The 576,716-nt window shown below is 40.3% G+C and overlaps 2 protein-coding genes across 4 annotated transcripts; one reads left to right on the top strand and one right to left on the bottom strand.

The window, feature by feature from the left end:
* Window positions 1-196,337: 196,337 nt before the first annotated feature.
* On the bottom strand, window positions 196,338-433,974 carry LOC126483791 (endoplasmic reticulum metallopeptidase 1-like). 3 transcript variants are annotated; one of them, XM_050106958.1, is made up of 15 exons: window positions 433,795-433,974; window positions 429,939-430,022; window positions 388,648-389,197; window positions 386,467-386,594; window positions 361,537-361,668; window positions 317,648-317,768; window positions 317,140-317,442; window positions 306,446-306,681; window positions 282,401-282,581; window positions 265,366-265,550; window positions 259,364-259,519; window positions 237,670-237,866; window positions 202,554-202,672; window positions 202,018-202,193; window positions 196,338-196,848 (listed from the first exon to the last, which is right to left on the bottom strand). In XM_050106958.1, the coding sequence occupies exons 2-15, from the start codon at window positions 429,969-429,971 to the stop codon at window positions 196,684-196,686; spliced, it is 2,682 nt and encodes an 893-aa protein (XP_049962915.1). In that variant the 5' UTR covers window positions 429,972-430,022; window positions 433,795-433,974; the 3' UTR covers window positions 196,338-196,683. The 3 variants fall into 3 exon arrangements, with proteins under 3 accessions (XP_049962915.1, XP_049962917.1, XP_049962916.1); XM_050106960.1 differs by lacking the exon at window positions 429,939-430,022 and having other exon boundaries at window positions 388,648-389,194; XM_050106959.1 differs by lacking the exon at window positions 429,939-430,022 and having other exon boundaries at window positions 196,339-196,848.
* Window positions 433,975-538,550: 104,576 nt separating this feature from the next.
* Window positions 538,551-567,339, top strand: LOC126483793 (40S ribosomal protein S11). The gene is made up of 5 exons (XM_050106965.1): window positions 538,551-538,692; window positions 545,199-545,324; window positions 545,385-545,501; window positions 566,805-567,010; window positions 567,175-567,339. The coding sequence occupies exons 1-5, from the start codon at window positions 538,681-538,683 to the stop codon at window positions 567,296-567,298; spliced, it is 585 nt and encodes a 194-aa protein (XP_049962922.1). The 5' UTR covers window positions 538,551-538,680; the 3' UTR covers window positions 567,299-567,339.
* Window positions 567,340-576,716: the final 9,377 nt, after the last annotated feature.

A 576,716-nucleotide genomic window follows, 5' to 3' on the forward strand; every position in this document is an offset into this window, starting at 1 on the left:
TGCGAATGGTCCTCGCCGATACCCCAGGAGCAACAGTGTCCCTAATTTGCTGGGAAATGGCGGTGCGGTCCCCTACGGCACTGCGTAGGATCCTACGGTCTTGGCGTGCATCCGTGCGTCGCTACGGTCCGGTCCCAGGTCGACGGGCACGTGCACCTTCCGCCGACCACTGGCGACAACATCGATGTACTGTGGAGACCTCACGCCCCACATGTTGAGCAATTCGGCGGTACGTCCACCCGGCCTCCCGCATGCCCACTATACGCCCTCGCTCAAAGTCCGTCAACTGCACATACGGTTCACGTCCACGCTGTCGCGGCATGCTACCAGTGTTAAAGACTGCGATGGAGCTCCGTATGCCACGGCAAACTGGCTGACACTGACGGCGGCGGTGCACAAATGCTGCGCAGCTAGCGCCATTCGACGGCCAACACCGCGGTTCCTGGTGTGTCCGCTGTGCCGCGCGTGTGATCATTGCTTGTACAGCCCTCTCGCAGTGTCCGGAGCAAGTATGGTGGGTCTGACACACCGGTGTCAATGTGTTCTTTTTTCCATTTCCAGGAGTGTATATAAGATGATGAGGTAACGGGCAGAAGGAGGGACCACGAATGCACGCAGAACGTTCTGTTTTGTTTTAGCTGCTTCTGCTCTCTGGCGAACATTGCTTCTCATTATTATTTAAAAGGTGTCGCACAGGGCCGCCCACGGCGTGTCAGACTTTGTCCGTGCAGCCTGCGCGGGCCGTGTGTCAGTTGGATTTGCTCCGTCCTTCTCGGAACGACTCACGACGGCGTGACATTTCATTTAGCGTTGCTGTGCGGTGTGTTGCGGTCGGCAAAACTGTCTGAGCTCCACAGAACCTGGTGTCATCGCTATTTACCCGTCCCTATTTCTTCGTGGTAGAAAGACGTTGACAGGTCCATTGGATGTTTGCATAAAAAGTGGTATCTAGCGACCCATCGCGACAATCCTTTCAAATGAACTGGAGTGGCAGAGGAGAGGGATGAGAATTCCCAGTTCGCATAAGCGACTGGTACTGCATACTTTCCACGAAACAACATTGTAGTATCATTCAGAAAGAATTTAAAGATTTAGTTGCAATGAAAGAGCAAAAAATTAGAACGACCAACAGACTGGAGGCGTTGTTCTGCACATCAAGAAGCATTTTGTGCTAAATTTGCAGACAAGGAGCACGTGAAGAAATTAGTGTTACAGATAGTTTCTTTAAGAGCGTAGGGAACTGGACTGTCTCTGTCAGAATCTGTCCCTTCTAAAACGCAACTTCCTTTTTAAATGCATCCCCATCAAATCATGAACAAGTTGCTTTGCAATGTCTTACTGTGGGCAATGTGAAGTCTAGTACACTTATAATGCAAAGTCTGCAGTCCATTCCGGAGGTTCTAATTTTCGTTCTTGCATTTCTTTTTGCTTCAGAAATTCAACACTAGGGAGTTTTAAATCAGAAAACGTTCCAGGCTTGCCCCTTGACTTAACCAGCGTACTTAGCAATAATTCATTAAGTCTCCATACTCTTCGTTCATTTCAATTGAAAACTGTTGCAAAGGACAATCGAATAAAGCGTGCTGTTCAAAAATTTTATTCCCTGAATTACTACGTAGAGAATTTCGCTCTCATTTAAGTAAATTGCCGAAAGAGTCAGCCTACAGGAATTGTGAAACGAACCCTGTCGTCCAGGACCGTATACCACAAAGAACGCAGATTCGCCACGAGATGGGGAAATTCACAGACGTCTATTGGGCTGAATGAAGCTTAAGCGCTGTAGTGGGCGAGTTCGACAGACCAGAACCTACGTTTACAACCCTTTTTAATCAAAACGATAGCAGAAGTGTGTCCTTCAGACTTTCGGAAACCAACTGGAGTCTAATTTATAACCATCTAATAAATAAAAGATCAATAATATTAGTTTTTTCAAAATGAGCGACTGAAAGCTATTCTACTTGACAGTTGTCTGACAATAAGTACGACATACATTTGGGTGCGATGGATTTCCACTTTTTTAATTCTCTTGTAGTGTGCTGTTTCACTTAATAAAATGTAGCTGCTTTTTTAAACGCGAAACCACCGGAAATAACTTGTTTTTCGTTTCGCAAGTCTTCTGGTGTCCATTTGGTATGCATTTCAAAAATGAAAAAAGGAAAAAGTTTGTATCTACAGATACATCTCCATTAAATGATTTTACTCTACTATCTGTGTTAAAACGCAACTGCCTTGAATAATAACTCTTCTCTTCCGTTTTGTCTTCTTTCCATCCCACTAGAGGGTACTTTACAAGCTGTAGCTGACACCTTAATCCAGAAATCAGCAACAATATTGTGTTTTCCTGGGTCAAATACTACTCTGCCATTTCAACACACATCTGAAAACAGAATATTAATAATTTGTTTTCTCGTCGATCACCAACAGCAATGGTATTTGCTTGGCAACTAATTGTTACCTCCCACTCCAATTCCTTCCCTCATCTCACTTTCCGGCTGCATGGTACGAGGTATATCAGTGAGTTGTTGAGAGTTTTTGATCGACAGTCCGCCAGTCCTCAATACTGAGTTCAGTTTCAATTTTACACTTCTCATGCAGTCTATTTTGTACCCATCTGAAACACAAGCATGGGCAAGATTAGTTTTTACAGCATGAGCATTTCGATGTTGTACTACTTGAGAAGGATTTGACTTGAAGTTAGTCTTACCTACGAGTGCAACACATTTTCACTTATTAATCTTTCTCGCAATGTGCTGGGTAGCATTGTAACTCGTTTGAGTCCCTTTTTAATCAACAAGATAGCACAAGTGTGTACTTACGACTTTCGCAAACCAGCTACAGTCTAATTTCCAGCCATCTAAAACACAAAAGGTCAATAAGATTATTTTTTACAAAATTAGTGACTGATACCGATTGGGTAGGTTCGTTGGGTTAAAAGGGGGGAAAGGAACCAAACTGCTTGGCCTAGATCCCTTGTTCCTATTGTAACAATGTAAGAATGAAACAAACTAGACATGCAGCACAATACCAAGAGGAAGGAAAAACCACAAGAACGACAGAAGAGCAACGAACACTACAAGGAACAAAATAAGACAAGAAAAGTAGACAGAGGCACAAGGAACAGGTAGAAGAGAGTAAACCTGGAGAGCAGATTACCGTGGCTGGCTGACCACGAGAATAAAAGGAGAATCCAGTCACTCTGCAACACATTAAAACCGCCACCCTAAAAGCACTAGGAGTGGAGGACACTGAGGGACAAAGGAAATGCGCTAAAACTTAGATCAAACGGTAAAACCCACCCTCACATCTGAAACGTAAAACCAAATCAGCCGATGAGGCGTTGTCTGCTAAAACTATTGGTAATAAGTCCGATAACCGAAGATGATGTCTGAGGGCAGCGAAACTACGACAGTGCAAAATAATATGGGCCACTGTGAACCGGGTGCCGCTCCAATGCTGAGGTGGCTCTTCACGACGCAGGAGATTACTGTGGGGCGCCCTTGCGTGGCCAATGCGGAGCCGGCAGAGAACCGCAGAGTCCCTCTGAGGGACGCTCATCGAAGACTTCCACACTTTTGTAGTCTCCTTAATGGCACGCAGTTTGTTGTGTGTAATGAGACTACGCCATTCCGTCTCCCAAAGCCGAAAAAACTTGCGGTGTAATAAAGAACACAGGTCAGTTATTGGAATGCTGATCTCCATAAGTGGTTTCCGTGTAGCGTGTTTGGCCAGCCTGCCGGCAAGTTCGTTGCCTGGGATTCCGATGTGACCTGGGGTCCAGACAAACACCACTGAACGACTGTACCGTTCCAGGGCATAGATGGACTGGTGGATAGTCGCTACCAAAGGATGACGAGGGTAGCACTGGTCGATAGCTTGTAGGCTGCTCAAGGAGTCAGCACACACAAGAAACGACTCCCTAGGGGATGAGTGGATGTGCTCAAGACCACGAGATATAGCCACTAGCTCTGCAGTGAAAACAATGCAGCTATTGGGCAAGGAATGCTGTTCAGCATGACCTCTATGAACGTAGGCGAGGCCAACGTGCCCATCAGCCATCATGCCGTCGGTGTAAACCACTTCAGAGCCCCATAACACGTCAAGAATCGAGAGGAAGTGGCAGCAGAGAGCCGCGAGAGTAACTGACCCCTTGGGGCCAAGTGAAAGGTCCAGGCGAAGCTTCGGCCGAGGTTTAATCTATGGAGGTGTACGTGAATGGATCTCTAGTAGAGGTAGTAAAGGGAAGGACTCCAGTTCAGACAGAAATGATCGGACATGAACATCAATCGTGAGCCCGGACCTGGGCATCAGATGCGGGAGATGAACCGCAATGGTTGGGAAAATGAGACAGTAACTCGGATGTGCAGAAGAACTATGAATATGTGCAAGGTAACTGGCGAGCTGTTGTGCACTCCTAACCTTCAACGCAGGGACTCAGGCCTCCACCAGAACGCTGGTCACCGGACTTGTCCTAAAAGCTCCCGTCGCTAGTCGAGCGCCACAGAGGTGCATAAGTCGAGTTAACGCAACGCTGAAGGTGCCTCCAAACCATAAACCACACTCCCACAGTCAAGGCGGGATTGAACAACGGCTCTGTAGAGCTGCAGCAGTGTAGAGTGATCTGCACCCCAGTTGGTGTTGCTCAGACAGCGGAGGGCATTGAGGTGTTGCCAGCACTTCTGCTTAAGCTGATGAAGGTGAGGAAGCCAAGTCAATCGGAAGTCGAAAACCAGTCCTAAGAATCGATATATCTCCACTACAGTGAGTGGATCGTCATTAAGGTAAACTTCCGGTTTCTGGATGAACGGTACAACGTCGACAGAAGTGCATGACAAACGACTTTGCTACTGAAAACTGGAAGCTGTCGGCTAAAGCCCATGAATGGGCCTTGTGGATGACTAGATGGCTCCCTGCAGGCGCCGCTCAGCGACACCAGTACTGGAGCAGCAGTACGAAATGCAGAAGTCATCTGCACACAGAGAAGTTGAGACAGACGGCCCTACAGCTGCTACTAGACCGCTAATGGCCACAAAAAATAGAGGGACACTCAATACAGAGACCTGCGGGACCGTCCTGGACATGGGAGGCACCAACCTGGACACAGAAAGTACGGAGTGACAAGAAATTGTGAATAAAAATCGGGAGTAGGCCCCGGAGAGCCCACTCATACAATTTGGCAAGGATATGATGTCGCCAGGTCGTGTCGTAAGCTTTTCGTAAATCAAAAAGACAGCAACAAGGTGTTGGCGTCTGGAAAAAGCTGTTTGGATGGCAGCCTCGAGGGACACAAGATTATCAGAGGTAGAGCGAGCCTGGCGGAAACCGCCCTGGCATGGGGCCAGTAGGCCACGTGGCTCCATGACCCAATACAACCGTCACCACGCCATACGTTCTAGCAGCTTACAAAGAACGTTGGTGAGGCTGATGGGCCGACAGCTATCCACATCAAGAGGGTTTTTATCGGTCTGAACACTGAAGTGATGGTGCTCTCCCGCCATTGCGATGGAAAGATGCCATAGCACCAGATCTGGTTGAAGATGACGGGGGGATGTCGCTTGTAGTCGGACGAGAGATGTTTAATCATTTGACTGTGGATCTGATCCAGCCCAGGACCTGTGTTGGGGTAATTCGCAAGGGCGCTCAGGATCTCCGACTGTGTAGACGAAGCGTTATACGGTTCACTGTGGCGTGTATGAACGAGAGGACTTTCCCCTCCATCCGCCGTTTGAGAGTGCGAAAGGCTGGGGGATAATTCTCCAATGCACAGACTGGAGCACAGTGCTCAGCAAAGTGCTAGGCAATGGCGTTTGCGTCGGCATCGATGGTAACGCCAGGGACACCTGTTAGGGTCTGGTATCCAAAAACACGTCTGACCTTCGTCCAAACTTGGGAAGGTGACGTGTGACACCCAATGGTCGAGACGTACCTCTCCCAACACTCCTGTTTCTGTCTTTCCATAAGTTGCCGAATGCAGGCACAGAGTCGTTTAACAGCTCTTAGATGCTCCAGAGATGGGTGCAGCTTATGCAGCTGAAGAGCCCGCCTACGCTCTTTAATGGCCTCAGCAATTTCTGGCAACCACCAAGGAACTGTTTTTCGCTGGTAGCACCCTAAGGAACAAGGGATCGCATTTTCCGCCGCAGAAACGATCGTTCTAGTGACCTGCTCAACCAACACTTCTATGATACCATGTGGGGGAGATTCAGTGGTGACAGCAGAGGTGAAAGCTTTCCAGTCTGCCTTGTTTGGAGCCCATCTGGGTAATCGTTCGTGGGCATGACGCCTGGCGAGTGACAGAAAGGTGGGGAAATGGTCACTACCACACAAGTCATCATCGACTCTTCAGTGGACAGATGGGAGAAATCCTGGGCTGCAGAGTGATAAATCAGTGTCCGAATAAGTGCCATGAACCACATTCAAATGTGTGAGAGCCCCAGTATTTAGGAGGCAGAAGTCAAGCTGAGTCAGTAAATTTTCGTTCTCTCTACCTCAGCCAGTAAGCATGATGCCACCCCACAAGGGGTTATGGGTGTTAAAATGTCCCAAAAGTAGAAAAGGTTAAGGGAGTTAATGAACCAGTGCAGCAGAGACGTTCAGGGGTACCACACTAATTGGAGGAGGATATACATTGCAGCAGTTATTTCCTGCACCATCCTTATCCTGACAGCCACAGCTTCAAGAGGAGTGTGAAGGGCACAGGTTCACTACATACCAAGTTTAGGACATAGACGCAAACTCCACTTGACACTCTATTATATTCGCTGTCGTTCTTGTAATATCCCCTATAGCCACAGAGAGCAGGGTTCCACATTGCCGGGAACCAGGCAAGCAGGTGTAAAGCTTAACAGTCGCTATATCTCAGCCAGGTGGAGGAAAAAACCGCCGCAATTCCACTGGAGGATGACGTTATCGTGAGGCAGAGAAGGCATGAAATGCTCAATGAGGCAGCTCACGCCACAGTATCACCTGCTGCCAACGACTTAGTTCCTGAGCAGTCTATATCCATTGTGTCTGAAGGTCCGGCGAGATCTAGGTCCTCAGCAGACGTCATAATCTCTACCTCATCCTCCGATACAGAGCTTGTAGATAGCAGTGGTGTGGGTGCCACCACAGTTTATTTGTTCTTGGGGGTCTTCTTTTTGGATTTATCTTGCTGCTTCTTGAGTTTCTCTGGCTGGGAAGGCTTCTTTGATTTAGTCTCCAAGACTGAGGAGAATGGTGAAGCCTTACGACCAGCTGCTTTTGGGCACTTCAGCCACTGGTGGGTGTCATGTTTCCCACTAGTAGAAACCTGGGAAGGGAGGGACCCAAGGACCCCTCCCTAGCGAGAGGAACCAAAAAAGACCTACACTTCTCCAGCTGAGAAATGAGGACTTATGTCCCCAATGGTTGGGGACAATATCGGTGCTTCCACTAACGCCGTTTCAACTTCTGAAATTCTTGTTCTGCAGTATCATCCCATATCCATGGAGTGTTTGTACCAGTTAAACTGCATAATTGGGGTGTAGCTAGAGTGTCTATACAGATGAACCTTTTAAAAAAGTTACAAGTCCCAGAAAGCCTCTGAGCGTCTTCCTATTATATGATGTTACAAAATTTCTTATTGCCTCTAGTTTTTCTGGGTTCAGTTTTATTCCCTGTGCAGATATGACATGTCCTAAGAAGTTTATGTGTTGTGTCCCAAATTTGGATTTTTCCAAGTTTACCCCATATTTTTTAAGTGTTTTCAGTAAGGTATCCAGAATTTCATTATGTTTCTCCCACGATGAATCTGCTATGAGATGTCATCCACATAACATATCAATTGCTCCTGTAACTCACTAGGTAGAATACTTCCTAGACGTCGAATAAAAGCTGCAGATGAAATATTCAATCCGAAAGAGAGTCTTTTAAATCTATAACACCTTCCAAAAGTGGTAAATGCAGTAAATTTCCTGCATTCAGGAGCTAATTCAATTTGCCAAAAGCAATATCATAAATCTAGTGACGAGAATAATTTTACATTATGAATTTTTTGGAGCAAGTCTTCTAGTCTCTCTGGGCAATCTGGTTCTAGAACTATAATTGTGTTAATTTGTCTGGAATCTAACACGAAATGTATCATTCCACACTTTTCTTTCACAACGCGTAATGGGCTGTTATAAGTTTATGGTACCCGTTCAATAACACCATATTGTTCCATCTTATTTAACTCCAAGAATACCACTTATCAGTAACTCAATGGATGTGATATGGAGCTACTCTGAAAGGCGGAAGGTCCGTAACTTCGAATCTGTATTGTAGATCTTTAATTGCTCCAGGTTTCGGCCCTAATACAATCACATGCTTGCGTAATATTCCATCTAATTCTAACCTTTGCTGATATGTTAACCCCTCTAGACTTCGTATTTTTTTTTTTTAGATCTCTGTGCAAATGTCATCAAGTATTCCCAAATCCATAGGCTCTGGTTCATTTGTCCTTAGATATCGCGGATTATTCTGACAAGCAATATCTCCATCTAATTGCATTTGTAACTGTATAATTTCCACACATTTCTTCATGTCTCAGGTTTTCCTCGAATTTTAAGGTAATTTCTCCTAAGATGACACTTCCTCTGCCCACATCCAACACAGCTTTATGTTGATTGAGGAAGTCACCTCTGATAATCACATTGACTGACATCTTTGGTACTATGAAAAATTCGTTTCTATTACATGACCCTGGCAGTCAAATGCAAGTCTTGTCTGCCTTGTGATGTATGACGAACGTCCCATAACTGGTCCACATACTATGCCCTTTCTGGTTTTTAACACTAATAAGTCATTGTCACAACTGCAACGATTGGATAATGGCTCTGATACCGCTGTTAACTCACTCCCACTGTCTACTATTGCGTTAACGACAATATCCTTGACTGTTACACGGAGTATCAGACTTATCTCTTAAGTACTCTCGCCTTCGATTTCCTCCATTAATAAGTCCTCAATTACTTCGTAATTTAACTGATGTATGTGTATTTGTTCTGTCACAACTGGATGTTTATGGACATCCAAAGTTCCGTCATTTTGCATTAACATTTGATGGTCTTCATTGAGAGTATGCGAGAAGTACTTCCCTTTTTCAAATTGTCCAGCTTTAGTCTCGCTGCTTCTAGATCAGCTTCGAAAGTAACGAATCTAGATTTTAAATCCTCATTTCCACACCCTGCTACTTCCTTTAAGTTTATCTCCTCGTCACACATCTGTGTGATCGTGTTTAATTTGGATTTTAGAGCCCGGCAAGTGTGAAAGATGAGTAGATTATTGTTAATGAAGTTGCATGGGGGCTTAATTATATATTTGAAAATAATTTTTATTTTTTGATTTAATAGCTGTATGTCCGATTACGTAGTCTCGTAAACGGTTGGCCCTGACTAGTATTTGTATGCAATCTGACTGCATAGAATAACAACAAAGAATGAAAGAAAATTTTCGTTAACACAATTAATTAATTAAGTCCCCAGCAACTATAAAACCTACGAAACCAAAGCACAAGTATAACTGTTCTGTGTGTGGAAGTATGACTCAACGTACACATCTGGCACGGTTCTTCTTCAATAAGACAAGAAATTTCAAATACCATTTATACTGAAGTGATAAAAATATAGAAATACTATAATTGCGCAAGAAAACCAGAATTACACTCTAATACAAGAACACAAGCCAGATGCTTTGTTGACTGAACCTGTAATGACGCATTATTCAGGACATTGAAATAATGAGAAAAAAAAAGAAAAGTTGTTTGTTACCTTCATTTATATTAATGAAAAGCACTCTAATCATTACAATATCTCCACACCGACTCGCTACTACCACATCTCAACAAGAACCGACTACTGCCACATCTCGACAAGCACTCTTCACTACGACATCTCTGCAAGCGCTCACTACTACGAGTTCTCAACAAGCACTGCCCTCCGCTACTTCTCAATAATCACTGCCAGTGGAGGCGGCGAAACAAAACTCTCTGGCGCTGTGGCTCAGTGTAGCCACCTTTCAAAGTAAAGATCCACGCTGTGGACACCAAGTGAAAAAGCTACTCCTTATGTGTCTGATCTAGACTGCCATAAGAAAAATGGGAAGGAACTGTTAATTAGAACTCAGGGAGAAGTTTTAGTCTAATGGACAATCGATTTATTGATCTTAAACATGACGAAACAACAAAATTATTAAAGAAATATCATACAAAAATATTTAAGTAAGAAAAGCCTTACTAAAATGGGATCTATAGTGGACAAAGTGATCTGCTGGGGATCGACGCACGACATTAACCAGAACACTACTCGCTCTATCTCACTTCATACACATGAATCCAGGTTATGGCATCTAACAACGCCACCACCAAGCATCTATATTCTACTATACAAACAGAAAAAAAGGAAAAATATGGTTCGAAAGAACTACGTGGTCTCGCGTTCGGTTAATTCAGAATTCAGGTACTTCCCTAAGAGCCTCTGAAACCCCAATGGATTCCAGTATGCAGGTGGACCCATTTGATGGTCTGCCAAACCAATTTGACTCCGTGCCACAACTCAGCATGTTGGAATACGTCAGATGTTTAGACGGCCGACTCAAGACAAATAAGTACATGCATGAATCACTTGTTGTGACCATGATGATATAAGCAATACCTCTGAAGGTTCAGAAGGTGACTGGCACAGGTTCTAAGTCGCACATTAGCAAAGTACACAAGTCTCACCGTTTAGGTAGAGCCTTGCAGTTCTTTACTAGCAAAGTGCCGGTACAAGAGACTTGTACAAGAGTGCCTTCTTTCTTTCTCCACGTTTCTTCCTCAGCTCGGTTCCAAAAGCACATTTCTCTTTTTTGACTTCCCCCACTTACACACAAGCCAGTCATGAGCTGGGGCCTGGCATTCTAAGCTCGAAGAATGGTCTTAGCACGATTTGACCAATCAGAGACTTTAAAGTTAATTGGCAGAAAACGGAAAAAAATTCAGCTTCGCAGCCTCTTTCCCACACGTTTTACGTGTCTTTTCTAACATTGTACAGGATGGAAGGAGAGCCCTCTGTAAGCAGCTCTCCCCTGTTATGTCCATTTCAAAGTTTGCAAAGAACAGTCATAAACTCGCACTGACAAAAACATGTTTTGAAACAGAGTCTGGATGTATGGGTGCCAGTTTCCCTGTCCCACGGACAATTAGAGAACGTTTACATTTCTTTTGGCGGATTGCTCGCTAACACGGCCTACATAGCGCTGTCGGCGACTTTTCGGCGCTAGGCCGTATACCTGGACATCTGCCCCCTGTCTGGCGCCAAAGCTAATGTGTTTTGCATAATGCGACCGCTGCACGCGGCCGTCTGGAAAGGTCTCTTCATTGTTCCCCAGAAAAAACGCGCTTTGTCAGCCCACCAACACCGTGCTTTTACTACAATCGTTTAATTTGGCACCCTGTTCCTTTGAACGCATATAAAGCTTACCGTATTTCTTTCCCTAGAGCATGCAAACAAGACCATAAATTGCTGCCCACCATTTCATCACAATGTATGAAGTCAAATCGCCAAAGATCGTATTCCCTACACCGAATCTGAAGTGTAAGTGCCCTGCAAGTACTTCACACTTAGATTCTGGGGAGTCCTCAGATTTCACGTTAAGTGCCTCTGTACTCGCACCCTGATTCAACTCGTTATTTGTTTTCTGCCACTGTGAGTTGCAGATTCAAATTTTCAGCTGTGTCGTCATTTATTATGACGCTGTTTACTGTGTCTGGTGTGATGATTACATAGTCTCGGTAATACTGCCATACTACGCCCTCAAATGGCTCTGAGCACTATGGGACTTAACTTCTGAGGCCATCAGTCCCCTAGAACTTAAAAATATTTAAACCTAACTAACCTAAGGACATCACACACATCCATGCCTGAGGCAGGATTCGAACCTGCGACCGTAGCGGTCGCGCAGTTTCAGACCGTAGTGCTTAGAACCGCTCAGCCACTTCGGCTGGCCATACTACATCCTCGTATGTGCCAAAATTGTATATATTTGAATCTGATTTATCAGACCGTTCACATACTTTGTAATCTGGTTGGCATTCCGATACCGACAGGATATTTCCCTGTCATTTTCCTCTCCATTATCAACTTGTTCTTCCCAATTGTGTTCGATTCCCACTATCCACAATGGCTCAGACTCTTTCTGCTTTTCTTCCAAAGTTTTCTGGAAGGATTTTAGTAGATCCTGTATCGTGTCGAACTTTTGATCAGGTGTACTTATCCGTACTTCCTTCTTTTTCCTATGACCTGTATTAGCCGTATTTTGTCAGTTAATACTATCGCCTTGATCAATCGTTGTGTCGCATGTATTATCCTGCTGAAAATCATTTTTCGTCTTTGCAGAATCAAACATCTGCACTATATACATTAATGCTTCGTCATAATCAAATACTTCATTACTAGGTAATGCTGGGAGTCCCTCCTCATCGTCAGTGTCAGTCCAACCTATCTCGTCCCGACTCTTCAGTTGTGAGTTCCTCCCATTTGTAATATCTGTGTGGATACCTTTGAGGATCCTTCTGTCGTTCCTGTTCCCAATTACGACTCTTGTACGTTACACCTAAACTTATTTATTGCTGTGGACGCCTTGTCATCCGTTTCTGCAGAAAGTGTTTTATCTGCTTGAACTCCTGCAATACCTAACCACAATCAATCCTCACGCTTCCCAGGATTTGGTGTTCGTAATTTAACCTTCATCTGTCGTTTGTTTCTACAGTAATTACCCGAAGTATTTGCCTGTGGCTGCTTTCTCGCATCGCCTTCCCATTGCTTTCTCTCCATGAACCTGGAGATCGCTGATTAAAGTCAGTCTGTCCGTTATCCCGAGTTCTCCAGTTTCCATTCCTGTTTTCTTCTGTACTCCGCCTGTTCCAACCACTATTAAAACCATATATATTACGCTGTGGTCTAGTGTTTCCACTACTCCCATTTCCGTAATTATTCCCATTTCGTCCAAAATTCAATCCCAATACTGGCCTACCAACGCTATCATTATTGTTATTCTCCTTACTATTACCTTTTCTTTCAGAATTACTCTGTCCTGAATCGCGACGTCTTTGATCGTCGTATTCATACATGAACTCTACTTCTCTCAAAACACATTTGAAAGTTTCTACATTATAGCCCCCACGTCCTATCAAGGCTTGTGGATACTTCATTGGCAGTTTCGTTTTGCATATTTGAATCAATTCTCCGTCGCTATATTGGATGTCTAAGTATTGGTTTCTTTTAGCCATTTCATCAAAGAATCTGACTGCTTTTTTCTCATGTGAATTTTTGAATAAGACATTTTGTAATAATCCTTATTTTATTCTCATCTCAGCCTCAGAAGACCAATATCCTGCTATAAAGGCAGCTCTAAACGAATCATACGAATCGCAAGTTTCTACCATCTTCTGCACAGTTTCAGCAACACTTCACTCCATATGTGCGCAAATAAAATCTAACATGTTTCAATGGCCAATGTGTCGGTATTCCTACTTTAAATTGGTCGATAAATATGTGGGGGTGGAGAATATTTGTGTCTTTCTTTATAGTGCTAGTATTTCCGCACTGTAAGAAAGTTGTTATCATCAAAACCTCTCGCTTCTCTCTGTTATGTATCTGCTGGGTTTTGAAGACTGTAATTCTATCCTTGGTTTGCGTCAAATCTACGCAAACGTTTGTAACTTGTTTCATTCTGTGACATTTGTGCCGTAGAATGACTTGCAGGTCTGCCCCCTACCGGCTCTGTATCTTGACGAGTAAGCAATTCTGGCTCGTTAGACGCCGTACTGCAACCCGTCGGCGTTCGTCCTACAGGTTGTGGCGTTGCGTGACGCGTCACTATGGTTTGATCAGCGTTATGTCACACTTTGTGCTTGACGTACTGAACCCTGCTGCAAACCACGCTCTTGTATTCCAGATTGACCTGTTATTCTTTCTTGAACAAGTGGTGGCAATCCAAACTGTTCCCTACGGTTACCGTGATGTTTTGGCACACGCTGGTTTGGACTAATTTTCCCGCTCGCGGTTTGCGGTTTCGGACTGGCATCCGCATGTTGCTTTCCGTCTTACATCACACGTAATTTCGCGTACCCTTTCTGTCGTATTATCGGCAACTGTTGATTTTGCAGTATTCACAGTAGTATCTACCGACACTATAGTGGATTCTGACGTGTCTGCGACTCCTCACTAACGCTTTCTACGTCACCACGACTTTCGCTCGAAAGTAAAATTTCCGATCTCAGCCGTTGAAATTGGTGTTCGTTTTTCTCTTGTATTTTAGAAACACGAACATCGAATTTCTTTAATGCTGCTTTTGTCGTTCTTTTGTGAGACGTCGTCTCAGCAATAACATGTTTCGCCTTTGTCGTCGCTTTGATGGCAAAAGCTTCGATCTATGTTTAACCTTTTTGACACTTTGTTGCGTATCTTCACGCAACGTAATCATGTCTGTTTGGACAGTGACAATGTCTATTCTCAATTGTTTGTGCCCGGTAACGAGCGTTTGAAGCGTGATTTGCTCTTCCTTAGCTTCAGTTCGCATTTGATCTAGTTGGCCTTGATTATTTTGCCGCGTTTTTGTTTTTTTGTTTTTTGTTTAGTATTTCCTTGTTAGCTTTTTTCAGCCTGTCTTATACGCCCTTCTAATTGTTGTTGCCCTTGTGTTATACGCCCTTCTATACGCTTTTCTGATATTTGAAACTCTGTTGTTTGATGTGTTACGCGCCCCTCTATACGATTTTCTGATTCCTGAAATTGTTGTAATAAACCCTGCAACATTCCAGATATGTTGGCGTTTCCATCTACACCATTTTCGCCAGTTGCCATCTGATGCAACCGTTCCCTATCTCGTTTTCCGTGAGCCATTTCCTTCACTTCCGAACATAGTGAAGGAGCACTAACACTCGTTCCTTCATGTACGAGGGCGGTTCAGAAAGTAACCTCCGATTGGTCACAGTGCGGGTTGTGGGGGGAGTAGCGACGCCATCTGTGCGTTCACGCACTCAACAGGTCAGTCGGCATCAAGCCGTGGTCGAGTGAACGTCGTACCTGCGCTAGTTTAGTTTTTGTGGCAGTTTGAAATGTGTGCTGCAATAGAAAACCCCGCCAAATGTGAAGTGCGTGATGTCATAAGGTTTTTTACAGCCAAAGGATATTCTGCAGCAGCTATTCATCGTGAGCTTTGTGTCGTGTACGGACCAAGAGTTATGAGTGAAGGAGTTGTCCGTGAATGGGTACGTTTATTTAAAAGTGGACGAGAAAACGTTCATGATGAAGAGAGGAGTGGTAGACCATCATTGGTGACTGACGGACTCGTTCAGACAGTTGATGCAAAAGTTCGTGAAAATCGACGTTTCTCAATGTCGGAGTTGTCTACTGGTTTTCCACAGATTTCTAAGACTCTCTTGTACGAGATAGTGACAGCAAGATTGGGTTACCGTAAGTTCTGTGCACGATGGGTGCCCAAAATTCTTACCGACCACCACAAAACTCAAAGAATGGCCTCTGCATTAGACTTTCTGTCACGTTATGAGGACGAAGGAGAACCATTGTTAAACAGAATCGTGACCGGTGACGAAACCTGGATTAAGTACGTGAACCCTGAGACAAAAGAACAATCAAAGATGTGGGCACATTCAAATTCGCCTACCAAACCAAGAAAAGCCTCGCAAGATTTTTCTGCCAGAAAACTGATGGCAACGGTGTTTTGGGATGCCAAAGGGGTGTTGTTGGTTGAATTCATGGAACGTCGTACGACCATTAATCAAGACGTGTACTGTGAAACAATAAAAAAGTTACGACGGGCTATACAGAACAAACGTACGTGGTATGCTGACTTCCGGTATCGTTTTTTTGCACGATAACGCCCGTCCTCACTCTGCTCGCAGAACAACGGCCCTTCTTGAGTCCTTCAATTGGGACGTTATCAACTATCCACCTTACAGCCCAGACCGGGCGCCAAGTGATTATCACCTCTTCATGCATTTGAAGAAATGGCTCGGGTCACAGCGGTTTGATGACGACGAAGAGCTCAAAGATGCGGTCACAGGCTGGCTCCAGGCACAAGCGGGTGATTTTTATGCAGAAGGAATTTCAAAGCTTATGAAGAGATACGATAAGTGCCTCAATCGCTATGGAGACTATGTAGAAAAATAGTGCAAAGATGTAGTTGTAAGATGTATATATTAAAATATTTTTATTTAACTTGGTGTATTTTTTTAAATCAACCGGAGGTTACTTTCTGAACGGCCCTCGTAATTGTAAGGCTGACTGATTCAATATGATTACGTTTGGTTCAATATACTGTAAATCATTATCTACAGACTTAGCGTCTGATTCATTAGCAACGCCGTTCTCATGTCCATTCTCTGGATCATGTTGAACATCATGTGTTGTATTTTCGGTCTCTTTCGGTATTTCTACGTTTTCTGTCTCGCGTTGTTCGCGCTGATCTACCTGTCGCGTGTCCAGCTTGATCCTATCAAGATCGAGCATGACTTCTCTTTGTCTTAATCGATTGTTTCCTGTCGTTTTTGAGCGTTCCACTAAGCGTTTTTTATTGCACTTTACGATAAGTTCGTTTATTTGGATAAAAGCGTATGGGGCCTGAAGATAGCAAAATGAATTGTCGAAACCGGCTGATTTCAGAATAAAATATCTTAAAGTATTCGGCTTTTAGTGAAATATATTGACAGTGAAAAAATTAATTTTATGGTGATTCTGTGGTAAGCACACGGCCGTATAGGTTTTCTTGGTGCCTACACGATGGAATGCGTTTCCGGTTGCAAAACCGGCTATAAACCGTCGAAAATGGCTGTCGAAAGTCGTGTTCGGTTTCAGAAGCACCTAACAGTGTGTTGTCTTCGGCTGCGAAGCCCGCTAAATGCCCCAATAGGCGTGGCTGTTGTCTGCCATGTGCGGATGCAAAGCACGTGAACAGACACCAGACTTACCAATCTGGACGTTCAAAGCTACCTTTCAGTCTGTATCGATTAGAACGGATATTTTTCTTATTGCGCTTTAGGTTGGCTGTGCTGCAACAAATTCGTACACAACAATAATATTCTCGCTGCCATTGCATTGTCGTTTGGATGGGACAAGTGTTTCGTGATTATCTCTGGGTTATTTATCACGCAGTTAGCGGGCTTTGCGTCTGGGCTACTCAGCTTTCAATCTACCGTATGATATAAAACGTCTAACGTTACCTCCCTCTGTATCCTCCCTTTCAAAATTATCGCCAGGATCGTCGGATAGATCGTCAGTTTGAGATGAATTAAGGAGATCTGTAACTTCTTCTTCAGTAAGTGGCCTTCGTCTGTCTTGGACTCGGGGAAATGCGAAATCACCGTAAGATGACTAAAAAGGTAGCGAAATAATGTCTTAAATTTCTATGCTATTACATCTTTCCAATCAAAGTGTCCTCATTTGGAGACTGCTGATGGGAGGTACAAAGACTTCTGGGAAGCGTCCATGTGACTGAGCACATTCAGTTTTGTTTTGTGCTACCACAGGTTGACACGAGATGCCGACACTGTTCTAAAATAAACTACTTGTGACAATATGAGGTCAAAATCACAAATGGTAAAATTTAAAGAATTCTAATGTACTAAGCATTTATTTAATATGTCCTTATATGAGGCCGCAATGACCAAAGGGTCAAGAAAATCTAGCTACCTTTGATACGCATCTGAAAACTGAAAACAGGGAAAAATCGGTATATACAGCAAGATCTCCATTAAGTGATTTTACTCAACTCTCTGATTTAAAACGCAATTCCCTCGAATAATAACTCATCTCTTCCGTTTTGTCAGCTTTCCATTCCGCTTAAGGGTACTTTACAAGCTGTAGCTGACACATTAACCCAGAAATCAGTAACAATATCATGGTCTCCGGGGCCAAATACTACGCAGCCACTTCAACACATATCTGAAAAAGGAAAATTAATAAGTTATTTTCTCACAGATCACCAACACCAAAGATATATGTTTACTTTCGGTCTGCATCGTACGAAGTATATTAGAGAGTTATCGCTGAGTTTTCGATCGGCAGTCCTCAATACTGAACTCATTTCCTACTTCGTACCTCTCATGCACACTATTTTATACCCATCAGAAACACAATCATGCGTAAGATTAGTTTTTACAGTATGAGCATCACGATTTTGTACTACATGACAGTTATTTCACTTCAAGGAGGACTTACCTATGAGCCCAATAGACTTCCACTCATTAATCTTCCTTGCAATGTGCTGGGTAGCATTGCAACTGGTTTAAATCAGTTTTTCATCAGTAAGATAGCACAAGGGTGTTCTTCTGAATTTGGTAAACCAGTAACAATCTCATTTGAAACCATCTAAAATATAAAAGATCAACAACATTAGATTTTGCAAAATTAGTGACTGCAAGCGACTCTACTAGACAGTTTTTTGAGAAAAGGTAGGACTTACCTTCGGATGCGATCATTTTCCAGTTTTTAAATGCTTTGTAGGGTGCTGGTGTCCCCTATGAAAATGTAGCTGCTTTTTTAAACACCAAACCACCACATATAGCTCTTTTTTCGTTTCACAGGTATTCTGGTGTCCATGTGGTATGCATCTGACAAATAAAAAAAGGAAATATTAGTATCTACAGCAAGTTCTCCATTAAGTGATTTATCTCAAATATCTGATTTAAAACACAAATTCCTTGATTAATAGCTCGTCTCTCCCTTTTTGTCAGCTTTCCATTCCGCTAGATGGTACTCTACAAGCTGTAGCTGACACCTTAATCGTGAAATCAAGACCAACATCATGTCTTCCTGGGTCAAATACTACGAAGTCAATTCATCATATATCTGAAAAAAGAAAATTAATTTGTTATTTTCTAATCGATCATCAACACCAATGGCATTTGCATGGTAACTTACATCCCAATCCAATTCCTTTCCACATTTCACATTCGGTCTACATGAAACGAAGCATTTTAGAGAGTTGTCGCTATGTTTGTGGCCGACAATCCGCAATATTGAGTTCACTTTTTACTCTGCACCTCTCATGCAGTCTATTTTGTACCCATCTGAAAAACAAGCATGGGTAAGATTACCTTTTACAGCATGAGCATCACGATTTTGTACTAGATGACAGTCATTTCAAATCAAGGAGGACTTACCTACAAGCCCAATACACTTCTACTCATTAATTTTCCTTGCAATGCGCTGGGTAGCATTGTAACTGGTTTACATAAGTATCAGTCAGATAGCACAAGGGTGTCCTTCTGACTTTGGTAAACCAGTAACAGTCTCCTTTGAAACCATCTAAAATATAAAAGGTCAATAACACTAGTTTTTGCGAAATTAGCGACTGAAAGCGACTCTACTAGACAGTTTTTTGAGAAAAGGTAGGACTTAACTTCGGATGCAATCATCTTCCAGTTTCTTAAATGTTATTTAGGGTGCTGGTGTTACCTAAGAAAATATAGCTGCTTTTTTTTAAAAAACCAACCCCCCACTAATAACTTGTTTTTCGTTTCGCAAGTCTACTGGAGCCCATTTTGTATGCATCTGAAAAATGAAAAGGGAAAATATTAGGTTCTACAGCAAGTTCTCATTTAGTGATTTTCTTCAAATATCTGATTTAAAACACGACTCTCTTGAATAATAGCTCATCACTCCCGTTCTGTCAGCAACTATGTGTTACAAAGTGTGACTTAATCCCACTCCAATTGCTTTCCAAATCTCTCTTTTTGGCTACATGGTACGAGGTATATTAGTGTGTAGTTGCTGAGTTTGTGATCTGCAGTCTACATCTACATGGATATTCTGCAAATCACATTCAAGTGCCTGGCAGAGGGTTCATCGAACCACCTTCACAATTCTCTATTATTCCAATCTCGTATAGCGCGCGGAGAGAATGAACACCTATATCTTTCCGTACGAGCTCTGATTTCCATTATTTTATCGTGGTGATCGTTCCTGCCTTTGTAGGTCGGTGTCAACAAAATATTTTCGCATTCGGAGGGAAAGTTGGTCACTGGAATTTCGTGAGAAGATTCCGTCGCAACGAAAAACGCCCCTCTTTTAACGATTTCCAGCCCAAATTCTGTATCATTTCTGTGACACTCTCTCCCACATTTCGCGATAATACAAAACGTGCTGCCTTTCTTTGAACTTTTTCGATGTACTCCATCAGTCCTGTCTGATAAGGATCCCACACTGCGCAGCAGTGTTCTAAAAGAGGACGGACAAGCGTAGTGTAGGTAGTCTCCTTAGTAGGCCTGTTACATTTTCTAAGTGTCCTCCCAATAAAACGCAGTCTTTGGTTAGCCTTTGCCACAACATTTTCTATGTGTTCCTTCCAATTAAAGTTGTTCGTAACTGTGATACCTAGGTATTTAGTTGAATTTACGACTTTTAGATTAGACTGATTTATCGTGTAACCGCAGTTTAACGACTTCCATTTAGCACTCATGTGGATGACCTCACACTTTTCGATATTTAGGGTCAACTGCCACTTTTCCCACCATTCAGATATCTTTTCTAAACCGTTTTGCAGTTTGTTTTGGTCTTCTGATGACTTTATTAATCGATAAACGACAGTGTCATCTATAAACAACGGAAGACGGCTGCTCAGATTGTTCCCAAATCGTTTATATAGATAAGTAACAGCAAAGGGCATATAACACTACCTTGGGGAACGCCAGAAACCACTTCTGTTTTAATCGACGACTTTCCGTCAGTTCCTACGAACTGTGACCTCTCTGACAGGAAATCACAACTCCAGTCACATAACTGAGACGATACAGAATCAATCTGAAATCCATTGTCAATAGCACTCAAAAATTCATGTAAATAGAGAGGCAGTTGTGTTTCATAGGAATGATGTTTTCTAAACCCACGTTGACTGTGTGTCAACAGACCGTTTTCTTAGAGGAAATTCATAATGTACGAACGCAATACATGTTCTAAAATCCTGCTGCATATCGACGTTAACGATATGGGCCTGTAATTTAGTGGATTACTCCTACTATCTTTCTTGAATATTGGTGTGACCTGTGCGGCTCTCCAGTTTTTGGATGCGGATCTTTCGTCGATCGAACGGTTGTATATGATTGTTACCTATGGAGCTAATGCATCAGCATACTCCGAAAGGAACCTAATTGGTATACAGTCTGGACCAGAAGACTTGCTTTCATTAAGTGATTCCAGTTGCTTCACTTCTCCGAGGATATTTACTTCTACGTTACTCATGTTGGCAGCTGTTCTCGATTCGAATTCTGGAATATTTAGTTCGTCTGCTTCTGTGAAGACATTACGGAAGGTTGTGTTTAGTAACTCTGCTTTGGCAGCACTGTCTTGGATAGTATCTCCATTGTTATCACGCAGAGAAGGCACTGATTGTTTCTTGCCGCTAGCATACTTCGCATACGACCAGAATCTCTTTGGATATTCTGCCATGTTTCGAGACAAAGTTTCGTTGTGCGAACTAATATATGCATCTCGCATTGAAGTCCGCAGTAAATTTCGAGCTTCTGTAAAAGATCGCTAATCTTGGGGATTTTACGTCTGTTTAAATTTGGCATATTTGTTTCGTTGTTTCTGCAACAGTTTTCTAACTCGTTTTGTGTACCAAGGAGGATAAGCTCCGTCGTTTGTTATAATTTATTTGGTATAAATTACTCAATTGCTGCCGTTACTATTTCTTTGAATTTAAGCCACATCTGGTCTACACTTATATTATTAATTTGGAATGAGTGGAGATTGTCTCTTCAGAAGGCGTCAAGTGATTTTTTTATCTGCTTTTTTGAAAAGGTATAGTTTTCGCTTATTTTTCGAGGATTTGGGGATTACAGTATTCAATCTCGCTACCACAACTCTTGTGTTCACTAATCCCTGAATCGGTTTTGATGCTCGTTATTAACTCTGGATTATCCTCAATATTGTTTCCATTTTCAACTTTGCACCTGTCATGCGCCCTATTTTGTACCCACCTGAAAAAAACAAGCATGGGAAGGATTAAGTGTTACAACATGAGCATCACGGTTTTTACTACATGACCGTCACTTCACTTCAAGTACGACTTACGTACGAGTCCAATATATTTTCACTCATTAGTCTTCCTCGTAATAAGCTTGGTACCACTGTAAGTTATTTAAATTCGTCTTTAATCAACAAGATAGCAGATGGGCCTTGTTATTACTTTCGCAAACTATCAGGAGTCTAATCTGTAGCCACCTAAAAGAAAAAAGATGAATAGCATTAGTTTTTGTAAATTAAGCGACTGCAGGCATTTCTAATTGACGCTGTATTGAGATAAAGTACGACTTACCTTCAGATGTGATGGATCTCCACTTTTCAATATTTTTGTAGTGTGCAGCTGTCACTTACGGATATATAGCTGCTCTTTTAAGCACCAAACCACCACAAGTAGCCTTTTCTTCGTTTCACAAGTCATTTGGTGTCCACTCGGTATGCATCTGAAAAATGAAAAAGGGGAAAATTTAGTATCTACGACCAGATGTCCATTAACACATTTTTATAAAATATCTGATTTCAAACGTGACCCCCTTGAGTATTGGTTTTTACAAAATAAGCAACTACAGGCTTTTCTAATTGACGGTGTATTGAGAAAAGGTGCGACTTACCTTCGGATACTATGGATTTCCAGTTTTTCAATTCTGTTGTAGTGTGCTGGTATCACTTAAGAATATCTAGCTGCTTTTTGAAAAACCATACCACCACGAATAGCTTTATTTTCGTTTCGCAAGTCTTCTGGTGTCCGTTTGGCATGCATCTGAAGAATGAATAAAGGGTAATATTAGTATCTACGGCCAGATGTCCATTAACTTATTTTAATCTAACATCTAATTGAAAACGCTACTCCCTTAAATACACCTAGTGTCTCCCGTTTTGTCAGCTTTCCATTCAGCTAGAGGATACTTTACAAGCTATAGCTAACACCTTAATCCTGAAATCAGTAGCAACATTCCTGGGTCAAATTGCACGCAGTCAATGCAACATATAACTGAAAAAAGGAAATTAATATGTTAATTTCTAGTCGATCTTCAACACCAGTCGTATTAGCTTGGTAACTATGTGTTACAATTTTCGACTTACATTCCACACCAATTCGTTTCCACATCTCACTTTCGGGCTGATTGTTACGAGATACATTCGTGAGTTGTCGCTGAGTTTGTGACTGACAATCCACAATATTGAGTTCATTTTTACTTTGTACTTCTTATGCAGTCTATTTTGTACTCATGTGAAACACAAGCATGGGTATGACTACTTTTTACAGCATGAGCATAATGATTTTATGCTACATGTGAGTTATTTCACTTCAAGTAGGACTTACCTACAAGTCCAACACATTTCCATTCATTAAGCATCCTTGCAATGTGCTAGATAGCATTGTAACTGGTTTAAATTCATCAGTAAGATAGCAGAAGCGCGTCCTTCTGACTTTTGAAATCCAGCAACAGTCTCATTTGAAACCACTTAAAATATAAAAGGACAATAATATTAGCTTTTGCCAAATTAGAGAATAAAAGGGACTCTGATATACAGTTTTTTTTAGTAAAGGTACGACTCACCTTCGGATGCGATCATTTTCCAGTATTTCAAATGTCTTGTGGGTGCTGGTAAGACATACAAAAATCTAGCTGATTTTTAAACACCAAATCCCCACGAAGAATAGCTTGTTTTTCATTTCGTACATCTGCTGGTGCTGATGTGGTATGAATCTGAAAAATGAAAAAAGGGAAGAATTAATATCTACAACAAGTTCTTCACTAAGTGATTTTACTCAAATAGGGCTGATTTAACACGCAACTCCCTTGAATAATAGCTTGTCTCTCTCGTTTTATCAGCATTCCATTCCGCTAGAGGGTATTTTACAAGCTGTAGCTCATTTCTTAATCAAGATATGACCAATAATATCCTGTTTTTCTGGTTCAAATACTACTCAGCCATCCAGCACATATCTGACAAAAGATAATTAATAAGTTATTCACTCATCGATGGAAAACGCCAACGGTATTTCCTTCGCAACCATGTGGTACAAAGTACGACTTACACTCCAATTGCTTGTTCTCAATGGAGAGACATCTACAGACGTTAACGTAACGTCAGGCGTGCCACAGGGGAGTGTTATGAGACCATTGCCTTTCACAATATATATAAATGACCTAGTAGATAGCGTCGGAAGTTCCATGCGGCTTTTCGCGCATGATGCTGTAGTATACAGAGAAGTTCCAGCATTAGAAAATTGCAGCGAAATGCAGGAAGATCTGCAGCGGATAGGAACTTCGTGCAGGGAGTGGCAACTGACCATTAACATAGACAAATATAAAGTACTGCGAAAACATAGAAAGAAGCATCCTTTATTGTATGATTATATGATAGCGGAACAAACACTGGTAACAGTTACTTCTGTAAAACATCTGGGAGTATGCGTGCGGAACGATTAGAAGCATCCTTTATTGTATGATTATATGATAGCGGAACAAACACTGGTAGCAGTTACTTTTGTAAAATATCTGGGAGTACGCGAACGGAACGATTTGAAGAGGAGTGATCATATAAAACTAAATGTTGGTAAGGCGTGTGCCAGGTTGAGATTCATTGGGAGAGTCCTTAGAAAATGTAGTCCATCAACAAAGGAGGTGGCTTACACTCGACCTATGCCTGAGTATTGCTCATCAGTGTGGGATCCGTACCAGGTCGGGTTGACAGAGGAGATAGAGAAGATCCAAAGAAGAACGACGCGTTTCGTCACAGGGTTATTGGGAAGCGTGACAGTGTTACGGAGATGTTTAGCAAACTCAAGTGACAGACTCTGCAAAAGAGGCGTTCTGAATCGAGGTGTAGCTTGCTGTCCAGATTTCGAGAGCGTGCGTATCTGGATGAGGTATCGAATATATTGCTTAGACCTGCTCATACCTCCCGAGGATATCACGAATGTAAAATAAGAGTGATTCGACTGAGCACGAAAGCTTTCCGGCAGTCGTTCTTCCCGCGAACCATACGCGACTGGAACAGGAAAGGGAGGTAACGACAGTGGCACGTAAAGTGCCCTCCGCCACACACCGTTGGGTAGCTTGCGGAAAATAAATGTAACTGAAGATGTAGATGCTTTACAAAGCTCACTTCCAGGGAGAATGGTACGACGTATATTAGAGATTTGTTCCTTAGTTTTTATAGTTAGTACCCAGTAATATTTACATTTCAACTTCGCACCTGTCATGCACAACATTATGCTCCCATCTGAGACACAAGCATCGGAAAGGTTAAGTGTTACAACATGAGAATCACGGTTTGTACTACATGACCGTCACTTCACTTCAAGTATGACTAACGTACGAGTCCAATATATTTTCACACATTAGTATTCCTCGTAATAAGCTATGTAAAACTGTAAATTATTTAAATTAGCCTCTAATCAACAAAATAGCAGATGGGAATTGTTCTCACTTTCGCAAACCATCAGCAGTCTAATCTGTAACCACCTAAAAGAAAAAAGGTGAATAGCATTAGTTTTTGTAAAATAAGCGACTGCAGGCATTTCTAATTGACGCTGTATTGAGATAAAGTACGACTTACCTTCAAATGTGATGGATCACCACTTTTCAATTTTCTTGTAGTATGCAGCTGTCACCTGCGGATATATAGCTGCTCTTTTAAACATCAAACCACCACAAGTAGCATTTTCTTCGTTTCACAAGTCTTTTGGTGTCTACTCGGTATGCATCTGAAAAATGGAAAAGGGAAATATTAGTATCTACGACCACATGTCCATTAACATATTTTTATGAAATACCTGATTTCAAATGTGACACCCTTGAATATGGCTATTCTCTTCTGTTTGATCAGCTTTCCATTCCGCTAGAGGGTACACTACACGCTGTACCTGACACCTAAATCCAGACATCAGGACAAACATCACGGTTTCATGATTCAAATACTACGCTGTCAATCCAACATATATCTGGAAATAGAAAATTAATTATTTAATTTCTAATTCATCGTAAACACCAGCGGTGTTTCCTGGGCAACTATCTGTCAAAAATTCGACTTACCTCCAACTACAATTGCGTTCCACAGCTATCTGCCATGGAGAATGGTACGACGTATATTATATACTTTTCACTGAGTTTTTGATCGATAGTCCTCAGTTAGCTTTCATTTTCAACTTTACACCTGAGATGGACCTTATTTTATTCCCATGTGAAACACAAGCATGCGAAAGATTAGGTGTTACAAAATGAGCATCACTGTTTTTACTACATGACCGCCACTTCACTTCAAGTATGACTTACGTACGAGTCCAATATATTTTCACTCGTTAGTCTTCTTCGTAAAAACCTGGGTACCACTGTAAGTTATTTAAATTCGTCTTTAATCACAAGATAGTGAATGGGCCTTGTTCTCACTTTCCTAAACCATCAGCAGTCTAATCTGTAACCACCTAAAAGAAAAAACATTAATGGCATTAGTTTTTGTAAAACAAGCGACTGCATGCATTTCTAATTGACGCTGTATTATGATGTGATGGATCTCCACTTTTCAATTTTTTCTTGTAGTATGCAGCTGTCACTTGCGGATACATAGCTGCTCTTTTAAACATCAAACCACCACAAGTAGCATTTTCTTCGTTTCACAAGTCTTTTGGTGGACACTGGGTATGCATCTGAAAAATGAAAAAAGGGAAATATTAGTATCCACGACCAGATGTCCATTAACATATTTTTATGAAATACATGATTTCAAATGTGATCCCCTTGAGTATGGCTATTCTCTTCTGTTTGATCAGCTTTCCATTCCGCTAGAGGGAACATTACACGCTGTACCTGAGACCTTAATCCAGACATCAGGACAAACATTACGGTTTTCATCATTCAAATACTACGCAGTCAATCCAACATATACCTGGAAATAGAAAAATAATTCTTTAATTCCTATTTCATCATCAACACCGGCGGTGTTTCCTGGGCTACTATCTGTCAAAAATTCGACTTTTCTCCAACACCAATTGCGTTCCACAGCTCTCTGCCATGGAGAATGGTGCGACGTACATTATATCCCTTTCACTGAGTTTTTGATCGATAGTCCTCAGTTAGTTTTCATTTTCAACTTAACAACTGTCATGGACCTTATTTTATTCCCATGTGAAACACAAGCATGCGAAAGATTAGGTGTTACGAAATGAGCATCACTGTTTTTACTACATGACCGCCACTTCACTTCAAGTATGACTTACGAACGAGTCCAATATATTTTCACTCATTAGTCTTCTTCGTAAACAGCTGGGTACCACCGTAAGTTATTTAAATTCGTCTTTAATTACAAGATAGTAGATGGGCCTTGTTCTCACTTTCGCAAACCATCAGCAGTCTAATCTGTAACCACCTAAAACAAAAAAAAATGAATCACATTAGTTTTGTAAAATAAGCGACTGCAGGCATTTCTACTTCACGCTGTATTGAGATAAAGTACGACTTACCTTCAGATGCGATGGATCTCCACTTTTCAATTTTCTTGTAGTATGCAGCTGTCACTTGCGGATATAAGGCTGCTCTTTTAAACATCAAACCACAACAAGTAGCCTCTTCTTCGTTTCGCAAGTCTTTTGGTGTCCACTCGGTATGCATCTGAAAAATGAAAAGAGGGAAATATTATCTACGACCAGATGTCCATTAACATATTTTTATGAAATACCTGATTTCAAATGTAACTCCGTAGAGTATGGCTATTCTCAACTGTTTGATCAGCCATCCATTCCGCTAGAGGGTACATTACACGCTGTACCTGACACCTTAATCCAGACATCAAGACCAACATTACGGTTTCATGATTCAAATTCTACGCTGTCAATCCAACATATATCTGGAAATAGAAAATTAATTATTTAATTTCTAGTTTATCATCAACACCAGCGTTGTTTCGTGGGCTACTATCTGTCAAAAATTCGACTTACCTGCAACACCAATTGCGGTCCACAACTCTCTACCATGGAGAAAGGTGCGACGACTATTATATCCTTTTCACTGAGTTTTTGATCGATAGTCCTCAGTTAGTTTTCATTCTCAACTTTACACCTGTCATGGACCTTATTTTATTCCCATGTGAAACACAAGCATGCGAAAGATTAGGTGTTACAAAATGAGCATTACTGATTCTACTACATGACCGCCACTTAACTTCAAGTACGACTTACGTACGAGTCCAATATATTTTCACTCATTAGTCTTCTTCGTAAACAGCTTGGTACCACCGTATGTTATTTACATTCGTCTTTACTCACAACACAGTTGATGGGCTTTGTTCCCACTTTCGCAAACCATCAGCAGTCTAATCTGTAACCACCTAAAACAAAAAAGGTGAATAGCATTAGTTTTCGTAAAATAAGTGACTGCAGGCATTTCTACTTGACGCTGTATTGAGATAAAGTACGACTTACATTCAGATGTGATGAATCACCCCTTTTCAATTTTCTTGTACTATGCAGCTGTCACTTGCGGATATATAGCTGCTCTTTTAAACATCAAACCACCACAAGTAGCCTTTTCTGCGTTTCACAAGTCTTTTGGTGTCCACTCGGTATGCATCTGAAAAATTAAAAAAGGGAAATATTAGCATCTACGAACAGATGACTATGAACATATTTTTATGAAATACCTGATTTCAAATGTGACCCCCTTGAGTATGGCTATCCTCAACTGTTTGATCAGCTTTCCATTCCGCTAGAGGGTACATTACACGCTGTACCTGACACCTTAATCCAGACATCAGGATCAATATCACGGTTTCATGATTCAAATAATACTCTGTCAATCCACATATATCTGGAAATAGAAAATTAATTACTTAATTTCTAATTCATCATCAACACCAGCGGTGTTTCCCCGGCTACAATCTGTCAAAAATTCGACTTACCTCCAACACCAATTGCGTTCCACAGCTCTCTGCCATGGAGAATGACGTATATTATATCCTTTTCACTGAGTTTTTGATCGATAGTCCTCAGTTAGTTTTCATTTTCAACTTTACACCTGTCATGGAACTTATTTTATTCCCATGTGAAACACAAGCATGCGAAAGATTATGTGTTACCAAATGAGAATCACTTTTTTCACTACATCACCGCCACTTCACTTCAAGTATGACTTACGTACGAGTCCAATATATTTTCACTCATTAGTCTTCTTCGTAAAAAGCTGGGTACCAATGTAAGTTATTTAAATTCGTCTTTAATCACAAGATAGTAGATGGGCGTTGTTCTCACTTTCGCAAACCATCAGCAGCCTAATCTGTAACCACCTAAAAGATAAAAGCTGAATGGTATTACTTTCTGTAAAATAAGCGACTGCAGGCTTTTCTAATTACCCTGTATTGAGATAAAGTACGACTTAGCTTCAGATGTGATGGATCTCCACTTTTCAATTTTCTTGTAGTATGCAGCTATCACTTTCGGATATATAGCTGCTGTTTTAAACATCAAACCACCACAAGTAGCCTTTTCTTCGTATCACAAGTCTTTTGGTGTCCACTCGGTTTGCATCTGAAAAATTAAAAAGGGAAATATTAATATCTACGACCACATGTCCACTAACATGTTTTTATGTAATACCTGATTTCAAATGTGACCCATTGAGTATGGCTATTCTCTTCTGTTTGATCAGCTTTCCACTCCGCTAGACGGTACATTACACGCTGTACCTGACATCTTAATCCAGACATCAGGACCAACATCACGGTGGTCATGGTTCAAATACTACGCTGTCAATCCAAAATATATCTGGAAATAGAAAATTAATTATTTAATTTCTAATTCATCATCAACACCAGCGGTGTTTCCTGGGCTACTATCTGTCAAAAATTCGACTTACCTCCAACACCAATTGCGTTCCACACCTCTCTGCCATGGAGAATGGTACGACGTATATTATATCCTTTTCACTGAGTTTTTGATCGATAGCCCTCAGTTAGTATTCATTTTCAACTTCACACATTTCATGGACCTTATTTTATTCCCATATGAAACACAAGCATGCGAAAGATTAGGTGTTACAAAATTAGCATCACTGATTTTACTACATGACCGCCACTTCACTTCAGGTATGACTTACGTACGAATTCCAATATATTTTCGCTCATTACTCTTCTTCGTAAGAAGCTGGTACCACTGCAAGTTGTTTAAACTCGTCTTTAATCACAAGATAGTAGATGGGCGTTGTTCTCACTTTCGCAAACCATCAGCAATCTTATCTGTAACCACCTAAAAGAAAAAAGATGAGTGGCATTACTTTCTGTAAAATAAGCGACTGCAGGTTTTCTAATTACGCTGTATTACTATAAAGTACGACTTACCTTCTGATGTGGTGGATCTCCACTTTTCAATTTTCTTGTAGTGTGCAGCTATCACTTGCGGATATATAGCTGCTCTTTTAAACATCAAACCGCCAAAAATAGCCTTTTCTTCGTTTCACAAGTCATTTGGTGTCCACTCCGTACGCATCTGAAAATTTAGAAACAGGGAAATATTAGTAATTACGACCAGATGTCCATTAACATATTTTTATGAAATACCTGATTTAAAATGTGACCCATTGAGTATGGCTATTCTCTTCTGTTTGATCAGCTTTCCACTCCGCTAGACGGTACATTACACGCTGTACCTGACACCTTAATCCAGACATCAGGACCAACATCACGGTGGTCATGATTCAAATACTACGCTGTCAATCCAAAATATATCTGGAAATAGAAAATTAATTATTTAATTTCTAATTCTTCATGAACACCAGCGGTGTTTCCTGGGCTACTATCTGTCAAAAATTCGACTTACCTCCAACACCAATTGCGTTCCACACCTCTCTGCCATGGAGAATGGTACGACGTATATTATATCCTTTTCACTGAGTTTTTGATCGATAGTCCTCAGTTAGTTTTCATTTTCAACTTTACACCTCTCATGGACCTTATTTTAATCCCATGTGAAACAGAACCATGCGAAAGATTATGTGTTACCAAATGAGAATCACTTTTTTCACTACATCACCGCCACTTCACTTCAAGTATGACTTACGTACGGGTCCAATATATTTTCACTCATTCGTCTTCTTCGGTAAAAACTGGGTACCACTGTAAGGTATTTAAATTCGTCTTTAATCACAAGATAGTTGATAGGCCTTGTTCTCACTTTCGCAAACCATCAGCAATCTAATCTGTAACCACCTAAAAGAAAAAAGCTGAATGGTATTGCTTTCTGTAAAATAAGCGACTGCAGGCATTTCTAATTGACGCTGTATTGAGATAAAGTGCGATTTACCTTCAGATGTGATGGACCTCCGCTTTTCAATTTTCTTGTAGTATGCAGCTGTCACTTGCGGATATATAGCTGCTCTTTTAAACATCAAACCGCGACAAGTAGCCTTTTCTTCGTTTCACAAGTCTTTTGGTGTCCACTCGCTATGAATCTGAAAAATTAAAGAAATGAAATTTTAGTATCTACGACCATATGTCCATTAACATATTTTTATGAAATACCTGATTTCAAATGTGACCCCCTTGAGTATGGCTATTCTCTTCTGTTTGATCAGCTTTCCATTCCGCTAGAGGGTTCATTACACGCTGCACCTGACACCTTAATCCAGACATCAGGACCAACATCACGGTTTCATGATTCAAATTCTACGCTGTAAATCCAGCATATATCTGGAAATATATCTAGGTGTTACAACATCAGCATCACGGTTTTTACTACATGATCGTCACTTCACTTCACGTACGACCTACGTACGAGTCCAATACATTTCCATTTATTAGTCCTCCTCGTAATAAGTTGGCCACTATTGTAAGTTATTTAAAATTCGTCTATAATCAACAAGAATGCAGTTGGGCCTCTTTCGTCACATTTCGCAAACCATCAGCAGTCTAATCAGTAACCACCTAAAAGAAAAAACATGAATAGCATGAGGTTTTGCGAAATAAGAGACTACAGGCTCATCTAATTGACGTTGTGTTGAGATAAAGTACGACTTACCTTCAGAAGTGATGGATCTCCACTTTTCAATTCTCTTGTAGTGTGCAGCTGTCACTGAAGGATATCTACCTGCTTTTTTAAACACCAAACCACCACATGTAGCTTAATCTTCGTTTCACAAGTCTTTTGGTGTCCACTCGGTATGCTTCTGAATAATGAAAAAAGGGAAATATTGGTATTTACAGAAATATTTCAAGTAAGAGATTTGACTCAAATATCTGTTTTAAAACATGATTCACGTGAAGAATAGCTCGTCTCTAAAGATTTCCCAGATTTCCATTCCGCTAGACGTTACTTAACAAGCTGTAGCTGACTCCTGATTACTGAAATCTGGACCAACATCATATTTTCCTGGGTCAAATACCATGCAGTCAGTTCAACATATCTGAAAAAAGAAAATTAATATGTTATATTCTAATCGATCATCAACAGCAATGGTGTTTGTTTGGCACTTTGTGTTACAAAGTACAACTTACATCCCACTCCAATTCCTTTCCACATCTTTCTTTTCGGCTGCATGGTACAAGGTATATTAGTTAGATGTCGATGAGTTTGTGAACGTCAATCTTCAATACCCGAATCCATTTTTTACTTTGCGCCTCTCATGCACCCTTTTTTGTACCCATCTGAAATATAAACATGGGTAGGGTTACTTTTTACAGCTTAAGCATCACGATTTTACACTACATGACAGTTATTCACTTCAAGTAGGACTTACCAACGAGTCCGATATATACCCACTCATTAATCTTCCTTGCTGCTCCCCCGGTAGCTGAGTTCGATTTTCGGCTCGATCGGAGGTTTTCTCCGCTCAGGGACTGCGTGTTGTGTTGTCCTAATCGTCATCATTTCATCCCCATAGACGCGCAAGTCGCCGAAGTGGCGTAATATCGAAATACTTGCACCTGGCCAACGGCCTATCCAACGTGTGGCCCTAGTCACAGGACATTTACATTTATCTTCCTTGCAATTTGCTAGGTAGCATTGTAATTGCTTTAAATCCGTTTTTCATCAGGAAGTAAGTACTAGCGTGTTCTTCTGACATTAGCAAACCAGCATCAGACTCATTTGAAAAGATCCAAAATATAAAAGATCAATAACATAAGTTTTTGCAAAATTTGCGACTGAAAGTGACTCTATTAAACAGTTTTTTGAGAAAAGATACGACTTACATCCGGATACAACCATTTTCTAGTTTTTCAATTGTTTTGTAGCGTGCTGGTGTCACCTAAGAAAACCTAGCTGATTTTCGAACACCTAAACCTCAAGAATATCTTGTTTCTCCTTTCGCTAGTCTACTGGTGCCCATTTGGTATGCATCTGAAAAATGAAAAAGTGGAAAAATTAGTATCTTCAGCAATTTCTACATTAAGTGATTTTATTCAAAAATCTGATTTAAAAAGCAACTCCCTTGAATAACAGCTCGTCTCACCCGTTTTGTCAGCTTTCCGTTCCGCTACAGGGTACTTTACAGACTGTAGCTCAAACCGAAATCCTCAAATCAGGATCAACATCATGTCTTCCTGGGTCAAATACTATGCAGTCTGTTCAACATATATCAAAAAAATTAATAACTTATCTCTAGTCGATCATCAATACCAATGGTATTTGCTTGGCAACTATGCGTTACAAAGTACGACTTTACATCCCGCTCCAGTGCCTTTCCAAATCTCACATTCGGGCTGATAGTTACGGAATATATTAGTGGGTTGTCGCTGAGTTTGTGACAGACAATCCGCAATACTGAGTTCATTTTTTACTTTGCACCTCTCATGCAGTCTGTTTTGTACCCATCTGAGACACAAGCGCGAGTAAGATTACCTTTTACTGCATGAGCAACACGATTTTATACTACGTGGCAGTTATCTCGCCTCAAGTATGACTTATCTACGAGTCCAATACATTTCCACTCATTAGTCTTCCTCGCAATGTGCTGAGTAGCTCTGTAAGTGATTAAAATTCCTTTTTAATCAACAAAATAGTAGAAGGGTTTTGTTCTCAGTTTCGCAAAACACCTGCAGTCTAAACTCTAGCCATCTAAAATATATCAGATGAATAAGTATAGTTTTTGCAAAATAAGAGACTTCAGGCTTTTCTAATTGGCGGATTATTGAGAAAAAGTACAACTTATCTTCGGATGCGAAGGATTTTTCAGTTTTGCAATTCTCTTGTAGTGTGCTGGTGTCAATTAAGAATATCTAGTTGCAAAAAAACACCCAACCACCACGACTAGCTTGTTTTTCGTTTCACAAGTCTTCTGGTGTCCATTTGGTATGCATCTGAAAAATGAAAAAAGGTAAATATTAGTATCTACAGCAAAATCTCCAGTAAGTGAATTTACTAAAGTATCTGATTCAAAGCACGACTCCTGTAAATAATAGATCGTCTCTAACGTTTTCTCAACTTTACATTCCAATATAGGGTACCTCAGAAGCTGTAGTTTACTCCTAAATCCTAGAATCAGGACCAACATCATGTTTTCGTGGGTCAAATACCATGCAGTCTGTTCAACACATATCTGCAAAAAGAAAATAAGTTATTTTCATATCGATCACGAACACCAATGGTGTTTGCTTGGCAACTATGTGTTACAAAGTATTACTTACATCCCACTCCAATTCCTGACCACATCTCACTTTTTGGCTACATGATACAAGGCATATTAGTGAGATGTTGATGAGTTTGAGACCGACAATCTTCAATACTGAGTTCATTTTTTACTTTGCACTCCTCATGTAACCTACTTTGTACCTCTCAGGCATGGGTAACATCACTTTTAACAGTACGAGCATCACGATTTTATACAACATGACAGTTATTTCACTTCTAATAGGACTTACTATGAGCCCAATACATTTCAACTCATTAATCTACCTTGCAATGTGCTGGGTGGCATTGTAGCTGATTTAAATCCGTTTTTCATCAGTAAGATAGTGCAAACGTGATCGTCTGACTTTAGCAAACCAGCAATTGTCTCATTTGAAGCCATTTGAAGCATAAAACACAAAAAAAATTAGTTTTTGCAAAATTAGTAACTAAAAGCGACATTACTTGGCAGTTGTTTGAGAAGAATTAGGACTTACCTTCGAATGCGATCGTTTTTCAGATTTATAGTTGTCTTGTAGGGTGCTTGTATCACCTAAGAAAATGTAGCTGATTATTAAACATCAAACCTCCATGAATAACTTGCTTTTGATTCGCTTTTCTAATTTACGGTTTATTGAGAAAAAGTACGACATTCCTTCGGACGCGATGGATTTCTAATTTTCAATTCTCTTGTGGTGTACTCGTATCACTTAAAAATATCTATATGCTTTTTTAATCACCAAACCACCACAAGTATCTTGTTTTTCGTTTTGCAAGTCTTCTGGTGTCCATTTAGTATGCATCTGAAAAATGAAATAAGGAAAATATTAGCATCTACAGCAAGATCCCCATTAAGTTATTTTACTCAAATACCTGATTTAAAACGCGACTCTGTTGAATATAGCTCGTCTCTCCCATTCTGTCAGCCTTCCATTCCGCTGGAGAGTACATTGCAAATTGTAGCTGACACCTTAATCCTGAAATCAGGACCAACATCATGTCTACCTGGGTCAACAACTACGCAGTCAATTCAATATATATCTGAAAAAAGAAAATTGAGAAGTTATTTTGTAGTTGATCATAAACACCGAAGAATTGTATTTGCTTGGCAACTATGTGTTACAAAGTCGACTTACATCCCACTCCAATTCCATTCCACATCTCACTTTCGGGACAGTATGGTACGACGTATATTAGAGAGTTGTCGCTGAGTTTTTGATCGAAGGTCCTCAATATTGTTTTCATTTTCCACTTTTCACCTGTCATGCACCCTATTTGGTAACCATCTGAAACACAAGCATGGGTTATATGGCATTTAACAGCATGAGCTTCACGATTTTATACCACATCACAGTTATTTTACTTGAAGTAGGATTTACCTACCAGTCCAATACGTTTTCATTCATTAGCTTCCTCGCAATGTGCTGGGTAGCACTGTAACTGATTTAATCCCTATTTAATCGACAAGATAGTGGAAGTGTGTTGTTCTCACTTTCGCAAAACAGCTGCAGTCTATTATGCAACCATCTGAAATATAAAAGATGAATAAGATTTTGCAAAACGAGACAGTTCTTTGAGAAAAAGTACGACTTACCTTCGGATGCGATGGATTTACAGTTTTTCAATTCTCTTGTAATGTGCTGGTATCACTTAAGAAAATTTAGCTGCATTTTTAAACACGAAACCCCCACGAATAGTTTTTTCGTTTCGCAAGTCTTCTGGTGTCCATTTGCTACGCATCTGAAAACTAAAAACGTGTAATTACCATCTGCAGGATGATTTCCACTAAGTGATTTTACTCAAGTATTTAAAACGCAACTCCCTTGAATAATAGCTCCTCTCTCCCGTTTTGTCAGCTTTGCATTCTGGTAGAGGGTACTTTATAAACTGTTGCTGACACCTTAATAGAGAAATCAGCAACAATATCATATTTTCTGGGTCAAATACTACGAAGTCAATTCAGCACATACTTGAATCATAGAAAATAAGTAAGTTATTTTCTCGTCGATGACCAACACTAATGTTGTTTACTTGGCAACTATGTGTTACAATGTACGATGCACCTCCTACTCCAATTCTTTTACACATTTCATTTTTGGGTGGCATGGTACAAGGTATGTTAGAGAGTTGTGTCGCTAAATTTTTGGTCGGCAGTCTTGAATATTGAGTTAATTTTCAACTTTGCACGTCTCATGCACTCTATTTTGTGCTCATCTGAAACAGAACACAATCATGAGTATAATTACTTCTTACGTGACTGTTATTTCACTTCAAGTAGAACTTACCTACGAGTCCAATACACTTTCACTGATTAGTGTGCCTCACAATGTGCCTGGTAGAATTGTGAACTAGTTTAAATCCTTTTTTAATCGACAAGGCAGCGGAAATGTTTTCATTTCACTCTCGCAAACCAGCTGCAGTCTAATTTGTAAACATCTACAATACATAACATGAATAAGACCAGTTTTTGTAAAACGAGCAACTAAAGCGATTGTTGTTCACTGTTTCTTGAGAAAAAGTACAGCCTAACTTCGGATGCGATTGATTTTCACCTTTTCACTTGTCTTGTAGTTTGTTGGTATCACTTAAGAAAATTCGGCTTTTTTTTAAAAAAAAAAAACGAAACAACCACAAATAACTTCTTTTGAGTTTCGCAAGTTTTCTGTTGTCCATTTGGTATCTATCTGAATGGAAAAAAATGGGTGAATTAGAATCTACAGGATTTTCTCTACTACGTGGTTTGCCCACTTGCCTGATTTAAAAAGCGACTCCATCGGATAATAGTCTGCTTCTTCCGTTTTGTCGGCCTTGCATTCTGCTAGACTGTACTTTGCAGCTGTAGCTGACTCCTTCGTCAGCAAATTGGTAACAATAAGTCCGCCTGCTTAGGTGGTTGGTAACGTGCTTGCCTCCAAAGCACTGGGCCCGGGTTCAATTCCCGGGCGGGGCAGAGATTTTCTGCGCTCGAAGACTGAGTGTTCCGTTGTCCTGATCATCATTTCATCCTCTTCATCGGCCGCAAGTCGCCCAATGTGTTGCGACTGCAATAAGACTTGCACTTGGTGGCCGAACCCGACTGGGACATCCCGGCCAATAATGCCATACGTTCATTTTATTTTTAGTAATAATATCATGGTTTTTCGGTCAAATAATATGTGGTCAGTTCAAGGAAATGAATAAATTATTTCCTGGTCGATGACCAACGCCAACGGTATTTGCTTGCCAAGTATGTGTTACCTTGTACGACTTACCTCTCAGTTCAATTTCTTTGCACATTTCACTTTCGAGCTGCATGGTAGGAGATTTGTAGTTTGAGGTTTTGATCAGAAGTTCACAACATTGAGTTAATTTTCTGCTTTCCACATCTCATGCATTTTATTTTGTACCCATGTGAAACAGAAGCATGGATACGATTAGTTTTTACTGCATGAGCTTCACGATTTTGTACTACATGATAGTTATATGTTTTGTAGCAGGGCTTACGTACTTAAAGTGCCAAATACATTTTCACTCTTTAATCTGCTTCCCAGTGAGCTAGGTAGTACTTTAAGATAAATCCATGTACTCGCTATTTAATGGATTTGTGTATTTCTTGCCATTGTTTTCTACAACTATTACTGATGTGTGACTAACCTCTGTTTCCCATTACCATAAGATTAGCATGTAAGTGTGTATTTATCTACGCTGGCAAAGGATCCGCATCAGGACGCCTAAATACTCAGCAGTATATTTACAAATTCAGTTTTCAAGATACTCTGATACTGAGTAAATACTCATGCAGTTGATGATGTACCAGACAAAGCTATCGACATAACAGATACTCTCACCCCTGCTAGATATCTCCAATTCTTCACTGTCAAGTGGTATCTTCCCACAGCAGTTAAAAGCTGCAAAATTGTACCTCTTAACAAGAACGGTGACCGGCAGCAGATGGTCAACTATGGACTTATGTCACTCCTGCAGGCTTTTCAAAAATCAGGGAAAAATTAATTCTGCCACAATTAGCCGATTTTCTGAAAAAAAGTATTACCTTGGATGTCATCATGTCTTCAGGCCACGACGCTGTACTGAAACAGTCACTTTCACACACATAAATCGTGCTTTAAATGCAGTGGATAGTCGCAGAAAAGTTTCGGGAATTTTCCTAGATTTAACAAATGTCTTTGATCTAATGAAATTCTTCTAAGAAAGTTGGAGTGCTGTATTGTAAGAGGGCTGCCAAGCTAGATGCTGAAATCTTTTTTTCGAAAATCGTTCTCTGCTAGCAGAGGTCAAAGATATGGAAAAAACCGAACTCCAAGCTTTTCACTCAAAACCTTACACATTAACCCATTGTGAACCATAAGGTTCAATTTTAGATCCTTTTCTCTTCTTAGTTTTCGTAAATGACTTCCCTCAACATGTTTGACACACACCACCAATCCTAATTGCAGAGGACACCCACTGGTGTTGATTGAAGGTGAAAATGAAAAAGCTCTTAGTCTGTATGCTAAAGTCACAAATGAAAAGATTTCAGAGTGGACTGTGAGAAATAAGCTACTAATAAACCCTCAAAAAACAGTTGCCATACACTTCCACACACAGCAAAATAAAAACCCATTAAAATCAAATATGTCCACGGAAAATCGAAAAGTACCAGTGTCACTGAAACAAACTTTTTTGGCATTTATTTATAAATCAATCTTAAATGGAACTCCCACATCACTTCCATAAATTCTAAACTCTCGAAAATGGCCTATGAAATGAGAATTATACAGAACAGCACAAGTGCTGAAACAGTTGGAGTGGTGTATTACGCTCATATACATTCCCTTTAGAGATATGGCATCATATTCTGGGGAAAGTCCCTTTGGAGCGTAACAACTTTCCCGAAGCAAAAAAAGATTGTGAGGATAGTAAAATGCAAACAGCCGAAAATCATGCAAACCATTCTTTAAAGAACTTATTGTCCTACCCCTACCATATATGTACATACTCGAGGTTGTCATGTATGTAAAAAAGAGCATGCTAAAAAAAGAAAATGTGTTCATTCAAGGTAAAACTGTACACAGATACTGTACAAGGTCAAGTAGTGACATTCACAGAAATCATTGTTATACAATTCTGCGCAAGAAAAGTGTATACTATTCAGGATCACAACTGCTTAATAAGCTGCCAAGTCGCTTCAAAGCCATCAACAAAGCACATATCTTTAAAAAATATGTAACTTCATATCTTCTGGAAAACTGTATTTACTCAGTATCAGAGTATCTTGAAAACTGAATTTGTAAATATACTGCACATTTGATGCCAAGAAACTCTCTCCTGGATAATACGCACTTACAAGTACTGTAAAATGAGAGTGCAAAAGTGCCACATTGTGTCAAGTGTTTTGTACTGCATTGTATTAGATGTTAAACATATCCCACTTAACAAAAGAAAATTATGTAAAATGTCTCTGTAAAAAAAATTCTCTGTTGTAAATTACGCTTGTACAAACATCATAAAAATGAACAAAGCAAAAATATTCGGTGTAACAACGTTTGAATTAATGAAAGTTTGTCTAACTTCTAAGATATAATACACAAATCAAAAAAAGTTTTGCATCACCTCGGTTCCGAGAGCTCCGGAACCTGTACAGAAAATTGGATAAAGATCAACATACACATCATTTCCGCCATTTTTATTGCTCATGAAAACCTCAAAATGTATGCTGTATCATCAGACAGCGAAACCTTCAGAGGCAGTGGTCCAGATTGCTGTATACCTCTAATATCCAGTACAACGTCCTCTTGCATTGATGTGTGCCTGTGTTCGTTGTGTCATACTATCCACAAGTTCATCAAGGCACTGTTGGCCCAGATTGACCCACTCCTCAACGGCGATTCGGCGTACATCCCTCAGAGTAGTTGGTGGGTCACGTCGTCCATAAACAGCCCTTTTCAATCTATCCCAGGCATGTTCGATAGTGCTCATGTCTGGAGAACATCCTGGCCACTAATCGAGCGATGTCGTTATCCTGAAGATAACATCATTCACAAGATGTACACGATGGGGGCGCGAATTGCCGTCCATGAAGACTAATGCCTCTCCAATATGCTGCTGATATGGTTGCACTACCGTTCGGAGGATGGCATTCACATATCGTACAGTCGTTACGGCGCCTTCCATGACCACCAGCGGAGTACGTCGGCCCCACATAATGCCACCCCAAAACAGCAGGGAACCTCCACCTTGCTGCACTCGTTGGACAGTGTGTCTAAGGCGTTCAGCCTGACCGGGTTGCCTCCAAACACGACTCAGACGACTGTCTGGTTGTAGGTATATGCGACACTGTTCAGTGAAGGGAACGTGATGCCAATCCTGAGGTGTCCATTCGGCATGTTGTTGGGCCGTCGGGAGTGAAGCTGCGCATCATGCAGCCTATTGTGCACAGTTTGAGTCGTAACACGACGTCCTGTGACTGCACGAAAAGAATTATTCAACATGTTGGCGTTGCTGTCACGGTTCCTCCGAGCCATAATCCGGAGGTAGCGGTCATCCACTGCAGTAGTAACCCTGGGGCGGCCTCAGCGAGGCATGTCATCGACAGTTACTGTCTCTCTGTACCTCCTCCATGTCCGAACAACGTCGCTTTGGTTCACTACGAGACGCCTGGATACTTCCCTTGTTGAGAGCTCTTTCTGGCACAAAGTAACAATTCAGACGCGATCGAACCGCGGAATAGTTGAACTACAGGCAACACGAGGCGTCTACCTCCTTCCTGGTGGAATGACTGGAACTGATCGGCTGTCAGACCCCCTCCGTCTAATAGGCATTGCTCCTGCACGGTTGTTTACGTCTTTGGGCGGGTTTAGTGACATATCTGAACAGTCAAAGGTACTGTGTCTGTGATGCAATACCCACAGTCAACGTCTATCTTCAGGAGTTCTGGTAACTGAGGTGATGCAAAATCTTTTTTGATGTGTGTGTTTTGTGGAGGAAGTTGCTTCTTTTGCGGTACTGATTTGATGGTAACACGCGGAGAGGACAGTCGAAATATTGAGAGAGCCGAAAGTACTTTAGGGAGTTTAGAAAGTAACAGAATGAAGGAATTGCCAGAAATGGGAAATGGTGGCATTGTAAGAGGACCTGACAAGGGAGAATACGGAATAGAGAAGACAGGAGAGGTAATATTTACCTACACAGGAGCTTTCTCAAAAGAATCGATGCACAAGATCATCACCAAGAATGAAGAATTCAAGACATCAGCAGAACAGTAATTGTGTGGGTTCACTCAAAGAAGTTTAAGTTTACAGGACAATAGCAGTGACTGTGTGTGGAGAAGACACCAGCTATTTGTTTTGACTGAGAGAAGTGGATGAGTGGTAAGCTACAGCGGAGAAATGGACTGTATAAATAGAAGTGATTGTTCTACAATCTTTGTGCTAGGAAAGGCAATCTTTAGCAGTGAGGTTATTATCATATCATTTATTGTGAGGGAAAAGCACAGATTAACTTCGACAGGGAAAGCTTAAAAAAATGCAGCCACATCACTCAAACACTGTACAGTCTTATGTGTGCGTCCACTGTTCTGATTGTAAAACTGCGTGTTCGCGAAATCAGCAAATCCCATTTAAAAATTGTTCGTGTTGCATTTAAAGGTGTTTTAGCAGCAGAAGTGAATGACGAAGCCACAGTTTCAGTCAATCTCATTTTCAACTAGTTCGTCATTTACGAAACTGTTCATCGCCATGGACGTCAGCAATCTATTTCAGATGTCGCCATCGCTGTAATCACAGATGAGGGAGAATAACATGTTTATAACAAAAAGATGAATGTTTGTGCATGCGAATTAAACGACTTGCTATTGACAGTATTCCAATAAAGTTCACAGCCAAGTACATTAGAACAATGTTAATTATTGCGAAAGTCGGTAATTTCCAAGAATGATTATCGAATGCCCGGGCCCGAATGATTTATATCGAATGTTCGACTGCAGTCGACCATGTGGTTGTTTACAGTAGTCACTAAAACAACAACGTCCACTAACTTACAAGCAGTTATAAATAAAAGTAGTTACTTCACTTACTTCACTCATCAGCGACGCTGTCGTCATGGACCAGTCCATCTAAGGTGCAAGCCACCGAAAGCAATCCTTTCTTGCAGTAACGAGGATACACTCTTGCTACGTCACGGAGAAATATCGACACAGTCTCAGCTGCGCCAACTGTTCCACGCAGCCTGAACTTGTGGAAAGAGAAGTATCGAAACAGTTTGATCTCTATCTCCTGGGCTCTCTCTCTCTCTCTCTCTCTCTCTCTCTCTCTCCTAATCGAAGATCTGACTGATTTCCTCCGGACGTGAACTGACGGGTAGTCCGACGACACATCATCTTCAACTTTTGTACTACTGTCTTCCTCAGTTGCGTGTAATATTACGGTATATTGTTAATTTTTAATTGTTGAGCGTCTAACTAGAACTGAATGAAACCATAACAACCATAACCACCATTCTACAAACATGGAACAAGATATTAAAATAATGAGAATAAACAACCAAGACAAATACCTTATGCAAATGCAAGAAAATTTCCACATCCAGAAATCCATTTCTGGAAACAAACATGTGATCAATGAGCAAACATACATCAGTACAGGTTCCCTGTTACACTTACTAAAAGAAATGATAAGATAAAAAATATCTCTTTTGCACATGCAGCCACATTAAAACAAACACATGCCTTCCCCTCTCTCTCTCTCTCTCTCTCTCTCTCTCTCCCCTTCCCGCCTTCTGGTCAAGCCGCCCCCCCTCCCCAACACACACACACAGAAAAACACCAAAACAAATATCGTTACACACACACACGCACACACACACACACACACACACACACACACACACACACACACACAAGCGTACTGAAACAAATACCATTTCACACGCACACACATACACACGCATGCACAATCAGATCACAGATATCGCAAACAAAAATAATTACACTCGAAAGTTGGCAATAACATTCGATCTTCCGAATAACATCCGATAGTGGCCAATACAAACTAAAACATAGCGTCAAAAGAAGTGTTCAGTTCCTAGTGTTGTGAAGTGTGGAAAACAAAAACCCAAATGGCGACTATACGAGGGAAAAAAAGCGCCAAAAACGGAACTAAAACACAACATGTAGAAAATCATCCAGGGAACCTGTAATCAGAATTTAAAGTATTACTACGCCATAGGGAAACCAATCACCAGAACTGATTGTAACCTATGTATACACTGTCCCAAAATGTAAACCAAATACTAAAAATATGTACATATTTCAGGCCACCGAAGATGCCTTGTAGAGAATAAAGGCGAAACGAAACGCATATAGCACGAATATTGTCTTTCATTCAGTTGTAGTTAGACGGTCAACAAGTAACAATTAACAAAATATCGTAATCGACTGTGCAAATTCCATAGATTGATGAACGAACTTGTGATCAAGTGCTTCCGTCTTTAAAATTTTTTACGATTTGAACCCGTTTGTAATAACTTTCGTATCTGGCAATATGAGGTGCTTTATAGGACAGACTAAAGTTTGCTTGCCTCTTGAATAAACTCACTACGAATCACTTGCTGCACTCTCATTCAACACCGCCCAATACTCAAATATGTTGCACTTCATTTTTTAACGGTTATTCTCTCTAGTTTTTTCTTGTTGCTATTTGCGACTCGTCTAGTTCAACACCCTTGTTTGGTTCACCGACGAGAACACTCTCCCTGGTCGCTATCACGTAACACAATTCTCGCCAGGAGTCGTTGATAGTTGAGTTTCAGAGGCTGTCGCTTGCAGCGTGTAGTCTCTAATCCAGCTAGAAACTAACAATTATGCTTTTCTCAATTGATAACTTCGAACAGTCAAGCCATGTTGTTTTTTTCTCACGGTTGTTCTTTTTCCATACTTGGTGCACTGCAGTTGTAAAGGGATGTCAACGTCAGAACCTTTCTTGCAAAGTTTGAGACACTTCACTCCACCGCAATCTACACAATTTCTCTTTTCCTCCTCTGGCAAGTAACTCGTATTTCCAACAAAACTGTTAACAACTTTCAATTTTACTCAAACAAGAAATTAAATGTCTTCACGTCAAAGAATCGGCGGAAGGACCGTCAACGCTATTACTCACAAACGAGAACTATTAAATACGTTTCCGTGGCAACGCACTAAACACTTACCGTAATTCGCGCGCCAACAGCTGTGTTGTCTATTTAGAATCGTACGTTCGATATATATCGTTCGTGGCATGCATTGTCGATACGCAATCGTCCTTGGAAATTATGCGAAAGTCAGTAACAAAAGAAATATTTTATATTAGGTGCATCACAGAGAAACAGAAATATTTCTTGCAGTCGAATATTTTGCATTACTGTGTAAGTCACGTAGGAAAAGATGGCGCATAATGAATAAAGTGCGTGTAGTGTTTAAATAACGTGTGCAATGCAGAAAGTACATCTTAGTAACGACAGTCGCCGATATTTCTGCAAGTTCCATACCTTGTCATCAAAGGAAACCTGCAGTTGGAATTGAAACCGTCGATTTACGGAGCACTTCTTTAACATAACACGAACACAATGTTTATGCCTTAGTGAAAACTACGATTTATAAATTCGGTCATCTTTCGTTATGTGGTGCGCTCGTGTTTATAATGTGTGTTTGTCTTTAATATTCCCTTGCACGATGCTTTCTCGGCGCAGTTTTGTCTAGAAAATGACGGGGTGTGCACCTGTCCCAGAAAATGACGGGGTGTGCACCTGTAGAAATATCGGAGATTGCCGACGACGTCACCCGACTGCTGTACCGTTCAGTTATTCGAGCATTGTACATAGCAGGTGAGATTCGGAAGGAAGATCACACTTGACATACATAATTATGTACACATCGATAGAAACCTTGTTGTAGGTCTTTCACACCACAGTTTCAGTTCAGTTAAAATTAATTACGCCCATACTGTTTAACTGAGCTTCCATAGATTGGCACAGGGCCAAACGTGTATAATTTCGTTGAGAAAAATTTACAACATTAACACTCAGTAGTTTTGCCTGAGTAGAGAGGCAGTCAGTTTTACCTACTTAAATGCCGATCATTGTAATTTTCTTCTTCTTCTTCTTCTTCTGCTTTTACGGCCTCATTGGACCACTTCAGTCAATCATTTCTGGTCCTCTTCTTTGGTATTTTCCCCTTCCGAGTGGCCCAGTATCTCTTCATTCGTTCCGATGCTTTTCGTCGTTCCTCATCTGTAAATACCCTTTTCATTGTATGTCGTTTGTCAATTTTTGGTTTAAATCTTATTTCTGTGTCCCTCAACTTAAACAAAATTACAACATTGTAATTTTATAATTGCATCTTTCAATATATCACTGGTTGGTTGTGTGTCTGTGTGTGTGTGTGTGTGTGTGTGTGTGTGTGTGTGTGTGTGTGTGTTTGTCTGTGCGTGTGCGTGTGCGTGTGTGTGTGTGTCAGAGAGAGAGAGAGAGACAGAGAAAGAACTTCGCTTTACTTTTTACTTGCTGGTGTAGACGTGAAATATTCCCACGTATCAGTTCGGTGTAGGCATTTGTTTAATTCTGATTTGCTTTGATAAAACAATAGCAAGTATGGATATTAGGCATTCGAGTTGTATGTGACGACATTGGTATTTAGTCCAACATTCTTTCAGTTATAGCGAAAGAACAGTGTTAAGAGAAAATCGGGATTAGTCAGGCTTTGCCATCATGCTTCAGGCATATTTTAACCAATTTAAGGCAATTATGTATGATATTCTCTTATATCTAAGAACTTTCTTAAACTATCTCAGCTGATATATTCTACACTATTTATTGATTCATCAAACAGTGTACTTCAGTGGAACGAAAATATTTGCTAAATATTGTGGACGGGACACAAGCAGCTTCGGAAGGCTAAAAATAGCGCCGATAGTACGGCTAACATCCCATCAGGAGTGGTGAGCAAGAAAACTAAAAGCGCTAAGAACGTAATGAACCTACAACTACTGTAGTATACGTATATCTAAAGAAAGATTACACTGCCTACACGTTTTCCTTGAAGAATCACTACATAGGTTGTTCGAAATATTTTAGATCTTGTGACCGGGCAAAACTGAGAAAGAGAGGTATAGGGAAGAGAAAAATTTTATGAGAGATCCTCTTAACTAGGATTCGAATATGTATTCTCTCCGTGCGCAGCTGCCTTTAATCGTCATGCATCCCCTTTCTGTGTAAATACTGTAAAGTACTGAAGCAAAAACTGATTTACGATAAACCAAATGAGACTCTGCGGTCGTGAAACAAGCTTTCCATGTCTTGGATTATGTGTTACCACAAATTCTGATTGATCGAGAAAACTGCCGTGAGACGTTACCCTGAGCACGGCGCAGCAGTTCCGCTCTGATTCTTCATCGACTTTCGAAACTTGTAAAATTTCTTGGAAAAAGGAATACTGAGATTTAACATCCCGATGATTGCAATGTCATTAGAAACGAGGCAAACACTAGACAGGGGGAGGACAAGACAGGAAATTCCTACCGTCCTTTTTTTTTTTTTTTTTTTTTTTTAAAGGAATCATCCTGAAATTTCCCAATCTAGTTGTGGGGAAACAATTTTCACAATGTTAATAATTGGAAAAGTGTTAAGAATTTCTAACTCATTCACGATAGACGTCGCATTTAACACTCTCGTTCTGTCGATTCTTGAGCACTGTTTTTCTTTGCAGTGTCACTATCACAATTTGTCACAAGTTAGCTTAATCAGCCGGAGTGGCACAGAAATGTTATACAAGCTCTAATGAGAGACGCAGTAAAGGTACAGCATATCACATAAGACAACCTTAACATTCGGACAGAATGCGTCCCGAAATGAATCAAGAAACATACTCCTCCCTCCTACATTCGTGGTATACTTCATGTTAACGTTCAGTTTAGGGAAATTGAGGTATTCACAGAGTCATAACTGACAGTAGTCGTTTCCACGCGCCATCTCCGACTGGTAAAGGAAGTGGCTATAATAGTTTGGATATAACTTTCGCTGTCTGTACAATTTCGTATAGCAGCTTTCAGAGTGCAGAAGTCTTTGCTATGATGATTACGCAAAAAAATCAGATATATCCGTATCATATTGGCAATTTATGTATAAGATAAATTGAAATCAGTGAGAAATATGTTTAAAAGAGATACAGTAATCATACGAGACTACGGGTAATGGAAACTGCAAGTGGAAGTGCTTGGTAAAGAAGTGTATTTGATTGTTAGTTTTTGAAAGTGGGTGAGAGTATTAATTCAAATAGAGAAAACAGAGGAAAAGTAGTAGACTAAGAAAGCGATGTGTACAAATATGTTATGAAATTAATATTTCTCTCTGGTCCGTTTCTGAATAATGTCTTAATTGCAAAAATTCATATAAAAACTGATAATACTGCAAATAATATTAAAACCTGATGACAGTCCGGAAGGTATTGTTCCTAGTCACGTAAGTTTCAATTATTATATTAGAACAATTTCTTCCTAACACTACAACATCTATTATCAGAACTGCCTAATAGAAGGGCGTTTCCATTAGCGTAACAGACTACCGACCATTTTTCCTATGTGCATCCTTTTCTGAAATTTTTAAGGATTTCACGTAGCAAGAAACCGATACCGAAATAATCGTAGTTTGTATTTAAGGGACATCGTTCTGTTAGAGACAGCTACTTATAAAATCACTGATGAATTTTAAAATTTTTGAATAATAAAATACAAACAGTAACAATCGTAGCCGCGCGGGGCAGCCGCGCGGTCTTAGGCGCCTTGTCACGGTCTGTGCGGAGGTTCGATTCCTCCCTCGGGCATGGATGTGTGTGTTGTCCACAGCGTAAGTTATTTTAAGTTAGATTAAGTAGTGTGTAAACCTAGGGACCGATGACCTCTGCAGTTTGGTCCCATAAAACCTTACCACAAATTTCCAATTTTTTTCACAATCTTCTGCAATTTATCAAAGGCATGATTTTGTCAACCATAATATCCCGTTATATTTTCTCTATATTTAATGACTTACCATATGACTGATTCAATTCTCATTTAGGACACAAGAATGTACAAAGCTATGCTGACTAGCTCAATTCAAAGGGGGACATCACGTGTTCTCACAAGGGAACCTCCCCATCGCACCCCCCTCAGATGTAGTTATAAGTCGGCACAGTGGATAGGCCTTGAAAAACTGAACACACATCAATCGAGAAAATAGGAAGACGTTGTATAGAACTATGAAAAAAAACAGCAAAATATACAAACTGAGTAGTCCACGTGCAAGATAAGCAACATCTAGGACAGCATAAACTAAGGAGCTCCGTGGTTCCGTGGTTGGCGTGAGCAGCTGCAGAACGAGAGGTCCATGGTTCAAGTCATCCCTCGAGTGAAAAAATTTTTATTGTCAGACAGTTATCAAAGTTCAGGCACTCACACATAATCAACTTCGCTCTCCAAAATTCCAGGACATGTTCAGATTTGCTTGGACATATGCAGGATTTGACGGTCTACACACGGAAAAATTTGAAAACTTTAAAAACATATATTTTGACAGAGCACTGTGAAACTGTTGCATTCATTTGTTGCAGTTTATGTGACAAACTCTTATGTTTTAATCACTTTTTTGGGAGTGATTATCACATCCTCAAGAAAACCTAAGTCGGGCAAGATAGAAGAATCTTTTTACCCATTCGCCAAGTGTACAAGTTAGGTGGGTCGACAACATATTCTCGTCATGTGACGCACATGCCGTCACCAGTGTCGTATAGAATATATCAGACGCGTTTTCCTGTGGAGGAATCGGTTGACCTATGACCTTGCGATCAAATGTTTTCGGTTCCCATTGGAGAGGCACGTCCTTTCGTCTACTAATCACACGGTATTGCGGTGCGGTCGCAAAACACAGACACTAAACTTATTACAATGAACAGAGACGTCAATGAACGGACGGACAGATCATAACTTTGCGAAAATAAAGGAAGTAAACTTTTCACTCAAAGGAAGGCTTGAACCATGGACCTCTTGCTCCGCAGCTGCTCACGCTAACCGCGGGACCACGGAGCTCCTGAGCTCAGAATATCCTTGATGTTGCTTATCTTCCACATGGACTACTCAGTTTGTATATTTTGCTTATTTTTTTCATAGTTCCACACAACTTCTTCCTGTTTTCTCGATTGATCTGTGTTCAGTTTTTCAAGGCCTATCCACTGCGCCAACTTATAACTCAATCTGAGGGGGGTGCGATGGGGAGGTTCCCTTGTCAGTAGCGAGTATTTGCAGGCTGTCCATCCATAAAATTCGATTGTAGGCCCATTCGTATACGTGCTGTGTACGAGGTTTAATTGAAGTCGGGAGGAGAATGTCATTATTTTGTGGACAATGAAAATACTGATAGTATCTCTTAGCTTCACAAACAAGGAGGTACTAGCGAATGACAATCAAATGGTTCAGATGGCTCTGAGCACTACGGGACTTAACATCTGAGGTCATCAGTCCCCTAGAACTTAGAACTACTTAAACCTAACCAAACTAAGGACATCACACACATCCATGCCCGAGGCAGGATTCGAACCTGCGACCGTAGCAGTCGCGCGGTTCCGGACTGAAGCGCCTAGAACCGCCCGGCCACCGCTGCCGGCGAATGACAATCCTTTGAATTTCATTAACTTATTCGCGATAAATGGGTTTGTTGCACAGGATGTAAAAGGGTAACTGTTTACAACGTACCACTGTGGTGTAGGTGAAGTGGAAACGAACAACTTCATATGGACACTTAAGGTCTGTTAAGCCGAGAAACAGCCGGCCGCGGTGGTCTAGCGGTTCTGGCGCTGCAGTCCGGAACCGCGGGACTGCTACGGTCGCAGGTTCGAATCCTGCCTCGGGCATGGGTGTGTGTGATGTCCTTAGGTTAGTTAGGTTTAAGTAGTTCTAAGTTCTAGGGGACCTAAGATGTTGAGTCCCATAGTGCTCAGAGCCATTTTAAGCCGAGAAACGACTTAAAAATGGCCCGCAACATCCTCCTAGCCACAGTGCCACATGATCAGTTGGCCTCATTTTTTAATTTTTTTTTTGTTTTGTTAACATTAGTAATTTAAACTTCCCCGCCGGTAATGAAAGACAAAACAAATGACTTGTATTCGCAGTTGAGAGTATGGACGACCATCAGATGTATAATGGAACGATGACCATGGAAATTTGTGTTGGATCGGGACTCGAGCCCGAATTTCCCACTTATGGCGAGTGGTCGCCTTATCATTAGGCTATTTTAGAAGGGCTCACGGCCAGACCCATACTTCCATCTGTCACCAACCATATGTCCACAACCTGTACTCTGTACGTCCAACATGTGCATTCCCATACAGGGGAAACATTTTACTTGAAAACCACTTGCCCGGTTTCGGCGGATGAATACGATATTGCAGAGCCTTTATCATTCCGAATTACGATGCAATGTTCCTTCGGACATTCATACATGTCCGAAGGATCAGGCACTCGATGTACGAGTAGAGACTGCAAGCACATGGTTGTCGACACAAGGAAGTTTGGATCTGGCTCGGATAGCCTATGGTAAGGTGACCGCTCTCCATGTGCGGGAAATCCGGGTTTGAGTCCCTGTCCGGTGCAAATTTTCACTGTCGTCATTCCGTTATACAGCTGATGGTTGTCCATATTTGCAACTGCGAATACATTTAATGTATATCATAAAGGCTGTAGTCGCCGCAGTGCCGCGTTGCATCGTATTTCGGAATAACACAAGGCACTGCAATATCGTATTTATCCGCCGACACCGGACAGACGACTTCAAGTAAAATCACTGCCCTGTACAGGAACATAAATGGATGTATGAATGCAGGCGGCGAAGAGACGCAAATGAAACCGTTCGCGACCTCGCCACGGCGTGTGCCCAAAGGTCGTTTACTTTCACAGCGATATTCACACGTGTTACGACCAACGACAGAATGGCCAACTCCTACTGTAAAACCATATTGAATTTCACCTTTTGGAACGAATACTCGCGACCAAAAGCACTCGCCATCGAACAGTTCTTACGTGATGAACTGAGGATCTCTCATGAAGACATGATCGGAATACACCTGTCAGTCATTAGTAGCGTGGTTTGAGCGAAACTGACAAACGAGGGAGCCTGCGACAAAATCTTAGCACGGACGAAAGACAGCCTCAAATTTCAGCTGCCGGCAGAAGTGGCCGTGCAGTTCTAGGCGCTGCAGTCTGGAACCGCGAGCCCGCTACGGTCGCAGGTTCGAATCCTGCCTCGAGCATGGATGTGTGTGATGTCCTTAGGTTAGTTAGGTTTGACTAGTTCTAAGCTCTAGGGGACCAATGACCTGAGAAGTTGAGTCCCATAGTGCTCAGAGCCAAATTTCAGTTTTGGGATGGCCACATCGGCCCAGTAATTGTTAAACAGGCCAGCCTGGGATTATGCTCAGCCCGTATCTTCGAAATTACGTTCGACCCGCAGAAGTCGTGATGGCGGCACTGTGCCCTTGTGGAACGGTACTTGGCCATGTAGCAGAGAAATGGGCACCCTTCACTGCATACCCAGTTTTGAACAGAGCGCAACAAGTCCACATAGAGCTAAAGAAGTGTCCTGTCCTACCTCTTGATTGGCAGTTGCCGGGGCGCAGTCATATACGGTGGGCAGCCAAAGACCTGTTCTGGATGCGATAAAGAAGACATGTGCGAAATTAATTCCTCCAAAGGAGACTTGCAAACGAACCAGAATGTCAATGAATGGTCACGACCACATGGGAATCCTGTGAAAGACATATCATACAATACTCGTCGATACTCCTGTGGTGAATACAATGTGTAAAGCCAGCTGGGTGCAGTGCACTGGTCCAGCATGGTAAGGAACGAATGCAATGGCACGGAGACATAATAGAGTTTTTCAACATGATCGGCTGGGACGTTATGGAGCACCCGCCATGCCCAGAACATCTGCTCAAGGTTCTTACCGTGTCAAGGAAAAGATTTTGGCCCCTACTCGGCACTGATTGGAAGGTGTAGTTGTCCAAGCATGATGCCAAGACAGCATCAATGACAAAACGCCCTCAGTCCATCATGTTGTCACAGATCTCAGGCGCAGTCAACAATCGCTTTAGATTTACCTGATGGGCGACGACTGGTATCACAGGCAGACACTGCAACAGCCTTCGAAGCTAGCTATTGTCATTTCTATGTTGAGGAAGACCATAACATTGAGACAATTACAGATATACAACAGACGGTACATTGCACTCTTGATGGCCAGACGATGGACTCGCTCTTGGAGACTCACTTTCAGCAAACATCTCCTGTGAAGACATCACTGATGCATTCGTCAAGGAGGCTCTCAACCAGTCACCAGAACCATATGGGCTGTCGTTAGAATTTTATAGGACCTTTAAGGACTTAATGCTGATCTGATGGAGGGAAATGTATCAAGAACTTCTGACCTCTACGACACTGCCACCACAGGAATTTCTGGAAGATCTAGTTGTGCCAATACCCATACCCTCTGGGGGCATGTGAGCCGAATGCTATTAGCCAATCACCTTACTACATTCAGATGTTCAGATTTTTTCGTGTCTCCTCTCAAAGCGTCTAAGACGAGTCCTGTACCAGGTCCTGTCACCTGCGCGGACGTCCTTTGGAGGAGATGCTAACATGCAATCTACACTAAGTGACTATAGAGACATTATCACCACTGCAAGGTCCATCAACTGCAGGGAGCTAGGATTTCTGTGGACTTTGATCAGACGTTCGGTCATGTGAATGACACCTTCGTGGCGAAGGTGATGAAATGTGTGGCTTTCCAACCTGCCTTCATCCAGTAACCATGCACCTACTTCATAGCGCTTTGTCAAGGATGATTTTTAAGTGGACGGATAACGACATCAACATCGATCGGATGGTATCCAGAGATCAGATGGCTGACGGTGTGGCAGGCAGTTCGTCAACCATACTTCACCACATAAGAGAGCGCCACCTGGTACATCGTCGTTAACGGTAAATACCCGACATCACGCAAACTCCATGCCCTGGCCCTGATAGACACCGCCAATTGCCTGAGGTGTAATGTGAACGACAAAGACGCACAGCGTCTCACCTGCGGCTCGGCGGTGGACGTAGTGTTCCTTCTCCAGCAGATACTGCCCCTTTATCTCTGGGTGCCAGCTCTCGTGATCGTCCGCAGTATCCTTCTCTATTCGGACGACACATATTTTCCACCAGCAAAGATGCGTGCTGTCACCTGTATAAAGTGTACGGCCGTCCTTCATCTTTTCAGAGATGGGCGCAAGAACGTGAGCCATTTTTGAACGTTTTTGTGACGACGCCATACAGGGTGTTACAAAAAGGTACGGCCAAACTTTCAGGAAACATTCCTCACACATGAAGAAAGAAAATATGTTATGTGGACATGTGTCCGGAAACGCTTACTTTCCATGTCAGAGCTCATTTTATTACTTCTCTTCAAATCACGTTAATCATGGAATGGAAACACACAGCAACAGAACATACCAGCGTGACTTCAAACACTTTGTTACAGGAAATGTTCAAAATGTCCTCTGTTAGCGAGGATACATGCATCCACCATCCGTCGCATGGAATCCCTGAGGCGCTGATGCAGCCCTGGAGAATAGCGTATTGTATCACAACCGTCCACAATACGAGCACGAAGAGTCTCTACATTTGGTACCGGGGTTGCGTAGACAAGAGCTTTCAAATGCCCCCATAAATGAAAGTCATCAGGGTTGAGGTCAGGAGAGCGTGGAGGCCATGGAATTGGTCCGCCTCTACCAATCCATCGGTCACCGAATCTGTTGTTGAGAAGTGTACGAACACTTCGACTGAAATGTGCAGGAGCTCCATCGTGCATGAATCACATGTTGTGTCGTACTTGTAAAGGCACATGTTCTAGCAGCACAGGTAGAGTATCCCGTATGAAATCATGGCGGTGAATCGAGGAAGTACAGTACATACTGACGAAACTAAAATGAGCTCTAACATGGAAATTAAGCGTTTCCGGACACATGTCCACATGACATCTTTTCTTTATTTGTGTGTGAGAAATGTTTCCTGAAAGTTTGGCCGTACCTTTTTGTAACACCCTGTATAATGAGACAACGCGTCAAATACCAGTCCACTTGCGAGGTGCCGGGGCTAGCAGTGTATTTAACACTAAACTTCTTCTCGAATCTTTACATGGAAATGATGCTCTAAGCCCCCCCTTTTCAAATTCCTACTTTTGCTGTTGCAAATGGATTAAGAAGAAACGCGAACTGACTGTAATCGGTCTGGAACCGCAAGACCGCTACGGTCGCAGGTTCGAATCCTGCCTCGGGCATGGATGTTTGTGATGTCCTTAGGTTAGTTAGGTTTAACTAGTTCTAAGTTATAGGGGACTAATAACCTCAGCAGTTGAGTCCCATAGTGCTCAGAGCCATTTGACTGTAATCGACCCCGCAAGTGGAGTAGAAAAGAGTTTGGCACCTGCAATAATTTAATTGGATAGAAATTAAGGAAAGTTTCAATAACGTCGTGAGAAATGAAAGGGTTGCTCTACCGATTAACAGAATGAAAGTTCCGTCCAAAATAACAATTTGATTTATTATGACTAAACTCAAAATAATAAACAAAACACACTAAACATTTACAATACATCAAATTAAATACTCAAATAACGGCTGTGAAGGTGAGGTTGTCCATAAACTAGATTGTGACATTTATGACCAAGTGGTATGTGGAGCCAATTCCTTGCAATTCAAATCTTAAGAGAAACACCCAGCCAACCCAATATTAATTGCTGCTACAGTAGTGATAACTCAGACAATGAACACCCAAGACAGAACAAAGTTAGAAAAGACGAACAGGCGCGCTCTGCTGAGCTCTGATTATCACCTAGCAAAATTGCCTGCTTTGCCGGTGCTGTACATTACCAAGCTGTCTTCTTAAATGCAAGGACACGATCTGGCATACCGGAGGCGGTGGCTGGTTGCTTCGACGTCCCGTCGTGGTGATGATAATGTCGTGAGTATAGCCCGAAACAAATTCTCCTGGTCTGGTTGTTCCAGACTAAAGACTTCCTAGCAACACAAATACGCCTCTGAGGGAGATGAAGAAGGCCCGCCATACAATCACTGACGGTACAGTGATTGTTTTTAACAAGCGAAGTCACACAGTAACTCCAATACAGTCTTTTTATTCAAAACTGCCCAAGACAGACAACATAGGCCGCTTGTACGCAGAATGCTCAATTGCCAACTGTACTTGGAAAGTTGCGTTGAAGTCGAAACTTCAGCAACTTCGTCAAACAGTTACAATTAAATAAAAGTATATTAGACAGCCAACGGTAGGCAGGCTGTCCAGAGCAGCGTGAGCTCAGTCTTGTAACCTACTCCGACCAAAAGGCGAGAGCCGACTCCCTTCAAGAGCATCCGTACAAGCCAAACGCAGAACATTCCTGCTCCCACGACAGTGGTCGTGGTTAAACGTTCTAATCAGCAACTCGAAAACTATTGCCGACGTAGTCCTATTCCACCAATGGAGATACTTGGCGCCAATTTCTGCACTGATTTTGCTACGTCACGGAGCTAATCCCTGAGCAAGCCAATCACAATTATGATTTTGCAGAAAACGCGGGAATTTGCCCGCCAAGACTTCCTGGGAACACAAGTCTTTCACACACCTTGCTGGTATCCCGCCAGAAAGTGTTTTCGCTAAGTTTCTGCGAAGTAACGGAATCACAAGCCCAGTCGCTCCGTCAGGCCCCTGTGGACGTGTTGCTGCCGCTCTTATGACAATGTCGGCGTCTGGAAAGCATCCACTTGACTGCCTCACACCCGTCGGCTTAACCCTTTCAAGATCAGCATAGCCCGCCTGTCACCGGACCACCCGGGTGACGAGAGACTCTGTGTGGGAAGTCCGCGAGTGAAGGAATAGCGACTTTTCACCGCATGCAATTAGAGAGGAAAATCGAATTACTCAGAGTAAGATGGAAATATGAGAGGGGCTCATGCCACCTCTCATACTTTTGCTAACTATTTAGGGAGCATTTTTTCCAGCCCCCCTCCCCCCGTATATGGAACCTCCCCAGTGAGTGGGGTTGGTAGGTGCAGCTCTGTTCTGATAACCATCAAAGGCTGGGCATTGCTTTCCAAAGCTATGTTCTCAAACGGCGTCTTCAAAACTGTGAGGTTATGGGCGAGTCGTCGCGCCCTGAAAATATTCTAAGTTCAGAGGAAGCATTGGCCGCTCGGCCAGCCGGGGCCCGGCAGCAAACACATGGTGTCGAATGTTAGCCGGACGAGAGGGGTAGCCCCAGCGCGTGGTCCATCGAGCATGTGGCTGGGAATTCGTTGGTGACGCTGTGTGCTGGGAAGGGCAAAGATGGCGGAATTTGTGAAACCTTAATGGCAGATATTTCACAGTTCAAATAGGAATTAATAGTAGTCAGATGAAAAAAAAAAAAATCAAATGGCTCTGAGCACAATGGGACTCAACATCTGAGGTCATCAGTCCCCTAGAACTTAGAATTACTTAAACCGAACTAACCTAAGGACATCACACACATCCATGCCCAAGGCAGGATTCGAACCTGAGACCATAGTGGCCTCGCGGCTCCAGACTTTAGCGCCTAGAACCGCTTGGCCACCCTGGCCGGCAGTCAGATGAATCATGATACCTCAAAAAGAAACATGTACATTACTATTATTTGCACGACGATGGTGTAATCAGATTTCAATATCTTTATTGGTTTAAAGTTTAGTATCTGACAGTAAATTATACAAGTAACACCCAGCAACGAATTTCCAAAATATAAACACTTCACCTGATTTTGTCGATCGCTGTGTCTTTAGAAAGCTATTAGTGTAAACCTAAATTGGTGTGAATTGCAGGCATATAACTTGAGTAATACATGAGTTATTGGAGGTCAAAGTGGCCGATTAGTACAGATCGCGTCAGGCCATAAGTACTACACAGTTACACGAAAAAACGATAGCAGCGTGCTTATAAATATATATTTATAGAGACATTAGTCTACTGGCCTACCTTTTGCTTCTTTTCTTTTGATATGTGTTTATTTAATTGTCTATGTATTTAATAATGTGTGTTAGAGCGTGTTTATGGTCCAGCCGTAGGAATATTTATTTAATTTCAGGTATTTAAATGCAAATCCAGTATTTCGTATATGTTTCATTATGTCGCGAGTGTGCGTTGGCTTGGAGACATGGCGGGAGCGCTCTAGCCAATCACAGCGATCGTTGCAAAAATGACACGTGGAGAGATTGTATGGCAGTTGGGAGGGGAGTTCTGAATGGGGAGTTCTGGACGGTACGTCACATTTGTGACCGTTATGTAAAAATTAATCACCTTTATCAAACTTTTTGGAAGATTACAACTGCGTTCCCGGCCGAGACTCTAATCAGGGACCTTCGCCTTCCGCGGCTCTACCGGTCGAGCTACCAAAGCACGACTTACTACAGCTAATGGTAAAAGTAAAGCTATCACGACGGGTGATAGCTTTGAGGTTTGATAGCTCAGCTGTTAGAGTACTTACCCGTGGAAAGCGAAAGTTCCGAGTTCGAGTCCTCTGCCCAGAACACAGCTGTAATCTGGCAGGAAAATTAACATCAGCACACGCTCCGCTGCAGCGTTGAAAATTCATTCTATTTACGTTTACAGTTTGATCTAAACTTAATCCTTACTAGCACGGTAGTCTAGTAGTAAGAAGGCCAGAGAAACAAAACGATTTATTTGTTAATTTCACGCTCCTAAAAATCACAAAATTTTCGTCTAAAATTTACACAAACGTAGATTTCATAATTTGTAAGTAAAAGAACAAGGTGTGTTTAGTAGTCGAGAACGATTTTGACGAGATAAAGAAGTGAGTCTCAAACGGTTAAGACTGACTAAACCGGTGGCGTAAAAGGCAGATAGTATATTCATAATCTAGCGCGGTTCGTCAACTCATATGCGCTAAGCTTAGGTGACTTTTGTTGGCCAGTTTGAGGTAGTTTCCCCGCTTGATAGCCGGCCGCGGTGACCGAGCGGTTCTAGGCGCTTCAGTTCGGAACCGCGCCACTACTACGGTCGCAGGTTCGAATCCTGCCTCGGGCATGGATGTGTGTGGTGTCCTTAAATTAGTTAGGTTTACGTAGTTCTAAGTTCTAGGGGACTGATGACCTCAGATGTTAAGCCCCATAGTACTCAGAGCCCGCTTGATAGACTGCAAGTATCCTGTATCGGGCCGGCCGCTGTGGTCTAGCGGTTCTAGGCGCTCAGTCCGGAACTGCGCGACTGCTACGGTCGCAGGTTCGAATCCTGCCACGGGCATGGATGTGTGTGATGTCCTTAGGTTAGTTAGGTTTAAGTAGTTCTAAGTTCTAGGGGACTGATGACCACAGATGTTAAGTCCGATAGTGATGAGAACCATTTATCCTGTATCGAACCGTTCTACTCGACTTCCCATGCATCACTGTGGTACGTTGTAAACACGCTGTATACTTTCGAGAGGCACGATTTTTCCAATTGGTCAATGTAAAAAGTGCAACGCCATAGGGAAATGAAATACGTACACCAACAGAAATCAGTACAGAGTACAGTTTAAGATTCTGCTAAAACAATTACGTTTAGAAACTTTCCAGATAGTAATAAATGCAAAGAGAAATAAAACAGTAAGTTAATTTTCATTCGCTGAGATTCCATGTGTTAGCGTTATTAGGCAATCTAAAGTTATTCAGTAAAGAAAAGGAAAAAGTTGTAATGTTATGAGAAATACGCACAAGTGCATTTTCATGATTCTCTGTAAGTAGCCGTGCTTACTAGAAGTAGGCTAACAGCACGTTTACTTACATTTCTGTTATAAATGCACCTCCACAATTAGAAAAATATTGATCTTCACAAACACAGAACTGGGAGGAAAATGGTATATAGTGATTTCTGTGGAATCAAATTACGGCTCAGAAAAAGACAAAAAAAGACAGTGTATAATCCTTTACTTTGACAATCAGGAAACGGAGAAAACAAATTTACAGATGTGAGACAGCTCCGGTGTCATAAATGTCTTGGATACAAATAAAATGCCGTTTACAGTCGACTTTTTATGACACCCAAAATATTATGCAAATTGAAGGTGGAGGGGAGATAAAGAAAAGAAAAGGGAAGTGGTTATTGATATCAATTGCATCAGGACTTTGTACGGCATTAGCGGCGGCGAGTGAAAATGTGTGTCAGTCCAGGATTCGAACCTGGGATCTCCTACTTACTAGGTAGCTGCACCACCCAGATTGTCTCGGCGCACCTCTCGGCCGACCCCCATTCCCACCTAGTGGCTGTCCTTCGGACGTGTCTGACAAAATAGACGTCAAACGTTCATATAACCCTAAATATTTTTGGTATTTACTGTATTGGTAATTTATTGTGTAAACGACATTAAAAATTTTTTATTTATCTAGATATTATAGCAACAATTATTTTTAGTGCAATTGTCCGCAGCTCGTGGTATTGCGGTAGCGTTCTAGCTTCCGGCGCACGGGGTCCCGGGTTCGATTCCCGGCGGGGTCAGGGATTTTCCCTACCTCGAGATGACTGGGTGTTGCTATGTGTCCAACATCATCATTTCATCATCATTGACTCGCAAGTCGCCGAAGTGTCGTCAACTAAAATGCAATGCGGCGGCCGAATTCCCCCGAATGGGGCCTCCCGGCCAACAGTACCTTCGTATTTTTGTGTTATGACGTCATGGAAAGCTATTAATAAAAATAGTCAGCAAATACTCTAAATGTGAGGGAATTCCCATATGAGACGTACGCAACGCGGCAGAGATGCGACTTTACTGAAGCTCCTGCTGCAATAATGGGAGCACTCCAGGCATAACTTTCATGAGCAGGATGTCAAATTAGGGTTACCTAATACGTCTGCACTGATGCTGATGTGTCCACATTTTCGACTTTTAATGTAGCGTAAACATAAATTTTTACGGTCGCTGCCAATGACCACTTTTTTTTAGGTTTCATAATCAGTTTTCTATGTTGCTGAGCAACAATCATACAATAATTGTTAAATAAACGTATCGCCATTTGACAGTAGTTTTTTTTATTTAATTACGACGCAGGTTTCAGCCTTTTATGCCATTTTCAGGTGAATGAGTTTATGACATTATATGTAACGAGTTTCTTCAGTTTTAATCTACAGCTCATAACCAATAGATTGTGGTCAGAGTCCACATCTGCCCCTGGAAATGTCTTACAATTTAATACCTGGTTCCTAAATCTCTGTCTTACCATTATATAATCTATCTGATACCTTCTAGTATTTCCAGGATTCTTCCATGTGTACAACCTTCTTTTATGATTCTTGAACCAAGTGTTAGCTATGATTAAATTATGCTCTGTGCAAAATTCTACAAGACGGCTTCCTCTTTCATTTCTGCCCCCGAAGCCATATTCACCTACTATGTTTCCTTCTCTCTCTTTTCCTACTCTCGAATTCCAGTCACCCATGACTATTAAATTTTCGTCTCCCTTCACTACCTGAATAATTTCTTTTATCTCATCATACATTTCATCAATTTCTTCATCATCTGCAGAGCTAGATGGCATATAAACTTGTACTATTGTAGTAGGTGTGGGCTTCGTGTCTATCTTGGCCACAATAATGCGTTCACTATACTGTTTGTAGTACAATCAGTTTAATAAGCCACAGCTGCAAAATACTAACGCGAATTCTTTACAGACGAATGGAAAAACTGATAGAAGCCAACCTTGGGGAAGATCAGTTTGGATTCCGTAGAAATATTGGAACACGTGAGGCAATACTGACCTTACGACTTATCTTAGAAGAAAGATTAAGGAAGGGCAAACCTACGTTTCTAGCATGTGTAGACTTAGAGAAAGCTTTTGACAATGTTGACTGGAATACTCTCTTTGAAACTCTAAAGGTGGCAGGGCTAAAATACAGGGAGCGAAAGGCTATTTACAATTTGTACAGAAACCAGATGGCAGTTATAAGAGTCGAGGGACGTGAAAGGGAAGCAGCGGTTGGGAAGGTAGTGAGACAGGGTTGTAGCCTCTCCCCGATGTCATTCAATCTGTATATTGAGCAAGCAGTAAAGGAAACAAAAGAAAAATTCGGAGTAGGTATTAAAATCCATGGAGAAGAAATAAAAACTTTGAGGTTTGCCGATGACATTTTAATTCTGTCAGAGACAGCAAAGGGCTTTGAAGAGCAGTTGAATGGAATGGACAGTGACTTGAAAGGAGGATATAAGATGAACATCAACAAAAGCAAAACGAGGATAATGGAATGTAGTCGAATTAAGTAGGGTGATGCTGAGGGAATTACATTAGGAAATGAAACACTTAAAGTAGTAAAGGAATTTTGCTATTTGGGGAGCAAAATAACTCATGATGGTCAAAGTAGAGAGGATATAAAATGTAGACTGGCAATGGCAAGAAAAGCGTTTCTGAAGAAGAGAAATTTGTTAACATCGAGTATAGATTTAAGTGTCAGGAAGTCGTTTCTGAAAGTATGTGTATGGAGCGTAGCCATGTATGGAAGTGAAACATGGACGATAAATCGTTTGGACAAGAAGAGAACAGAAGCTTTCGAAATGTGGTGCTACAGATGAATGCTGAAGATTAGATGGGTAGTTCACATAACTAATGAAGAGGTATTGAATAGAATGGGGAAGAAGAGGAGTTTGTGGCACAACTTGATAAGAAGAAGGGACCGGTTGGTAGGATATGTTCTGAGGCATCAAGGGATCACAAATTTAGCATTGGAGGGCAGTGTGGGAGGTAAAAATCATAGAGGGAGACCAAGAGATGAATACACTAAGCAGATTCAGAAGGACGTAGTTTGCAGTAAGTACTGGGAGATGAAGAAGCTTGCACAGGATAGAGTAGCATGAAGAGCTGCATCAAACCAGTCTCAGGACGGAAGACCACAACAACAACAACATGTAATGAGTTTATGTCAATATACGTTGATGACATAAACTCAGTCACTTGAAAATTACAAGAAAGGTCGAAACCTGGGTCGTAATTAAATAGACAACAATACAGTCAAATGGCGGCGTGTTCACTTGAATTACATCAATTGTCACACAGAAGCTGAGTGGTACAAAAATGGTTCAAATGGCTCTAAGCACTTAACATCTGAGGTCATCAATCCACTAGACTTAGAACTACAGAAGCCCAACTAACCTAAGGACATCACACACATCCATGCCCGAGGCAGGATTCGAAGCTGCGACTCTATCAGCAGCGCGGTTCTGGACTGAAGCGCCTAGAACCGCTCAGCCACAGCGTCCGGCACTGACAAGTGGAAGGCCTCAGACACGGCCAACCGATTCGGCTCAGATCTGGCAGGTAGCTTGTGTACCACCTAAAACGAAGGACTCTTAGATATTTTCGGTCAACACCCCTGCAATTTTGAGTAAATCGCCCCTAAAGGTTATGACGGGCAATCGACTCAAAATTGGAGGGATCGATAGATAATTGTAAATAAGGCATTTTTTACCTTCAGGTATTGGGTCCGCAAACGCAAACTTTTCCAGAAATCGAGGAAAGAAACTCCTACAACTGCCGCTTCTGTACCCACATGGTAAACGCTTTTCGCCAACACTTCGGAAGCAGTGTAGCTGTCGAAAGATTGCATTCATTACATGTTCTTGGTGCCGTGAGTATATTTGTTTCGAATGTTTATATGATAAGTACCACCCATCTAGTTGATCGAAGGAAAGTCAGAACACGTAACAGTGACTGGAACAGCCTTTGTAAAGTGACTTGGAGTAATATTTTAGTTGTTGACTATCCCAAGAGGTTTGAGAAATTTATTTGCCTACCTTATTATTATCATTCCTTATTGATTTACTTACCTTCTTAACCCTCTTATCCCTATCAACTGAGATATGGAAAAATACAAACGAAAAGAAGAACATCCACAAGATTTCTTCGAGTTTCGAGCGCGGGTTCTCCGATTCCCAGCCACTTACCTTGGCCGGTGTGCTATCGTTTTTTTAAATCTCATTTTGTTCGCTTTCGTTCGTTGCATCTGCTCGGGGTGGACGTCGTAAGACATCCGTTTAAGTTCGTTGTTGATAGATTAACTCAGTTTTTTTTTTTTTATTACAGAGGGCAGCTAACCTCTGACCGAACACGCTGAGCTACCGTGCCGGCGATATCGATGCCGTCGATGAGAAGCGTCTACCATGTGGTTACAGAACGGCGCTTGTAAAAGTTTCTTACCTCGATTTCTGAAAAAGTATGCGTTTGCGGACCAATTACTGGTGATGAAAAATGCTCTGTTTACAATTATCTATCGATCCCTCCTATTTTGAGTCGATTGCTCGTCCTAACCTTTAGGGGTGATTTTCTCAAAAACGCGGGGGTGTTGACCCAAAATATCTTAGATTCCTTCGTTTTAAGTTGTACACAAGCGACCTGCCAAATCTGAGCCGAATCGGTTGGCCGTGTCTGAGGCCTTCCCCTTGTGAGTGGTACCTTCTGGGGTGCAAGAGCTTCGACTAAGACACTGCGATGCGCTGCCTTAGGGCTGGTCTGTTCTGTTGCTGAATACTGTGCCCCAGTGTGGCTCATTAGCACAGATGTGAGAAAAATTGGCGTGGAGTTAAATGCAGCAATGAGGACAATAACAGGCTGCATCAAATGTGCTCCTCTATATTGGTTACCACCTCTAAGCAACATTGTGCCACCAGACCTCCGAAGACAGAGCGCCGAGCGCCCTCTTCAAGGAATACCAAAAATTACTTAAAATTCCCGACGTTCCAATGCACTCTGACGTTCCTGCACTCCGAATGAACCGATTAAAATCCAGGCAGACATCTGTCCTACTGGCAGAATCGCTACAGACAGCTACTTTCAGTATCAACAAAAAGTGGACAGAAATGTGGAACACTGTTGCCCATGAGGAACATCAGACCCTCCAAAGACCTGACACAAGACTAGCCAGTATGGAACTAACGCGATGTGCCTGGAAAACAATTAATCGGATCCGCACAGGCCATGGCATCTGAGCTGAAAACCTCTACCGCTGGGGAAGGGCTTCATCTTCTCAGTATGACTGTGGAAATGAACACCAGACGATCCATCACATTGTAACAAGGTGTACCAGAAGAGCCTTCCATGGTAACTTGGAAGATTTCTTTGAAGTGACAGAGGCAGCCCTTGAATGGACCGACAAATCAGATATTAATTTATAGACTCATTTTTTAAATTATAAATTATGAAATTAATATATTTTTGTAAAATTTTGTTAAACTATGTAATCCACAATTGCTAGTCGCTGTTCATATGTAATGCCAGGCACTAAATAATAATAATAATAATAAATGTCATTTGCTTACAATCGATCTGTTATGCTTGTAAAATCGTAAACGGCAATTTATATTGCTTTCAATCGATGTTTCGATCTTTTTAGCTTAGAGATAGCTGTGACGACTTAGCTCCTCGGCTATGATACTCGTACTTCCCTTCCCTACTGTTTTCACTTAACACTTTGTTTCTGTGAGAGACACGTTTTTTTTAGCGAACTAGTGTATTCATCCAGCTGCATCTTCTATAAATTACAAATTCCTCATCCCATAAATCATCCTTAATACAAACACACTGGACAAAGGAGAGGAAAGACCGGCAGCTGAAACTGTAAAAGGGGTTGCAATGGTAAAATTTAATTTAGCCATTTAAATTGCTAAATCCTTTTTAAATATTTGTGTCAACAATAGGAACTGTTAAGGGAATTAGTCCAGTGAGAAATACACGTGGAAAATGGGTTCTAAAGTAATGCAGTTACGTGTGTAATCTTTTTATTTTGTTTCATACGTAATACATCTACATCTACATCTACATTGATACTCCGCAAGCCACCCAACGGTGTGTGGCGGAGGGCACTTTATGTGCCACTGTCATTACCTCCCTTTCCTGTTCCAGTCGCGTATGGTTCGCGGGAAGAACGACTGTCTGAAAGCCTCCGTGCGCGCTCTAATCTCTCTAATTTTACATTCGTGATCTCCTCGGGAAGTATAAGTAGGGGGAAGCAATATATTCGATACCTCATCCAGAAACGCACCCTCTCGAAACCTGGCGAGCAAGCTACACCGCGATGCAGAGCGCCTCTCTTGCAGAGTCTGCCACTTGAGTTTATTAAACATCTCCGTAACGCTATCACGGTTACCAAATAACCCAGTGACGAAACGCGCCGCTCTTCTTTGGATCTTCTCTATCTCCTCCGTCAACCCGACCTGGTACGGATCCCACACTGATGAGCAATACTCAAGTATAGGTCGAACGAGTGTTTTGTAAGCCACCTCCTTTGTTGATGGACTACATTTTCTAAGCACTCTCCCAATGAATCTCAACCTGGTACCCGCCTTACCAACAATTAGTTTTATATGATCATTCCACTTCAAATCGTTCCGTACGCATACTCCCAGATATTTTACAGAAGTAACTGCTACCAGTGTTTGTTCCGCTATCATATAATCATACAATAAAGGATCCTTCTTTCTATGTATTCGCAATACATTACATTTGTCTATGTTAAGGGTCAGTTGCCACTCTCTGCACCAAGTGCCTATCCGCTGCAGATCTTCCTGTATTTCGCTACAATTTTCTAATGCAGCAACTTCTCTGTATACTACAGCATCATCCGCGAAAAGCCGCATGGAACTTCCGACACTATCTACTAAGTCATTTATATATATTGTGAAAAGCAATGGTCCCATAACACTCCCCTGTGGCACGCCAGAGGTTACTTTAACGTCTGTAGACGTCTCTCCATTGATAACAACATGCTGTGTTCTGTTTGCTAAAAACTCTTCAATCCAGCCACACAGCTGGTCTGATATTCCGTAGGCTCTTACTTTGTTTATCAGGCGACAGTGCGGAACTGTATCGAACGCCTTCCGGAAGTCAAGAAAAATAGCATCTACCTGGGAGCCTGTATCTAATATTTTCTGGGTCTCATGAACAAATAAGGCGAGTTGGGTCTCACACGATCGCTGTTTCCGGAATCCATGTTGATTCCTACATAGTAGATTCTGGGTTTCCAGAAATGACATGATACGCGAGCAAAAAACATGTTCTAAAATTCTACAAGAGATCGACGTAAGAGATATAGGTCTATAGTTTTGCGCATCTGCTCGACGACCCTTCTTGAAGACTGGGACTATCTGTGCTCTTTTCCAATCATTTGGAACCCTCCGTTCCTCTAGAGACTTGCGGTACACGGCTGTTAGAAGGGGGGCAAGTTCTTTCGCGTACTCTGTGTAGAATCGAATTGGTATCCTGTCAGGTCCAGTGGACTTTCCTCTATTGAGTGATTCCAGTTGCTTTTCTATTCCTTGGACACTTATTTCGATGTCAGCCATTTTTTCGTTTGTGCGAGGATTTAGAGAAGGAACTGCAGTGCGGTCTTCCTCTGTGAAACAGCTTTGGAAAAAGGTGTTTAGTATTTCAGCTTTACGCGTGTCATCCTCTGTTTCAATGCCATAGTCATTTGACAAAAAAAATTGAAGTAGTAGTGTTTCACTCGACGGTGCTGAAGAGATTATTCCGGATCTCGAGAGGGACATGACAGCCACTGGTTTACGGCAATCGCATTTTCTCATTAAAAAAAAAAATCTAATGTAGCTCCCATTTAACGGTATTGCAGTCATACTTTTTCACTTAAACCAAAAAAAAATTCTAGGACAGCTATGTATAATATGACAGCAACATTAGCCTTATTCTGCCTTTTTATCGAAATCCGAACTAGAACCGTCCTAAAAGCGTGTCGACAAACCCCCTTGATGGTGTTCTCACTGTCGGGTTTGACAGTACGGTAATCCTATACCAAATGACTTATTCCAACAGTATATGTCACCCATAGAGTGCGTGTAAGACGTGATTAGGAGACGTACACTTCCATATTAACTTCCAGTCAGCAACATTGATGAACTGACACAGCACGTGGTGATATTAGGAGGCTGCTTGCTTCAATGACACAACGAATTCGAGGATTTTTCGCTCGCGTGGGCGTCACACTTTATACTGATGCTGGGTAAAGGACATCAGTTTAGAATGACACGAAAGTTTGATCATTCCATACTTTTTATGTGATGAACGTCTCCACAAAGTTTGATAAATGTCGGACTATTTCCGTCAGTGTATGTGTTAACTGTTGTCAAAAACTGTGTCACTAATCTGACCTGCGCACAACGTCACTAACTCTCCCTATTTGGCAGGATCTCACGTATCATAGCAGTTTCTTTGAAATCCTGCTGGCTCACTTACCGACTGCCAGTTCCTCCCAAAGATTTCGTTAGTGATCAGTGTTATAATTATTAACCCCGCGAAGTACTAACGACGGTTCACATTTCCTGAGGAACAGATCCCCAAAAGTTATCGTATAATAGTCGATATGTACTACTGATGACATGCACTCTTTTCTCTGTAATTTTTTCTACAAAAGAGGACTGTTTGCCTGAAGGGAACGCGAGGAGCGGAGAAACAATGACGTAGCCTACGCATCTACAGGTTGTTACAAAAAGGTACGGCCAAACTTTCAGGAAACATTCCTCACACACAAGTAAAGAAAAGATGTTATATTGACATGTGTCCGGAAACGCTTAATTTCCATGTTAGAGCTCGTTTTAGTTTCGCCAGTATGTATTGTACTTCAACGATTCACCGCCATGATTTCATACGGGATACTCTACCTGTGCTGCTAGAACATGTGCCTTTATAAGTACGACACAACATGTGGTTCATGCACGATGGAGCTCCTGCACATTTCAGTCGAAGTGTTCGTACACTTCTCAACAACAGATTCGGTGACCGATGGATTGGTAGAGGCGGACCAATTCCATGGCCTCCACGCTCTCCTGACCTCAACCCTGATGACTTTCATTTACGGGTGCATTTGAAAGCTTTTGTCTACGCAACCCCGGTACCAAATGTAGAGACTCTTCGTGCTCGTATTGTGGATGGCTGTGATACAATACGCCATTCTCCAGGGCTGCATCAGCGCATCAGGGATTCAATGCGACGGAGGGTGGATGCATGTATCCTCGCTAAGGGAGGACATTTTGAACATTTCCTGTAACGAAGTGTTTGAAGTCACGCTGGTACGTTCTGTTTCTGTGTGTTTCCATTCCATGATTAACGTGATTTGTAGAGAAGTAATAAAATGAGCTCTAACATGGAAAGTAAGCGTTTCCGGACACATGTCCACATAACATATTTTCTTTCTTTGTTTGTGAGGAATGTTTCCTGAAAGTTTGGCTGTACCTTTTTGTAACACCCTGTAGAAAGATCGTGAGAGGGGGTCAGTACTGGCAACCTACGGCTGTGCTCGCCTTGTACCAGTTGGCTGCTATGGTATAAATAACACACAAAAGCAACAAGACTTGCGAAAGCGGGTTAGAAAAGCATTCATGTTGAAACACAAACGCTACATTATTTACTTTTTATATGACATAGACAATGGGACAAGGTTTCGCAACCCTTCGAAAGAGCCAGTACTTATAGATCGCTTAAGCTGACAGCAATAGAGAACATAGGACGATCAATAGCAAATGCACCGATTTGTGTAGCCATCTTTCCGTAATCGTACCAACCGTACTGTCAGCGTTCACGCGTGTCTTCATTTGCCTCTAAAGTGAATCAATTTTCGTCAAGCGCTGACGCAGTGAAAATGGAGATGTAAAAACTCTACGAAGAAAGAAGATTAAATACGTTTTTAATTGAAGAAATGGAAGGAACAATATTTTTGGTTAAAGGCCCTGTCCTCCAACGTTAACCGAGCTTACTGACTGCTACTTGCATGAGCAGTTTGTGAAGTTACCCCAAAACATGGTAAAAATAAACTAAACCAAACTAAACTCCGCCCGTACAGACCATGAAGGCCCAACGGTTCCTATCGGCCGCCGTGTCATCCTCAGCCCACAGGCGTCATTGGATGGAGATGCTGAGGGGCATGTGGTCAGCACACTGCTCTGCCGGCCGTACGTCAGTTTACGAGACCGGAGCCGCTACTTCTCAGTCAAGTAGCTCCTCTGTTTGCCTCACAAGGGTTAAGTGAACGCTACTTGCCAACAGCGCTCGGCAGACCGGGTGGTCACCCATCCTAATGCTAGCCCAGATCGCCAGAGCTTAACTTCGGTGATCCGACGGGAGCCGGCGTTACTGCTGCGGCAAGCCCGTTGGCCCAAAATATGATCCCGTATGATATGAAACAGTTAAAGTTAGAGAAGTGTACCTTTTTTTGTGTGTATAACTTCGTTGTCACCCACTCCAAGAAATGCGATGCAGTTATGCGGTTGAAATTTATTCTGATTGAATCTCCCTTAAACCTCCCTTCAAATCTAAATCACATATCGGCCATCTCCCTCAAAACAATAATGAAATGGTCGCCGTACCTGCGGAACACGTAACTAAGTAATCGCCGTGAAACGCCTGTGTTGCTGAGAGCGTTTATCACGTCACCTTGGAGTTAAGCAATACCAGTTTCTGAGTAATCGCACGCACGGTAACCGCAGCAGTTAGGGCCGGGCGAAGTTTCCGGCGGCGTGCGTTATCGTGGCGAGCGGCGCGCGGGGTTGTGCATATGGCCGAACGGCGGTCCGCGGCCGGGGGAAGTGTTGAGGCGCGCGCGCACCTTCATCGCCGCTGTTTATCACGGTGCAACCGCCTGCCAGCCAGACGCCACTGCGCGGCGCTTAACACGCGGGCGTTTATCTGCCGAACAGGGCCGCCCAACAAGGGAACGAGCGCCGTAAACCAGCGCCGCTGCCGGGAGAGGCCGTTTTAATTAAACTGCGCGCCCGCTAATAGCGGCGCCATTATGTAAACCCCTGCCGGAGCGGCGCGGCCGCGCTTGCCGGAAAACCCGGGAAGCGCAGAGCGCCCGCGGCCCGCTGACCTCTGCTCTGCGCCGTCCGACCACCAGACCACACGTCCCCACAACAGGACGCCACACGAGAAGAGCGCTTGTCAGTTGCCTGACGAAACCTACGGCCGACCAAATCAGCTCACGCATACACGCACCGGAAAAAAATTAGTCAGTTTGTAAGTAGGCTGATAGCTTTTTATGTTGGTAACGCCACGTAGCGCTCTGTATGAAAACACTTCTTCTTGAAGTCTGAGGGTATTTCGCCTGTTTCATACATCTTGCTCACCAGATGGTAGAGTTTTGTCAGGACTGGCCCCCCCTTCTACTGACGGCCTTGGGAGAGCCAGTCCTGACAAAACTCTACCATCTGGTGAGCAAGATGTATGAAACAGGCGAAATACCCTCAGACTTCAAGAAGAATATAATAATTCCAATCCCAAAGTAAGCAGGTGTTGACAGATGTGAAAATTACCGAATAATCAGTTTAATAAGCCACAGCTGCAAAATACTAACACGACTTCTTTACAGACGAATGGAAAAACTAGTAGAAGCCGACCTCGGGGAAGATCAGTTTGGATTCCGTAGAAATACTGGAACACGTGAGGCAATACTCACCTTACGCCTTATCTGAGAAGAAAGATTAAGGAAAGGCAAACCTACGTTTCTAGCATTTGTAGACTTAGAGAAAGCTTTTGACAATGTTGACTGGAATACTCTCTTTCAATTTCTAAAGGTGGCAGGGGTAAAATACAGGGAGTGAAAGGCTATTTACAATTTGTACAGAAACCAGATGGCAGTTATAAGAGTCGAGGGACATGAAAGGGAAGCAGTGGTTGGGAAGGGAGTAAGACAGGGTTGTAGCCTCTCCCCGATGTTATTCAATCTGCATATTGAGCAACCAGTAAAGGAAACAAAAGAAAAATTCGGAGTAGGTATTAAAATCCATGGAGAAGAAATAAAAACTTTGAGGTTCGCCGATGGCATTGTAATTCTGTCAGAGACAGCAAAGCACTTGGAAGAGCAGTTGAACGGAATGGATGGTGTCTTGAAGGGAGGATATAAGATGAATATCAACAAAAGCAAAACGAGGATAATGGAATGTAGTCGAATTAAGTCGGGTGATGTTGAGGGTATTAGATTAGGAAATGAGACACTTAAAGTAGTAGAGTTTTGCTATTTGGGGAGCAAAATAACTGATTGTTGTTGTTGTTTGTTTGTTGGAAGAGACCAAACAGCGAGGTCATCGGTCTCATCGGATTAGGGAAGGATAGGGAAGGAAGTCGGCCGTGCCCTTTCAAAGGAAACATCCCAGCATTTGCCTGGAGCGATTTAGGGAAATCACGGAAAACCTAAATCAGGATGGCCGGACGCGGGATTGAACCGTCGTCCTCCCGAATGCGAGTCCAGTGTGCGACCACTGCGCCGCCTCGCTCGGTAAAATAACTGATGATGGTAGAAGTAGAGAGGACATAAAATGTAGACTGGCAATGGCAAGGAAAGCGTTTCTGAAGAAGAGAAATTTGTTAACGTCGAGTATAGATTTAAGTGTCAGGAAGTCATTTCTGAAAGTATTTGTATGGAGTGTAGCCATGTATGGAAGTGAAACATGGACGGTAAATAGTTTGGACAAGAAGAGAATAGAAGCTTTCGAAATGTGGTGCTACAGAAGAATGCTGAAGATTAGATGGGTAGATCACATAACTAATGAGGAAGAATTGAATAGGATTGGGGAGAAGAGAAGTTTGTGGCACAACTTAACCAGAAGAAGGGATCGGTTGGTAGCACATGTTCTGAGGCATCAGGGGATCAACAAATTTAGCATTGGACGGCAGCGTGGAGGGTAAAAATCGTAGGGGGAGACCAAGAGATGAATACACTAAGCAGATTCAGAAGGATGTAGGTTGCAGTAGGTACTGGGAGATGAAGAAGTTTGCACAGGATAGAGTAGCAAGGAGAGCTGCATCAAACCAGTCTCAGGACTGAAGACTACAACAGCAACAACAACTCCACGTAGCGGCCTGTATGAAAATCACTGGCTGTGCTGTGTGCAGTCTGTGGCTGGTTTGCATTGTTGGAATATTTGCTATTCTAGTGTTGGGCAGTTGGATGTGAACAGCGCGTAGCGTTGCGCAGTTGAGGTGAGCCGCCAGCAGTGGTGGGTGTGGGGAGAGAGATGGCGGAGTTTTGAGAGCGGATGATCTGGACGTGTGTCCATCAGAGACAGTAAATTTGTAAGACTGGATGTCGTGAACTGATATATATATTATGACTTTTGAACACTATTAAGGTAAATACATTGTTTGTTCCCTATCAAAATCTTTCATTTGCTTAGTATGCCTATCAGTAGTTAGTGCCTTCAGTAGTTAGAATCTTTTATTTAGCTGGCAGTATTGGCGCTCGCTGTATTGCAGTAGTTCGAGTAACGAAGATTTTTGTGAGGTAAGTGATACATGAAAAGTATAGGTTATTGTTAGTCAGGGCCATTCTTTTGTAGAGATTGGGACTGAGATCGGGTGATTTAGAGAGCTAGCCGATGTGCCATAGGGTGCCTGCAAGGTAACTAGACACTTGCTGGCTGTGCTGTTTGTCCGACCAGGAACATACGCGTACTGCCATCTTGGAAGATGCCCACAGCATGATCATCAGGAAGATCTGAAAGAGTTACAGTCAGCGAGAGTACTTAAATAAAGACCATGGTATATGTCCATGGTGCCCTGAATCATGGTCAAAACTCATTGTGCAAAACACACCCCAAAACATCACGGAATAACATCCGACATCAACTGCTACATATTCAATAATTTTTTAACGGCAAATAATTTTTTGTCTGAAGTTCTTCAAGGATGTCATGAAAAACGTTCAAAATGATAATACACTCTTATTGCTGGAATATTTATATATATAAACTCCGCAAAAGCCGGTCCCAAGCCCAGTTGAAAAAGGAGGAGGGGGAAGAGTAACGTCTTGTTAAAATACCTTGGTTCACCTGGTCCGGGTGGTAGCAACTCGTGAGGGTCCCTTGCCAGGGAAACAGTGAAGACCTTAATGGCAATGAAGGCGGTGATGAAGATCATCAGAACGCGGAACTGGGGGAAGAAGCAGGCTTTTGTATAAAAGCACAAGACTGTAGCGTCTGTTCCCACAGTGGGCGGCTACAAAAGGCATCTGTCGGTCTCACAATTCTAAGCTAAATGCTTTCCCCAAACGAAACTTTAACCTAAGACATGATGGGAAATTTTAAAAGGAAGGCTACTCCAAGAAGTAACCAATCTTCCATCACTATTCATGACAGTGCAACTAGGCCTTTGGATTCTGGAGAGCCTAGACGATCATGTAAGGGAGAGTCGGAGCTTCCTAGAACTTCTTCAAAGATAACACCCAAGTAAAAACACCTACTGAGGACTCTGAACATCAACACACTTACGAAAGTTGGAAAACTGAAACACCTAACAGTCACTCTCAATCAACGCAACATACTTATTTTAGCACTTCAAGAAACAAGGTATCTAGATAAAAATGCATTTAGGCCAGCCGGAGTGACCGAGTGGTTCTAGGCGCTACAGTTTGGAACCGCGCGACCGCTACGGTCGCAGGTTCGAATCCTGCCTCAGGCATGGATGTGTGTAATGTCCTTAGGTTAGTTAGGTTTAAGTAGTTCTAAGTTCTAGGGGACTGATGACCACTGCAGTTAAGTCCCATAGAGCTCAGAGCCATTTGAATCATTTTTGAAAATGCATTTGAGTCAGATGGATACAGGATCTATAAAGGAAAACCAGCCATTAAAAATTCCCATAATACGAATATATTAGGGACAGAATTTATGGTCTAACAGCAACTTACGGAATCAATAATTAATTTTAGCTCCGCATCAGAACGAATTTCATTTCTGACGTTCAAGTCAGGCAATAAACGTTACACCATTATAAATTGCACATGAACCTATTAACTAACATAACAAAGCAAATGTTGAAAAATTGGAAACTTTTCGGGAAATGCTAGAATACGAAACATCCATATTACCAAAAGAACATAACAAAATTTTAGTGGGCGACTTTAATGCACAAGTTAGCAAAGAAATAAAATTTAAATCAGTAGTTGGAGATTATCCAGCACATGGAACAACCAGCAGAAATTGGGAAAGACTCATAGACTTTTGTAAACAATTTAACCTAAAAGTAATGTCGTCATTTTTCAGGAAACTTGAAAGCAAGAAAAATAAGTGGGTATCACCTAATCCAAATCAAGGTGATGAAAGGTGGCTACACAGAGCCACCACGCCAGAGATTGCGCCAAAGAGTATTATTAAGCTGCCTCCACAGTGCTTGTCGAGAGCTCGTAGTAGTCAGTGCCTGTTGAGGACTCGGGGTAGTCTGTGCTGAGATGTTGCAGCAGAGAGTGTTTGTTGAGATGTGTTAGTAGGCAGTGCTTGCCGAGATGTGATATTGGAGAGTTCTGGTTGAGATGTGATAGTAGAGAGTCGGTGTGAGATATAATGTAAGGATTAGAGTGATTTTCATCAATATAAATGAGGTGACTAACTCCGTTTCTTTTTATTTCAGTGTCCTAAATAATGCATCATTATAGGTTGTCAACAAAGCATCTGGCGTGTGTTCTTGTATTAGAGTTTAATTCTGCTTTCCTTACGCAATTATAGTATTTGTAATTTTCTTTTATCACGTCAGTAAAATTGGTATTTAAAAATTCTTGTCTTGTTGAAGAAGAACCGTGCCAGATGTGCACTGAGTCATACTTCCACATATAGAACAGTTATACTTGTGCTTTGGTTTCGCAGGTTTCATAGTTGCTGGGGACTTAATTAATTAATTGTGTTAACGAAAATTTTCATTTCATTCTTTGTTGTTGTTCTTTGCAGTCAGATTGCGTAATAATTCTAGTCAGGGCCAACCGTTTACGAAACAGCGTAATCGGACTTACAGCTACGAAAAATAAAAAGTATTTTCAATCATATTTAATTAAGCCCCCATGAACGTGGCGACCCTGCCAGGATCGTCCCTTGGAATTCTTCTGATTGTAAAAATAGTAGACCGTAGTATTGTTGTAGTAACTTGTAGTTAGTAATTGTAGTCTATTTTGCATGTGTAGATTTGGTAATTGTCATTCTTCTAATGGTATTTTTTCTCAGAATTTGATTTGTTGTCTTGTATACGCGTTTGACAATCTAGTGCAATTATTTCAATTGTTCGATTAATCGTCTTTGAGGGAAACATTTCATGTAAATGGTATTGTTGGAGATAAAGAGTCATTGTGTGTAATTTCCGTACAGTGACGAATTTTTTATGTTTTGTAAATGATTACGCGGTCAATGAAAAAGGCAAAAATGATGAATAGTCAGAATAACGAAATTGTTAACATGGCGAACTCGCCAACAGAGGAGAACAGTGTGATGAATAATGGAGTTGAAAACAATTTAATAAGTCTCAATCAGAAAATTCACAGAATACGAGATTAACGATAGAAGATTCTGAAATAGTATCGAACATAGATAGCCTTACAGCTATGACGAAGGAAGTTGGTTTTGTGGGAAATGTTAGGGGCGAAAAGAATTTCGAACCGGCTGATATGGAGCAGTTGATGAGTGCAATATTAAATTTGGGATCTCGGTTAGACTCACGAATAGGAACAATGGAAACACGGATGGGAACTTTGGGATCTGAATTAAAAAGTGATATGGGGACAATGGAAACACGGTTAGGATCTGAATTAAAAACAGTGGCAACACGTTTAGAAACAGAGATGGAAACAATGGAAACACGGTTAGACTCACGAATAGGGACATGTTTCAAAAATATGAAAGATGAGTTAAAGAAAGAAATCAGAGAAGAAGTACAACCGATTTTGAATTCTCATAATAATAGATTAGTTGCAGTAGAGATTAGACAAAGGGAACAGGATAGAGAACAGGAGGAAAGAGATCGCGTGATAGTACAGAAATTTTCAGAGTTAAATTTACAACGTGCAAAAGATAAGGAAGAAATATTTGAGAGAATCGAGGAATCCGTACCGAATGACAGATTAAATAACCTAACACAACAATATGAACAGTTAACTACCAAATGTGTCAATACTGAAACCCAATTTGCGACACTTACGGAAGACGTAAATAAACAGAAAGAAAAAATAGGTGATTTAGCGGAAAGAGTTGAGGAGATATCAGATAAATTGACAAATCTTAGTGTACATGGGGACAGAGATTCAGATGATACAGCACCATTGCCATTTGCAGAAACCGAAGAGTATCAGAACATAAATAAGCATGTTGAAAATCAGGGAAAATTTAATGAACGCGTTAAAAGGGAAGTTGAGGCATTACGAAAGCAAGTCAAACAGATCGAAGGCGAAATTGTAGGAAAAGACAGCAAAAGAAATTTGGAATCACAGATAGCAGAGGGGTTTGAAGAAAATAATTTGTTTCATTTACGGGATGTGACAAGAGAGCGCCAGGCGCGCGAACTTGACAATAATCGTCATAGGGACTGGGACAGACGCGGTAGGTCTTTGTCGCCACGAGGCGAAAACTTTGACTGTAAACACTTTTTGACTGTTCGGAAATTTAAGATCTTCCGCAATTCTGGGAATGACATACATCCATGTGCATGGTTGGATCAATTTACGTGCGCACTTCCGCCAAATTTGCCACTAAGTCACAAACTGGAAATTGTGTGCGGCTATTAAAGTCCTCAGGGGATTCACTATTCTAAGTGAATATGTGCCGTAGCGAGCATAGGGCCCCGAGCTGTAGTGGTGCTATTTCCCTTTTAGTTTTCTGCACCGCTGCCTACTCGTTTACTATTCTTTGCATCTGTCAAAACAACTCTTCTACTATCAATCTATCTAGAGAGTAAGAAAACAATAACCTGATATGACTATTTTACCTAAATGTGATTTTGGAATTTACCGTTTGGACTTACTATATTTTCTGCAGCATTCATTCGTAGCTTAAATGAAATTTTACCTGTTTATTTTCGTGACAATGTTACTTCGTATGTTGACGACATTCTTATTGCTAAACATTCTTGGAGTGAGCCCAACAAAATTTTGGATTCATTATTAAGTATCTTTGCACGAGTTGGCATTACAGTGAACTTAGAAAAATCTGACTTTGGTCGTTCACAGGTGAAATTTCTCGGTCACATTATTTCTACAGAAGGTATTCTTCCTGATCCAGAAAAATTAGACGCTATTCGTAATTATGCTGTTCCTACTACAAAACGTGATGTTCGTAGTTTCCTTGGTGTCTGTAATTTTCTTCGACGCTTTGTTAAATTGGACGATTTGGCCACACCTCGTTTATGTGAACTATCTGGAAAGAAATCTAATTGGTGTTGGGATGAGGAAGCTCAGTCAGAATTTGAACAGCTTCGTGATGCTTTAGTTGCTGCTCCACTTCTTTCACATCCGGATTTATCTAAAGATTTTTGTTTGGCGACGGACTCATCATACAAGGGCCTAGGTGCACATTTATTTCAAGAGAGAGAAGAAAACAGCGTTGTTGTACAGAAGACTATTGCATTTGGAAGTCGTGTTCTCTCTAAATCAGAAAAGAATTATTCGATTACGGAACTTGAAGCTTTGGCTGTTGTTTGGGCTTTCACAAAATTTCGCACATTTTTGTTTGGCAGACATACTAAGGTTTACACCGATCATCGAGCTCTGGAATTTCTTATGTCAACAAAATTAACTCACGGCAGATTGTCACAATGGGCGTTGTACCTACAGGAATTTGATTTTAGTATTGTTTACATACAGGGTTCTTCAAATATTGTTGCTGATGCTTTATCACGTGCACCTATGGGTTTGAAACAAAGTGCTGAAGAGGACTGCATAGAAAACAATTATTGTTTGATGTATATTCAAGGTGTTGCGTTTGAGAACTTTATTTCGTCTTCGCTCCAGGACATCGCTAAGCAGCAAAATAAGGATCCAATCTGGAAGGACATTAAGGAGAAGTGGAGGAGAAAGGAAAGCGTAGTGATTAGACAGCATTATTTAGTCCGCAATGACATTCTTTTTAAACGAAAATCGGTCGACAACTCTGTTTGGTTAGTTTGTATTCCTGATGAGTGGGTCAATAAATTGATTTGGTATACGCATTTCAGTTATGCACACTTTGGTCCCAGAAAATGCTTTCGTAAATTACGAGAAAATTGCTACTTCAGTAATATGGAAAAACGTATTCGATCTGTTCTGGCCAAATGCAAATTATGTCAAAAGGCTAAGCCGCCAACAGTTTCTCACAGAGCACCGTTGTTTCCTATCATTCCAGCGAAATTAAAGGACATGGCTGCAGTTGATTTGTTCGGTCCAGTGGTTCGATCTACTAATGGTTTTGCGTACATTTTCGTAGCGGTGGAGTTGACATCAAAATATGTGTGTTTTACACCGTTACGCAAAGCAACAGCTCGTTCAGTGTCTAATGCTTTCATCAAAAATTTTCTTAAAGAAGTGGGTCATGTTGATAAGGTTATATCCGATAATGGATCACAGTTTCGTTCTAAAATTTAGCTTCGTACTCTACGGCGTCGTAAAATTAAACCAATTTTCATTTCACTTTTTCACCCTCAATCTAACGCTTCAGAGAGATGGATGAAGGAAATCAATAAATTGTGTCGTCTTTATTGTCATCATAATCACAGAACTTGGGATCAGTATCTTCATATTTTTCAAAACATTCTGAATGAACTTCCTATTGATTCATCTTCTTTACCGCCTTTACTGATATTAAAAAACAAAGCACCGGCAAATCGCATATCTGAAATCGTTCCTTTTCCGCCTACACGGAAACTGCGGCATTCTGAAGTTGTCAACCTGGCTCTACGAAATATTGCATCTGCGGCTGCTAGACGAGAGAAATCAGCTAAGCATCCTGGTCGTTCAAAAATCTTGTCAGTTGGTCAGAAGGTGTTAATTAAGTCTCATCGTTTGTCTCACAAAGGAAAAGGCTTGTGTCGCAAATTTTTTCTGCTTTATAACGGTCCATATAGAATTCGTAAAATTGTTCATGATAACACTGTCGAAGTAGAAACTCTTAAATCACGACGCTCTAAGGGAATACATCATATATCAAACGTTAAAATTTTTGTGGAATGACATACTTTAGAGAAACCAACAGCTACATGCAAACATGCAGAGAATACAAGGATACCGCGCTGTGTTTTGGCGGCGGCACATGCTCAAAGCAACAGTGAAGTCTGCGCGCCGCACAAAGCAGTCGCTGACCGCGAACAATTGCTTCCTACGTCACGCGCCTACAGCTGATCGAGCGCTCAGTGCGAATGCACTGACAGCCGTAAACAAATACACAGTTTAATTTCTCCGATTAAATTCAGTATAAAGCTATAGTGACTTGATGAATTATGTTATTAACATTCAGTATTTTTCAGGATACGGTTCTATAAAATATTTAAGAACTTCAGGTAAATTCTGTGTGTCTCCGACGTTAAGAGGACTTGCTATCGAGAAAATTTCAGGAAGAATGTAATTTCCAAGAAGAAACTAATAAACTAAAAAGGTAACTATTAATTGAGTTTATTTTTTTCAGGTAACATATTTCCACTTAGGTACGTACTTTAGACGTAATTTGCTGCTCGCAATTACGTGATTCATACTTCGTGCTAAATTTCATGCTCTATGAATTTACTTGTGAAGCGACGTGCTTGCGTACATTTGCTGATTTTTGTCAATGTTTTATTAATGAACAGGGTTGTTATTTGTATATATTATGCATCGCTTGGCTGCAATGCTTTTTCACTGATGTCATATTTTTTTATTATGTGTCTGCTGTGCTTATTTATTTAAATTATAATTGTCACCTGATTAGTTGTGCTGATATGTATGTAAGTTATACTTTGTGATTTATCTGCTTGCGCCTTCATGTTTACTTATTAAGATGACATATGAACATTTATTTGCTGATGCTGATATGATGCTAATGACCTGTTTATTACGTAAGATATATGTTTGCTGCTATGCGTATTGCATATTCATACATTTCTGTTTGTTGTCATAACTACTCTTTAATTTGGTATATAGAAATGCTGATGTACTGTGTACAAACATAGCGTTTAGGTCACATTATGTTATTAATTATAGATTGTTCGCTTGGCAGAGCCTCGTTGTAGGAATTGTGCTGCATCCACTTGTTGACATTCTGTTCTCTACTGGTATATTTACTCGCTATTGCTTGTTTTGCTTACGCTCAGTGCCTTATATTTTTAAGATAAGAAAATGAACTGCTATAATTCGACGAACGACATTAGTACAAGAAACTTCATAGAAGTCACATGAGCTGAGGTTTTATGGAAGCTGTATAAATTTATGCTAATAGGAAGGAAGCTAACGACATGACATACCATTACTAGGTTTAGACCATTAACAATTATTACACTGCATTTTTCGTGAGCAATTGAAATGGGAAGTGACACTTGACACAAGAAATACTCCACATGTTTGCTTCTGTTTGCCATAATTCTTGAAGTGGTGTACACACTGAAATATTATGATCATTCGCACTACGTAATCGTACTTAATTACCGGGAATTATTTGAACTAAGTCTGTTAGAGGCCATGTATGCATTTCTTTTGTTTATAATTCATAATGAGTAGAAGATTTGGGTCAGATAGATTACACAGAGGTTGTGTGTTGACAATTTGTCTTCAAATTGTATGGGATGATGAACTGAAGTTTGCACTAGGATTTTATCTGTACTTGTTCGAGGAGACTGACTAGAGGAAAGAGTTGTTATGGAAGTGAGATGATATTGGCAATAAGGTTCATATGTATCGACGTATTGAAGAGGTATTATTGAGGTTTTATTGAGATTGTGTGAAGTTGATGATTATTGGAGTTTTGGTGGATAAGAGGTGAAGTGAGTGAGGTGCATATTTTTTTTGTTGGTCTTATGGAACAAGGAGGATGAAGATAGCAGACTAGAACACTAAAGTAGAAGGAAGATAGTCTATACACACACTTTGTTAAATCACTAAGCAGTATATACTTTTTTTGAAGAGAGGAAGTATTGCATATCTTGGCTCACTGACAGTTGTTCAACAGCAGTACATTTGATCTGGTTTGGCAAACATTGGTCTTGACATGATGACTATGACGTTGACTTAACTATTAGTGACTGTTATACATTGCTGCCACTACTACTTGATACACATGATGAACATCAGATTTTGACAGAATTGCATTTACACAATTAACACTATTCAGTTACACAGTAGTACTTAATGTGGATGAAAGATGAGTGAGTGTGTTTTGTGTGTTTTCCTTTCCTAATCCTACCCACCTATCTCCTAAATATTATTTTATTTGTTTGTTGTGGCTTGCACTGACACCCATAAATATTATAGGTTTACTGATATTTGAGTATTTGTAATAGTTAATATGAAAATTATCTGACATCATTTGTGTGTTTGTTATGATTTGTATGTTTAGTGTAAAAGCATTTGTATGTGCATTCAAACTATTGTTCATGCCTGAACTGTCTGATTAGTGATGGTAAATATTATGAACTGTTACCTGCACTTTTTCAACATAATGTGTGACACTTAGGAATGATTAATTTCTGCTGATGAACTGTGTGATCAGTGATAGTGAATATTATGGACTGTTACTTGCACTTTTTCTACATGATTGGTGCCACTAGGACATGTTTAATTTCTGCTGATGAACAGTGTGATTAGTATGTGTATTCAAACTATTGTTCATCCTTGAACTGTCTGATTAGTGATAGTGAATATTATGGACTGTTACTTGTACTTTTTCTACATGATTGGTGCCACTAGGACATGTTTAATTTGTGCTTATATACTCTGATGAACAGTGTGATCGGTGATAGTGAATATCATGGACTGCTCTCTGGACCTGCTCATCATTGCTAGGTGCAACTGATGGACTACTTGTATGGAAATGAAGTCACTTGTTGCTGTCTGCACCTACTCAACATTGCTGGGTGCCACTGTTAGAACTGTTTCTACTGAAATGATGTCACTTGCCAGTGTCTGCACCTACTCAACATTGCTGGGTGCCACTGATGGACTGCTTCTACTGAACTAATGTGACTTGTTGCTGTGTGTACCTCTTCAACTTTGCTGGGTGCCACAGATGGAACTGCTTCTACTGAAATAATGTCACTTGTTGCTGTCTGCACCTGCTCAACTTTACTGGGTGCCACAGATGGAACTGCTTCTACTGAAATGATGTCACTTGTTGGTGTCTGCACCTGCTCAACATTGCTGGGTGCAACTGATGGACTGCTTGTACTGAAATGATGTCGCTTGTTGGTGTCTGCACCTACTCAACATTGCTGGGTGCCACAGATGGAACTGCTTCTACTGAAATAATGTCACTTGTTGCTGTCTGCACCTGCTCAACATTGCTGGGTGCCACTAATGGAACTGCTTCTACTGAAATGAAGTCACTTGTTGGTGTCTGCACCTGCTCAACATTACTGGGTGCACAGATGAAGCTACTTCTATGGAAATGATGTCACTTGCCGGTGTCTGCACCTACTCAACATTGCTGGGTGTCACTGATGGACTGCTTCTACTGAACTAATGTGACTGGTTGCTGTGTGTACCTCTTCAACTTTACTGGGTGCCACAGATGGAACTGCTTCTACTGAAATGATGTCACTTGTTGGTGTCTGCACCTGCTCAACATTGCTGGGTGCAACTGTTGGAACTGTTTCTACTGAAATGAAGTCACTTGTTGCTGTCTGCACCTACTCAACATTGCTGGGTGCCACTGATGGATTACTTCTACTGAACTAATGTGACTTGTTGCTGGGTGTACCTACTAAACTTTACTGGGTGCCACTGATGGACTGCTTCTACTGAAAAGATGTCACCTGTTGGTGTCTTTTTTTTTTGTATAAACTAATCATTGAAAGCATTTTATGTGAACATTTGTATAAACTGATTTTTTGTGTATTGTGTGAACTCTTATGTAAAGTCACATGTATGAAAAGAAGTTGTATTGCTTACTGTATTTCATATATTAGGTTATTGAAAGGTCAGTGCAAAGCCAAAATTTTAACTAATTATGTGATATTTAGGTATTAATATTATCTTTTATTTTTGTCTGTATTTTTCTGGACGAATTTGGTGGTATTTTCACCACCAATGCTGGCAAAAATACCATCAAATTCCGGCCTGTGGAGGAGGGGCATATGAAAGGTGGCTACGCTGAGCCACTGCGCCAGAGATTGCGCCAAAGAGTATTATTAAGCCGCCTCCACAGAGCTTGTCGAGAGCTCGTAGTAGTCAGTGCCTGTCGAGGACTCGGGGTAGTCTGTGCTGAGATGTTGTAGCAGAGAGTGTTTGTTGAGATGTGCAAGTAGGCAGTGCTTGCCGAGATGTGATATTGGAGAGTTCTGGTTGAGATGTGATAGTAGAGAGTCGGTGTGAGATATAATGTAAGGATTAGAGTGATTTTCATCAATATAAATGAGGTGACTAACTCCGTTTCTTTTTATTTCAGTGTCCTAAATAATGCGTCATTACAGGTTCAGTCAACAAAGCATCTGGCGTGTGTTCTTGTATTAGAGTTTAATTCTGCTTTCCTTACGCAATTATAGTATTTGTAATTTTCTTTTATCACGTCAGTAAAATTGGTATTTAAAAATTCTTGTCTTGTTGAAGAAGAACTTTGTTGAAGAAGAACTGTGCCAGATGTGCGTTGAGTCATACTTCCACATATAGAACAGTTATACTTGTGCTTTGGTTTCGCAGGTTTCATAGTTGCTGGGGACTTAATTAATTAATTGTGTTAACGAAAATTTTCATTTCATTCTTTGTTGTTGTTTTTTGCAGTCAGATTGCGCAATAATTCTAGTCAGGGCCAGCCGTTTACGAAACAGCGTAATCGGACTTACAGCTACGAAAAATAAAAAGTATTTTCAATCATATTTAATTAAGCCCCCATGCAGTGAATATCAATTAGACCATGTGGCAATAACGACTCGTAACTACAAGGAAATCTTGGATGTAAGAGTGAGGAAGGGCCTCAACATAGACTCGGACCATTATCTGACCGAACGAAAACCGAATACATTTCCAAGAATAAACACTAAAATTCTCATACAAAATCGGGACAAATTCTGTGATATACTAAACACAAGAAAATGTATGATTAGGAAGAAATTGAAGAAACAATGCTAGAGTCAGTTAAAGAAATGGAACAATCACGAAGAATACCAAGACACAGATGGTGGAACGAGCTGTGTGATGAAGCAACTGACAATCGACTAAAGGTAAGGAAAAATGGAACAGCAATAAGAAACGTGAATGCTGGGAAGAGTTTAGAGAAGAAGGGAAAAACACAGCAAAAATCATCAGATCACTGAAAAGAAAATATGACAGAGACAGATTAGAAAAAATGGTTTCAGACTTTAAAATGAACAATACTAGGGACTTCTGTAAGACTTTCAAAGAAGTTTTAACAGGATTCCAGCCACCAAGTTTACATTTTAAAGATAAAAATGGAAAAATGGTTTTAAGTAATAAAGAGAACTCCCAAATTTTAGCTGAATACTTTGAAAATCTATTAAATTGTGAAGAGTCTAATGAGTGATTACAATTTCAAAAACCACAACATGAAAATGAAGCATCTGAACCACCTACAGTACAAGAAATAGAAAAGAGTATCAAAGCATTGAAGAATAACAAAGCACCAGGAGAGGATGGCATAATAGCAGAAATGAGAAAACTAGGGCGTTTATCAGCATGGCAGAAAATTCACAAAGTAATTAAAGACATTTTGACAAAAGTAATCGTACCCAGTGACTGGAAACAAGCATTGATCCATCCTCTCCATAAAAAAGGAGATAAAACAGGCACCAACAACTACAGGGATATATCCTTGTTTACCAGTAACACACAAAATAAGTCTAAAGCACTTTTAAACAGATTAGAGGAACAAGCAGGATCTAATATAGGAGATCATCAAGCAGGATGTAGAAAAGGTAGATCATGTGCAGAACAGATTCTTAATTAAAAACAATTTTCAGAGTGAGAGCTACACAAAATAAAAATACAGTAGTTACTGTCGTAGACTTCAAGGAGGCCTAAGAGTCGGCTGACAGACAAACACTATTCCAGATACTTTATGAATCAGGGATAGACGAAAACACCAGAAGACTTGTTGAACAAACGCTCACGGATACAACATCAAGGATTAAGTTTCAAGGCGACATTTCTGAACCACTCAAAATCAAGACAGGAGTTCGACAAGGAGATGGACTGTGCCCAGTTCTCTTTAACTTGGTTTTAGACAAAATAGTAAAAACATGGGAAAGCACAGCCTTTGAGGATGATATGTCATTGATAACTGAAAACCGAACAGAAGCAAAAGTTATGCTTGATCTGTTACACGAGATTGCTGAAAAGACTGGGCTAAAAATATCCTATGAAACAACCGAGTATATACAACACAAACATAATACGGAAATGTTTATGAAAGCAAAGTACGAAAAAATTAAAAGAGTTGATAAATTCAAATACCTTGGGGAGTGGATCCAAGCCAATGGACTGGATAATACAACAAACAAAGAATAAAAAAGTTAGAATTTGCATATAAATTAACACAAAACTACTACAATAAGAAATCAATATCCATACAATCGAAATTTAGACATTAGAACTCAGTTATTGGACACAAGCAACATATGGATCAGAGTGCCTAACATTGAACAAGAAAGGCAAATTAAGAGAACTAGAAAAAAAGAGGGAGAAAAATAGAAAGAAAAATTCTAGGTCCTGAAAAAAAACAATGAAAATAGGTGGAGTAAAAGGAGAAATGAAGATTAATACAAAAATACAGAAAAGTTCACAGATACAACAAGGAAGAGATGGCTAAAATTTTATGGATTTTAAAAAGAATGGAAGAAACACGTATTACAAAGAAATTTTTTAATTACGTTAGTAAGTTGAAAAAAACTGTAGGATGGATAGAAGCAGTAAAGAAAGATGCCAAGAAAATAAGTGTTCCAGAAGAAATAATACGTGACAGGAATCACTTCGGGCTACTGATAGAAAACGCAAACTGAGAAGAAGATGAGCCAAAACCTTGACCCAAAGGTGTGTGGACAGATGAACAGAGACAAGCAGTTGGAAAGAAAATGAAGAACTACTGGGGAGTAAAGAAGAAAAAGAAACACCATAAGTCTTAAGTTGTATGTGGCCCGTAGCTGGCCTTATGCAAATCTGTGTGAATCTTACCACATTCACTCAAATGTGAACCTTTGCACTTATGCAAAACTATGTGAAATTTCTATCAGTGATAAACGTTTGTCAAGTACAAAAACATAGTTTTAAACAACAAATGAACAACAGTTATTGCAGAATTAATGGATGGAATGCAAGAAAGCAGTTTCAGTCTTTAATTAAACATACATTTACTCTGCGCTTCTCACACGACAGAGGTGTAGCCAATGCATGTAAAATTGTGTATTTTGTTCGTATATTGCGTGCAGCGCTGTTTTTTTATCATTTATTTTTTTTAATTCTGAATGTAACATTGTATATGCTGTAGTTATATTGTTCACAGTACTGTTTGTTTTTCTTCTCTTTTTGCCCGTATAATGTGTTATTGATTCACTTATCCTATGTTACAGTACAAGCTTTCTGCAAAATGCAACTTTAGAGGGCCAAATAAAAAACATATCAAATCAAATCAGATAATGGCAGTTAGGTCGTTTGCACGTTGTTGTCTTCTCACTCCATCCTTTCGATGTAATTGTGATCCCTTATATTTAAAGCTGTTGATCTCTACTGAGTCTGTGCGAGCTGCTGCTCCTTGCATTTTTGCTCCAGGATCAGTATGGCAAGGAGATTTAGCCAATTCAGTTCATAACTTGTTCTGGTTCACTGGTGTGTCTGCTGTTCTTTTTTCTGTGAGTACCCTTCCGTAGATAATCCACGAACATTTTTACAGTTGTGTCAACCAGATGGAAAAACAACGTAAATACCATTGTTTTGATCTAATCTTTTTATGATATCTGCTAATGTTGCCATGTAATCAATCTACGTTCCCCATATGTGACTTGCAAACAGAAACAAGAGCATAACATGGTATAATACCGTGTTCCGTCTTCCGTCTTTCAAACCTTTACACATTAGATTTTGGCAGGTCGCCAACAAAAGTAGACAGGAAACAGACAATACCGTTGCCTGTATATGATGCGGAGGAAGTGTCCACTTTGTCAATGGTAGTAATTTAGTCTTCAGAATACCGACGGGATTATTTCTCTATCTCTTCTCATTTTGAGATATTACATTTGGGTTGTTCCTACACACTGAATACCTAGCTTGAATAGGTGTACAGCTAGATCTATAGACTTATAATACCTGTCAAAATAGATGTTATAGTTTCCGGTACCTTGGAATTTCCCTTTCAAAGCGAATCACAACGTTTCCAGAGCTCCAGTGTCTTATTTATTATCTAATGTGAAGTTTCGATTATTCTCTTGTCAACTGTAGATTTCAGTTTTGTGTGCAAAGCCCATTTCTCCACACCGAATGAAAAGTTTATAACCTCATTTGTGTGGTTTGTCTATTATATACATCTTCATGTAGCAGCTTCCTCTAGATGCACAAATTTGTTCATCAGTTGACAAATGCTCACTCATTGCAACTAACTGAAAGACGTTTTTAATTCACATGATCAGTAGTAGCAGTTTTTGTTGTGGTCTTCAGTCCAAAGACTGGTTTGATGCAGCTCTCCATGCTGCTCTATCTTTGCAAGCCTCTTCATGTCCGAGTAACTCCCGCACATATATCCTTCTGAATCTGCTTAGTCTATTCATCTCTTGGTTACCCTCTACGATTTTTACCCTCCACGCTTTCCTCCAGTACTAAATTTGTCATTCTTGATGCCTCAGAACGTATCCTACCAACTGTCTCCTTCTTCTAGTCAACTTGTGTCACAAATTCCTGTTCTTCCAAATTCTGTTCAGTACCTCCTCATTAGCACCCGAAACAACAACGGTAATTGTCAAAAACTTCAAATAACAAGGTAAAGCAATTATATGAGGAATAGGGATAACTAATCAAGATAAAAGACTTTAGTGATCTACCCATCTAATCTTCAGCATTCTTCTGTAACACCACATTTAAAAAGCTTCTATTCTCTTCTTGTCTAAACTGTTTATCGTCCTTGTTTCACATCCATACATGGCCACACTCCATGCAAATACTTTAAGAAAAGACTTAAATCTATGATTGATGTTAACAAATTTCTCTTCTTCAGAAACGCTTTCCTTGCCATAACCAGTCTACATTGTATGTCATCTCTAATTAGACGATCCTCATTTATTTTGCTGCCCAAATAGAAAAACTTATCTACTACACATTTACAAATCTAATTCCCTCAGCATCACCTAATTTAATTCGACTACATTCCATTATCCTCGTTTTGCTTTTGTTTATGTTCATCTGATATCCTCCTTCCAAGACACTGTCCATTCCATTCAACTGTTCTTCCAAGTTCTTTGCCATCTCTGACAGAATTATAATGTCATTGGCAAACCTCAAAGTTTTTATTTCTTGTCTCTGGATTTTAATTCCTACTCCAGACTTTTCTTCGGTTTCCTTTACTGCCTGTTCAATAAACAGATTGAATAACATCAGGGATAAGCTACAACCCTGTCTTACTCCCTTCTCAACCACTGCTTCACTTTCAGTCCCCTCGACTCTTTATAACAGCCTTCTGGTTTCTGTACAAATTGTAAATAGCCTTTTGCTCTCTGTATTTTACCCCCGCGAACTTCAGAACTTGAAAGAGGATATTCCAGTCAACATTATTAAAAGCTTTGTCTAAGTCTACAAACGTTGTAAACGTAGTTTAGCGTTTCCTTAACATAGCTTCTAAGAAAAGTCGTAGGGCCAGTATTACCTTGCGTGTTCCTACATTCCTACGGAATCCAAACTGATCTTCGCTGAGATCGGCTTCTACCAGTTTATCCATTCGTCTGGAAAGAATTCGTGTTAGTATTATGCAACTATGACTTAATAAGCTGATAGTTCCGCAGTTTTCACATCTGTCAGCACATGCTTACTTTCTTACTTTATAATCAGAATCATATTCTTCTTAAAGTCTGAGGGTGTTTCGCGTGTCTCATACATCATACATGATCAGTTATAGACCTAATTTTGTACTATATGTTATGATATAGGGGCAACAGTCTGGATGATTGACTGATCTGGCCTTGTAACACTAACCAAAACGGTCTTGCTGTGCTGGTACTGCGAACGGCTGAAAGCAAGGGAAACTACAGCCGTAATTTTTCCCGAGGGCATGCAGCTTTACTGTATGGTTAAATTATGATGGCGTCCTCTTGGGTAAAATATTCCGGAGGTTAAATAGTTCCCCATTCGGTTCTCCGGGCGGGGACTACTCAAGAGGATGTCGTTATCAGGAGAAAGAAAACTGGCGTTCTACGGATCGGAGCGTGGAATGTCAGATTCCTTAATCGGGGAGGTAGGTCAGAAAATTTAAAAAGGGAAATGGATAGGTTAAAGATAGATATTGTGTGAATTGTGGAGTTCGGTGGCAGGAGGAACAAGACTTCTGGTCAGGTGAATACAGGGTTATAAATACAAAATCAAATAGGGGTGAAGCAGGAGTAAGTTTAATAATGGATAGGAAAATAGGAATGCGGGTAAGCTACTACAAACAGCATAGTGAAAGCATTATTGTGGCCAAGATAGACACGAAGCCCACGCCTACTACAGTAGTACAAGTTTATATGCCAACTAGCTCTGCAGATGACGAATAAATTTATGAAATGTGTGACGAGATAAAAGAAATTATTCAGATAGTGAAGGGAGACGAAAATTTAATAGTCATGGGTGACTGGAACTCGATAGTAAGAAAAGGAAGAGAAGGAAACGCAGTACGTGAATATGGAATGGGATTAAGGAATGAAAGAGGAAGCCGCCTGGTAGAATTTTGCACAGAGCATAACTTAATCATAGCTAACACTTGGTTCAAAAATCATAAAAGAAGGCTGTATACGTGGAAGAAGTCTGAAGATACTGGAAGGTCTCAGACAGATTATATAATGGTAAACAGAGATTCAGATACCAGGGTTTAAATTGTAAAACATTTCCAGGGGCAGATGTGGACTCTGCCCACAATCTATTGGTTATGAACTGTAGATTAAAACTGAAGAAACAACAAAAAGGTAGGAATTTGAGGAGATGGGACCTGGATAAACTGACTAAACCAGAGGTTGTAGAGAGCTTCAGGTAGAGAATTAGGGAACGATTGACAAGAATGGGGGAAAGAAATACAGTAGAAGAAGAATGGGTAGCCCTGAGGGATGAAATAGTGAAGGCAGTAGAGGATCAAGTAGGTAAAAAGAGGAGGGCTAATAGAAATCATTGGGTAACAGAAGAGACACTGAATTTAATTCATGAAAAGAGAGAATCTAAAAGGTCAGTGAATGAAGCAGGCAAAAAGGAATACAAACGTCCCAAAAATGAGATTAACAGGAAGTGTAAAACGACTAAGCAGAGATGGCTAGAGGACAAATGTAAGGATGTAGAGGCGCATATCACTAGGTGTAAGATAGATATTGCCTACAGGAAAATTAAAGAGACCTTTGGAGGAAAGAAAACCACTTGCATGAATATCAAGAGCTCAGATGGCAACCCAGTTCTAAGCAAAGAAGGGAAAGCAGAAAGGTGGAAGGAGTATATAGAGGCTTTATACAAGGGCGATGTTCTTGTGGACAATATTATAGAAATGCAAGAGAATGTAGATGATGATGGAATAGGAGATATGATACTGTGTGAAGAGTTTGACAGAGAACTGAAAGACCTGAGTCGAAACAAGACCCCGGGAGTAGACAACATTCCATTAGAACTACTGACAGCCTTGGGAGAGGCAGGTCTAACGAAACTCTACCATCTAGTGAGCAAGATGTATGAGACAGGCGAAATGCCCTCAGACTTCGAGAAGAATATAATAATTCCAATACCAAAGAAAGCCGGTGCTGACAGATGTGAAAATTACCGAACTATCAGTTTAATAAGCCACGGCTGCAAAATAATACTAACACCAATTCTTTACAGACCAATGGAAAAACTGGTAGAGGACGACCTCGGGGAAGAGCAGTTTGGATTCCATAGAAATGTTGGAACACGTGAGGCAATACTGATCCTACGACTTATCTTAGAAAATAGATTAAGAAAAGGCAAACCTACGTTTCTAGCATTTGTAAACTTAGAGAAAGCTTTTGACAATGTTCACTGGAATACTCTCAAATTCTGAAGATGGCAGGGGTGAAGTACAGGGAGCGAAAGGCTATTTACAATTTGTACAGAAACCAGATGGCAGTTATAAGAGTCGAGGGGCATGAAAGGGAAGCAGTGGTTGGAAAGGAGTGAGACAGGGTTGTAGCCTCTCCCCGATGTTATTCAATCTGTATATTGAGCAAGCAGTAAAGGAAACAAAAGAAAAATTCGGAGTAGGTATTAAAATTCATGGAGAAGAAGTAAAAACTTTGAGGTTCGCCGATGACATTGTAATTCTGACAGAGACAGCAAAGGACCTGGAAGAGCAGCTGAACGGAATGGACAGTGTCTTGAAAGTAGGATATAAGATGAACATCAACAAAAGCAAAACGAGGATAATGGAATGTAGTCGAATCAAATCAGGTGATGCTGCGGGAATTAGATTAGGAAATGAAACGCTTAAAATAGTAAAGGAGTTTTGCTTTTTGGGGAGCAAAATAACTGATGATGGTCGAAGTAGAGAGGATAAAAAATGTAGACTGGCAATGGGAAGGAAAGCGTTTCTGAAGAAGAGAAATTTGTTAACATCGAGTATAGATTTAAGTGTCTGAAAGTCATTGCTGAAAGTATTTGTATGGAATGTAGCAATGTATGGAAGTGAAACATGGGCGATAAATAGTTTAGCCAAGAAGAGAATAGAAGCTTTGGGAAATGTGGTGCTACAGAAGAATGCTGAAGATTTGTTTAACTGCAGAAATAGGAAATAAATTTCACTGATCGGACTACTGAAAACATACGAAATTATTTTAGGTGGCCTGTCATCAGGCTCAAAAAATTGCTTTAATGGAGTCCAAGGCTTAAGCATTCTCTCAGCTGCTGGTCTCAACGATAGCCACCTTGTTTTGAATGAGGTAGAAGAGTCAAGAGCCTGATGATTGACATCAACGTACAAGCTTTTAGCTTCTATGTCCTTATCGTGTATATTGAAAATAATTAAATATTTTCATGACGATTTCAATGTCGAAAGTTAAGACTCCAGCAGTGCTTGAGATAGCATTGTGGAGAATATGGGCAGGGCATCCAGTTCATTCTAAATATTTTCCTAGTTCTTTAATTTGGTGAAACACGTTCAGCTGGCCGCGTCGATGAAGTCCTCCGAAGTCGATATTGGTATTGTCTCCACAAAAGTCGAAACAAGGCCTCGGAAGTAGATAACTTTCCATCAGAACTACTGATAGCCTTGAGAGAGCCGGCCCTGACAAAACGCTACTGTCTGGTGAGCAAGACGTATGAGACAAGCGAAATACCCTCGGACCTCAAGAAGAATATAATAATTCCAATCCCAAAGAAAGCAGGTGTTGACAGGTGTGAAAATTACTGAACTATCAATTTAATAAGTCACAGCTGCAAAATACTGACATGAATTCTTTACAGACGAACGGAAAAATTGGTAGTAGCCGATGTCGGGGAAGATCAGTTTGGATTCCGCAGAAATGTTGGAACCCATGACGCAATACTGACCCTACGACTTATGTTAGAAGCTAGGTTAAGGAAACGCAAACCTACGTTTATAGCGTTTGTAGACTCAGATAAAGCTTTTGACAATGTTGACTGGAACACTCTCTTTCAAGTTCTGAAGATGGCAGGGGTAAAATACAGGGAGAGAAATGCTATTTGCCATTTGTATAGAAACCAAAAGGCAGTAATAAGAGAAGCAGTGGTTGAGAAGGGAGTAAGACAGGGTTGTGGCTTACCCCGATGTTATTCAATCTGTATATTGAGCAAGCAGTAATGGAAACAAAAGAAAAATCTGGAATAGGAATTAAAATCCAGGGATAAGAAATAAAAACGTTGAGGTTCGCCGATGACGTAATTCTGTCAGAGACGGCAAAGGACTTGGAAGAACAGTTGAATGGAATGGACAGTGTCTTGAAAGGAGGATAGTAGATGAGCATCAATAAAAGCTAAACGAGGATAATGGAATGTAGTCGAATGAAATCGGGTGATGCTGGGGGAATTAGGTTAGGAAAAGAGACACTTAAAGTAGTAAATGAGTTTTGCTATTTGGGGAGCAAAATAACTGACGATAGTCGAAGTCAGGAGGATATAAAGTGTAGACTGACAATGGCAAGAATAGCGTTTCTGAAGAAGAGAAATTTGTTAACATCGAGTATAGATTTAAGTGTCAGGAAGTCTTTTCTAAAAGTATTTGTATGCAGTGTAGCCATGTACGGATGTGAAACGTGGACGATAAATAGTTTAGACAAGAAAAGAATAGAAACTTTCGAAATGTGGTGCTACAGAAGAATGTTGGAGATTAGATGGGTAGATCGTGAACTGATGAGGAGGTACTGAATGGAGTTGGGCAGAAGAGGAATTTGTGGCACAATTTGAAGAGAAGAAGGGACCCGTTGGTGGGACATGTTCTGATGTATTAAGGGATCACCTATTGAGTATTGGTGGGTAGTGTGGAGGGTAAAAATCGTAGAGGGTAGCCAAGGGATGTATACACTGAGTAGATTCAGAAGGAAATGAAGAAGCTTGCACAGGATAGAGTAGCATAGGGGAGCTGCATCAAACCAGTCTCTGGACTCAAGACCACAACAACAACTCCACAAAAAGCGATTAATTTATCTAATGGAATCTGCATCTGTCTTAAAGTGTCTAGACTAAACTGTGCAGTCGTTTCCGATGTTTTGTTATTCAGCGAATCAAACTTCCACAGCTTTTGTAGGATTCTATCAATTTCAGTAAAGTGACTAAAGGAAACATCCTTTCAGGGTTGTGGTTCGATGCGTCGGCGCTGATGCCGTAAAATGAAATTTATTGCAATTGCTTTATGCCTTTGAGTACGGAATGAGATGCGAGAATATTTTTAACAATCGCTGTAGTTTTGGTCCTGGCTGTAGATTGCTTTGCTCGACTATGGAGTCAGGATACATTGCAGCACTCAGTTTTACGGTACAGTCAAGAGAACTGAAGGACCCATGATGCTCGACAATTTTATAAGATGTTGTTAGTTCTGCAGCATCAACGAGCAAGTCTTTCAAGTTATCTTCTTTAATCATGAATACAGAAATAGACTTTATGTCGGTGCTACCGCGAATCTATTTGTATGATTCTTCGTAGAAAGGTGATGCCTCACATCTGCCTTACCTCCGTGAGCTGCTGAGATGAAACAACTACAAATCTCACACAACGCTTCCTGATCCGTAAGTCCTTTCTTGACAACAGACCACTCTTTCGTGTAATCATCCGAAAAGGCATTTTCGTAAGGTATGTTAAGTTTATTAGACAGTAAACGGTTCACAATAACACTTCAGTTATCGAAGTACACGTCACTATACACTTCGCGCCCTATATACCCACAGTAAACACTGCAAACATTTGCTAACTCGCACTCTTTGTTCGTATTACGTTTAGAAAGAATCATCTTACCAAATTGCTATTCAGATGGGAACTGCCAGATTCCTCCGTGTAGCTCTGCTTAAATAGTTCCAGCCCCGTACTGCTGGGAAAGTCTGGTATTCTCTCGAATGATGATGCTAGATCTAGGAAGTGTTGCATCGTCGATACAGGATATGCCACATGCAACGCCATCTGTGAAACGACCTTGTCAGCATAAACTTGTTAGTTTAAATAAAACTAACTAAGGCTTTGTAAGTTTCTCTAACAGATGGCGTTATTTATAATGGGGACGCTCCCGATATATCGGGATGGATGGCAACCATAGCCAAAGGGCTAATAAAGCATGTGCCTATAAATTTATCGATGTCATGGACTTTGGAATTAACTGTTTTGTTTGGGTTCTTCTGTGTGCTGTAAAGATTACTTTCACCTACAATTTTTGCCATTGATTCGTTAGTAAAAAATATTTAACAAACTGATAACGGCGTAGACAACCCTAGCGTTTATTGGAGAAGTGGGGTACTTCCTTTGAGTCTAAAAAGGTCATTTACAATGAAGAACTTTGCTTTTGTCCGAATGATTTGATTTTCTGTATTTTTTCGGTGTTTCTTCAGAAGCTTGCAGTACCTGCATATCAACAAGAAGTTCATTATCATCATCCTCGAAAAACTTTTTGGATAATGTGTAGTCCCTATAGTGGTCTCAGACTCGCCATCGCTAGCTGATTCCAGATCATTTACAGTTATTGTAGGATTTTCATCGGAATCGTCAAAGTCTAACGTATTTCAGTAGTCAGACGGACATTCTCAAGGCCACGAATTTTTCGTAAGTCGTCACTTTATGTCGTCCACTTTCAAAATACAAGAATGATTCCATTACAACATTTGAAGTAGCACGATAAACTAGGGGAAGGCAGAATAAAGGAGATGTTAATTTGTTATGATTCGAGTATGTGTAAGAGCATCACTATGCACTATTGGACATACGCAAACAAAATTGATTCAAGTAATACTTACGCATTTTTTAGCAGAATTACAAGCTGAACTGAGCAGCATACTCTCCAATGGCTATAAAGCACAATTTTTTTTTTTTTTTTTTTTACATTCACGCGTTCTTGCTTGCAACTACCAACAATCGCTATCAAATGAGATCAAGATGTGCCCTACTGACAATGATACACAGAGCAACACACGTTGACGCGACGTGAACTCAGTAGCGCATTCTATGGGACGTACATTAATTAGGCGAGGCGCTTACAAAGGGGAGATGGTCGAGTCGAATCTCACCCAATCTCACGCGGGGGAGAGGGGGTCTCGCAAATATCAAGTAATTTATTATTTGGGCAAGAAACGGTGTGAAATTGCGATAAAACTAATTTAAATTAAGTAAAACATGTTATCCACTAAAATATGGCTACATCCTACACAATAATATTTATCGCAGTTAATGTCCGCCCCGGTAGCTGAGTGGTCAGCGTGACAGACTGTCAATCCTAAGGGCCCGGGTTCGATTCCCGGCTGGGTCGGAAATTTTCTCCGCCCAGGGACTGGGTGTTGTGTTGTCCCAATCATCATCATTTCATCCTCATCGACGCGCAGGTCGCCGAAGTGGCGTCAAATCGAAAGACCTGCACCAGGCGAACGGTCTACCCGACGGGAGGCCCTAGCCACACGACATTTCCATTTCCATCGCAGTTAATGCGAACGCCACAAAGTACCACAGCAGCCTCTCGATTGTTCGGCCGCCGGCCAGCCAAACACGCGACTCGACGAAAGTTGCGGCTTAAGAGCCCGATGGCAGCGCACGCGTGCTTGTAAAATAGAAACGCTGCAAAAGTAACTAAATTACGTATTTCTACGAGAACTGAAACTACTACAGAAACTGTTATAAATAAATACAAAAAATATTAAACAGCTACATATTAAAAAATATGACACGTAACTCACTGTAACATCTTTATATAATTAGCTCTATCCTCCTGTCCTTTTTCTGGCCGTAAACACCGATAACGTGAGATATGGAGTCCTGTCGTTTGGCTGAAGATTTCACAGTTCCCTTCTCAATAGCCAAAAGCGCAATGTTTTAAAATCTGTTATGTGTCGCTGTGTTGCGAAGGTAGGTTTTAACGCGTTTTAATGTACTCACGCTTCTTTCACAAGGTGCTGTGTGAGAATTGCAAGAACCAGCGACAGTAAATTCCTACATTCAGAGAAGATGTTTTTCAATCCATTGTTTATAATGGATTTAAGGAGGTCCTGAAGCTGTAGACGTTTATCCTCACTGCTGTAAATAAACGTTAGTTTCCTTTCAGTTTTTCACTGTTAAAGAAAGGATATAATTTAAAGTAGGTTTTCAATTTCACGTATCGGGAAATTGTTGGGTCTACTATACCTGAAAAATTTTCTCATTTACGTGTTCCGTAAAACCTGTTTCACGAAAGTCCTGGAACCTAGTTTCCATGTTTAGTACCACTGTGTCAGTTATTTAGAATGGAACCATTGCACTAAGGAGGGTCGACTTGGAGACGAGTTAAAATCACAGAAAGGAGCTATCATGTTTGGATGCGTCCATGATCACAGACATCATGAATGAAGTAATTCTTCATGCTTTCCCGGCGATCTGTTGACATCTTGGATATTCGGGAATCCAGCGGGATGTTCGCGTCGTTCTCGCACGATATTTCAACAGCGTGCCTCGCTGTCTTCTTCAGGTGCTACCTGAGACTGGTCCTTGGGTCGATCGAGTCCAGTATTTATGCCTGGGAGGAGCTGGGCGTTCCCTAATCGGTCCGCACACTGACTTATACCTACAAGCCAGCAGTTGCCACCATCCGGCAAAGAAGAATGGAGTGCTCAAAACACTGGTCCACAGAGCACAAACTCTGTCAGATCCTGATAGTCTGGCCACAGAAATAGAACACTTACAATCAGTGTTCAGCAGGAATGGGTACTCCTCTAGAGATATCCAGAAGGCACTTCAACCTGCTAACTGGCCAAAGGATCAAGAAGAAGAACCGGAAGAGGCAAAGAAGATGGCATACCTGCCATATGCCGGACCTATCTCTGCCAAGATCAGCAGGATTCTCCAGAAATATGACATCAAGAGCATATTTTGCCCACCCACCAAAATTGGAGCTATGCTGAGGAATGTAAAAGATGACCTGGGGCTACGCAAGCCAGGTATTCACAACATACCATGCCAGTGTGGGATGTCATACATTGGCCAGACCACCAGAACTGTGAACATCAGGTGTAAAGAACACCAGAGACATACCAGACTCAGGCAGGCAACTAAATCAGCCATAGCAGAGCATTGTCTGGAACTTGGTCATTCAATGGATTACAATGACACCAAGATTGTGACACAGACCTTAAGATTTTGGGACAGTGTCATTAAAGAAGCCATTGAGATTAAGGTCACAGACAATCTAATTAACCGTGACTCGGGATACCAAATCAGCACTGCCTGGAATCCAGCGCTTGAGCTTGTGAAAACTCAACGCAGGACACTCGGGGATTCTACAAGAAATAGAAGTGGAGACCCAGAGAACAGCCGTGAGACAAGGTGTCTGACATTGGAGACCAGATCTGACACACCCCAGATCATGAACTCGACTTCAGAAGACGGCCAGGCCGGGCGCGGACGGCGGAGGGAACACCAACGACCAGAGAGGAACAATGTAGCCGTGTCTGGCGGGCGCGGACTTCAGACGGAACACACGACGCGGCGCGGACCGATTAGGGAGCGCCCAGCACGAAACAGAAGTGGAAATCATAGTAACAGTCAGGAGATAGAGTACCCAACATCTCAGACCGGGTCTGACACACCACAGATGATAACCACATCCGTTGAGGACGACCAGAACGGGCGCCGACGGCAGTCGGAACATCTGCGACTGTAGGGGTCCGTTGAAGCCGAGTCTGGCGGGCGCGGACCACAGATGGAACACTCGACCCGGCGCGGACCGATTAGAAAACGCCCAGCTCCTCCCAGGCATAAATACTGGACTCGATCGACCCAAGGACCACGCCGGCATTCCCGCTCAGGCTGCGGAGGCGAGCTAATGGTTGCATGTAAGCGCTAGCTCTCCAGCATGTACGGACGTGGCGGAAAGGGAGGCAAAGCTGCTGCCCTGTTGCAATTGCTGGGCCTCGTGCTCGGCGCATCAGAAGACGGCGAACGCAAGAAGACGGCGGAGCGGAAGGAGCAGTGCTATCGCTGCCAAAAACTTGGCCATGTTGCCAAGTACTGCCGTAATGAAGTGGCTTGCTTTCGTTGTGCGCAAGCACACGATTCGCGCCACTGCGCCAAGAAAGACGCCACACGCTGCTGCGCCAATTGTGGCGGCCCTCATGCGGCGAATTACCGCGGCTGCAGCTACATCAAGAACTGGAGTCGCGATGACAAAGTTAGACGGAGATACAAGATCACCAAGAAGGCGGATACAGCCGAGGCCGTTGCGTCCTCGCCACCCCCCGCCTCTGGCGGATCCGTGGTGGCCGATGACGTGGCTGTACCACCGGACGCAGTCAGCGAGGCGTGCGCCAGGGTCCGCGCCGCCGCCGATGAAGAAATTACTGCCCTCAAAGCCGCAATGGCGGAAGAGAGGGCAACACTCCAAGCCGAACTAGCCGAGGCTCGGCTGCTGGTGCACAGTCTCCGTGATGCATTGGCCAGCCAGCCCCACCCAGCACAGAAGGATGCCGACACGCAGACTGCCGCCCCCGTGGAACCTGTAGTAATACAGGAAGCCACGAGGGTGGAAACACAAGACGCAGCCGCACAGACAATCGTCGTGGCGAAGAACATGGCAACCCAAGTCATCATGGAGGAGGCTCCTTGCCCCCTCTCCAAGACGCAGTTGCAGAAGGTAGTGTCCATTCACTTGGATACTCTCAGGTCCTACAACGCCCACCCTCCTCTCACGCCTGTCCAGTGGGAAGCTCTCTTCGTCTCAATAGAACAACAAGAAGAGTACGCAAGCCAAGAACAAGGGGCGAGGACCGCTGAAGACGCCGAAGCTGCCAACTGGGAGGATGTGACACATCCAAAAGTGTCACAAACAGACACACACCACAACAACAACAAGAAGAAGGACAAGGATAAGAAGAGGTACCCAGACGCCAGGAGGACTTAGAAGACTCTCCTGCTCACTGCGTCCGACACCCATCATCATCATCATCATTAAATATCCGCTCTGGCAGTCGTTGACGGACAGTCCCAGGCGTCGACAGGGCCAGTCAAGTGAAGGCCCCTAGCCGATGCATACTTGTCAATTCACGTGACCTATCGCCCGTCTCTGACCGGCAATTCATATGAACCCAAACACGCACAACCGTCCCAGTTATTCCCAAAAGTTCCAGCATACCTCAGCCCATCTAAATGGAGTAAATGTCTAACGACAACAAACTCCCCCTTAACATAGTCAAGAAGAGGAATTCAAGTGCGGAGAGAGAGAGAGAGAGAGAGAGAGAGAGAGAGAGAGAGAGAGAGAGAGAGAGAGAGAGACCCAAGGACCAGTCTCAGGTAGCACCTGAAGAAGACAGCGAGGCACGCTGTTGAAATATCGTGCGAGAACGACGCGAACATCCGACTGGATTCCCGAATATCCAAGATGTCATCATGAATGAAGTTTCCCAGTTTATTGGTGTATCAGCATTGAGTATCCAACTAGTACGTCTTGGAACGGTGAAACATGGCCTAAGAACAGTGGTCATAAAAAAGATCCTAAACGACAGGAGCTGGAGATGAGTTTCATCCACTGTGATGTAGTGATTGGCGGCGCTGTCTGTAGCTCAGGTTCAATTCCTGGCCGGGCCAGGGATTTTCTTCGCTTGGGACTGGTATGTACGTGTGTGTGTGTGTGTGTGTTTGTTTGTTTGTGCACGCGTATGTGTGTGTGCGCGCGCGTACGTGCGTGCGTAAGTGTATGCGTGTGTTTTGTCACATGGGTTTTGCCGGACAGTAATACCATACGACCATTTCGTTTTCATCATGCATTATCAGTGAGAATCGGTTTTAAACCCTCCAGGAATTGCTCCCGTCAGTGATGTTGGTCCATTGCAACGAGGTTAGGAGCGAATATTGCAAAGAGAACTGTACTCTATGGTAATTTGGAGTTGAGTACCTCAACGATGCAACATGTTGAAAGCACCCACAGCCCAGTAAGGCCTTTTACCCTCCACTGAGCTACAGTGTAAATGTGCAAAGAGAAGTTTCAATGCTCTTTTCATTGTTGTCCTTGAAGTTTAATACTGGAAACTGCCTTGCATATGGGCAATGTTGCTTTTTGAAGATAATAAAAAGAAATTGCCACTAGGGGGGCGCCTTTGCGAGATGTGAGATTTGGCTCGACCCCCCCCCCCCTCCCCCCTCTTCTCTCACGTGAGATTCTTCAAAATGCGTGTTTTTTGGTGTAAATACGTTAATCTGTGCTTGACTGCGTTGGATTTATTTAAAAAAAAAACTAGTTTACTCGTCAACACTTTTCAGTTCGGTTACTAACCATGTGTTCTGTTCGGATATTACAGTTTAAAATAAGGACTGAACAATTTTTTTTACCAAAAGCGAGAGTGATGAAGAAATAGGCAAGAGAAAAAATTGCGTAACTCCCGAAAACAAGAGGGGCGGCGATAGCTTAACGAAACCACTACACAGAAACCGGTAGTACCGAAAAGAATGGGAAGAAAATCTAGGTTGGTTGGTTTGTGGGATTAAAGGGACCAGACTGCGACGGTCATCGGTCCCAGAGAATCTAGGACTGGACTCATTAAAGACAATGCTTTTTATGGGCACTGTGTGTTGTGCAAATTGTTTTCAGAGCAGAATTGGTGGCGGTGAAAACCCACGCAAAAGGTGCTTGAGTATTCCCCCTATGTATCGCGATCCCGAGATGTCTTTGTATAAAACAGAAAGAAATGTGTTTAGCCTACGTTGGGCCTTTCTCTCCGCCGGTTCTCTAAGGTACTGTTCGATCTCATGCTGAGTGTGCAGCACCAAGTTTTCCTTTTCCGGGAACCTCTGCTTCGTTGCCTTTCTTAACTTTTGTCCCTTCTTCCTCGCAACACTTCTTCGTCTCGCCCAGTGGCGATGCGTCCATTAAGGCTATAAGGCTGAGCTTACCCAAAATATTCCCAATTAATTCCCCCAAACTGAACTGAATCGGAACTGAACACGTACCGTCGTAAACGTTGTCAAATATTTTACGTTTGAACTTCGTATATGCACTCGCCAGTATTTGAACACATCACTTCTTTAGCTGTGCAACCAACAGCAGCTCGGAAGTTAGTGCTTCTTGTGAGCATGCGCAGTAAGCTTCGTTTCTTTCACGTGGCAGACTGGGGTTTCCACAGCGTGGATACGGTTTTTAAAAACTGGCGTTTGATTTGTTTCTACTTCTTGCCAGCAGGCGGATACGCACCTTGGAATGACAAGTCATTCAGCAGTTCCCTAACAGACAGACCTACTTTGCATCATGTAGCACGCTAGCAGCAAGCCGGGCAGAATGAGAAACCATTAACACTTCATTTAAATGTGGATGAAACTCATCTCCAGCTTCTGTCGTTTAGGATCTTTTTTATGACCACTGTTCTTAGGCCATGTTTCACGGTTCCAAGACGTACTAGTTGGATACTCAATGCTGATACACCAACAAATTGGGAAACTTCATTCATGATGTCTGTGATCATGGACGCATCCAAACATGATAGCTCCTTTCTGTGATTTTAACTCGTCTCCAAGTCGACCCTCCTTAGTGCAATGATTCCATAAAGGGCCTGGCGTATGTACACTGTCGTGACGCAACATGAGCGGTGGAGGTTCACATGACTGCCTGGCAACAGCTCTACACCGTCTACAGTACTCAAAAGCGACCAAAATGCTCTTTTAAGGGAGTGACTAATATTTTCTCCGGTCAGCTTAGAAGTATCAAAGTATACTGCTAGAAAAGACTAACAGTTCAGCAGTGATCAATCTGCGCACGACCATAACGTAAGAGATAACACTAATAATAATTTCAGTCCACCCATTGATGATATACCGAATACATTCCTAACTGCTGAGAATGTTGATTGCCTTGTTGGATTTCGCTCAGAGTGCGTTTTTGGAAATTTCTTCATCGCAGATTACTTCATTCACTGTTATATGTTTCGATACACATGATATTCTGTGAACCAGGGATGAAGCGTAACAGGTGGATTCCATATTCCTAGGTTTTCAAAGCATTTGGCGTGGTGGCACATTGCCGACTGCCAACAAAGGTACAAGCGTATGGAATAGGTTAGTATACGTCACTGGCTCGACGACTTTTTAAGTAACAGAGCCCAGTGTGTTTGTCCTTGACAGCGGGTGTTCACCAGAGACAAGGGTATCGTCAGGAGTGCCCCAGGGAAATTTAATGGGACCGCTGTTATTTTCTATATACATTAATGACCTGGCGGACAGGATAAGCAACAGTCTGCAGCTTTTTGCTGATAACGCTGTGGTGTATGTGAAGGTGTCGCCATTGAGTGACTGTAGGAGGATGCAAGACAAAATTTTTAGTTGGGGTGATGAATGGCAGCTAGCTCTAAATGCGGTAAAATATAAGTTAATATGGATGAGTAGGACAAACAAACTCATAATGGTCGAGTACAGAATTAGTAGTTAGCTGCTTGACACAGTCACATTGATTAAATATCTTGGTATAACGTTTCAAAACAATACGAAACAGAACGAGTATGTGAGGATTGTGGTAGGAATGGCGAGTTTTCGACTTCGGTTTATTGGGAGAAATTTAGGAAAGTGTGGTTCACCTATAAAGGATTCCGCTTATAGGACACTAGTGCGACCCATTCTCGAGTACTTCTCAAGTGTTTGTGATACGCACCAGGACAGATTAAAGGAAGAAATCGAAGCAATTTAGGCAGGCTGCTAGACTTATTACTGATAGGTTCGAACAACGCGCAAGTATTACGGAGATTCCCGTCAAAACTAAAACTCTCCATAATAAAGCCACTTCACAAAAAGGATAGTACAGCTGACATAAATAATTATAGGCCAGTGTCATTATTGTCAGGTTTCTCTAAAGTAATTGGAAGAGTAATGTCTGAAAGGCTAGCTGACTTCCTGAATAAAAATAAAATACTGACTAATGCTCAAAATGGGTTTAGAAAGAACAGATCAACAGAAATGGCAGTCTCCCAGTTCATGAAAATGGTTCTAAATGCCTTGGACAAGAACGAATTAAGCTGTGGAATATTCTTAGATTTATCTAAAGCATTTGATTTAATCAGCCATGACTTATTGCTTATGAAACTAGAATGTTACGGGCCCCGGGGACTTGCCTTCAAATGGTTCAAGTCTTATCTCTCTGATAGACTACAGAAAGTACAAATATGTCATGAAGGCAAAGAGTATCTTTCAGATTTCAAAAAAACTAGCTATGAAGTGCCCCAGGGTTACGTGTTAGGCCCTCTGTTGTTCTTGGTGTACATAAACAATTTGCCAAACCATCTGACAGTTGGAGAAATGGTGATGTTCGCCGATGACACTAGCATTTTTATAAAAGGATACACTAAGGATGATCTACAGCAGTGTGTCTCTAGGACAATAAATGAGACAGGAAAATGGCTTAGTGATAATGCTTTGATCATAAATAAGGATAAAACGGTATTGATGACTTTCAGTAATATTAAAAGTAAAGCTAGAAGAAGAGTAGAAGCTGAGTTAGGGAACTATGTTATTGCACAAACTCCATACACAAAATTCCTCGGTATATGGGTGGATGAGCACTTGAGATGGGAAAAGCATCTAGAAGTTTTGAGTAAAAAATTAAGTAAATGCTGCTATGTGCTAAGAATGCTTCAGGAATGCTGCAACACTGAATCATTACTGTCTGCCTATTATGCTTACATGAACAGTTTGCTTAAATATGGTGTGATCTTCTGGGGAAATACAGACTTCAAAAAAGGGCTAGTAGAATAACGAAAGGGGTTCCCTGCAGAGTGTCATGCAGGGAAATATTTAAAGAATTTAAAATGATGACTCTTCCTAGCTTATACATATATGAATGTGTATGCTTTCTGAAAACTCACCAGGAATTTTCAACATCAAATAATAAGGTTCATAACCATGAAACAAGGAACAGGGATGATTTTCACAGAGACACCCACAAAGGAGCACTCTACCAAAAAAGTGTAAACTACCAGCCCAAAATACTTTTAAGTGCATTGCCTTCTACAATAAAGAAAATTAAAGAATTTCATAAATTCAAGGTAAATCTTAAACAGTTTTTACCAACACATAGTTTTTACAACATTGAAGAATATCTGAATATGGAAAAGTAATATTATTTATATATACTGATATAAAATGTTTGTGTTTATTATCCAAGTTTTTGAAACAAATTAAAGATAAGAAACTATATTGTAATTGACTACATCCATACAATGCATATTGTTAATGGATGAATAAAGAGATTGATTGATTGATGCTTCAAGAACTCAAACGGGATTCACTAGAGGGAAGGCGTCATTCGTTTTGAGGAGCTCTGTTGAGAAAATATAGAGAACCAGCATTTGAGACTGACTGCAGAACGATTCTTCAGCTGCAAATGTACTTTTCGTGTAGGGACCATGAAGATAAGGTTAGAGATATTAGGACTCATTCCGATGTATATAGGCTGTAGCTTTTCCCGCGCTCTGTTTGCGAAAGGAATAAGAAAGGAGCCGGCCGTAGTGGCTGAGCGGTTCTAAGCGCTTCAGTCCAGAACCACGCGACTCCTAAAGACCCAGGTTCGAATCCTGCCTTGGGCATGGATGTGTGTGATGTCCTTAGGTTAGTTAGGTTTAAGTAGTTCTAAGTTCTAGGGGACTGATGACCTAAGATGTAAAGTCCCATAGTGCTCAGAGCCAATAAGAAAGGAACTGACCAGTAGTGTTACTGGGTACCCTCCGCCACACGGTAGCCTGCGGACTGTAGGTGTAGATACATTATCATCAGAATACAGCTGTGGCAAGAAGAAGTAATATATAAGAAATTCTAATGAAAAATTTTTCATCCACATTATAGCAATTTATATCCATACTTACTGCAAAATACAAAGCCAAGCTCAGGAAAGTGAGCATGCAAGGAGTCAAGTTCCAAACTACGTACCAATAACTTATCTACGAAGAAAACATTACAGGCGCCAGGTTAACAGTTACACAAAGAAAAAATGAATATCAAAGAATATGACCACTACGAAAATACTCGAGCAATGCATCGATCAACTGTTACATAAAGTCACGCCTAAAGAGAAGTCATACAGCTGTTGCAACATATAAAAATTCCGAAGTAATAAAATACAGCATGTGGCAGATTCCAATATTAAGGGAGGAAATACGGCATTATATTCAAGTTGTGGCTAGGAGCTGTCCAGGGAAGACAGCAGAAGCGTTGGTGCAATCGGTTATTCAAACGGCGACAGGCTGGCGACGGATGGCACAGAGACTATAAACATACACGGTGTTTCCGTAAGAGCGTGCAAAAATTTGTCAGGAGATAGAGGATGCTCCACTAAAAAATCTGAGGTAGGGAACCTGAGGTCGAAGAAGCCAGCTTAAGGAATAAAATCACTTTACAGTGTATTTTTTTATTTACATTAGTTACAGTTAACTGCAAATACCACATAGACACAATGAACGTTCCATTTGTACTGTGTCTTACAAAACGTGCTGAAACTGACGGACATCAACCTCAACGCAAGCATGACACTGGTGAACAAGATTCTGACGCACCCTGACAAATGTCCGTTGTGCATTTTGAATCACATCACAGGCAGCTACAATTCTGGCATCTAATTCCATATTCGTATCCACTGGGGTCTCATACACAAGTGACTTGAGATGTCTCCCTAACAAATAATCAAGGATATTCAGTTTGGGTGACCTCGCAGGTCATGGAATAGGACCTCTCCTTCCAATCCAGCGACCAGGAAATACAGCATTGAGATGGTTACAGGCATCCACACTGAAGTGAGGCAGTGTGACATTGTAAATATGATACAACAGAGCCGCCTTATGGACAAGTAAAGTAAACTAAACCTGCATCACGACTTCCTAGTAATCAGGCTCAGCCTCCTTGTTTCCCTGCAGGAAATAAAGAATGTACATGTAAATAAATAGCACAGTACTTGTAAACTTGTGCGCACGTTAGTTGTAAATAAGCTGGAAAACAGTAATGCTAGACAAAGCGGTAGACAAGTTTACTTTCATATATCCTTAAGCTGGCTCTCTGACGCCAGGTTCCCCACCTCAAGTTGTTCAGTGGAGCATTCTCTATGTCCTGTTACATTTTTGCATGCTCTTACAGAAACATCTCGTGTGGAGACTGTCTACTGTCAGCCAGTGTGTGAACCAGGTCCCGTACAGCAGCGCGTCACGTGACGTAAGTGCATCACGAGTTGCTCCAAATATGGTAATGTACACTCTGTTTTCGTTACTTTTAATATGAGTAAGGGCACTGATAACCTCGCTGTCGAGCGCCCGTAAGCACCAAACACACATAATACACACCGTACCCTCTGTCACCGACGACGTGCATCAGAGGGAACGTTCCCGCAACTTCGTGAGCACTAGAAAGAGGGGACTCGTCCCGAACCAAAAGGAGAGCACAGCAGGTAGTCATGTGCGACACCACCCCTATGCCGGTCGTCGCCCAGCTGAGGACTTGGAATATTTAGAGTTGTCCCGGAAACGAGACAGTACTGAGACGATAGTCACAGGACAGCGAGATAGGAAGCGGCTGATTGTTAAAGCTGAGTGAGCCATTTACAGTAGTATCGTGAATTGAACAGATGAGTTAAAGTCAGTAGTGCCACAAGTGAACTGTCACTGAACTTTGTTATTCGGGTCGGTGATTCCTTGAGATTTACACCGAGTTCTGCGTTTCTGAACACCCTCTTAGATTGTAGGTTCTCTACAGGGTGGAGTTCTACCAGCTACCCAAGCGAAAGTCGCCCTTTGATACTCTCGATCGAGATAAGCCCTTGTGATTAAAATGAGTCCTCCTTACTCCCTCTCGGGACACGACAAGCATTACAAAAGAATTTTCGTCATGTAAGTTTTGGCAGTATATATACATACATCACAAAAAGTTTTGCATCACCCCGGTTCCCAGAACTCCTGAAGACAGACGTTGACTGTGGATATTGTATCACAAACACAGTCCCTTTGATTGTTTAGAGATGTCACTAAACCCGCACTAAGATGTAAACAACCACGCATGAGCAGCACCTGTTAGACGGAGGGGGTCCGACAGCCGATCAGTTCCAGTCATTCCACCAGGAAATACGTACACAGCTCATGTTGTCTGTAGTTCAACCATGCCTAGACGGTCAATACCGCAGCTTGATTGCGTCTGTATTGTTGCTTTGTGCCAGGAAGAGCCCTCAATAAGGGAAGTGGCCAGGCATCTCAGAGTGAACCAAAGCATTGTTGTTCGGACATGGAGGAGACACAATGAGACAGGAACTGTCGATGACATGCCTCGCTCAGGACGCTCAAGGGCTACTATTGCAGTGGATGACCGCTACCTACAAATTATGGCTCGGAGCAACCCTGACGGAAACGCCACCATGTTGAATAAAGCTTTTCGTGCAGCCACAGGATGTTGTGTTATGACTCAAACTGTGCGCAGTCGGCTGCATGGGCGCAACTTCACTCCCGACGACCATGGCGAGGTTCAAAAATGGTTCAAATGGCTCTGAGCGCTATGGGACTTAACATCTGAGGTCATCAGTCCCCTCGACTTAGAACTACTTAAACCTAACTAACCTAAGGACATCACACACACCCATGCCCGAGGCAGGATTCGAACCTGCGACCGTAGCAGTCGCGTGGTTCCGGACGGAAGCGCCTAGAACCGCTCGGTCACATCGGCCAGGTTCATCTTTGCAACCACGACACCGTGCACCGCAGTAGAGATGGGCCCATCAACATGCCAAATGGACTGCTCAGGATTGGCATCACATTCTCTTCATCAATGAGTGTTGCATAAGCCTTCAATCATACAGTCGGCGAAGACACGTTGGAAGCAATCTGGTCAGGCTGAGCGCCTTAGACACACTGTCCAGCGAGTGCAGCAAGATGGAGGTTCCCTGCTGTTCTGGGGTGGCATTATATGGGGCTGATGTACGCCGTTGATGGTCATGGAAGGGGCCATAATGGCTGCATGATACGTGAATGCCATCATCCAACCGATAGTGCAACCATATTGGCAGCATATTGGCGAGGCATTCGTCTTCATGGACGACAATTCGCGCCCCCATCATGCACATCTAGTGAATGACTTCCTTCAGGATAACGACATTGCTCGACTAGAGTGGCCAGAATGTTCTCCAGACATGAACCCTATCGAACATGTCTGGGATAGATTGAAAAGGGCTGTTTATCGGTGATGTGACCAACCAACCACTCTGAGGGATCTATGCCGAATCGCCTTTGAGGAGTGGGACGATCTGGACCAACAGTCCTTGATGAATTTGTGAATAGTATGCCACGACGAATACAGGCATGCGTCAATGCAAGAGGATGTGCTACTGGATATTAGAGGTACCGATGTGTAAAGCAATCTGGACCACCACCTCTGAAGGTCTCGCTGTATGGTGGTACAACATGCAATGTATGGTTTTCATGAGCATTAAAAAGGGCGGAAATGATGATTATGTTGATATCTATTCCAATTTTCTGTACAGGTTACGGAACTCTCGGAACCGAGGTGATGTAAAACTTTTTTGATGTGTGTTGTGCAAATGGAGACATCCAGAGAGCATTAGATACAAATTGTACACCATGTACAGTTAATACAAATATAACAAACATAATTTTCCACAGTAGAAAGCCCTTTTTACTGAGCTCAATAATGTTTTTCCTCACCTCCACTGGTATTTCAGTTCCTTTTGAATCCACGTTATGCGATCGAATTATGTATTGCAATACACATCTGCAAAAAATTATGAGCAAGTAATGGTAATGGACATCAATACAATCCTCAGTAGAAGCGATTATAGAAAGCATGAACTTCACTTGCGAATGGAAGGCAAAGAGAAATTATGTATACATTTACAGCTAGCAGTATGTGCCAATCTCCAAATACCAGCTCTAACATACATACAATGTGAAGACATTTCAGCAAATATGACAGTGAAAACACAAGAAAAATCAGCAGCAAAAATGGACCTATCCAACTCAATAGTTATGAAAGACAAATGAGGAGCCACAAAAAAGAACTTCATCACTCAAAGAAGACACAGCGAAACAAAACTATCATCAACTAAACCAGGCTGTGATACCGGCAAAAGCATCTAACCCAAAAAAAGCACCTGAACCAAGTTCCACACCCAAAGATGTTCAAGATACAACAAGAAGAAGTGGGCACTGGAAACCATAAGCAGTACCCACAGGAGACCCACTAAGGACATCAGCAGATCCAGTCTCAAAAGTATCACCAAGGACATCTAATTTTACATGTATCAGTAAACACCAACAATCATCTACTACCACCCCAGCAACAGGAGGAAGTTCAGCAATTCCAGTGAGAAGAAATGTAAGGTGACCATGTCATCTACAAGATTTTTTATTCCCAAAAAAGCCTCAAGACCACATTAGGATAACTAGTGCACCTATCAACACCACCTCCAGTAGCAGTCCTTGCAGCAAAAACAGAAACCACCTCAACAGTGACTACACAAGTAAAAACACCAAAGAGATGAACTGCCCCTTTACACCATCAGGACATTTTCTTATGACCAAACCAATGGAAAAAACCAACTCACACTTCAAGATGAGAATGAAGATTTCCCACATAATTTAAATTCAGGAATAAGAGGTAAGTGGTCAACCAAGTACAATCAGAACAAACCTAAAATCTCACCAGGTCACTCTTCTTCATCAGAATATACAGTCACTTAGGAATAAAGTAAGAGAGCTGGAAATCTTGATATCAAGTGAACTCAGATATGTTAATATACTATGCTTAACTGAACACTGGCTGAAAGAAAATGAGTTAAAGACAGTGAAAATAACGGATTATGTGTTAGCAGCACAACCTTGTAGAAATCAGTTTACACATTGTAACACCTCTGTTTTTATCCCGACCTAATCTGATCGAATAGCAGCCCAATATTTATTATTAACATGAGGACTGCTACAGAAGTTGTTACTTTCCAGTTCGTCCTGTTCAATACTGTAATACTGAATGTCTGGTAATAAGGAACACCAACACAGTTTTACTAATTACGAACTTATATTCTTCTCAAAACACAAAAAGGAGACAGCCACTGCCTTCGTCATACATATCTAATTACGGCTAATCTCAGCACAGGCTTTCTTCATTTTCCATTATCGTCACACACTAATCCATCACTACATCCAACACTGCAATCCAAGGTTAGGCCGGCGCGGTAGACGCGAAACCAAATATCGGCACTAGTAACGTCACTGATCACTTTCATTATGATACTTCTTCACTTTCCCGGTATTAATCTATTACTTAGGGGTCTAACCATGGCGATGGTGACACCCTTCTCGATTAAAGACCCTGTATTTCAACAATGACCTCCACACACACACACCTTTCCCGCCAACCACACTGGCACATCTCCACACTCGCTTTCGCAACACGTCACAATCGATTGTTTGTCCTATCGACCTGTGCCGAGTGCAAAGTTATAGTAATGGCCTACAGACCCCTTACAACATGGAGGGAACTGCATATACATAAAGAAAGATATCAAATTCAATTACTAAGACAATGCTGAATCCTTAAACACTGAGAAAGATTTTGAAATATCAGGCATAGAAATTCCAGCATTCAAGTTAATTGTAATATGTTTATATATATCTCCAGATACCCACCTAAAAAAATTCAACACTCAGCTTGATACTTTACTAAATAAAATAGTAACAAATCAAAAAACAGTTCTTATATGTGGAGACCTACATGTAGACTTTAATAAGTGAAGCAATTCAAAATCTGAGCTGATGTACATATTAACAGCCAATAATTTGGAGATTACAATCCACTCCCCTACACGTGAAATGAATCATTCTAGTACTACTATAGGCCAAATAATAATTAGCTCCGGGACCAATGGCCCTAGCAGTTTGGTCCCTTCAATCCCACAAACCAACCAACCAACCAACCAATAATTAGCTCCAAAACAAAATGTAAATCAGTTGCAATTAAAGCTGGACTGGCAGACCATCATGCACAGGCTATAAGCTTTTGTGTAAACACTAATACATCTTATAATATATGAGGAAGACTACACACATGGGCACAACTTTCAGTAATACTGCAGTACAAACAGTCCAGAATTATCTCCAACGAGAATCATGGGAGCTAGTATATAGTACAGAAAATATTTCTGATAAGTTTCAGACATTCATGAATATTTTTAAATATTATTTTGATCTTGCTTTTTCATTGAAAGCCAAAACAACCCAAACCACTAAAAGTGACAAGTGGATTACTAGTGGTATAAGGAAATCTTGTGCTAGAAAATAGTACCTTCACAATATTGCAAGAAGCTACAACACAACTCAGCAGTTTGATAATTACTTTAAAAAATATAAATCTATCTTAAATAAAATAATAAAGGAGGCAAAGAAACGAGACAATGACAAATACTTACAAAATGCTTCAAACAGAACCAAAGCAATCTGGCAAGTTGTAAAGAAAGAAATCAAATCTTACAAAAATAGAGTTAATACTATGGTATTGAAGGCTGGCTTGGAAAACATTTACAGCCCACAGGAAGTAGCTAGTATGTTTAATAACTATTTTATAAATGTAACAGAAAAACTACTACAACAGATCTCTAATAGAAAACAGCATACAGAAACAGGGAAAAAAGTCTGAAGCAGATCAATGTTTCTGTTCCCAACAAATGTAGAAGTAGTACAGGTTACAATAAAAAGTCTCAAAATGAAACACTCTGCAGGTGTAGATGATATACCTGATGTGGGGACTTGATCACTGAACCCTTAACTCACATATGTAACCTATCTTTTGCTACAGGAACTTTTCCTTCATGTTTGAAAATAGCAAAAGTAAAGCCATTATACAACAAAGGAAACAAAGATGATATTTCCAACTACAGACCACAGGCACTTTTGTCTGTTTTCTCAAAAATATTAGAAAGGCTTTTCAATAAGAGACTAACAGACATCTTAGAGGATAATGGCATTCTGTCAGAATCTCAACATGGATTTAGAGCAAACCGTTCAACCGAATCAGCAGTTCACTCCTTTCTATTAGAGGCACTGATAGCATTAGACAACAAAAAACTTACCATGGGAATATTTTTAGATTTTTCAAAGGCATTTGACACCTTAAATCATGAGAAATTGCTACACAAGCTAAAAAATCTTGGCATTAGGGGAACAGCTAACAACTGGCTCAGCTCTTATCTTAAGAACAGAGAGCAATATGTGGAAATACATCAGGAAAGGGATAATGTCATTAGGAAATATAATTCCAAGCTACCGACTGTTAAATATGGAGTGCCAACATGACCGGTAATGTGTCCTGTTCTGTTCTTACTCTATGCAATTCACCTAAACGTAAGCAATGACAGCAGTAAAATATTTCAATTTGCTGCTGATACGAGTGTTCTAATTACAGGAAACTCAGAAGAAACTCTTCTAAAAAACACAAGAGAAGCCACTGACAGGCTAACATATTATTTTGATGACAATGACTTAATAAAAAACATTGAAAAAACTGTAGCTATGGATATACACACAGCACAAACAAAAAATTTGATATCAGCCAAACTAGAGCTATATGGACAGACACCTCCTCCCGTGAACCATGGACCCTACCGTTGGTGGGGAGGCTTGCGTGCCTCAGCGATACAGATAGCCGTACCGTAGGTGCAACCACAACGGAGGGGTATCTGTTGAGAGGCCAGACAAACATGTGGTTCCTGAAGAGGGGCAGCAGCCTTTTCAGTAGTTGCAGGGGAAACAGTCTGGATGATTGACTGATCTGGCCTTGTAACACTAACCAAAATGGCCTTGCTGTGGTGGTACTGCGAACGGCTGAAAGCAAGGGGAAACTACAGCCGTAATTTTTCCCGAGGGCATGCAGCTTTACTGTATAGTTAGGTTGGTTGGTTGTTTGAGGTTAAAGGGACCAAACAGCAAGGTCATCAGTCCCTTGTTTCAAATAGACTCCATTCTGCTAACGGGACATCTCAGTATAGTCAGAAAAATAAAACGGATAAAGGGGAAACGTAAAAGGGCAGTCACGTTGTCATTAGTAAAAACAAATGAGGGAAGTTGGCAAGAGAACGAACCCAACACTATGCTGAAACAGCATAGGCAAGACCACCTGTGACTTAAAAGGTACAACTGCTATAATGCAGAAAGTACGTATGGGAATAGAAAAACTAACCAAGCCTTAAAAAGAAGGGGTAAAAACAGAGTAAAAGGGAAAGAAAAGAGGATTCCGGTCAGGGAGGTGAATCGGGAATCTCTGAACACTGCCTACAGTGGGAGACACCCAAACACTCACCGCCCTGCCCCAACACCAGAGGGAGATTAAAAACTTTAAAACTGAGAATAAAAACCACTCTCCCGGAGGAAACCTAGAACCAGAGAGACCATCCGGGAATCGTCAGCCAACATCAAAGGTAAAGTGTGGGGGAGTCTGTACTTAGCACGCAGAGCCAAAAGAAGGGGGCATTCAACCAAAATGTGGGCCACTGACTGGAAGGCTCCACAACCACATAGCGGGGGTGGCTCATCACGCAAAAGGAAACCATGGGTCAGCCTGGTATGGCCAATGCGCAGACGACACAGTGTGGTCGAGTCCTTGCGGGAGAGGCTAAAGGAAGAACGCCATGGGCCTGTATTCACCTTAATGGCACGAAGTTTATTAGACAGTGGAGTAGCCTCCCAAGAATTGGCCCATAACTGTGCAAAGTGGGATTTGATGTGAAGCCGTAAATCCGCTGCAGGAGGGGTTACAGAAAACGGGGGGTAAGTAACTGCTCCCCCAGCCAAACGATCAGCGAGCTCATTACCCGGGATACCCACATGGCCCGGGACCCATAGGAAGTCAATGGAACAAGCAGCACGGTGAAGATCAGCGAGATGGTCATGGATGGCAGAGACCAAGGGATGGCGCGAAAAACACCGGTCAATAGCAAGAAGGCCACTCATCGAGTCCGTACATAACAAAACGCGGTTGTGTTGGGATTGTTTAATAAAGGTAAGGGCCCGGGAAATTGCCATCAATTCCGCAGTAAACACCCCACATGAGGGTGGCAGTAGATGATTTTCCGTTCCAACAAAGGACATGAAGGCATACCCAACATGATCAGCAGATTTAGAGCCATCAGTGTAAAAAACAACAGCATCCCGAAACTCCCATAAAATTTGGCGGAAAAAGGAACGGAACACCACCGGGGGGATGGAATCTTTCGGACCGCGGCGGAGATCCATCCGAATTCGAGGCCGAGGAACTAACCAAGGAGGGGTGGAGGGGAGGGAGTGAGGAAGACAGGACAAAGAAGGAAGCCGAAAATCACGGGTAAGAGACACAAGGCGCAGCCCAACCGGTAAACCCGCCCGAGGGCGGGAGTCAGGCGGGCGACGTCCATGGTCTGGGAATAGGATAGAATAGGAAGGATGAGCGGGAGAAGAACGGATAGTAAGGGCATAAGACACCAGAAGCTGGGACCGCCGAACAGAAAGGGGGGGGATCCCAGCTTCAACCAGGAGACTATCAACAGGGCTAATAGGGAAGGCACCGGTGGCCAAACGGATACCACGATGGTGGACTGGATCCAGCACGTGCAGCGTGGAAGGAGCAGCTGAACCATAAACTTGACAACCATAGTCCAAACGTGACAGAACTAGAGCACGATAAAGACGGAGGAGGAGGGAACGGTCCGCACCCCAGGAGGAGTGGGCAAGGAAGCGAAGGACATTGAGTTTACGGAAACATCCTACCTTCAGGAGTCTGATATGGGGCAGCCAAGTGAGCTTGTTGTCGAAAAGAAGACCTAGGAAACGAAACTGTGGAACCACAGGCAATCTTTGTGCAGCGAGATAGAGCTCTGGATCAGGGTGGACCGTAGTACGGCGACAGAAGTGGACCACCCGCGATTTTAAAGGAGAGAATTGAAACCCGTGGGAGAGGGTCCATGCAGAGGCACGCCGTATAGCCACCTGGAGCTGCCGTTCTGCAGATGCCATCGAGGAGGAACTAACCCAAACGCAGAAATCATCCACATACAGGGCAGGGGCGACCAAGGGACCGACAGAGGCCACAAGTCCATCGATAGCAATGAGGGAAAGAAGGACACTCAAGACAGAACCCTGTGGGATGCCCGTCTCCTGGGTCCGTGGAGAACTAAAAGCAGTACCAACTCGAACTGTGAATGACCGATGGATCAGGAACTGGCGGATAAAAATCGGGAGTGGGCCCCGAAGACCCCACTGATGAAGGGTTAGTAAGATGTGATGGCGCCAGGCCGTGTCATAGGCCTTGCGAAGGTCAAAAAACACTGCAACCAAATGGCGGCGCTGGGAAAAAGCCTGCCGAACTGCGGATTCCAAGCGAAGCAAATGATCGATTGGAGATCGTCCCTCTCGAAAGCCACACTGGTAAGGGGACAATAGATCCCGAGATTCGAGGACCCAAGTGAGCCGACGGGCTACCAGCCGTTCAAGTAACTTACAACCAACATTGGTCAAACTAATTGGCCGATAGCTGTCAACAGATAGGGGGTTCTGACCAGGCTTAAGGACAGGAACCACAATGCTATCCCTCCACTGAGAAGGGAAGTCACCCTGGAGCCAGATACGGTTAAACACCCGAAGAAGATGGTGCCGTTGTGGAGCACTGAGATGTTGAAGCAGCTGGTTATGAATGGAATCTGGGCCAGGAGCCGTATCATGAGAAGCAGATAGAGCAGAAAGAAATTCCCATTCAGTGAAAGGTTCGTTGTAAGATTCTGACTCACAAGTGGTGAAACATAAGGTGACAGCTTCAGCCTGCTGTTTTTGATGAAGGAAAGCAGCTGGATAGGAGGCCGACGCTGATGCCACTGCAAAATGGGTCGCAAGATGTTCTGCGAGAACTAATGGGTCCGTACAAATGCCATCTGGGAGGTGAAGGCCTGGGAGGGTGGACTGCCGATGGCAACCTTGGAGAGAGCGAAGTGTAGCCCATACCCGTGACAGAGGGACAGTGGAACCAAGGGAAGAAACGAATCGTTCCCAACATATCCGCTTGCTCTGTTTGATTAAATAACGGGCTTTAGCGCGAAGGCGCTTAAAGGTAGAAAGGCTGGCTACAGATGGGTGCCTCTTAAAGTGTTGCAAAGCTCGACGGCGATCACGGATGGCAATGGCAATGGCCGTACTCCACCACGGGACTTGCCGACGACGAAATTGGCCAGATGAGCGCGGGACAGCAAGGTTAGCAGCGCGAACAATCGCGTCAGACACGTCACGTAGGACGTCATCAATACAACCCGACAAAGAGGGAGAAAACTCGACCTGTGCAGTATATAGAGGCCAATCGGCGCGGTGGAAAGACCAACGAGGTAACCTCTCCATCGGGGAGCGGGAAGGGAGCGTGATAATCAACGGGAAATGGTCACTATCACAAAGGTCGTCGTGTGGCGACCAGTGTAATGAAGGGAGGAGAGAGGGAGAAGAAAGAGAAAGATCAATGGCAGAAAAGGTACCATGACCAGCACTGAAATGAGTAGGGGAGCCATCATTAAGAAGGCACAGGTCGTGGTCTGCAATAAATTGGTCGATAAGAAGACCTCGTCTAGATGGAAAGGCACTGCCCCACAAAGGATGATGAGCATTAAAATCCCCAAGGAGGAGGAAGGGAGGAGGAAGTTGCTGAAGAAGGGTGGTTAAGGCAGCAGGTGTAAGAGTCCTGTCAGGAGGGAGATAAAGATTGCATACTGTGACTGCAGAGTCTAAGTGGACCCTAACAGCAACTGCTTCCAATGTAGTTTGGAGAGGAATCCATGTGCTAGCAATGTCTGTACGGACCAACGTACAAACGCCACCAGAAGCCCGCAAGGGTCCGACCCGATTTCGACAGAAAACACGGAACCCACGGAGGGTCGGTGAGTGAGCATCAGTAAAATGAGATTCCTGGAGAACCACACAAGCTGCTGAGTAGGACGAAAGAAGGGATTTCAATTCCGGAAGGTGACGATAGTAGCCATTACAATTCCATTGGAGAACCACAGAACGATGGTTTAAATGAGGGCTGAACACGCTAAATCCAGTCATACCGCCGGGTCCCCACCCGTCACCGACAAGGAGGGGGCGACATCCATAAACGACAGGTCAGAATCCGGTTGCGAAGCCGGGGAAGGGACCTCCGGTGACACCAGAGGCTCTTTGTCCCGGGACTTATGTTTCTTCTTCTTTTCAGGCTGAGATCGAGGAGGGCTGTGTGGCATAATGGAGCCAGCTGCAGCAAGATCAGGAACAGAAAGAGACCGGGCGACCTGGGGGCCGATAGACCGCGGCTCTCGCGGTCGCCGCGCTGCAGCAGACCTTTGACCTGGAAGGTGCCGGGAAGGGGCATCCCGGGAGAGGCGCCCTTGACCAGCAGACGCCGAAGGAGTGGGACACTTCTCCGGCCGGGGAGGGGGAGCGGCGCCCAGAGGAGAAGGTGTGGGAGCCGCAGGGGAGGGGGGAAGGAGAGGGGTCCGGGACGGGGGTAAGGAAGGGGGAGGAAAGGATGAAGATGTAACCAAGGCGTAACTAGATGTCATGGACACAGGGTGCAATCGTGCATATTTCTTACGGGCCTCTGTGTAGCTTAAACGATCAAGAGACTTATACTCCTGTATCTTTTTTTCTTTCTTATAGACTGGGCAATCTGCTGAACGTGGAGAATGACTACCATGACAATTTACACATACAGGAGGGGGAACACAGGGACTCCCCTCATGGAGTGGACGTCCACAGTCACCACAGAGAGGGTCCTGGGTACAGCGAGAAGACATGTGGCCAAAACGCAAGCACTTAAAACACCGCATAGGAGGTGGGATGTATGGCTTCACATCACAGCGATAGACCATAATCTTAACTTTCTCAGGAAGGGTATCCCCTTCAAAGGCCAAGATAAAGGCACCAGTATCAATACGATTATCTTTAGGACCCTTCTGAACACGCCGAACAAAGTGAACACCCCGCCGTCCGAGATTGTCCCGAAGTTCCTCATCAGTTTGAAGGATGAGGTCTCTGTGAAAAATCACACCTTGTACCATATTTAGAGACTGGTGAGGGGTAATGGACACGGGAATTGTGCCAATATGGGTACAGGCACGAAGGGCCGCAGATTGGGCAGCCGAAGCAGTTTTTATCAGTAATGAACCCGACCGCATCTTGCTCAGGGAGTCCACTTCGCCGAACTTGTCTTCAATGTGTTCCACAAAGAATAAAGGTTTGACACTGGTGAAAGTATCTCCATCAGTCCTGGTGCAAACTAGATAACGGGGGAAAGGTTTTGCCCCTAGACGACGGGCCTGACCCTCCTCCCAGGGGGTAGCCACGGAAGGGAAGGCCGAAGGGGCAAGAGAAGCAGCACTTGAGGAATCAGTACCACGCAGAGAGACGGCCGCAGAAGAGCGGCCAGAGGTTTGGACCCTTATGCGTTTCATCTGCATAGCGTCCGCCCTGATACCACCCACTCCGATCAGGGGCTCTCCTCAAGGGCGCCACCCAGCCACAGCAAGGGCCGTCTGGCACGGCGGCCATTGCCGGGAGTTCCGATGCTCCAGGATGACGAGCAACCACTCCAAGGCATGCATGAGGAGGTCACAGCTCAGGTATCAGAAGTGTGATCCCTGTGTGTTCAGGGGGCTCAACCAAAAGGGTACATAGCGACCCCACCACACGGGCTGGCTACCGTGCTGGCTATGCACCCTAGCATCAGACAACGACGTAGAAGAAAAGGTGGAATATACTAGGAGGGCACACGTCGGAGACACTAGGTAAGGTGCTCTTCCCCAAATGGCTCACACTACGGAAGAGAAATTTTGGAATGGAGGTCAAACCCCAGAGGGGGACCAAGGAATGCCAAAAGGAGGAGATGATTACGCAACAAAGCCAGAGTGTAAAACCAACAGAACCAGGAGGATAGCGGGGGCCAACATAAGCAAGGACACCAATAGAGGGAGAGGAGAGGGCGAGGGGAAAGGGGTATGGAGGGGAAAGGAGGGGAAGGGAAAGGAAATGCAGCCCGGGAGAGAAAGAAGGCTGCAATGGCTCGGGGCCCCGTGCTCGCCACGCACGTATCCACGAAAGAGTTGTGGACCCCCTGGGGGGACTGTATAGTTAAATGATGATGGCGTCCTCTTGGGTAAAATATTCCGTAGGTAAAATAGTCCCCCCCATTTGGATCTCCGAGCGGGGACTAATCAGGAGGACGTCGTTATCAGGAGAAAGAAAACTGCCCTTGATCGGGCAGGTAGGTTAGAAAATTTAAAAAGGGAAATGGATAGGTTAAAGTTGGATATAGTGGGAATTAGTGAAGTTCGGTGGCAGGAGGAACAAGACTTCTGGTCGGGCGAATACAGGATTATAAATACAAAATCAAATAGGGGTAATGCAGGAGTAGGTATAATAATGAATAAAAAAATAGGAGTGCAGGTACGCTACAACAAACAGCATAGTGAACGCATTATTGTGGCCAAGATAGACACGAAGACCACACCTACTACAGTAGTACTAGTTTATATGCCAACTAGCTCTGCAGATGACGAAGAAATTGAAGAAATGTATGATGAAATCAAAGAAATTATTCAGATAGTGAAGGGACATGAAAATTTAATAGTCATGGGTGACTGGAATTCGGTAGTAGGAAAGGGGAGAGAAGGGAACGTAGTAGGTAATATGGATTGGGGCTAAGAAATGAAAGAGGAAGCCGCCTGGTAGAATTTTGCACAGAACACAACATAATTATAGCTAACACTTGGTTCAAGAATCACGAAAGAAGGCAGTATACATGGAAGAAGCCTGGAGATTCTGACAGGTTTCAGATAGATTATATAATGGTAAAACAGAGACTTAGGAACCAGGTTCTAAATTGTAAGACATTTCCAGGGGCAGATGTGGACTCTGACCACAATCTATTGGTTATGAACTGTCAATTAAAACTGAAGAAACTGCAAAAAGGTGGCAGTTTAAGAAGATGGGACCTGGATAAACTGACTAAACCAGAGGTTGTACAGAAGTTCAGGGAGAGCATAGGGGAACAATTGACAGGAATGGGGGAAAGAAATACAGCAGAAGAAGAATGGGTAGCTCTGAGAGATGAAGTAGTGAAGGCGGCAGAGGATAAAGTAGGTAAAAAGATGAGAGCTAGTAAAAATCCCTGGGTAACAATAGAAATACTAAATTTAATTGATGAAAGGAGAAAATATAAAAATGCAGTAAATGAAGCAGGCAAAAAGGAATACAAACGTCTCAAAAATGAGATCAACAGGAAGTGCAAAATGGCTAAGAAGGCATGGTTAGAGGACAAATGTAAGGATGTAGAGGCTTATCTCACTAGGGGTAATATAGATACTGCCTACAGGAAAATTAAAGAGACCTTTGGAGAAAGGAGAACCACTTGTATGAATATGAAGAGCTTTGATGGAAACCCAATTCTAAGCAAAAAAGGGGAAGCAGAAAGGTGGAAGGAGTATATAGAGGGTCTATACAAGAGTGATGCACTTGAGGACAATATTATGGAAATGGAAGAGAATGTAGATGAAGATGACATGGGAGATATGATACTGCGTGAAGAGTTTGACAGAGCACTGAAAGACCTGAGTCGAAACAAGGCCCCAGGAGTAGACAACATTCCATTAGAACTACTGACAGCCTTGGGAGAGCCAGTCCTGACAAAACTCTATCATCTGCTGAGCAAGATGTATGAGACACGCAAAATACCCTCAGACTTCAAGAAGAATATAATAATTCCAATCCCAGAGAAAGCAGGTGTTGACAGATGTGAAAATTACCGAACAATCAGTTTAATAAGCCACTGCTGCAAAACACTAACGCGAATTCTTTACAGACGAATGGAAAAACTAGTAGAAGCTGACCTCGGGGAAGATCAGTTTGGATTCCATAGAAATATTGGAACACGTGGAGCAATACTGACCCTATGACTTATCTTAGAAGGAAGATTAAGGAAAGGCAAACCTACGTTTCTAGCATTTGTAAACTTAGAGAAAGTTTTTGACAGTGTTGAGTGGAATACTCTCTTTCAAATTCTGAAGGTGGCAGGGGTAAAATACAGGGAGCGAAAGGCTATTTACAATTTGTACAGAAACCAGATGGCAGTTATAAGAGTCGAGGGATATGAAAGGGAAGCAGTGGTTGGGAAGGGAGTGAGACAGGGTTGTAGCCTATCCCCGATGTTATTCAATCTGTATACTGAGCAAGCAGTGAAGGAAACAAAAGAAAAATTTGGAGTAGGTATTAAAATCCATGGAGAAGAAATAAATAACTTTGAGGTTTGCTGATGACATTGTAATTCTGTCAGAGACAGCAAAGGACTTGGAAGAACAGTTGAACAGGATGGATAGTGTCTTGAAAGGAGGATGTAAGATGAACATCAACAAAAGCAAAACGAGGATAATGGAATGTAGTTGAATTAAGTCGGGTGATGCTAAGGGAATTAGTTTAGGAAATGAGACACTTAAAGTAGTAAAGGAGTTTTGCTATTTGGGGAGCAAAATAACTGATGATGGTCAAAGTAGAGAGGATATAAAATGTAGACTGGCAATGGCAAGGAAAGCGTTTCTGAAGAAGAGAAATTTGTTAACATCAAGTATAGATTTAAGTGTCAAGAAGTCGTTTCTGAAAGTATTTGTATGGAGTGTAGCCATGTATGGAAGTGAGACATGGACAATAAATAGTTTGGACAAGAAGAGAATAGAAGCTTTTGAAATGTGGTGCTACAGAAGAATGTTGAAGATTAGGTGGGTAGATCACATAACTAATGAGGAGGTATTGAATAGGATTGGGAAGAAGAGAAGTTTGTGGCACAACTTGACTAGAAGAAGGGATCGGTTGGTAGGACATGTCCTGAGGTATCAAGGGATCACAAATTTAGCATTGGAGTGCAGTGTGGAGGGTAAGAATAGTAGAGGGAGACCAAGAGATGAATACACTAAGCAGATTCAAAAGGATGTAGGTTGCAGTAGGTACTGGGAGATGAAGAAGCTTGCACAAGATAGAGTAGCATGGAGAGCTGCTTCAAACCAGTCTCAGGACTGAAGACCACAACAACAACAACAACATAGACAGTCAATTGCCAAAGCAGCCTGTACCAAATTTCTTGGACTTCATCTACAAGACAAGTTGAAATGGAAAGCACATATTGAGCAAATGAACAAAAACTTGAGTACTTCTTGCTTTGTGTTACATACATTAAAAAATTGTACCAGCTACAACACCTGTCAGTGTGTATATTATGCAGTTGTACACTTTCACCTCTGGTTTGGGATTATGTTCTGGGGAAATTCTGGAGATGCCATCAAAACATCCAAATTCAAAAATAAATTATAAGAATAATGTAAGGGGGTAGTTAATCACAAATTATGTAGACCATTTTTGCAGAAAAGTATGATCCTGCCACTTCCTTGCATATATACAGCTATGATACAAGACAAAAATTGGATGTACATGTTCAAAGCGCCAACACAAAGTTATTTCAAAACGGTCTTATCCATCCTAGTATCAAACTATACAATGCCTTACCAGATACCATTAAACACATACAAAGGTCACTCCAAGCCTAAATTTAAGTCGTACTTGGTTGATCACTGCATTTACACAGTAAATGAATACCTACAAAAATAAGTATTTCTATGTTAACCCAATGCAGTCTCATTCAGAAGAACATTTGTATTTTATCTCTCTGTATATAGCGTAACAACATTTATTGAAGTATTCATCATTAATTGATATATTAATGTGTGTTGTTATGTACAAAGGTATATTATATGTAAAACTGTTAATATTAACATAAAAATCCAAATATCTCTTGCACATTGTGCAGCTGTAGATGAAACTGGATCAATAAATCAACAAATCAATTATATCAACAAACCACACAACTGGCACTGTGTTCACTGCAATGGCTCTCTTGCAACTAACAACTTACTCGAAGTGTATGTTGACTTCTGTACCGCAATAAACAAACACTGTTGCATCTATCATGCTTGCAGTGTGTGATACCGGTCTGAAGACCTTGGTTTATGTTATTACAGATACGGAAGCAGGCACAGAGCTGCACGTCTACCTCTGTGCATCCAGGCTGTACGCAACATGCTACAAAATTGGGGTGTATGTAGACTTTAATGTCCTGCTGTATATGTGTATAAAGACAAATTTAGTGTTATTTAAGATAATTAGTGACAAATTTCAATTACAGCAGAAATATTTTTAAATAATTAATTAACCAGTAATTCCATTTTTCATGCAAAACAAATCATTGTTCAGTTGACAGAGCTGTCTAATCTTCAATAGATATTCTGATTTTATATGAGGTGTGGTGTAAGGAAATAATATTTTCATTTCATTGTACATCATCAAAATGTTTTTTGCTAAATTGGTTAACTCAGTTTATAATTTGCCTCTTGCTATCATGTAAAAATAATTGATATATAAGATATTCACATGACGATTTATGTGACTGAAATTCATGTTAAATATTGCTTTAATCTATTTAAAATAATTCAAAATAATTATTTTTACTCGTATGCTTTTGTTCAGTAGTTTTTATTCTTTTTCATGTGTTCAGTTATCATCTTCAAACTGTTATGTTTTCCAGTGGTAGGAACAATGACATACAAAAATAACTTTTTTGTTACTTTTGTAGCAGTACTTACCTTAATTTGGTCAATGGTTATTTATTTCTCAGGTAGATTCTATTTAATTTTAATGACTGCAGTCTCAGGCACCTGAAATCACAGTCGTGACACACATGAAAGACATTCTTTCTCATATGGTCTGGTAACTCTCCCCTGACCTGGAGTTCTGGGTGATTTTTCTGAACTGCATCCCTTTCTCTAAATCTTTCCTGTCCTTTTCCTTCACCTATCTTCCTTCCCCTTTAACCCTTCTGCCAACAAAAGGAGACACTGTCTCCAAAAGCTTGTAAAAGTTAAATCTTTGTGTGTGTGTGTGTGTGTGTGTGTGTGTGTGTGTGTGTGTGTGTGTTCCCTGCTGCCGTTTGGTGAGTAGAGTGGTCATCAATGGATTTTCCAACAGAAGAAAAGTACTCATTAAAAACATTTTTTTTTCTGTGTGTAAACATTTCAAATTCTTTGACGATATCTTGTGTGCACCCATTAGGTGCAAACTGTAGCATGCTCAATCCCTCTGCTGCTGGATTTCACCAGTTGTTGTGTCAGTTGATTGCTGGAACTAAATGCAGACAGATGCAAAACTTTTCACCAGAATAGTTTCAGAATCAGTTCTCCTTAGCTGCATGGTACTCTATATAGTAATTAGTAAAATTATTAAGGGCTACATCAAATAATTATCTATGTCAGCTCTAAGGACACATGCTACTTTCCTAAACAATAATGTCATGTAGAAGAAGGTGTAATTAGATGAATGATGATCACTAACTTCACTTAACGAAGGCTTATTCAGCACTTTCACATACAAGAGCAAGGAACGAACTGCCATTTCAGGTGAGTTTTGAACTCACTACTCTCCATGCAACAGTCTAGTATCATAACCACTACACCACAGTGACTGTGCTACTGAGCTTCTTGTGTGACATTGCTCCCTCCTTAAGAGAACAGCATCTCAGTGCTACGTTCTCCTAGCCCAGAAATGAGTCATCAGTCCTGCATACTCTGACTCCCAATGACTGATGTTCACCCTGGTGGTGATCTTCTTAGAACTTCCTTTGTCACTACGCTCTTCGCCACCTTTCTGCTTGTTGCCTGTCACTGGAGATTCGAATTTACCCTGGGTTGCAGGATCCTTATATGCCTTCATTTGAAGGACGTGGACCATATCTCTGATCTTTTGTCGTCTTGTGTCCGGGTCGAAATCTTCAACTTCATAAGTAACATAACTGTATGAAAATGGGTTGATGAACACTCTGCCATGCACTTAAGTGTGAATTGCAGAGTAACCATGTAGATGTAGATGTAGATGTAGATGTAGATGTTCGTATACATACTATTTTTCAAATTAATCAAATAAGAAATGCTTTAACCATTTTAAAATGGCGGCCACTGAGTGACGTGCGTTCCTTTGGCTCACGAGTTTTTCCGCTCATTGAAGGTGTTACAGAGCAGTGCGGCAGTCCACAACGTGTGCATCCAACTAAACAAGTGTTACTTGCCGTGGTGTATTGTTCTCCATTGATTACCACAAGTGATAAGTGAAAAGTGAGTGAAAAATGGGAAGAGCACGAGTAAGCGGCAGCAGGCGAGGCTACAGGGGCGCAGGCAGCGCGGGCGCCTGGTCTCCGGCGGCAGGTGAGGCCTTGCTTCCTGACATCAGGGAGCTCGTCCGGTCCCAGGGGAGTGCGGCGCTGCACAGTAAAGACACGCTAGACGTAATGGTGCAATCCATTACGGACTCTGTGATGGCCACGGTCATGGACAAACTGCAAGAGTCTGTCGGGTGCAACAGCACCGAAATCCAGTCTCTTAGAAAGTGCCTGGCTGCACAAGAAAAAAAAGCCGCCGATCTAGAAGCTAAACTGTCTGCAGCCACCGATGAAATTGAGCAGTATCAGTGAAGGAACAGCTTGTGCTTGTTCGGGGTAGCTGAAAACGATTGTGAAAACACCGACGACCTGGCCATTAGCCTCGTACATGAAAAACTTGGCGTGCAGATCGACGTGGCCAATATTGACAGAAGCCACCGTGTTGGGCGCAGGATACCAGGTGCCATGAAACAAAGGCCCATAATGATTAAATTTTTGTCATACCAGAAAAGAGCTGAAGTGTTTGCACAGAAAAGAAAACTCGCCAAGAGTGGGGTTACCCTGAGGGAAGATCTGACGCGCGAAAGACTAAAAGTTTTGAACGCTGCGATCACACAGTTCGGCCTTCAAAATGTATGGACCCAGGATGGCAGGATCATAGTCAAGACAGAAGGAGGGAGGAAAACGGTGACGAACATGTCCGAACTGAAAGATTGAGCGAAATCTCGTGAGACACAAAGTCTCATATCTTACTCTGTCTAATATAAGTTAATTTTTATTCTTTCTCTTCATTTTTTAACGTAAATATTGCTTCGTTATTTCTATAAGTACCATAAGTACTCTATTTAAAATCAGTCAATTGTTTCACATAAATATTGCTTCTTTATTTGTCTATCATAAGTGCTCATGTATATTCATATTGTCAGTCAAATGGGAATTAACATTCTCCATTAACAGGAATCTCCTTAAAACCGCCTTTCTATATCCGTTATTTTCATCCTCATCACTACCACTACTACTACTGCTACCTTTTTCGTAACCACTACTGCCACTTTCCATCTTTCTTTTCGCTCCCTTCTCCGATACCTCCAGCCTGTCTTTCACCTTTAGCCCACAGTCACTTGAGTCAGTCACGACCTTGGGCACACTTGTAAATATGTCTTCCCCCGCAAAATCCAGCTTTTGTCCCTCTTCCGGCCAGCAGGTAAACGGAGCGCGCTCGGTCCTACAGGCAGCCACAATGGGATGGACCGGTTCCGGCGGTGGGCTCTTTGTGGCCCACGCGAACGCGTAGTTGCTAACGGCTCACTTTGACGAGTTCTGTGACCTGTTCTGCCAATCGCTGTTCCATATTATCCTCGGCTCTGAAACTTGGTTGAAACCAAACATTTCTTCCGACGCTATCCGAATCACTGGTTACTCCCTCCTAAGGGCAGATCGTGAAACATGACGCGGGGATGGTGTGGGTGCTTACGTTCGCTCTGATCTGACACCTACAATGCTATGCACATAGGATGCAAAGAGCAAAGGAGAAGCAGAGTTCTTGTTTTACGAAATAAATACATCAAATCAGAAACTGCTAATTGGAGTAATCTATAAACCTCCAAACGTCGATGCCATGTCCTCCTTTCAGTCTGCCCTGTCCTCACTCATGACACTGTATGACCACGTAATAATTATGGGCGACACAAACATCGACTTACAGTTAAAATCTCCCTCTGCAGAAAAACTAAGGAGACTGTTCCACTCCAATGATATGAGTTTAACACCGCTGGACCCAACTCATCACATGCCACACAGCCATACACTCATAGATATAATAGCAACAAAGCGACCAGATAAAATAATTCGCGCCAATCAGACATCCGCTCCGGGACTCTCTGCTCATGACGTGATATTCTTAAATTACTCAATGCATACTACCAAAGAAAAATCTCACCTGGTAACCTACAGAAACCTAAAAAATGTTAATCATGATGCTCTTCAAAAGGATTGCTCAGACATCCCTTGGCATGATATAAGCAATGAACCGACTATAGATGGAAAAATTTGGGAATTATGTCACAAAATTATTGCACTGTATGATAAACATGCTCCTCAACGCACTGTCAAGGTAAAGAGAGCTCCCGCTCCATGGCTCACCATTGCATTACGCCAGTTAATGAATAAACATGATGCTGCACATAGGGCCTTCAAGAGTAACCCAACTCCCGAGGCGTACGGCTTATAGGAAACTCCGAAACAGAACCAAGCAAAGCATGAAGAATGCCAAAATCAGACATGCCCGCTCTGTCGTATGTGGCATATCAAAACCTGCTGCACTGTGGAAAAAGCTGCGCAGTTTCGGTATAGGGAAGCAAAGATCTGACGCTGTTTATCAAGCGTCTGCAGAAGAATTTAACGATTTCTTCTCAACAGCTGTAAACTGCCACGCAGCGACAAATTACCAGCCCCAAGATATCAATCCCTTGAGAGACAAGTTTTTCCTAAAACATGTCACTACCGGCACAGTACACAAGGCAATTATGAGAATCTGTTCCGAGGCAGTAGGAAATGATGGAGTTAGCATTGGCATGATTAAGAACGTCATAGACACTATTATTCCCATTATCACAGACATCTTCAACTTGTCTCTTGTCAGTAGTACATATCCTACTGAGTGGAAGCAAAGTTTAATTCAACCTATACCCAAGACTGACAACCCTAAGTTGCCAGGTGACTACAGGCCGATCAGCATACTACCTGCAATATCTAAAGCCCTAGACTACATCGTCCATGAACAGCTGACGGATTACCTCAAAACTCATAACATCCACCACAAATATCAGTCAGGCTTTTGAAAGCACCATAGTACAGCAACTGCATTAATCAAAGTAACTGATGACATTAAACATGCTATGGACAGACGTGAAGCTACCATCCTAACACTGCTTGACTTTAGCAAGGCTTTTGATACAGTTGACTTTGATATATAACTAATTAAAATGAAACAGCTGAATTTCTCAAACAGCGCAATACACTGGTTCGACAGCTACCTCAAAAACAGAAGTCAACAAGTCATTTGTGGGTCGGAAAAGTCATCATGGAAAAAGGTGCGCTCTGGAGTTCCCCAAGGCTCCGTCCTTGGTCCATTACTCTTCTCACTGTACATTAATGATAGTTCTTCAGTGATTCACTCCTGCAACTACCATCTATATGCCGATGACATCCAACTGTACATAAGTGCAAGCCCCAAGAACATTGCTGACGCAGTAGCAAGTATGAACGGAGATCTTTGCTCTGTTTCTTGATGGACACAGAACCTAGGTCTGAAACTAAACCCCAAGAAATCCCAGGTCATACTTATATCTCATCCAAAGTTAATCAGCCGGTACTTTCATGAAACAGTCCCTCAAATACTCCTCAATGGTACCCAACTACCATACCAAAAAACAGTAAAAGACCTTGGAATAATCTTGGATGAACACCTAAATTGGGAAGAACAAACAGTCACAGCTTGCCGGAAATCGCTCTGCTTCCTACATGCAATTCAAAAATTTAGAAAAATATTTCCAACCCATGTTAAACAAAAATTAGTCCAAACACTAGTCTTGCCAAATCTTTATTACTCTGATGTAGTTCAACATGGCACAAATAGTGAAAATTCGAGATGCCTCGAGCTAGTGATGAATGCTTGTGTTAGATACGTATGCAATATAAGGTTGTATGATCATATCAGTCCTTCATACTCCCAGCTAGGTTGAATACGCCCACATAAGGCATGCGATCTCCACACGATGTGCTTACTTCATCGATTTCTAAGCCACTGGTGCCCTCAATACTTATCTTCTCACGTTAAATACCTATCATCATTCCACAACCACAATACCAGATTGGATACGTCTAGCATCTTGGCTGTACCTTTACATAACACAAAATCTTTCTCCGTGTCTTTCTCCATCTCAGCCATACGACTATGGAACGTGCTCCCCTGTGATCTGCGTCTTATCCAGAACCACTCAACATTCAAGAGGGAACTCAAAACTTACATATTAGGGATGGTATAGCCACCATTGTTGTGCCCCTCTCATCTCTTTCTTTCTCCTCTCCATCATAGCTTCGAATTTTACCATTCTATTTCTCTTCCTCTAACCTATCTACTGCTTCTATATCTCTTTCACCCCATTCTATCATCTTATGTCTCTGCTCGATGAGAATAACTCACAAGCTGCAAGAATATAACGAGCAAATTCCCAACTAGCAATAGGGCTGACATTCATAAAAGAAAAATATGTTTCCTTTCATATACATAGGCATTATTATTATTATTATTATTATTATTATTATTCTTGATTGTTATAATTATTTTTGATTGTTATAATTATCATTGTACTACTGTTATAATCTCTATTTTTTTCTTTAACGTCAATACTGTATAACATGTTATATGTCCTTAATGTTCTATAGAAACTGAAATTTGTTCAATCTGAGAATGCCTGGTTAGGTGTAAGAGAAGGCCTGAAGGCCCTAATCTTGCCAGGTAAAATAAATGCATAAATAAATAAATAAGTAAAATAAATAAAATTATAGAGCGACGTTAACAGACAAAGCAACAGACATATTTATATAACTTAAAACACTCATTCACGTCAAAAGTCTAGAGAAAAATCACATTTCAACACTGAACATTTTCATCTTTACTGGTAGAAGATTCTGAATTGATATTTACTGCAGATGTTTTTCACATGACTTAAACACAGAAATTGGTTACACTTACAACAGAAGAACTTCGTTTTTTTGTCAGCATTTATTGGACAAACTGTGTATCTCCTGATGTGTGTTTATTACTTTGAACTGCTGGAATAAACTCTTCCATATTTCATATCTTAACTGTCTTCAGCCAAATGGATCTTGGTACAGCTGAGTTTGAAGCTCTTTTTAAAACCTGAGGATGTACTCGCTCCTGACCCACCTGTCGTACAAATTGCCTTCATTTCACAGCAAAACTGGGGATGATGCTCTTCATTATAACATCAAAGCATTCTACAGCAGTCTTGCCGTCATCAACAATTAGTTTGGCACCAGGAAGCTGAGATACTATATTTTGGTTCCTTGTTCTGATATTATTAAGCTTAGGTGTAGTCATCCATTTAATTACTTTGTCCTTACCAAGCTTAAACCTCTCCGGTGTTGTTGGAAAGGAGGAAGCTGTATCTTCACTAGTATTATCATCAGGTTGATCACTTGCAGTTGCATGATCGCTTTCTTCACACTGTCTTCTTCATTGTCATCCGAATCAGCAAACTCTGGAATCCCACAGTCTTCATCTTCATTAAAAACTTCCTCCATCCAACAGCCTTCTAAGATGCTTTTGCTCCTCCCCATATGACATCATGATGTACACTGCTCAACACAGAAAGTCACACTACTAGGTAGGTGGGGTTTTATCAGCACTCCAGTGTTTAAAACTTGTTGTGTACAGTGTTGCGTACTTTTAAAAACACGAACAATGGTTTTGTAACAATGTGCATCCCATGAACAAAGGTAAAAAGTTGCTCAACAGTGTGACCAACATGCTTCACTAAATACCAGTAAACTTGTACACCTGGGGTGCTGTGAACACCCCACATCCATAGTTAATAACAAACAACTTGGCAGTAGTAACTTGTTCGCAGTGAGCAAAGGTTTGCTATCAAACTGGAAAAAATGACATGGCATTCAGCACCTCACAGGCACCCGGAAAAGTTGCTCAGCTAACAATAAGGACGCATATCAGTTTGTGACCAAGATACGGAAGATAACAGAAGAAGAAGATTTAACTGCTGATGCCTTATATAATACTGATGAAACAGGGCTCTTTTACAAAATGCTTCCTTCAAAAACATTAGCTGCCAAGAACAAGAAGGAAGCTCATGGTTACAAGCAACAGAAACAGCGCATAACATTGATGGCGTGTTGTAATGCAAATGGGAGTCATAAACCACCACTTATGATGACTGGAAAATCACAACATTCACATTGTTTTCAACACACTGACATAAATACTATACCAGTGCAGTATTATGCTCAGAAGAAAGCATGGATGTACAGACAAATATTCTCTCGGTGGTTCCACAAAACGTTTGTACCAGCAATGAGAAAAGAGCTAAAGAAGAAAAAGCTTCCACTGAAAGCTGTCCTTACAATTCACAATGCTCCCAATCATCCTTCAGATGTTTCTCTAAGTCCGATGGTATACATGTACAAGCACTCTTTCTCCGACCCAATGTGACAGACCTAATTCAGACCATGGACCTGGTAATTTTGGAATCAATTAAACGTCACTATCGACATTCATTTCTCGTCTCCTTGCTGAACGAAAGTTAAAAGCGACTATCGAGACTATGCTGAAGGCATGGAAAGCAATTAACATAGGTGGTGATGTTTCCCAAGCAGCCGAATCATGGGATAAAATGGAGAGTGCTACCATAATCAAGAGCTGGAGAAAATTGTGGTCATCCATCGATGCCGAGTTTGATCCAGAAGTGAGTGACAGCAATGAGCCAGTCAGTTTGGAATTATCAATTACTTTGTACATTGACATGTTCTACAACCTTCCAGGAGGAGAAGAAATTGATGATGAAGATGTTACTAACTGGCTGAATGAGGAAAACTGTGATATGGACCAAACTTAAACAGATGAAGAAATAACCAAAAGCGTGCAAGAAAGTAATGATGAAAGTGATGAAGAAGAGGACACAGGAATGAGCATGAAGATTTCTCACACTGCTGGTGCTGTAGCTGTCGAGGTCTTCCTGGAGTACATTATGCAACAACCAGATACACGCAGTACTGATGTAATTTTTGTAAAGCGGTTTTGTGATAAAGCATGCCGCCATTGCGTATCATTATTGCGACAGTTAAAAATTAGGGACATGTTTCATAGTGAGTGATACAACTATATAAATATGTACAGTATACACTCAAGGCCTGAGTTTTCTTTGAAAATTAATGTATTTTTGGATTTAATAAATAATATTCCGTATGTTTTAAAATTGTATCCTTCAGTTCAATTAAATACAGTACACTACATCCCCTATGTCTTCAAAATAAATAAAAAACAAAATAAATGAATAAAATAAATTTCAGACCATCAATAATCCAGGACTTTCGCTAAACTGGCAACAGTATGTGCCAGGAATGGCCAGATTAGCGAGAGTCTAGTGTACTTTCAGAAAAGACTCCCTGACACTTAAATCTATACTTGATTTTAACAAATCTCTCTTCTTCAGAAACACTTTCCTTGCCATTGTCAGTCTACATATATATCCTATCTCCTATGACCATCAACAGTTATTTTGCTCCCCAAACAGCAAATCTCAACTACTACTTTAAGTGTCTCATTTTCTAGTCTAATTCCCCCAGCATCACTTAATTTAATTTGACTACATTCCATTATCCTCATTTACCTTTTGCTGATGTTCATCTTATATCCTCCTTTCAAGACACTGTCCATTCCATTCAACTGCTCTTCCAGGTCCTTCACAGTCTCTGACAGAATTACAATGTTGTTGGCAAACCTCTAAGTTTTTATTTCTTCTCCATGGATTTTAATTCCACTCCAAATTTTTCTCTTGTTTCCATTAACAGATTGAATATCATCAGAGTTAGGCTACAACCCTGTCTCACTCCCTTCCCAACCACTGCTTCCCTTTCATGTCCCTCGACTCTTATAACTGCCGTCTGGTTTCTGTACAAATTGTAAATAGCCTTTCACTCCCTGTATTTTACCCCTGCCACCTCCAGAATTTGAAAGAGAGTATTCTAGTCAACACTGTCAAAAGTTTTCTCTAAGTCTACAAATGCTAGAAATGTAGGTTCACCTTTCCTTAATCTATCTTCTAAGATAAGTCGTAGAGTCAGTATTGCTTCACATGTTCCAACATTTCTATGGAAGCCAAACTGATCTTCCCCAAGATCGGCTTCTACCAGTTTCTCCATTTGTCTGTAAAGAATTCGTCTTAGTATTTTGCAGCCATGATTTATAAACTGATAGTTCAGTTCACACTTGTCAACACTTGCTTTCTTTGGGATTGGAATTATTATATTCTTCTTGAAGTCTGGGGTATTCTCATACATCTTGCTCATCAGATGGTGGAGTTTTGAAAGGGCTGGCTCTCCCAAGGCTATCAGTAGTTCTAATGGAATGTTGTCTACTCCCGGGGCCTTGTTTCAATTTAGTTCCTTCAGTGCTCTGTCAAATTCTTCACACATTATCGTATCTCCCCTCTCGTCTTCATCTATGTCCTCCTCCATTTCAATAACATTCCCCTCAAGTACATCACCCTTGTACAGATCCTCTGTATACTCCTTCCACATTTCTGCCTTCCTTTCTTTGCTTAGAACTAGTTTTCCATCTGAGCTCTTGATACTCATACAAGTGGTTCTCTTTTCTAAAAAGGTCTCTCAAATTTTCCTGTAGGCATTATCTGCCTTAGCCCTAGCGATATATACCTCTACGTCCTACATTTGTCCTGTAGCCATCCCTGATTAGCCATTTTGCACTTCCTGTCAATCTCATTTTTGAGACATTTGTATTCCATTTTGCCTGCTTCATTTACTGCATTTGTATATTTTCTCCTTTCATCAGTTAAATTCAATATCTCTTGTGTTACCCAAGGATTTCTACTAGCCCTCGTCTTTTTACCTACTTGATCCTCTGCTGCTTTCACTATTTAACCTCTCAAGGTTACTCATTCCTCTTCTACTGTATTTCTTTCCCCTGTTCTCGTCCATCATTCCCTAATGCTCTCTCTGAAACTCCCAACAACCTCTGGTTCTTTCAGTTCATCCAGGTCCCATCTCCTTAAGCTCCCACCTTTTTGCAATTTCTTCAGTTTTAATCTACAGTTCATAACCAATAGCTTGTGTTCAGAGTCCACATCTATCCCTGGAAATGTCTTGCAATTTAAAACCTGGTTCCTAAATCTCTGTCTTACCATTATATAATCTATCTGAAACCTTCCAGTGTCTACAGGTCTCTTCCATCTGTGTAGCCTTCTTTTGTGATTCTTAAACCAAGCGTTAACAATGATTAAGTTATGCTCTGTGCAAAATTCTACCAGGTGGCTTCCTCTTTTATTCCTTACCCTCATCCATATTCACCTACTACTTTTCCTTCTCTTCTTATTCCTACTATCGAATTACAGTCCCCCATGACTATTAAATTTTCGTCTCTCTTCACTATCTGAATAATTTCTTTTATCTCATCATACATTTCTTCAATCTCTTCATCATCTGCAGAGCTAGTTGACATTTAAACTTGTATTACTGTGATAGGTGTGGGCTTCATATTTCTCTTTGCTGCAATAATGTGTTCACTATGCTGTTGTAGTAGCTTTACCGTGCTCCTAATTTTTTTTTTTTTTTTTATTCGTTATTAAACCTACTCCCACATTACCCCTATTTGATTTTGTATTTATAACCCTGTATGCGGGCCTTCAAATTAAATGATGAAAGGATGTGATGTTGCCCTCAACTACGTACCCTCCAACTCAACATTGCAGTATTAAAAGTTTTGGCTGGTTTCATTGTCTACAGGCTGGGATATGTAGTTGCCACATTACAGGCCAAATACTGCTGTGTGTACAGGATACGATAACACTACACACATGAACTGAATGGCCGAAGGTTTCTATGACACAGCAACTGCGAATTACGAATATAAAATATAAATTTATAAATGAAGGATTGCAATTAAAAAAAACCTGCATGTACTATCTTAATGACTTTCAATGATGAGTACGATAGTAGAAGTACTTTTGAGAATATGGTGTATTTCTGCGAAACACTTATTGGTGTCGATGGTCCAGCAATTAAATAAAATATAAGTTAAATAATAGGGAAACAATAGATTCCTACTTCATGTAATTAGTTATGAACAACAACATTCACTTCCAAATGCGTATTACTTCTTCACTGTAGAAACCACAGAAATCTCACAAGTTCACAAGTTGGCACTCCGAACTATTTCTATCTCTCACAACCATATGCAAACCGCTCCACTCTCCAAGTCCTTCCGCCGATTCTGCGTCCGTTGCGCCGTTGTGTCCAGCATTTCCTGTGTCATGTGCCGTACTCCCAGAACTGCTGCATTCCCGGAACTACCCCTGAACTGCCTCATGTCCTCTCTGGCAACAATGCTCCTCCCCACTTCCATACAATCTCTCCACGTGTCGCTGTGATTGGCTAGAGTGCTCCTGCCCTGTCTTAAAGCCAAAGCACACTCACAAACATAATCGTAATGAAACATATTCGAAATACTGGATTTAAATTTAAATACTTGAAATTAAATAAATATTCCTATGGCTGGACCATAAACATGCTCTAACACACATTATTAAATACATAAACAGATTAAATAAACATATATCAAAGGAATAGCAACAAAAGGTAGGCCTGTAGCCTAATGTCTCTGTGCTTTCTAAAACACAGTAAATATTTAACCAATTTCTTCATGAATAGTGTATATCAGATATAAACAAAGACATAGATGAAGAAATATATTTATAAGCATGCTGCTACTGTTTTTTCATGTAACTGTGGAGTACTTATGGCCTGACGCAATCTATAGTAATCGGCCACTTTGACCTCCAATAACTCGTGTACTATTCAAGTTATGTGCCTGTAATTCATACCAATTTAGATTTACACTAATAGCTGTCAAAAAACATGTTGATTGACAAAATCAGATGAAGCATTTATATTTTGTAAATTCGTTGCTGCTATCCCTCTTCAGGAACCACACATTTGTCTGGCCTCTCTCAACAGATACCCCTCCGTTGGGGTTGCACCTACGGTACAGCTATCTGCATCGCTGAGGCACACAAGCATCCCCAGCAACGGCAAGGTCCATGGTTCATGGTTCATGAGAGGATGATTTATTACCCAAAATAATGATTTTCCTCACCTGTCAAGAAAAATCCCACAACGCCTGTGTTCTTATTAACTGTCAGACTGCCTCGTCATTTGCGTTTTTTGCAGCAGAATACTTTGTCCGATGACAAAATTGGAACACATCTTCTGTCACTGCTATTTTCAATTTTGGGGCTATTTGTTACAATCTGCTGATTTTTCAAAATACTCACTTTTCAAGCTCTTAAATATGTGACTTAAAATGTTTAACAGCTGCTGCAGTGCATTACTTAAACAAATTAAATGTTTAAACAATTGACAGCCTACCATGCTCTTCAAAATTAATACTTAATATTGATTAGACATTTACTAACCTGGTGCTTAGGTATGTTGAAAATGATGATGTCACTATCAGATCCCCCTAAGAGGAGTGTGACACTGTGATATTAAACAAATACTAACAAAGAGATAGAGGGGCTGGCCAGTACTTACCTCAGCTCAGTACAGCCGATAGATACACATAAAACAGAACTGAAAATTTACATTCCTAGCTTTCGGAACTTTGTTCCTTCATCAGGGAGGAGAGAGGGGAAAAAAGGGAAGAAGGGAAAGTGGATTCAGTTACTCAAAACCCAGGTTATGAAGCAACAGGGAAAGGTAAACAGGGAGGGTAGCAAGGATGGAGGCTTGGTTGTCAGAGGGAAGCCAAAGATATTCTACTGTAAGTACTGTGCCAGCTTCAAACAAAAGAGGATGCATACACAAGTAAAGTATAAAGATAAACACAACTATGTAGGATGAAAAGATGCGTGAATGGCTAAAGAGGAAAGGGAAAGAGGAGAAGACTGAAGAGTGAATGGGAGTGAGGTTGTTTAACGTAGGTTCAGTCCAGGGGGATGGCGGGATGAAAGGATGTGTTGGAGTGCAAGTTCCCATCTCCGCAGTTCAGAGGGACTGGTGTTGGGTGGGAGAAGCCAAATGGCACATATGGTGTAGCAGGTTCCTAGGTCCCTAGAATTATGCTGGAGGGCATGCTCCGCTATTGGGTATTGGGCATCTCCTAGGCGGACAGTTCGTCTGTGTCCGTTCATTCGCTCAGCCAGTTTGGTTGTTGTCATGCCGATGTAAAAGGCTGTGCAGTGCAGGCACGTCAGTAGATAAATGACATGTGTAGTTTCACACGTAGCCCTGCCTTGAATTGTGTATGTTTTACCAGTAGCGGGGCTGGAGTAGGTGGTTGTGGGCGGATGCATGGGGCAGGTTTTGCAGCGGGGTCGGTTACAGGGGTAGGAACCGCTGGGTAGAGAAGGTAGTCTGGGAATATTGTAGGGTTTAACAAGGATGTTACAGAGGTTAGGGGGGCGACGAAAGGCAACTCTGGGTGGTGTGGGGAGAATTTTGTCAAGGGATGATCTCATTTCAGGGGTTGACTTGAGAAAGTCATATCCCTGGCGGAGTAATTTGTTGATGTTTTCGAGGCCAGGATAATATTGGGTGACAAGGGGGATGCTTCTGTGTGGTCTGGGGGTAGGAACATTGTTGTTGGACGGGGAGGAATGTATTGCTCGGGAAATCTGTTTGTGGACAAGGTCTGCAGGATAGTTGCGGGAGAGGAAAGCACTGGTCAGGTTATTGGTGTAGTTGTTGAGGGATTCGTCACTGGAGCAGATACGTTTGCCACGAATACCTAGGCTGTAGGGAAGGGAGCGTTTGATGTGGAAAGGATGGCAGCTATCAAAGTGAAGGTACTGTTGTTTGTTTGTGGGTTTGATATGGACAGAGGTGTGGATGTGAGCTTCAACAAGATGAAGGTCAACATCCAGGAAGGTGGCTTGGGTTTTGGAGAAGGACCAGGTGAAATTCAGATTCGAAAAGGAGTTGAGGTTATGGAGGAAATTAAGGAGTGTTTCTTCACCATGAGTCCAGACCACAAAGATGTCATCTATAAACCTATACCAGGCCAGGGGAAGCAGCTGTTGGGTCTTCAGGAAAGCCTCCTCCATGCGGCCCATGAAGAGGTTGGCATAGGAGGGAGCCATCCTGGTTCCCATGGCCGTTCCCCTGATTTGTTTGTAGGTCTGGCCTTCAAAAGTGAAGTAATTATGGGTGAGGATGAAGTTGGTAAGTGTGATAAGGAACAAGGTTTTTGGAGGATCTTCGGGTGGGCGTTGGGAGAGGTAGTGCTCAAGGGCAGAGAGACCATGGGTATGTGGGATGTTTGTGTAAAGGGATGTAGCATCTATGGTGACAAGAAAGGTTTCAGGTGGGAGAGGAGTGGGAACGGATTTGAGGCGTTCTAGGAAGTGGTTTGTGTCTTTGATGTAGGATGGGAGTCTGCGGGTGATAGGTTGTAGGTGCTGGTCTACCAGAGCTGAGATACGTTCGGTTGGGGATTTGAAGCCTGCTACAATGGGACGGCCAGGATGGTTCTCTTTGTGGATTTTGGGTAATAGGTAGAAGGTAGGGGTACGTGGCTCAGGTGGAGTGAGTAAGTCTATGGAAGCCGTTGTGAGGCCTTGTGAGGGACCTTGGATTTTTAGGATTTTTTGCAGCTCAGTCTGGATGGAGGGAATGGGATCCTGGGTAACAGCTTTGTAGGTTGAGGTGTCAGAGAGTTGACGCAGTCCTTCTGCCACATACTCCACACGGTCAAGTACGACAGTTGTGGAGCCTTTATCCGCCGGGAGGATGACAATAGAGGGGTCTATTTTCAGCTCTTTAATGGCACGGGATTCAGCTGGGGTGATGTTGGGGGTTGTCGGGATGTTCTTCAAGAAGGACTGGGAGGCAACACTGGATGTGAGGAATTCCTGAAATGTCTGCAAGGGATGGTTTTGGGGGAGGGGAGGAGGATCCCTTTGAGAAGGCAGTCGAAACTGTTCTAGACAGGGTTCAACACTGGGTCTAGTACTTGGGGGCTGTGTTTGGGTAGTGAAGTGATATTTCCAGTTGAGGTTCCGGGTGAATGAGAGGAGATCTTTAACCAGGGCAGTGTGGTTGAATTTAGGTGTGGGGCTAAAGGTTAAGCCTTTTGATAGAACAGATGTCTCTGGAGGAGAGAGGGATCTGGATGAGAGGTTTAGGACTGAATTGGGACTGGTGATATGTGGCATTTGACTGTGGTTATAGTTGAGATTTGGTCTGTGTGGGGTATGTGCTGGGATGGGGAGATTGAGTAGGGTGGCTAGGCTAGGTTTGTTGGCTATGAGGGGGGTTTGTTGAAGGTTCTGTTGTGGTTGGTGTTTGTGAGGGATAGGGAGAGGGACCCCACTTCTTAGGTGTTGCACTAGCACTGTGGATAGTTTTTTCAGGTGTTGTGTGGCATGGAACTCAAGTTTGCAGCTGGCTTCTAGGATGATGTTCCTCAGTGTCTTCTCCAAGCAAGGGTTTGAGAGGTGGAGGACTTTGAAGAGAGATAGGAGCTGTTGGGAGTGGTGGTTACATGAAGTAGTGTAGAGATTCAGGACAAGTTGGGTAAGGGCTAAGGATTGAAGGTTCTGGAAGTCCAGGAGAGACTGGTGGAAGGAGGAACTGCACCCAGAGATGGGAACTTTTAAGGTAAGCCCTTTAGGGGTAATTCCAAAGGTTAAGCAGGACTGGAGGAAAAGTATGTGGGATTGCAGTTTGGCTACAGTGAATGCATGTTTCCGGAATGAATGTAAATAATGTGGTATAGGATTAGGGTACATACTGGGTAACTGGTGGATAGGGAAATTAAATAACTAAAGTTGAGATAGTAATCATAAGGAGGAGTAAAACACGGAGGGAAGGACGAGAAGGAAAGAAATTGTGTTGGTAATGTTCAATACCAAAGGAAGACCAGTAAATAAGAAAAATACGGAAAAAGTTGACCAGACCAAGCAAGTATGTCCAGATCAGGGGAAAAAGAACACACGTAGCTCAAAAACAGAGATAGCGAGTGGCGAAAAAAGATCGCGCGTGCCGCAAAAGCGATCGCGCGTGCCGCAAAAGCGATCGCGCGTGCCGCAAAAAAGATCGCGCGTGCCGCAAAAAAGATCGCGCGTGCCGCAAAAAAGATCGTGGGTGGGGCAGAAATGTCCCAAAAAATTTTTCTTGTGGCAGAGAAAGATAGCTAATGGCACAAAAATATCGCCAGCAACAAGAAATCGACGGAAATGGATGATACTGGTAGGTGTGGAAGAGATTGTTGGCAGTGATTGTTGGCTGGGAAACAGCGAATAACGAACGTTAAAACTATGGAATGTTGAATAAATAAATCAATAAATAAAAAGAGAAGAAGACTATAAACGGAACAAGATAATAGGAGGAAGATGAAACTAGCACAGTTGGTGACGAAAATATTTATTTATGTATATATAAAACACTGAAGAAGAGAAAGTGTTAAGATGACAGACGTAAGTGATAGCTAACAAAAGGGACAAAACAATGAAGGATGTGGACCATATAGGTGATCTAAATGATTAATGGAAAATCTCATATAAGATGTGAAACAAATACTAACAAAGAGATAGAGGGGCTGGCCAGTACTTACCTCAGCTCAGTACAGCCGATAGATACACATAAAACAGAACTGAAAATTTACATTCCTAGCTTTCGGAACTTTGTTCCTTCATCAGGGAGGAGAGAGGGGAAAAAAGGGAAGAAGGGAAAGTGGATTCAGTTACTCACAACCCAGGTTATGAAGCAACAGGGAAAGGTAAACAGGGAGGGTAGCAAGGATGGAGGCATGGTTGTCAGAGGGAAGCCAAAGATATTCTACTGTAAGTACTGTGCCAGCTTCAAACCAAAGAGGATGCATACACAAGTAAAGTATAAAGATAAACACAACTATGTAGGATGAAAAGATGCGTGAATGGCTAAAGAGGAAAGGGAAAGAGGAGAAGACTGAAGAGTGAATGGGAGTGAGGTTGTTTAACGTAGGTTCAGTCCAGGGGGATGGCGGGATGAAAGGATGTGTTGGAGTGCAAGTTCCCATCTCCGCAGTTCAGAGGGACTGGTGTTGGGTGGGAGAAGCCAAATGGCACATACGGTGTAGCAGGTTCCTAGGTCCCTAGAATTATGCTGGAGGGCATGCTCCGCTACTGGGTATTGGGCATCTCCTAGGCGGACAGTTCGTCTGTGTCCGTTCATTCGCTCAGCCAGTTTGGTTGTTGTCATGCCGATGTAAAAGGCTGTGCAGTGCAGGCACGTCAGTTGATAAATGACATGTGTAGTTTCACACGTAGCCCTGCCTTGAATTGTGTATGTTTTACCAGTAGCGGGGCTGGAGTAGGTGGTTGTGGGCGGATGCATGGGGCAGGCTTTGCAGCGGGGTCGGTTACAGGGGTAGGAACCGCTGGCTAGAGAAGGTAGTCTGGGAATATTGTAGGGTTTAACAATGATGTTACAGAGGTTAGGGGGGCGACGAAAGGCAACTCTGGGTGGTGTGGGGAGAATTTTGTCAAGAGATGATCTCATTTCAGGGGTTGACTTGAGAAAGTCATATCCCTGGCGGAGTAATTTGTTGATGTTTTCGAGGCCAGGATAATATTGGGTATTTTCGCCACTCGCTATCTCTGTTTTTGAGCTACGTGTGTTCTTTTTCCCCTGATCTGGACATACTTGCTTGGTCTGGTCAACTTTTTCCGTATTTTTCTTATTTACTGGTCTTCCTTTGGTATTGAACATTACCAACACAATTTCTTTCCTTCTCGTCCTTCCCTCCGTGTTTTACTCCTCCTTATGATTACTATCTCAACTTTAGTTATTTAATTTCCCTATCCACCAGTTACCCAGTATGTACCCTAATCCTATACCACATTATTTACATTCATTCCGGAAACATGCATTCACTGTAGCCAAACTGCAATCCCACATACTTTTCCTCCAGTCCTGCTTAACCTTTGGAATTACCCCTAAAGGGCTTACCTTAAAAGTTCCCATCTCTGGGTGCAGTTCCTCCTTCCACCAGTCTCTCCTGGACTTCCAGAACCTTCAATCCTTAGCCCTTACCCAACTTGTCCTGAATCTCTACACTACTTCATGTAACCACCACTCCCAACAGCTCCTATCTCTCTTCAAAGTCCTCCACCTCTCAAACCCTTGCTTGGAGAAGACACTGAGGAACATCATCCTAGAAGCCAGCTGCAAACTTGAGTTCCATGCCACACAACACCTGAAAAAACTATCCACAGTGCTAGTGCAACACCTAAGAAGTGGGGTCCCTCTCCCTATCCCTCACAAACACCAACCACAACAGAACCTTCAACAAACCCCCCTCATAGCCAACAAACCTAGCCTAGCCACCCTACTCAATCTCCCCATCCCAGCACATACCCCACACAGACCAAATCTCAACTATAACCACAGTCAAATGCCACATATCACCAGTCCCAATTCAGTCCTAAACCTCTCATCCAGATCCCTCTCTCCTCCAGAGACATCTGTTCTATCAAAAGGCTTAACCTTTAGCCCCACACCTAAATTCAACCACACTGCCCTGGTTAAAGATCTCCTCTCATTCACCCGGAACCTCAACTGGAAATATCACTTCACTACCCAAACACAGCCCCCAAGTACTAGACCCAGTGTTGAACCCTGTCTAGAACAGTTTCGACTGCCTTCTCAAAGGGATCCTCCTCCCCTCCCCCAAAACCATCCCTTGCAGACATTTCAGGAATTCCTCACATCCAGTGTTGCCTCCCAGTCCTTCTTGAAGAACATCCCGACAACCCCCAACATCACCCCAGCTGAATCCCGTGCCATTAAAGAGCTGAAAATAGACCCCTCTATTGTCATCCTCCCGGCGGATAAAGGCTCCACAACTGTCGTACTTGACCGTGTGGAGTATGTGGCAGAAGGACTGCGTCAACTCTCTGACACCTCAACCTACAAAGCTGTTACCCAGGATCCCATTCCCTCCATCCAGACTGAGCTGCAAAAAATCCTAAAAATCCAAGGTCCCTCACAAGGCCTCACAACGGCTTCCATAGACTTACTCACTCCACCTGAGCCACGTACCCCTACCTTCTACCTATTACCCAAAATCCACAAAGAGAACCATCCTGGCCGTCCCATTGTAGCAGGCTTCAAATCCCCAACCGAACGTATCTCAGCTCTGGTAGACCAGCACCTACAACCTATCACCCGCAGACTCCCATCCTACATCAAAGACACAAACCACTTCCTAGAACGCCTCAAATCCATTCCCACTCCTCTCCCACCTGAAACCTTTCTTGTCACCATAGATGCTACATCCCTTTACACAAACATCCCACATACCCATGGTCTCTCTGCCCTTGAGCACTACCTCTCCCAACGCCCACCCGAAGATCCTCCAAAAACCTCGTTCCTTATCACACTTACCAACTTCATCCTCACCCATAATTACTTCACTTTTGAAGGCCAGACCTACAAACAAATCAGGGGAACGGCCATGGGAACCAGGATGGCTCCCTCCTATGCCAACCTCTTCATGGGCCGCATGGAGGAGGCTTTCCTGAAGACCCAACAGCTGCTTCCCCTGGCCTGGTATAGGTTTATAGATGACATCTTTGTGGTCTGGACTCATGGTGAAGAAACACTCCTTAATTTCCTCCATAACCTCAACTCCTTTTCGAATCTGAATTTCACCTGGTCCTTCTCCAAAACCCAAGCCACCTTCCTGGATGTTGACCTTCATCTTGTTGAAGCTCACATCCACACCTCTGTCCATATCAAACCCACAAACAAACAACAGTACCTTCACTTTGATAGCTGCCATCCTTTCCACATCAAACGCTCCCTTCCCTACAGCCTAGGTATTCGTGGCAAACGTATCTGCTCCAGTGACGAATCCCTCAACAACTACACCAATAACCTGACCAGTGCTTTCCTCTCCCGCAACTATCCTGCAGACCTTGTCCACAAACAGATTTCCCGAGCAATACATTCCTCCCCGTCCAACAACAATGTTCCTACCCCCAGACCACACAGAAGCATCCCCCTTGTCACCCAATATTATCCTGGCCTCGAAAACATCAACAAATTACTCCGCCAGGGATATGACTTTCTCAAGTCAACCCCTGAAATGAGATCATCCCTTGACAAAATTCTCCCCACACCACCCAGAGTTGCCTTTCGTCGCCCCCCTAACCTCCGTAACATCATTGTTAAACCCTACAATATTCCCAGACTACCTTCTCTACCCAGCGGTTCCTACCCCTGTAACCGACCCCGCTGCAAAACCTGCCCCATGCATCCGCCCACAACCACCTACTCCAGCCCCGCTACTGGTAAAACATACACAATTCAAGGCAGGGCTACATGTGAAACTACACATGTCATTTATCAACTGACGTGCCTGCACTGCACAGCCTTTTACATCGGCATGACAACAACCAAACTGGCTGAGCGAATGAACGGACACAGACGAACTGTCCGCCTAGGAGATGCCCAATACCCAGTAGCGGAGCATGCCCTCCAGCATAATTCTAGGGACCTAGGAACCTGCTACACCGTATGTGCCATTTGGCTTCTCCCACCCAACACCAGTCCCTCTGAACTGCGGAGATGGGAACTTGCACTCCAACACATCCTTTCATCCCGCCATCCCCCTGGACTGAACCTACGTTAAACAACCTCACTCCCATTCACTCTTCAGTCTTCTCCTCTTTCCCTTTCCTCTTTAGCCATTCACGCATCTTTTCATCCTACATAGTTGTGTTTATCTTTATACTTTACTTCTGTATGCATCCTCTTTGGTTTGAAGCTGGCACAGTCATGGAGGTAAAAATAAGAGGAGTTGTCATGACGTCACAAACTTGAAGCCGACCCAAGAGAAGGTCCGCCATGTTAGCTACCCCAAAACATTCGCCTCTGGTGGTTTGATTCCATGTAGTCATGAAGTGTTTTGATAAAAAATGCCGGCTTGCGTCGCTCACGGGTGTACTAATCGTTCTGATTGTAGTCTAAAGTTTAAACAAATCACATTTCATTCGTAAGTGGACTTATTTAAGCGCTATTTTCTTATATATACTTGAAATTCTGATGCACTGTAAAGTTTTACAGTATGATTTTATTTCTGTGATTTAACTTTAGATTTCCTATCAATCCAAGGCGAAGAGCTGTCTGGAAGTGAGCATTACACTTGGTTTTCACTGTGTGGTTATTCTGAAGTAACTGAAAAGTCCTGGTAAGAAATATCCTGTAAATGGGGACTAATGTTTTAAAGTGCAATAATTTAATATAAAACTAATGTAACTACATGTAGTTAATTAAATCTTCAGTAAAATGTGTGGAACACCTGTTGCAGCGGTTAAATTATAAGTACATAAATGGTTACATATTTGTTAAAGCAAAGTTCCCTATCGAAGTTCAGGCTTAGATCATTACATTAATCACCATGTTGTCGTATTACCCTGTAAATTTCTGTTCTTTGCCACACTGAATGTCATTTGGTAGGTACAATTTAAAAAGAAAGCAGATGTGGAAATTGCAATGGGCCTGACAATCTTAAATTCAGTTCTGTTCCTTCGTAATTTAACGTATTTTTCACTTTGTTGACATGACAGCTGGCTTGTTTATATCATCCCTGCATACATCTATGGGACACCAAAAGGAAATAAGGTAAGTTTCTTGCAAACGTGAACATTTAAAATTTGCATTTGACTTGAAAATGCAACGAATACAAATCGGTGCCTCTAAACTATCAATCATTGTTTTTGGAGTTCTGGCTTTATCAATTATCGACACAAACACAATGAAAGTGAATAGAAATGGATTACAAAAGCACGCTTTTCATAGCACATACGTCTCTTCTCGGTTATTCTAAGTGTATAAACAAAAAGGAATTACAGTACTGAGGCAAGAAGCGTAATATTTTTACGTATTACTGTATCGAATACGCATTTAAGACCAGAAAAACGTTTGAAGTTGCGTTCCTTATGCTGTGTTGTTCACTAAAACCGAGTAACATTTACTATGTAAAACAATATCACGTGCACACGACATAAATAACGAACAAGAAGCAATTGTAAACACTCGTCTGCTAATGTTTTGGGGGATCCAAGATGGCGGCAGGTCCCGCCCACTGGCTTCAAAACAACGTACAGCTGAAGTCTGTAGCGCCATCTCCCCTTATTCTACCTCCATGGGCACAGTACTTACAGTAGAATATCTTTGGCTTCCCTCTGACAACCATGCCTCCATCCTTGCTACCCTCCCTGTTTACCTTTCCCTGTTGCTTCATAACCTGGGTTGTGAGTAACTGAATCCACTTTCCCTTCTTCCCTTTTTTCCCCTCTCTCCTCCCTGATGAAGGAACAAAGTTCCGAAAGCTAGGAATGTAAATTTTCAGTTCTGTTTTATGTGTATCTATCGGCTGTACTGAGCTGAGGTAAGTACTGGCCAGCCCCTCTATCTCTTTGTTAGTATTTGTTTCACATCTTATATGAGATTTTCCATTAATCATTTAGATCACACTGTGATATTACTGTGGGCTTGTAAATAACAGTTGGGAATTATGAAATTTTTATATGCCCATATCACAAACACAATAAATCACTGTTACCACCAGGATAGTAATGTAAGAGGATGAGCTAAGCACTGTTTAACAACTCGTTTATTACATGAGACATACTTGCACTGTAGCTCACTGTGGAGGAGTAAGTTCTCATTACAATGACCAGAGTATCGAGCGCATGCCGCACATGCACCAGCCAGTACCCAGATTGCATCCCGCACACTTCTGCAGTTGGAGTCTGTGCCATGTCGGCTCGTTTTCCATGCTGTTACATCTTTGCTTACTGTTGCAGCCTGTTTTCCTGTCTGCCACAACCTGTTTTCCTGTCATGCCACTGGGTGGCACTACGGTCTTCTTATAGTTGGCTCTTTGGTTAGAGGACGTTGCAGGCAGGTTGTCGATGGATGGTGGTGCAGTGAGAGAGGGGAATGTGTAACAAATCGTGAGTGTGTGATTACAGGACCTGATCAGCAGTCGGTCATCCTAGGGGGCGGCTACTTGTACGAGGCATTATTAGTGTGGAGTGCTGGGCTCTATGCTGTTGTGCCTGATTGACTGTCTGGATGTGGGAGTGAAAATTGTCTGAAGTTTAAAACAAAGTGTCTGCTACCCTAAGTCATCCTAGCCAAGCCTTGCCTTTGCCAGTGTGGTCATGTCTTATTCTTGCTGCCTTAACCTTTGCTTGATTTGAAAATCTTTCAATCCTTAATTGTGGATTGCTGTAACCTTTGAAATCATTGTTACCCTTCTCTTCCAAAATTGTTAGTGCCCAAAGGGTGCTCCAAATCTTTTATTGTAATCCTGGACATGTACATTTTAAAATATTATCAAATGCTGAGCTTGTAAAATTATGAATATTGTTATGTCCCAGTTTGAAAAATTGTTAGTATCAACAACCTCCTCCAGTTTGTAAAATGTTGAAACTATAAATTAAAAAAAAAAGAGGTTATCCTTCAGTTTCTAAATTACTAGAGCCAAAAGTGCCCTCAAGTTATTTTAATCATAATCTTGAACTTGTAATTTTTTTAAAATAAGAGCCACCTTCCTTATTTGAAGTTTACTATGTAATGAGTGGTTCTCAAATTGTAATGGTTATGCTCTTTCTGTAATTATCAAGAAGTCACATTTGCCTGGTTGAAAGTTTACGGTTGTTTAAAAGGCATTCGAGATGTATTTTTATGAATGTTGAACTTGTTACTTTAATGAGGTACTACTTGTCCTAAAAAAGAAAAAAAATATTCTAAGTTTGATCTGTCTTGTTTGTCACCCCGAATACAAACTCAAACAGTAACTATTGATTTGTATGTTATTGATGTTTTAATATATCTTGTTAAATAAAAGATAACCAACTACTGTGAAGCAACAAATGGCTTACCGTAAACTCAGCCTGCACCTTCCTCCCACCCACTAAGTTGTTGTAGCATCCTGGGACATCCACTGAGATTTCAATGGTAGCCGCAGACTATGGTTGTCCTCCTCTTAGAAGTCATTTGCTGTGGCTTATCTAGTATATCGCGTTTATTATAATTGTTTCAGATCTGGGTCATCGTGATGGAGAACACGGCTTGTGTTGGTTTATCTTACCTCCAGTGGGAGAAACTTCAGTAGGAGCTCTGATTTAGGCATCAGGAAGACAGTGGGAGGGTTTCTGAACTTGTGGCTTGATTACGCACTGTCTGATCCAGTCTGGTCGACATGGCGAGATAGGTATCGCAGTTTCTATCTGTTCTTCTGCCTTACAGGAACACCACAGGGATCTTAGTTTCCATAGAGACAGTAAACCCACCCACAAACAATTACTGGAACACAACCTCACTTTGCCATTGGAATAATCATTTGGCTGATTTGGAGGGTCTCCAGCTTAAACAGTCGCAGCAGGAGATGGTTGATAAGTTACAGGTTGAGGTTCACAAACTGTTAGTTTCAACTAGTATCTCAGGGTTGGAAGAGGAGGTCCTTGATAATCAGGTGGCAGTCTTGGCACCAACCAATTTAGATCAGGGGCTCGACCCAGACATCTCTTGGAAACTGAAGTTCATTTTGCCTCCACCTTCATCAAACTGCCCAACCTGATTACGTATCTGCTGAAGACGTATCAGAGTTGCCAGTCAATCAGTTAGCTCAAGCGGAACATGTATTGTGGTTAACCGCCCTTTTTGAACATCATGCCGATGCACTTCAGATACCTCATTCCACTATTCTTAGTTTGTTGTATCCACTAGCCTGCAGCTGTGTATGTGATTTTCTGGCTGAGATCCTCCAAAGTTTGGGTAGTGTAAATGATTTGAGGTGGCATATTACTGAAGAAAAGCTGTCACTGTGTATCCACCGCAAATTAGAACGGGCACATTATTTGTGCATTCAGGCACCGACCGAGTCTTTTCTTCCCTATATAAAGCACGTTTGCACCATTGTTGCCACCCTACAGATGACCACTGGGGAACAGGAGGTCATTTCCACCATTTTAGAAGAGATAAGGCCCAAGGAACAAACATGCATAATTTTTGGCAATAAACCTACCATCTTGTTGAAATTAAACCAGTTAGTCAATTTGATTGAAGCCGTAAGGTTTGCTGATGAACAGCATGGTCCAGATTGGGGGAGGCAGGGGGGTGGGGGTTGGGGGGTGGCCACAAGTCTCCCCTCACTAAATGACACACGTACTTATTTATCTGGAGAGTGCCCGCTGAGGTGATGCTTTCATTGTGGATCCAATGATCATTTGGTGCAGGAATGTCCTGTTGAGCGTCCATCAGGAATGCCATCCCATATCATTGCTACTAAGGGTTCTCCGCTCCCCTTTATTTGTGCTAGTCTGAATCAGGAACCTGTTTGTGCATTGTTAGATACTGGTAGTGTCATTTCCCTTCTTAATTAAAGTTGGTATTTAGAGTTCAGAAACATTTGTAAATTTCCTCCTGTATGCTCTTCTTCTCAGAGGTGTCGTACTGTCAAAAGGGCAAGAGTTATCTCTGGTTGGAGAAATAAAAGTGGAAACTGGCTATTTGCGAGTTTTCTTGGCTGATTGCCTTTTTTCTTTTTAAGGAGTTTGGCTATCATGTTAATCCTTGCTGTGACTTTATAAGGCAGACAGCCCTGGTGCTCAACTTTGGTCTTCACATCTTTTAAGTAGTCTCCTTTAGAGAAGATAGCGCCAGGCCATTCTGCTTGATGGTGTCAATTCAGTTCAGCAGCAGGACTTGGAATTTGACGTCAGTCTTTGGGACTCAATGAGGGGCGAAAATTGTTAGGCATTTCGCTTGAATTTTCTGATGTCTTGACTGACAGATTCAGTGCTACTAATCTCATCCAGTACAAGATCCATCTTACTAGCAATGTCCCAGCACGACAAGCAGTTTACCACGTCTCCCTACCCAAGATGACTGTCCTTTGGAACAAGATAAATGATACGCTTCACCAGTATGTCATTATACCATCCACTTCACATTATGCCTCCCCAACATTTTTGGTTCCTAAGGGTCAAGACAATGAATAAAAGCCAGTTATTGATCATCGTGCCCTTAACAAGAAAGTAATTTTACAGTCAGTGCCATTTCCTGATCTCCATAATGCTTTTACATGGGTTTCACGTGCCTGTTACTTCAAAGTGCTCGATTTAAATCAGGCATATTATCAAATACCCTTACTAAAGATTCCAAGCCAGCCACCACCTTCTGTAATGATTGGAACCTGTACGTATTCAACAGGGTTGCTTTTGGCTTGTCCATTGCTGCTGCTGTCCTGTCCCAGTTGTTGGATCATGTGCTCGGGGGTTTAAAGTTTTGTTGTATCTATAACTACTTTGGTTATACGATGTGGCCATTTATAATTGGTCACTCAGCAAACATCTTGAGCATCTTTGTTAGGTTTTGGTGGGATTGCAGATGGTTGGTCTGACCATTAAACCATCAAAGGTCACTTTGGCCAGGAGCCAAGTTTTCTTTCTTGGGCATGTGGTGTCCGGTGACAGAATTAGAGTCAACCATGAATGTACAGTGGCCTTACGAACTTTCCCCCTCCAGTAAATAAAAATGTCATTGCTAGGTTTACTGTCACGGCAAATTACTTTCATAAGTTCGTGTTTAATTTAGCCCAAATTGCTGGCCCCTTAACTATCTGCACAGGAAGGAAGAAGATTTCATGTGGGAAGAAAGCCAGCAGACCATCTACAATGCAATTAAAACCACTTTAACTAATACCCTGATCTTAGGCATCTATAATTTTGATAAAAGATTCATTGTCCACCCCAATGCTGGCATTGCCGCAGTATTGGTCCAGGAAGATGGAGGAAACAGATGCCCCCTTGCTTACTTCTCTAGAAGATTGGCAGGACCCAAACTTAAATATTCTGTTTATTAGTGTGAGGAATTGGTTGTGTTATTTGCTCTTGAGGAATTTAAATATTAATATCCTGATCTACCACCTATTTGCCCTGATCTAGCACCTATTCATAAGTATGAGCAGGATGCTGTAGATGAAGAAAATAGCAGACGGGGGGGGGGGGGTGAAGAAATTTATTGATCACAGCGACTAAGAATCTATACAGAATTTGCCATCTTATGATAAATACACAGTATGGCAAACTGAGCAGTCCCAGCTTAATTAAATCTGATTTCCACTTTTCAAGTTTCATTCTTCTTCATCATTTCTATCCTTAGCAAGTAAAAGTGCTGTATATCTTCATGTCCATCTACGAAATAGGAATTTGAGACATTTACCTGCAGTTGACCAAATAGGATTTTACAGTAGGAAAAAGGAGATGGAAGCTTGCAGTGGTAGAAAGTAAACATTGAATTATAAAGATGGTATTGAGTAGCACAGAGAGTAATGTGTGGATTCAGAGAACAGCTTGAATATGTAAGTATAAGTATGACATGTAAAAGCTAACTTATTACTGTTAGAACAGAAAGAATCTTCAGGATGATTAAGGGAATGAGGAATGGAGTCTGTCACTACGGGTGTCAGAAAATATATATGGAATATGATGCATATAGTATATATATTAGTGTAGACGATGCTGAGTCGCAAATAGGCACAAGAAAAAGAGTTTCACACTTAAAGATTTTGGCCAATGGCCTTTGTCACACACACACACACACACACACACACACATACACACATACAAGCACAAACGCAACTCACATGCACGACTGTAGTCTACATATGTAGGCATAACAACCAACAAGCTGTCTGTCACATGAATGGCCACTGACAAACTGTGGCCAAGAAACAAGTGGATCACCCTGTTGCTGAACCCGCTACCAAACATGATATCTTTCATTTCAATGACTGCTTCAGAGCCTGTGCCATATGGATCCTTCCCACCACCACCAGCTTTTCTGAACTGTGCAGATGGGAATTTTCCCTGCAACACATCCTACGTTCCCATAACCCTCCTGGCCTCAACCTTCATTAGTCGCTGTCCTCACCCACCTAGCCCCTTCCCTGCTCCCATTCCAGCACTACACAGCTGTCATTCCAGCACCACATCCAGTCTTTTTTTATTTTATTTTTTTCCTCTCTTTCTCTCTCTATTTCTCTCCTTTTCCGCTACTACCCCCCCTGCCCTCCGCCTAGTCTGCAGCATTTCACTGTCTGCCATCCCCACCATACTATCCATCCCCATCCCTGCCCCAGCCACCTCCTTACCCCCACCCAGTCACCACTCCCATCATGCACTGGTGCTGCTACTTGCAGTGTGGTTTCAGTTGCCTGAGACTGCAGACATGTGTGTGAGTGTGTGTGCATTGGCTGAAAGCTTTAAATGTGAAACACTTTTTGTTGTGCCTATCTGCGACTCAGCATCTCCGCTGTTTGGTGAGTAGCAACTTTCCTTCTCATAACATTATTACATTCCATCCTGGATTTTCCATTGTTTTATATTAGTGTAGAAGGAGTGAGGAAGTGATGTGAGACAAATGCCATATATATAAGAGAGTAAGTTTAGTGAGGAAAGAAAGGAGATTTAGTAAAGAGAAGCAGTGTTTAATTCTTTCTCTTCTTTGAGGAAAGGAAACATAACACATACAAGTGGAGCAAAATGATAGGTACAGGCATAAATAGAGGCAGAGACGAATGAAAAGAGATATACAGATATCAAGTAAGAATGTACACATTACAGCTGTTTGTCAAAAGGTTAACAATACAACATAACTAAAGATGAATAACAGCATTCATAAATAAATGATTAAGTTGAGGAACATGCCGAGCTATATGATACAATGCAAAAAAGCCAGTAAATTAACAGATAACTTACCAGTTATGACATGAGATAGTTTAAAAGAAACAAATATACACAAGTAAGATATTGTGATATAATGTACTAATGTAGGAAAGTAGTACAATGCCTAACTGATTGTAAAGGGCTAAGTTTGGGCTGAGTAGTAGATTGCTAGAGTTGAGAGAAAAAGTACTATTGTGAATGGTTATATAAGAATGTTTTATTTCTTTTTCTAATATTGAATGGGATAAATTTAGTGGCATTTCGACATGAATAAGTTAGTCACTGACATGTAGTATTCAGTCTGTGAATTTCTTTTGTCTTAGTGTTATTATAAAACTGAGGAAGTACGTTGTTAATTACCATCACTAACTGTAATATAAGTAGGCTCTTCAGTTAGTGTTACTTTTAATAGGAAATTGGAGATGACATGTATATGCAGCTACCGGCTGTACAATGAAGAGGTTCCTTAGATCATCTCTAATTATCAGTCTTTTTACATCTACAGATGATAAGAAGGATGTCAACCATACTGACTCCTCCCATATCCTTAGAATAATTACAGTTGATGGACAAAAGGACACCAACCATAGTGGCTCCTCCCCTTGCCTTAATGTAATTGGAAGTGTGATCTAAGGGTGCCACCCACAGTGCCTACATTTAGAAAAAAAAGCTTTTCAATAAAACCAACCAAAGAATCAACAAATTGAGAGATAAATAAAAAGTTGTCTCATCTACTTTGAAAGATGATTAATAGAAGGTTTTTTTTAATTTATAAATGTTATGCATATCTGTAGGCAGATTTACCAAAATGTTGAATGTGATTGGAACTGTACTCGTTTATTGTAGTAGTAGTTATTTGTTTTAATAACATGACCAAAATGATTTTCTAGTGCGGTAGGCATTATCTTCATGAATCTTAAATTTCAAATTAATCCCAAAGTATACTTGCTTCCATAAATATGTTTTTATTTCTCCATCAGGTTATCTTCTATTCAGAAAGCTGTTGCACTCAGCGACTGTTTAATTGACTTGTAAATTATAGATTTCAATGATCAGTCATTCTTTTTAATTGCAGATCTATATTTCAGGTAGAAACTAGCCTTTCTCAAGGCACTATTATTTTTGCTCAATGCATGTAATGCCTGTTGGTCAGGCTTCACCCACAGTCCATTTTTATTTTGTGTCAAGAATTTTACCATAAAATCAAAAATGGGATGTTTTCAAGGAACATGCACTTTTGCTGTGTAATAACAGTGATGAGCTAGAGCTAATATTCAGCAAGTTTGGTGCATGCCAAAGGTTACCTTGTACCGCTACTAGTCATTTCCTTTTTCATTCCACTCGCAAATAGAGCAGCAAGGGACAAACGAGAGTCTAAATGCCTCAGAACTAGCACTAATTTCTCTTACCTTATCGTATACTCAGCAAGTTTGGTGCATGACCACTACTAGTCATTTCCATTCCTGCTGCACTTGCAAATAAGGCAAGGGACAAATGACAGTCTAAATGCCTCAATACTAGCTCTAATTTCTCTTACCTTATCTTATGCAAAATATGCACTGGCAGCAGTAGAAATGTTCTGTAGTCAACTTCAAAAGCTGGTTCTCTAAATTTTCTCAGTAGTATTTCATGAAAAGAATGATCTCCCTCCAGCGATTCCCATTCAAGTTCATAAAGCATTTCCATAATGCTCACATATGGTGACAATTATTGAACTATATGAAAAAAATGTAAATTAGTTACAAACTACGGCACACACACACTTTATTCAACATGTAAATGTCATGAAAGATATTCATTTTTAGGTTATGACATGGGCAATATGCCTGCCATCATTGGCAGTGATATGGCACAGATGAATAGCGAAATTCTGCAAGCCCCGTTGAATTGTTGGAACATCAATGCTGTCGATGACCTCCTGAATGGCTGTTTTCAGCTCAACAATAGTTTTGGGGTTATTGCTGTACACCTTGTCTTTAAAACAGCCCCACAAAAGGAGTCGCACGTGTTCATCTGGAGAATGTGGTGACCAATCGTGGCCCATGACGGTGGCCTCTGGGCACCCCAGAGCCAGAATTCAGTCCCCAAAGTGCTCCTTCAGGACATCAAACACTTTCCTTTGATGGAGTCAAGCTCTGTCTTATATGAACCATATCTTGTCAAAATTAAGGTCACTTCGGATAATGGTGATGAAATCATCTTCCAAAACCTTCACATACTGTTCAGTAGTCATTGTGCCATCAAGGAATATCACACCGATTATTCTGTGACAGGACATTGCACAACACACAGTCACTCGTTGAGGGTGAAGAGACTTCTCAATCATGAAATGCAGAGTCTCAGTCCCCAAATGCCCCAGTCTTGCTTATTGATGAAACCATGCAAATGGAGGAGGGCTTCGCCACCAAACCACACGAATGCTGCGGAGCCAACTATGCAGTTTGAATGTACTAACACAAACCGTTGAGAAGTTATGACAATTTTACTTCATGTAGTTCAGTAACTGTCAAACTTGCCAGTAAGTGAGAGAGAGAGAGAGAGAGAGAGAGAGAGAGAGAGAGGGGGGGGGGGGGGGGGGGGAAGAAAGAAAGAAAGAAAGAAAAGAAAAAAACTGGCAACCTGCCTCTGAATTGCTTCAATGTTGTCCTTCAATTTGACCTGGTGGGCATCCCAAACACTTATGCAATACTCAAGAATAGGTTGCACTAGTGTTCTATCCACAGTCTTCTTTACAGAAAAACCACACTTTCCTAAAATTCTTGCAATAAGCCAGATACAAACATTTGCCTTCCTTCTACTGTTCTTACATGCATATTCCATTTCATAGTACTTTGCAACATTATGCCTAGATAATCAACATGCCTGTGTCAAACAGCACACTACTAATACTGATTTCACACATTACGAGATTGTTTTCTGCCCAATAATCTGCATTAAGTTATATTTTTCTACACTTAGAGCAAGCTGCCATTCATCACACCAACTAAAAATTTTGTCTAAGGCAACTTGTATCCTCCTACAGTCATAACCACACATTGCATAAATCACAGTTTTCAAACTAGCTACTCAAGATATTTTTAGAAAACATGTTCAGAAATACTTCCAAAGAGTGTCCATCCTTACCATATGCAATGAATCCATAGATGTCTCAGTCTACCCAGTTCAAAAGTAATAGCAGTGTGCATAGCTATAACACCAGGAGAAAGCATGATCTTCACTGTTGTTGTTGTTGTTGTGGTCTTCAGTCCTGAGACTGGTTTGATGCAGCTCTCCATGCTACTCTATCCTGTGCAAGCTTTTTCATCTCCCAGTACCTACTGCAACCTACATCCTCCTGAATCTGCTTAGCGTATTCATCTCTTGGTCTCCCTCTACGATTTTTACCCTCCACGCTGCCCTCCAATACTAAATTAGTGATCCCTTGATGCCTCAGAACATGTCCTACCAACCGATCCCTTCTTCTGGTCAAGTTGTGCCACAAACTTCTCTTCTCCCCAATCCTATTCAATACTTCCTCATTAGTTATGTGATCTACCCATCTAATCTTCAGCATTCTTCTGTAGCACCACATTTCGAAAGCTTCTATTCTCTTCTTGTCCAAACTATTTATCGTCCATGTTTCACTTGCAAAGCAAACAGATTCCAATATCAGATGGATCAAACCAACGTACAACAACTACAGCAGATTTGTTGGGGTTATCAAAGGTGCAGCCAGACGATGTATTCCTAGAGGGTACCGTAAAGAGTATATCCCTGGTTGGAGTTCCGAGAGTGAGGAGTTACTAAAAGAATATGAAGACCATCCTAACTCTGACAATGCAACAAGCCTCCTCCAGTCCCTGGATGATAATCGAAGAAAGATCTGGCATGAAACTGTGGGGTCCCTAGATTACACCCATTCGAGCAGAAAAGCCTGGTCTATCATCAGGAAATTAGACTCTTCAAACCCTACAACAAAAAGATCAAAAAATGCCATCAATTTGAATGACTATGCTAAACACCTTGTGTCAGTTACAAAGAATATAAAGGACAAGCAAGCCAAAAGGGATATCAAACTACAGTTGAACACCAAGAAAAGAGCAGCCCTACAGTCTTCCGAATTCTCTACTCCATTTCAAGAAGAGGAAACTAAAGCTGCAATCAAAAGTATGAAACTTGGAAAAGCAGCTGGATATGATGGAATATACCCAGAATTCCTGGCTCACTGTGGACCAGCTACAGTAAAATGGTTGACCAACTTCCTTTCAAACATCCTGCAAACTGGAAACATCCCACATCTGATGAAGAAATCAAAAATATTAGCCATACTGAAACCAAATAAAGATCCCACAAAAGTGGAAAACTATCGTCCAATAGCACTCTTAAGTATCACTTATAAACTCCTTGAGCGCCTGATCTACAACAGAATCTGTGAAACAATCAACCATCACATCCCTATCGAGCAAGCAGGATTTAGACCTGGGAGAAGTTGTAACGATCAGGTACTATCTCTCACTACGCACATTGAAAATGGGTATGAGAAGAAATCAGTAAGTGTGGCTGCCTTTTTGGATCTATCTGCTGCCTATGACACTGTCTGGCGAGAAGGACTCCTTTTAAAATTAGTGAGTGTTATCCCATGTCGTAAACTCACGGCCTTACTCAAAAATATGCTAAGCAATAGGTTCTTTCAGATCTACTCAGATAATGATAGGAGCAGAATGTTTAAACTAAATGACGGCTTACCTCAAGGGTCTGTTCTGGCTCCCCTCCTTTTCAATTTGTATACACACGACTTACCAGAAACATCTTCAAGGAAATTCATATATGCTGATGATATTTGTCTGGTGACTCAGTACTCCAACTTTGCTGATGCTGAAACTATTCTATCCACTGATCTGGAAGCCTTAGACAAATATTTCAAGAAATGGTGCCTCCACCTAAATCCTCAGAAAACAGTTATATCTGCATTCCACCTACGTAGCAGACAGTCAAATTACAAACCAGAAGTTGTATTCAGAGACCAAGTGTTGCCATACTGTAGTACACCAAAGTACCTGGGATTAACACTAGATAGAACTCTGTCTTTCAAGCAGCATTTATCAAATGTGGCTGCTAAAGTTAAAACTAGAAATAATATTCTTCAGAAGCTTGTTGGTACATCATGGGGAGCCAATACTAACGTCCTGAGATCTACAGCATTAGCTCTGTCATATTCTGTTGCTGAATATTGCTGCCCAACCTGGATCAACAGTGTTCACACTAAGAAGATAGACGTGCAACTCAATCAGGCAATGCGATTAATCACAGGATGTATTCGGAGCACAAACACGCTGTGGCTGCCGGTTCTAAGCAACATCCCACCTCCAGCCCTAAGAAGATCAGAAGCTCTCCTAAAGACGTGGAAAAACATTCAGCAGAACCCCCAGCTCCCCATCCATCAAGATATTGTACAAGGAACACACCAACGCTTGAAATCGAGGAAACCACCATGGCGCACAGCACTCGACCTTGAAGGATCTGCTTTCAACATTAACAGTTCATGGAAACTCCAGTGGGATCAGTCTTCAGTAGCCAATAAACATCTAGTCGAGGACCCTTCCAAGCAGACGCAAGGATTTGATCTTCCAAGGCGTCAGTGGAGGATCATTAACCGCATTCGAACTGGACAAGGCAGATGTGGCTATCTACTGCACAAATGGGGATGGGTTGGCTCTGCAAATTGTGACTGTGGTGCCCCCTCACAGACGATTCATCACATTGTTGCTGACTGCCCTCATCGTACTTTCAGAGGAACTTTAATGGACATTCATCGTACATCGGATGAAGCAGTCAAGTGGATTGAAGAACTAGACATAGAGCTGTAAAATTGTACGAACTTGTGATTGTACATTTTAGTCCTGAAAATATTGTATATAAATGTAAATCAATGTACACATCATACGATAAATAAATAAATAACTTCCATACATGGCTACACTCCATACGAATACTTTCAGAAATGACTTCCTGACACTTAAATCAATACTGGATGTTAACAAACTTCTCTTCTTCAGAAACGCTTTCCTTGCCATTGCCAGCCTACATTTTATATCCTCTCTACTTCGACCATCATCAGTTATTTTGCTCCCCAAATAGCAAAACTCCTTTACTACTTTAAGTGCCTCATTTCCTAATCTAATTCCCTCAGCATCACCCGACTTAATTAGACTACATTCCATTATCCTTGTTTTGCTTTTGTTGATGTTCATCTTATATCCTCCTTTCAAGACACTGTCCATTCCATTCAACTGCTCTTGCAAGTCCTTTGCTGCCTCTGACAGAATTACAATGTCATCGGCGAACCTCAAAGTTTTTATTTCTTCTCCATGAATTTTAATACCTACTCCGAATTTTTCTTTTGTTTCCTTTACTGCTTGCTCAATATACAGATTGAACAACATCGGGGAGAGGCTACAACCCTGTCTTACTCCCTTCCCAACCACTGCTTCCCTTTCATGTCCCTCGGCTCTTATAACTGCCATCTGGTTTCTGTACAAATTGTAAATAGCCTTTCGCTCCCTGTATTTTACCCCTGCCACCTTTAGAATTTGAAAGAGAGTATTCCAGTCAACATTGTCAAAAGCTTTCTCTAAGTCTACAAATGCTAGAAACATAGGTTTGCCTTTCCTTAATCTTTCTTCTAAGATAAGTCGTAAGGTCAGGATTGCCTCACGTGTTCCAGTATTTCTACAGAATCCAAACTGATCTTCCCCAAGGTTGGCTTCTACTAGTTTTTCCATTCGTCTGTAAAGAATTCGTGTTAGTATTTTGCAGCTGTGACTTATTAAGCTGATAGTTTGGTAATTTTCACATCTGTCAACACCTGCTTTCTTTGGGATTGGAATTATTATATTCTTCTTGAAGTCTGAGGGTATTTCGCCTGTTTCATACATCTTGCTCACCAGATGGTAGAGTTTTGTCAGGACTGGCTCTCCCACGGCCGTCAGTAGTTCCAATGGAATATTGTCTACTCCGGGGGCCTTGTTTCGACTCAGGTCTTTCAGTGCTCTGTCAAACTCTTCATGCAGTATCATATCTCCCATTTCATCTTCATCTACATCCTCTTCCATTTCCATAATATTGTCCTCAAGTACATCGCCCTTGTATAAACCCTCTATATACTCCTTCCACCTTTCTGCTTTCCCTGCTTTGCTTAGAACTGGGTTTCCATCTGAGCTCTTGATATTCATACAAGTCGTTCTCTTATCTCCAAAGGTCTCTTTAATTTTCCTGTAGGCGGTATCTATCTTACCCCTAGTGAGATAGGCCTCTACATCCTTACATTTGTCCTCTAGCCATCCCTGCTTAGCCATTTTGCACTTCCTGTCGATCTCATTTTTGAGACGTTTGTATTCCTTTTTGCCTGTTTCACTTACAGCATATTTATATTTTCTCCTTTCATCAATTAAATTCAATATTTCTTCTGTTACCCAAGGATTTCTACTAGCCCTCGTCTTTTTACCTACTTGATCCTCTGCTGCCTTCACTACTTCATCCCTCAAAGCTACCCATTCTTCTTCTACTGTATTTCTTTCCCCCATTCCTGTCCATTGCTCCCTTATGCTCTCCCTGAATCTCTGTACAACCTCTGGTTCTTTTAGTTTATCCAGGACCCATCTCCTTAAATTCCCACCTTTTTGCCGTTTCTTCAGTTTTAATCTACAGGTCATAACCAATAGATTGTGGTCAGAGTCCACATCTGCCCCTGGAAATGTCTTACAATTTAAAACCTGGTTCCTAAATCTCTGTCTTACCATTATATAATCTATTTGATACCTTTTAGTATCTCCAGGGTTCTTCCATGTATACAACCTTCTTTCATGATTCTTAAACCAAGTGTTAGTTATGATTATGTTGTGCTCTGTGCAAAATTCGACCAGGCGGCTTCCTCTTTCATTTCTGTCCCCCAATCCATACTCACCTACTATGTTTCCTTCTCTCCCTTTTCCTACACTCGAATTCCAGTCACCCATGACTATTAAATTTTTGTCTCCCTTCACAATCTGAATAATTTCTTTTATTTCATCATACATTTCTTCAATTTCTTCGTCATCTGCAGAGCTAGTTGGCATATAAACTTGTACTACTGTAGTAGGCGTGGGCTTCGTATCTATCTTGGCCACAATAATGCGTTCACTATGCTGTTTGTAGTAGCTTACCCGCATTCCTATTTTCCTATTCATTATTAAACCTACTCCTGCTTTACCCCTATTTGATTTTGTGTTTATAACCCTGTAGTCACCTGACCAGAAGTCTTGTTCCTCCTGCCACCGAACTTCACTAATTCCCACTATATCTAACTTCAACCTATCCATTTCCCTTTTTAAATTTTCTAACTTACCTGCCCGATTAAGAGATCTGACATTCCACGCTCCGATCCGTAGAACGCCAGTTTTCTTTCTCCTGATAACGACATCCTCTTGAGTAGTCCCCGCCCAGAGATCCGAATGGGGGACTATTTTACCTCCGGAATATTTTACCCAAGAGGACGCCATCATCATGTAATCATACAGTAAAGCTGCATGCCCTCGGGAAAAATTACGGCTGTAGTTTCCCCTTGCTTTCAGCCATTCGCAGTACCAGCACAGCAAGGCCGTTTAGGTTATTGTTACAAGGCCAGATCAGTCAATCATCCAGACTGTTGCCCTTGCAACTACTGAAAAGGCTGCTGCCCCTATTCAGGAACCACACATTTGTCTGGCCTCTCAACAGATACCCCTCCGTTGTGGTTGCACCTACGGTACGGCTATCTGTATCGCTGAGGCACGCAAGCCTCCCCACCAACGGCAAGGTCCATGGTTCATGGGTGGGAGATCTTCACTATGCAGGGTTAAATCTGACTTTGGCACAGAAAGGGGTAAATTATGCTGCCACAAAAGTCTTTGGTCACCTACCAAACAGCATCAAAAGCCTGACAGATAGCCAACTAACATTTAAAAATAAATTAAAAGATTTTCTAGATGACAACTCCTTCTACTCATTGGCTGAATTTTTAGATATAAATTAAGGGAAAAAAACAGCAACAACAGCAACTTAAACATTAGTGTCATGCAATATTTTGTGTAATGTAATATCTTGTACAGACATCTTTTATTAACCTGACACGTTCCACATCATTACGAAGTGTTGTATTCATGATCTATGGAACAAGTATTAATCAAATCTAATCTAATCTACTCAGTAGGTTAATGTCAACTCTGACTAATATTGCATGATCTTGGTATTTCCAGGCTATTGAGTGCAGACCATCATTGAATGATTCACAGAGGTAATCAGTAAAAACGTCCAATAGTTTACTTGAATTCACCTAGACCTGTTACATGCATCCAGATAACTTTACAGACAGGTTTAATATTTTTGTCAACAGCAATGAACATTCCCCCTCATTTGGCATCTAATTTGTCTTTTCAATATACCTTCCAAGCCTTGCTAAATAATTCAGAGCTTTCTACTTTGTGTTTCAGCCAGCTTTTGGTTCCAAGGATAATCTGAGTGTAACAACTTTCCTGGAGGGCAATAAATTCAGGAACTTTGTTACAAATACTTCAATAATTTACTGCTAGAGTTTTGACAGTCAAAGTGTCTTTACTTTGTATGTGATCTGATTTCATTCTGTGTATGAAGTGGTGAGCATTCATCAGAGGATGTGGAATGCTTGGCCTAAAAAGCTGCCACGTGCAGTCCACAAGTACTCTGCTACCCAAGTACCTGCTTCATTTGTGTAGTGCACCCTTGACCTTTAAAGGGGAATCCTGCGACTCTCCACCCCATGATGCAAGTCCAGAAATCTGCATGGCTGAATCAACAAAGCCTTTGGTTGAGACCATCCATTTGGCTCCAAATCAAAGAATCCCAATCCACTCTGGGAATGACGTTGCAAATTGTGAGATATGCTCGTGCCCCAAGAGGGCCAGCAGTATTCACCACCTACACCATCTACCTTAATGAAGTGAGGATGGCCTCAGAACCCAAGCAACAGATGTCATGTGTGCCAACATGAGAAACAGCTTTCAGTTGACTGCATTCTGCTCTGTCTGCCCAGCATCAGAGTCACGCCAAGCACGCTTTAAGCATGTACTTGAGGTAGGCAAAGCATTGCACAACTGTGTAACAGAAATTAAGTATTGTTAGAATTTTGTAATTTGTTCATAGAATAGTGTACAATGATGTAAAGGTAAGAAATGTTTGAGAAAACTCCAATAAGTAGTTTCCACAAAAATCACTTTTTTTGTAATTTTTGCATGCATCAGGGAAAAGGGAGAAAAGAAACGAAATTTGGAGAATATATGTGTTTAGATGCAAAAATAAGGTATATAAGTTTTGGTGAAATTAACTCGAATACTTCTGAGATTTTGAAATAAATGAGAATCGTCAACTTTTTTTTTTCTTTTCTTTTTTTTTTTTTTTTTTTTTTTTTTAAATCATAGATTATGTAGATTATCCTATAGTTTAATATAAGTTCGAGTACAGAAAAGGCAATAATTTGTTCTATGTAAGAAGTAATGAGGATGTACCAATTTACAGCTTATTTACTGAATTTTACAGAGGACAGAAATAACAAAAGAGACAATTCATAGGGTAGAGTCCACTCAAGATCCTATTGAAACAATCAGAACAGTTATAATTATACAGATGTGAAAGTAAAATTAAAGAGAACTTTCTTCAAGTATAGATTTACCACAGGAAAAATTACAGACATGAGACGATTGCAATAGAAGAAGTATTAGTAATTTAATATGCTGTAAAGGATTCATTTTGAGCACTGAGGCAGGAGCACTGGAGTTTTAGAGGTGAGAGTTCCATTTTGCGGCACACTCCGGATGACACCAGGAGTATGCAAGAAGCCAAGAAGCTGCTTTGTAGTTCATTCACTCAAAGTCTTATGACAATAGTGTGTGTCACTGCCAGTGCTCCACGATGAAAAGTGTTGTGATGTAATCTGCAACTGGGAATGCAAGCCATCAGATGGCTGTGTTCATACACATTGGAGTAATACCAAGAAAGTAAGCATTTCCGGACGCATGTCCACATAACATATTTTCTTTCTTTGTGTGTGAGGAATGTTTCCTGAAAGTTTGGCCGTACCTTTTTGTAACACCCTGTATATACTCTCTCTCCATCCATCTCCTCCTCTTTCCATTCTGTCCATTTTTCTCTGCCCCCCCCTTCCCCCCCCCCCCCCCCCCCCGCCTCTCTGACCTCCTCCTCCTCCTCGCCCTACCTCTATCCATCTCCTCCTTCCCACTCTCCATCTGTCTATCTCCTCCTCACCCATCCTCTCTCCATATTATCACCCCGACCACAACTGGAGGTTGCTGGTTCTTACCCTGACAGTGTCTTGGCTCATGTACACTCATCACATATATTGAACATATTTCACATGTGTGTACTCCAATAGTACGCCAAAATAGGAAGTACTATACACACCACACCTCCAATCATTCTAAAAGCACCTGTTCCCATTGAAACTGTACCATTGGAAGAAATACAGACAGTGTCGTCAAAATACTCCTTCAAATCTAATGGAACAGCTGAAGGGAAGACTTCATATGCAGCAGCACCTGTAAGTGAATCAACACAAACAGGTCTTTTATACAAAAGCAAGACAGCATCAGCAGTTACAACTCAAGTGGGTAAAAGTTAGTGCGCTACCAACTTGTGAAACAGCAGCAGCATTTAAGGAGGAAGAACAGTCATCAATAGCAGAAACAGCAACACCAACCCCCACAGGATCAAGTGTACAAGCTGACAGTGTAGAAACCTCACCAACAGGAGATCCATCCTCTATGGCAAAAAGGAGAACAGTAGTGACTGCAGCTGCTCCACATAGGATGTGCCTGAGATCAAGAAAGTCCTCAGCTGCAAATGGGGATTTTTTATGGTACTGGGGCAGAAGGGGGAAGGTTCCAATCAGAATGTAATTAATGAAGTTAATAACAACAAATCTGGGTGTTACCAGCACAACAGCTCCCCCTTCCCTGCAGAAAACTGTTCCCATAATACTGGTATGTCAAAAGAAATAAAACTCAGTCCCAACAGTGGCAGCACCACAACCAGTCATGTAATTAAAAATAAGCTCAAAATTTTTCACCAAAATATTCAAGCCTGCTCTGTAAGTTAGATCAATTTATTGTAAATATTGATGAACCAACAAGCGCAAATTGTTCTCATATTCTCTGTCTGACAGAACACCATGTCACTTTTGGCATCGAAATGCTCAATATTCCAAACTATGTTTTAGCTACCTCATTTTGTAGAAAGCATATGCGCAAAGGTGGGGCAGTTATTTATGTGAAAAGCAGCCTGTCCTTTAAGACAATAGATGTAGAGAAATATTGTGAAAGAAACACTTTGAGGCATGTGTCACAGAAATAGTAGAAGCTAACAAGAAACTGGTAATTGTAGCAGTACACAGGGCTCCATCTGGTAATTTTAAAGTATTCATGAAACAATTAGATTCTGTGCTATTGTATCTCACAAGAAAAAATAGGGACATTATAGTGACTGGAGATTTTAACATAGATTTCCTAGAAAGCTCATCTTCTAAGACAGAGTTTGCAATTTAATGCATACCCACAACCTTGTTCCCACTGCCAATTTTCCCACAAGAACTACTGCCACTTCCAGCACTCTAATAGACAATATCTTTGTACATATGAGTAAAACTCATCACATCAAAGTTGAAAAAGTCATAAATGGTCTCTCTGATCATGATGGGCAAATACTCACAATTGACAGCTTTAGTACAAATCAGAACAAAGCTAGTGTACAGTGGAAAACCATTAGAAACATGAACGAGGAAAATATCCAAAAATTCAAATTATGCATTCGTGAGACTGACTGGAGGTATGTTTATCTTGCAAATTATGTCAATACAAAATATAATTTATTTACTGATGAATTATCAGGTATATTTGAAAGTGTCTTTCCAAAAACGGTCTGTAGACTACAGAACAGGCAATCAAGCAAAAAACCATGGCTCACCAAGGGCATAAAAATATCATGTCAGAGAAAAAGAGAACTGTATATAATATCCAGACAATCCAATAATCCCCTCCAGATGAACTATTATAGGACATAATGCAAAATCTTAACTAAAGTCACTAAAAAATCTAAAAGTATGTGCATACAATCTGAAATTAATTGTTCAAATAATAAAATCAGAATGATCTGGAATGTAATAAAGAGGGAAACAGGTACTGCACCATCTGACAATGAAAAAACTGCTGTCCTAAAAATTAACGATTTGGAAATAACTGATTGTAAACAGATAGCAGACACATTTAACAACCACTTTCTAAGTGTCACCTCTCAAATAGATTGCAGTGGTGACCTAAGGGAAGCTGCAGATATTCTGAAACTTAACCTCCCACAATGTTTTAATGATATAAATGTAACACCCGTAACTGTTAACGAAATAAAAAAAATAATTCACTCATTGAAAAGTAAAGGATCTTCAGGTATAGACAACATCTCTAGTAAACTGTTGAAAGCCTGCAGTAATGATGTAAGTGTAGTACTTGCTCACATTTACAATACGTCTCTTTCTGAGGGAGTTGTTCCAGAGAGAATGAAATATGCTATTGTGAGACCTGTGACAAAAGAAATTGTTCAGTTTTTTAATGAAAGCCACTTAAATGTAAGCACCAGTAAAACATGTTTGATGGAGTTTAACAAAAGTAGTTTGAATAATGAAATTAAATTATACACGGGCAACGAATTGGTAAAGAAAGGGCCTAGTGTAAAATTCCTTGGTGTAACAATCCAAAGCAACCTGAAATGGGACACACATATTGACTCTCTAGCAACTAAGTTGTCAAAAAATATATTTGCAATCAGTACTATTAGCAAGTTCTGTAGAGACAACGTAGTCCTAAAGACTGCATACCATGCTCTTTTCTCCTCTCACTTGAACTATGGTATTGAAATTTGGGGGGCAACAACCAAAGCTAATCTAGATAAGCTACTCATTCTTCAAAAAAGGCGTGTGAGAATAATCTGTGGAGCAAAATATAGGGAATCTTGTCGCAACTTGTTTCCAAAAACAGAGGTGTTAACTGTTATAAACACATACATTCTAAAAGCCATATTGCCTGTGAAAAGACTGCACCCAAACACTTATTCAGATTTCCACCAGTACAATACTAGAAATAAAGAAAGATTTTACATTGGCAGCCACAGAACAGCACTTTACGAAAAGGGGCCTCAGTATGCAGATATAAAATTAGCTAATGCACTGCCTAGAGCAGTCACGGCTCTTCCTACAATTAAACTGAAACATCAGCTTAAGAAATTTTTAGTAAAACACCCTTTCTACACATTAGAAGAGTACCATACTTATATGAAGAACAACAAATGCTTTGTGAAATTATGTGAACAGAAATAAGTAAACACCTTATTGTAATTTTGTTGTAAATTAATGACGTATTCAGAAGAATGTGTCTTGTGTATTGTACAAATAACTTTAATCATTACTGTTTCTTTGTACATGTGCAGTGTACCATTCGATGTTGAATAAAGCTATTATTATTATTATTATTATTATTATTACCTCTTTTCAAGTCTGGCGATGCTACAGATGTCAAAAATTATCATCCTGTCTCTCTCTTAACAACATTTTCAAAGGTTCTTGAAAAGGCAGTATATAACAGGATTGTAGCACATCTTGATAAACTTAATATTATTAACCACAGACAGTTTGGTTTTCAAAAAGGGGTTTCCACAGAGCGTGCCATATATTCACTAAAAAATGATGTCTTGGAGTCTATTAATAGTAAGAAGTCACCAGTTGGCATCTTCTGTGATATTTCCAAGGCCTTTGATTGTGTAAACCACAAGATACTCTTGGAGAAGGCCTATCATTATGGAATCAAAGGGCCTATAGGTAACTGGCTAAAATCGTATCTTGAAGACAGGAAACAAAAGGTGGTTCTAAACAGCTGCAACAAAGGATCTTCTAATCTAGTGGATTCTGAATGGGGCAGAATTCAGCATGGAGTTCCCTAGGGATCTGTCCTTGGACCCTTGCTGTTTTTAATATATGTTAATGATTTACCCCTGTCCATTAGTAAAAATTGTTAATTCACAATGTTTGCTGCTGATACAAGCATTGTAGTAGATGGTAAGTCCACTGCTGATCTGGAGACTGATGTTAATGATATACTCAGAGAAGTTACAGCTTGGTTTTCAATTAATTCTCTTTCTGTTAATAGTAAAAAAACTAATTTTATACAGTTCCACACAAAAAATAAAACTCTAGAAAATATAGTAATTGCTCATGAGAACCAGGAACTAGAACAGGTGCACTCCACTAAATTCCTGGGGGTTCACATTGACAGCAGGCTCAACTGGGAACAGCATGTGTCCCTTACTCTAAAAAGGTTTTCATCAGCAACTTTTGCTCTAAGAATCATTACTCATTTTGGGGACATCAACATTTTAAAATCAGCTTACTTTGGGTACTTTCACTCATTAATGAGTTACGGAATAATGTTCTGGAGTAATTCACCAGCCTCAAAAAAAATCTTAACTGCTCAGAGGAGAGCAGTCAGAATCATGTGTGGGGTTCCTCCACGAACCTCATGTAGAAAACTTTTCACACAGTTAGGTATTCTGACCACAACATGTCAGTACATATACTCTCTGATGAATGTAGTTAATAAAGACTATGCTCAGTATGAAACAAATTGTTCATACCATAACTACAAAACTAGAGATAAAGATGATCTACATGCTGAACTAAAAAATTTATCACTTGTACAGAAGGGAGTAAAGTATGCTGCTATAAAGACTTTTAATGCATTGCCTAATTATATTAAATATACAAGAGAAAATGAAATGCTGTTCAAAGGTAAGTTAAAAAAATACCTGCTTGACCATCCATTGTACTCCTTAGATGAATTCTTTTCCAGAAGTAATGCCCTCCCTTAATAATAGATGTATTTAGTCTCTTAGTTATTAGATGGATGATACAATATTATGTTAATGTTATAGTTATAATGTTATAGTGTGAATTGCTATACTAGTTAAATGACAGCTTGTAAATGAGAAAAAGTAATACTTATTAATATCTATACCATTGTATTATATTGCTATTCTGTAGCATTAATTGTATTTGTACAATTGTATTGACACGTTCCACATCCAGGCGAATCACTCGCATATACGGATCCATGGAATACGCATACCAAATAAAAAAAAAATTAAAATTTAAAAAAAAAAACACTTTTGAATGAAATATACTCTATTAATGGCATATTTACCCAAAGCTCATGGTGAATTCAAGAATGTCTCAACTGCTGAAGGAGGGAAAGAGTAATGTTTCAGAAGGGTAATGTGGATTGTGTTGGGGTCGTCAAAGGAGTGGGGAGAGTATTGAGAAGGAAGAGAATATCATCACAGGTCTGGATCGAAAGACTTTGGGGGTAAATGGCGATAACATCGACAGAGATTGTTGTGACACTCAGTGATGTAGGTGAGAGATCAGTCATCAGAACGAGCACACAAGAATCACTTTTTCTGAGCACAACACTGGGAGTATCACTGTAGCACTTGGGGGGGGGGGGGGGAGGGGGGGGGGGACAAGAGTTTGAAGGGGACGCAAGAATTGGTGTGCTTTGATCAAACAATGAGATGACACACTCCACTGGAGTAGGTTCAGCAGGAGGCAGGTCATTTGTAGTGGTGTCTTCAATTGTCCACGCTGGTTTTAACCTGTGCAAGGATACAGTTTGTGCCATATCACTGAAGAGAATAACAAAGGTGTTATTAGAACATGTTAGTATCTTGTGAGGCCCCGAAGAAGGAGTTGCAAAGCTGTGTGAACCAATTTGTCACAAAGCATGACATAGTCGCAGGTTGCAAGGTTCTGTGAATGGAGATGCACAGAGTTAGGTGCATGTGTAGAGGGGGCACGTGAATGCATGAGATATGTGAGCAGATGTGTTTGACTAATATGGATAAGGCAGAGGGGAGAAGAGGACTAGAGTACTCAACATACCCTGTGGGAAGGACCAAAGGTTCGCAGTACAGTACCTCAACTAAAGATGATTGGAGATCCTCTTTGAAGGCGATACGTATTCCCAAAAAGACCCATGATAATGCTCCCATCCAGTCACTGGTGTGACACATGAGCACTGCTTTTAGAGTGCAATGCCAGCATTCCCTGTTCCAGGGTAATGACACACACTGGCATGACGATCAAGAACGATACAGCAGGGAGGGCTATGAGATGATGTTAGCCAATAGCACACCGACTAGGATGTCAAGCGGCAGCTATTTGAAGAGAATAAAAGCAATGCGCCACCTAGTCCCGGCCACACTAGTAGACCCGAACTAGAAGACAGCATTAGAAGAGCCATGACTTGTGATCCATATGACCTTGTGTGATTAACTTGCATGGACATGATATCGAATGAAATAAGACTTGCACTTGGCAGCCGAACTTCCCCTAAGATGGTCCTCCTGGCCAATGATGCTGTACACTCATTTCCATTTTCGTAGTGAAAGACATTGTTTATTTGCATGTTGCCAATAGCTTGCAACATGCCATTGTAAATCAAAGTTAAGTATTGCTGATTCAATTACAGTAATAAACTCCATTAATATAGTCTGCTTGTATGTTGTCTAGTTATCCAAGAAAATAGCTTCCTAGGCACCCTATAAGACATGATAGGGCAGGATTCCACTTTCCCCAAGTCAGTTACTTTGTGGATGGTAGGCAGTGTATGGAACTTGACAATGCTACACAAATTACAGAGCTTAACAAAAAGAAGCAACCCAAATTGCTAACCTTGATCTGTAGTGATAGGTGACAGGCAGCCAAAGTGAGCCAGCCAGGTGTGAATGAAAGCATGGGCTCATGGGCTATCGCTATGTCAGCAAGGAGGCCAGCCTCTACCCACCTACTAGTCCAGTTGATCATAGAAAGAATGTATTTAAAACCTTGCAAAGGTGGGAGGCGACCAGTCAGATCAAGATGTACGTGGCAGAAACATCCTTTTGGGATGTCAAAATGTCTGAGAAGAAGTAGCAGATGTCAACTGACCTTGCTATGTTGGCAGGGAATGCACGTGTGCACCCAAGGCATGGCAGTCATTTTTGATGTTTGGGCAAACAAAATGCTCTGTAAGTAGACTTGTGGTCGCTTTGATGGCCAGGTGGGCCAGATCGTGAATGGTGTTGAAAACTGTGGATCGCAGAGCAGAAGGAACTATGGAACATGGCATGCCAGTAGAAGTGTCACACAACATTGGAGTAGCTGATCCAGGTATGACTCAGGATTCCACTATTAGAGGCATAGATGAGTCTTGTAACAAGTTCTGTGGCTGCAAGTGAGCCAACTTGTCCAGGTCAAGTAATGGAGCTAATTCTTGACATGTAGGCCTTGATGATATTGTCACCACATTTGATGTAACAGACATCTATGGTGTGCTGAGAAATGAGGTCCATATTTTGAAAACAATGACAGAAGGATTGGCAGCAGGATTATGTAATGTGTCCACAAGGAGCCAATGGTCCAACAAAATTGTAACATCGTGACCTTCAATGTCTTTGTGGAAGTATTTCACTGCCTCATAAATGGCATATAGCTTGCTGTCGAAAGCAGACCACTTACCCTGGGACGAGAACAATTTTCGGCAGAAGAAACAAAGAGGCTGTGAAATGTCGCCTATATGTTGCTCAAGCATGGCACCAACAGAGGAGTTGCTAGCATCTGTGGTAAAAGAGATGTGCACAGTGGTGATGGGGTGAACGAATGTGATAGCATCTGAAAGAGCGACCTTGAGATTTTCAAAACCTCATAACACAGCATCAGACCAGTTCATTCTACACGATGCAGAAGCATTCTTGCCTGCTAAAAGGTCCATGAGAGAGGCTTAACGTCAGGCACTGTGGGGTATATGGTGCCTGAAAAAGTTTACCATAACTAGAAACCTGCAAAGATCACAGTAGGTTTCAGGTAGCGTTAGGTTGGAGATGAAGGTGACGCAATCGGAATTTGGGCAAACACCCTCGGGGGTAACTTCATGACCAAGGAAGGTGACACTAGTGTGGAGAAGCTAAGTGTTATCACGATTAATTACAGGCAAGGATCAGTTACCAGAAGAGGGTGAACTACACCTGCGTCTAACAGTTCCTGCACAGTGGCCTTAGCTTGGCACAGTTTGTTAGCTATCAGGTGCCTTGCCTTGTAACAGATGGCAGGACCTTCAATGGTAATCAACCTAGGATGGATACAGTTTAAAACAGCCACGAGATATGAAGACAGTGTGGGGGCATGCAACACTGATACAAGAAGAGTCATTAACCTGTTGAGTCTGCAGGAAGGCTGTGTGTGTGTGTGTGTGTGTGTGTGTGTGTGTGTGTGTGAAAGAGAGAGGGGGGGGGGGAGAGAGAGAGAGAAAGAGAGAAAGAGAGAGAGAGAGAGAGAGAGTATGTGTAAATGTGTTGTCGGCCAGAGCTGCAGCAGGCGGTACTGTGTGTGTGTGTGTGTGTGTGTGTGTGTGTGTGTGTGTGTGTGTATGAAAGAGGGAGAGAGGGGGAGAGGGGGAGAGAGAGAGAGAGAGAGAGAGAGAGAGAGAGAGAGTTTATGTGTAAATGTGTTGTCAGCCAGAGCTGCAGCAGGCGGTATTGTGGTGGGAAGAGCATCGACCACATGATGAGTACCTGTCGGGTTGTCGGAAGCATCTGCAACTAGCTGATGGAGAGTGTTGTTGCGGATGCAAAGGGCATCTATGTCATGACATTGGAGTAAGAGCTCGACCAGGGGGTTGAGCTACAGAAGTATACACTTGGATGGACACGCATGTCACAGCGATACGTGAGGAAGTAGACAGTGAAGTGAAGTAATCTGATATGTATGTGCCAGCAGTACGATGAAACATTACAGCAGATTGGATGTCCTGTGAGAGTCCAAAGTGCTTAAGGAAGTCAATTCTGAGGACAGGACTCTCAGCATCCGGCATGTGAAAGCTTCATGGGAACTGAAGATAAGGAATGAGTGGTAGATATAGTATGACTGCACTGTGGACTTTTGATGTCTGAATTGTGAGCTGCATCGACTATATCCCGGCATGTCACCTTTGCTATAATACAAGGTGCTGTGCAGTTCAGTGTCTGTTGCATACTCCCCAAGGCATTTAGCAGTTTGGAGGTTAGCTGCCTGCTGGGAATTGGAAGTTTCCACTAGCAAAGTCCCATTACATAAGCACTTCACCGATTTTAAGGAGCCAAAGATTCCCTCCAAACCCTTTTGTATATAGATGGGTGAAACCTTCTCGAAACTACCCTCCTTCTGTTTCACTATGAGAATCACATTCTGAGGACCAGAATGCATTCTTTTACTAAAGACTGGACTTGTCAAAGAAGTGCCGGAGGCAGGGGGACTGACTACATGAGCCCTCTTGATAGACTTGGTGTTAGAACCTTCCAGCAGCCCACCATTTTTGCTGGGAAGAGGAAGAAAAGATTTTGAAGGATCCATTTCGGTCACACGAATAGCTAGGGAAGTAAGGATCTACTCAGACAGCCCCACGTGCTTGAAGAGGCCTTATACAACTGAGGTGTGGCAGGTTCCCCAGAGGTTGCCCACTAACGACTGTTCCACCTCAACAGCCATGCATGTCATAGTGTGCAGCACACCTTGAGACTGAGGTTTTTTTTATAGAGGTTTATCCCATCCTCGCGATCTGGGCAGACAAGCCAAGATCCCCATTCCCTGAGACACACAACATTCCACTGCCGCGAGGCACAGTGGTCACTGAAGCATGCCCAGAGCTTATAGTGACAGAGGATTGGGGGCACATACCAGTTCCCAGCTCAGGAACCCAGGAGTCACCAAGCCCGTACCCAGCAAATTTCACTTGACGGGATTTAACCCTCTCATTACTTTCTCTTGCATGCCTTAATCAATGACTTAATTTCAGACTCTCAAAATGATTAAATTTTCATATCCTATGATACAATTTGTTAACATTATATTCATTTTCATTCCTACTTATGCTTTACCTTTATCTGACTGAGTAAGAACAAACATTTGATACATACTCCAAAAATATTCCTTTTCTGGCCATTGAATCTCCCTGTTTGTAAAATATCTAGCTGCATCCTTGACATTTCTACCTTACAAATTCTTCACGCAGTTTCATATCTCCCATTTCATCTTCATCTACATCCTCTTCCCTTTCTATAACATTGTCCTCAAGTACATCGCCCTTGTATAGACCCTCCATACACTCCTTCCACTTTTCTGCTTTCCCTTCTTTGCTTAGAACTGGGTTTCCATCTGAGCTCTTGATATTCATACAAGTGGTTCTCTTTTCTCCAAAGGTCTCTTTAATTTTCCTGTAGGCAGTATATATATCACCCCTAGTGAGATAAGCCTCTATATCCTTACATTTGTCCTCTAACCATGCCTTCTTAGCCATTTTGCACTTCCTGTCGATCTCATTTTCGAGACATTTGTATTCCTTTCTGCCTGCTTCATTAACTGCATTTTTATATTTTCTCCTTTCATCAATTAAATTCAATATTTCTTCTGTCACACAAGGATTTCTACTAGCCCTCGTCTTTTTACCTACTTGATCCTCTGCTGCCTTCACTACTTCATCCCTCAGAGCTACCCATTCTTCTACTGTATTTCTTTCCCCCATTCTTGTCAATTGTTCCCTTATGCTCTCTCTGAAACTCTGTACAACCTCTGGTTTAGTCAGTTTATCCAGGTCCCATCTCCTTAAATTTTCACCTTTCTGCAGTTTCTTCAGTTTTAATCTACAGTCCATAACCAATAGATTGTGGTCAGAGTCCACATCTGCCCCTGGAAATGTCTTACAATTTAAAACCTGGTTCCTAAATCTCTGTCTTACCATTATGTAATCTATCTGAAACCTGTCAGTATCTCCAGGCTTCTTCCATGTATACAACCTTCATTTATGATTCTTGAACCAAGTGTTAGCTATGATTACGTTGTGCTCTGTGCAAAATTCTACAAGGTGGCCTCTTCTTTCATTTCTTACCCCCAATCCACATTCACCTACTACGTTTCCCTCTCTTCCTTTTCCTACAATCGAATTCCAGACATCCATGACTATTAAATTTTCATCTCTCTTCACTATCTGAATAATTTCTTTTATCTCATCATACATTTCTTCAATTTCTTTGTCATCTGCAGAGCTAGTTGGCATATAGACTTGTACTACTGTCATAGGCGTGGGCTTTGTATCTATCTTGGCCACAAAAATGCACTCATTACGTTGTTTGTAGTAGCTTACCCGAACTCCAATTTTTTTATTCATTATTATACCTACTCCTGCATTACCCCTATTTCATTTTGTATTTATAACCCTGTATTCACCTGACCAAAGTCTTGTTCCTCCTGCCACCGAACTTCGCTAATTCCCATGATATCTAACTTTAACCTATCGATTTCCCTTTTTAAATTTCCTACCTACCTGCCTGATTAAGGGATCTGACATTCCACACTCCGATCTGTAGAACGCCAGTTTTCTTTCTCCTGATAACGACGTCCTCTTGAGCTCTTGAGTGGTCCCCGCCCGGAGATCTGAATGGGGGACTATTTTACCTCCAGGATATCTTACCAAAGAGGACGCCATCATCATTTATCTATACAGTACAGCTGCATGCCCTTGGGAAAAATTATGGCCATAGTTTCCCCTTGCTTTCAGCCATTCGCAGTACTAGCACAGCAAGGCAGTTTTGGTTAGTGTTACAAGGCCAGATCAGTAAATCATCCAGACTGTTGCCCCTGCAATGACTGAAAAGGCTGCTACCCCTCTTCAGGAACCATACTTTAGTCTGGCCTCCAAACAGATACCCCTCCGTTGTGGTTGCATCTACGGTACGGCTATCTGTATCGCTGAGGCACGCAAGCCTCCCCACCAACGGCAAGGTCTATGGTTCATGGGGGGAAGGCCTTGCAATGATAGCTCCCTAAATCGGGGCAGGTAGGTTAGAATATTTAAAAAGAGAAATGGATAGGTTGAAGTTAGACATAGTGGGAATTAGTGAAATTCACTGGCAAGAGGAACAGGACTTCTGGTCAGGAGAATCGAGAGTTATAAAAACAGAATCAAATAGGGGTAATGCAGTAGTATGTTTAATAGTGAATAAGGAAACAGGAATGCGGGTAAGCTACTATAAACAGCATGGTGAACACATTATTGTAGCCAAGACAGGCATGAAGTCCACACCACTACAGTCGTACAAGTTTATATGCCAACTAGCTCCACAATGATGAAGAGATTGAAGAGGACGGGAGAAAATAAATTATTCAGATAGTTATAGGAGATGGAAATTTAATAGTAATGGGAGACTGGAATTCAGTAGTATGAAAAGGAAGAGAAGGAAAAATAATAGGTGAATATGGACCGGGGGAAAGGAATAAAAGTGGAAGCCTCCAAGTGGAGTTTTGCACAAATGATAATTTAATCATTGTTAACATTGGTTTAAGAATCATAAAAGAAGGTCATATATATGGAAGAGACCTGGGGACATCAGAAGGTTTCAGATAGATTTTATAATGGTAAGACAGAAAATTGGAAAACAGATTTTAAATTGCAAGAAATTTCCAGGGACAGAGGTGGACTCTGATCACAATTTATTGGTTACGAACTGAAGAGTACACGTGAAGAAATTGGAAAATGGTTAAAATTAAGAAGGTGGGGCCTGTATAAGTTGAAAGAAGCAGAAGTTGCTGAGAGTTTCAGAGGGAGCATTAGACAACAGTCTACTAGAACCAGGGAAAGGAACACAGTAGAAGACAAATGAGTAGCTTTAAGAGAAGAAATAGTGAAGGCAGCAGTGGATCAAATAGGCAAAAAGACAAATCCTTGGATAGCAAATGAGAAAATATAAATCAGGCAAACGGGAATACAAACATTTTAAAAAATCAATCTGACAGGAAGGGCAAATTGGCTAAGCAGGACTGGCTAGAGGACAAATTTAAGGACTTAGAAGCATATTTCACTAGAGGAAGATAGATACCACCTACAGGAAAATTAAAGAGGCCTTTGGAGGAAAGAGAAACAGCTGTAGGAATATCAAGAACTCAGATGGTAAAATAGTACTAAGCAAAGAAGGGAAAGCTGAATGGTGGTAGAAGTACATAGAAGGTCTACACAAGGCAGACGTACTTGAAGGTAATAATAGAAAAAGGGAAATGAATGTAGATGAAGACAAGATGGGAGATACGATACTGCGAGAAGAATTTGACACAGTTCTGATACGTCCAAACAAGGCCCTGAAGTAGATGATATTCCATCAGAACTGCTGATAGCATTGGGAGTACCAACCATGACAAAACTCTTCCATCTGGCGTGCAAAATGTATGAGAGAGGCAAAATACTCTCAGACTTCAAGTAGAATGTAATAATTCCAATTCCAAAGAAAGTCATTGCTGACAGGTGTGAAAATTATCAAATTACCAAGTTTAATAAGTCATGATTGTAAAATACTAACACATTTTCTTTACAGAAAACTAGAAAAACTGGTAGAAGCCAACATTGGGGAAGATCAGTTTGGGTTCCACTGAATTGTAGAAACACGCAAGACAATACAATTTTTCTTAGAAGATAGGTTAAGGAAGGAAAGAAAAACTCACTTTTACAGCATTTGTAGACTTAGAGAGAACTTTTCACAATTTTGACTGGAATACTCTCTTTGAAATGCTGTAGGTAGCAGGGTAAAATACAGGAAGCAAAAGGCTATTTACAATTTGTACAGAAACCAGATGGCAGTTGTGAGTTTGAGGGCATGAAAGGGAAGCTAAGGTTGTAGCTTATCCCCAATGTTATTCTATCTGTACGTTGAACATGCAGTAAAGGAAACCAAAAACAATTTTTGAGGAGGAATTAAAGTTCAGGGAAAAGAAATAAAACCTTTGTGGTTTGCTGACAACAATGTAATTCTGTCAGAGGCAGCAAAGTACTTGGAAGAGCAGCTGAATGGAATGGACAGTGTCTTGAAAGGAGGATACAAGATGAACATCAACAAAAGCAATACAAGAATAACGAAATTGTTGTGACTCGCAGATGTTTCAAAGTGCCACCGCGCAGTTATGCGCATCCTCTACATGCGGCGCTGTCTGCCAGCCATACAGCAGCAACGCCACCTAAGCAGCCAGCCAGACAGCAGCCGCTAGACTTGGACTCAGTGCTGATTTGACTGTTACAGTGTACACACGTCTTACTTTGTTTACTTGATCTGTGACTTACATGTATTGTGTCATCCTTGAAATATATTTGTTCAACTTGATGTTAAAACAACTGGCGACGAGGAAGTGAATTTTTCTTTTTCATCATTGATCCACAGGTTTCCATGGCTACTTTAGAGCAACTATTGCAAGGTCTCATTGACCAGCAAAAGCTTCTCACATCTGCGATTCGTGATTTCATCGTGGCATCCAATGTGGGGCATCTCTCGTCGTCGTCTCTACCTCCTTTTCCTCCTTACGACGAGACGGCACAAGACTGGTCTGATTACAAAAACCGTCTTCGATAGCACTTCTTGGCATTTCATGTCGCGGATGACCAAACATGTAAGTCTCTGTTCCTTTCACGGATTTCACCTCAAATGTATCGGTTGTTGTCGCAATTGGCTCCTTTGAAAGATCCTGCATCTTTGTCCTTTGCTGAAATGTGCTCACTTCTGTCCATATATTTTCAAAAGCATATGCATGTGGTAGCCTCTCATGTTGCCTTTTATCATTGTCAAAAACAACCGATTCAATCCTATGGTGCTTGGACTGCTGAACTTCATGGCCTCAGTCAAAAGTGTCAATTTGTTACTGACGTTCACAAAGAATCCTACGCCGATTCCATGGTACGGGATGTTATTATCCGGTCGGCGCCCAACAAAGAAGTTAGGCAACGTCCCCTTCAGTTGGCAAATCTGGCTCTAGATGAAGTCCTATCCATCGCTCAATCTTTTGAAATTTCTCGCACCGCTGGAGCGCAAATAGAGGCATGGGGTGACGTCGGGGAAGTGCAACCCCTGTGCGCTGTTGATGAAGCGTGCGGCGTGTCCCCACCAGCCAACATGGCCGCAGTACGCTCCCCCCCCCCAAGTGCAGCCTCGGCCTAACCGTAAACAAACCTCTAAAAAACTGCAGCAAAACCTACGGCAACTTCCTTCATGCCGAGGTGTTTTATGAAACATTTACGGGAGGATTTTCCCCAACGTTTGGCCGTGTGTCACAAATGCAAAAAGAAGGGTCATGTGTCATCCGTTTGCAAATCAGACCACATACCTGATGTTCATGAACGTGATGCTGATTCTGCTTCTGTATTTTCTGTCAATGGTACTTCTTCCCTTTAAGGGAAGTTATTCCTCACTGTCAAAATACTTGGTCGGGATGTTCGCATGCAGGTGGATACTGGTTCTGTCTGCTGCCACTATCATCAATTCTCAGACGTATCTTCAGTTGGGTTCTCCTATCCTATCACCAGTCACTAGGCAATTACGGATGTACAATAAACAGAAGATTTCTCTCTTGGGACAATTTGATGCTTAGGTATCTTACAAGTCCGTCGTTCGCACTGTTCCCATATTTGTGATCGACCATAGTAGCCCATAGAATCTTTTTGGTTTCGATGCCTTTTGCATTTTTGCGTTCTCCATAGATAACTCTGTCAATATCATCTCTGATGCTATTCCTTATGCTCAATTGGATTCCTTGTCGACGACATTTTCGTCTCTTTTTTTCTCCTGGGTTAGGCCGTCCAAACGACTTTGAAGCTCATATCACACTCAAACCCACTGCTCGGCCTAAGTTTTGTCGGGCTCGGCCCATTCCTGTGACCCTTCGTGATCGGGTCAAACGGGAGCTGGATCATCTCACCGCTTCATGGGTCTTGCTTCCTGTCACTTCCAGTGAGTGGTCCTCTCCTGTCATTGTCGTTGCTAAGCCCAATGGTGATATTCGTCTCTGTGGCGATTTCAAAGCCTCTGTAAATGCTCAATGCCTCATCGACACTTGCCCTATGCCCCAACCTGAAGAATTGTTCATTAAACTTGCTGTAGGCCAGTATTTTTCTAAACTTGACCCGTCAGAAGCTTATCATCAACTTCCTCTCAACGCTGCTTCCCGGCAGTTCCTCTATCAATACCAACGATTGCCATTCGGGGTTGCCAGCACCCCTGCTCTCTTTCAACGATTCTTGGAACAATTGTTGCTCCCTGTCCCTGGGTGTATAAATTACATGGACGACATTGTTGTCACTGGCTCCACCACTGAAGAACATCTTCAGAAACTCCGCACACTTTTTCATGTCTTAAAGACTGCCAGTTTTAAGTGTAATCTTCAGAAATCAAAATTTTTTTCAGGCATCTATCACGTACTTGGGGTTTCAACTCTCTCGGGATGGTATTCGTCCGCTTCAGCAAACTGTCACTGCGATCGATGCCTTTCCTCGCCCTGTATCTGTTAAGGAACTGCAGGCCTTCTTGGGGAAAATAGCGTACTATCACAGGATTTTACTGTCTGCTGCTTCGGTGGCTCAGCCGTTACATCGCCTGTTGCATGAAAACGTGCCCTTTCACTGGTCCGCGTCATGTGATGCGGCTTTCCAGAAATTGAAGACTACGCTGAAACAGGCCCACTGCCTGGCTACGTATCGACCTGGCCAACATCTTGATCTTGCCACGGACGCCTCTCAATACGGGGTTGGTGCAGTCCTTGCACACAATTTTTCTGACGGTTCTTATGCCACCAAAACGCTCACAGATGCCCAACAAAAGTATTCTCAAATTGAAAAAGAATCTTTGGCCATTATTTATGCTCTTCATAAGTTTGGTGTTTTTCTCTATGGATCCAAATTTCATCTTGTTACGGACCACAAACCACTTGTTTCCTTGTTTCTTCCATCAATATCACTTCCCAACAAGGCTGCACACCGCTTCCAGTGTTGGGCTCTTTACTTGTCTCATTTCAATTATTAGATTCATTTCCGGCCGACGGCTCAACATGCGAATGCTGATGCACTGTCTCGCCTTCCCATGGGTCCTGATCTGGCATTCGATATGGACGAACTTTTGTGTTTCCACCTGGATGTTGCCGAGCAGCGGGTTGTGGACGGGTTCCCCATCACCGGGGACCGGCTGGCGGCTGCTACGGGTTCTGATCCGACCCTCTCCCGGGTTTTATGCTGTATTCAGAAGGGTTGGCCGACAGCCCCGCACGCTACTTCATCTGCTGCGGCCTTCCACCTCACGGCCGCGGGTGCCTTTGCTTAGCCAGTTCACCGCCGGCGACCTTGTATGGGTATGGGGATATGCCAGGCGGCCAAAATGGAGTTCTGGCCGCATCTTACGACACTGTGGCTGACACCTGTATGAAATCCAGACAGACACGGGTGTTGCAGTGTGTCATTCAGACCAGCTTCGGCCTCATGTGCCAGCAACGTCTGTTCCGAATGCCGCTACACCACCTTCGGCTCTACCTGACGCTCGGGATCCTGGAATCTCTCATTACTCACAACACAGTCCTCTCACCATCATCTCGGTGCCAGCACAAGAACTGACGCCACCAGGAAATGTGCCCATGCAGGAACCAGATGACCATCATGTGTCGGAGCAACTCTACTCGCCTCCTTCTCCTATGGACGCAGACACATCGCCCATGTCTCCTGTTATAACAACCAGACTTGCCACAATGGGCAGATTGGGGCACGGGACCCCAGCAGATTCGACCCCCACGTCTCCTGTCATCTCAACCCATTATCATCGGGGACACTTCCGTCCGTATGGGAAGCCTCCTACTCGAGACTTTACGTCCAGGCAAACAACACCTATGGAAATTAGCAATCTACAGGCCACCTCCATAAAGACCAGTGCAAAAAATTCAAAGGGGGGAAAAGTGTTGTGACTCGCCAATCTTTCAAAGTGCTGCCGCACAGTTATACATGTCCTCTACATACGGCGCTGTCTGCCAGCCATGCAGCAGCCATTTGTTATGTATTTACGAACTGAAATAAGACTGTATCACGTTTTCTTTCTGTAACTTACAGTTTTGAAGTTGTGGTACGTTCTCCTGTTTTGTTGGCGAAGTAAATGGGCTCACTTCTTTGCCTGTGTTTTGCTGTTTGCAGATGACATGTTGTATATTGTGTAGCATAACAGCTACCAAAACAAGAGGACAATAATATAATGTAAGGTATGTTACTTTTCGCCAATTAAGTTATAAATGCAACTTTTACATAATGTCATAAACGACAAAAATGTTAATATGTTAACAACAAATTTACAGTTAAAAATAAAAATAGAAACCACTGATGATAGCACAAAAGTGCTGAAACATGTATGGGTGAAACAAAAGAAAAAAGGTGTCTTGCGTAAGGCAGAACTCCTCATCCCATTTTCTTAGCAAGCACGGAGACAACAAGAAGAACTGCACCACAAGATGATTATGCATAGAAACTATTCATGTCCGCTTTATCTACACATCCCATGTTCGAATTATAAGATTTCACTATCTGTGGGCAAGGTATTTTTGTAATTGTGCCATCCTTTTCTTTCCTACTGACTTCTTTCAAAGTTACAGGTGAGTCAATTGTTGATAGTAACGTGACAACATGTTTATCTTTCCATTTCATGCATGCAATCCCATCTGAATGAACTGACCAGTCACTTCCTCCTCTTTGCAACTCTTTGTACGGTTTCAGAGGAGGAAGTCCTTTTTTTGGGCTCTAATGGTACCACAGGCTGGGATACCATCAAGTTTTAGTGTCTGTAAAAGTGAAACACTAGTAAAAAAAATTGTCAAAATATATGTGATGTCCTTTGCCCTCTAAGCCTTTACACAAATCTCTTACAATCCTCTCTCCCAAACATTTCTCCACTGAACCATCTGATTTCCCAGTATATACCTCAAATTCACAGATATATCCAATTTTGTCAGCTTACCCATATTTTGTACCCCCTCTTGATGGGCATTTGAGGCATATACTGTTTGAACGATATTCACCCTTTGAATATCACCATGCATTCGTCAACAGATTGCTCCTTAGTTGGGGCATAATATTCTTTGAACCTTGTCAGTAATTGATTTATTAGTGGTCGAATTTTATACAATTTGTCATAACGTTTATTCCCTTTTTGTGGCATAAGGGCATTGTCATTTACATGCATATGAGATAAAATCCAGCTGAATCTTTTCAATGACGTAAGTGAAGAAATGTATTGATCTCTGAGTTCGTTGCATGATGACCAGCAATCACGATATGTGCGAGGTTGTTTGATACCCATTAGAATATTTATAGCTAAAAACACCTTGAGTTCATCTTTTTCAAGAGGTCTGTAATTCTTACCTTTCTGAGTCTCATAAAGATTAGTCTGGAATACTGTGTGTTCCAGCATATTGTCCCCAAATAGATATAAAAAGAAATCAACTGGCAGCATACCTTCACCTTCAGTTTTCCTTTGACATCAACTTCCTCTAAAAAATCGACAGGATGCATTGTACTGTCATCCCTGGCCCATGTAAAATTCACAGACTTTATCAGTGGCATGTTATCTTCAGAACTGAAACTGTAATCACGGTCATTTTCTGAAAGATTATCACTTTCACTTTCAGAAACAACATTAGATATCACTGGTCGTGGCACTTGTGAATCAAGATCACTGCCTTCAGCGAAAATATCACTTTCATTATCACTGGTACTGTCAATCTCAGAGTCCATATCAGAAGGAATTTCTTCTAAAAGACCCGTCAGACCTTCCTCAGCCTTTAATTTGCAAGAAAACTTTTTGTGAAACTGAAATTTTAAAAAACTGATAAGCTTCTAATACTACCCCTGCAGCCGCAGTGGTTTCAAATGAAACCACCAGAGTAAATACGGAAAAACTACATGATTTTCATTATTGTTGCAATACATATAGCATGTACTTATATAAGAAAGTATTATGAATTTGTTCCATGTATGAAACTTACATTTCAAAGATAAATTCAATCACAAATCAAGAAAAAGAGAAGCAGCACACCACAAACAATAAAGGCACTTATACTTGAATCACTAACTGCAACCACGTGAGAAATATTGACGTAGTTCAAATTTTCATCGCTAGATGGCAGCACCATCTACGTCCAGAAGCGTGGTTACCAATGTAGCCACTGTGCTCTTGCCACAAAATCAAAATATCATTGGTGGCTTCAAATGAAACCACAACATCACAAAGGGTTAAGTAGATTCAGAAGGATGTAGGTTGCAGTAGTTATTCGGAGATGATGAGGCTCGCACAGGATAAAGTAGCATTGAGGGCTGAGATCAGACCAGTCTTTGGACTGAAGACAACAGCAGGAACAACAGATTTTGCATTGTCTCACACTGTCTTACAGTTCTAACATTTCATGAGATCACCTTAATTTGTATTCTTTTTTTGTCTGGTAGCTCGTACAGATGCACAGAGCAGCATGTTCTATACAAACCAATATGATGGTTTCCCATTGCCTTCAACGTTGCAGTACTGCAGCTGTACTGAATCCTTCAAAATTCTCTGTGATGTGGCACAGCGTGCAAATTACCAATGAGATTGCCCCACATGGGATGCCAGAAATGCCGTGAACCGAGAAATTCTTTGCCCTGACATGAAATGACATGTAGTTGGCTAATGAAATCACCCCATACTGGGTGCCAAAACTGTAGTGAATTGGGAATTCTCTGATCTCTTGCATAAATTAACATGCAGATTACTAATTATATTCCCCCTATGTTGGGAGACCATAAGAAAGTGACATCAATAATTAAGTAAAATCAAAAAACAAAAGATTATGAGATTAAGCAATTGATAAGCACGAATGGAACAGATTGTTAGGAGAATACAAGACATAATGACTGCATTTATTTCAGTACCTTATAAAAACACAAAAAAATACAAATCTCAGGGCCAATTCGACTGGGTGTGGACACGACCAATTTATTAAAAGGAATGTGGAGGGAATGAATCAACTCACCATTCTTCATAGTTCTTTGTCATGTGGCAGCAGGCACTGGGTCGGCACAGCACATCATCTTGGAGCTGTGTGGTGCTGAGTTGGTTGCTCTCCTCAGTGACTTGTGGCTGTGCTGCAAGGGCCCATGTATGGTCCCTGCATTGACTGCTCACCATGTGTTGCCACAGTCGAAGAAGCAGAGGTGGATTTTGGCAGGACGAAATTTGTTAGACAATACTCTCTCTGGGGTTACAGGATTCAGTGCTGTTGTTATGTGGTTGTTGCAGTTCATTCATCCAAAGTTGTTGAAAGAGGAGGCACAAGGCACATAAGGAGGCCCGCCCCCAAGAAAAAAAAAGCCGGTGTCAGATTAGGCAACCTCATGGCCGACCATGCAATGCAACACCCAGAGGTGGAGTACCATACTCTGAATGAAAATCATGCCACATAATTGTACCTGAATCACACCTGTTGAAAGAGAGAACACAAAATTCATTTTTTGCTATGTTATCACCATCTTGGCTTGATGCACACTGGGTAACGAATGAGTGAATGAGCTGCAGCAAGGAGACCATTACCAGCAACCACATGAACCAGCAGCTTAAAATGGTGCCAAGTTAAAATTGACAACTTCTACATTCATCATGTAGAAGATATAGTCTTCTAAAATTGGATGAATAATCTTTTCAAAACACACTATCCCCAATTCACTGTACATCCTGATGGTGCCTTTCAGATGAATGCATATCTCAAACAACTTTTCAGAGAACCTTCAAAGACTTTTGATGTTCTGGTTGAAGAAAAATGAGTAATTTTAACTCCCAAGTGGAACAAATATAACCAACAAGCTGTTGAGTCAAACAAAAACATTCTCCATAGTTATCATTAACGTGGGCATGGTATCACTAACCAGATATGTTCACAAACAGTCACTCCAACAACATGGGGATTTCAGAATGAGATTTTCACCCTGCAGCGGAGTGTGCGCTGATATGAAACTTCCTGGCAGATTAAAACTGTGTGCCCGACCGAGACTCGAACTCGGGACCTTTGCCTTTCGCGCGCAAGTGCTCTACCAACTGAGCTACCGAAGCACGACTCACGCCCGGTACTCACAGCTTTACTTCTGCCAGTATCTCGTCTCCTACCTTCCAAACTTTACAGAAGCTCTCCTGCGAAACTTGCAGAACTTGCACTCCTGAAAGAAAGGATATAGCGGAGACATGGCTTAGCCACAGCCTGGGGGATGTTTCCAGAATGAGATTTTCACTCTGCAGCGGAGTGTGCGCTGATATGAAACTTCCTGGCAGATTAAAACTGTGTGCCCGACCGAGACTCGAACTCGGGACCTTTGCCTTTCGAGCGCAAGTGCTCTACCAACTGAGCTACCGAAGCACGACTCACGCCCGGTACTCACAGCTTTACTTCTGCCAGTATCTCGTCTCCTACCTTCCAAACTTTACAGAAGCTCTCCTGCGAAACTTGCAGAACTAGCACTCCTGAAAGAAAGGATATAGCGGAGACATGGCTTAGCCACAGCCTGGGGGATGTTTCCAGAATGAGATTTTCACTCTGCAGCGGAGTGTGCGCTGATATGAAACTTCCTGGCAGATTAAAACTGTGTGCCCGACCGAGACTCGAACTCGGGACCTTTGCCTCTATTACGTGTATACAAGGAAAAGGGTGAGGGTGACACATATGTTGATTTGCCAAAGTCTTTATTTGCATTTTCACATATGTGGAATGTGCGGTAGGCTATGACGTCACGGTCGATGAAGCTTTCCAGTCCCGATACATTAGGTACGCCTGTACCACCTCGTACAATTGCAACGGTTAGCCAGCCGTTGCCATGAGAAAATGTATCATTCAGATCAATACTGAAATTCAGTCTACATCCACAGAAGACAGCAGGTCCATCTAGTAGAGAGTGTGCAGCGACAGATTTTATGGTGTTTTTCTTCTTGTCAGCGGCAGATGTTGTCATTTCGACGTCTTCAATTGTTTTATATATTGTCTGTCTTGGACGGCGACGATACCGAAGACTGACAAACAGCGGACGCGGGCACCTAGTGTTACTAGTGCCCGCGTCCGGGATAACGCTCCGCTGGCACTGTGAAATTTTCTAAGTCCCTTATCTCTCGCCGCGCCACTGCGCGGCTACAAAAGCGAGCGCTGCCCGCGGAGCGGATCATTCGCGCTGCTGCTGCTGCACAGGCAACTGCATTGAACGCTGCCAAGATGCCATACAGAAGATATCGTCGCCGTCCAAGACAGACAATATATAAAACAATTGAAGACGTCGAAATGACAACATCTGCCGCTGACAAGAAGAAAAATACCATAAAATCTGTCGCTGCACACTCTCTACTAGATGGACCTGCTGTCTTCTGTGGATGTAGACTGAATTTCAGTATTGATCTGAATGATACATTTTCTCATGGCAACGGCTGGCTAACCGTTGCAATTGTACGAGGTGGTACAGGTGTACCTAATGTATCGGGACTGGAAAGCTTCATCGACCGTGACATCATAGCCTACCGCACATTCCACATATGTGAAAATGCAAATAAAGGCAAAGGTCCCGAGTTCGAGTCTCGGTCGGGCACACAGTTTTAATCTGCCAGGAAGTTTCATATCAGCGCACACTCCGCTGCAGAGTGAAAATCTCATTCTGGAAACATCCCCCAGGCTGTGGCTAAGCCATGTCTCCGCTATATCCTTTCTTTCAGGAGTGCTAGTTCTGCAAGTTTCGCAGGAGAGCTTCTGTAAAGTTTGGAAGGTAGGAGACGAGATACTGGCAGAAGTAAAGCTGTGAGCACCGGGCGTGAGTTGTGCTTCGGTAGCTCAGTGGTAGAGCACTTGCGCGCGAAAGGCAAAGGTCCCGAGTTCGAGTCTCGGTCGGGCACACAGTTTTAATCTGCCAGGAAGTTTCAACATGGGGATTTGTTCCATTCTGTTATCAGCAATATAATCTTCTTTCTTCATTAAAATATATCCTTGGGTACAGCAGTGATGGGATTGTTACCAGATCTGGTTTAAGGCCCAAGTGACACAAGCCACTGCTTGGGGCACCAAACATAAAGATTTATGTACAGGACTTATCACAATTAGTAGCTCCTACTTCGAGCACATAGCTTTGAGAGGTGCTCAAGAGCAAGATTTGTACACTGCACATATCAGAATTAGTAACAGAAACTGACATGGTTGAAAGTGTATGAGGAAAGAGCACAGTGGCGAATGATAAGTCATTTGTGTGGAAAAATGTTCTCAAACCAACCCTGGTTGGTACCATAGTACTAGCACAATAAATGATGATTCTATCATCTTGCAATTAGTACTTATGGACATTTTGTAGTTGCTTTGTGCTTCTGGACTGATTTGGGTGAGTTAAATCTACATCATCATATAGAAATCACTACTTCCAACATCACATAGGTAAGAGAAGCACACAAAGTAAACTAATTAACATGTGCAAAGAAAAAATTCAAGACACTATTTCAGCCAGAATTACATACACAATTTTTTCCATTATATTTAACAAAATTACTGACATGTCATAAACTGACAGCTCAGTTTATATTTCTGCTATCTTCATGCAGGAATTCACAGCAGAGTGTTCCTTACATACAGCAATACTTATGAAAAAGTTCATGCAGAAGATGTAAAAGAAGAGTGTCATATAACTACAACTGCCATTGTACATCTAGTTGAAGAATTCTCTACATAATTTAATGTCATAATCAAGATGTGTGTCAGAACTGGCAATGGCGGCTGTTCAATCATGGTTTCTGATTCACAACATAAATATAAGATTTTATGAAGACAGTCATTCACATTACACACTGCTCTTGAGATAACCATTTATTCAAAAACTGCAAAGGTCACCTTACAAGATTTCATTGGAGCACAACAGCACAGTGGTGTTTGCAAGCCAGGGTCATCAAAGGGCTTTATGCAGATCTGAATCCATTATCTCTACCATGGTAATGGAAACGCATTAGCTTAGTTGTATAAAAATATTTACTGCTTTTTCCCTTACTTTTTAGAATATAAATTATTATTTTCTTTATCTTTTTTGTATCTTTTCATACATACAAGGACAACTGTGTCACTTACTGTTAATTTAAATGTAAACATGAAACCACTGAAGAACTCTACAAGGGTCTTTGAATGGAACAGACAAAATTTGGATTCCTTTCTCTGGAAGTTTTTCTTTGAGGCCAAAGAGATTACTGAACAACTAAATGTAGAAATTAAAATACTCCTCGTTCTTTTCTTGGCAGATTTACTGAGATAACCACCTTGTTGCTCAGTCCACGGATTGTCATTTTCATATAATGTTCATTATCCAACTGTTAGATAATGTTATAGCTGATCTTTAGGAAATTTCCCAAGAACTGACAATCTTCTCAACTTAACTGTTCTTCTTATGTGTACAGCTTATAACAAAAATGATGTTATAGCTGTGAGAGAAGCTGTAGAAGTTTACACCAACTGGATGCTCTGTAGTGCAAGAATTCAAACATTGGATAGCTTGGTGGGAGAGCCTTATCAAGACTGGCGTTAGAATTTACGAATTTCTTTTCAAGATTCTTTTGTCCTTTTATTAACACTGTTCTAAAATTTTACCCAGCAAATGAACACACCCATGGTTGGAGGACGGCAAGTTGGTTGTCAGCAGGAGAGTTTTTACTTAAAATGGAAGAAAAATTTTAGCTCAAAAGCTGAAGTTTCCACACTGTTACAAATGTAATGTACGTAGGTTGTAACTTAAATAGTGGCAAAACTGCTGTGGAGACACTATGCAATGGAATCTACTAATGTCACTGATAGCACACATTGTTGACATACCTACCTTACCTCTGAGCAAATGAGCTTGCCCGTCCCACATCACTGGTGTGCGCACAATTGTGGGAAACACAGTCACTTGTGAGCAAGCGGTCTAACATAACGGTGTCACTATGTTTTTGAAACAGGAACAACGGAGCTGGATCAAGATTGAATGTGCCAAGAGTCATACAGCATGACAGTGTCATCAAGATCATCGAGGTCCTCAGCCTTGCAAAAGAAGTGGCAACACTTTCTGCGCAATCCACCCATCATCTTGCACAACAATGCGTGGGCGCATGCAGCACAAGCTGTGGCTGCTCTGTTCAGTCGATGGAACTGGGAAGTACTGTACCATCCATCATACTCACTGGACTTACATCCTTGTGGCTTTGATTTGATTCCGAAGATGAAGAAACCACTTCGTGGCATTCGTTTCAGAACTATTCCAGAGATTCGACAGGCAGTAGACCACTCCATTCGCATCAATCAACACAACAGGCTCTGCTAATGGTATACTATGCCTTCCACATCACTGGCAATGGGTTCTACACAACGCTGGTGACTACTTTGAAGGACAGTAACAGATGCAAACATGTAACTCTTTTGTATCAGTTGCGAATAAATAGTTGCCACTATTTAAGTTCCAATCCTTGCAGTGTACTTACCTACCCTCACAACAGTGTGCTCAAGCTGAAAAATAATATCTATTTTTCATATATCTGCAGCTCCTTCAAAGAAGCAAGCTCATCTACTAAATTACTGCCCTCTGTAATGTTCTGATGAAATAAACTAATTTTTAGCTAACTTGTGAACTAATTTGCATACATGTGTGTTCTGCTGTTTTTTTTGGTCAAAACTAAAATGTTACACAAGAGATTTTTTCTGATTCCAATAATCACAGTAATTTTGCTTAATAGGATAGGGGTCTGTCAAACACTTCCTCTAAGAAGCTCTAGTGATTTGTCTTCCCTTTCTTATTTAGGTGTAGATCATGACAGAGTGGTCCCCATCACCCAACAGAGCAACAGGTATACGTATCCACAAGAGGGCAAGAGGGTGGAGAGAGCCGCAAGAAGGGGACACTTGCCCTCTCCTGGATTCTGAGTACAGACTTCTTATTCATTATAAAATTCTCATGTATTTCTTGTAATGAGTGTCTGACCACACAACTCACACTCTTCACAGGAAATTATGCTGATTCCTTAGTGTGGTGGTGTAGCGACTCCTTCCATTGCCTCCAGCTGTAGCAGCAGATGGCAGGCTGCGTAGATCGGAAACTAGCCCCCAAACACCCTCGCTGGTCTCTTCCGCTGGAGGGAGAACTTAGACAGCCACATGTTCTTGATGTGAGGCACACCGAACCGTCGCTCAAGCAGTGTCTTGTTCCATACCAACGAGACAACATCCCCAGCTGTGCGTTTGGCAGCTCGCTCGCACAATGCCATGTGGCTCGCATCATCACCCACCCCAATTCATTGGAGTATGAGCGAACCACAGAATTCTTATTCTGCACTCATCATTGTTGTTCTGTCAGAGTCCATTTAATAAGAGAAGTGCTACTGCATTTTTCCACACTGCCTTCACGAGCTGCATCACCTTGAGGTGCATCTTTTCACTATGGGTGTCCAAAGCTTGATGCTGGATGCCCAGTTTGTCCTCCCAGTATGAGCAATTGGAAAACTGCATGCAATGTGGTGCAAACAGTGCAGTGAAGTGCAGTGTGTGCCAGGACTACCACGCCGATTTATTATTATTCTATCCCCTGTAGTTTTGGCGCACTTTTGCAGCCAAGGATGCCATTGACGCCGCCGAACAAAAGTTGTAAGCAACCCCTGGTGCAGACCCTCCTTGATTAAGAGGTACTAGCTCGTTTTGAATGGGACATAGTCGTTAGCTTTCAGGTTAAAATGTCAGAACCAAGCTGTGTGGCTCTTCCAGCACGCCATATCACTTATTGCTGTTTTTCTTAACTAGCACACTGTTTAGGCATGTATGCCTCCTACGTGTATAGGAGGGAACATAAATTTTTCCTTCACTTGTGACCCCCTCTAAACCAAAGTACCAAGTCTCATTACTGAAACATGCCAGTTTTCCTTTTTTATTATTCTGATTAGCAGAACCCACATTGTCGTGTAATCAATTGCCGTTACATTGGCCAGACGCATCCCCACTCACCCCTTGCCATCTCCATACCTCCTATGCATACCACCCTTCTGCATGTATCACTGCACCCCACCCGCACACCTCCACGCACGCCCTCCCTCTGCGCTCGTCACTGTTCCCCTTCCACACATCTCTCCATGCCCCTCCATATATGCTGTCCCACCATGCACACCACCACACCCCACACACAAATGACGGATGAGTGCCTGGACAAGCTACAGTGTTACCATGCAGCATACTGAACACCCCTTCCCACAACAACACACAGCAGACATTTTATTGCACGGTCCATGCCATGTGTGCCCCGCCCACCTTCTTCTCCGCAACACAGCTTGCCAGCACCCTCACGCATAATGTGAAACACTGCCTGCACAGTTAAGTCACTATGTCTCTGCCATATGTCCTCATCCCTATGGTGGTCAGGCCAAATGGGCTCTCCAGCCAGCAGCATCTTGTTACGACTCCTGTCCCAGCACCTACAAGCACTTCAGAGGTGTCAGAACTCTGTGCGCAACTGTCAACACTAAAGAACTGTTTGGCTCAGCTGACCAATGGGACAGTGCATTCAGCATAAGGCAACTCTGCAGACCCTCCCCCCAGTTGTGCTGCTGCTCATTTTACCCCCCCTTCAACCCACGAGATCCATGCCTGTTGCTTGCTTTCATCGAGGCAGTTTTTGCAGGTTGCGCTTTCATGAGCAACACAACGAAATTCAGGATCGCTGTCAGCCACCTTGGCCCAACCACCACCGCCCAAGTCCGGGATGTTATTTCACACTTACCTAACTCCAGCAGCTATAGTAAACTAAAAGAATGCATCATATCCAGCTTCACACCCTCAGAGCTGCAACGAGCATGTAATTTGTTATCATCTGAGCAGTGTGATGACATGTACCCGTCCCTGTTGCTGGATCACACCCAAACAATTACTGAACTGCACATCCTCCCCAAAGGTCTGCTCCTAAACTGCTGACTTGTTTGCCTTCCCACCCCCATTCAGGCTGCCCTAACCTAACATGCCCATTTATTGTTAGGCAACGCATTGATCTTGGCCGATAAACTGTTCAAAACCCTGAGCTCCTTTCCCATTGTGGCTACAGCACAGAATGCTGGCTACCACTCCGTGGCTCTGGCCAGTTATTCACTTACCCCTGCCGCCCCACCCCAAGCCTCGATGAGCACGACGTCACTCGTGCCACGTGCCGCTGATGACTCTCTGCCCACCATGGAGGCCCCAGACCTCTACCAGATTCTGGCGCACCTGTGTTCTTACTGCCAGCATTGCCTGTCTGCAACTCATGTACCCACCGCCAGGGGCCAACTGCCTCACAGACGCAATGCCCAAAACCAATGCAAACTAGGCACAGGTTGCTGGTAACATCAGATGTTTTGCAAGAAAGTGACCAACTGCAGACCTCCTTATTCCTGGTCCCCAAACCCCAGCAGCCACCGGCAGTACGCATGCCTGGTTGTTGTACCACTTCATAGTGCTTATTCATACGAGATTCGAATGATGCTAGTCCCAACAAGAACTCAGCCACCCCTAGTTACGAGGTGCATACCCGCTCGCCCAACCTGGGCATCCAGTGTGAACTCCCGCGGACCTTCATGGTCGTACATGCTACCAACCCTATTCTGGGTGCTGACTCCCTCGGTCATTACAGCCTATTGACTGTTACAGCAAAGCACCATTTACTTGACAGCACCTCCAGCAGGATCGTTCGCTGCAGTCCCACCCCGCCATGTGCTTTGGCATGAAACAGCTGGCAGTTTCAGACCCATTTGCTCAGCTCCTTTCAGAATTCCCCCTCCTCATCCATCTACGCAGCACCCCCAGAATATTCAGCATGACACTATGTAATACACTGCCCACTGTGGTGATTACCATAAGCTCAATGCCCACACCATTCCTGGCTGTAATCCAGTCTCACTCCTCTGTATCTACAATGACATGACCTCAGGAGCTACTATCTTCAGTAACATAGATTTCACTAAAGCCTACACACGAATCCCAGTTGCCACAGAGTAATTGAGAAAACAGACATAATCACACCTTTCGGCCTGTTCGAGAGTGCATTCCTGACATTCAGCCTCCACAATACTGCACAAACATGGCAACGATTTTTGGAAACATCCTCCAGGGTGCAGCAGGGTCTTTTGCCTACCTAGATGATATGCTTATCTGTTCCAGAGGCCCTCTGAGCATCATCAACACCTACACGAAACTTTTTGCCACCTACAGAAAGCTTAAATGATCCTCAACATGGCAAAATGCGTTTTTGGGACAAGCAAGGTCAAATTCCATGGACACTTAGTCTCTGCCGCTGGCTCCCACCCCCTCCCCAAGACAGTATAGGCAGCAGCAGTCTTTCTACTCCCTACTGCCTTCAAAGGCCTCCAGTATTTCATTGGCATGAACAACTCCTTCTGTAACCATCTTAAGGCTGTTAAGGACGCCACTGCCACCCAAGAGCCACTTACAACAACACTCCATGGCAATAAAAACAAAGGGAACAATCTGGCCCCTTGGACCCAGGCCATAATCAAGAACGTCTACAAAAAAAAAAAAGGAAGAGAAAAGATGGCCTAGCTAACATGGCCCTTCTGGCATACCCCCACCCAAGTGCCCCCTCTCGCAATAGTGGCAGATGCAAGACAGCTATTGGAACTGTCCTATAACAATACGTGGACAATGTCTGGCAACTGCCCATTCATTCTGAATTTCTGTAGTATGTGCATGCATTTTGATGTATCGCTGCCAAGGAATAGAGTGTATTTATTCTATACTTGCAGTCTCAATCATTTTATCTGGAGCACCTTCACCTGGGTCTTCTCTAAAATTCTTTATGAACACCACATGGCCATAATGCCCAATCTGTAATCGGATGAGAATATAGTAATTCCAGTGTTACTCAATGCACAACTATGCCGTGTAACCATGAAATAATATATTCCATATTATAAACAAAATCATGGAAATAATCAACTGAACATGTAACTAAGTATAACACTGCACAACCATCCTACAGTGATTCCAAATAATATACAGTCCTGTTACTGTTAAGTGATCAGTTAAAAGTGAAAAAGTGTAGAATAAGCATCACGATTCTAGTTACATCACAAATTAAAATCAAGAAAAACTAGTCACAAGTATCAAAGCAGTCTTCATTTCTCATAGACCATATACAAAAGCAACAAACACTTCCTAGTGCTATTTAATATCAATATAAGTCATAAATTTTCTATACACAATTGTCACATGGTAAATCTGTGTTAAAGACAGTACACAGTGGCTAAAATTCTTAAAACTGTGATATACCTAATAATCAAGATGATTTGCTTCAACTGCATTATCGCTTCTGAATCCTGTTAATCATTACACTATATTATCTGAAAAAAAAAAATATCCAAATACACCTCCAAATTCAGTATGTACACACATCGTCAAAAATTCACTGTAAAAATAAACCACATATAGAGGACTTTCTTTGGAAGAACTGTTAACACTCAGCACAATCTTAAAACTGCCAGTGCTTGTATGAAGATGTCCATGCCACCACTTTGGCATAATCTGGAAATTTACTCAACATATCTCTGAAGATGGGTGATATCTGATGACCAGATGTCATATACTGTCCTGAGAGTGCTAAGTCAAGAATAGTATCATTTGACAATGACTGCACCTGCAAAGAAGTTGTAAACATGTAATAATTATTTCTGTTAGAAACTTAACAAAATGACAACAAACATACAATACCTTTACTCGAGTATTTGACTTCAGGTACAATGAAACATAATTTTATATTATATGCAAAACAGATTAACAAGTCAGTAACTGAAAATTGCAACAATAGTTTCATCAAGAGCAAAAATGACAACTGAAACACTCAGGAAGTATATGTAAATGGCATATTACGACTGAAAATATATTCACACAGTTACAATGCAGTGCACATAAGCACTCAGTATGAAATAACTATTGTGATTCCCTGATGACCTCAGAGCTGGTGCCTGGATTGAGGTCCAGGGTAGTATAAAACAGATGATTTTAATGGCAAATAGCTCCAGGGAAGCCCCCCACCCCATCCCTAACAAAAATTAAAAAGTACGTTATTATCTGTTTTGTTTGATAGCTTGAGTAAGGCAATAATACCCTGCAAATGTTTTACTGCTTTGATTGATTGATTGAGTGATTGATTGATTGTTTTATTCGTCCACTCCAACATTTTTGTACATAGTTACAAATTGATATTGGACAAGTCAATTTCTGACAGATGATGAGATGAGACACCAATTAATGTGATGATTATGAATTGCATATCTACTATGATATAAATAAGTTACAAACACAAAACTGTAAACAAATTTATATATACAGATTGCTATCTTGATGCTCTTCTCAAGAACTTATAACAGTGTTCTAGTTAAAGAAGCAAGAGAATTTTTAATGTTTTTACATCATTATGTTGAGCATCACTTACAATTTTTTAAGGAAACAAATTTACATTAAATCATGACTCTTTTCTTATGAATTGACAATAATTGATCTTATTAATTATAAAAGCAGAGTAATGTTTACAGTTTTTATGGCATCTTCACGACTATAGTTTATAGCTTTTGCATTGGTACTAAGGACACAAATGTAAATATTAGAAAATATTTACAATTTATATGACATACACTAACAGTGATTATGTTACTGACTGAAGTGTTTGACAGGAACCCATACAGATTTTAGAAGCAACTAGCTTCTATATATTTAAGATTGTATATATTCATCAGCACTATAATAGAGTTTATTTAAAATATATATTTCAGAGCCATTTCAAAATTCCTTAAATTTTTGTGTCTTAATGTATTGTAACTTGTTCTAAAGTTTCTCCCTGCTACTAGAGGCTCATCTCGTCTAAGTTTTGTTTTTGCATATTCACTCTCCAGTTCCATTTTGTAGAGTGTCATACATATGAACTGTTTCATTTTTTTGCACTAGTTGGTCTTCAGTGTCTGTTATTTTCCTAATGAAATATATAACTCCCAAAATGTACAAGGTGTACAACTTTGCTTCCGCCGATTTTTCCCCAACATTTGAGGCTTTAATGAAACAAATTGGTTACACATGTATCATTCAAAGTATTTTCCATCGCTGGCCACTACTTTCTCCCATCTTTCGGGCAATGTACAAATCATGTGTCGAAAAAATTTTTCATCTTTTGAAGAGATCCACGAATCGATCCAATTTGTAATGTCTTCATGAGATCGGAAGTCTTGGTCAGCCGGGCCATGTGCCACTGATCTAAACAGGTGATAGTCAGAGAGAGCAATGTCTGGAGAATACGGTGGATGGAGTAGGACTTCCCATTTTAGCATTTCCAAGTATATTTTGATCTCTTTTGCAACATGGGGTCCAGTACTGTCGTGCTGCAAAATCACTTTATTGTGCCTCTCGATGTATTGCGGCCGTTTGCCTTTTAATGCTCTGGTCAAAGGCATTAATAGCATTCGATAACAAACACCTGTGATTGTTTCACTTGGTTTTAACACCTCATAGTACACAATGCCAAGCTGGTCCCACCAAATGCAGAGCATGATCTTGGAGCCGTGAATATTCGGTTTAGCAGTCAACATGAAAGCATGGCCGGGATATCCCCATGATTTTTTTGCGTTTAGGGTTATCACAATGAACCCATTTTTCATCCCCGGTCACAATGCAATGCAGAAATCCCTTCTGTTTTTGCCTCTGAGTCAACTGTTCACAAACACACAAACGCCATTCAATGTCTTTTCGATTCAGTGTGCTGCTCCTTTCTGAATCATGCCCATAGCCTTGAGACGTTTTGAAATGACTTTCTGCATCACTCCCACTAATCGTGCCAATTCTTCTTAAATTTGACGCGAGTCTTCACTCAGCAATGTATCCAATTCCGCATCTTCAAAAACATTCTCTCTTCCACCACTACGCCGGTCTATGACATGGAGTGATCTGTTTCATGAAATGGCCTCCCCAATCACCATATCTCACTCCGTGTGACTTTTTTCTGTGGGGATACATTAAAGATCTGGTGTATGTACCACCTCTACCACGTGATGTAGCAGAGCTCCAGGAGAGAAAACAGGAAGCAACTGCTACAGTCGACGATGCCATGTTGGGACATGTATGACAAGAATTCAATTACCATATTGACATCTGCCAAGCCACTCATGGTTCGCACATTGAACATTTGTAAAAAAACTTTCAAAGTTTCTCTTCAAAATGCAATATGTATGACACTGTACAATGTTTAGTTCTTGTGCAATAAATAATTTAAAGTTTTGCTGGGCTTTGTGTAAACCCTGTATTTTCAAAACGCACTTGACTTAGTATCACACCTACAGTTATTACCAAAAGTATGTTCAAGTGGGGTATCAGACAAAATATATAACTGGGCTGAGAATTTCTTGATATGGAGGACACATCATGTTATTTTGAATAGACAGTCATCTACAGATGCAGAGGTAGCTTCAAGTGTACCCCAGGAATTTGTATTGGGTCCCTTACTGTTCATGTTGCATATTAATGTCCTTGCAAACAAGGACTTTCCACAGATGATGCAGTTATCTACAATGAAGTACAGTCCACATAAAACTATACAAGTATTCAGTCAGACCTAGACAAGATTTCAAAGTGGGTCAAAGATTGTCAATTTGCTTTAAATTTTCAAAAATGTACAATTGTGCATGTCACAAAATGAAAAAAAAGAAAAGAAAAAAATCCTTGTGTCCTATGAATATAATATTAATGAGTCACAGCTGGAATATGTAAACTCATACCAATACTTGGGCGTAACAGTTAGTAGGGACATGACATGGAATGATCAGGTAGGCTCAATCGTGTGTAAAGCAGGTAGCAGACTTCAGTTTATTGATAGTGTACTAGCCAAATGCAATCCATCTACAAAGGAGACTGCTTACAAAGCACTCATGATACCCATCCTAGAATACTGCTGAAGTGTGTGGGACTAGCAGGGGACACTGAACATACACAGAGATGGGCAGCAAGAATGGTCACAGATTTGTTTGACCTTTGGGCGAATGTGACTAAAATGTTGAAAGAACTGAGCTGGCAGACTTGAAGATAGATGGTAACTAACTCAAGAAAGTCTACTGACAAAGTTTCAAGAACTGGCTTTAAATATTGTCTCAAGGAATATACTACAGTCACCTACATTTTGCTCCCATAGAGATCGTGAGGATAAAATTAGATTAATTGCAGCACACACAGTGGCATTTAAACTATCATTTTTCCTGTGCTCTGTAATACCCTGTAAAATACCCTGATAACTGGTACAATTTGACATTCCCTCTGTCATGCACTTCACAGTGGTTTGCAGAGGGTAGCTGTAGATGTAGATGTAAAATGAACTACCATTGACTGATGTGTGGCATACAGATAAACCTAACAGGAAACAGTATTTATACTAGATTTTGAGCTCTTGCCCTTTCTCTAGTAAAAGTATGCACATTTAAACACACAACCACACAGACAACCAAATGCACAACCTGATGGCGAGATTCTTGCCACGGCCACGGGTGTGTGAGGTGGGTGTCTGTGTGGTTGTGTGTGTCTGATGTGTGGCATACAGATAAACCTAACAGGAAACAGTATTTATACTAGATTTTGAGCTCTTGCCCTTTCTCTAGTAAAAGTATGCACATTTAAACACACAACCACACAGACAACCAAATGCACAACCTGATGGCGAGATTCTTGCCACGGCCACGGGTGTGTGAGGTGGGTGTCTGTGTGGTTGTGTGTGTGTGTGTGTGTGTGTGTGTGTGTGTGTGTGTGTGTTATTTTACTAGAGAAAGAGTAAGAGGTCAAAAGCTAGTATAAATTCTGTTTTCTGGTTCGCATTTCTATGCCCCACACATCATTCACCTATGGGTGAGTGGACATTATTCTATCACATACCTCAAACATTTTTGTCTCTATTGCTCTTGAATGGACTGAAGGAAATGTGGAGAACATTTTGACACAAGATCAACTGGTTTCAGAAGCTGTACCTAAGTTACTGCTACCTGCCTTGAACTGATGGGAAAACAGATGAGGAAAGGGAAGGACTTCTAGACATATTTGTTGACTTAAGAAATGCATTTGATTAAGAATCAAGGTGACATTTACTGCAAATGATGTAGGAAAACGGTGTTATGTATGGAAGCATATTCTTAAAACATATTCAATGCTTGTTTCAATGAAATTAATTTTTCTTCAGGTTTAGTGGCTCATTATTACAGAAAGATGAACGAATTTCTTCATCAATAATTCAAACCCTTATATAACCCCAGAGACAGTTAGACACAAGTGATACAAGCCATTACTTGGGGTACCAAACTGAGAGGGACACCAAAGGCACCACAACTGTAAGATTTCTGTACAGTATGTACCTCAATTAGTGGCAGCTTGGGACAGCAACTGAGTGCAAGATTTGTGTACAGTGTGTTTCACAGTTAATACTGAAAACTAAAAAGGGTGAAAATGTATGGGGAAAAAAAGGGCAAGGGGAGGGAGTGGGGTAGGGGCAAATGATAAGTTGCACATGTGAAAAACATTCTTTATCCAGTCCTGTCTTGCACAACAGTTCCAGAGTTTCTTAAACACTGTCTGAAATTAAAAAGAGAATGTAAGAAGCATGGAGTTGTATTGGATGCTTTGACAATGCATTATTAATAGGCCAAAATAGTCAGACAAGTCTAAAATAAAAGCTAGACAAAACAAGATGCTACCAACAAAATAATGCCGTTGCCTGAAAATAATACTCTCACACAACCAACTGATAAGCTACAATGAATTACTGAGATAAAATCCATTTGTTTACCTCAAGGTCAAACCAGAACTGCCACGGTGGGCTATCAAGTCCGCGTCCATAATGAATAAAATATGTTGGACGATCATTCCAATTTGGTTCACCAGACGTAACATCTTGACAAAAACTCCATCCCAGGAGCTTAACTCCAGGTTTAGGTGAAATATGTAGCTGCATATGATCTGGACCTAGAACAAACATACACAAAATATGAAAGAAAACGAAGTCTAGAATGATTCGCACCAAGTAAATATAAGTCCTGGGTAAACTGTGTAACAATTTAGCAAATTATGAAATTCTGAAGCACTGACCAACTCATCTTTGGAAGAAAAAAGTTCAGCCTCTCTCTGTATAAGAATCCAATATCTCAGTGTTGGTTGAGATAACTAAAATGACCAACAAATTTTAAATGTTTATCAGAAATGCTACCACTCGACCATATAATACTTAAACTGAATGTTTTCATCGTGCAAAATGGCCATTCTTACATTGCAGAAATGTTCAAAACTTCTTTAAAATGTACTCGATCTTAGTTTTATTCCTCCTACCTGTGGCATTGAAAGTTAATCTTCTTACAGATTTTGATAATGATTTTGCAGACAAAAGTTCCAGTTTTGTTGGGTTATGAATAACAGGAGCAGGACTTGGAATCCAAAGTGTATGTTTGCTGTGAACATAGAGATTTTATAATCATCTGGTAAAATACAGTATTTCAGAAAGTGTCTAAATATCACACAAAAACAGATGTTTATATGACCATACAGATGTAACAAAAGACACTACAAGGAATCACAAATACCAAATGGTTATCATATTTTGACATTTCTAGATCTTGCAACTATACAAAACAACATTTGGCATAATTCTCTGAGAATTAATAAAGTCCTTATTGTGAAAGTATCAGCAGACAATGTTTTGAAAAAGTATTGATGGATTATCACCAACCTGTAGTGCACTATTTGAGACACTGTGATATTTATGAAAATATTATTCATATTGTTTGACATCCAGCAGTAACATTTTTCTCATGAGCTGTCATTTTAACACTCTTTATGATAGATACAACCAAAATTTCCATAAATACTTTACACCAAGTGAATTAAATTTATTTACATTAACTGAATGGATCCAATGGGGACGAAATCAATTAAAAGCAATTACATTCAATGATTTCAGTGAAATCCTACTCAGAAGTGCTGAATATACTCCGGCACATATTTTCAACAGTCATAACATATGCCATTATTTCATAACCCTTTCAAACAATGATCTGTTTCATAACCTCTCCAATTTAATAAACCGTTTTAGTGCACTGAAAAGTATGTATAAATTAGGAATCTGTGATCACTAATCCAATAAATTAATGTTTTAACATCGTGAAACATGTTTCAGAAATAATGAGTGAGACTGGAATTAATTTTTCTCTGATGAAATTAAATAGAATGTGAGCATATACAGTATTGTTGATATTACGAACTGTAGTTTCCATGGTTTAAATGGAAAGTGTCATTTCATTAATGGAATACACCGATACACATTACAATGCATGCTTCTCTCTATCAGCAATCATTTATAGGGTGTTTTCTTTCAGAATACTGGAATAATTTCCCTGGTCTTATTTTGAAATACTGTGTGATATTGAGCAATGTTCGCATTTTTCTTTATTCTCTTAAAAAATGTAAGTTTTAATTCTGACTTTGGTGTTCAGTTCCCACATGCGATATAATTCTACTGTACTTGCCTTCTTTTCCCAAGTTCGAGATTGACTGTGATGACTCGACTTACATCTAAACAATTGCTTCAGACAAAACTCCTTTGAAAAGTATAACCTAAAATTGTATGAAACAGAAATTGATTCTGATGTAATACGGGGTGCGCCAAAAGTAATAACTTATTGCAACTCATTGAAAATACTAAAATAATCATATTTGTTTGTGATGATTATAAATACAAGTGCCACAGCATTATGTCATTCTAGGGCTACAAATAACCAAGAACAACTTCAACTCACTTTACTTTCAATGTGATGGAGGTCCACCACATTACGCAACAGCTATGCAAAACTACATTGATGAGGTATTTAGTGGGAAAATTATTGGATGGTGAGGGGTAATAGAAATGTGACCCAGATCTCCTGACTCTACAGCACTGGATTTGTTCTTTTGGGGTTATCTTAAAGATAAAGAGTATGCTACAAAAACCACAAACACGAGAAAATGAAAAAAGCTATATACAACACTTTTTTAAGACATTGATTGGGTATAAACAAGTATGCCTCAGTGTGCCAGGTCATTTGACAAAATTTATCAACAAAGATGGAAAACACTTCAAGAAAGAATGTTATAAATAATCCTGCAGCTTCAATAAAGTGCTCAGTTCTTCCAGTATTTCAGTTGTTTGCTTTGTATTCAATCAGGTTACTACAGTAGTGCTTTTGGCCTTTGTTGTATTGTTGTTGTTGTTGTTGTTGTTGTTGTCGTCGTGGTCTTCAGTCTGAAGATTGGTTTGATCCAGCTCTCCATGCTACTATACTCTCTGCAAACCACTTCATCTGTAAGTACTGCACCCAACATCCTTCTGAATCTGCTTACTGTAGTCATCTGTTAGTCTCCATCTCTATTTTTACCTCCCACACTTCCCTCCAGTGCTAAATTGGTAATCCCTTGATGTCTCAGAATGTGTCTACCAACCAATCCCTTCTTCTAGTAAGGTAGCACCACAAATGTATCTCCTCATTAGTTACATGATCTACCCATCTTATCTTCAGCATTCTTCTGTAGTACCACATTTCAAAAGCTCCTATTCTCTCCTTATATAAACTGATTATCATCCATGTTTCACATCTGGTTACACTCCAGACAAATACTTTCAGAAAAGATTTACTACACTTAAATCCCTAACACTTAAATCTACATTCAATGTTAATAAATTTATCTTCTTCAGAAATGCTTCTCTTGTCACTGCCAATTTACATTCTATATTCTCTCTACTTCAACCACATCAGTTATTTCGCTCCCCTAATAGCAAAACTCATCTACTACTTTGAGTGTCTCATTTCCTAATCTAGTTTCCTCAGCATCACCTGATTTCATTTTACTATATTCAGGGTGTATACGTAGACAAGATAAAAAAATTCCCAGATTTTTTCTGGGTCTCCTGGTTAAAAACTCACTTTTTTCCACATGAAAATATATTTCTACCAAGGTGAAAATATACTTTTTCCGTGATAAGCGGCAGTGTACTTTCCCTCAGAGCTGTAAAACCATCAATCCTTTGAATGGTAAAGGTTTTATACACCAGCAAGAACTTTCCTGCAGGTCAGAAAATGAATCTCGGCAAGGGAAAAGATCTCTGATGTGCAGCAACATGTGCGCTGCATATTTTCATATTACGATATGCTGCATATTTTCATATTACAAACGTATAAATTCCAATTCCACGTTAGTTTCTAAAGAACTGAAACAGACATTGCAATGCACTATTGTAAGCCAATCATAGTTCATGTCATGTGATTTGATCAGCCAATCACAGCAGATATTCAGAGCATAGGACATGTGATGTAGTCAGCCAATAGTCACACCACTGTCAAAGTAGTGTGAACGCATAAGTAGGAAAAGTTAATGATTTAAATTGATGTATATAGTGTAGCTACAAGAAAAGCTAAGCTTACATATATAATATTGGTCTCGAAGATTAATTAAAGAGAAGCTACGCTTTCACATGTAATATTGGTCTTTTTATTAGCGTTTGACATTAATGTCTGGTCTTCTGGGCTCAAAATTATTCCAAGTAGCTGGTCATGAAAGTTTTAAGTTTTAAGTGAGAGTCAAACGCTCCGTGATTTAAGTTCACTTTGCGTAAAAGAAAATTTCCTTTGAAAATAATGCTTTTCAAAGAACCATTCACCATATTTTCCCGCGACTTCTTATACATGGGTTCATTTCAGCAGCTGCCAGGGAGCGCTGAAAACAGGCGTTACTGCCAGTGGTCAGCTACGATGATGTAGGAAGCCTGTATGTTTATACACATACAGCATTAAGAGATCTTCCATGATGTCATAAAAGAAATAGGACATCAGAGGAAACTCCAAGAGCATAGGAATTTTGTAAACCATACTAAAATGCATAAATCGGCTTGAAGGACACACTCATATGTCCAGATTCACGATGAAGTAGGCCCTAGCCAGATATTAAGCTTTTCAGTGCACTTTTCGGGATGTAAATTTTCTTGGAGCACAAGTACTGTATTGTCTCAAGTTTGATTCTCTATTATAGCATAATGCCATACGTAGCAGATTATGAAAATGTGCACTTGAATTTCAGTGAACAGTTGAAACTAGCCAATAGGGTGGAATGAAACATTTCGTTTCTTGTAAATTGACTGCATCTGCGGAAAAGACTAATAAAAGCCAAATTTACTTAGGAAATCAACAAAAATAACTTCATTGTTGTGCAAGGCATTAATGCTTGTCTGCAAAAACCATGGAAATTAAATAAAACCAGAAAACTGAAACTAATAAACAGCCTTCCGTAGTTATGTGAATGTATTTTAATTCACTTGATAGCTCCCAGCCACAGAAATCCGCATTTTGTTTTCATTTGACGTGTGAACTGTACATGAAGAGGAAATACAACATCAGGAAACAGCAAAAATCACTAAACGTAAATACGGGTCGCTAGCCCCCCCCCCCCCCCCTCCCCCCATTAAAACCCAGACTGCTCTGCGCATGCGTGAATCTGGCAGCTCGGGCACACAACAAAAAATTTTCTGTGTACCATGACTGCTTCTTGCTACTGCTGCAGCCACACTTCAAGTAGCCAGAAGTGGGAGAAGGCACTGCTCATAGGCAACTCAACTGCACGTGTGCATGAGACCACTGGAAACTGCTCAAAACATACCTAATGTAAACAGTTGTGACAACATGCTGATCGGAAGCAGTTCGCTGTTACGAAGTATTTCACGGTCTTCGTGCTAAAGGCTTTGACACATTTTGCTGTTTATCTGTTCTTATCAGTCAAAATTACAAAAACTTAATGAAAGACTAAAACAACTCTAGAAAATTCCCAGGTTTTTACCGGTTTTCTCCCAGATATCCCGGAGCACATATGCCCTGATATTCCATTACTCTCGTTTTGCTTTTGTTGACGTTCATCTTACATCCTCCTTTCAAGACACTGTCCACTTCATTCAACTGTTCTTCCAAATCCTTTGCTATCTCTGACAGAATTAAAATGTCATAAGTAAATCTAAAAGATTTTATTTATTTTCTATGCTTTAAATCCTACTCCAAATTTTTACTTTTGTTTCCTTTACTGCTTCCTCAATATACAGTTTGAATAACACTGGGGATAGGCTACAAACCTGTCTCACTCCCTTCTCAATCACTGTTTCCCTTTCATGCCCGTCAACTTTTATAGCTGCCATCTGGTTTCAGTACAAATTGTAAATAGCCTTTTGCTCCCTGTATTTTACCCATCTCACCTTTAGAATCTGAAAGAGTAACCCAGTCAACATTGTCACATGCTTTCTTTAAGTCTACAGATGTTATAAACATAGGTTTGCCATTCCTTAAACTATATTCTATGAGAAGTCGTGGAGTCAGTATTGCCTCATGTATTTCTACATTTCTCTGGAATCCAAAGTGATCTCCCCTGAGATCATCTTCTACCAGTTTTTCCATTCTTCTGTAAAGAATTCATTTTCATATTCTGTAACCATTACTTATTAAACTGGTAGTTTGGTAATTTTCACACCTGTCAGCACCTGCTTTCTTTGGAATTTGAATTATTACATTCTTCTTGAAGACTAAGGATATTTTGCCTGTCTCATACATGTTGCTCATGAATGAAAGAGTTTAGTCATGGCTGGCTCTCCCAAGACTATCAGCAGTTCTAACAGAATTTTATCTACTTCCAGGGCTTTGTTTCCACTTGGCCTTCCCTGTATAAAAGACATTTCTGGTCACAACAGAAGATTGCTTGAAATTGGTCACCTCTATTCATGCTACTCATTTTATTTATATTTATTACATGGGCTCTCATTGTAACATGAAAATATTTGCTTTTAGTTTTCTTTTTAGAAATCCTGCCAAACAGTATCAATATTTTTGCAGAGGTTGAAAATACTGCTTCAGTTGTAAGCTTCTTTTTATTTTTCAGTAGTTAAATCACAATCAGTTTCACACTCTTACACGACCACCATGAGATATTATACTGAAAATAAACAAGAGACTGGAGCTAATAATAGTTTTTACACACAATAGTAAACATGAAAAAGCAAAAAAGAAGTTCTGTATAACATTTTAGAAAACAGTGGTTGGGCTAGTGACACCAGACAATACAATGGACAACTGTCTGAGTAAGGAAATAGGCTATGAACACCCGGACACTTACAATTTGTGCTGTGACCCTGAGCACTGCAGTGGATGAGTACAGGATGCAGTGCATCACCAGCAAGCCCAGAGCACAGAGCAGTGTACGCAAAGTGAGAAGAAAACCGGTAAACCAGAGTGGCAAAAGTACTGCCATCTGTTGACAGGAAGAACAACGCAGGGCCAACTAGCCTGGCAATTCACAATCTGAATTAGCGATTTACATTCAAAATGAAAACAACTGTTACATAGAGAGTTACATGAAAGGCGTTAAAAGTACACTATGAGTGATAAAGGTACCTACTGAACAGGGGCAATACAGAGCTGTAGCAAAACTAACTGGAAGCCAGCGATGTAAAATTTGTGCGTAAACCGTAAAACAAAATGAAAATTTTTCCCTTTCCACGAATGGCATACAAGTTTTTAATTTAATGGGGATATATATCGCAACATGTAATAACACACCACAGTCATGAATTAAAAGAACATACATTTGTGCCACTCCTATTAAAAAGCATCTAACAAAATCTTACAGTCCACACTGTTGAAAACTACTACACCGATGAATAGCTAGCAGCAATAGCACTAAAGGTATGCATTAACAGCAGGATCAATTTAAAACCTGCTAACTAAAAGTTGATGACTCAATGAGAGTTATCTAAGATAAGTCCAGAGACAAATTTTACATCATGAAAGATAGGCAAATTTTAATTTAATGAGGACACAGATAACGGCGTACAATAATTCACCATAGTCATAGGATAAAGAATGAAAAATATACAAACTTCTATTGAAAGAGGGCATTTTACAGCTATGTAAAATAAACTGGGTGGACCTTGCAGTCCTCACTATAGGGGTTAGGCATATGCCATATAGTAGCTACACCTAATTAACGGCCATCAAAGCAATGGCAAAAACACTGACCCAGTTAAGAAATATAAATTTTTGACGTACAATAATCATAAACCAGAAGGAGAAGAAAATGAGGCCGGACGCCGCTTCAAAAAAGAAAAGTTACTCAGCAAGATGGTGTGCTTGAGTGAAGTTTGTTAATTCAAAATGTCTGAAGGATCATGGTTAATTCTGCAGATAATTTCTATTTCCTCCAAAATACATAAAACTGGACCCTTACATTGAATATGTAGGATACTGCAATTCATTTTTGTATCTGAAATGGAATGATTATGAGTCTTCAGGTGGTTATTGAGGGCAGATTTAGAATTGCTAAGGTACTTATGCTCTCTGAACCGTATGCCAAAGGAGAGGCCAGTTTGGCCTATGTAGGTGGAAGGACACTCACTACACTGGATGCTATAGTCACCTAATTGTGCATAGCAATTGACTTTATTGATCAAGTGGTGCTTCAATAGGTGCCATTTGCTGATCCTATCAGATATAACACCTACATATGGGATCCTGCAAAAAATTTTAACTACTGAAAAATAAAATGAACCTTACAACTGAAGCTGTATTTTCAATCTCTGCTATAATTCTCAGTTGTGTATGTTCCTCAGACAGGATTGTTAGTATTAACATTTAATGGCAGTCCGAGCCACCTTCTGTTCGCAGTGATGTAACAGGTTTTGTTGGGGCTAATATCCACGAACCAATCCTGCAAAGCCTGATATGACAGGATTTCTCATCTTGATTTTTACACTTTTTCCTAGAAAAGTATTTTAAGCAACTGAGATATTTCCATCAAAGCATGAGGCCAAATATTTCGATTCTGATAACTGATTTTAATTAAAAAGATGTTTTAATTACTACTAATTAATCCCAAAAATTGATAAAGATACATTAACAACTCTCGCCTAGGCAAAATCCCATTTCAGTTTTGTAATCATCTGTAAAATGTAGTTATGGGATAGTGACATAATCACAATCAGATAGCATTAGTATCACACGCACAAGGTGTAAAAGGGCAGTGCATTGGCGGAGCTGTCATTTGCAGTCAAGTAATTTACATGAAAGGGTTTCCAACATGATAATGGCCACACGACAGGAACCGACAGATTTTGAATGTAGAATGGTAGTTGGAGCTACACACATGGGACATTCTGTATTAGAAATCACTAGGGAATTCAATATTCTGAGATCCACAGTGTCTCATACATTATCTCTCACCACAGACAATGCAGTGGCTGGTGGCCTTCACGTAACAACCAAGAGCAGCAGCTTTTGCACAGAGTTTTCAGTGTGAACAGACAAGCAACAAGGACCGCAAAAATCAATGGGGATGTACAATGAATGTATCTGTTAGGGCATTTCAGCTCTTTTGGCCCAGTTCAAACTGTTTGTTGGTTAGTTATGTCTTCCACAGATCATTTGATTGATTCTTTTATAGAAATGATGTGGAACAAGTCAGTTTACAGGATTAGTGTTAACATTAATAAATACATTATCATTTTATTCCCACTCACACAACTATACTTGAAAACAATTTTTTCTTTTTCTTTTTACTGGTTGCCAGTTTTTATGTAGCAATTCATCAATGGAATTGAAGGAGTTATCCAGGAGAAATGATTTTAAATTAGATTAAAAACATGTTTCAGTCCATGTCAGACATTTTATGTTACTGGGCAAATGATCAAAATGTATTATAAAAGTGATCTGTACACAACCGGAAACAGCAATTTGTAAGGGTGTCCACAGGATCATTTAGACACTTCATAATTGTGACATAGGGTTTGTTTAACACCAGAATAAAAGAAGCAACCTCAGCTAAAGGGGAACAAGTTGTAGGGACAGTCCTGGAACAGTATGCTTAGTTAGGTAGTTTCAAATTCCATGGATCAGTTTGGACAGTAAATTATAATGATGTGAAACGAGTCACTTTTACATTCACATCATAAATGAATTTGTACATTTCATCAAACAATGAAAAATCCAGGATGGATCATAAGAATACTGAAAAGGAAAGTTGCTACTCACCATACAGCAGAGATGCTGAGTCACAGATATGCATAACAAAAAGACTGACACAAATAAAGCTTTCGGCCAATGAGGCCATCGTCAAAAGTAGATGACTGACACACACACACACACACACACACACACACACGCACACACAAACGCGTGTGTACACAAATGTAGCTCACAGGCATATGACTGCAGTCTCAGGCAACTCAAGCCACAATGTGAGCAGCAGCACCAGTGCATGATGGGAGTGCGACTGGGTGGGTGTAAAGAGAAGGCTTGGGTGGAGAGGGATAGTAGGGTAGGGGTGGTGGACTGTGCTAGTGCTGAAGGTTAGACGGACGGCAGGTGATCAGCATCTCCACTATATGATGAGTAGCAATTTACACATATGGTTACATGTTGAACATTTCTAATGTTTTTACATTATTCGACTTTTGGAAAAGATATACAGATGTGAGTAAGTGATTCCTACCCACCATCTTTTACACATTACAATAACAGAAATTCTTCTTCATGCCAACAAAGAGAGTGAACTTTTGAAAGTACAATGTAAATGGATAGACAAAAAAAATTTACTCACTACACAGCAGCAGGAAAACACACATATAACAGGTATTAGAGTTTGCAAGCTTTCAGAGCCAGTGGCGCCTTCTTCTGACTCTTGACACTGTGGATCTTGGAACATTGAATTTCCCTAATGATTTCCAATACAGAATGTCTCACATGCGTAGCTTCAACTACCATTCCGCATTAAAAGTCTGGCAGAAGGGTTAAAGGGGAAGGAAGAGAGATGAAGGAAATGGACTGTTGAGGTTTAGGAAAAGGTGTAGATTTTGGAAAAGTCACCCAGCACTCTGGGTCATGGGAGGCTTAACGAACAGGTGACCGGTGAGTCTCTCGACCCTGGGTTTGCACTGACTTTTCCGAATTCTGCCCCTTTCCCTAAACTTCACAGTCCTTTTCCTTCACCCCAGAAATTCTTCTAATGAATAGAAGGAGTTGTCAAAGATAAATTTTCTCATTTTGTTTTCAAATTTTACTTAGTTGTCTGTCAGACATTTTATATCGCTGAGTAAGTGATCAAAAATTTTTGTTGCAGCAGTGTGTACTACTTTTTGTACTAAAGACTTCTGTTATTGTAATTATGTATATCATCGTTCATTTTGAACTGTAGTGGATTATTTACAACAAAATTCATAAGGGAATAAATATACTGTGAAGCAGTAGTCAGAATGCCCAGTTCCTTAAACAGATGTCTACAGGATGATCGTGGGCGAGCATCACATAATATTCTTATAGGACATTTTTGAGCAACAAACACTTACTTTGTTAAAGGCGAGTTCCCTCAGAACGTAGATAGGTCACAGAAAATATCAACTGGCACTATTTTATTATTCAACGCTTGTAAAATTTGGTGAGTGAACATGCAAAAGGCATATTCAGTACAGCATCTCCCCTGAAACCCAAACTGATTTACTGAGGACATTATTGATGCTAAGGTGAGATAGTACTCTACAATAGAACACCTTCTCCAAAATTTTGGAAAATAAAAGGTACATGTGTGCATGTTTTCAGGATGGCTCTGTATTGTTTTTGCCTAGTTCAGAGGTGGCAGCAATGGTGCACTAAAATAGGTCAGTGCCTTTCACTTGTGTTGTTGTTTACGCATGAAAGCGTTCTGCAAAAGCTTTCATCTTCTACATTCAATCGCAACTACCATTTCAAATATAAAATGGATCTGTGGGTCTACAACTCTGGACAAACAATGGCCACAAGATAAGTTTATCCACACAATTATTGACTTTGGGATTTTGCACTATCAGTGGGGACTTGTATTAATGCTGTTTCAAATAAACATATTTTGGAAATTTGTGGTAAGGTCTATAGTACCAAACTGCTGAGGCCATCGGTCCCTAAGCTTACACACTACTTAATCTAACTTAAACTAACTTATGCTAAGAACGACACACACACACACACACACACACACACACACACACACACACACACACACACACACGCCCAAGGGAGGACTCGAACCTATGATGGGGTTAGAAATGGTGACCGTGACAACACCTCAGATCGCGCGGTAAAAAATAAACATAGGTAGAGCTGATACATCAGTGCTTTTGTTTGTATATTTTATGTCACATATTTCAGTTTCACACATAGTTGGTTCAAGTACTCCCAGCTGTGGTTTTGATAAATGGTGTTACAATATTTCCTTTGTTTTATATGAGAAGATGTAAATGTAAAATAAACAGTAATTTATTGTAAGACTTCCCGTTCATAAAGAGCAGAGTGAGAACAATGATTGTAAATACTGAAAGTACTACTGAAGTCATGAGTTATGCATGTGACCATCATTAATGATTTTTAATACAATTCTTAAAAAGCTGATAGGCTGCAAAAAGTATTCATTTGATGTTAATGAAACTCCTTTATTTTCATGAAGCATTTCGGGTGTAGCCTATCATCAGATGGCCTGCTGAATCAATAACACATCTTTATATTAAAGAGAATGGAAATGCATACAGAAACATACTAACACAGGCCAAAGGTTTACAAACTAAATTTCATACTTTTTATTTTTATTTATTTATTTTACAGAAACATGTACCAAAATACAACATAATTACAATGCTGTGAAAAGGAAGTCTTTCAACTTTTAAGACCAGGAAGTTACTATATTCACATAACGACCCACATCTGATCCTTTATGTACCTGCATTACTGGATTTATCTAATTTTTCATCCATATAGAAATAATCTAAGTTTTTTATTTGTACAGAACCCAACCTGCATTTTAGCCCTTCTACAGGCATTGACAGTTTTGTTGCACCAGGGGCAAAAGTGTGACATGGAAATATGTGCAACAATGTCTTTACATGAAATTGTCCGCTTGTCCATTTTATTAAAAATCTTTTTGCCTAAAACTCAAGTTGTTTTTTCTGTAAAACCTTTAGCTGGGTGACACGAGTCAATCACAATACTTAGATCTGCAGTAGTTGACTTATGATAAATGTCTGTATTCAAGCTTTCAGCCCACTATTGTGATCTGCAGATCTAGGAAATTTAATGAACCCTTACTTTCAAATTCTACTATAAATTGGATTTTGCTTGCATGCAATTAAATGCTTGTACTAAAACCAGGCTTCATCATAATTACGCATCTAAATAATGAAAATATTATCAACACACCTTTGTGTGTGCAAAAAAATTTATTTTCTAAAGTATTAATAAAAAATATATGAAAGATCCTATGTCAGCGTTCAATAATTATCTTAAAACCTGTTGTAATAGCTCAAAATGTTTGCTAGATTCAAAATTTAAAAAGAAGTGATTAATTCTGATCAACCCAAAAATGCAAAAATTGCAGTCTCAGGAGGGAAAATGACAAGTAGTGGGTACAGGGTACCCTCCACCATGCACAGTGCGGTGGCTTGTGGAGTATCGATGTAGATGTAGAAGCTCCACAAAACAGGCCATTCGATCCACCCAGCTATCAGTGCCTGTCAAAGTCCTAACTACTTAGCTAACAGTTTTTTTTATTGGCAAGATAAAAGAGTTGTGAACTTCTCATCATTCATACAGTATAAAAAAACAATTACGAAGTGGTGCTCATTTTGAAAAGTTTCTAACTTCCAAGTTGTGCAGTACTTGCTTCATTCAATATCGAGAATCTCTATGCAAATATTCCCATTTGAGAAACTTTAGATACTGTCTTGAATATGTTTGGGAAATTCGGAAAAACTGAGTACACCCAAGCAGTGGAATTGATTGAGCTTACTAGGCTGCCTCACTCTTTTAACTATTTCACATTCAACCAAAAACACCTCACCTGAAAGACTGGCTCACTATGGACTATAGCCTTTCTGCCGTTCTTTCAGATATTTTTTATAATGATTTGGAGAGTAAATTTTTTGGTGCACCTTTGTAAAAAAATTCTCCTTTAGTGGAGGTATTTTTATCATTTTCTCATTATTTACCTGGATAATAATGACAAAGTTCTGATTGTAGCATAAGCTCTTAATCGTTTACAAGCAAAATCCAGTTTATTGTAGAATTTGAAAATAAGGATTCATTAAATATCCTAGATCTGCAGATCACAAGGGAAGGCTCAAAGATGAATATAGACATTTATCATAAGTCAACTACAGCAGATCTAAGTAATGCGATTGACTTGTGTCGCCCAACTGCACATACGTGTGTATTTTTCTTCAGTGTTTTATTGGGTGGCGAAGTTAGGACTGGGCAGTTTTACAGTTAATAAAGAAATTAACATGATATTACATGTTGATTTAGTTAGGGTTTTACAGAAAAAGCAATTCGAGATTTGGGCAAAAAGATGTTCAGTAAAATAGAAAAGCAGACAATTTCACTTAAAGGCAAGGTCGCACACATTTCCATGTCGTATTTCTGCCCCTGAAGCAACAAAATTGCCAATGCCTTTAGGAGGGATAAAGTGCAGGTTGTGTTCTGTACAAAGAAAAAACTTGCATTATTTCTACATGGATGAAAAATTAGATAAATTCAGTGATGTAGGCACCTATAGGATTAGATGCCTGTAACAATAGAACAGAACAGAATATAAGAGAATATTTGTATTCCCCTTTCAGACTTTTTCACACAAGTGGCTTCATCAAACTTTAAAGTGGTGTTAAGTTTTATACAATAATAAATTACAGATACAGAAAATAACTATCTTATTTAAGAGCCAAAATATTTTCTTTATCACACAGGAAAAACATACATTATAATGATTAGTTTGCAGGAATTCTTCAATTGAACAGAATCGACTGTATTTTAGCCAATTTTGAAGTACACTCTTACATTTATTTAATGGTACTGTAGCAGATGAGTATGGTAGCTTACTGAAAATTTTTATCCTCAAATAAATATTTGTAGCTATTATGAATAACAGCAAGTCTTGATGAAGGCAAATCCAATAAGTGACTAATTCTGATTTTGTGGACATGCACATAACATATATTGAATTTTTACAGATTTTTCTCTGGCATATATCAAACAGTCTTACTTACACACACACACACACACAATAGGTAACGTCATTATGAGAAGAAATTTAAAGTCGTTTCTGCAGGACTCTTGGGAGGTTATCTTACTTAACGTCTGATTGTCTTCTTCTGCTATCTGAAAATACATTTAGCTCCAGAGGAATTTCCCCTAAGCAATATTCCATACTACAGATGAGAATGGAAGAAAGCAAAATATGGCTGGAGCAATAACTGTTTCCTCACATGGTTTCTTAATTTAAACAGTAGGAAAGTACATGAGCTAGCTTGCTGCACAGATAATTTGTGTGTTCTTCCCAAGAGAGCTTCTGGTCTAAGGAACAATCCAAGTAGTTTCACTGTTTTCTTTTCATTTTTGGTTACCTTTGGATTGAAAATTATTTCTTCTGTTTTTGTTTGGTTTATGCGCAGCTGACTGTCTTTACACCAATCATGTAGTCATTTACATCATTTCTCTGTTGTTAGCTAGTATACTTTGTAAATTCTTGGGTAGGGTTATTAATGTCATGTGTTCAGCATATATTATTTTCTTACATGATATATAATTTGAAAAGTCATTAATGTACAATATAAATAGGAAAGGCCAAAGAACAAAGCCTTGGGGTATTACTCCATTTATTGGGAGTTTTGCTGATCTCTGGTTATTTGCATACACTATTTGTAGCCTATTGCTTAAATAAGGTCTGAATAAACTAAGTTATTTACCTTCTACGTCATGATACTCTAACATTTTGGTAATTATGTCATGGGCCACTGAATCAAATGCTTTACATAAATGAATAAGCATTCCAGACATACATGGTGTGTCGAGATAGAAAGGTTCCTGATGCTGTTTCCTTTAAAGTGGACATATTTAGCCAAGAAAATTGCACATGTGCAACAGATCTATGACATGACAATCAAATGCCAGCTGGACAGGTCTCATCTAGTGCCAGTACCATGGCAGCAGTGCTCTGAAATGGCATCTTTTATTCGTTCTCCCACCAGCTGTGAGGTTTGGTCAGTGATAAGGTTCCTTAATGCACAAAACATACTGCCCATTGAAATTCATCATCGGGTCTACAGGAAGGACATCATGAGCAAACAGGCGTAAGCTTTTTTCTGAAGGTCATCAAAGTATCCATGATGAAGAGTGTAGAGGGTGACCATCCCTCATCAATTATCATCTGGTTGAGCTAGTGCACCAGCGCATCCTGGAGAACCGTTGCTTCACATTTAAGGAGCTCAGCAGCCATTTTCCACAGATATCATGATCCTTGTCACTAAGCACCTGCTGTTCAAGAAACTGTGTGCCAGACCAGTGCCAAAAAACCTGACACCCAAACACAAAACGAAATGTTTTGGAGCAGCACTGACAGTTCTGCAGCGGTATCAATGATGACGGCGACGAGTTCCTTGATAGGATCACCATGAGCAATGAGACGTGGATTTCTCACTTGACTCCAGAAACCGAGAGCAGTCAATGCACTGGCACCACAGTGGATCTCCAGTCAAGACAAAATCAAACAGACTGTGTTAGTGCAGAACATGATGTGCATGATGGTCTGGGACAGGAAGGGCATTCTGCTCACTGATTTCCTGCCCAGAGACGAAATAGTGAATGCTGACTGTTGCTGTGAAACAATGCGGAAACTGCAATGTGCTATTCAGAACAAGGGGCGTGGAATGCTTACTGCAGATGTTGTGCTGCTTCATGAGAACGGTCATCCCCATATTGCTCGGTGCACAGCAACTGTTTTGTAGAAGTTGGGCTGAGAGCTGTTTGATCATCCAGCATACAGTCCCAATCTTGCACCAAGCGATTTCATCTTTTCTTGCATCTCAAGAAATTCCACTCCTCTGGCCAATGTTTAGATAATGATGAAGAGCTGTAGATAACTGTCAAATGCTGGTTCCTTTCACAGGTGGCAGACTTCTATGATACATGAATATAAGAGCTGTTTCCACGATATGTTTAGTGTCTCAACTCTTTTGGTGACTATGTCAAAACATAGTTCGAACATGGCTGTACTTGTTGCTGATAAAGTTTTTCATGTAACTACGGTGTCTTTGTTTTTAAGAAATAGCGAAACTTACTTTCAGGATGCACCTTTTTTTCGTACCCTTCATAATCATTATTCATCAAAGCTTCAACTGCTTTCATGGTTGATAGATGAGACCTGAATCCAAATTGTCGCTCATTTAAAATTCTGTTACTTTCAAAAGAGTTATATATCTGTTTATGCATACAATTTTTCTTATGTTGGATGTGATTAGTCTATTGAAGTGGATGTAGTTATTTGGGAGATTTTAATCATATTTTTTATATGTAGTGTGCATAACTGTGAGCTTAAGACATCCTGGGAAAATTCCTTCATCTAGTACTCTGTTAGACAGTGAAAGAAGTGGAATTTTTATTTCCTTTGCTTTCGCATGATGAAGTTATTGAGTCCAAAAGTCTTCTCTTTTGGAACTGCTTAGTCGTGTATCGATTTATGAATGTCATTTAAAGTGATTAGGGTCATGTAAATTTCTCACCTGACTGTTTTGAATGAGTTGCCGTAGTAGTGCTGGCAATATTTACAAAATATTCAGTGAGTGTATCACAGTCCATAGGGATACTGTTTTCTTTACTGATATTATTTATTTCCCTTTTGATGACATTCCAGGCTGCTTTACATTTATTTTTTGAATTTAAAATGCACTCATCATTTGGACACCACTTAGCTTGTTTTTATTTTGGATATGTATTGTTTTCTCCTATTTAAGTAATTTTCCTTGTCTCAATTACTTTTAGAGACTTATCTTTTAGAATTAATAATAGTATCCTGAGTTTGTTATGCTGTGGAGTGTACGTCTAGTTGGTATGATGCTGCTTATGTGTGATACCAGTAGACTATATTTTGGTTACGCAGGGCAAGTATTTCCTACTATGCGCTCAATCTCTCTCAGGAAACTGGAAAAGCATTTGTCAATACTTTTGTTATTATCCATTGTATTAGACCAATCCATTTCCTTTAACTAGTCTATCACATTGTTTACATTAGATTCTCCTAGTAGTCCATATGAAACTTCTCCTCCTGCAGTATCAAGAGCTGAATTTTCAATTTAAAGCTATAGTCCCGCATAATCTGATATTCCTAGCTCTATAACCTCACATTCAAGAATGTCTCTATGTATATTACTAATTACGTTATCATCAAACATCTGGTGGGCTTTTCATGAGACAGTAATAGTTCAGTGACTTCAAAGAATTAACCACATGCATCAAATTTTTTTATATTTGTCCTTATATCTACATTAATATCATCTACAATAACAGTTTTCAGCTGGTTTTTTTTTTTTTTATTTTTATTTGGGCAATTGCAATATTAAAGTACTATTTTTTTCTAAAAATACTATTTCATCAGTGTCTGGAGTTTGATAAACTGAGACAATTACAAGTTTTTGTGTGGATATTACCATATCAGCTACTTCAAATATGCCTTCATAGCATATTCTGCTAAGGTCTATGATTGAGTAACACAAATCAAGATTGCTTTGAATGTAGATTGAGACCCTGCCATGTGACATTCTTTTTCTGTGGTTGCTTGCTACTAACAAGTATTGAAGTGCAACACACAGGTCTATTTCAAGACTTTCATCCTGTGTTCACTGATACACAAAACACTGCAGTTAATTTTATCAAGTCAGTATTGTAGGTCATTGACTTCACCTATAACACATTGTACATTTATAGAAATATGGAGAATACTGTTATTAGCACAGAAAGATATTTTCATTTCACTGGATCTTGCATGTTCATTTATTTTCACTGGGTGATATAACGCAGTGTAATTATCTGAATGAATTCGTCTGCTGCAGTTTCTTTTTAATGCAGTTTCTACTCTTCCTTCCTTGTAATGTCTTTTCCCCCTAAAAAATGAGGTATTTAACATGCACAGAAATAATTTCTTTAAAAACAAGATTCTTGCATTTGTGAATTTCATTTATAATCCTATTTCTCTCTTGATACAGAAATTTCTTCCCATGGTAATTCAGTTGCTCACCATGTTCAGTGTGCAGAGTTTTCTCTAGTCAACTAATATCTACAACATTGCATTTTGTGTAATTGGAGAATAGTTGTCTGATTTTAATGTTGGCTTTACTGATCTCTTTGTTGACACAGAATTAAAGACCAAGTCATGTCTATAAGGTATCATCACAACAACAGTGCAAACTTGTAATAAAATTTTTGGCTTCATTATGTGCCATGTCATTTGCACCAGTCACACAAACAACAAAATTACTATCCTTCAGTATAGTCATATGTTCTGAGACATCTTCGATAACACTATTTGTTCTCGCACTGGATTTCACAATGCTAGTTGCATGAAAGTCCATATTCACATCCAGTAAAATGCTGGCAAGCTTCCTTCAATCGTTGTCCACTAGAAATAGCACACTGCACTTCTTTGTCCACTGTTTATGATTGTTGCCGACTTTACTTTATCAGCTTTCCATTCATTAAATTCACACTGGCTGGAATGTTTGCTTTCAATGTTTACAAAGCAACTACTGCTTTCTGATAACATGCTATATAGGCCAAATAGAAAGGGATTTTAAAACAACATTCAGGGAGCACAGTTATACAACTAATACCACTGCCATATGTTGTCATTTGAGTGACAACAGCCACCAGTTATGTCCTATTTAGAGTAGTTTAAATATTCTATACTTTGAGCCCAAGGGCAGGAATTTTGACATTTTAGAAGACCTTGAAATTTATGGTCATCCTTGTACTAACCTAATAATAGACAATGGGTTTCCAGCATTTTTGATGAGCCACTACCTTAGCTTCATGTTTGCAGTTCTCACTAATACAAATGTACTATCTACCATTTTATTTGTGATTTACACAAAGAAACAAATGAAATGAGTTACTTTGCAACTACGATTTCATGCTTAGGTCTAATATTTTTATTTTACTTTTTTTCACTGTTTGTCTTATACATGTTTTATTTTCCCTAAATGTTGGCATGAAATATATCCTACTTTAAATTTGGATAAAGTTCTGTTCTTATTGTAAAACAAATCTTGTTAAAAAATAATTCTTTACTACCCTATAATGGTAGGCTGCAGCATCACCACTTACACACCATCTTGCGTAAGAGAGGTTCCTATGCTGTGGTGAGGACTACTACATTTATTTGCCTGCTAGCTTTCTATATGTCATTTCGGTATTTCTCTCTTTATGTGAATATAGTAACTTCATGGTCTTAAAAGTAAAAAGCTTCTTTGTCACAGCACTGTAGTTTATTGTATTGCAGTATGTACTTCCGTAAAAAAAATTAATGAATTTTAATTTTTCAAATCTTTATGCCTGCATTAATACATTTCCATATGCTTTCACATTTTTAATATGAAAACATGTTGTTAATTTAGCATGTCAGATGATGATGGGCTACACCCAAAATGCATTATGAGAATAACAAAGTTTCATTAGCATCTGGTGACTACTTTTTGCAATCTATCAGCTTTTTTAGAGACATATAGAGTATCAGAGTGGCAGAAATATTTGTATGTAGTTTTAGTTAGTACATGTATATCTATTACAGTTAAGTTTAATTTCTGGAATGAATTTCAGTAACTTATTAAGCTTTACAGGTACACTACCCTTTCCCATGCAGCTTCACCTGTGAATGTATTCAACATGCATATTAAGCAAATCCTCCTCCTCCTTCTCTACATGGCCACCTCTCCCTCCTTTTGTCTGTCCACCCTATCCTCCAATTTCTACCTATCTCGTCCATCCCGCTCCCTCTCATCATCTCCTCCTCCCCTTCTCTTTGTACATATCCTCCACCCATTCTGCCTGACCATATCTCCCCCCCCTCCCCCCAATTAAATTCTACTCCTCCTCTCTTTTCTACCTTGCACCTCCCTCTCTTCCTTTTCCACCTGCCCACCACCCCTCTACCTCTTCCAGCTGCCCCATGCATCTCCCCGTCCTCCCCTCTCCCTGTCCATCACTTCTCAATCCATTTCAACCAGCCCCTAGCCATACTCATAGGCATGTATAGTCCCTGCAGTACAGTTCAATAAAGCAGACCAATACTATTTGCACAACCTGCTTCTCTTGCAGGTCAGACTACACGTCAGGGGCTAGAAAATCATTTATTTGCCCCTGATGTACAGACCGCCCGGCAAAGCAGGTCGATACTACGTCAATAGAACATGCCTGACATGCAGGACAGCATACATGTTGGGGCTTGGAAAATTGTTTCTTGCCCCTGACATATAGGCTGCCCTGTGAGGCAGGTTGATTTGGCAGACCAACATTGTTCCCACAAAAAATGCCTGTTGCACAGGGCAGCCTATATGCCAGTGGCTGGAAAAAACATATTTTGGCCCATACCTCGGTTCCAATTTGACCTAGAGGTTATAACACACACAGTGCTAATTCTTATGAGGCCTGCTGTCTCTGCACCAACTTCGGTTCAAATCGATCCAGAGGTTTGGGAGGAGACCTGGACATATAAACATACACTCTATATGCATTCAGGGTGAATTACATAAAACTTGCACCACAAATGTTGTGAAAATGGAAAGTGCTGTTGAAGTGCAGTTTTCACAGAACAGACTGGTAGTCAGTGGCTCCTATTATCCAATAAACATACTCCAATAATAATTAAAACTGAATTTTTTGTGCAAACACACACTTTCTTCAATGGAGCAATGCCTATTGACATTACCAAACTAAAATTAGAATAAATCAGAATGTCAGTGATGTTTGTTGCAGGATTCTAGTGCGGGTCACTTATGAGATATCATATTTTGAAAATTTCCCACACCAACACTTCTTTGTAATATTCGATGTGCATAGTTGCTAGGTACAATGTTGTTACGTTTGCTTCAATTTGCTTATACCTTCCATGAATGCACTGTGACTTCCTAGTTATAGTGTGTGACAGTACAAGCAGTAGGTCACAAGTAGATGGTGGAATTCAGCAGTGCAGAAAATGCCAACATGCTCATGGTGGAGAGTGCAGGAAGAACACAGTTCATTCTTGTACAGTGTATGCAGCAAGACAATCCAATAGATGTCAACCATCTCAGCAATTATTTATCAACCTCTCCAACCAGTTACATGAATGTGATAGTACAACAGCCAGACAACGTAGAAGAAGGAACAAGTGATGACAGAAGAGGGGGAAATTAATGTTTTTGCTGCTGTTGCTGTTGATCTGCATGTTAGCTCCTGCACAATTGAGCAAGGAAGTGGCTTGAGTCAGGCAAGTGTCCAACTCGTTCTCCAACGACATAGGTTCCATACCTACAGCACCTCTTTCCATCAAGAGCTGCATGGAAACGATTATGAGAAGCGCATTAACTTCTGTACTTGGGCATTAAGACAGGCTACCCCAGAAGCATAATATATCTCGTTTAGTGGTGAAGCCATATTTAGCAATCATGGCCACATAAACAACTGAAACATGCACTATTGGTCTGTTGGCAATCCCCATAGGCTTCAGAGATTGTCTTCATGAGGTGGAATGTCAGCATCCATAGAGTGTAAACATGTGGAGTGAGATAATGAACCATCAGCTTGTAGGCCCATTTTTCATGGACAGGACACCGAACATGCACAAGTATTGCAGCCTCCTAACAGACCATCTTCCACAGATGCTAGAAGATGTTCCTCTGCAGACTAGGAGGAACTTGTGGTGCCAACATGATGGCTGTTCAGCCTGTATTGTGTGAAGCGCTACAGCACAACTCCACAAATTGTTTCCAAATCATGTTATTGGATGCACAAGACCTGTACCTTGACCGGCCCATTCTCCAGATTTGACACCTGTAGATTTCTTTTTGTGGGGAAAGCTGAAAGACATACTAACTACACCTGATGATATGCAATGATATATTATTGTAGCCTGCTCAGACATCTCCAATGAAATGCTTGTCCATGTGCACTGTCATTTCCTACCAGACTGGAAGCATGTACTGCCACTACTGGTGGTAATTTTGAACACAATCTGTGATGGTCAAGCATCTCGTAACTGGTCAGAATCCACATAACTAGCGTATGCACTTGTGTGGTTCTTTAGTGTGTGCTATCACAGGTATAGTACAAGTGTCGATGTGGGAACTTGTCAAAATACGGTATCTCGTAAACGGCTTGCACTAGAATCCTGCAATAAACACCACTGACTTTATAATTTACCTACTTTTAGTTTGTTAATGTCAATATGCATTGCTCCATTTATAGAAAGTGTATGTTTGCACAAAAAATACACTTCCTAAATATTACTGCAATCTGTTGATTAGCTAACAAAATGACCCCTGACTAACAACTCATTCTGTGAAAAACACACATCAATATCACTTTCCATTTATGAAATATACACTATGTGAGCAAAAGTATCTGGACACCTGGCTGAAAATGATTTACAAGTTCGTGGCGCCCTCCATCAGTAATGCTGGAATTCAATATGGTGTCGGCCCACCCTTAGGCTTGATAACAGCTTCCACTCTCACCAGTACATGTTCAATCAGGAGCTGGAAGGTTTCTTGGGGGGTTGCAGCCCATTCTTCGTGGAGTGCTGCACTGAGGAGAGGTATCAATGTCAGTTGGTGAGGCCTGGCATGAAGTCGACTTTCCAAAATAACCCAAAGGTGTTCTATAGGATTCAGGACAGGACTCTGTGCAGGGCAGTCCATTACAGGGATGTTATTGTCGTGTAACCACACTGCCACAGGCCACGCATTATGAACAGGTGCTCGATCATATTGAAAGATGCAATTGCCATCCCCAAATTGCTCTTCAACAGTGGGAAGCAAGAAGGTGCTTAAGACATCAATGTAGGCCTGTGCTGTGGTAGTGCCATGCTAAACAACAAGGGGTGGAAGCCCCCTCCATGAAAAACACAACCATACCATAACACCACCGTCTACTGTTGGCACTACACACGCTGGCAGATGATCACTGGGCATTTGCCATACCCACACCCTGCCGTCAGATCGCCACATTGTGTACTGTGATTTGTCACTCCACACAACGTTTTTCCAGTGTTCAATTGTCCAATATTTATGCTCCTTACACCAAGTGAGGCATTGTTTGGCACTTACCGGCATGAGGTGTGGCTTATAACCAGCCGCTCGACCATGGAATTCAAGTTTTCTCACCTCCCGCCTAACTGTCATAGTACTTGGAGTGGATCCTGATGGAGTTTGGAATTCCTGTGTGATAGTCTGGATAGATGTCTGCCTATTATACATTATGACCCTCTTCAACTTGTCAGCGGTCTTTGTTAGTCAACAGACGACGTCGGCCTGTATGCTTTTGTGCTTTATGCACGCTTCATGTTTCCACTTCACTATCACATCGGAAATAGTAGACCTAGGGATGTTTAGGAGTGTGGAAATCCCATGTACAGATATATGACACAAGTGACACCCAATCACCTGACCACATTTGAAGTCCGTGAGTTCTGCGAAGCGCCCCATTCTGCTCTCTCATGATTTCTAATGAGTACCAAGGCGCTGATATGGAGTACCTGGCAGTAGGTGACACCACAATGCACCTAATATGAAAAACATATGTTTTGGGGGGTGTCCAGATACTTTTGATCACATAGTGTATGTGGTGCAGGTGTTAGGTGACTCATCCTGTATACAACAGATATACAAAAGTTTCTAATGTTTTTAGATTTATGCCCCATGATGACACTGGCCTTCCAAGTTGGCCAATATGACTCAGTTATGTTTTTGCTATCAAGTTTTTATATGCCATTACATCTTCAAAATTGGGGAGTCTTTGTACGCAATCTAAATCAATATGTTGTGTTAACAGATTCAATCACATGAAGATAATACTATAAAAACAAGTTATTGAATAAAGTTAAGTCATACTGCATCTTTGTGGTGGTCATAAGTTCCATTTTCAAAGGATTATTTCAGTTACCACTGGTTCTTCTCATCATGTGAATTTCAAGATAGTTCTTTTGATTGTTATTTACCCAGAACTCGCTGTAGCAGTTTGTATGATGAAATTCCTCCACAAACTTCAGATCAAAACTTGTAACATTTGTGTTGATATCCAAGCTGTACACCCAATAATGCTATTAATAGCCTATTCTGTCAAAATAAATTTTTAATATGTGTATATGAAAATTGAAACAAGTTTTGATTTTTACTCATTTGTCCTGACTTTTTTAGTACAATATTTTTAAAATGTCCTGACGTTTCTTACAATTAATATGGCAACCCTTTATAAGAGTTAATATGGAACAATCCATGTGGAAAGTATCTTGACTGCAATTATGTCGCACACAACTGTTACACTGAAAGTTCATGGGAGATTAAAACTGTGTTCTGGACCAAGACCTGAAATAGGGACCTTTGTCTTTTATGGGCATGAGTTCTACCAAAGGAACTCCCCAAGCAGAACTCACGGCCTGCCTTCACAGCTTACTTCTGCCAGTACCTTCCAAACTTCACAGAAGTTCTGGAAAATTTGCAGGAATAGCACTCCTGGAAGAAAGGATATTACAGAGACATGGCTTAGCCAGGGAGATGTTTCTATAATGCATTTTTCACTCTGCAACAGTGTGTGTACTGATGTGAAACTTCCTTGCAGGAGCTTGGAAGGTACAAGATGAGCCACTGGCAGAAGTAAAGCTGTGAGGACAGGTCTTGAGTCATGAATAGGTAGCTCAGTAGGTAGAGCACTTCCACGCGCAGGTAAAGGTCCTAAGTTCGAGTCTCAGTCCAACACACAAATTTAATCTACAAGGAAGTTGTATCGGCACACACTCTGCTGCAGAGTAAAAAAAAAATCATGCTGGGAACTGTTATACTGCCTACCACCAAAAATGTTAACAGTTTCAGAAACCCACTGTGGGTTCATTGAAATCTTACATGAAGTACTCCTTAGTAGTACGAGTAAATTATCTATTTTTTTATTTTTTATTTTTATTTTTACTGGTTTGATGTGATCTACCACAACTTTCGCTCCTGTGCCAATATCTTCATCTCAGAATAGCACTTACAGCCAATGTCCTAAATAATTAATGCCATGAGGGTTATTTGTGATGTCTCAATATGTGTCTTATTAGCTTATCCCTTCTTCTACTCAGGGTTTTCCATATACACCCAATTCTGCGGAGAACCTCCACGCTTCTTGTCTTGTCAGTTTACTTAATTTTCAACAAAACAAAATCTCAAAATACTTCAATTCTCTTCTTTTGCAGCTTTTTTCCCCCTTCCTCAAATTAAGGCCTATGTTTGATAATAGTAGACATATTTTAATCAAGGTATGCCTATGTTTAATAGCAGTAGACTTCTTTTAGCAAGGAATGTTCTCAATGAATGCACTAGAGTTTGCTTCCTGTAACCCAATGACCCTATGAACATGATAATTTTAGAGGAGAAATACATCCTTGCATGTCAGAGAGAACAAAATGTAAACCTGGAATTAGTTACTTGCAACAACTTACAGCAAAGTTGTCCAAACACTTTGAATTTTATTCTTGAGTAGGGTTAGTTAATAGAACATAATTACTCTACAGTCAATGTATCAGTCACTGAAATGAAAGATGATTCAATAAAGACTGAAATCCTAATTTTGGCTTCATACTTGTTCCACCGATAAGCACACTAAGATTCCCTGTTCTAATTGTCTAACAAATATGAAAATTACAGAAAAGATATGTGACTATGGAATCAAAAAATATCAATAAAAGTTAGATCAATGCACTTTATGGGGCACCTCTTATGGGGTATCTCAGAATAGCACTTACATCCAATGTCCTAAATAATTAATGCCATGGAGATTATTTGTGATGTCTTAATATCTGTTTTATCATCCTACATCTATATCTATAAACTGAAAATAATTACTGAATGACATGATAAATTTGTTTCTCATTTCATTCAAAGAGGGAGTGTGGAAAGAACAATAGGCTAAACACCTCTGCAAAGCTGTGATTCACCTAATTTTATATTCAGAAATTGGATTATAGTGTAGGGGATTGGAGAATATGCCTGCTTTCCAGCATGAAAGCCCCTCCTTGTAATTTTCTATGCAGATCTTCATGAGATACACAACATTTTTCTTTGAGTGTCTGTCAATTAAGATGTTTCAGATATTCTGTTAAAGTCAAACAAGACTGCCATCACTCACACCACTCGCTCTTGATGACATTTCATGTCCCCAGCTTGTCTGACTTGATATGGATCCAATATTCTTGAAAAATTATGTATATAAGAAGACTGAAGCAACGAATGAAAATTTGTAATGAGGCCAGGGTGGATCAAATTTTCATTCATCACTTCAGTATGTATAGTACGGCATAGATGTCTGAGACTTGAAAACGTCTCTGGAACCACATACTTTCATTTAATACCTGAAAAACATTTCATGAGTGGGAATAAAAGTGTTTGTAAGCAATGTTTTCTGTAGTGAAAATGAAGTTTACCAATATCTTACTAATAAATGAATGATGCAAAACTGGGAGCATGTAAGCATTCCACCTGACACATACCCACACACTGTTACTTCAAGGTGCTGATGCATACAGTTCTAGTAGTCATTCGTTAATCATGTGGTCCAATGATATTACAAATTTAATTATTGTGAACAGCATAACTTTACCTGTCTAGCTGTCAGCTAGCTGTCAGTCTGTGTATCAAGGTTGAGTTTTGTAGAGATTCAGCTCAATATTGATATAATGTTTATCATATAAAAATCACTGAAAAGTCCAAGGTTGCAACTACACTCCACATCTACATCAATGTCTAGTTTACATATATGTCCACACTCTGCAAACGACTTTATGCTATGTGGCAGAGGATACTTCTGGTTCCACTACGTTTTTTCCTACGTTTTACTTTTGCACTGACTAAATGATCCCATTACAAAACACAGTGCCCTTTGTTGGATCTTTTCTATCTTGTAAATCAACCCACCTTGTTACGGGTCCCATACTGATGACCAATACTCAAGAATTGGTTTTGCAAGTATTTTGTAAGCTAGCTTCATGCTACTCTGCATGATGACCATTGGCGTGTTGCTCCTTGCTGGAAATGATGAAGTTTCTACTTTTGTTTCATATGAGAATATAATATTTTGATTCAAAAGGGGTTGGGATACATAGAAATATTCACAAGACCTTTTGCATATTCAAGTATTTTTTGGAGGGTGTCAACTTTGAACAAACACAGAAACCACACCATATTGTTGTCAACAATCACCTGAACACAGTTTGGATATACAACCCTTCTCTATTTGCCAATGGCTTTTCTTTTTTTTTCTGTGTAGTTGTTTAACCACAATAATGTCAAATGTAAGGTGCTGAGTTTACCATCACAGCCATTGCAGTGGAAAAACTCAATTGTAAGGCTTTACTAGTTGCTAATGAATATTCTCAATGTTTATAAGTGAAGAATTTGTACCACTATTTCTTTAATAGCTGAAATATATGTGATATTGTGGTCACGTGTAGATGACATACCAGTGTGATGCCACTGTTGAAATGCAAGATATGCAACTTTGTTTCCACGTTCCAATACAGAATCGCTGCACATAGGGGACAAGAATCTATCTTACAAGAAGTATTAAAATAGGAAATTAAAATAGGAACACGCAATATACAAGTTGCTCTCAATAAATGCACACTGAAATATATTGTACATTTGTAGCATTAAATGAAGACTCAAACTATGATGTGCATTGATTAGCTGGAATAAATTTTTCAGAACAGAATGGTGAATTTAAAATACATAAATAAATTTACTAAATAACTTTTGCAGCTGCCTAATGTCTTCCTGTTTCTGTGGCCATCAACTTTAATCAGCAACAGTTGTACTGCCCTGTGCAAATTTGTTTTAAATTTTGCGCAGGTGTGACACTTAATTCCTACAGACAATCTGGAGTATACTTTGAAGAGTGGAGGGGCACAGATGTAGAGTATGTTTTATCTTAAAGATCTTGTTCTCTTTAGCTACTTCGTTCTTGATAATGACCCCAATAACTTCAATGGAACTGAATTCACAACATGCCTCGGGCAACCATACAAGTGTAATATCTTTATCCACTGAGTGTGATAGACTCTCCAAACATAATTCTTGTGATGTGAAGTGTGGTTGCACGTGTTCTTGGAGACCTGATTCAGCACATTCCTCAAAATATGTGGCATCAGATAGAAGATTTAGGTCACTGTTTTCCATTTATTCTGTAACAAAATCTATCCTTGAATATTTATGAAATACTGGATTTATCATCATATTATAGGGAGCCTTATTTATAGTAATTACAGGTTTATTCGGCATTTTTTTCAGAATGCTCCTGAATTGCACATCAAAATGGCTATGTACCTTTTGGCCCCCAGTAAAATATAAGCCCGCAATTTGCACTAACCCATCATTGTTCCCAACACAGCACATTGAAATTCTTATTCCAGAACCAGAAAGTGCCTGAATACCAATTTTCTAGCTGTTTTTGAAAACTTTCTCTATGGTGATAACACCCATTTTATGATTCATGGGGCACTTTTTGTTCTTGTAATCCAAACATATTGGAGTAATTTGGATCACATCATGTCTTGCTAATTAATAGCCCCTCCAGTATTTCACAAGTGTTCCTATTCTCTCACAAAATCCTGTCTTTTCTTTCCTACTCTTCAATTATTCTCCATCAGCAAAGGCTTTTTGTTGAATTCTTTGAATCTGAAGCTCAATTTTCAATTAACAGACCAAATGACTAATTCACTTGTATCATAAAATTCTTCCCCTTCAGTTTCAATATTGTGCCATTCCATGCCAAGAAGTCATTTTTGGAAAAAGTTTTATCAAACTCTGTGTGAACATTGTCACATGTTCGCTGTGAACACTGGTACAGAATCACTTCCTCCAATTTAATACTTGCAGATATACTGTCATCTGTTTGGTCGCATAGAGCAGTTTTCAGCAGTGCATCCCTGAGTTTTGGCAACTTTGAGCAACAGTTTCTTGAAAGAAACAATACTATGGCATCTTATAAAACTTTTCGCACCTCCTTTAAGTATGTTGTTGTTGTTGTTGTGGTCTTCAGTCCTGAGACTGGTTTGATGCAGCTCTCCATGCTACTCTATCCTGTGCAAGCTTTTTCATCTCCCAGTACTTACTGCAACCTACATCCTTCTGAATCTGCTTAGTGTATTCATCTCTTGGTCTCCCTCTATGATTTTTACCTTCCACGCTGCCCTCCAATGCTAAATTTGTGATCCCTCGATGTCTCAGAACATGTCCTACCAACCGATCCCTTCTTCTTGTCAAGTTGTGCCACAAACTCCTCTTCTCCCCAATTCCATTCAATACCTCCTCATTAGTTATGTGATCTACCCATCTAATCTTCAGCATTCTTCTGTAGCACCACATTTCGAAAGCTTCTATTCTGTTATTGTCCGAACTATTTATCGTCCATATGTCACTTCCATAATTGGCTACAGCCCATACAAATACTTTCAGAAACGACTTCCTGACACTTAAATCTATACTCAATGTTATCAAATTTCTCTTCCTCAGAAATGCTTTCCTTGCCATTGCCAGTATACTTTTTATATCCTCCCTACTTTGACCATCATCAGTTATTTTGCTCCCCAAATAGCAAAACTCCTTTACTGCTTTAAGTGTCTCATTTCCTAATCTAATTCCCTCAGCATCACCTGACTTAATTCGACTACACTCCATTATCATCGTTATGCTTTTATTGATGTTCATCTTATATTCTCCTTTCAAGACACTGTCCATTCCGTTCAACTGCTCTTCCAAGTCCTTTGCTATCTCTGACAGAATTACAATGTCACTGGCGAACCTCAAAGTTTTTATTTCTTCTCCATGGATTTTAATACTTACTCTGAATTTTTCTTTTGTTTCCTTTACTGCTTGCTCAATATACAGATTGAATAACATCAGGGAGAGGCTACAACCCTGTCTCACTCCCTTGCCAACCCCTGCTTCCCTTTAATGGCCCTCGACTCTTATAACTGCCATCTGGTTTCTGTACAAATTGTAAATAGCCTTTTGCTCCCTGTATTTTACCCCTGCCACCTTTAGAATTCGAAAGAGAGTATTCCAGTCAACAGTGTCAAAAGCTTTCTGTAAGTCTACAAATGCTGGAAATGTAGGTTTGCCTTTCCATAATCTTTCTTCTACGATAAGTTGTAGAGTCAGTATTGCCTCACGTTTTCCAATATTTCTGCGGAATCCAAACTGATCTTCCCCGAGGTTGGCTTTACCAGTTTTTCCATTTGTCTGTAAAGAATTTGTGTTAGTATTCTGCAACTGTGACTTATTAAACTGATAGTTCCGTAATTTTCTCATCTGTCAACACCTGCAATCTTTGGGATAGGAATTATTATATTCTTCTTGAATTCTGAGGGCATTTCGCCTATCTCATACATCTTGCTCACCAGATGGTAGAGCTTTGTCTGGACTGGCTCTCCAAAGGCTGTCAGTAGTTCTAATGGAATAGGGAATAGGGAAGTATTAATCCATCCATTTGTTGCCCTTTTTTTGTGCCATTCATGTTTTTATCAAGAAACTGATAAAATATATAAAACCACAGTTTGCTCAGATTTCCCACATCCATTATTTTAGTGGTGGCTCCAGCACCCTATACAAAACATTCAAAAAATTTCTCAATTTATGATATTTGGAATGACAATAGAATTTTTTTTATTGAAGTCATGGAAAGCCACCTTGGAATGGGATTGGAGATACAGCAAAGTGATTAGCAGCAAGCACAAGCCCACAACATCCAGCTAACAGGCAGATTCTTTTGCTTATTGATTGTTTTACTTCTGCTCTGAAAGCAATAATGGCATTACATTTGCTTTCATTAGAAAAGAAGAAATTCAAATGTCAAAAGAAGAAAGTTTAAGTATGGGCATACTCTTGCAGGACCTACAGGAAATCATTAAGTTTGGCAACTGACGAAACAACAATTCATGTCATAAGAGTTTGAAATGATGCACTCTCTTTTCTGGTCAAAATTACCGACAGTGGAGAAAGTATATTAACATCAGACCTCCAACCATGGCAACTGTTGCCATGTTCTGCATGCCCGCCCCCCCCCCCCCCCCCTCCTCCTCCTCTGCAATGGTGATGCTGGTGGTTTTCTCACTTTTAAAAGATACCAGCAGGGCAAAATTGTTAAGGGTTTCTTGGCCACTTGTTGACAAACTGCCTATTGGCTTCTGTCTCTGGTTCTTTGGCCGACATTCATCTAATGATTTTACTGATGTTTCACCAGCACAAGGGGCTGGCATTGTCAAAGCTTCACCCTCCACTGCAGGTGGTGAACTGGAGCCGAGCTTGTGGCCGCAGACCATATGTACCTGGCGCGCCACCATCCAAGGTCATTTCCGATGTGGTTCTCCTCTTGCTACCTGCGAAGGCCATTTGCTGCAGTATGGGAAGCTATCATATTAGAAGTGTAACATAGCCAAACACTCGGCAAAGTAAGGAATCAGAAAAAGAAATGTCAGGTATGACCTTTCTGCCATACATTTCCATAGTGATGGACAGAATCGACCGTATATTGCGCAAACATGGCGTAAAGACGATTTTCAAACCAACAAGGAAGATCAAAGAGTGTCTTAGATCGGTAAAGGAGAAAAGGGACCCACTTGCAAATGTTGGGAATATACCGTATACCATGCACATGCGGAAAAGTTTATGTTGGAATGACTGGATGATCAGTCAACACCATGATCAATGAACATAAGCGACATTGCAGGTTGGGGCAGGTGGAGAAATTGGCCGTGGCAGAGCACGCACTGAGTGAGACTGACCATGTAATAAAATTCGCTGACACGGAAGTTCTAGATTTAGAGAAGCACTATCACACGTGCTTGTTCAGAGAAGCTGTAGAAATACAAAAACATGCGAACAGCTTCGACAAGAAAGAGGAAAGCCTTAAGGTAAACAGATCCTGGCTTCCCGTACTGCAGCAAACGACCATCGCAGGTAGCAAGAGGAGAACCGCACCGGAATGACCGCGGAGAAGCTCTCAGACATTGGCGAGCCAGGTACATATAGTCCGCAGCCGCAAGCTCGGCTCCAGTTCACCACCGGCAAAGGAGCGTGAAGCTTTGACAATGCCAACCAGTCATGTTGACGAAACGTCAGTAAAATCATTAGATGAACCTCAGCCAAAGAACCCAAGACAGAAACCAATAGGCAGTTTGTCATACCAATAGTGGTTAAGTGATCATGGACCACAGTAACATATTTATGAAATTTTTCATTGGTACAGTTATGTTCCACTGAAACCACAAACTATGTGAACAGAAACTGTGCTATACCTTAGACTGGAATTGTACTAGCACATCAGTAGCACTTCAAATCAAAATTCTCATTAATGCAAATCCTTTTCCAAAAGATGTCAGGCAGACTGCTACATACTTCACCAAAATTTACACATGCAACAATAGTGTAACTCTTGAAGACAGTTTATAGAATGTGAGTTGCAACTGTTCTGCAACAGTTTCGCTACTGTGATCTCCAATGCCTTGGTAATGCACAGTTAAATTTTGAAGTTTTAACTAGTTTGATTCTGTAGTTATTATACCAGAAACACTGGTGGAAATGTGTCACAATGGGTCACAACAATAGATGTCATTGTTTCCTTAACTTCTTCGAGTTGTTCTACCTTTAGCTCACTTCCTATTCATCAGAATTTTTAACATTACCTTCCCCACAGAGCATTACACAACTGTAAAATATAATGAAAAATTACATATTTAATTTGAGTATCAGTAGAAGAAAGGCATATTTTCACTGCACCTTCACCTTGTCATTATTTTTTACAGCCTTATATGCTCACATTGTGAAACCAAGTCTAGTTTTTTAGGTGGTTTAGAACATGATTTTTCTAATGAAATGGTTCAAAAGAGTGTGCAAAAATACCTTTTTTTGTAAAACTGGGCTGAAAAATCCACAATTTTGGCTTTGTTATAAACTCATCAGCTTTGGCCTCCATTTGTAAACAATTGGAAAGCAGTAGGAGGATGAAATAATATATTTGAAGACTTTTTGTTGGTATAATGGCACATGCAATGTTTCAGGTTTATCATGCACTTACTTCCAGAAATAGAGAAAGCTTAGCTTAAGTTTTCTTTCCTAGTGTATATTTTTTGGATGACTATACCTCAAATTATCTGTATGAAAACTGCTCATGAAATCATTTTGTATTATTATTATTTCACTTAAGAGAACTGAAATGTTGTACATGATGGCTCAGTTTCATTTCTTTCAAGAAAATACTGCTGGACATTTTGTCTCAAAGTTGTTGACAACTCAGGGGTATCGTGTTGAAAGCTGCATTATATTGTCAAACAAATAACTATGTCCCTGCAAGTACTGAACTTATGGTCCTGAAAATTTGCCAATTTTCATTGGTAACCTGCGCAAATGCTGACAAAATTTCAGCAAAACACATGATGGTCATGTGGAAACCTCTAGACCATTGAGTGACCCCCTTTCCAATAAGTCAGTTACAACTGGAAACTACTTTACAACATAGAACTTGTCCAATACAAACTGCTGTCATTCCACTCCCCACTCCCCTCTCCAACCTAAAGTTTCTTGATTTTGTGTAAAAATTCATTTCATCATTCTTTCGCCAGTATTGAGACATCCAGCAGTCCTCTTTACTGTCCATGATTGGAACTGCTCCCCACCCTCATGTTTTTCAGCTTCAAAGCACTTAGAACACCATGGACTCTGTAAATGATGCATGCTTTCATACATGTACAAGGCAAGAAATCGTGTCTTGGCAGTTATCTCACAAGAGTACATAATAATGACAGCACATTTGTTACTGATTTGACAAGAAAACCAGACATAAGCAAGTCAACAAGAGTCGAAACACATCTCAGGAGTCCAGCAACATAGCCTCTGCGAGCATGCCACACATGAGCATGCAAAAAAAGTTAAAACAATAATGTTTAGCATTTTATGTAACGTTATGAGCACAAAAATGTAATACCTGTGGAAAGCAACAGCAGACTTTAAATTTCCTTTTTTATCTGACTGATGCAGTTCACCATAAGATATATGGGCAACAATCTACATCTGCCATTATTTATGATTAAAGACTCACTGGAAAGCAACATAAATCTAACAACCAATAGAGAAGGGTTACATTTTCAAACAGTGCACAGGAGATTGTTGACATAAATGCAGTCTGTTATCCATGGTCTTCAAAGTTGACAGATCCAACAAAAAAATGGAGGGTCAGTCATTATAAAATGGAAGTAGTTGATGGAACTCTTGTTGCATTTCTTGAAAGTGTAGCAGAAGCTCAAGAAGAATTTAACTCTTTATGTCCAAATGTTGACTTCAATCTAATTCTTTTTAAAAACAAATTCAATGTATTGACCACTGCATTAAGTCAGTGACAGAATGTTATCACCATTAAATGAACTGAGAATATGTTCATCTTAATAAATAAACAGGGTGTTACAAAAAGGTACGGCCAAACTTTCAGGAAACATTCCTCACACACAAAGAAAGAAAATATGTTATGTGGACATGTGTCCGGAAATGCTTACTTTCCATGTTAGAGCTCATTTTATTACTTCTCTTCAAATCACATTAATCATGGAATGGAAACACACAGCAACAGAGTGTACCAGCGTGACTTCAAACACTGTTATGGGAAATGTTCAAAATGTCCTCCGTTAGCGAGGATACATGTATCCACCCTCTGTCACATGGAATCCCTGATGCGCTGATGCAGCCCTGGAGAATGGCGTATTGTATCACAGCCATCCACAATACGAGCACGAAGAGTCTCTACCTTTGGTACTGGGGTTGCGTAGACAAGAGCTTTCAAATGCCCTCATAAATGAAAGTCAAGAGGGTTGAGGTCAGGAGAGCATGGAGGCCATGGAATTGGTCCGTCTCTACCAATCCATCGGTCACCGAATCTGTTGTTGAGAAGCGTATGAACACTTCGACTGAAATGTGCAGGACCTCCATCGTGCATGAACCACATTTTGTGTCGTACTTGTAAAGGCACATATTCTATTAACACAGGTAGAGTATCCCGTATGAAATCATGGCGGTGAATCGAGGAAGTACAGCACATACTGACGAAACTAAAATGAGCTCTAACATGGAAATTAAGTGTTTCCGGACACATGTCCACATAACATCTTTTCTTTGTTTGTGTGTGAGGAATGTTTCCCGAAAGTTTGGCCGTACCTTTTTGTAACACCCTGTATAGTAGCTCGAGCTATGCTCTTTACAAGACTACAGGAGCATCTTGGATTAATTCAGCAATGTAATGGAATGCCAGTATAACAGACTAATTTAAAAACAAATACTCACCATATCTGCAGTAATCTGACAGTAAAAGCTGGTAAACCACACAGCAATTTATCTTTGCAGTCATTTTCTGTAGTTTGAGCTTCTGGGAATAATGTCTTTATTGTCTCTGGACCATGTCGATCCATTGGCACCATCCAGTAGCCTGCATCTCGTTTCAATTCTTGTCCTTCCTTCTCATAGAAAACCCGTTCTGTATGCTATAAAGACAGATAGCTTAGATAGATACTATTTTTGAGCACGTTTTCCAACTTGTCATAATGATATCACAACAGGTTTTTCAGCTAACTAATATACAACTTGGGAAACAAAGGACAAGCAGTACTTTAAAGGGGGTAATTAAACATAGTCTAATACATAAACAAAGTTGTATGAATTATATATTTGCCATTATAAGACACATCTTGACAGATGAAAGCTTTCCCATTAAGAGATTCTTTTGTACTTTATTATTCTAGTAACATACATACTCATACCATAAAAAACCCAATACCAAATTATCCATTGCTCAAGTTATCATTTCATCCTCCATAAATTCTTCTACCAAATAATAGCATTTCTCCCACAAAACCTGTTATAGTCTTATTTTTAGAATTTCTGGTTTCATATTAAATATGTTTTGTCTATTAATTTGTTATACAGGGTGTATAAAAAAATCACCGAGTTTTAAAAAATCATAGCTATTAAGTTAGTTGATACATGTGCATGAACAACGTATTGTTGGAAAGAGCAAACTCTCTAGTTTTACACGGTTCCCACTAAGTAGCAGCAGTGTGCACTTGCTTCAGTTATAGAAAAAAATGGTGCCAGGACAACAGAAAGTGTTTTGTATTCTACGTTTTGCATAGTCCGGGTCAGTAATAACTGTTTAGCATGACTTTCGCATTAGGTATGGTGTGGATCCTGCTACAGCACAGAGCACTGAACAATGGCATGAACAATCCCGAGAAACAGGTTGTTTGTGTAAAGCCAAATTGCTGGGCTGTCCCCAAATGTCTGACACAGACACTGAAACCATCCATCATAGTTTCATGTGAAGTCTGCAGAAATCTGTTCACTGAGCAGCTCAACAGCTCAACATGCCCCCAACATCCATCTGGCATGTGTTGCGTCAATGTTCGCACATGAATCCATACAAAATTCAGCTATTGCAAGCTCTTCATGAAGGTGACAAACAACAGCATGTGGAGTTCTGTAATTTCATTCTTGGCAAGATGGAGATGACAGTTTTCTTCCACACTTAGTATTTAGTGACGAGGCAACATTCCATTTAAATGAAAAGGTGAACCACCATAATGTGAGAATATGGGATATAGAACAACCGTATGAAGTTGTACAATGTGACAGCGACTCTCCAAAATTTAACGTGTTTTGTGCAGTTTCATGGGTAAAGGTGTATGGTCCATTTTTCTTTGCTGAGAACACTGTTACAGGAAGCACATATTTCGATATGCTTGAGAACTTTCTTTCCCCACAGTTGAAGACTGATTTGAATGATTTCATTTACCAACAGGATAGGCCCCGCTACACTGGCATTTGAAAGTGTGGGAATTTTTAAATCAAAGGACCACTGAACAATGGGTCTATCGCACTGGACCAAATGATTCAGCCTTACATTACTGTCCTCTAAGGTCACCGAACATGACTGTATATTATTATTTCTTGTGGAGGTTTACAGAAGGCTGTTTATGTGCCTCTGTTACCAATAACAATTAATGAAGCTGAGACATTGCATAACAGCAGCTTGGAAGCCATGACTCAAGAGACACTCGCCGCAGTGTGGGAACAATTTGAATACCACACTGACATTTGCCATGCATCTCAAGGGCGGGCATATTGAGCACAAGTGAAAAGGTATGAAAAAAGTTATTTGAGTTTATCGTTCATCAAAAACAATATGCATTGTATATGTTTGTTAGTTTCAGAAATATAAACATGTCAAATAAGTCAAATCAGATGATTCTTTTTCATACACCCTGTATATTGCCATCCTCATATACCAGAGCTGGCTATGGTGTGCCAAACTTCACAACGGCCATGTGTGGGCAAAGACTTGGTCTGTACTGGCTTAGCTTGTTCCTTCAAAGAAGTATTCAGCACAGCTGTGGTGTGGCATTTTTCTGCCTATATCTAATATGTCTACATCTATACTCTGCAAACCATTGTGAGGTGCACAGCAGAGGGTACGTTCCACGTGAGTGATATGTAAGGGGTTGTAGTATACTCCTAGAGTTAACATTTAAACCCGGTTCTTGAAACTTTGTTAATAGACTTTCTCAGGATAGTTAAGACTACCTTCAAGAGTCTTCCAGTTCAGTTCCTTCAGTATCTCTGTGACATTCTCCCAGATTAAACAAACCTGTGACCATTCATGCTGTTCTTCCTTGTATATGTTCCATATCCCATGTTAAGCCTATCTTGTACAGGTCCCACACACATGAGCAATTTTCTATAATGAGTCACACAAGTGATTTGTAAGCAACCTCCTTTGTAGATTGATTGCAGTACCTCAGTATTCTACTAATAAACCAAAGTCTAACCCTATGCTTTACCCATGACTGAACCTATGTGATCGTTCCATTTCATATCCCTACCAAGTGTAACACCCAGGTCAGTGTTATACCCAGGTCTTTGTACGAGTTGGCCAATTCCGAAAGTGACTCACTGGACAATTCCAACAGTGACTCACTGGTATAATAGTCATAGGATATTACATTTTGTCATTTTGTGAAGTGCAAAATTTTACATTTCTGAACATTCAAAGCATGTTGCCAATCTCTGCACCACTTCGAAATCTTATCAAAATTTGACTGTATACTTTCACATAGTACTTCATTATAGCTAACTGCATCATCTGCAAAAAGGCTTATTTTACTATTAATATTGTTTTCAAGGTCATTGATATACAACATGAACAGCAAGTGTTCCAACACACTTCCTGATATACAACATGAACAGGAAGTGTTCCAGCACACTTCCCTGGGGCACACCCAAAGTTACTTCCACATCTGATGATGACTCTCCGTCCAAGATAACATGTTGAATTCTCCCTACCAAAAAGTCCTCAATCCAGTCACAAATTTAATACATCATATAATCGTAGTTTTGACAATAAGCATAGGTTTGGTACTGAGTCAAATGCTTTTAAGAAATCAATAAATACAGTAGCTGCCTGATTGTCCTGATCTAAAGCTTTCAGTATGTCATGCAAGAAAAGTGCAAGATGGGTTTTACATGATCGATGTTTTCGAAATCCGTGCTGGTTGGCATACAGGAGATCATTCTGTTCAACATACCTCATTATGTCTGAACTCAGAATATGTTCTAAGTTTCTACAACAAAGCAGTATTGGATGGTAGTTTTGTAGATCATTTTTATTACCCTTCTTGTAGACAGTTTTGGCCTGTGACTTTTTCCAAGAACTGAGCATGGTTTTTTGTTCGAGGGCTCTACAAAAGATTATAGTTAGAGGAGGGGCTAACTCAGCTGCAAATTCAGTACAGAATCTGACAGGGATTCCATCGGACCCTGGAGTTTTGTTCAATTTTAATGATTTCAGCTGTTTCTCAACACCACTGACACTAATAATCATTTCATTCATCTTTTCAGTGGTACAAGGATTAAATTGGGGCAATTCTCCTGAGTTTTCCTTCATGAAGGAACATTTGAAAATGGAGTTAAGCATTTCAGCTTTTGCTTTGGTACCCTCAATTTCAGTTCCTGTCTCATTCACTAGGGATAGGACACTAACTTTGGTGCCACTAGCAACCTTTGCATATAACAAGAATTTCTTTTGGTTCTGTAAAAGACCATTTGACAGTATTCTGATATGGTAGTCACATAACACATTGCTCTCCTGACAGCCAAGCATGTTTCATTGAGCATCTCTCTACCTACAGCCCTATGCTTTGGTTTATACCTGTTATGCAGTAATCTCTGTTTCTTTAGAAGTTTCTTTACAGTGACTGTATACCAAGGAAGTTCCCTCTCATTATGAGCTGTTCTACTGGGTACACATCTATATAGTGCTTGGACAACTATTCTTGTAAATCTGAGCCAGAGTTCTGCTACAACCTCCTGCCCTGTGCTGAAAGTTTCAAGTTCCTCACTGAGATAAGACACTACTGATTTTTTTATCTAGTCTACTGAACATATAGTCTACTGAACATGTACATCTTTCTGCTTGTTTTAGTTGTCCTTTGTACTTTGGTAACCATTGTTGCCACAACTGTGTCATGCGGACGTCCTCAAAGAGGTCAGGTCTATTTGTTACCATAAGATCAAGTACTTTTCCATCATGAGTGGGGTTTCTAACTACCTGTTCCAAGTAGTTTTCACATAAAGTATTTAGTAAAGTTTCACAGGATGTCTTTTCATGTCCACCACTAATGAAACTGTAATTTCCCAATTAATTGTTCAATAATTAAAGTCTTCACTGGTGATTACAGTACGATTGAGAAACTTACATACAAGTGAACTGAGGTTCTCTCTAAAGTTTTTGGTTACATCAAGAGATGAGTCTGGTGGGTGATAGAAGGATCCAATTATCATTTTATGTCCACCCCTGATGCTGAGTCTTGCCCAAACAATCTCACCTGCAGCTTCAATTTCTGCCTCAGTGCATCCAAGCTTCTTGTTTACTGCAACAAATACATGTTCGCCTATCCTTTCGATAGACCCTTAAATTTTCTCCTGAAATCCCACTGCTATCAACTTCAAGTTTCAATAAGCTTTCTGTATCTAGTATTATGTGAGCTTCACTGCTTTTCATGAGCACTTCAAACTCTGGCACTTTGTTTTGAATGCTTCGGCAGTTTACCATTAGGATTTTAATACTCTCAACTGTGGGAGGCATATCTTTCGATCTTACACTAATACTTCTGGGTTTCCTATGGCTATCATTATCTGGATTGGATGGAGAGTTGCCTAATCTAGCAAACCCTTGTGTGCACCCCACACAAAGTCAGCTACCTGAGTAGCAGCCTCTGAGGGGTAGTGCACATCTAACCCATTTTGGGGGACCCTACAGTTCTCATCCCTATGGCTTAAGTCAAGGAAGTTGCAGCCCTGTTTGTCACAGAACTTCTGAAGTCTCTGGTTCAGTTCTTCCACTCGACTCAGAACCAAAGGGCCATGATCAATTCTGGGGATAATGCTGCAAATTGTGAGCTTCATTGAAACTCCACATGCAAGGCTGATCTTCTCAACTTTCTCTGTCAGTCGCTGGAATGACCCAAGAATGAACTCTGAGCCCAGACTACAGGCAATATTTGTTCCAACATATGCCACAACCTGCAGATGGTTGCACCCTGTTCCCTCAATGGCTGCCGGAATAGCCTCTTCAACACATTAAATGAGGCCCCCACGCATACACACTGAGTGCACCTACTGTCCATTCCTGTCCCTTGCTGCCATTTCCCTCTGGGGTACCATCATTCACTATAAGTTTGACATGCCCACGATTAATAGACCCCCTACCCTTTTGTGTTTGCCTCCTCCTGACACCAGAACAAAACAGGTTTCCTCAAGACAAATGAACTAAGATCCTCTGGCTCAGTTTGAGTGAAAGACGGCACCTCAAATTTGTTGGTTAGAGGGATTGGTACAAAACTTTGAATCCTCCCTGATCCCCATCCTTCCTGTCCAGGACACCTAGATCTACCATTGACATGCCACTTGCAGTCAAGTGGACAAGTAATGAGAGATCCTGTACTTTCTGCAGAGACGACAGGATCCACAGGAGAGGATAGTACTTGAGGTACCTCTGATACAGGTATCACAGGTATACAATTATCAGGACTCTTCTAACACAGCAGCTGCCAATCATTTGACAATAGTCAGGGCGATTTCCAGTTGCTTACGAACATCAACCAACTCATCCCTTGTTTGAGAGCAGCATTCACAGTGGGGCTGCATTTGGCTGGTGAATTGTATTTTAAGGAAGTGAACAAATAATTTTAAATTTGTCTGCTGATTATCTTTTACTCTGTTGAGCTGAAAAGTTGCTAATTCCCTATAAGAACTGAAGCAAATACACAAAACAAGATTTCTATTAACACAACACAAAAACCTGGGGTAAAAGCTATGGTTTTGAGGTTAATTGCATATGTTAGAAAACTCAAAAACAGAGTTAATTTATGATAAACGCAGATAATATATAGGGCTATTCCTCTTTAAGGGAAAATTAGATGTAACACAATATGTTACTTAGAAAATCTGCTACAGTAACTAAACCACAGACGCCAATTTGCTACAAACTGCTCATAGATTATGCAAAGGAGAATGGCAGCTTCCAAAAATTCTCAAAAACACATATTTATTTGCCTCCATATACAAAGAAGTTCAGGAGAGATGTATTCTTTGGAGAACTGTGAACCACAAACACTGATCTGCTACAAAACAAATTATGTTTCCAAAACAATCAGTAAGTTGCAAAAATACAGTTTTGTAAGTGTCCAAAAATTCTCAAAATAACCCATTTCTCACGTAATTGTACAATGACATTAGACAACAATTTTTTTTTAACCAGGATACGCCCACTACCTGGTATTCTCAAAATTTTAAAAGAGAACAATTAAGTTGAAGCCTATGATTGACAATAACAGTACAAGTTTATCGCTGTTCAAAAATTCACAATATATCACAATACAAATGGATATTGACACAAGCAATGAAAGATTACACAGAAATGACACAAACAGTAAAATGTGTGAATCTAGAACTTTAAATCGCACAGAATCTTGTGCCTCCAGTCTCACACAAAGGAAAATTTCTAAGTTGGCTTTTATATATAAACAAACGTGCATATTTCATGGATTTTTCACTTAGCTGACTCTGTGCACTCTTCTACACTGGTGTGCCAAAGAAGAACACTGCAGAATTAGTTTATCTCAATCAAAACTGCTAAAATGTGCAGCACTAACAAAGCATGTCTACTGCATGTTGCAGCTAACAATGTTAGTGGGCACAACTCTTTTCAGTTCAGCAGTATTGTGGTGACAGCACTGTTTACCCTTAGCTATTTGTTTGTGGTAAGGACGTTCACAGTTCCAGTGGCTGTTTGTACAAAAAGAGGCAGTCCAGTGATCTACCGTTAGAAGCCTTTAAAAATGATGGGGAATGGAAGAATAGAGGGATGAGAATTCTCAGTAGATATTACACACTCACATAAGCAGTGTGCACTACAAATTTGTTACGAAACAATATTATAATAGCATGCAAGAAGAATTTAAAGATTTAGTTGACAATGAAAGGTCAAAAAATTACAATAATCAACAGATGGGATTCATTTGTCTGTACATCAAGAATCACGTGTACTGAATTTAGAGGCATGCACCACCTGGAGAAATTATTGGTACCCATCAATAGAATAATTCCTGAAGTCACTAACATTATTCCTCTGTAAGTTGCAACAGTTTTTGATGGAACTGAAAGGAAAGTATGCAGACTTTATATATTACTGTAAAGTGTGTGGGTTAAATCAAGGGGCAAGCCTGGAACAATTTGTCAATTTAAAACTTGCTATTGTTGAATTTATGAAGGAAAAAAAGACTGCAAAAACAAAAATTAGAGCATTAAGAATGGACTGCCTGTCTCACATTTTCAGTTGACTGCACACTGTCCACAGTAAGACATTGCAGAGGGAGAAGCAATTTCTTTCTGGTTTGATGGGGATGCATTTAAAAAGAAAATTGGGTTATAGACATTCTGACAAACACAGTCCAGTTCGCTACTCTCACAGTTGTTAATGAAAATGCATGACTTGAAGAATTCATTGTGGCCTTGAAAGAGCTATAGGGATTGTTTTCTAAACATTTTGAGGGCACTGCCAATCTTACATCTGTTTTCGAAACAATTTGCCATTTCAGTTGAAAATGCCCCTATGCGTGAGTAAATTTAATTGACTGAGCTGAATGGTAATTCCTGTTTTTATGAAAAATCATTTTATGTTAAATCTGCCAAGGACATCTACATCGCTTTCCTCCTGCACAGTTTCCACATCCCCATTATGAGGTTGTAAAAGTGCTATACTGCCTTTTGTAATTCTTCAATTTTTATTTACCATGACAGTTTCAAATTGACTGCTGATTCACCACCAGATGGTACATATTTATTGTATGTCTGGAGCCTCATAGATGTCATGTGGGTGTGGCAAGTTGTAAAAATGAAACATGTAAACAATGAATGTAACAAAAATTACTCAAATCATGAGATCAATGCCTACATGTTTCATGTGTACATCTTGCCACAGCTACATGACTCCTACAAGGCTCCAAATATTCAATAAATATGTACCATCTGATTATAAATTGCTAGGTGATTCAGAACTGGTCATAATAAATAAAAACTGAATAATTACAAAAAGCAACTGGTTGTAGTAATTTCTCAAAACTTTTATTCATCACAGTCACAGTGTTCAACATTCATAATGGATAAAAGTTTTGAAATGGTATAATATTTTGATCGATAGATTTATGTGAAAGACTTTTTTTCAGTTGCGAAACTGAATAAGTCATGATTATGTGATAACCTGATTGAAACTGACTGCATATGTCTGTATGCCAATAGTTTGTAGCAGACAAAACTTATATTATGTCTTCAGCACCCCAAAAATAATTTAGTAATACTGAAAATGTGTTTTGTTTGTGGTTGTTGAGAAATGTGAAATATAAAACCAAGTTGTGTGCAATGAGACTGCACTGCTATTTAAATGTGGCATGTTCACAGCTTCCCTCTCTTCCCCTCCTCACACTCAGACAGCATGGCATGATGGTGGGTGAAGTGTGCAGTGAGGTTGAGTGCTACAGCACTTTGGGAATTCCTGGCCGCTCCTGCCACATAGTGTAGAGTCCATGCGTATAATTTCAATTCTGCGTGGGCAGCATGAAATTCATTTTATTTCTTGGTTGTATGTGGCGTTAAAATGACTATTCTGAAATTATTTTTTTCTGCTGTGTAGGAAGATTATAATTTGTAAATTTATATGGAGGGAACAGTTAGGATTTCCAGTTTCCAAAATAAGGGCCGAAAAGATTCGTTTTCGCTGAGCAGTACACATGTCGTTCAATGCCGGACAGCTGTGCATCACAGTGTAGTAGCGCGTATAACTAATAATTTGCTTCTGTAGTTTCAGCATTTACGATGCACTATTTGAACTTCCCCAGAAAATTATACCACACTTAATGACACGTCCAAAATAGCTATGATACGCTATTTTTGATGTACTCGTGTCAGTAGAATTTGCTAGTGTTTGCATTGCAAATGCAAAACTGCTTAGTTTATTTGATAGGAAGTCAATATGTGTATTCCAGGTTAAGTTCTTGTCCATATTTAGTCCAAGAAACTTGATTGCATCAGCTTCTCCCGTAAGTTGATTGTTATGTTGTATTTTAAGTTCCGCGTTTTGAATGTTTGGGTTTGAAATGTACCATGAGTGTTTGAAACATTCAGTTTCAATCCATCTAACTGAAACTAGTTTTCTAGAATATCCAGTGTGTTCACAATTGAGCTCAGATTTTTTTCTGTGTCATACATACATACATTAATACTTGTTCCATAGATCATGAATATGACATTTCGTAATGATGTGGAACGTGTCACCTTAACATAAGTTTTCTTCACACAAAATAATAATTTTTATTTATTTATTCATTTATTTTGCAGTTATTACACCATATCTAAAAATGTTCAATTCAAACAAAACTGATGGACAATTTACATTTACAGGTAAGTCATTTATGTAGAATAGGAACAGAATTTGCCCTAAAATGAAGCCTTACGATGCACCTTGTGGCACTGTAATCTATTTAGAACAATAATTTACTGCATTTGAAGTTATAGTTACCCTTTGTCTTCTGTTCTGTGAGTATAAAGTAAACCATTTTAGAGCATTGGCTTTAATCCCATACTTACTAAATTTGTAGATAAGGAAGTCATGGTTCATGGAGTCAAAGGCTTATGTAAGATCACAGAAGATACCTGAAACCTTATTCCTCTGATACAATGCTTTGCATATATTTTCAGTAAAGTTATTCACTGCAGCCAGGAGTGTGTGTTTCCTTGTTGTAATCCAAACTGGTTACTTATAATAATATCACTTTTACAATAAAATTTTGAATTTCATTTGCAGCAACTTTCTCTAACACTTTCAACAGGATTGTAATAATAGAACTTGGGTGATGGTTTGCCATGTCTTCCCTTGACCATTTCTTAAACGGAGGTCTCACTTAGGCATGCTTCAACATATGAGAAAAGCATCCCTTTTCGAAAGATTGTTTGATTATTTTAGTTAGTGGAGGTGCTATTATGTGATGCACTGCTGTAATCATTTCAGCAGATATTTTATTCCACGCAGCAGAGTTTTTTACTTTAATGATGACATATGACATTTTCCACATCCTTTATTGAGACTTTTTTTAAATCTGTGAGATCCTCAGACATTCAACATTTCAAAAAAGCTACTTAACAGTTCGTCAGTTACTACTTCTTGAAATGCAACTGTGATTAGATCATTCAACTTCTCTTAACTTATTACTAAATACAGTTGAATTTTTTTTTTTCACTGAAGTTCCTTTTCATATGCCTTTTGTTACATGAAATTCTTTGTTAATTTTTGGCACTCCAAGTTTTTCAAAATAAGATAAAAAATAAAATTATGCTTTCCATTTCATATCTACAAAGACCAACAATTATGTTAGTTTAGTATACACTGGCTGATATTTAGCCTTTCAAATGCACTCTAAAACAAAACAACATTCTAGAAGGGAAAAAAATGTATGAGGAGGAGGAGGAGGAGGAGGAGGAGGAGGAGGAGACTCACATCTGCACCTGACGAACAAAAACCTGGAATACAGTAAAGTTACTGACCTGTACTTCAAAACACATGATATCAATAGGCACTGTTGCCTTCCATTCACATTCTGAGGTTATTACCACAGAATAACATATACTGACACAAAGGCTTATTGCTAACATTTGCCTTGTAATCTATATCTCACAACAAGGTGTTCAACATACCAGAGGTGAAAATATGTACTCAATATACTGGGACAAGCTGAAGGCCACTTTACACTGGGGAAGTCTGCTTTACTAGGCCCTACCCTCCAGGGATTCCCATTTTATGTCCCAAAGCATCTCCATACTACTCATGTGTTGTTCGAACCTACCAATAATAAATCTAGCAGCCCATCTTTCAAATGATTTGTCTTCCTTTAACCCTTTTAGACCCTCTAGCTACAGCTGTGTACATTAACTTTTATTGTCTCTTAGATGCATCAGAAGAATTTTTTCCCAATGGAAACTTGAGGTACACATTTGTGAGTGTTCGATCTTTTCATGATGCACATGTACTGACAATTGCTGGGATCACTGTGAAAATATCAGCAAGTTAATGTAGCAGTGTGCAGCAGCTCATAACCACCACAACACATGGATGTGGGTGGTTCGCTATATTCCACTGTATAACTGGATATTGGAATTGTTATTTTGCATGTTAATTATTGAATGATCATTTTACTATTTATTGCAATAGAGATTATTTTGTAATTAGTTATTACAGTCTATAAAATGAAGCCAAGTGTACAAAGTATGTTATGAAAATGTGTACATATTTTTGTACAAATGTTGAATCTAAAATCATTAAAAAATCATCTAAGAGAATTACCACATAAAGAAAAATTTTCCTTCCTCTAGAAAGAACTCAGGTTTTAGAGGGTTACTCTGACCTGATAATGAACCACACTTTCCTAAAATTCTCACAATAAATCATGGATACCATTTCCCTTCCCTACTACAACCCTTATATGCTCATTCCACTTCATACTGCTTTGCAACATTACACCTAGATATTTAATCAACGTGACTATGTTAAACAGCACACTGCTATTACTGTATTCAAACATTATGGGTTTGTTTCTCCTATTCATATGTATTAACTTACATTTTTCTACATTTAGAGCCAGCTGCCATTCATCCTACCAACTACAAATTTTGTCCAAGTCGTCTTGCACCCTCCTACAACCACTCATCATCATCTTCCCATACACTACAGCATAATCAGCAAATGGCTGCAGACTGCTGCTTACCCTGCATGCAAAATCATTTATGTACATATACAATCACACTTCCCAGGGGGCATCCCTGACAACACCTTGTCTGTGATGAACACTCCCCATCAAGGACAACATATTGGGTTCTGTTACTTAAGAAGTATTCGAGCCACTCACATGTCTGGGAACCTACTCCACATGCTTGTACCTTTGTTAACAGTTCACACACAGTGTAAAATGCTTTTCAGAAATCTCAGAATATAAAATCTGTCTGTTGGCCTTCATTCATAGTTCCCAAAATATCATGCGAGAAAAGGGCCACCTGAGTTTCACACAAACAAAACTTTTCCGTCTCAAGGAAATTTATGATATTCAAAGTGAGAATTCTGCATTAAGTCGATGTTAAGGACATTGGTCTGTAATTTTGTGAGTCCATTCTTTTACCCTTCAAACATACAGCAATCATCTATTTTTTCCAGTCACTTGGGACAATGCGATGGGTGAGAGTTTCGCAATAAATGCAAGTGAAGTAAGGGACAAATACCATCAATTACTCTTTGTAAAACTGAATTGGGATTCAATTCAGACATTGTGACTTATTTGTTTCCAACTCTTAGTTGTTTCTCTGGGCCAGAGATACCTATTACTACATCCTCCATTTGAGAATCTGTGCAGTGGTCAAACAACAGTATGTTTGTATGTTCCTCCTGCATGAACGATTTCTTAAAAGCAAAATTCAAAACTTCAGCTCTTGTTTTACTATCTTCTACTGCCACTTTGAGACAGGGTTTTAGCCTATCCGCAATGTTATTCAATCTGGATATTGAGCTAGCAGTAAAGGAAACAAAAGAAAAATTTGGAGTAGGAATTAAATCCATGGAGAAGAAATAAAAACTTTGCAGTTTGCCAATGATATTGTAATTCTGTCAGAGACAGCAAAGGACCGGGAAGAGCAGTTGAACAAAATGGACAGTGTCTTGAAAGGAGGATATACGCAAAATCAGGATAATGGAATGTAGTCAAATTAAATCAGGTGATGATGACGGAAAAGTTTTTGAAGAAAGGTTCATGACCCTGTTTTGGGTCTGTTTCAGTTCTGGGTTCTGTATTGTGGTGAGAGGGTCTGTCGGAGGGTATGGTAAATGGACTAGATCAGTGAGCAAACTTTGTTGGCACTGAAGGGATTCAGGAAAGGATTGGAGGCTTGTGTAGAGGTGGTGGATAGTGGAACTCCAAAGCAGGAGTAGGAGGTCAACAGGCTGGAGAGATTTTTAAGGTGTCGTGCATGCTGCTCTAGATTCATTGTGAGAGATAGGATGCAGGAATTTGGGATTGCAGAGCAGGAGATTTTCATGGGTGGGAGGTACAGCGAGGAGTTGGCCCGATTTACATGGCCTGATTTACACGGTTTTTCTGGACTAGGGCTATGGACTGCAGAATTTGAACAGATACAGGTCAATGTGAAAGGTAGATCACAGCCGGATGTGGGTAATTTGATGATCAGACTATATGGGGAAGGGCGAGAGGGTAGATTCCACAAGCTAGGCAACAATGCAGGAACAGTATGTGGGACTGGGTTCTAGCTCGGGATCTGGAAAGTTTTCTATAGCAGTGCAAACGTAAGAACCAAGGATTCATTGTGGAAGATAAAGAAGGCATAGAAGTACGTTAAATACATAAAAATACATGGAAAACACTTACAAAAAAGACAGAATGTATGAAGGTGAAATGTGTGACACTAGGGTTGATAGTAAAAGGCGACAATGAACTAAAATTGACGTGGAAACACAATGAGCTCAAAGAGAAAACTATATAAAAAGACGATAATAGTGTAATGCATTTCGGTGGGTGGATATGCAAAAGGAGAGGGAACAGCAGGTGTAAATGAATTAGATGAGGGAAAGAGAGAGGGGGGGGTGGGAGGAGATATGGTTGATGTTCAACAAGTTCGTGTGGCACAAGAAAATATGGAAAATAACATACAAAAATGTGCGAAAGTGAGGGAAGAAGTGTGATCTATTTTAAGGCCTAGGAAGGAAGAATGTGGAACAAGAGACACTGCACCAACAACCCACGCAACCATGTAGCTGCGTAGCTGTTTATTGTGTGCAGATAAGACCACTGATACTGTGTGACTAGTAAGTCAGAGCATGTGCTGTTTTGAAGTTGACAGGTAAAACACAGGAAAGAAGAGAAAGAAAAATGCGGACATTCATCATCATCATCATCATCATCATCATCATCATCATCATCTAAGACTGATTATGCCTTTCAGCGTTCAGTCTGGAGCATAGCCCCCTTATAAAATTCTTCCATGATCCCCTATTCAGTGCTAACATTGGTGCCTCTTCTGATGTTAAACCTATTACTTCAAAATCATTTTTAACCGAATCCAGGTGCCTTCTCCTTGGTCTGCCCTGACTCCTCCTATCCTCTACTGCTGAACCCATGAGTCTCTTGGGTAACCTTGCTTCTCCCATGCATGTAACATGACCCCACCATCTAAGCCTGTTCCCCTTACTGCTACATCCATAGAGTTCATTCCCAGTTTTTCTTTGATTTCCTCATTGTGGACACCCTCCTGCCATTGTTCCCACCTACTAGTACCTGCAAACATCCTAGCTACTTTCATATCCCTAACCTCAACCTTGTTGATAAGGTAACCTGAATCCACCCAGCTTTCGCTCCCATACAACAAAGTTGGTCGAAAGATTGAACGGTGCACAGATAACTTAGTCTTGGTACTGAATTCCTTCTTGCAGAAGAGAGTAGATCGTAGCTGAGCACTCACTGCATTAGCTTTGCTACACCTCGCTTCCAGTTCTTTCACTATGTTGCCATCCTGTGAGAATATGCATCCTAAGTACTAGAAACCGTCCACCTGTTCTAACTTTGTTCCTCCTATTTGGCACTCAATCCGTTTATATTTCTTTCCCACTGACATTACTTTCGTTTTGGAGATGCTAATCTTCATACCATAGTCCTTACATTTCTGATCTAGCTCTGAAATATCACTTTGCAAACTTTCAATCGAATCTGCCATCACAACTAAGTCATCCGCATATGCAAGACTGTTTATTTTGTATTCACATATCTTAATCTCACCCAGCCAGTCTATTGTTTTCAACATATGATCCATAAATAATATGAACAAGAGTGGAGACAGGTTGCAGCCTTGTCTTACCCCTGAAACTACTCTGAACCATGAACTCAATTTACCGTCAACTCTAACTGCTGCCTGACTATCCATGCAAAGACCTTTAATTGCTTGCAAAAGTTTGCCTCCTATTCCATAATCTCATAGAACAGACAATAACTTCCTCCTAGGAACCCGGTCATATGCCTTTCCTAGATCTATAAAGCATAGATACAATTCCCTGTTCCACTCGTAACACTTCTCCATTATTTGCCGTAAGCTAAAGATCTGGTCCTGACAACCTCTAAGAGGCCTAAACCCACACTGATTTTCATTCAATTTGTCCTCAACTAATACTCGCACTTTCCTTTCAACAATACCTGAGAAGATTTTACCCACAACGCTGATTAAAGAGATACCTCTGTAGTTGTTACAATCTTTTCTGTTTCCATGTTTACAGATTGGTGTGATTACTGCTTTTGTCCAGTCTGATGGAACCTGTCCCGACTTCCAGGCCATTTCAGTTATCCTGTGTAGCCATTTAACACCTGACATTCCACTGTATTTCATGAGTTCCGACTTAATTTCATCCACCCCAGCTGCTTTATTGCACTGCACTCTATTGACCATTTTCTCCACTTCCTCAAATGTGATGCTATTTCCATCATCATTCCTATCCCATTCTACCTCGAAATCTGAAACATTACTGATCGTATTTTCACCTACATTGAGCAACTCTTCAAAATATTCCCTCCATCTGCCCAAGGCATCCGCAGGATTCACCAGCAGTTTTCCTGACCTGTCCAAAATACTTGTCATTTCCTTCTTACCTCCCTTTCGAAGACTGCTAATTACACTCCAGAATGGTTTTCCAGCAGCTTGACCCATAGTCTCCAACCTGTTTCCAAAGTCTTCCCAGTTATCTGTTTGGCTTTGTTTCTTTCTTCAACATAACTTTCTCTGTCTACCTGAGTTCTAGTATGTAGCCATTTTTGATACGCCTTCTTTTTCCTTTTACAGGCTGCCTTGACTGTATCATTCCACCAAGCTGTTTGCTTCATCCTACTTTTACACACTACTGTTCCAAGACATTCTTTAGCCACTTCTAGTACTGTGTCCCTGTACCTTGACCATTCCTTTTCCAATGACTGTAATTGACTACATTCAACTAAAAGGTACTTTTCTGAGATCGCTGTTGTGTACTTGTACCTGATTTCCTTATCCTGAAGTTTCTCCACTCTTATCCTCCTACATATGGACCTGACCTCCTGCACTTTCGGCCTCACAATCCCAATTTCACTGTAGATTAAATAATGATCAGTGTCATCAAAGGATCCCCTGAGTACACGTGTGTCCCTCACAGCCTTCCAGAATTCCTGATCTGTTATTATATAGTCAATGACAGATCTGGCTCCCCTGCCTTCCCAAGTATACCGGTGAATGTTCTCATATATAAAAACAAAGATGAGGTGACTTACCGAACGAAAGCGCTGGCAGGTTGATAGACACACAAACAAACACAAACATACACACAAAATTCAAGCTTTCGCAACAAACTGTTGCCTCATCAGGAAAGAGGGAAGGGGAGGCGAAGACGAAAGGAAGTGGGTTTTAAGGGAGAGGGTAAGGAGTCATTCCAATCTCGGGAGCGGAAAGACTTACCTTAGGGGGAAAAAAAGACAGGTATACACTCGCACACACGCACATATCCATCCACACATACAGACACAAGCAGACATATTTAAATATGTCTGCTTGTGTCTGTATGTGTGGATGGATATGTGCGTGTGTGCGAGTGTATACCTGTCCTTTTTCCCCCTAAGGTAAGTCTTTCCGCTCCCGGGATTGGAATGACTCCTTACCCTCTCCCTTAAAACCCACTTCCTTTCGTCTTCCCCTCCCCTTCCCTCTTTCCTGATGAGGCAACAGTTTGTTGCGAAAGCTTGAATTTTGTGTGTATGTTTGTGTTTGTTTGTGTGTCTATCGACCTGCCAGCGCTTTCGTTCGGTAAGTCACCTCATCTTTGTTTTTATATATAATTTTTCCCACGTGGAATGTTTCCTTCTATTATACTGACATCATTAAGGTGAATGTTCTTATGTTTAAAAAAGGAGTTTGTGATTACTAAGCCCATACTGGCATGGAAATCCAAGAGTTGTTTCCCGTTCCTGTTGGCCTCCATATCCTCTCCAAATTCACCCATAACCTTTTCATACCCTTCTGTTCGATTTCCAATCCTGGCGTTAAAATCACCCATGAGCAGAACACTGTCCTGGTCCTTTACTCTAACAACTACATCACTGAGTGCCTCATAAAAACTATCCATCTTATCTTGATCTGTCCCTTCACAATGCGAATATACTGACACAATCCTAATTTTCTTGCTAGACACTGTCAAATCTATCCACATCAGTCGTTCGTTTACATACCCTATTGCAACTACGCTGGGTTCCATTTCTTTCCTGATGTAAAGCTCTACACCCCATTGTGCTATTCCTGCTTTGACTCCTGACAGGTAGACCTTGTATTCTCCCACTTCCTCTTCTTTCTCACCCATTACCTGAATGTCACTAACAGCTAAAACGTCCAGCTCCATCTTACTTGCAGCCTCTTCCAGCTCTACCTTCTTCCCAGAGTAGCCCCCATTGATATTAATAGCTCCCCATCTCATTACCATTTGTTTGCCAAGTCGTATCTTAGGAGTCCCTGGTTTGTCAGTTAGAGGTGGGACTCCGTCACCTCCAAAGGTCTGAGGCATTTTGCTCTGATTGTTGCCAGCATCATATTTAAAGTACCAGGGAAGCAGGTTGCTAGCCTTACTTGCCCCGAGTCCCGTTGGGTTTTACCCCTAACGGCTGAGGGACTAACCGGTGGATTTGGTAGTCTTTGCCGTACGAGCACAAAGCTGACCACGACGCAGAATATGTCCGAGATGCCCAGCCTTATTCCAAAGTAACTGGTATCCCGACTGTCGGGACCACTTACTAGGCCACTCATACGTTGCCCATGGTTCATGAACTAGGACATGACTACAGGAACCCACACCATGAACCACAATGTGGACATTAAGTAAAGTAAATCATTAGTGAAAAGTAACTAAGGAAAACAGCACTGGGTTGTGGGATGAACGAATGCTGATAGGTAAAATCAAACAATGGAAAGCCCAGGATGGAATATCAACAGTATTATGAAACAGACAGATTGCTCAAAGTAATTTTCGGACAACATAGTCTCACACTAATCTCTGTCTCTGGCACCAGTTTTGATCACATGACTCTTCCATTCTGTGCCTGGAAATCTGGAGTCCCCCCTATTACAATACTTGATCAATAAACTTACTCGTAATGTTCTCCAGGTTTTCTCTTTAGCACTCTGCCACTACGGCTTCTGAGCCAAGAGTTCTATAAGAGCATGTGATTATCATGTCTGACCCATCTTTCCTGTTTTCCTTCATCCAGATTATTTCATATTTGGAATCTGTTATAATATAACTGATTATTATAGAGTTCTTTATGGCAATAAATATGCTGCCACGACTGGGGTATAGCCTATTCCTTATTATACGTATCCCTATCTGAATTTAATATTTCACCACTGATTTTAGCCATCTTTCTGTTCCTAATAATACGTTGGCATTATAACCTTTAATAAGCAATATTAATTCTGGTACCTTACCTTGTATGTTCCTGCAACTTAATAACACAGCATTAATATTTTCTCTTTCTGATCTGCAATGACGTAAGTTTCCTCCAACGAGTAACACATGGAGTAAAAAAACATGCACACCACATGTATCCTGGTCCTATAATGCACTCCTTACCTACCATAATCCATCTGCTAGCAGAGATCAAGAAATTCTTATCTGAGATTGGTGCAGAATTGTCTGAGCCTCAGGTTTAGCCCTTCCACTCTGCTACTAATCACAGGACTACATTCAGTAATAGGTCTTATATTGTAAATAGTGAGCTGGAATTCCATTCCACATGCAAAGCTTGATGTCTTCATCAATTCAGCCATTCACCTAAAAGAACTGATAGGATGGCATCAGAACCCAGGTAGGGATGTGTTATTCATGCAGATATGAGCCATTATCTGCAACCACTGGCACCCACTGTATTCAGAAAGTGCTGGCAGAGCCTCTGCCACAACTTGGAGGTATTGACCACCATATCCTTTCTCTGTGCTTGCCAAGGCCTGGCAGGGAAATGTCACTGGCACAACAGATGCATCCTATGCCAGTTCAGATGTGTTACCGGCTTTGGGCAGCACCTCACATTTGATGTTAAGGCATGATGTGAAGCTGTGCAGTCAGTACTCTCATTTGTCCTCCACTAAAAATACACAAACCAACCTCTGTCTGTCACTCAACCTCCCTTTCAGAGAGGTTTCTAGGAGATTCCAATAGTACCACAGGTATTTTAGCTTTGACTAAAGATGCCCCAACAGTGCTGAAAATTAGAGCAGCAGCCTGGTGCCTGTCAAGGGTGACCAAAACAGCTTCCAGCTGTTTCCAGATAGTGTCCAACTCATTTGGTGTCCCCACACAACAAGCACAGTTTGCATCCATTCTAACTGCTAAACAATAAAAATAAAAATAAAAATATGGAAAACTAGTTGTGATGTCTTTTACACGGCACTGAAAGTGACAGTATAACGTCACACAAACATAAAGCACAAGCAGCTAAATGAACACTAATTCACAGAGCATTGCTGCTCCAAGGCAGACAACCACTTCTACGGTTTGCAAAATTGAAGCACTAGTGGTGGTCTGAGACTGTACTATAGTCAGTTCACATTATGCTAGAAATGCAAAATATGGAAACTCTTTCAGCTAAATATCTTTACTAAAAACAAATAGATAAGAAGTTGCAATTCACTACTTCTCATAGGCACATAAGGTTGCCTGTGGTTTTTTCTCTTACTTGGTTACTGCAAATGCCAGAAAAGCTCTATTGAAAAAACACAGCAAATTCCCTTCCCACCATAGTCCAATCTGAGCTTGTGAACGTCACCAATCAAGTTGACATTTTCTGTAGGTATGATATGGGGCACAGGATAGAGTAGCATGGAGAGCTGCATCAAACCAGTCTCAGAACTGAAGACCACAACAACAACAACAATGATATGGGGGACTCAAAAACCAGGAAAATAACCTGGTGATAAACACACACAGAAACCAACAGTTCAATTCAGTGTGCAGAGAGAATGGAGAGTACATTTTTGTGACAACTTGAAATTTTGTGCTAGACCAGCATTCTATAACCTGGAATCCCTGCCTTTTTTCAGGCAGTGTATACCAAACAGACCAGATCAAAGTTTCAATTTGTCACTCATTTCCTGCACCCGTACCCCTCCCCCCTCCAACCCCTCCCCCCTTTCATTTCCAAGGTCTACAAATCCTCTCCTGCTGTGCTGCTGCACTAGCATCCATAAGAGAAAAGAACAGCAGAGCTGGCAGGGGAAGGAAGGTTGTGATAAATATGTGATTGGTAACTAGCATCATACAAACAACAAGCCTTGTCAGCAGTTCATGGAAAGCCATCATAAGTACATTAAAGTGAAAGTATTATGGTAAAATAGATGCACAAATGCCAGAGCCAAAAGTTTGTACACTCAGTAAATCACAATAACGAGTAATCTGTGGCAGTACTGAAAATGAAACATAATGACCAGGAACACACAGTTTATCCTACACTATTGCAAATGTGATTCTGCAGTAGCTAGTGATATATTTTACAGATTGTTTCACAGTTCCTATAAGAGGTTTCAAGGGATTGTAGAGGGGACTTTTTCTACCAAGTTTTGATAGGGATCCCATGTCCAGAAATGGGCAGTTTGGATATAATACAATTCGGAAGACTGGGTCTGTTTCAAATCTCCTGCTCTATAGTATGTGCACAAACTCAGAAGGGGGCACAGTCGTTGGTTCCTGTTGTAATTATGACATCACATACCATTTTTGTCCAACTACAGTAACAGCTGCTACAAACTGGTACATTCGCAACTAGGGTTAACTGTTGTGTTCGAAGGCACACCTCACTCTAGAATTTGAAGAGGATGTCCTTTGTTATGTAGAAGAAAACTCAATGACAAGGACTCGGAACATTACCCATGTCCCCATGTCACAGTGCATTTCTGGACGCGCATTTGTTATCAAAACATTATCTACTAAATTCCCTTTACAATCCCTAGAAGCCTATAATAGGTATCGTGAAATATCATGAATATGACACTGACAGGTACAATTTCAATAGGCATAGAAATATTATCACTTGGCCACACAAAGTGGAAATAAATTACCTAGTCAACTTCGTGTTACATTACATCGATGAAAAAAAAACTAAATTCCAATTAAATCATAGTTAAGTTATATATTATACCAACTTCCTTAATTTCACCTAATATAGTACTCTGCACATAAAGCAAGAGCAAGAAATCAACAACATCAATGAGGTTTTTCCCTCGAAACAAGAAACCAGTTAGTTTTCACTTAGGAATAACTATCAATACTTACAAAAGCATATATCCTCTGTGTTGTGGGAGACAGTACATTGGCACTGTATGGAAATAAAGAAGAAGTGGCAATTGCAGCTAGCAATGCCGCCAAATGCAAGGCTAATAGAATACCGAGAAATGTTCCACCTTTTTTCACCAGCACAATTAGTGGTGTCTGGAAAAGAAATAATGTGTTTTTTTTAGTAATGTAAATTTTCATTTATGTGACAACATAAATGGAAATATAAGGCAATACTTCTTCTTGCTGCAGTTTCAATAAGTACTAATAGTACTACGAACGCGTGTCAAAAATTATCTACACTTTTGTCATAACACTTCTTCATAATTCTAACATTGCCTTCTATGGATACAAACTTTTAGTTGGTACCATTGTAGTCATACACATGCCATTTGATTCTGACCACTATGGCTGCATCCTGTCAGTGACAATGTAAACGCGTCCATTATGCTGCCAGTTTGTACCAAGGAGGAACAATGTGCAGTTACTCAATTTCTCTGGTCAGAAGGGGTCAAAGGACCTGAAATTCACTGTAGACTTTCAGCACATGGGGCAGTGCTACATGATGTAAAAGCATTTATTTGTGAATCAAGATGTCTGAAAGTGGCTGGTTGTGTGACATATGAAGACTGATCAGAATGTTCATCCAACAGAGTCCAAAAGATTCAGCAATCTCAATACATGATTTTAGTGGATAAGCAAGTTACTATGACACTGATCATGATTCTGCTTATCATACCTTTCACGCCGAACTCAGCTTCCATAAAGTTTCTGCGTGATGGGTTCCGAGACACCTTACTTAAGAGCTCAACATCAAACATGTGGACAGTTCCCAATACTTACTCCATCATTGTAACAGGGAAGGCGAATCATTTCTGACCAGGATAGTCACTGTTGATGAAATATGGATTCACCATTATGAGCCAAAATCAACACACCACAGTATGAGTTTTTAACTCTGGATAACCAAAGACAAAAAATTACAGACACTCTCATTAGCACGAAAGGTTATGCTAAACATTATTTAGGATGCAAATTTGGCCTATAATGGAACATATGACAAACGGAACAACCATCAACAATGAGTCTTACAGCGATTTGTTGACAAACACACAAAAGCCAGTAATTTCTAGCAAACAATGAGCTCTGTTGTCAAAGAAACTGTTGCTCTTGCATGATAATAACTGCATGTGACTCACCACACTGTTAAAACTGTCAATAAATTGTGTTCACAGCTGCTACAATGCGCTTCCTACAGCCCACATTTTGCTCCCTCTGACTTTCATTTTTTTTCTTGGGCCACTCAAGGAAGTTTTTTGAGGTCATTAATTTTTCTCAGATGCTGTGCACAGAAAGTATGTCAAAAATGGCTTCATGACCAACAGAAAACCTTCTTCTTTACAGAAACATGCAAGCTTATAGACTGCTGGACCAAGTGCATTAAAAAGAAAAGAGAATATGTTGGAAAATAATGTACATGACAAACCAACATTTTTTTGAAAATACACTGTAAAATCAAAAATGTTAATAACATCTGACTCTCCTTCATACTACTACAACTTCTTCACACAGTAACAGTAAGTGCAAGAGCTTCTGTGTTGTCTCTTGTTTCTCCCTCTCTTCCCACCCTTGTTCCTCCCATTTTCTTTCTTTTTTTTTCCAAGTGTATCATAAGCATTGCATAGAGCTCTTACTTATCAAGTAAGGTAAGTGGCAATGTGATATTTCATTTTTAATCTAATGTTATTGTTATTGCTGTTATTCTATTAACCCCAAGTAAGTAAAGGTAATCACTCACTGTATAGCTGAGGTATAGAGCAGATCACAGGCACATAAACATGATTGTAAAGGTTGCTCAACTTCCAAACAACATGCTTATTAAGTGCTGACTGACAATAACATAAAACTTTTGGAGTTAACTCTGAAGAAGTACACTGTGCAAAAGCTCACCAATGTTACAGTATATTTTACTTGCCTGTTCAAAGCCTAAAACCTCAACTACATGGTAAGTAATTTTCTTTACACATTCTGTTATTTGAATTTCATCCAGGAATGCCCAACATCATATTTGAACTTCGTAAATCAAACAAAACAATAACACATGTGCTGACAGAATCGCTCAAGTAACAGAATGAAGCTTTCATTCTACAGCACAGTGTGTGCTGTTTTCAAATTTCCTGGCAGATTAAAACTGTGTGCTAGACAGGAATACAAACCCAGAAACTTGTCTTCCATGGGTAAAATTCTTTCTAATGGAGCAATTCATTCACAATTCACGGGTGGTCTCCAATCTTCAATTCTGCTAGTACCACTGTCTTACTATCCAGTTTCTCATAATCTCTCCGGCATCCCTTTTGGACCAGCATTACAAGAAGAAAGGGTACTGCAGAGAAATGGCTCAACCATGGCCTAATGGTTGCTTCCAGAATGAATCTTTCACTCTGCAATGTAGTGTGTATTGTTTTGAAACTTCCCACCTAGGCTGTCATTAGCCATTTCTACACAATTGATATGTACACAAACACAGAAAGATAATTTGTTAATGTGAGGGTTTTCTTCCAAACTGAAAAAACAAATGTTTAATCTCTACATCCAAACATAAGGATATGCGTCCATCTATCTGCAGGCAAGTCACAGGTGGTACATACTCACACATAAAGATTGTAGAAACTCAGCAGTTTTCAAGCAGGGGTAGGTGTGTGTGGTGCCCAATGCATATATATGTTTTCATAAACAGTTAAAATTAGAAATAGAGCAGAAGCTGACAAAGTTAATGAGCCTATGTGATCTTTGTGTGTCTCTCTATGTGTCTCCCACCATTCATTGGCAAATGAGAGGTCAGTCATCTTCATTTTGGGAAACTATTCCTACCTCAGAGTTTTCTTTTTAGCAATGATAAGTCCTTTCCTGTTTTTTCTATGAACCTGGTGGACCTCCACAAAGTGGATAAACTATTATTATGAAAGGACAACTACCTTGGCATCACTCAACATATCTAGTCAATGAGAGACTTCACATAGTTGACAAACTGTTATTATGAAAGGACCTGTACTTTGATGTGAGTCAACGTATACGGTTAATGAGAGACTATTAGTTACATGTTCTCTAGACTGCATTCAGTCGCTGAGCTTAGCTGTGCTGCTTCAAAATAGCATAACACATCAGATGAACTCAGCTGCTGCTGAAAAATATATTATTCTTTGTGTTTCACTACTCACACATCAATACAAATCCTTGGACTGAACATTGTGCCACACTAATCTGAGACCAGTCTATTGACTGGGCACATAAAACTACATTTTCAATCTTTAACCTGTAGTCACAGCTGTAGTAATAACCAAACCAATACTTTTCACTTATTGGTACTAATGTCTAACACTTAACACCCAATAAGTAATTTTAGTTTGAGTTGATACTAAATACTAATTACAAAACAAAACTGGAAATATCATATGGAAGGATCTAGCAGAATGTAAATGGTTTAAAAGTACAGGAAACAATTCACAAAATAGTACAGACATTGAGTCAACAGCCGCACAAACATGACTGAAAACTTAGCTATCTTTCATGCAAATCATTTTTCGAAGTAGAGCACACACATGCACGTGTACACACACACACACACACACACACACACACACACACACACACCTGTACAGTTACATTGCACTGTCAAAATACAGAACACTGAGGCTGCAGTTCAGCGGACTGAGCTGATGGGCTCTGACAGACGGAGAAGGCAAAGGGAGAAAAGATTTAGGGAGAGGAAGGAAGGTGGAGTTAGGGAAGAGTGGCTGGTGGCTTGGAGGGAGGCAGCAGGTGCATGAGATAGGAAAATGACATACGGGCACCAGAACTAGTGATTTCGTGCAGTGCACTGTGACTATAACATGGGGAGTGGATTGAGATGGGGCTCTGCACCTGCTGCCTCTGCCTCTCGAATTTCTATCTCTACACGTCCTGCCTGCATCTGAGCCATTAGCCACCCTTTGCCTACCTTCTTTCCTGTTCCTTTCCTCTTTCCTTCCTTCACCCACTCCATCTGATGCAAACACTTACCACAGTCTGCCTGTCAAACTCCAGACACTGCACTGTTTATTCAGCTGGCACAATGAAGCTGTACTGGTGTGTGTGTGTGTGTGTGTGTGTGTGTGTGTGTGTGTGTCAGAGAGAAAGGGGGGGGGGGAGTATTTCTTGTCAGTGATGGAATTTTTGAGACGGTGGGAAAGACACATCTGGTAACAGGACAAAATCCAAAAATCCAAGAGCATAGTAAGACAGAAAAATAATTAAGAGGCACTGGTGAAATATGTGAGGAAGAGCTGCAGAATGTAATAAAGATTCAACTAATACTATGAAACTTCTCTTCACAGAACAGGTACAATTTTAGGTGTATCTGATACGATATTAGAGTACTACTTATGAAATCCTGGTCTTACAAGGGAATATGGTTTCTGGATTCTAGTCCACACCAGTTTTAAATCACAACATGAAAAAGAAATTTCTCACTAGTGACAGAATTAACCAACCTTGAAAGTTATGAAAATATAACAAATACATTCGTATATAAATAAGAACAATAGTTACAGAACAGAAGAGCAGTGAAGGAAGGAGAAAGAAAATTAAGGTTAGAGTTTAAAACATTTTTGAGTACATCATTAGAGACAGAACACTTGTCCAGTTGTACAATAATGCAGGAGGAAATCATGCTATTCAGAAGAACCATTATGGCAGTCATATTTAAGTGATAGGACAACACAGAATTTGAATTTGGATGGCTGGATTTGAGCCTCACCTTCCAAAAATGAGTTCAGTGTCTTACACTCTGTGGTACCTGGTAAAAACAGTGGTGACATTGTCAGCTTATAAATGCGGCGATCTGGACTGGAAATAGAACCTGTGCCTTGAATATGAAGGTTATAAGGGGAGATTTGAAATTCATAAAAGTGTATACCTGGGCGTTTCCCAGTTCGCTTCATGTGACAGAAACATAAATATAACACAACAATGGAAATTCCTGACTGGAGTATGATTTTTACATAAGTGGGAACTCACATCAAGGCAAGCAGCGGCAGCTGCAGGATCACAAAGTGATCAGATAAGTAAAATTTTAAAAACTAACTGTTGGAAAAAAATTAAGGATTTATATTCAATTACAGTTTCTGAGTGACAAATCAATGATTATGTTCTGAATTCAACAACTGGAAGCACCTAGCTCATGGAAGCCTCAGGTACAAGTGACCTTGATTTGTGTGAAATAACAGTGATAAAACCAAGCATAGTTTCAGTGACAAGAATGAAATTATAGGTTTCATGTAAGATAGGTATCTAAGGTGGTATGATCAGATACAGATGACACACACTGACACAAACAGAGGTAACATCAACAAAATGGTGGACATACATAACAGTCTATTTTTAAAGATACTGGATACATGTCTGGAATGAGGGTTTTCCAATTCCTTTTGGATTCTATGTTTAGTGCCTTACAAAGTGCCATGGTCATATATTTCTTATTCTTCTCTAGATGACCTAATACCATCAAAATTGTTGCATGTTAAGCACAGCAAACAAATAAAAATGATTGGGTGGGACGGAGTGGGATGAATGAGCTTTGAAGAATGCTGCAAGCTAAAGATTCAATAAAGGTGCTTTTCAGTCTCTCTCTGTTATAGCAGCTGGCAGATATGTGCTCTTCTTCCATTTCTGATATTATTAATATTCCTACACTCCATTCATTTTCAGTAAGACTGGAGTAGGCCAGGTAGACATTGCACACCAATAGACAATTAGTTATTCAATATGCCTGCTGTCCAGCGACATATGGTAATCTCTCTCTCTCTCTCTCTCTCTCTCTCTCTCACACACACACACACACACACACACACACAATGCAATGTGTTCCACACAAAGGCAGAGAAAACAAAATCTGATTAGAATTATTTTAAAAAATCGTAATTTACTATGACTTTTCTACATGTAAATTAAAAATTTTAACATACCAAATAACTTGTGGCTAGTATGCACATTAAAAAGGATATTCCTCCAATAAATATTTCAGGATTTTTGTCTGGTCCAATTCTTCCAGTTATGGGAATGAATAACTCAAACACAAGCACTGTGTACCATAGAACCAAAAATGTCGGGAATGCAAGACTTCCAATCAATGACATCAGCCACACTGACACTGCAAAAAAATAAAGAAACTGTTATAACAGCAAACATTTTTAAAATAGTCTCTACGTCAAATATACACTGTGTTGTCAAATAGTTTATCATTGATCTTCAAAAGTAAAATGAGGCTCAATAAAGTAAGGTTTAATATAGGAAAAAAGCAGAGAGAGAGAGAGAGAGAGAGAGAGAGAGAGAGAGAGAGACTGGGAAGTCATTTCAAAAGTAAAATTGTGTACTATGAAACAAAAGTATCAGAAAGAGCAAACAAGAATTAGTACAACCAGAAACATTCTGAGATGTATAAATAAAGCTCATTACTCATTTGATAGAACAGCAATGATATGACAAAACACTTCCAATCCCGAGCCATCAATGGAAACATAGTCATTACACGCACATCAAAAGGATAGTTGCCATATAGAGAAGATGTTGAGTCCCAGACAGGCACAATAAAAAAAACTGCAAAACACATGAGTCTGACCCCAGCAATCAAAGACAATAGTCATGTGCATGTGAATTGTGCTTGCATGAATATGTGTGTATTGTCAATTTTAGAAGAAGGGCTTTTGGCCAAAAACAAACGTCTTCTTATCGTGGCTGTCTGCGGCTCAACATCTGCTCTATATCGTGAGTAGCAATCTATCCTTTTCATAATATTATGCAAATGGACAGATAAAAAAATCTACTCACCAAGCAGTGACAAGGGAACACACACACAAAAGGATTTAACTTTTACGATATTTTAGTAATAATCTCGTGCATGAGTTAATAAGAGTGAAAAGATGTTTTAGTAGTAATCTCTGTCTTGCATATTACCCTGGTTTCCACCTGTAAGATCTCAGGTTTTTCAAATCTCGTTCGGTGCAGTCCCCTTCTCATCTCATCTGGTAAACCTCCCCTGACCCGGGAGTCCAGGCGACTTTTCTAAACCGTAACACTTTTCCTAAGCCTCTCCAGTCCTTTTCCTCCATCCCTCTTCTTTCCCCTTCAGCTCTTCCACAAGAAGAAGGAGCCTCTGGCTCCAAAAGCTTGTAAAAGTTAAATTTATGTGTGTGTGTGTGTGTGTGTGTGTGTGTGTGTGTGTGTGTGTTCCCCTGCCACTGCTTGGTGAGTGGATTTTTTTATCTGTTCTGTTCATTTACATTATATTATCATTAATTGATTCTTTACATAATATTGTTGTCATTTCATCCTGGATTTTCAGTTGTTTACTTTTACAAAATATTCATAAAAATATTAATTAATCAGTAGGAGAAAACAATAGCTATTTAGTGTAAGTGAAAAAGCAGCAGTGTTTTCCTCCAAAGCAATAGCTTTCCTGTACAATTTTTAGGTTGCATTTAACTAACATGTGGTTCATGGTGTGGGTTCCTGTAGTCATGTCCTAGTTCATGAACCACGGGCAACGTATGAGCGGCCTAGTAAGTGGTCCCGACAGTCGGGATACCAGTTACTTCAGATTAAGGCTGGGCATCTTGGACATATTCTGCGTCGTGGTCAGCTTTGTGCTCATACGGCAAAGACTACCAAATCCACCGGTTAGTCCCTCAGCCGTTAGGGGTAAAACCCAACGGGACTCGGGGCAAGTAAGGCTAGCAACCTGCTTCCCTGGTACTTTAAATATGATGCTGGCAACAATCAGAGCAAAATGCCTCGGACCTTTGGAGGTGACGGAGTCCCACCTCTAACTGACAAACCAGGGACTCCTAAGATACGACTTGGCAAACAAATGGTAATGAGATGGGGAGCTATTAATATCAATGGGGGCTACTCTGGGAAGAAGGTAGAACTGGAAGAGGCTGCAAGTAAGATGGGGCTGGACGTTTTAGCTGTTAGTGACATTCGGGTAAGGGGTGAGAAAGAAGAGTTAGTGGGAGAATACAAGGTCTACCTGTCTGGAGTCAAAGCAGGAATAGCACAATGGGGTGTAGGGCTTTACATCAGGAAAGAAATGGAACCCAGCATAGTTGCAATAAGGTATTTAAACGAACGACTGATGTGGATAGATTTGACAGTGTCTAGCAAGAAAATTAGGATTGTGTCAGTATATTCGCATTGTGAAGGGCAGATCAAGATAAGATGGATAGTTTTTATGAGGCACTCAGTGATGTAGTTGTTAGAGTAAAGGACAAGGACAGTGTTCTGCTCATGGGTGATTTTAAAGCCAAGATTGGAAATCGAACAGAAGGGTATGAAAAGGTTATGGGTAAATTTGGAGAGGATATGGAGGCCAACAGGAACGGGAAACAACTCTTGGATTTCTGTGCCAGTATGGGCTTAGTAATCACAAACTCCTTTTTTAAACATAAGAACATTCACCGGTATACTTGGGAAGGCAGGGGAACCAGATCTGTCATTGACTATATAATAACAGATCAGGAATTCAGGAAGGCTGTGAGGGACACACATGTATTCAGGGGATTCTTTGATGACACTGATCATTATTTAATCTACAGTGAAATTGGGATTGTGAGGCCGAAAGTGCAGGAGGTCAGGTCCATACGTAGGAGGATAAGAGTGGAGAAACTTCAGATAAGGAAATCAGGCACAAGTACATAACAGCGATATCAGAAAGGTACCAGTTAGTTGAATGTAATCAATTACAGTCATTGGAAAAGCAATGGACAAGGTACAGGGACACAGTACTAGAAGTGGCTAAAGAATGTCTTGGAACAGTAGTGTGTAAAAGCAGGATGAAGCAAACAGCTTGGTGGAATGATACAGTCAAGGCAGCCTGTAAAAGGAAAAAGAAGGCGTATCAAAAATGGCTACATACCAGAACCCAGGTAGACAGATAAAGTTATGTTGAAGAAAGAAACAAAGCCAAACAGATAATTGCAGCATCCAAGAAGAAATCATGGGAAGAATTTGGAAACAGGTTGGAGACTATGGGTCAAGCTGCTGGAAAACCATTCTGGAGTGTAATTAGCAGTCTTCGAAAGGGAGGTAAGAAGGAAATGACAAGTATTTTGGACAGGTCAGGAAAACTGCTGGTGAATCCCGCGGATGCCTTGGGCAGATGGAGGGAATATTTTGAAGAGTTGCTCAATGTAGGTGAAAATGCGATCAGTAATGTTTCAGATTTCGAGGTAGAATGGGATAGGAATGATGATGGAAATAGCATCACATTTGAGGAAGTGGAGAAAATGGTCAATAGATTGCAGCGCAATAAAGCGGCTGGGGTGGATGAAATTAAGTCGGAACTCATCAAATACAGTGGAATGTCAGGTCTTAAATGGCTACACAGGATAATTGAAATGGTCTGGGAGTCGGGACAGGTTCCATCAGACTGGACAAAAGCAGCAATCACACCAATCTTTAAACATGGAAACAGAAAAGATTGTAACAACTACAGAGGTATCTCCTTAATCAGTGTTGTGGGTAAAATCTTCTCAGGTATTGCTGAAAGGAAAGTGCGAGTATTAGTTGAGGACAAACTGGATGAAAATCAGTGTGGGTTTAGGCCTCTTAGAGGTTGTCAGGACCAGATCTTTAGCTTACAGCAAATAATGGAGAAGTGTTACGAGTGGAACAGGGAATTGTATCTATGCTTTATAGATCTAGAAAAGGCATATGACTGGGTTCCTAGGAGGAAGTTATTGTCTGTTCTACAAGATTATGGAATAGGAGGCAAACTTTTGCAAGGAATTAAAGGTCTTTACATGGATAGTCAGGCAGCAGTTAGAGTTGACGGTAAATTGAGTTCATGGTTCAGAGTAGTTTCAGGGGTAAGACAAGGCTGCAACCTGTCTCCACTCTTGTTCATATTATTTATGGATCATATGTTGAAAACAATAGACTGGCTGGGTGAGATTAAGATATGTGAACACAAAATAAGCAGTCTTGCATATGCGGATGACTTAGTTGTGATGGCAGATTCGATTGAAAGTTTGCAAAGTAATATTTCAGAGCTAGATCAGAAATGTAAGGACTATGGTAAGAAGATTAGCATCTCCAAAACGAAAGTAATGTCAGTGGGAAAGAAATATAAACGGATTGAGTGCCAAATAGGAGGAACAAAGTTAGAACAGGTGGACGGTTTCAAGTACTTAGGATGCATATTCTCACAGGATGGCAACATAGTGAAAGAACTGGAAGCGAGGTGTAGCAAAGCTAATGCAGTGAGTGCTCAGCTACGGTCTACTCTCTTCTGCAAGAAGGAAGTCAGTACCAAGACTAAGTTATCTGTGCACCGTTCAATCTTTCGACCAACTTTGTTGTATGGGAGCGAAAGCTGGGTGGATTCAGGTTACCTTATCAACAAGGTTGAGGTTACGGATATGAAAGTAGCTAGGATGATTGCAGGTACTAGTAGATGGGAACAATGGCAGGAGGGTGTCCACAATGAGGAAATCAAAGAAAAACTGGGAATGATCTCTATAGATGTAGCAGTCAGGGCGAACAGGCTTAGATGGTGGGGTCATGTTACACGCATGGGAGAAGCAAGTTTACCCAAGAGACTCATGGATTCAGCAGTAGAGGGTAGGAGGAGTCGGGGCAGACTGAGGAGAAGGTACCTGGATTCGGTTAAGAATGATTTTGAAGTAATAGGTTTAACATCAGAAGAGGTACCAATGTTAGCACTGAATAGGGGATCACGGAGGAACTGTATAAGGGGGGCTATGCTCCAGACTGAATGCTGAAAGGCATAATCAGTCTTAAATGATGATGATGATGATGAACTGCAAAAAGTATTTACGAATACAGTGATATTTTATTGTCAAGAGAATGTACAGATTTGACTTCTAAGAGCTGCTACAACTCTGTTAAAGTATACCTTGACTCATTTCATCAATATGAAATGTGATTCATTCATCTTGTGTATGTGATTTATCATCTTGTGACATACAATTCTCAAATCATTTGGTTTTATGTATAGGATGCATGCCAAGTTTTATGATGAGAATGATTTTTATATGAAATACGAAAGTTTGTATGACTTTACATACATTTCTGGGATACAGCTTCATAAATATTTATTATAGTTTTCTGAACACAAAAAATTAAATTTACAATTCACTTTTTCAAACTGTGAAACTGTTGTCAATAAATTCTTCAACAGAACAATAGCACTTTTCCACCAGAAGGGTGAATAGTAATCTTTTCCAGTGAATAACGCTCCCCATTAAATACATTACTGCCTGGGCATAGCATTTTAAACAGTGTGTCAGAAGTTATAAATCCTTCTAATGACAATTGCTGTAGTTGCAATGGAAAGTGTATGTTGCTTTTTGTACAAAAAAATCAACACCTCATGTAATGTAAAGGGAAGGGATGAATAGTATTTTTAAATATTTAACAGTAGTTTCCCCTTAGTATAGGCTCTACAGAGCACAATGAAGAATTAGCAATTATGGACAGCAAATGTAATCATCCTCACCCTTCTCTTTTCTTGCAGCATGTAAGGGTACTACATTGACTGGGGTGGCAAGTTCTTTAATAGGTGGACATCCACTTTGAACTACGAGTAAGAGACAGAGGATACGAGCCAAGGGATGAGTACAGAAGCACAGTGTGACTTGGGATGAGTACAGAAGCATGGTGTGACTGAAGATAGGAATTCATTCAGTGAATAAGTAGTGGAAGAGGATAAGTAGTGAAAGTGTACATTAATTGAAAAATTCAGGGTAAATTAATGTAATAAGATATTCTGAACCAAGTCACGTCAGACACTTTGTGGTTCCAATGTTTAAAACTAACAATTGTACGTGCATATTGAGAAATGCTACTTCTCCAAAATAGTACTCAATTTAAAATTCTGTAAATTTCATGAAAAAATATTCCACACTGATGGTAACCAGAATAAAACGAGTTGTACAGAGGATGACAAGTATGACTGCAAAATGAAATATAGTTAGATTGAAACTATGTCTAACAAACATTGTCTTTATATAATAGAGGGAAACATTCCACATGGGAAAAATATATCTAAAAACAAAGATGATGTGACTTACCGAATGAAAGCACTGGCAGGTCGATAGACACACAAACAAACACAAACATACACACAAAATTCTAGCTTTCGCAACAAACGGTTGCTTCGTCAGGAAAGAGGGAAGGAGAGGGAAAGACGAAAGGAAGTGCGTTTTAAGGGAGAGGGTAAGGAGTCATTCCAATCCCGGGAGCAGAAAGACTTACCTTAGGGAGAAAAAAGGACGGGTATACACTCGCGCACGCACACACACACACACACACACACACACACACACACACACACACACACACACACATATCCATCCACACATATACAGACACAAGCAGACATATTTGAAGACAAAGAGTTTGGGCAGAGATGTCAGTCAAGGCGGAAGTGCAGAGGCAAAGATGATGTTGAATGACAGGTGAGGTATGAGTGGTGGCAACTTGAAATTAGTGGAGATTGAGGCCTGGTGGGTAACAGGAAGAGAGGATATATTGAAGAGCAAGTTCCTATCTCCGGAGTTCGGATAGGTTGGTGTTGGTGGGAAGTATCCAGATAACCCGGACGGTGTAACACTGTGCCAAGATGTGCTGGCCGTGCACCAAGGCATGTTTAGCCACAGGGTGATCCTCATTACCAACAAACACTGTCTGCCTGTGTCCATTCATGCGAATGGACAGTTTGTTGCTGGTCATTCCCACATAGAATGCATCACAGTGTAGGCAGGTCAGTTGGTAAATCACGTGGGTGCTTTCACATGTGGCTCTGCCTTTGATCGTGTACACCTTCCGGGTTACAGGACTGGAGTAGGTGGTGGTGGGAGGATGCATGGGACAGGTTTTACACCGGGGGCGGTTACAAGGATAGGAGCCAGAGGGTAGGGAAGGTGGTTTGGGGATTTCATAGGGATGAACTAAGAGGTTACGAAGGTTAGGTGGACAGCGGAAAGACACTCTTGGTGGAGTGGGGAGGATTTCATGAAGGATGGATCTCATTTCAGCGCAGGATTTGAGGAAGTCGTATCCCTGCTGGAGAGCCACATTCAGAGTCTGGTCCAGTCCCGGAAAGTATCCTGTCACAAATGGGGCACATTTGTGGTTCTTCTGTGGGCGATTCTGGGTTTGAGGGGATGAGGAAGTGGCTCTGGTTATTGCTTCTGTACCAGGTCGGGAGGGTAGTTGCGGGATGCGAAAGCTGTTGTCAGGTTGTTGGTGTAATGGTTCAGGGATTCCGGACTGGAGCAGATTCGTTTGCCACGAAGACCTAGGCTGTAGGGAAGGGACCGTTTGATGTGGAATGGGTGGCAGCTGTCATAATGGAGGTACTGTTGCTTGTTGGTGGGCTTGATGTGGACGGACATGTGAAGCTGGCCATTGGACAGGTGGAGGTCAATGTCAAGGAAAGGGGCATGGGATTTGGAGTAGGACCAGGTGAATCTGATGGAACCAAAGGAGTTGAGGTTGGAGAGGAAATTCTGGAGTTCTTCTTCACTGTGAGTCCAGATCATGAAGATGTCATCAACAAATCTGTACCAAACTTTGGGTTGGCAGGCCTGCGTAACCAAGAAGGCTTCCTCTAAGCGACCCATGAATAGGTTGGTGTACGAGGGGGCCATCCTGGTACCCATGGCTGTTCCCTTTAATTGTTGGTATGTCTGGCCTTCAAAAGTGAAGAAGTTGTGGGTCAGGATGAAGCTGCAGATTTATTGATGACATTTTCATGATCTGGACTCACAGTGAAGAAGAACTCCAGAATTTCCTCTCCAACCTCAACTCCTTTGGTTCCATCAGATTCACCTGGTCCTACTCCAAATCCCATGCCACTTTCCTTGACGTTGACCTCCACCTGTCCAATGGCCAGCTTCACACGTCCGTCCACATCAAACCCACCAACAAGCAACAGTACCTCCATTATGACAGCTGCCACCCATTCCACATCAAACAGTCCCTTCCCTACAGCCTAGGTCTTCGTGGCAAACGAATCTGCTCCAGTCCGGAATCCCTGAACCATTACACCAACAACCTGACAACAGCTTTCGCATCCCGCAACTACCCTCCCGACCCGGTACAGAAGCAAATAACCAGAGCCACTTCCTCATCCCCTCAAACCCAGAATCCCCCACAGAAGAACCACAAATGTGCCCCACTTGTGACAGGATACTTTCCGGGACTGGACCAGACTCTGAATGTGGCTCACCAGCAGGGATACGACTTCCTCAAATCCTGCGCTGAAATGAGATCCATCCTTCATGAAATCCTCCCCACTCCACCAAGAGTGTCTTTCCGCCATCCACCTAACCTTCGTAACCTCTTAGTTCATCCCTATGAAATACCCAAACCACCTTCCCTACCCTCTGGCTCCTATCCTTGTAACCGCCCCCGGTGTAAAACCTGTCCCATGCACCCTCCCACCACCACCTACTCCAGTCCTGTAACCCGGAAGATGTACACGATCAAAGGCAGAGCCACATGTGAAAGCACCCACGTGATTTACCAACTGACCTGCCTACACTGTGATGCATTCTATGTGGGAATGACCAGCAACAAACTGTCCATTCGCATGAATGGACACAGGCAGACAGTGTTTGTTGGTAATGAGGATCACCCTGTGGCTAAACATGCCTTGGTGCACGGCCAGCACAACCTGGCACAGTGTTACACCGTCCGGGTTATCTGGATACTTCCCACCAACACCAACCTATCCGAACTCCGGAGATAGGAACTTGCTCTTCAATATATCCTCTCTTCCCGTTACCCACCAGGCCTCAATCTCCACTAATTTCAAGTTGCCGCCACTCATACCTCACCTGTCATTCAACATCATCTTTGCCTCTGCACTTCCGCCTTGACTGACATCTCTGCCCAAACTCTTTGTCTTCAAATATGTCTGCTTGTGTTTGTATATGTGTGGATGGATATGTGTGTGTGTGCGAGTGTATACCCGTCCTTTTTTCTCCCTAAGGTAAGTCTTTCTGCTCCCGGGATTGGAATTACTCCTTACCCTCTCCCTTAAAACCCACTTCCTTTCGTCTTTCCCTCTCCTTCCCTCTTTCCTGACGAAGCAACCGTATGTTGCAAAACCGTATGTTGTTGGTGTAATGGTTCAGGGATTCCGGACTGGAGCAGATTCGTTTGCCACGAAGACCTAGGCTGTAGGGAAGGGACCGTTTGATGTGGAATGGGTGGCAGCTGTCATAATGGAGGTACTGTTGCTTGTTGGTGGGCTTGATGTGGACGGACATGTGAAGCTGGCCATTGGACAGGTGGAGGTCAATGTCAAGGAAAGGGGCATGGGATTTGGAGTAGGACCAGGTGAATCTGATGGAACCAAAGGAGTTGAGGTTGGAGAGGAAATTCTGGAGTTCTTCTTCACTGTGAGTCCAGATCATGAAGATGTCATCAACAAATCTGTACCAAACTTTGGGTTGGCAGGCCTGCGTAACCAAGAAGGCTTCCTCTAAGCGACCCATGAATAGGTTGGTGTACGAGGGGGCCATCCTGGTACCCATGGCTGTTCCCTTTAATTGTTGGTATGTCTGGCCTTCAAAAGTGAAGAAGTTGTGGGTCAGGATGAAGCTGCAGATTTATTGATGACATTTTCATGATCTGGACTCACAGTGAAGAAGAACTCCAGAATTTCCTCTCCAACCTCAACTCCTTTGGTTCCATCAGATTCACCTGGTCCTACTCCAAATCCCATGCCACTTTCCTTGACGTTGACCTCCACCTGTCCAATGGCCAGCTTCACACGTCCGTCCACATCAAACCCACCAACAAGCAACAGTACCTCCATTATGACAGCTGCCACCCATTCCACATCAAACAGTCCCTTCCCTACAGCCTAGGTCTTCGTGGCAAACGAATCTGCTCCAGTCCGGAATCCCTGAACCATTACACCAACAACCTGACAACAGCTTTCGCATCCCGCAACTACCCTCCCGACCCGGTACAGAAGCAAATAACCAGAGCCACTTCCTCATCCCCTCAAACCCAGAATCCCCCACAGAAGAACCACAAATGTGCCCCACTTGTGACAGGATACTTTCCGGGACTGGACCAGACTCTGAATGTGGCTCACCAGCAGGGATACGACTTCCTCAAATCCTGCGCTGAAATGAGATCCATCCTTCATGAAATCCTCCCCACTCCACCAAGAGTGTCTTTCCGCCATCCACCTAACCTTCGTAACCTCTTAGTTCATCCCTATGAAATACCCAAACCACCTTCCCTACCCTCTGGCTCCTATCCTTGTAACCGCCCCCGGTGTAAAACCTGTCCCATGCACCCTCCCACCACCACCTACTCCAGTCCTGTAACCCGGAAGATGTACACGATCAAAGGCAGAGCCACATGTGAAAGCACCCACGTGATTTACCAACTGACCTGCCTACACTGTGATGCATTCTATGTGGGAATGACCAGCAACAAACTGTCCATTCGCATGAATGGACACAGGCAGACAGTGTTTGTTGGTAATGAGGATCACCCTGTGGCTAAACATGCCTTGGTGCACGGCCAGCACAACCTGGCACAGTGTTACACCGTCCGGGTTATCTGGATACTTCCCACCAACACCAACCTATCCGAACTCCGGAGATAGGAACTTGCTCTTCAATATATCCTCTCTTCCCGTTACCCACCAGGCCTCAATCTCCACTAATTTCAAGTTGCCGCCACTCATACCTCACCTGTCATTCAACATCATCTTTGCCTCTGCACTTCCGCCTTGACTGACATCTCTGCCCAAACTCTTTGTCTTCAAATATGTCTGCTTGTGTTTGTATATGTGTGGATGGATATGTGTGTGTGTGCGAGTGTATACCCGTCCTTTTTTCTCCCTAAGGTAAGTCTTTCTGCTCCCGGGATTGGAATTACTCCTTACCCTCTCCCTTAAAACCCACTTCCTTTCGTCTTTCCCTCTCCTTCCCTCTTTCCTGACGAAGCAACCGTATGTTGCAAAAGCTAGAATTTTGTGTGTATGTTTGTGTTTGTTTGTGTGTCTATCGACCTGCCAGTGTTTTTGTTCGGTAAGTCACATCATCTATGTGTTTAGATATAAACATTGTCTTTAATTGGAAATATTTCTTATTACTCATAAGTTACAACCAAGGACATTACATTATTTATTACATTTCAATGCAAAATTTTTCCAGCTATATTAAAAGATCAAGACAGGGACAGGGCACTGGTAACACACACATGGTCACATCTCTTAATGTTCCCTTGTTCGTCTGTTTGTAGCATATCCATCTCCAACCAAATATATTCCAACAGCCTTGATTAAATTTGCAACTGCTAAATGAGCATTGTAAATATTGTAAGAAAAGGAGGACTGTTACAAGTGGGGTGTACTTGTATTTAAAGTGCTAAACTCTAAGTGTACTTCAGCTGAGGCTTCAAGTATCTGTCAACTTCAGGGGTACTTTGGATTTGGTAATATTAATTATATCATATGAAGTGGTTACTCCTGCTTTATAATTGGGACTTTTCTTAAACCTACATAAAATACCAACAGCTAAATGTAATGTAGATTGCTCATACTGCTTAAATATGTGCTCATGTGAAACTGAATTGCAGACTGATCTTCCAATTGCTCTGACTGTTTCAAACACAGTATAAGCAATTGCTCCATTTTTGGTGTATCTTCAGTTCCTCTTTTTACACATTCTGGTATTCACCTTTTTTTCCAGCTTGACTGAATTACTAACATGAATGTTGTTCTTATCATGGTGGTCTATCTGAAGACTAGTTTGACACAGCTCTTCACACTAGTCTATTCTGTGCAAATCTCTTCATCTCCGCATAACGATGCAACCCACTTCCTCCTGAATCTGCTTGCTGTACTGAAGTCTTCATCTCCCTCTGCAGTGCTTACCTCCCACAGTTCTCTCTAATACCATATTAAGTACTGTTTGATGCCTCACGATGTGTATATCAAGCAACAGCTTCTGTTTTTTTCCAACTTGATTCAGAGCCTTTTCTTCATTTTCTGATCTATCCATCCAATCTTCCATATTCTCCCACAACAACACATTTCAAAAATCTTCTATTGTCTCTGCGACAAAGCAAGCTGGAATATTTTGACTTCCCATCTTGTTTTGCCATCTACCTCCTTAAAATACATTTTTTTCACTTTTAACTAATTACCATTAACATACATAAGTATAATCTGCATTTTCATAAAAGAGGAAGGTTGGCCCTCAGTTTTAAAGAATATAACATCAGATCTAATTTTGTGCTTAGTTTTATGTATGTAATTTTTCTAATTTATTTTGACTATTCCTAGTTAATACCTTTTGTTATACGGTGAAATCAGTAACTGTTTCATAACTTAAATTCCATTGTTGATGTCTAAACAAATATCAGTTCTGTACTAAACATAAACATTTGGGGGAACAACTAATAGTATTCTTAAAGGATGTATTTGGCTCTAATTGGAAAGATGTTAGCAAATCCAGCCCTTAATTAATTCCAAAGTAATTAATAGTTTTGTTAAAAGTACTGTTTGCATAACGATATCTGTTAATTTCATCATTTAAACAAATAATTCGGCCGAACTTATATTTCATAGTCAATCAATAATTATGGGTTTAGAAACTAAGTTGCCTCAGAAAGTTAAGAAAATTGCTTGTACCTGCCCCTATGGGTAATATTAGGGATTTCTTGAATTATGTTGATAAAGTGGAGAGGGTGAAGCCCTCAGTGGCAGATCATAGGAGGCATTTTGATGACAATAATCAATCAAGGAGAGAATTTCAGGTAAACAGGATGAACAGGACTAATTACAGTAGATATTCAAGGAATGGTTGGGTGGTGGATAACCAGAATGGGCATGGAAATGATGGAAGAAATTCAAGTAAAAGAAATGGAGGAGATGACTTTAATTCTGGATCAAACCATTTACAGTAGATAATGCCCAAGTTCTGGCTTGCACTCCAGCAGGTAGTGATGAAGAGCCACTTGTATATAAATGTGATGTAACCACAGGTAAGGGTAATGAAAATTATTGTAGTAAGATGAGTGTAATTTCTAATTCTAGTGAGATGTTGAATGATGGTGTGGGTAGCAATGTTTATCCCATAAAAGGAGAGGAGGAACTTATTATAATGAAATCAAGTGATGAAACAGAGTGTGTTGCTGTTGCTCAGGATGTCCAAAGTGTCAAAATGTATGTTAAATTTTTAAGAGAACATAAGGAAGTCAGGTGTTTAGCTTTATGGTCTAACACTGGAAACAAGGATCAACTAATTAGCCAAATATTTGAGGACAGTGAAAGTGACAGTGGGTCTGATTCTGACAGTAGTGATGAGGATGAGGTACTTGAATTTATAATTGATGATGATGGCCACGTGGTAAGTAAAGAAAGAATAAAGGAGGATAATATTAGGTCTAATGAAGAGTAAGGGTGTGAGAGTTGTAGTGAGGACATTTGACTGTGTGTGATAACCATTTTGGTATGCAGGATGATAGTTTTTCCAGGGAAAGGATTAATGAGGATTTGTTGTATGAAGAAGATCATATGGTAAGTAAAAAGGAAGTGAGGCACCCTATAATAACAGCAAGGGTACAAGGGATACATGTTAAGTGTTTACTGGACAGTGGTAGTGACGTGAATGGCATTTCACAGGCATTTTTTGAATTTATTAAGAACACAAAGGGTATAGTAGTAATGCATGTTTCTGGAATAAAAATTACACTGAACAACAAATTTGAAGCGAAAGTATGTAAATTGCATGATTTTGAGTTAGTTGTGTTTATTTCAGTATAAAATGATACAAAATTATCTTCATAAATATTTAGCTCTAGTTTTTTAAAAAGTAATCTACATTTTTGTGTAAATAAGTCATTAACTAAATATGCATTCATGTTCCAAGCTTCAACATAACAAATTTTAAGTGAATAATTACTTGAATTATGTTATGTTTTATGCATTGATAAATTTCAGTGCCATTCTGGAAATGCAAAAGTAAAATATTAAGAAAAAATTAAGATAATATTAAATGAATGAAAATACTTCGTAAGTCTACTTTGTACCAGAACTATGTAAAGCACAAAAGAAAATATATAAATTAATTGGCCACAAATGTATATAAAGGATTACAAATGTTAAATGTCCACATGTACAGTATATACAATTACATATTTTGTTCAGAGATAAATTCAGAAGACTACTGTTTTCACTTGGCTTGATGTTTATACACATATTCGGGAACATCCCTTATGACAGTCCAGCAGTAATCTGCCAAAATGGTAGGGATCCACATTCTGACGTACCTGTTCTCAAATTTGGCAATATCTTGAGGAAATCGCTCCCATGCTCATCACTTACCACACCACAATCTTTGGGGAAGAAGTCAAAATGACTACGTAAGAAATGCTATTTTCAGTGACATGTTACAACCAAGTTCTTCATAAGATGACAACATGTAATCTACAATCTCCTTGTAATTTATTGCTCGTTTGTTCCCTAAGAACTGTAAACAGACTGTCGTAAAACATTTCCATGCATGCTTCTCATCACGTTGTATGTTTCCATCAAAAGTATGGCCTCTAAAAAGCTCTCAAATCTGTGGGCCTACAGAGATGCCCTCCTTTACTTTGGCATCACTTAAGTAAGGGAATTTTTGCCCTAATTACTTAAATGTGCCCCCATCTTTGTTGAATCCATTAACAAAGTTTTTCATGAGACCCAACTTTATGTGCAAGGGGAGGAGCAGAAACTTTTTAGGGTCTACTAGAGGTTCACTCTTAATATTCTTTATATCTGGTTGACGAGATTTTCTGATGGGCCATTCACGTTTACTGTGATGAGATGCACGAGCTCAGCTATCCCATTCACAGAGAAAGCAGCAACATTTAGTATACCCTACCTGCATACCTAATAGCAGTGCAGCCACTTTCCAAGTCACCACAAATCTGCCACTGAGAGTCATACTTGATAGCTTCTAGTAAAATTTTCATGTTTTGGTATGACTCTTTCATATGCACACTATTCCCAACTTGAATAGAAGGAAGCTCATTACCAATGTGTAAAAGCACTGCTTTTAAGCTCAACTTTGATGAATCAATAAAGAGTCTCCACTCATCAGGGTTGCAATTAATTCTGAGAGCCTTCATTAGATCATTTATGTCTACGCATATCACAAGACTATCTTGCATGTTAAAAAAAGGAGTGAATTGTTGCTCTCTTCTGTGGTAAAATGAAACATTTTCATTGATTTCCAGAAAATTGTGCTGCTGCAATCTTGATGCTAAAATCTCATCCTTAGCTTTAGAGAGCTCCAAATCTCTAATGAGGTCACTTAACTCATTTTGGGACAAATTTTGTGGATCATCAGTTGGTGATATATTTGGAAGAAACTCTGGATCTTGTGATGTACATGGTTCAGAACATTCAGAATCCCCGTCAGAAGTAATCTCGTACTCTGTCAGTGGTTCGGGTATTGGCAATCCTTTCCCATGTAGAACTGGACAGATGGCAGGTGGAATGTTTGGATAGATTACTGTCTGCTTCTTCTTCTTCTTAGATATTCCCTTCTTGATATGAGGGACCACACAAAAGTACCAGTCACTGACACGGTTAGTTGGCTCACGCCACATCATGGGTACCAGGCATTGAAAACACACACACACACACACACACACACACACACACACTCACACTCTCTCTCTCTCTCTCTACGCTGCTGTAACTATGCAAGCCAGTAGCAAAGACCAGTTCCCCCAAGTGACAGATGGTCACACTCTACGAATCAGGAGTGTGGGAAAGTGATAAGAATAGGCTGAACTGTCCTTGAGCAACAAAAGATAGCAACGAGTCCCGTATCAGATTTGGCACCAAGATGCATAGCTCTTCAAGGAACCAATCTAACAATGCTGAAGGCTTTATCCACACTGATGTTTATGCAACAATTCCAGCTTCTAACAACTGACCTGCAAAGATTAACAACACAATTAATGTAATGTTACAGATGATTAGCAGACTTAACTGACTAACCACGAAAGTGCACCCTTGTGCAGGTAGATTCGAAAGAATCTGAATAGCCCACCCCAGTCTAGTAACGCCAGCCGGAAGATATTGAACAGGTATAGATCACAACTGCTACATTTCACCTAAAATTTTAGTCTGAAGAGTGTGATGATCTGAACTGTGGAAACAGAAACAGATTCAGTGCACTGTTTTGTGAATATGACTATGCTTGAAGGTTATCATCAGATTACGGGATTGTTATTGTCATTAATGGGTACAGACTGGCTATCATACAAAATAAATAACTGTACAGACACTTTTTCCACATTTTGGTTTCAATTAATAAATGAGGTGTCCTCATGTGTATAGAGACTTCATTGTACCACAAAACAGCTTTAGAAGAGATGAGGTAAGCATACTTCCAATCAAGAGCAGTTTGTGGTTCATTCAACATAGCCCCTCACATGTAGCCTTCTGCAAAGTACAACTTGTGGGGTTAGTCTGTCATATCGTAATGCATCACAGCAGGAACTACTACATATTTTAAGAGGGGAAACACTACAACAGGACTGGGGACTGGGATTTTCCTATACAATCTTTGAAAAGTAACTCCTTCTATAAGCCTTTTTTTCCCCCCACAGACTGAGTGAGTCTTTCATCTTTTAAATGTATGCCTGATCTATCACTACAACTATACAACAACTCTTATAACTAAAGTAGCGTGTAGTAATGTTGTAAATTGGTTCAATGATCATGTAATACTTAGAACAAAAAAATTAAATTAAATATTCTTTAACACTTTCTGAAGTACTATTTGTCTTTCCTGTTACTAACAGAATCCAAAGAGGCTAACATAATTTAAGGTCTATTAACTACTTACAGGGTTCACATTTCTTTAACTGATTGTCAGCTGTAGAATAGCATGATAATTTATTTACAAAAAATTCATTACTTAGCTCGTATATTCAACATACTTCTTTGGTGGTTCTTGCTCATTATAACGACAAGATTGGCAACTGTGGGAAACAGAACAAAGAGCATGAGCAGAAATGATAGACGCAGTTCGAACATTGTACTCAGCAGCATCAGGAAAGTCCATATGAGCTGCACAAATGTACAATATAATTGTGCTTGGTGTTCACATGCAAGAAGATTCTGAAAAAAAGAAAGAAAACAAAACTTGAAATGACACTGTCTCACTCTTTTGCACCACATTTTAAAAACTAACATTTTAGAGCTACTACGAGGGTTCAGAAATAATTCAAAATCCAGGAAAAAATAAATATTCCTACCAAAAATTACACAGTTTTGCATGGATACTATCAACCATAGGTGTGGTGGATTACAAGTCTCCATTCAAAGTCATGAAAAATTCTTAATAACAGTTGCATACAACTTTTGGTCATATGTGCAAATGTTGGTGCAGTTTGGCTCCTGAAGCATTGCAAATACTAAAGTTTCTGTTCTCACATACTCCTATACTCCTTCATTATTCCCACAAGAGAGCAAACTCCTTGTACATTGAATTGAGGTAGACTGACCCTCCATGCTTTAGGCATAATCCGTATCACTTCAGCAGGGAGGTTACCTTCATAGTCTCGAATGTTATTGAATTTAGCATATATTCAAGAGTAAGTAAGAAACACATATTTTTTTTGTTTTCTCCAAAATCATTCTTGCCCTGAGATACAGGCCTCCAAAGATGATGCTGCAAACACCATTTTGAAGATGTGAATTTTGGAAAACTTTTTTAAAATACTGTATCTCTGTAACAGTTCTAGATATTTTGTTAAGAGTTTTTTATTTGAAAGATAATTGCTTTATGATTATAATCTGCATGATAAAGACTTCGTTGTACTTATGGGAGGCGCAAACGATGTCTACAAAAATGAAACAGCGAGTGCAACGCGCGATCTTAAACAGTGTCTGAGGAACCTCACTCACACTAACGTAATACTTGTCAATATTCCGCATCGCTATGATCTTGTAAGATGGCCATGTGTTAACAGGGAAATAGAAAGTGCCAACAGTCAGTTTGCAAAAATCTGCAGACATTTTAAAAACGTGAAATGCGTTGATATAAGCAGTATTGGACGTAGATTCCACACGCAACACGGACTTCACCTGAATGGCTTGGGGAAAGAATATCTGACAAGCCTGATAACCAGGGTAATAAAAAAACCATCAAAATAAATTCAAAACCAAAACGATAATTGCATTGCCATCGCCTGACTCCATAACGAAAACGCTTCAAAAAAATTCATTAGAAACTTCATCAGCAGCAGCAAAACATGTAAAAAAAGACTAAATTTTAACAGAAAGAACAGTGGACATCGATTTCAACAACAAAAGAACTACTGTTCCTCATCAGCCAAGTATTATTTTAGACGAAAATAACAAAAATGAGAAGACTCCAAGTTCACAAGGAAACACAGCAGTAGTGGTAGAACCAACATTTGAAGTGTCAGAAACAGCACCACCATCAACAACAACAAATAGAAGGCTGTTGGACAGAAGAAATGCTGAGCCTCCTTCTCATCTCAACGATTTTTTATGTGTGGGCCTGAAGAAAAAGAAGGGACAACAGTAGGTAGTGTCAGGTGTCTCCTCTCTCCTGTCTCAAGGCAGACTCCAATGGATTCTCAGTCACGTAACAGCACTAATAGAATGAAAAAGCAAGAGGAAGGCATCTCGTTCTTCCATCAAAACATAAGGGGCCTCTTAAACAAAACAGATCAACTCCTTATTAACATTAGTGAAAAGGACAGTATAAATAATGCCTAGATTTTGTGCTTAACTGAGCACCATATTACTGATAAATGTGCCTTGCCATCTATAGGAAGTTATACTTTAGTAACTTACTACTGTAGGGAAAGTAAAGATAAAGGTGGAGTAGCAATTTATGTTAAGGATAGTGTAGCATACAAAGCTATAGATATTAAGAAATATTGTGTGGAACAACAATTTGAGGCATGTGCCACAGAAATAACAACTAAATTATACCCAATAATAGTGTTGGCTGTCTACATGGCTCCTTCAGGTGACATAAAAACTTTTCTGCATTCAATGGAACTCCTACTGTCATGGTTACTTTCAAAAGCGAAGGATATTGTAGTATTAGGTGATTTCAATATAAACTTTTTGACAGAAAATAAGAATAAAATAGACTTTGAGATTGTGATGACCTTACACAATCTGACATCAGTAATAAACTTCCCAACAAGAATTACATCCGAGTGCCAAACTATGATAGACAACATTTTTTTAGATGTAAGTAGACATCAGAATTATATTGTCAGGCAGGTTATAAGTGGGCTTTCAGATCATGATGGACAAATTCTCACTATTTATGACGTTAATCTGTTCAAAAAAGAATTTCCTCGATGGATATTCATAAGAGTAATTAATGAAGAGACGAAAGGAACTTTCAACCACAGGTTGCAGCAAATGGATTGGTCTTTAGTATATAGCCATGATGATGTTGATACTAAATTTAACTGTTTTATAAATGAATTCTGTGCTCTTTTTGAAGAAATATTTCCCAAGAAGTGGGTCAGAAACAGGGCTTCCAATTCTGTAAGCAAGCCTTGGATTACAAAAGGTATAAAATAGTCATGTAAAACCATAAGGGAAACTTATGCTGCAATAAGATTCTGTAAAGATGTAGAAAAATGGGAACACTATAGAATATACTGTAAAATTTTGAAGAAACTAATACAGAAATCAAAAGCCCTTTATTATGAGAAGAAAATAGATAATTCTAATAATAAAATAAAAGCAATTTGGAGCATTGTAAAAAAAGAAACAGGAAGAGATACAACAAGTAAAGAAGATATAAATAATATCAGATATGAAGGTATCCTAGTAGATAACCCCAAAACGGTGGCTGAGATTTTTAATAAACACTTCCTATCAGTAACTCAACAGATTGGTTGCAAGCCCAATGTCGATGAAGCTGTAACTCTTTGTCAAGCCGTATATTCAAACACAATTTCAGAAATGCACCTTAATCCTGTCACTGTAGAAGAAATTCAAAATATCACCATGTCTCTAAAAAGTACGAATTCTGCAGGGGTTGATAATATATCTAGTAATTTATTGAAATATTCTTGTGTGTGGATAAGGGACATTCTCGGTCATATTTTCAATGCTTCCCTTCAGAAAGGTGTTGTTCTCAGTAGACTTAAGTATGCCATTGTGAAGCCCCTGTACAAAAAGGGTGATAAAGATGAACTAACTAACTATCGACCTATCTCTTTGCTGACAGTTTTCTCCAAAATTCTAGAAAAGCTAATACATGTAAGAATTACTGATCATCTCATGAAGAACGAAGTTCTCAGTAAGAGCCAGTTTGGCTTTCAAAAGGGCCGTTCAACAGAAGATGCAGTCTACGCACTTGCAAATGAAGTCCTAGAAACTCTTAATGAAAAAATGCTAGCACTTGGTGTCTTCTGTGATTTATCCAAAGCGTTTGACTGTGTTGATCACCAGATTCTCTTGCAAAAAGCAAAATTAGTAGGAATAAGTGGTGTTGTGGGCAATTAGCTACAGTCGTACCTCCAAGACAGAAAACAAAAAGTTGTGTTGAATAGTTTGGGTGGAGTATGTGACACTTCCTCAGATTCTGAATGGAGTTCCATTACATGTGGAGTGCCCCAGGGCTCAATTCTTGGGCCACTATTATTCCTGATTTTTATAAACGATCTACCATCATGTACAAGCCTGCCGTGTAAATTTACATTATTTGCTGATGATACCACAATTTTTATGAGCAGTAGAACAGACAACAATCTTGAGGAACTCACTAATCACGTACTCTCAAATATGGTTAATTGGTTCAAGGTGAATGGTCTCTCATTAAATTCCAGAAAGACCAGCTTTATTCAATTCTGTACAAAAACAGAAAAAGAGAGAGAGATAAGTGTGACATGTGGTAATCAACCAATAGTTAGAACGGAAAGAACAAAATTTCTTGGAGTGCACATTGACAAGAAAATGAATTGGTCTTCACATATTATTGATCTCTGTAAGAGGCTTAGCTCTGCTACCTATGCTTTACGGGTTGTCACTACATGTGTTGAACCTAACACTGCAAAAGTGGCATATTATGGCTATTTTCATTGTCTCATTGAGTACGGAATTATTTTTTGGGGCAACCAGCCATTAGCAAGGAAAGTGTTCATTGCACAGAAGTGAGCTTTAAGAATTATATGTGGATTGCGCCCAAGAGACTCTTGTAGAAATAGTTTTCGTAATCTTAAAATATACACAACTGCATGCCAATATATTTTTTCTCTCATGTGTTTTGTTTGTAAAAATATAGATATATTTCAACCAAACAGTAATTATCATGAGCATAACACACGGAGGAAGAATGACATACACAGTGAACTCAGAAATTTGAGCCTGGCACAAAAGGGTGTCCACTACACTGGAGCAAAACTCTTCAATGCTCTTCCTCCCAAAATAAAGACAAAGATTCACAACAATAGTGAGTTTAAGAAAGCTCTAAAAATATTTTTGCTAGAAAAAGCTTTTTACAGTCTAGATTAATTTTTAACTAAATAAATTGTAATATTTTAATATTATATAATACAAGTTGACATAATGCCACTATGAATTTTATTTAACCTGAGCTCTGTAACTGTGTGTGCTCCATATCTGTTTTCTGTAGTGTTTTAATGAGTCTAAGAAAATATGTATTTTCTTTTTCTATATTGCTGCCCAAAGAATTTACTGTATAAATTTTTATATAATTATGTACTCAAATTTCTGTATATGCTATAAGATTATCAGATTGTATTTGTAAAAAACTGACTCGTTCCACGTCCTTGTGTATCCAACACAGTTGGACCTATGGAACACGAAATAAATCAAATCAAATTAATCAAATCAATTGTATCCTCCATTTGGACTTATCTGTCAAAGTTCTTTTACTGCCACCTTTTGAATTTTTTTTATAATTTACAGAAATATTTTTTTTTTTTTTTTGACAATGCTGAGCCAGAAAAGTTAGATATTTTCTGTTGATTGGTACCATGTAATACTATATTCTCTGTAAAGGAGAGCTTCCACTTTTAAGTTGGACAGGTGTTATTTTTAAAGAGTCATTTTTTTTAACTTTTAAGGATAATTATGTCTTCACTGAAGTTGTTTCTTGCTAATTTCTTTGTTACAATGTTTATTTCTTTTGTCTTTGGTGCAATTATTTCTTAAACAAATACAGAAATGCATATTTACAAGAATAAAATGCTTAACTGTTACAGTTTTGTACATAGTGTTTTAAAAATTGAATTGAATTGAATTGAAAAATCATTAAAAGTGTCTTGGCTTACAATTCACACCAATACTGAAATATCTTCATCAGCAAGACATATTTATAATTTACATACACCATTCAAACCTACAGATTGTAACCAGTACTCTTGGTGAAGTTAACTATCACTTTATATAGACAAACGTCTTTAGTACACAAAAGAGAAGAAGCTGATTGAGGAAGATGGTAGCCCATACTCAGCAATGTCTTTAGAAAGACCAACCGTTCACGGTCAAATTTGGGGCACATAAATAAGATGTGGTTGACATCAGCTTCCGACTCAGGATCACACTCACATGCTGGTGAACTGTAAACGTTGATCCGATGTAGATGTTGTGGGAAAGAGGCATGATTGAAGCGGAGTCTCGTGATGGTAGAAATTGTGGATCGGTCCAGATGTGTCCTCATGAACCACGGCTGTGAAGGAATCCGAGGTTGTAGCACTGCATGATAACCGCCTTTTGTCTGTTGAGAAACGTGCCACATTTCCTGCCATTGTTGTCTTGCGTGATCCTTGACTTCACGTAAGTAGTCTGTATAAGGAAGGTGCAGATCCAGGACAGTGCCTAAGGTTGCCGCTTGTTTGGCTAATGCATCAACTTCATCATTATAGAGGATACCAGAGTGGGAAGGTACTCACAACAAATGGATCATCTGGCCCGTGCATGTGCTGCGAATATATTCAGATATCACATCCAAGATATAACTGTTGGTTGTTTTGTTCCATCGACTGTACTGAATGTTTTTAAGAACGTTTTGCGAGTCAGATACTATCAATATCTTGGGGAAGGAAGTGCTAGAGACAAACTTAAGTGCTTCCAAAACTGCCACTGTCTCCGCCGTAAAAATAGAAGTGCTCGTAGGCAGTTTGAAGGTCATGGTTGTTAATTGCAGGTTTCTGTATTGTCGCTGTTCAGTGCTAATTTGTTTACTGAAGAGGCTTCTAACACATCTGACACCATCCAGTGAGGTTTGTATTTTCATGAGGAATTTGCTAGTTGACACAGCTGGAGTGTATTTTGTGAAAAGGACTGTTTGAAATGTCTTATGACTGGGGCCATAGGAGAGTGAAGTGCGCTGACTATTTGTATATCCATAAAAGAGTGATATATAAGACAAACAAAAAAACCAGACTTTGTTGAGGTTGTTTCAAAGTGGAGATGTTTCCAGTGACGACTTTTTGTCTTCTAAATGTTTTGACAGAACAACAACAATGATAGTATCTGAACAAGGTAAAGCCTCCCATGATGCACATTTTGCATCAATAAAGGAAGAATTAAATACGCTGAATCAGTCAACTAGTCCTGTTAAGAAACAATTGTCAGTGAAGTCGAGTCATAAGCTCTTTGCATCAAGAATGTACAGAGAAATTACTAAAGCTATGGATGAATACACTACAGCAAAACTGACCACGCTCTTCAAAGTTGAAATTCCATCTTCAAAAGAAAATGAACCAAAGCACTCTTGCACCTCTTGCCAGGAATTTTTCACAAATACCAATTCAGCTGTCAAATATCGTGCATCCTACAGTCAAAAGGTGCAAGTTTTAACTATTATTCCAGAGACATTTTCAAAGAAAACAATTTTGAACCATGTGCCATCAGTATCAAAGTACATGGTAGACAAATCAAGAAATGTGAGGTCTGACAAAGAAGTCTTTGGAAGACCAAATCCCCATTACAGTCATCCTGCAGAAGCAGCTCAAGTTCAAATAGCGCTGTTATTTTGTCTGGAAGATAAATGGGACTGTTCTCGCCAGAGTGCCAACAAAATAGGCACTATAACTGTAACAGCTGAACATCAAAAAGTTTTGAAAGTGAAGAGGTACATGACTCACAGTATTAAAGAAACTTCTGCAGTTTATAAGAACAACTATACAACTTCACATATTGGAAGATCAAAATTTTATGCACTATGACCTAAGTGGGTAGTTCCACACCCACCTAGAGATGTCTGTTTATGTGTGTACTGCATGAATTTTGAACTTCGTGTGATAACGTTGAAGAACTTACTGGAGCACGTGACATACGACACCTTCGTTGGGCGTGTGAAGTCATTAGTAGTCTGTGATGTAAAGCGGGAGACTTGTTTGTTTCAAGAATGTGGTGACTGCCTGGAAAGGGAGGACTGTCTTTACAGGCACTTGGCCTGGAAGACGTATCAGATAACTCTGCAGAAATTACATATGTGACATGGGAGGAAAATAAACTAATTAAGAAAACTGTTGCCTTTGAAAGTTTCATTGATGAACTTGGTAAATGGTCAGTGAAAGCAGTAACACACCAGCATCTGAAGAGATTGTAACAACAACACATTGCAGAAGTGAAAGGGTGTGTACAGGCTGAAGAACTATGTTTAGTGCTTCACAGTGATTTTGCTGACAAGGGAACCTCCCCATCGCACCCCCCCTCAGATTTAGTTGTAAGTTGGCACGGTGGATAGGCCTTGAAAAACTGAACACAGATCATTCGAGAAAACAGGAAGAAGTTGTGTGGATCTATGAAAAAAAGAAGATACAAACTGAGTAGTCCATGTGCAAGATAGGCAACATCAAGGATAAGGCGAGCTTAGGAGCGCCGTGGTCCCGTGGTTAGCGTGAGCAACTGCGGAGCGAGAGGTCCTTGGTTCAAATCTTCCCTCGTGTGAAAATTTTTCTTCCTTTATTTTCGCAAAGTTATGATCTGTCCGTTCGTTCATTGACGTCTCTGTTCACTGTAATAAGTTTAATGTCTATGTTTTGTGACTGCACCGCAAACTTACAGTTCGGAAAATATTCATTGACCTTGTTATTGAAGTCGCGAGCTATATTTGCTGGATTCATATTGCCCATGGAATACATCTCACGTATTTAATGCACTCCCGTCCAAAGTAGCGAACAGTCAACTGCCAGCCAGTGAGCCTCGTTAGCAGGAATACTCCTCTTCCGTGTGCTGTTGTAGACTGACATCGTGTGTTTCGATGATTGTTTAGGTGTAGCATCCTCATGCTACAGCGCAGTTACCTCGCATCGGACAGACGGACGAACAGATAATAATTGTCTGAAAATAAAAAAAATAAACTCTTCACTCGAGGGTAGACTTGAACCAAGGACTTCTTGAACCGCAGCTGCTCATGCTAACCACGGGACCACGACGCTCCTGAGCTCACTTCATCCTTGATGTTGCCTATCTTGCACATGGACTAGTCAGTTTGTATATTTTGCTATTTTTTTCATAGTTTCACACAACTTCTTCCTGTTTTCTCGATTGTTCTGCGTTCAGTTTTTCAAGGCCTATCCACTGTGCCCTAACTAAATCTGAGGGGGGTGCGATGGGGAGGTTCCCTTGTGAGAACAGGTCTGTAATTCTCCCACAAGAAGTACAAGGGTATCATTGGAGTAATGACCAGGTTTCAATTTTTACTAGAGTGACATATTTTCAAAACAAGGCCACAAGCGTTGCAGTTATAAGTGATGACTCTGGACGTGACACAGCACATGCTTTGCTAGCAACGCGCATAATTCTTCAACTGCAAACAGGTGCAGAGAATCATTACTTCTGACTGCTCTCCTAGTCATTTTAAAAATCGTTACCAGCTGTTTGAATTGAATATGTCGCTCGTGCTAACTGACTGGGTGTACAGTGCTACTAGTCACGGGAAGGGGCCTTGTGGTGGTGTAGGAGGCCTTCTGAAGCACCATGCTACAAAACATAATCTTTCCAGACCAAATACAGCTGTGATTCAGAATGCTGAGCATTTTATGAGAGTCGTGAAATCTTACACATCCACAGCCCTTATTCTTTTGTCCAAAGAGGAAACGAAGAATTCAATGAACAGAAAAAAGAAGAATGGTCCAAACTGCTCCTGTGAACGGAATTCAGAAGACACATTTCTGGACTCAAAGTGATGGGTGAACTCATATTGCACACACTTTAAAGAGCAAGAAAGAAGAAATTGTGCATGACTGTGACTGGTGGATTGCAGAGATTATAGACACCAGTTATGTAGTTAAACGAAACTGTAGTGACTTTATGCTGCTGCATGGACCAACTGCTGGAGATGGGTTTCCAGCTGAAGGACAGTAACAACTCCATCACAGCTCACATCCTGTGTTCACAATGTTTTGAAGATTTAAGTGCTCCAGTTCATATTGGTTCAACAGAAAGGCATCACTCTATATCAAAGGGAGATTCTGAAGCAGAGGAACACATTTTTAGTTCACTGACTGTCTAATTTCAGTACAAAACAGAGTGCATAGAAGTTGTATAAATTGAAACCTTTAAGTCTTTGGACCTTTCAGATACATTTTGGAACCATTTAAAATACTTGAAAAATGAGTCTAATTCGTCTTTCAAAACTAAAATTATGTGAAATAAGGCTAGGTTTTGATTTTTATAAGCCTGTTATGTGATAATGTGGTGATAAAACAGGTTTTATGTATAGCAAAAATTTCAATTGTTAATAAAACCTGTTCAACCTAAAAGTGAAAACTCTCCTTTTCAGGGAATGTAGAATTCTATGGTACTAATCAACAGAAAAAAATCAAAATTTTATGGATTGGCATTTTTGAAAAAAAAAATTTTTTCCATAAATTATAAAAAAAAAGTTCAAAATGCTATAGTAAAAGGACTTTGACCATAAAGCAATTATCTTTCAAATAAAAAAAAACAACAACAACAACAACAACAAAATATCTAGAACTGTTTAAAATTTTTTCCAAAATTCGCACCTTCAAAATGGTATGCGCAGTGTCATCTTTGGAGGGCTGTATCCCAGAGCAGAAATTTTTTTTGGAGAAAACAAAAAAAATACATATTCCTTACTTAGTCCTTCATTTTAACATATGCTAAATTCAATAATATCCAGGACTATAAATGTAAGATTTTTTCCTAGCCTGCCTGAATTGATATCGACTATGCCTTTAATGTTTTCTCTCCGTGACATACCACATGATCAAGTCATTCCAAGATACAAAGTATTTCCAGAGGAGCCGCCATTTGATGTTTCTTCTCTTAAATGAAACATCTCACAAATAACCCGACACATACATTACCTAGAGAACCTCCCATTGTTTAGCATATACCACAATCCACCAGTACAACCCACCAGTATAAAAGCCTTCAAACTCTATCAAATTTTCATGTTTGAAAACTATAAATACCCACAATGACATCACAGTATATCTTTACCGACATGTGCTTCACTGACAAGAACTCCTCATTCTACGTATAAAGCAAATAAGTACTATGGTGGCAATAATGGAATATCCAAAAGTAAAGTCTTATACGTGCAATGGCATTAGCAACAGCAGAAATGGAAAATAAAAGAAATTATAATAATCCTCTTGATAAACCATACTGTTCCCTTATGGTAAACTTTAACCAAAATATATGACATAAGCATACAAACCCTTAGCATCAAATTTTAAATGAGTTACACCAGCATCATCTAAGCTCCCATAAACCACGTATATTATAAAAGGATAGATTTATCACAACAAAACTAATCAATTTTTGACACTATAACGTAATTGGATAGATAAGAAATCTACTCACCAAGTGGCGGCAGGAGAACACACATATAAAAGAGGTTTTACTTAAGCAAGCTTTCGGAGCCAGTGGCTCTTTCTTCCATCAGAAAGGTTGAAGGGGAAGGAAGAGAGGCGAAGGGAGAGGAGCTGGAGAGTTTTAGGACAAGGGGTAAACTATGGAAAAGTCACCCTGAATAGAATGACAGACTGATTGCTGGAACTGCACTGCAAGAGATTTGGAAACCTGAGAGCGTAAAGGTGGAAGACAGAGTAATATGCAGACAGAGATTACTGCTTAAACATCACACATGAGTTAATACAAGTCAAAAGCTAAGTGCACTGTACGTAACAGAGGTGAGAGGGGCGGCGGTGAAAAAAATAGATGGGAAAGAGAATGAAATATGCAGAAAAACTAAAACAGGGAGAAGCAAAGAGTAGTTACAGTGAAGAAATGCTGAGACGGAGGAAATTAATGTAAATTAAGGCCAGACAGGTGGCGAGAACAAAGGACATATTGTAGTGCTAGTTCCCACCTGCTGGAGTTCTGAGAAACTGCTCATCACTGCAGATGCAACAGCCATGGGTGGCTAGGCTGTATTAAACTTTTTGGTATGGAATGGGTTGCAGCTGTTGAGATGGAGGTATTGCTGGTGGTTGGTAGGTTTGATGTGGACAGAGGTACTGATGTAGCCATCTTTGAGGTGGAGGTCAACATCATGGAAGGTAGCTTGTTGGGTTGAGTAGGACCAGATGAAGTGAATGGGGGAGAAGGTGTTGAGGTTCTGAAGGAATGGGGATAGAGTGTCCTCATCCTCAATGCAGATCATGAAGATGTCATCAATGAATCTGAATCGTGTGAGGGATTTGGGATTCTGGGTGTACATGAAGAATTTCTCTAGCTGGCCCTTGAACAGGTTGGTGCCATGTGGATGCCCATAGCCATACCCCTGATTTGTTTGTAGGTGATGCCTTCAAAGGGGAAGTAATTGTGGGTGAGGATATAGTTGGTCATGGCAACTAGGAAGGAGGTTGCTGATTTGGAATGTTGGGTTGGGACAGCTAGTGTTCAATACCAGTAAGGCCATGGGCATTAGGGATGTTAGTGTAAAGGGGGATGGCATCAAAAATGAAGAGCAGGGCACTGTGTTGTAAAGGAATGGGAATGGTAGAGAGTTAGTGGAGCAAATGTTTGGCATCTTTTATGTAGGACGGTGGGTGGCTGAAGGTGTCAGTCTACGAAAGCTTCAATGTTTGTTAGCCCTTCCCTGTTCTCATTCCATCACTACACAGCCCTCTACTCCACCAACAAACCCTTCTTTTTACTTCTCCGCTTTTCCGCTAACCCCCCCCCCCCCCCCCCAACTCGCTCTCTCTCTCTCTCTCTCTCTCTCTCTCTCTCTCTCTCTCTCTCTCTCTCTCTCCCCCCCCCCCCCCTCACACTCTGTCTAACCTTCTGACTGCACATATCCGACCTACCCTCTCTCCACCTCATCCCTGCACACTCCCACAAGCAGCAATTTACTGTCCCCCACCCTTACCCTTCTATCTCTTCCCCTTCTCGCTGCAGCCTCCTCCTTACCCCCAGCCAGTTGCCTCTCCCATCATGTGCTGTTGTGCATGGTCTGGCTTCAGCTATAAGAGACTGTGTTCATGTGGATGTGAGTACCACTTGCATGCACCAAACCAGTGACTGAAGGCTTATGGATGCCAGGAAAGCCCCTTTCAAGAAACCCATGAAAAGGTTGGCTTAGAAAGGAGCCTTTCTGGTTCCAATGGCTGTACCCCTGATCTGTTAGTACGTCTGCACCACGAATGTGAAGTAGTAGTTGGTAAGTATACAGCTGATTAAGATGAGCAGGAAGATGTCATGGGTTTGGAATCAGGTGGGCAATGACTGGAGATATGTTCAGAAGCAGACACACCATGTACATGTAGGATGTTGATATAGAGGGAGGTGGCATCAATGGCAACAAGCAAGGTGTGTGGTGGGGGTGGGATGGGTATGGATTTCAGACAATCTATGAGATGGTTGGTGCCTTTAATATAGGAGGGAAATCTTTGTACTATGGGTTGTAGGTGCTGACCAGTTATGGCAGATATATGTTCAGTAGGTGCTTTGAATGCCAGAAGTTACAGGACAGCCAGGACGACTGGATTTGTGGATCTTGGGAAGAAGACAAAAGGTGAGGGTGCCTGTTCTGGGTGGGGTAAAAAGTTTTGTGGATTGAGGTGTCAGTCCTCATGAGGGGCCTGAGATTTTAAGGAGAAACTTGTGAGTTAATGAGCATTGTGCTCTCATTTAAGTTTATGGCCAAAAGAGTCAGCCTTCAGGAATTGTGAAACAAACCCTGTCATCCAGAACCAAATACCACAAAGGGTGCAGATTCACCGCAAGATGGGGAAACTCACAGGCGTCTATTGTCTATTGAGCCCTAAGTGCTGTAGTGCATGAGTGAGACAGACAAGAACCTACATCATAGGGAAACCCAGTAGAAGGCTTTTGTGGTTGAGGAGACGTAGCAGTGTTAAATATGGCGGACCTAAGATCAGCCATAAAGGGAAACATTTATGAAAATTATTTAATTCTGTAGTATTGTAGGGAATCAAGCCACAGTAATTTTAATCTGCCATACTCCATAAATTTTGATGGTGATTCCAATAAAACTTGAATACTGATCATATCTATAACAGTTTAGGATTTACTGTTAAAGTGAAATTAACAAGTTTTGTAATAAAGACCTGAATGCTAAAATCTAAACGCTTTGGTTGATCTTAACAACTGACATTTCATATACAAGTGCATCATTAAAATGGCAAACCTTGTAAATGTCAGCACTGTAAATTTATTTGTTTAAAAGATATAGTAAATTTAAATTACTTGACAGCATGAAACCTTATTGAATCATTAGATAATAGAATATTTGTTGTAACGTTTAGTGCATAATAGTTACTTTTGTTCTTTATTTATTTATCAGAAAGCACACTGGTGCAAGGCTACTGGCCATGACATTCAAAGCTAAGAAGGAAATTGTATTGGTTTTATGTAAAAAAATTTAACATTTATTATGTAATGGATATTATTGTTACTTTATTTAGAACATGAAAGTGGTCAAGCTTTGATTATTTAAATATGTTAAAGTGCAAAATATTGTAGAATAAGCTATAGCCAATCAGATGGATGGTTTCAGGAAAAAGGGAAATGCCCTAGTCAGTTGAGCATGCAGGAAACGCAGCTGGGGACGGACAGTTCGGCTGGAGACACCAAAGGGGACAGTACGGATTGAGATGTGAAAGTGGAAAGTCAGTCTTTAGGCAGCTAGGAAGTAAAATGACTTAGAAAATTTCACGCTGTGTAGTATCGCAGGACTTAGTCTCTGAGCAGTGAGCAGCCACGCACCTGGTGTGAACTCTAACTTTTCGCAATGAGATTGTGAATGACCAAACTGTGTCAAATGAAACGCTCGAGTGTAACAGTAACTCCAAATATGACCACTTTCTGTATTAGTTTGCTTTCTGAATAAACATTATTCTAACCGAATCGCAAGTGTGTGGCCTACATCATTTATGGGTCATTTATTTAGTTCCCAATACTATTACTACTGTTATTATATGATATGTTAACTTTGTATTTCACAAACTTGCCACCAGCCACACAATTTAACCAAAGGGTCACAAGTGCCTAATTTAGGGCGTATAATGCAACACGTGCGGTTCAACCCCTAGACAAGTTTGAGCCAAGACATTTCCATGAAGAGGAACCACATGTGAGCCCGACCATCTTGGGATGTTAGCTCACAAACTGCAGGTCAGTCTGAATCACAGCGATAGAATCTTGATGGCAGATGCTGTACGTAGAGGTGTCAGACAGCCAGCGCAAACCTTCACTAGCATACCCCTGTCATCAAGCACCCACAGTGGTACCTTCTTTCTCTGCTGGGAGGATGATGATGAGTCTTCAGCTTTTAGGGAGCACAGAGCCTGGACTTTTCCTGGAGTTTTGCAGAGGACAGGTTAGGGTCATGTTGTAGGGACCTGAGAAGTGGTTGTGAAGCAATGCTGGATGTGAGGAATATTTGGAAGGCTTGTAAGGGATGATTCTGAGATAGTGGTGGTGTGCCAAGATTGGATCATGATCAGAACTGTTCAGGGCAGGGTTCAATGTCAGGTTTGCTGTTGAAAAGGTTTTGAGATTGGGTTGCGAAGTGATACTGCCAGTTGATGTTACATGTGAAGGAAAGTAGGTCCTTCACCAAACCAGTATCATTAAATGCAGGTTTAGGGGATGAGAAAGAAAGTCTTTCCTTCTCATCTGCCCAGTAAGTCTCCCCTGACCTCGGGAGACTTGGCCTCTCCAGTCCTCCTCCTTCACCCCTCTTCCTTTCCCTTCAACTTTTCTGGCAGGATGAGGAGCGACTGGCTCTGAAATCATAAAAAGTTAAACCTTGTTATGTGCGTGTTCTCCTGCCACCATTTGGTGAGCAGACTTTTACCAATCCATTTATATTATACGCACACTCTGCAAGCCACTGTATGGAGCATGGTGGAGGGTATCCTGTACCACTAATAATCATTTCCTTTTCTGTTCCACTCGCAACAAGGGCGAGGGAAAAACAAGTACCTGTAAGCCTCTGTAAAAGCCCTAATCTCTCTAATCTTTTCTTCAAGGTCCTTACTTGAAATTTACATTAGCGGCAGTAGAAGCATTCTGGAGTCAGCCTCAAATGGCAGTTCTCTAAACTCTCTCAATAGTGCTCTTCGAAAAGAATGTCACCTTTCCTCCAGTGATTTCCACTTGAGCTCCCGTAGCACCTCCGTAATACTTGCACATTGTTTGAACCTACTGGTAACAAATCGAGCAGCCCACCTCTGAAATGATCCAATGTCTTCCTTTAATCTGACCTGGTGTAGATCCCAAACACTTGAGCAGTATTCAAGAGTAAGTTGCACTAGTGTTATATATGAAGTCTCCTTTATAGATGAACCACGCTTTCGTAAAATTCTCCCAATAACCTAAGTCGGCCATTCACCTTCCCTATTACAGACATTACATGCTCATTCAATTTCATATTGCTTTGCAATGTTACACGTAGATCTTAATTGATGTGGCTGTATCAAGCAGCACACTACTTATACTGTATTCAAACATTATGGGTTTGTTTTTCCTTCTCATCTGCATTAACTATTTTTCTACATTTAGGGCTAGCTGCCATTCATTACACTAACAAGAAATTTTGCCTCAGTCATATTGTATCCTCCTAAAGTCACTCAATGACACCTTCTCCTACAACACAGCATGATCGGCAAGCAGCCACCAGCCACAGACTGTTGCTTATCTTGTCTGCCAGACCATTTATGTATATAGAAAATAACAGCAGTCCTATCATACTACCATGAGTCCTCACTGTCAAGGGCAACATACCGAGTTCTGTTACCTAAGAAGTCTTTGAACCATTCACCTGCCTGGAAAACTATTCTGTATGCTTCTATCTTCGTTAACAGTTGACAGTGTAGCCCCATGTCAAATGCTTTATGGAAAACTAGGAATATGGAATCCATCTGTTGCCCCTTCATCCATGGTTCCTAGGATCTCATGTGAGAAGTGGGCAAGCTGAGTTTTGCATGAGTGATTCTTTCTAAAACCATGCTGATTTGTGGACAGAAACTTTTCTCTCTCAAGGAAATTTATTATAATCAAAATGAGAATATGTTCAAGGATTCTGCAGCAAACTGATGTTAGAGATACTGGTCTGTTATTTTTGCTACTTCTCATTATTTTCATCTTTCTTCAGTTTATTGTCAATCCATACTCTGTACTCATTAGACTGTTCATTCCATTAAACAGCTCCCATAATTCTTCTTCAGTTTCACTGAAGGTAGCAATGTCATCAGCAAATCTTATCATAGATAGCATTTCATCCTGAATTTTGACCCCACTCTTGAACCATTATTTTATTTCCATCACTGTTTTCAATGTATAGAGTGAGTAGTAGAGGTAAAAGACTGCATCACAGTACCCTTTTAAATCCAATCACTTGGTCTTCCTGTCTTAGTGTTCCCTCTTAGTTCCTGCACATATTGTCTATTAGCTCCCTTTCCCTATAGCTTACCCCGTATTTTTCTCAATATTTCAAACAACATTTTACATTGTCTAATGCCTTTTCCAGATCAAAAATTCCTATGAGCTTTTCTTGATTTTTTTCTTTGCTCTTGCTTCCAGTATCAATCACAATGTCAGAACTGCCTCTCTGGTGCATTTACCTTTTTTAAAGCCAAACTGGTTGTCATCTAATAGATCTCCTTTCCTTTTCCATTCTTCTATACATTATTCTTGTCGCTAACTTGAATGTAGGAGCTGTTAAGCTGACTACACAATAATTCTTGCACTTGTTGGCTCTTGCTATCTTTGGAATTATGTGGATGATGTTCTTCCAAAAGTATGATGGGATATTGCCAGTCTCATACATACTAAACACCAATGTGAACAGTCATTTTGTTGCTACTTCCTCCAATGATTTTATAAATTACAATGGAATGTTAGCCATCCCTTCTGCCTTACTTGATCTTAAGTCTTAGAAAGTTGTTTTAAATTCCGATTTTAGTACTGGATCCCCAACCTCTTTCCTGTCGACAACTGTTTCCTTCCTCTTCTATCACTTTATCACATGAATCCTCCACCTTGTAGAGGCCATCAATGTATTTTTTTTCCATCTATCCACTCTCTCCTTAGAACTTAACAGTGGAACTCCCATTGCACTCTTAATGTTACTGATCTTGTTTTTAATTTCACTGAAGATTGCTTTGACATTTCTATATGCTCAGTCAGTCCTTCTTTTACAGTTTCTTCAGATTTTTTGTGTAGCCATTTCACCTTAGCTTCCTCGCACTTCTTATTTATTCCATTCCTAAGTTGACTTGTATTTCTGTACTTCTGAATTTCCCTGGACATTTTTGTACTTTTTTTTTTTGTCAATAAACTGAAGTATTTCTTCTGTTAGCTAGGGTTTCTTTCCAAATTCTGTTTAGAGACATCAATTCTTCTCCAACTCAACTACCTATTTTACAGACAAGAGAACGAACAGACAAGGATGTTGAGTAGGGTTGGGTTGGGTTGATTTGGGGGAGGAGACCAAACAGTGAGGTCATTGGTCTCATTGGATTAGTGAAGGATGGGGAAGGAAGTCGGCCGTGCCCTGTCAAAGGAACCACCCTGCCATTTGCCTGAAGCGATTTAGGGATATCACAGAAAACCTAAATCAGGATGGCTGGACACAGGATTGAACCGTTGTCCTCCTGAATGCGAGTCCAGTGTGCTAACCACTGCACCACCTCACTCGGTGTGTTGAGTAGGTTTGATAGGTTGTAGAAAATAATGTGGAAGGGGTGGGGACAGTACTTGTCATTTCAGGGCACAACAAGGGGTAGTTGACATTGCAGCAGAGAATGTGATTCTGTTGCTCCAGTCTTGCTTGGTACTGAGTCACAAGATGAATTCTCCTTTGGGGCCAGTCAGTGGCTATGTGAAGGATGGTAAGTGACAGGGGAGATAAGGCATAGGAGATTTGTTACTGTGCTGAGTAATTATAGTTTATAAAGACCTCAGTGAGACCCTAATCATATTTTAAGTGGGACTGCTTGTCACTGCAGATGTGACGACCATGGATTGTTAGGCTACAGCGAAGGTTCTTTTTGATGTGGAATGGGTGGGAGATGTTGAAATTGAAGTGTATGTTGATGGTTGGAAACATGACGTGGACAAAGGTGCTGATGGAACCATGTGTGAGATGGAGGTTGACATTGAGTAAAGTGGTGTGTTGAGCTTACAGGGACCCTGTGATGTGAATGGGGGAGTAGGTTGAGGTTCTGAAGTCTGTGCAGATAAAGTGTACTCAACCTTAGTCCAGATCATGAAGGTGTCATCAGTGAATCTGAACCAGATAAGGGATTTGGGATTCTGTGTGGCTAGGAAGGATTCCTCCTGATGGCCCATGAAAAAGTTGGCATAGGACGGTGCCATTCAGGTACCTATGATTTTATCCTAGGTTGGTTTGTAGGTGATGAAGGAGAAGTAATTTTGAGTGACGATATAATTGGTCATGGTGACCAGGAAGGAGGTTGCAGGTTAAGTGTGTGTCGGGTGTTGTAAAAGATAGCGCTCAATGGCAGCAGTGCAGTGGGCACTGGAGATGTTAGTATGGAGTGGGATGGCATGACACTGATGGTCAGGGTGCCTTCTGGTAAAGGGACCAGAACTGTAGAGAGTCAAGAGTCACTAGGGGAAATGGTTAATGAGTTAATGTATTAGGAGGGTAGAGGTAATACGCTGAAGATGTTGGCCCGCAATGACAGTGATTCTCTCTGTGGGAGCGAAGTGTCTACACACAACGGGGTGTCCTGATGGTTGGGTTTATGTATTTTAGGAAGCATGACAAATGTGGCAGTGCAGGGATTAATGGGGTTGTAGAGGGATACAGACTCAAGGGAGAAGTTCTAGGATGTATCTAGGAATTTAAAGAGGAACTCAGATCACGCTGGTTTTTTGGAATGGAGCCAGTGTGGAAAGGATTGTTTTTGGACCTATCTGACAGCTGATGAAGCCCATCAGTGAGTTAATCATGGTTCTTAACCACAGATGTGTAGTCTTTGTCAGCAAGTAAGATTATAAAGTTGTGATCAGTTTTTAGGTACAATAAGCAATGAGTGAACCAACAGCTGTATTTTCATCTCCGATTTATTCCATAGGCAACTGGTTTTAGCATTTGATTATGTCATCATCAGGCCCTCTATGGTAACATAGTGGCCGAGCTTATATGCCAGACAAAATATCATGCAATAGCAAACAAGTACACTGGTGCACTTTTGCGCAATGTTTTGTCTGACCACATAGGCTCAGCCACTGATATTGGCTACTGTCTTATCATACTACCTAGCAAGAATGGATGTACTGAAATCAATTTTTAGGTGGAGGATTGTTATTCTTTCTGCAGATGAGGGATTCGTTTGCATGTTGAGGGATGTGGGGAATGATGGTGAGGCAGTGTTTGAGGCTAGGAAATTCTGAAAAATTATCAGGAGATGATTCCAGGGAAGTGGGGGTGTATCACAATTATGCAGAGGAGCAGCTTGATTGAGGCAGACTCCAATACTGGTTTTGGATTGGGTGGCAAAAATGTGTTTGCACTGTAGGGACTGGAGATGGTCTAGGTATAGCATCTTTGATTAGTAATAAAAACATCCTCGGTCCTGGGTTCAAAACATACCACTGCTTAAATTTGGAATAAAAATCATCAGCAATGATGGCCAAAGACTTCCCGCATAAATAATCACCCTTGCTCTGCTAATGGCCTTGTCAAAGAGGGCGGAGGAGCTGACAGAGGTTCAGGGCACTCTCTTGCCCTTGAAGTGGGGAAACTGTTCCTAAAAGGCAGAAGAATCAGCAGTGATCAGTGGTGTGAGGATGCAGAAAGCAATGGAAACCACTGCATTAAAGAAACGTAATGTGTATCCATAGGGCATGTGGCCCGTAATTGCAAAAATATCATGATGACCTGTCCATTGGCAAAATATTCCACAGTCTAGTCCCCCATTCAGATCTCTGGGAGGGGACTGCAAAGAGGGAGTTGACCATTAAAAGCAGTCTGAATAACTAACGAAAGGGTAACAGTCTAAGAGCTGGGGCATGGAATGCCGTAAGTTTAAACATGGTACGGAAGCTAGAAAATGTGGAAAGGAAAATGCTCAGTCTTAGTCTAAATATATAGTGGAGATTAGTGAGGTGAAATGGAAAGAAGAAAAGGATTTCTGGTCAGACAACTATAGGGGAATGCAGAACTAGGATTCATTGTGAATAGAAAGGTAGAATGGAAAGAAGACAAGGATTTCTGGTCAGAAAATTATAGGGTAATGTGGAGAGGTAATGTAGAGAGGGAGCTACTGTGAAAAATTCAGTGAGACGATGTTCTCATCAGAATCAGTATCAAACCAACACCGACAACTGTAGTTCAGATATTCATTCTGACATAGCAAGCAGAAGATGAAGAGATAGTGAAGGCATTTGAAGATACTGAACAAGTAATTCAGTTTGTAAAGGGAGATGAACAATAGGCATGAGGTATTGAGTGTGGTTGTAGGGGGAAGGAGTAGAAGAAGGGTTCTGGGCTAATATGGGCTTCGTAGTAGGAATGAGAGAGGAGGAAGACTAATTGAGTTCTTCAGTAAATTTCAACTTGTAATAGCAAATACTCTGTTCAAGTACCACAAGAGGAATGTTTCCAGAATGAGATTTTCACTCTGCAGCGGAGTGTGCGCTGATATGAAACTTCCTGGCAGGTTAAAACTGTGTGCCCAACCGAGATTCGAACTCAGGACCTTTGCCTTTCGCGGGCAAGTGCTCTACCATCTGAGCTACCGAAGCACGACTCATGCCTGGTACTCACAGCTTTACTTGTGCCAGTACCTCGTCTCCTACCTTCCAAACTTTACAGAAGCTCTCCTGCGAACCTTGCAGAACTAGCACTCCTGGAAATACGGATACTGCGGAGACATGGCTTATCCACAGCCTGGGGGATGTTTCCAGAATGAGATTTTCACTCTGCAGTGGAATGTGCACTGATATGAAGCTTCCTGGCAGATTAAAACTGTGTGCCTGACCGAGATTCGAACTCGGGACCTTTGCCTTTCGCGGGCAAGTGCTCTACCATCTGAGCTACCGAAGCACGACTCACGCCCGGTATTCACAGCTTTACTTCTGCCAGTACCTCGTCTCCAACCTTCCGCAATATCCTTTCTTTCAGGAGTGCTAGTTCTGCAAGGTTCGCAGGAGAGCTTCTGTAAAGTTTGGAAGGTAGGAGACGAGGTACTGGCAGAAGTAAAGCTGTGAGTACCGGGCGTGAGTCGTGCTTCGGTAGCTCAGATGGTAGAGCACTTGCCCGCGAAAAGCAAAGGTCCCGAGTTTGAGTCTCGGTCGGGCACACAGTTTTAATCTGCCAGGAAGTTTCACCACAAGAGGAAGAGGTATACTTGGAAAAGGTCGGATGGTATAGGAAGATTTCGCATTTGGAGGAGAAAGTTGGTGACTGAAATTTCATGAGAAGATTCTGCCACAATGAAAAACACCTGTTTTATGTCCAGTCCATAACCTGTATCATTTCAGTGACATTCTCTCCCCTATTTCGCAATATTACAAAACATGCTGCCCTTCTTTGAACTTTTTCGATGTACTCCGAAAATTTAGGCTGCAATAGTTGGGTTACATCATTGACAGAGTACATCAAAATGCCCTGAAATGAGAAATGTCCTGCCCACTATCCTTCCCACCCATCCCACAGTGGTATTCCGCTGTCCACCGAACCTACACAGTATACTCGTCCTTCCTTAAACAATTCCAGCTCCCAATTCCTTATCTCACGGCTCATACGACTGTAATAGACCAAGATTCAAGACCTGTACCATACATCCTCCCACCACCACCTACTCCAGTCCGGTCACTAACATCACCTATCCCACCAAAGGCAGGGCTACTTGTGAAACCAGTCTGTCATCTACAAGCTAAGCTGCAACCACTGTGCTGCATACTATGTAGGCATGACAACCAACAAGCTGTCTGTGCAGACTCGTGGCCTATGACAAACTGTGGCCAAGAACCAAGTGGACCACCCTGTTGCTGAACACGCTGCCAATGACTGCTTCACAGCCTGTGCCATATGAATCCTTCCCGTCAACACCAGCTTTTCTGAATTGCGCAGGTGGGAACTGTCCCTGCAATACATCCTACATTCCCGTATCCCTGCTGGTCTCAACCTTTTAGTCACTGTCCTCAACCATCCAGCCCCTTCCCTGTTCCCATTCCAGAACTACACAGCCATAATTCCACCACCACACTCAGTCTTTTTATTTCTCTCCTTTTCTGCTATTTCCCATCCCCCCACCTCTGCCCTGCCCTCTGTCTAACCTGCAGCATTTCACTGTCCGCCATCCCCGCCACACATCTGTCCCCCTCCCTCCCACAGCCTCCTCCTCATCCCCACCTAGTCGCCACTCCCATCATGCACTTGTGCTGCTGCTCACAGTGTGGTTTCAGTTGCCTGAGACTGCACCTGTCTGTGTGAGTTGTGTTTGCATGAGCATGTATGCTTGTGTGTATGTGTGTGTATTGTTGACGAAGGCCTTAATGACCAAAAGCTTTAACTGCGAAAGTCTTTTTGTTGTGCCTATCTGCGACTGAGCATCTCCACTATTTGGTGAGTGGCAACTTTCCTTCTCATAATATTGTAAAGGACAAGCAATGAAATACATAAATAGAATATTAACTTGTAGCATGTTTACTGGCAGGATACTGCATGTTGAACACAGACTGTTTATTTTTGAGAGTATTCATTCTCACTGACAACTCTGTGGTCATTGATCAATAAAAAATACTGAATAAAATTATATAACAACAAAAATAATGAATTATTGATGATATAATGTAAATGGATTGATAAAAAAATCTACTCACCATGCGACGGCAGGTGAACACACACACACACACACACACACACACACACACACACACACACACACACACAACTTTTAAAAGCTTTTGGAGCCAGTGGTTCTTTCTTCTAGCAGAAGAGTTGAAGGGGAAGGAAGAGGGGTGAAGGAAAAGGACTGGAGAGGTTTAGGGAAAGGGGTATATTTCCGAAAAGTCTGGGTGACTTTTGTGAACTATACCCCCTCTCCCTAAACCTCTCCAGTCCTTTTCCTTCACCTCTCTTTCTTCCCCTTCAACTCTTCTGCCAGAAGGAAGACCCACTGGCTCCGAAAGCTTGTAAAAGTTAAATAGATTTTTCATCTATCCAGTTACATTATGTTGACTAAAATTAAAGTTAGATTGTAGTTTATTTTGTTTGGGGATTTGAAATGCACTTCCCCGCTGGGTCGTAATTACTAAAAAGACTGTTATAGCTGTGGTGGTGGTGTTGGTGTTGGTGTTGGTGTTGGTGGTGGTGGTGGTGGTGGTGGAGATTTACAAGGCAGAAAGAATGGAAAAACATGTATATCAATCACTTATTACAGAATGGAGTTAGATATTATACTACTGACTTACAAAGTATGCCATAGGCTGGACAACAAGAAGTTACATTAGAGCTATTCCTTTAACATGTAAGACCATCCTTACTCAATATTCTGTTTATTGAACTTCACTGTGATACATACCTTGAAACCAATACGTGCTTCATTAACGATTAGTGGAAGAAACATGCAGCAGACAAGAACTGGGCAGTAGTAAATAAAGAATATTATGTAAGGACTAGAGTACCAGCTCATACTCTTTCCACAAGCATCCAGCAATGAAGCTATGGCAGCAACAGCACAGCCTGATAAAATCCACCCTACGAATGGTACAAGTGCTGCCAACAGTATCTGTTTCAGTAGCTGCTTTCGATTCAGTCCTGTAAAATTAACATGCAATTTGAATAAATATAATAAGATCCGATACTTCCTGAAACATTAAAACCATATATCTGAGTGGAACCCAAACCCGTACCCATACCCATACATTTTGTGAGTTACATTCTTAGTGACTGAGCTATTCAGGAGTGGCTCATGACCTGCCTCCACATCCTCAATTCTGTCAGTTGCACTCACCTGCTTTTCAGACTCCACAAAAATTGTCCTGTATGCCTTATCAGATTTGCTCTCCTGGGAAAAATCTCTAATAATTTTATACATATCTTATATTTTGAAATCCCTGGATAGTCCTCTTTTTCCTTTCACTTATAAGCAACGGTGTAGTATCTGAGTTGTAAGTTAGCTTGTTTTGAATTTCTGCACATAAAGTGAATCAAATTCTGGGTCACTTCTCTGTTTCTGGCACAGCTATTTTTCATTATCATTGTTCTGGGTAGATTTATTTTTCTTTTCTTTTTTTCCTTTTTCTTTTCATCCCACACTTACAGTACCTTCATATCTTGAAGGCAAGGGACATTTGGTGGCGAAAGCAACAACTGCAACAGTATCAGATAGTTCTCGTTATAAATTTGTGTGTTTGATAAGCTGCCAACTTCTGCTTTTTCGCACAGGCAATACAATTGTTGTTAGGAAAGTTCAGCAACACAAACCAATTAAATTTACTCTTTGGAGTACTTTGCACTACACTGCCTGCCTTTCTTCAATCTCTTTGAAAGTTAACAGTTTTCTCAACTGAATTTTGTGTCTGATACAAAAAAGCAATACTGACAGAGAGGGGAGCAGCAGAGGTGCAAATCTCACTTGCATCAGGTTAAATTATTCACCTCTGTAAACACGACAAGTAGCCTATCAAAACAGAAAGTAAAGACAAAAACGTAACTCTTTCCAACAGAGAGCAGAAGTACAGTACAGCAAGCAATGCCACCAAAAATGAGTATGTAGTTTCGATCTTTCCAAACTCGAATGAGGTGGCACAGTGGCTAACATACTGGATTTGCAGCTGGAAGACGACCGAGCAAATTCCTGTCCAGCTATCCAGAGACAGGTTGTCTAGAGTTTCCCTTAATCACTTAAGGCAAATATCAAGATGATTCCTTTCAAAAGGATGTAGCTGATTTTCTTCCTCATAATTCTGTACAACGAGCTTATGCTGCTCCTCTTATGGCCATGGTCATTACATCCTAATGTTCCTTACTTCCTTAATCTTTACACACTTCTTGTCCTTCTGAAGAAGGGAAGCATAACCAAAACAAGAACAAAAATGTGGATGAGCTATACAATCTACAAGGAATTAGTCACTTAGAGTATAGGTTCTATGAACCATGAAAACGATAATTGGTAATTAGAAAAAATAATGAGAAGAAAATATTAATCAATGACAGGCACAAATCAAAAGGTAACAGTGAAAAATGAAAGAATGAAATGAAGTAGAATAACTCCAAATAATATAATGAAGAAAACAAAGAAAGAAGGAAGGAAGAGAAGGGAAAATGGATGAGACAACCAGTGGAGGAACACAGGGGGAAATGGGAAATAAATTAGAAAGAAAAATAATAAAAAGGAGAACAGCACAGACGATGGAAGGACAGCACATGTTAATATAAATGAAGACCAGAATAATGGGAGAAATCTAGCACTTTCTCATTATTTCTTCACTGGAGTTTTTATGTAGATGGCCAAAGTAGTACTGTTGCTACACTGTAAAGGATATTCTACAAACATATGTGAAGGTCATATAGCACGTGACAGGGCACAATAAATCATTAATGCATTGATTCTGGTAGAGCTTCTGACCCAGTTCCAAAAAAGCTGTACTATCAGTCCTTGTGGAGTAAGGTACTGATCCTATTCTTGTTAGTATACAGAAAAACATGTACAGCTTCCATCAGACTTCAACACAATAGTGTGAAATTCAGAACTGAAAGATGATCAGCCAAGAAATTACATATCGCCACAACTATTCTCAACAGTCCTAGAAGTACTCTTCATGTGTTTAAACTGAGAAAACAAAAAAGAATACATATTATCCGAACATGTCTCAATGACATTTGTTTTGCTTATGACAGTGTAGACCTACTGCTTGCCACTATTACGGGTGAATTTCAACAACAAATGGAAGAACCTACAAGAAAAAGTTTTCAAGCAGGCTTGAAACTCAATTATAATAAGACTACAATAACTTCCAACATAACTGGTACACATTAACAATAAAGTCATACAATCAATTGATAAGCTTTTGCATTTGGGTCAGTTAAGGAGAACTACTGGAAAGACAAGAAAAGAAAGAAACACAAGGGTAAAACTGGCTTGGAGTGCTTCAGTGAAACTAAGTAGGATTATCTGAACTAAGCTTCCAATGTGACTGAGAACAAAAGTTTAAAATCACTTTATATTACCACTTTTGACTTGTCAAAGAGAGACAAGGATTTTAATACAAAAACATTCAAAAACTGAGGGCTGCTCAGCAAGTATGGAGACATGCATGCTTGATATTACTGAAATAGACAGGAAAACAAAACAGGTATAATTACAGCACTTCATCTAAGTATTCACATATTTACAGAATGAGAAGGTGCACTAATTGGTAAACTGCAGCTGAATAAAATAACTAGAAATGTAGATTTTCTTGAAGCAGCAGCTTTCCTGTGTAAAGAGTGAAGCATTTATGTTGTGGCATTAAAAAATAAATAAACAAAGAAAAGTAAGTGCAACTTATTAATACCACATAAAAACAGTATCCAATACTGACTGTAGTTAGTCTAGTATATAAGCAACACTTGTTACTCTAAATTGATATACCTCATAACTTTTTTCAAATCACGGGAGGATCTTCTCCCTATTGGCTGGACAATAATGATGAAATACATACGTAGTACTAGTTGTCGGTAGAAGAACACGCACTGCGCTAGAACAGTGAAGACTTCCATTTTTGCTTCAGCACTATAATCATCCAGGCATTCCCCCCATACCCAGAGTTACTGTTTATTCTCTTGCTCTAGTCAGTTCTTTCTTTCTTCCTTGCTATTTCTTTTTTATTCCTTTCTTTCATTTTTTTATCTGTACTCATCACCAGCCCTCTCATTTCTATACTACTTGAACTCAGGTATTTCAATAGCACAATTTATTTTGAACAAAGCTATATGTCTTCATAACAGGAAAATTTCCCAAAATTATTTTGTTCTCTATCACCCATAACCAACATCTAGATTTCTGAAGACAATTTTAAATAGTTCAGGTCCATTACAACAATTTATGACATAAAAGACTGTATGAACAAAACACACTGATGGAAAAAAATTGCAACATCAAGAAGGAGTTGTAGAACACAAACAAAAGTTGGTAGGCACATTTTTACTTCTGAAAGATAATGTCTATTCAAATTTCATGTCATTCGCATAAGATTGACGCTAGTAGTGCCACTATGAGGATGGAAATCAGGTTTGCTTTAAACACACACTGTAACAGTCATGAGCAATATATTGTACACGGTGAGTTGTTGTTAGTCAAGAGTGCCTTTAAGGCAACCAAGATGCCATCATCAATGCCTCACCGAGTTTGAATGAGGTCATGTAATACGGTTACAAGAAGCTCGATGTTCCTTCTGCGATATTGCAGGAAGACTTGACAGGAATGTAGCCACTGTACACGATTGCTGGCAGTGGTGGCCACGAGAATGGACGGTAGCAAGAATACTGTGCTCCAGATGGCAACATGGCACTAACAAGAGGGAAGATCCCAGTGTTCATTGTATGACTCTGGTGCATCATACTGCACCTGCAGCAGCAATCTGAGCAGCAGTTAGCTTCACAGTGATACAATGAACTGTTACAAACTGATTACTTCAAGGACAGCTCTCAACCAGACACCCTGCAGTGTGCATTTCACTGACCCCCAACCACTGCCATTTGCGATTTCAGTGACGTCAACCGAGAGCTCATTGAAGGGCAGCATTGAGGTCTGTTGAGTCTTTTGACAGAAGCTGGTTTGCCTCGGTGCCAGTGATGGCCGTGTATTGGTTAGAATGAGACCAGCTGAGGGCCTGCAACCAACCTGTCTGCTTGCTAGACACACTGGACCTACACCTGGAGTTATGGTCTGAGGTACAATTTTGTATGACAGCAGGACCACTCTCATGGTTATCCCACACATCCCAACTGTAAATTTGCACATCAATCTGGTAATTTGACCTGTTGTGCTGCCATTCATGAACCCATCATTGCAGGGAGTGTTTTCCAGCAGGATACTGCTTGCCCATATGCCACAACTACAAAGCGTCAACATGGCCCTTTGCCTGCTCTATCAGTAAACCTGTCTACAGTCAGCACATAATGGACATCATCAGATGACAGCTCCAGCATCAACCACAAACAGCATTAACTGTCCCTGTAGTGACTGACCGAGTGCTACAGGAACGGAACTCCATCCCACAAACTGACATCCAGCACCTGTACAACACAGATACATGCACATCTGCATGCTTGCATTCACCATTCTGGTGGTTACATTGATAATTAATATACCAGCATTTCGCATTTTCAGTTGTTTACCTCACACTTGCAATAACCCATGATCTCGCAATGTTAATCACATAAATATGTTACCTAGACAAATGTATTCCCAAAATTTCATTACTCTACATTAATTATTTTCTGGTGTATGTACACATATATAAACACTAATGTCCAGCTTATGCTGTAATTGGATGGATAAAAAGTCTACTGACCAAGCAGCGGCAAGAGAATACATGTATAAAAGTTAAAGAAATGTGCAAACTTTTGCAGCCAGTGGCTCCTACTGGCAGAAGGTTTGAAGGAGAAGGGTCTTTCCTTTTCATTCTGTCCAACAAGTCTCCCCTGACCTGGGGTTCAGGGCAACTTTTCTGTAAACCTCCCCATTTTCTAAACCTTGCCAGCCCTTTTCCTTCATCCCTCTTCCTACCTCTCCAACCCTTTTGCCAGAAGAAGTAGCCATTGGCTCCAATAGCTTGCACACTTCCTTAACTTTAATATGTGCATTCTCTTGATGCCACTTGGTGAGTACATTTTTTTCATCTATCCAGTTATATTATATTTTCCTAAATTGATTAGTTTCATGGCTACAACATTTGAATTAGGAATTTAAATGACTGCCCTCAATGTCACTTGTTACAAAAGATAAAATGACCAGCAAAGAATAAAGAAAGTACTACACAAAATATGTTTGAATGTGGAACATCACTCTTGAATTCCTAATGACAGGTTTATCTACACATTAATTTTCATATGCCATAACTAATTCAACTGTGCTATTTTGAATACTATCAAAAATTATCTTATACTCAACTTAACCAAGTTAGTAAAATCTCTAGAAATCACAGTATTAGGTGAAACAGAAAGAATAAATAAAAATATAACATGTGCACTCCTAAAAGCCATCAAATTCATAAATAAGTTAATTTTTGAAACAGTTTCAGATGAGGAAAACAAATTGGAAATGCCTGAGAGTTATGTAATAAAAATCCAACAAGGAGACCAGACTGCAAAGACCTACAAAATACGAGTTTATGAAAAAAAGGGGGTACAACACCTTAAGCGTATATTATTGCAGTGAAAGAAATTGCCGAACTGAGGTAATATTACAAAAAATTCACTATTCCATGAGTGATAAATGAGATATAAGACCACTGAGGTATAAGACTTCTGCTTTATGGCATGTGAAACGTGAAAGAGTTCAAGAAAGAACTGAGACATTACGAAAGTGCTGTCAAGTGATTGCTGAAACGAAAAATAATAATTAAAATTACAGGGATGAAAATTTCAAAAACTTCAGTAAAAAAAATGCTGAAAGCACATGTAACAAAAGCACCAAAAGCACAGTTTGGGATGCAAACAGGAAGACTTTCAACTGTGGTGCCAAAGCCACAGATCAAATAACTGCAAACACATGAATAAGGGCAACAGACTCTTCAATTGCAACAAGTTTGGCCAAATCTCACATGAATACATCAAGGAAAAGAATTGTAACAATGAAAACAATCAATTATTGATAAAATTATTTAATCGAATCGATAAAATATCTACTCACCAAGCTGCAGCAGAACACACACATAAACCACTGTTGTGATTGGCGAGCTTTTGGAGCCAATGGCTCCTTCTTCAGGCAGAAGGGTTAAAGGGGAAGGAAGAACGGTGAAGGAAAAGGACTGGAGAGGTCTATCAAAAGGGGTAGATTTTGGGAAAGTCACCCAGAACTGCAGGTCAGGGGAGACGTACTATACGGGATGAGAAGGAAAGACAGATTGTTTGGGACTGCATTGGATGAGATTTGAAAACCTGAGAGCTTAAAGGAGGAAGACAGGGTAAGACAGAGATTACTATTAAAATGTCACGCATGAGTTAAGAAGAGTGAGAAGCTAAGAGCATTGTACATAACAGAGGTGGGTGGGGGCAGAGAAAAATAGACGGGAAAGACAATTAAAGATGTAGAAACTAAAACGGAGTGAAGCAAAGAGTAGTTACAGTGAAGAAAAGCTGAGACGAAAGAAATTAACGTAAATGAAGACCAAGTGGGTGTTGAGAACCAAGGACATGTTGTAGTGCTAGTTCCCACTTGTGGAGTTCTAAGAAACTGGTGTCTGGGGGAAGAATCCCATGTGGCGCATGTGGTGAAACAAGTTCTGAGGTCACGAATCTCATTTTGTAGAGCGTGCTCTGCAACAGGATATTGTGAATTGCCAGTATATACCCTCTGCCTATGCCCATTTATCGTAATTGATAATTTGGTGGCAGTCATGCTGGTGTAGAAGGCTGAACTGTGTACATAATAGCGGTATATGCCATGTCATTTCGCGCATGGCTCTCCCTTTGCTAGTACATCTTTTGCCAGTTACAGGGCTGTTGTAGGTTGTGGTAGGAGGGTGCATAGGGTAAGTCTTTCAGCAGGGATGGTCACAGGGGTAGGAGCTGTAGGGTAGGAAGATGGATGCAGAAATAACATAGGGTCTGACAAGAATATTGCAGAGATTGGGTAGGTGAAGGAAAGCTACTCTAGGCACGGTGGGCAAAATTTCAGACAGTATGGATCTCATTTCAGGGCATAATTTTAGGAAGTCATGGCCATGCCGAAGTAGCTGATTAACACATTCCAGATCAAGATAATACTGACTCACCAATGGTGTTCTCCAAAGCTGTTATGTGGAGGGATCAGCAGTGCCAGGATTTGATGTGATGGCCTAGGAAATCTGCTTTTTAACTAGGCTGGTGGGGTAATTACGTGCAGTGAAAGCCGAGGTGAGAATGGTGGTGTATTGCTGTAAGGAGTCTGCATCTGAACAAATACATTTACCTCACATGCCAAGGCTGTATGGGAGGGAACTGTCAAAATGTAAGTATTGTTGTTTGTTGGTTGGTTTAATGTGGACGCAAGTGTGTAGCTGGCCTTTGGTGAGGACGAGACCAGCATCAACGGAAGTGGCTTGAGAGAACATCATATTTGTTCACATGGATGGTATTGTTATACATATTTAGAGTTGAAAACTGTGTGGAAATTACTTTTTTAAAATGGTAGTTCTTGAAGAGAGCTGTTGAAATTTTTGGGTGTGTCATACAGCGTTGACTAATTTGACCTTCAGAGAAGACAGACACCATTCAAAACTTTGCAGAACTGTAATCTATTGCTATGACTAACAAGATACTTTCAGTAGTTTATGTCAAGTTAATGTAAAATTACTCAGTGATTGCCAAACCCCTGAGTGGTCTACTCAAAAACAACCAGGAATGCAAGTTTGAAGAACAACAGGAACAAGCTTTGAAGATGCTCAAATACGTTCTTTCATTAGATTCAATTTTAAACATCTACAACCAAAAGTATAAAACTAAAAGAGGTTCTTACACCACTGAACTGATTTTAGAATGAAACATGTAGATGCTTTAAGTTGCTGTGTGAATGTAGAGTTTGGTTTTGCAGATAGTTTAATAGGCAGAATCAGAAAATTGAAATGAAGGACAGTGTTGTGGCAGTGATAAAAACATGCTCAAAGAACGAGCTTACAACAACTTTTTAGTAAGAGATGGGCTTCTTTTCAAGTTCAACAGAAGAGAAACTTTAGTGGTTCCATGCACTATGCAAGGAGATATCATCATCCAGTTTATGCTGAAAAAGGACGTTACTCTTTCAAGCAAACTGAAGAGAAAATGAAAACGAAATTCTTTAATGGCAAATTTGACTGACAAGATGCAACGAGTGATCTCCAAATGTATAAAATGCTTAACCACAAATAAGAAGTCAGAAAAGAAGGCAGATTTCCTTCACCATTTATTCAAAGAGTTTAAAAAGTGATATACACAGATCACTCTGGAACAATTCAGTTGACTCATAAAGGATGTAGACACATCCTAAATATTACTGACACATTTGTCAAGTTAAGTTGGCTGTTTCATGTAAAGACAACAACATTTAGTGATGGTAAATTAGTAAGGTGAAATCAGAAAAAAACTAATTTTCAGAGTCCACCCATGTAATTACTGATAGAGGGACTTGCTTTACTTCTCATGAATTCATGGAGCACTGCATGGCATAAGTAATTGAACTACAGAGAATGTGCAAATTCAGATGACCTATTTTTCTTTGCCTATCAACATTGCTAAGCTTAGCAAACAATGCAACAACAAATCGTACAAACAGTACCACGTGTTCATCATTCCATGAATTCAATATAAAACAGAAGCACTGGAACATGCCATTTCAGCTTTCGACAGAAGTAGAAATACATACACAGTATGACCTTCACATCACAAAACAATCTGAAGAACAGATTATTTATTCATATGATGATGAACACATGCAAATGAGGGAAGATATTAAATTAGAAATCAGTAAGTTTCAAGACAAAAATTGGGCTAGCTTCGATCAATGTCTGAAGAAGTCTTTTACATATAAATTTGGTAATCTTGGAGTGTAAAAGCAGCCACAATCTGGACCAAAATTAAAGCCGATAGCCAAGAATCTTGATCCCTTCCAGAGTTAAAAAAGTTTCAAAAAATTATATGTATGATGGTGGCTGAGAAGTGATAACCATGAGGGCACCTGCACTAGGACAACATGTGCCAAATTTATGTAATCCTGGCTGAGAGGCTATTCATCTCTGACTAGAATGATTATCATGATGATTGACTCTGGGATTTGGATGGGAGATTTAAAGGTTTTGCTACCAAAAAGACTGGTGACGCACCATAAATGCTGAATAATGCAGTGTCTCCAGAGATGGAGAAGAAATAAATATTGCTTATGGAGAAGAAGCAAGTTGGATCATCCTGTTTCTTTGTGTCATTTCATGAACATACGTTTGTAATCTTGATAATAAATAAATAATATATGTGGAATATGGAAACTGGAGATATGTATAAGATAACTTATTTTAAATCAGAGAAATAATAAAAGGAATCAGTTAAATTACAATGGAGAGAATGGCTGAAGAGTATTAACCTTCAGAAGGCAAAATTTCAGATAATGCTTACAAAAACACTTAGATGTAGAATTAAGTATTTCTAGTTTCCATGACTTTTACGTTCCTTCCTCGGGGAAGAAACAGGGATTGATAGTGGAAAGAAAGGTTACTCAGATCCCACTTTGACAGGGGGACCCATCTGTTTCGAGGATAAGAGGAGACAAAGACGAAGGGGAAGGCTTCAGAGAGCATACATAATAAATAGAAAGGGAAAAGACAAAGCTTTCAAATTATAACTGATTTTCCCCTTCCTTCTCATAGTTTAGGTCTAACTATGGCTGATGATGGTCGAAGTAGAGAGGATATAAAATGTAGACTGGCAATGGCAAGGAAAGTGTTTCTGAACAAGAGAAATTTGTTAACATCGAGTATAGATTTAAGTGTCAGGAAATCGTTTCTGAAAGTACTTGTATGGAGTGTAGCCATGTATGGAAGTGAAACATGGACGATAAATAGTTTAGACAAGAAGAGAATAGAAGCTTTAGAAATGTGGTGCTACAGAAGAATGCTGAAGATTAGAAGGGTAGATCACATTACTAATGAGGAGGTATTGAATAGAATTGGGGAGAAGAGGAGTTTGTGGCACAACTTCACTAGAAGAAGTTGGTAGGACATGTTCTGAGGCATCAAGGGATCACCAATTTAGCACTGGAGGGCAGGGTGGAGGGTAAAAATCGTAGAGGGAGACCAAGAGATGAATACACTAAGCAGATTCAGAAGGATGTAGGCTGCAGTAGGTACTGGGAGATGAAAGAGGCTTGCACAGGATACAGTAGCATGGAGAGCTGCATCAAACCAGTCTCAGGACTGAAGACCACAACAACAACAATGGCTGAACTCTCAACTCATATTTGTTCCCCCACAAAAACATTTCAGACAAGTTTCAGTAAAATCAGTACATGCATAACAAATAACCGAAATAAATATAACTTTAATTTAATTTTGAATGTAGTACCTTTCCCAACAAACATTATATTGTACACTGTTGTGTACAGTGATAAAATAAATGCAATCATATTTATTATGGTTCCAGTGAACTCTGAATAATACACCATGAAAAGTCCACCGACATCAGTGTAGACAACACGACCATCTGAGGCCTGACCCGGATTGGTCAGCTCATTGGAAGATGCGATTTTCTTGACGAGGGCAAGCATGTTGTCCCCAGTGTGTTGAAATGTTCCTTCAGGAATGTAGAATATACTGTCAAAGACTGTATGATACACATATCCATTTGCTTTATGTGCAAAATCCAATCCTGGAAAAAAAAAAAAAAAGTTTATGACAAAAAGTGTGTAGTTCACATCAACAAAAAGAAGAAAAAAGAAACAAACTCTATGGCACTTAAAGTCAGCTCTACCAATAGGCTTTCACTATGTTCTCTCATGCAACTGTAATGATAATTGATATCTTGTCACTGTTTTATTTGTGTAATGCATTTAAAAAAATCAATATTCCCTTACCTGATATATTACCAAAATCCCTAAACACTCTAAAATCTGTATCAGAAGGAACCAAACCACTCTGGAAAATTTCTTCTCCAACAACTGTACCATGGGGGTGAGGAGCAGAATCAGCATACATCTGTATATCAATATATGCACAATTACAGTACTAGAAAACAATTTCTGATTCTTCTGATTCAAAAACAAATAATTAATAAAATATTGTACCAATGTGGAAAAGAAAAAAAAGAATTTTACAAACATATGAAAAGGTGATATGGCCAACAATAGCAGCAGTAATGAAACCAAGCAGCTGCATCCAGAGGATGAGACACTAACTTACATTCCAATGACAGGGACAGCTTGTCTAGTGTCAGTCCAGCAGAGCAATTTCACAAGCGGGACATTTCCAAGCTGTAGGTGAATCACAAGTTAGATAATCTGCTTCTGTCAATTACAGCATTAAAGATAGGTTTGGATTCTGTTGAAGTTATTGGCAGTTCGGATTTTATGAGGCATGGCCTACACCTCAATAACAATGGGGAAAAAACTGACTGGGTTAACAGCAGAATTTTTAAGAGGCAACATTGTCACTAATGACAATATTCCTTTAGCAAATGGTATGAAGGTAGAATTTTTTAAGAGTTAACTCAAATTTCAGGCTGTCAGCATCAAAAGAAGCAAAAAAACTTGAATCTACAAAACTTTAAGGTAAAAAAGAGATTAACATAAACTTATCGCATCAAAATATTCAAAAGTTAAATTATAAAACCAAAGAACTTCTGATTTCCAGAATGAATTTTTACTTTGCAATGGAATGTGTGTTGATTTGAAACTTGCCAACAGATTAAAACTGTCTGTGAATCAGGACACATACACAGGACCTTTGCCTTTCAAGGAAAAATTCTCTGCCAATTGAGTTATCCAGACGCACCTCACAGCTTTACTTCCCCCAGCGCCTCTTTTCTAGTGAGACTAGCAACCCTGGAGGATTGAAGGAAAAAGATACAGAAGATGAAGATGGAAGACAAGAGACTAAGGGGAAGGCCAAGAGATAAGTGGCTAGAAGTAGTTGAAGAAAGCATTCAGAAGAAAAGACTGAACCACAGCAGTGTCAGAGAGGTGGTGGAAAGACCACAGAAGATGGAGAGGTTTGTGTTCCAAGAGGACTCTGCCACTGACAGGAAATGTACATGACCATCCATACATCACTTCAGTAACTTTTCAACATCAGGCTACTGCCTCAAGCCAAGTGGAAAAATCATTTGTTGGTCACATGGCCCCAATCTGAAGCTGCAGAACATAACAACTGTTTTCTTTCAATTTAGTAATCTGACAGAATGGACATGTTCCTACTCCACCTGTAAATACCAACTGTCACCAACTTTTTTCTGCAGGGGTGCCACATTCTGAGAATTGTCTTTCTTTTTCCTTGAAGATATTCTGCTACTAGAATTCAGCTGTGAGCAGTTTGTAGACTCATGGGTCCCTTTGGGTGTGACTTACTGGAAATCCAGGCTAGAATAAACAGTAAAATAGCTACAACATGTCCCTTGCTGGAAATTTAACTTATCTATTTATGCTTTAATACATCTACATGCCTATACCTCCCCCTTATCCCAACTGGGCAGCAACCACCCTGTGCCAATACAAACAAAGAATATTTACTTTCACAAAGTAATCTATGAAAAATGTCCAGTTATGTTATCCATTCTATATAGCAAATTTTTCTTCACCACCAGTATACAAACATGGCACCTCCTGACTGAGCTCCATCACATGAACATGCATTCATGCCAACGGTTACCATGCATGAAGTTGAATGGCACAAGCGGTAGAGACAAAGGTGAATGTAGAGGTGAAAAGGGCAAGTAAAGCAGGACAGTGAAATAATGTTACATATATATCTACTTATTTGTTATCTGTAGAGGTGAAAAGGACAAGTAAAGCAGGACAGTGAAATAATGTTACATATATATCTACTTATTTGTTATCTGTAGTGGTCTTCAGTCTAAAGACTGGTTTGATGCAGCTCTCCATGCTACTCTACCTTGTGCAAGCCTCTTCATCTGTAAATAACTAAAGCAACTTACATCTTTATGAATTTGCTTACTGTGTTCATCTCTTGGTCTCCCTCTATAATTTTTACCACCCACACTTCCTCCAATACTAAACTGGTGATCTCTTGATGTCTCAGAATGTGTCCTATCAACCGATCCCTTCTTTCAGTCAAGTTGCTCCTCAAATTCCTTGCCTCCCCAATTCTATTCAGTATCTCTTCATTAGTTAGAGGATTGACCCATTTAATCTTCACCACTCTTCTATAGCACTTCAAAAGCTTCCATTCTCTTTTTATCTAAACTGTTTATTGTCCATATTTCTCTTCCATACATGACTACACTCCAGACAAATACCTTCACAAAAGACTTCCTAATACTTACATCTATATTCAATGTTAACAAATTCCTCTTCTTCAAAATGCTTTTCTTGCCATTGCCAGTTTAGATTTTATATTCTCTCTACTTTAGATAACATCAGTTATTTTGCTAACCAAATAGCAAAACTCATCTACTACTTTAAGTGTCTCGTTTCCTAATCTAATTCACTTAGCATCATCTGCTTTGACTACATTCCACTGTCCTCGTTTTGCTTTTGTTGATGTTCATGTTATATCCTCATTTCAAGACACTGTCCATTCCATACAACTGCTCTTCTAGTTCCTCTGATGTCTCTGACAGAATTACAACGTTGTTGGCAAGTCTCAAAGTTTTTATTTCTTCTCCCTGGACTTTAAATCCTCCTCCAAATTTTTCTTTCCTTTCCTTTACTGCTTGCTCAATATACAGATTGAATAACATCATGATAGGCTACAGCCCTGTCTCACTCCCCTCTCAACTACACTGCATCCCTTGCATACCCCTCAACTCTTATAGCTGCCATCTGGTTTCTGTACAAATTGTAAATAGTCTTTCACTCCCTGTGTTTTACCCCTGCCACATTTAGAATTTGAAAGAGTATTCCAGTCAGCATTGTCAAAAGCTTTCTCTAAGCCTACAAATGCTATAAATGTATGTTTGCCTTTCCTTAACCTATCTTCTATGAGAAGTCATAGAGTCAGTATTGCCTCACAGGTTTCTACATTTCTCTGGAATCCAAACTGACCTTTCCCAAGGTCATCTTCTACCAATTTTTCTATTCTTCTGTAAAGAATTCATTTTCATATTTTGCAACCAAGACTTGTTATTAAACTCACTGTTCAGTAATTTTTACATCAATCACGAACTGCTTTCTTCGGAACTGGAATTACTACATTCTTCTTGAAGTCTGAGGGTATTTTGCCTGTCTTATACGCCTTGCATACCAGATGGAAGAGTTTTGTCATGGCTGGATCTTCCAAGGCTATCAGTAGATCTAACAGAACATCATCTATTTCCGGGGCCTTGTTTCGACATAGATCTTTCACAAGTTCTCACAGTATCATATCTCCCATCTCATCTTCATCTACGTCCACTTCCCTTTCTACAGTATTGCTTTCAAATTTACCTCCCTTGTATAGACCCTCTATATACTTCTTCCACCCTTCAGCTTTCCCTTCTCTGCTTAGGACTGGTTTCCCATCTGAACTCTCGTTGTTCATACAGCAGCTTCACTTTTCCCCAAAGGCCTCTTTAATTTTTCTACAGGTGGTCTCTATCTCTTCCTTGGTGAAATATGCTTCTCAGTCCTTACATTTGTCCTACTTCTTAGCAATTTTGCATTTCCTGTCAATCTTAATTTTTAAACATTTGTATTCCCTTTCACCTGGCTCATTTGCTGTATTTTTAAATTTTTCTCCTTTCATCAATTAAATTCAATATCACTTGGGTTATCCACAAGGATTCCTACTGGGCCTTGTCTTTTTACCTATTTTATTCTCTTCTGTCTTCACTGTTTCATCTCTTACAGCTACCTATTCATCTTCTACTGTATTCCTTTTCCCTGTTCTAGTCAACCATTGTACAATGTTCCTTCTGAATCTCTCAATAACCTCTGCTTCTTTCAACTTATCCAGGTCCCATCTCCTTCACTTCGTACCTTTTTCCAATTTATTCAATTTTAATCTACAGTTCATAACCAATAAACTGTGGTCAGATATTACATCAGCCCCTGGAAATGTCCTACAAATTAAATCCTAGTTCGTAAATCTCTGCCTAACCATTGTATAATCAATCTAAAACCTTCTGGTGTCTCCAGGTCTCTTCCACATATACAACCATCTTTATGATTCTTAAACCAAGTGTTAGTGATGATTAAAGTACACTGTGTGCAAAATTCTACCAGGTGGCCTCCTCTTTCATTCCTTTCACCGAGTCCATATTCATTTACAATTTTTCCTTGTCTTCCTCTCCCTACTGTCTAATTCCAGTCCCCCATCACAATTACATTTTAGTCTCCTTTAACTATCTAAATATTTTCCTTTATCTCATCATACATTTCTTTGGTATGCTCATCATCTGCGGCACAAGTTGGCACATAAACTTGTATTACTGTGGCAGGCATAGGCTTTGTGTCTATCTTGACTCTGATAAAGCATTCACTATTTGGTTCATAGTAGCTTTCCTGCATTACTATTTTCATACTCATTATTAAACCTACTCCTGCATTATTCCCATTTCATTTTGTGTTTATAACGCTGTATTCACCTCACCAGAAGTCCTGTTCCTCCTGCCATCGAACTTTACTAATTCCCACTATGTCTAATTTCAAACCTACCCATTTTGCTTTTTATATTTTCTAATCTACCTGTCTGATTAAGGAATCTAACATTCCATCCTCCAATCCATAGAATGTTTCTCCTGATGAAGACATCCTCCTGAGTAGTCCCTGCCCGAAGATCCGAATGGGGGACTATTTTACCTCCAGAATATTTTACCCGAGAAAACACCATCATCATTTAACCACACAGCACAGCTGCATGTCCTTGGGAAAAATTACAGCTGTAATTTCTCCTTGCTTTCAGTGGTTCACAGTACCAGCACAGCAAGGCCACTTTGGTTGATGTTACAAGGGCAGATCAGTCAATCATAAGGTGTTGCCCTTGCAACTACTGGAAAGGCTGCTGCTCCTTTCCAGGAACCACACATTTGTCTGGTCTCTCAACAGATACCCCTCTGTTGTGAGTGTACCTGCAGTACGGTTATGTGTATCGCTCTTTTGGGCACCCCTATCTGCTGCCCCCCTCCCCCTCCCCCCCTTTTCGCTCCACACCTACAAACAGCAACACTGTGCCAGACGAGCCCACAATGCCAGGACTGCTAAGCAAGTAGACTGGGGTTAGGTGTGGCCTCAAGTGGAGTGTATAGAGAGAGAAAGAGGAGGAGGAGATGTTGGGGAGGGGTAGCTGATGGCTCGGAGGGAAGCAGAGGGCGTATGTGATAGGAATGTCGGAGGGAGAGGCAGCAAGTGTACAGGACAAGAATGCGACACAGGGACCAGAGCCTGCGAGTTTGTGCACTGCATGATGGTGATGACATGGAGATGTGGATTAGGAAGGGAGACTGTTGGGTAGAGGGTGTGAATGCAGTGGGTTAGTAGAGATTTGGGACAGGAGGATTACAGGAGCATAGGATGTGTTACAAAAATGATTTCCCATCTGTGTAGTTTAGGAAAGCTGGGACTGGGGAAGGATCCACATGGCACAGGCTGTGAAGCAGCCACTGAACTCAAGCATGATGTGCTCATCAGCATATTCCACCACCGAGTGGTCAACTCTGCTCTTGGCCCCTCAGCAAAGTTGGTATGTGACATGGCTGCTTTCACCAGTGGTACTGCCTCAGATGAGATAGGGAAAACATCTGACAAGACTAGAGCAGGATGTGCTGGGTGAGTAAATCAGGCAGGTCTTGTGCCTGGATCTTGCACAGGGATATGACCCTTGTGGTAAGGGGCTGGGAATGGGAGTGGTATAGTGATCGATCACAATGTAGAATAGGTTGGGTGGGTGGTGGAATCGGGAGGATCGTGGATAGTATGTCCCTCATTTCTGGGCATGATCAAAAGCATCCAGACACCCCTAAAAACATATGTTTTTCATATTAGGTGCATTGTGCTGCCACCTACTGCCAGGTACTCCATATTAGCGAGCTCAGCAGCCATTAGACATTGTGAGAGAGCAGAATCGGGCTCTCTGTGAAACACACAGACTTTGAACGTGGTCAGGTGATTGGGTGTCACTTGTGTCATACATCTGTACGCGAGATTTCCACACTCCTAAACATCCTAGGTCCACTGTTTCTGATGTGATAGTGAAGTGGAAATGTGAAAGGACATGTGGAGCACAAAAGCGTACAGACCGACCTCGTCTGTTGACTGACAGAGGCTGCCGACGGAAGAACACAAATCATGCCGGTAAATGCCAAATGATGCCTCGCTTGGTGTAAGGAGTGTAAACAATGGATGACTGAACAGTAGAAAAAAGTTGTGTGGAGTGATGAATCATGGTACACAATGTGATGATCCAAGGCAGAGTGTACGTATGAAAAATGCCTGGTGAACGTCATCTGCCAGCACGTGTAGTGTCAACTGTAGTGTCCTGCAGTTGGCAGGAAAGAACTAACAGGCAATTTGAACACATCTTATTATCATTAAAGAAAAACACCTTTTTGCCATACACTAAGTGTTAAACACAAGAACAAACAGAAAAAAAGCCCACAACTCTTGTGATGGCAAACCAGATAAGGAAACAAGACATGGAAGAAATTACTGACCAAAAGCTACACTGCACAATACAAAATACAATGTGCTAATACAATGTTACGGTGAGTGAATACAATGCTAGGGCCACTGTAAGTACTGGCAGTTGTTCTGGCAGGAGGGTGAGAAGCCTCGGGAACCAGAACAGATAAGGAAGAGCGGAAAGGTCGACCATGAAGTATTTTCGCTGGACTTTTAACAGCATGAGGGGCAGCGCGATATGTAGCAAAAAAACGAAGCACTGCCTCTTCCAGCAGGTGATGGCTCAGCAGCTTATCAAGCTGGGTCTTGAACGTCCACACAAAACGTTCTGCCCGGCTGTTTGACGCAAGATGCAATGGGGCGGTATGGATGAGGGAAATTCCACTGGCAGTACAGAATCGCTTAAGCTCGGTCGAAGTGAACTGTGGACCATTATCCATAACAATCGTTTTGCGGAGGCCCTCAACAGCAAAGAGGTGCCAGAGAATTTTGATAGTCTCTGCAGAAGTGGTGTTCATCATGCGGGAGTCATAAGGCTATCCCGACCCGGAGTTGATCAGTATGAGCTACTGGGAACTATGAAACAGCCCTGCAAAATCCAAATGGAGACGTTCCCACAGAGCAGCTGCATCCAGCCACAAAAAATACTGGCATAGGGGTGCTGCCTGATGTGTCTGACATGGGGTGCAGGCGGAGACAAGGAAGGCAATGTCTTTATCCAAAATGTGCCAATAAACGTGCTGGTGAGCCAACTGTTTGGTGAGGACGATGCCCCAAAGGCCTGCATGGAGGAGGTGGAGGACACAGTGGTATGACCACCTGGGAATCACTACGCAAAAGGATGACGCCACTGCAGAAAAAAAGAGACTGTGCTGATGATCCCAAAAATGCTGGACCACTTTATCATGGATGCTACAACTGGTCAGCCAACCTGCAGCAATTTGGCAGTGGAGAGCTTGCAGCGTCTAATCCTGAGCAGTGGCCCGCCAGACCACAGTGGCATCCAACAGCAGCACGTCCAGAGCTGTGTCCATGTGGAAACAAGCCAAGGGGGAGGCGCTAAACTCACAGTCCACCCCAGCAGGCAGCTGGGACAGAAACTCAGCACTTGCATGCCTTTCAGAGGTGCGGAAGACAATATCAAAGTCGAACATCGCCAGGAAGAGTGCCAACGCTGGAGGCGGCGCACCGTCTGGGTGGACACAGAAGAACCCACCAGGTGAAACAAAGAAACCTAAGGTTTGTGGTCGATCTGCAGTGTGAAATGATGACTATACATGAAACTGTAGAATTTCACCAGGGTGAAAACCAGCACCAAAGCTTCTTTTTCAATTTCATTGTATTTCGTTTGAGTGTCGGTCAATTTTTTGGATGCGAAAGCCACCGGCCTCTCAACACCGTCAACCACTTGGAAGAGACCACACCCAGGCCATAGTCCGAGACATCAGCAGTGACGATTAACAGCCAAGGAAGGATTGCAAGTGGCCAGACAAGGAGTGCTGGAGAGAGCTGACTTGAGACATGTGAAAGCCTGCTCCCATGCTGTGTCCCAAACCCAACACACACCCTTGCACAATAAAGCAGTCAGGGGTGCTGAAATCTCGGTGTCGTGGGGTATAAAATGCCATTAATGATTGATTTGACCAAGGATGGATTGCAGATGGTTCACATTGGTGGAGCGACGCAGGTTTTGAATCACCTCAAAACATTCCTTAGACGCGTGTAGGCCACGGGCATCAATCGTGAACCCAAGATAGATAACCTCTTGCGCAAAAAAGTCACACTTTTCTTTCCGGCAATGCAGGTTAGCCTCAGAAAAAAACCGAAAGACCTGATCCAGCTTGTACGCAAGGTTCACCACAGACGAGCCACCAACGATAACATTGTCCAGATAACTGGCCGCCCCGGGCACCTGGCTTGTGAGATGTTCCAAATGACGTTGGAAAATGGCAGGGGCGCTGGCAATGCCAAATGGGAGGCGGTTGTACTGGAAAAGGCCACAGAGGGTATTAATGACTAGGGTCTGCTGCAATTCCTCGTCCAATGGCAGCTGCAAATAAGCATCACGCAAATCAATTTTGGCGAAAACAGTTGAGCCCACAAGACGTGTGAGTGTGTCATCCACCGATGGGACAAGATATGCATCGATGACAGAATGAGAATTGACTGTGGCCTTAAAATCACCCCAGCTGCATAGAGCACCATTCCGCTTCTCGACTATCACGATAGGCACCACCTAGTGACTGTGCATGACGGGAGAAAGGATGCCTTCATCTTGTAAGCAGCAAAGTTCCACCTGGAGCCTGTCTCGGAGAGCAAAGGGGACCGGGCAGGCCTTAAAAAAAAATGAGGGAAGAAGTTGAACATAACAGTGAAACCCTTCACCTCCAGTGTGGAGGATGCGAACAACGTTTCATATTTGCTGAGCAATGGGGTCAGGAGGGTATCTGATGAGGGAATTAACACTGCCTGTACCGCATCCAAGCACCAAAAACTGAGTAGTGAAGGAATGACCGTTGTAAGAGATTGGCGTGGGAAAAAATGCCATTGACTGATATATAGTGATTACTGAAACTGCACAAGGTGCAAGTGTACAGGGATAAAGCCGGCAAGCCCAAACGTTGGTATGTGGCACCATCCACAATAGAAATGGATGACACCAAGCCAATTTGGAAGACCACCGGAATATGCATGACCTCCAAAGTAAGGAGAAAACAGGTACCCGACTGGGGAGTGATGGAGAATACTTAGCCGTCAATGGAATGTGAGGCTTCCAAGTCCTGAGGTGACGATTCGTGACGAGCCTGTGCATCCACATGAAGTGTAGCATCTATGCGATGTTTTTGTGAAGCCTGGAACACCACGGCAATATGGCCCGCTCGGCTGCAAGCTGTACATCTGGGTGTGCTCCGACCATTGGTGAGTCCGGAAACAGTCCGGACAGGATGGAATCTGAGTGAAAGACTTCCTGTCACGGAGTGGACGAACGAATCAATGAGGCTCCCGCTTGGCACTAGGCAACTGGAGAGCTGTGAAAACAGTAGGATGAAGACGCAGTGGTTGTAGCCGGCGAGACTGTTCAAACGCATGAATGATCAGCAGACAGGTGGCGCGGGACAGATCCTGTAACTTCAAAATATCAGCCTGAAGACCCTCGTCTGGTGTGTAAAACACCACCATATCGCAAATCAACGAAGACGTGTAAGATTGCTTGCAGGCAACATTGGCGTACCAGAATTTACAATCCCGGGACAGACTCTGGAGTGTCGTAATCCATTCCTGATAAGTCCGACCAGGGGACTTTCAACAAGAAAAGAAAGTCTGATGTGCGGAGGTGACATGTATTTGTGCGTCAAAGTACTCAAAACGGCAACCGCTAATGTGAGTAAATGAGAGATCTCGAGGGGACTGCTCAGGATTCAATTGTTGAATTAGATGATACATCTGTGGACCGACTGTGGCTAAAAGAAAAGCTCAACTTCAGTTTTTGTCGTGGATCCCAGTGCCAGTAAATGTTGTTCCAACCGTTTGACATAATTTGACCAAGGTTCGACAGACCTATTGAAAGCCAGAAATGTCAGTGGAGCCATGGGAAAAGTGTTCAATTTTCCTGTGATGGAATCAACTCTATGAGCTATCTCCCGCAATGCTGGCAAGTTAGAGCACATTTCTGAATGCATGAGTGTTGCCTGAATCTGCTGTAGAGTTTCCACCAAGGACTGAAGAATCTCCTTGAAGGAGGCCATTCCATTCAAAAATGAAAATTGCATCTTCATCGCCAATAATGCAATAACAAACAGATAAAAAGCCCATTACTGTTGATGTGGCATACCAGATAAGGAAACAAGACAATGGAAGAAATTACTGACCAAAGTGACATCGCCTCTTACTAAGTTTTCTCTTCTTCCACAGAATGACCACAGCATTTACGAAAAGTTTATGTAACATCAGTATGACCTTATTGTAAAGTTGTCTTTGTAATGCCTTTTTTAAGCCTGAAGATAAGGTACTCCCTTGAAACATGTTGCTAAATAAATAAGTAATACAATAGTCAACAAAGTTTGTGACTGGTAGCGGTAATTTAAAAAAACCTTTACATGTTTCTTGAGGCAGTCACGGTCGAAAAATAGTCAAATTGGCTTCAAATGGGGAATTTGGATGATGCGTCGATCACTTATGAGAGTCGGCTACATTCCCAGCAACTGTGGGCTTTGAGAGAAACTGAAAGATGGCTTCTTACAGCTATTTGAGAGTCTATAATAATTTATAGTCAGATAATAATGGGAATCTGAATGCATCTGTGATCTCACACAAATGTGAGATACCCAGTGATGCAACAATTTTTCAATATCTTTAAAACTGCAGTAGTTAATATTTCACAGTGAATAAACATTTACACAATAAACATCTGAAACAACAAACCTTAATCACTTCATGCAATTTCAACAAATGTTATCTCAAACAATAGCATTGCACTATAGCTATCATCACTGAAAGCTAAGTGTCTGTATCTACAGTATTTTATTTATTGATTTACAATGTCTTTTAGTTTTATTATGCAAACGTTTGTCAGAACAACGCATCTACCACAATTAAACATCAAATGAATACAGCATGAATACTTATATTTTGTCATACTGCTGAATTTACTTAATGAACAGTTTACTATTTTGCCAGTAACTTAAGTGCTATTAAAAAACTGTGCTAATTTAAAAGTGGTCAGTTTCATGTGTTAGCGGATACCACAATTAAAAAGAGAACCACAAGCTGCTTCTGCTAAGAAGACATAAATAACTGTTTAAATAATATTTAATGGTAATCTGCAGTCATTTAGTGTGAGCGCGTGCACACACACACACACACACACACACACACACACACACACACACACACACACACACACAAGAATACTGGCTTATTTATTTATGAACCAACTATTACCTATATTTGTTATCAATGAATGTAACTGAATGTTTATAACATTTATTTAATTTAAATATTGTTATAATAGGTTGGTTAGTGTGGAAAAGTGGTCAAGATGAGTCAAATCATGCCTGTAGCATGTAAGAATGACATATTTTTGGTGGGGATGGCCTTCAGCTGAACACTACAGGAGTCAAGCAGAGACTGGAACTTTTCGAGCTCAAGGATGTGATTCCAGACACTTTGTGTCGAGTGCTGGAAGAAGGCAGACCTGCCTATCGTAACATCCGTGATTCAGTCATATAGGTGTTTGATTCTGGGCAGTGAACAGCCACTACCATACTTTAACATCTGACGGGATTTTATATTTCAAGAGGTCTGAATCTGCTTCATAGTAGGACCCTCTAACATTTTCTGCTTAAATTATGCAACTGAGGATAGACAGAGAATGAATAACTATTCTTCGTATCGCAGGTGATAATTTGTAAATTATGATGTTGAACTCTGAACTGTTTAGAACTGGTGAATTTTTCATATATTGTGATTATGAAATGGACTTGATTTTCACATATCTTCTATGACTATTTTGTTTGAGGATTTTGCTACCATTCTCTTAACAACCTCAACATGACTTTACTACATTTGATACAGGCATTTTCTGTCTGTATTTTAAATGAATATCATAGGGCCACTTCCTATTTGTATGAGATGTCCTTTATTGAACAAACATTCTTCAACATAATTTTCTGTCATCTATATCAATTACAGATGTTAGAATATAACTCTTGTTATTAAAATATTCTAGCTAGTGCATAGACTATTTGACAGCAGGGTCTCAGCTAGAGGTATTATTTTGCAGTGAATTCGCTGCTGCACATGAAAGCAGACATGCGCAGCTCGACCCCATGATTACATCGAGCTATCCTTTTTAACATACAGCTGAAAATGCACCTGGTTTGTTGTATGGGACGCTTTTTAGAAAAGCAGCTACTCAGCAGTAACCATTAGGTATCATCACAATTCTCATTTAAGGATAAATTTGCACATAAGGCAAAAAACACAGGTCAGGAGTAATAACATCTGTTTATTAATTTTAATATTTACAGGAGGCAATTACCTCAACATCTCATAATCAATGTGCTTGTTTGCAAAGAGAAAAATGAACAGTTGCCAGCACTAGCTCTACTGAACGACGCAGATGGTAACTATCCTTGCACTATTTCCCTTTGCTTCCATAATCCTCCTGGTATCATAACATAAACAGCAGCAGTTGTACCTTAAATCAATGATTCATGCATGTGCAGAATAAGATAATCAATCTCTGGTTCCTGACATACAGTAACAGAAAACACAAGGCAGTTTAGCTGAGATGCATGGATATTTGAAAGTCTAGAGGGACATAAAATTCTAAAGATGGGAACAACATAACACTCAAAAAAATCTGGCAGCAGGTAAAGAGACAATGGAATATCTCTGGTGCAATCAAGAAATGAAAAATGAGGGTGGAGTCAATAAATACTGGTTTAAGGCACTTTTCTTAGCAATCATATACAACTGTTCACTTGACGAAGGGTCTGTTCATAAAGACTGGAAAGTAGCACAGGTCACACCAATATTCAAGAAAGGAAATAGGAGTAACCCATTGAATTACAGACCTGTATCACTGACCTCAATTTGTAGTAGGATTTTGGAGCATATACTGTACTCAAACATTATTAATCTCATTAAAGAAAATGACTTATTGATACATAACCAACACGGATTCAGAAAATATTGTTCTTGTGCAACACAGCTAGCTCTTTATTCCCATGAAGTAATGGGTGCTGTCAACAAGGGATCTCAGATCGATTCCATATTCCTAGATTTCCATTCCTCACAAGCAACTATTAATCAAATTGCATGCATATGGAGTATCATCTCAGTTGCGTGACTGGATTCGTGATTTCCTCTCAGAGAGATCACAGTTCATAGTGATAGACGGTAAATCATCAAGTAGAACAGAAGCGATATCTGGCGTTCTGCAAGGTAGTGTCATAGGCCATCTGCTGTTCCTGATTTATATAAATGATCTAGGTGATAATCTGAGCAGCCCCCTTAGATTGATTGCAGATGACGCTGTAATTTACTGTTTAATAAAATCATCAGATGATCAATTCCAATTACAAAATGATGTAGAGAGAATTTCTGTAGGGTGTGAAAAGTGGCAATTAGCACTAAACAAAGAAAAGTGCGAGGTCATCCACTTGGGTACTAAAAGAAATCCGATAAATTTTGGGTATACGATAATTCGCACAAATCTAAGGGCTGTCAATTCGACCCAATAACTAAGAATTACAATTATGAGCAACTTAAATTGGAAAGACCACATAGATAATATTGTGGGGAAGGCGAAACAAAGACTGTGTTTTGTTGGCAAAACACTTAGAAGATGCGACTAACCCACTAAAAAGATAGCCTACATTACACTTGTCTGTCCTCTGCTGGAATATTGCTGCACAGTATGGGATCCATACCACGTAGGATTGACAGAGGACATCGAAAAAGTGCAAAAGAAGGGCAGCTCATTTCGTGTTACTGCGCAATAGGGGTGAGAGTATCACTGATATGATATGCGAGTTGGGGTGGCAGTCACTGAAACAATGGCGGTTTTCTGTGCAGCAAGATCTACTTACGAAATTTCAATCACCAACTTTCTCTTCCGAATGCGAAAATATTTTGTTGACGGCTATCTATGTAGGGAAGAATGATAATCATAATAAAATAAGAGAAATCAGAGCTTCAACGGGAAGATTTAGGTGTTCCTTTTTCCCATGTGCCACTCGAGAGTGGAATGGTAGAGAAGTAGTATGAAAATGGTTTGATGAACCCTCTGACAGGCACTTAAGTGTGAATTCCAGAGTAACCATGTAGATGAGATGCAGATTGATGATGTGGCCTTTCATCTGAAAGGCCACATCATCAATCTGAATCTCAGAACTATTATAATGCTTTATGCAAGGAACACAGATGACAATAGATTAGTACGTGGTGTGGATGACAGTAATCTAGCACATGTTGCATTGCTACAGTGGAGAAGTGTCTTAAAGTGGCTTTTGATTAGATTTGCATATAACTAGTTTTTAGTGGCCAATTGTTATGTTGCCAACAAAATTGGAGATATCAGCTTATAATGAATAATTATCCTCTAACATTATCTTTTTTTTATAGAGATAACCGATACCATGTATACTATCAATTCTTGCATAGGTTAAAATTATATCAGCTGTTTCATTAAATAATTCATATCATATCATATACGATGTATTATATTTCACACTAAACTGTATAAAAATGAAATTAATGTGTTACAATCGATATGTGCTAACAGTTAAAATTACTCTTCTTTTAAGAATAACTGAAATTACCAAATTTATAGCCTACTTAAAATTCATATTATTAATTCCACAATCTAATGTGAATTATTAAAATTATTTCTGCATTAATTTTTTTAAATAATGATATATTTTAGCGATGATTCATCTTTCATTTTGTAAACCCTTTTGCTTTGTAAACTCTTTGGAAATTGTGAGTAAGGCAGACTGTAAGTTGTTATGGGCATGCGTCAGATGGAAGCACACCTTTTTATAAGTTTGTCACGAACAATGTAACTATTGTTTTTTTTAATGTGGAAATTACAAAGTTGGTGGGATTTAGAAGAATGAGATAAAATTAAAAGATATTCATTGCAACAGGCAACTTTTCATCAGTTATTTCATCTTCAAGAACCTGCTACATTAAATCAAAATTTTCAGCAGCAAGAATGTACTTCTAAACACAGCAAGATTTTAAACCAGCAACAACAACAACAACAACAAGTAAAAAAATTATTCTTTTGTAATCCTACTCCTCTCAAGGTTTTCAAAATTTGTGCAAAGAATGAAAACTTTATGGTGATGTGTGGGAGGGTAAGATTACAAGCTGATGTGTCTCTCTAAGGTTTTTAATCTGAATCCCCCCCCCCCTACTGTCTTTGAACTTCTCTTGGTTAACTGGTTGTTAATTTTGTGACATTTGGCCACTAAATTTTTCTTCATTCTAAGAAATCACAACTAATTAACTTCGTATGGATACAAAAGAATATTTCACGATAAAGGATGACAGCCAAAACCAGTTGCAGGATAAAAATTTATTAAAATTCTTGACCAAGGTTTCGGTACATATAAATATACCTTCATCAGAAGTAAAAAATCTAAAATTACATCATGCAATGGAGATTAATAAAATAATTGTGCCAAAGGCGTCGTCAATAATTAAGACATCATCTCCATTTGCACAACATGACTGTAGGCACAGGGTCAAAGCGAACAGTTTAGCACCATTACTTTGCCTATCATCCTTTATCGTGAAGAATTTCAACAGTTGCTGTTGCAGCCATGTTTAAAATCTTGACAAAAGAATATATCAAATTGTTCAGTGAATCAGACTCTTTAAAACTGTGTACTGTGAGCTTCTGATCTAATATGCTTGCTACAGAATAAACATATACTGATATTACAAAGCACAGGTGGCCCAACGTCATGAACAGTTGTTCCATAAATCCGACTGGCAGCCAGTTTTGACAGCAGCAAGAAGAGCTGAAATTGTCCACTTCACTGGATGCACAAACCAAACAGCTAAACTTTGAACTTTTAGAGGACATCACGTTTTCATGAAAACAGTCTTTTACCAGTCAGCTTCAATGGCTTCATCTGTCAGTATCAGTCTCTATATCCTCAGTGGACAAATATTTTGCGCTCATCAGACAGTTCAAGGTGTCATTAATTCATGGCATTGGAGATACATCATTTTTAACAATTTTGTACAGCCACTGGTAACTGACACAGAAATGCCTTGTGCCTTCCTTTTCCTTCATGAGGATCACAGCTGAGGTTCAAAGACTTCTGATGGCAGAATGTTGTTGTCTCATAGCAACTTCTTCACCTCTTGTTGAATTATTTAGCATTCAGTTGGGGATACCCTACATGAGAGGTGACTGACAGGGGAGGGGAGGCAGGGGTGGGGGTAGTGATCCACAGTATTTATGTGATGTTTCACACTGGATCTGGTCCACCATGTCTGCACTACTGACTTGAATGAACCTCAAAATTAACACAGGATAGTCAATACTCACAGACATTCTTACTCAGTGAAACCAAGACCTGTTGGTATGTGAAGAGTCAAGTCTACCATACAGTAAAGCAAGATTCTCCAGTGATGGTACTGAGCTATCTGCTTGGAATCATTCATCTCTATATACATACATACCCTTAGCAAAATGGTTGCAGCTCTTTATGAGAACTGGTAACCCACAGCTCTCTCCTTGAATGAGATTTTCACTCTGCAGCAGAGTGTGCGCTGATATGAAACTTCCTGACAGATTAAAACTGTGTGCCCGACCGAGACTCGAACTCGGGACCTTTGTCTTTCGCGGGCAAGTGCTCTACCATCTGAGCTACCGAAGCATGACTCATGCCCGGTACTCACAGCTTTACTTCTGCCAGTACCTCGTCTCCAACCTTCCGCAATATCCTTTCTTTCAGGAGTGCTAGTTCTGCAAGGTTTGCAGGAGAACTTCTGTAAAGTTTGGAAGGTAGGAGACGAGGTACTGGCAGAAGTAAAGCTGTGAGTACCGGGCGTGAGTCGTGCTTCGGTAGCTCAGATGATAGAGCACTTGCCCGCGAAAGGCAAAGGAAAGGGGTGCCAAAGTCGACTCTTGCATACGAAATAGGTGGTAATGATGGATCAAGAGTTTCTGGGGATTTCACAGAATCAAATAACAGCAGGAATGGGTGTGGTTGATATCAACCCCTGCAGCAGCAGCAGCAGGTGCAGAAGTTGATCCAGCAGAATGCATAGCTAATATAAAACGTGAGAGTGCAGCCTGTGGGTTGAGCACCTGTGGGGCAACCTCCACCCCCCACCCCCCTTGCTGTTTGCCACACTTGACGTCACTGTAGACTAGCAACACAGCATGAATCAACTAATGCTATACTGCTAGTTAAGGAAGATATCAGATCTCACTGTCCAGAGGCCTCTATTACTTACAACTAGTAGCAGTCTCTATAAAACAGTTCAAAAGCTGTGTCTGTAGACTGACCCTGAAGTGTTAGAATTTACAGAACTGTGCAAATCCGCATAGTGAACATCTCTACCATCAAACTGATATTGTTGCAGCACAGCTGCAGTTTAACCAATATGGGAAGAGTAGTGATCAGTTTCATACATCCTGGATAACGAGTTTGCAAGGCCTCACCTGCAAACACTAGTTTGAATGTACGAGCTGCTGTGTCTCATATGGTGATTTTGTAATCACAGATGTAGTTGTCCGATTAGCACTGGACAAGAAGGTCTAGATTAGAGCTTTGGAATTGTCCAACCAGGAGCTAAGTGCAATCGCAAATAATGATAATATGTCCGTGTCAGCAACAGCTCAAAATGCATTTTCAGGTAGTTGGCAAATAGATCAGCTCTCTACCAAGTGCCGACATGTTAGTCCTCTGGATGGAACTAAGGGTGTAGTCCTTCACAATGAAACATTTCTTGCTCCCAAGTAGATTTCAGTGAACTTAGTAGACAGATGCAACCCAGTCACATGTTTCGATATAGATCATGTTCCTTATATAATGACAGAAGATCCCCTCAGTGTTGATGCTTAAGTCTTGTCCTGCCTGCTGCATGCGCCACGAGCGTCACCAGTGTCCAGAACCTGACCAAACGTCGGCGTTCACTTTAACGCCAGTCTTGGCACAAACTGACCATGCGCTTGATAAAATCCTGAATGAGTTGGATATCAATGGTATTAAGTTTCAATCTCAGGAAGCTATGTGGGCAGCAGTTTCTCTTATCAACCAGGAAATCTGTTGGTGTTTGGGCTCCCCACGGCTGCAGCCACTGCTGCGGCAAATTATTTCATGTAACTTGCCAAAGATCCCTCTGTGCAGGCAAATTACTGTACAGGCAAAATACAGAAAGGCAAATCAATTTGTAGGTCACAAGTTTGCCATCGGCTTTAAATATTGTGTGCATAAATATGTTTGCTGCAATTGGTTTGGATGCGATGAACCTGGTGATCAGCTCTATACTAGTCCATGATTTAAACTCATTATTAGATAATTATAAGCAGTTATTTAATTCAATGTTGGGTACAACCAAAGAGTTTGAAACACACATTTCACTCAAGCAGTCCATGGCCAGTTCTGGGGGCAATGTGTAGCACAGCAAAACCAAGTTATATAGGTTACAGAATTTGGAATAATTGCACCAATCTCAGCAAGTCAGTGGGCAAGTCCCAAGGTGGTTGTAAAGAAAGCAAATGAGCACATCAGCATTTTTGGTGACTTTAAGGCCACAATTAAGGCGCAAAGTAAGATCGTCCTTCAGCCAAAGGAACTTTCAGCAAAGTTAGCAGGGAATTGGATTGTTTTTCAAAGATAGATTTGAAGCATGCATATTTGCAGTTACCACTAGACACAGACATGCAGATAATCCTACCACTAAAGACACCTTTTGTAATGTATCGACACAAGAGGTGTGCCAGGGATTTTCTAAAGATAAGTAGAGCAACTAATTCATGGCATGTCAGTTTGTGTAAACAATTTGGATGACATGTGGGCGAAAGCAGCTATTAGGGAAGAGCACATGCAAAATGTTAATTTCAGTGGCTGCTGGAGAACAGGCTTCATTGTAACCTAGACAAATGCAAGTTATTTGCACCATCCATGCAGTATTTGGGGCAAATTTTACATAGCAAACGGATCACGCTGATAGCAGAGCGCACTAACATAAACAAGAAACTACCAGACCCCAAAAACTTAAAAGAATTACAGTCTTTTCTAGAGGAAAGTGAGCTGCTATACAAGGTGTGTAGCCGGTGGTGTGACACGCCCCACCATCCAGGAGAGCTGCCACACTTGAATGAATTTCGTTAGAAAACAGCACCTATTTATACTTGGCTGTGTGCCTCTGTTTTGCCAATGCGCCACTTTGCATCACATACACAAAACACTTAGGTTGGCCAGTGGCCCCCTTCTGCCTGTGACTTGCGCCATGAAAACTGCTGTGTGTGCCCTCTCTGGCAGTTCTACGCCCCTGTTGCCTCTATTTGCCTTCACAACTCACTGCAATCTGGCCCACACCTGGCTATAACTTGTGCTCAGAATATCGCACAAAACTGACTTTCCCTACCCTAAATGTTTGTGCCACTACATTATTTCCCTATTCTGAAAGACCTATCCAATCCACTGGGACTTGGACTACCCTTGGTTCCCTTTTGGAATTAGCTCTCTGCCTGATCAGAAAGAAAATGACACATAACAAAGTTAAGGCTACGATGACACTTGGCACACAGGTGCTCAAAATGATTGTTATTTGCGGTTGCCTTTCCCGATACTGAACAACATGTTGAACAAGCTGTTCGGCTGATATGTGCCCCTCTTGCTCTAAAATGAACTGGTTTACAGAGCTCAACAGACAGAGCCCAACAGACCTGGCTCCAGTGTTTGATTTAACAAGGTCAGATTCTGCCATGGCAAAAACTCTAAAGTGGTTTCTGGCCAGTACAGCTGTGGCTGCATAACATTCAATTGCATGACTCCTGAAACTGACACTGGCAGGTGGAAGGTTGGTCCAATTATGTTACACTTAGTTCCTTTGATTAAAACTCTGCTCCCCTCGAGCTCTATATGTTTTGCTTCTGCAGATACTACCTGCTCAAAACAAATTGCTACTATTACCAAATTCTCATAAGTGGAGAAGATCCAATGCATCCCGACCCATTGCAAGTTCAATTTTTGCTCCACGATGTCCCTTGGACAGTCTATTCCTTTTCCCCTGGCTAAAAATAACTGCACCATGCATGTGTGACATATTTGTAGCTTCACAGCTTTTCCTCCAACATTCACTATTTTTTATCCAAACTGAACACCAACTGTGTGACTACTTTCATCCTTGAATTTACATTATATGAACTGGTGCTATAAACATGACTTTCCTGACCCAGCACTGTCTATAACTAAAAATTTAAACAGGAAATCGTATGACTCTCTTATCGTTCAACACATATTTATTACAGCTTTGCCACAAAATTTACTCCGACGCATTTATTCCTCCAGAACTACGTTTGATATCTCCTCCAACAACACTCCACGTACGTCAGACACTATACTTCCCTTTTCAGTGACCTGAGGACAGGGACTACCATCACCCTTCCTCCCTCTTCAAAAAGACTGCTGCCCCAGCAGGCTCACAATACTCGAACACACATATAAAATACAATGCCCAATTAATCTATGTAGACCCAATGATACATAACCAGAAAAACAATAAAACTACAATTACCCTACTACTATCTGGATCTCAAAGTATATGGTACTTCATGCTGTCTCTATCTTCCTGGTTTTCTCTGTGCTTAGCACCTCACTTCACTCTCTCTTTCTTCCTCTTTCCTTCCTGTAACACGCCTGGAATCACATCTGGGCAACCCTTAAATGGCCGTAACCACGCAACGTTTACTATCATCATTCTAGATGCCAGCTAAAGCTTAACATTAATGGGAGATGTGGTTTCAACAACTTGGTATGGCCCTTGATACCTCATGAGGAACTTCTTTGTTTTCCTTTTTTGTGTGTAGGGGCTGGACAGCATTACCCATTGCCCCACTCTATATTGTAGTAAACTTCCGTTCTGCTTTACCGCATCTTCCTGCCTTTCCAAAGCCTTCATATTCGCCTTTTGAACCCATTTCCAAACATCCCAAATTGTCCTTGCAAATTGACGTACAGATTCAACAGCCCTTCCTTTTTGTAGCTTCACTAAATCAAACGGTGAAGGCATTTTTCACCTGTACACTGCCTCATATGGAGACAAACCAGTATTTGTATGGACTTTTGGATTGTATGTGTATATAATATGCTTCAAATACTCATCTCACTGATGGTGATGAGAATCCACATAAAAACTCAGCATCTTCCCGATTGTTCTGTGTACCCGTTCTGTCCTTTCGTTGGCCAGTGGATGCAACGCGCTCGTCCTCAACTTCTTTATGTCCAACAATTTACACAGTTCCTTTATCAAATCCGACATGAAGTTGGTCCCTTGGTCAGTAATTATTGTCTCCGGTAGACCAAACTTCAAAATCCAATGTTTACTAATGCTTGCATGACTAATGCTGCCTGTTAATTTGGCATAGCCACCATCTCCACATACCTTGAAAAATGGTCTATTATTGTCAGGATAAATCTGTTCCCCAATGGTGTTCGCCTAAAAGGTCATAAGACATCAATCCCCAGCAAAAAGAATGGACATATTCCTTCCAGTAATCGTTGTAGATGTATCTGTTCCTGACTCAAACCTGCTCTCTGCGCACATGGTATACAAATCTTGACACACTGATCCACATCTCCTTTCCTACCTCTCCACCAATACCTCTCCACCACTCTCCTATTCGTCACTCTACACCCTCCATGACCAGATAACACATGATCATGAGCTTCCTTTAAAACCTCATCCCTCAACTTCACTGGCACTACTACCCTTGGCCCTAACTTAGTTTCCCTGCACTGAAGGCCGTCATACATATTAAACTGTGGTTGTGTCCGGTACAAGTTACAATCGTTGTCCATGTCCTGTAATTCTTACCATACCACTAGATCATACCTATAACTTCTAATTTTGCCACATTACTACTTAGTGCATCTGCATTACCGTGCTTCTTCCCAGGCTTGTGCACCACCTCACAGTCGAATTCACTAAGCCTCACAGCCCATCTGGCGAGTCTAGTGGACGGATCCTTCAATCCCAATAACCACTTCAATGCAGCATGATCTGTCACTACCCAAAATCTCCCATATAAATAACATTTAAAATATGTGATTCCATAGATCAAGCTAAGCATCTCCCTCTCTGTTGTTGAGTAATTCCTTTCTGCTGCATTCAACTGCCTAGACGCATAGGCCACTGGATGTTCTTTCCCATCAATTTCCTGACTAAGAACACACCCTAATGCTTGATTCAATGCATCGCATGCTAGTATAAACTCCTTTTCAAAATCTGGAAACACAAGAACCAGACTTGATTTTAATTCTGTCCACATGGAATGACTGCACTCCTTAACTGTTTTCGGTTCCTGAATATCGCTTACATCCTGTACCAACCTCATCTCTGTTCGCACTCCGTCCTTACTGATAATAAGACCCAAATATTTTACTTCTTAAAATTCAAAATGACACTTCGCCAAGCTCAATGTCAAACGAGCTGCTCTTAACTTCATAAAGACTTTCCTTAATCACTGTCTATGTTGCTCCATACTACTTGAAAACACTATAATGTCATCCAAATAGACCGGACACTGCCATTGTTTCAAACCCCTCAAGACACTGTCTAGCAACCTCTGAAACATTGCCGGAGCATTTTTTAAACCGAATGGCATTCTAATGAACTGGTAATGGCCTCCAGGAGTAGAGAAAGCTGTTTTTGGACGATCCTCTGGAGCCACCTCTAACTGGTGATAACCACTTGTCAAATCCATCGCAGAAAAGTACTAGCACTGTCCAAAGTGATCCAAAGTCTCCGATATGTTTGGAATGGGGTATGTGTCCATTACTGTCTGATTATTGAGGTATTGGTAGTCACAACAGAACCTGTATTTCTTAATTCCATCCGTAGATTTTTTAGGCACAACGACAATGCCTGCTCCCCAGAAACTATTACTATGCTCTATAATACCGTCTGCAAGCTGCTGATCAACGAAATCCTCCACAATCAGCTGCAAATATCTAAGTATTCTGTATGGTTTACGGTAAACAGGTGCTTCATTCCCTGTTGGTATCCTATGTTGAACTAATGGAGTTGCTGGTAACAGCCCTCGTGGAAAAAATAAATCCTTAAATTCCCACAATAATTGTTCCATATGCTCACTTTGTCCTTCTTTTAAATGCTTAATTTTGTCACACAATGCAGTTCTATCAGCAGTTAGTGGTTGATCGCTTTGCCTACCTCTCGAACACTAGTCTTTGTCATCTGGCACATCCAAATTTGCTACTAAAACTCCTTTCCTCAAATTGACATCTACAGCCCTAACATTTTCCACGTTCACGGGAACTACTCGCCTGCCATTCCCCTCCTGTATGCATACAAAACTATGTTTCACAAAACAACCCAAAACTTCATTATCCTCCAATGTTTCAATAACACACACTGTACCCACAGGTAGATCTGACTCCACACCTAACCAAAGCGACTTCCCGGTGCCACTAGACACACACTCATGCGAATTAAGTCTTAATGCTAACGTACGCGGTCTAATTGGTTTGTTCATTATGCTGAAGGTCCCTCGTGACAGCTCTGCATTGACAACAGTTTCCCCCAGCTGAAATAACATTCCAACAAGTTCCACAGTTCGTTGTCCAAGGTCAATTTTGTCATGATGTTGATGCAAGAAATCTACTCCTAGGATCATGTCATAGCCCTCACTTACCCATGGTACTAACTCCATGCATGCATTAAATCAGACTTTCTCCATTCGAAAGTCAACTGTCACCGACCCCAAAGGAGTGACCTCCTTATCCCCCACTCCATGCAACCTAACTTCCTTCGTCCCATTATATTCTTAGTAGCCACTGACACTTGCGCCCTGTGTCCAACAAAATCTTAAACTTTTTAGTTCCTATGGTTCCTACAACTGAACATTCCACCTCTGCATACGTATTCGTATCACTGAAATTAAACAGGAACTCCCTTAGGTGGGTCTTGGGCCCCCTCTGCCATTTAACGATTGTCCACCTCTCCTATCTCCACTTCATCCTCCACGCTGCTGATCTCCACCTCTTCCTCTATTCCTTGGTGACTAGGTACATTGCCTCTGCACATGTCCCATACGACCACACTTATGACATTTTATACCTGCTGTAAACACTGTTTGCCTCTCACATGCCCCTGCTGCCACATCTATTTCCTCACAATGAATTGCCAGCTGAATGGCTGAATACAAATCTTTCGGATTCCCTTCATGCACTTTCCATGACGTGTGCCGGTAACCCTCTCAAAAATACATCAAGTGCCCTTTGCTCGGCCTCCTGCAACAGAACACTATTCGCTTCATCGCTCTGACCCAACTCGTAAGTATATTCATTAATTTCCCTTATCCTGTCCGGAAATTTCTCCATCATCTCCCCCGTCTCCTTGTATTGTACTTAACCTCTCTCTAAAGTACCAAGCTCTATTCTATTTCTTGTAACTTTGTAAAAGCCTCTCCTTCAACTGCTTAAAATGTCCTGCCTTCCTTAAGGCCTCAGAACACCTTACATACATTTTCGCTTCACCCGTTAACCTAATCTTGGCTACATGTAACAACTGTTCATCAGACCAACCATTCATCACAGCTGAAATTTCCAAGCCCTCCACAAATGAACGCACATCCTCAGATGCCTTGCCAGAAAACGGAGTAATCAAACTCGCGGCAGCTGGATCAATCTCCTACTGCGGCATCCTAGGCAACGACGACTGATCCGATGTGGTTTCCTGCTCACTTCTAGATGTTAATTCACTTCTCAACTGCATATTGTCCGCTGTCAATTGTGCTATTTTTTCCATCAAAATCCGCACTGCTTCTGGTTTCGACACTCTTTGCGTCCTTGACTCTGGCATTGTAATGCTTTCGTTCCCAGTTAGTCCCAGAACGAAACATTTAAGTACAAGAACAACCTGACTTCCTACAGTTCCGTGTCATCACACTCGCAAGGGAATGGTCAGACTTGTCATGTCGAAACATGTATTGCTTTTTTTAGCACTGTTATTTAACTGTGCAAAAGGTCCGTATGCAGAATTGTAGCTGCCGACATGAACTGGAAGTCACCTAAAAAAAAAATCACGAACATGGCTGTGTTTCCTGCTTGGCGCTTGCAGCGATGGCTGGCCACCCCTGGAAATGGTGAGTCGCGTGCGTTGTGTGTATGGTCGGGAAGTGCGGCAGTCTTATTGCGGCGTTCACTAAAGAGGAATATCGCTGCACGGTTTTGGTGGAAAGGGGAAACGAATATTCGTTTCTGTGGCATGCACGTCCTTTTAATTTCTGGTACGTATTTCGAAACATACCGTCCTGGAACTGGTTAGAGATGTGAAAGATGTTCTGTACATGTTCATCTATACTCCGCAAGCCACTTTACGATGAACATTCAATCTCCCGTCGCAGGTGATGGCGAACCCTGTAAATGTTTTGCTGCTTGCCATGGAGATATACCACAGACACCAAATGAAGCAATCAACAGAAAACACGCGCGAAGACTGTGTTGTGCGACATGGTTGTTAAATTTCTAGACGAGCATGTAAATGGTGCAGACTTGTGGCTAGAAACAACTGAAACACTCAATATTGCAGACTGTGAATCTACAGACGGCGAAGACACCAACGAAAGTTGCATTCATGAAGACTCTTCGAGTGATAGTGCCACATACCATCATCAATTATCTCAGAAAGTAGCACCAGCAACTACAATTACCTTATCAGACAAAGAAAAAGCGGTGACGTATTGGTTGAACGAAAGTGGCAAGAAATGCCTACGTGTCAGTACTGTTCAAAATAAGTATTCTGAACGTGAATTTTGTAGATGGAAAAAGGAAGTCGCTGGACGACGTAAGAGTTGACTGGAAATTGCGACGGAGATAAATGCGCGACTTTTTGAGCTATTTACCGATGCCAAACAACAGTCATTTAGTGTAAGCGAAACAACTTTGTGTGATTGGGCGTAAGAGATTGCCAACGCGATAGGCGCTAAAGAATTTACAGCTTCTCAAAGTTGGATTAGTCGCTGCAAAAGATCACATAAAGTTGTGGCAAGAAAAATAACAAAATTTGTATCGAGAAACAGGTCAGAAAATGAAGTGACACAAATCGAAATGATAGAAGCTTTTCTTACGAATGCAAAAACTAAGATGGCTAGTTTTAGTGAATCGTACGTGTACAATGCAGATCAGTCAGGTTTTCAAAAAGAAATGCGTGCGAAAAGAACACTGTCATTCAAAGGGGAAAAAGATATTGAGGCGACTGCGCAGTCCACGACTGCACTCACCCATTCATACACTAAAATGCCCATAATTAGTCTCGATGGTTCACTGCTGCCTAAACTATATGTGTGTGTCTTCAGGAACCAACTGGACGTTTTGGACTATGTGTCAAAAGAACAACGTTCTACGTAAACAATCTTGTGTGAGACACATCGAAGTCTGGAAAAATGGGAAATGAAAACGTTACACTTTTCATGCGTCATGCTTTTCTTCCGTTCTGCGGGAACAAATCTCTTCTCCTTGTAGATTCGTGGTCACGTCATAAAAGGTCCGATTCATTAAAAGCTGTATTTCGAGCCCACCCTGACAAAGAAGTAGAGATACTTCAGATTCCACCCAGCACGACGAACGTAATTCAACCTTTAGACAGAGAATTTTTCTGTCAGTGGAAGGCATTTTACAGAAAACTAACAGAGAAAATTATTGTGTGCAGATCACTGCAATTTCCTGTCTATCACTGTGACAATATTCTCAAGCCGCAATCAGTAGTACATTATCAATTTTCCTCCCCATGGTTTCAGAACTTGATTAAATATGCGTGGCACTCCTCAAAATATACTGATACTAGGCCTGATTCATTCCTAACACCAGCCCAGTTTTGTCTACGGACATCTAACAACGTCTGTGATTCGCAGGGCTGTCATATGTCGTCTTTGCTAGTATGTTCTTGGTGCACAAAAAACCTATGTTTTGAACACTATCAATATTTCACATTTTTGCGATAATTACAAGAAATAAAATTTGGACTCTTCTAAACCGTATATTTATTTGTGTCTCTTTCATAGCTATTTGGAAAGAATGTTGTAGATAACATATCAGCCATATTTGTCAACGAATGTTTAATTATCATACGATCGCTTTCACTGGGGGAAGCAGCTCTCTCACTACACCAACTTCTCCCTAGATGGCGTTGGTATAACGTAGCGAGAGAGGTCAGGGTTGTACAAGAGGCAGTTATAAGCGCGGAAACCATGCGACAATAATGTCTTACTTCATAAAATTGTTTACAGACTTCCAGGTCATATCACCAGCTAAAATTCTGCATACAGACTTCTTGCAATGTTAACTCACAGTGGTAGAAAAAAGCAACACAGGTTTCAACATGACAAGTCTGACCATTCCCTTGTCAGCATCATGATAAACCAATACAAAAGTAGTCAAATGCCACGAAAAATAAATAAATAAATAAATTTTACTGCCTAAAATACACTAACACTTACTCTGACAACAAAAAAATACTATGCCCACGCAGAACATAACACTTAGGTTGGCCAGTGGCCCCCTTTCCGCCTGTGACTTGGGCCATGAAAACTGCTGTGTGTGCCCTCTCCGGCAGTTCTATGCCCTGTGGCCTCTCTTTGCCTTCACAACTGCTGGTATGCATAACTCACTGCAATCCAACCCGCACCTGGATATAACTTGTGCTCAGAATATCGCACAAAACTGACTTTCCCTATCCTAAATGGTGGTACTGCTACAATGGGAATAATTTCCAATTACTTACAGACCACAAACTCCTCTTTTCTCTTTTTGGTCCACACTCTCACCTTCCAGACAAAAAGGCACAGTGTTTGCAACATTGGGCTCTGTTTTAACAATTACTATTATGTCATTCATTTTTGCCCCACTGCACAGCACACAAATGCCGATTTATTATCACACCTCCTCAATGGCTCCAATGTTGAGTTTGAGCAAACAGAAAATGTGTTTTTTTGCTCTGGATAGGACTATTCACCATGGCTTGCAAGATTTACCTATCACTGTTCACAAAACAGCAGTGGCTACCAGGCCAGGAGCCCCCTCCTGTGTAGTGTCTTGTCCACAGTGCAAAGTTGTTGGCCACAGAGTCTCCTAAAACTTTATGGCCCATTGTTGCAAAATTATTTTGCTATGAAACACAGTCTTAATGTTGCTCAGAGATTAATGTTGTTGTCAACAGAGGGTGCCGAATGTCACATCGTTGTTCCACCTCCGCTCCGTGGTCACATCCTTCAGCTGCAACAGACATTCCACTGGAGCATGTCAAGGATGAAAGCTATACCTCTGTGCCACATTTATTGGCTAGGGACGGATGGCACATTGAGGATACAGTGCATATATGTCAGGCTTGCACTTGCAACCAAGCCTACCCAGCGCAATGTTTTTTTTCCATGATCCTGCACTAAGCTCCTCCAGGAGAGGGTGCACATCGACTCTGCTAGTCCTTTTCAGAGTGCAGTGTGGTTTCCTGGTGAAGGATGCACACAATAATTTTCCTTATGTGGCATAAAGCACTTCTACAGCTGCACATGCTACAATCAGAGCACTAGCTACCTTCTATGACATACAGGGAAGCCCCCTCACACGTTAGTATTCTACAGCAAACCTCAGTTTGCTTCAACAGAATTTGAGGCTTTCTGCCAACACAATGGAATACAACACCTGGCACTGCCCCTTTCCACCCGGCAATGAAACTGGAAGCAGAATGGCTGGTCAGAACGTGTAGGGCATAAATGAGGAAGACACTGGTATCAATTCCCACTGATGAGGCCTTAACAGTTTCTTGCGACTTATCAGTCAACCCCAATCAAGGTAAGTCCAGTTGAAGTACCACATATGGCACAGCCAGTGCACACTCCAATGTCTGCTGTCTTGCCCTGAGAGCTTAGAGCCCAAGTTACATGCCCTGCTACTAGCAGGGTGCCATCATGTGGGCTCGCGCATTTGGCCAGAAGCCAGGTTGGGCACCTGGCATCATTCTAGGCCACAAGGAGCATCAAATGTTCCTCGCTGCAGCCAGCCAGGAGCACCTGAACTTGATGTATCAACGGATCAAGTTCCAGCCATGACAAATGCAGAAGCCATCTCCACTCCTCAAGCCAGCACAGGAGACTTCCAGTACCATCCTTCTTAACAACCATCCTTTCACACCATCCCTGCCAATTGCCGGTGCTCTTAGATTCATACCCTGAACATGACCACAGCTCCATTACAAACTGCACCCATGTCATCATTACTAGCAGCAGCAGCAGCAGCAGCAGTCAGCAACCAAACCAGCACAGGGTTGGAAACACATGGAGGTTGAGTCACATCCCCCAACACTGCAATCATCAACACTCTCAACTCCTCAGCAGTAACTGCAGCCTCTAATGAACCAAGTAGCAAGCAAAGAAGATGCCACAGGGAAGGAAATCCCGGAAATTGTGATGCTGTTGGAGCCACTGACGGAGCTGCCTACAAAACACTCATCATTGCCAAAGAGGGTGAAACACAGATCTGGTCATTTCCTGTTCTACATGTGTATTAAAGGGGAGAGGGATTTAGAACTGTCATCAGATTGAGACACTAAATGAACACACCAGCATCAAAGTTGTATAGTGTCATGGATGCACTGCAGGTGGCATGGATGAGAGCTTCTGCTGGTATTTGGAACAAAGAAAGTGCATGTGCATTCCACAGGCAAATGTGTTGATGTACAAAAATCTTTCTGGTCATTGACGTTACTATTTGGTCACAGTGAGATGTTTGTTCTTTGTTATGTATTTCAGTCTGCTACTCCAGTTTTGTTTGTGCACTGTTGGGGATTCTTGGCTTCACGTTTGAATTAATCTGGGTTTTTCCTTTTTGGTTTTGTGTATGGTTAGCGATCACCCACTTGGTCTTTCCAACCACTTACAGTTTTCCAATGCAAACTGCTTAGTGGCCCTCCCCCATCTGTATAGTATGTAACAGAGGTCTAAGACTGTTTGTGTTCTTCTAAGAAGTCTCACTCAAGGACAACATCATGACTGCATCCTGGTAATATGTCAAAAATCCAATGAGCTGTCACTAATAGTTATTCTAATTATTCCCATAATGCAAGTTCGTGTCCATTTTCAGTCTTCAGTACAACAGCCTATGAATCTTGGAAAGTAATATATCTGAGATGCCATTGATATGCGTATGATATCAGAGAAAACAATGCCTCAGAACTGATTAGTGCCTGTATAAGTCAGGAAGAGTATGTAAAAAGTAATGGTAATTTTTTTTTAATTTCACATATTGTATTCTACATATACATCTGTACTCTGCAAACCACCGTGGCAGGGACTACATCCCACTGTACCTGTTATTAGGGTTTCTTCCCATTCCATTTAAATACAGAGTGTGGGAAGAATGACTGGTTGAATGCCTCTGTGCATGCAGTAATTATTCTAGTCTTATCCTCCCTATCCCTATGTGAGCAATATACAGGGGGTTGTAGTATATCCCTAGAGTAATCATTTAAAGCCGGTTCTTGAAACTTTATAAAAAGACTTTCTTGGAATAGTTAACATCTATCTTCAAGACTCTTGCAGTTCAGTTCCTTCAGTGTCTCTGTGACACTCCCCAAGGGATCAAACAAACCTATGACCACTCATGCTGCCTTTCTCTGTATACATTCAATATCCCATTAGTCCTATTTGTTGTGGCTACCACACATCTGAGCAATATTCCAGAAATGGTTGCATGAGTGACTCGTAAGCAATCTTCTTTGTAGACTAGTTGCTCTTCCCCAGTATGCTACCAATAAACCAAAATCAACCATCAGTTTTACCCATGATGACGACGATGACTTATGGTGGAGGGCACTAAACAGCTAGGTCATCAGTGCCCACCGCGGGCACGGCTTTACCCATGACTGAGAATATGTGAACATTCCATTTCACATCCCTACAAAATGTTACACCCAGGTATTAGTATGAGTTTGCCGATTCCAACAGTGACTCATTGGAATTATAGTCATAGGATACTACATTTTTTCGTTTTGTGAAGTGCACAATTTTATATTTCTGAACATTTAAAGCAAGTTGCCAATCTATGCACCACTTTGATACCTTACCAAGATCTGACTGAATATATACACAGCTTATTTCACATATTACTTCTTTATAGATAATGGCATCAGCTGCAAAAAGTCTGAGGTTACTGTTAGTATTGTCTGCAAGGTGATTACTGCACAACATGAACAACAAAGATCCCATCTCACTTCCCTGGGACAAACGCAAAGTTAATTCTACATCTGCCATGACTTTTCACTCCAGATAACATGCTGCATCCTGCCTAGCAAAAGGTTCTCAATTCAGTCACAAATTTCACTTGATACCCCATGTGATCATATTTTTGACAATAAATGTAGGTGTGATACTGAGTTAAATGCTTTTTGGAAATGAAGAAATACTGCAACTACCTGGTCGCCTTAATCCAGAGTTTCCATTATGTCATGTGAGAAAAGTGCAAGTTGGGTTTCACATGATCGATGTTTTTGAAATCCATACTGGCTGGTGTTGAGGTGGTCATTCTGTTCAGGACCCCTCATTATGTATGAGCTCAGAATATGGTTTAAGATTCTACAACAAAGTGACATCAAGGATATTGTCAAATGATATTTCACTAAACCCAATTCTGGTCATATGTAAGGGCTATAGTGGTTTCCGATATGAACTGAAATTGGGGGTAGCAAAGCAAAAGCTGAAATGATAAACTCTGTTTTCAAATGTTCCTTTATAAAGGACAAACCAGCTTCTGGACCACTTCTACTACCCTTCTTGTAGACAGGTGTGACCTGTGCTTTCTTTCCAAGAACTGGGCACAGTTTTTTGTTCAAGGGATCTACAACAGATTATAGTCAGAAAAGGGGATAACTCAGCTGCAAATTCAATATAGAATTTGACAGGGATTCAATTGGGTGCTGGAGCTTTGTTCAATTTTAACAATTTCAGCTGTTCATCAATACCACTGACACTTAATACTTATTTCATTCACCTGTTCAGTAGTACAGGGATTAAATAAGGAAAATTCTACTGGTTTGTGCTTTATAAAGGAACATTTGAAAACAGAGTTTATCATTTCAGCTTTTGCTTTGCTACCCCCAATTTCAGTTCATATCGGAAACCACTATAGCCCTTACATATGACCAGAATTGGGTTTAGTGAAATATCATTTGACAATATTCTGATACAGCAGTCATTGAAGGCATCATGCATTTCTCTCTTGACAGCCAAATGCATTTCATTCAGCATCTGTATCTCATTAGTGCAATTTGCATGGGTTCTCCCCCCCCCCCCCCCGCCCCCCCCCCGATCTTCTGTTGGTGAATATGTCTGCAAATTAGCTGAGAATGTTAGTCATATTGGATATTTAGCACGCTGTCAGCTGCCTAAAAGTTGCATGTGCTTCGGTAGTACTCATGATTACTTATTTTGTATAAAATTGGACCAGAGAATCAGCATTAAATTTTGCTATAAGTATGGAATGAAGCACAGCCAAGTTTCATAAATGTTAAATATTGCTTTTCGCGAGTGTGTTACAAGTAAAACATGGATTTATAAGTGGTAGAAACATTTAGGAGGAGACCATGAAGGTGTTGAAGACAAGGAGTACCCTGGAAGCCCTGGCATATCATTAACTGATGAAATCATGGAGAAATGAAATAAATTATTATGAATGATAAATAAATTTGCCATATCAATGAGTACATTCCATGAAACTTTTTGAATGCTTTTGATATGAAACATGCGACAGCAAAGTTTATTCCAAAATTGTTGAATCCTGAATGAAAAAAAATCAGTGAATGAAAGTTGCAAAGTTGTTCAGAGTCACAAGGTGAATTCAACAGTAATACAGAACTACTGAAACATTTCAAAAGTGGTGATGAAACATAGATTCACAGATCTGCCATAAAAATTATGGCTGTCTAATACCAGTGGATGCATTCTGGATTGCCAAGACCAAATAAAGATCAACAAGTGCTGTAAAATGTGTAGGTTAAGCTGATTGTGTTCTTCAATTTTAACAGCATAGTATACCTTGACTTACTGCCACAGTAAGGAACCTAACCTAAGCTAACCTAAATTTCCATGCTATTTGCATGAAGCAATCTGGAAAAAAAGTCTGGATTTGTCGTGAAATAATTCATGTCCTTTGCACCACAATAATATATATGCTCACACTTCATTGCTTGTTGATGAATTTTCCACCAAAAACATACAGTAATTATGCCCCAACATCCATATTCACTAGACATGGCCCTCCAAAACTTTTTTCTATTTTCCAAAAAAAAAAAAAAGGGGGGGGGAGCGGGGCTCTCACTTCAAAAATGTATATGTTACTATGTTATTGAAGACACATTGCTGTAAGAGAGGTAAAGGCTACACCAAAAGTGTGTTGGGATTAGGGGTAACATTAACACAGATGAATAAATAAAATTCTTTCCATAAAACAAAACTTCATGTTATCTTTTGAACACACCTCCCATCTTCTCTTCTACGAGGAGTACCCAAAACAACTGGTACTATTTTTTAAAACCTATATACTTTCAAACTTTTCACAAAACAACCTTATCCCCTTCAAAATACCCTCTACTAAAAATAATATATTTGTCTCACCACTGTTGACAACATTTTTGTAGTAATTTTTAGAAATGGCTGACAGCTCCTCCCTCCTTTTTTTCTTGTGTTCTTCAATGTTGTCAAATCAGTGCCCTTTCATGTCCCTTTTCAGGTGCGAAAATAAGAAAAAGTCGCACGGAGCCAGGTCAGGTAAGTAAGGTGCTTGGGGTAGCGGAATCATGCCATTTTTAGCCAAACATTGTCTCACAGAGATGGCTGTAGGCACAGGTGTTGTCGTAGTGGAAGAAATGGTCTCCTGACTGCCACAAATCATGTCTTTTTGACAAACACTGTTGCGCAGTCTTCTTAAAAATTCCAAATAAAGGGTCTGACAGATGGTCTGACCTGGGGGAACAAACTTTAAATGAACTAGGCCCTTGGCATCAAAAAAATCAAATCAGCATTGTTTTTATGTTTTATTTGACTTGACAACATTTTTTTGAAAGGGGTTGAAGATCACATCTCCCATTGGCTTGACTGTTGCTTTGTTTCTGGGTCTTAACCATAGCACCATGACTCGTCGCCAGTAATGAATGACCTTTGACAGAAATTTTGGATCAGTTTCAAGCTATTGTTTCAAAGCACAACATGTTTCAACTCAACGCACTTTTTGATTGTCAGTTAGAGCCCAAGGAACAAACTTGTCAGCAACCCTTTCAATTCCCAAATCTTCTGTTAAAATTTGCTGAACTGAGCTCCAAGATAACCCACTAATCTCTGACAGCTGATCTATTGTCTGTTGATGGTCTGTGTGCACAAGCTCTCAAATTTTTTCAATATTTTCATCGATTCAGGCAGTTGATAGACATCCAGAATGAGGTTTGTCATCAATTGACATGTCACCATTTTTAAATCTAGAAAACCTTTTGTACACTTGGGTTTTTCCCGTAGCATCATATTGGCACATCGTTTTCAATATTAAAACAGTTTTAGCAGAATTTTTACTGAGTAGAAAGCAAAATTTCACAGATTCACATTGTTCACTTAAACTTGCCATAAAAAAAAAAAAAAAAACGAAACAAGAACAACACAGCACTAGCAAAAACAGTCAATGCAGATGAACAGAACAAGCCAGGTTGACAACAGAGGTGGCACTGAACTGGCAATGAGTTGTGCTGTACATGCCTAGCAGCAAAAATGTGTACTACACAAGCTTTGCCCCTGGCAATGTTATTCGATTTTTTTTGTGGGGGGGAGGGGGGGGGGGGGAGGGGGGGGGGGTTTACCCACTCATATGAACCCTGATGATAGCTGCACCTATGGGCTTCCTCATAGTATTTGACACAGCAAACCCCACTGGGTCGCGAGTTGGTAGTGAGACCTATACAGACAAGCTCCACCCAGAACCATAAGTTGTAAATGTGGGGTATAAGTCCATCTTAAGCCAGTTCATCAAAACAGCACTTTGAACTACTCGTTAAATAAATAACATGGTGTCTGCATGATGGCCAGGTTGAAGTGATTTATGAAATTCATGTAGAAGATAACAGAGTGTGGCAGAATTGTCAGATTGTGAAACGCCTGCAACACATTGACATTTCAACAGAAGACTTTTAGTAAGATGACAAACTACAATAATGAGAGAGATTGGCAGAAAAGTGGCACAGGTCCTTGTCAAAAAGGTTCCTAGTGATCAACACAACATTGAGGTCAGTGTAGATGTAATGGGAAGAGCAACTGCTGTTAGATCAACATTACTTTCCCCCACTTAGGCCGTTATTTATTTAAACATTGCTTTCATTTTACAACTGGTTTTGCCTTTTTATAAGCTACTGACCAGTGAATACCTGTACAGAAATGCACTTTATATTACTGTTATGAAATGGCGTTGCTTATAGTACTGACCCAAGTGCTGTTGGATAATGGGCAAGTAGTGCTTGGCTCACTGTGGTCTCCCATTTCCATGAAGTGCAGTCAGGCAGATCATCATTAAACAAACATGGGTTTGACTCAAAGACCATGTCTTTGAACTGATGACAGCACAGGAAACCTGTAAGAGTTCTCTAAAGCTAATGACCTTTACACATGGGGCTAAATACAAGTATCTGTGTCCCTCAATGTTGGGTCTCACTGATTACTCTATTCACTGTATCATGCTGGCGGTCAGCAGAAATGCAGTCACTTGCTCCTTCATTTGATGTTCCATTTTTCATTGAAGTGATAAAGTTTTATCTTGAATCACCTACTACAACTGTCCACATAACTGATTCAGTTCTGAAATAAGTTGGCTGCAAAAAGATCCCATTCTTGAACAAAAATAGTTTGATGTGATTACAGTAAGCTCTAGCCAGCTGCAGTATCTTCAGCATCCTCACCTTCTATAGATCGTCACATCATTTACTTTTCTTAATTTTGACTGCCATGAGAGCAGCTGGAGCCTCTGTACTAAAATGGGGATGACTGTGGCATACTGAAGAGTGATCTCGCCAAGGGTACAGCAATGGGTTTCATCCCACAGGTAAGCTGTAGTCATCTGCAGTTACCTAGTGTACATAAAATGGCCCTATTGTCTGAAGATTTGAAGCATTATATTTGGCAAAAATTCTTCTTCTTTCTTTACAGTAGCATAAGACAGCAGTGGTCTAGGGGTAGCATCTTTGATTCATAATCAAAACGTCTTTGGTCCCGGGTTCGATCCCCACCACTGCCTAAATTTTGATAAATAATCAGCATTGGTGGCCGAAGACTTCCGGCATAAGAAGTCAGCCTCATTCTGCCAACGGTCTTGTCAAAGAGGGCGAAGGAGCGGATAGAAGTTCAGGGCATTCTCTTGTCCTAGGGGTGGGAAATTGCCCCTAAAGGCAGAAGAATCGGCAATGATCAATGACATGAGGATGCAGAAGGCAATGGAAACCACTGCATTAAAGACACGTAACATGTATCCACAGGACATGTGGCCTGTATTTGAAGAAGTGTCATGATGATCTCTCCATTGGCAAAAGGTTCCGGAATAGTCTCCCATTCGGATCTCCGGGAGGGGACTGCCAAGGGGGAGGTTACCATGAGAAAAAGATTGAATAATCAACGAAAGGATAACATTCTACGAGTCGGGGCGTGGAATGTCAGAAGCTTGAACGTGGTAGGGAAACTAGAAAATCTGAAAAGGGAAATGCAAAGGCTCAATCTAGATATAGTAGGGGTCAGTGAAGTGAAGTGGAAGGAAGACAAGGATTTCTGGTCAGATGAGTATCGGGTAATATCAACAGCAGCAGAAAGTGGTATAACAGGTGTAGGATTCATTATGAATAGGAAGGTAGGGCAGAGGGTGTGTTACTGTGAACAGTTCAGTGACGGGTTGTTCTAATCAGAATCGGCAGCAGACCAACACCGACAACGATAGTTCAGGTATACATGCCGACGTCGCAAGCTGAAGATGAACAGATAGAGAAAGTGTATGAGGATATTGAAAGGGTAATGCAGTACGTAAAGGGGGACAAAAATCTAATAGTCATGGGCGACTGGAATGCAGTTGTAGGGGAAGGAGTAGAAGAAAACGTTACAGGAGAATATGGGCTTGGGACAAGGAATGAAAGAGGAGAAAGACTAATTGAGTTCTGTAACAAGTTTCAGCTAGTAATAGCGAATACCCTGTTCAAGAATCACAAGAGGAGGAGGTATACTTGGAAAAGGTCGGGAGATACGGGAAGATTTCAATTAGATTACATCATGGTCAGACAGAGATTCCGAAATCAGATACTGGATTGTAAGGCGTACCCAGGAGCAGATATAGACTCAGATCACAATATAGTAGTGATGAAGAGTAGGCTGAAGTTCAAGACATTAGTCAGGAAGAATCAATACGCAAAGAAGTGGGATACGGAAGTACTAAGGAATGACGAGATACGTTTGAAGTTCTCTAACGCTATAGATACAGCAATAAGGAATAGCGCAGTAGGCAGTACAGTTGAAGAGGAATGGACATCTCTAAAAAGGGCCATCACAGAAGTTGGGAAGGAAAACATAGGTACAAAGAAGGTAGCTGCGAAGAAACCATGGGTAACAGAAGAAATACTTCAGTTGATTGATGAAAGGAGGAAGTACAAACACGTTCCGGGAAAATCAGGAATACAGAAATACAAGTCACTGAGGAATGAAATAAATAGGAAGTGCAGGGAATCTAAGACAAAATGGCTGCAGGAAAAATGTGAAGACATCGAAAAAGATATGATTGTCGGAAGGACAGACTCAGCATACAGGAAAGTCAAAACAACCTTTGGTGACATTAAAAGCAACGGTGGTAACATTAAGAGTGCAACGGGAATTCCACTGTTAAATGCAGAGGAGAGAGCAGATAGGTGGAAAGAATACATTGAAAGCCTCTATGAGGGTGAAGATTTGTCTGATGTGATGGAAGAAGAAACAGGAGTCGATTTAGAAGAGATAGGGGATCCAGTATTAGAATCAGAATTTAAAAGAGCTTTGGAGGACTTACGGTCAAATAAGGCAGAAGGGATAGATAAAAATTCATCAGAATTTCTAAAATCATTGGGGGAAGTGGCAACAAAATGACTATTCAAATTGGTATGTAGAATATATGAGTCTGGCGATATACCATCTGACTTTCGGAAAAGCATCATCCACACAATTCTGAAGACGGCAAGAGCTGACAAGTGCGAGAATTATCGCACAATCAGCTTAACAGCTCATGCATCGAAGCTGCTTACAAGAATAATATACAGAAGAATGGAAAAGAAAATTGAGAATGCGCTAGGTGACGATCAGTTTGGCTTTAGGAAAAGTAAAGGGACGAGAGAGGCAATTCTGATGTTACGGCTAATAATGGATGCAAGGCTAAAGGAAAATCAAGACACTTTCATAGGATTTGTCGACCTGGAAAAAGCGTTCGACAATATAAAATGGTGCAAGCTGTTTGAGATTCTGAAAAAAGTAGGGATAAGCTATAGGGAGAGACGGGTCGTATACAATATGTACAACAACCAAGAGGGAATAATAAGAGTGGACGATCAAGAACGAAGTGCTCGTATTAAGAAGGTTGTAAGACAAGGCTGTAGCCTTTCGCTCCTGCTCTTCAATCTGTACATCGAGGACGCAATGATGGATATAAAAGAAAGGTTCAGGAGTGGAATTAAAATACAAGGTGAAAGGATATCAATGATACGATTTGCTGATGACATTGCTATCCTGAGTGAAAGTGAAGAAGAATTAAATGATCTGCTGAACGGAATGAACAGTCTAATGAGTACACAGTATGGTTTGAGAGTAAATCGGAGAAAGACGAAGGTAATGAGAAGTAGTAGAAATGAGAACAGCGAGAAACTTAACATCAGGATCGATGGTCACGAAGTCAATGAAGGTAAAGAATTCTGCTACCTAGGCAGTAAAATAACCAATGACGGACATCAAAAGCAGACTCGCTATGGCAAAAAAGGCATTTCTGGCCAAGAGAAGTCTACTAATATCAAATACCGGCCTTAATTTGAGGAAGAAATTTCTGAGGATGTACGTCTGGAGTACAGACAGCATTGTATGGTAGTGAAACATGGACTGTGGGAAAACCGGAACAGAAGAGAATCGAAGCATTTGAGATGTGGTGCTATAGACGAATGTTGAAAATTAGATGGACTGCTAAGGTAAAGAATGAGGAGGTTCTACGCAGAATTGGAGAGGAAAGGAATATGTGGAAAACACTGATGAGGAGAAGGGACAGGATGATAGGACATCTGCTAAGACATGAGGGAATGACTTCCATGGTACTAGAGGGAGCTGTAGAGGGCAAAAACTGTAGCGGAAGACAGAGATTGGAATATGTCAAGCAAATAATTGAAGACGTAGGTTGCAAGTGCTACTCTGAGATGTAGAGGTTAGCACAGGAAAGGAATTCGTGGCGGGCCGCATCAAACCAGTCAGTAGACTGATGACAAAAAAAAAAAAAAAAAAAAAAAAAAAGACATTCCCAGGTGTCCACAATGGAAACATACCTGTGCATGTTGCCCCCAGTTCTCTAAATGTCCATTTTTGTGGATGGCAACTGAATTGGTACGGAAGATGGTTGCATCTGTATCATCAAGAACTTTGCATGTTGCCTGATAGTTGCAGCATAAATCTGAGATTTATAATCCTCAATGTAAGCCTGTCTTGCGGAGATCAGTGCCAATGACCTATGAACCTCTTATTGAATTAGCAATGCTACTCCCATCTGACTGAGTTCATCATTCAACACTGATACTTCTGACCCTCTGGATTCAACATTAAGATATGTCATAAACCCTCCTCTCTTTTCTCTGACTTATTACTGTATTAACAATGTGAAGTACATATAGGATTCCATGAGAGTGGTTGCATTCAGAAGATTGTCAGATATGTTTCAGCATACTCTTTCTGGTGCATTGTCTCAATGTGCTGGCACTACCTGATGAAGTGTACTGTGGAGTTGATACATCTACATCTACATTTATACTCCGCAATCCACCCAACGGTGTGTGGCGGAGGGCACTTTACGTGCCACTGTCATTACCTCCCTTTCCTGTTCCAGTCGCGTATGGTTCGCGGGAAGAACGACTGTCTGAAAGCCTCCGTGCGCGCTCTAATCTCTCTAATTTTACATTCGTGATCTCCTCGGGAGGTATAAGTAGGGGGAAGCAATATATTCGATACCTCATCCAGAAACGCACCCTCTCGAAACCTGGCGAGCAAGCTACACCGCGATGCAGAGCGCCTCTCTTGCAGAGTCTGCCATTTGAGTTTGTTAAACATCTCCGTAACGCTATCACGGTTACCAAATAACCCTGTGACGAAACGCGCCGCTCTTCTTTGGATCTTCTCTATCTCCTCCGTCAACCCGACCTGGTACGGATCCCACACTGATGAGCAATACTCAAGTATAGGTCGAACGAGTGTTTTGTAAGCCACCTCCTTTGTTGATGGACTACATTTTCTAAGCACTCTCCCAATGAATCTCAACCTGGTACCCGCCTTACCAACCATTAGTTTTATATGATCATTCCACTTCAAATCATTCCGCACGCATACTCCCAGATATTTTACAGAAGTAACTGCTACCAGTGTTTGTTCCGCTATCATATAATCATACAATAAAGGGTCCTTCTTTCTATGTATTCGCAATACATTACATTTGTCTATGTTAAGGGTCAGATGCCACTCCCTGCACCAAGTGCCTATCCGCTGCAGATCTTCCTGCATTTCGCTACAATTTTCTAATGCTGGAAAGGCTTCAAAAGAAGCATTTGAAGATGAGCTCAGTCACATCCTTCATAAGTTGTGAAACTCTGTCAATTTTCATCATATTTCGGTTCATTGTATGACAAAGCACTAGAATTCCTGGTGTTAGGCTCTGTTCTTTAGTTGTTTTTTGTCTATGCTGACCTGCTGCTGATTATCACCTTATGTTTCAATGTTGTCTAAATTTCTGTCTGAAATTTGTCCTGTCTCTTGAACTCTTTTTCTTTGTTCTCAAACCACTGCTGGGCTATCTGTCCAAATCTAAGAACAGATTGAAAAGATACACCATTTCACCCTAACAATTGTATTTAAGCAACACAGTTAACTCCTTTCAGTCACTTCATCGAATCCTGACCAGTGCCTCCCAAAAACTATGCCGGATGCCTGATATGCATCTTATTTATGTATAAGGTTTGTAAAAAGTACATAAAAAATAAAAGAAATATGGTCATCATGCTACAATTTAAGCGCCGTCCCTCCTCAAAGTAGTCCCCTCCACTGGCAATACACCATTCCCAACGCTTTTTCCATCTTTGGAAGCCTCTCAGATTGCACTTTGTGAGATGGTACGTAGGTCTCATCACACTGCCCTGAATCTCCTCTAGGGTTTGGAAATGATGTGCTTTCAATGTGATTTTATTTTTGCCAAACAGGAAAATCTGCTGGATCTGTGTCCAGAGAATAGGGTAGACAGTCACAATGGGAGTAGGATGGTTAGGCAGATAGTATGGACAAAGAGTGGTGCATGGGCCAGCAGATAGTTGTGAGTCTGGTTCAACCCTCTTCCTGTGCACATATTCCTCAAATGTGCTAAAATTCCCTGGTTGACTTCCTTGTTTACCGTCTGACTAGGTGGTACAAATTGCTGATGGACAGTGCCTTTGTAGTCAAAAAACATATGTGCTTTTTTTGGATGAGGAAGCCCTTTGCCCTCTCACTGCAATGGCTGCATCTTCATTTCAACATCATAGTCACAGACCCATTTCTCATGTTATGATGTTCTCAAAGATGTTTTCACTGTCATTTGCAGTGGCAAGCAGTTCCTGGCTGATTTCAACATGGGTCTGTTTCTAATTGCCAGCCAACAAACACAGCATTAATTTTGCACTGACATGATACATCACACATTTTTCACTCACAATTTGATGGCATGATCCTACGCTGATGCCCACTTATCCACCAGCTTCTTGAACAGTTAAACAACAATTTCAAAGAATCACAGCACAATCTTTCTCAACATGGTCATCATCTGTTGATGTGGAAGATCGTATAGGCCTGTGATCCTCAATGACCAGCATTCTGCCTTGTACAAAATGCTTAAAACACTCATATCTCTGTGTGCAACTAATACTGTGCCCACCATATGTTTGCAAACCAGTCAAAATATCTCTGTAAAAGTTGCAGCAAGTTTGTAGGAAAATTTCACACACACATGCTGTCCTTCAAACTCTTTCATTGATGCTTTGTCACTAATCTGACAAAGACTTTGTGCATGTGCTCACTTCAGCAGTTGTAGCAACAACCAATAGTCACAGCGAAACAAGGCTAACAGCAGTTTGTTGTGCAGACTTGCCACTAGGCGTGCACAGTAACTGCAGTGCGCCACCTCTGCTAGTCAACATGCTATTTCAAAAGTTCAGTCTTTCTTTGAACACAAGTTGCATGGTTTTGTATCCACTATTCACTGAAAATGCAAGCCATATGCAGAATGCATTATTTGTACTTGGATTTCTGTTTGTGAAGGCTACAATGTATGCATAGCCTTATTGCAGCAACAGTAGCATTGATGTCAGAGATACCTAGCCTCCCCACAAAACTGCGTCATGTAGAATCCGAAATAAAGTATCAGTTGTAAGAACAGACTCTTCAACAAAACTAATACTTCACACTGAAAGAGTGTTTGTTGAGCACACACAAAAGTACATGTGCAACTGAACTTCCTGTCTCTGGAGAAAGTGCTCCTATACGTACAAACTTGGAATGTTCTAGCAAATTACATTATATCATGAATAAGTAATCCCAGAACTTCCAAAAACTACAAATTTAAATGATAAATACTTGCAAAAGATGGGAACTGAACTGGTGATTTGCATAGCACAGCCTGCAATTATTCATTATGTCTCAGTGGCTGACACAGGGTCTGGGGAAATATTAACCTCTCACTTTTAAAGTCTATCACATAAGGTGACACATTTTTGAACAGATGCTGAGGTGTGATAATTATTTTACAATAAGAGAATTTAGTCTGTACTTGTATATTAGCTTCAATTTAATAACAGAGAAATTTAATCAAGTCTATCACATAGGGTTAAAAACATTAAGAGAAATAACTATCCAAATAATCAAATAAGAGCTACCTTCTTAGATTGACAGTAGTGTAAATTAATGAGAGTAACAGATAATACTATTAAGATAGCACAGTTCTTGCCTTCATTAACATCATAGAAGTAAGAAGCCACCCTCAATGTCCCACAAACACTCAAGAAGACATCAATAAAACTGTAGTTTCCTAATAACCATCCAAGCATCAACCACTGCAATAACAAAAAATACAAAAGGTAGAACAAAATCTGAGGGTTAAGGGTGTGGTTAGAAAGTGTACTCTTACCTTTAGAAGCCAAGGATTCTTTGGTCCAGCCTGGAATAAAATTTCCTTTCCTCCTGAACCTGCTGCTTCCAAGTTTATAAATGCTTTGACTTCAGAAGCCCACTGATGCTGACTGATAAATCCATGGGCTCCCTGGAAATATGCAAATGCCCAAGTATATTTCCAAACAGATAGGTAAGGCATTACTGGTAAATCATTGCCCATTTGGAAGACAACTGAGAAGCAAGAACTTAGCCTATTTAATTAACAGTTTAAACATGTCATTTTCAATCTAAGGCTTTCCGACAGTGTGAAGAATGTTGATGTTAACAGGGCAATGGAAAAGATTACTATTTGCAGTACTGAATATAAAATATATCTGGGTTCTCTGATTTGGATTAAAGTGAGGGGTCTCAACCACATATCATATAATTCAGTGATGTTCTTAGCTCTGGATTTCTTGACCTTTCACTTTATTGGTCAGGGACACAATGCAGAAGGCAGCAACTTTGGTAGTATAAAACAAGCAGCATGTCACTGGCAGTTTTGTGCTGTTGTGTACACTCAATAAGTCTCATTAACAAGCATCAACAGAAGAAGTATTCATTATTTTAAATCACACACAATGGATGAAGGACTCTTCATATTTAGATGGTAGACATAAATAAAGAACATATTAACTCCACATGATGAAATTTCTATTACATATCTGTCCAGGTTCCTTATGAACACTGGTTCTCATAAATCATGGAAGAGTCACAAACATACTTAGCCAAAGAATATAATGCACAAATTGGCATAAACAGAGAAAAACACTCTTCGAGACAAGCAATTTTGTTTAAATTTTGAACAATGTTGAAAGATATGAAACTGGATATATCAGCAGGTCCACGTTAAGTAACACGGTATGATTACTTATGTAGCAATACAATAGTGTGTAAGGCTGTTAATAATGCGGTCCAGAAGCTCTATGGCAATTTAATACCTCTCTCTTTGTAGAATTGCTGCCAGCAAAGCACAGGTAGAGTGAGGACTGCAAGTGGTAACACAATTCTCAAGAGTGTGCCATGCATGCTATGTAGAATTCAGTTCAGGAGACTGAGCTAGCAAATTTACAGGTTAGTTCTTACAATAAGCTAAAAACAGCAACCATACATTGCCGATAATTCTATTTATTAGAACAAATAGTGCCATTATGGTTTCAGGTTGACAGGCTCACATTTGTAATTTTTTTATGCTGTATATCTAATTTTTACAGCATAATGTAATTTTAAATGCGTCTGAGGATGAACTCGTTAGTTCTAAACAGGCAATGGTGCTATTTCTTCCTAATAAATAGAATAATGAACCGGGGCTGTTTGCTGTTTTTATTTTACTGTAAGAATTAACCTGTATTTTCACACATCCCAAGTCCCACCATATCGATTTTTTTGACAAAATAACACACAATGAAATGTTCCCTGTTGAATATTTTTATTCATAAGATTTGCTCTGTGTGGGATATGTCATTTTGTACAATGCATTTACCATCTACTCAATTTCGTATGGAGAAGCATGGCAGTCTGTGTGTCATTCTTAAGTGTTCACACCTCCCCCCCCCCCCCTCTACACACACACACACACACACACACACACACACACACACACACACACACACACACACACACACACACTCTATCTGTATTGATTTTCATAATCATCCAGTCCAATAATATCAAATGCACTCAGACTCAGGGACCAAAGGTGTTATGTGCATGCTCTTCAGATCCACCAATAATATGAACAAGGAAAGGTTTCATGGTAATGGCATATTAAGGACAGACCCACAGGCCCATTATAGGAATTAAAAGCAGTAGTACTGTTGGATCCACTGAGCATAACCATTCATAAAGCATTACTATTTCAATGTTTGCTTATTGATGTCAACCATGCTTGGACCTAGACTTGCATATGGACCTCTGTCTGCAATGTACATGGCATGACAGATATTTCTCTACAACATTGTTAAGGCTTTCGTGGCCACTTGTTGACAAACTGCCTATTGGCTTCTGTCTCGGGTTCTTCAGCCGACGTTCATCTAATGATTTTTCTGACGTTTCGCCAGCACGAGTGGCTGGTCCGTCATTTTTAATCTTGTTCTTTGTCAGTAGTAATTCTCTTTGGGCCTGGTGTTGTGGTCATGTATATCACTACATTTAGTTACTTCAGTTTTCTGTGAGACAAAACAAGTAATCAATTTATAAAGATACAAGGAGTATATGGTGAAGTACTTGTGTTGTCTGAAAACATCATGGCAAGAGTCTTTATAGCCTAGTCCATGTATAATCCTTAACCCTCTTTTTGCAGCAATAGTACTCTGTTAAGGTGAATGTCTGCAGCACAACCTCATATTTCTACACTGTAGCTGAGATAGGGATAGATTGTCCTATAATACACAGTTTTAAGCTTGTGGGTGGGCACCATTTTGGACAGTTGGGTAAGAAGATACAGCCCATTGCTGATTTCTTTACATACAACATTAACGTGGCTAATCCACCGGAGGTTTGAGTCCAGACAGACCCCTAGAAATTTACACTCGTTTGCTTCCTCTGCCACTGGTCACATACCTCGTTTACACATGAGCGATGTGAGCTGCCAGTTGTAAATATTAGCATCTGGGATTTATTTGCATTGACCTTTAATCCTTGTGCAGGAAAATATGAATTTAATTCTAGTATTCCATTACTTGCTGAGAATTTCAGTTCCTCACAGTCTTTACCATGAAATAAAAATGAGGAACCATTAGCATAATTTACAATGTACGAGTTAATGGGGTGTACAACGTCATTAATATGCGCCAAAAAGAGGAAAGGTCCAATAATTGAGCCTTGAGGGACTCCCTGTGTCACTGTTTCACTCGTGGATTTAAAGGTTAAGATCTTACTGTCAATTTGATGTGTAAGTTTGGTACACTGTTTCTGATTCATCAAATAGGTGAACAGAAGTTTCATTGATGCATCACTGATATTGTACGCCCGCAGTTTTATTTATTTATTTTTTTTTTTTTTTTTAAGAAAAGCTCATGGTTTACTGAGTCAAAAGCATTGTGTTAAATATTTCCTGTTGATTTACCTCCATAAATTCGAGCTCTATACCATCCGTGACCTCATTTGGTGTGCCAGCCTGTAGATCTATAGTAGGAGCTGATTGGTCAAAAGGAGAGATAAAATGCTTATTGAATAAATTACATACTTCATTTGGAAACTGCCTGCAGCTTAGAATCGAGTGTAAAGTAATCAGAAGTTCTGAAAAATGTTGGTAGGTGCCGCCACAACTAACTTATTCCGTCAAATATATGTAGTGCTCCACAGGCATGCTTTGCAGGCACGAAAATAAATATTGGCGCCAAAACCTCTGCGTCAGTAAATAAATTTTTAAAAAAAAGGTAGAAGACGAGCTTTTTTCTCTGCACCGAGTTTCGACTACTGCATTTTCATATATTATCCAAAGAAGTAAATAGAAATTCCATATTGTTCGTCTTCGAATGTAACAGCCTTTCAAATATTTGTAGCAACAATAATAAATTTCTTTAAACAAAAATACCAACAATGTTGTCGTTCTTGTTGTTGTGGTCTTCAGTCATGAGACTAGTTTGATGCAGCTCTCCATGCTACTCTATCCTGTGCAAGCTTCTTCATCTCCCAGTACCTACTGCAGCCTACATCCTTCTGAATCTGCTTAGTGTATTCATTTCTTGGTCTCCCTCTACGATTTTTACCCTCCAGTACTAAATTGGTGATCCCTTGATGCCTCAGAACATGTCCTACCAACCGATCCCTTCTTCTAGTCAAGTTGTGCCACAAACTATTTATCGTCCATGTTTCACTTCCATACATGGCTACATTCCATACGAATACTTTCAGAAACAACTTCCTGACACTTAAATCTATACTCGATGTTAACAAATTTCTCTTCTTCAGAAACGCTTTCCTTGCCATTGCCAGTCTACATTTTATATCCTCTCTACAAGCTTAAACACATGTACACAAATGGGCTTTCGAAAAGCGACAGACAACTGACACTAACAGGACGTGTAAAACGCGCAAGTGTGCCAATGGATTTATGATGCATGGAAGTGTGTTCCAAATCAGACTGTGCAACAAGCATTTAAAAATTGTTCAATACCCAATGCACTATATGGAACGGAGGATGATGCTTTGTATGAAGAAATGAGCAACAAAGAATGGAGTGATAGTGATTCAGAATCATGACTGATATTTTAAACATTTCGTATAAGGTTTATTACAAACCTAATAAAATTTTGTTTTAAATTTCAGCGTTTAGCTTCTAAATTATTTTCATTCTTTTTTTATACGAGTTGCTACTCTGCATTGCACAGGATAGAAAAGCGTGGAGAGCTGCATCAAACCACGTGTAGTATTCTCTTCACCATAAGAATAATACAAATGTAAACATTATGCCATGTATTCTTTCGTGTTTGCTGCTATCTCACTTAAATCCTGTCTGCCTAATAAACTACGAAACTAGAGTGAGACAACCGCAAACGCGGAAGAATATACATATCGTGTCATGTTTATATTCATATTATTCTTATGCTGAATAGTGATACAGTCAGAAATTAAGCACGGCAACTGACTAGATTTTTAAATCTAAGATGACTCTAATTTCTGTGCAGAAGGTAATGCACTAAAGAGGCATCTGCAAACATTTTCAAATGGAGGAAAATTTTCTCTAAACTCTCGTTCAGAACATCTTCTATCATACGCAGTCTATTAAATAGCAGTCTCTTGCCATTATTTCGCTAATGAGACAATTCCTCTCTTTTTTTTATTGTAAGCGGCAGTAGCGCACATAAAAGCAAGCCATGCCACGAGCGGCGACAGGTCGTAAACACTCATTATCGGAATGCGACAAACAATGCATGACACAGTACAATAATGCATTTTCAGCTTAGAGTGACGCAAACACCTATAAGGAAGAGAACGGCACGTATCAAATTGAAGCAAAATAAGCAATCGATTCAAACCAGACGAAGCACATGAAAAAGGAAGGGTGCCCGTATAAATATACGGACAGAGTGCCTGACGCATAGCAATGCCTACCTGGTAAAGCTTAACTGCTAAGCTTACGACTCGAACCAAACTACTGTAGCTGTATCTTCATCCATTCCACCTAAATTGTGTCTCATGTTACAATGGACCAACTTCGTTTCGTTTTGGAGGTGAGGTCTAAAACTTTTCTCTCCCCTTGAATTTCGAGTCTCAACTTTCAGGTGCAGTGTAGATTCGGGAAAATTTTTTTCCTTGATTTCGAGTCTCATTTTTCAGGTGCGGCTTAGATTCGAGTGTGGCTTAGATTCGAGTAAATACGGTACTCTAGTGTCAGAGTTCATTATACTTGTGAGATTACATGAGTTTAATATACCTGTTATTTTCAAATAGGTTATACTACAGGAGATTGCATCAATATTTAAGTCTCCAATTACACTAAGGCTAGCGGGGCCTGTTTGTCTAATTGCCCTGTTAAGTCTATCAAGATAGCACAGCACATCTGTATTTGGTGGGTGGTACATACCAATAACTTTATGTTTAGCAAACCTGCTTGAATGAGTGTTTATGTGGACCCCAACACCAGCCTTTTCAATGGTTCCTTCTTTGCAGTATTGTTCAACAAATGCGATTTTCTTAAATGAATGATGTTCATTTACAAATATTGCCACCCCACCCTCTTTCTGTTGTTGTCTGCAGTAACTACCTGCTAACATATAACCATCTAATTTCATTGTCTTTTAGTCCATGTTCTGTAATTACTAACAGGTGTGGTGAATTCTCATCCACAAATACTTGCAGAAAACTGAGTTTATTCTTAGATGCATTATCCTAAAGTGCACTGATATTTTACAACACTTTGTGACATGGTATTCTGAATCAGTTGAATTATTACACAAGTCTTTAACACTGCACTGTAATGACAATTTACTCACTTCCATGTCGGTTGCTGCGGCATGTGAACAGAGTTCTTTCCAACCCAAGGGGTCTAGTTCAGCAAAATCATGTTGCTTGAAACTGAGCCTAAAAAAACTTGTTGATTATAATCTAAGATGATTGGGTCCATGGTTTTATGCAGCTCCTTACAATGTTCCGTTATCTTGTTCACTAACTTGAGCTTTCCATTTCTGTTTAAGTGAAGTCCGTGACTGGTATGTTTTGACGTTTCAGTTTGCTTATGTCTAGCAAGTGCACATGATTTAGTTTTTTACATAGTTTCTGCACTTCTAAATTACATCACTCAATTTCTGTATTAATACACGACCACTGCGGGAGATCATGTCGCACTGGTAGGTTTATTAGGCAATAACTTCCTGTAAACTGCGAGTGCTGACTTGCTCTCATTTTTGTAAAAACCAATGGTATCGTCAATGATTACAACTTGCTCATCTTTTTTTAGACTGTTTATTTCTGATAAATTCTCAACTACAGCACTTAATGTAGCTCCAGGTTTAACTTTTGTGAATACAGGATAGTCATCGTGTATAGCTTCATGAAGGGGAGCTGAAAGGCTTTTTCCGTGGCTGTAATAACTTTTTTTGTGCTTACAGGCATTAGACTTTTTTTGTTTCGGCCTTTATCAGAGGATTTGTTATATTTACTTTTGTTTACACTATTCACTGTTTCACTGGCTGAGTCTAGTGCTGAAAACTTATTCGATGTAATTGGTGCACCGTTTCTCGTGCTCTGTTTTTGTTTTTCACTTTCTTGATGGTTTTGTGTTCTGTTTTTGGGCTTTACTGTAGTCCACGTAAATTTATTTGTAGTTTCAACATATTCTGAGTTTGATATTATGTTTGTTTCATCATAAAGAACTCTTTTTTTGGTTTGCAAATCATGTTTAACAATATTAATACGACTGTTTTTGTGGCTATTTTCCACCACCGTTTCACTGTTTTCACTAGACACAAACTTTTTCCACTTAAGAGTTTTTTGTTTTCTTGTTTCAAGAACGTTGTTTCTTTCTTGAGGGTTTCAATATCACTATTTAATAACTTGATAATTTCGTTTTTTGTGTGTACCATGTTGAGAAGATCTTCATGTTCGTCACGCACACAATCACCATAGGTCCAACAAATATTGTCGTTTACGAACTTCAGGCTTATGTTTGCACACCTCTCATGTAACCAGAAGTTGCACTTCACACACAGGATGCCCTTCATCAAATGTTTTTTACACAGCGTGTTATTATAAAACTGCTTTTCTACTGAGACTGATGCAGCTCTGCACTGACCTACCAGCGCAATCTTGTTTCTATTTTAAATTACAAACATAGTACTCCCTCTCCAATTTTAGTTAAAACAAAATTGCAAATTTATGTCTCACTACAGTGTGTGGCATCAAACAGTCACACTTCCTCAATACTGCATGTGGATGTAAATTCTGTTAGTAACAGAAGCAGCAGCTACCAAACTGAATAAAAATGCAGACCAAGTCACAGTCACCATGACTGCCCACACCACAAAGTGTTACTCTTGTAGCATGCACATTGTTTGTAACAGTCAGTCAAAAGACTTCACCTCAGTGCAGCAATGCACTTCATATCAGAGATGTGCCAGCAGCCGAAAACAGAAATCCAATCAAACTGACGATCTCACTGGCTTTACTTAGACAGAATAGCCCAGCAGTGGTTTGAGAACAATAAGAAAGAGTTCAACAATGAGAAAGAGTTCAAGAGAGCACACAAAGTTCAGCCTGAAATTAAGAAAACAATAAAACATCTATTCAGGATAATCGAAAAACAACTGAAGGACAGAGTCCAACACCAGGGAGAAACAATATAGTCATATACACGGTGAGTTTTGATGCTTTGTCACTCAGTGAACCCGAATATGATGGAAACTGATAAAGTTTTGTAACTAATGGAGGACATGGCTGAGCTCATTGTCATCTGCTTCTTTTGAAGGATGTCATCACGACATTGTTGAGCAAGAATTCCATATGGTTTTTTTGGCTTACTACTATTGAAAACAACAAAATAACATGTGTCAACATACACTGACCAGCATATTGCATTTGGCTTAGTGGCTCAATAGTTATGAGGCAGACTCTGATAGAAGTGTTTGGGGTTCAGTCCCCCTGGTCAATACTAGAATTTTTTGATCCTCCACTAATAATGGACCTCACTGAAGTAAGGTGACTTGTGTTCCTCATTGACACTACTTGCAATACCATAGGGGGTGCAACCTCACCAGAGAGCTATCTATGGAGAGGCCACTCTATCTAGGAGAGAGGGGAGGGGGGGAGGGGGCAACCTTTTCAGTAGTTGCAGGGGAAACAGCCTGGTTGATTGATTTGGCCTTATAAGATAAGCCAACAAGGTCTTGTTATGTTGGTACTGCGAACAGCAGAAAGCAAGAGGAAACTACACCTATAGTATTTAAATATAATGAAATGGATAGTTGATACTCATCATATAGCGGAGATGCTGAGTCATAGAAATGCACAACAAAAGCACTGTTGGAAATATGTTTAATGTTTTCTTAATTTCTGTCTGAAAATTGTCCGCTCTCTTGAGTCTGGCTCCAGTTGCCAGAGACTGTGCTCATGTGTATGTGAGTTGTGTTTGCATGAGCATGTGTATGCTATTTTTGACAAAGGCCTTGTTGGCAAAAAGTTAACTTTCCAACAGTCTTTTTGTTGTACCCTACCATGATTCAGCATCTCAAAAACAAAACTGACAATATTATGAAAAGCAAACACTACTACTCACCATATAGTGGAGATGTTGAGTCATAGAAGAAAACATGGCAAAACAAGTAAGTTTTTTTGCCAAATGGCCTTCTGAATTCAATAAAACACACACACACACACACACACACACACACACACACACACACACACACAAAAACGCAACTCAAAAACACGTGATCACGGTCCTCGGCTGCCGAGACCAAACTGGCCAGTCTCGCCTCGGAAGCCACAGACAGTGATCACATGTTCTTGAGTTACGTTTGCATGAATGTGTGTGTTTGTATGTTGTCTAAATCAGAAGAATGTCTTTTGGCCGAAAGCTTACTTGCTGTGTATGTGTGTGTGTGTGTGTGTGTGTGTGTGTGTGTGTGTGTGTGTGTGACGAAAGGATGTGGGTTTTAAGGGAGAGGGTAAGGAGTCATTCCAGTCCCGGGAGCGGAAAGACTTACCTTGTCTGTGTATGTGCGGTTGGATATGTGTGTGTATGCGAGTGTATACCTGTCCTTATTTCACCCTAAGGTAAGTCTTTCCACTCCCGGGATTGGAATGACTCCTTACCCTCTCCCTTAAAACCCACATCCTTTCGTCTTTCCCTCTCCTTCCTCTTTCCTGATGAAGCAACCGTTGGTTGCAAAAGCTTGAATTTTGTGTGTATGTTTGTGTTTGTTTGTGTGTCTATCAACCTGCCAGCACTTTCGTTTGGTAAGTCACATCTTCTTTGTTTTTAGATATATTTTTCCCACGTGGAATGTTTCCCTCTATTATATTCATATCATTAATTTGAATTACAACTTCTTAAACAGATGTCTACAAGGTGATCATGGGTGAGCACCACTTATTATTCTTACAGCATGTTTTTGAGCAAAGGAGACTTCCTTTCTTAAAGATGAGATAACCCTGAACATTATTTCACATTACATTGTTGAATGAAAATATGAAAAATATGTCAACTTACTGATTTGTCTCTCCCCATGATTTGCAACGCTTCTAAGTGAAAATGTGGCTGAAGTAAGTTGTTTTTGGAGTTCCAAGACATGCTTTTTCCAGTTTAAATTCTCATCAATATGGACACCCAAAATTTTTTGAAGTTTCCGCCCTGTTTCCTGCTTCCTCACAATGATTTACACTCATAATTTGTGAAGTACCTGTAGATGAGCAGAACTGTATATGTTACGTCTTTTTAAAATCCAGTGAGGCCATTCACAGAAAACCAGTGAAGGCAGTTTTAAGAACATAGTTCACTATTTCTTCAGTTGCTGTACGTGTGTTTGGATTAATTCCAATATCAGTGTCATCTGCAAAAAGAACTAATTCTGTTCGCTGCATATCAGGAAGATCATTTACATGCATAAGGAGCAATCAATAGTGGATCTAAGATTGAGTCTTAGGGAACCCCATACATGATTTCTCCCCCTGGTCAGAATTGCATTCCCAGATTATATTGATCAACTTACTAAGTACAACTTTCTACATTCTTTTGGTTAGATGTGACATCCATTGTTTGGCTGTACCATGAATTCCATAAAAAATCAGTTTACCCATGAGAATATTGTGATTCACACAGTCAAATGGCTTAGACAGGTCACAGAAAATATGAACTTCTGCTGTTTTGTGTAATATAATGCTTGTAAAATTTTGTGAGTCTATACAACACCTTCTCAAAAATTTTGGAAAATTATGTCAGTAGTCAAAAAGATCAGTACCGTCAAACGGGGTGATTTTAGACACTGGGGCGAATTCGGACAGTATGGCTTATTTGCTCTTTGCCACTGCACAGAAACAGAGAGTTACTTATTTTAATGTTAGTTATTTTAAGCGCAAGATTGCATTTATCGCTATCAACAACTTTTATTTTGTTGTCAGTCGCTTCCCTAGGTGAATAATTGACGAACAGTCTCAGCGTTAAAAATCCATGGATTATCGTAAAGTGGAAACGTTCTATTGTTGCACCGAGTGGGAAGTTACTGTAACTGTAATTGTCAATGCGCTCAGTAGCTAACAGCATTGAGACAAGTTCTGTACAAGTTTGTCGAGTTTCTCGTGCAAGGTTATCAAATAACGACGGTTTTTGTAAAACTGTATACTGTGTGGGGTGATTTCGGATAATGTCAAGAATGTATAAGAGCAGGAGAGGTGCTACACTATGGTGTAATTATGACCTGTAACTTTTAGACAAAGCTGTTCGTGATATTCAGAGTGGTAAATTATCGTACAGAAAAGTGTGTGATTTGTATGGTATACCTAAATCAACCCTACAAAATAAAGTGCAGGGAGCACATCTGAAAGAAATGGGAGGACATCCAGTGCTAAATAAAGAAGATGAAGAAATGTTGAGGCAGGGTATCTTGAGGGCTGCACATTGGGGATTTCCCTTCACCAAATTGGATATTAGGTATTAAGTTGAAAGCTACCTTGATAAATCTGACTGAAAAGAGAAGAAATTTCGTAATAATTTGCCAGGAGAAGCATGGGTGCATTTATTCCTCAAACGATAGTCACACGATCTTTACGTTCGCTTGAGCGAAAATATTAAACGAGCTTGTGCAGAAGTGAACAAAGAGACTGTTAAGATGTTTTTCTCCAATATCAAGGCAAAGCTGGAAAATCTCCCTCCTAGCAACATGATCAACTATGATGAAACCAACATTTCAGATGATCCAGGCAAGCAGCAGATAATCACGAAATGAGGGAGTAAGCATGCTGAAAAAGTGATGGACTCATCAAAATCTAGTGTCTCAATAATGATGGCAACTAGTGCTGATGGTAAACTGCTTCCTCTGTACGTTCTTTACAAATCAGAGCATTTGTGGGACACATGGCAAAAAGGTGGACCAAAAGGAACCTGTTTCAATAGGAACAAAAGTGGATGGTTTGACTTGCCAATATTTGAAGACTGGTTCTTTACAATCGCTTTGCCCTATTTGAAGAGGCAAAATGGGCCAACAGTCTTGTTTGGAGACAACTTATCCAGTCACATGTCTTTACGTGTTATTGAAGAGTGTGGGCGGAACAATATTTCATTCATTCTCCTTCCCCTCAATAACATACACCTCCTCCAACCACTTGATGAGGAGAGCCAGTAAAGCAACACAGACGCATGGTCTTCCACTTTCGAAGAAATGCTCAATGAAATTCGTTATCCTCCAAATAAGGTCGGTAGCTCGCCGCAAACTAGACGTTCAACCTGGAAAATCAATCACTGGCCGAGATTTTCAAGGAAACGAAAACAGTGCTGAAACAAGTGACAGTGCTTCTAGCAGTAGTGAAAGAGAAAACGACACATCATCCAATAAAGTTTTACTGCTGAAAGAAGAGGCTTTTCTTGTTGCAGAGTACAAACATAAACGTGGAAACAGGGAGCAAACAAGGCAGTATGTTGGAGTGTCCACAAATGTTGGTGCTATGGAAGTAAGTGTGAAATTCTTGCGCCGACACGAGAACAGTAAAAACATATTTGTGTTTGCTAATGTCGCCGATGAAGACACAATACAAAAATTGCAAATTTCAAGAATACTTTCCACATCAGTAGAGAAGAGAGGAATGTTCATTTTTCGAGAAGATGTGCTTTAGACTCAAAGACAATCGTTTATTTAAAGTGCTTGCAACTTAATTTAGAATGATGAGTGAGAAAAATTATTTTGACCTTTTAGTTAAATTACTTTGTTTGTTTCTGTCTAATATTTCAGTTAAGAATTGTAAAAAAAATTTATTTAAATTCTTGCAAAATAAAAACTGATCTGTAATATATAAAATTCATTATATCATTCCATATCACTTATTCATAACAAAGGGCTACCTTAAAATGTGTAAAATGTCACCAAAATCAAATAAAAAGCATGTAGAATTCTTCTTTGATGGAAACATGGTTAATGGTCAGCAGTATCTCGCTATGTTACAAAACTGGTTTTTTTCGTGGCTGCATGAAGACAACTCCATTTTTCAACAAGACGGAGTACCCCCTCACTGAAGTCGCCAAGTGCATGAATATCTGAAAGAAACTCTACCGAACCGTTGGATTGGTTGTCAAGGAGCTGGTGACTTAGCATGTCTCTCAGCTGGGCTCCACAGTCACCGAATTTGACACCCTCTGACTTCTTCCTGTGGGGTTTTGTTAAAGACAACATTTATGTATCACCACCCCCAGAGAACCTGGAAGAGTTGAAGAACCGGATCCTTACTGCCATAACATCAGTGACAAAGGACATGCTTGCCCGAGTATGGGAGGAATTTGAGTATCATTGTGATATTGTTCGCGTTGCTGATGAAGGACATATTCAATATCTGTAATCTGAACTTGAGAGGTTCGTAAATATGTGTGAAAAGTTTCATATTCACATGTCTTTAAGTTTAAGAAATATATGCATTCAAAATACATATATTCTTTTTGAAACACCCTGTATATTTCAGATAAGACAATGGGAACAAATCTTTAGTAGTACTCTGCTGGTACACCATCAAATCCAGGGAAATTTTATTTTGGAGAGAATATATGTTATTGTTATTATTACTATTGTTGTTGTTATTGTTGTTGTTGTGGTCTTCAGGTGACTGGTTTGATGCAGCTCTTCATGCTACTCTATCCTGAGCAAGCTTCATCATCTCAGAATTACTACTACAACCTACATCCTTCTGAATCTGCTCACAGTATACATTTCTTCATCTCCTTCTATGATTTTTTACCCTCCACGCCTCCCTCCAATACTAAATTGATGATCTCTTGTTGTCTCAGAACATATCCTACCAATTGATCCCTTCTTCTAGTCAAGTTGTGCCACAAATTCCTCTTCTCCCCATTTCTATTCAGTACCTTCTCAATAGTTATGTGATCTACCTATCTAATCTTCAGCATTCTTCTGTAGCACCACATTTTGAAAGTTTCTATTCTCTTCTTGTCTAAATTGTTTATCGTCCATGTTGCACTTCCATAGCACTCCACTGCAAGCCAACATTTTATATCCTTACTATTTCAACCATCATCTGTTATTTTGCTCCCTAAATAGACAAACTCATCTATTATTTTAAGTATTTCATTTCCTAAGCTAATTAACTCAGCATCTCCTGATTTAATTTGACTACATTCATTATTCTCATTGTGCTTTTGTTGATGTTCATCTTATATCCTTCTTTCAAGACACTGTACATTCCATTCAACTGCTCATCCAGGTCCTTTGATGTCTCTGACAGAATCATTGGCAAACCTCAAAATTTTTGTTTCTTCTCCATGGATTTTAATTCCTACTCCAAATTTTTATTTTGTTTCCTCTTCTGCTTGCACAATATACAGATTGAATAACATCGGGGATTGGCTACAATCCTGCCTCACTCCCTTCTTAACCACAGCTTCCCTTTCAAGGCACTCAGCACCTATAACTGCCGTCTGCTTTCTGTAAAAATTGTAAATAGCCTTTTGCTCCCTGTATTTTACCCCTGCCATCTTCAGAATTTGAAGTAGAGTATTCCAGTCAACATTGTCAAAAGCTTAATTTCAGAGGGAGAATTTAGTGATACATTCATATGATTGAATTTTTTGGGATTTTCTTTGCCAGCATACTGCTGTGATTCTTCTCTATATTTTCTACTATATTTAAGAACTGATAATTATATAAGAACTTTGCAAAGAATTCAAAGAAAGCAGATACCGGTGTGCAAACAATTTCAAAGGTCATTTTGCCATACAACCAACCACAATGCCAAACTTTTTCAATGCACAGCCAGTACTAATTTCACATAAAGCAGCAACAGAGGAAGAAATAGACCAACTTTAGAATTTCTGGTGTTATTGAACCTATAAATGTGAGCAACTGGGCCACATCCATAGTACATATCAAAAAATAAAGCAAAGCACCTTGATTAGCATAATTAGCTGATTGGGAGCAATTTTCTAAGCTAGATTTATTAGACACCTGTTTGCAATTACGAAATGAAAATTAAAATACCTGCACCCATGCCTTTTGCATTTAATTTATTTACACAACCTGTTTTGGTGTTCCATCAGACCATCTTCAGGCCCCTCGCTCAACACAAATTGGGAGGAATCCAATATCGTGAGCAGTCATAACAGGAACCAACTGCACACGAGATTGGATTCCTCCTAATTTACATTGGTCAAGGAGCCTCAAGAGTTGTAATGGAACACTGAAATTGGTTGTATAAATAAACCAAGTGCAAATGAGATGGGTGCAGGTGTTTTAATTTTTATTTCATACTGAACAGTCAAAGTCCTTGTAACCATTTATTACAAGGATGGACATACAAGGATTACATCATGATGAGACAGAGATATCGAAATCAGATAATGGTTTGTAAAGCATACCAAGAGGCAAATATATAGACACTGGTCGCAATGAAGTAATGATGAAGGGTAAGATGAAGTTTAAGAGAATTGTCAGGAATGACCAATGAGCAAAGAAGTGAATACAGTAGCAATGAAGAATAATGGTGTGTATCTGAAGTTCTACAAGGCTGTAAATACTGCAATAATGAACACCACAGCAATTAGTTCTGTTCAACAGGAACAGACATCTCTAAACAGTGCCTTCACAGAGGTTGGACAGAAAAATACAAATACAAGGAAGGCACCTATGAATAAGCTTTGGGTAACAGGAGAAATATTCAACTGATCGGCTAAAGAATGAAGTACAATATCTCAAGGAAAAAATAGCAACACAGCAATATAGGTCACTCAGAAATAAAAAAAATTGGAAGTGCGAGGAAGCTAAGGCAAAATGGCTACAAGAAAAATATTAAGAAACTGATAGAGAAATGATTATCAGAGGGACAAATTCTGCATACAGAAGAGTGAAAACAGCCTCTGGTGAAATTAAAAGCAAACATGTCAACATTAAGAATGAAGGAGGAATTCCGTTGTTAAAAAATACAGGAGAGACCAGATCGGTAGGAAGAGTACATTGAAGGCTTTTACTAGGAAGTGGAACTGTCTAGTGATGTGATAGAAGAAATAGGAGTTAATATGGATGATATAGGGGATCCTGTGTTGGAGTCTAAGTTCAGAGCTTTGGAAGACTTAAGATCAAATAAAACAGAAGGTATAGATAACATTCATTCCGAATTTTTAATGTCACTGGAGGAAACAGCAACCAAACAACTATTCATGTTGTGTGTAGAACCTACAAGAATGGAGACATATCCTCAGACTTTTGAATATCATGCATCCAGTTCCGAAGATACCAATGGCAGAATATGTGTGAATTGCTGGACAATACATTTTTGACACTAAAAAATACACACAAGAATGGAAAAGAAAATTGAGTATCTCTTAGGTGATGATCATTTGGATTTTAGGAAAGGCAAAGGCACCAGAGAGGCAGTTGATGCACTTGACAATGGAAGCAAGGCTTAAGAAAAATAAAGTTATTTTCACAGGATTTGTCAACCTGAAAAATATGTTTGACAATGTACAGTGGTGGAAGATATTCAAAATTCTTGGAAAAATAGATGTATGCTACAGTGAAAGACAGGTAATATAAAATATGTACGAGTACCAGGAGGGAATAATAAGACTGGAAGACCAAGACCAAGGGGCTCAGATTAAAATGGGTGTAAGGCAAGGAAGTAATCTCTCCCCCTACTTTCCAGTCTGTACACTGAAGGAGCAAACATGAAAATGTAAGATAAGTTCACTAATGGGTTTAAAATTTGAGGTGAAAGAATATCAATGATTAGATTTGATGACACTGCCATTCTCAAAGTGACAAAAAATTACAGGATCTAATCAGTCTAATGAGTCTAATGAGTCTAATGAGTACAGAATGTGTACTGAGAGTAAACCAAAGAAGGGCAAAAGTAATGAGAAGTAGCAGAAATGAGAATAGTGAGCAACTTAACATCAGAATTGGGGATCACAAAGTAAACAAAGTGAAGAAATTCTGATACCCTTCTCAGCAAAATAACCCTTGACAAATGAAGCAAGGAAGAGATAAAAAGCACACTACAGCATAGGCACTTCCCATCAAAAGAAGTCTGTTATTATCAAACATTAGCTTTAACTTGAGGAAGAGATATCTGAGAACATATGTCTAGAGTACAGCATTACATGGATGTGAATCATGCACCATGGGGAAACCGGAAAAGGGAAGAACCTAAGTATTTTAAATGTGGTGCTGTAAAAGGATGTTGAAAATTAAGTGGCCTGCTAACATAAGAAATGAAGAGGTCCTTTTCAGAATCAGTAAGGAAAGGAAAATGGTGTCACACTTGAAAAGAAGAAGGGAGGGACAATAGGACATGTGTTAAGGCATCAGAGAATAACTTCCATGGCACCAGAGGTAGCTGTTTAGTGTAAGAACTGCAGGGGAAGACAGAGATTGGAAGATACAACAAATAATTGAGGATGTTAAGTGTAAGTGGCAACTCTGAGGAGAAAAGATTGGCACAGGAGAGGAATTTGTGGTGGGCCACATCATACCAGTCAGAAGACTGATGCAACACATTCAGCCAACTGCAGAGCAAGAAAAAGTCACATTTTTTGAAGAAGAAGTTGAGTACTTAGATCACATCCTCAGCACAATAAGTACATAATCTACAGAAAAGCACTTAACAGAAATCAGTGCCTTGCCACATAATCTGAGAAAGAGACAGGGTTTCTTTTTCCCCAAAAATAAGTTATTATGCCAAATTTATTCCAAAAACTGCTGATATAACACGTCCTCTAAACTTGTTACATCCAAAGAACATCACATTCACATGTTCAAAGGCATTTGCAAATGTATTTTAAACATCAAATAAAAAACTATGATTAGTGCCATAAACATGGAGACAAATTAGTAGTAGCAAATGGACAACTTTGAAGTATGGACTTGGAACAGTGTTGGTACACAGGAATGTACATGGATTGGTATAGCCAATCTCATCTGCATCTAATACATCAACAGCAGCTCAAAGGAATTAATCCCCAATTGAAAAGGTTTCAGGAATACTTCATGCTGTAAAGAAACCCCAAATGTACTTATACTGAACAATTCTGACCATAAACTGCTCCACGCAGTGTTCGGCCAAAAAGCTAATATTTCACAAAAAATATGCAGCTTACTCAACAAGAGACAAGATCTGGCATTTGATAAAGATGAAAGAACCTATTTCAATCTGAGTTGCAGGAACCAATAAATAATTTTCCACTAACAACACTAACCATAACTCAGGCAACACGCTAATGATACCTAGTCCAAAGTGGCTAAGGGGTAAGAATAATCTGATCACAGAAAATGCTAATACACATACAAGTTTACATTTTTTATTGGATGCAACAACTAATGTTGTTAATAAACAGTGTCCTACTGTGGAGTCCAAACAAGGACCACCACTTAGTTATCATCCCCAAAGTTATCATAAATTACATTCAGCATGCCCCCTCAGCATTGTGTCACACACACAAGAGTAGTGAGGCAGAGAGGATGGTCTGCGCATTTAAGCACCAAACAACAAAGCAATAGAGGAGGTCCCCACACATGCATCCCTAACTTTGTTTCTTAGCATTTACAGGACAACACCTGTCAACAAGAAATCCTACATGGCTGCCATCCACAAACACCGTTCTACTTGCTGGGCCAGAAACAAGACCATCACTAGCATTGCATTCAGTGCACTTCCAAACCGGCTACATGGTATCTACATCTACATTGATACTCTGGAAATCACATTTAAGTGCCTGGCAGAGGGCTCATCGAACCGCCTTCACAATTCTCTATTATTCCAATCTTGTATAGTGCGCAGAAAGAATGAACACCTATATCTTTCCGTACGAGCTCTGATTTCCCTTATTTTATCGTGGTGATCGCTCTGCCCTATGTAGGTTGGTGTCAACTAAATATATTCGCATTCGGAGGAAAATGTTGGTGATTGCAATTTCGTGAGAAGATTCCGTCTCAATGAAAAACGCCTTTCTTTTAATGATTTCCAGCCCAAATCCTGTATCATTTCTGTGACACTCTCTCCCATATTTCGCGATAATACAAAGCGTGCTGCCATTCTTTGAACTTTTTCTATGTACTCCGTCAGTCTTATCTGGTAAGGATCCCACGCCACACAGCAGTATTCTAAAAGAGGACAGACAAGCATAGTGTAGGCAATCACCTTATTAGGTCTGTGACATTTTCTAAGTGTCCTGCCAATAAAGCGCAGCCTTTGGTTAGCCTCCCCCACAACATTTTCTATGTGTTCTTTCCAATTTAAGTTGTCCGTAACTGTAACACCTAGGTATTTAGTTGAATTTACGGCTTTTAGATTAGACTGATTTATCGTGTAACTGAAGTTCAATGAGTTCCTTTTAGTGCTCATGTGGATGACCTCACACTTTTTGTTATTTAGGGTCAACTGCCACTTTTCATAACATTCAGATATTTTTTCTAAATCGTGTTCCAATTTGTTTTAATCTTTATTAGTCGATAAACGACGGGTTGATAAACGACGGCGTCATCTGCAAACAACCAAAGACAGCTGCTCAGATTGTCTCCCAAAACGTTTATATAGATAAGGAACAGCAAAGGGCCTATAACACTACCTTGGGAAACGCCTGAAATCACTTCTGTTTTACTTGATGACTTTCCATCAATTACTACGAACTGTGACCTCTCTGACAGGAAATCGCAAATCCAGTCACATAACTGAGACAATATTCCATAAGTACACAATTTTGCTACAAGCCGCTTGTGTGGTACAGTGTCAAAAGCCTTCCGGAAATCCAGGAATACGGAATCGATCTGAAATCTCTTGTCAATAGCACTCAGCACTTCATGTGAATAAAGAGCTAGTTGTGTTTCACAGGAACAATTTTTTCTACGCCAATGTTGACTATGTGTCAATACACCGTTTCCTTCAAGGTAATTCATAATGTTCGAACACAATATATGTTCTAAAATCCTGCTGCATATCAATGTTAAAAATATGGGCCTTTAATTTAGTGGATTACTCCTACTACCTTTCTTGAATATTGGTGTGACCTGTGCAACTTTCCAGTCTTTGGCTACGGCTTTCGTCGAGTGAACGATTGTATATGATTGTTAAGTATGGAGCTAATGCATCAGCATACTCTGAAAGGAACCTAATTGGTATACAGTCTGGACCAGAAGACTTGCTTTTATTAAGTGATTTGAGTTGCTTCACTACTCCGAGGAGATTCACTTCTACGTTACTCATGGTGGCAGCTGTTTTTGATTCGAATTCTGGAATATTTACTTCGTCGTCTTTTGTGAAGGCATTTCGGAAGGCTGTGTTTAGTAAATCTGCTTTGGCAGCACAGTCTTCGATAGTATCTCCATTGTTATCGTGCAGAGAAGGCATTGACTGTTTCTTGCCGCTAACATACTTCACATACGACCAGAATCTCTTTGGATTTTCTGCCAGGTTTGTTGTGGAAACTGTTATAGGCATCTCACATTGAACTCCGCGCAAAGTTTTGAACTTCTGTAAAGGATCGCCAATCTTGGGGATTTTGCATCTGTTTGAATTTGGCATGTTTGTTTCATTGTTTCTGCAACAATGTTCTAGCCCATTTTGTGTATCAAGGAGGATCAACTCTGCCATTTGTTAGTTTATTTGGTGTAAACCTCTCAATCGCTGGCGCTACTATTTCTTTGAATTTAAGCCACATCTAGTCTACACTTACATTATTAATTTGGAATGAGTGGAGATTGTCTCTCAGGAAGGTATCAAGTGAATTTTTATCTGCTTTTTTGAATAGGTACATTTTTCGCTTATTTTTCGAGGATTTGAGGATTACAATATTCAATCTCGCTACAACAACCCTGTGTTCACTAATCCCTATATCGATTTTGATGCTGGTCATTAACTCAGGATTATTTGTTGAAAAGAGGTCAAGTGTGTTTTCACAACCATTTACTATTCGCGTGGGCTCATGAACTAACTGCTCGAAATAATTTTCAGAGAATGCATTTAGCACAATTTCGGATGATATTTTATGCGTACCTCCAGAATTAAACATGTAGTTTCGCCAACATGTCGAGGGTAAACTAAAGTCACCACCAACTATTATCATATGAGTCGGGTACGCATTTGAAATCAAACTCAAGTTTTCTTTGAACCTTTCAGCAACTGTATCATCTGAACTGGGAGGTCAGTAAAAGGATCAAATTATTAATTTATTCTGGTTGCCAACAATAACCTCTGCCCATACTAACTCACAGTTAGTTCAATTTTGCGACAAGTTAAACTGCTTCTAACAGCAACAAACACGCCACCACCAACCATGTTTAGCCTATCTCTTCGGAACACTGTTAAGTTCTTCGCAAAAATTTCAGCTGAGCTTGTATCTGGCTTTAGCCAGCTTTCAGTGCGTATAATGATTTGAGCATCAGTGCTTTCTATTAACACTTGGAGCTCTGGTACTTTCCCAACACAGCTACGACAATTTACAACTGTTATACCAATGGTTCCTGTATCTATGTTCTTTCTGTGTTCAGCCTGCACCCTTTGTGACTGAAGCCCATCTTGTGTTTTCCCGAGACCCTCTAACCTACAAAACCACCCAGTCCATGCCACACAGCCCCTGTTACCTGTGTAGTCGTCTCCTGCATATAGTGGACACCTGACCTATTCAGTGGAACCCGAAACCCAACCACCCTTTGACACAAGTCAAGGAGTTTGCAGCCTACATGGTCACAAAACCGTCTGAGCCTCTAATTCAGACCCTCACTCGACTCTGTACCGGAGGTATGGGTGCCTGTCTTTAAGAACTCACAGCCTCAGATGCCCACTATGCTGGTAATCTCCCTGGCACATCTCATGTACGAGGTCACCACCAGGTAAGGCTTACAATGGAGGCATCAGAACCAGCTGTGGTCACAACTGCTTCCATGACTATCACTGCCACCACTGCATACTGAGCAGGTAAATGCACTGCAACCACCAGCTCCAGCCTCAGCTGGGATCAGCAGCAGAGTGGCTACAAAGTGATGTCACACCTCACTGGCCCCAGCATCACACAGACTGAGCCCAGACTTGGACAAGCCGGGTACCGAGGCAAGTGGATGCCACATCCAACATAGCTCTTTCATAGTCGATGCCACATCCAACATAGCTTTCTCCTCACCTTCAACATCTCCACAGGACATCACGAGGGGTGAGCCATCGCCCTGTTCCCCAGCCCCTTTATACTACCAGATGCCAGGGCTAAAACTCTTCCTCCTCATCGGACCAGAAGGTGTTGTTCAAGTCTAAGCACCAACCTCATGGAAAGTGGGATATGGTATCATATAGCAATATCAGTAATTGCTTTACATGGCGTACTTTCCTTTGTGGGAAAGAATCTATTACCCCAACAAAGTTTGTCAAACATTTTGCTACATGAAAAAACAAAATGTGGTTTCTCAATCTGTTTATGTGTATTTTGTCAATGTCAGCTAGATAAAACAAAATAGGCCTTGCTAATATTGCAGAAATTGCAACATACACCAAATAAACAAAACTGTTATGGCACAAATGGTCATTTTTATAACACAACGGAATATAATTCATGAAGTACCAATATCAAATGCCTGTTAGGCTTACTACAAGACAAACTTTTATGTTAGGAAATAGTTTCACTTTTCATTCATACATTCTAGCTTCTGAAGCATGAGATCGAAAAGTAGTAGTACAAAATATTTATGTAAATTCAGAATCATCATATTCTTTCATAATTTGCGTGATGTCCCCATTTCTTCTCCTCACTCGTTCTAACGAACAATCTTGTCATCACTAATTCTGTAACTATTCCTACCAGCGTCAAAACTTATTCTCCGGTTAACTTCACTAATCCTTCCACAGTCACCGGTTTAGTTACCTGCATTTATTCTCTGGTTAGGTGTTATTACACGTTCCTACAATACATTTCCTGCAATACTCGCAGAATAGAACTCTAGTGACTGCTACCCGGGAACTGTTCAACTGGCCTTTACTAGTGTAGCGGTCTGGCCAAAAATTTTCTTTCAAAATTTCATTTTCTTGGATACACCGACAAGATAATATGTAATGTTTCTTACTTGTTATTTCTGTTAGTCATTTATTTCCACTCTGGTAGTCTGAATCTATCGATTTCGCTAGTAATTGTAACAACGCTGATCACTCGCAAACCCAGACAACCACATGAACAGCGATTGGCATTCACCCATTTGGCTTTATTCCACTTAGCTCGCATAGCCCCATCCCCTTCTGTGTGCCTGTGTGCAGGAAAGTTTAATTTCTACATGCAACGGGGATTCTGCTGGCAGAGACATAATGTACACCATGCACACATTCAAAAATCAACTTATGATTCATTCTGAAATCAACTTAGAACTTGGTCAAAAATTCAAAAACCAACAGGGATGCATTTCAAAATTATATGAATAATCACTAGACCAATGTGCACTGGATGCTAGGCGGTTTGCGAGGCAAGGTCCTACTCCTCAAGAATATGAATTTGGCACCCCCTGAAAATGCCACCCGGGGCAGATACCCCGGTTTTCCCCCCACCCCCTAGATCAGGGCCTGTTGCACACTCGTGAATCTGGCAGCTTAGGCAGGCGCCAGTAAAATTTTTCCAGGTGCATCTGGCTGCTTGCTGCTGTTGCTTATACAGCTAACTGCCACACTTCTGCAGCCAGAAGTGGGAGAAGGTACTACTCATACGCGACTCAACTGCGCATGTGCATGAGCTTGCTCGCAACTGCTCAAACTAGTCTAATGTAAGCAATTGTGATGTCACACTCATCAGAGGCAATTTGCAGTTGGCAGACGCTTCTATGAGCACTGTGTTTTGTTGTTACATATGGCGTATTTCCTTTCCTCGTTCTTTCTCTTCCCCCCCCCCCCCCCCCCTCCCTTGTTCAGGTTTTATTGCTGCAGTATTATTCTGCAGTAGTGAGATACTTTGTTAGATTATTGGTTCTTACCAGTCAAAGTTACAAAAATTTAACTGAAAACTAAAACAATAAAAAATTCCTGGGATTCTAAAAAATTCCCGGGTTTTTCCCGATTTCCTCCCAGATGAAAAAATTCCCGGGTTTTTCCCAGATCTCCTGGTTGTCCCGGGTCATATACACCATGTGTATAGTTCATTCTATGCAGCTTCTAGGACATTCCTGGAAGGCATACAGACATGAGATTTTGTGTTCAGTTCTCTATTATTTCTAGGGCTGAAAATCATGTATAGAACACAAATGACAAGCTTCAGATTTTAGCACAATTTAGTACAATCTAGATGGAATTACTTGTAAAGGTCATTTGATCATGGACTCATATTAAGAATTTATTGTCTTTACCACTAAACTTTAGAATGCCTATAATGGCCACTCTTGCCCAAAAAATGCTAAAATTAGTACTCAACTTCTATCACACTTATCAAAAAATTATTTTTCATAGTGCCACACATATCCATTCCATTTCTAGTTAAAGTATTTTTTAAAAACACATTTTGCTCTGCCTTAATAAACCACATACTGTCCATATATAATTTTTAACCTTCTTTTTATAATGTCTAATATTATATGAGACTCAGTCCTTTTCAGGTTGATTTAAGTTGTCTTAAGATTTCCATTTGCCACTACAAATTTTAGGGTTTGATACAACCATTTTTTTAACATCTGTTATCCAACCCGCATGGTCTCCTTACTCAAGGAAATGCTCTTGCACATTATTATAGAGCTGCCTCTGGTGTACAAACCATAGAAGTCACTTTTAGGTATGGGACACAAGTGAAATTATAGGGACACTGTCATAGACTGTGAATTTTATCAATATTCATGAACATGGCATTTTAGATCTTCTCTGCCAGTCACATGTAGAACAAACTATGTTGCTACTACTGTGTGTGAGTAATAAAGGTACAAATTTACTACCTGACCATGATATTTTTGCACTTGGTCTCTCACGGCTGTTATCAGAAACAAGCAGTGGCCTTACAGTAAACAAGCACAGCAATGACTAAGGAAAATGCATCGCACTATGAATGATTTCAAGACAATTATGCATGTACTATCTAGTGGTTCAGCATCCACTTGTGGAATATCACAATACCAATGCACAACAATCTGACCAAAGTGCACTCACTCCCAGGTGCAGTAATATTGTGGTCAACTGTTACATATAAAGAAGGGAGCATGGATCAAGGCAAGCTATAGCATGCTAACAGCAACTGGAAGCAGTATATTTTTATAAAATAATACTTGAGGTCCACATTACAGTAATGCTGCACTGTTCATGTTCCTCCTTGATTTACCTGCAAGGGGTTTTCCTCAGCACCATTAAACAAGAAAATTACATTATGCTTCAGAGGCACATCCGTCTGAGACAGTACTCTTAGTACTTCAAGCATGACTGCACAATTGATGCCATCATCACTGGCACCTGCAACACAAGCATAACCAAATAAGCAGCAATTTCATATGAAAGTGGGTGTTTTACAAAAGATTATAAAAAGGCTGTAATGAACTCCAGTACCCAGCACAAACTTGACAACAAAAGAAAACTATGCAGCGCTTTTTAATAGTCGACATATGTGAGCATCAAAAGAAAATATGCCTTTTCACATTGCTCATTGCTTGCCTACAACAGCTCACACATTTATGATAGGCAGATCAAGTGAACAGTCTCAAAATGAACCATCTGGCAATAGATGAACCACAACCAAGAAAGTAAACATGTAAGGGAATACAACAAAGCCCAGTTTTGTTTTTCTGTCCTTCAAGCTAAAATTACTAATATTTCATGTAAACAGAGGATAATTTTTTAATGCAGAGATGAAGCTGCACTGGTGCAGATCAGTAGTGCACTGCCTGTTTTAGCAAGATGCAAATGGCTGAAACAAGTGATTTTTTCTTATTCATTCAACATACTGTAAGTGATTTTTCTTACTTGTTCAACATACTATAAAATTCTAACAAGTGCAATCAAGAAGGTCAAACAGTTGCACTATGTACAAAAAATTTGCAACTCAAACAATAAAATAAAAACCATATGGCACAACATAAAAAGTGAGACAAATAGGAACATAAAACCTGACAATAATAAACACAAAGTTGCAGCCCCAGATTTCAACAATTTTTTTCTCACTATAGCTGAAAAAACAGTGAACCATAATAAACAGTCTCACATAGAAGCTATTGAACTACTTAACCACATGCAAATAACATCTAAAGTACAACCCCTAAAGAAATTGAAAAAAACCATAAAATTACTCAAAAACTCAGATTCCAGTAGATACGATGGCATATCAAGTAGGATTTTAAAATCATGTGCAGACTTAATCAGTTATATATTGTGCTATTTGTGTAACCAATCTATGGAAACTGGTGTGTTCCCAGATAGATTAAAACATGCAGTAGTGATGCCAATCCACAAAAGTGGAGCAAGGGATGAAATATCCAACTATTGGCCCATCTCTCTGCTGCCACTGTTCTCAAAGGTATTTGAGAGAATAGTGGATGATAGGATTTATAGTCACACTACACAAAATGGCTTACTGGTGCCTACACAGTTCGGCTTTCGTAATGGCTCCTCCACAGACAGAGCTATATTTAACCTAACACATGAAATTTTAGGTGAACTAAATTACAAAAGGTATCCAATGGGGATATTTTGTGACCTCGCCAAGGCATTTGATTGTGTAGATCACAGCACACTCTTAAGAAAGCTTCCATATTATGGCATTAAAGACAAATCTCAGTTATGCACAGAGTCTACTGTTGTTATTAGGACAAACAACAGTAAAGTAGTTAATGGGAGTGTTAAAATACTCTGAAGGGATATGAATAGAGAACACAGAGTGACAACAACAGATTATTTCAGCCAGAGGTTGAAAATACTGCTTCAGTTGTAAAATTCTTTTATTATCACATGACCGATTTCGGGGCTCTTATATGCCCATCTTCAGGCGTCGTAACTTGGTGCTGTGGTCCCCAAGCACTGCAGCGGATGTGTACTAGATGCAGTGTGCTACCTACGAGTGCAGAACTGGGAGATTATTGAATGAACTCAAGCATTCCATGAAAATATGTAGGCTATGTATGTTTTCAGTGAATGTAGTTATTAATAATGGCACAAAAACATATCTCAGACAGAGGACAGCTCCACAATAGTCCATAATTCTTCAAGCACTTCAATTATTTCAAAAGTAACTATTTATAACAAATTACCACTGTCCAGAAATTCATCACATTACTGACTTGATTCTCAGTCTCCTGTTTTCTTAAGACAAGTTAAGGCATCAATTCCACCCTGTTCTACATTTAAGAGGATATTGCAGCTCAAAGTCCAGTGTGGAAAAACTGAATTTCATTTATCTGCGTGTGTTTATTGTCAAATGCATGCAAACCTCTTCCTATGTGTCTAGTACTTTTACAGTACTCAACTCCTATTTATGAAAGTAATACATTGTGCAATTTCAAAAAGTCTAACTTACCTGGGCTTGTAGGAACTGAATCAAAATGACAGTTGAACATAACCGCTGACGAGGACCAATTTCCAGCTGAGGATAACTTCACAACAACATTCTGTATATTTTCATAACAATTTACAAAACCATATGGCCTGAAAGCCAGTATATAGCAGCCAGTTGGCTTTTGCAGATCAAGAGTAAGCAGATGCTGTGGTTTAGCTCGCTGCATTATAAAACCTATTTCTCTCTTCAAAAAGTCAACAGCGAAAATTTCATTCTCATAACTGCCAACAACTCTTGGACCCATACTTGTCAAATGTTGAAGATGATGAATAGCATTTTCTGCTACAAACACTCCTTGCTTTGCACCCTTGATATAAACTGGTTTTGGCAGCTGATTATTTAACATTGTGCATCCAAGAAAAAGTATTACACCAATCACCAAAATCAGGACAGCAGAATACCAAGGATATGTGCCATTTTGATGGAATGGTCTTGTACTTTCTGGGAAAAATTCGGTTCTTTCATCTGTACTTTCTCCAAAGCGAGATCTTAAACGGATATTTCCAGTCTTCTGAAAAAAAAGAAATGAGAAAAACATGTAACTGGATATGTGTGAAAAAGAAATAAATACAAACATGATATCATACTAATATTATCTACTATAGAGGGGGAAGCATATTCATTAGCACCCAAAACAGGAAGAACTGGAATATCACTGATAGACGTAAGTTTAAAAGCATAACTGCATCTATAACTATTGGAATTTTTCTAACATTGCTTCACTACACTGTGACAGGAAACAAGGGAAGGAAAGAGTGTATGTACAGAAGGTATAAGGAAGCGAAAGGTCAACAGATTACTCTTCATTAACTGTTACTTTCAGATAATTTCCTGTAATTTTTGCCTTTTCATATTTAGATTGTCGAACGGCTGATTTATTCCCTTTACCCCAGCTGCTCCAGTGCCCCTCAATATTCCACATAAAAGTTGTTTTGAGGCACCAAAGCTAGTGTCCAATCCCTAGCGAATTAGACAGGAACTGAAATTAGTGGTATGATGGTAATCCCAAAAGTAAGGTCTCCTATTTTGTTATAAGTACATAGACCTGTTTATTTCTACAATGGTTTACATCAGTTTACAGCTTGAACATTTAGCTATTTTTCAACATACTCACCATTTCTGTCAATGGATTTTTGTTGACGCTGTGGGAGTTTTTGTATGCTCATGCCATACCAGCTCACCGCTATGCTGTTCAGAAAGTTATGATCCTCCTCAACAATTTTTCAGCATTTTTTTTTTTTAATTTTCTTTTTTTGGAATAACTGACGATGTCCATGTGCATCAACTATCTCAATAACATCATTCTGATGGGTGATCCACAGAAGAGCATTCATGTAACATGTACATTGTTCGTGGTGATACATACTGCAAGGTTGAGATGCAATGTGGCCAAGTAACACGTTTTTCAGCCATCCACTGCGTATTGGGGGTTTGAGGTTTCTCTGGATGGCGTTAAGCCTTTACGTCATCATGTTGCCACAGTCATAGCTTTGTCTTATAGCTCTGTGTTGTCCAACAAGTCAAAGAATTCCCAGCATTTTTAGGCAAAATTGCTTACTATCACAAATTTATTCCAGGTGCAGCCATGCTGGCCAGCCCCTCCGTGAGCTGCTCAATAAACTAGACCTGCTAGTGTGCGTTCACACTTTTAAATCTAATTACATTCTGCTCCTTGGTTGGTCATTTTCCATCCTGGTCACCGCCTGGTTCAGGTTACAGATGCTTCTCAGTATGGATTTGGGGTCATTCTCACAAATCAGTATGAGGAAGGTTCCAAATGACTGATGGCTTATGGATGAAAAATGTTCAAGTCCATTCAGCAGCATGAATCCCACGTTGAAAAGGAAGCACGTGCTCTCGTCTACACCCGCAAAAAGTTTCAGGTGCTCATGTAGCTCAATACTGACTGCAAGCCCTTGGTTTTGTTGTTTAATCCTTTTGCTTCACTGCTCAACAAAGCAGTACATCAGCTCCAGTGTAGGGCCCTGTTTCTGTCTCAACTATGAAAAACTTTTTCGGCCTACCACGCAGCTTGTCCACACTGATGCGCTGTCCCAGCTTCTGATGGGGTTATAGCCCAGTTTTGAACATCATGAACTACCTTGTTTTCACTTAGATGTTGAGGCACAACGTGCAGTGGGAGGGTTACCTTTTATGGGCTCCTGGATCGCAGCTGCTGTCACTGCTGATCCGGTTTGGTGTCAAGTTGTTCACCTCATTCAGCACGGTTGGCCAGATAGGTCTCCGGTCACAGCTTCTGATCCTTTGCGAAACTACTTCACCATCCATATCTGCTTTTCATTACTTGATGATGTGCTCTTAGCTATGGATGTGCTGTCGCCTGGGGTTGTGATCCTGGCCACCCTGCGGTGGAATGTGCATCAGCTCCTAAATCAAGAGCATTGGGGTCTCACACACCCAGTTCTGGCCCATTGACATGTGTTTTGGCCCAGTATCGACAGTGAAGTTGTACATTTGCTCACGGTCTGCTCTTAATGCACTACCCAACAGGTAGCCTACCTAAATTCTTACTGGCTGTTGGTTGTCAATGATTTCTCAAAATTTCCATATGTTATCCACTGTCCTTCAACATCAGCCACAGCCATGATTCTAGCAATCACCAAGATTTTTTTTATTGATGGATCACCTTACATGCTTATGACAGATAATGGTCCAAAGTTTGTGTCTCAGGCCTTCTATGATTTCTGTGCCCATCAAGGCATTTGTCACATGAGTGCTCCTCTTTTTCACCCACAATCTAATGACGAGGCACAATGTCTCATCTGCACATTCAAGGTTCAAATGAAGAAGTACTTCATGGACTCCTCCACGGGCGACATGCTAACACACTTCTTGAGTTCCTACAGGTTTATGCCACTAGGATCAGAATCCAACCAAGATACTGCATTTCTCCCAGCCATGCACTCTCCTGCATATGCTCATGTCAGCCCACCAACACCCATCAGTTCACTAATGGCTTGCAGTCTGGGCTCAGGGGTTTGGTAGCAACCAAAGTAGTTTCTGGCCACGGGCCACATCTGCCGAGGCCGCCGCCTCTGTATGGTGCACACCAGTGATGGGCTGGTGGCACACCACCATGACCAGTTGCATTGTCGAGCCATGGCAAGGGCTGTGGATATGCTGCCGCGACCTGCACCTCCTCCCTCAGCACCTGTCCCAGCCTCACAGGGCAGCTCTGCTGGGGGGGGGGGAGGGAGACAATTATTTTCGTAGATGACACCACCTTCTGTCTCCTCTGGACTCCAGACTCCCTACAACTTACAACTGCTACTGGGTCTTCTCACAATGCTTCATTGCACCCAGCAATTCTGACATGCTACCAGCACCCTAGTCATCAGTCCTCTCTTATGGTACTTTGCAGTGGGGCGGCTGCCAAACGTGTACACAACTATGCCACTTTTGCCAATATTCATCGGTTCTCGGCCAAAATCTCCTTCTGCCACTGCCATAATCACCTTCAGCATCCATTGTACAGGCCACGGATGTTTCAACAATCACCCAAATGTCTGCATCAACGAAGTATCTTTTACCCAAGGGGGAAGAAGTGCTGTAAGCCTGTACGTAACCCCTGGATACACACCACAGCATGAGGCCACTGGCACACTATATTTAGAATATTCCGCCAAGAGCATCTCTCCATGTCGGCCATGAGAGGCCACCTGTAACGGGCCATATGACTTGTGCTCAAGGCACGGCATCCTTCGTGCCGTCTACAGAGGCCTCTTCTTTATAAGTGCAGTGTAGCAGGCAGTCAGTCTCATATCATGTTCATACTTGTCAGCAACTGCTTGTATCAATACCTGGATTATTTATAGGTTTGAATCTATGTTCTCAACTGCTGTTTGCTTGTATGTGGAAGAAGAATAAACTTTGGTTCATTGTGGCCATGCTGTGGTTCTGTCTTACAGTATTATACAATATTCTGACACACTTGTCAACAATAAAAAAAGCATTGCTCATTTTTACTATGCAACTACACATATCCTCACACTATAACCCTACCAATGCTGGAAACATTCTCATACAACTGGTAGAGCGTTCTCCCCTTGTCTGCACTGTTCATCGCCCACTTTTCACTTCCATGTCATCCTGTACTCCAGACAAATGGTTTAAGAAAACTCTTTCCAAGAATTAAATTCATACTCAGTGTTAGCAAATTTCTCTTTTTAAGAGAAACTTTTCTTGCTATTACTTGTTGAAGTTTGACATTGTCTTCACTACGTACATTGTCAGTTATTTTGCTTCTCACAATTCATCTACAACTTTTAGTGTCTCATTTATTTCCTAACCTAATTTCTTCCACAATGCCCAATTCAAAATGTGATGTGGTATGTGTATGTGGTATGTGGTTTATTCATCTCATTACGTACCATTTTCAAATCATTTGATTTGATGTACAGGAGACATGTCAAGGTTTACAAAAGAAACTTTTTTCACTTTTTTAAGAGAAATACAAAAGTTTACACTATATTTTACATTTCTAAGTTACAGCTACACATGTACATAAAATAATACATGTAATACAATCCCTGCATTCAGATTGTGAAGCTGTCCTCAATGAATTCATCGACAGAATAATAACACTTTTCCACCAGAAGAGTAAAGAGCAATCTTTTCAGTGAACCAATCTCCATTTTAAATATATTACTGCCTTTTATTTTATTGAAAATTTTTAACCCCATATACACTGGCGTTTGGGCATAAAGTTTTAAACGATGTGTTGGAAGTTTGAAGTTATCTCTGTGGCGAGTGCTGTAGTTGTGGTCAAAACGGAAAGTCTCTAGTGTATGTTGATTTCTATATAGGATCACCACCATCTCATATATGTAAAGTGAGGGGATAGATAGTATTTTTAAATTTTTTAATAGTGGTCAACAGGATTCCCATTTTTTTGCAACACACATGTTTCTAATTACTTTCTTTTGTAATACTAGGAGCCTAGTGACATTTGCTGAATTCCCCCAGAAGATTATGCCATAACGAATAACTGACTCAAAATAGCAGTGATAAACTATCTTTCTGGTATCCATGTTTGTGGCACCTGACAAAACACACATTGCAAATGCTAAGTTGTTCAGTTTATTTGCTAAGTAATCTATGTGTACCTTCCAATTTAAATTTTTGTCAAAATTTAGGCCTAAGAACTGCACGTGGTTTGTGATATTCTGATCATTGCAAGTTATCTTTATTTCACTCCTTTCTACTGATTTAGCTTCAAATTGCATCATTTTGGTTTTAGTTACATTTAGTTTTAGTCCATTTTGATAGAACCAAGATTCAAGTTTTTCTAAAGTATTTTTGGCTTTTTCTGGAATATTTTCAGATACCTCATTTTCAATCAGAACTGATGTATCATCAGCAAATAAGACTGAATGAACATCAATAGCAAGTGGTAGGTCATTTACGTAAAAAAGAAACAGATAGGGACCCAATATCGAACCTTGTGGGACTCCTTGGGGAACTTTTTTCCAGTCTGATGAATAATTGGTTCCATTTGAAGTTAAAATTACTCTTTGTTTCCTACCCGACAGGTAAGAGCTAAACCATTTTAAAGCAGTGTCTGTGATTCCATACATCTGTAATTTGTGGAGGAGTAATGCATGGTTCACTGAATCAAAAGCTTTAGTCATATCACAGAATATACCTGTGACCTTTCTACTTTTATCTAATGTGGAGCATATTTTTTGGATAAACTCATTTATAGCATTCACAGTGCTTTCGCCCTGTTGGAATCCGAACTGGTTTTTAAAAATTATATCATTTACAGTAAGAAAGTTATTAATTTGTTTTGCTGCAATCTTTTCAAACACTTTAGAGAAGACAGGCAAGAGAGAGATAGGGCGGTAATTCCCCATATCTTCTCTCGATCCTTTCTTGAATAGAGGTTTGATCTCACCATATTTCAATACATCTGGAAAGCATCCCTGTTCAAAAGATTGATTTATAATAGTTGACAGTGGTTGAGAAATAATATTGTACACATACTTGATTACAGATGTTGTTATTTCATCCCACCCATGTGAGGTTTTGTTTTTTAGAGACAATATTTCCATTTCCACATCCCTTTGGGTGATTTTTTCAAATTGTTTAAAAGATGTTTTTTGGCTGTTTTCCAAATTTGTGATGCCCTGATAGAATGTCATATCCACATCCGATCTTACTACATTTAGGAAGAATTCATTGAAACAACTTGACATCTGAACAGGGTTTACTATAATTTCATTTTCATGTCTAATTTTCAAAATTTCATGAATGTTTACTTTGGCTCCTAATTCAGACTGAACAACTGACCACACTGCTTTTGTCTTATTTCTGTGTTCTCGTATGAATTTATTATTTGCCATTTTTTTAGCTGCCACTACAACTTTCCTAAATACAGCTTTATATTGTTGGACATAAATAACAAAATCTGTATTTCTGTTTGATTTTAACTCAATGTGGAGCACTCTCTTTCTGGCACTAAATATTCCTGTTGTAATCCATTTGAGTTTTCCATTAACTTTCTTTTGCTTATATCTACGAGGAAATGATTCATTAAGTACCTCTAAGAAACAATTTAAGAATTTGTCATACTTTATCGAGCTTGAACTATTGTAGTCTACAGGCCAGCTTATTATACTTAATTTACTGCGGAATAAATCCATTTTACTTTTACTGAGATCCCATTTTATACACACTTCTGGAGGCTTTAGGTTATTTGCTTTTGGGAGCTCGTGAAGATAAAGATTAAAAGTGGATCACACGTGGTTAGCCAATGCTTTTATAGGCTCCTGCCTCACGAGCAAAGTGGCAGAACATTCGAGGAAAAACTTGGAGAATATTCCCTTGTCATGTTATGGTATGGTATTAAGTGGACATTTCGACTTGGCAGATATAGGCTGTGAAACACAAGTGATTAAGACATGTAGTAGGGACAGGGAAAATTATGAAATTGTTCTACGTGCCTTAGAAAATTACCCTCAGGAGCTAATTAGTGAACTGATGTATGATAATAGTGTATTAGATTTGGTTAACACCAGACTCAACCGAACTTCTCGAATCGGTTAGCACAGAACACAGAATAAGTGATCATAAGACCATTACAGCATCCATGAATGTGGCTGTAAATTGGAATATAAAGAAGGGTAGGAAGATATTTCTAAGTAGCAAGAGTGACAAGAGAAAAATTGCAGATTACCTCACCAGTCAACATGAAAATTTCATGTCTAGCACTTACAATGGTGAGCATCAATGAACAAAGTTCAAGAAAATTCTACAATATGCTTTAGAAAGGAACGTGCTGAGCACAGTTTGAGGAATGCAAAAGACGGGTTGGTTTGACAGGCATATTAGAAAGCTGCCGCAAATGCAAAGACAGCTGCACTGTAAATTTAAATGTAGTGAAACAAAAACAGAGTGAAGCCAAAATTAGCACAAGGAGAGCCATGGAAATGCGATCAACGAGTTTGGAAATAAAATTCTGTCTATCAATTTGACTGAAAATCCTAAGCAGTTTGGTCTTAAGTTAAATCCGTAAACACTTTGAAGCCATTGTCCAAGTACTGAGGAAGATTGCATTAGTTCCTAGTTTCAGTGACACTTTCACAACCAATGCCAATGTTATGAACCCCAAATTTACAGAACTTTGGTGGCAACAGCTGTCACTACAACAGCAACAGCACAAAGAATGACAGGCCATTCTCCCATAACTTGCAGCTCTCAGCAGCAACAAAAAAGTCATCGGTAGCCACAGCTGCGTCCCCATCACCATTCGCTGCCTGATGAGTCTTCAGGCAGCTGGGAAGTCCATGTCTGCCATTTTAAACTGTTTTGTTTATGACATTCTGGTAGGCAGCAAAGTGCTTTTTGCTTTTGTTTGCATTTACCTACAGTCCATTTTCAAGAACTGTCGCCAAACACACAAACAAACAAAACTGAAGGTCTATATATCTGATGTAGATCTGTTGTAGAATTATGGAACATGTTTTATGCTTGTGTGTTATGATATTTCTGGAGACCAAACATATCCTCTGTAGGAGTCAACATGGATGTGAAAACAATTGTGAGAAACCCACCTGGCTCTGTTCATCCATGAGACAAAGAAAGCAGTAGATACCAGTGCCCAGTTTGACCTCAAGTTTCTAGACTTCCAGAAGGCATTCAATGAAGTTCCACACTGCCACCTTATGAACAAAATATGAGCAAACAGAGCATCAACCAGATGTGTGAATGGACTGAAGAATTTCCAGCAAACAGAACACAGAGTGTCATTCTGAATAGTGAGAAATCTTCAAAAGCAAAAGTAACTTCTTGCATACCCCAACAGTGTGTTATAGGACCATTAATTTTTGCAATATATATAAATGATCTTGTGTTGTACACAGAGAAGTCGCAACGCTATAAAATTGTAGCAAAATGCAGGAAGATATACATAGGATCAACACTTGGTGCTAGGATTGACAATTGACCCTCAACATAAACAAATGTAACATATGCATTTCCATAGACAAAACACCATTATTGTACAGTTACGTTATTTTTGCAGAAAATGACTGGAAGCAAGTACTTGTAGGAGTAAGCGGAACAACCACATAAACTTAATCGCACATAAGGCAGATGCCAGACTGAGATTCATTGGGCAATAAATGTTGCCCAACAAAAAAGAAAGTAGCTTACAAAATCCTCGTGTGACCGATACTTGAATACTGCTTGTAAGTCTTGGCTCTGTCCTCGATGGGATCAATAGTGGAAACAGAGAAGATCCATAGAAGAGCAGCGTGTTTCATTAAAGGTTCAATTAGTAAGTTCGAAAGCATCATGGAGATGTTCAACCAACTCCAGTGGCAGATGCTGCAAGAGATGAATCCTGCATCACAGTGCAGCTTACTATTAAAGACCGAAGAGCATAATTTCATAGAAGAATCAATCAATATATTGCTTCCTCCTACTACATCTTGGGTGAGAAGTGTATGAAGGTAAAATTAGGAAGATTCAGGGTGACATGGAGGACTATCGGCAGTAATGCTAATTTGTAATATAAGAAATTCTGATTTTGAATTATTGCTCTGCCTCTTACCTGCAGAAAAATTCAATTTGTGGGTTACGAAAGTAATAATTAAGTATGGATCACTTATTAACGAACAATCTTTCACTCTTTGCAACAGAGGTACAGTAGAGTGTCGATTATCCGAAGTAATTGGGGGACATGGGTGTTCGGAAAACTGGTTTGTTCGGATAATCGAACTGTACATGTTTATTTGCCAAAAAGAAGTACTGAACAGTAAATTTATTCATAAAAACGGGCATCTCTTTTAGAAAGGACAACACGTTTACGTTTAAGCATTTTGTATCGTCAAGTTCACTTCTTCACGCAGCAGCACACAAGTGGTCATAACAGAGAACAGAAGGTGACTGTTTGCACCGTGAGAAGCTCTTCTTGGGGGCGCACAATCCTTCAAACTGTGCGGAGCAGCACGCCTCAGCTCTAAGCTGGTGCAGCTGATGCTGTGAACAGGTTTGATACTGCCGCTACTTCTACTGCCAGTGCCAGGCCGACAGAAGTATGCTGATTGTTGAAACACAGCGACTGGCGGCTTGGCCGGTCAGCAGCGCCTCGTGAAGGCCCCAGCAGAAGCAATGTTCCGCCAGCGGTGGCCCAGTGCGGTGACTAGTGTGGGAAACTTGGTTTGGGAGTGAGGGGAATGATTGACGGTAGGGTGGGAAAGTAACAGGTGCGAGCGAGTACACAGTTCGGTTAAGCGGTTGTTCGGTTGACCGACGTTCGGATAATCGATGCTCTACTGTACTTCGAAACCCTTGCAATACAGATTTATTTCATTAAAATAATTCTGGCTATGTGAGGACATGTTTCATAGGCACAGGTGTTCATTAAACTATGAAAGAAAGAAATAAACTGAATCACTAATATCATAAAATATTAAAATGCATCTCCTAATCTCCCAACTACTCCCAAGAACCAGATGCAAAGAAGCATCCCCCTTATCACCCCTGATTGGAACAACATAACCACATCCTGCACCAGTGGAATTACTTATCACTGAATGTGGAAATCAAGGACATCCAACCAAAATCCTTCCTGTCCCTCCCAAAGTTGTATTCTAAAATATGCTTGACTATCACAACCACCTGACACAGGCTCATACCTTGTGGAAGACCCATTTTTGTGATGTGTCCTATGTTTAACATCCCCACCAGAAGAGGACATCAATACCGGTTCACAGGCACAGCAGTTCATTAGAGAGGAGTGCCACCACAGTTCTGGAAGGCAGGTCACATGGAATGAGCTATTGCCAATCAGAGGCTAAGCAGGCTGCCACGGCTCAGTCCACAACAGTACACCTTATGTATAGTTACAAATCAAGCCTAGCTTCTATACGTATACTGACCCTGCTCTGGACCCTTTACTTGACAGCTATCGTTCTTGGTGTTTATTCAATGCTCTGAACTTGGCTTTGATCACGGATTACAAGCGCATAACAGGCACACATACTTCACTGGTGACAAAAGACTTCTCCTGTTGTGTTTTTGGTTTTTTGGTGACACGACAATGTTATGGACCACAAGTTTATGGAACTTTTGCAGCAATTGCTGCCACAACTACGGCAACAGCATGAAGAACAGCAGGCCAATCTCCTGCAGCTTGTGACTCAGCAGCAACAACCACCTCTATTGGTGGCTACAGCTATGTGCTCACTGCCATTTGCTGCTGACAAATCTTTGGAAAGCTGTTAAGTCTACCTCCCTATTTTGAACTGTACTGTTTTGCTTACAGCATTTCTGGTAGACAACACAGTGCCTTATTTTTGTCTTCTAGTAGTCATTTACATGAAGTGGTACAGAAATTGCAGCCACTCTCAGACTCTAGCGAACTGTCTTTCAATGACCTCCATGCATTGTTAAGTGAATACCATGGTCAGCAGATGCACCGTGTTGTGTCATAACCAACATGAACATTCATATGCAGCTTTGGCTGCCAACTTGCAGCATCTCACTCACTATTGCAATTTCACATGCCAGAACAGTAAAGTTTTGAGCGTGGAATCAATGATTCGTGATGTGATTGTGAGACTTGAATCTGACAGGAAGGCCACAGCTAAAGCTTTGTTTAAGCCGATCCTAGTATTGGTGAAATCTTTAAAATTGCTACACCTTTTGAGGTTGCTTCAGCAGCTCAGCATGCTTTTACAAATGAAATTCACATTTCCTAAGTTGTTATTTGTCACAGGAAGCAGCGGTCATCTTACGATTCAGACTCATCATCCTATAATTCTGCCTCTGAGTCTCACTCGAGTTCAGGGTGTCCGGATTGCCAGCATTTCATAATAGATTTAACTATGTCAGTTATTCTGTTTCCTCCTCACCCAGATGACCTTTTTCTTAATGTTACTCGGTTGGGTCAGAAACACCCTCCATCCTCAGCATTGAGAGGTACGTCACACACATTCAAGAAACTTCAGTCCTGTCCTGACTGCAGTAATGGGCATATCAGAAGCCACTGCCTGCATCATGCAGTAGGCTGCTGGACCTGTTGGCTGCTTGTTCAGCTGCAGCCCACACACTTACGACTGATGAGCAGGTGTATTCCCTGCCACCGTGAAAGATCACTTTGGACTTCATGCTGTTCAGCCAATTTGTGGAATTCCAACTGGGCACTAGTGCTGCCATGTCTAGAATCAATGAGGACATGTCGCCAGCTCAGTTACCCTCTGCTACGGCAGACCTCGCACCGGGCTGTTTCCTACAGCCTCTCCTGTGAGAACTGTCATTGGCAGCAAAGTACAACTATGTGGAACACATACTAATCTTCTTAGTTGTGCATGTTCCTACACTAATAGCAATTTCAGCTTAGATACCTTTACCAGTTTTGGATTCAGAGTAGAGGACCAAGTTAATTTAGTGCAAGACACAAAGTCTTCTTATGATCTTGTAGAACTTTGCATGACATGTAGGGAGATTTTTTAACCAAAACTTGGGTGTGCACATAACTTTATGGTTCACATTTCTCTGAGGCCTTCTGCAGTATCTAAATCTTACTGAGTTTGCCTGCATCCATTTGGGGTTTTTGAGGCTGTTCAGGCTGAATTTGCATGGTTTCACGACCAAGCCGTTGTCTCTTCGACTTCTTTCAGTCAATGGGCAAGACTTATAGCAGTCATTAAAATACCAAACATGTCGTTACATATCCACTATTAACTCCCATTGCTATACTGATGTTTACCCACCGCCTCAGCCAGAGGAGCTGTTCACTTAACTGGCAGGGGTCATTATTATTTGATTATTGATTTAAAGAATGTGTATTTCCAACTGCTGCTTGATGAAGCATCACATCAGTTGTTAGTTTTAAATATTTCATTCAGCTTGTACATACACAGCTGTTTACTGTTTGGGCATTGCAACTGCACCCACCATTTTCCAAAAGTATTTAAAACAGCCGATTCAAGGTATTTTGCACTAAATCAATTATTTGGATAACAGTACAGTCATGGGGTTGACATATTCAGAACATCACAAGCATTTTGAATCACCCTTTAAACAGTTCCATGGAAATGGTTTATGCTGTCAGTTGAAAAGTGCTGCTTCTTTGACCCCTGCATTAAATACCTGGGGCACTTAATCACAAAGATATCTCACCTATGGGCGACCATGTCAATGCAATCATGGACATGCCAGCCATAACCAACCTTAAACAATTGTAGGCATTTCTGGGTAAAATCACATGTTGTTGTTGTTGTTGTTGTGGTCTTCAGTCCTGAGACTGGTTTGATACAGCTCTCCATGCTACTCTATCCTGTGCAAGCTTCTTCATCTCCCAGTACCTACCGCAGCCTACATCCTTCTGAATCTGCTTAGTGTATTCACCTCTTGGTCTCCCTCTACGATTTTTACCCTCCATGCTGCCCTCCAGTACCAAATTGGTGATCCCTTGATGCCTCAGAACATGTCCTACCAACCAATCCCTTCTTCTAGTCAAGTTGTGCCACAAACTCCTCGTCTCCCCAATTCTATTCAATACCTCCTCATTAGTTGTGTGATCTACCCATCAAATCTTCAGTATTCTTCTGTAGCACCACGTTTTGAAAGCTTCTATTCTCTTCTTGTCCAAACTATTTATTGTCCATGTTTCACTTCCATACATGGCTACACTCCATACAAATACTCTCAGAAACGACTTCCTTACACTTAAATCTATACTCTATGTTAACAAATTTCTCTTCTTCAGAAACGCTTTTCTTGCCATTGCCAGTCTGCACTTTATATCCTCTCTACTTCGACCATCAGCAGTTATTTTGCTCCCCAAATAGCAAAACTCCTTTACTACTTTAAGTGCCTCATTTCCTAATCTAATTCCCTCAGCATCACCCGACTTAATTCGACTACATTCCATTATCCTTGTTTTGCTTTCGTTGATGTTCATCTTATACCCTCCTTTCAAGACACTGTCCATTCCGTTAAACTACTCTTCCAAGTCCTTTGCTGTCTGACAGAATTACAATGTCATTGGCGAACCTCGAAGTTTTCATTTCTTCTCCATGGATTTTAATAACTACTCCGAACTTTTCTTTTGTTTCCTTTACTGCTTGCTCAATATACAGATTGAATAGCATCAGGGACAGGCTACAACCCTGTCTCACTCCCTTCTCAACCGCTGCTTCCCTTTCATGTCCTCGACTCTTATAACTGCCATCTGGTTTCTGTACAAATTGTAAATAGTCTTTCACTCCCAGTATTTTACCCCTGCCACCTTCAGAATTTGAAAGAGAATATTCTAGTCAACATTGTCAAAAGCTTTCTCTAAGTCTACAAATGCTAGAAACATAGGTTTGCCTTTCATTAATCTTTCTTCTAAGTCGTAGGGTCAGTATTGCCTCACGTGTTCCAACATTTCTACGGAATCCAAACTGATCTTCTACCAGTTTTTCGATTCACCTGTAAAGAATTCGCATTAGTATTTTGCAGCTGTGACTTATTAAACTGATAGTTCAGTAATTTTCACATCTGTCAACACCTGCTTTTTTTGGGATTGGAATTATTATATTCTTCTTGAAGTCTGAGGGAATTTTGCCTGTCTCATACATCTTGCTCACCAAATGGTAGGGTTTTGTCAAGACTGGCTCTCCCAAGGCTGTCAGTAGTTCTAATGGAATGTTGTCTACTCCCAGGGGCTTGTTTTGACTAAGGTCTTTCAGTGCTGTCAAACTCTTCACACAGTATCATATCTTCCATTTCATCTTCATCTACCTCCTCTTCCATTTCCATGATATTGTCCTCAAGAACATCGCCCCTCTGTAGACCCTCTGTATACTCCTTCCACCTTTCTGCTTTCCCTTCTTTGCTTAGAATTGGGTTTCCATCTGAGATCTTGATATTCATGCGAGTGGTTCTCTTTCTCCAATGGTCTCTTTAATTTTCCTGTATGCAGTATCTATCTTACCCCTCATGAGACAAGCCTCTACATCCTTACATTTGTCCTCTAGCCATCCCTGCTTAGCCGTTTTGCACTTCCTGTCAATCTCATTTTTAAGACATTTGTATTCCTTTTTGCCTGCTTCACTTACTGCATTTTTGTATTTTCTCCTTTCATCAATTAAATTCAGTATCTCTTCTGTTACCCAAGGATTTCTACTAGCCCCCGTCTTTTTACCTACTTGATCCTCTACTGCCTTCACTATTTCATCCCTCAAAGCTACCCATTCTTCTTCTACTGTATTTATTTCCCCCATTCCTGTCAATTGTTCCCTTATGCTCTCCCTGAAACTCTGTACAACCTCTGGTTTAGTCAGTTTATCCAGGTCCCATCTCCTTAAATTCCCACCTTTTTGTTGTTTCTTCAGTTGTAATCTACAGTTCATAACCAATAGATTTTGGTCAGAGTCCACATCTGCCCCTGGAAATGTCTTACGATTTAAAATCTGGTTCCTAAATATCTGTCTTACCATTATACAATCTATCTGAAACCTTCTAGTATCTTCAGGGTTCTTCCATGTATACAACCTTCTTTCCTGATTCTTGAACCAAATGTTAGCTATGATTAAGTTAGGCTCTGTACAAAATTCTACCAGGCGGCTTCCTCTTTCATTTTTTAGCCCCAATCCATATTCACCTACTACGTTTCCTTCTCTTCCTTTTACTACTGTCAAATTCCAGTCACCCATGACTATTAAATTTGCGTCTCCCTTCACTACCTGAATAATTTCTTTTCTCTCATCATACATCAACTTTATCCCCCAAGTGGCACAAATCACACACCCTCCCAACCAGCTGCACAAAAGGGGTCTCACCTCTGTGTCATCGGTCACCTGTCAACAGGCTTTTCAATTCCTTGGGGTCAGTCTGAAAATGGTGCCATGTCTGATGCCATACAAGCTGGTCCTGTCATTGACACTGGTAACGGACACATACAAGTACACCATAGTGGCAGTTTTCTCCCACAAGCTGTCAGATGGTTTTGAGCACCCAAAAGCCTTCGCCACCCAAGTGCTGAATGCTGTGCAACTTATCTATTTCCACACATTTTGGGGCCAAGAAATTTCAAGTGTATTTGCATGATAGCTAACTCCACCTGCTGACTGACAACAAACCTTTGATTTCCTTATTTTAACGTCATCTCAGGTTCCGGACAAAACGGTGCAGCATCTGCAGTTCTTGAATGTTTTCACCCATTGCCCAACACACCGCTGCAGAAGCCCTGTCCTGTCGCACAAATTCTCCTCAACAAATTCTCCAATGTCAAGTGAGATGCATCAGCATTGTCCCACAATGAACTCCTACGGAAGGTTTCGTTGGTGGTCCAGAAAGGGTAGCAGAGTAAGTTTCCCATCAGGTCAACCAGGTTTTTTGAAATTATTTCGCACTGTGCTACCAGCTCAATGCCACACAGAACATCTTAACAATACCTATGATGGATTCTGACTGCTGGGCCATCATACCGCTGTTTCTCGGGGCTCACATCTTCCAGCTACTTCAAGATCACTGGGGTAATATGCCCATGAAGGCATTGGCCTGGCAGTACGCCTACTGGTCTGCACCAGTGCCAGCAATGGAAGCTGCTCCTGCTCCCTCAAACATGGCATCCTCAGCACAATGATTTTCGGCACGGCTCCATCCTGATCACCCACTGGTGAGGGTTCACATTGATTTTGCCAGGCTATTCATGGAGCTAAATGGCTGCTTGTGGTGGTGGTGGTGATTGTGGTGGTGGTGGTGGTGGTGGTGGTGGTGGTGGATGCCTTCTTGTTTGTGGTGTGTACACTACCACCACCTCTGCTATCAACATGCCCTTAAGAGGATTTTCACTGTTGAGAAGCACCTTGTACCCTGGAGCTGAACAATTGGCCCCAATTTACATCCCCTCTGTTCCAGGCCTTCTGTTGCCATAACAGCATCAAACATTTGAGTGCAGCCTCCTTTCACCCTGCCTCCAATGCTGAGACTTATGGCTGGTTCACATATTCAAGACACAGATGCAAAATACTTTACAGGTGTCAGTTTTACACAGCTTCCTTGTGACGTATAGGCCAACGCCCATAAATGTGGGTCTGTCAAATCAAAATATACAGGTGCCAGCATCACATCCTGTTAGCCTGTGTCCTGTGCAGTGACCCCATCCTGCATACAGGTCCACTTACGAATGGGGGTGCCTATGTCTGGGCACACACATCTGGCCAACCTCCAGGATGGACCAAAGCAGAAGCTGTCAGCTGTTTGACAATGCAGCTGGCCACGTCCACCAAACTTGTCACCTGTCAGTTCTGGCTGTGACCCCAGTTGCATTTGGTGCCTCTGGTCTTGCCTCTACCTCCAATCCCCAGACTGGACACCAGGAAAATGCAGACAGGTCTCTGACATTCTCCCTGCTCCTCCTGCATCTTGGTATGAACTCCCCCCCCCCCCCCCCCCCATGCCACCGCTCACAGTGGTGGGTGTGGGATCATGGTTCGGGATTCAATGGGGCCAGAATCACTACCTTAAACCTTCATCCCAACTGTCCCTCACCCCAGTGGCACCTGAGCAGTCCACTGCCACAGATGTGCTGCCACCTTCACCACCTCTTATGTCCTCAGCTAGGCCTCCTGATTGATCAGCCCCAAGCTGATGATACTGGATTCATTGGTGGAGAGTTCTTCCATTCAACCCATCCAACCACCTGTCCCCCACTGCTGCTGAAAACAGCATCAATGAGAATATTTAAGTAAGGGAGGGAGGGGGACGTTAGTATTCCCGCCAGTGGATAATACTGATAGTCGATCAGAGGTGTTGCAACTCGCGTGCAAGGAATGTCGCCAGAAGTGTGGAATGCAGGGAACGAGGGCTAAGCCACTGACAGCTATAGGCTAAGCAAATCAATACAGCTAAGCCTACTACAACACACCAGACATGTAGTTACAAATCACACCTAGTTTCTGTATGTATACAAACCCTGCTCTGGGCCTTGACTTGCTGGTTGTCGTTCTTGGTGTTTATTACGTGCTCCACTTATGACAAACTTGGCTTTGGTTACAGATTACACGTCCATAGTAGGTGCAGACATTTTACTATACACCCATGCATAACTTTCTATTCTAGTCCCCTCTTATGCATAACTTATTCTAGAGTAGGGCCACCTGTGAGAGCCGTCATATCGTACATCAGTTGCATTCTAATCTTTCGACAGATTTTTATGTGGACAGACCACTAAGCAGCTTTCATCCTGAATGAATGGACTACATGAAACTGGGCCCTAGTAGTAGAATAAGCTGCTGGACACAACACGCCTGACTTCAATGGTTGCTTCATCATCCTTGTCATCTGAATCGTCTGCCATCCAACCTCTCTAAACTACGTAGATGGGAATTTTCCTTGCATCGTGTGCTCCAGTCTTGCAAATCCTTGTTGCTTCAATCTCTGTTACCCTCTGTCCCCCCACTTCAGTCATTCTACAATTGCATTGTCCTCTCTGCAGTATCCCTCTTTCTCTGTTCTATCTCCCATCCAATTTGCTCCACCATGTCACTCTTTGCCACATGCAACTCCCTTGCCTGTGGCAGAGCGAGCTCACCTGTGCCAAACTCGATCTTCCTCCCTGCTGTCAGAAACCATTCCCTCCAACCCTCCCACTGGTTACCTGCATCCTTTCTCTCCTGTACCACCAAAGGCAGGGCTACCTGTAAATGCAGCCATGTAATCTACAAATTAAGCTGCAACCACTGTGCTACTTTCTACGTGGGCATGACAACTAACAAGCTGTCTGTCCACATGAATGGCCACCAACAAACAGTGGCCAAAAGGCAGTTGGACCACCACTTGCTAAACATGCTGCCCAAAACATTGTGCTTCACTTCTATACCTGCTTCACAGCCTGCGTCATCTGGATCCTTCTTATCAACACCAGCTTTTTGGAACTGCAGGTGTGGGAACTCTCCCTGCATTGTATCTTTCATTCCCATAATCCCCCTGGTCTCAACCTTCGCTAGTCCCTGTCCACCACCTTACCAATCTTCTTGCCTGCTCCCACTCCAGCACTACACAGCCTTCTACCTCCCCCCTACTCCTCTCCTTTTCCAATTCCCTTTTCCCCCTCACCAAACCCAAACCTCCCAACTGCACCTAGTGGCCCCACCTTGTCCCGACCATGTCCCTGCCTGCTCCCACAAGCAGCACTACATCTTCCCCAACCCCTACCCTATTATACCTCCCCCTCCCTGCCCCATGCCCCCTCTTCATCCACATCACCTACACCAGATTACTGTTACCATGAGGCACAACTGCTGTCCACAGTCCAGCTACAGCACCCAGAGACAGTGGTCATGTATGTGTGAAGATGTGTGTTTTATCTTACCTTTTGCAGTATGTTTCCAACTATCATGGGCATTAGCTTTATGGGAAATGGGAATATGGATAACTGTATTCGCAACAAACTGTTCCCATAAATGTCTATACGTACATATATTTCAGCACAAAGAAAGATACACGTGTACACTGTACAAGGTACAAAGGCTGACTGGAACATTAACATGGCGACTCATCAGAGCAGTTAAGAGTCCAAAGATCATGCTTTACATGGTCAATGTGACCTATCGACGCCACAGCTTCAATAGGTTCTTCAGAATCCAGCAGTAGTTCTTAGCAGTGGATATTTACAAGAGCAATGCAAGGGATATCAAGGAGAAAATGTGCTACTAGGTTCCATTTTAAAGAATAAGGGATTATTACTTGAACAGCAAGTCTACAGCATTTAAAATAAGGAAAAGGCAGTCACTCGCCTATAACAGATAGACAAGTAGTGCATAGATGCACAGAACAGAAAACAGTATTCACACTAACTTTTGAGCTCGTGCTCTTTTTCTAGTAAAATACACACATTCACACCAATCACAGAGACTTGCCAATGAAAACTACCCCTGCTGCAGCCAAGTATTATTATAAATGTACAGTATTAATTTCTAAATCTATCCTCATGTCTACATATGGTTTTCCACTACAGAGCTACACATATGACACATTGTGAGAATTTGTCAGTTATGCACTGCACAAAATGACCAATACACGACACATCCTTGAGCCACCGGATGAGAACTACATATTTCCAATAAAAATAATTAGAGACTATATTCTTCCAGCATTACCACACAAAATTCTATCAGCAAGTCAATAGGCATTCTCAATAGTCAAAATATGTTAGCTTTAGCATAGCACGATCTGCCCAGGTCTGGAGCTATTTCATGAGGAACATTGTATGTGGCTAATAGCCAAAAGGCTAGCCCCACAGTTTAAAAAATATGTTTGAGCCACTGCCTCCCACTGGTAATATGACAGACAGTGGGCCTTGCCACTCCTGCTTCAGCAGTGGATTTCTGTACTCTCATGCTCAGGACACCCACAGAGGAAAAAGAAGGGGCTGTCAGCAGAAGGCAGTTCCAATGTTAGACATGTGATGGCTTCTCTCAGGGAATTGGCATCACGTAATGGAAACAAACCAAATGTCCAATCAGTGTGTATGCCAGGAGGAATAGTCTCTCAAGTGGAAGACGTCGTCCCAGAAGCAACTGAAAGCACAGGTTGCAGTCAGCTGTAGACTCACATCGGCATCAGCAGCATCTGTCACCCAAGTTCTGAGATCGTTACCAGTTGTTTACATAGTCTGGTGGGAGAGGTGAAGGCAGCTAGCCTCGCTTGTGAGGTCTCTTGGCACCTGTCAACTCACAGCATCATTCTGAGAACTGATTGGGGCTCCTGTGGCCTGGAGCCGAGTGGGGGGTCTAATTCAGAGGCTTCACCTTTCTTCAACCTACATTAAATAGTGAAACGTTTGTAAAGTTGTGAAGTCACCATCAGTAGCTCTGGTGAAAAATATACACCAGAAATGGCCACTCACATGGCAGATTACAGAAACATTTTTTTCTTTTTTTCTTTTTTAATTGGATAAAACTTCAAGCACCCCAGCAGAAAAACAATCATCAGATAAACCAATTATTGCAACAGACAATGCAGGAAATACAGTAAGTGACATTTTCAAAACATTAGTTGCTAACTGGCATAGCACTTACAGTACAGTCCCAGAGCTCACATCCCTCCTTGAAAGCTGGCACCCACATATTACATTACAAGTTGAGAAACAGTTGACATCCTAGGTAGAAAGTAGATAATTTTTCAACACTGCATGGAACATACAAGGGAAAGATTGATTAGACTCTCTGGGAGTAAGAGTGTTTATAGTGACGAGCAGAAGAATTAGGTCTACTGAAGCCCAAAATGAATCTGACTGGGACAGCTGGGGTTTATGAACTTAAATTAACAAATCTGATCCTTCTACTGACCACTAGATTCAGACACAAAAGTCATAGGATCATTCAAAGGTAGCCTAAATTTGGTAGCACAGAAATACCCACAGCATATGGTCATAGCAGACGACGAAACCTGCCCAACATTGACTGGGAAAACAGTGAGTATGTTAACAGCAATAACGGCACATAGACTTACACAATAACATTGAAAACACTATCTGACAATTTCTTCAACCAACTAGTCCAACAACCCACCACAAAAGAATAATTTATGGTCACCTCATTTACAGAATGTCAACAATGAGGGGATTAAAGACCATGATGCTATTACAAGAAGATTGGCCACCAGAGGCAAAAATGTCATAGAGAAAGCTAGGAGAATATTTGTGTTTGGTTGAACTGCTAGTGCATCACTGAAAACTTGTTCAAAGGATGAAGTGACAATACATAGTTCATGTTTGGCAAATGCACAACAAATGTGGCTGATACTGAAAGCCATTATAAAATGGAGTATAGGTAAGTACATTCCACATAAAACAATAAAAGAAGGCAAAAATGCAAGAGAGAGACACCCATTCACACACACAAGCAAGCACACCTCTTGCACACATAACCACCAACTCCAGCATCGTGGGCCGGCGTTTAGGCCCAAGACACTGGAGTTGGTAGTCATGTGTGAACGAGGTGTGCCTGCTTGTGTATGTGAATGGTGTGTGTGTCTCTTTCACTGATGAAGCCTGTAGCCGAAAGCTTTATGTAACTATCTTTTAATTGTGCCGTGTCTGCAACTTGAATGAGTGTTAGTAACATTTATACAATAATTTACATAGCATGATGCAAATTCTGATATGGAAATAACAATAAGAAAACAAAACATTCACATGCAGCTAATTGAAGTATGATGTGTAAACACAAGAACAGTTCAGAGACCTTCTAACTTCCCATCTACTGCTTTTTTGTTAGTCTAAATATGGTGTTACAGTAGAATACTGAAGACAGGCGCGTAGAAATGGTTAATTAATAAAGAGGTTCTGAATCGAACCGTAGAGACAAAACTTTATGGTGCAACTTGGCTAAAAGAGGGGTACATTGTCAAGACACCCCTGAGGCTTCAAAGAAATGTTAATTTGATAACAAAGGGAAGTGGGTATGGTGGGTAGGAGCAGACTTTAAAAAAAAAGATCATAAGTACTCCTCAACGTGTATTTTCCACAAGCTTTCTGAAGACTTCAAAGCTGTTAGTGGCAAGGTGCAAATTTCCTAGTACAAGTTGGAAGGCTTTTCTGTAGATATTCTCTGCAGAAACACATTAATTCCATTTAGTTGTTGACTTTAAATCCAGCTCCTGAAATTATTTACCAAAGGACTCTGTAAAGCCAAATTCAGTTCTTCAGAAAATTTGGAGGGAGTATGTTACCAATTTACTGTGAATACAGCAGTATTTCCAGTTTTCTGCATTATACCAGTAGTCAGGTTGCCTAAGAGTTTTGCACCATAATACAGGACTTCACTCAGAAACAAAAGCTTGATTTTCAGCAGAGCACACACAAGCAAACAAGCACCAATGAACAGAGCATTCTCTTAGGTATAAATGGAAGGTAAGAGTGGGAGAGCAGCATTCAGTCATATCCAGTTCCACACTTACACATGCTTGCTTGTGTTCTGCTGGTTGTCAATCTTTCAGTTTTACGTGTTCTCCATTTTAACAATCACCTATGTGTGAAGAGCACAGACAGCATTTACTTTCACATTCTGTTGTTTTTCTTGTGCAAATTACTTTTTTTAATGAATGTGATTCTTTGGGATGGAGTGGTCAGTGGAAAATGTAATATTACTACTAGAACATAAGTGTTACAAGTGCTTATGGATCCACAAAATCCACAGGACAAAAATAAAAACTGACAACATAAAGTTTGACCAGAAGCTGCCAAAGGAGTAAAAAGGACACAAGTTTGGGACTGGGTCAAGTAACAGACTTGCATAACTGTCTCAGTTGCTTGGAATTGGAGATTACGTGTTAACTGTTCTTCAGCTAATGTTGTTTGTCTGTAGTTATTGCCTGGTTTTGCAGCTTTACCCTCAATCACAGTCAGTGAAAACCTAGCCAATAAACATGTAATGTAATGTTTTGGAACAATACTAACAAGGCTGCAGATGTAGTTGGTGGAAGGTACACCACTAACATACTTGGGGGGGAAAAAAATCCCTAACATTTTTCTTTTTATTTCGCGTACTTCCTTACCAACAGCATGCTAGAGGAATCCTACCTGAGTGTTAGTTCTGAAGAAGAAAATGGGGGAGGGTGAGAGGGTGGGAGAGGGAGGGAGGGAGGGAGGGAGGGAGGGAGGGAGGGAGGGAGGGAGGGAGAGGGAGAGGGAGAGAAGTGTTTGAATGCTTCAAAGCTCATTCTTTTGTATTCTCTTTCATTCTCCCAAGTGTAACCACTTCTTCATAGGTACAAGGAAAGCGTAGTGAACACTGGGGAATTATTCAGTAAATCCTTGTTCACACCTATTTACTTTGGTGTAAACTGGAATTAAAGGAATGATTTAAAGTCAATGAGGATATTATTTATATTCTGATGTTGCAGTTGCGCATAGCACAGTTCATGTGGCTTTGCGGCTAGGTGCCAATCACAAATCAAGAGGCTCCAGATTATTGCCCTAGTTGGTCCTTAGCCACTTCTGACTTCTTTCGCCTGCAGTAACACAAACATTTCAAGCTCCACTGAGATTTGGAACATATGTTAAACTGTGTGTGCCTTTTATATAACAGTGTCAGTTAGTTCAAATGTTAGAGGAAGGAAAAGGCATACCATCTCCATTAGGACCATGCCTTGTAAAATACTGCAGTCCACAAATCAACTTTTGGCTTGTGTGCTGGTTTACTTTTCTTTTAGTATCACAGTTTACTGCATTTTTAGTAGAATTGCTGATTGTGAGTGAATAAACAAGAGGAACTTTCAAACACTGTCTCTCGTGTCTCCAATTATTGACCTGGCATAATATTTTTATAGCTGGTTTTGCATATTTTATCCTTTCTTGGAACTTGCTGTAAGTGTACTTCTGACAATTTCTTGGTGTTCATTTTGACAGCGGGTTGGACTGGAAAAGTCACATTGCCCAGAAAGTAAAATAGTTGTCATTAGCAATGTTTATTCTAAGAGATATCTCCTATTTTGGTTACTCCAGCATCTCAAGTGTTAACATATTCTTGCTACTTTCATCCCATAACATGTTACAGCATAATATTCAGAGGTAACATGCCAACATAAAATTTAAAAAAAGTCTCCTGAGATCATAAAAGAGCAATTAGAATTATGTTTGAGGTATGTCCCTGAACCTCATACCATAATCTTTTCAAACAACTTGTTATAATGACTATAACATCTCAGTACATTTACTGTCTCATGTGTTTTTGTCATTAATAATCATGCTTGGTTTGAAATAAGTTGTTAATATTATGATCACAGCATTAGAAGGAAAGACAAATTCCTCTCTGGGCTGAAGTGTTTGTACTCACACAAAAGGGGATAACGCAGGATGGCAGTAAAATATGCAGTTCATTGCCTAATAACATCAAAGGAATGAGAAGTAACACCTCTTTCATTAAAAATAGTCTAAAAAGTATCTGTGTGACACATCAGTTTACTCTATTCAAGAATTATTCTAAAATAATAAATAAAACATTTTATGTAAAGCTCTCTGTGCAAATAAAATTAAAGGGAAGACCTAGCATGTCAATTTCAAGTTAAGTAAATGCCTATCAATTTTTTCCTTGTTTTAAATAATCTTGCTATAACTGCATCCCTCCATTATTCAATTATTCATTCATTCACACATTCTATAGTTCCCATTAAGAATGTGTCACACTACACAGCCAAATAAGAGAAAAGACTATCAAATCGTAAGTTTCTTCAATAAAATACAATTTGCGCTAATGCCAGCTACATTATAAATTAACAGGAACACTGCTATTTTGAGAAAAAATGCTGCTTCCTTAGTTATGCCCAGAGGACACCTTATACTTGTTTGTGTGCTTGTGTGTGTGTGTGTGTGTGTGTGTGTGTGTGTGTGTGTGTGTGTGTTGGTCTCAGTTCTGTGTGTATTGCTACAGTTCTTTGCCTATATAATTGGTTCCTGCGGAATGTTAGTTAAATAATGTGTTCAAGTTGTCAAGGCTTCCAGGGAATAAAGTTGTGTTCAGTCTACTGGTCATGTTGTACTTACACCTAATTACAACATGTCTCATGGAGGCTGTGGCCCTGTTCTCAAAGTAAATTTCTACTCTGGTTCATTCTCCATTTATTCTCACAGTGGCTGATGGTGTTACGGAGGACATTTTACGTCGGTTGGTCGAAAAGCAAGAATCATTCACCATGGCATTGCACCACCAATCATAGGTGCTCGACAGTCAAACTCAGGTACTTCAATCATTGTCCCCCTCCCCCCCCCCCCCCTCCTTTTTTTTTTTTCTCTCTCCTCAGTCTGTATCACCTTTTGTTGCCCTCCGCAGCCCCCATGGTTCATCAACCTCGCCTTTTCTACTTACGATGAGTCTGTTGAGGAATGGGTCGCATACAAAAAACATCTGCAACAACACTTCCAAGCCTTTGGGATTACTGTTGCTATTTTGTGTCATGCCTTGTTCTTTTCATGGATATCGCCAAGACTGTATCAAACCCTATGTCAACCTGCCCCTTTGTAGGCTCCATCTTCTTCAGTTTTCGACCAAATGTGTGATCATCTTTCATGATAGTGCACCCACGTTGTTACATCCTGGGTTGAGTTTTACAGCTGTAACAAGCAACTACAACAATCTTATCAAGCATATGTGGCTGAACTCCACGGGTTAAGGTATCATCATCATTTTGTGACTGATGTGCATAAAGAGCCGTATGCTGAACAGATGGTGAGAGATGCTATCATTTGTGAGGAGTGACAGCATGCCCTCCAGTATGAAAATCCATCCCTCTGAGGTTTTAGCTACTGCACAGTCGTTCGAGGTGTCACGAGCTGCGGTTAATGGCATGAAGTATTAGTAATCCAACCCTCTCCTCCACACCAAGCTTCTAATAGTTCGCAGGGGAAAGACAAGGTCATTGTGGTCCACACACATCACAGTATCAAGGCGGCCAGCCTCGCTCCCAGCAGCAGCCATACCACCAAAGTAAAAAGGTCAATCAACAGCAACATACACATTCCATGCTCCCATCCTGCCCTTATTGTTAAATGAACCAGAGCAACCAGACTGCCCAAAATGCTGAGCTACCTGTCATAATTGCAACAAAGAAGGTCACATTGGTTTTGTTTGTAACAAAAAAATTCACAACAACCACGCTGATGCAGATATAGATATAAACATTGTACCAGCTATTTATGTTGCGCCAAACCAACTTTTCACTGATGTTATGGTTTTTCCTAAAGTTCTGCACACACAAGTGAATACAGGAGCTGCGGTAACATTGTTAAACTCATACTAAAATGTAGACTTTCACGGCCGGAAATATCATGTCCATTATAATTATCCGGGCTGTTATGCCATGGTCGGTTGATGAATTCTGTGTCGATTCCCAACGTTTCGTTTCCGACTGCGGGAGACATCTTCAAGGGGGCCCGTAACTTGATGGAAGGTCCAACACACCCACTGGCTCGCTACTGAGCTACTGAGCCAGTGGGTGTGTCGGACCTTCCATCGAGCCACGGGCCCCCTTGAAGATGTCTCCCGCAGTCGGAGACGAAATGTTGGGAATCGACACAGAATTCATCAACCGACCACGGCATAACAGCCTGGATAATTATAATGGACATGATTGTTAAACTCTCAAACTTATAATGACTTGGACTACCCTCTGCTTCTCCCTGTATCACGAAAGTTAGTAAATTACAATAAACAGAATATTCCTATTCCTGACCAATTGTCTGCCCCAGTGATCTACACATCTGTAGTCCATCCACTTACATTTCTTGTTGTAGATAATACCTGTAGAGAGGATCTTTTTGCATTATATGCTTTTAAGCTGTTTAGAGTTAACATTTCAGGTAAAGCGAAAAATTGACTTGTCGGATGCCTATTTACAAGCTCCTTTAGCTACAAAGTCACAACATATGTTAGTTGTCAATAACCCTTTTGGACTGTACCAATATTTGCAGTTGTCTTTTGGAGTCACCAGCACTCCAGCTATTTTCCAATGTTTTTTGGAACAACTTACAGCATCTATGCCGGGTTGTGCAAAATCTATTTGGATGACACTGTATTTTCTGGTGCCTCCACAGAGGAACATTTGCAAAATCTCTGTAATCTTTTTTCTGTCTTCCAGGTTGAGGGTTGAAGTGCAATTCAGAAAAATATAAAATTTTTCAACCTTCTATCATTTATCTTGGGTTTGAAGGTTCTCGCTAGAGTCTCAAACCTCTGCATCAATATGTTTCTACTAGTGTGTGGTTTCCACATCCTACGTCAATCAAAGAACTTCAGGTTTTTCTAGGCAAAGTCACTTACTACCATAAATTTTTTCCAGGGTAACGACAATTGCACAGCGAGTACAAGCATTGATGTGCAAAGGGACTCAGTTTCACTGGTCGCTGGCTTGTGAAACCATGTTTCCACCCTTAAGGCCATGCTGCAGTCTGTACCCAGCTTAATGACGTACCACCCAGGCCTTCACACGGTACCTGCGATGTACACTTCAGAGTATAGGTTAGGGGACTGATACTGGTTCACAGATATCCTGATGGCTCCAAACAGCCTATTTCTTGTGCCTCAAACACTAACTCCTGCTCAAACTAGGTACTATCAGATAGAAATGGAAGTTTTGGGCATTGTATATGTTTGAAGAAATTCCACTGGTCACAAACCATTGGTTTCCTTATTCAGCCGCCCGCATCTCGTGGTCGTGCGGTAGCGTTCTCGCTTCCCACGCCCGGGTTCGATTCCCGGCAGGGTCACGGATTTTCTCTGCCTCGTGATGGCTGGGTGTTGTGTGCTGTCCTTAGGTTAGTTAGGTTTAAGTAGTTCTAAGTTCTAGGGGACTGATGACCATAGCTGTTAAGTCCCATAGTGCTCAGAGCCATTTTTGAACCTTATTCAGCCCTTCTGTGTCATTACCAGATAAAATGGCACATCACATTCAATGTTGGGCTCTTTTCCTTTTGCATTACAATTACAAGACTCATTTTCGCCCTGTGACTCAAACCACAAACGCCGATGCTTTGACCCACCTGCTGGCTGGTCCGGACCCAGGATTTGGTCAAGAGGAATTACTTCGTCTCCACATTATTGTTGCCGCACAGCACAAGATTGATGGCTTTCCCATAATCAGCACATGGGTCGCAAAGGCTGTAGCTTTGGATCCCATTTTGCACAAGTTCATATCATTTGTACAACATGTTTGTCCACATTCACCACCTTCTCATGCATCTGACCCTCTCCGTAATTATAAAATCAACTGACATAAATTCTCTGTTACGGGTGGTGTTCTGCTTTTAGACACAGATCACACAGGCCCTTGGGTAGTGGTCCCCTCAGTGCTTCATTCGGTGGTTCTCCTTTTATTACATAAAGGTCATTGGGGTGTATCACACACAAAAGCATTGGCCCGCTAACATGTGTTTTGACCTGGCTTGAACAGTGATGTTACCTGCCTGGCAGCCTCTTGTTCACAGGGTGCAACACACCAAGCAGCTCCCCGGGTGTAGCATGTATGGGACTGCATACGTGTGTATTTCGCTGGACGCTTTCTCACTGCTGCTTGTTGACGCATATTCTCATTTTCTGTATGTCATTCATTGTGTTTCCACATCCAGAACTGGCACCATCACAGCCTTGTCCAAACTGATTTTCACTTGTAGGCTTGCCCACAATGTTAGCGTTCAATAACAGTGCACATTTTTCATCGTAAGAGTCTGCAACTTTCCGATTACCGTGGCTTCTGTCATGTCCTCACCCCACCGTTCGATCCACAGCCTATCGGTGAGGTGGAAGGCCTTGTGCGAATGTTCAAAACTCAGATGAAAAAGTACGTTGCTCATTCTTCATCCAACGTTGACTTAAGATTGGCTTCTTTCCTCATACCGTTTCAAGCCATTAGGCAAGAAGAGCCCAGCAGAGCTACCCCATGGGTGTCAACCAAGGACACTGCTACACCTCCTGCGTCCTCCACCTGGACCCACCCATGCAGCTGCCACACCTCTTCTGGCCGGGTGTGGCTGTCTGGGAGTGCTGTTTCAGATACCGCCCTAAATGGATTTCAGCTGTCATCATTAGATGTTGAGGGCAGTGTCCGCACAAAGGGCAGCCACTGCTCGAGGCGCAATGATCAGCTTCACCTTTGCATGGACGACCGGGCGGCCCCTGATGGCACACCATTGCCTCCGAGCCCGTCCACACTGAGCGTCACATCACCTGCTGTCGTCAGTTCTCCACTCCCGTGTGGGCAAGGGCATCTGTCCTCGGTAGCCAAACTGGCAGTTCTTCTATTGCTTCTAACACCATAGGGATTTCGCCACCTATTCCTGAGCAATCGCTGATACCAGTATTGTCGGCACCATGAGCACCGTCACCATAGTCGATGCCTGAGGTTGACATGGAAACAGCCTCAGCGACGCTGGTGTTGCCATATGGTTTGACACGGGAAGGTGGGCACAGAATGCATCCACACGTGAAGCAATTCACTTCAGACCTACACTGCCATTGCACCACACCACCTTAGCCAGAGCCCAGTGGATGAGGGAGACAGCAAGGATGTCTCAATAATCTGTGGCTGTGGTCTCCTTAAGAGAGGAAGAATGCGGCAATGTGCGCACATACTTTCAAAAGCCCACGCTAGCAGCAGTGCTAGTCGTCCCTCTGACCGTACCATGTTCAAGTTGTTAAGGCCTCCGGGAAATAAAATTGTGTTCAATGTACTGCTCATACTAATTACGTCAAGTTGTATTAGACAACTGCTGTTTCTCTCCTATTGGCACCTTAATATTTACATGAAGACATTCGTATCATCAAAGAAAATAACTGCCCACATTTGTAACAAGAGGTCATTCTACAGTGAACTCATGCCAGTGACAGGATCGTTGTTTTCTAGTAGCTTGCATTTGTGATTTTAAGAACACTGGTAGTGCAAATTTGTGTCTAAAAGACAACAGGGTCATTTTCAGGGTTCCATAAATCAAAAGGTAAAAACGGAACCCTTATAGGATTACTTGGTTGCCTGTCTTTCTGAATGTTAAAAATCCTGTTTCTCAGGAGTGGGTAGACATATCATGTTGAAATTTATGTCACATACTAGTAAGGTTTACAGTCCCTTGAGTTCCTAAGTCAAAGCAATCAAAATATATGGCCATTTATATTACATATTTTGATACTCGCAGACTCACTCATCGAAACCTATGGAATGTCTCCCACTGGCCTAGAATCATGACTTTGGCAAGAAGAAAAGTTTCAAACTGCAAAAGTAAAGGGAAAAATCCAATAGCATTAATTTGTAATTATATCATATAAAAAAAAAATTTTTGTCATCTGTTATTCGACAGTCTATCTGTTCATCCACCTGTTAAAATGACTGTAATGAAAGGGTAGATGAATAAAGTTGAAATTTACATCACATACTAAAGTCGACATTCCACTGGTGGTATAAAAAGTTGAGCTTTCAAGCCAATGCAATCGAAAGATCCACCCATTTATGTCACATATTTTGACACTCACAAACTCACTAACTAAAACCTATAGCCTAGAATTTGGCAAGAAGTGAGGTTTCACAGTACAAGTAAAGGGAAAAATGCAGAAAATTGTTCACTTGTAATTTTAACACATGAAAAAAATATTTCTTTTGTCATCTGTTGCCTGATCTCAAAATTAAAATTAAAAAATACTCAAAAGTCTTGGAATTCCTGGGACCGATATCTACCCACTGTCAACATCAATAACAGGCCAAAACAGTTGAGATTTTTTATTCCCGAAACAGATGAACTGTCAACAGACAAATATAAGTTTGTACAGAGACCTCAGAGTGCAAGCCCTACTCACATCTGGCCAATTTTTATTTGTTGCCTTCATTGAAATCCTATTATTAAGGTGGATATGGAGTATGTTTGCTGTGTATGGATACAGGAGCTGTCTGCAGATCATGAACAGCACAAAATGCTGTTGGCCATAGTCTGCTGTCTGCAGGCTGCTGCCTCAAGATGTGGTGGCAACGGAGAAACTGGGACACTGCTTCGGATGAGTGGCTGTTTGTAACCCATTTGTGCCACTAGAGATGGAGGGTGAATGATTGGACTGACCATCTGGCCTTGCCCAATCACCCTATGAGTAAGCAAGTGCCCACTCCTTCAGCATGGTCCAAGCAGTCGCATAGTGGGTGGGAGAGGAGCTTAGCTAGTTATCAGGAGCTTGATCCCCTCGTGGAAATAGTGTCCAAAGCTGGAAAAAAGTTTGACATGCATTCAATATGTCTGCTGGAGGGAGAGGGGGGAGGGGGGGTGAGGGTGACAGCAGAGATGTCAGGAAGGCCCCGACCTGCAGCTACCGAGGGTGCAGTCAACCATCCGCAAGTTGTGATACGTGTTGGCATCAATTACTCCTGTTGCTCGAGTTCTGAGATCATTCTCATATCCAACACGTGACTGGTAGATGGGGTGAAGACTACTGGCCTTGCTTAAGGGGTACAAGTAAAGCTTACAATTTGCAGTATTGCATCCAGAACTGATATATGTCCTTTGTTCCACAGGTTCAGTAGATTCTGCAATGGTCTTGGCTGCAGATTTCTGGACCTGCAGTATGTGGTGGAGAATTGTAGGTTAGGGGGCACACTACACAGAGGAAGCAGTTACTGGAGTACATGTCAAGTGCACACGGTTTTCATTATGCTAGGTGACAGTTTGCAGTCCTATGTTGAACACTCATCAGTCAATATGCAGAGACTGAAATCAGATTGCGTTCTAAGTAAGAACACTTTGAATATCAATATTTTAATGATAATTTTCAAAAGCATTTGTAACAAAATCCCTCAATTTACCACCACTACGAATGCTGTTGCACCCAAATAACACTAGGAACCAAGAGGTGGATGAAACCCGAGGTAGAAAGCTTTGAAATTCGTAATGAGGCATGGAACACATATCGTAAAGGCAGATTAGACATCACAGGATGGAGAGTGTTCATTTTAATTGACAAACATATTATGCATGCCACGGTCAAGATTGAATCTGAGTAACCAGCCTAGGTGAATTCAAATTAATCCTAGGGTATTTATACTGGGCAACCGATTCTGTTTTAATAGTTGCAGGGTCATTCAAAGAAAGTCTACATTCAGTAGTGTAGAAATATTACGATAATACAACATTAGATGAAAAAAACTTTACCCCAGTGAGTGTCGACAAAGATTTCAATGGATTAATCACAGATTGTATGAACAGACAGTCTTGGAAAGTACTTGTGAATGCTTCCTCAAAAAACTATCTGGAACAAACAGTTTGACAGCCCTAATGCTATGGAAATATTTTAAACCCTATGCCTACAAACAGGTCTGACCTCACCAACAAAATCAGTATAGAAACACAGATCAGTAGTCACATTGTCATCAAAGCCAGAACTGTTACTAAAGTTAATACAGAAAAGCAGACAATCATTTGTTACCTTTCTACTTAAACAATAACACCATGTAGTTCCACTCTGGAGAAGTGTGTACCAAATAAACAGATTTGAAAAGACCCTCTGCAGTTTAATAACAAAATTTGGAAATTGCTGAGAAAACAGATTGTTGTATTCTTGGAACGAAAGAGAATGCAGAAATGTTGACAGGCAAAGATAGTAGAAATATTTATGTCTATAAAAAGATCAAACTGTGAAGCAAACAACTACTCCACCATCAGGCGTTAGCAAAAGATCCCGCTCAGAGTCCTCATTAACCTGTCTGATATAGCAATAGAAGACAGCAAAGGAAAAACTGATGTTTTATGTGTTTAAAAAGTATCTGTTTGGGAGGATTGCATTAATTCCCACATGGAGAACACAGGACCAGGTACCCATGGCGTTGAAAAGCAACAGAAATAGGTGAAAACAAATTAGTCAGCAGGTCTGCATGAAACCCCAAGTGAGGCTTACAGAGAGCATTATTGGGCAACAGCCCCTTATTTGGCTTGCACGTATTACAAATCTGTCATCCAATGCAAAATCCCAAGACTGCAAAAAAGCATAGGTGACTCGTGTCTGTAAGAAGGGTAAAGGAATGGACATCAAACTACAGACCAACATCCTTAACGTCAGATTGCTGCAGAATTCTTGAGCATATTCTGAGTTTGAATAAAATATAAATTCCCTTGAAAGGGCAAAGTTTCTGTGCACAAAACAGAATGGATTTAGAAATCACCGCTTGTGTGAAACTTGGCTCGCACTTTTCTCCCACGACAGTTGGCGAACCACTGATGAAGGGCAACAGGCAGATTCCATATTCCTACATTTATGGAAAGCATTTGACACAATGTGACACTCCAAACTTTCAAGAAAGATCCAAGCATACAGAATAGGTATTCAAACGTGTGAATGTCTCAAAGACTTTTTAAGTAAGTATGCTGTCCTGGATAGCGAGTGTCATCAGAGACAAAAGTATTGTCAGGGGTGTCCCACAGAAAAGTAAATAGGAATTCTCTTGTTCTCTACATACATAAACAACCTGATAAATATGGTGAACAGGAATCTTCAACCATTTGCCGATGACACCAAAGTGTGGGAAAGTCTCTTTGTTCAGTGACTGTAGGATGATATAGTATGACCTGGACAGAATTTCTGTTTGGTGTGATGAAGAGTAGCTTGCTCTACATATGGTAAAATGTAGCTTAATGCCAACCTGTAGGAAAAATAATCCTTTAATGTTTCAATACAGTAGAGGTGTTAAGCTGCTATACGCAGTCAATTAAATATCTAGGTATAATATGAAACGGAACAGGCACATAAGGTCAGTTGTAGGGAATGTGAATGGTCAACTTCCATTTATTGGGAGAATTCTAGGAATGTATAGCTCATGTGTAAAGTATGCCATGTACAAAACACTTGTGCAACCCATTCTTGAGTACTGCTCGAGAATCAGGGATTCCCACCAGTATGGATTAAAGCAAAAAAATCAAAGCAATTCAGAGGCATACAGCTAGATTTGTTACAGGAGGTTAAATCAATAGAAATGCTCCCTAAACTTAAATGGGAATCCCTGGAGGGAAGATAATGCCCATTTTGCAAAACACTAATGGGAAAGTTTAGAGAATTGGCATTTGCGATGGACTCTACAACGATTATACTGCCAGCAACGTAAGGATCCCGAAGAGAAGAGAAAACAGGGCTTGTAGTTAAGCATACACACAGTCATTTTTCCCTCAATCCATTTGTGAGTGGAACAGGCTGGTTGGTTTAAAAGAGGGAGGGGGAAGGGACGAAACTGCGAGGTCATCGGTCCCTTGTTCCTGGTAAAATAATAACACAAGTGAAAGAAGAAAAGAAATGAGATGTACAGCACAATAACAAGAGAAAGGAAGAACCAGAAGAATGACAGAAGGACAATCAACACTACCATGGACAAAACTGGAAAAGAAAACCACAGAGAGAAGCAAGCAACAGGTAGAAGGGGTAAAAACAAGAGAGCAGATGACCGTGGCTGGCCGACCAAGAGAATAAAAAGGAAAAGCAAGCCACTCTGCGACACATTAAAACATCCACCCTAAAAGCATTAGAATGGAGAACACAAAGGAACAAAGGACATGTGCAAAAACTTATATAGAATTATAATACCCACCATCTTCTATAAAACATAAAACTAAATTAGCTGATGAGACACTGTCATCTAAAATTAATGGCAATGAGTCCGGTAACAGAAGACTCCACCACAAGGCAGCTAAAGGACAGCTCACCAAGATATGGGCCACTGTCAGCCAGGCACTGCACCAACACTGAGGTGGGTCATCACGTCACAGGAGGTAGCCGTTCGTCACCCAAGAGTGCAAGAGTGGCCAATGCAGAGTCGACAGAGAACCACAGAGTCCCTGCAAGAGGCCCACATGGAGGACTGCCACACATTCTTAGTCTCCTTAACGGCACACAGTTTGTTGTGTGTGCTGTGGTTATGCCATTTCATCTCCCAAAGCCGCAAAACCTTGCAGCACAGTACTGTACGCAGGTCAGTTGCAGAGAAGCCGATCACCATAAGCAGTTTCCGCATAGTCTGTTTGGCTAGCCCATCGGCAAGTGCGTTGCCTGGGATTCCGACATGACCTGGGGTCTTGACAAACACCACTGAACAACTGGACCGTTCCAGGGCATAGATGGACTCCTGGACGGTCGCTACCAAAGGATGACGAGGGTAACACTGGTTGATGGCTTGTACGCTGCTCAAGGAGTCAGTACACACAAGAAACGATTCCCCAGGGCATGACCGAATGTGCTCAAGAGCATAAGATACAGCCACCAGCTCCGCAGTGAAAACACTGCAGGCTTCGGGCAAGGAATGCTGTTCAATATATCCTCCATGGACATACGCGAAGCTGATGTGAGCATCAGCCATCGGTGTAAACCACTTCGTGGCCTCTTTACTTGTCAAGAATCTAGAGGAAGTGGCAGCGGAGAGCTGTGGGCTTGACTGAGTCCTTAGGGCCATGTGAAAGGACCAGGCGAAGCCGCAGCCTAGGTGTACACCACAGATGTGTATGTGAATGGACCTCAAGTATAGGTGGTAAAGGCAAGGACTCCAGTTTGGAAAGAAGGGATCGGACACGAATTGCAATTGGAAGCCCTGACCTGGGCCGCCAATGCGGGAGATTAACCGCCATGGGTGGGAAAAAGGACACAGTGATTCAGATGCGCAGGAGAATTACGAACGTGTGCAATGTAACTGACCAGCAGTTGTGCACACCTAACCTGCAATGGAGGGACTCCAGCCTCCACAAGGACGCTGGTCACTGGACTCATTCTAAAAGCTCCTGTTGCTAGGCGAACGCCACACAGTGGTACACTGGGTTGAGTAAACACAACACTGAGGGTGCCGTCGAACCATAAACCAGACTCCCATAGCCAAGGCGGGATTGAACAAGGGCTCTGTAGAGCTGCAGCAGCGTAGAGCGATCTGCACACCAGTTGGTGTAGCTCAGGCAGCAGAGGGCATTGAGGTGCTGCCAGCACTTCCGCTAAAGCTGATGAAGGTGAGGAAGCCAAGTCAATGGTGCATCAAAAACCAGTCCTAAGAATCATGTCTCCACTACAGTGAGTGGATCGTCATTAAGGTAAAGTTCTGGTTCTGGATGAAAGGTAGGACGCTGACACAAATGCATAACACACGATTTTGTGGCCCAAAACTGGAAACCGTAGGCTAGAGCCCATGACTGCACCTTGTGGATGGCTTCCTGTAGGCGCCGCTCAGCAACATCAGTACTGGTGGAGCAGTACAAAATGCAGAAGTCACCTGCATACAGAGAAGATGAGACGGACAATCCTACAGCTGCTGCTAGACCATTAATGGCCACTAAAGATAGAGGGACAATCAATACAGAGCCCTGCAGGATTCCACTCTCCTGGATACCGGGGGAACTATGGGAGGCAACAACTTGGACACAGAAAGTACGAAGTGACAGGAAATTTTGGATAAAAATCGGGAGTGAGCCTCGGAGAACCCACTTGTATAATGTAGCAAGGATATAATGTCACCAGGTGGTGTCATATGCTTTTCTTAAATCAAAAAAGACAGCAACAAGGTGTTGGCATCTGGAAAAGGCTGTTCGGATGGCAGACTCAAAGGACACAAATTATAAGTGGTAGAGCAACCCTGGCAGAAGCTGCCCTGACATGGAGCCAGTAGGCCACGAGACTCCAGGACTCAACCCAATCGCCGACACATCATACGTTCCAGCAGCTTACAGAGAATGTTGGTGAGGCTGATGGGCCAGTAGCTATCCACATCAAGTGGATTTTTACTGGATTTTATCACTGGAATGATAGTGCTCTCCCACCACTGCAACGGAAAGATGCCATTGCACCAGATCTGGTTGAAGACGATGAGGAGAAGTCGCTTGTAGTCAGATGAGAGATGTTTAGTCATCTGACTGTGGATCCGATCTGGCCAGGAGCTGTGTCGGGGCAATGTGCAAGGGCACTGAGGAGCTCCCACTCTGGAAATGGGGCGTTATAGGATTCACCGTGGCGTGTAGTGAACAAGAGAGCTTTCCCTTCCAGCCGCCGTTTGAGAGTGCGAAAAGCTGGGGGATAATTTTTCGACACATAGGCTCGAGCATAGTGCTCAGCAAAGTGCCTGGCAATTGCGTTTGCATCGGTAGATAATATGCCATTTATGGTAACACCGGGAACACCTGTTGGGGTCTGGTACCCGAAAACACATTTGATCTTTGCCCAGACTTGGGAAGGTAACATATGGCACCCAATGGTCGAGACATATCTCTCACAACACTCCTGCTACCATTGTTTGATAATTTGGCGAACGCAGGCATGGAGCCACTTAAAGGCTATGAGGTGCTCCAGGGAAAGGTGCCGCTTATGCTACTGTAGAGCTCGCCAACGCTCCTTAATTGCTTCAGCGACTTCCGGCACCCACCAAGGGACTGCCTTTCACAGGGGGCACCCTAAAGTGTGAGGGATCGTGTTTTCTACCACAGAAATGATTGTTGTAGTCACCTGCTCAACCATCCATGTCAATGTTACTGTGTGGGGGAGATTCAACAATGACAGCAGAGGTGAAAGTTTCCCAGTCCACCTTGTTTAAAGCCCATCTGGGCAGGCATCTGTGGGCCCGACACCAGGGCAGTGACAGGAAGATGGAGAAGTGGTCACTACCACACAGATCATCATGTGCTCTCCAGTGGATAGATGGGAGAAGTCCTGGGCTGCAAATTGAAAAAGCAATGGCCGAGTAACTACCATGAGCCACACTGAAATGTGTGGCAGCCCCAATATTCTTAGGCAGAGGTCAAACTGAGACAGTCAAGTTTCGATATTTCTGTCTCGGCCAGTAAGCATGGTGCCACCCCACAAGGGGTTCAGGGTGTTAAAATCTCCAAAACGTAGGAAAGGTTTAGGGAGTTGATTTATCAGTACAGTTGATACATCTGGAGGAAGATATACATCGCAGACAGTTATTTCCTGCATCGTTCTTATTCTGACAGCCACAGCTTCAAGTGGGGTGTGAAGGGACACAGTTTCACTACAGACTGAGTTTAGGACATAAACGCAAACTCCTCCTAACACTCAATTATAGTCGCTACGGTTCCTGTAGTTTCCCTTATAGCCGCAGAGGGCAGGGATCCGCATTGCCGGGAACCAAGTTCCCTGGAGAGCAATGCAGAAAGCAGGTGTAAAGTTTAACAGTTGACGTAGCTCAGCCAGGCAGTGGAAAAAACTGCCGCAATTCCACTGGAGGACGCCATCGTGAGACTGAGAAGGCATGGAACAATCAATGAGGCAGTTTACGCCTCATGGTCACCTGCTGCCACTGACTTTTTGCCTGAGCAGTCTATATCAATTGTGTCTGAGGGTCCATCGAGATCTAGGTCCTCAGCGGATGCCAGAATCTCCACCTCATCTGCAGACACAGACCTTGTAGGTAGTGGTGGTGTGGGTGCCACCACAATTCCCTTAGTCTTGGAGACCTTCTTCTTGGATTTCTCTCGCTGCTCCTTGGGTTTCCCTGGCTGGGAGGACTTCACTGATTCAGTATCCGGGACTGAGGATAAGCGTGAAGCCCTACGACCAGCTGCTTTTTGGCTCTTCAGCCACTGGTCGGTGTTATCTTTCCCACTTACGCTTCTCCGGCTCAGAAGTGGGGACTGATATCCCTTATGGTTGTGTTGGGGGGGAGGGGGGGGGGGGTGTTGAATCCAAAGTAGGTGGTGCGGGAGCAACAGGGAGGGAAGTGCCCCCCCACCGTCAAGGGGACAGGTGTAGTCTTCTGGTTCTGAGAGGCGACAGGAATACGAGGAACTGATGGGGTGACAACTGTTCTCATGGTGGTGGCGTAAGAGGTGGTCATAGCCATAGGATACAGGTGCTCAAATTTCCTTTTGGCCTCAGTGTAGGTCAATCGGTCCAGGGTCTTATATTCCATGATTTTCCTCTCTTTCTGTAAAAGCCTGCAGTCTGGCGAGCAAGGTGAATGATGCTCTCCGCAGTTGACACAGATGGGAGGCGGGGCACATGGAGTATTGGGATGCGATGGACGTCCACAATCTCGACATGTGATGATGGAAGTACAGCGGGAAGACATACGGCCAAACTTCCAGCACTTAAAGGACCACATTGGGGAGGGATATATGGCTTGATGCCACAGCAGTAGACCATCACCTTGACCTTCTCGCGCAATGTGTCACCCCCGAAGGCCAAGATGAAGGCATGGGTGACAACCTGATTATCCCTTGGACCCCGATGGATGTGCTGGAAGAAATGAACACCTCACTGCTCTAAATTGGCGCACAGCTCATCATCAGACTGCAAAAGAAAGTCCCTGTGGAATGTAATAACCTGGACCATATTTAAGCTCTTATGGGGTGTGATGGTAACAGAAACATCCCCCAACTTGTCACAAGTGAGTAATGCCCAAGACTGGGCAGAGGATGCTGTTTTTATGAAAACTGACCCAGAGCACATTTTGGACAAGCCCTCCACCTCCCCAAACTTGTCATCTAAATGCTCCACAAAAAACGGAGACTTCATGGACATGAAAGATTCCCCATCAACTCTCATACATACAAGGTACTGGGGTGAATAAGCTTCACTGCCATCCTTAACCTGGTGTTCTTCCCATGGTGTGGCCAGGGAGGAGAACGATTTGGGGTCATACTTCTTATCATTGAAGTTAGACTTTGCCCGCTTAGAGACTGCTGGCGGCAGACAACCAGCAAGAGATGATGTACTACGCTTCATTGTGTGTCATCCGCCCTGATGCCACAAACTCCGACCAGGGGGCATCCCCATGGGTGCCACCCAGCCTCAGCAAGGGCCACCTGGCAGGATGGCCATTGCTGGAAATCCCAATGCCTGAGGGCATGGACATCTACTCCATGGCATATGTGGACGATGCACCATGTAAAGCGCCCTTCCCCAATTGGCTTGCTCTTCGGCAAAATTTAGAGAGATGAATGTCAAACCAGACAGCGGACCACCACATACAAGCCGAAACATGTGAGACCTCTTTTAGTTGCCTCTTATGACAGGCAGGAGTACCTCGGGCCTATTCTAACCCCCAGACCTACAGGGGTAGTGTGTGTGTGTGTGTGTGTGTGTGTGTGTGTGTGTGTGTGTGTGTACATCTCAGTGCTCAGCTATGGTACCTGAAACATGGATAATGAAGAAGAGAGATGTGAGCAGATTACAGGCCTGTGAAATGAAGATCCTCAGAAGTAGGATAGGAGTAAAAAGGAGAGAGAGGGTAAGGAATGAACAGGTAAGGGAAATAGTGAAAGAGGAATCCTTGCAGAGCGTGATAGAAACATCAAGGCTAAGATGGATGATGGACGGCAGTAAGCACTGAAACAACTGGTTTTCAGTTATATCATTTTTTTCCCATGCCAGTTTAACTTTACTGTTACAACTGCTCAGAATAACCGGTTTCTGAAATAACTGATTTTCGGTTTTTTATTCCTATTATTTCCTGTAATACATGTAGAAATCGGACAGAGATTGAAAATTATATAAGCAAATAAAACAAAACTTTGCCTGTCTACAGTTCACTGCTTTTCTTGAAAAGTGAGGAGTTGTTGAATATTTTTAAAAAATCACGAGTCGCCTACTGATTCTAATTTTTTGAAACTCCACTCAAAAATCATGTTGCAATCAATGATTAAACAACTGTTTGGGTATTAGAAAATTTCAGTACTAAAGGGTGAAAACTAAGGTTAAAGAACTCTATTTTCCATGTTAACTTGTCCATTTTCAATCACTACAAGTAGATAAAGCATATTATGCAGACACGGGCACCAGATAAATTACTTTCTGTTTTTATTGTAAACTAAGAATGAAATGTTAAGTTTAGAATTTATTGCAGTTACCATAATTTCCTTGCTCTTTTGATATGTCAAATAAATGACAGATCAAGGTTAATCTTTTAAAGGAAATTAAGCATTTTACTTCATTGCTACATCACTTTCTACAATATTTCGAGACTAGGGGTGGCGCCCCTCTGATATACTGTGCATGTCCAGCGATGACAGTGAGAAAATACCATACAGACCAGAAGGAGGCAAGTCTTGCACATTGCACACATAAGCGTACCGTAAGCCACAGCAGACGGCAACAGGGACATTATTGTTGCAGCAATGCTGTACCTATTCTTATGCCATGCATCTGTTGTTAATATAGCTTGAAATGTTCGGATGTGTGCGAATTCCAAAGGGACCAAACTGCCAAGGTCTTCGGTCTCTAAGACTTACACACTACTTAAACTAACTTATGCTAAGAACAAAACACACACACGCACGCCCGAGGAAGGACACGAACCTCTGGTGGGAGCGGCCGCGCAGTCCATGGCATGATGCCTCAAACCGTGCGGCATTAATATAGCGCTGATAGCTTTCTTGTTTTCTATGAAAACACAATATTTCAAAACAATGAAAATTTTATGAATGAAAATTGCCCTATTGTTATAAAAGGTTAATTTAAAAACGAAAAGATTTAGCATAGCTGCTATGGATAATTGATATTTCAGTTTCTTATCCACTTTTTAGTAAAAAAACTCCTGTTAAAACTGACATTAAATAAATTCAAAAAAATACCAGTTACTCAGAACTAATATACCGGTATCACTTTTAACCTGTCAGTTTTCCCATCCCTATGGTATGGGTACTGAAAGAGAATGGAAAACAGGAGGATTTTCAATAAGATATATGAAATGGAGATGCAAAGGAAATGACTAACAGGATGACCAAGGGATAGATGGCTGAAAGGTGTGGAGGAGTGTGTTGAAAGAGAGAGGTGAGGGCTGACCAGAGTGAACGCAAAAGGTTGTGGTAGAAAACAGGACTAAATGGCAAGCCTTATGTTCCAAACAAACCCAGGCTGGAGCCAGAAACTGTTCAAGATGAAGATGATGCGTACAGAGTACACTACTACCTGTCAGGCAATTTCATAATGAACATTGCTACTTGCCATGCAAATAACAGAAATTTTCAATTCTTAAATTTATATAATTATTTGTAAAAGTGTCCAACGATGCTATAGAGCGCCAAAGTCTAGGTGCTGGGGCCTGTAAATGTATGTACATACAGGGTGATTCCATGATGATGTTACAAACTTTCAGAGATGATGGAGATGGATAAATGTATCGATTTGCGGTAAGGGTTCTGGTTCAGAAATGAACAAGTTGAAAGTGACACGTGAAAATCATTATGATACCTCTGACAGTGGAATACAAGTACCAGTACTATTGTTGCTAAGAACGTAGAGTACGCAAATTTCAAAGCTGGTAGTATGGACCAAGACATGAAAAAAAAAGTCAAGTAAACAAGGGCTCTCAAATGCATAACGGAGCAACTATGAGCACTTGCTCATCTTCGCTAGTGTGTAACATACCTCCTCTGTTGAAGAAGTGCTCATAGCTCTTTAAAGTATTTACTTGCCATTTTTTGATTGTTTTGTTCCACACTACCACTTTTGAACATTGCCTACCCTACAATTTTCACAACAACAGTGCTGAACATATATTCCACAGTCAGAGGCATCAGAATGGTTTGCACCTATAAATTTCGACTCATTCGCTTCTGGTAAAGGAGCCCTTACCTCAAATTCATACATTTATCCTTCTCCATCATCCCTGAAAGTTTGTACCATCATCACAGAATCATCGTGTATATACATATATTTACGAGTGCCAGCACCTATGACGTTGACAATGTTTAGTGTCATTGGACGACGTTTACGGAAATGCATTCCTACGTGAAGCTCAATCTACTAAGTTCCCTCTACAATCTTGAGAAGTGTGTAACATGACTCGGTATATCCATTCTGAACCCTATTCCTGAAGGCAAAGTCTACAGGCAAATTATTTTTGTATCTCGTCTTGCGATTGTGTCTTGTCTTGTGATTCACGATTCAGTTGAAAATGATTTTTACTACCAGAAACAACCTCCACTAAAGAGTAAACAGAGTCAGAAGTGACAGTTAGACTGTGTAGTTTGTTAAACAGGCCTCTTACAAGTTGTTTTGATATCTACTTTATGCAATATTCTTACTACTCACTTCCACTGAACAAGTATCTACTCAAACTACGTGCACTACCTCAGATGCTGATCCTATAAGCAACAGGCAATTAAACATGCAAAATAAGCAAGCATCCTACTCCTTTGGTAAACACAATGAGAACACGTGTTACATTGAAGTAAGCTTCTTAGTTAGTTCGCTCATTCATCTATATGTCGACTTCATTTACAGCTGCTACCCAACTGATTAGCTAGGAATTTTGTGCACATTGTTTCATTTCGTGTATGACCATTAATGTCTACATCTGCACTACACTATTTGAAGTGTAAATTACAGATTTTGAACCATTCTTTAAAGTCAGTGGAACATGATTTAAGTAGGCCAAGAAGACAAGCTGTGCCAGTTGCAACCTTTACAGGAGCCTTTGCTCTGAGCTTAGCTTCTATGACACAGTCTATCAATATCACTACCTGCTGTCTGTTATGAAGTTAAGACTCCAGCCATGCAAGAGAGAGGAAATTAATGACATAACATTTCAGATTCCCAGCTAACAGTTTTGTGGTCCATACAGTCAAAACTTTTTACAAGATTCAGAATGAACCCACAGGATAAATTTACTTCTTTAGGTCTTCCAGGACTTCATTTGTATGTTGTTGCAAGATTTTTCAGTGGTGAATCCTATACAAAAACCAAACCAAGTGCATAACAAGTGCTGCTTAGAAAAATGTGTATTCTATCACAGGTCACTGTCCCAAATCTTCTTTAAAAATATAAATACATATAATGGAATGGCTCTGTAATTAGTGGCAAGTTGCTTATCTACCATTTTATATATGGGTGTTACTACACAATCTTAATGCTGTCAGAAAATATAACCAGCTATTGACTGATCACAAACATAGCTCAAGGGTAGTCATAATCAATTCTGCAGGGGAAACATTACCATACCCAAAAATATTACCATTTTTAGTGACTAATGAATTCTGTAATGTCCACAGCAGTTGTACATTTTTGAAACTATAAGTATGTTGGTTATGCAAATAGCCTTTATTGAGGTCAACATAATGCCTCTAAATTCCAATGTTTATTAGTAGATACAATGTTTGAGGTCACTGTCAAGATGTCTTTTCTGCCATAGTTATTTTCTGAGAATTGAATATTATTTAAATCATTGTTTTTGTTTGCTTCTTGTTCACAATGGTCCACACCGTTTTTGCTTTATTCTAGGAATGCCTTATTTTTTGAGATTTGTGGATGTTATTCACTTGTTTTAAGAACTGTGAGGAGGGTTTTACAATTTGATAGTAATGAAGTTCCATACAGCTTGCCGTCTGAGTTAGATAGAACACTCTACCTATCACACGACTCCCAAGAGTTATTCATACTGAAAGGAACACTCAACTGATTTTAACACACTGAGATATTGAAATGATGGTAACATTCACTTAATGTTCAATTTGTCACGTTAGCTGTTTCATTGCAGTCGCTCGGACTCTGGTACAACTGGTTTCGAACCATGCACTTACATCCTCTCGTGTATTTATGGTCTAACGTCTCACGTCATCTACATGGCATAACGCCTGCCCCACGGTGCAAAATGTGAATGTATGCTTAACAGACTTGTTTGCAACATAAAGATGATTCTTCTGTTTTGTGTTCATTGGATGGATGGGGATATTTTTTTAAAATAAATTCACGTTGGCAATCACAAATCTCAAAGGCGGTTCGACGTACGGAGATACCACTGTAACAATGCATAGTGATTTAAATAAAGGCCTCAAAGTAGATTCATTCTACTATATTAATATGGAGAAACATAAGGCCGTCCGGTCAATTATATGTTCAGCTTCTTCCTTCACAATCACTATTTCTAACTGTTTCGTCATTTCCAATGGTAAACGTCTATTCCCCCCTGCAATTTCTGAAACTTTGATTTATCTAAAGTTTCCCAAAAATCGTATGTTTTTACGGCTAACATAATGATGATCATGGGTATGCGATTTATTGCGTTAAATGTTTATGATTTATTGCTTTAAATGTTTACAGACTTAATATAAATACGAGTTACTACACAAATATAAACACTATTGCTGCACCAGCTATATTCAAATCAACACACAGTAGTTGAGACGCGAGTAATCAGGTAACAAAATCGTACCATTTCTTGGGGTAAAGCCTCTCAGCTGACAAGCGAAAACACTTCTGCACTTTGATTCACTCATTCACTTTGCATTGCTGCACTTAAGAACATTCCTATCAGATATTATAATAAGAGACAAAAATGTTTGTCACGCCCTCTTGATACAAAGTAAACAAACAACAGGTCGATCTTCACTGTGCGAAGCTCTGCGATTCCTCAACTGTACGATGAGTATCGAAGTCGAAGCAGCAGAAAAATACATTCCTAACACTTATCTACAAACACAGACTGTAATTTCATTTGGAGTCGTTCTAAGAAGTTGATTTTACCACATATAACAATAAGTTTAATTTCTACTGGATTACAGGGTCATTATTAACACAAATAGTGGAAAAAAATTCACAGTTTACACTTGTATTTAAGTACGAAAAGGTTCACCTGTCATATAGAGACTTACAAAATTTGTGGACATATTTTCTTTACATATTACGCATGTAATGCTTTCGCACTGCCGTGAATAGAACTTTCTTTCAAGAATTTCTGCAAACTTCCCATTAGAACCTACACAGAAACTGTTGATAATTTGTGCACATACATCCTGAAGAAAAAAACTTAAGTGCTTAGGAGATTTACATTCTTCTCGAAATATCAATCTCTATATTCAGTCCATTATTTTCCAAAACCACATCATCATAATTTATTTGTCTGTTTTGATTCATTACATGCTGTAACAGGACACTGGATATGAACGACCCAAATTCAAGAGAGGGGTGGAGCAGAGACAGTACAAATTTAAGTTTACACATAATAAACAATGAAATTTAAATTATACAAATTTCTAACGGTGTGAATTTCTGTTTGCAATAGTTGTGGTTTATAATTCAATAAATTTTACAGAATAAAGGCAATCTTCTATTATAAATTACTTATAATACTTTTTAAATGAATTTTATTGTATTGTTGTTTTAACATACTGGGTAAGTTATTAAATAATTTAACTGCTATGCATGAATCTCTTTCCTGACAGAATACTATTCTACATGGGAACATGTGGATATCACAGATATTCCTCATGTTACGGTTGTCTCATGTTTTTTTACATGGCCCCAGTTCTGTTTAAAAGATACTATCACGAAGAAGTAATGGAAATGTGCATGTAAATAATGGGCGAGCTCAATATTTTTAGCTACAGTACATGAATTATGGACTACATGAATCAAGTTCCTAGAAATGACAAATATCACTGAGTGCTTTTCTCTGCATCCTAAAAACATTTTTATCAGGGGCATAGTTTCCACAGATGATCATCCTATGCAAGATAATGATTGGATTGCATGTATTCTACTTGCAGGGCTACTGGACGAACGTAAACCTTTTGATTATGATCTTTAAAACTAAAAAAGATTTGAAAAGATGTTCTGAATGCTGTAAAGTATGGTTCAGACATTTCAATTGTTTCTGTTTAGTAGATGGTACACTAATTTTCTGTAACAATCCACAAGAGATTGTTGCACGCTTGGGTTCAATTTCTGTTAGATCAGTGGTTGTTATTTCATTCAGTTCTATTCTGTTGATGTAATGGACGGTCGATGTGCTTTTCAGTGCCTTCTTTGGTCACATGTTAATTAGGAGACGGCAGTGGTGACTGTTTCTGTCCAAAATTCATTTGGCATATTTGATTCGAATCAACTTTCCTAATATTGTGCAGTTACAGTACTTAGCCACTCCGTTTTGTGCTGGGTAGGTGGTGTAGTCCGATATCAGATCCCTTCTTGTCTGAAAAACTTTATCAGATTATTGTTCACACTCCCTCTATTATCTGTGCCTAGAGTGTCGATGCTTTGTCCAATTTGCTTTTCAATCAAGTTTACAAAGACAGCAAGTAGTTGTGATACTAGTTTTTCTCTGAGAGTATATACAGTTACTTTCCTGAAATAGTTGTCAGTTAAAGCAAAAAATTATTTGGTCACACCAACTGACCTAGTTTGCATTGGTCTTCATAAGTCTGAGTGTACTACCTCGAAAATTCCCACTGCTGTAGAGCTAGATCTTGAAAGAGCAATTCCTGTTTCTATGTCCTGTGAGCAAATTGCTCATGAAGTATTAACTGCTCCCTTATACAAAATGACACTAGGTAGACATTTACATAGTGCATGGATTGCTTCACATTGCAGATAACCTAGTCTTTCACGCTAAAAGTCTCCACAATTCGACAACACTGATTTTGTTTCAAACTTCTGGTTAAATAATAGGTCTAGTACGTAAGTTCCATTTGCTAATGTCACACTAGGACTCTCATTTTTGGATATGCCATAAATGCAACTGTCTTGGCTGTCAAATAAAATTAAATGGCCTCTTCCCACTATTTTACTAACAGACAGTATATATGTATTACCTGTGAGAACATTTACATATGAAGTTTTTCTTGTTTTCACAGGCGAAAGCCGATTCACACGAGATACCAAGAGAACGTCACGTCACGTCAGGGTGTATTCACACTGTATGTCATATCAAGTCACGTTATTCTACTGGTCCCAGTACCGAACAGTGAAAGGGAAGTTATGAGATACCATCTAGGATACAAAAAGTCAGAATATGAGTATAGTACTGGAATTGAGGCACTAACAACGATTGAGTTTATGAATGGCCAAAGCAGACTTCATAACGTGTTTCTTGACCAGTTTTGTGTTGTAAAGTGCTGAGAAGTGAAACGACATTTCAAGACATCGACATTTATTAGTTAGCGCAAATATATGTAATCAAACACATCAAACTATATTAATAAGAGAATAAACAGGGCCTATTTAAATTATCCATTATATTTTTTATTTAAGCAATAGGACAATAAACAGCTGTATTTTTATCTTTCATTAGGGATGACTTTTTTAATTAAAATGTTATTTAATGAAAATGGCTTTACCAGCTCATGTGCTTATTTATACACAATGCAGGCATCAGCTCTGTTCTGTTACTGTAAAATCTAAATAACGTTTCGCTGCCATAAATCTAATATAGCTCATGGAAGAACACTTAATGGAAAAACATCCAAGTCGTCATCGAACATTTGCAATTTTTCACGAAAACAAATCAAATTAATCAAATGAAGATTCAGAACACAAAAGAAGCACAAAATCCACTACTAAAAAAAGAGTGAGAGTGGCGGAAATAGAATAATTCTCCTGTCAGCAGATGCCAACATCGTCCAAACTTCCTTGTCGATAAACCTTGACGGTGACCGGTTGGGATTGGATGTGACGGTCCATTGACGGTAAGTGTGAAAGTGAAATGATGAGACGTGGTGCCAAGTGTTAATTGGCCTTAAGCTGTCAATATTTGCTGTTACAACTTGCGAATCTATCAGTGTTTTAACAATGATTTAACTCAAAAGTACATTTACACATGTGTGCTGACATGCCTCAGTCTATATGCCATTCCATCTGTGTACTTTACTATAGACGTGTTTGAAAAGAATGTGTTGCAGTTTGCTGTTTTAGTTGAAGGGTTTTCATCTTTTTTGCTTTTGCTGCAACAACTTTTTGCCAGATGCCTGTAATTGTTGCAATTATAGCACCTAGGACCCTTTTTAACACACAGAATCATACTGTTTTTATGTGTTCATAGGTTTTGCCAGTAAATATGCAGATTGAAGGTCTCTGGACAAGTAACTGGATTGACTGTTCGTTGTACAACGAATTTGCCATGGCGTAATGTGGCATCATTATCAGGTTTCTCTTGCTGACTGACATCAGGGACCAGTGGATGCAATATATACATGTGTTGTCTCCCCCTCCCTTGACCCCAACTGTGCCGGCCGGAGTGGCCATCCAGTTGTAGGCGCTAGTCTGGAGCCGAGCGTCCGCTCCGGTCGCAGGTTCGAATCCTGCCTCCGGCATGGATGTGTGTGATGTCCTTAGGTTAGTTAGGTTTAATTAGTTCTAAGTTCTAGGCGGCTGATGACCTGAGAAGTTAAGTCGCATAGAGCTCAGAGCCATTTGAACCATTTGACCCCATCTGTCGACCGCAGGACGTGCCAGCCGCGGTGGTGGGGGTAGCTCGGCCTTGGGAGTCGAATGGCAGGCCTCACTCTGCGCTCCATCTTTTCCATGCTCGGTGTTCAGTTTCCGCTGCGTTTCGGGGAATTTTCATTGCCAGAGTCCATGCTTGACTAACTTGACATCCATTGTCCTTGTTAATGAGGTTCTCATGTAGCCAGATTTCGATAACATCCTTGTATACACAATCCCAGTAGTGAGATGTGTTGGGCAAGCTTTTTGTATCTTCGTATTTCATTTTGTGGTTGGTTCCAAGGCAGTGTTTAGGAAGAGATGATTTTGTGGGCTGCTGGAGATGAATGTGGCATTTGTGTTCCATGCACCTTTTCTCAATTGTGTGAATGATTTGTCTGACATATGCATCACCACACTCCAATGGTATGTAATATATGTAATGCATTGTAGGTTTCTGGAGCCCCGACGTCGACTCTTACTGTCCATAAAAGAGATTTGGTGTTTGCCGGGGGTTCTACCTATTTTTCTAGACACATTGTCTGGATATGGAATGTAGGATATCTTTTTTGGTTGGTCATCATAAGGTGTTGGCTCTCGTATGATCTTTAGCTTGAAGGAGCGTCGAATTTGGCAGTCGCTATCGACGCTTTTCTGGAACATGTCCCTGAGATAGTTCAGTTCCAGTTTTAGACTTTGCCCACTGGACATCACATGAGCTCTGTGGGCCAGTGTGTTTAGCACTCCTTCCCTTTGTGACATGTGATGACAGTTAGAGACACGTTAGAGACATGAAGGTACTATTCCATGTGGGTTTTCTTCTAGTAGACGCTGTGTCCCAGTGTTCTGTCTGGCTTTCACCACATCAGAAAATCAGAGAATGGCAGCTCCACCTCCATGGTAGATTTAATTTGAGTCTGGATAAAGTTCAAGTGTTGAAGCTCATCTTTCCATGAGGCAAAATGACAAACATATGGCAGACTTTGAGGACAAGGCACTAGCCTCAGCATCATTAAAACCGACAGTCTTTCATAGATATACTTACGATACATTTGTCATTTGGCCTCACTGGAAAGATGACCTTCAAGTTTTCTTGCAATTTCTGAAGTGCATCCACAACCAAATTCATTTAACCATGACAGTGCAGAAAAACAGTCAGCTGCCGTTCTTGGAAGTTCTGATATAGTGAAATTGGGTGGAACACTAGGATACAGCGTCTATTGGCAGAAAAATCAGACAGACTAGTACCTTCATACATGTCATCACCCATCACAAAGGGAAGGATTGCTATACATGTTGGTTCACAGAGCTCGTGTGACCTCCAGTTAAGAAAGCCTAAAACTGGAACTGAACCACTTCAGGTTCATGTTTTAGAAAGTGGCTATAGCGACTTCCAAATTCGATGCACCTCCAAGCAAAAGGTCACACCACAGCCATGACCCAATGAAAACCAACCAAAAAAGATAGCTGACATCACATACATGGGCAGTGTATCTGGAAAAATCGACAGAATTTTATGACAACAAAATATCAAATGTGTGTACCGCCCACCAGCAAAGACCAGATCCCATTTAGAGACAGTAAAAGAAGAACTGGAACTCCAAAAATCTGGAGTGTATTACATACCATGCAAGTACAGGAATGTAAATGTCAGACAAACTATTCATACAATTGAAGAAGGATGCTTGGAACAGAAATGACACATCAACACCCATCAGGCCACAAAATCAGATGTTACTGAAAGTTGCCTAGAATCAATTATAAAATGAAATACAAAGATGCCATTTGACTACCCCCACCATTGTGGCTGGCAATCCTGTGGCTGATACGCAGTGGCAGTGGAAGGGGTAGACGATATATATATATATATATATATATATATATATATATATATATATATATATATATATATATATATTCAAGTACAGTGTCCTCAGTAACTCTGTTCCTCAGAATAGATGAAGATCTTTGATCTTTGTAGACTTCCTGTAACTTGTCCCACACTTCTTTAGCTGTAGAGATAACTTGCAGATGAATATACATCGACAGATGGATGGAGAATATAACTTTTCCCCTTGCTGTGCAAAGTTTATTTATTCATAATTTATCCATTGAGATGATCCCACGATTGTCCATGTTCAGTGCTCAAAGCTGATTACCACATATTATAGTTTTCTCTTCCCACCATATATTCAGTCATAGGCAGTGGAATGGTATTTAGAAAAAGCATAGTATCTGCGATTACATTGTTCCATATTGCTGTGTGCTGCCACTAATTTCTGCTAACCAATGATTTTGTATTTTTTAGATTGTTACCATGAAGTATACAGCCTTAGTCCATAACCTGGTAGCAAAGTAATTTACAGGCATCATCTGATTGACACAAATGCATTTACTGCTCACACATTTAAGATGAAGTACAGTACAATATATTGCATGGAGTAAAAACAAAAAGGGGGCCCACAGTTGCACCATGTTTGAGAACCCTATATATGTACTGGTTACTCTCTTTGTGCTTCATCACATATTATGTGTCATATTACTGCAACTACTACTCGTTTAACTGAGTCCAGCATTTGCACACTGACAATGCATTTTGAAGTAGTATTTGTCGTTGCTTGATGTGAGTTCTTGGCGTGGCAGCTGAGTTCCATATAGACTCTATGTGTGAGCTGGCTAAGTTGGAGGTGCTCGATAATATGTTCTTGGGATAATTATTTGAGCCATGTTCTGACGGATGTAAAGCCTCAGTGTGAAATGACTAATTTTGTATAGTGGCATGTGATATTTTGGTAAAATTGATGTAATTTAAGTGTTTAAAAGGAGAAACATTTTCGGTAATAGGCCGTACAGTTTATGATTCTCTAATAACTATTTTCAATTGAACCCATCATTGTCCTCTTCCTCAAATTACCAGTAAATGAAATACACATATCATTACCTCCTTGAAGTGGAGTGAGGTAGCAACATCATTGCCTGCAGCACACTGATGTGTCATGTTATATATGGAGACCAGTGGTAAAGATGTTGCATCCTGTAACGATCTTTGAATACGTAGCCTGATTGCCAATATCAACATACAGTGAGTGAAATCGAAGTTTACTGTGGCACCTCGATTTTTCGGTCAATATTGGACAGGAAAAAGGATGCAGAAGGTGAACTGTTACATTGATTGTGCAGTGTAAAATGGTCAGTCACCGGTATTGTAATTAATGGACTGTAATTAATGGAGAGGTCAGTATCAATTAGGACAGTGTTGGTATGGATCTAATTAACTAATTAATGAATTGGGGCTAATTAAAGAAATCAAGATGTAGAGGCAACTGAAAACGAAAATTCAAACTTCAGCATAAACGCTGTTGCACATGAGTCAGTGATAAATAACAATCGTGTTGAGAATGTATGAAGGGAGGATATATTTAAGCAATTTTTACAAAAACAGACAAAACATTTGACTACTTTGACAAAAAGTAGATGATAATAAGTGCAGTCTTAATTTAAAAAACTTGATCACGCAAAGAAAGAACTGAACAAAAATTTGATTATTGTAGTTGTAAGTAGCCTGTTTGTATGTTGGTGGCGCTATAGACTGTGTTAATATCGCTGACAGCGCTCTGCAACCTCAGCAAGAGATTGTGAGGTTGGATGAACGAGCAGTTAGCGAGTGGGTAGACAAGTGTATGGGCACGTTTTTCTTAGTGAAGATTCTGTGTTGGTAGGACACACAATGTAAAGTGAGATGAAATTTCTTATAAGAAAATATGCAAGGAAAGGTATGCTAATGGATGTATGGTTGATAATGTTTGGGTAGTGGAATTATTGACAGCTATATAATTTTTGGAACTGGATGCCACATGAATAAGGTAAAACTTTCTAAATACATTGTTTGCTCTTCGACAAACTATTTCTTTTGCTAACCATATGCCTCCTAGTAGTTTTTGTCTATAGTAGTAAGAATCTTTTTATTTAGCTGGCTGTTGTTGCTACCTGCTATAATTGCTGGAGTTCATGTTATGAAGTTTTTCTGAGAGGTAAGTGACATATGAAAAAGACTGAGGTTCCCACTATTGAGATTCATGACGGAAATGAGTTTAGGCAATTAACAGAGCCAGAGGTAGTTTCATATTTCATTAATTTCATATTTTTTGTAGTTGCATTATTGTTAGGATTTCCTGCAATTCAGGGCCATTATTTTGTGTTAATTATTGATAGTCATGTTGTCAATGAATAGCAGTCAGATTACGTTGGGCTTGTATATTGTGGTTAAATGAATAGGTTAAGTTTGAGTGGTCTTTGTCAGGGAAAATTCTTTTGGTCAGTGATTTAAAAAAAATTGAAGAGTTAGCTTCAGCTGTCGACCCTTAGCTAAGGATACTTCACTGTAATCTTCTGATTTCCTTGTAGTTTGAATAATTATTGTATGATTAGTTATTGTTTACTGCTAGCACATAATGTATGTATGGAATTTCCTTTGTAGCTGTAGTTTCCTATTTTTGTACCGTATTGTCATGAGCAAAGTAGATATAGCATGCATGTGTGTTTGCACTAAGTATCTCGTAGTCGCTCTTGCAACTAATTAGATACTTATTATTTTCAGCGCTATTTTAGTGTCTCTTCTTATTTTTGCTTTCCAAATTATTTTCTGTGTGTTATTGTGTAAAATAGTGCGATTATCATTGTGAGTGAAAAGTATAACACTAGGCAGCAAAGCAAACTGAGAAATGAAAGTGATGACGAATGTAGCTTGTTTGCACCACCTAGTAATGAACTGATAAATGTTCAAGACAATAATTTGGTAATAGTGCATAGGGACATGGACCAGACAGTAAATAATGGGGCAGAAATTGAAACAATCAGTGAACAGGGAACTACTGATGATCGATAGGTCAGCAACAGTCCGCCTCAGGAATGCGAAATAACAGAACAAAATCTCGCAAATACCGCAAATTCGTGTTCTGTATCACTACACTATTCTCAATTAAGTCAAGACACACTCTCTGCTTTTCAAAATACGAATATTGCCGATGCAAAGGCACTGACGAAAAACACAAAGGAACATGTTTCAGTCAATAATGCATTGTTATTGCAATTGATTCAAAATTTTGATGAAACAGACCAAAAGCTTCAAAAGTTAGACACAACTGATGAAATTAAACAAACACTTGAACAAACATGTGAATATTTAACTGCTGAGATACACTAAATCAAATCGAAATATCAAAACATTTCTGAAGATGTAAAAACACAAATTTTTGAGCATTTTCAGCCTACTTTTCGCGACGTGAAGTAACATTACAGAACCATTAAGCAGCAATAAAAGAACTGCAGACCACTGTACACGAAAAACACCATACCTTGCAGGGTAAAACTGATCCTGCTGCATCTATCGATATGGTTGCACAACTTACAAAAAATGAGGAAAATTTAAAGGGCACAGTAGCTACGATTACGACACAAATGGATACTAAAACTTGGCTCATAAAATCACATGGAGCAAATCAGCACACTATAGAAAAATAGCCGAACTTTCGGATCAGTTAACAAATTTATCTACAAAGGTAGATGATGATTCGAATGATACAAGACTGGTAGCCTTTATTGACACAGAGGAGTATGAGGAAATTAGGAAATTTAAACACAGTCAGAAACAAATTAATACGCAACACAAAAGAGAAATATGGGAAGTACAAGGTCAGTGGATTACATATTTAAGAGGATACTCCCGCTCTGACATGGGAAGGGGGATTTAGAAATATGGAAAAGTCACATGATAATAATACATGGTGTTTTGGATATCTTGAAAGGAGTTGTCAGGGTGCACCAAACCTCGAGATGGAACCGCCAATACGACGTAACAATGACCGATTTGCGAGTCGCCAACACGATGGCTTTGACGATAAGCTCTTCATCACAGCACGTAAATTTCAAGCATTCAAGAATTCTAGTAATTACATACATCCACAAGCTTGGCTTCCTCAATTTTCTCATTCTTTTCCCCCTAATTGGAGTATAGAATAGAACTGATGAGTAGCTGTTTAGAAAATGAACCAAATGTAAGAATGGGATCAGTTATTCGCGACTGTCAGGGTGAGGAGATTTTTATCATGCCTTCCTTTCTACATATTGATCTCAGGCTACAGAAGATCGAGTAAAACACACTATTACATTGATGAAGCATTTCGAACAGTCTTAATTTTCCAGCCATGTAAAATACTTTGAAGAAATGTTACAAGAATCAGTTACTAAAATGTAGACTTTCACGGGCGGAAATATCATGTCCATTATAATTATCCGGGCTGTTATGCCGTGGTCGGTTGATGAATTCTGTGGTGATTCCCAACGTTTCGTCTCCGATGCAGGAGACATCTTGAAGGGGGGCCGTAGCTGGATGGAAGGTCCAACACACCCACTGGCTCGCTACTGACTGCCGCTAAATTCCGTGTCCGCGCGCTCCCGCGCCGCGGCGTGACGTCACGTGTTTTGAAAACGTCAGTGCAATTGGCCGCTGTCCGCCGCTGTCGATCGCCGTTGCCATCACCCAGTAGTGGACGGGTGGTACACAACTTCTTTAACACTGGCATCCATATACCGTTTAATTTCACGCCCTCCTCCTTTCGGTTGAAATTATTTGGGTGTTAAGCGATTTCGATTGCCTCCCTGTCCGCTTGTGGCCGCTAGTACTTGCGTCTCCTCAAAACGAATATTGTGGTTCCCTGGCTGGAAAGCATGCTCCGCAACAGCTGATCGTTCCGTTTCTTCTCTTCTACAATTTCCCTTGTGGTCTTCCAAACGTTTAGAAACAGTTCTTTTAGTGGTACCCACATAAATCAGTATTTGTCAAACATTTACAGCCCCTTGTAACTTATTCACATTTGCTTAATTAAATTGCCTGAACACTTAAGACGTATTATTTTGGCTGAACGTGGTAAAGATGATATCGAAGCTTTTCAGGGACTTTTGCAAGAACTGGAAATCGAGATGAACAATCGCATGATGTGAAAACAGAAAAACAACAACAATTACGGGTCACATCCATCACAATTTCGTGACGACAGAAACAATAACCATACACGACATATCTACCGTTATAACGAAAATCGTGACCAAAACAGACACCATATATGACAACAGTTGGCAAAATAACAATAATTACAGGGAGATTACATTTCCATGATAATCACTACAACAGAGACATCTGTAGCAATAGACGATATGGGAACCAGAATAATTATTATCAAGGGAGACAAAATTACTTTAAACGCAACAGTTCGCCTCGTAATTACGATTCTGAGAGAAATTCTCTACCACTTAAAAGAACAAGTAAGAAACTGCAGAAATTACCGACAAGACGACAGACGCTATAGTCACGACAACAGACCTGAATTTAATCAGAACTGGCTTGATTCAAATAGGGCAGGGCCCTTTTGACAAGTTGAAATTGTAGAAAGTAGACCTCCAAATCTCAGCAACAACGCGTGAGGACAAAGAGATAATAGACAATGACTCGCACCACAGGCTGACGAGTGGCTACCGTAACTACCAATTATGTGAAAATGAAAGACATTAGGGACGTTTTACTTCAGGAACATGACATGCAACAGAAAAATATTGCATATCCTGTAATTCACATCACAACAAATGAGATAAAACTACGGCAGTACTTGACTCTGGCAGTTCTATTTCGCCGGCCAAAGTGGCCGTGCGGTTAAAGGCGCTGCAGTCTGGAACCACAAGACCGCTACGGTCGCCGGTTCGAATCCTGCCTCGGGCATGGATGTTTGTGATGTCCTTAGGTTAGTTAGGTTTCACTAGTTCTAAGTTCTAGGGGACTAATGACCTCAGCAGTTGAGTCCCATAGTGCTCAGAGCCATTTGAACCATTTAGTTCTATTTCAGTAATTAGTGAACCAACTGTCAGTAAATGCAAGAAATCGAACGACTGCCCCACACTTCCTTTACATAAAACTAAATTACAAGGTGCAATTTTTGGAAAAAGTGTAGATGTACGCCAACAAACTAACTTAGAATTCTTAAATCAAAGCCACAGATTTATTATGAATTTTCTTATCGTTCCATTACTGTCGTCAGAGATTATATTAGGTACAGATTTTTTGAATGACTATAAAGCAATTTTAAACTTTCACGACGCTGAAATAATTTTAGAGAAAGAATATAAGTCAACAGCTTTGAAATTTGAAGATTGGCATTCAAACCATCATGGGGAAATCAAACGGCTTTACCTTATGTCAGATCACAGTTTGGAACTTTTGACAGAATTTGACACCAATAATCACTCTGCAAGTACTGGCAGGGATGATATGGATGATGTAATAGATACTAACGTTTTAATTTAGAAAAAATTCAAACACTTGGGAACTGTAATGACATTGATAGGCAGGACCTTTTTGACATCTTACATATTCCACAGGAACAATCAAAGGATTTCAGTACAAATCTCGTGAGCTCATAAAATAATCGATTACATGTTATTCAGAAGAAAAATGGATCGATCAGGCTTGTTCTAGATTCCGAACAAATAAATACCGCAGTCATTCCTGAAACATACAGGCTGCAAACGCTGGAAGAGCTTCTTCAAAATTTCATTGGCTTAAAAGTGTTGTCTTCTATTGATCTTGGATTCAGCTTTTGGCACATTGAACTTTATCCAGAATGTAGAAAATGTACAGCTTTTGTTTGTTTCGGCGTTTGTTATCAATTTCGGAAACTTCCCTTTGGTTTGAACATTTCTTCGCCAGCATTCATTTGTGGGCTAAATTCAATATTACCTGAGGTTATGAACCGACACATCACATCATACGTGGACGACATTTTAATAGCAGAAGTCTCTTGGGTACAACATAATTGCACCCTCAACAGTTTGTTACATATTTTTGCTGAATCTGGAATTCAGTTCATTTGGAAAAATCTGAATTTGGTAGGACAAAAGTGAAGGTTTTCAGTCAAATTTGTAACGTCTCTTAGCAAAAGACATATTATGTAATAAAGAGAAAGCATTACGTGTCATGTTTTGTTCTTGTATAGAATTATGTACTCGGTTTTTTTATTTAGGTAATATCTGTGTCGGCGAGTACTGAAACCGCCACAGACGATACTAATTAAATATCAAACAAAGATGAGAATGTGAGTAGTATAAATAGTACAGAACGAGCATTAATTTCTCTGTCATCTTCTTGTAGTTACGTGAGTAGGAAGAGCCTGTGACGTTATATTGTACGCTTGTGTAGCATTCTTTTGTCAAGATTGTGAGAGGGACGCCATTAGACATAGCTTTGGAAAGGTGTGTAATAACTTGATTTGTTTAAATGTATTGAATACAGTTACTTAGTGAAACCTTGCATTATGATTCGTAATAAGCTTGCCTGGTATTGTATCCCATCCCTTCAGACATTTTCAGTTATTTAAATATTGTTCATGGTGCAGAGCTGCGCTACGAACGAACGAGCCGCTGCTGCGGCGCATTCAAACTGCATTAAATGGAATCAATAATCCCGCAAAGAAGTGGGCAGGTAATAGTGAATTAAAATTATTTCTTTCAGCTTTCGGAATTGCAGAGCAGAGCAGCAGATTTTATGATGTGTTTTACAGGTTGACGCGGGCTGCTCATAATATACTATTAACAGTGCAAAAAGATAATTTACCTTCATGACATAAAAGAAATCTTGCTGTGCATAGTTCTGGTCTGGTAAACCTTAGAGTAAAAACATCTTTTTCTATGACAATAGTCTCATGTTCTCATGTTAGTCATGGTACTTATTGGTGTTTTACTGTGAACAAAAATCCACTGCAAAATTTTGATGTTGAACAATCATTGCGTACTGTAGCATCAGTATTGATAATGAAGTAATTTTCATTAACCTTTTCAATAACTATAAAGTAAGGAAGATGTGTTGAACTTTATGGCGAGTTACAATAACGAAAAAATGTTCCTTTAATAGAAAGCCAGATCCAGAGCAGTAAGAACATAATATATTTTGTTTTGTTGAAAATTAATGATCCAAAGAAAGTCATAGCACAGCATCACTAAAAGGTATTTCAGGGCTCTTTTCGTAGCAACATATTTTATCTCATATATTAGTTGTTATGTGAGTAATAGTAAAACAAAGCAAATAGTAAAGAGCCAGCGCAACTGTCGCCCTAAAGCGTGGGGCCCGATTTTGCAGTGCCCACGAAATTAGTAACTGTTTTATGTGTTTTCTTTCATTGTCTATTGATATATATATTTATAGTGATAAATGTATGTATGTGTCTCATGATTAATGCCATGTATTAATGAATGTACAAAAATTCTTTCATGGAAAAACGCACCACTGCAAGCGAGTCAGAGAAAAAGATCCTGATAGTACTGAGAAACTGTAATGGCTACATAATCTGGGGGTGGCCGAACCCCAAAATCAGATAAACTAAAGGTAAGACTACAGTGTACTTGCCCTGTTTGTAGAAGCTTAACTCCAGTGAAGTGATCTCATATTGCTAGTGGCGTGCGTAGTTTGGCGTTAGTATTTATGACAGGGCAAAGTTGAGTGTAGATAGTAATTTTTAGTGTGCAGTGTATTGTAGATAAATTACCATATTTTATGTGCAAGTGGCAAAACTGTCAGATCCTGTGTTCGAGTAGGTAATGTATGAATATGGTTAAATTGCGTAGTCAACGTCCGAGCAATATGGATACTGAGGGACAGCGATTAGTTAGTGCAGGAAATGTAGAAACGGGTGCATTAAGCAGTACAAGTACTCTCTTTGAGGATATACCATGCGAAAATGTGGGGGCAGGGGCACAGGAAGTGGTGCCACCGCCCACCAGTGCTCAAGGAGATGTAGATAAAGAAATTGCACCACCTCCAGAAAAGCAGGAACCAGAGAGCGGTAATCTGCCTGGTGGGTATTCCCTTCAGGTGATATTAGTACGCGTGCTGGATTACCAGTCAAAATTTGCGCAACAACAAGCTGAAAAGGACGAAAAAATTGAGAGCTCCCTTGCCCAGCAAGCTGAGCGGGATCGCCAGCTGACGGAAAATTTCCTTGCACAGCAAGCTGGGCGAGATCGCCAGCTAGAGGAAACGTTTCTTGCCCAGCAGGCCGAGAGGGATCGCTAGCAAGCCGAGCGGGATCAGCAACTTGTGCAATCGTTAGAAATTATGAAATAAGAGATTGCCTGTATGAAACAGAATTATGAGTCGATACCTAAGGCCATGCAGGAGTTGACTGTACAGGTCAACAACCTGCAAGTAGCAAACACTAACATTGTAGACGAGATAGGTGTCTTGGCCAACTGATTAGAAAAGCTAGCAATAGATTCCACACAGCTTGTAGAGCAGAAGTGGAACGAACAAGCGATTAAAATTGAAACCGAATTCAACTCATGGCTAGAAGCGAAGGAGAGCGAGATCGACAAAAATATTGATTCTAAGGTACAAGCAGCCATGGGAGATAGAGATTCCGAATCGTTCAGTACGGTAGTAAGTAGTCAAGTACAGAACGACGTGCAAACCATCAAACAAATACTCAATGAGGATATTCCGCAGTGGCAAGTGAATATTACCAAACGGATATCCGAATTGGAAAATGGTTTAGCACAGAGCAGTAAACATCTTGAGCATGAAACTATGTCGCCACCAGCCAATGTTTTTGGCAATGCAAAAACTTATACGCGACGCATCAATGGTGATTCTTTAGGCAATAATGCGAAGAGCTGTAGCTTCGGTTCGGAGCACACAGCCTATGTCCCAGGAGCAAACCAGTATAGTACAAAAATATTGGTTGAAGAAAGCTTGATCAAAAATAGGCAGTTTCAAACGTGTACTACTGAACGGAAGTCAGTATACCCAGTAGTATTCATAAAAAGCTTTAAAATATCTTGCCTAGTGTGTGGAACGAAGCACAGAAAATTCAATACGTAATGTCATACATTCAGGGTGGTGTAGCGTTGTGGGCTACAGAAGTAGCAGACAGCTGCACGACGTATGAACACTTCGAAAGTGCGTTTTTGTCGAAATACTGGTCGCCTTGTATACAAGAGCGGCTAAGAAAAGAAGTATACAATCCCGAACCGTACTCACCCCGTCTTGGGAATCTGAGACGGTATTTCGAGAAGTATATAAACAAGACGCGCTACTGGGATGAGCCTATCTCACCAAGAGACATAATAAGACTCCTAAAATCACATTTACCCATTCATATTAAAGAGAAACTAATACACGTACCAGAGAACGACATGGAACATTGCCTGTCTGTTCTAGATTCAATAGACTTAATCCAGGAAGACGCAAAAGCAGCGTGTGATCACTCACGGAACAATGGATTAGGGTGTAAACATGACAGAAATAATAGTGCACAAAACCACAACCATGGAAATGGTGGGGGCGGTAACAAGCGGCAAGAGCACTCGCAAAATGGTAAAAATGGTAGAAGTCAGAACGGCTATGGGCAGCCGTCCCATAATAAAAAGCGTCGATTTGACGACCGGCACGATTCCGGACCGCCAGGGACCAACCGCTGGAAAAATGCGCGAGGTCAGTGGCATAGCAATTACAGCGACAGTAATCACAATTGGAATCAGAATCAGCGACCAAGCCAAGAACAGCAAAGTAATGACCGGTATGATAACAACAGACCACCACCGCAAAATGCGCCTATTGCGCAGTCGTGGCGGCCTACAAATCAAAACGTACACATAGTAGAGGTTGCGGACAATAGCCGTCCAAGTACCTCGCAAGCAAGCCATCCAACAAACTAGAATCAGCCACAATATGCTCTCCGTCGCTGGCCGAGGGGTGGAGTGAGAGCAACACGAATGGCAATGATACGCCTGGAATACATATGCTGCGATACAACGACGGTATCAGTATGGATAAAGATCTACTGACCGAACCCCATGAATGTAATAAAGATAGCAACGAAAATGTGCAAGCCACAATAGAAGTGAAAATCAGTGATGTTGCGGTGAATATAATCATCGACACAGGCGCCTCGGTGAGTGTAATGAGTACAGAATTGTTTAAAGCGCTGGGGAAGGGGCATAGCATACCGACTTTCCTGGTTAATAATTGCAATATGTCTGGAGCTATAAGTGCACAGAGCCAATTAGTTAAGCACCAGGTGCAGGTGGAGATTTGTAAGGAGGGCAAAGCCATAGTGAGCTTGTTCCTCATTGTTAAAGGGTTAAAGGTGGCCTGCATTCTGGGAGTAGATTTTCTCTGTGAGAGGGACACAGTGATCGACCCTTCCTCAGGAAAACTAAGCATAATTAATAAAGGTAGGAGGCTTGAGTTGTCTATGATGAAATCGAAGGAGGTAATTGTGCCACGTTGCAACCGAATTAATATCAAATGTAGGAACCCCTGGGTACTACACCTAGATGATTATTCACATGTGGCAGATCTCTATAATCTTTGTATCGAAGATAGAAATTTTGAAACAAATGTTGATGCATTTCAAACAAAGTACAGGAATCTGAAAGTTTAAGCAATGTACAAAAGCAACAGTTAACGCAGCTGCTATCGGAATATACTATGGTATTTACCGACAGACCAGGAATAATCAAGGGGTACCACTATCACATAGGCGTGATGCCCCGCAAAACGTACTGTCGCGCATCTTACTCCATCCCTTGGTCGAGGAGGGAAGTAGGGGCTAAAGAGATCCATACAAAAGCAACAGTTAACGCAGCTGCTATCGGAATATACTATGGTATTTACCGACAGACCAGGAATAATCAAGGGGTACCACTATCACATAGGGGTGATGCCCCACAAAACGTACTGTCGCGCATCTTACTCCATCCCTTGGTCGAGGAGGGAAGTAGTGGCTAAAGAGATTCGGACGATGTTAGAGAGGGATAGTGAAATTATTTATTCAATGACCTATCAGATGTAAATAGTAGCAGTAAGAAGATTTCAATTGTGTTTTAGAGTATAAGTATGTTAGCTTTAAGAAAGAATTCGTGTGTATTTAAAACTTTGAGAAAGCAAGACATAAATAAGTAAGCATAGCGTGAAAGTAGAATCAACCAACTGGGCAATAGCATGCAAATTGAAGACTTTGTTTACAGACAATTAGTGTCATTAAAATACTGTATGCTCATCAAGCAATGAACAATCTTTTTGTTGACAAAGTAATGAATAATTTCTTGAATCATTTTTTATTTGTAGTAAGTACAATTAATGATGAGATTTCATATAGTAATGTAAGAGGTGTAATTGTGTTAGAATTAAGGAACCCTGAGAGGGAGTCTCTACTGGACAAAATATGACTTTGTAGTATGAAACAATTATGTGATGTAACGTTACTGCCAATAGTGATCTGAGGGCGACACTGGAGCAGAATTCAATCAAAAACAAACCCGTTCCGTGTAACCTACGCTTTGTATGTATCGATGCTTCAATTGAAGCCTGTGTACTTGGTACACGTCCTTGAATATTAATTACGCGGTACGCGAATCAAGTCAATCTACGCAGAAACTACACTGTAGTCCTGTAGGACAGATCATTTAAAAAAAAAATACTAATACTAAATGAAGTATTTATTGAGCAATATGCCCAGGTCCAGGTGTCATGCACATGGTAAAATCTGTTTGCTAGATGGGTGATAACCTGGCAAGCTACACCGAAAAAGGAAAAGGATACTATGTACCAAAAATCACACACCTTTAAATAATTTAAAAAAAAGCCATATATGCCTAGTAACAATACTAAAAGTGTGTAATGACACAGTAAACATAATGGACTCAATATTGATGAGAGTGATTATGCTAAGAACAGTTGATATGCATTAAAAATAAACTGTGTGCATAAACAATCTAGAAAAGGACGGTTGTGTGTAGCAGGGACAGAAAATGGCTCTTGTACCTGCACCAATCTATACGTCGGAATAAGTCAACTGTTGAGTGAGTAACTGTCATAGCGCAGTGCTCAACGAACCATAAATTTACTGCGTGTAAAAACGGTAGTTAGTGATCCGTTCGGAGTCGATTCAAACAAACATCGCTCGACGGAAACATTTAGTGAGTGTGAACCGAAACATTTTCGCGTATCGAGAGACGCTCCGGCAGCGTATCGACCGTGAGAACAAATGAAAGTGTGTAGTACAACGTGCGTGTGACGAACCCTAAATACCAGTGTCACAATGCGATTCAGTTGTGAAGCCACAAGAAACCTGGCATCACGCCAAAACATCCTGCGCATACGAGCGAAACGGCGGCTTACTGAAAATAAACGCTTTTAACCAAGTTGCATTTTCTTCCACAGCTAATAATCTGTACCCTTAAAGACAGTACACCATTGTGGAATATTTGTTTCATGCGTTGTGACGGGGAGCCATGCGGAGAAGCAGAGACGGGTGCCGTGCCGCCAGCCAGCCGGTCGCGGGAAACAACTGCAACACGCCGATATTGGTGAATGGTTCGGCGCGATTCGCGACTGCGCGGGCGCCACCCCAACACTCCGTCGCTGTTACGGCGAGCACGTCGTCAACACCAGCGGTCGTTGGCACGCCGCGTTCCAGACGACGCTGGCAACAATTGCTTCGCGCCGCCCGCTCCGTACGACATTCAACCGAACATTACCAACTACACTGTTAATGTACTAATATGAAAATGATTTATTGGACACGAAATTACGTGACAAACATTTTTTTTCTTTAGTTTACTGTGTATAAACTCAGAATATTCATTTGTTCGATGATATATGTTATATGTTTTCGTCATATTAGTGAAGCAAACTGACACAAATGCCATACCATGGTAGAACATTTGTCGTGAGTAAGTGTAGAGACAATCCATTACACTACTGTAAAACTATTTAATGACTGACTTTCAGTGTGACACAGAACACAAATATTACCACGAATGTGAAAGAGAGTAGAAGGTACATTTTAACAAGGGAACAAAAAAGTTTAACATTTTATCATAAATAACCTTCGTTATCTGTGAACGTTTGATAAATGCCAACCTTTTTTTGATGAACAATCAGACTGCGTATTAAGACAAACCAGACGAAACGACCATGGCTCCGGGGCAGTTTTCCCAGGTTATCTGACCGCACCTAGCCCTAACGGGGGAGCCAGCAAACTGTAATGACACTGGGACTAGGTTTACAGTCACCGCGCAAAGTGTGAGAAAACCATAAAGAGTGTAATTAAAACTATAGTGCAAAAGAACAAACAAGTGAACAGTGAATATTCCAAATAAGGTGATAAATAATGACGAAACGGACAACGGACGTTAGTGGCAGCATATTGCCAAACATTCTTAACGTTAGTCAGGGCATTGTAACGTCTCTTAGCAAAAGACATATTATGTAATAAAGAGAAAGCGTTATGTGTCATGTTTTGTTCTTGTATAGAATTATGTACTCAGTTTTTTTTATTTAGGTAATATCTGTGTCGGCGAGTACTGAAACCGTCACAGACGATACTAATTAAATATCAAACAAAGATGAGAATGTGAGTAGTATAAATAGTACAGAACGAGCACTAATTTCTCTGTCGTCTTCTTGTAGTTACGTGAGTAGGAAGAGCCTGTGACATTATATTGTATGCTTGCGTAGCATTCTTTTGTCAAGATTGTGAGAGGGACGCCATTAGACATAGCTTTGGAAAGGTGTGTAATAACTTGATTTGTTTAAATGTACTGAATACAGTTACTTAGTGAAACCTTGCATTATGATTCGTAATAAGCTTGCATGGTATTTTATCCCATCCCTTTCAGACATTTTCAGTTATTTAAATATTGTTCGTGGTGCAGAGCTGCGCTACGAATGAATGAGCTGCTGCTGCGGCGCATTCAAACTGCATTAAATGAAATCAATCATACCGCAAAGAAGCGTGCAGGTAATAGTGAACTAAAATTATTTCTTTCAGCTTTCGGAATTGCAGAGCAGAGCAGCAGATTTTATGATGTGTTTTACAGGTTGACACGGGCTGCACATAATATATTATTAACAGTGCAAAAAGATAATTTACCTTCATAACATAAAAGAAATCTTGCTGTGCATAGTTCTGGTCTGGTAAACCTTATAGTAAAAACATCTTTTTCTATGACAATAGTCTCATGTTCTCGTGTTAGTCATGGTACTTATTGGTGTTTTACTGTGAACAAAAATCCACTGCAAAATTTTGATATTGAACAATCATTGCGTACTGTAACATCAGTATTGATAATGAAGTAATTTTCATTAACCTTTTCAATAACTATAAATTAAGGAAGATATGTTGAACTTTATGGCGAGTTAGAATAACGAAAAAATGTTCCTTTAATAGAAAGCCAGATCCAGATTAATAAGAACATAATATATTTTGTTTTGTTGAAAATTAATGATCCAAAGAAAGTCATAGCACAGCATCACTAAAAGGTATTTTGGGGCTCTTTTCGTACCAACAAATGTTATCTCATATATTAGTTGTTATGCGAGTAATAGTAAAACAAAGCAAATAGTAGAGAGCCAGCGAGACAATGTTTCTTCTGAGGGCATTTAGCCGGGTCCTGAAAAGTTGGGTGCAATCAGTGCTATTCCTGCTCCATCCACAAAAAGACAAGTTTGCAGTTTGGTAGGTCTCGTGAATATCTACTGTCGTTTCCTGAATATGCAAATTCTAGTAATTTCAAATTTTGTTGTCTCACTGGCAAAAACACAATTTGGAACTGGGATGAACAGGCACAGTTGGAATTTGATTCTTTGAAAGAAGCACTACTTAATGGGCTCAATCTTAGCTCGCCCAGATCTGTCACAGGATTTGTGTCTTAGCACGGATTCTTCTAAAGTTGGTCTTGGTGAAGTTATAGAAAATGACATTACTGCTCAAAAAACCACATGCTAACAAAATCTGAGAAAAATAATTCCATCACTGAATTGGAAGCTCTAGCTATCGTTTGGGCATTTGAGATATTACGTTTCTTTCTTTCTGACAAACATACAAAAGTTTATAGTGATCATCGAGTATTGCAATTTCTTATGTCTTCAAAATTAAATCATGACAGGTTGAAACGTTGGGCATTATTTCTGCAAGAATTCCGCTTCACAATAGTCAGTAATGCTGTCACGGAAAAGATTTTTGCGGACGCACTTTTACATGCACCAGCTGGCCTTGAGAAAAGCAACACAGAAAAATTTCAGTATTCTTTATATTCAAAAAGTAGCTTTTGAAAACTTTGCCACTGCATCTTTAAATGACGTTGGTCATGAGCAAGACAAGAATCCAATTTGAAAGATATTAAAAGTAAATGGCAGAAAAAGACACAGATGCAGATTCGTCATTATTATCTGGTTAGAAATAACACACTCTTAAAAAGTTGCACTGTTGTTGACAAGCTATGGGTACTTTGTATTGCTGACAATTTTGTTAATAAGCTCATCTGGTATATTTATCTCAGCTACGCACAATTTGGTCCACATAAATGTTATCATATACTTTGGACGACTTTTTTATTTTGACAACATGGAAAAAAGAATTAAAACAGTTCTGTCTGTTTGCAAACTTTGTGAAAAACCTAAACTGTATATCATCTCACATCGAGCTCCATAGTTTCCTATTATTCCTGCTACATTAAAAGAATTAGCTGCAGTTGATCTTCTGGCACCTCTTGTTAAAACATTTAATGGATTTTCGTACTTTTTCGTCGCTGTTGAACTTACTTCAAAATTGTTTCTTTCATATTGTTACGCAAAGCCACTGGGCATTCTGTATCAAACGCCTTTGCTAAAAGTTTCTTACGTGAAGTTGTTCACTTTGACAAGTTCATTTCAGATATCGGACCACAATTCAGATCTGCTATTTGGTCACGCATGCTTTGGAATCATAAAATCAAATCTGTTTTTATTTCATTGTACTCTCGACATTGTAACCCATCTGAAAGCATTATGAAAGAAATTAATAAGCTTTGCAGACTTTATTGTCACAAGAAGTATCAGTACTGGGACAGATACTTACACTTATTTCAAAATGTACTCAATGAAATGCCTCATGACTCCACTGCTTTACCACATGCTCTTGTACTGAAGGTGGAGTAACCATCAAACAGAATCAGTGAGCTAGTACCTTTTCCGAGTACATGTAAACTTCGACATAAAGATATAATTGATTTCGCTATTAAAAATATAAATTCTTCTGCAGAAAAAAGGAGAAAACTACACAGTAAGACAAATTCAAAGAAACAACACAATGGTAAAAAAGTTCTCGTCAGAGCCCATTCATTGTCACATAAGAAGAAACATCCAAGTCACAAATTCTTTCTGATTTGAAATGAAACTTACAGGATCCAATGTATACCGCATAATAATTGCGTTGATTTTGAAACACTGCGTACTACGAAATGTTAAGGATTACACAACATTTCTTATGTAAAACCGTTTATGGAGAAATAATTTGCTTTCTGACTTAGTCTTTGCTATAAAATTTTTCACTTCAAGTAGCTATTGTGCTTTGTCACATTTAAAAACTGTTAACATGCAGCGATGCTTTGGAGTTAACTATACAGTCAAGAACCTATGGAGCATATTAAGACAGTAATTTTACAAGTACACTTTTTTAGGGAGCAGACGACACAGCCTTACTGTGAGTACATTTTCGCTTGTCAGTTGCACGACTATATCACGACTATAATGTTCACATTCTTGGAACACATACCGCTAGTGAGGTTTTACTGCAACATTTTGGTTTACTTGAAAATACATTTTTAATTAAAGTACTTTCTGAGAGGTCACAGATGACACAGTATTTGTTTTGTTTGACAGTTACACGATTATATTACGATGCTACTAATCAGTACACAATTTTCATTATTGCTTTTATGCTGTATGTGTTTTACGTGTGCACAGTTTTTCTACGTTCTTCTGGAAAGTAAAACACGTTTTGGTAATGACCGTTGTGGCATGGCTACAGTGAGACTGTTATTTTCGTTACACAACTCTACGTTACAGTACAGTACTTTCAAGATCACGGCAATGAACGTAACAACTACAACATTTATATTCATAGCACTTTACTTTTGTATAAGACAAGGTAAGTACATTGATTTTTGGAGAACTTTGCTTATGAACGACGATAACTACGACACCTGGGACATATTTATCGTTAAGCAATGACAGAAAATTTCTTACAGCAAGAAGTACAGTTTAGTGCTACATACACACATGTGAGTGATTACTTTTCGTACTTGAAACATTAAAAAATGGTTCAAATGGCTCTGAGCACTATGGGACTTAACTTCTGAGGTCATCAGTCACCTAGAACTTAGAACTACTTAAACCTAACTAACCTAAGGACATCACACATAGCCACGCCCGAGGCAGGATTCAAACCTGCGACTGTAGCGGTCGCGCGGTTCCAGACTGTAGCGCCTAGAACCACTCGGCCACCCGGCCGGCCTTGAAACATTATTAAAATATTTTTGAACTACAATGATACATAGAAGATTTTCGGTAACATTTCATTCTGCAGTTTTAATCTGTACGATCTGAGGTAAAATTACATTATTCCTCAGGGGGGTATACCTACTACGTGTACCATTATGTGGCAAGTGCAAGGGGCCCTCACTAATATGGTATTTGCTTATAGATTTTTATATGTTGGTACCACATTTCTTTAACACAGAATTACACAACTATCTGGCCATTTAACATGGAGAAATGAACATCTTTACTACATCTCTAACACATGTCTAGGTAATTACACAGTTGAATTACTTTGCATTTATGAAATTGTACTTTGTCTGTTGTGAACTGTTCCCATATATTTTTGGAACCATTGTGATACTGCGAGAGCTTTGAGTGATATATATAATATGGATAATGATTTCTGAAGTACATTTGAGGTAGATGACGCTATTGAAGTGAAAAGAGAGCATTTTTAGAGGTTCTGAGATTATTGAAGGAAGATTTGATGGATGTGTAATAATGATATTATTACGACTGTGAGGTGTATTATGACGTCTAGATATGGTTATGATCAATATGAAAAGTGAGTATATATGTGAATGTGACTACAAGAATGCCGACAGAAATTTTTCGACACTGTTATTGATGAGATATCGTTTCTACATACTTCTGTAATTTTTCAACCAGTGAAATTTTTTTATTTGTTTGAAACTCTGACTATAGCTGAAACTGTTGGAAAAGAGTATATATGACCTTGACATAATGCTCTGCTGTGCTGGGCAGTGCACTAGTCATCTTGAAATATATCCATTGTTGGGTTACTTTTCAACTTGACTGGTACCACTTCAGACGCTTTGAGGCTTGTTGCACTCCCTCTGGCGCTCGCATAGCGGTAGAAAAGAGAGGCCATTGACCACGCTATTCACATTTCTTTGCAGAACACACGACAAACACGACATACACTACTACATGTAAACATATGATTACACTTTGGAGGTTGAACTTCGTGCTACTTACTGAAATGCTTATGAATTGATGAGAAATATTCCTACATTTACACAATTGATTATGACAAGTGTCTCTCTACGAGAGTTGTGAGAATTTCTACAGACTTATGAAATGTCACATGCTATTGAATGATGTTTTTATGCTTTTCTTTGTAGATATTTGCTCATATAATTTTATACTTGGTTTCTAGCTGCGCTGCAGCATTAGTTTTATAACATAAAATTTAATTCATACGCTAATGTGAACACTTTCTGTCAACAGATTCGTTAAATAATAATTTTATGATCCACATAATTAAAATAAAGGAGCACTAGGAAAGGAAAGAACAATAAGAAGGTTAAGGGACTAGTTACAGGAACGACATACATAATTTTCTCTTCAAGAACTTGATAACTTTTTTTTAGAGTAAGTTGTTGTGGTGCAACACTTAAGTGTTAAGATGTGACATAGAATCATTACATTTCACATGGGAGATAATATAGATCTTGTTCCTCGTGCTGGCGATTTGCATAGTTTTAATGATCACAGATGCACACGTATTTTCCTTATCTGCATTGCTGTCTTTACTGTAATATTTTTTCTGCTTCTGCTTTGTCATGTGTATGTACGAGTTATTGCATTTGCTGCTGCTATTTGTCAGGCAACGTCCCACTAAATTTTCTTTGTATTAATGTGCTAAGCCAGTTTAACCACCGATTTACTTTTCTTGTTTGCTGCATATTGCCTTATATTAGCTGTAATGTTGCATTTGCTTTGCTAATTTAGATATGCTGCTGTTTGCTTTGCCAATTTGCACTTTTGTCATTGTTGCTTGTGTTGATTTTTTGTGCTGCTGCATTGTCCCATTCTCTAGTTCGTGTATCTGAGCTCAGTAGATTTAAGTTAGCTTAAGAAGGGGTATGCTATATAAGAAAATGAGTTGTGATGAGTTGGGAAGAGATGCATTGAGAAGCTATAAGGAAAAGGTCTGGCCAAAGAGTATTGTATAATGAGGGACAATTTTTTTGAAAGAGCAAATGAACATACATAATTAGGATATAGTAACAATAGGTTTACGTAGGATCTTCTTGGAAATGAATGATGATGCAAGAAAAATGTGGAAGTATAAGCACTGGTTGAAAGTGTAAATACAGATGGCATCCTTAGATTAGATTTTTTGTGGGAACATATGTTAAAGTAAGAGAGGTCAGTGAGAATAAAACGACATTTTGGATGGAAATAAGGTAGTTTTGGTTGAAAGTAAAGGAAATATGAGCATTAAAGATATTCTTGAAACGACAAAAATGAAACAGAGGTATAAAATGCACACCACAAGTCCTGCAGAATCAAATGTTACACTTACACTGACACATTGACACATTTACAGTTGGAAACAGATCCTGTCCTTTCCTTTGTGTTGTTGTTGTTGTGGTCTTCAGTCCTGAGACTGGTTTTATGCAGCTCTCCATGCCACTCTATCCTGTGCAAGCTTCTTCATCTCCCAGTACCTACTGCAGCCTACATCCTTCTGAATCTGTTTAGTGTATTCATCTCTACAATTTTTACCCTCCATGCTGCCCTCCAATACTAAATTGGTGATCCCTTGATGCGTCAGAACATGGCCTGCCAACCGATCCCTTCTTCTAGTCAAGTTGTGCCACAAATTTCTCTTCCCCCAATTCTATTCGATACCTCCTCATTAGTTATATTATCTACCCATCTAATCTTCAGCATTCTTCTGTAGCACCACATTTCAAAAGCTTCTATTATCTTCTTGTCTAAATTAGTTATCGTCCATGTTTCACTTCCATACATGGCTACACTCCATACAAATACTTTCAGAAACCACTTCCTGACACTTAAATCAATACTCGATGTTAACAAATTTCTCTTCTTCAGAAACGCTTTGCTTGCCATTGCCAGTCTACATTTTATGTCCCCTCTACTTCGAGCATCATCAGTTATTTTGCTCCCCAAATAGCAAAACTCCTTTACTACTTTAACTGTCTCATTTCCTAATCTAATTCCCTCAGCATCACCTGACTTAATTCGATAACATTCCATTATCTTCGTTTTGCTTTTGTTGATATTCATCTTATACCCTCCTTTCATGACACTGTCCATTCCGTTCAACTGCTCTTCCAAGTTCTTTGCTGTCTCTGACAGAATTACAATGTCATCGGCGAACCTCAAAGTTTTTATTTCTTCTCCATGGATTTTGATCCCTACTCCGAATTTTTCTTTTGTTTCCTTTACTGCTTGCTCAATATACAGATTGAATAACACCGGGGAGAGGCTACAACCCTGTCTCACTCCCTTCCCAACTACTGCTTCCCTTTCATACCCCTCGACTCTTATGACTGCCATCTGGTTTCTGTACAAATTGTAAATAGCCTTTCGCTCCCTGTATTTTACCCCTGCCACCTTCAGAATTTGAAAGAGAGTATTCCAGTCAACATTGTCAAAAGCTTTCTCTAAGTCTACAAATGCTAGAAACGTCGGTTAGCCTTTCCTTAATCTAGCTTCTAAGATGAGTCGTAGGGTCAATATTGCCTCACGTGTTCCAACATTTCTATGGAAGCCAAACTGATCTTCCCTGAGGTCAGCTTCTACCAGTTTCTCCATTCTCTGTAGAGAATGCGCGTTAGTATTTTGCATCTGTGACTTATTAACCTGATTGTTCGGTAATTTTCACATCTGTCAGCACCTGCTTTCTTTGGGATCGGGGTTATTATATTCTTCTTGAAGTCTGAGGGAATTTTGCCTGTCTCATACATCTTGCTCACCAGATGGTAGAGTTTTGTCAGGACTGGCTCCCAAGGCCGTCAGTAGTTCTAATGGAATGTTGTCTACTACGGAGGCCTTGTTTCGACTAAGGTATTTCAGTGCTCTGTCAAACTCTTCACGCAGTTTCGTATCTCCCATTTCATCTTCATCTACATCCTCTTCCTTTTCCATAATATTGTCTTCAAGTACATTGCCCTTGTATAGGCCCTCTATACACTCCCTCCACCTTTCTGCTTTCCCTTCTTTGCTTAGAACTGGGTTTCCATCTGAGCTCTTGATATTCATACAAGTGGTTCTCTGTTCTCCAAAGGTCTCTTTAATTTTCCTGTAGGCAGTATCTATCTTACCCCTAGTGAGATGAGCCTCTACATCCTTACATTTGTCCTCTAGCCATGCCTGCTTAGCCATTTTGCACTTCGTGTCGATCTTGTTTTTGAGACGTTTGTATTCCTTTTTGCCTTCTTCATTTACTGCATTTTTATATTTTCTCCTTTCATCAATTAAGTTCAGTATTTCTTCTGTTACCCAAGGATTTCTACTAGCCCTCGTCTTTTTACCTACTAGATCCTCTACTGCCTTAACTACTTCATCTCTCAAAGTTACTCATTCTTCTTCTACTGTATTTCTTTCCCCCATTCCTGTCAATTGTTCCCTTATGCTCTCCGTGAAACTCTGTACAACCTCTGGTTTAGTCAGTTTATCCAGGTCCCATTTCCTTAAATTCCCACCTTTTTGCAGTTTCTTCAGTTTTAATCTACAGTTCATGACCAATAGATTGTGATCAGAGTCCACATCTGCCCCTGAAAATGTCTTACAATTTAAAACCTGGTTCCTAAATCTCTGTCTTACCATTATGTAATCTATCTGAAACCTGTCAGTATCTCCAGGCTTCTTCCATGTATACAGCCTTCTTTTATGATTCTTGAACCAAGTGTTAGCTATGATTAAGTTGTGCTCTGTGCAAAATTCTATCAGGCGGCTTCCTCTTTTATTTCTTAGCCCCAATCCATATTCACCTACTACGTTTCCTTCTCTCCCTTTTCCTACTACCGAATTCCAGTCATCCATGACTATTGAATTTTCGTCTCCCTTCACTATCTGAATAATTTCTTTTATTTCATCATACATTTCTTCAATTACTTCGTCATCTGCAGAGAGCTAGTTGGCATATAAATTTGTACTACTGTAGTAGGCGTGGGCTTCATGTCTACCTTGGCAACAATAATGCGTTCACTATGCTGTTTGTAGTAGCTTACCCGCACTCCTATTGTTTTATTCATTATTAAACCGACTCCTGCATTACCCCTATTTGTTTTTGTGTTTATAACTTTGTATTCAACTGACCAGAAGTCTTGTTCCTGCTGCCACCGAACTTCACTAATTCCCACTATATCTAACTTTAACCTATCCATTTCCCTTTTTAAATTTTCTAACCTACCTGTCCGATTAAGGGATTTGACATTCCACTCTCCAATCCATAGAACGCCAGTTTTCTTTCTCATTTGTGTTATTCCGATATATATATGTGTACCCTTGCGTCTCTGTGTTCTTCCTACTTCTACGTGTCTACCTAATACATTTGGTAGAATTTTTTTCCTTCTAATACTAAGTTGCATTCACTATGATGAGGAATACTGCTATCCTCAACCCTAATCCCTGTTTTTGTACCATGTTCTTTACTGTAGGAAGATGCTCAGACATTATTTATTCTGTCACCTTTTCTTTTAATATTTATGTTCCAAGTTAATGTTTCTACTGATATTCTCATTTTTCATTTATTTATTTACGTCATAATTCCTGTAATAGTCATATATACACTTATTTCTGTTCTTTTTGTGAAGTCTGTATTACTACAAATATTATTTGTATTATCATGTTCTTTACTTTAGTGATATTTTCTTTGCATTTGTAATTGTATTCTTATGCTGTAAAATTGTAATTGTATAAACGCCAGTTCTTCAAGTTAGATGAATAGTAGGAATTCTTTTTACTGTACACATTCGTCTGTTGGTCATACTATATGTATCAAATCTCAGATATTATATGACTGTGTTAGTGCTTGCACATGTGTTGATAATTCAGCAAGGGACTGGGTAAAAGCATTGCTGTTTGTAAGGACATTGCAAAGAAAAATTAGTGAATGCATAAGTGGTGGCTCAGAAACTTGTAATATGCACCAATACTGACTACACAATGGTAGTTCATGAACTTGCTATATCATCCTCAAGTCTCTTCAATTGTGATTGTGCACCTGCACAGTACCAACAGATGGCTGCTGGCTATCTCTACAAGGACTACAGTGGGTCTGCAACTTTGGTGGGGTACTACTGTCATAATCTCTTTGAAGGCTCTAGTGGATCTGCCCTGTGATGACACACCAATTCTACCAATATCCTTCAAGACTTCGACTGATACTGCTGTGGGTCTGCTCTGTTGTGGCTCATTAGCACTCTCACGATACCAACTGAAAACTTCATGTCAAGAGTTAGCACTGTGTTTCTGTGTGGAGGGCAACACCACTTCTTCAAAACTGCGTGGTAGTCCATTACTTACTAATACATTTTCATATACTGCTGGGTATTTGTGCGTAAAACTGAAGTAGACTTCCTTTTGATGAATTATTAGGACTGTCTTTAGGGACTGTGAGGAGAATTTTCACTTTATTGACCAACAGCATATTACTTAACCTTTGTGTGCATCTGCTTTATTTGATATTGTTAATTTTAAATTTTTAACAACTTAGTCTTGTCCACTTCCCAATACACTTTGTAAAATTTGTTGAGGGTAACAGGGGCGCTATGTAAGTAGCCTGTTTTTGCATTGACAGCTGCTCTGCAACCTCAGCAAGAGATTCTGTGGTTTGATGGTCTAGCAGTTGGCGAGTGGGTAAACAAGTTTATGGATATGTTTTTCTTAGTAGAGACTCTGTGTTGGTAGGACATGCAGTGAAAAGTGAGATGAAATTTCTTATAGGAAAGTATGCAAGGGAAGATGTGCTAATGGATGTGTGGTTGATAATGTTTGTGTAGTGGAATTATTGGCAACTATATAATTTTTGGAACTGGGTGTCACATGAATAAGGTAAAACTTTCTAAATACATTGTTTGCTCTTCAACAAAATTTTCTTTTGCTAATCATATGCCTCCTAGTAGTTAAAATCAATAGTATTTGGAATCCTTGTATTTAGCTTGCTTTTGTTGCTACCTGCTGTAATTACTGTAGTTCATGTTATGAAGATTTTCTGTGAGATAAGTGAGTTATGAAACAGAATGGGGTTCCCACTATAGGAATTGTGATGGAAATGAGTTTAGGCAATTAACAGAGCTGGAGGTAGTTTCATATTTCTTTAATTTTATATTTTTTGGAGTTGTATTATTGTTAGGATTTCTTGCAATTCAAGGCCATTATTTTGTGTTACTTATTGAAAGTCACATTGTCAATGTATAGCATTCAGATTGCGTTGGGCTCGTATATTGTGGTTAATAAATGAATAGGTTAAGTTTGAGTTGTCTTTGTCAGGGAAAATTCTGTTGGTCAGTGATTTAAAAAAATAATTAAAGAGTTAGTTTCATAGTAAATAATTGAAAATAGATTTAATGTGTATGTTGGATCAAATGGGGGCAGATATTAGTAACGTGGTGCAGGGTCAGTCCCGTAAACTTAGTAAGGAATATAGCAAATTGCTCGATGTGCAAAAATCTGAATTCATGCGAGAGGTTAACACACACTACCAAGACATAGAGGAGGATGTAACCTAAATACATGCCCAAGTAAACGGGAAATTGTGAAACAAGTTTTACTGGACTGTGCAGTGCTGAATAATGAAATCATTCATGCTACAGATGCATTTGAAAAAAATAAAAAATCTATTTTTAAAATAGTGTCGAATACGCAACAACAATATTCCGATTTAGTATCAAAAAACAGGAACTTAAAGATAAATGAATAAGTTAAAAAATGCAACATGCAGGTTAAAACAAACTTAATCAGACAGGAAAAAAACACTAACATAAGAAAATCATAGTGCAGGTTGCTGTATATATGTTATTGTGGATAATGTGCTTGTGCAAGGACAGTTGAAGGAGTTTGATCACCATAAACAGTTACATTTAAATGATTTCATGAGACAATTTAGTGTTCTTTCACACAAATTCAGAATGAGTCTCAAAAGATTTTTGTGTTCGACATAGGACTGTAAGGGCTAGAACATGGGGAAACTGCGTATCTCATCAATACACTACACTTGCAGACTTTTGAAATGTGTTTCTCTGCAAGTATTGGTCACTAGAGAATCAACAAAGTATTAAAGAAAATTATTTTAAATGCACAGTTACAAATGCAATGAAGGGTCAATGCATAACTTTCTTCAAAAACACTGAGAACTGAATAGTTATCTAGACCAATGTTCTGCAACCTTTTATTACTCACAGTGTATCCAGATGGGCCTAGACTCAACATGGCGCACCAAACGTCTGTCCTCTCAAAATCATGTGTATCATATTATAATGACATTATGTAATCAATTATTAGTATTGTTATTGTTATTTTTATAAAACAAAAATAGCCACATGCGTGTATTAACAACTTACTATCTTTAATTCACTGTAGAAAATAGACATCTCTAATATGAATTTTACAGTAAATAACTCTACTCACACCTTCAATGTTATAACTGAGCCTGCTTCAAGGCACACAGATGGCTGGATTGTGGCGCCATCGTTGATAAAGCACGCCCTGTTTCTTCATTGCGTGATATGGGTCTCTCTCTCTCTCATTTCAATGTGTTAATTACAGTCAAAGTTGAGAGGCCCGGTTTACACAAATATGTAGTCGAAAGTGGTAATAACACATTAACTGCGACCTTGGAGATAGCCAGGTATTCACTGCTTACTAACAATCACAATGAATTGAAGGAGAATTCAATTTCAGTGTTCTGTCTGGTTTCAAATTTACCAGTTGCTCTTGTAAGGCCAAACCTAAGTTATTTAGAATATATTTGTAATCCGTGAATGGATCAAAAACTCACTCCAAATCTTCAACACACTCTCCAAAATATTTATTTGAAACTCTGCTGTAAGTAAGTACTTCAAAAGCTTATTGCCATCAGTAAGGTCCCACAGTTGGTAACAGTTCACACAATTCATTTTCATGTGTCTGCATACAGAAATTCAGCTTACTAACAAATTCTTAAATATTATCCATACAGGTCAGAATATTTTCGTTTCTATCTTGAGCTTTTCTGTTTAGTTCATTTATGAGTGCAAAAATATCAGAAACATATACCTACTTAGATACTCATTAATCATCTGCAAATAAATCTGTATATTCATGCCTCTCAATAGTAAAAAATGCAAGTATCTCATTTCCAAGTTCAAAAATTCACATTAATGCTTTACCTAGAGATAACCTTCATACTGCTGTATGTTATGAACGATTAATGTGCTGTGATCCCATTTCTTGAGACAAGTTAATAAGCCGCATGTTTAGGGGCAGTGATTTGATGAATCTTACGATTTTTACTACTTTGTCCATCACAATTTTTGGAATGAAAGGTAAAGACTTAGCACCAATGTCTTCACGGTGAGTGAGACAATGGTCAGTTCATAAGTTAGTATTTACTTTGTGTACTTTATCCATGAATCATTTCGCTCAACCTGTCGTAGAAGTGGTTCTCTTTACAAACACTAACACCATCCTCTCACATTAATTCATTAGGGCCCAAATATTCATTTGGCACATGAAATACTTCTTCACCAGTTTCTTGTTTGGGTAGTTCTTTGCAAAAAAGAAAAGAAAAAAAGGAAATAAGTACTTGCAATTGCATCCTCATCAACATACCTTATGTGGAAAAGAAGTTACCTGTGACTAAAAATATTAGTACACTCATCCATCTGAATGAGAACTTATGACTGCTCTTTATTTCCTTCTGCTAAAAGTCTTCAGTGTCACTGGACATGTCACTAACTCAGTTGCTGATTTTTTCAGCAGAGAGAGGAATGTTTGAAATTTCAGTAGCAACTTCTGAACCAAGAACTATTTTCTCCATTACTTTACATGAGGACATTAACAACGTTTCTGCTATTGTGTGTGGTTTTCAGGCTTTTACGATAAGTTTGGTTTCTTTATATCTAGCGTCCTGTACATTTTTTTCCAAAATATGTACAGATGCAATCATAAGCTTCCCTTACTTTTTCTTTACTTAACTGAGATGAATGTGTTGCTTACAAACGTCATTTCAATTTACTTAGAATCACAGCATTACTGAGTTTTCAGCACACACAAGACATTTGGGGATTGGAAATGCTTTGTCACCACACAAAAGAGCCATACGATAAATAATTATCACTACATTGTCTTTGAACTACTTTCTGGTTTTTTTTTTCAGACTCAATGGTTTCACTACTTGTATTGTGGGACAGATCATTCTAGATGATGAACTTATCCATATGAAAAGAAAATACTTTGATAACACTTTAAGACACGATACTGATGTGCCAGTTACAATATTCACATTACTATGGAGCATGGCAGTGTTAAAACTTAACTGAAATACCCAAATAGTAGAAAGTAGAGGATGGAATAAAAACAGTATTGTTGAATTGATGGAGTAACAACAAAACTGTTGAATTGAAGCAGTATATTGTCATGAGAACGTGTGGGTCTTTTGGCGACAAACTAAAAGAGCAGCTACAAACTGGAACAAATAGCAAAACGAGGCAAGCAAAATAATAAGGGAAGGGCTCTTTGCCAGTCCCCAGAACTTTAGGAAAAGGACATACAGCCAGCTGTACACAAAAGATGTACTGTTACAAAGGACTCTCAACCTAGGAGCACAGCCGGTGCAGTCGTACATGCAGGAATACAATTAACTTAAGATAATCAAAGTATAACAATAATATTGGGTAAATAAATTAATTTCAGTGATAATGTAAGTTATCCTCATGTATTAAACAATTAAAGAGTAAAAAAGAGCCTTCTTACTTAAAATCGAAGGAAATAAATCACATTTAATTTCTTTAAAAACATGAAAATCGTCGGTATGTGTAAAATCGAAATCTCGTAATTTCTTACAAAAATATCTAAATGCTAGTCTCAGACCCTTCACTTTGTGGCAGTTCACCAGTGTGTTATGGCACACCAGATGCAGAACACGACCTCATGAGTGATGATGATAAAATTATAATTTTGATAAACATTTACTGTGGAAGTAAGAAAACTGTTAACTTCGTGAACATTCGGTAATTTGGATGAGTTGTTGTGGACTGTTGATCGTTTAGAAGAGACTGGGAATGAAGGGACACCAGGTAAATTGGAACAGGGCATAACACATCACAACCAACATTTTCAGTGAAGCAAAGCACTGCAACAAGATAAGTTTGGGTCCCCACCGAGGACAATCGGTCGAGATACAATGATGCATGAAGAGATGACCACCCGCGAAATCACACAAGCAGTGATGATCGTTTTCGAAATGGCGAGAGAAGGGGAAACGATTTTGATAGACAGAACCAGTAGGTGGTACAAACAGAAGATTTCATGATCATTCACAGCTCCAAGAAATGGATGACAGACACCGTCAAAACAAGCGAAGTCGAAAACTAAATTTAATTTCAGACGAGACACTTCTTTAATATAGGATGGGGTCCCTCCATGCCTACACCGACGTGGTGACCAAACCAAAAGTTCTACTGTCACCTCTGTATAACATGATAGTTTTCGAATCATGAGTCACAGGATGCAGGCTGTGATGTTATACATGCGTCTGGGTAGGATTACTAATTGAAATGATCCATCAGGAGACATAAAGTGGACGAAAGCGATCGAAGAGTAGCGGTTTGTAAGGGCAGAGGAACAAAAGTACCAAGGCAAGCGCCAAGGGAACAAAACCTCTGCGTCAGTAGGACGGATAGTAAGGGCAGTAGCAGCTTGCTAGCTGCGACAGTGCATGCAAGGTGAGGTTATGTTAGTGCGAGGTATTGTGCATCGTTACCTTTGTCGTTGCGGGTGCTCGTTGTAGGGTCTGCTGCAGCGGTTGCGTCCCTGTAACAGTCCGAGATCGTTATACATTAGTGGGCGATCGGCCATAGATCAGCTTACAGTGTAAGGGGGTGTGTGTGGCTGGTTTGCGTGTTGTGTACAGTATGGCTTGCCTGCGATTGCCTGTTTTTTAGCAGGTCGAACATCAATTCAATACAAGTGAACAATTTAATGGTTCAGCTCTGAGGATTCAAATAATTAGATGTGATACTGAAGATATTGAAGATGAGCTAATGAGGAAGAAGTGCTATAACTACAGATGTTTAAAGTTGGTGTGAATGGTCGTAAAATTGCAGCAGTCCTAGTTTCTTGAAGTGATGCTACTACTATCTCCAAGAACTTATATGAACAGCTTACCTGTATATCCTATAAATAGCGTGCACATATTTACAGTAACTGGTTATAGAATTTATACTGTATCTAAGCAAGTGCTCATTAGGTGCAAGATTTTAGAAAGATATTTGGACATGACTATTTTGATTACTGTTTCTTTGACTGTGGATTGGATTTTTGGCAATGATTGGTAAACTGAAAGAAGGTGTAAGATAGATTTTGTAAGAGGATGTTTAAACATCAGGGATAAGAATAAAGAATTGGAGGTTAATTTCGTCAGATTCGTCAGAGAAAAAGAAGAAATTTTGTGCAAGGAGAAGTTTAGGTAATCAAGTCAAAAATTCAGGAAAAAATCAATGACGCACATAATTTGCCCACATACTATAGGGAAAAACTGCAATAAGTGTTAAATATGTATGCAGAGGTATTTCAAGTAAACAGGGACTGAGGAAGAAATGTCAGTGTCAAATTGAGGTGCAATTGCACGAAGCATTCAAGACGAAATCACTAGTGCTAGCTAGAAGAAACGCTGTAGAAAAAATACCAAATGTATAATAGAAAATTATACAACAGAGAGGCCAGTCAGCAAATATTGTAATCTAATATGTACCACAATTAAAAAATATGGCTCAGCCAGATTTGTTTTGGGTGCTTGAGGTATTAATTGTGTGTTTCTGTCTCAGTAATATCAGTCCAAATATACATGAGGTTTTGCAGAACTTTGATGGTATTTATTACCATAGTAATTTGGTTATGACAAGTAGTTATTGGCAGCTGGGGCTAGAGGAGAGAAGCTGAAAGTTCACCACATTCTTGTGCAATGGATGCTCAGAACAGTCTCTGTCATATTTGCATCACATAGCTGGATTACACACTGGACGGTACATATAAGTAACAGTGTAACAGATCTCCTCTTCTCAAATGACTGAGTTCCACACTACAGAACGAATTTGCGGTCCATCATTCGACAGAAAATGTAGTGGCTAAATGGCATTCAGAAAATAATCTTCCTTTAATTTTCTAACTATGATTTTGCTATTAGTTTTCTCAGCAGAAACAAGGGAATATATTTTGATATGGTGGTCGTAGAGGTCCAAACCGATAATTTCATCTATTGTTTGTTTGAGGATATAGTGCATTAAACTCTTATGTTGCATTGTAGACACCTTGGTACACTGAAAAGAGTCACATTCTTTTACAATTATTCATACTCACTGAGACATACTATCAAAGTATGCCTGTTTCTCAACTTGTTATAAGCATTTCTTTGGACGATAACGTGTGAAACTGGTATCGATATATTTAATCAGATCATCAATATTATGTTTTGGTACGCAAAGCCTTCCCGATTCTGAGTTTAACTCAATTCTTCAATACAAGGTATCATCATGAATTACGTAATATTGCCAAATCCTAGTCTCTACTTCTTCTTGATACATTTTTATGATAATTTTTATGCTCTCATCTTCTTGCTCTGCTTTTATGTCACATAGAAACATGCGAATTTTTTGCTCCACATCCACACTTCTCATAAAATTAATCTTGATCTCTTTTACATGTGGTGTCTTCGTGCAGAGATATGTTAAATTAGATTAGATTCAAACCGAAAAAATGAGATGATTCTCGTGGATGTGGAACATGTCAGAAAATATAATGTAAAACATTTGAATATAATACTTACTACCCTGATCATTTGTCAGGAGATTGTCAAAAAGAGGTGAATACAATGCGGTAAACTGGAACAGCTAATATTTGCAGAGTTAACACACTGTCAGAATGAAACACTGTTATGCACTATTAATAAATTTATCATACACAAGATACCTAATCTTGACTGTTGTGACCAATTGCTGTCAAAATAGAAATCTATCAGATATTTTTACTTAAGCTGGTTTACCAGTCTCTATTAAGATATTCATCTATAGAGTAGAAATAGTTGCCTATCAAAAAGTCTTTCAAACTCAGTTTAAACCGTGCTTTATCTGAAACCAAGTTTTTAATTGTTAATGTTGTGGAAGACATAACAAAGCATCAGGTACCACATTCGTTGCACCAGGAATATCTTGTATCTCAAAACTGAGTTCCTGAAGGGAAGGCTATTATTGTTAATTTGCACTGGAGGAGGAAAGATAATCCCTTATGATATGTCCATATAATAGTGGAATCAGTCAAAGCCCCAAACAATTGCAAGTGCTCTGCACACTGTCAAGATTTTTTTCCTTTTACATGTTGACAAAACGTTAGCTGCAAACACAACCATGTTATGTTTTCAAGACCACTTTCATTGACCATTGGTGTAAATGTGTTCCAAGTTCAAGAGAACTGGAACCAGTCCCAAGATGAACTGGTTTATTAAGACCTGGCTGGTGCAACAGTGGAACTTCTAGGAATTACTTCTTGATCTCACCAAAGGCTTCCTATTGATCAATCCTCCATCTCCAAACAAAATTTCTTAATTAATTGAAATAAATCAAGCGATGGCAAGCAATGTCCATTCAGAAAACGTCGGAAGTAGCAGCAAATACCGAGGTATTATTGAAGTTGTTTTTTACAGGCTGATGATGGAAAATTTTGGACTGCTTCTAATTTGTTTGGATCTAGCTCAATTCTTGCTGACGAGTTGACATATTCCAAGAACTGTATCTTCTCCCTCGCGAATTCCGATTCTTGTAGACTGAGTCAGAGTCTAGGCGATTTAAATGGATTCATAACTGTGTGTCTATGTGCTCTTCCCACGATGCAGACATAATCAAAATATGACTGACATATTCTATTACGCTCTCGAAAAGTTTCTCCTCAAGAACCTTGCCCAAAGCTTGAAGAAATGCTGCAGAAAATGTTTAAACCGGAAAATTTTCGAGGAGATTATTAATTTCCAATCACAAAAGGAATTGACAACCAATGTGAAACAGTGAGTGGCATTACAGCAGATGGAGAAGATGGCACTGGCAATGAAATTAAAACACAACTATTTAGTGAGCTCCATTGTGTATTAGTCAGAGATTATGTGCTGATATTACCACATTTCAATTAATCAATGGCAAAGGATGAAATCAAAAAAATTCTGCCTTGTTGTTAGGGACCACTTAGAATTTGAAAAAAATAGTGCAACCAAGCTTTATCACATTGGAGAGACTTAATGGCAAAAAATATTATGGACTTCATCATGTGGAGAATATTAAATTGTACCATTGATGTATGGAAGAGAATGTAAATAATAGTTTTGTAGAAATAATATCGCCATATGAGGATGTGACAGATTGGTTGAATATCTTTGCTAGTGATGTAGCATAAGGAACTGATTGAGCATGTTCCCTGTGATTGATTTAATGAGTTTGGTATCACTACCAGTGAAGAACCAATACAGAAATATATTTTATGTACAAAAAAGTTTCTTTAGGGATGACTATGTAATAAGCTTGGTTGCATCTTTGCACAAGGTCAAACTAATTTGTGTGTGACTATTATTTATGTATTTTATGGTGTGGCAGCATGAGTTTCGTGTTTGGTATGATACTGCTGTTTGTCCTCTTTCTGTGTTTATGAGATGATGCGACGCCACCTCACCGCAACCTCATTTAGGGCAGACAACTGTTCTTGGGAGCAGTACTACGTCACTTCATGTAATACCTGCATTTCACATACCTTATGCAGATCGGCATTTCCAGTCTACACTGCACAGATTGGCTGCACACTTGTCTGCACACAGCAAATGTCATGGAAGGGGTCTGTTTTCCAACAAATTCACATGGAGTGGAGTGTGACGTGAGACTTCATTTACATGTGATGCATTTACAGTGCCTATCTGGTCCTAGGGTACCCTCGAGTGCAGTGAGTGAGTAAGACAAACTAGTGCAACATAAAGTGTATTTACATTTCAATATTTCATATTGTGAGGTATTTATGTAGTTAGCTACGTAAACTAGATGCCATAAACATAGCTGTGCCCAGATCTATTTTGTTTTTCAATTTCTGAATCTTCAATTAGCATTTGTGCATTTAACTTGGGAATATTATGCATCTTGTGTGTACATTTTATTAATGGTATGATTATTCTTGTTATTTGAGTATGCAATAAGGTGATATTTGTCTACAATAACAACACAAATTGGGAAGTTCGTTCTCATCAGTATTGACTCTTTTAAAAGTAATGAAGCTTACTTACATTCAATGTCTTGGACTGTCTGCTGAGGGTGTTTCAAAGAAGCATCCTTGACTGTATTTCAATGGCCTATGTCGATGTATGGTTTAAGAACGTACACCATGTCCGAAACTAGTCTCCACCAATAAATAAAGGATACTTATTAATGCAAATTACGATGGAATTCCAACCACTTACTGCAATAAAGAAAAATTTGTGGTACTATTTCACCCTCAGTATGCTGGAAGTCCATAACAGCACTTTTCCAAATTAAATTAAGTTGCAGAGACGAGATGCCATGTGAAATCAAAGCGTTCAGCAATCTAAGCATAATTGTATCACAAACTTCTTATGCAGCAACAGTGTTTGGAATTTCGTTTCCTTGTTTCTGTTTTTCACAAGATAACGTGGCTTGCTGCACATGGTACTCCTGCTGTTTTCTAAAAAGACAGTCCTTTCTGTCTTGGTTGTGCAGTTTAAGTTTCTGAAATGGTTCCTGCGCTTCCTTAATCCGTATTTTTATTTCCTAATGGTTTTGTATGGACTTTATGTATTGTGAGCTTTTGACGCGCTATTTTGAACAGCTAGCTAACTGCAGAAGCGGGTCAGACCACCTAGTCACACTCATCCTGCAAGAATCGGAATTGGCGTCTGTAGCACTGGTTTCCCAGACTCGAAATTAGCCTATTTTCAGGCTGCCTCAACGTCTCAGAGCCGTTGGGTAATCTGTTTTATATGGGCCCTGATCATGGAGATACCCAGTTTTTCATGCAAGGGCCTAGTTGGGCAGTCTCGCGGAGGTTGCAAGGCGAGTGGCAGGTTTCTACTTTACGTGCCTTGAAACCGACTTATGTGGCAATCTGTTGCAATTTCCCATACTTCGACACACATTCTAACACTGGTCGGATCAGTGGCAGATATAGCGTCACGCCACAGTGTGGCGGAAGCGTCGTTTCTGGGTTAAGTAAGAGGCAAAGAGCCTTTACGTTGGCATGTGCATTCACTCACACCTCTCGTATATGCGGCTTCCATCTGATATGCCTATCAAGTGTTATCTCCAGGTATTTAGCTGTGTGACACCAAGTTCTTTTTCTGCCGCATGTACTCGCTGGGCGAAATTTTGTGTCAGACTTTTTTTTTTTTTTTATCGCTGGCGAGGAGTCGAGCTGTGAAGCCTTGAGTGCGCGAATTTCGCTTCACCTTGTACATCGTCTGCATACAGGTTTTATTCTCTCAGAGTGAGGTACATTGCCAGTACACAGGGAGTACGACAGTGGACCGGAAACAGACCCCTGCAGAGATCCCACTCCTATAGGCCTTGCAGTTGATAAACTGCCATCAGCATGTTCATGGAGAGATCAGCCATGTAGGTAGGACGCGATGAGTCTGATATGTGGTGTCACAATCCCCAGAAAACAGAGTTTATAGAGGAGGCCCTCATGCTGCACACAGTCAGAGGCCTTGGAGATATCATGCAGTACCTCTGCTCTGTACTGCCAGTGCCCCAAGGTTTCCATCACGTCTTCAACAACATGCAATAGATAGATGGTGTTGTGTGCCATGGGTGTGCTGGAAATTGAATTTCTGTGGAGGTACAGAATAGGAATAGACTTATCGGTCGGTAATTTTGTGGAAGCGTCATGTCTTCTCCATGTTTCGGAATAGCAACTACCTCTGTATGTTTCCACGCAGAGGGGTAGCTGCCGATCCTCAGGACATGGTTAAAAGCGTCCATAAAGGGCCAGAGTGCGTCAGGCGGGAGTTGTTTGAGCTTGACAGCCTCTACCTAGTCACAGTCATCGACCTTCCTGGCATTAAGAGAGGAAAGTTGTACATCTGCTTCCTCCTCAGTGATAGGTGTGATAACATCTGCGTTGTCTACAAGGGCGTGGTAATAGTGTCAGTGATACTACTGTATCTTGAATATACAATATGGATCTTTTAAAATGTTCGAACCCTTGTTTCAGGGTCATTGGGTCAACTGCACATATTTGTAATTGACTGCATAACATGTCAACGACTGCGTACAGACAACCAAATTTGAAATGCAGGGTGCTCTAATTTCGGGTGGAGCACTGTTGCTCGAGTAATTGTAGAAGTTTGCTGAGGTGTAAGCTCAATTTTCTCCAAGCATTCTTGATTTAAAATTCCCTTGTTGCTAAGATGGGGTAAGTCAATTGATATCACAGTTTGCTGTGAAGAACCACTGAAAAACTAGGAATCTCACTAGTGATAATAAAAAAAATTCTGTATTCTGGTTTGTTGCTTGGTTTTAAATCTGATTTAATTTATGGGAATAACAATGAACAAGAAAGGGATGTTTTAAATGCTTTTTCAGAAGCGTCCGTACACCTGAAAGACGATCATAACAGCTGCACCATCGTAGGTCTCAGAAATAACTTTATCTGAACTATCCGCAGTATAGAGTAAAGTTACTGTAAGCGATCATATTCACTAGGAGTGAAGAAATACCAAAACCTTTCTACAAAATTTACCCTAAGACGAAACAAATCTGATAAGCATGACAAACTGAGAAATTGTCGAAATATCAGTTGTCTCGTCTGCGGTACCTGACACAAAATCAGCAGCAGCAATTTTGTTTTTTACAAGCTCCAGCATGTAGGGAAGTAATTCATTGTGAATACGTTTAGAAGAGCCTTTGAAAACAGTAACCTTCGAAAGGTGGTCGTTCATCACAGCGTCGAGTTCATCAGTGCAGTTTATAAGGCTGATAATAATTCATGAATTTGATAAGTCACTGAGCTCATGATGTCCATGAAGTGCGAGCTCAAAACCACCACAAAATTTAATTCAGTCCAAAATTTTAGAGAGTATGTAATCACTTTTGTGAATATGATCATTGAATTTTTCAATTGACTGCCAATAAGCACCGTTCAGTTGTTGTCTAACACAGTGTTTCCCTTAAAGATTCTGCTCTAGCTGCACGATCGTAAGTGATTTAGGCCGTTCATGTTCCTTTACCTTGCGAGATAAAAGTCCGATATCGTAAACGCCTCTTAGCGTCCAAATCAGAGCTTATCTTCAAGAGACAGGGAGAGATATTAGTTTCCATAAGCCTCTGGACTGTATTGTCACACACAGTATCTTCACACTGTAGACGGTGCACACCTGAGAAATCATGTCCTCAAATTCGCAACTGCACTTCATATCGAATCTCCACGTGTGACAAACAGTAAAAGCTTCGGTAACTTACCTGGAACAAACAAGAGAAATCTTCTGCCTATCGTCTCTGACTAAACTCTTATTGTTATTGCAGTTTCAGAAGTACAGTAGCTTGCAGGTATCAACGACACAGCAGATATTATAAGTTACAGAACAGTGTAGATATGAATTAGATTCAAAATCTGCTGTTTATGCGTCATGTTTGCAGAACGCCTTGGGAGCAATGACACCACCTTTTGTCCAGTTTCAACATAGGGGCGGAAGAGGCTGTATGGCAGATACAGTCTGGAGCGTTGCTCCAATGCTCGGGATAGAAGACAGGTCCTTCCCTCACTCCCTCCTCCAACTTTCGCCGACAAATTCAGTGGTTGGAATGTGGTATTACGGGATGCTTAACTGGATTTTGTGCACGAGTCGAACCGTATGCATACGAGCTTACTGCCATTTCCAGACGTGACTGTAGTTAATTACCTGTAACAGAGGTAGAATAACAAATTATTCGAAGTTTAAATTCTTTGCACATTGTAAGATTTTCTCAGGCACGAATATTTCTATGAGGGTTCTTGCTCCCTTGCGCCGTAGGACAAATCGCCACTGCAGCCAGCACTAACCGGACGAGTTGAGGTCAGCTGCCCGTTGCAAAATGGTTGTGAGTGGTTTAAGACACGTGATTATAGTGAAATGTTGAGCTTCAGTGGACTATCTGATGTGTTTGATTGCCAGGTAAATGGAAAGCCATTCCCTGTCGATTGCATACAACTTCTGATGTCCAGAGAAATTATTAAAAAAATTATGCAAGTGACAAAAGAAGATACTACCAAAGAGCCAAGCTAGCACAAGAACGATAGCTCGGACTTGAACTACACCATGACACGAAACAAAATTAAGAAAAACAACTAAACAAATTAAGATAAAACCATTGGGGCAACTTTGTTAAAACACAACAGAACAACATATCGAGAGAAGCGTTTCAGTTACATACAGAACGAATTAAGACCCCATCAGTTCTGTCAGCTTTAAACAGGCAGATGATACGACGACACAGGGCTGGAGATGCTCGGCAGAGTTTCTGCTGAGCAAGCTCCTCCCTGATGGGATAGAAGCTCATTAATAGCAACACCATAAGGACTTACGTGACCAAATGAGCAATATTTACTAAAATGGCGGTGTTACCATCCCTTTCGTTCGAAAAGATGTAGCGCTAGTGATAGGTAGACTTAAAAATGGAAAGGCATTCGATTCAGCTGGAATACTTTCGAAAAAGCTTAAAAATACTGTCAAACATATCATCCCCTTTCTAATGTACATCCTAAACGATGTCTTAGAACAAGGAAAAGTCCCTGCTCTTTGGAAAACCGTTAATGTGGCCATTATTAAGAAACTACAGGACAGGGACCCAACTGACACGAAAACCCACAGGCCAATCTGCTTCCTAGACACATTGGCTAAGGAACAGAAGCATCCCCTTTGTGATGGCTACAATCATACAGGCAGCTCTTTGGCCTAAGTCCACACTACCACGGTTTTAGGGCAGAGAGATCAATAGATAATGCAGTCAGCTGCACTTTAGAAATAACACACGCAACAAATGATGAATATTCAGTTACAGTTTTAATCGACACTGCAGGTGCTTTTGATAACCTTTGGTGGCCTATGATGTTCCCTAGGTTGATGGAGATGCAACTACCAACTGTCCTTTATATTGCGAAAACAGGAAAGCAGAGTTGGTTGCAGGACAACAATAATCAGTGAAGAAAATAACGAAAGGGCACCCTCGAGGCTCAATCTGTCGACAAATATTTTGGCACATTGCTATCAAACCACTTGTAAACAATTTGGAATTGGATGACAGGCTAAATGACATATTCACATATGCAGATGACTGTTTAGCTGTCATATCAGAGAACTCACGAGTACACCTAGAATACAAAACTACACAACTCCTCATAAGTGACAGGTGTACCCAAAACAAACTCAAAAGAGATGTAGACAATACTACATATCTATTATTCGACAGGGCACTGAAACAGAACCCTATTATTAAATTGTATAACGTTAAAATAAAGAGGAAACATATAGCATGATGAAACTTCCTGGCAGATTAAAACTGTGTACTGGACCGAGACAGAAACTCGGGACCTTTGCCTTTCGCGGGCAAGTGCTCTACCAACTGAGCTACCCAAGCGCTTATTCACACCCCGTCCTCACAGCTTTACTTCCACCAGTACCTCGTTTCCTACCTTCCAAACTTTACAGAAGCTCTCCTGCAAACCATGCAGAACTATCACTCCTGAAAGAAAGGATATTGCGGAGACATGGCTTAGCCACAGTCTGGGGGATGTTTCCAGAATGAGATTTTCACTCTGCAGCGGAGTGTACACTGATATGAAACTTCCTGGCAGATTAAAACTGTGTGCCGGACCGAGACTCGAACTCGGATGGGGCATGAGTCGTGCTTGGGTAGCTCAGTTGGTAGAGCACTTGCCCGCGAAAGGCAAAGGTCCCGAGTTCGAGTCTCGGTCCGGCACACAGTTTTAATTTGCCAGGAAGTTTCATATCAGCGCACACTCCGCTGCAGAGTGAAAATCTCATTCTGGATATAGCATGATGCTTAATAATACATATTGACATTTGACTAACTTTCAATGTGCATGCAAGACTGGCTATTGACAAAGCGAAGAAACTGATGTACAAACTTGCAATGCTAAATGCCGCACAATACAGACTACCTTTGAAGACACTATGGACGTATCACACAACTCTCTTCAAAACCATAGTATACTTTGCAGCAAGTGATTGGTGCACTGTCTGTGTCTAGTAACCTATAGGAACACAGTGAGGTGAGGAAAGAGGAGCATACAGCTCATAGTGTCAGGTTCTTTTGGCACCACATCAGTAGAAGTCTTGAGTGTGGTTCTGAGGACTTGACCTATTGACGTCACTATACATCACAGAGCAACAATACACTGGCTAAAGAGGGGTAGACCTGACAAAGTACAAGGAATAACGAGGGAAAACATCGTAGACATGCATACAGGTGGCGCCTTGACTCGTGGAAATGGGAGTGGGAGACGACTGACAGAGGCTGTCACATTTCCTCCTTCTTCCCCAATGCGTGGAAAAGGCTAAAGCTGCAGTTAGCAGATCCAAACCATGGCTTGGTACACTCTTTGATGGGCCATAACGCGTATCCAACACATTTGAACTATGTGGGCCTTCGGCAGAGCTCTACATGCTCATGTGGGGCATATGGGTCTCCGGAACATGTGACATTATCTTGCAACACGCTCATACACAAAGGACCTGTAACAGAATATCATAACATTAAAAATATAATGTGACCTACACAAACGATGTGCTCTAGACAATATCGCTGATATGGTTTCAAGGACACTGCCTGACATCTATAGACAAGAAAGTCCACAGGGAAGAACTCGAACAGGCACGCAACAAACATGACAACAGAACCCTTGGGGTGACAAAAACTTAGACACAGCCACAATCATTGCTGTAGATACAGACACAGAAAATGACACAAACACAACAACAACATTAGATACAGACTCCTAAAACAAGAAGTATATCCCTTAAAATAGATACATAAGATAATAATAAGAAGAGCAGACGTAGCATGTGATTGGTTCATGTATCCAAACAGCAGTTTAAAATATGATAACTGAATAATGTAAAGAAAAATGACTAATACTAGCAAAGAGACAATAATTACTTCTAAGGAATATGTCATATGAGGTGGTGAGGTTTGATGTTTAAGTTCCAATGCTTTACTCGCACCTATGGCATTGGTCAAGAGAAACAGCTTTATGCAAAGAAACATACATCATAACAAGTCACATACAAAATATAGAACTATGTCTAGATATGATAACACAAATGGTGCAATAGATATGCCCTAAAGAGTAGTTAGAAGTACCAGTCCTTAGACAGTAGAAACAAATGTACACACAGTAACTCATGATGTATTTCACCTAATAAAATAAGAAGATATAATTGTGTGTGCTACTTCAGGTGGGACAGGTTCGATGTTTCTGCTGAGGCTTTTCTACCTGAAATAGCAACAACATGAACCATAATGTATGTGTTTTTTAGCAGAAAAAGAAAATTTGTAGATCATCCCTTTCCTATCTTCCTATTATTTACTTCTAAATTTTTAACATCTATTGTTTTAACACTCTGCTTCTTACAACTAATTTAATTTTATTTGTATCTCATTGTTACTATCCTTGCTTTATTCCTCAAAACAAATTTTGCTAGTAATGTGGAGATTGGCACACTCAGGCTTCACAGCACGACTCCTCACATGTCAGCGATAAAAAAATGTCTGTGACAAAATTTCGTCTGGCGGGTATATCCGGCAGAAAAAGGATGTTAAAGAGTGACAATCTGGCAACACTGTAATCACATGTAGGGTAAGTACCTCTGAAGCAAATATTAGTTGTGCTGTACATTGGTGCAGTAGCTAGAGTTTTTCGTTAGCATGCAGGTGGTTGAGGGTTCGAACCTAGTTTGAGGCGCATTTTTTTTAAATTTTCTAATTCCATTCTGACATTTCATACTGTAATATACACCGTTACTTAGGTCACATGTATCCTAAATTTATAACATTTAGTAGTGCTGAACATAACAATACGTGGTCAGCAAACAAGAAATAGACAGTTGAAACAAATGACCTGTCATAGGACAGAATAACTACAAAAACAATATCAATTGCGAGATGCTAAAGATGATAGCACAGTACAACAACACAACATCTACTTGTCATTTATACTACATGTAATATGAGTGCTCAGACGTCACGCATTAGCAACCAGTGACAATAATAATGTCCATATTAATGTACACATGACCTTCACAACAGAATTCGTTGTTCTCAGAATAACGGATTCTCAAAGCAACCTCCTTGCATGTGCAAACATTGTGCAATCTACCGGATCATACAGCTCTGGACCCTTCACAGCAAAGCTTCGTCGACAGTAGCAAGAGCAACATGAATACACACTACCAATTCTTCCACATTCGTCGGTTCCTTCAGCTCTCCCCACAGGAAGAAATCCAGGGGATTTAGGTCAGGTGAACGCGGTGGCCATACAACTGGGCCTCCACGCCTAAGCCACTTCCCTGGAAATGTTCTGTCCAATACTGTCGCACATTCCAGAGTGTCGAGATGCACCATCATGTTGGAATCATATCCTCTGCTGAACAGGTAGGTAGTGGGACATCTTCCAGCGCACCAGGCAGATAGTTTGAGGGCAATGTATGGTACCTTCGTGCAGTCAGCCGGTCAGGCAACATGCAGGAGCCCAAGCACATGTCACCCAGTATTCTGGCCCAGACGTTGGTACCAAAGCGAACTTGATATCTACAGCCACGGGTGATGTTCGGGTTAACCCCACACCAATGGTGAACATTATGCATATTGAAAACATCCTCACGAGTGAATGCTGCTTCACCCAACCATATTACGGTGTTCACGAAGTTATCGCTGGCTTCCTGTTGTTGGTGGGACCACTGCCGGCCGGTGTGGCCGTGTGGTTCTAGGCGCTTCAGTCTGGAACCGCGTGACCGCTACAGTCGCAGGTTCGAATCCTGCCTCGGGCATGGATGTGTGTAATGTCCTTAGGTTAGTTAGGTTTAAGTAGTTCTAAGTTCTAGGGGACTGATGACCACAGATGTTAAGTCCCATAGTGCTCAGAGCCATTTGAACCATTTTTTTGGGACCACTGACAGAATTGCATCCGCTGATGTCGATCTGCAGGATACAGGTGTTGCAGGGAAGCATAATGAAAGGGGTGCAGCCCATACTCGTGCAGCACGTTAATGACTGCACGTTGCAAGACACACAGCTGCCTTGCTATGCTACATTCACCTCGCTGAGGTTCTTGGAGTATGACCTCCAGAATAGCTTCCTCTGTAGCTGGAGTGTGGCGAGTCCGTGGACGTTCTCTGTCGTGTGATGGTGGAAGGAGAGAACGAGACTCCTGAAGGCGCAGCTCCAGACAATCTGGAACGCATCGACGAGGATATCTAGTAGCACATTCACGAGCGGCAACACCAGCCCGGTTATCAGATGCACCAAGGACCAGAAGCATATCCACATATTCAGCGTTTGTGTATGCCATACGTCTGCCACACTGGTTTAGAGGTTTACAACAAGAAAATTCGACACAAGTACGCATGTACATTGGAGTCTGTCATAGGCGCATTACTCCGCTCACAACTCGTCCCTGTCTGGTGGAACAGCACATACAGTATAAACACGCCATCAGTCCTACGCTCTGTTCCACCTAACGCGCATTTTCCCTCTGGCAGATATTGTTCTGCATGATTCATCTCGACACCGCTAATTGTGAAATGTTCGGTTTCAAATTACACTATAGACGGTAATAGACGTAATGTTTCCACAACCCCATTGATAGAATAATAATAATAATAATAATAATAATAATAATAATAATAATAATGGATTGAGATAAATGCTAAAAAGCATGTGGTTACCAGACTCAGAGTTGAAAGGCATAATTAGTGGGACCATGTTGATAACACATTCTAACAGTAACTGAGTTTGGACACCATTCGTAAAGTGCATTGCTAGTCCTACTGGTAATGTAAGGCTCTAACGAAATGTAATGGACCTGAACGAGGCAAGAATAATAGTTGGTACTAATCTATTGGACCACTGGAGGAGGGTAGAAAGAAAACAGATTTCGCATCTAGTAGGTGAAGTGGTGTGAATAAATTCACGCACACGACGTGGAAAGGGCTTCTTTCAAAGCTGATCAATCTTCCATTTCTACGACTGTAGTATGTAAGTGCAAATGTTTTCTAGAGGACCCGCTGCAATCGCTGTTGACGATTAAGATGCTAGATACCAACCACGTTGACTACATTTACCAAATAAAAAAACATGTGCCTCAACCCAGGACGCTAACCCAAAACTCTATCCTCTGCACAAGCTGTACAAGACGAGGATCGTATGCTGGCGGAGGTTGTCGCCATACATGTGATTACAGTGTTGGCAGATTTCCACTCTTTAACGTCCATTTTCTGCCAGACATACTCGCTGGACGAAATTTTGTAACAGATGTTTTTTTTATCGCTGGCATGTGAGGAGTCGTGCTGCGAGGCCCGAGTGCGCGAATTTCGCTTCACCCTGGATAATGTACGATCTGACTTTAAAATAACAGGCAGCAGATCTTTAAATATGCAATAAATGAAAACGTAAGCTTCCATTGACCTGTTGTTCCAAAGCAGCACTGACTGCTGACTGGCTTGCATCGACCGTAAGGGCTAAATGTACCCCTGTTCTGGAGAGGGGAGGTTGGGCAGTGGAGCCTGCAGCAGTGCCTTCTTGATATCTTGAAAGGCGGATTCTGCTTCATGTGCCCATGGAACCTCCTAGTTGCTCAACATGTCTTTTTTCCATTAAGCAGCTTATTGAGGAGCCCCTTTGCAGTTGCTAGGTGAGGTGAGGGCCTGCAGTAGTAATTAACCATCCAAATGTATCTGTGGAGCCCTTTGTAGATTGGAAGGTGTGGCACCTTTTAGACAGCTTCTACACACACAGGAACAGGAGCCAGGCCTTCACGTAGAACAGAGAATCCCAGGAATTGGATTTCGGCTTTGGCCAACACAAAAATGCAATACTCATCTCATTGATGAAAGAGTTATAATATGTATTCCAGATGCAGCTCTTACGATGCTGAGAATGCAAAAATACCATCAACATAACAAAAAAAAAAATGAAAAGTAAGTCCCTTAGCACTCCACACATGGAACGCTGCCAGGTTTGTGCCGCGTTTTTCGGACCAAACAGTAGAAATTTAAACTGAGGCAGACCAACTGGAGTGATAACAGCTGTTTCTTGCATGTCAGCTTGAGTCACTGGTATCTGTGAAAACGCTTTAGCACAGTTACAATGAATATGTGAGCATTCACACTGTTACTATTATGTCCGCTACATTACGAACTGGATATCGACTATGCACTCTGTGTGACCATTTCATGCTCTGTAATAGGCACAGAGCCTCTACGTTCGTCCTTTTTCCGCACCATGTGCAGCGTAAGAGATGTCAGATGTCGTTACAATACCTTGTTTAAGCTTTTTGTCGAAATCGGCTACTGTTGCCATACACTTGTCCGGTGGTAACCAGTTGGGGCGTGCAGTGATTGGCTGTCCAGAGCTCATGCGAATATGCCACTGCGTTGAATTCTGATGCTTGTGTTAACAGTGGCTTGGTCAGTAAGTGCAGGGCATTCCTGAAGCAGTCTTTGAAAAAAATGCATCCTCAGATGGTGTTACAGCTTTGTCTGTCACAGACATTACCTTGCCATTCTCTCTAGATAGTAACTGATGATTGAGTTCCTCGTTTAATCTTTCAGTTTCCACTTTAGCCTCTTCAAGTTCCTTTATTCTGGCAGAAAATTGTGGTTTTATGTATTTGTTTTTATTATGTAAGTTCTACCTACTTTGTCTTGCAGTTAGATGCATTTGTTGCATAACATTCATTTAAGCTTTCAGGGCACTGCATGTATTTTAATGCTAAAAGTTCATTTGGCTTACTTTCAGATATGCTGTTGTGTGAGTGTGTGACACATGCATGTACGATTTGCCTTGTCTTGGACACAGCATCAAATCTGGTAGAACCAATGTGATTCATGCAACAGTACCAGCCATATCCATGTGGGCAGGTACATGCACATCACCCATCAGGTGAACCGACACAGAATGGGTGACAGGCAACGTTCTTTCTGAGAAAATATGCAGTAGTCACCAGTTCAATAGATCTGGCATGAGTTGGAAATGCTTAAGGAAATCGGCAACCATTATTGGACCACTCACCATCAGCTACCCCCAGAGTTCATGTTGGATGAAAACCACCATTCAGATACAACATTAACCACCTTACTATGTAGGTGAAAATGTTGGTACCATTGGCGGCCATCAATGTATGATATGTAGCAGTCACAGGTTGTTTGTTATGTCTCTAAGGCTAAACACTGATTTCTGAGCTTAAGTCAGCATGGAATCCTTCGCCAGAGATTCGGTCCTGGATGGAAAACAACTGGGAGTGATTGATCATTGACATTGTAGGATTTGCATAGTGGCATTGTATGATGTCTGCAAAGTTTGGGTAATTACAAGGCCTTGTAAACTGCCAAGCAGCATGCTCAAACCATCTTTGGTAGCAGCACCACCTGAGCACTTCACTGTCGTCAGATTTTGTGGCGCCATTTGTATGTCCCCTTCTGTTACGGTCATTCTGTGGTTCTTTTCTCTCTAGCTTTGCACTAATACAAGACAACTCTGCAGCTAGCTGCCTGACAGAGAGCTCGCTGTTAGTCTACCATTATTTTGAAGTTACTAGGCATATTTTGGGGTTACCAGTGTTGGCATGTGTCATACACTTTCTGGGGCCAATGGGGTTGGTGCATGTGCTTATGTGTGTTCCAGGGCCATGGGCATTGGCTACCATAGTCATGCACATTGCATAGCCAGTGTCTCCCCTCTGCTGGATTTATTAGCAAAAAGTCAAATCATTGAGAGCAATGATCATGGCACCTGCCCCACATGCCAAGTCTTGCAACAGTATATCTGCATAAACTGCAAAAATTGTTCGAATATTGCCTGGTAACCTATGTAACCAAAAGATGCATAATGATTCCTCCAGTTCAGATCCAGCCAAAGCACATACGGTTTGCAGCATCTGCAATGGTGATGTGTTCCCAGAGCATTCTCCCAACAGTACTTTTGTAAACGCATTTCTGGTGGCAAAACATAACACCACAATACGGCTTCTTTGAGAGAGATGTAACAATATCGTTATAGAGCGTCTGCAGTTTCTTCAATCACTTCTGAGCCCAAACATTTTACAATCACCGTAATCCTATCAGAGTCACTATACATATTCCTTTTGTTGCAAAACACCGTGTTGGAGGGCCAGAATACGAGAAGCTTGATGTTACTCATGTTTAAAAAAGTACTTACATTTTACTGGTTACTACAGTCGGTGTCTTTGACAGAAAGACGGCGTTTTAATGAAACGAACCTGTTTGCAGCGGTGGGTATTCTTGCTTGACTGAAATGTTTGGGGGGAAACGGTTGTATCCATCTTGACAAAAAGCACACATAACTAAACCCAGTTTTATACGTGCAAAATAAGGTCACTGCTATAGGATTACGAGATCTGGAGACGAATCCAAATAAACATCATGACATGTACATGTTATTTATTACCCTTTAGCTCTCTATAAAAATAAGTCATTGTTTAAATTTCTTACTAAAACTCTCGCAAAGGACTTGATCGATTTATTTTACAATTTTATGGGATACAGTCATGAACATTTGGATGGATACAATCTATATATTTTTGATACATAAATGTATATGTAATATGAAGCATGTCCAGAAAGTAAATACCGTTTTGAAAAGACTCATAAAAACCTTTTAGCAAACTGAAATTTATTTTTACAAGAATGAGCCTTTCTTAAATTATTTTTCTACACTGTTACTACCATTGACTGGACATTTCTCCCAGCAGGAAACCAACTTTTTAGTGCCTTCTTTATAGAAAGATACTGCCAGTGAATACAGTCACTGCTGAACACCCTTTTTTGCATTGTCATCTCTATCAAAATTCCTTCCACTAAAATCACAGTCCAGGTTCAAGAATAAGTGGTAGTCAGAAGGTGCGAGATCATGGCCATATGGTGATTGGTGGAGCTGCTCCCAACTGAATTGTTGCATTAGATCTTGAGTGACAGCAGCAGAATGGGGGCATGCATTGTCATGAGCAAAACAACGCCTTGAGTGAGCATTCCATGTTTTTTATTCTGAATTGTGTGCAGATGTTTTTTTAGTGTTTCACAGTATCGTACTGCATTTATGGTTTCACCTCTGGGAAGGAACTCAACAAGCAGAATGCCATGTCTGTCCCAGAACAATGTGCACAAGGTTCTTTTTGTGCTGGCAATGTTGTTTTGATTTTTTTTGTGTGATGGTGAGTGTCTCCACTCCATCGACTGTTCTTTCGATTCTGGAGTTCCATGACAAACACAGGTTTCTTGAGGGGTTACAGTTATGTTAACGAATTCATCTCCCTCATCACTGTATCAGGTAAGAAATATCAAATAGCTTCCTAGTCACTTTGTGGTGTTGGCATCCATAAGCAGTTACAGAAAGCAATGGGAACAGAGTTTGTGAACATTTAACTGATTTGAGAAAGTCTCAAACAAAAATTTGAAGTTTGGGAAAACTCATCACAAAGCATGCTTAGTGTGAACAGTCTGTTTTCGTGAATTTTCTCACTCACTTTCTCAACCAAACTTTCAATGAGAACAAAAGGCTGCTCATTTCATGTTTAATAATGAAAAATGGTTTGTTATCATTGAACTGTCTCACTCATTTTCTTACCATTCCATCACTCGTTACATTTTCACCATAAATCTCTACAAGCTGATCATGAATTTCAGCTGGCTTAACATTCTTTGCATTCAAAAATGTTATTACAGATACATATCGCAGTCAGCGGGTTCAGAGATGGTCTTAAACATTTCGAATGATCACCAGAAAATCTAAACACGACATAATACAGCTGTAATGGCGTCAGTGGAAAGACAATGTCCGAGAGAGACGAACACGAATGCGCAGACCTGTGACATCATAGTTGGAGTCACGAATGTTGGGGTTCACCTGGTCAAGTATAGGCTCGTTCTACCCACATACACCACCTATTCCCTGACAGCCAATGAGCCTTCAGTAGTGCTCTGAGCGCTCTGTTGTGAATGCTGTAGCTAATGTGAACATTAAACATGATCGTAGCGAATTGTTTAATGAATTTCTATTCCATTTGTTGCGAATTGTCATCGTTGATTGTGGTGGTAAGTAATAAATTCTGCATATGAAAGCGAGAGACATAGTTTGCAGGATATATGCTTTCTTCAAGCGGAAAGGACACACTTGCACGTTCCGCAACTATTGCCTGGAATGGTCAACAATGCAATCCCCGTCCGTGCCTCGACTTCATGAACCATCATCTTTCGTGTGTATCGGACTAAAGTGTTGCAGTAGTGGGTACTTTCTGGACTTATCTTGTGTATACAGTGGTGACATTGTCACCAAAAATCGCAAAAAGCTCTTGACCAATTTGTTTCGAATTTTTACACAAGTATATATATATATACATATATATATATATATATATATATATATATATATATATATATATACACTCCTGGAAATGGAAAAAAGAACACATTGACACCGGTGTGTCAGACCCACCATACTTGCTCCGGACACTGCGAGAGGGCTGTACAAGCAATGATCACACGCACGGCACAGCGGACACACCAGGAACCGCGGTGTTGGCCGTCGAATGGCGCTAGCTGCGCAGCATTTGTGCACCGCCGCCGTCAGTGTCAGCCAGTTTGCCGTGGCATACGGAGCTCCATTGCAGTCTTTAACACTGGTAGCATGCCGCGACAGCGTGGACGTGAACCGTATGTGCAGTTGAGGGACTTTGAGTGAGGGCGTATAGTGGGCATGCGGGAGGCCGGGTGGACGTACCGCCGAATTGCTCAACACGTGGGGCGTGAGGTCTCCACAGTACATCGATGTTGTCGCCAGTGGTCGGCGGAAGGTGCACGTGCCCGTCGACCTGGGACCGGACCGCAGCGACGCACGGATGCACGCCAAGACCGTAGGATCCTACGCAGTGCCGTAGGGGACCGCACCGCCACTTCCCAGCAAATTAGGGACACTGTTGCTCCTGGGGTATCGGCGAGGACCATTCGCAACCGTCTCCATGAAGCTGGGCTACGGACCTGCACACCGTTAGGCCGTCTTCCGCTCACGCCCCAACATCGTGCAGCCCGCCTCCAGTGGTGTCGCGACAGGCGTGAATGGAGGGACGAATGGGGACGTGTCGTCTTCAGCGATGAGAGTCGCTTCTGCCTTGGTGCCAATGATGGTCGTATGCGTGTTTGGCGCCGTGCAGGTGAGCGCCACAATCAGGACTGCATACGACCGAGGCACACAGGGCCAACACCCGGCATCATGGTGTGGGGAGCGATCTCCTACACTGGCCGTACACCACTGGTGATCGTCGAGGGGACACTGAATAGTGCACGGTACATCCAAACCGTCATCGAACCCATCGTTCTACCATTCCTAGACCGGCAAGGGAACTTGCTGTTCCAACAGGACAATGCACGTCCGCATGTATCCCGTGCCACCCAACGTGCTCTAGAAGGTGTAAGTCAACTACCCTGGCCAGCAAGATCTCCGGATCTGTCCCCCATTGAGCATATTTGGGACTGGATGAAGCATCGTCTCACGCGGTCTGCACGTCCAGCACAAACGCTGGTCCAACTGAGGCGCCAGGTGGAAATGGCATGGCAAGCCATTTCACAGGACTACATCCAGCATCTCTACGATCGTCTCCGTGGGAGAATAGCAGCCTGCATTGCTGCGAAAGGTGGATATACACTGTACTAGTGCCGACATTGTGCATGCTCTGTTGCCTGTGTCTATGTGCCTGTGGTTCTGTCAGTGTGATCATGTGATGTATCTGACCCCAGGAATGTGTCAATAAAGTTTCCCCTTCCTGGGACAATGAATTCACGGTGTTCTTATTTCAATTTCCAGGAGTATATATATATATATATATATATATATATATATATATATATAAAAGATGGGAAATGTTACCATAAATACCAAAAAGTTGTTCACCGATGTAACTCAGATTTTTACAAGATACTCTCATGAAAATTTGAACAGACATAGGCTACATATTTTTTCTATATACATAAATATGAAATATATGAAAGGAAAACGTTTTACCTAAAATCTGAATATGTTCTTGAGTGATTTAATTCAAATTCATACACAAAACGCTAATAAACATTCAGACAGACATAAGCTACACATTTTTTAAACAACAGTGTACAGTTTTTTTGTTAAAAACCGTCTACTAGAAAGAAAATGCTGTGCTGTCCTCTGCTGTGAAAATGTGTATTTTGTTTTCGTTCTCACAGTAAGTTCTAACATTTATAGCAGCACACATCAAGCATGCGCCAAACATTTCCTCCCTTGTATATTCTTTCCCCATTATACATATTTTCAAATAAAAAAATGAAACAATCTACTGTTTTGCTTTCTTCTTGGCAGTCGTTTTCAAAGAAAACAGTGAAGTTGTGTTTAAGGGTTATTTGCTTATGATTGAAACACTATTACAGAATCTAAGTTTGGGATAACAATAAACAATGCTCAGGGTCAGAAAGAGGGTAAAGAGAGGAAGAACAGAGATAGGGCTGGGAGAGAAACTGGACTTAGAGAGGGGAAGGACAAGATCGATGGAAAGAGGGGGAGTAGATGATGGACAGAGAGAGGGGGGAGGAGGAGATGGAAAGAGGGGGGGCAGGAGATGATGAACAGGGATGGGAGGAAGAGAAGGGTATGGACAAAGTCAGGGAGGTGGAGACTGACAAAGAGAGGGGAGAGAAGGAGATTAGGATGCATATCCAGTTCTCATATATATTCAGCAATTGTGAAGCAGTGGCAGGTTCACTGGTAAATGATACATACACTTAATCAAACGAATACCTTACATCGTTTTCTCCTTACATGAGCTGCAAAGACAATCTTTTAGCTATCAGCGCTGTTTACAATAGCAGTAAGGGGCTGATGCATTCCCGTCACAAAGTGGCATATATTTTTTTGCTGATGGCCTAAGCCGTATCTGTCTCTTCCAACCATAGAGTAGAAGGAACTCTGGAGTGAGCTTTCAGGTGTGCAGAATAGATTTTGTGTTGTCAACATTGTTGGCTGGTTCACATGGTCTCGGGATGCTGTAGGTTTGTTCATAAAGCGCAGTGTACGTTTGAAATGTCATTACATTACTAGTACAGAAAGATTCTCTTCGTAGCTGGCGTGTGTTTCCATAGATGTTTCGTAAATATCATAAAAATTTGTATGTGATACCTGGAATAAACCAGTCTGAAGAGAAATGATGGATATCAAAAACCTAAAACTTTGAAGAGCTTCTTTGCCACAAGTTTCGTAGCTCAGATGCACCCATTTTTTGGTTTCTGGGTCTGCAACCGCAATTTTTCTGTATTACACAGCACTTAATCGTATCACAAAGTCTGCTGTGACAGTATTGCAAAACGACTTGATAGCAAGCTAGTGTCTTGAAACTGTCCGAAAAGCACCGATTTTGCTGCATATACCACTTGCTTCATCGGATTTTTTCCAATTTTTATGGATTTACTTTCCTCTTTTTTGTAGGCTAGCACACAGTTTAGCTTTCTGGTAACACTTTGACATATATATTTAGCACATTTATTTCCACTACGTTAGAGACTTAAGTAAGATATGAATAAAAAACACAATCGCTTGTTAAATTGGCAGCACTGGCCCAGATCGCACATGCTTGAATATGAAGCTCGTGAAGATAAGTAATTTATTTTATAATAACTGTCAGTTAAGTTAATATTACGCCGTAACGAAGTTAGAGTATGTTTTATATTATGTATTGAAGGTTTCTTTCGCGTCAAAGTATTTCTCGGGAAAAAAAACCAAAACCGTAATGTAAGGGCCGGTTTCCGCGTACTTTAAACGTAGGTTTACATACATTTTAAGACATTTCTTTAAATATTAAGTGAAGAATTTAGGTTGTTTCATTACACATACATTTAGTAGTGCCGTATCTGTCGGGGAAATAAATGTTTTATTTCCTTTCAAAATGCGTAAAGCACGATTCGCGCATACACGATCTTAGGCCTCATTTTTCGGGTATAAAAGTTTTGATTTTTAACGTTAGTTTAATTGCATTACGTTACTATATTAATAGTATACACGTATATTAGTGTTCCACGTACCCTTAGTGACTTTTGTGATCTTTAGGTAATAGAATATTACTATTATTGCCTAGATAAATTTTGTAAAAAGTTTTGTAAAGAACCATGAGCAATAAGTGTTTGAGCTGCTGTAGGAAAGTCAGATATGGTGTTCTGTGCAATTGTTGTGGCAGATGGTTACATTTGGGTGAAAGTAGTGGCATGGGAATTGGGGAAGTAAATGGGTCTCTTCTATGTTATTGCAGATTATTTTCAAGGGATAGGAAATGAGAGGAACGGGAAGGGAAGATTAGAGCTCTTCAGGCTGAACTGGATAGTGCTAGGAAGGAACTGATGAGGTTAAGGGGGGAAGAGGGTGAAAACAGGTAGGAAGTGGTAGCAAGGAACAGGGGCCACAGAAAGAAAACAGTATCAAACAGTTTCATCATTGGCACAAACAATAGATTTGCCTTGCTACCTCAGTCAGCTGAGGAAGAGGTTCAAGTAGATGTAAGTGTAGTCAGCAGTCATCAGAGTTTCACTAGGAAACCATCGGTTGCAAAAAAAAAAAAAAAAAGTAGGAAGTAGGTGGGAAGTTCTGTTATTAGGTAGTAGCCATGGAAGAGATGTGGGCCAGACCTTGCAGAAAAAAGTAGGTGACAAGTACCAGGTCACAAGTATTTTCAAGCCCAGTATGTGACTTAGCCAAGTGATAGAGGATGTAGCATCATTGTGCAAGGGTTTTACAAAGCACGATCATGTTGTGGTAGTGGGCGGAGCGGGTAACACTATTGATCGGGACCAGGGCTACAATATTGAGTGTGACCTGGTGAAAATAGCATATGCAACGAACCATACAAATGTTGGCTTGGTTCCTGCTTTCATGCAGTATGACCGGCCCCAATTGAACAGCTCTTTCAGGAAGGTTAATATGGGGCTAGATCAGGCGCTTCAGGTGGCTACTTTGTCAGGCATAGGTTTGGTTCCTGTTGATGATATTGGTAGGTGGGAGTTTACAAGACATGGCCTGCATCTCAATAGGAAAGGGAAGGGTAAACTGGCTGGGATGATACCAAAATCTTTGAGGGGGGGGCACTGAAACTCATGGGAATACTTTTTTAGGCTAAGATCAGTGTCCAATCATCCTACAATGAATGGAATCAAGTTTAATGAGAAATTCAGACAGGCAGGTACTAGAGATGTGAAGATATCACAAGATTCTCATACCAGCACAGTGAAAAATAATGTTAGTATGTCACAAGATTCACATAAAAGCACAATGAAAAATAATGTCAATACATTGCATCAGAATACCAGGGGATTAAAAAACAAAGTAGAAGAGCTTCTTGTTTGTTTAGAAGATTTAGAAACTGAGGGTGGAACAGATGTACTATGTCTGTCTAAACATTATGCAGTCACAGGTATGGAAATGGTAAATGTGGGTGGATATAAATTTTCAGCACATGTAAGTAGAGACATTATGGAGAGGAGCTGCCATATATGTTAAAATCAGTCATAACGTGAAAAATTTAGAAACTAAAAAATTTTGCATAGAGCAACACACAGAAGCATGTGCATGTGAGCTTGGACTAAATAATGGCACTATTATAATTGTAGCCGTGTATAGGTCCCCATTGGGAAATTTTCAACTATTTTTGAAAAACTTGAATTCTTTGTTGTGCTACATGTCAGACAAAGGAAAGCAAATTATTGTTTGTGGGGATTTCAATGTAGATTTTCTGTAAGAGTCCGATAGAAAGCTTGAACTTGAAGTATTACTTGGTTCTTTCAATTTGACATCAGTTATTGATTTTTCCTACTCGGATTGTACAGGAAAGCAATACACTGACAAATAATGTTTCCATAGACTAAGATAAATTTAATCAAATAAAAACTTTTCCTATTAAGAATGGTCTGTCTGATCATGATGCACAGCTAGTTACAGTATATGATATAGCTCCATAAAGTAATGCAAAATAGTCTTCCAAAATAGTGCGCCCGCATCTCGTGGTCGTGCGGTAGCGTTCTCGCTTCCCACGCCCGGGTTCCCGGGTTCGATTCCCGGCGGGGTCAGGGATTTTCTCTGCCTCGTGATGGCTGGGTGTTGTGTGCTGTCCTTAGGTTAGTTAGGTTTAAGTAGTTCTAAGTTCTAGGGGACTGATGACCGTAGCAGTTAAGTCCCATAGTGCTCAGAGCCATTTGAACCAAAATAGTGCACTGCATTAACGATTTAACAATTCAGAATTTTAGGGAAAGCTTGCAACAGTTAGACTGCGATGAGGTGTACAGGGAACATGATACTAAATTAAGATTTAGCCTAATTCATGATACCTTTGTGAGTATATTTGAAAACAGATTCCCTAAGAAAATAGTGAAATATAATTGTAAGAAACCATGTAAAAAGCCATGGCTTACTACAGGGATAAAAATATCTTGTAAACAGAAAAGGGGAAATGTATCTTATAGCTAGGAGGAGTAATGATCCCGAAACAATGAAACATTATAAAAACTACTGCACTGTATTAAGAAAATTATTACAAAGTCCAGAACTATGTTCATTATGTCTGAGATAAGCACATTTAATAATAAAATTAAAACAATTTGGAATATTGTGAAAAGGGAAACAGGGCAACTGAGAGTGCAGGAAGACTGTATTTATATCAAACACAATGAAAAGTTCAACAAGGAGTCAGAAGTAGAAAACATTTTTAGTAATCCTGTTTTAAGTGTTGTAGAGAAAATAAAATCCAGCTATTCACGAGAAAATGCAAAGTGGTATACAGAAGAGGCAGTACCTGTGCAATCTGATAAAACTGAAATTCAACCCACCTCTCCTACTGAAATTAGGAAAATAATAAATTCACTCAAAAGTGAAACCTCACATGGAATTGATAGTATTTTCACTAGGGTACTAAAAGCTTGTTCCCAACAAATAAGTAGGATTCTCACCCATATATGTAGTAGCTCACTGAAACAGGACATTTTTGCAGATAGACTGAAATACGCTATTGTTAAACCATTGCTTGAAAAGGGGATGGATCTGATGCTAACAACTACTGCCGAGTCTCACTTCTGACAGCTTTATCCAAAATTCTTGAAAAAGTAATGTATTCAAGACTAGCATCACATATTTGTAGAAATGAAGCACTAACAAAATGTCAATTTGGTTTTCAGAAAGGCTTTTCAACAGAGACTGCTATATACGCTTTCACTGATTAAGTATTAAATGCATTGAATAACTGAACATCATTCATTGCGATATTCTGTGATCTCTCAAAGGTTTTTGATTGTGTGCATCATGAAATTCTTCTAGATAAGCTTAAGTGTTGTGGTATGAGTGGGACAGTGCACAAATGGTTTAACTCATACTTAACTGGAAGAATGCAGAAGCTTGAAATTAACAGTACAGATACCCTGCAAAAACCAGCAGAGTCCTTTAACTGGGGACATATCAAGAATGGTCCCACAGGGTTCAGTCTTGGGTCCCTTATTGTTCTTAATATCTATTAACGACTTGCCATACCATGTTCATGAAAATGCAAAGCTAGTCCTTTTTGCTGATGATACAAGTATAGTAATCACAACCGAGAACCAAGAATCAGCTGAGGAAATTGCAAATAATGTCTTTCAGAAAATTAAAAAAAGTGGTTCTCTGCAAATGGACTCTCACTAAATTTTGAGAAAACACAGTTTATAGAATTCTGTACAGTAAATGACATACCACCATGGATAAATATAGACTATGAAAGGAAGTCTATTGCTAAGGCAGAATATTCAAAATTCTTGGGTGTGTGCATTAATGAGAAATTGAATTGGAAGAAACACATCAATGATCTGCTGAAATGGCTAGGTTCAACTACTTATGCTATTAAATGAAAAAAATGAAGTCCCATGCTTCTTTACAGAGCGTAGGGGAACGATGCGGGAGACCCGCACCACCTTACTAGGCAAGGTCCTAGTGGAGGTGGTTTGCCGTTGCCTTCCTCTGACTGTAATGGGGATGAATGATGATAATGAAGACGTCACAACAACACCCAGTCATCTCGAGGCAGGAAAAATCCCTGACCCCGCCGGGAATCGAACCCGGAAACCCGTGCTTGGGAAGCGAGAACGCTACCACGAGACCATGAGGGCAGACCTTAGGGTTATTGCAAATTTTGGTGATAAACGTATCAGTAAATTAACATACTATGCCGGTTTACATTCACTGCTTTCATATGGCACCCCATTTATGGTAATTCGACATTAAGAGAGAAAGTATTCATTGCACAAAAGTATGTAATCAGAATAATAGCTGGTGCCCACCCAAAATCACCTTGCAGGCATTTATTTAAGGAACTCAGCATTTTCACAGTAACTTCGCAATACATACATTCATTTATGAAATTTGTCATCTCATTTCAAAAATAACAGCAAAGTGCGAAGCTACAACACTAGAAGAATGGACGATATTCACTATTCTGGATGAAATCTCACTTTGGCACAGAACGGGGTGAATTATGCTGCCACAAAAATCTTTGATCATTTGCCAAATAGTTTTTAAAGTCTGACAGATAGCCAACCACCATTTAAAAGCAAATTGAAAAAAATTATGAATCACAACTTCTACTCAATAGATGACTTCTTACAAATGAAGAAGTACCTGTAAAAGGAAAAAAAAGTTCAATTATTTTGTATAAAGAAAACTTAAGTTACAGTGACATGTTCCAAATCATTACGATATGTCATATTCATGATCTATGGAAAAAGGATTAATGAATGTAAATGCATTACCAAGCCAGATGTATCCGACATATTACAATACTGTTATTCCTGTAACATTTATTTCTGCTCTTCATTGTAAGATCATTTGACAGCTTCAAGGAAAGTGGACAACACACATGGGTGGTATCTTATGTAACAATATTTTATGCTTGTTCATCAAATGGAAAAGACAATAAATTGGAAGTAACATTCAACTAACTAAGCTGATTTTGTACTTTGGTTATACTGTATGCATTTTTTTTGTTGACTTTTGTTCCCCATGGGTATGATTCACATTCAATCTTTAGATTTCTTAGCGAGTTACTTCCAAAGCTGAATATACAGCCTAGGTGTAAAGATGCCAGTACTGTGACAAAAACAAAAATGCAATTGTTCTTTACAAGACTGCGCAGAAACTGTCTTTAAGATAAATGCTGAAATTTCACTCAATGCAACATGTCATATTTCCCATCTTTTGTGTATCTTCAGTTCACATTCATATTAGCATATATTTAACTTCCTGTTCACTTTCGGTTTTACATACTGCAGTCTAAAAAGTTGGCTCTCTCTCTCTCTCTCTCTCCCTCTGCAGCCCCCCCCTTTCTCTCTCTCTCTCTCTCTGCACCGCTCCCTCTCTCTCTCTCTCTCTCTCTCTCTCTCTCTCTCTCTCTCTCTCCCTCTGCACCCGCCCCTCTCTCTCTCTCTCTCTCTATCTCTCTGTCTCTCTCTCTCTCTCTCTCTCTCTCTCTCTCTCTCTCTCTCTCTCTCTCTCTCTCTCTCTCACACACACACACACACACACACACACACACACAAACACACACATGCACAAAATCAATTATTCTTCCATATTTTGCGAAACATCCTATCCAACCAAAACTGGAACATTTAATGAGCATTTTGCTTTTGAATAAAACATGGAACTCTTTCTCAATGTTACACAGTACTGCTTGGGATGTATACTTCAGTTTAAAACAAACAAAATGGCCACAAATTATGCAGCTGAAGTTATCATAAATGTACAGAGTGGAAAAAGTGCCAACTTTTGCATCTTTTCTCAGGTTTACCATTATCAGTTTTCTAGCTGTAAATATTGAGAGGCACCCACATGCCTTGCTCATACTGTGGCATCAAGCAGTCAGGCCTGCAAGATGAGTGGTCTGCCAAGCGAGTGGATTCATTCTTATTTATCGAGTAACATGAACTCTCGTACTCACAATTAAGTTACAAATTATCCTCCTGTATGAATAATACGCAATGGAAACTCACATCTGACTATCAGTAATTTACAGAACTCTGACTGTTCACTACGCACTGGCAAAACCACATTTTCTTTTTTTAAATTTTTTTTTATTTAACGGTTTTTATCAACACGTGGCCATCGCACTGAATATGAATGGCGCACACATTATAAATTCTGAATATCATGACAACATACAATTCGAAGGAAAAGGCCACCAATCTTTTTCTTTCCACTATCTTATTTATTCCGATATATTCTATAACCTGAACACACAAATTCTATAACCTACAACAATAACACATGAGAAATTCCGCCCAGTGGGCATGGCTTTACATTGGTGATTCTCTGTCTTATGGTCTCGTAATTATTTAACGCTACAGTGCATTTTCTGGATACGATGGTGGATCTTTTATTATATCTCACACTTCGACTCTCACAATCATCATCACGAAACTTTCCTCCAGATCGAGCGGTACAGAAGGAACAAGCATAACCCAGTACCTCTGAAACTACCTTGCTACTCTCCCATGCAAACCACACATACCCAAATTACATGACATACACCACACTACAACATGGAATACAACACAATAAATAGTCACAACACTATCACTTTCAGCTTTCCCACTTCAATTAGTATTTATCCCAGTTTCACACGACACTGCCCCACTTCGTAATTCTTCTTTCCTACTATGAACTCTGGAGATATATGCACGTCTTCCTGTGCAATGCAAGCCAAGTGGCGTTGCTGGATAGATGGCTGACTCACCTTGCTTCTCTCTCAGAGTATTATAGTTTGAATCAAGCATCACACAGAAACATAACATGCAAAGTAATATTAAGAGCATATTCATCACACACGCGAGTCCTCAACTGATACCATGGACGAGTACTTCTCTTTATCCTTTGTCTCATACACAGATTGAGACTCACACAGTACTCACCACGTGGAAGTACTCGTCTCTAATTTCAAGTCCTGCACACGCCATTCCTTAAATATTTCAACTTATAGTACACACGCTAGTAATTCAGCTTAACTTAAGCACACGGAAGTATTTCAACTTATTGCTACACGTGGTTTCATTGTGACCGTTGGTCACTTCCAAAGATTACTATGATCCCATTAATATTACCTGCCTGACATTTAATTCTCCCCACAAAAGTTCCTGAAATAGAGAAATTATTATTTCAAACTACTCTTAAATATTCCACACGCATACCATGTCTCCACTCTTTTGTCTTTACGGAGCACACCTAAGACAGGTCTTAACAGCAGAAGATCCAGCGGCAGAGTGCTGAAACATGGCCGTTCTTCAAGTCATCTCGCACCTCTGTTGAGGTGGGGGAAGACCATGCTACCGTATTGGTCAGCCACATTTCAGGTGCTCAAAGCTCCGGTAAGTTTCATCTCTTTGGTTCCACGAAAGGTGGCCAAAGGATTGTCTCAAAGATGATCGTATGTTCACATTCACTATCTGCAGTTAGCAGACGACCATACATTCATTCATTTCACAGATCTCACCAAACTGGATGTAGGGATTTATTTTGTGGTAGTGCACATGTGATCAATTAAATAAATAAATTGCCATTCTTTCCCACACTGGTATCCGGCTTCGCTGTATTAATTGAAATTGAGTTATTATTAGAAAAAATATGTTGTTCTGACAAGAATAACGAAGAATGTTGTACCTATTTTCAATGCGTGGTGGTACTGTACCCTTTCACCACCGGCTACCCATGCAGAAAAAAATGGCACGGTACTATCCTTGCAATGCGAGGGTAGTTCCGAACCTTTTTTGTTTTTTTTTATGAAAACTGTATGAGAACAAATGTAGCAAGTCATCAAAATAACCAGGAGGAGACCTTAGCCCCTGGTGACCTCAAATAAACGACCAAATGCTGTTACTTTACCAAATTATTGACACAGTTGTTGTATTATTGTACTCTCCACAATCCGGAGTAACGTACACATACAAATTTACAGCAATCCAAATGACAAATAATACATTACATCATACAAATAAAAAATTATGGTGAGATAAAAATTTGCTTAGTTACCGGGATCTCCATTATTTTTAGGTGTAATCCAAACTTCAATAATCCTAAAACAAATAAAAAAAATACTAATTGTACTCATAAAATTTTAAATAGCTCTATCTCCAAACACAGAACAAGTAATCTGACATTCATAAATTGCGTTGTAATAATCTTTACATGGCAATGTCTAAATACAAAACAAAATCAACAAAAGAAAAAAATTGCGTACACTAGTTCCATGTATAATGTCAGGCTCCATACCATTACTCTAAAATATACATCAAACCTACAGAGAAATAAAACTGAGAAGAAAAACAATGATATATACCACAAGTTACATACTGGTTACGTAATGTAGCTCATCTAAGACATCATGTCATACCTCATTAACTATATTCACTTAAGCAATTGCCACCACTACTCGACTGTGAGTTTAACCTTATCCTTGTCCACCAGTACAAATACCTGCTGCTGAGCTAGTCAGTCCATCAACTTTGATCAATACACGCAGTAAATAGTTAGCAATAAGTGCTTGAATCCACCAGTAGCTCTCGTATCTTACTCTACTGCTCATTTCCCTGTTGTTACACATTTAGACGATAAGAATTTGCATTTCGACTAGCCTTCGTTACACTTTAATGTGAAATATCACCACTGTGATAATGCAAATAAATGGCTTCAGTCAACACACCAAAAAGATCATTACTGTCCACGACATCAAATGCATCAGTTAATTCCGGTATTTGTTGTGCAATGCAAACTCTTGTCCCCTGTGAAAACATTACTGCCCAATGCAACAAGAGCCGCTACGTTAGTATTACGCCACTGGCTAATAATTAAAGCATCATTGTACCAAATACTCTAATAAACATGCTACGTGAACTTGATAACCCAGAACAAACAAAAAAAACACTAACTACTCTAAACACAAATGTTAATGAAATACAGTTACACTTGCTGTCCCTTCAGGAATGAAACATACAAAAAATTTACACAATTACAAGTACAAATACATTATTCCCTATCTTGCGAGTCACATGGAATCATTTCATTCTGTGATTTTCTTGGGGTCAAAAAAGTTGCTGACAGGTTCCCTAGAAACACTGTCTCAGTGTCAAAGCTCTCCCATGGTTACCCGGACGAAAGTTTTTAGGTCACTCAAATCGGCATTTCGATCACACACTGAACTGTATCTCACATTAAACACAAATGTCATAGTCACTCTCAGAGTACCATCCACACGAATCTGGTCGTCCAGAAATGGCCCTACAACTTCTACTACCCACGGTTCTGTCCTTTCAGTTCATGGTGTAATTAAAAGTCGTAAGTTCCAACAAACAGCACTTATTCCCGCACCAATTAAAGAAATGTCTCCTACTACAAATGCAAATGTCAATGTCCCACTTTAGTTTCTTGCGTTCATACAATAATTAGTCACCAAACGACAACTGTCCTCTTTAAGTATACCAAGCGTCCACATGCAATTCACAAAGCACACTTAACAAGTCACTGCCAAAAGTTTATGGATTCCACCGTTCAGTGGTCAAGACAAAACAAAACAATCGTCCTGTCTGCTAAAGACAAAAATCTTTTCCACCACTCAAAACGTGGAAACAACAGTCCTTCACTTTCCACCTTATGGAGACATACGAGCAGTCATCTTGTTTCACGGCTCCACAGTCCAGTACTAGTTAATAGTCGCTGGTAAAAAATGCCCTCCGGACTCTGCCACGCGTCGTTCATTCTGCCGTCGCACCGCCGCCGCGCCAGCCATTGAGCAGAAGAAAACACCCGCTGTTGCCTCCGCGGGATACTGTCTCCAGTCGTAAGGGTGGCACAACTTATGAATGGCGCCCCAGGCCGTTGACCTGCTGTAGCGGGTGCGTGGAGTGTACCCCGACCGACAGTGGAGTGGGGAATGCCGCGGCTCTGTCGCCTCTCCCATGGCGACGTCAGCTTGGCCTCACGCTTTGTTTTTGTGTAGGTACGGGCGCGTTCTGCGTGGGCACCTCAGCGCTACGACACCCAATCAATCAGACCCTTCCATGCATCTCGCAACATTACAGACAAAAGGATATTCTTACAGTAATTAAATACTCATTGATTACATGTATGATCTATTGGAAACATTGGTAATAAAATAATCTTTGTTCTAAAAATCATAAAATCATACAGCCTAGTTTTCTACACATACAACATCAACATTTATCTCTTTTCTATATACAGCCCACACTTGTGATATTGCTTGTACCTATCATCCCTCATACAAAACATGAAAGTGTAAAAAAAAAAGGAATAAGAAACAATCTATATAGCTCATAATTACAATGTCAAATAGTAGACTACTCTAACATCCTATCACAGTGGAAATATTAGAAACTGTTGATTCTAAAACTACAATATACAGTGAACCTTTGTACTTGTGACAGACTGAAATTAATACCCCTTGAAAGTGTTCTAACAAAAAAAATAAGAAATAATCTACACAGCTAACAATTACCTACCACATGTTATTAAATAGTAAACTACTTTAACATCCTAACACAATAAACATTTTAGAAACTGATGACTCTAAATCTACAACATACAATGCACCTTTGTGCTTGTGACTGACTGAAATTAGTATCTCTTTATATATTTTACCTTTTTATTATATATAACAACATTTCTAGGACATATATGTACCATCCACATGATGTCATATCCTGACCTACCATCGGAGTTCATCCAAATCAAACGATAAAGCACAATAATGTTTTAGTTATGGATTGGTAGCATCCCCTTTACAGGAGTGTGCGCATTGATCACACTACTCTACGACTCTCACTCACCAGACATCACATTTTCCTTCTTCTTCAATCCATTAATACACTAACAGAATAGGTCTAGAAGTCAGCTAACTTTAACACCACCACTCTCACGACAACATACCATACCTTTGCTCCCTTATACTCAACCACATAGCACATGAGGCTGTTTCGGAGATAGCATTCTAGTCTCCGAATTCGTCCTTTCACTCTGGCACCTTTCTCGGCTTATCTCTGCATTCACTTTACCAATTATTCATCATGCTAAATATCTACTTAGAATTGCGACATTTCATCTAAGAACAAAAAATACACAAATTATTCATCCTGCAAAATAACTGTACACATTCTTGGTACCGTTTTGAATAGTTATACTGTCACCAGGCTTCAACAACAACAACAAAAATTACCTTTTTTTTTCATGTTGCAAATGTTATGGTAAGAATTAGATTTACACTTATATTACATCTTACGTCAGTATTCCACAACGTTCGCCATCTGGATCTCATACTCCCTTTATGTCCTTTCACGTTGTGCAGTTGTCCTCCTCTCTTCATTCGTATTTTGGCTCTCCGTCCGTCCATTACTCCATCATTTCCTGGTCTTCCTTCGCCATTGGAATCAATCTCGATTGCAGCATACACAGGCCTCTCTGTAACATACATCTAAGACATCTCCACATTATTAATTCTACTCACCTTTATTTACCACTGTTTCATCACGTCGAATCTCTCTTTATTAATCACACTGCTTCACGTCGCTTCTATCCTGAAATATCACCTTTATCCACTACTATTTATCACGTCGCTTCTCTATCTACCATCATTATCCACTCATTAATCATCACGTCGTTTCTGCTTGATCCTTATTCATATGACAAAAAATACGTACATACACCACTCTGTCGACTCCTGTTCATGACTCATTCGACCAGTCTATTCCGTCATACTTCCTGACATCCCGCCTGAAAATTGTTATGTTCGATTTGACCCTGCACAACGTTACACACCACAAATAAATATACTGACTATCTACCATAAATTGCCTACTTTCGATTTATCCTTAACTTTTCCATAATTTGATGTTAGAAATGTGATGAAGCCCACGAGATTGTTTTCCCTTGATAGTCTAAATTAGTACAGCATTTTCATGGACAATCCGCCTCACTCTGAATGGTCCACTATACACCATAAAGAATTTGCTAGTTAGGAATCTGTGCTTCTTTGATAATCGATGAGTTTTAATTAGAACCTTGTCTCCTACTGCCAATTCGATCTTACGGATCTTTCCTTTCTGCTTCTCCTGCCTATCCTTAGCTGCTTTCTTAATACGCTCTATCGCAACCTTGACAATTTCTGTGTGCCTCTGCTTTCCTGATCGCGGGAAATCTACCAGCTCCCTGACTCGATCTGGTGGTGGTTCATTCTTTAGTACCGTAATTGGTGATAAACCAGTTGCTCCATGTGGTAGCTCATTGAGGATGTCCTGAAAATCTTTGAGAAAAATACTCCAACTTCTATGTTGCCTATGGCAATAGATCTTACACAACTTTCCCAGTTCTTTTACCACTCTTTCACTGGTGTTACTTGCAGCATGGTATCAGGATATGAACACTGGTTTTATCCTTCTTCTCTTCAGTGTGGTTAGCCATTGCCTGGATCTACATTGTGGTCCATTGTCAGCTATGAACTTTTCTACAGTTCCTACTTCTCGCAAAAAGTTTTTAACGATCCCTGCTGCTGCTGTCCTTCCCCTCGCACGTTTCAATGCGGTAAAAGTCACACACTTTGACACCAATTCCACTGCTACTAAAACATATCTATATCCCTGCACTGACTTAGGTAGCGGGCCAAACAAATCTGTTGCTCCGAATTCCCTCAATCTACCTGGCACTATGGGAAAAAGTGGTGCTTTGCATGAGATAGTTAACAATTTTGCCTTCTGGCACAATTTGCAACTACCAAGCACGTTCTTGATCCTCCTCTCCATACTAATGAAATAAACTGATTCCTTTAACTTCTTACAGCATTTCCTTGCCCCGTAATGCCCATAACTTAGGTGCGTGTACCAGATCAACTTGTTGACTAATTCATTTGGTATACAAAACACCCAGTCCTGTGTGTTCGGATTTCTATGGTAGAAAACGACCCCGTTCTGAATTGTATAAAAGCGCGCTATATTGGCATCTAAGTTCGCTCTAACTCTGTCCTTCACCATTCTCCATGATGCGTCTTTATCCTGCTCTTTCGCGATATTTGTGAGTACCGCCCCTATGTATTTCTCGAATAGCACGCCCTGCATATACAATATATCATATCTGTTCTCGTTTACCTCCTCATCAAAGCATTGACCATGACCTACTGAGTTCCTTGACAACGCATCTGCCACTATATTCTGTGGCCCAGGAATATACATGACCATAAACTGAAACTCCTGTAAATAGAGTGCACCTAGCGAGTCGTCTATGGTTAAGTTTGGCCGACATCAGAAACTGTAGTGACTTGTGGTCATTATAAATTTTAGTATGCCTCCCATACAAATAGTATCTAAACTTACTAAAACCCCATACTATTGCCAAAGCTTCAAGCTCAGTTACCGTGTAATTTCTCTCAGCTTTGGTAAGCACTCGGCTCGCAAATGCAATAGGTTGTTGTATTACTTCTCCTCCTTGCTCTTGCTCTTGGAACAACGTTACCCCAAGTCCACTACAGGAACTGTCTGTGGCCATACAAAACTCTTTCCATAGGTCTGGATGCCCGAGAAGAGGTGCCGATAGCAGTGCCTTCTTTAACGCCTCATACTCTTCCTGCGTGACAGGGTCCCAATTCCATACCGTTTTCTTTCCAGTCAGTTGACATAGTCTGGGTGTCGCTGCACCCCCAATCTTAATGAACCTCCTGTAAAAATTGATTAATCCTAAATAACCCCGTAGCTGACGTTTTGTTCTTGGCACCGGAAAATCTCTGATTGCTTCGAGTTTGTCTGGATTTGGTCTTATTCCCTCTGGTGTCACAATGTGACCTAGAAACTCGATTTCTTTTCGTCCAAATTCTGACTTTCCCAAATTCACGGTTACCCCATGTCTCTCCAATGCACCGAGCAATATGCTTAACGTTCTATTGTGGTCTTCCCAGGTTCTTTCAGCTATTAGGACATCATCCACGTACTGTGTTACCTTATCTTTTATTTCATTAGGAATGACAGTATTTAGCGCTCTGATAAATGCCGCGGATGATACATTTAACCCAAATGGTAGTTTCCGGAATTGATACGATTTCCCGTAGCACAAGAAAGCAGTGTATTTTCTACACCCCCTATCTTACTCCACCTGCCACAAACTCATTCTCAAATCAACTGAGCTGAGAACTCTGATCCCGTGAAACTTTTGTGGCAATTCGTCAAGTGTCAGAGGCCGATCTGTCTCTGGCTCTATTATCTTATTAATCCTTCTTGCGTCCAAAACTAATCTAATTGACCCATCCTTTTTTTCGACACAAACTAAAGGGCTGTTGTATGGACTGGATGCTGGTTCGATAATCCCTTGTTGTAGCATGCTTTCGATCTCAGCTTCCATTCTTTCTTTGTACACAACAGGTATCGGGTACACTTGGGCCCTAAACTGTTTATGAGTCTTGACCTTGAATCTATACACAAAATTTCTTATTGTACCCGCAGCATGTTTAAATACCTTTCTATTCTCGTATAAAATTTTCTGCAGTTCTCCGTAGACCATGGTCCCTCGTAAATGCCAGATTTTCTCCGTGATCTCCTCTTCCAAACATTTATGAATTTCCTTCTTCTCTTGTTTGAACCTCGTATTCTGTGCCTGTCTACCGGACTTTACCGCCAGACATAATGCTAAGTGTGCGTTATCTTTAGCACATAAGCAATCGTCGAATCTTAATGTAATTTCCTCCGAATCTCGTTTCAATTCCATCGAACCATTTCTCATGTTAACGACTGCTTTATATTGGTTCAAAAAATTAACGCCTAATATCCCTTCAACAGTTAGAGATGACACAATCATGAACACTGTACTAAACCTCTTTGCCTGGCACACAAAGTCTACCTGTGCTTGTAACTTCACCTCAATTCCCTTTCCTGTAACTGCCCCTCTCACTGTTGCTCTTTGCAATGGCAACGTTGGCCATGGTTATGTAGGACTACAACACTTTAACACATCTTCCCTCAAAACACTCATTACACTGCCTGTGTCGATGACACGTGGTATGATTATATTATTTATTTCTACGCTAATTATTGGGTGGACTTCACTCCCCACATCTCCTACCTCCTCTAACAGATTCTCTCTTAGTTTTCCGTAATCGATATACCTAATATTTACATCATTAATAGTCCTGGTTTGTACCCTCCTATCAAGTAGTCACCTTCTTGTCCCTCCGTCATTGTGACAGTGATTGTCCTGTCGTGAACCCAGTGACTGCCTATCCTCTCTTCGCCCATCATTTTCATTTTCCCTTCTTCTTCCATCTCTGTCCCATCTTCAATTTTCCCGGTTTGCCGGTCGATATCCCCATGAATTCTGCCCCCTATTTCCTCGCCATCTTCCATCTCCGTCATTCCTCTGATTCCATGATCTCTTGTCATTCTGATAGTTTCTGCTGTTCCTATCCTCGACTCTGTCTGACCTCAGCCTCGTCCCTCAAATGGTTACACACAAACTTCATTTTGAGGAGCGCTCCCCACGATGAAGGTAATGAATCTTGAAACTGAGACAGCCACAGGCATGGATGTTGGTAATTATCAGGATCCGGAAAACAAGTGTACGTTTGTACTGACACGAAGTGCCCCCTACATTCTTCTTCCGCATTTATGTTTTCCGACCTTGGACTATACCCAGTTGGGTTTGCCACCTGTTTTATCCGACACAACCGTTCTTCTAACTCTCTGAGTTCGTCTTCCTCTTTCTGCCTATTTTCGTTTTTTGAATTTATCTCACTCTCCCTCTTCAGTCTACCTGGTGGTGTTTCACCTTCGCTTCTGCACGCTAATTGCAACTGTGCTAGTTCTTCCCTATGTTTCCTATTTGTTTCTAATTGTGCCTCTTTAAACTGTAATAGTGAATGTATCTCCTCCTGGTCGGCATAAACCTCTCGCTGCGTACTGTCAGAGCCTATTTTGCCTCTTATACTGATCTTTTCTACATCTGCACTAATCGTATTCATTCTGACCACTACCTCTGCAACTTCATCCCTGTGTTTATTTAGCGCCACTTCCTACCGGGTGACTTGAGCATCCACGCTGTCTAATGCCCCTTGTTTACCTGCAAGTAAGTCCTCCACTATCTCTTTGATTCGCTCATCCAGCAACACGTCCCTACGTTCTGTAATATGACTCTCTATTGCACTTATTCGTACCTCCAAATTATTGGCTTTTTCTTTCACAGCATCACATACTTGCTTCAACGCATCCAGATTCTTCTCCCCCTCATCTAACCGATTATTAACTGTGGACAGACGCTCATTGATAACTGCGTGTAGCTTCCTCATTGCCTCTTTATTTCCCCTATCCATTGCCTCCAATCTTTCCTTAGTCTCCCTATCTCTCTCCTTATTATCTTTATCCATCGCTTCCAATCTTTCCTTATTTGCCTCCAATCTTTCTTTATTATCCATCCTCTGTAAAAGCTGCAGCAGCACATTGTCATTTGCTACTTTCGGTGCGCTCACCTTGTTCGCCTGAGAAACCATAGCATCGCCAGGGGTAGCTTCACTTTCACTGCATACCTGACCTAGTCCCGCCTCGCCCGCGTCGTCGGGAAAAGCCCCCGGTTGTGGACAAAGCCCGCCGCTTAAAGGATCACCTAGCCGCGGTCCGCTGAACAATTCAGCCCCTTCCGAGTGTTTGCCGTTCTTGCTCATTAACCCAAGGTCGACACCTACTTCCTGCTGCACTGCTACGTTCACCGCAGAATCACTATTCTCCATGGTGACTACATTTCTCGACTGCGACCTAGTTACTACGGACATTACGCAAAAAAAATTATGCAACGATCTTCCAGCCTTGGACGATATAGCAATTAATTACATAAAAAAAATAAAAGATTCTCACCAATCCAGAAAGAAATTGAAAACAAAAAAAAATTTTACTTCTTAGCGCTATCACAATATATTCCATCAAATAAAAAAATCTTAACAGCAAACCCTAACAGCAAAAAATATCCTGGCAAAATATCCTGGCAAAACATCCTGGCAAAATATCCTGGCAGGGTCGAAATTATGAGAGGCACCCACATGCCTTGCTCATACTGTGGCATCAAACAGTCAGGCCTGCAAGATGAGTGGTCTGCCAAGCGAGTGGATTCATTCTTATTTATCAAGTAACATGAACTCTCGAACTCACAATTAAGTTACAAATTATCCTCCTGTATGAATAATACGCAACGGAAACGCACATCTGACTATCAGTAATTTACAGAACTCTGACTGTTCACTACGCACTGACAAAACCACATTTTCTTTTTTTTTCTTTTTTTTTATTTAACGGCTTTTATCAACACGTGGCCATCGCACTGAATATGAATGGCACACACATTATAAATTCTGGATATCATGACAACATACAATTCGAAGGAAAAGGCCACCAATCTTTTTCTTTTCACTATCTTAATTATTCCGATAAATTCTGTAACCTGAACACACAAATTCTATAACCTACAACAATAACACATGAGAAATTCCGCCCAGTGGGCATGGCTTTACATTGGTGATTCTCTATCTTATGGTCTCGTAATTATTTAATGCTACAGTGCACATTCTGGATAGGATGTAACCTCCCTGCATGAAATGTACTGACTATGACAATTAAATGTTTGACTCGCAATCTGACTCAACGTGCAAGCTCCCACAAAAATAATGAAAGATAATTCAATGACAATGAAATTTCAGCGATAATGATAACTCAATTAAACCGAAATATCGGTCTTTGGCCCTGTGCAAAAAATCAAAATTAATTTCTTACCTCATTGAAACTGTATGTCAAAGTTCTGCTTTTATTGTTGGCCGCGGCTTGGAGGAAATGCATTGCAAGTATTTTTTTTTTTTTTTTGAAATTTAACTGAAACTTCTCTTTAAAGGAAATGGAAGGAAATCGTTCGTTCAATTAAATAGTTCTTTTGTTAAAAAAATTGCTTTGAAATCAAAATTATTATTGGGGCAGTTGTTGAAAATTAATTACAATGAATAAACTTTACATTATCTGATGTGCGCAATGCAGCTTGGTTACCTTAATTAACAATATACCTCATTCAGCATCTTGACCAGAGAGAGCCATGTCGACGCCTGCGACTGTGTCCCGCTCGCGACTGTACTCGACTACTAGTGCTAACAGACTGCTATTCACAACTGAACTCGACTACTGCTACCGACAGAGTGCAACACACAACTGCACTGGGCTGCTATTACCGACAGACTACCCACAGACTACTGCTCACAACACTCGCGCGGTCAAGCGCAGACTAGGAATGACAAATAGCTCTCTGGTCAGAGACTCTGCAATGCCTCGCCATCGCCGCCACACAACATACGTGTTTCATAACCCTCCACTGGGGGGGCAAAAATTTGGCAGCAATGGTGAGTCATTTGGACTTGCCAAGAGCGGCAAAATTTTTTCTTTAATTAATCAACTTCTACAATTTACAGAATATTTAGATATAGTACATGAATTAAATGTTGTGCACATGCACCGAGTACAAAACATTTCAGACAAAGACAAAATGTGAGTACAAAACATAGTAGCAAATCAGAAAAATGTATATACGAATTATTTGACAGATAACAAACTGGACACACACTGAAAAAATTCTTTAGCATTTTCAGAACAAAGAAACAGAATGGCAAAAAATCATGTTGACAAGTGACATGAGTGTACATGCACTGCAGTTGAGAACATATCAGCAAATGACGAAATGTATATACAATGAGTAAGAAATGACATAAGTGTTCTCGTATTATGACGTTCTTAGATAATACAAATCTCCTTCATCATAACCAACATGGATTCCGCAAACAGAGATCATGTGAAACTCAGCTCGCCCTATTTGCCCAAGAAATTCACAGTGCCGTAGACACTGGCGAGCAGATTGATGCCGTATTCCTGGACTTCAGGAAGGCATTTGATACGGTTCCGCACTTACGTTTAGTGAAAAAAATACGAGCTTACGGAATATCGGACCAGGTTTGTGATTGGATTCAGGATTTCCTAGAAGAAAGAACACAACATGTCATTCTTAACGGTTCAAAATCTGCAGATGTAGAGGTAATTTCGGGAGTACCGCAGGGAAGCGTGATAGGACCTTTATTGTTTACAATATACATAAATGACTTAGTTGACAACATTGGTAGCTCCGTGAGGCTATTTGCAGATAACACGGTTGTCTACAAGAAAGTAGCAACATCAGAAGACTCGTACGTACTCCAGGAGGACCTGCAGAGGATTAATGCATGGTGCGACAGCTGGCAGCTTTCCCTAAACGTAGATAAATGTAATATAATGCGCATACATAGGGGCAGAAATCCATTCCAGTACGATTATGCCATAGGTGGTAAATCATTGGAAGCGGTAACGACCGTAAAATACTTAGGAGTTACTATCCGGAGCGATCTGAAGTGGAATGATCACATAAAACAAATAGTGGGAAAAGCAGGCGCCAGGTTGAGATTCATAGGAAGAATTCTAAGAAAATGTGACTCATCGACGAAAGAAGTAGCTTACAAAACGCTTGTTCGTCCGATTCTTGAGTATTGCTCATCAGTATGGGACCCTTACCAGGTTGGATTAATAGAAGAGATAGACATGATCCAGCGAAAAGCAGCGCGATTCGTCATGGGGACATTTAGTCAGCGCGAGAGCGTTACGGAGATGCTGAACAAGCTCCAGTGGCGGACACTTCAAGAAAGGCGTTACGCAATACGGAGAGGTTTATTATCGAAATTACGAGAGAGCACATTCCGGGAAGAGATGGGCAACATATTACTACCGCCCACATATATCTCGCGTAATGATCACAACGAAAAGATCCGAGAAATTAGAGCAAATACGGAGACTTACAAGCAGTCGTTCTTCCCACGCACAATTCGTGAATGGAACAGGGAAGGGGGGATCAGATAGTGGTACAATAAGTACCCTCCGCCACACACCGTAAGGTGGCTCGCGGAGTATAGATGTAGATGTAGATGTAGATATGCACTGAAGTAATGAACATATCAGGAAATCATAAAAGGTATACAGAATGAGTACAAATCATATTGAAAAATGAGAAAAGTGCACAGGCACTGCAGTTCAGTAGAAAATATATTAACACATAACATAAGTGCACATGCACTGAAAAACTTTTGAACATTTTCATAACAAATAAACGCAAAGGTAAAAAATCATTTTGAGAACTGACATGAGTGTACATGAAGTGAAGTTGAGAATATATCAGCAAATCACAAAATGTATTAATAAACGGCAAAAAAATACACACACACTGTATATGACTTTTTCATTTTACAAGAATTAGGGAAGGAATAGGAAGGATTGCATCATGGTTGTAGCACTTAGGTTGCACGAAGCTGCACTAAAAGTCCATATCTTTCCACAGAAGTACAACATCAAGTGACACAATTTGAAGTTCTTTTCCCATCAGAATATACCAGCATAGCCAAGACACTGAACTGTCATAGTAATATTCCATGTTTTCATTTTGGCAGTACATTAGGTACACCAAACAGTGGGACCATAATAATGTCTCCATCGCTCACGGTGGTGGACAGCATGTCGTGTCAACACCACGCTCTTACAAGGCACACCAACGTAGAATTAGTGCAAAAACCAAATATAGTGCTCCATGATCAAGAGGATGTACAGGACAAATGGATATTGCAGTAATTCAGGGTAGTGAGGTCAGAAGGTGAAGGACATTACGTCACATACTAGTCTTCATTAGGAATTACATTAGTAGTTTGTGGCATTCATAGCCTAGTTATTGAACATTTCTGTACCATGTATTTAGTATTACAGAATAATGTTCATAAAATTAAATTATTGGCATCATGGGTAATCGTATTACAATAAACAGTGGCAGTCTTTGGCCAGTTACAAAGCATATTTAGTATGACAGAATAATCTTCATCAGAAGTCTTCATTAAAAAAAAGAGTCAATTATTGGCCTAGCATTAACATAATACATTGAGTTATACAAATTACTGGCACTCATTGGCCAGGTACCAAAACATGAAAAGGCATCATTGAAAACAGGAGCTAATTAATGGCATAATTAATAACATAATTCATTTAGTGACATTAATTATTGGCACTCAGTGGCCAGTTATAGAACATGAAAAGTCATAATTCATTTAGTTATATTAATTATTGGCACTCAGTGGCCAGCAAGTATTGAATAGTATAAAACATTGTTCATCATTCAGTGTTATACAGATCATTAAGAAGTCAATATTAAAAATCAGTTAATTATAGTCATAGCATTAATAATCATGGGCATTATAAGTAGTCTGATTACAATAAACAGTGGCAGTTATTAGCCAGTTACAAAGCATTATTTTATATATTTTTTTTGTATCATTAAGAAGTCATTACTGAAGTGACATACTATTCAGAGCTGATCAGTATTATTCAGAATTCTCTTAAACTGGTATCATTATTTGGGACTGGTAATACATTTTTTGTTAGCAATGCATTGCTTAGGGTAATTATAGGGGAAAGCAAGAAGAAAAAATTTGTTTCTGGTTTGTTGGTATAAATGAAAATGTGTAACGTCATCTGTCATAAGTCAGCTGTGGCAAGATTATGAAACAAGTAGAGTATATGTAATCACCTTCATAGATTTAATGAACAACTGCTTATAGCACATTAATCTCATAAATAATTTCTCCTGCAAAAAATGTATAAAAATGGATTATTAAGCCGAAAGGAGAAATGCATTTTATGCTGAAAAGTAGTGAACTTAGAATTAACAGGTAGTGAAATGTGTATAAAAAATGTGTTCCATAGCTGTCCTTTCCAAAACCTTCAGTCATTATACTATGCAATATAACACCTGCTGTCAAAACGAACTGCAACAAATACTTAAATAACTACATAGCATAAACATAACTTCAACATTATCCTCATCTGCAAAGAAAGCTTCATTATCCATATCATCATAACTCCATGATCACCATCACCTGTAAAGAAAAACTTCATTATTCATAGTAGCATATTCTTCGTCATCACTCTTCATCAGTATTCATTATCATCTGCAAAAAAAATCACTTCATTACTCATTATACAACTATTCCTTATTTCTAGCATATTTCATCACTAAAACTAAGATGTGTAGTTCTGTCTGACAGCCTGCATCAATCACCTTGTATTTTGAAAGAAAAAATTAGTTAAGACTGCTATTCTACGATGTGTATAGTATATTCTTGTTAATGCTTGTTAATTCTGATCCATTTACTCTTCCTCATAAAGTTATTGCATCTTCTTTCGATCATTCCGTAGGTGAAGTTCCCATTTCTGTGTAATTTATTTCCTTTACAAGTTATTTTTTTTGAAAATGATGAACAGAGATTAATATTGTGCATTTACATCATATACTCACTAAATAATGACTGGTTTAAGGTAACATAATTAAGCATACAGCATAACATGACAGAAAACGTAATATGTCAAAGACATTGACAGTGTTCAAATGCAAAAATGTACACAGAATATCACAATGCAGCAGCAAAAAATGTAAAACAGTCACGATCTTGAGATGTCATAAGGCAAAAAATGTCAAAGTCGACTGGTGTTTGCAATGTCTTCACCATTTCATAATGCATACGAACAAAACATGAAATAATCGTGTATATATAAGAAAGAAAAAATGTGATGTTCGTTGTGTTCAGCTTGTATGTAGTGTAGTTAATAGAGGCGATAATTAAAGCCTTTAATGGAGAAAAAATGTAATGAAATTAACATGTCATTAGATAACATTGCATAATTAGTCATAAAATACGTAAGTGTCTCTGGAAAAAAATGTGCACAGTCTGATATATAACGACAAGAAAAGCGACCTGCTAACCTTACCTTGCCGGGCACTTGCCAAGAAAAAAATACGATAATCATCAGTAATTAGTCATGTGAATATAATTGCATAAGTGGTCATAAAGATTAGTAAATGGCATCATAGCATGTTACATCATAAAAAGGTTTCATTCAATAAACGGTTTAATGTTTGAGATATGGTGATTGCCTTTCGATTTTCTGGTTCTCAAAGTTTCGACGTGTACAACATTGGGGTGAGGAATACTGCGAATCCGATATGGACCTGCGTATAGAAGTTCAAATTTACTGCACTTACCTTTTAATTTGCTGGATAAATAGTGTGTTCGTACTAATATCTTCTGTCCAATGTGAAAGTCTCGGCGTGTACAAACCTGTTTTTGCTGTCTTCTCCGGCGCTCTGCGGCACGTTTGATGTCGTTCAGCGCAATGTCAATTATTTCGTGGTGTCTTAGTAGACGACAGGTAGGGAAGTTTACTAATTCTTTAATTTTGTTTGGTGGTTCAACGTTTTTCAGTATAACAGACGGAGATAGCACAGTGGATTCATTTGGAATGGAATTAATTACATCTTGGAATGAGAATATGTGTGTATCCCAATTAATGTGTCTTTTGTGGCAGTATATTCTACACAGTTTACCAATTTCTTTCATTAATCGTTCACAAGGGTTCGAAGAAGCGTGGTACTTGGATATATAGATCGGAGAAATGTTTCTAGCTCGTAACATGCGTGTCCATATAGCAGATCGAAATTGTGATCCATTATCGGAAATTACTTTCAACACATGCCCTACATGAAATAGAAAATGTTTTACAAATGCTTTCGAAACAGTTTTAGCTGTAGCTTTGCGTAACGGAGTGAAAGTAACAAATTTTGAAGTGAGCTCAACAGCGACAAATATGTAGCAAAAACCTCTGTTAGTTCTCGGAATCGGACCAAAAATGTCTACAGCGGCCATGTGTCTTAATTTAACAGGTACAATAGGATATAAAGGAGGAATATGTGAAGTGGTGTCTGACTTAGCTTTCTGGCAAATTTTACAAGACGCTAAAACTCGTCGTATACGTTTCTCCATGTTGGTAAAAGAAAACATTTTCTTGCTCCGTAATGTGCGTAACTTAAATGAGTGTACCAAATTAATTTGTTAACAAGTTCGTCAGGAATGCATAATAACCAATTGTTGCTGTCTGGATGAGAGCGGCGAAACAGAATGTCATTGCGTACAGTGTAGTGGTTCCTAATCGTAACATTATTCTTATCTTGCCAGAGGTGTTTAATTTCTTTCCACACGTTGTCTTTATTTTGCTCTTGTGCTACGTCCTGTAATAACGACGAAATAAAATTTTCAAATGCAACTTGCTGAATGTACATGACACTGAAATTTGCTTTGCAGAAGTTGGTTGCTACGTCTTGCTGATTGTTGCTGAGAGAACGGGATAGTGCGTCTGCTATAACATTTTGTGTGCCGGGAATGTGAACAATTGTAAAATTAAATTCCTGTAAATATAGGTTCCATCTACTTAATCTATCGTGTGTGAATTTAGCCGAAAGTAAGAATTGTATCGCCCTGTGGTCTGTGTAAACGGTCGTGTGTCTTCCATAAAGAAAATGCCTAAATCTTGTGAAAGCCCATACAACACATAGTGTTCCCAGTTCTGTAACGGAATAATTTCGTTCAGCAGGTGACAGAATGCGGCTTGCAAATGCGATGTTTTTAATTACTGTACAACCATCTTCTTCAATTTCCTGGAAAATGTGTACGCCTAAAGCGGTGTTAGAACTGTCGGTGGCAATGGAAAAATTTCTGGTAAGATCTGGGTGCGATAAAAGTGGAGCATTCAACAAAGCATGTTTCAGGTTCACGAATTCAGAATGTGCTTGCTAATCCCAAGACCAAATACTGTTTCTACCTGTCAATTGACATAATCTAGGTGTGTCTAAAGCAGAGTGATGAATAAATTTACGAAAAAAGTTAATTAAGCCCAAAAAACTGCGTAGTTGCTTTTTCGTTGTAGGAACAGTAATATCACCTAGAGCTTGAAGTTTTTCTGGATCAGGTGCAATACCTTCTGCTGAAATTACGTGTCCAAGAAATTTTATAGAAGTTTTGCCAAAGTGCGATTTACTCAGGTTAACTGTGAGTCCTTGTGCATGAAAAGTTTGTAACACTCGTTCTAGAATCAGATTGTGTTCAGACCAGTTAGCTTCTGCAATAAGAATATCGTCTACGTACGTCGTAATTCTGTCTTTAAGTTCTGTCGGAAGTATTGTGTTCAAACCGCGAATAGAAGCTGCTGAAGAAATAGTTAAGCCGAATGGTAATTTGCAAAATTGATAACAGTTGCCAAAACAGAGAAAAGCTGTGTACTTTCTGCAATTCGGATGAAGTTGAATTTGCCAAAATCCCGATTTCAAATCAAGTGTAGAATAAATAGCAGTACCGTGAAATTTCTGTAGAAGTTCCTCTGGTGTCTGTGGTCGATCTGTTTCATTAATAATAATGTCATTAATGTGACGTGAATCAAGTACAAGGCGAAGTGATCCATCTTTTTTCTTAACAATATGTAGCGGGTTTATGTACGGACTAACTGCCGGTTCAATAATTCCTTGGTCGAGCATATCCTGCAATTCTTTTTTAACCTGTTCTCTATGAATATACGGAATGGGATAATGCTTTGCTTTAAATGCGTCGTGCTGTTTGACCTGAAATTCATACATAAAGCCGGACATAGTACCAGGAATGTTGTCGAAAACTGGAGCTTGCTGTAAAAGAATTTTGTGTAGCTGCATGCGTTCGTCGTCTGTATTTGCACTGCTCTCTTTAACCTTATCAGAAATCATCTGCGTTACGTCGTAGTCAGCTTCGTCTGGAGTATTATAGTTATGTACGTACGTATTCGTGAACAATGTGGGATTACAGTTTATGTTACGTGATACAGAAATGACCTCTGTGCGATTAATTGTTTGTTCTTCCGCAGATAGTGAGTGTTGAAATTCTATAGCAAATTGTATATTTTCATCCTTCAACATTAAATAAGCATTCTGAAAATCGATAACTGCGTCGTGTTGTACCAGAAAATTCGTACCTAAAATGACGTCTGTTGTCAATAAAGGAACAATCCAAAAATTTGAGTGGAAAGTATGACCTCCAATACAAAATGATAAATGCGTCTGTAATTTAACGTCTACACCTTTACTCGATACTGCTCCTTTTCCTTTCATTTTGCCTAATGGTAATGTAGGATACGTATTCTCTTTGTTGCACTCGTTGAAAGTCTCCTCATTTATTACTGATATAGGTGATCCGGAATCAATTACTGCTGAAAATTTCGATGAACCTACTTTAATTTCGATAACAGGATGTGAAATGGTTTTCTGAACAAACGGTCTTTCCTGCAAAAGAGTATCTCTTATATCGTCAAGAGTAATTACATTTTCGTGAACAACATTTTGCGTGTCAAAGGTAGTGCTTGTGTTACTGGAAGATGCGGCTTGTACAGTATCTAGTCAGATTCTATCTGACGTGTTATTATTATCGGGAGGATGTTGTGGCATTTCTACTATTTGAACTGTTCTATTACTTCTTCCAGACGTATTACGCTCTGGATGATACCTACTGTCGGGTTCATTCATGAGAATATGTTCTTGCGCATGATTTTGTTGTTGGTAGAACCGACTGTTATTATATGTACGCTGATAGTTGTGCTCATCGTTTTTACGTCTGTCATAATAGTCATTCCTATATGGTGCATTGCGATAGGAATTGAAATACTGTGTTTTCTGTACGTAGTTGTTCCTTTGCTGCCGTGCGTTACTATTTGTTGGATCTGGGACTATACGTTCACGCGGCCAAACATTAAAGTTAGTTGACCTTGTGCATTACATTGTTGTTTAGGTATGCTAACCGACTGGTTTTGTTGCTGTTGTTGTGGAAAACCTCTGTTGTTGCTAAAATGTGGTTCCTGTTGCTGAAAATTTTGACGATATTGATAACCAGAATTTTGTCTATGATTTAAGTTCTGGTAGTTGTCATTCCTAAAGCGTCTGTTACTTTTACTATTGAAATTACGTGGCTTTTCGTAATTGCTGTAAGTTTGTTGGCCTTGGTTGTTATACGAAAAGTTTTTGTTTACGAAAGAATAATCAGATTGCTGCACTTCTAAAAGCTGTAACAGATCTCTGAATGCTGAAATATTTTCTTTTTGTTGACCCGTTAGAAGTGAAACTCTCAATGACCGTGGTAATTTAGAGATACATAATTGAATGAGTGCAGATTCACTGTACGGTTCACTTAGGTACTGGTTTTGTTGGACCATGTGCTCAAAAAATTGCATCACATTGGGAAAATTTGTGTTTTCATAAATTGGTAAACTAAGTAATTGATCTTTAATTCCGTGCTGTGTCGTCTTCGACCAGTACACTGACAGAAAGGCATTCTGAAATTATTCTACCGAGTAACATTGCCTCGCAATCGGTCTCATACGAGTTGCTGGTTCGCCTTCCAAAAAGCTGCAAATAAATTCAAGTTTGTGTGTTACGGGCCAAGTCGGTGGAAAAGCAAAGCTAAACTGTTGTATCCAATCCAGTGGGTGAATCTGTGTTCTGTCGTTTTTAAACACTTTAAACTTTCTCACTGACAGAAAATGTTTGTAATCAAAATTATCGTCTCTGTGTGATGGAACAGGTTCAGGATTGTAAGAGAATCTATTGAACTGTGGTTGTTCGGAATCTAAGTCCCGTATTCTCTGTAGATTACCCAAATTATACGCGTTGCGCGAGTCTGACAGATGTTCGCAAAGTGGCGTCTGCTGTGATGTGCTATTAACTGAAATACTTTTTATCTCTGCTACCTCTTGCTGTAAACTTGACAATTTTCTATGCAAGGTGTTATTAGACGAATCGATCTCATTAATTGTCTGCTGTAGATTTTGAAATTCAGGTGTTTGATTAAGTGAAACCGGTGAAGTATCGTCTGATTTGCTGTCATTATTACTTTCAATGACGTCAATACGACTGGCCAGTTCATCACATTTCTCAGTCAGTATTTTTACCTGATCATCGGTTTTAGTGTCAGTGAAATTAATCTGTTTTTGCAATTTACGTGTAGTTTCGTTCAGTTTTTTAACGTCAGCTTTGACGACATCGGAATCCTGTGTTAGTTCTAATAGTTCGAGTCTGTCGGTCACTGTTTGAAAATCTACTGTGTGTGTATCTGTTTTTGATTTAAGATCAGAAATTTCGTCACGTAATTCTGTGTTCGACTGTTCGATAGTATTAATTTTGTCTGACACTGTAGCAATATTGTTGTCTACATATGTTTTTGCCTTTGCAAACATTTTACGTTTGTCTTCTTGTCTCTGTGCAGTGATTGTTTCCATGACTTGACGTTTGACTTTATTTTGATCCTGAATAAATTTGCGGAAACGCGTATCACTGTTTTGTATGTGAAGACTAAGACGTTCGTTAATTTGAGAGTTCTGTTGCTCGAATTTCGCGTCTATCTTTTCATCCATTGTGCGCGAAAGTTCTGCTGTCATTGTTTTAAACTCGTCGCGTAATTGTGTAGCTTTTTCAGAGCATTGTTTAGCGACTGTACTAATTTCCGCTCTAAGTGTTTCTGTTGCGGCTGTTTGCATTTCCCTTAATTCTTGCGCAACAGACCTAATTTCTTCGCTACTTTTCTTTGAACAAGCGTCAATTTCCTCGCGTAACTGTTCCTTAGTGTCATGACACTGCGCGGCAACGGCTCTAATTTGTTCACTAAGCTGCCTGGAATTGTTATCTAATTTTTCATTAAGCTGTTTGTTCTGTTCACTAAGTTGTTTGAGATCTTCACTCTGTTGTTTGTTACCCTCACTAAGGTTGTCTTGTTTTTCAATAATTTGGTTAACTCGTTGCAGCAATAGTGCCATAATTTGATCCGAGCCAAAATTAGCATTTCTACTCTCAGTGCTGTTTAGTGGTGTACCTGCAATTGTCGCGCTTTGTGTGACCATTTGGTCATTCTGCAATTTACAAAAAGGATTATCAGTCGGATGTACACTGTCAGACACTATTTCGGAATTAAATAAATCCGTCGTACTTTGTGTATCCAGTTCATTTTCATTAGACAAATTTGTGTGTTCATCACGTAAATTTAGTAAACCGGTTGTGTTAGGCTGGGCAGCGCTCATTACAATAGAGCGTCCCGCGTCATCGATTGTCGTCAAATCAACAGAGGACATAACCGAGTTCGTTTGTTCATCATTAAGACAAAAGTCATCATTAGTGGTTGGAACGCATTGATTGTCAGTGAACGCAGGATTGTCATCATTACACTGCGTGTCACTAGTACTATTGGTGAAGTTATTTAATTCGCTTTTTTCGTTCATAATACCTCGCGATACACTATTCACAGTCTTTCGCGGCATTTTTACAACAGTCACAATTATTCACAAAAGAAATAAGCACAAATACAAAAGCAACACACAAATACAACAGAGCAACGAATTGCCGATGATCTGAGGAAAGAAAGTCACAAAATTAGTAAAAGCGTTGCGCCAAATCCTAATTATATCTAAGCAAATAAGAGCAGATATCTGACTGTTTTTCAAAAGATTCTCAACGAAATACGATCCTGGACTGGGTGTCGCCAAGTGTAACCTCCCTGCATGAAATGTGCTGACTATGACAATTAAATGTTTGACTCGCAATCTGACTCAACGTGCAAGCTCCCACAAAAATAATGAAAGATAATTCAATGACAATGAAATTTCAGCGATAATGATAACTCGATTAAACCGAAATATCGGTCTTTGGCCCTGTGCAAAAAATCAGAATTAATTTCTTACCTCATTGAAACTGTATGTCAAAGTTCTGCTCTTATTGTTGGCCACGGCTTGGAGGAAATGCATTGCAAGTATTTTTTTTTTTTTTTTTTTGAAATTTAACTGAAACTTCTCTTTAAAGGAAATGGAAGGAAATCGTTCGTTCAATTAAATAGTTCTTTTGTTAAAAAAATTGCTTTGAAATCAAAATTATTATTGGGACAGTTGTTGAAAATTAATTACAATGAATAAACTTTACATTATCTGATGTGCGCAATGCAGCTTGGTTACCTTAATTAACAATATACCTCATTCAGCATCTTGACCAGAGAGAGCCATGTCGACGCCTGCGACTGCGTCCCGCTCGCGACAGTACTCGACTACTAGTGCTAACAGACTGCCATTCGCAACTGAACTCGACTACTGCTACCGACAGAGTGCAACACACAACTGCACTGGGCTGCTATTACCGACAGACTACCCACAGACTACTGCTCGCAACACTCGCGCGATCAAGCGCAGACTAGGAATGACAAATAGCTCTCTGGTCAGAGACTCTGCAATGCCTCGCCATCGCCGCCACACAACATACGTGTTTCAAGGATGGCGGATCTTTTATTATGTCTCACACTTCGACTCTCCCAATCATCATCACGAAACTTTCCTCCAGATCGAGCGGTACAGAAGGAACAAGCATAACCCAGTACCTCTGAAACTACCTTGCTACTCTCCCATGCAAACCACACATACCCAAATTACATGACATACACCACACTACAACATGGAATACAACACAATAAATAGTCACAACACTATCACTTTCAGCTTTCCCACTTCAATTAGTATTTATCCCAGTTTCACACGACACTGCCCCACTTCGTAATTCTTCTTTCCTACTATGAACTCTGGAGATATATGCACGTCTTCCTGTGCAATGCAAGCCAAGTGGCGTTGCTGGATAGATGGCTGACTCACCTTGCTTCTCTCTCAGAGTATTATAGTTTGAATCAAGCATCACACAGAAACATAACTTGCAAAGTAATATTAAGAGCATATTCATCACACACGCGAGTCCTCAACTGATACCATGGACGAGTACTTCTCTTTATCCTTTGTCTCATACACAGATTGAGACTCACACAGTACTCACCACGTGGAAGTACTCGTCTCTAATTTCAAGTCCTGCACACGCCATTCCTTAAATATTTCAACTTATAGTACACACGCTAGTAATTCAGCTTAACTTAAGCACACGGAAGTATTTCAACTTATTGCTACACGTGGTTTCATTGTGACCGTTGGTCACTTCCAAAGATTACTATGATCCCATTAATATTACCTGCCTGACATTTAATTCTCCCCACAAAAGTTCCTGAAATAGAGAAATTATTATTTCAAACTACTCTTAAATATTCCACATCCATACCATGTCTCCACTCTTTTGTCTTTACGGAGCACACCTAAGACAGGTCTTAACAGCAGAAGATCCAGCGGCAGAGTGCTGAAACATGGCCGTTCTTCAGGTCATCTTGCACCTCTGTCGAGGTGGGGGAAGACCATGCTACCATATTGGTCAGCCACATTTCAGGCGCTCAAAGCTCCGGTAAGTTTCATCTCTTTGGTTCCACGAAAGGTGGCCAAAGGATTGTCTCAAAGATGATCGTATGTTCACGTTCACTATCTGCAGTTAGCAGTCGACCATACATTCATTCATTTCACAGATCTCACCAAACTGGATGTAGGGATTTATTTTGTGGGAGTGCACATGTGATCAATTAAATAAATAAATTGTCATTCTTTCCCACACTGGTATCTGGCTTCGCTGTATTAATTGAAATTGAGTTATTATTAGAAAAAATATGTTGTTCTGACAAGAATAACGAAGAATGTTGTACCTATTTTGAATGTCGGACGGTACTGTACCCTTTCAATACAAATAGCCTTTTATACAAATCACTAACAAGAAATGACAAATATTTTTCACAGACAGCAAGAGAGGTAAAACCTTTATTCAAAATGTAACCATAACAGCACAGTACATCAAAGTCAGGAAGTGTTTTGTAATAGTACTTGTATGGAGTGTAGCCATGTACAGAAGTGAAACATGGACGATAAATAGTTTAGACAAGAAGAGAGTAGAAGCTTTCGAAATGTGGTGCTACAGAAGAATGCTGAAGGTTAGATGGGTAAATAACATAACTAATGAGGAGGTATTGAACAGAATTGGGGTGAAGAGGAGTTTGTGGCACAACTTGACAAGAAGAAGGGACCGGTTGGTAGGACATGTTCTGAGGCATCAGAGGACCACAAATTTAGCATTGTAGGGCAGCGTGGAGGGTAAAGCTCGTAGAGGGAGACCAAGAGATGAACACACTAAGCAGATTCAGAAGGATGTAGGTTGCAGTGAGTACTGGGAGATGAAGAAACTTGCACAGGATAGAGTAGCATGGAGAGCTGCATCCAACCAGTCTCAGGACTGAAGACCACAACAACAACAACAGTTGAGTTTAACAAACACAGTGTAGAATCGTGTTATGAGAAGAGCATCAAGTTACATATTAACACGTTAAAACTGGCCTACGGTTTTCATAAGAACAGTCACATGAATAAAGACACTTTTCTTATTTATTTTCATCAGTCTTCTGACTGGTTTGAATGCGGTACGTCACAAATTCCACTCCTGTGCTAACCTATTCATCGCAGAGTAGCACTTGAAACTTATGTCCTCAATTATTTACTGGATGTATTTTAATCTCTGGCTTTCTCTACAGTTTTTGTCTTCTACAGCTCCCTCTACTACCATAGAAGTTATTCCCTCTTGTCTTATCAGATGTCCTATCATCCTGTCCCTTCTCCTTATCAGTGTTTTCCACGTATTCCTTTCCTCTCCGATTATGTGCAGAACCTCCTCATTCCTTACCTTATCAGCTCACACTTATTATCAACGACAAATAGCACGTTCTACTTACAGGAGCACTTTCATAACGAGACTACTATTCGAAGAAAAGCTGAAGTTGATCACAACTATTAAAAGCATATCATCAAGCTACATCTGTTAATAATATTTTATTAAACCCCGTAAAATATACATAAATTATTTAAATAGTGTCGGTATTTCCGATAAGACAAAATGTGATGTAATTATTTAGACTTACATACAGTACAAAAGCAAAAATACGTAAGATTGTTTCTAGTTATGTTTGGAATGAGACCTGTTCCTTTCTTTGTATCTTCTGTCTGTTCTATGAAAAATTACAGCAAAACACAACATATATATTGACAATTATGTGAAAACTCTAAAGGTGATGTAGTTATATCAATTTATTCCCATTTCTTATGAGTGTTTAATCAGTAAAAAGACAGTTATGTACACGTCCTTTGCGCTCGCCTCCATATTGCTGACCTAAATTGCAGGCTTCAGTGACAGCAATGATAATGCACACAGTCTAGTCTAGCTAGTCTAGTAATGTATGAGTGTGGCAGAATGCTACACTCACTCCACAGATATTTCTGCTCTATGCTTGCATGCCATATTACGTATTGTGTACAGTTTGGTGTTAGTGTTAATGTGAGATACAGTGCCCACTGCTAAAATTTAATGAGTTCTTAACAGAAATAGCAGGAAGCAAAATATGCACTAGCGAAGTGATGTAGATAATGTGAGTGAGATCCAAATTCTGCAGCTGAGATAGAAAGTAATTGCTTGTTTGCTAACTGCAAGTATTCAAGTGTGCTATCGTATTACTTTAATTGTAGGTTAGGTGATTTGGTTTACTTGGAAAAGTAACTTAAAAAGCAGGAGGAAGTGCAGAGAAGTGAAAGGGAAACAGAGCATAAACTCCATAAGGAAACTTTTGTTCTATGTAATCTCCAGGATCTGGGCCCTACATGTATCCCAGAACAAGAAAACAAATTAAATCAGAAGCATGAAAAACGTAAATGAAGCCACTAGAGCAGTAAAAGCTTAAATAACTACTGTGTAGAAACTCTAGTAAAATATTGACTATGTAAGTCAAACACATATGTAAATGATAATTACAAATGAATGCTTCCTGAATGTATGTGTGGTCACTACTGATGGACTGGAGTTAAATGTAGCATACTTGTCCAGTGTATCATGTGGGCCAGATGTGCTGCATAATAGTTACGATAAAACACATCTGCCCACCTTTACAAAACGTGCAGTAATTCAATTCCAGAAGACTGCAGTAGCAGAAAGAGGATATCAGGAAAAGAGTAATTAACTCATATTGTCTTTATGATAAGAGTAATGTCACATACCAGGTTTAAAAATGTAAGGTGATGCTGGAATCATTAAGAGCACAAATTAAACTGTGGGCAAACCAAATTATTAAATGAGCTTATAATCTAACTACAACATTAAAAACATTTCAACCTGTCACCTGCAAAAATAATGAAAATTTATCAGATTACTAGTGTATCAACAGTTTGTTGCAGTAAGCTATTTTAATAGGTTCTGTCTGTCAAAATGAAGTGCAAATGTAAACAAATACCCTTATTTGCTAGCAAATTATGGTACAACCATAGCATTACAAGCATTAAGAGAAAATGTGTATGACAAGTGACAAAAGAAACAAAGCATGCACACTAGGGAAGTTATGCACAATTTCCTTATATTTATAAGGTTAAAATCTCTTATGATATCAAAAAGGCAGAGTGAGTCATGAGAACAGGAAGTATTAAACAACTTACTACAGTACATGAGATATACAATATTAACAGTATCTTCATGTGTGTATAGAGGAATTAAATTTTTTTATGCAAGTACTGTGTCTGTGAACTGACAGACTATGGTCTTATAATTATCTGCTTATAAAGGTTCTAACACAGATGAGACTGGTTCTGATCTGTCTTCCTACCATAGTTGCGCAAGGATGCTCTGTGAGTGTTTTAGGAATTTAGTGTTGAACCTATGGCCTGCAAGGTAGGAAGATACAATCTCGCACATGCAAGAGTTCAGAAGGGTGGAGCAGTAGGGACACTGATGAAATCAGACAACGTTCTCAATGTTGGTTCCATTACACTCCATATAAAGGAAATGTTACCTCTAACAGATAATTAGTACACAGGTTCAGGCATAACTATATGTTAGCAAAAATGAAATTCTTAAATTTTCGTTATTAATGTCTACTCTTACTCTAAGTATGACTTCATGACATAGCAATGTTATCAGAATTATGTACATGATGATAAAATATTGATATTGGGTGTTCACAACTGTGAAGCGAAATTCCTAACTATATAAGGTTCTTCAAGATAAGACTGTTGATGACCATGTCCGGGGGTGGGGGGCAAAAAATGCAAACCATTTAAATACACTTGGGGCCAGAGATATCAATTACTCTAAAATGCACAAGGAAGATACCCAAATTGAATGGGGGTCGGTAAAGAGCAATCAAAAAGAAGTACAGAATTAAAACAATTCAGCAATCCGTGGTATAAAACACTCTACACTGGCTGATCAGTCCCTTTCGTTAGATCGGATATCTCGCGTTTCTGCTTCAATTAAGCCCGACAACCGTGAATATGTTTAACTACAGCTCATGATTGAATGTATAAGAAAATAGGAGAGACGGAGGTGACCGTAGTTCTGAGTGTCAATTGAATATCACTTGCTGGCGTAGCAAGATCGCTGTGATTACCTTGCGTTGATGGCGGCAGTGGTGGCTGTGGGCACGAGCTGTGAATTTGAGAATCTCTCTCGACTGTTAAATACCAGTCTGATACATTTCATATGTCTCTGGTGAAGCCGATATTCCTATTTATTCCCTAGCTAAGTTAATTGGCATGGTACACTTTATTTGGCTGGAGTAGTGCATACGTTGTTGCCCTCAAATCCCTTGCAAGCATTAACTGTCAATGGTCAGTGCGATTCTCCGTACTAGGAGACTTTGCAGTATAACTCCCTTCGAGTTAAGACGAGCCTGTGGACAATGACTCTTGCAATCTTCCCAGTCAGGTGTGCTCGACTTGCTCAAACACTCGACGATGTTCTGCGAGAGAAGAAGCCAATTACTCTGTCTGCAATTTGCCTATATCAAAGCTGGTGGTCACGCATTTTCTTACTGGTCAATCAGGGCGTTCGTGCATGTTATAACTCTATCCACTAGAGTTTTTGTAGGCTGTGACAGGTGTCGTTTCTTTCGTAAGGCAGAGTTTATTTTCTGCTAAGTAATACTGAGATAAATAGCTTCTTCTATCATGCGAGTTTTAACGCAGGTGGCTACTGTGAGTCACTAATTTTGAGTTGGATTTCTCTGGACGTTTATCTGCGATCTCCGGCTGTGTTCCTGTAGAAAGACTTTCCAAAGGTCGTTGTTAAAAGCAGGGACAAGGGCTGCTTTTGCCAGAGGCTCACACAGTGGCTGCAGCGTTTCATTGTGTCTGCTAGGTATCCCGTGGCGAGGGCTCCAGCCGCTCGGGACAGCATGCTGTCGTAAAATTTTCCTTTCCCTGAGAACTGCATCTCGTAGCTCGGGTCAGGGAAATTGCTCGTATGTAATTACTAGTGTGAGTGTTAGTGGTTTATATCCACGTATTGTTGCTTTGTTTATGCACTGTACTTGGCCTATCAATAAAATTCGTATATTTTCACATAACTATGTCCTGTGACATATCGAGTTAATCAGAATTGTTTCAGGAATTCAATGTACGGTGTGTCATTTGTTTGACACCTTACAATGTGACCCTCTGGAAATATTTCCTTTTTTTTTTAATATAGAGGATCTAATGAATTAATTGAGAAACACAGGGCTACCTGCGAAACCAGCCAAGTGATCTACAAGCTAAGCTGCAACCATTGTGCTGCATTCTATGTGGGTAAGACAACCAACAAGCTGTCTGTCTGAATGAATGGCCAATGACGAACTGTGGCCGAACAACAAGTGAACCAACTGGTTTCTGAGCACAATGCCAAACACGACTTACTTCAGTTAAGTGACTGCTTCACAGCCTGTGCCACATGGATCCTTCCTGCCAACACCAACTTTTCTGGGAATTGCGCAGGTGGGTACTATCCCTGCAGTATATTCTATGTTCCCATAACCCTCCTGGCCTCAACCTTCGATAGTCATTGTCCTCAACCATCCAGACTCCCTGTTCTCATTGCAGCACTATACAGCCCTCATTCCACTACTGCACTCAATCTTTTTACTTCTCTTCTTTTCCACTAACCCTCCCTCCACACCTCTCCCCTGCCCACTATCTAACCTCCCAACAGCACATAGCTGCCCTACCCTCTCTCCACCTTGTCCCTGTGTGCTCCCCAGTACCACTGCACTGTCTGCCACCCCTACCCTACTATCCACCCCTCTCCCTGCCCCAGCCTCCTCCTTACCCGCACCCAGTCTCCATTTGCATCATCCACTGCTGCTGTTGCTTGCAGTGTGGCTACAGATGCCTGAGACTGGACTCATGTGTGTGTGACTTGCATTTACGTATGTGTGTGTGTGTATGTGTGTGTGTGTGTGTGTGTGTGTGTGTGTGTGTGTGTGTCATATATTTCTGACGGACGCCTTATAGGCCAAAAGCTTTATTTGTGACAGTCTTCTGCTGTGGCTCTCTGCGACTGAGCATTTCTGCTATATGGTGAGTGGCAACTTTGTTTTTCATAATACTGATACTAAATATGATCCATTTTTCACAGAATGCAATTACTGCCTTGATGTTGCCTTCCCCCATAGAAAAGTGAAAATGACCCTCAAATTTAATTCATGGCTAACAGAGATAATTAAGAAATCTGCAGGCACTCTTAAAAATCTCAGCAGGTTAACACACCATAATGCAACACTAAAGCCACATTTTAGAAGCAACAGAATAGTTTATAGAAAGGTTACACAGGCAGCAAAAAAGCTGAACAGTGGCTTAATTATCAGAAAAAGCAGCAATAAAATCAGCTCCATTTGGAATGACATTAGCTATAACAAATGTAGATCCAAAATGACTAACAAAAATCCTGTTGTAAAGAAGGAAAGAAAAATTGCTGAAGACCCTAAAAATAATGCTAATATATTTAATGACTATGTATTAACATTGGACAAAATCTTAGGGACCAATGACCATGCTGTTTGGTCCCCTCCCCCCTTCCCTCCAAACCAACCAACCAACGAACCAAAATCTTACCAAGAACTTGGGAAACCCGAAAAATTACAAACATAAAAACTCCCAGAAATAAAAGAACAACCTTTTTGTATCATTCAGAAGTAAGACATGTAATTAATAAGCTGAAAATAAAATATCTTGTAGATGTAATCATAAAAAATAATTCATCAAAATAATAAATGAACTAACCGATATTATAAATACATTCTTTAAAACTGGTGAATTCCCTTCTGCACTTAAAGAATCAATAATAAAGTTATTTTATAAAAAGGACTGTACATATAAGGTACAAAATTAACGACCAATGTCACAACAATTTGGTTTTGCTTAAGTTATTGAGAGGATATTGTATGAGAGATTATTGAGTTTCCCGAAAAAATGTAAAATTTTTACCAATGCACAGAATGGTTTCAGGAAAAACGGAGCTACTGATACAACTGTGTATCACTCCCTAGAACAGGTTTTAATCACAGTAAATAATGATGAATTAAGCTGTGGAATATTTTTAGATCTATCCAAGGCATACGACCTCATTAACCGAGACCCACTGCTAGAGAAGCTGTGCTGCTATGGAATCCATAGAAAAGCATGCAGTTTGTTTAAATTGTATCTGTGTGATATGTGTGAAAGTGTTAAAATAGCTCACAATGGCAGAAAAGGTTATTCAACATACAAGAACATTAACTGTTTTGTACCACAAGGTTCTGTTTTTGGCCCCCTGTTCTCCTTGGTTTTTATTAATGACTTTTCAACTCATCTAATAAGAGCTGAATCAGTACTTTTTGCAGATGATACTAGTTTTAAATGACAATCAACGACATGGATGAATTTTAGGTACATAAGAAACAAAGTAAAAAATAACATATGAGTAGAGATAGGAAACTGTATAATAGAAGAAATATTTTTCACAAAATTTTCAGGTTTGTGGTTGAACAACAATTTAAGATGGGAAAACATGTTAAATTATTGAATAAAAAACTTAGTAAATGTTATTGTATATCAAACAAACTTAAAGAATAGTGCAGTTTTGAAACAGTATTATGTGCCTACTACTCTTATATACATAGCCTTATAAGGTATGGCATTATATTCTGAGGGAATACAGCATTTACGAAAAATTGTTTTAAGCTCCAAAAGAAAGTCATTAGAATTCCCAAGGGTGTTGTCTGCAGAGAGCCATGTGGATAACTCTTCAAGGAATTAAAAATTTTGATCCTCCCTCGTTTATTCATACATGAATCTATACGTTTTCTTATGTCACATCTGTATTCTCTACTCTGAACAGTGCAGTACGTAACTATGAAACCAGCAACAGGCAAGATTTTCACAGAGACATTCATTCGAAAGCCCTGTACCAAAAAAATAGTGTGATGTACCGTCCAAAAGTAATGTTCAATGCCCTGCCTAAAGAAATCAAAAAACTACAAAACTTAGATAAATTTAAAAAAGAATTAAAGAGATTACTGTGAACTAAAAGTTACTGTAGTGTTGATGAATATCTTTGTCATCAAAAGAGATAGGTCTTATCGTTTGATTTATTCCTATGAATTATTGTTATTTAAACCATATATGTAAGGAAGCCAACAAATTTGTGCAAATATGTAAAATGTAATTAAAAATAATATTATTTCCTTAAATTTTTAAAAATACAAATCGCTCTCTCTCTTTTTCTATACGACCAATCATGTGCCATGTATATTATAAAATGAATAATAACAAATTGAACTGAATTTTTCACCAGTATGTGTATGATTGCAAAACATTGTGTAAAAACAATTACCTAGAAGGGGAAGGGCTTCAAATCAGGGACAAAGATCTTTCAGTAAGCTGTATTGTATCATGAATAAAACTACTGAACAGAAATTCTCATTCAGAGGTAGGCTGAAGCAGTGGGGCCTACTTTTTTTTAACTTAACTGTACAGACCATTATGAGTAGGAATTTGGGGCACCAAGATTTAAATAGGCTGAGATAATTAGGCTACAACGAAAAATTTTAGACTTGGCTGTGGTTGTTGCTACCACATAAACTACAACCTTAAACAAATTGTTACTTGTGACAAGGAAGAATATAAATGCCATAAATGCCATTTGTTTCAGTCACAGACATTTATAACATTAATAACAGCATTCTACACTACATCACATAACGCAAAGATTTTTTTAAAAAATGCCTGTACACGATTTGAACTTTTTTCGCACTTCCTTCCACATCAGACAGCTATCACTTTATCTGCAAGACTACCATCAGACAAGGGGTGTCCCAGTGCTTGTAACAGTGTCAAATTTTTAGGGCTACAAATTGAACGCAACCTAAATTGGAAAACTCACACTCTAGACTTAATGAAACGACTTAGTTCAGCTACATTTGCAGTTCGTATGATAGCAGAAATAGATGATTTAAAAATAAAGAAATTAGTTTACTCGGCCTACTTCCATTCACTAATCAGTTAGTGAATCATCTTTTGGGGAAACTCCTCTCACAAAGAGAACATTTTCAAAATTCAGAAATGAGTCATTAGAATTATATCTGGTGTCAGTCCTAGATCAACATGCAGAGACCTATTTAAGAAACTTAGTACTCTAACTACTACTTGTCAGTACATATACTCATTTATGTCCTTCGTCATTTCCAACATGTCTCTTTTTAAACAAAATAGTGCAAACCATGATTATAATACCACAACCAAAAACAATCTGTATAGGGACTATAAAAGGTTAACATTAGTACAAAAAGGAGTCAAATACATGGGTACTCATATATTCAATAACTTACCAGAGCATATCAAAGGTCTTGTAAGTGATAAAGATCAGTTTCAGCGTGAATGAAAGAACTCCATGTTGGCCAACTCCTTCTACTCCATCGATGAATATCTTCACAAGGATTATAGCTCATAAACCTGTCTGTATTAGAATTGTACAATATTCATGTATCTGAGTAAAAAAAAATTGACTCTTTCCACATCTCAGAAACTCCTTTCCAAGGGATCCATGGAAAACGATAAATGTAATGTAACGTTGAATTCATGTCCATTGGGACATTATTATTGTGCATATTGCTTCTCCTGAGGGCTTTCACCACCGTTGTGTCTTTAAGTGACATTTAATGTAACAAGATAATGTGTCTGAGATAAATCTTCAGTGCCCCATTGTCCTCAAATGGCACACTAGGTGCTAGTAGACGTTGGGGTCTTTGAAGCAGACATCAGTATCAGATAACGAAATCGCAAGAAAATACTTTCGCCTCATAGTGCAATGTTGAAAAACTTATAGAGCTGCACAACAGGTAACGCCCCTTACCGCTGCTCACATACAAATTTTTGGTTTCTAGGAATACATAACTTTATTTATGAAATGCCACATTTGCATACCTCTTAGAGTGTGCAACAGCATACCAATTAAACACAGACCCAATCGAAATCTAAGTGAGTAGTAATTTACTAATTCGTGCCAATAGAGGCATGCTTGTATACAGATACTCAGTTTTATTGAAACAGACTTTCATCGTAACGATTTCACTTCTTATATTTACAGTGCACAATTTTCGTAGGGTTTCTTTTAGTGTTGTTAAAACAATAGCAAATATGACAGAGAAATTAATCATCAACGACATATGCGAATTCTCCGATGTTATCTATAACAGTCTGACAATGCACATGCAGTTTATTGATTACATGCATGTACAAAACTTGTTCTGAGTTAAGGCTGTCAAACAAGGTTTGGAGAAGAATAAAATGCCACTACCACACGACAGCGAACGGAGAAAATACTTTTCTGACATTTTGGCATGATGCGCTCTCCCCATACATAATACGAAAGTTTCGAGATGCACCTGGTGCCTTGACGTCTATTAAACCTGAAAAGAAGAAAATGTCGCAGAGGTTAGCTCCTTTTCCACATGAGACTATTTTGGGTTGAGAAGTGGAGGGAATTATGTTCAAAGTTCCATTAGTTTGATAACTTCAGCAGACAGCAAAATTGCGTTTTAAAAAAGTGTAGTAGTGAATGAAATTTCTGCATCCTACACTGTTGGCAGTTCTGTGTAGGTGGTAGTTAGGTGATTTTATTTCGGTGATTACAAAACAAGTTGAATGTATGCACTGGGTAGCTGAGGCAGCTAGTTCATGGCGATTCGGTCAACCAAATAAATGAATGTACTGAACATGCTGCAAACCACTACAAGGAGCCTGTGTGTCAGAATTCTCATCCAGTGTGGCGCAACAGCATTAAGACAGAAAAATGAGTCACAGAGGAGATGGTTTGGTCGTCTGTTGGATTGATGATAGGTTCATATACTTATGGTCTGGGTTCGAATCCAACTTCTGCCAATTATTTTTGGTAGGGAAAGACAGATTCTATTCTCTTCTGGCTACGCCAAGTAAAGAAGGTATAATGGCATTGTGGTCTGAAATTCTCATGAAACATGATATTCCTTCTCTGCCAAGTAGACGTTATGTTGAACCGCAACGAAGTCAGGAGTGGCGACATGTAGAAACTCTATCTCCAGTAACCTCTCTTATACTAGTTATTTATTTCTAGTGACGAAACAAACTCTATGTAGGGTCACAGGACACTTATTCCACCTTTTATTTGAGCTTCTGCATGTCGATAAAATTGGTTCTGTACTGGGAATGTAACTCAACCCGCCCTTAACGCGGATTTCCCTTCATGACAGTACAGCTCTACTACAATTTGTCGTTGGTTCAAAACTGCTGATTCCTCAACAGCTCCACATATTGCGCATGAATGGGTTCGAGTCCTGGCCCAGCACTGAGGTTTTCATTATATATTGTCAAGCTCTAGCATGAGAACACCTATCTGCTGGTGGATAATAATTTTGATTTTTAATGTATTTTCATTCGTTGTCAAAACTAACGATATCTGACGTTTTTGTCTCCCAGTGAGACACAGAACTATTTGCGAGATCACTGTAAGTTCGAGGATGTTATTCCAAGCTGCTGGTGGAGAACAATTCTGTAGCTGGCGTCTCTTTGTGTGTAGTCAACAACGATATGTGTGGGGTTCGATTCCCAGTCAGCACTGAACTCTTCTTTGTATTATTTCTAGTTCAAACATGCTTACATGTCATTGATAGTGTAACAAACCCATATTTAACGTTCGTTTTCTCTAGAATATAACAGCGATATGTGCTGGGTGGGAGTCCTGGGAAGGAAAAAATTAATGTTTCGTCTCGTCATGTCAGTGAAAACATCTAGCTACTGCCGAGAAAATCCGATATGTCACAGTTGATTATGCTTCGATATTAATCCGATTAGGTTCTGGGTTCGAATCGCTGTACATCACAAAGCTTTAACTCACGGCATTTCAAGTAATTTACTTGTGAAGAAGCAATATTTAACATCTCTCTTAGTTCATTAACAGGGACAAAAGGGACTTCCCGTTCGTTAAAAATGTTTACGTTATGGAATTTAAAGTTGATATTTGCTAACTGATACTGTCTAAAATCGAGGTATATCACTCTCTGTATGCATTGTCAGGAATGATTGTTAGTTTCCATCAGTCACAAAATCTTTGCTTAGTCAGCATGACCTGGGTTTGAATTCATATGCAGAATGAGACGGTTCATCGTGTCATTTGAAGTTCATACATATTCTCAACTAGCTGCTTATGAATGACTTAAATTTTTAATGTCATTTTGTGTTAAATAATAAGTATGGTATTTTACTTTGAAGAGGAAATCATGAACACGACGATCATACTACGTGCATTACCTATCTGATTTAATACTGAGAGTGGTAACATTTCAGGTATGTCATTTATTGTAATAAATGTGAGCTTACAAGCCTTAAGGACAGTCTTATCTTTGATAAGGTGTTCCCTGATATTTGCGGTGTCTTGGTATTACTTTACATCTTGAGTTATTGCGATACAGAGCAGTGTTTTCTAGTGGTGACTTGTTGGAACCATTTTCAATAGTCAAACGATTGTACCCAGGAGCGATTAGAGGACAAGCTAGACAGTTGCATTATGCAGGTTGCATGAGAATCGGGCGAAATGCAATTCAGGTCGTTCAGATAGTTTTGAGCATGACTGTACATGCTTGAGGGGCGACAATTCAGGCTGGTTACGGACCAAAAACGTCTCACATTGCATTCCAACAAAAACCTGACAAAGCCTCAGCACGCCAGTTCCGCCATTTAGATTTCATTGGACAATTCCCAACCACGATTATACATGTCGGCAGTGAGAAGAATGTGCCAGCTGACGCCCTATCGCGCACTCAAGACATTACAAGCGCTGTGGTGAAGCCATCGCAGAAGCACAATAGCTTGACACAGAGCCACGAAAGATTTTGGTAGAACACGCTGGTCTACAGCTCTGACGTCTTCTGCTGTCAGCATAAAACACCTGTGTATATTGCATTGTGTCAACTTCAAGAGCGCATCCTTTTGGGACGAAGGGCTTCCACCGGCAAGCCATTGCTTCACTGCCTCAGCTGTCACACCCAGGAGTGTGCAGAACCACTAAGCTGCTCAAACGATCCTTTGTGTAGCCGAGTTTGAATGCGGAATGCACTGCACTGCATGCACTGCATGTCAGCGCAATAAAATTTTCGTGAACCGCTCGGCACATTTCTTCCACCCAATCAACGTTCGAGCATACATTTGTGTAGTAGGCCCTCTCTCACCATCTGAAAGTCTGACCTACTCTTTGACCGCAATAGATCGGTTCACACATTGGGCTGGGGTTTTTCCCGAGGAACACAGCAAAGACTGTAGCGAAGTGTTGCTTGTCAAAGAAGGACGTGATGCAGTCGTAGTGTTGATTACTCTATGTTTTTACTTTTGGACACTATATGTAACCAGAGATGTATTTTACGCATTGTCGCTATAGTTGCATTTTGTAAATGCTGTTATAAATTTTGTCACATACCCAACGAGACAAATAAATCCGACGAACGTTGGAGGAGTGCCCTGAGGTCGCAAAATCACGTCAACCTGCTCGTGCCGTGTGTTGCCAGCACTGTGCCTTGTGACGTGGGATGTCCCGTCTGGGTGCACGTCAACGTTAGCTGCCTCGTGCGGTGTGCCGACGGCTTTGCAAACAACACTTAGAGAACTATATGTTGACGCTTTCTCTCTTCTGACGCCAATCTCTGAAACCAAGTATCTCATGTCATTTTTCCAATTGATGTGTTTAATAAAAGGTAATCTCATGTATATATTTGCTAGAGAAATAGCGAATATTTTATGGAGACCAAATAAATAAATTAAATATGAGCACCATCTTTGGTTTTCACAAGGATAGAAACTTTGATTTATATCTGCCGCTGCATAATGAGTTTCTTTGGTTTTTAGTTCTTTGGTGGAAGTGGTTGGTTGCGTCGGGAGTGAACAAAGTTTTCTTCCTTTCTTCAACGAATATGGCGGATCAAGTAAGTATATTATGTTTAATTTATCGTGTGCTTAATATTAAATTTGGTATTGGCTTTGGTTTTATGAACTTGTTTGAGCTTTCTCCCTGCAGGATTGAGGTTTTTATGCAGTTTCGATAGCGTGCCGTTCTTGGTTCCTGAGCACGTGGCGTTAGCAATAGACGGGTTGCCGCGTATATTATACAGATTTAGGGTGATTGAGTTTCACGGACTTGTTATCTCCAATATTTACAGTCTGTCACATAGTGTCAGGTGTCTTGCGGATTGTTGATCTAGGGGAAAAATTGTTATACACTAGTGAAGGTTCATTACTGAAACTTAGCATTTGTTCTTCCGGGAAGTGTTTGGTCGTGTTAAAGTTTATGGATAAGGGTACTAGCGAAACCGTAGTAATATTTATATGCATCGCAAATCTTAAGTTTGATTCGCTAGTGTGTCATGTGGAATACAAATTCTGTGACTTAATGTGGATACGATCACTTCCACTCATTAGTAAACTTTCGATTCTTGCTAGATTTGCAGCTTTTGAGTTATATGATGATATTGACGACGGTCTTCTGAAAATTCGTGAAGAAACTAAGTCAATCTGATAATTCAGCTGGTGTAACCACACGTGAATTGTTGTGCAAGCTGGTTCAGTATGGGTCGGAATTGTGGGGAAAGTAATGGACAGACAGATAAGTTTTTTGCCGCTTACAACAAAATCCAAAGAATGTAGTGTACTGCAAGGTTTGAAGCAACGTATAATTTGCAAAATAACTTATTTGAAGGTAACTTTTTTTTTAAAGTAAATTTTTCGAGGAATTGAACACATCTTGATGGGATCATTATGCAGCCACGTTAGTTTAGTACCGTATGTGAACTGGAATTGGCTTTGGTTTTATGTTTGTAGAGTATTGACATGCTAAAATTGTACTTGCTCGATTGAGGAAAGGTAGCTTGTCACTTCAATGTCAGCTACTTAACACTATGAAGGTAGTAAATTGTAAAGCGATAAGTGTCCCTCATTCATGCTTGTTTACACATGGTTTACATTTCTTGTGTTTCTTAATGGGATTTTGACACCATGAAGATGTCCATACCACATATGGGAGCCTCTGTGGTCGCTCAAGTGATCACAGGTAGATTTTTAATGTACTTGTGGAAACCAGGTTTTGACTTACTGTTGCTAACATTTTTACAGTAAACATGAATAATAACTTGGAATGTTATTAGCTTATGCAATGCCGATTTACATGCAGTCTTGAGGACACGGGTGCAGAGGAGATTTGTTGTCTGCTATATTCATCTTTTCAGGCTCTCTGAGTATCCTTAACACACGAAATTTGTGTACAGTGGATAAGGTAGGCCAGAAAATTCAGGACTGTCTTCTCCATGCTCAAAAGCTGCGGGAAGGATCTTTGTCCTGGGTACATGTTATGGAAAATGAAACAGCAGATGTAGCAGCCAAGTCAAGGAGGCATGTAGTGATAATCAGATGCTGTCTTGACATTATTGAGGTGCAGAGCTTTGCATAGATAGGAAGCAAAAGGTTTGTGTGAGCAGTTGCTAGACAACAGGCTGTACTGTGCGTGCACAGCTATGACGACGTAGGCAGACTGTGCTTGGTGCTTGCTCTGCTCATACACTTTTCGTCACATTTTTGTGTGGAATTTCATGCGTGGTGGAGCATCCGCAAATCTGGGTCTAGTGTAGCAGGGGATACAACTCGTTGGCTTTGGACAGTGTCACAAGTCGCCAGAGAGCAGTTTACCATTTTCGCTTTTGCTGTTATGTTTCAGTTTCGTTTTTATACTGATTGCTGAATAAAGTGGATCTGTTTATTCTGTCTCGTGAGATTTTTTTTTAAGCCAAAAAACGCTTATCAGCTACTGAAGGGAGTTAAAACACTAAGAAGAATCGCTTCTCGTTTGGCGACTTGTGACGTCATAGTCCAAAGCCAACGGGTTGTATCCCCTGCTACACTAGTCCTGCAAATCTTAAGTTTGATTCGCTAGTGTGTCATGTGGAATACAAATTCTGTGACTTACCGTGGTTATGATCACTTTCACTCATTAGCAAACTTTCAATTGTTGCTAAATTTGCAGCTTTTGAGTTACATGATGATATTGACGACGGTCTTCTGAGAATTCATGAAGATACTAAGTCAGTCTGATAATTCAGCTGCTGTAACCACACGTGAATTGTTGTGCAAGCTGGTTCGGTATCTACCGGAATTTTGGGGAAAGTAATGTACAGACAGATAAGTTTATTGCCGCTTACTGCAAGGTTTGAAGCAACACACAATTTGCAAAATAACTTATTTGAAAGTAACTTTTCTAGCAATTTAACACATCTTGATGGGATCATTATGCAGCCACGTTAGTTCAGTACATTATGTGAACTGGAATTGGCTTTGGTTTTATGTTTGTAGAGTACTGACATGCTAAAATTTTAGTTGCTCGATTGAGGAAAGATAGCTTGTCACTTCAGTGTCCGCTACTTAACATTATGAAGGTAGTAAATCGTAAAGCGATAAGTGTCCCTCATTCATGCTTCTTTACACACGGTTTACATGTCTTGTTTTTCTTAGTGGGATTTTGACACCGTGAAGATGTCCATACCACATATGGGAGCCTCTGTGGTCCCTCAAGTGATCACAGGTAGCAGCCCTGAGACATATTGTTGAGAGGACCTAGGGAGTTGTGCCCGGAGCAGTTGTTTTATCAATTCTGCCCAGATGGGGAATGCAAATAAGGAAGCAGTACTAGGCGTATTATTCATTTCAAAACTCTACTCCACAACTCAAAGTACCATGGCGTTTTGCTGTGTGGTGACTTTGACAGATTTTTTTTCTTTTTCGTTATGTAAATTTGTACTCTGCAATATTGTTATGTAGTGTTCTGATCAGATTTACATTTACACAGCACTGCAAAAAGCTAGTAAGATGTAATACAAATTTAATGCAAAAAAAGTTTTTTGTGTAGCTTACACCAGAATAAAGGACAATAAATTTTATGACTATTTCAAAATGTGTAAAAAATTAACAAGGTTGTCTGTGAGGCAAAGAAACTGTACAACTGACAGTTTATATTCTACTCTAGGAATATATATAAACCCATGTGGGGAGTTCAAAAGATAAAACACGGTATGCTGCCAGTCCACAATTTAGCATAGAACGGCATTCTATAAATTTAAAATGTAAACACAAATTAAGAAATAACTTCAAGCCTAGAGGAAGCACTAAACAAGTCCCTTGTGGTCGAAAAGCATTGTTCCATAGAAGGCAGATTTGTAAAATTCTGCTACAGTTGTCAATATATCTGAAACAAAATATTTAGTTGATAACTACTGACCAAATTTGCCTACCTAGTCAGCTCCAAGTTAATGTTTATGTATGTTCCTACATATATAGCATTAAGAGATCTTACAGTGTCATAAAAGGAACAGGACATGAGAGACTACTCCAGCAGCATCGGAATTTCATAAACCATACTAAAACGTTTCATTCCACTCTAATTGCACATTTCTATGTCCAGATGCATTCTGAATTACCTGATATTCAGCTTTTCTATGTGGTTTTTGTGATACCAATATATTTTTTATGTCCATACTGCATTCTCATGTTTGGTTCTTTATTACAGTATGTCATTCATCCCAGATAATGAAAATTTGCACTTGAAATTGAACAAAGTTGAAATTAGCCAATAGTGCGGAATGAAACCCTTTGTTTTAAATAAACTAACTGCTGCACGGGAAAAAATAATAGAATCAAATTTCTATATGAAATTGACAGAAATACCTTCATTAAGGTATTAATGGTTGATTGCAATAACATGGAAATAACATAAAATCAGAAAATTGGAACTACTTGTTTTGGTCTTTCATGATTATGAGAATGTATATTGAGTCGCTTGATGGCTCCTGGCCACAGAAATCTGTTTTCTTATTTGATATGGGTCTTGTAAACAAAGACAGAACAGCAATATGACGGAACATATACACGGGTCATATGGAGAATGACACCCCCCCCCCCCCCCCCCCCACTATAACTCGGCTTGCTCTGCGCATGCGTGAATCTGGCAGCCTGGGTGCACCGGAAAAATTTTCCTGGGTAGAATCTGGGTACTAGCTGCTATTGCTCATACGGCACACCTCAAGTAGCCAGAATTGGGAGAAGGCACTGCTCATACCCGAATTCAGCTATTCGCATGAGCTCGCTGGCAACTGCTCAAACAAACCTAAGCAAGTAAGCTGTTTATAGTAAAGGCAGCGATCAGCTATGGCATACATCCTTCCAGTAATGCAGATGGGCTCTCTTTTCGCTCATTTTTGTGTAGGATACAGCTGTATGATGCATAACTTCGTGCTGCTGTGGGAGGACTCTCAAGTGTGTAGTGCTTGTGGTCCACAGATCACAGTGCACATATTTGCATTTTCTTTGTTCAAATAAGAGGGCAGAAGCTAAGTTACCTATGGATTTATCCTCTGTTTTAACCGACCATGCCATGAATGTGGTAAGTGTTATAATAGGGCTGCCACAATTCTTCCTGCTTCTCCCCTTTCTACTGCTCCCTCAGCTTGCAGTTAGTGCTGCCATCACTTCTTGCAACTAGTCTACCAGCTGTCGTCGAGAGGCAGGGAGGTGTGACGAGTGGTTTGTTTGGATCTTATTCTCAGAGGCTGTTGACGCAGCTGCCGGAGATGGTCATGTGTGCATTAGGTGTGTGGATGTGTGTGCACTCTCGTTTTCTGACAAAGGATATGGCCAAAAATTTGTTTGGGAAAGTGTGATTGTCTTTTCTGCAAATGTGTGTCTGCAGCTCAGCTGTTGTCTTTACGGTGAGTTGCTACTTATCCGCAGTAGTGATGTTTCACGGTTATCTGTTGTGTGGAGAGATCATCGCGGTCTCATTTCATCAACATGGTGTCTCTGGCATGTGAATAGCTGATGACATGAGTGGACTTCTGTGAAGGGCGAAAATTGCAGGCCATTTCTGTGGGTATCTCGAACGGATCAGTGCTGCCAACTTGAAACCCATTGTTTCCCACTAATGTGGAGGCCCTGTCTGTAGGATCTAGTGACACTGCTCTGCCCACAGGCCAAGTCTGTCTGTGTGTGGTGTAATGTGGATTTTCTTGGATTATCCATGCACCCAGGACTGTGGTGCTCCTTGGTGGGCCAGAGGCCACGGGCAATGGATTTTAGGAATGGCGGCTGTCTCACCGCAAGTACACTGTACAGTGTGGCATCTTATTAACATATTATTTATTCTAGTGCATTTTGGAACTTCTAAAGTAGTATTAGAAAGTGTGGCCGATAAGATGAAAATTATGGCAGTTTGTGCGCTATGTACTCACGTATTTCTTGAAAGTAAAACCATACAATGCCTGTAAAATAATAAGACATAAACAGTGGCTAATAACTGACAGTAGCGAACTTAATAGAATCTACATTTTGTTGGCCGTCACTTATAGTGTTGGTTTACACAACTCTTCCCTGTCTTACACACTTCCTTCAAGAGGCCTACTCCGCAGCTCGCGGTTGTGTTCTCGCTTCCCGAGTACGGAGTCTCGGGTTCAATTCTCAGTGGGGTCAGGGATTTTCACGTGCCTCGAGGTGACAGGGTGTTTGTGTTACCCTCATCATTTCATCATCATTCATGAAAGTGGCGAGTTTGGAATGAGCAAGAGTTGGGAATTTGTGCGGACGCTGAAAACCACGCAGTTGAGTGTCCCACAAACCAAAACATCATCAAGAGGCTTACTTTTTTCTGAGGTTATTTCTAAAATAATTGCAGGTATTTTAAATCTGTCTTGCAACTCCAATGAAATGCGTATTTTTGTCACCAAATATGTTAGGTTTTATTGAAATTAAACATCATCAGTGGTCTTAATGAAACATACATACCATTTGGCTTGTTTTCTCCACCTAAAAACAATTCATTACAAAAGATGTGTGAGTTCTTGCGATTTTTGCTGACATGTTTAGGTATACAGAAGTCCTTGCTTTTTTGTCAACTTCGTCTTTGCTTACTCTTGATATCTAAAAATTGTTTCAAAATTGGGCGGTATCACTTTAGGAAACTTGTGGCAACCCTATTTAAGGTTCTGTGAAATGTCAGTTTTATTCCGTGGGAAATTGTCTTACTTGTGTTGCAGTGAAGTTTTAGAACACCTGACCATTTTAATGCTATCTTGAAAGGGTGTGACATAGTTTCTACAACACATGCCCATCCATACTTTCATACAGAATGTTCAGAAAACGCATATCATTTTAATAAATGTTAAATGTCTGGAACTTACTTAGAGTTCAGTTGGTGTTCATAGCAATGGAGGAGTCTGGTGCATGGTAAGTTTCCAGTGAATCAAAACTAGTTTCTCTTCTGAAGAACTGTAGTTATTTACCGTGAGATCATTTCCGTTTCATCACATGACTCTTGCATTTAAAATGGTTTCTAATGTACCCTACTAGTTGTGGATATTTTTTATATGTGAAAACTAATATGAACTGTTTAATTTTGCAGAGTGAGCGCTCGTTTCAAAAACAGCCAACAATATTTCTTAACCGTAAAAAAGGCTTAGGTGCCAAGAAACGGAAGTCTCTCCGTTACACTCGTAACATTGGTTTGGGTTTTAAAACACCAAGAGAGGTATGTGATTCTTTGTTATTGTGTATTAATGTTTTCTTTTTTTTGTTTGTGATGTAACAGACAGAGAAGGCATTCCAAAAGCAGCCGCACCTCAACCTTAACCGGAAAACTGGGTCAAAGAAGAAAGTTCTTAGGCGCCATCGTAATATTGGTCTTGGTTTCAAGACCCCGCGAGAGGTTTGTTAGTGGAATCCTAGCAGAGCATGGGGTTACTTGGGACAGTAAAAGGGTCAGCTTTGGTGTTGGTTATACAGTGATTAAGAAGTTAAGGTGTATCTGGGTCTGTAATTTCTTGTGAATTGTCACCAGGAATTTCATGTGAAAGTCCTTGTGCTGTGCTCGTCATTTGGAAGTGGAAAATAATTTGTTGATTTTACGTACTTGATGAACCAGAAAGATATTGTGGGAGCTCTACTTGGAAGAACTGGCTTGGCCACACTTGATAAAATGTGATTCTGGTGTTGGATTGTAGTTCTCATTTGTCTTGCATGCATTATTTATATTTTTCATGTTGTTTTGGAGAAGTTTGTATTGATATGTATTTTGTGGTGTGGAATGTGCATGGGACGTCTGTATATTGCATGACTAAGTATGCTGTTGGCTGTTGAATTTTACATATTGTCTTACGGAATGTAAATTCCATTGAACTTCTTTCTAAAAAAAATATTCAACAAATCTGTGGATGCTGTCGAGGTCCTATTTTAGGACATAAGGATACACTACCAGTTGCAGTATTTTAATAAAACAATGGATACAGTTAATTTAATAAAATGTCATTAGGTGTGTGTTGGATTGTAGTCTGTTGAATAGTTCCGTGTGATGTATTTGTGTCTCCTAAATGGTCATCAAACAGCTGCAAATGCTTGTACTTGAGTGGCAAACATTTAATCTGCCATTATCACCCATTTGCTTTCTCATGACATCAAAATAGCAGAGTTGAACTACTCACTGAAATGCAATAGGTATAAAATATGCACCACAACAAGAATTGTCATATCACATTAGTTAGCTTTACCTTTCTCTACGGAACTTGATTGAAAGATGTCCACATACGGCATTTGTTGACATTATAGAGCAGTTGTTGACAACATCTCCATGTCAAATTGGACACTGCCAGTTGGATGGGCTGACCAGTGAATAGCTGATGATATTTATGCTGCTGACATACGAAGGAATCAAATTTGAAGCTGGCGTTGCATTAACATTCTAATCGGACTGCATATTGATGTTTCTGTTAAGTATACCACGTATCTGCATCTTTTCTGTGGAAATGTTCTTAATGATCTCATATCAGAGGCAGAATTCTGGTTGAGGTGTGACATTGATACATGGTTAGATTGGAAATGTCATTTCATTTTTCCATTATTTCCTGTTTGTATCGGGAATCTTTAAGAATACATATATTAAACATCAGTAATGCCAACAGATGTCAAAAGCTGGGAGAGACGACTGTTAAATAATTCATTACTCATTTGTATTTGCCTCTGCAAATGAATAGTTCCCAAAATTCCTTTATGCACTCTTAGCAAGTAGTATGTTAAGGTTGTTATGTTAAATTATTTCTCTCACAATTGAAATGAAATCTTAATGCCATTTGCTATAAAAAAATCTTTCCTGGCATGACTTCCCATGATTATCCAGGACATTGTTATTGCCATATGCTTCATGGTATTTAAAGTCCCATGTCAAGTTTACAACCAACAGGTATCCAGATCATCTTTTAAATCAACCCATTCTTGAAGCTTTGCGACAGCCTAATGTCACCACCCAACCCAACCACGACTGTGGCCTACATAGATCAGTGAGCACAACCTACGTTCCAATAAATAATATAGAAACAATATTGTAGCTGTTCTTTCTGTAAATGTTCTTTCTCATACACACACAATTTCATGTGCCACACTGTCATGTTCAACCCACTGTTGAGGTACATTCCGAAAACCTCTTGTAACATTAGTGCAAGATTACTAATTATCTAAAAATGGGAGCTCCTCATACAAACATTTTATTACTAGGTATATTAGTTCTATTTATTTATATTACAAGAATTGCATCAAATGAAATATTTCAACCTAAATCAATTACCATATTTCCTGTGTGTAAATCTTACCCAATAGACTGTGAGTAATATTTTTCTTCTTGAGTAACATTAAATTAGTTATGTCAGTGGTTATCTTGTAATATCAGAAGTATTTATTAGTGGTTAAACTGTGTGTGTGTGTGTGTGTGTGTGTGTGTGTGTGTGTGTGTGTGTGTGTGTGTGTGTGAGAGTGAGTGAGGGGGGGATGTGGAAGTATTTGGTTTAATAAGAATGTTAACTTTGTAGGAAGAGAGATCTGGCAGTGACTTGTGGCATAGCTGTTAATTTGATGTTGATAAAAACACTACTAGGAGTTTGCTGTTAGCTTATGTCTTGCAGTGTACTTTTATAGGGTGAGGAAAACTGTTGAAACAAAGGCCATTAATAACTTTTCTTGTGTAGAGTTTGGTATTTGATGATAGTTGTGAGCATGAACAGTGATTAGTAAAAAATCTTTGTGACATGTGCGGTACTCTTTTTTAAATTTATTCAGTCTCCCATTCTCTACTTGGAAATCTCTAACAAATGTTACACATAATTTGAACTCCATACTGAAGTACCCTATTGTCACACTAGTAAAGTAGAAGTGCCTAGTATTACATTTCTCCCTCTTTGTGCTGCTGTTATTAATATTACAGATATAAGTTACTGTGAGTTGTACAGTTGTGTGATCTTGGTCATGAATGAACCTCACAACATAAATATGATAAATTTAAAACTTGATGTAGGCTATATATGGTATAACAATGGTATGGGAGCCAGGGTGTGTGCCGTTTCCATAGCGGTGCAGTTTAGTGATAGGCAGAAAAAGAAGGGAAAGATTGGATTGGAGGACACTTACTAAAAGGTAAGGAAGTGGAGGCATTTAAAAGGAAAACCTAAGTAGATTTAGACTGAACTATATTGAGCAACAGTCCCATAAAACTTTCCCCTCCCCCAGCTGGCAGAGATGTTTCTTTTGCAACTACTTAATGGAAACTCTCACTGTGCCAAGTGAGTCAATGCAACAAAAAATTGAGTATATTTTGCATTTGTTGTGTATGGCTTTGCATTGATTCTCAATCACAGTGAAAAGGGGAACATGCCACTACCCCAAGCAGTGCTGTTTTGGACTGTGTGTACTATACTGTGTATTGTATGATACACATGGAAACCAGCAGAAAAAGTCTTCATTGGAGCACAAAAAATGTGAATACGCTCTTGTTTAACACTATTGTTTACCTTGTTTCCTCTGATGCAGCAGGATGTCACCCATGTGAAAAGAAATGTATTGGTCTGCAAAAGTTTGATAGTTTTTTGTGAAATTGAAATGTTGCAAAACTAATTTTGCAACAAATTTCTCCATTTTGTGACACATTTATATATGTTTTCATTTGACACTACATTTTTACATGTATGTTGTGTGTACCAGTAGGGTAGAGTCCACACAGGATATGGTGGCCGATGCGCAGGACCAATTGCTGTCCAAAGCACTGGGCGAGTTAATTTGTTCATTTATAGGGAGAGGCCCACAGTGTTTGCCACCTTTTCGAACGGTTGGTGATGACAGAATCGAGGTGCATACTCTGCAATCTTTCTCAAATGATTTTACAAAAGTGTGTAATAATCATATCTTGCACTGTGAGATAGTGACATTAAGATGACGTTTCTTCTGTTGGGTGTACAAATGGCCTCTAGCTCTGTTACCAATAGAATCCGAAGTATGAGCCCCAGAAAAATACCATTTTTGTGCGCAATATTTTGGAACATATTTGTCAAATACTGTTGCACGCATACCGATTGAGATGTGTACCTTTTACTGAGTCACAAAGTTCTAAACATTTCCATAAATGAATAAACTGACTAATCAGTAAAAACAGACTTACAGGAAATGGGATGTCAGGGGAGTGAAAGTTCAAGTTTGTCCTGGGTACCAGCTACCCAAGTTACACTGCTGAGCTTATAGAATCTTCTATAAATTATATGTTCTTAATTTTCCATTCCAATAATGGAAGCAATCTGAAGAATGCTAAGATTTGTGCTGTTTTGTGCAAAGTGTCTTAGTAACCTTTCCTGTTTCATTACATATGAAGAATAACCCAGTAGCTTAAATTGCTGTTTCTAATTTTTTTGTGAGCATTTATGTTAACATGGAAATATGTTGCTGAAGAAAACTGCGATAAGTGTTTTGAAATAGTATTTTTTCTCAAGTGTTTTTCTGGGTTCTGTGGGGAAATGACTGGTTCAAGAATCTGTCTAATTTGAGTTGTTACCTGAAATAGGTGTAACATAAGCATATGAGTCAACATTTATTGATGAAAAGGTTGCCATGCCACCAGTGACCTTTAGGCCTGACTGCAGTGCCAATTTTCACTGTCCTGAAAAGAATCTCGCACACTACTGTAGAGAGATATTTGCATATTGTATCCTGATGTTTAGTAGTCTCTTACTTTTGTTACCCTGAATTTGTGATTGATTCATCTGGCTTAATGTTCGAAGTAATGAGATTTTTGACGATACATGGGTGCGTATTACAGTTGTATCTTTAGTCAGAATCTGTCACATCGAAGTATTCTGTGTGTTTGGTTGCATTAGGCTATGTGTTTATATTAGAACTTGCTCTATAGCCCTCATTGTTGACAGCAAAAGTCAATGTACAAGCAGTTACTTTTCTGTGCAGATGTAAAACTTTCATGTGACTGTAGATATGTACATGTACATCCATACTCCGCAAGCCACCTGACGGTGTCTGGCGGAGGGTACCCTGAGTACCTCTATCGGTTCTCCCTTCTCTATGAGGGTTGAATGAAAAGTAATGCTTCCACCTTCATTAATTTGGTTTGGATGGGAATATTTTGATAAATCAAATGTAGAAATAATACTTAGAATATGATCTTTAATTACCAATATTCACTTTTCCATATAATCACCAGCCAATTCGATACATTTTTGCGAACAATCAAGGTTTATAATTTCCAAGGAAATTCGCTGAAATTGATTTTAATGCCATCCATGCATTTCTTTCAGTATCATTAAGTTGGTTTTGGAGGGGGGTGTCAGCAATTACCTTCCTTATTTGTGGACTTCCGAACACACCACTTTTTCGTAACTCAACTTTGGAAATATGTTGCACAGGTACTGAAAAGCATGTGTTGTCATCTAATGCCTTTATGAAATTCATGAGCCCACCTTGGTGTGAGGTGGTAGCATGATTTATTTTGTCACGGCCAATAAATGGCGCACACAGAACATATTTATTTCCTAGCTGCATTGTTTCTGATTTGCCAGTATTTCTTTATGTAGTGGTGCTTTCTACCTTGTTGTCCTGCACACAGATAAAATAGCAGTACTTATGGTAATGTGTCTGCATTCCGATGAGCGGCGATAACTTTTTAATCACCACAGATATGCCTTTTGAACTCATGATCCAGTATTTTTTCAAGTACTGACATTGTTCTGTATCTCTCTTTCAGGTGGGCAGATCCAACCTGTATTGATGCATATTTGTTTCCATTGTGTGCTAATGCTGCTTTCAAACTTGTTTTAGGCAAGTCAGTGAAAAATTGCCATGCTTTAATGTTGTTCCACCCCAAGGCTTGACATGACATCGAATGTTCATATAGTAGCAGATAGCCTCACCCATTGTGTAGCTGTACCCAGTGCAAACAAATTAAATTCTTTAATACATCAACTGAGCAGTTCAGCTTGAACTTTTGTTAGTGCCAGGTCCGATATAAGGTCATTAGGGTCAGCATTGTTTATTAAATGAATACCTTGTCCAGATTGGTAGTCAGGATCTGATGTGTTACTGGAAGAGGAAAGCAAACCATGTTCCTGTGTTTCATCATCAGCTTTATATTCTGTGTGTGCTGTTGGTATTGGCAAGTCATGTGGACTTGGTTTACAAACTGAGGCAATGTCTGGATGCTTTACAGGTGTGAGTTTTGTTATAGGAATATCTGATGACATATGCTAAACAGAAGTCTGTGTATAGTATGTTGTTAAACTTGTGCCATTTCATAGGAATTCTGAATGTCTGATAATGTTAGTCTCTGCCTTCCATATCTAACTGCACAAGTTGCATGTGGATAAATTGTAATGCCCACAGTTTAGCAGCAAAATCGACATTTGAATTGCAGTACAGTTCACATGCTTTCTCCCCCCTATGGGCCCACTGTCCTTTTGTGGGTACTTGTGGCATGTGCACAGGGCCCCAACATATTGTAACCTTTCTTCTATCCCAGGCTGCATTCTCTTCCTCTAACTCCTGCCGTCCCACCACCATCACAACCACCAGTGTTTCCCTTTGATGACCCAGCTGCTTCCCTTGGGGTTTGATCTCCCTTTCTAAATTGTTTCTGGGAAAAAAGAACTACTCTGTGGTGTGGGTTTCTCTCCCCCTCCTCCCCTTCCCCCTTTCTTCCCCACTTAGCCCCTGCCACTCGCTAGGTCACCAGCGTATCTAGCCAGTTGACATGGTGGAGCTGTTGTGTACCCATCTGCCTGAGGCCCCTGACAACATGGGAATCATGCTTGTGGTATCTGAGCTCTCACTGCCTCACATATGCCTAGGACTCCTTGCTCATCTTTTTGGAGCATTGGTACTCACAACAATGACTGAAGTGTGCTAAGCTCCTTGCTTCTGGTTGCTCTTCTGCAGCTGGATCTTCAGGCAGGAATGTTCTCTCTTACTTTTGCTTCCTTAGCCTTCTGTTTGGAGTGAAACACTTTCCCCATTGCTTGATTTGTTCCAGGACAGATGAGGAGACCAAACCACTGCTTTTCTGTAGAACATATCAAAGATAAGCTTGGCGAAGTTAACACAATTGAGTATGGTGGGATCTGGTTCACTACTGAAATAACCCCTTAATCCTGTCAGTCTGCTTCCCTTTGTCCTTGCTAAAACTTAGAGACATCCTGATGGGCATGAGTCCTCACCAGTCCATAAGTATGATCCAGGGCATCATTTTCCACAGGGACCTTCACCTTTAATCTGATAAACTCTGGACTAACATGGAATTGCACAGCGTTCATTTCATCCAGGGTGTCCATAGAGGTGCTAAGGACAGTTGCATTGATGGGGGTGCTTTTATCCTGGCTTTTGAGGGGGTCCCTTCTGGAAAAGTCAGTTATGGTTTAGCATTGTGATGTGATGACCAAATATCTCTTCTCTAATATGCTGTTTGTGGTGTCTTTTGTTTGGTCACATCTTTGCAGTGTGAAGCAAATCCTATTTACAGGGACTGTGGCAGTCCTCTCCGTGTGATGACCCCAGTTGTTTTTGTGCCCTAAATCAAAGAAAAACCAAACGAAACATCTCCATGTGGGGAGTCCTTGCACCCCACAACCCAAGTGCGTGAACTGTTTCAGCCCACATTCTTGTTGCTTGCCGGATCTATAAAAAGGAAAGGAAATTGATGAATTCTAAGCTCTCAAGTGTTTCTCCTACTCTGAGGCCCATCAGAAATTCGACCACCTTCATCTGGTATCTTTGTCAGTCTTGGCTTCTATTGCATTCTTTGCTCCTTCCTCCTTTTTTACTTTCCTTCCCTTTCCTCCTCCTGGGTGGTTCTGTTCCCTCCCTTCATAGAGCCACAACTTTTCCTTAGCCGGAAAGAAACACTCTTCTCTGGCACCTGCTGGAGAAGGGGCTCCCTCTAAGAGCCCTCCTCCTCGGTGTCTCCCAGAGAAGCAGCCTGTACTTAGACTTGGTTCCAGGGCCAACACTCTGTGGACCTAAGGCCACTTGGTCTCTTCAGATCCTGAAATTTGTGCGACTTGTCTTCCTGACCACGCCTCCCATCACTGTTCGAAGGAGAAGAAGAAAATGCATACATCTCGGAATGAGGCACTCCCTCTCCGATGTCCCAGGGGGTGTCGCCCCCTCCATGTCAATCAGGGTCCAGTCTTAACATTTATAGGAGTCTCTCTGTCCATACCAGTGATGGACACTGATGTGACACAATGACCTATTCTTAGCTGTTCTGTGTACTACAATTGTTCATTATAACTGTGATGGTTATTATTGCCACCTTCCAAAATTGCACTCTTCATTCTCTCTGCTCTTTAGCTTGTGTCAGATTGCAGGAATTTTGTTTTGTGTACACTCATTCGCCAACTCTTCACCGCTTCCAAGCTTAGTGCCGGAACCAGATAGGTCCTATGTGAGCCTCCAGTGGTGTCTGTGTTTTGGTCCACACAGACAGTTAGTTCTTGGGTTTCTCTTCATACTGTGCTGGAAGTTGGTCATTCAGATCCATTTAAACTGTTACAATATGCATTCTTTACCTCCTTCCCTGCCTGGCCTTCTACCCTTCCTGCTCACCATACCTTCTTAGACAGCTCCTTTCCCTTCTCCTTGGGGACATTAATGTTCATAACCCTCTTTGGGATGGTACTGCGACCATTGCCCGCAGCCGGATTGTTGAAGACATGTTGGCAGGACTAGATCTCTGCCTCCTCGACACTGGAGCCTCCTCACACTTAGTGTGGCACACGGCACTTTTTTGGTCAATGATCTTTCCATCTGTAGCCCTGGAGTCCTTGCCTCTGTTCAGTGGGCTGTTCATGATGTTTTGTGCGACAGTGATCACTTTCCAATCGTCTTACCTTTTCTCCAGCATTCCTCACCTGGAGGCCCTCTCAGGTGGGTCTTAATAATGCAGATTGGTATGCCTTTTCCTTGGCTGCCATCCCAACCTCTCCATCACATGATGGCATTGATGAGTCCATACAGAGTTTGACACATGCGATTATTTCGGCAGCTCCGTCTGTGATTCCTTCATCTTCGGGTTCTCCCCGTCGGAAGACTGTCCCTTGGTAGACCATTGAAATAGCTATGGCTGTTAAAGACAACTGTTGTGCCACCAACACTGCAAATGGCATCCATCTCTCGACCACCTTTTGGCCTTTAGATGGCTTTGTGCCCAGGCCTGTTATAATAACACTTTGCTGTCTGCACGCCTCGTCCAAATTTATTCGCTTGGCTCCAGCAGCGCTAAGTCAGATTACTTGGCTTGTCGCTGGGCGTTGTCACCTATCTGTTGATGACAAGCTTCAAACACATAGACTTTGCGTGCTTTAATTTTCCGGAAATACTCTGTTTTGCCATATCATTCCGCAAAATCTAATTTTCTTTTCAAGTATCTACTCTGAAAGTTCTACAATGTTATAATAAATATCCATGCAGAGGTTATGCCACTTTCCATCAGAAAGTGTCAGCCGTTCCGTCACTGTTTTTGCTAAAGGCTGTCCAGCGCCGGAATATATCTTGAATGAGGAAATGTATCCCGTACTCAAATCACACAGCTTCCGAATGAGTATGCTATATTTTGCAATTTTCGACGAATTGTGAACTTTAAAATTTAACCGTCCACACTGCGGTACATTCCTTCATCAGTTGAGATGTTTTGGCTTGGATTAAACGTTTCTTTAAACTTTTTCGAAAAAGAATCAATTACGAATTGCACACTGACAAACCGGTCAGCACTATCCAGTTTATTGTTGCTGTTGGAAAAATGTAAAAACGATAATATTTGTCTGAATCCATTGCAGGACATCTTTTTATGAAATATCGGTGTGTCTGTCAATGGATTCGTTGACCAATAATCATTGATCCTTGCTTTTCTTACAATTCCCATAAGGATAGCAAGCCCAAACCATTTTCTAAGGTTGGGTCCCGTAACATTGACAGATTTGGCATTTTTGAAATCCAGTTTCCTTTTATTGCAATTTTGGCTGTAGTACTTTTTGGTTTTGTTGCTAATATATTTAAATGGGTCGTTCCCAATATATATTTGTACGATATCCTCGACGCTGTGAATCTTTGGGAAATATGTTTGGACCTGGGGATCCTTCAAATTTGTTATTGGTCCTTGGTAATTCGAAGTGTGACCACTGTGCACTGTCTTCTTCGTATGATTCAGCCGAATCAGTTGGCAATCGTAGGATTCGCCGAATTCTTCTTCAACATATTTCACCATCTTCCTATGATACTGCTTGACTTTCATTTTTTCGATATCCAACGTCTTCTTCCCAATTGGCCAAGTTGTCCGGAACGTCAGACAAGACGTCCTCGCATTCATTGTAAATAATCCTATTGTCTCTCTTGTCTGCCATGATGAAAGGGCACAAGTACTTATAAAAACAAAACACTTGTTGACGCGTGTAACTTGTTGTTAACTAAACAAAACACCAACAGAATGCAAAAGATATTAACATGCTGTCACCGGCCACTGCGCGATACTGTGCTCACGACACCGCTATGGTGTCGCCGGCCACTGAGCAATACTATGCAGACGCACCACTGTGGTGTCGCCAGCCGTTGGCTGCTATTTCGCTCATGACACTTCCACCTCAAATCCTGTGTAATTTCAGTGGCACCCTCTCCCCTATTTCGTGGTTATACAAAACATGCTGCCCTTCCCTGGTTAGCCTTCCCCACAAAATTTTTGCTGAGTGTTCCGATTTAAGTTGTTTGTAATTGTAATTCCTAGATATTTAGTTGAATTTACAGCCTTTAGATTTGATTGATTTATTGTGTAATTGAAGTTTAATGGATTCCTTTTAGCACTTATGTAGATGACCTCACACTTTTTGTTGTTTAGGGTCAATTGGCAACTTTTACACCGTACCGATATCTTTTCTAAATTGTTTTGCAGTTTATTCTGATCTTCTGATGAGTTTACTAATCGATAAACAGCAGCATTGTGTGCGAACAACCTAAGATGGCTGCTCAGATTGTCTCCTAAATCGTTTATGTACGTAAGGAACAGCAAAGGGCTGTAACACTACTTTGGGGAGTGCCAGAAATCTCTTCTATTTTACTAGATGACTTTCCGTGAATTATTAGGAATTGTGACCCCTCAGACAGGAATCATTAATCCAGTCACATAACTGAGATGATACTCCATAAGCATGCAATTACACTACAAGCCACTTGTATGGTACAATGTCAAAAGCCTTCCGGAAATCTAGAAGTACAGAATCAATTTGAAATCCCTGGTCAATAGTATTAAACACTTGGTGTGAGTAAAGAGCTAGTTGCATTTCACAAGAACAATGTTTTTTGACTTTATGTGGACTGTGTGTCAATAGCCGCTTTCTTCGAGGTAATGCATAATGTTCGAACACATTGTATGTTCCAAAATGGTGCTGCATATCGACATTAATGATACGGGCCTGTAATTTAGTGGGTTACTCCTACTACAGTGCGTTTAAAATTAGTTGAGACTTCTGACAGTTCAGTGCAGAGTGAGTGAAGGGAAGCGTAGTTGCCAGTGTGTTCAAGGTGCATTGGCAGGTGACCACAGTAAAATGGCAGGTTTGCTTGACTGCATGCTAAGATCTTTCTCAAACGATTTTCAGAGAAACCAATCAGTAATACTCTCATTCTCGCACATCTTGAAGTTTAATAGTAGTAAGCTTCATGATGAAAAGCCTATCATTTCGTTAATAGCCACAGTTATTGTGATATTTCATTAGTAGGTAACTACTGCTAGAAATTCTTAGTTTGCAGTGAAAAACAGATATTGTGTTTGGTGAGTTATGTTACATGTTGCTGTGTATTAAATGAAGATAACATATTGAATCATTCTTTAAACTTGGAGCGATACGGCTGTTGGTTTCCAATTTCGAGAAAATGGAATGTATGTAAAGCACTGTCACGAACTCATGGTCAGTGGGAAAAAAACAAACTAGAATGAAATATTCATAAATTCCTCTTGTATCCCATAAGGGGTCTGAGATATCGAAACAAGATTTTGCCGAATGATAGCATGCAGACAAGAGCATTTTGCCATATGATTAATATGCAAAACTTCTATATCTGCTAAGATACTCAAGTTACTGCAGATTTTTTGAATGAAATAATGTAATTATTGAGGGAAGTTGATAGCTGGTGAAACGAGAACTTCTGTGGGTTTTGTAACAATACAAGTGAAGAAGTCGCACATTTATTTTTTACTCGGAATGGGCCATTTCACAAACTATTGACCTGACGCACTCAGTTCCTAGTTTAAAAATGCACCATTTCATGATTTTGTTGCAAATTCAACTGCATTCGAGTGTTAGTGAGATGAATTTTTCTGAACTCTGCTGTGTTTCAACAAGAGAAGCCCATTTTAACATGGCAAGACTCTCTACAGTCCTTCATGAATCAGTCTCTCCTCAGCGAAATTCTTGGTATGGCCAACAACTAAAAACCAGTCCTGTAGTGTAAAATTTGCAGTGGCTTTTGTCAGCATTCCAACCTCAGTGAGCGTCAACCTCTTGCTGTTTTTTGACATTACTTTTCACCTAAGCCCATATATTCTCAGTCAGATTTAAATGAGTGTGACACGGAGGAAGCTTGCTGAAACTATGCCCTTTGCCATTAGTCTGTTCGTTGACCTGATAGCGTTAACTTTTGGCGTGTACAGTAGTAAAAGTTTCATTAACTTCACCTTATACATGCTGTGTTCAACTTTATCTCGTGGACATTTCTTTGTGTCCAGAGCAAAATAAGCACTTTCCTCTACTGCATTGTTGGAGCTTTGTGCATCGCAAGAGTGGTATGGTGTTTCGTCCATTACTATTGTCGAACTCCAAGGAATGTTTTGCAGCAGAACGTTATCTTCCCAGCCAGTGAACGTATCCTCGGATGACACTTTCACTAAAATCGTGTATCCAAATGCACTGCACTGTTGTTATTAATGCAATGCTTACGCAAAACACTTGTTCACAATACCTGATGACTACGAACACTCTAACGCCAGTAAATATGACTTTTAAGGAGAGCTGATGAACATTAATTCATCTAATGCATGACATCATGTGGTGCTGTTTATTCATGGTGTGGCAACTGGGGCACTTAGTTAGGACAGCTGGCAGCCTGGTAGGGAAAGCCGGCTCACCGTTGGTGTTGCCCGGGCAATGGCGTCATGTCCCCCTCCGTCAGCCAAGCATCAAAAGTTGCAACTAATTTTAAATGCACAATATCTTTCTTGAATATTGGTGTGACCTTGACTTTTCAGTCTTTGGGTATGTATCTTTTGTCCAGTGAAACATTACATGGGTGGGGCCTCTGTGGTTTGCTCCTGTTTTTATTCATAACTTTCATTGACGTTGCACTTTCTAGGCACAGGTTAATGCCTCCCTTAGCATCTCCTATCTACAGGAGAATGGGATTCTGCAGGGTTAATGTTTTGAGCATGCTTTTCTTTTTAGTAGCTATCAATGGTTTGTTGGTGGCTGTGTGGCCTACGGTGTCCCTCTCTTTCTAAGCTGATGATTTTTGCTCTCTTTCTGTTCGTCCGTAGTGTACGTTGCGGAATGCAGAGTACAGGGAGCAATACACTGAGTGCAATCTTTGGCTCTCACTCATGGCTTCCATTTGTTGGCTGCCAAGATGTGTTATGCATGTCTGTCATTGCTGTACAGTCCATCCCCATCCAGATCTGTACTGTGGTGGGCATTTCCTCAATGTGATGAAGTCCATCATTCTTTGGGACAGGTCTTTGATGCCCAGTTAATATAGTTGTCCCATTTTTGTCAACTTAAGTGGATATGTTGGTTGTACCTCGCTGCTCTTCAGTGCCTCAGCAGCACCAACTGGGGGTGTCAGCTGTGCTCCACTCTGATACAACTCTACATGGCATTTGTCCAGTTCATCTAAATTACAGCAGTCTCACGTATGACTCACATCGTCTTTGGTGTTACAGATGCTGGACCTCATACACTAGTATGACTGGAAACTGGTGCCTTTCAGACTAGCCAAGTGATCAGCCTCCTAGTGGAGGCAGGAGTTTCACAATCTACATTTATGTAGGTACTCAGTAAGCCACCTTACAGCCTGTGGTGGAGGGTAGGTACCCTATACCACTATAGTCATTTTCTTTCCTGTTTCTCTTGCAAATAGAGCAAGGGAAAAATAACTGATATATGCCTCTGTGTGCACCACAATTTCTCGTGTCCTGTCTTCGTGGTCCTTACACACATTCTATGGTTGTGGCAGTAGAATCAGGGTGTATACAACCCGGGACAACTCGGAGATCTGGGAAAGACCCGGGAATTTTTTCATCCGAGAGAAAACCGTGAAAAACTCGGAAATTTTTTAGAATTCCGGGAATTTTTCATTGTTTTTGTTTTCAGTTAAATTTTTGTAATTTTGACTGGCTAGAATCGATACTCTAACAAAGGATATTAATGTATCCTGCTACTGTAGAATAATACTGCAGCAATAAAACATGAACGAGAGAAAAACGAAAAGAAAACTTAAATTGCAAAGGAAAAGCGCCATATACAGCAACAAAACACAGTGCTCATACAAGCGTCTGCCAACAGCAAAATGTGTCAACTGCTTTAGGAAGACTATGCAATGTTCCATAACAACAAATTGCCTTGGATGAGCGTGACGTCACAACTGTTTACATTAGATTCGCTTTAGCAGTTAAGAGCGGGATCATGCGCATGCACAGTTGAGTAGTACCTTCTCCCGCTTCTGGCTACAGAAATGTTGCTGTTGGCTGTGTGAGCAGTTGCAGCAAGCAGCTAGATGCTAACGGGAAAAATTTTACTGGAGCGCCCAAGCTGCCAGATTCTTTCATTGCAGCAGGCCCAGATCAAGGAGGGGGGTGGGGGGCAAATTCATACTCTTGAGAGAAAAAAACCTTGTTTCACAAAGCGACTAGCATATAGCGTACGTTAGCTGCCCTGCAGTGGAGTCGTAAAATCTTCCTGACATTCTGCGCTTGGTGTTAGTGGATGGTGCTTCAGTGGTGGATCTGGTTTTACAGTTTATTCATGAAAGGGGTTCTTACCATTCTCTCTAAGGGAGGTCCCCTTAGAGATGCCCTGTTGCTTTCTCTTTCCCGAATGGGCACCAGCTGTCTGAGCTGGGTGGTCTGCCTCAGATCTCGCCCTACCCCTCTTTTGTTCTTCTTCCACCTTCTTGTGTCTTCTGTTTGATGTGGTGTTCTTCCTCTGTTTCCCTGTGCTTTTCCTGCCATCTTTTTTTCGCAAGTCGTTCCTGGTTTTTGTTGACTGGTGCCTGTGGTAAGTGGTGGGTGTCCCTCCATACCACTTTGATTTTGGAGGTCTCCGGCTGCTTCCTGGACAGCTGGAATGGGCACCTCAGCCCCCACTGTTTCCTACCTCTTTTTCTTCTTCCTCAGTCCTTTCTGTAGGCTTCAGCTTTTGGTCAACGTTGGGGTTTTCTTTTCTTGGGTTTCATAAACTAGGCCCTACTTTGGTGTGTAATTTTGATTTGCCTGTTCCTGGTAGGAGGGAGTGATGACCTCACAGTTTGGTCCCTTTAATCATTAGACCAACCATACAGTCATTTGCTTTCTTCAGAAACAGTGTAAGTCTTCCAATGTGATTTGTCTATCAGATAGCTGCACACACAACAAAACAGATTTGGTGAATTATGGAAACTCTGAATGCCATATCACCTTAAATTGAAAATTACTTATTACCTTATCCTAAATTTAACTGTTTTTACAGAAAATGAAAATATTGTATGTTGTTGCATGAAAAATTACTAGAAACATTTGGGTAAAAAGATAGTGTTTCCTGAAAATTAATTTTTGGGGCATTTTCAAAAGCTCATGTGATGAGCAAAATGGTTCTCATAGTTGGCAGTATAAATGACATTAGAAAAAGAAAAGTCAATACCTATTATTAGTTTTACTTCAAGAAATATTAATTGTTCTACAAAATCGTTGAGGTTCTGCTTCCAGTACTTGTATTCCATCCAGCACTGTCTGGTATCATCGGTCTGAAATATCACGATAAATAGTAATGGTAGTTGTTAAAAATGAAAAGTGGCAGAATACGAATGGAACAGGAATCATAAATGTTTTTGTGGTGTAGTATTGACTAAGTATTGTAACCTTTATTTTTTCTTTATTATTGCCCAAAGCAGGATCATTTTTCTACACATATTGTTAAAAGTTCCTGAACATAATTTATCCAAGCATTCACATTACTAAATCACAGGAAGTATAATTGGTCAAAAGATGCACATGGAAAGCAGATGCACATTAATACTTCAGGTAAAATGAATTTACATCAGTTTTGGCCAATACTCGAACCTGATGTGAAGTATTTATGTACCTCCCGCCCCCTCCGTCATGAACCATGGACCTTGCCATTGGTAGGGAAGCTTGCGTGTCTCAGCGATAGAGATAGCTGTACCATAGGTGCAACTACAATGGAGAGGTATCTGTTGAGAGGCCAGACAAATGTATGGTTCCAGAAGAGGGCAGCAGCCTTTTCAGTAGCTGCAGAGGCAACAGTTTCGATAACTGGCCGATCTGGCCTTGTAACATTAACCAAATCGGCCTTGCTGTGCTGGTACTGCAGACGGTTGAAAGCAAGAGGAAACAGCCGTAATTTTTCCTGAGGGTATGCATCTCTACTGTATGGTTAAATGATGATGGTGTCTTGGGTAAAATATTCTGGAAGTGAAACAGTCCTTACTTGGATCTCCAGGTGGGGACTATTCAGGGCGATGTCATTCTCAGGAGAAAGAAAACTGGTGTTCTACAGATCAGAGCAATGAATGTCAGATCCCTTAATCGGACAGGTAGGTTAGAAAATTTGAAAAGGGAAATGAAAAGGTTAAAATTAAATATAATGGGAATTAGTGAAGTTCAGTGGCAGGAGGAACAGGACTTCTGGTCAGGTGAATACATGTTTATAAATACAAAATCAAATAGGGGTAATGCAGGAGTAGTTTTAATAATGAATTAAGAATAGGAGCTACTACGAACAGCATAATGACAGCATTTATCGTAGCCCATAGAGACAAGACCACACCTACCACTGTAAGTTTATATGCCAACTAGTTCTGCAGGTGAAGAGATTGAAGAAATGTATGATGAGATAAAAGAAATTTTTCAGGTAGTTAAGGGGGATGAAAATTTTAAGTCATGGGGGACTGGAATTTGATAGTAGGCAAAGGAAAAGTAGGTGAATATGGACTGGGGGTAAGAAATGAAAGAGGAAGCCGTTTGGAGAATTTTCCACAGAGTATAACTTAATCATAGCGAACACTTGGTTTAAGAACTGTGAAAAGAAGGTTGTATACAAGGAAGAGGCCTCGAGACACTGGAAGATTTCAAAAAGATTATATAATGGTAAGACAGATATATTTAGGAACCAGGTTTTAATTGTAAGACATTCCCAAGGGGCAACTGCAGATTCTGACCACAATTTATTGGTTATGAATTGTAGATTAAAATTGAAGAAAGTGCAAAAAGGTAAGAATTCAAGGAGATGGGACCTGGATAAACTGAAAGAACCAGAGGTTGTAGTGAGTTTCAGGGAAAGCATTAGGGAACAATTGACAAATACAGGGGAAAGCAATACAGTAGAACAAAAATGGGTAGCTTTGATAGATGAAATAGTAAAGGCAGCAGAGGATCAAGTAGGTTAAAAGACGAGGGCTAGTGGAAATTCTTGGGTAACAGAAGAGATACTGAATTTAATTGATGAAAGGAGAAAATGCAGTAATCAAGGCAGGTGAAAAGGAATACAAATGTCTCGGAAATGAGTGACAGGAAGTGCAAAATGGCTAAGCAAGGATTGCTAGAGGACAAGTGTAAGGATGTCGAGGTATCTCACTAGGGGTAAGATAGATACTGCCTACAGGAAAATTAAAGAGACCTTTGCAGAAAAGAGAATCACCTGTATGAATATCAAGAATGCAGATTGAAAACCAGTCCTAAGTAAAGAAGGGAAAGCAGAAAGGTGTAAGGAGTATATAGAGGGTCTATATAAGGGCAATGTAATTAAGGACAAAATTGTGGAAATAGAAGAGGATGTAGATGAAGCTGAAATGGGAGACGATACTGTGTGAAGAATTTGAGAGAGCACTGAAAGACCTAAGCCGAAACAAGGCCCCGGGAGTAGACAACATTGCATGAGAACTACTGATAGCCTTGGGAGAGCCAGCCTTGACAAAACTCTACCATCTGGTGAGCAAGATGCACGAGACAGCCGAAATATCCTCAGACTTCAAGAATAATAAAATTCCAATCCCAAAGAAAGCAGGTGTTGACAGGTGTGAAAATTATGGAACTATCAGTTTAATGAGTCGTGGTTGCAAAATACTAGCATGAATTCTTTACAGACGAATGGAAAAACGGGTAGAAGTTTCCAGAATCTGATTTTTACTCTGCAGCGGAGTGTGCGCTGATATGAAACTTCCTGGCAGATTAAAACTGTTTGCCCGACCGAGACTCGAACTTGGGACCTTTGCCTTTCGTGGGCAAGTGCTCTACCATCTGAGCTACCGAAGCACGACTCATGCCCGGTCCTCACAGCTTTACTTCTGCCAGTACCTCGTTTCCTACCTTCCAAACTTTACAGAAGCTCTCCTGCGAACGTTGCAGAACTAGCACTCCCGGAGAGCTTCTGTAAAGTTTGGAAGGTAGGAGACAAGATACTAGCAGAATTAAGGCCATGAGGACCGGGCGTGAGTCGTGCTTCGGTAGCTCAGATGGTAGAGCACTTGCCCACGAAAGGCAAAGGTCCCGAGTTCGAGTCTCGGTTGGGCACACAGTTTTAATCTGCCAGGAAGTTTCAAACTGGTAGAAGCTGACCATGGTAAAGATCAGTTTGGATTCTGTAGAAATGTTGGAACATGTGAGGCAATAATGACCCTACGACTTATCTTAGAAGCTAGATTAAGGAAAGGCAAACCTATGTTTCTAGCATTTGTAGTCTTAGAGAAAGCTTTTGACAATTGTGACTGGAATACTCTTTCAAATTCTGTAGGTGGCAGGGATTAAATACAGGGAGCAAAACACTGTTTACAATTTGTACAGAAACCAGATGGCAGTTATAAGAGTCGAGGGGCATAAAAGTGAAGCAGTGGTTGGGAAGGGTGTGAGACAGGGCTGTAGCCTATCTCCAAATATTATTCATTTTGTATATTGAACAAGCAGTAATGGAAACAAAAGAAAAATTCGGAGTAGGAATTAAAATCCATGGAGAAGAAATAAAAACTTTGAGGTTTGCAGATGACATTGTAATTATGCCAAACAGCGAAGGACCTGGAGGAGCAGTTGAATGGAATGGACAGTGTCTTGAAAGGAGGATACAAGATGAACATCAACAAAAGCAAAACAAGGGTAATGGAATGTAGTCGAATTAAGTCGGATGATGCTGAGGGAATTAGATTAGTAAATGAGACACTTAAAGTAGTAAAGGAGTTTTGCTATTTGGGGAGCAAAATAACTGATGATGGTCGAAGTAGAGAGGATATAAAATGTAGACTGGCAATGGCAAGGAAAGTGTTTTTAAAGAAGAGAAATTTGTTAACATCAGGTATAGATTTGTCAGGAAGTCTTTCCTGAATGTATTTGTATGGAGTGTAGCCGTGTATGGAGTGTAGCCATGTATGGAAGTGAAACATGGGCGATAAATAGTTTAGACAATCAGAGAATAGAAGCTTTTGACATGTGGTGCTACAGAAGAATGCCAAAGATTACATGGGTAGATCAACTAACTAATGAGGTGGTACTGAATAGAATTAGGGAGAAGAGGACTTTGTGGCGCAACCTAACTAAAAGAAGGGATCGGTTGGTAGGACATGTTCGGAGGCATCATGGGATTACCATTTTAGTATTGGAGGGAAGCATGGAGGGTAAAAATTGTAGATGGAGACCAAGAGATAAATGCAGTAAGCAGATTCTGAAGGATGTAGGTTGCTGTAGGTACTGGGAGATGAAGAGGCTTGCACAGGGTAGGGTAGCATAGAGAGTGGCATCAAACCAGTTTCTGGACTGAAGACCACAACCACTTATGGATGAGGTTATAAAAGAGAGCTTAAAAATACTACTGTCAAACATTCCCAAATCACCGTTTTAACAAGTGATTATTGTGTATGAAACCTGAAAATATTTGTAGCTACGTTCTTTAATCCTTCGAGTGACTGCTCCAGATGAGTTAACATATCATGCTCCGTTGTTCCTCAGGTGCCAAGGATGTATTTAAATGTGGTTCCTGGTTTTTGTTTAAGCGCTGTTGTGTGTACGTGTCATGTTCTGATTGACCTCTCCCTGCTGTGGACAAGTTATTGCCATATTTCAACATGTAAAAACTTCTAGTATTTATTGTACAATATATGTGGCTTTTCGTGTGCTATCATTTGCAAAAATTTCATTTCCCATATCTTGAACTGTTTATAAAATATTATGATTGTTATAACATTATTCCCAATGTGCAAGGATGGAAATGGGTGCCTTGCAGCGGGAACTTGAGAGCAAAATGAGATATCATTCGCAGACAGTTTCAAATAATGTTTCAATATCTTGTCCACATTTCATACATAGAAATGTACGAACCAAAGTTGACCATAAGCAAAATTTAAGCAATGTGTATTTACATCTGCAAACCCTTTAAAATGTTGTGCAGTCTTGTACTAAATTTGATGCAGCACAGTAAATATGACGAATAAGCAAAAGAAACTCAGTCCTTTATCAAGCGAAGATATCAGACTCTTAAGATGGCAAAAATATTTTTTTTTTCTGCGAATAGTTTTCTCAAAATAAGTATTTCATACTAGCTGGAAGGTGATCTCTTAGCAGTGGTAGCATATCTGGTGAGCAGTACAGAGGCAACAAAGCCATGTCCAGCACGGAATGTAGAGAGCATGTCTGTTGCAGAAAAGGGCTAATCTAACTGGGGATAACTTTTTGTTGTTTATACAGGACAGTTCATTGTGCTCTAAGAAAGCTGAAAATAACTCGTATTTGTGTTACCAGAAAATTTTCCTTATCCTGAGGGACTCCAAAACAAAATATCATCTAGTACTAAGAGAATTGCTCTTTCTAATGAAACAACAATAAAGAAAATGGTGATGGTATTTAGCAGTCATAAAGAGGTTTATGTATTTGATGAGAGGGGTTATAAATTTGGTCAAAATTGTCAGATCTTGCAGCTCTTCAATGATAGCAACCTACAACACTGAATCTAGAGTTCAAATTGTGTGCAGCTTAGTTTGTAATCTATAGAGGATCTCTGTGCAAAGTTTCATTCACATTGGTGAGGTGAGCGTGATTTCTAAAAGTTACTCTATGTAGTCACGCTTTGGCTAATGTATCAGTCTGTTTTTTTTGCAGATGTTGATAAGCTGTGACCATTTGGGCTTTTACCACTTGCACACTATTTTTAACATAATGGTGCTGATACAGTAAAAAGTAACAGGTTTGTTTTGCAACTGGAAACTAAACCATATGAGAGTCCATCCTATTTGGGTAGCTTAAACAATTCAGCAAAGATTGAGGTGTTGGAAAACAGTGGTCTGCTGGTTGCATGCAGTTAGTCCTAAGCTTAACAATATTAAGATAAGAACGTATACTAAGTTGCTGAGGCATTTGGGAAAAAATTGCATCTGCAGTGCATTCATACAGAAACTTGTACTTTCTCCACAGGCAATTGAGGGTACGTACATAGACAAGAAGTGCCCATTTACTGGAAATGTGTCCATCAGAGGGCGTATTTTAACTGGTGTTGTGCAGAAGATGAAAATGCAACGTACTATTGTTATCAGGCGGGACTACCTGCACTACATTCGTAAATATAATAGGTTTGAGAAACGCCACAGGAATATGTCTGTCCACTTATCACCTTGCTTCAGGTAATTGAAGTATATTTGTCTGTTAATAGTACCTTAAAGCTATGATGATAACATTGACGGTCTTCTGAAAAACTGATTAAAATTTCTTCATCTGAGAAATATCTTTTAACATATTAACTTCTTGTTAGTTTACATCGTACTACATTAGGATTTTTTCTTTACAGGGATGTGGAGATTGGCGATGTGGTAACTGTTGGTGAATGCAGACCTCTTAGTAAAACTGTTCGCTTCAATGTTCTAAAAGTGTCGAAAGGAACAAGTGCAAAGAAGAGTTTCAAGAAATTCTAACTGTATGGATTCCAATCAAAATAAAAACATATAAATTAGGATGTTTCTTATTTTAATTTCTACATGAAAACCAACTATGTAAATCTGTATTGAAATATAATTCCTTGTTACTTGTGGCGCCATTCAGAAATAAAACGGACCCCATTTCTTAAGGAGTAGTAGTTGAATGGACTGATGATATGTCTTAGTGATTCCTTTAATGAAAGAATTGACAGGATAGAATGAAATGCAAATGAATAATCTTTATTATGATTTCAGGAGTAGCCCAAATTCTTTGAAGTTCTGTTTTGTCAAATTAAAAAAAGGTTGGTTCTGAAGTAAAAGATCAGATATGTCTGATTTTAATATCTAGTAATCTGTTGTGTGGTAAGTATTAATCTCATACTTGCCATCTTATAGAGAGAGATGGAAGATGGAAATGCCATGTGGCTAGTGCCTCCTGTTGGGTAGACAGTTTGCTTGGTGTAAGTCTCTCAAGTTGACGCCACTTCGGCGACTTGCATGTCGATGGGGATGAAATGATAAGGACAACACAACACCCAGTCCCTGAGTGGAGAAAATCTCTGACCCAGCCAGGAATTGAACTGGGCTGTTAGGTATGACATTCCGTCGCACTGACCACTTAGCTACCATGTACGGACATTAAGAGATGTAAGATTTACTATTGTATTTTGCCTTGTCTTAATTTAATGGAACAGTGGAATAGGTTAGGAAGAAGATTATCCACATTAAGAACACCTATGCAATGGAAAGTTGAAATATTATGTATTTGCTTGAAGAATAATTACGGAAAACAATAACTATTGGATACTGTGAGGAAGTCATCACCATAGCCAGATCAAAATACAAGGTGATTGACGTAGTAATTTACATCAGAGCTACTGTAGCCACAACCAACTTGAGAATGAGCTTGGGTGCACCTTCTGTTTTATTTGCCATTGTATTGATTTGCAGAGGACAGTTCTGACTGCTAACATACCTGTTGACTCATGTTTGCTGTTCACTTTGTTTCTTTGTGCTGGTTCCTTTTTATAATATTCAAAATAATGTAAGCAGATAATAGTGGAAGTTGGCAGAAAAGTGAGAAAGGTATTAGGATCCTGCAACGTGAACTCAATGCTGCAGGTTAACTGGGTAATGTATGAAGGATGTTGATACTGAGTGGCACAGCTGACAGGGCTGCAGCCATATTTGGCATGTGAGTAACAGCAAACTGACATCCTTTTCTGTGTGTACCACTTCATTTTTTTTAGTATGGATATAGCAATAATAAATACCGAAGTTGGAAAGCATGATTACAAGCATATACATTCCTATCTTTCGAGGAGCATATCTGCAACAGAAAAGTTTATTATGCCACTGCTTTATCTTTACACCAGCATGATGATTTATCCAGTAACAAAATACATTAAGACTGGCCATGGTCGTAGGATATTGATGTCTTACAATACTGTCAATATGTTGTGTATTTCTATATTAATTTGCATTGAGATATGAGTTTTACACCGAACAAATTTTCTGGTAATTTTTTTTTGTTCTCATTGCTAGTTTTCTAACCTGAAAATGTGGTTACATGTGGATGAGCAAGGAAATGCTTGAGATGTCCATAATACTTGTTTACCGTTTGAACACTTTTGATGTTTCCAATTTATAAATGTATCTTCTGCTTGTTAGGCATGCATTATGCTGTTTTGCTATTGTCATAGTTTGGCCGATTTGGCAGTTGGATCCACATGAACAAAGTTTTATTCCTTCCCCCTCCCACTCCTTATCCTTTGCAAAGGTGTTTCATACCCCCATTTACCCACATTTTTTCTGGCAGGCTCATCTTCATTAAGTTTCTTAATGTTAACTCTATATACAGCCAACAGGAACAGTGCTCCACAATAGTAACATTCCAAATATAGAGCTTTATCGTGTTTATTATTACAGGGACCTTCGTTGTCTTCAGTTGTTTGTTTCGAAATTCTTTCAATTTGTGATGATAAAATTTAGTACATTTTTGAAAATAATTTTTTCATAGTACATTTATGCAAGCAGTGTTACTTGGAAGTTGTATCTTCAGTTTGAAGTTCAGTATATAGTAGGTGTTAGCAGATCATCTCGTGTTTTATTTTCAGTTTACTGCTTTTGTAAAGTTTCGTTATTCTTTTCTTGGAATGTCTACCAGAAAACCTTCCCTTCTCAAACTTATAATCTGTTCTTTAGATTTCTTCTTTTTAGTGCAATTTTCTTCATATTTGATGATTCTCATCAAGTTACTTTATAATTCTTCTGTCAGAGGTTTACGAAAGGGGTAGATTTCGCAAAAGTCACCAAGAACTGCAGATCAAGGGAGAGTTAACAGACTGGATGAAAAGGAAAAACTGACTGGGAACTGCAGCAGACGAGATTTGAAAACCTTTCCTTATCATCCCATCCGGTAAGTCTCTTCTGACCTGCGGTTCTGGGTCCCCTGATCTATGGTTCTGGGTGACTTTTCCAAAATCTGCCCTTTCTCATAAACCTCTCCAGCCCTTTTCCTTTGCCCCTCTTCCTTCCCTTTCAGTCCTTACGCTGCTGGAAGTAGGAGCCACTAGCACCGAAAGCTTGAATAAGTATAATCTTCTTTTACATGTGTGTTCTCCTGCCACCATTTGGTCAATGGATTTATCTATCCAATTACATTACATTTTCATTTCTACATTTTTGTATTATTAAATAGATTCTCTGTACCTCTAATACTTTACCTACTGGATCAAATTGGACAATTGTGCAAAACAGGAACCAGATTGTTCAGAATTGTTAGTAAACTTGTGCAACCCATGACCCAGTTAATCTTATGTGCCATCTGAATTGTACATTTAGCTGCTTTACTCATCTGAAACAGTTGCCAATTTTTTTATATTTGGTTACATGTGCTAAAATGTACAAACTGGGCGTTCATTTCAATTGAAAACGAAACAATTGTGGCTACTAGACTGTTACGGCAACTTCTGAATTTGATGACTAGTTGTCAGTTCCTTTTCTAAGAACACTTTCCATTACTGAGTGATACATATGTAAAAACCCATAATGGGTGAATGACAGGTGGGAAAGATTCTGTGATCATGACTACTGTGGTATAAACATGCATCTTGTGGATTCATTGTGCATTGCATGCTCTCAGTAATGCAGTGGGATGTGCTAAATTATTTGGGCAAGTTAATGAGCAAACATGGGTGTCTGGTGGCCCTTTATAGATACAGAAAGGTGAGACTGGAGAGAACAATGTTGTAGGTAAGAGGGAATGAGTATGGGACAGGAGCTTGCAGATATTAAAGCCAGAAGGATAATGGGATCTAAGGATGTGTAGTATGGAGATTTTCTGTCCGTGTACTTCAGGGGAGCTGGGGTTGAGGGAGGATCCAGATGACATGGGTTGTGAGATGTCATTGAAGCTGATTTTCATGCCAATAGTGTGCTCTGCCACTCAGTTTTGCTGTTCAGTTTGAAATTATTATGAAATTGTAATTGCATTAAAGATTTGCCTGTTGAACCAGTTTTTGTAAGTAGCTACACATCAGTTTCACTTTTTTAATCGAAATATTGCAAGTTAAATTTTCAGCTGTTGATTTATGTGATGATATTGACGACGGTCTTCTGAGTGCACTTGAAGATATAAGTCATTCTGATACTTCAGCAGCTGTGATTACACACATGGGGATTAAATCATCACTGTATGAACTTACGGTGTTAATAGAAGAGAGCAATCTGTTCACATTTAATAATGCACTGATGGTTGTCTGAAGGAAGAAGTGGAGTTTAAAAGAATTGTTGAAATCACTTCGGATTATGGTAATTGATGAGAAGTGCAAATAATGAAAATATGAGTTAACAAAGTATTTGATGGTGTTTAAAATGAGGGAAATATTGAAATTTGATCCATGTAGAGAAAATCTGCGAGGTAGGTAGTAGCAACTTGACTTCTTGGAATATTATTTGTAATGCCATATCCCTACACTGTTATGATGCTTGGCTCCCCTAGCCTTGACTGAGGCTGCACAGCGGTCAGGCTCTGAAAAAGTTTGGGAGTAGTGAGATTCTCATAACTGTCAAGCAGTAACTGTTCAGGATTTCTCAAATGTAGTGATGTTACTGTTGGGAATAGACAATTTCTTTTCCCATCCTTATCCATTCTTAGCTTGTGGGTAATCTCTAATAACCTTGACTACATTTTCTTATAGTTGTACATGTTTGTGCTACAGCAGCATGTGATAGGTTCAATGTTACAAATATGATGATTTCAGGATCTGAAATAATACTTTGATACAGAAATGTTTCCTCAAGACCAGACTAAACTTATTTGTGTCTTTTATTTGGTCTAGTGATGCTATAGTAAGTACTCATCTGCTTATCTGTGCATTTCCATTTTTTCGGCGGTTTTGAGTAGTTTCAAACGAGACAATGCCTATATCAGGTTTAATTTTAATTTCTTTTTGTAAATAAACTGCTTGCGTATTAACTTGAGCAGAAGCTCAAGTAGGTCACCTGAAATGAAGCTGTATACAGCCACAAGTCGGTACTCTCAACTTGTCAAGAATGACCCGTCCGCCCCGGTAGCTGAGTGGTCAGTGCGAAAATGTCAATCCTAAGGGCCTGGGTTCGATTCCTGACTGGGACAGAGATTTTCTCCGCTCAGGGACTGTGTGTTGCGTTATCCTAATCATCATTTCATCCCCATCAACGCGCAAGTCACCGAAGTGGTGTCAAATTGAAAGACTAGCACCTGGCGAATGATCTACCTGACAGGAGGCCCTAGTCACATGACATTCACATTTACAAGAGTGACCCTGTTTTGCTTGCTTCTCTACCATGTTTGATACTTCACCATGTGTAGCTAGTCTGTCTGCTACGGTCGTACTCTTGAAGAGTAGTTCTTACATTGACAGTATGTTGATTTGCATACCTGATAAAGAGAGGGCAACAAAGTAGAACAGATATTGAGATTCCTTACAAGGCTCTTGAGATTTGACTCCTTTTTTCATGAATGAGTCCAACTTCTATCCAAATAGCAACTTAAACAGTTGTCAGAACTGGAAAATTAGTGCATGCTATAAAATTCTTGTAAAGAATTCCTCATGGGACACTCCACATCGTAAATGTGCTCCTGAAATCACTATACTGTAGCATTTGGAGCCTGTAGACAGCAGCAGGCTCCCATTCTTGTGGAATGAGCCAGTAGGCTGAGACATTAATGAAACTGTGACATCCTTCGCAGCAAATAGCATGTTACCTGCTGAATTTAGTCGTGCACGAATGCTGAAAGACCAGATTTGGGTGTGGGAACATGGTACCTGCAGTATCCTACATCAAAGATACTATGAAAATCAGGTAATTTACTTTGAGCTTTATCATTCATTTGGTGTGAGCAGTCAGCTCTACTAAACTCAATACTTTCAGCACTTGATGACAGCGAAAAGGAAGTAATGAGCTTACTTCACAGATGTACCTGAAATTAAAATACAAAAAAATGTACAGACTGCAGAAAGTTTTGGAACACTTTCAATTATTTATTTCACAGGAACCAGACATTGTACAGATATAGTATATCATTTTGAAGAGAGAGCTTGTTTTCATGTATACCACCACAGTGTAGTTTGGTAATTTGCTGATTGTGCTAGTCACAAAAATGACAAATTCAGGTGCGGGGCGAGCTTTCTGTGTTGGAGTTTGACAAAAACGTCTGCTAGAGCTGTTCAACAAATGTTTGGAACCAAGTATGGCAAGAAGCCACCAACAAGGAAGGCCATTTACCACTGGCACAACAAATTTGCTATGATGGATTGCTTGTGCCTGGGAAAGAGAAGTGGATGTCCCAGCATGAGTGAAGTGAATGTGGAACACATACGAGAGGCATTCATAAGGCGTTCAAACAAGTCTGTGCATCATTCATCTTTCAGTAGGAAGGAGCTCCACCCCATTTTCATCTTCAAGTTTGTGGGTACCTGAACACAGAGCATGCTACAGAAGGACAGCTGTTTCATGAAATGGCCTCCCCGATCATCAGACCTCTCGGAGTGACCGTTTTCAGTGGGACAGCTACCTCTACCACATGATGTAGCAGAGATCCAGGAGAGAATACGGGAGTCGACTGCCACAGTCGACAATGCCATACTGGGACAGGTATGGCAAGAATTAGATTACCATATTGACGTCTGCCATGTAGGGATGGGCTATGATCGCGTTCGAGAAACGCACGATGCGAAGACAATTTCTCAAGAGTGTCTTGGGTACGCTCGAGAAGTTGAGAGTGCTGTGCTCTCTGAGAAATTGCGCAAACCTTCAGTACACGAAGCACTGAGCTGCAGCAGTCGTACTCATCATACGTACATGCACGGAAAACTGAAATTCTATGATTCATATCAGCTGTACTACTGTTATTAATGTGTGCTGAAGTATTAGTATGTCTCATACTACAAAAACCGTAGAATTGTCGTTTAAAACAAAGCACAGAATTTGCATGAAACAGAAGCTTTTTTCTTACAAAATAAATTAACTTCTAGATTCTGCACGTATGTATGCATGCATGCATGCTTAAATGTAAAAGAGAAGTGCTATAGCCTTTTATATACAGAAACTGCGTACATGCGTTTACTTAAGGAAGAAAGGAAACAAAAGTTGTTCAGCAGAAGGCATTTTTACACCCCATTGCTGAACTGCTGTTGACTTTTGTTTAGAAATATGATTTTATTAACCAATTGGCCTTTTAGTCTGCTTCTTTGTTTATAGGTAGTCCTGCTTTCGAAAATATTCTTTCACTGGGAACAGAAGTTGCAGGTACTGCAAGATTTTTTTTTTCCCACATCAGCTAGACCTGGGTAACGGTTTTCATTTTTTTTTTCCAGTAGTGTAAAGGATTGTCCGTGTGTTGTAGGTACGGTTCTTCCAAATATCGTTGTACCTCCAGGTCTATGCTATCACAACTGCTTTTCATTAGATTTTTATTGGAAGCCTCTTCATCAAAAGAAACCCATAAGGAACTACTGGCGGCTTGTTCGAAATGGTACTCGTGGCTAGTGTCATTAGCAGCCGAATGAGTAGATCATAGGGTCTCTACCACGTTTGTGCACTCTGCAATTAGGCTTGCAACGGCATGTTTTGAATGAGTGGGATTCATAAATGGTAATGTTTTGAATCTTGGGTTGAGAACTGTGGCAACAGTACGTACTTTGTTTCTATTAAACCTAGCTGGGCTATCAGTGAGTTGTGCAGATGTTGCTGTAGCTCTTCCGCTGTCATGGTAGCCCACTTCCCATTGCATACGGTTAGGATTAGCTGTCTGATTATTGGAATAGCTTTCGAAAGAGAGGTATAGTTTTCAGTTCAGATTTCACTTGTTACCACTTCAAATGGCTCCAGTACACACAAACATTCGCTCAAAATTCGCCACTTGTCAGCTGTGAGGTTATCTACACCTGAATACAAAGATGAAAAACAGGCTGCAATGCATTCCTTTTGCTCCACTAGATGTTGTAGCATATAAAATGTACTGTTCTATCGGGTTTAGCTTGTTTTAAAATAGCTAACAATTTTTCTGTCCTTTTCCCGCATTATGCAGAGCTCACTGTTGCTGTTCAAAGAACTTTTCACTACTAAATTGATTGTGTGTGCTAAACAGGGCCCGTGTTGCATATTTGTTGCCACCATGAATAATTTGTATGGCTGCCATCATTTTACTGGCATTGTCAGTTGTGATGCTTACAACTTTTTCAATGTTCCATTTTGAAATCACGTTATGTAACGCCTGACTAATATTTAGCTCTGTATGCTTTTCCGGGAAACGGAATTTCTTGAGAGCTAAAGCTTTCAGGCACCAATTAATGATAATGAAATGACCAGTTACAGCAATATATGCCTCACTATTGAGTGAGGTCCAAATATCGATCGTTGAAGAAACACAAGTAGTCTCCCACGACCAAGTTTACAGCCTCTTTCTGTTTATGGTAATGGTCCTCAATCATGAGGCGCAATGTTTTTCGATTTGGTATAGAGTATTGTGGGTCCAACAGTGAAATAAAATGTCGAAAACCAGTGTCCTTGACGATTGAAAGCAGTTGAAAATCATGTTATCATGGCCACCAGTGTTTTATCTAGCTGTTGTTGCTGTTTACTTCCCTCTATGAAGAGAAATGTAAGATTTAGATCAGTGCTCCTGCAAGGGAATACGTTACGCTTGACAACTAGTCCAATAAAATTACATATCGTATCGTGCAAAAGCTAGGATAGTATAGGTTTGATTTTGGGGTGTGTTGTATGCTATCGGTGTATGAATAAAAAAATCAAGGTTTTTTTTAGTGTGGCGGACCACTTCAGACACTATCAGAACTTTTGCTCAGAATGCACCTTTTGTACCATACGTACCTGGATATTTTGTCTGCCTCGCACTATTGGAAGAATGAGCCTCTGTATCCACGGACGTCGCTGTTTTATTGCTCGACAAATTGTGCAGTTTAAGATGATTGATCATGCCTGTTGTATTTTTTGATCGATTTTTACGACAAATGTTGATAGTAATGTTATCTCCATCCTCCAGCACCATGATGTTCGTTTACGAGTGTCTATATTTATTTGAATAAGAACTGTACTTGAATGAAACCTGAGGCATACTAGTTAAGAGCACAGGGAGCAGTGAGTGTGTTTGTCTAGCGGTGGCATTCAATTCATAAAACAGCGATGCGGCGTATGTTGTCGCACAGCGACACACGCCGCTGAGCTGTTTCTTGTGAGCTTCTCGAGAACTAGAGGCTTGAGGAATTCTCGGTGCGCTCGAGTCGCCTTGCCATCCCATCACTGCTGCCGTGTCACTCATGGTTCGTATATCAAATGTTTGTAAAAAAAAATCTTTCGGAGTTTCTCTTCATATTGCAATATATATGACATCTGTGCAATGTTTAGTTCTTGTGCAATAAATAATTGAAAGTGTTCCGGACTTTATGCACACCCTGTATTTGCAGTATGTTTATTTGAAGTCTTGAGTACATTGGCCATGAAATGCCATTTGAAGAACTGTGGGATATTAAAATGCAGTAGGGCATTAACTGTTCTTTGTAGGTTGCTCGTGCAGTTCATTCTATTTTTGTGGAAAGTTTATGTATGGCAGTAGTAAGTGTAGCCGTAGGTATGGTACCTGTCCATTAGATTGGTTTCCCTTGTAGCCATACACAGCTACTTCCTTATGTAGCTATACCATATTTCGGTGTACTCTCAGTGAAATCTATATTCAGACATCTATTTCAGCTGTGGAAATCATTGACGAGATGAATCACTGTTAACGAGAATATGTGGCGAAGATTGTAAATACTCTCATTTGCTTTACATATGAAAAACTTGATATAAAACTTCATATAGATGTTTTAGAAACACAAGTGTTTGTAAGGTTAGGTTTTTCATTTAATAA

The sequence above is a fragment of the Schistocerca serialis genome, chromosome 6 (genome assembly GCF_023864345.2).
Source record: "Schistocerca serialis cubense isolate TAMUIC-IGC-003099 chromosome 6, iqSchSeri2.2, whole genome shotgun sequence".
Lineage (NCBI taxonomy): Eukaryota > Metazoa > Arthropoda > Insecta > Orthoptera > Acrididae > Schistocerca > Schistocerca serialis.

Excerpts from the sequence above, each read along its gene's own strand:
- LOC126483791 (XM_050106958.1), bottom strand. The coding sequence starts at position 429,971 with ATGCCATGGACTGCGCGGCCGCTCCCACCAGAG. Across the intron at positions 282,582-306,445 it reads AAGCACGTATTGGTTTCAAG|AATCTTCTTGCATGTGAACA; the intron begins GTATGTATCACA and ends TCTTTTTTTCAG. Across the intron at positions 265,551-282,400 it reads GAGCAAGAACCACCAAAGAA|TGTCAGTGTGGCTGATGTCA; the intron begins GTATGTTGAATA and ends ATTTTTTTGCAG.
- LOC126483793 (XM_050106965.1), top strand. Across the intron at positions 545,325-545,384 it reads GTTTTAAAACACCAAGAGAG|ACAGAGAAGGCATTCCAAAA; the intron begins GTATGTGATTCT and ends GTGATGTAACAG. Across the intron at positions 567,011-567,174 it reads CACTTATCACCTTGCTTCAG|GGATGTGGAGATTGGCGATG; the intron begins GTAATTGAAGTA and ends TTTTCTTTACAG.